At 39.2% G+C, this 560,541-nt stretch overlaps 5 protein-coding genes, 14 non-coding genes and 1 pseudogene across 24 annotated transcripts; 9 read left to right on the forward strand and 11 right to left on the reverse strand.

Moving 5' to 3' along the window:
• Positions 1 to 1,755: 1,755 nt before the first annotated feature.
• Positions 1,756 to 60,232, reverse strand: LOC109674142 (uncharacterized). 6 transcript variants are annotated; one of them, XM_074053699.1, is made up of 6 exons: positions 60,094 to 60,226; positions 37,080 to 37,131; positions 36,247 to 36,364; positions 25,390 to 25,516; positions 25,137 to 25,185; positions 18,851 to 24,530 (listed from the first exon to the last, which is right to left on the reverse strand). In XM_074053699.1, exons 3-6 carry the CDS (start codon positions 36,247 to 36,249, stop codon positions 23,441 to 23,443), a joined length of 1,269 nt encoding a protein of 422 aa, XP_073909800.1. In that variant the 5' UTR covers positions 36,250 to 36,364; positions 37,080 to 37,131; positions 60,094 to 60,226; the 3' UTR covers positions 18,851 to 23,440. The 6 variants fall into 6 exon arrangements, 4 of the variants coding, with proteins under 4 accessions (XP_073909800.1, XP_073909801.1, XP_073909799.1 ...); XR_012441254.1 differs by lacking the exons at positions 36,247 to 36,364; positions 37,080 to 37,131; positions 60,094 to 60,226 and adding exons at positions 1,756 to 5,875; positions 35,151 to 36,229 and having other exon boundaries at positions 23,342 to 24,530; XR_012441253.1 differs by lacking the exons at positions 36,247 to 36,364; positions 37,080 to 37,131; positions 60,094 to 60,226 and adding an exon at positions 35,151 to 36,229 and having other exon boundaries at positions 18,851 to 21,490; positions 23,342 to 24,530.
• Positions 2,125 to 2,226, reverse strand: LOC141417077 (U6 spliceosomal RNA). The gene has a single exon (XR_012441702.1). It is a non-coding gene; the product is annotated as a U6 spliceosomal RNA (small nuclear RNA).
• LOC141417080 (U6 spliceosomal RNA) lies at positions 33,495 to 33,598 on the forward strand. The gene has a single exon (XR_012441705.1). It is a non-coding gene; the product is annotated as a U6 spliceosomal RNA (small nuclear RNA).
• Positions 53,816 to 53,919, forward strand: LOC141417056 (U6 spliceosomal RNA). The gene has a single exon (XR_012441685.1). It is a non-coding gene; the product is annotated as a U6 spliceosomal RNA (small nuclear RNA).
• Positions 60,233 to 68,693: 8,461 nt separating the features above from the next.
• Positions 68,694 to 128,134, forward strand: LOC109702855 (uncharacterized). The gene is made up of 4 exons (XM_074053695.1): positions 68,694 to 68,826; positions 112,887 to 113,013; positions 113,218 to 113,266; positions 113,871 to 128,134. Exons 1-4 carry the CDS (start codon positions 68,824 to 68,826, stop codon positions 115,174 to 115,176), a joined length of 1,485 nt encoding a protein of 494 aa, XP_073909796.1. The 5' UTR covers positions 68,694 to 68,823; the 3' UTR covers positions 115,177 to 128,134.
• Positions 75,029 to 75,132, reverse strand: LOC141417057 (U6 spliceosomal RNA). Its single transcript, XR_012441686.1, has one exon. It is a non-coding gene; the product is annotated as a U6 spliceosomal RNA (small nuclear RNA).
• Positions 128,135 to 134,763: 6,629 nt separating the features above from the next.
• LOC141417078 (U6 spliceosomal RNA) lies at positions 134,764 to 134,865 on the forward strand. Its single transcript, XR_012441703.1, has one exon. It is a non-coding gene; the product is annotated as a U6 spliceosomal RNA (small nuclear RNA).
• A 34,439-nt stretch (positions 134,866 to 169,304) lies between these two features.
• LOC109702864 (uncharacterized) lies at positions 169,305 to 429,567 on the reverse strand. The gene is made up of 4 exons (XM_074053692.1): positions 429,454 to 429,567; positions 174,978 to 175,104; positions 174,724 to 174,775; positions 169,305 to 174,113 (listed from the first exon to the last, which is right to left on the reverse strand). Exons 1-4 carry the CDS (start codon positions 429,532 to 429,534, stop codon positions 172,148 to 172,150), a joined length of 2,226 nt encoding a protein of 741 aa, XP_073909793.1. The 5' UTR covers positions 429,535 to 429,567; the 3' UTR covers positions 169,305 to 172,147.
• On the forward strand, positions 176,161 to 176,266 carry LOC141417037 (U6 spliceosomal RNA). Its single transcript, XR_012441668.1, has one exon. It is a non-coding gene; the product is annotated as a U6 spliceosomal RNA (small nuclear RNA).
• Positions 211,981 to 212,086, forward strand: LOC141417053 (U6 spliceosomal RNA). Its single transcript, XR_012441682.1, has one exon. It is a non-coding gene; the product is annotated as a U6 spliceosomal RNA (small nuclear RNA).
• Positions 240,346 to 240,449, forward strand: LOC141417044 (U6 spliceosomal RNA). The gene has a single exon (XR_012441674.1). It is a non-coding gene; the product is annotated as a U6 spliceosomal RNA (small nuclear RNA).
• Positions 261,075 to 261,178, forward strand: LOC141417059 (U6 spliceosomal RNA). Its single transcript, XR_012441688.1, has one exon. It is a non-coding gene; the product is annotated as a U6 spliceosomal RNA (small nuclear RNA).
• On the reverse strand, positions 284,509 to 284,612 carry LOC141417025 (U6 spliceosomal RNA). The gene has a single exon (XR_012441659.1). It is a non-coding gene; the product is annotated as a U6 spliceosomal RNA (small nuclear RNA).
• LOC141417039 (U6 spliceosomal RNA) lies at positions 317,869 to 317,972 on the reverse strand. The gene has a single exon (XR_012441670.1). It is a non-coding gene; the product is annotated as a U6 spliceosomal RNA (small nuclear RNA).
• On the reverse strand, positions 333,728 to 333,831 carry LOC141417033 (U6 spliceosomal RNA). Its single transcript, XR_012441664.1, has one exon. It is a non-coding gene; the product is annotated as a U6 spliceosomal RNA (small nuclear RNA).
• LOC141416623 (E3 ubiquitin-protein ligase KCMF1 pseudogene) lies at positions 407,456 to 413,490 on the reverse strand (annotated as a pseudogene).
• Positions 429,568 to 430,009: 442 nt separating the features above from the next.
• LOC109701914 (uncharacterized) lies at positions 430,010 to 481,542 on the reverse strand. Its single transcript, XM_074053701.1, has 4 exons — positions 481,411 to 481,542; positions 431,885 to 432,011; positions 431,631 to 431,682; positions 430,010 to 430,991 (listed from the first exon to the last, which is right to left on the reverse strand). The coding sequence occupies exons 1-4, from the start codon at positions 481,411 to 481,413 to the stop codon at positions 430,013 to 430,015; spliced, it is 1,161 nt and encodes a 386-aa protein (XP_073909802.1). The 5' UTR covers positions 481,414 to 481,542; the 3' UTR covers positions 430,010 to 430,012.
• On the forward strand, positions 445,306 to 445,409 carry LOC141417047 (U6 spliceosomal RNA). Its single transcript, XR_012441677.1, has one exon. It is a non-coding gene; the product is annotated as a U6 spliceosomal RNA (small nuclear RNA).
• A 34,454-nt stretch (positions 481,543 to 515,996) lies between the features above and the next one.
• On the reverse strand, positions 515,997 to 516,102 carry LOC141417038 (U6 spliceosomal RNA). The gene has a single exon (XR_012441669.1). It is a non-coding gene; the product is annotated as a U6 spliceosomal RNA (small nuclear RNA).
• A 32,969-nt stretch (positions 516,103 to 549,071) lies between these two features.
• Positions 549,072 to 549,417, reverse strand: LOC109701916 (small ribosomal subunit protein eS21-like). Its single transcript, XM_074053703.1, has one exon. It carries the CDS (start codon positions 549,371 to 549,373, stop codon positions 549,161 to 549,163), a length of 213 nt encoding a protein of 70 aa, XP_073909804.1. The 5' UTR covers positions 549,374 to 549,417; the 3' UTR covers positions 549,072 to 549,160.
• Between the last annotated feature and the right edge of the window lie 11,124 nt (positions 549,418 to 560,541).

Consider the following 560,541-nt stretch of genomic DNA (forward strand, 5'->3'; position numbering starts at 1 on the left):
GGTTATTTTGTAGATGGAGTCTGGTAAACAATTGTTTTAACCTGACCTGGACTGTCACATTGAAGTCAACAGTACCTAGGTTTACAGGGTGGAGCTACCAGTGCTAGGGCATTTGGAATGTGTGTTTGGGAGTATGAGTTTATGAAGGGGGTAATGGGAAGAATGTTGGTTCTGTGCTCCTTTTCCAGGAGAGAAAATATTGGAAGTGTGGGTTAATTGCAGGTATTTTTGAGGGTTACAACTTTCAGGACAAATCATTCCACCACTTTCTCTTGCATTCAGGTGGTTGGTTAGACAGTGTAATTTGTCCAATGAAGACAAGTCTAGGAGGCCCTGGCTCAGAGAGAGAAACTTTTATATTTTTTCTGATGGGGCAAAAACTTGGTGTATTTGGAAGGCAAGGTGGGTGTGTAGTATGAATTAAAGTTTTTCCTCATTGTGTCAGTTTCTAGCCCAGGGATTCTGAAATCCTTGAAATTTCTGAGGCAATAGAAGTGTATTTGATGGTTTTCCTAAGCCCTGTTGAGGGAATGACTTTTCTCAGCATGGTACACCTCTATGACTTTAGGAAGGTGGCTGGTATTACCAGACATAGCAAACATGTGCTATGACTTGTCTGTTTCACACAGATGCCCAGACATTGGAGGGACTGTGCTAAGTCTGGAGGGTGATAGATTTTAATTGAAGGTATGTAAAAGTTGGTTGGCATTGATAACACCAAATATTTTTGATCAGAAGTGATGGCAAAGAAATACAGCACAGGTCATAACATTTGCTGTCTTTGGGGGAATGTTTAGTAGTGTTACCCAAGTTTGTCATTTCTTGGTAATTGGGCTTTCATCCTATGGGTTCCCTTGAAGAACATTGCAGAAACATACAAATAATCATAGTTATTGCTTGGAGTGATTTTACTTTACCAACCTATAAGCTCCCTGTCACCAACATGTAGAAATATGCAAATAATTGTAGTTAAAAATACAAGTAAATTCATTACTTACAGTAGGATGTTCTTTGTGTAAATTGCTGCAGAACCCTCTCCCCCTTTTACAGTTAAATTGTTCACACTCATGAGATAGAAGTTCCCATATACCAGTAGACATTTAAATTTTCTCCTAGATTTATAGTATGATTCAGTCTTAGGACAGCTCGTGTTGCTTTTATGGGAACAAGTAGTAGGAATTTGTAATGAGAAGTGATAGAAACCCAGTGTACAACATGCAATTGCTGGGACAAGCTACCAAACAGGTGTTTATGTTCTACTCTGAATTTTAAAAATTGTTCCAGTGATGTGACAGAAGTTCTATGCGATTTGTGAATATAGATGGAGAAGGAAAGTGTGATGACCCTGAACTGGAGTATTTGGTGGACCCACCATCATGTAACTTTCTTGCAAAGACAGTCTGTAATTCAACTGCTATGACTTTTACAATCCTTCTTGTAGATGGTGTGAAATGTGGTAGGAGCCACTGGCCTGTGAGCATGTGTTGACACTTCCACTTGTCCTGTTTCCTAAACAGATATGATAGATAATGTTATTGAGGGAAATTTTGATTGAAAGAGATTTTCAAAGGGGTTTATCTGTCCCACAAATGGAAATGCACAATGGATTGAAACCTGTCATTATACTTGTTGTGGTTTACACATACCTTCAGTGAAGGCAGGAAGATGACAGGTTTGAGGTTCATCAACCAATGCAGCATGTCCAGAGCAGCCTGGATTTAATAGGGAGACCCTGTTTCCATGATTAACACATAATTTTTTAAAATAAGTTAAAGTCCAGTGAAAGTTCTTCATATAGATGAATGCTGTACACGTAACATGAGAAAATTATAAATTTGTGAAGAATGTTCCATAAAACACAACCAAGATATAAATATATTTAATCAAACTTTAATACTATGTTCATCTCATTTTTGCTCCTGAATATCAGCTCTATATTTACCATTCTGTTTAATTCTTGTACACCAGCTGCAATGGAACCTGAGGCAGGAGAACTGCTTAAGCATGTAGTTGGACATTGGTAGCACCCTACTTCAAATAACAGCTTGATAAAAGAATATATGTGGACTAATGTGACATAATTCTGTAAGTTATGTTTGAGTTTCATGGATACTGTCTTTATTTTAAAATATGTAACACTTCAGGAATTTGCATGTCATCCTTCTGGAAAATCATGTTAGTCTTCTCTGTAGCATTCCATTTTCAGTATATGCGCTGCTTCAGTGAACATGCTACGGACTGATTTAATCAGATCACATCATTTGATAAGTTGTTTCTACTTTGACTTAAATGTGTGTTGGATTTACAAGTGAACTTAAATATGTTTTCAAAATGTTTCACTAGGCTTTAATTTTATGCAACATTTTATAATTTGTCCTTAATATGTTTCCCTACCAATGACCCAAATGGTAGGGTCATTGCTTATCTGACCTGTTTCCACCACATGGAGTTCTGCCCTGATCTCACTTGAGGCCTTTCCCCATAGCTAGACCAGCACTCACTGGTTCAGCAACTAACCCTTGCTGGGAGTTCCCAGAGATAGGACAATGCAGGGACCTCTCAATGCTAAATTTCCAGACTCAGGAGTTTGTCAAAATGACGTGCCACCGCTGCACCTTGACGGAATGCATACAAGAGAGAACTTTCCTACTGCCAGTATGTTATGAAGAGTCCATGTGTCCTTAGTCTCTATACTGAGATCACTGTTCATTTTGCTTTTTTTTCTTTCGTTTCAGCCCGTTCCTTGCTATACACTGAGGCTCTGTTTATCTCCCAGTGTGCACTATGTACATATTGTGAGGTTCACTTATTTGTCTCGTTTTCATGAACTGTACTGAATGTTTTGTGAGGCTCTTGCTTTCTTTTTCTCGAGTCTGCTCCATCCTATGCATTCCACAGGCTTATGCTTTTTCCCCTCCCACTCTCCTGATCTGCAAGTTTCTGTTTAGTATAGGGTGCTGTCTGCTACTGAACCTTCAGTGCCTTCCCATCATTGCCCAATTTGAAAGATAATGCTTCACCATCTTTCTGGCTCTATGCCTCAGAGGTACTAATAATTCACTGATACAGTAGTCCATTCCACCATCTTCACATTTATTAATGACTTGTGCAGATACCGATCCCTTCCTTCAAACATATACATGCTCTGTGTTTTATGTAAATTCATATATGGACTCATTTGTTTTGCTTTGTTGTTGTGTCTCTATAAGAAATATTTTCTTTGCTCATGGAATAGTTTAAGTGGTACAGCACCTGTCTAGCAAGCATACAGCCCTGATTTCAAATCCCAGTACTGCCAAAAAGAACAAAGAAATGTTTTCTTCACAGTTACCAAAAGGTTACATTAAATATATTATAGCTATCCAAAATTTAGTAAATAAAACATAGCTATAATTGAATATCAAGACAATTTACTTTTATTTCGCTCCCATTCCACATTCAGTATTATTCCTGTCACACTTTACATGTCTCTGTGCTATGTATCCATTAAGAAATAGTGCATGTCTATTTGCTTTCAAACTTTGTTTATAAATTATAGAGGTTAAAAGTACTTTTTTGTAGTCCTGGTGTTTGAACTCAGGGCCTTAACATTTGCGAGGTAGGCACACTACTACTTGAGACATCCTGCCAGTCCTGAAGTTAGTTTTTTCACACTCTACCATATGGCATTTGTGTATTCTAAATATGACTAAAATCTACCTTTACCCAGTGGGATTAATATCATTTTCATGTCTTTTTAAGGTCATTTTGTTTAATTCTAAGAACTGTTATCCTTTTAGTTAAAGCTGATCTCATAGTGATGACCATCTTCATCTTTTGTATGCAAGGCCTGCACCAGCAACTGAAGTAGGGCCTGATGTCATACTTTAGGGAGGTGGATTGAGAAAGCTGGCCTAGACTTTCTGAATCCTCATTACACAATCTACCAAGTTTCAGCTCAGTAATTTAAAATGTGCCAACACAGGGATGCAATTATTACATACATGTAGAAATAGGAGTTACATATCAGCAAAATGAAGATGGACTAAAGCCAAACTTTTATCTACCTCAGCAAAGCAGACTGCTTTATCCAAGGCCAAAATAAAATGCCCATTCTAAAGTTATACAAATTCCATAGATTTGCACAGCCTACATGGATACACCACATAGACCCTAAGTCTCTATATTCAGTTAAGAGCATGTAAGGATTTATTTAGCCTTGGGCACTTGACATACTTTTGTTCCTCTCCTTCAATGACTGAAATGATCATCCCTGTGTATTTACCAGCAGGGAACTTTTACCCTAGTCAGTTTAAGGTTCTGACCTAAACACACTGCCAAAATTATGAGACCTTTCTCCAGGACACTGTCTAAATTTGTCTTTGTCTTAAGCCTCTTCTTCAGAGATTTTCATTGTACAAATGTTACATTGTGATTCCACCAGCTCTACATGGAAAAACAAATACTGTCCAAACAATACCCCCAGAGCACTTTGAGTTTCAACCTCAGAGAAGAGGAAAAACCAACCATGGGTGTAGGTGTCTATCCTGCTTTCCAGTGAGTGCTCTGTAACTCCTGTCAACTCCTCCTAAGTTGTTTTCAGTAGCTGGAGCCCAGCTACAAAGGAGGAAAACTGGAGAAACCACCTAATATTTTTTACCTGCTTTCTGCAGGCTTAAGTGTGACCTAAGTGTAGAGTCATTTGTCTCATCCCTCCAGTCTCCCCTGTAGGTTACTCATGGAAATCAAACTAGCATTCATGATGCTATATGGACAAAAGTGACAATCACAATTTTGAATGAAGAACCAGCAGTCTCTGATGAATCTTTCATGAGCACATGCAGTAGAAAAGAAATTTAGCCAGATAATTCATATTGACTTAAGAAACTTGTAAATAATTGTCCTTTGAGATGACAACCTGTCACCTAATGTGACTTGCACATAGTGCCATGGTAGTGAGAACTTAAGTCACCATAGAAGCCTGAAATTCTGAGTATGTAACTTATCTCCTAGACTGTAAGAGGCTGTGGAGGTTAGGAGTGGCTTGAAAATGTTGGTACAAGTTAGTGATGCAGTTTGTCTACTGAGTTGCCAATAGTACAGCTATGCACTTGTTCTTCTCCACGCAGGGTTGGGTCTGGTCAGATGGGTGAACGCTGGCATCCTGTGCTGTATGTGCAGGACATGGACCAGGTCCAGACCCCTGTTAGGACTACTCAGAACCTGAGCTCCAGGTCTCCCCAGCCTTCAGTGGGTGGGAGGTGTTGCTTCATATACAGGCAGAGCTGTCATCCTTGTTGACCCCACATCATCCATTCTGCTTGGGGCATTTCTGATTGCCCTGAATAAGGTGTTTTGAGGCCTTTCTCAGTAGCCCAGTTCTTCATAGGGCTGTCATAAATTCCAAAACTGAAGCTGTCTTTGCATTGCCCAATTGAGTGGAAAGGCTGTGCCTGTGCATGTGGGGTTCATGGTGAAGGCGAAATGTTGGGAAGGTGTTGAAGGTTTGAGGTTTTTGTCCTGAGATAATTTGAGTTGTCTAGATAGAATGTTAAAAAGTTAATTTCAGATGGAAGTAGGACCTGACCTTATCAAAGTCACAGTAGCAGGACAGCAGCATCTTCTGTCATCTGCAGGTTCTCAAGGGAGAGGGTGACCAGGGCTGTGATTGTTATATGACATTGTTTAATCACCAATGTTTTCTATGATTACTTTGCTTTGACAAGATTTCAGCTGTTTGCCTTTTTTTTCTTTTCTTTCTTTGTGCTTTGAACTCAGAGTCTTACATTTACTAGGCAGGTCCTCTACCACTTGCGCCTCTGCACCAGCACATTGTCTGCACTTTCATTAAGGGAGTTGGTCTTGTCAGAATGTACCTTGTGACAATTGAGAAAGCCTGTGATGTAGAGTGGAAAAACAAGACAGATTTTTTTTTTCTGTGAGAACACAGGTTTTTATTAACTTAAGGATTTATTTGTGTGTGGAGTTGATATGATAGCTCTAGCTTCTCTTGTAATTAATAGTTGTGCTGCTTGTTTGTGGGTATTTTTTTTTTTCAGAACTGGGGCTTGAACTCAGGGTGTACTCCTTGAGTCACTCTACCAGCCCTTTTTTGTAAAGGGTTTTTTTCAAGATACCATATCACAAACCATTTGCCCAGGCTGGTCTAATCCACTGTCCTCCTGTTCCTTACCTCCTGAGTAGCTAAGATTACAGGTGTGAGCCACTGGTGCCCAGCTTGTTCTTACTTTCTTGGGTGATAATGGGTAGATTGATGGACAAGGTGGAGAAATCCTTGTCCATAATTCAAGTGCCCAACACCAACATAGAGTGACAACACCAGGGCTTTTTTCCCTGTTTTATTCAGGTCTCATTTGCCTTGTCCAAGAAATTCCTCCTTGTGAAATCAGGGGCTCTCTCCTTACATGCTGAATGTGTAATATTCAGAACAGACTCCTGGCTGCATTTCCATGTAAAAGAAACAGTGTTCATTTGGAATAGCCAGGTGCATGTTCTGCTTTAATACGATTCTTCCCCAGGTGGGGGAAAATAAGGTCCAGGGAGGAGGCCTTGTCTGCTGAGGGCTGTGCTTACAATCACTTATTGGTCTTGGTACTCTACCAGGTGGAGAATCACTTCTCCTGTCACACAGATCTAAGGTGATTGGGCCCAGGTTCAACAGCCAATGAAAAGTGCTGGAGGGAAGGCATTGTACAGACGGACTAATCAGAATGCTTCATAAAGGGATCCCCCTAGAGGATGGGGAAATCCAGGAACTCAGCAATAAGGTCTAGGGAGGTGCAATGATTAGGTAGGGACACCTCCGTAAAAAAATCATTGCAGGTTTAACTAATCATGATCTTTAAAATGTAAAGAGACATCTGTCCATAAGGGTATAGATCATTTGTTACTAATAAGGGGCACAGGGTATTTAGGAGGGGGCAGGAAACTTCCCCAATCCCCTGGCAAGTAGTTCTGTATAAAAGAACAGAAGGCTGCAACAACAGGCTGTTTAGATTTTCTTTTGCTTCAGTCACCAAGATAATTCTCTAACAAATTGAGTTCTAAAACAGCATTGGACACAACTTATGTGCTTCTGAAATTCCAGTTCATCTTATGACTAATTCATGAACTTGTTCACATATGTGTGTGTGTGTTTGTATGTATACTCATTTAAACGTCTTCAAAGTGGTCCTTAAACAGCTATTATAAGGATAAAGTTATTCAAGGTTAACAAATACAGGTATTCAAGAAGTAACCTTTAACTGTTCAGGATTAAATAATGATTAGTTTTAGAAGGAGCTATACACTACTACTTAAATACAAGTCATCTTAATGTGTTGCATTCTATTGGAATTAATTCAAATCCCATTAAATGTTTGTACATCTAGCAAATGTGTTTTTATAAATTGTCATTTTAAAAGTAAGTGTTTTTTAACAGATCTTTATTAAATTTTAAATTAGCAGGACTCATATTGGAAAAAACAATTTTATGTAAATTCTTTAGCATTTAATTAAAATTAAGATTTTGGCAAATCAAAAAATATGAAAACGTATTATGTTTTTTTTTTCTTGGTGGGGGATTAAAGGGAATAAAATCCTTTGGATGAGAAAGGATTTTGTGAAAAAAGGTTTGTCCTAAGGACAGATAAGTACGAACATCAAAAAGTTCAAAATGTCAAATAAGTCCTAAAAGCGTATAATAGATGGAGTTTATGTATGTAATTTGCTGACTATAATTTAAGAGTTATCTAAAGGATTTCCTAAAGTGAAAATATAATAAATTGTTATAACATTATCACCTATTTTTCTTAAATATTCTGCACTTAAAAACTGCTAAAAACTGGCTCATAGGAGAGATTTTTTATTTTATCAAGATAATTGCTTATGAAACTCGTCTGGCTTTTGACTCTTTAGGAAACTGAGTCCTAACTAATTCAGCTTATTTAAGTGCCTGCATTTTCAGTGATTTAAATGCAATTAACCTGATAAAATTGTGTAGGCTCTATGTCTAAATTTCATTTACGTACTTCACAAAAGTCTATAGGGTTAATGTAATATAAGTTTAATACAAAGTGACCAGTACTCAATAAAAAACACGTCCATTTGGGGGCACTGGCACTGTCTCTCTGTAAGAAAAATGATCTTTTCTGTCAAAGTATAGGTCACCTCCTTAGATTACTAAAAATTCGTCAGGTCACCATCTTAGGAGACTTGCATTGTTTAAAGGGTTCCTGTTTCATCTTCCCAAATTCTTGACCAGTCCCATTGCCCACAAAATTTGTCCACCAAATTATGTACCTTAACCCATTCCCTAAGCCTTTTAGCCAATTGAGAAAGATTGTGAACTTTGACCTGGACAAATCCCAGGTGAGGGGAAGGCACAACTACATCAGGGATATGAAGAGAAGCCACTGCCAGTCATTTTGTGCTTGTGTGTCTGCTCAGCTGGAGTGAATGCATGCTTGCATCCTTTTTGATCAAAAGAAATTTCCTTCTGAAGATTTTTTGTCTCACATGTGTCTGTTTTCAACACTGGAGGATCTTTAATACACAGCACACAAAATACTCATAACAGGATTGGACATTGGTAAAAAACCATAGTGGTGTAGTATATTTAAAAATTCATTTACTCTAAAGTCAAAATTAAAAGGGGGGCTTATTCTATCAGAAAGGTGTATATCATGTCATTTTTAACACTAAAATAGTTTTAAATATATACTTAAAGAGGAGAATTTAATGTTGCTAATTAAGTATCTATTTCTCAAACAGTTGTCTATTTAAGTATGTGCCACCATTGGTTTTGCTTTGTATTTTACTTGTAAAACTTTTAACTGTTCTCTGTTGACACTTGCAACATAATTAACATGTTTTAGAAAATTGCCCCATTGCATACAGAGTAAAAAAAAAAGTTGGCTATCTTAAAGTCCAGACTAAGGGCCACCTCTTCTAAAAATTGGCAACAAAAAAGTTTTATTGGCACTGACTCTCAACCTATCTGAACTTGCCCCCTGACATGAGATCACAGATCATATGATTATCCTTGTGATCCCAGCAGTGAGGGACAACCAAAGCCTGAGTCCATCCGTATCCCATGTCTTCCGAGGCATGGAGGGGGATTGCCCCTCACATTAACCATCTCCTGTAAGCTGGAATATTATGTCCCTGCCATTCTGCTTGGAACACTCCACTTCTCCCCATTAAGAAACCCAGGGGAAAAGACTATAGGCCAGTCCAAGATTTAAGGGAAGTAAACAAGAGAGTCCCCACTTTGGACTTGAAAGATGCTTTTTAGCATAACCCTGGCACCCAATAGTCAACACATTTTTGCCTTCGAATGGCATGATGAAAATACGGGAACCCCTGGACAGCTAACATGGACTAGACTTCCACAAGGTTTCAAAAACTCCCCTACTCTGTTCAATCAGGCTCTTAATCAGGATCTGGACTCATATCGCCGGAGCCACAGTTCCGTCACATTTTTGCAGTATGTAGATGACTTGCTTCTGGCAGCTGCATCTGAAGCTGAGTGCTGGCAAGCCACTGGAGACCTCCTCCAGGAGCTGGGGAAGTTGGGCTATCGGGCCAGTGTAAAGAAGGCTCAAATTTGTATACAAACAGTCACCTACCTGGGGTATGAACTAAAAGAGGGAACCAGATGGTTAACAAATGCTATGAAAGAAACTATTCTCAGACTCCCCATCCCCACCTCGGCTCGAGAAGTCCGCGAGTTCCTGGGGACGGTGGACTACTGCCGCTATGGATACTGGGGTATGCTGAACTGGCAAAACCCTTATATGAGACAACTAAGGACAAGGCCCCTTGGGCCTGGGGGCCAGATCAACAAAAGGCCTTTAAGGAGCTCAAGACTGCCCTCCTGAGAGCCCCAGCCCTGGCGCTGCCAGACCCTCTAAAGCCCTTCACCCTCTTTGTAGATGAAAGAAGGGGGATAGCGAAAGGGGTACTAATGCAGCACCTAGGGCCCTGGAAGCGTCCAGTTGCTTATCTATCCAAAAGGTTAGACCCAGTTGCAGTGGGCTGGCCCCCATGCCTGCGGATCTTAGCGGCAGTTGCCGCTAAGTGAAGGACGCAGATAAGCTCACTTTTGGGCAACATCTGAAGGTGGTAACCTCCCATGCAGTAGACGGGGTCCTTAAGCACCCTACAGGTAGATGGATGACCAATGCCCAACTGACTCATTACCAAGGGCTTTTGCTGGATGCTCCCCACATCCTCTTCTCCAAACCAGTCTCTCTGAACCCAGCCACCTTAATGCCAAATCCGGACCTGGAAGCCCCCCTACATAACTGTCAGGAGATCATAGCTGAAATCACCCAAGTGCACCCCAATCTCCAGGACCTAGCCCTACCCAACAGTGAGCTGGTATGGTATACAGATGGGAACAGCTTTGTCTCGGATGGGGTGCATAAAGCAACACAGCGGTGGTGGACCAAGGTGGGAGCATAATTTGGAGTGCCCCATTGCCCCTGGGGACCTCAGCCCAGAAGGCCGAACTGACCGCGTTGGCAGAGGCACTCGAGCAGGCGAGGAGAAACGAGTGACTGTTTATAACGACAGCCATTACGCTTTCGGTACCATCCATGTACATGGCGCCATCTACTAGCAAAGGGGTTTCATTACAGTGGAAGGAAAGGAGCTACATAACCTCCCAGAGATCCAGAGACTACTGACTGCAGTGCAGAAGCCCCAAGCTGTTGCAGTAGTACATGTTCCTGGTCACCAATCTGCCCAGACTCCAGAAGCTACGGGGAACTGGCATGCAGACGAAGTGGTCCGAAATGCTGCTTTAGCCTCCACGACCCTAGTGCTGACCTTACCTGTGCCTGAGCTTCCATGCTTGCCACCGTGACCCGAGTTCACCTTGGAAGACAAACAGTGGATCCAAGATCACCGAAGACCAGAACCCAATCAGCAAGGCTGGTATGATACCGAAGGGCAGCTGATCCTTCCTGAAAAGTTAGGACTGTTTCTCCCCTCCAATTTACATTGAGCCAACCATTTAGGCAAGAAGAAACTACTCGCCCTCCTTGAGTCAGCCCGCCTCTGGTTCCCTCACCAAACAGCCTAGATTCAAAAGATTGTGGACCAATGTGCCGGGTGCCAGGCTATGAAACCCAGCAAAAAGGGATTCCTACATACAGGTACACGGGTATGGGGGAGGGCGCCGGGACGGAGCTGGGAAGTGGATTTTACTGAGGTAAAGCTGGGAAGCTATGGGTATAAGTATTTGTTGGTTCTGATAGACACCTTCTCAGGCTGGGTGGAAGCCTTTCCTACAAAATGAGAGACTGCCCAGGTTGTAGATAAGGTTTTGTTGGACAAAATCATACGCAGATATGGTATCCCCAAAACTCTAGGCTCTGATAACGGTCCGGCTTTCATCAGTAATGTCCTACAAGGACTGGCCCAGGCAGTGGGGACTAATTGGAAACTACATTGTGAATATAACCCCCAGAGCTCAGGACAGGTAGAAAGAATGAATCAGACCCTGAAGGAGACCTTATCTAAATTAGCCATTGAGACTGGCAGAGACTGGGTGGCCCTCCTACCCTATGCCATCTTCCAGGTTCAAAATTCACCATATGTACATGGATTGACACCGTTTGAAATTCTATATGGGGTTCTACCCCCCATTGTTGTCCGAACCCTACCGGACCAAGACCCCAGTACAGCCCCAAATTACTTGGCCAGCTTAAAAGCCCTGCAGGAGGTCCAACGTGAAATCTGGCCCATAGTGTGGGCCTTCTATGAGACAAAGGACACATTGAATCCAGAACATGGCATCGTCCCAGGAGATTGGGTATGGGTAAAGAGGCACAGAGCCCACACTCTGGAAGAAAGATGGAAAGGTCCTTACCTGGTCATTCTGGTTACCCCCACTGCTCTTAAGGTTGATGGTGTTGGGCCTTGGGTCCATCACTCCCACGTGCATCAAGCCAGTCAGCAAGAGCAGACAAATGCCAGAGAGTGGACCGCATGGTGGCACCCAGATAACCCATTGAAGCTGAAACTCTTGTGGCCCCGGGAACATGCAGAGTTTTCAAGGACAGCCATGGATGGGTTGGCTGGTCACTCTGATCTTGCTCAATGCCCAGAGCAGGAGCCTCACAGAAACCAACCCTCACCAGCCCTATAAGCAAACCTGGATAATCACCGACGGGGAAACCCATACCGCCCTAACGAGACTACACATATTGCCCCTACAGGAACTTGGTGGCCAGAGCTTCAATTCTGCTTTAGAGACCTCAATTCTGCCTACAAGTCTGCTGCCCTTGAGCAAGCCAGACGTTATGGTTTCTATGCTTGCCCCGGCCACAAGATAAGTAGAGATTGTAGGGGGGGTGCAAGACTCCTTCTGTAAGTCATGGGCATGCGTTACATCTAATGATGGTAATTGGAAATGTGGCATAACAAAACCGGACCTGGTTAAATTTGCCTTTGTAAACAAGGAGGTACCGGGGTGCCATGACTTGTCTGATTCGGACATGGGTTGCAAGAGAATTAAAAAGCCATTTCCCACCCAAGAATGCTGACCCACCGATCTAGATAGAATCAAGGTCACTTTCACTGACAGTGGCAAAAGGGACACCCCTGGGTGGATACAAGGCAGAAGGAGGGGACTTGTGTATTATAAATATGGTGGACATTCTGGCCCAGCCGCAGTAATCAGATTAAAAATTGAGCCTATAGGGCCACCATCCAAGATGATAGGCCCCAACAAAGTACTCAAACCACCCTATGTAGAGCCAGCTTTCCAACCTCACACCACCCCGACCGCTCCCTGGCCTGGCACAAATGCTAACATTAAAACCCTAGGACCGTTAAGCACCAGCCCTCCCCTGGGAAGACCCAATCTCATGCCTGGGTCCACAGATCCTCTCTGGAATTTGGTAAATGCTGCATTCCTAACATTAAACCACACCAATCCTAATATGACTACCTCCTGCTGGCTGTGCTATGATGTAAGGCCCCAATTCTATGAGGCGATAGGGCTAAATGTCACCTACAATGCCTCAACTAGTGAAAATCCCACTCAATGTTCCTGGGGAGACCATAAGAGAGGTCTGACCATACAACAAGTGAGTGGCCAAGGAATCTGCTTAGGGGAGGTACCGGGGGAAAAACAGGACCTATGTGCTACTATAGATAACAACCCCACCTGGGGCGATGGTATTAAGTGGGTAATTCTGAAAAGCAATGGGTGGTGGGTATGCTCACAGTCCAGGCTTACCCCTTGCCTATCAACTAAGGTCTTTAATGACTCCAAAGAATTCTGTGTCCTAGTGACTGTGCTGCCCCGCATCATCTATCATTCTGAGAAGAGCCTATATTCATACTGGAGAATAAGGACAGGTGAGAGAAAAAAAAGAGAGCCTATTTATGCCATAACCATTGCTACCCTATTTAGCTTGGGAGTGGCCAGGGCAGGAACTGGCATAGCCTCCCTGGCCACTCAACATAAAGGGATGTCCTCGCTGCGTGCAGCCATAGATGAGGACATAGAGAGAATAGAAGCCTCCATTAGTCACCTGGAAAAGTCCCTTACCTCTCTGTCTGAGGTAGTGCTTCAGAAGCGACGGGGCCTAGACTATTTGTTCCTCCAGCAGGGGCGACTATGCGCAGCCCTAGGGGAGGAATGTTGTTTCTATGCTGACCATTCAGGAGTAGTTAGGGAGTCCATTTCTAAAGTGAGGGAAGGTCTGGCAAAAAGGAAGTGGGAAAGAGAAGCCCAAGAAAATTGATTTGAAGCTTGGTTCAATAGGTCCCCCTGGTTTACTACCTTGGTCTCCACCCTGGTGGGTCCTCTGGTTATACTGCTGCTTATCTTAACCTTCAGTACTTGCATTCTGAATAAGCTAGTAACCTTCGTGAAAGATTGGGTTAGTACAGTCCAACTCATGGTCCTGAGACAGCAATATGAAAGGCTACCTAGCCCTGAAAATGTTTACACTTGTCACCTAGATAAGCATGATTCCTCATTATGAACAACTAAAGGGAGGAATGTTAGGGTACCTTTGACTTGCAGCCCACTTAGCCTAAAACCAGCCATGATTAGCATGACCCTTGGGTAACCTCGAGCCCCACTTCCTGGAACAAAGAGAGGTGGAATGGTTTCTGTGAACAGGGAGTGTTTTTGATTGATCTTGATGAATGGTAAGTGAGACAATATGTCAAGACATCTGGTGTTTTTCAAGTTCCTGATAAGTAAACCTGAAAGTAAACATCTGGTTTTTTTTCCTTCCCAGTCCCTAATAAGTAATCTTACCCCACCACCAGGATGTGGGCAATGTCAGAAAAATGTGACCCCAAGGGCCATGAAGAATTCCCGTGTGACAATGATTGATGCTTAAGGGAGTATAAAACCTGCTTGAACTTTGCATTCGGGGTCCTTGTTGAAACCCACTGCGTTGGGCGGATACTCGGACCCCAGCTAGCTAGAAATAAACCTCGCCTTGTGGCTTACATTGTCGCGAGTGTCTTTTGTCCTCTAAGAAGGTTGCTGACCTCGTACCACAACAAGACATGCTAGTCATGGTGTTATATGCCTGTTGTCCCAGTGACTGGGAGGTTAAAACAGGAGGATCATAAGAAAAATAGAAAGTTCCAGGCCAACATAAACTATATGAGACCATGTATCTAACCCAACAGCAAAATAGAATCATTCCTGTGAGCCCTCGCAAAGACAAGAGATTAACAAAAAAAACAAAACAAAACAAAACAAAAATGGGTCCTTAGGTGCCTGTATTTTGGATAGGCGATTTAATTAAAGGTTTTATTTTTAGCAATTAAATCAATTTAATAATGATAAGCAGCTTCATTTCTTCCTTGTTCTACCCTAAATTCATCTGATTGCTTGATCCACTGAAACAGAACACTTACAAAGCAAACTGTCCTAGGTAAATTCACTCAATACTCCAGGTCTGAAGTCTCTGACCCACCATCAGGCTGAGCCAACACAACAAACCCTCCTTTAATGTGTCCTGAAATACTGTGACCTCAGGGGAAAGGAACTCTTGTTCAGGAGCTGAGTTGCCCCTCCTCTCCAATCTTCTTTCTGCTCCCCTTTTCTCCTCCCTAAAACAAATATCCTTTCTCTCCATCACCTTGAGTTTCATGAAGACCATGCTGTTGAGTTGTTCCACCCTGTGCCCCTATGTTCATGTTCTGTCTCAATTTGCTTTTCATTCTGTAAAATGCTCTCTAGACACAGGCCAAGATGAACGTCAATCAGGTCAAGGAGGGCAACAACCACAAAATTTTGTCACTTACCCTAGTGACTACTCCCACTTGAACCCCAAGTGCCTGTGCACCACCTTTGCCGTGAGTTCTGCAATGTGGGTTACCCGTAAATTTAAGGTTTTACTAGAACATTAAAAAGCAACTGCATTTTATGAAATCATGAAGAAGAATGAAATCATATCATTTGCAAGTAAATGGATGGCACTGGAGAACATCATTCTGAGCAAGGTTAGCCTGGCCCAAAAGACCAAAAATCATAAAACCACTTAGGATATGAAATTATTAAGTCCCCTGGAAACATTACAGATTCATAAAGCTGGCCACAAGGTTGATAGAGATGGAAAGGGTTCTAGACTAGAGAGTTCCTCTCAAATTATAGTCTTTGTTGGGTTTGTGCAATTTATTCAATGCTACTCTGTGTATAGTGTGAAATTTAAGACCTTTTGGGGAACATCTAGTTTTTTGAGATGTTTAAAAGTGCATGAATGTAAAAAGTGATAACTTAGTGCTATTCAAGTATTTTTTGTGACTTCATAGAAATGGTTGCATTGGGGAGTGAAATTGATAAACTTAATTTCTTGGAGACTAGGCTGACAGTTCCCTAGGTAGTAGCAGAGGTGGGATGGTAGAAAGGAAGTATTCAGAGACTATACTCTGCACCTGTTAGGTTGGTTCAGGTTGTCTTGCATTTTATCTATATGCACTTTGTAATATTACTTGATATTAAAGGATATGTCCTGATGCCCAAAGTATGTTACAAGTAGTTTATAATCCTTATAAATGTCATTTTGTTAGATTTAGGAATAGTGCCCTATATTAATCCACTCCTCAGAGCTACTCTCTCCTAAAGTTAGTCACTGGAGGAGTGAGGGAGAGCTTTTTGCTATTATCTCCACATTTAGAACATGGATCTTAATTACAGCCAAAAGTCCATATGTGCATTTGGTAAAGTACTTATGTTTATTGTGCACAAAGTTCAATTCTACAACAACATGTAAGCCTTCTAGATGCCCTGAGGTGAGCATGTATGGTCAAAAGTAGAGCTAGTGAATTAGCCAACTTTTAAAAAGGTTATAATTAACAAAAAATATGCACCTTGTCATGGAATTTTAACCAACTTTGGGCAATGTGTTTTAGCACGTCCTGCCAACATGGTTCAAGTGGTGGAGCATCTGAAGGGGGATCCACCTCCCTTGCTGGAGCAAGATTTTCTCTATCACACCTTGGTTATTTTGGGACCTAACTGGACTTAACTGGAGGTGACTGGAGATGTTAGAGAAGATATAGGCTAGACAGACAGAAAGAAATTTGGGGTCAGGTGTGTTGTACACTCAGCTGGAGTGTACAACTCTATTTTGACTCTTTAAGACCCTTCTCCTTGTAGTACTTTAAAACCTTGCTTAAACTATCTTTCCTTAGGCTTTCACTCTGCCATGTTTGCCCTCAGCTTATCTTTAGCTTAATTGCTCTTAAAGTCCTTGGTCTCCAGGCTTGCACTGCCTCATCACCCTATAGCTCTCTTAAAGCCTCAGTGCTACACACTTGCAAACAGCCATGCCTATGCATATGCATAACTCTTAAAGTCTTGGTTCTTAGACTTGCACTGTGCACTGTCCCTTGTTCTCTTTGGCTTTTCTTTGGCTTTAGCTTTCCTAAGGCCTATGTATGCAGTTTTTTCTCAGCTTTGCATTCTGAAGCCTATGATAAAGTAATCAGTGCAAACATTCTATCAATCCCTCTTGAGCACTTTCCCTTTGGCATTTTTGCCATTTTCTATTCAACAATTCTTTTCCCTTCAGCAAACATTCCCTTCAATAATTGTTTTCCCTTCCAAAATCTTCCCACACCAAAAAGCCCAAAGTTAAGTCCCAAAAAGCAAAAACAAAACCCGTCTTCCTCCTTCAGGGGTCTGTTATAGAGGCAAAAAGGTGGAGCCACGGGGAGGGGCGTGACATTGCAACAGGATAAACCTACTTTTCTGCTCTCTGAACACAACTGTGGAGATGCAGCTGTCTGCCTGTCCCTCTTTTGTGGCCAGGGACTGTGCCTATCTCGGCCTACAGGTAAAAGCAATTAACTGCACCGTGCCTTGCTTGTGTCCATTTCTCAAAGGCTTTAAACCCACCTCCTACAAGCACCTGTTTTGCAACTGCAAAGCTCTGAGTTAAAACCCTAGCCTCCAAAAATAAAACAAGCAAACAAGCAGGAACAAGGTGATTGCATGAGAACACTGATTATGCCGACATCCATGTTGATCTCCCCTAATTTCATTCTGCTCCTATTTCCTCCTTTCTTTGAAAGCAAATTCCCTTTCTGCCTTAAGGCCCCTGCATATCTTACCTTAGGGGTGTTCCCTATAGTGTAATACTCCTAAAGTCATGGCCTAAGCTAATCAGCATTTCCTTATAAACAATATCTAGAATCAACTGGTGGACAATTGACAGTTAACTCAGGAAGGGCAAAAAGTGTTCCCTCCTCTCAGAAGTCAACCACATCTGGATGTGAATCCACATTTCCGATGACCTGACAATGTGCTGGATTTTTGGAAATTCAGGGATTTATAGACAGTGCTGAGAAGCATTTCCTGAGGGGATTTTTTTACATTTCCCTTGAATATCAAGGATCCAAAGGGAAACCAGAAAGGAAGTATGTGGACAGCATGGCAATACCAGAACCCCACACAAACTGCACAGATAGGAGTTTCACATGGCCACCGCACTGTCAACTCAGCCTGGGAGACATGGGTTTGGGAGAAAAATCTCCCAGCTAGGGCTGCAGAGTCCAATGAATTCACCTCACAAGGCCAAGGATCAAAACTGGGTTCTCAGCTCATGGCCCAGCCCCACCCTGCAGGCAGCAGATGATCAAAGTCCCCAATAGTGAAATCATGACACATGTTTCATTTCCTAAGTTTAACAAGCTCAGACCCATTTTCTTCAGGCCTCCTGGCATTGCCATTCATTCTTTTCTGATCTTACAGGGATAATAAGTTCTGTTGATAATCAAAGATTGAAGAATTATTTCAGATAGATGAGGTGTATCTTCATTAAAATTCACCTCATTTTTATTCCCTGAATGTATTTCCCAGCCATATTAAGTAAACAGCAAACACTGGCAATATTTTCCTAGAACAAACATATGTATGTAAAGAGGAACTTTATTATAAGCGAATGTCTGTCATAGGTTAGACTAGCAGAAAGCAGGGCAGAGAAAGAGCTCAATTTTCAGTTTCAAGACTTTCTTTGGGGGAAAATTTTGAATTTGAACACAGGGACTCACTCCTTCTAGGCAGGTGCTCTACTATTTGAGGGGTCCTGACAATCCTTTTTTCTGTAGGATATTTTCGAGTTATGGTCCAAAAACTATTTGACTGAAATCCTCCTGATCTCTGCCTCATGAGTTGTTGGATTAGTTACATGTGTAAGCCATTGTAGACTAGCAAACCCTTTTAAATCCTTAGTAACCTGTGGGAAGGGAAAGCTTTAGGCAGTTTCTGATGGCCAATGGCAAATGAGGAGGGATTAGGGTTCCCCTCTACTCTAGTTAGGTTGCTGGATCAGTCCAAGGTGTGAACAATCAAAACATATTTGGAATTTAAAGGAGACTTCAAGGTTATTAAAATTTTATTGCAGCTAGGCATTGCTATCTCAAGAAGACAGAACATGACCTAATGCACATGCAGCGCATCTGATTTCAATGACTCGGCTACTTCACGCTGTCAACACTCCTCAGGGATTCCCTGATCCTAATTATCTAGAGATATTCATGCTATTGCACAGAAAACTGCATATCTTTGTGAATATTCTTCTTGATCACAAAAAACTGATACTCTTGAATTTTCATCTGATAAACTCTATAATAACTGAATCCTGTTGGTTGATGATGTTTATAAGTTAATGCTTCCCTTTACTGATTTCTGCTTTCTTCATAGGTCACTTACTGCTGTGTTGAAGTGCTTAAATCAATTTTTTATTTGATGGGACTTGGGTTTGACTTAGGGCTGCACAGTTGCAAAGCACTCACTCTTCTCCTTTGCTCTGGTTATTTTGGAGATGGACAACTATTTGCCCACAATCAACAAGAACTTCAATATTCCTAATCCCAGCCTACCAAGATGCTACAATTACAGGTGGCAGACAGAGGCACACAGCTCAAGTGAAAATGTTGATTAATGATTTTCCTGCACTCTGATAAGCTTTTGTGATCTTGTAATTTCTTACATGATGTTATCTATAGCTCTGTGGGAATTATTCTTCATATGGAAATGAAATTTCTAACCCTTTCACCAATAACTCCACACAAAGGTCTTTTTAAAATTTATTTTTGGTGGTAATGGGGTTTGAACTCAGGGCTTCATGCTTGCTATGCAGGTGTTCTACAGCTTGAACCCCTCTGCTAGAACTTTGTTGTGTTTGAGTATTTTTGATATCAACATCCTCCTGTCTCTGTGTCCTTAGGAGCTGGGATTAGAGGTGAGAGTCACCAGTGCCCAGTGACACTAAGGTCTTTATATTTATACTGGCTTTCTTAAACACAAGATAGGATCTTGGTGTTTAATCTAACATGTCTTTTACTTTATGTATTTAGATAATACAAAATTAAAGGAATAATATATATAGATGGAATTCTAGTAATATATTTGTAAATATTTCCATTGGTTGGTTGTACATGTTTTTGTGGTTTCAAGTTTTCCCTACATCCTCTATTTTTCTCTGATACAGGGTTTGAACTCAGGGCCTCAGACTCAAGGCACGCATGCTACCACTTAAGCCATTTCATTAGCCCTTTTCCATGTCAGGCATTTTTTTATGTAGCCCTGTTGCATGAGTCTGGTTTCAACCTGTGATTCTCCTGAGTATCTAGGATTATAGGAGTGGACCATAAGTCCCTGGTACCGCCTTCTCATTTTCATTGTGCTTTTTGTATATTCTATTGTACTTTGACTGTTAGGATATCAAATATATGCTTCCTGTTTTTCATTTTCCTACACTTTGCAATGTATATTTGTACTTTATGTCCATGCACTTCCCTATTTTGCTTTATGTGTGTTTTTGTTTGTACATGTGTATTATTATGAATTGAGCCCAATGACTCATAACAGCTAAATGAGTTTTATAATAGTGTGCTACATTGCTAGACTTTTTATTATGAGACAAGATCTCAATAAGTGGCCCTGGCTGGCATTCAACTGGTGATCTTTTGGACAGAGCCGCTACAGTAGTTGGGATCTTAGGTGTGCATCACCACAACTGAGCACTTCATCCACTTTTTTGAATTTGGGCCTTGCACTTGGCAGGGAGGCATTCTAACCCTTAAGGCATACTCCAGGCCTTTTGTCCACTGTGAAATAACATCCAGGTGTAGGAGCAAAGCAGGTATCTTGGAATGCCCCTGAGCCCTCCCTGCCACCTCTATGCAGTTATTTTCATTCATTATTTTCCTTATCAGCAGTTATTAATGGGCTGCTGGAGTGAATAAAGTGGTCAAGTGCCTTCATAGCAAGCATAGTGTTCTGAGTGCAAACCACAATAAAACAGAAAACAAAACACAAGCACCCAATACAATATTGAAAATTTCATTGGGGCATGTATGTATGATAACAAATGTGAACAAAGATGAGATTTTGGGGCCTGATTGTGTGGCTTCTTAGGCTACATGCTTATCAAGGTGAATTGCCAAGTCCAAACACCATTATGACTGATAGAGAAAAACGATTGAATCTTCAATTTTGTTAGCACTCTTTGAGTGTTTTTTATTTATAGCCACCTCTTTTCTCCCTAAAAACTTACAATAATTTTTTCCATGCTGATGTACATGTGATTTATACTCTGAAGATAATCCTCTTTTCATTCTGTCCTTCAGAGTGAATAAACTTTATTGTCTACTGATGAGGTCTGCAAATATGCAGAGTTGTCTAAGGAGAAGATTCTCAAAGCCCATGTCATCTTGTTATATGTTGGACTAGAATTGTGGCTCAAATACTAGCATACTTTCTTTGCAATTGAAAGTCCTCATTTGAAACCCCAGTCCCACCAAATAAAAATTTGAAATGCCTCTTTAAAGAAGACACTGAAGAACATCAATCACAAGATGATTTTGTAAAGGATGGCAAAAGTGAAGTGACTCAAATCATATTCATGGGTGCAAAACAAAGCAGCATTTTTTTTGGTAAAAACTATAGCATGTTCCAATGTGCCTGGGATTGCAGGTTCATGAAGGTATTGGTGGAGATGCACAGTTTGAGGCAAACCTGGGCAAAAATGGAAAACCATACTGAAAACTTACTAAAATATCATGAAAGGGCTAGGGGTCTGGCTCAAATCATTGCATCTGCTTAGGAAGAACAAAGGTCTGTGTTTAATAGGCATTGTTGTCAAAATAAATAAATAAAACTAATACTATATTGTGAATGGTAAGAACCATGATATCAGGAAGCCCTGTCAAAGCAACATGTGTTTAACTAGTTCTTCAGCCAAATTGGATGAAGTGTTTCTGGAATGTGCGAGCATGATCACTAGGGTGTTTTGTTTTGTTTTGTTTTTTGTGGGGTTTTGTTTGTTGTTTGTTTTTTGCATTGCTGGGGCTTCACCTTCATCTCAAGCCACTCCACCAGCAAATTTTGGTTTGTGATGGGATGTTTCAAGACATCCCATGGGGTTAGTTTCAAACAACAACCGTACTGATCTCAACCTCCTGAGTCATTGGCCCTTGGTTATGGAAGTGGTTTTGACAATACTGATTTGATTGGGCAAGAAGGAATTTTTAGTTGATGTTGGTTTTGCTGTAACCCATGCTGATGTTTGGTACAGTGGCAGTGGGGATGGCTACAATGAATTTGGTAATTAAGGAAGCAATTTTAGCAGTGGTAAGATGTTATGCCAAATTTGGTAGTTCTAACAATAACTTGTCAAATTTTGGACACATGCATGGGAGAAAATTGGAGACAGAAATTCTGGCACTTAAGATGCTTGAGCCCAATATTTTGCAAAATCATGAAACCAAGGTTGCTATGGTCAAACTAGAAATAGTAGGCTGTATTACAGGGGCTGAAGGCTCTACTTACTGCTATGAAACAAATTTTAGCAGGAGATAAGACCCAGAAAACCAATGCAGAAGCTACAGTTTACTATAAAATTGTGAACTCAGCCTCTAAAGTGGTAGCCGATCCCAATTGATAGAAGAACCACATGTAACAGTTTCCTATTTCGATTTCACCATTTGTGGATGAATTCGGGAACCTATGCATGCTTGGTAATTGCTTTAGCACTTGGACCACAAAGCCTGCCCAGAAAACATATTTGAGGCAATACTCATGTACATGGGTACAAATTTTGAGTACTGTATATGTGACTTACTCTGTAACAGGCTCTTTACTTCCTGCACAATAGAAATTGTACAGTGAAAACCAAAGAACTGTATTTATTTGGACTTTTCATGTGTGCCCATTCTATTGATGCTGAACTAAAACTAACCCTTTTCTGTGAGTCTCATGACAAGCTATGATTTCAGACATGTGTCCACATTACTGCCTCTCTATATTACATTTAAATGCACATGTATATTCATATACTTGCCCCGCTTATATTTACATGCATGTGTTCATATGCAAAAGGTGGCACTACAGTTTGATCTCAGAGCATCATGCTTGCTAGGCAGGCACTCTTACTGCTAGAGCCAGCCCAATGGCAATTTTTTTGTGATGGGTACTTTTAACATGGTGCTTCATGAACAATTTGGCTGGAGGTGGCTTTGAAATGCAGTCTTTTGCATCTCTACCTCTTATTTATCTATGAATACAAATATGAAGCACTGGCACTGGGATTCCTTTGTTGTTGTTGTTTCACGCCTGACCTGCAGCACCCTATTTTTTGTGTGTGTGATACTGGGATTTGAACTTACCAGTGTGATCTTTCATATATATTCTGACAATGGAATGAAGACATCTATACAAGATTTGACACTGAGAATTATCTCATTTGTGTAAAGGAGAATGGCACTTTTACTATGCTAAAAGCTATAGGTTTTCTCTGCAGTGTGGACTTTCATGGTTTCATGGTAGTGAGATAAGTGTATAATACCGACCTTGCTTTCCTATACTTACTTTCTAATGTAAGCTTGTTCATGTTTCTTAAGATCACTGGAAGTAAAAAAGTTTTTCCCACATTACTTATATACAAAGAAGTTCTCTCCTGGATGAGTCCTATAAAGGCAGCAGGGACATGAATGCTTTTTCACATTTCCTATATCCATAAGGTTTGTCTCCAGTGTGAGTTCTTTCATGAATACGAAGCTTACTGGAGTAAGTGTAGGCTTTTCCACATTGCTTACATGCATAGGGTTTCTCTCCAGTGTGAGTTCTTTCATGAATACGAAGGTTACTGGAACAAGTGTAGGCTTTCCCACACTGCTTACATATATAGGGTTTCTCTCCAGTGTGAGTTCTTTCATGAACACGAAGTGTACTGCTACAAGTGTAGGCTTTCCCACATTGCTTACATGCATATGGTTTCTCTCCAGTGTGAGTTCTTTCATGAATACGAAGGGTACTTTTCCAAGTGTAGGCTTTCCCACACTGCTTACATCCATAAGGTTTCTCTCCAGTGTGAGTTCTTTCATGTATTTGAAGATTACCAGAATGAGTAAAGGCTTTCCCACATTGCTTACATGCATAGGGTTTCTCTCCAGTGTGGGTTCTTCCATGTGTCATAAGGTGACCAGAACGAATAAAGGCTTTTCCACATTCCATACATGCATAGGGTTTCTTTCCAGAGTGAATTTTTGCATGTAGTTGAAGGTAACTGGAACAAGTAAAGGCTTTCCCACACTGCTTACATGCATAGGGTTTCTCTCCAGTGTGAGTTCTTTCATGAATACGAAGGTTACTGGAACAAGTGTAGGCTTTCCCACACTGCTTACATCCATAGGGTTTCTCTTGAGTGTGAGTTCTTTCATGACTACAAAGGGTACTGGAACGAGTAAAGGCTTTCCCACATTGCTTACATTCATAGGGTTTCTTTGCACTGTACATTCTTCTACGTTTCTGAAGGTGACTGGCTTGAGTAAAGGCTTTCCCACACTGCTTCCATCCATGAGATTTCACTGCATTCTTTATCATTTCATGGATTAGAAGAACCTTTTCATCAGTGCAGGTTTTCCCATAAGCATTATGTATATAGCTTTTACATGGTTTTAGTATAAGCAGAGTTTCCTTGCTTACAATGTTCTCTGGAGTCTGTTGAAAGTATTCAACATGTTGTTTATGTTCATGCAGTCCCCCTAACACTTCATGTCTATAAAAAAGTAAAGATTACCATCGTTATCCTACTTATGATTTATTAAGAGATGTGATGGTGTTCACTCCTGTAAGGATTTATGAACACAAATGTACCAAATATTCTGCAGCAGAGCCTGAGTACAGCTATTACCAAAACAGTATTTGACAAACTAAATGAGTTTTACACATAGAAATACACCAAGAGGGCTTATTAAGATACCTTGTATCAAAAGCATGTAGGATCATGAAAAACAAGAATGAACATAAGGAAATAGCTTGAAAAATGTGCCAGTTTATGCCATTGCACATAATACTGCAACTCTGATGGAATTTGATATGATATACTTAAACAAGTGTATGCATACAGTGGGGTTATTTTTATATATTGGGCAATTGGACAGTATCTCTTGTGACATCTTTGGATAAACATGTTATGAATACTGGCACATATCAGGTTTTGAATTTTCTGATTCTGCATGCTTAACTTATTTTCCCAATCATACAGAAACTTTTCACTGATTTTAGCAATTTACAAGTGTAAGTTGAACCTCATTTCCTTAATTTCAAACTTGTTTTCATAGGACATTTGATGTTCACTGTTTCAGTTATGAGTAGAAATTACCTCATATTTCTTCTGGGATTCCTGAAGTCCTCTTCAATATTTACATTTTCTTTTGTTTATGAGATATAGACAAAGAGAAATCATTAGTATTTAATCAATATGAAAGAACAATTTGAGACCTCAGCTATTTTCATAATATAATATAATCATGCATGTACAGGAACCATTTCTGTCCCTCTTTAAACAGCACACAAGGCAACAAGAGCCAGAACAGTAGTGCATAGTTTGAATAAGGTAATGATGCCATATTTACCTATGTAGGACAAGTTGCTGTAGGTTTCTAGCATCACTTCTCTATACAACTTCTTTTGGGAAGGATCCAAAAAGCCCCACTCTTCCAGGGTGAAGTTCACAGCAACATCCTCAAAGGTCAGGGGCTCCTAAAATGTCCCACACACATTTGTTAAAAGAATTGTGAGTGTCACAGCAGTGCAAACAGAACATCTCTGCATAATTAATTCATAACATGGTGTTGTCTTCACATATTCAGTGCATTTCATTTTTGTCATACTCTCATCCTCCATCTATACTCACAGGCATTTTATAGCAATTCTGATGTCTCCCCTAGACTTACTTGTTAAATAGGTCACAAAAATTACATGTTATACACTGTGATTGTAGCAATCTACTAACAAATTCTTTAAACATAGTTCCCACTAGTGAAATATCAGGAGAAAAGAGATTGCATGAATAATATTAGAAATGCAGAAATAAAAGTTTCATTTCCACTGTTATTGCAGAACTGCTAATGGGATGAAATTTCCCAACCTAATATAAACTGCAGAAAGAGGCGAGTGTCCGGAAGCAACTTATTCAACAATATCGTATTCTATATATACTTTTTATGACTATTTGCACATTTCAGCAATGTTCACCCCAGGGAGTCTGTCGTAACATAACCCACAGTGCACTTCTGAATAATAGAAAGCTGGTATGACAAATAATATTTAATATCTCTTATCAAACATTTCTTCTGGCATTAGGCTTCTCCTTGTTGACTGTATCAAGAGAGGACATTTGGAAGCTTCTACCTGGTTTCTTATACACCAATGCAAATTTCATTCTGAATAAGACTCATGAAGGATCAAATAAAATTAGTTTTTGCTTTAGCACTTTAAGGCACAACATAGGAAGGAAAAATGTATCATGTGTCTCTAGAAATAGCTGGATACCAACTCTTCATCATATCATACTATATGTATACAATTTTGTAATTTCAAACTACACCTTAAAACTCATGAACAAGACTATTTTGCTAAGTGTATTGGTGTATAAATAAATTCCAAACAACAATCACAAATAAGTGGATCCTTTGAACCACTCATATAGGCCTAATCTTGTAATTCCACCACAATGATCAAATGTTAAACATTAGAGTAATCTATATAAGAAGAAACACTCTCAAAAAAGAAACAATAATAATGAAGAACTGGACAGAGAGAACAAGCGAAAGTACACAAAGTGACCTACTGTCTAATATTAAAAAACAAAGTTCACACACATTTTCAAGGTCACTGTACTACATGAAAGAGATTGATTCATGACAAAAAACACATCATAAACTGGTGGCTAAAAGCACAAAACCTGGAAAATGCAAAGAAAGTGCAAATCCGTTTTGTCTTTGAAACATACATTGTATTCTCCAGTGTCATGGACAAGGATCCAATTGCATTGGGAGATAGGAAGAATAAAATTTGAATAATTTTGAAGTTATTGTGTTATGGCTTGTCATCCCAGCATTTGTAAACTGAGGAAGCACTAGAATATGTTCAATGTGATCATGGGATACCTCTCCATTTCAAGAGCTATATGTGAAGCCTCAGTCAAAAGAGATACAAAAAATCAAGAATTCTGAAAGTCACTATCCAAGAACATACAAAATGAATGTGGAATATTAATATGTTAGAGAGGCAAAAGAAGAACAAGGACAAATATCTTTAATATAAGCAAAAGAAAAGGATAGGTGTACAGCATACACTAATGAATGAGAAAGTGACTGAGAAATGCACGTTTATTCAACATAAAACAACACATACGAATCAAGATCTATTTCCCTGATTTATGGGTTAGCTAAGTAAAATAAGTGTTCAAATCCAAATATATAAGAGAGATAGATTCTCTACTCACATTTCTCTAATTCTAATTATGAAACAAAGTCCTAAATTGTATCCAATACCCACTGCATGTATTATGAATGTTAATGAGAACTATTTTTCACATCCTGGAGAAGACATCATGAAAAGACCCCAAAACCATGACCTGTGAAAATTAAGTTCAATATCACACATTATTGCTTAAGAAATATACTCAAACACAGCACCCACAAGGCCTTTATATGGAATATATCAAATGCCTTTTCAAATACCAAAGTGTCAAAAATAGTAGAAAACTTGTTAGTGGATAAGATGGAAAAAGTAAGGAAAGATAGAGGTGGTAGCCATCTACTGTAGTAATGTGAGTACAGGCCTTTTTATTCATATCTACCATGGCATCTATATACCTCCTCTGCATGGATGAGCAGATCTTTCTATGTATTTTAGAACTATCCTGAGATTATTTCACTGAATAATTTCCTGTGTTTTGTCAGTTGTTTTGTCCATCACCTTTAATGTCAAATATTTATGTGTTTCATCATTTAATCAATTTCCAAAGGTCTCAAAAGTTGTGGTCATCTGAATATCAGAAAGTGATACAATAACCAGATTGAAAAATTTTACTAAATGCACACCAACATTCTCAACTACGCAAAAGCATTCTGTTAGCAGCAGGAACCCAAAGTTGTCTTTCTGTTAGATTCTATGAATGAAAATGCAAACAACTGAAAACTTACACAACCAAAACAATCCTGATCACACCAGTGGTTAATACCACCATCCCACAATCCTTTATGTTCCCATCATACTTAGATACTCAACAAGGGAAGCACACATTTTGATTCTTCCATGTTCTACCTCAAATTCAGCATCTTACTTGATCTGTGGAAAAAGAACACTAACTATACAAAGTTTCCTAATGAAATTATCTCCTCTTTCCAGGCCTGAATTGTCTGGCCCACCCTCAGCCTGAGCCACTATATCAACCCCTCCTTTACTGTCGCCTGAAACACAGTCTCAAGGCTAAGGATCTCTCATCCAGGAGCTAATATGGCCTCCTTCATAACCGATCATTTCCCATGTTCTTTATAATACTCTTTGCCCCTCCCTTGAAAACACAGTCATTCTTTCCCTTGCACTGAAATACCTACACACTCTGGTGGTGGGGTTGTCCTGCCATGGAAACCCTAAGTACCTCAGTCTTACCTCATATGCATTTCACTTTTAGAAAATGTTGTCTAGACACAGGCCAAAATGGCTATCAATTATGTTCATTAACCTTCAACAAGTCACCAGTATCTCCCCTATATTCTCAACCCCAAGGGCAAATGAACCACCATTGCAGTGAGTTGTACAAAGTGAGTTCTCTGTAAATTTAGGGATTTACTACAATCCTAAGTAGCATCTGTTTGTGGATTCAAGACACTGATCCTAAATTTGTATATAATTCAGGGCCATCAGTTTTACCCTAAGGAGTTTGGTAGGAGAGGGGACAAATAGGACCACAGCTTTTCCTGGTAGGAACATGCCACTTCCCATCATCACCTCATCTAGGGAGAGTACCCATGGCTACATGATGGATCAGTTTATCCAGAACAGAATGACAGGGTCCTACTCACCTTCACAGTTCCATACCCTCCAGAGAAGATCCAGTGCACAATTCACTGCAGGCAACTAAGACCACAGACTGCAGTGCTGTGGCCCTGACACATTAGATCTGTGTGACAGGAGAACAGATACCCATCTGGTAGAGTGCCAGGACCAATAAGTGATTTCAAATACAGCCTTTAGCAGACCAGTCCTCCTCCCTAGACTTTATGTTCCCCCACCTGGGGATGCATTGTACTAAAACAGGACATGCACCCTGCTTTTCCAAATGCATGGTTTCTTTCATATGGACATGCAGCCAGGATTCTGCTCAGAAAACCACACATTCAGCATCTAAGGAGAGAGCCTCTGATTTCACAGAAGGAGCACTTTCTGGGAGAGGGCAAGTGAGACCCCAATTGAATAGGAAGAAAAGGCCTGGCATTGTCACACCATGTTGGTATCAGGCACTTCATTTTATGGACAAGGATTTCTCACACCTTGTCCAACAATCCACCCATTATCACCCAAGAAACTAAGAACAAGCTGGGCACCAATGGCTCACACCTGTAATCCTAACTTATCAAGAGGCAGAGACCAGGACGATTATGATTTCAAGCTATCCTGGGTAAAAGGTTTGTGAGACCCTATACTGAAAAAAAACCCTTCACAAAAAAGGACTGGTGGAGTGACTAAAGGAGTACAACCTGAGTTCAAGGCTCAGTTCTGCTGAAAAAAAAAAATCTGCAAGAACATACCAACAAGAAGCACAATTATTAATTACAAGAGAAGCTGTAGGCGTCATGCCAACTCCATGTTCAAGAAAACACCAAAGTTAATAAAACCTGTGTTCTAGCACACAGAACCAAATGTTTGTTTTTCCACTGTACTTCACAGGCTTTTCAGCTGTCACAAGGTACATTCTGGAAGACCAACTCTCTTAATGAAAATACAGACAACTTGCTGGTACAGAGGCCCAAGTGGTAGAGGGCCTACCTAGTGGAGTGTGAGAGTCTGAGTGCAAAGCACATACCACAAGAAAAGAAAAGGCAAGCAGATGAAATCTTACCAAAGCAAAGTAATCATAAAAAACACTGGTGATTAAAGAACACCATATTTCATGTTCCCAGTACACTTAGATGACTATCCTCAGTAAACCTGAAACAAGATAGGGCTCAAACTTTTGGTATTCCCACTTTCTGCCTCAAAAATATTACCTTATTGGTCAGCAGAAACAGAACACTTAATAAGCAAACATTCCTGAACATTGTCTCCATCTTACACACCTGAAGTCTATGACCTACTCTCAACCTGAGGTACCACAACAACTGCTTCTTTTTGGTCAGCTGTAAGACAGTCTCAGCTCAAGAGAAAAGATCTCTGGTCCAGGAGTTGATGGTGTGCCCTCCATTGTCCTTCCACTCCCACAGTGCTCAACTACAGTATGCTCCTCCAAAGTAAGCACAGCCCTGCTCTACCTCTCTTGGGAACCTGCAGACCTCAGAGTTGGTGCTGCCCTGATACTGTGACTTCAATAAGGTCAGTCCTGACTCTGTCTGAAATTAATTTTTAACATACTATCTAGACAACTCCCATTATGTCAGAGAGGGCAAAAACTTCAACTCTTCAACAACTTTCCAAGATCTCCCCTTCACCATGATCCCCACATGTACATTCACAGCCTCAAGAAGAACTGGGCTGTGGACTGAGACTGGCTTCTAAACACTAGACAGTTAGTCAGGGCAAACGGCAATTCCCCAAGCATAGGGGATGAAGCGGAGACAACAAGGGTGACAGCTTCACCTGTGTAGGAAGCAACAACCTCTCACCCACTGAAGGCTGGGGAGACCTGGAGCTCAGATGCTGAGGAGTCCTAACAGGGGCCTGGGCCTGGGCCATGTCACTGCACATAGAGGACAGGATGCCAGAGTTCACCCATCTGAACAGTCCCACCCCAGGGTGGAGAAGAACAAGGTCAAAGCTGCACTAGTGGCAACTGAGGAGACAAACTGCAGTGCTGCTCCAGGGAGGCCCAGGTCTTAACAAACCTTTTCAGAGCACGTCTAACCTCTTCAACCTCCTACAGTCTGGGAGGCCTGTTACAAACTCAGCATTTCAGGCTTCTGTGGTGACTTAGGTTCTGCTTGCTACAGTGACGCTACGTGCAAGTCACATTAGGTGACAGAATGTCATTCAAAGGATAATTATTTACAAGTTTCTTACGTCAATATGAATTATCTGGCTAAATTTCTTTTCTAGTGTATGTATACATGATGGATGTATCGGAGACTGCTGGTTCTTCATTCAAACATGTGATTGTCACTTTTGTCCATATTTAAGTACGAATGCTGGTTTGATGTCCATGTGTAATGAACAGTAGAGACTAGAGGGATGAGGTAACTCTACACTTAGTCATTCATACAGGACAAAGGAGATCACTAGGTGGTTTCTGCAATTTCTCTCCTTTCTAGTTGGGCTCCAACAACTGAAAACTACTTAGGAGGAGTTGACAGAGAAGAGTTACAGCACTCACTGGAAAGCAGAACAGACATGGACCTCCTTGGAGGGCTCTCTCTTCTCTGAGGTTGAGACTCACAGTGCTTTGGGGCTATTTTCTGGACACTATTTGGTTTTTCCATGCATAGAGCTGGTGGAATCACAATGTAACATTTCTATAATGAAATTCCCTGAAGAATAGGCTTAAGAAAAGACAGATGTAGGCAGTATCCTGGAAAAAGGTCTCATGATTTTGGCAGTTTGTTTAGGTCAGAACCTTAAACAGACTAGGGTAAAAGTTCCATCCTGGAAAATACACAGGGGTGATCATTTCAGTTATTGAAGGAGAGGAACCAAAGTATGTCTAATGCCCAAAGCTAAACAAATCCTTATCTTCTCTTAACTCAATACAGACTTATGGTCTGTGTGGTGTATCCATGTAGGCTGTGCAAAGCTATGGAATATGTATAACCTTAGAATGGGTATTTTATTGTGGTGTTGGATAAAGCAATCTGCTTTGCTGACATACATAAAGGTTTGGCTTTAGTCCACCTTCATTTTCCTGACATGTAACTCCTATTTCTACATGTATGGAATAATTGCATTCCCTGTGTTGGCATATTTTAACTTACTAAGCTGAAAATGGGTAGATTGTGTAATGAGGGCTCAGAAAGTCTAGGCCAACAACCTATTCCACCTCCCTGAAGTATAACCTCATGCTCTATTTCATTTGCTGGTACAGGTGTTGCATGTAATTTCTGAAGAAGTTCATCACTATGACATCAGCCTTAACTAACATTGTAACAGTTCATAGAATTAAAAAAAGTGACCTTAAAAAGGCACAAAAATGATATTAATCCCAGTGAGTAAAATTATATTTAGAATACTCAAAGGATGTAAGGCAGAGTGTAAAAGTTTTTTAACTTCATCGCTGGCAGAGTGGGTCAAGTGCTAGGGTGCCTGCCTAGCAAATGTAAGGGCCTGAGTTCAAACACCAGGATGCCAAAAACCTTTTTTTTTTTAACTTCAGTAACTGAGAAACAAAGATTAAAAACAAATAGACATGTACTACTTCTTAATGGATACAATGTATAGAGAGACATAAAGTGTGACAGGAATAATATTGAATGTGGAGTGGGAAGGAAATAAAAGTAAATTTGTCTTCTGTTCAACTATAGGTAAAGTTTGTTTGCTAAATTCTGAGTAGTCATAATACATTTTATCTAACACTTGTGGTAACTATGAAGAAAATATTTCTTTTTAATTTTTTGGCAATACTAGGATTTGAACTCAGGACTGCATGCTTGCTCAGCAGGTGCTATAATGCTTGAAGCATTCCACCAGCAAAGAAAACATTTCTAATAGAGACACATCAACAAATAAGAACAAGTAAAAGCACATTATATCAATAACACATAAAACACAGAGCATGCAAATATGATTGAAGGGAGGGATCAGAATCTACACAAGTCATTAATAAATGTGAAGATGATGGGCTGGGCTAGTGAATCAATGAATTATTAGTGCAGCTGAAGTATAGAGCCTGAGAGGTAGTGGAGCATTTTCTTTCAAATTGGGCAATGATGGAAAGGCACTGAAGGTTCAGTAGCGGACAGCACCCAATACAAAGTAGAAAATTGCTATTAGGAGAGTGGGAGGAAAAAAAGCATAAGCCTGTGGAACGGTGGCAGACCTGAGTAAAGAAAGCAAGAGCCTCATATACCATGGTGGCAATAAGATTCGTTTCTCTATTTCTATGCATTCAGTCAAGGTGCAGTGGTCGGAGGCCATTTTGACAAACTCCTGAGTCTAGAACTTTATCATTGAAAGGTCCCAGCATTGTCCTATCTCTGGGAACTCCCAGCAAGGGTCAGTTGCTGATCCAGTGATTGCTGACCTGGAGTGCTGGTCTAGCTATAGGGGAAAGGCCTCAACTGAGATCAGGGCAGAGCGCCATGTGGTGGGAAACTGGTTAGATATGCAGGTGACAGAGGGTAATTCTTTCCATTTGGGTCATTGGTAGCAAAAAATATTAAGGAGAAATTCTCAAATGTTGCATAAAATTAAAGCCTACTGGAAAATTTTTGAAAAACCTATTTTACTTCACTGATAAATCCAACACAGATATAAATCAAAGTAGAAACACCTTATCAACTGATGTGATTCAAACAGTCAGTATCATGTTCACTTAAGCAGCACCTATACTGAAAGTGGAATGGGCCAGAGAAGATTAACGTGGCCAAGCATAAGGATGACATGCAAACTCCTAAAGCATTACATATTTTCTAAAAAGCCACTCTCTACAAATCTATACTTTGCTCATGTTATGTATACAGCATTCAACTGTATGAAGAATTTTCACTGGACTTTCACTGTTTTGAAAAAAGTATTTTGTGTGTTAGTAATTAAAACAGCATCTTCCTGTTAAGTCCAGCCTGTCCTGGACTTGCTGTATTGCTTGATGGACCTCAAACCTGTCATCTATCTGCCTTTACTGAAGATGTTTGTAAAATCACACCAAGTATAATGACAGGTTTCAATACATTGTGCTTTTCCATTTGTGGGACAGATGAACCCTTCTGCACATCTCTTATAGTCAGATTTTTCTCTTGGAAAAATCATCTATCATATCTGTGATGGAAAAAAAGCCAAGTACAAGTGGCAAGACATGCTCATAGGTCAGGGACCCTACCACATCCCACATAATCTAAAAGAACAACTGGGAACATCACAGCAGTTGAGGTAGAGAATGTCTTTTCAAAAAAATCACATGAGAATGGGTTCTCCAAATATTTACTTCAGTTCAGGGTCATCACACTCTCATTCACATACACACATCATATAGTACTTCTCACACCTCACTCGATCTATTTTTTAAATTGGGAGTAGAAAATAAACACCTGTTTGATAGCTGGTCCCAACAATTTCATGTAGTACACTGGGATTCTAGCACATTCCATTATGAATCCCTACTATTTGTTCCCATAAAGGTAGTACCAGGTGTCCTAAGACTGAATAATGTTATGGATACATGAGAAAAGTTACACATCTACTGGTATCTTGGAGCTGCTAATAAGATGAATGTGAACAATTTAAGTACACTATCAAAATTTCCTAGTAAATTTACATTACCAATACTGTACAGTTAACCAATCCTGCAACCCCTGCCCTAAAAGAATATTCTGCTAATAGGGAAAAACAATAGGCAATGTTACATAACTAAAATGAGCAAAATGTTTTATGTCAACCTTACCACTGGGAATATGGTTTATGGGTTTGAGTCTTTGTTAAAGATCTATTGGTCCAGAAATTGCTGTAATACACCCATTTATGGTTAGTGGAATACTCAGAATCATCTTCTGACATCCTGTCACCTTAGTGAGCTATCTTGACCTTTGTCAATGCACGTTGACATGCTTTAATTATTATGCTTATTTTCAGAAACCTTGTGATCCCTCTTCCACAATTTCAGATTTGCTTAGTATATCCTCATGATTTATGCGTAATTGCTACTTATGAAGTCATTTCAATGTTTACTTTTTTCTTAATGAACTGTGGGTAGCCAACAGGTGTATTAAATGAGCTGCGTGTTTAAGTTTGGCACAGTCCCAAACCAGAGAAGGAGCAAGTATAGTTATGCCCAATAATTTGCACACTTGGATTGGCATAGCCTCAGCTGCACAAGTGGGCAAATAGTAGTACAGCAGTTTTTTCATTTAATGTTTACATTTGGAGAAGCTGTCACAGGTTCCTCATGTTTCCAAGGATCTCCGTGTCATGTCCCCATCCCGAAAATTCCCTCTCTGCCTTCTGTTGCAACTGTATATAATAAACTCACTGGAGGCAGAGGTAGGTGGTATGTCTCCATCAGAGCAGCATGTCTACGTGGCCCCAGCTTTATGCATGTTTTGCCTTCTGTCTGTTGTCTTTTCTGGCATCTTCCATCATTCTCAGTTAGGTTTCTAGGACAAGCTTGTGCTGCACAGGAGAATGAGCTATGCTTCACTTTTACCCAACTTCAGTGGCTTCCCTAAATTAATCTCACACAAGACAGAAGTATCAAGCAAGGACACTGTGGTAACATTACGAAACATTCCCCCAAAGACACCAAATATTATGACCTGAGCTGTATTTTTTTTTGCCATCACTTCTGATAACAAATATGTGTTGTTATCAACATCAACCAACTTTTAAATAGCAACTGAGTATCCTACACTTCAATTCTGAGACCATCTAGACTTGAGAGCAGTCCCTCCAAATTCTGGGCATCAGTGTGAAACAGACACATGGTTTCTCTTTCTGGTCACACCAGTCACCTTCCCAAAGTCAGAGAGGAAGAGTACCAGCCTGAGAAAAGTCATTAGAGTATATTCAAACATTCCCAGAATAGGGCTTCAGAAGAAGACCAAATACACTCCCACTGCCTCAGAAATATCAAAATCTCTGTGCTAGAAATTGAAGCAATGAAGAAAAAATTTAACTTACACTACAAACCCACACCACCTTCCAAATACACCACCTTTTTGAGGAAAAAAAAACATAAAGGTGTCTTTCTCTGACTCTGGGCCTCCTAGACGTGTCTTCATTGGCTCAAATTACACTGTCTAACCAACTACATGAATCCAAAGGAAAGTGGTGGAATGATATATTCTGAATGTTGTAACCATCATAAACAGCTGCAATTAACCCACACTTCCAATAATTTCTCTCCTGGAAAAAGAGCACAGAACCAACATTCTTCCCACTACCCCCTTTGTAAACTCAGATATTCACCAACGCACATTCCAAATGCCCTTTCCTTGTATCAAAAATGATCATATTCAGTAATCAGTGCAAAAATCTTCAAAAGGATTAGTAAAGAGTTGTAAGGTGCATTTTGACAAATCTGAGCCCGAGTCATCCAAAAAAAAAAAAAAATCACACTTTAGCCTCACCATTAGATCACATAGAACCCAGGCACCTGGACTTCATGGCTGTAATCCTAGCTGCTCAGGAGACAGAGATGAGGAGGGTCTTGATTCAAAGTCGTGCTAGCAAACAGTCCTTGAGACCCTATCTCAAAAAAAAATTAAGAAAGAAAACCATCAAAAGAAGGGCTAGCAGAGTCACTCAAGGAGTAACAGCACATGCCTAGCAAGTTTGAGGACCTGAGTTCAAATCCTATTGCAGTTTAAAAAAAACATACTAGCAAAAAAAAAAAACACAGGAAGTTCCTAGTAGCTCTTCCCTGTAAACCTAGGTACTGTTTAGACTGAGATCAGTAATCAAGGTCTAGCAAATTTCAAATTTAGAAACTAGTTTGCAAAATTTTAGGGGAAACAATTTTAAAATAAGATATATAAATATTAACTCCATGCAAATATCTTATATCTTGTTAGCAAGAGTTTATGACAAAAACATTATCTTTTTATATACCAACTTGCCGTGTATATGTAAAACTTAATACACATAGGAAAAACAGATTCATCCTTACACTCAACTTAACACAAGTGTATACCACTATTAACAGGTCTACAGCAAGTCTATAAGAATTGACAAGTTCAAACAGTGTCAAAAAGTGTTGAGAGACACTAAGGAAATAATATGCATTGTTATACCACATACAATAGTTCTTTCGAAGTATAAAATAAGGCAACCTGATAGTCCCAAAAAAGTATCAAGGTAGTAATCTAACCTGGTATTAGTCACAAATTTTACAGGTGAAATAAAATAAATCTGGCTTTTAGTGGAACTTGGGTCTTTCTGAGTAATTTGAAGTGTCATTTACCTCTGAAAATCATGTCCATTTTGAAGGTGCATCCTTTGCTCCTTTCCTTTTTCTACAGCAAATACAACACCACAGTTTTCATTTCCCAAGATTTACAAGCCTTCAACCCAATTTCTTAAGGCCATGTGAGTTTGACACTCATTCCATTTTTACCTTACATGTATATTTTATTCACTTGCTAATAAAAGATTCAAGAATTGTTTCAGATAGGTGAGGAGTTGGATCTTCACTGACATCCATATCTTTTTTCATTCCCTGAAGTTATTTTCCTGCCATATTAGGGTTGGGCCTTCTGCCAAGTCCCTGCCCATACCAGGGCAGAGAAAAGGAATGTAGAGTGGCACCAACATGTAGCCAAGGCACAGAGCTCAGAGCTTAGGAGTTGAGACCGAGATGTGTAGAATCCTCCTCATCCTCCCAGGACTGTGGACAGTAGTCACAATCTCACCATCAGAGGCTTCTGTGGTGGCTTGAGTACTACCCACTACCCTGGTACCATGCACAGGTCTCAATAGAGGAGACAAAGTAACAAAGAGTTGCTTTCAAAGTGATCCACAAAACAGCAGAGCCAAAAAGGCATTTCCTAAGTTAAGCAGCATGTCCGCTCTGTACCAGTCTCTGATGGGTTCTCTGATTTTCATTTCTTACAGTTTCTGCTCTCCAGCATTTCTTATTGGTTGCTAATCTGGGAGCCTTATCTGGGATCTGAATAACAGGAGAAGTGATCTGCTACAGGGCAGTGTCAGGCAAACATAAGATTTCACCCACAGCCCTCAGTTGATGAGGACTCCTCCCTTTTCCCTACACTTCCCAGCCTGGGCGTTCACTGTAGTTAAGCAAAACCCACTTTTGACAGCAGACCCTTTTTCCACCAGGAAATGAAGCAAGGAATATGCTGAGAGAATTTCATATTCATTTTTCCAAGGGCACAACCTATGATATCAGAGGAGTCGCTCCTAGGCCAGGTGCATTGAGAACTTACTGGACAAGGAGGAAAGACCTGGTGTTGTCATCCCATGAGTCACTGATCAAGAGACACCCAGATTCTTCCCCATGTTCTGTGGGGAAGAATCCAGACACATCCCATGGATGCTTCAAGAAAGTATACTATAAGTGAAGGAAGGTATGACAAGGGACCCTGTTATCTTTGCTACAAGGTAGAGAACAGGAAGCAGGGCAGAGAGAAGGCTGTGATTTGGTTTTAAGACATTTCTTCAGTGGGACAGTGTTGGGGTTCGAACTCATGGTACCATGCTTGTTAGACAGATGCTCTACCATTTGAGCTATTCTGCTAGCCCTTTTTCCTTTTGGAGTAAGGTCTACTGACTGCACTTCTCCTGATCTCTGTCTCCTGAGTACCTAGGGTTACATGTGCAAGCCACTGGGACCTAGCAAACACTTTTGAACTCTAAGTAACCTGTTAGAATGGAAAGATTAGAGCAGTATGTGATGGACAATGGCAAATGAGTGATTAGAATGTTCCCCTGCATTGGGGTGGTGGCTCATTCCAAAGTGTGAAGAATCTGAGATTATTTCCAAATGAAAGGGTCTCGGCAGGTATTAAAAGTTTTTGGCACCTGGGCATCAGTGACTCAAGTCTCAAGTTAGAATGATTGAGGTTTGAAGCTATCCCAGGGCAAATAGTTTGGGTGATGCTAGCTGAAAAAACCCTTTACAAAATGAGGGATTGCAGACTGGTTAAAGTGGAAGAGCATCTTCCTAGCAGGGGCAGGCCCTGAGTTCAAACTCCACTGCTGTGTTTAAAAAAAAAAAAAAAAAAAACTAAAACACGCACCCAAAAATATGCTATTTAAAGAATACTTATACAGTAGCAAAAAATATCCATGCAAAAATATATAATAGAGTTGTGCACCAGTGGCTCACACATATAATCCTAGTTACTCAGAAGGCAGAGATGTGAGGACTGCATTTGCAGACAGTCTTGGGAAATAGCTCAGAAGAACATACCTCAAAAAAAAAACAAAAAAACCCATCACAAGAAATGGCTCATACACTGCCTTAAGTTGCAGGCCCTGTGTCTAAACAGCAGTGCATGAAAACAAAAAGTACAATAGATGGTGAAATTAAAAATAATCAGAAAAATAAGAATAATGAAATAATAAATGAATGGAGATGTTATAGATGAAAATGAATAAAATTTAACACAGGAAAAAAAAGAATAATGTGGAAAAGATGAAAAAAACACAAGATTACAAATATGCAGTCAGGCTGAAAGTTGCTCAATATGTAGAACACCTACCTCCTAAGAAAGAAGCCCTGAGTTCAAATTGCAGAATCACAAAATAATGCAGCCAGAAAAATGAGTAAATGAAACTCGAAGACAAAAATAAAAGTAACAAAAGATGTAAAAGTTTTCTGCCAGATTTCTGCTGAGCTGAGGAAACATATTATTGAAAATATAGGAGATAAATTCTCTCCTCTCCCTGATATCCAAACTAAAGTCAGCATAGAGCTTCAAGGACATCAGGGGCATGGAATGGAAGAGGATGCTGATTTCAAGTGCAATGTGTTTCAATGTACAAGATGCCTCAATGTTTTGCCTATCTGGTCCTGATCAAAAGTTAAACATTCAGTGTGGGCTGGCAGGCCATTTATGGGATATCTCTAGTTCATATTTTCAGTACTTCTTCTCTACATACTCAGAAGACATCCATATATTTCCTCAAGCTTTTACCACTGGAAGAATTCCTACTCCACTATTGCTTGGGAAATGTTTCTCATCCTTTCAAGGCCCCAGGTGTAAATTCCTGTCTTCAATTAACCTTATCAATCTGCAAAACCCTCTCTTCATCCTCAAAGTATCTTACCTTCTTTCGTTCCCTCAGACACTCAAAAACTATGTGCTCCATATTTTTATTGTATGGAAATATTGTAAGTACAGAGAGTCAAGTCTGTCAGAGATCAAATGTCTTTTCTTTTCTCAGTTTCAAAGAGTTCAACTTGGGAAGATATTTTGTATACACATATGACAGAATGGTCTCAGACATAGCATCAAGAAATGATTAGGTCTAAAGTGACATCTAAAGTGCACATCACTGTGATTTAAGTGAGGCAGACAGATGGATGAAGGGATGCTAGAAGTGATAGAAAATGCAAAGTTTCAGGTTGACACAGATCTGCTACTCTTGGTGAAAGTTCAGTGAGCCCAGGCCGGCTGACAGAAAATGGTGACTGCCTTCTGGGATATGAAACCAGACAGTGGGAGGCAAGAATTTTCCATACCATGAAGTCACAAATGAAGAGTTTAAGGGCTGGTGGAGTGGCTCAAGTGGTAGAGCACCTGCCTAGAAAGTATGAGGCCCTGAGTTCAAACCCTAGTGCTGCCAAAAAAAATCCAACAAATGAAGAGTTTATTCTGAGGGTAATGGGAAACCCTAAATAATTTTGTACAAAGAAGATATATATTAGTCCACTATTGAACATATTAAGACATTAAATAAATTGACATTTATGGCGGCCTAATTTAGAATGTTTTCAAACATTTTACATCTCTGTATATGACTGTATGAACATCTATAGGATTATTTTTATTTTAGAGTTTATGAAAAGGAAATGCTACTTCTGTTCTCTTTTATCCCCCACCTCTTCTGATGCTACTTTAAAAAAAAAAAAAAAGAGAGAGAGAGAGATTTTCGAGGTTTATATGGATCAGGTCTACCTAAAATACAGGCATCATTTTATGGATAATAAACTTTATCTGTTTAATTTTCTTAGTGTCATTTATATTCAATTCTTTCTACTTGCAGAAAACTGAAACTGGATCCATGTTTATCATCCTGTACTAGTAGCAACTCAAAATGGATCAAGGACCTTAATATCAGACCTGAAACTCTGAAGTTAGTCTAGGAAGGAGAGGAAACACTGTGCAACTAATAGGTATAGGCAAGGACTTCCTCAATAGGACCCCAGCAGCCCAGAAACTAAGAGAAAGGATGGACAAATGGGACTCCATAAAACTAAAATGCTTCTGCATAACAAAAGAAATGGTCTCTAAACTGAAGAGACCATCCACAGAGTGGGAGAAAATATTTGCCAGCTATACATCAAAGGACTAATAACCAGAACATACAGGGAACTCAAAAATCTAAATTCTCCCAAAGTCAATGACCCAATAAAGAAATGGCAACTGAACTAAACAGAACTTTCTCAAAAGAACAAATTCAAATGGCAAAAAAACATGAAAAAATGCTCACCATCTCTAGCCATAAAGGAAATGCAAATGAAAACCACACTAAGATTCCACCTCACCCCTGTTAGTATAGTCATCATCATAAACACCACCACCAACATGTGTTGGCAAGGATGTGGGGAAAAAGGAACCCTCATACACTGCTGGTGGGAATGCAAGCTGGTGCAACCACTTGGGAAAAAAATTTGGAGGCTTCTTAAAAATCTAAACATAGATCTACCATCTGATCCATCAATCCCACTCCTGGGGATATACCCAAAGGAATGCAACACAGGCTACACCAGAGGCACCTGCACACCTATGTTTATTGCAGCACTATTCACAATAGCCAAGTTATGGAAACAACCAAGATGCCCCACTACTGATGAATGGTTCAAGAAAATGTGGTATTTATACACAATGGAATTTTACTCAGCCATGAAGAAAAATGAAATCTTATCATTTGCAAGTAAATGGATGGAACTACAGAACATCATTCTGAGAGAGTTTAGCCAGACTCAGAAGACCAAAAATCATATGTTCTCCCTCATATGTGGTCTTTAAATCTAGGGCAAATACAGAAATGTTATAGGACTTGGGTTACATGACAAGGGGTGAACATATTCAAGAGGTATGGGGTTAGACAGAAAACCCAAAACATGAAAGCATTTAATGTCCCTACTCCAGAGGAATTAATACAGAAACCATAAAGCGACAGAGGCCAACATAAGAAAGGGATCAGGAACCAGTGTAAAGATCAGCTACAGAGAATTCAACCTGGGTTTTAACACAGTCATACATGAAAGCAATGCTAGGAGTCTCTCTGTATAGCTGTCTTTATCTCAACTTGAAAAATGCTATGTCTTTCTTATTATTGCTTATTTCTACTCTTCAACGGAACTGGAAAAAAGAGCAGAACAGGTTCTCCCAGAAAGGGAGGTGGGAAGAAGGCAGGAGGGAGAAGTGACCCAAACAATGTAGGCACACCTGAATAAATGAATAATAAATAAATAAATAAATATAAAATTTGAATTAAAGGGGAAAAAAAGCAAGCAGACAGCTGAGGGGCAAGAACTTTTCATACCATGAAGTCACCAATAAAGAGTTTGTTCTGAGGGCAGTGGGAAACCGTAAATTGTTTTGTACAAAGAAGCTATGTATTATTCCACTGTTGAACATATTAAGATGTTAAAATAAATTGACATTTATGGCAGGCCTAACTTAGAATGTTTTCAACATTTTACATATGTGTATACGGGTATATGAACATCTCTAGGATTATTCTTATTTTAGAGTTGATGTAAAGGAACTGCTGCTTCTGTTCTCTTTTCTCCCCCACCTCTCCTGATGCTACTTAAAAAAAGACAAAGAGATTTGATGTGAATAAATAATTTTTAAAAAAGATTTTGAAGGTTTATATCAATCAGGACTATCTAAAATACAGGCATCATTTTATGAACAATCACCTTAATCTTTTATTTTTTTAAAGTGTCATTTACATTCAACTCTTTTAGAATTAGTTCTGTTACGAAATGTGTCATTATAAGTTACCTATTAAAGAGAAAAATGGTTTAAAGTTGCCTTTCTTCATGGGTCTATCTTTATATTAAAAATATAAAGCTAGTAAAATATTTTAAGGAAAAACAATTTTATTTAAATATAAAATTATTATAAAAGTTATTTTACAATACAAGTTATAAAGAAAAGTCAACAAATAAAAAGAATATAGAAAGGTATTGGGATTTTGGTGGGGAAAAATTAAAGGGAAAAAGAAAGTACTGTTAAATGAGAAAGGATTTTGTAAAGAAAGGTTTGTACTTAAGGAAGATGGACAAGGACAAACCATAAAAAAGTTTAGAACATCAGATAAAGGCCCTGAGTATGTCTTAAAAATGTGTAATAAACGAAATTTATAAAACCTTAAAAGTATGACATTAAGTTGACTGTAATCTAAGAGTTGCCTCAAAGACTTTCTAGGGTCATTTTAAACTAAATCTTGATTCTCTATGTCCATAAAATAACAAGGCAGCCTTAATAATGATCTGCCCTGAGTAAGAATGGTTGTAAAGAAAGATTTTATTGAACCAACTACTTGTCTTTTCTGTTGATCTTGCCAAACTTTAAATACTTAAAAATTTAATTAAATCAGAGTTCATTTAAGTATCTGTTCCTGTTAAAGTCTCTTAAATGACCACTTTATATCTGTGTGATGTAATAAGTATTATTTTAAGTAATTCAAACACAATTAGTGAGCTACAGATTTATGACTAAAAGTATGTAGACCTATGTGTCTAGATTTCATCTAAATACCGTACAAGCATTTGCAGAGTTAAAAGTGTTTCAATTTAACATATGCACAAATGACCAGCTAAATATCTCTTTTATCAAAAAGCATCAGATGTACTTGTACATTAGGATATAAGACTATTTGGGATTATGAGCACTGTTCCCTTAACTTGTAACAGATCTTAAGTTTTGACCTTTCTCAGTGCTTTTCTCAGCACTTATTAGCTAATCTAGTGAAAAATTCTAAATTATACTCCAAAAACAAAAAACAAAGCTAAATTAACATGTACATATCACATCCATGTAGCTGTGATGCTAATCATTTCCAGCTTTTTTATAATGTATTAATATTCCCCAAATACATAAGCCTTGTAAAATGCAAAGATTAAAAACAAAACAAAACTTTACCAAGCAGGTAAAGGTATTATGTAATTGTGTTCCTAATTATAACAAAGAGCACTTAATGTTGCTGCCATAATGCTCTCAGTCATAATTATTTTCCTAAAAATTCTGTCTTCAATGAAAATAACTATATATTTTGTTAACTCCCAAACTATTTTTAAGTATTTTAGTAATGACTATCCCAAGTTATGTCACTCACAGTCTGGGTTCTTCCCTGGAATATTTGCAATTAAATTCCCATCACTTTTGTCAACCTTATAAATATTTGCTTTAGTTGGTTTTTGTATTCTCCTTGTAAAACTTATAACTCCTGTCTGTTGACAATCTGCAACATTTTTGAGATGGCAGGAGATCATGTATAGGAAAAAAATGCTAAAAATATATGCCATGTTAGACCACAACTTCTAGACTTTTCAGTTCTTATACTTTGGCCAAGGCAGCCAGGAATACAGATTGTCAGAGGTTTAGCAGGGAAGCCATTGGGCAGTGGGTTATCTGTCTCTCTTTAGAGCTCTTAACCCTTTGGTAGACTTCTCTCAATATTGTGCATAAATGATAGGACTGAAAGTAATGCATGCTCATCATCATAAAAAATAGAATCACATACTTCTACTCCAGAATTCTGAATGGAAACACATACACTGAGACATACATATAAGAAAAAAAGACAAGAAGCTTAAAGCCAGTAGCTCTTTCAGACTCAGGGAATTAAGAGGAAAGACAATGCATTTTGTCTCAATGTAAGGCAAAAGAGGCAAAATAGAGAAGCATTAACTTCTTTCACCAGAAATCCACAAAGAAACAAAGGTCAGAAAACCTAAAGTGTCCCTGAAAAAGACTGAAGGTACAAAGGATTCACATGTGAAAGCCAAAATCTCCAGGGTGCTTGCTTTGCAGAAACTACAAATGTGTTCCTTTTATTTACATAAACCCCATCAGGATCTCTCAATGACATTCACAGAAGAATTCTGCTTCCTTTTTGTACTGGGGATATGATAATGTAATATCCATTTTCAAATGTCAAAGTATTATATAAGTTCTACCATAGGAAACAGTGTATTTCCCACAACCATACTGGAAATTTCTATAGCCCAGAGTTCATGAGGTGATAAACATACTATAATGTCACTACCTCAACAATGGATTAAATAATCACATGTTATGGTATCTGTCCGTCTAGTATTTACATGTCCATTCTACAGAAAAATGAAAAAGAAAAGATATATGAAGAGGCAGCAAAATGTGCATCATCAAAGAAAAAGAATTAGAATGCAAATTTCTGAAAAACCTAAGGCAGTGCACTCATTTCACAAAGACCTTCTGGAAACTGCCTAAAGTAGAATCAAAAGGTTGTGGGCAACCATGCAAAAGGAAAATCGAAGTACAATGTGTGAAGAAAATAGCGTCATGTGCACTCTCCACAAACAGTGAACAAATCACAAGAAATATGGTGAGACAGAGAAATGTGGATTGTCAATGGAAAATAATTGTAAGAGTTGGGTAAACTGCTTTTGTTGAAAAGCATGAACTTCTTATGTGGCACATGAGTTAACTAGAAGTAGCAAAAAACATGGTATCTCTCCATTTTGAATTGGTCTTTGCTCTGAGTCTTAACTCTGCAGTCATTTTGCAAAACCTTGGAATCTAGGGAGGATAGGATAGATAATATTTTCATGACAGAGAACCAATACAAACCCCAAGAGTGGGAGGAAAAGATTATAAATATGAAATGAGGCTGAAAGTTGCTCATGTGTTAGAACACCTACCTCCTAAGAATGAAGCACTGAGTTCAAATTGCAGAATCACAAAATAATGCAGCCAGAAAAATGGGTAAATGAAACTAGAAGACAAATAAAAACAAAAGTAACAAAAGCTGTAAACGGTTTCCTTCAGATTTCTGCTGAGCAGAGGAAACATATTATTGAAAATATAGGAGAGAGACTCCAAGAAGGCGGCTAGAGGGTGGAAGCAGAAGGTATGCCTCCTAAAGTAAAACCTTGGAGAGATGCTGGAGATACACCTTACAGGAAAAACCACTGAGAAGAGGCAAAACTTTGACTCCTCCACACCTCCAGCCTGTGCATAGCATCTCCACTTCACATTAAACAGAGAAACCAGGAGGGCTCCCATACTGCAGCCAAACGGCAGCATCCAGAAGGCTTGGGAAGACATGGACCACAAACTTACTGTTGATTAGTACACCATCTCTCCCTGTTTATATCTTTGAAACTTTTCTTTGATTGTTTGTTTTGTTTCTACTTGTTTATTTGTTTTTCTCTTTACCTTCTTTGCTTTCCATCTCCTCTCACTGTTCCATTCTAATTATCACCATTATTATTATTACAAGCTAGAAAACACTTAATTGCACACGCTACATGGACAATAACAACACCAAGGGCAATGACGGAAAGACAGATAAAACAGGGAAACCAGTTTCCCCACAGCAAAAAATTACTACAGGAACCAGAGGGAAATGAAGAAAACAGATACTCAGATCCAGACTCCAACAAAATGAAGATAAACTATGCCAAAGAACCCAGTGAAGCCCACAAGAACAATCTAAAAGAAGAAATACTACAGGTACTCAATGAGAATTTTATAGAGATGATACTGGATATGGTCAACCAAAATGTAAAGGAGACACTCACGAAATTTCAAGACAACAAAAATGGAGAATTTGAATAAGCACAAGAAGAAATAAAAGAAACCATAGAAGCACTGTATAAACACCAAAGTGAAACAAAGACCACGATTAATAAAGAGATAAATGAACTCAGGACAAAAATAGACAACATTAAAGAAGAAGGCACTCAGGATATGGAAAACTTCAGAAAAAAGAATGAAACAGAACTGCAAAACAAAATGGAAGGCCAATCCAGCAGAATAGAACAAACAGAAGACAGAATCTCAGAACTTGAAGATGAAATTGTAATTAAAGGAAAAACTGAAGAACTATTAGTTTAAATAACTCAAGGCCTATGGAAAGAAAATACAAGAACTCACCGACTACATCAAAAGACCAAACCCGAGAATCGTGGACATTGAGAAGGAGAAGAGGTGCAAGCAAAGGGAATGCATAATATACTCATCAAAATAATAACAGAAAATTTCCCAAATCTAGACAAATCTATTCCCATACAGACTCAAGAGGCCTCGAGAACACCAAACAGACCAGTCAAAATAGAACTACCCCATAGCATATCATTAAAACAACAATTACAGAGACCTGAGAAAGAATACTGAAGGCTGTAAGAGAGAAAAAAATAAATAACATACAAAGGTAAACCCATCAAAATCACAGCAGACTTCTTAACAGAAACATTAAAAGCAAGGAAAGCTTGGGGCGAGATCTTCTGGGCACTGAATGAAAATAAATTCAAGCCCAGCATACTCTACCCAGCAACACTATCATTCAAAATAGATGCAGCAATAAAAGTCTTCCATGATGAGCAGAAACTAAAACAATATGAGAACACAAAGCCACCACTACAAAAGATTCTTCAAGGGATTCTGCACACAGAAAGTGAAACCCAACAAAACCATGAAAGGGAAGGCAGCACCAAACTATAGGAAAGGAAAAAGAAAAAAAGTAGAGAATGACCTCAATTTAGATACACAGAATCAAACCTTCAAACAACTAAGACAACTAAATGACAGGAATCACCACATACCTATCATGCTAGTTAGTGGTGGCTCATGCCTGTTAACTAATCTACTCAGGAGACAAAGATTGGTAGGGTCATGGTTTGAGACCAACCTGGGCAAAAAGGTAATGCAACATCATCTCAGACAATAACTCTGCAGAGTGGTATTTACAAACATTCCACCTACATGGGAGGTATCTGTGGGAGGAGTATACTATGAGGCAACTGTGGTCAAAATGGGAGACCCTACTGAAAAATAACTAAAATTACACTAAAGGACTTGGGAGACTTGCTTGAACTCCAAATGCCCATATCCATGGTCAAAGATGTGTGCCAGAGCTTGTCAGGACAGAGCAAACCAGGGCAGGATGTTGTCCTTAGGACTTTGTCACAGGCTTCAGCTACTGGTGAGCTACTGAGGGGGTTCAGTGGAATCGACTTCTGAGGAGGACTAGAGTTTTGGTTGGAATAGCCTCAGGCATTTCTGTGCTGGACACAGTACTCCAGGGTAGTCAGTGAGTAAGGGGTGCAATAGAAAATTGTGACCAGTTTGCCATCCAAATCCCCATTCTCAGCTATCTTTCTGAGAAGTCAGTTAATACAATCCCTTCCTTGGCTAAGGAAAAAAAAATAAAAAAGAGATTTACAAACAAATCTCAGAAGAAAGGAAAACAGCCTTCACCAGGCAGACATCATACAATGCTGTTTAAAAACACAATCTCTTTAACACAGGAGGCAAGGACACCCCAATTACTACTTAAAAAGATGGATTCTACCCTTCTCTATGTCAGTGACAATGATCAAATTGCATAGGGAAATAGGAAAAGCAAAATCTGACCACCTAACTGTACAGTGTTATGTGCCTAGCATCCCAGCATCTGGTTTTGTTGTTTTGTGGGTAGAGGGCTTTTACTTGTGGTATTACACTTGCTAAGCATGTGCTCTATTGCATGAAAAACTTCACCAGGTCTCTTATGTGTTTGGTAAACTTGAGATAGGGCCTTAAGGATTATTTCCTGCAGTTGATCTCGAATCATGATCCTCCTGATTTCTGCTTATTGAGTAGCTAGGATTAGACATGTAAGCCACCACCATTCAACTCATCCCAACATTTGGAAGTCTGACATAGGACTACCATAAGTTAAGATCAGCCCAGGATACATACCCAGTTCAAGAACTATGTATGAATCCATGTGTCAAAGTAACCACAAAATAGAGCATTTTCAAAATTACAAGAATAAAAAAGAATGATGGGTGGGTGAATTCAACTGTGGTATATTGTAAGAACCTTTGTAAATGTCACAATAAACTCCAGGTACAACTATAATAAAAACCAAAAAGAACAGGATACAGGGCAGCCAGTGTGGTTCAAGTGGTAGAACATGATCCTATCAAATGTGAAGCCTTGAGTGAACACTGGTAATTTTTTTCACTCCTGGTGAACACTGGTAATTTTTTTTCCCATAAGCGTTCATTTTTGGGAGTGAGTCTGGGGCTTGCACTCAGGGCTTACACATTTGCAAAGCAGTCACTCTACCACTTGAGCCACACATCCAACCCTGAACATTGGCAATGAAATACCACCACCCCACATCCTTCCTATTCTCAGTATACTTAGATGTCCTTCTTTTTAAATCTACAGCGAGGTAAGTACAAACATTCAATTTCCACACTTTCTGCCTCAAAATCAGTAGATTAATTGATCACAAGAAACAGAACACTCATTCCTGGCCAGGCAGGTAAGGACTCCCTTGACCAGAAGGAAAGGATTGATGTTGTCATATTTCAAGAATTGGGATTATGCACTTCTCTTCATGCACAAGAATTTCTTATCTGAAATCTCAACCTAAACTGTATTACCCAAGAAAGTAAGAACATATGAAAAAGAGACCACAATCAATACGTACAAGGAGAAAGTGTAGATTTCTTAACAGAACTGCATACATGAGGCAATAGTGAATAAAACAAAAATTTAAAAAAACCATTGGGCGTAGTTCACACAAGGATTCTATTTGACCCCAAGTTATAATGAAGACCCACAATCAGAAAGTAAAGCACATTCCCAAGCTTAAAGACCAGACTGAAGACTGAATTGTTCAGTGCAACAAACCCACGTACAGCAGCAGGCACACCTAAGCATTTAAATTTGTGTCCTCAGCATGCCTGCTGTCCCCCCTTCCTCACATGGTACTAATGCCCCTCCTTCAATGTTGACCTTAAACAGAGGGAAAAATCACATGGAGATATTTTAATGTTCTGATAAAAAGAAACTGACACATTCATAAACTCATTCATACACCTGCTCCCATAAGTCCTTCTCTAAGCTTACTTTTACAGACTGTGAAATTACACTCTGATCCCACCACTTCTATGCATGCCTAGATAAAGTCCAGTCATGGAATGGATAGAATGTTAAACACATCTGCATGTACAGAAAGTATGACTCCTTATTGTTGCTGTAACTTACTATTTGTTGACAAATCACTCCCCATTCTCTCTGACCTGGTGTTGTTTGAACCAATGTCATACAAAGGCAAATGAGTGAGGGATTTTTTCCCCTGCTTGAGACTACTGGAAAGTTTTTGAACCTGTAAGAGTTGGGGCCAAACATGAGTCTTCAGATATTTGGAGACAAGTCATCAAGGAAGTTCACTGGACCCTACTCTACTTCTGCTCTTCTGCTCCCTGTCATGACATTTATTGTTTTGCTCCACCACATAATCATCATCCTATGTGCTGCCAGGCCCCATGTCCAAATCCCACAGAGCCATTTCATCATGGATGGGTCCTCCATACCTCAGAGCCAAAAAACAACTTGAGCCCTTATAGTTTCAACCTACAATTTGCTACAGAATGAATGCTCACTAATAAACTGTTTCCTACTTCCTCAGAACCTGGAATCTGCCATTTCAAACTTGATAAGATCAATTCTGAAGTAACTTTCAACACCTTTTCATTCCACCTGTTCTTCACAGCCTCTGGGACATCATCTTGCCTTTCCCTAAAGATCTCAAAATCATCTGCAACAGAATCTTCTCCTTTTGCTTTACTATTTTCAGAATAAGATCCTCCAGGTCCATCAGGTATACACACCATTCCTTCCACTTTCTAGGTCCTAGTACTATCTTCCTACATCCATTGCTTATGTTTCTTTTCCTATACATCCCTCTCTAGCTCTTTCCCTAACTATATACCCATTCCTCAGTTCATTAACAAGGCCATTTCTAGTAAATGTCATCTTTCAAATCCAGGAATACTCTATACATACAAAGGCATTTTTTCTTAATAGCATAAACCCTTTTTCTTAATAGGTTCTGGACAGGGCTGACTATAAAACCTGCTTGTATTACACCAGTTTCACTTGCTAATAGCAAAATATGCCACTCTGAGAAAGGTAGAAAGTAACATACATATTTTAGATTTTGGCTTGTTTTGGAGTGTGGGATTTTGGTTTGAACTCATGGCTTTGTGCTTTTAAACCAAGTGCCCTATTGCAGTGTATTTTGGTCTGCTTATTTCGAAGATGGGGGTCACTTCTTTACCCAAGCTACCCTTCAACGCAATCTTCCCAATGTCAGATTTTGAAGTAAATAGGATTATATGCATGATCCACTAGTGCCAAGCAAAATTAGTATTTTTGTATCAAATTCAAGAGTCAATGAGATGCACTAGGTGAAGGGCTTTCTGCTCACCATTTTTTCTTATGTAGCATGATACAAAGGTATTTATTTTGTGAATTTTTCAAATAAGAACATTTATTTAGCTTGTATACTTATATGCACAATTTGTTGTTACAAAAAAATTTCTAGTTTTGTGTCTCTTTCAAAAGTTTTTTACATGTATATTATGAGGTTTACATTAATGTCATTCAATGCATAAATTATCAGAATACTTTTATGTTTCAAGTATCTATTTATAAAAACATGTAAATAATTCCATGAAGGAAGAGTTTTTATGTGACATACAATAACTACTTTAAAAGATGTAAAATTCGCAGGGAATATTTGAGGAAAGGATGAGGACAACCAGGAGGGTAAGAGGAGTGTATAGAAGAGTGTTTGTGATCAAAGTACACGACATAGATGTATGTCATACTGAGCCAGGCACCAATGAACATTGCCTGTCAACTGATGTACTTGGGAGACTGAGATGAGGAGCATTGGGTCCAGGCCAGTCCAAGTCAAAAAAAAAAAAATGTGGTAAGCACCTGACCTTAAAAAACAGCCAAGGAAATAAGGGCTGGAGGTGTGACTCAAGTAGTACAGTACCTGCCAAGCAAATGCAAAGCCCAGAGATGGTTTAATTTACATAATCAATATATGCTAATAAAATCTCACAGATTTTTATTCCTTTTAACAGAATATGAAGAGTTCAATCATTGAATAGAATATAAATCGAATAAGCAAACACTTCTTCTATGAGGTGGTATTGCTAGGTAATAAAATCAAAAAATACTGTGCTTTGAACAATTATGCACAAACAGAAAGACTATGAAATTCGGACTTTAGATGAGGACAGCACTAAAACTCACTCATCTTTATTGAAGTATGGACTCCTTAGGCTTGTGCTGTAACCCCTGCATTTATCAAAGCTGATGATCTGGTTAGAATATTACATGTGTGTCCTCCTTAAGGAGGTAGTGATGCAGCTTACATATGACAAAAGCAAAAATTAAACAAAGCGACCTTAAAATGTCATTAATCCCACTGGATAAAAGTAAATTTTAGTCATATTTAGAATTCTCAAATGCTGTAAGGCTGAGTGTAATAAGTTTTTAACTTCAGGGCTGGTACAGTGGCTCAAGTGGTATGGTGACTGCCTAGCAAATGTTAGATCCTGTGTTCAATTCCCAGTACTACCAAAATATTTTTTTAACTTCAGTGAGAAATAAACATTAAAAACCAATAAACATACAATTTCTTAATGAATATAAAGTATAGAAAGACATAAATTGTGAAATTAATATCATTGAATGTGGACTGGGAAGGAAATAAAAGTAAATTGTCATTATATTCAACTAAAGCTAAGTTTTGTTGCTAAATTTTGAATAGCCAAAAAATATTTTATGTAACCCTGTTGGTAAATATGAAGAAATCACTTGTTTTTTCTTTGGCAGTATTTTGGTTTGAACTGTGGGTGGCGAGCTTGATAGGCAGATGTTCTACCACTTGAGCAATTCCACCAGTGAAGAAATGACTTCTAATAGACACAAAAACAAAGAAAAACAAATGAAACCAAATCATATCAATAATATATAAAACAAAGACCATGTAAACATGATTGAAGGGAGGGACCAGTATCTGCACACGTCACTAATAAATGTGAAGATGGTAGACTGGTCTACCGCACACATCAGTGAATTATTAGTACCTGTGAGTTACAGAGCCAGAAAGATGGTGAAGCATTATCTTCCAAATTAGGCAAGGATGGGAAGGCACTGACGGTTAACTAGTGGACAGCATCCTATACAAAGTAGACAGTTAAGGATCAGGAGAGAACAAGAGAAAAGAAGCATAATGCTGTGGCATCCACAGTACCAAGGAGCAGACTGAAGTCATAGAAAGCAAAAGTATCACAAAACATGCAGTGCAGTTTCATTGAAAATAGGCAGAAATATATGAACATCACAACATGTACATAGTGCACACTGGGAGATAAAAAGTCTCAATGTGTAGCAAAGAGTAGGTGCTGAAATGAAAGAAAAAAAGAGACTCAGGAAGCACAATGAACACTACTGTCAGTATAAAGTCTAAAGACGCATGGACTCTTTATAACATGCAGGCGCTAAGAAAGTGCTCGGTTCTAGGCATTCAGTCAAGGTGCAGTGGTGGGGGGCCATTTGGATAAGCTTCTGAGTCTGGAACTTTATCATTGAAAGGTCCCTGCATTGTCCTATCTCTGGGAACTTCCAGCAAGGGTCAGTTGCTAATCCAGTGAGTGCTGATCCTGGAGTACTGGTCTAGCTATAGGGAAAGGCCTCAAGTGAGATCAGGGCAGAGATCCCTGTGGTGGAAACTGGTCAGATATGCAGGTGACAGAGGAAATCTCTTTCCATTTGGGTCACTGATAGGGAAAAATGCTGAAGTATTCCATAAAATTAAAGACTAGTGGAAATTTTTTTAAATGTATTTGAATTCACTCATAAATCCAACACAGATTTAAATCAAAGTAGAAACACCTTATCAAAAGATCGGATCTGATTAAAACAGTATCATGTTGTCTTAACCAGTACACACACTGAAACTGGAATGGTACAGAGAAGATTAACGTGGCCATGCACAAGGACAACATGCAAATTCCTGAAGCGTTACATATTTTAAAAAAAAAGACAGTATCCATGAAACTCAAACATAACTAACAAAGTTATGTCACATTAATCCATGTACTTTCTTTTAGGCAGCTGTTATTATTTGAAGTAGGGTGCTGCCAGTGTCCAACTATGTGCTTTAGCAGTCCTCCTCCCTCAGGTTCCATTGCAGCTGGGTTTATAGGTAGGCACCAGAATGATAAATACAAAACTGATGCTCAAACAATGCATTCATAGCTTGGTTTTGTTGGCTGGAACATTCTACACCTTTTAAAATTTGCTCCTGTTATGTATACAGCATTCAACTACCTGAAGAATTTTCACAGGATTTTAACTTGTTTTTAAAAAGATTTGTGTGTTATCCACTGAAACAGGGTCTCCCTATTTATTCCAGGCTGCCCTGAACTTGCTGTATTGCTTGAATGACCTCAAACCCATCATCTATCTATCTTTACTGAAGATATCTGTAAAATCACACCGAGTGTAATGACAGGTTTCAATCCATTGTGTATTTCCATTTATGGGAAAGATGAACCCTTTTTCAAATCTCTATCAATCAAATTTTCAATTCATATCATCTATCATCTCTGTGAAGGAAACCAAGCCAAGTACAAGTGGCAACACATGTTCAAAGGTCAGTGGCTCCTACCACATTCCACACCATCTACAAGAACTGTGAAAGTCATACCAGTTGACATAGAAACTATCTTTGCAACAAAGTCACATGATGATGGGTCCACAAATTCTCACTTCAATTCAGGATTGTTACACTCTCATTCACCATTTACATTCAAAAATCACATAGTACATCTGACACCTCATTGGATCTATTTTTTAAATTGAGAGTAGAACATAAACACCTAGTTGGTAATTGGTCCCAACAATTGCATGTTATACACTGGGATTCTAGCACTTTCCATTACAAATTCCTACTATTTCTTCCCATAAAATTAACATTGAATGTTCTAAGACTGAATAATGTTATAAATGCATATGAAAATTAGCATGTTGACTGGTATCTGGCAACTGCTATTGCTATGAACTTGAACAATTTAACAATAAAAAGGGGAGAATTCTCTGAAGAAATTTACCCAACAACATCCTACTGTAGGTAATGAATTTGCTTCTATTATAAAAATAATTATTTGCATATTTCTACAATGCCCATGACAGGGAACCTATAAGGTAAACTAAAATATACTACCTGTGATAACTATGATCATTTGCATGTTTATGCTATGTTCTTTAGAGGGATCCTATAGGAGAGTCCAAAATACATGGCAATGCTCACATGGTAAAAACAGCCCACAATATGCAGAATTTTTACGATAAAAGTAAAAATACACAATGTATAGAGAGCTAGCATTTCTTTAACATAAGCTGGGCAGAGTCAAGGGAAAAATGAGACAAATAGAGTAAAATTCAAGATACACAGCACAAAATACTAAGATCTAGTTTTGATTACTGTTAATGTTTATAAGAATATTATTTGGATGATTTCATGCTATGTATTCTTAAACCTAATGTAAATATGATAGAAGTAAGCTGGAATAACTTTTGGATGCAGAACACTGTGAATCCTATGCATTCATGATTTTTCCTGTATGAAGTCTTCTGGGTGCCACAAGAAGTATATAGCATGGATATCAAATGCCCGTATACCCACTGAACCGTGGAAAGATAAAACTTGAACACTTTAGAAATCACAGGGCAGGTGGAGTGGCTCAAGTGAGAAAGTGCCTGCCTATCAAGCATGAAGTCCTGAGTTCAAACAAGAGTACCACCAAAACCAGTAAACCAGAAATCATGATGAAACACCTGTTGCATATGATAGTGCAAATTTTCCTCATTAGAAAGAGGGAAACATGGTGAAGAAACAGGAAAATAGAAAAACTATGCATGAAGACATCATCCCTACTCCCATGCACAGGTAAGAAATAGAGAAGAAACAGAGAAATGTCGATTGTCAGTCGAAAAGCATTGTCACAGTTCCTCAAACTGCTTTTGCTGAAAAACATGGACTCCATACTCAGCCCATGAATTAACTACAACCAGGAAAACATGGCATCTCTCCATTTTCAATCAGTCTTTTCACTGAGCCATTCACTCTGCAGTCACCATGCGACCCCCATGGAACCTAGAAAGGAGAAAATACATATTTTCTTCATGACATGAAACCAAAACTATCCCCAACAGTAGACCCTCCTTCAGATGGAGCATCCTCTGGATAACAACTCCACAACCTCTCCCAAAACTACACCTGACCTATAACTACACCAAACCTATGACTGGAACTGATTAACTGTGCATGTCTGTGTTCCCTGCCCCTAGTTCTTTGCCCATTTAAAGCTATAACTCTTCTCTGTACCCTGTAGATGGTGAATATGAGCTGAGTACTTACTCTGCCTCATCCCACAGCATATCATTAGCTGTGAAACAACTTTCCATTCCCTGCATTCACCATGCTGTTTTATTTGAAATTGAAGGGTAATTCGCTGGGCCTAGAATGTTCAATCAGAGGAGCTTGTGCCCTGGGTCCAAAATTGTATCTTTGGAATGGGAAATTGATGCTGAAAAATCTCAGGCAGTGGACTCATTTCACAAAGCCTTTGTTGGAACTGTCTAAAGGAGAATCCAAGGACTGTAGGGAAGCATGTTGAAGAAACAGCAAAGTGGAAAATACTATACCCATAGAAGATAATATGAGTACGGACTGAGAAATCAGAGGGTTATATAATAATCATAAAGATGGATATACAAGTTCAATGAAAACAGCACGATAGGTGCTCAAGAGGACAAGAACAAGAACAAGAATGAATGTGAAAATGTTGATATTATGTGGCCAGAAGAGAAAGAAAACACTTTAAAATTCACAGAATGTGTCACCAGTATCTGAATTTTGGAAAATATTGAAAGTTCTCCAGAGAGAAACAAAAATATACAAGCTACGAACTTAGATCACATAAAGAAAAAGTGTTACTTGAAATACATTTAACTTACTTAGAAAAGGATTTCACATGTTTGAAAAATTGCTAACAATACATTTTTAATTTACTTGGTATTATAAAAGGGGATAGAAAATGTGATAGTATAATTAATAAAGGACTGCACCTGTCAGACTGGTTCAAGTGGTATAGTGCATGCCTTAGCAATCACAAGACCCTAAATAATAAGTAAACAAATAGGTATATAAAGGATTTCAGTAAGATTGTACTATACCAGCTAAATGCAGAGCACATCATTTTGCTGAATTTATAATAACCATCTGAACTTAAAATTAGTAGAAGAACAACACTTACCTACAACAAAGGAAAAGCAAAAGAAGAATGACAGGCAGAGAGGAAGGGGTGAGATGGGGGTGAGATAATATGAAGGAATAGGAAAAATGCTCAACAGCACAGATCAACAGCATATTACAAGCAACAGCATATTACAAGCAACAGCATATAAAGAAGCCGTTTAATGCTAAATGAACAAGTGTAATAAATTAGAACATTCCATGTACTGACAAATCACAGAAGCAAACATCCATAAAAGTTCTGATAAATTCATACACTCTTCAAACTTCCTAGGAAATTTAAATTATCCCTATCTACAGAGCACCAATCCCACAATCCACACCCTACAAGAATATTCTGCTAACAGTGTAGAACACTAGGGAAACTTTACATAATTAAAATGAACAAAACCTTTTGGTCACCCTTACCACAGGGATATGATTTATGGACTTGAGTCTTTCTGAAAGATCTATTGCTCCAGAAACTGTTGTCATGCATGCACTTTAAGGTGAGTGAAATCCTCAGTCATCTTCTGACATCCTGTGACCTTAGTGAGCTATCTTAATCTTTGGCAATTTACACTGAGATATATTAATTGCAATGTTTATTTTCAGAAATCTTCGGATCACTTCCAACATTATAGGTTTGCTTAGTGTATCTACATGGCTATGCCTAACTGCTACCTATGAAGTCTATTCAGTGTGTACTCTTTCCTTAATGAGCCATGCTTCACTTTTGCTCAACTCCAAGGCCTTGCCTGAATTCATCTCTCACAAGGCATAAGTATCAAGAATAGATAATCTGGTAACATTACCAAACATTTCCCCAAAGTCCCAAATCTTTTATGATTTGTGCTGTGTTTTTTGCCATCACTACTGATAACAAATATGTGATATTTTCAACACCAACCAACTTTCAAACACCAATTAATTGTCCTTCAATTAAAATCTAACACCATCCAGACTTGGCATAGTCCCTTCAACTTCTGGGCAGTGTGAAAGAAACACAACAAGACATAGCACATGTTTGCTATGTCTGGTAACACCAGTCACTTTCCTAAAGTCATAGAGCAGTAACACCCTGAGACAAGCCATTAGAAAAGGTAAACATTGCCTCAGTGGGGCTTAGGAAAACAACCAAATACACTCCTATTGCCTCAGAAATTTCAAGAATCTCAGAATTTCTTTTGCCAGAAACTGACACAGGACCAAAACTTTTAATTTATACTGCACACCCACATCACCTTCAAAGTACACCAACTTTCTGCCACATAAGGAAAATATAAAGGTGTGTTCCTCTGAGTCTGGGCTTCACAGACTTCTCTTCACTGGCACAAATTACACTCTGTCTAAACAACTACCTCAACACAAAAGGAAAGTTGTGGAAGGATATATTCTGAATGTTGTAACAGTCATAAATAGCTGCAATTAATCCACATTTCCAATCATTTCTGCACTAGAAAAGGAGCACAGAACCAGCATTCTTCCCATTACCCCCTTTGTAAACTCAAGATATTCCCCTAAGCAGTTTCCAAACGCCCTTTTGTTGCATCAACAATGATTATATCCTCTAATCAGTGCGAATATCTTCAAAATGATTTGTAAATAGTTGTAAGGTGATTTGACAAACCTGAACCCGATTCATCCAACAAATCACACTTTAGTATCACTATAAGATCATGAAGAACACAGGTCCCTGTGGTTCATGCCTGTAATTCTACCTGCTCAGGAGACAGATATCAGTGTGTCTTGGACAAGGCCTATGCTACCAACAAGTTCTTGAGACCCCGTCTTGAAAAACCCCATCACAAAAAAGGGGTAGTGGAATCACTCAAGTGGTAAGAGCACATGCCTAGCAAGCGTGAGGACCTGAGTTCAAATACCAGTGCAGTCAAAAATACAAAAGACCACGAAGATCCTAGCACTGGTAGCTCCTCTCTGTAAACCTAGGTACTGGGGAGACTGACATCAGGATGACAATTAAAATCACTTTAGCAAAACTGTTTACAAGACCCCTTTTCCAAAATAACTAAAGCAAAATAGACTGGAGATACGGTTCAAGGGTTGAGTGCTGCTCTGTAAATCCAAAACTATGATTTCAAACCTCAGTCCCCCAAAATAAGACCAGTAACAAGGAAACAAGACCAAGATGATCACAGAAGTAAACTGATCTTGCCAATCTCCATGTCTGCCCACTTCCAATTTATTTCTTCTCCCGTTTTCTCCTCTCTTTGAGAGCAAATAGTCTTTCTGCCTTGAGATGACTACATACTTTACTTTTCGTGCTTTCCCCCTAGTGTAATTCTCTTAAAGTCATGGTCTAAGTTAATCAGCATTTCCTTATAAAAAAAAATTCTAGAAACAACCTGTGGAAAATGAACACTTAAGTCAGGAAGTGCAAAAAGTGTCCCCTCCACTCAGAAGGCAACCATGAGCACATGTGGATCCAAATTTCTAATGAATCTGGCAATGTGTGGGATTCACGGAAATTTAGGGACTTACTGGCAGCACTAAGAAGCACTGCAGTGAGGGGGCAGGGCATAGAGCTTAGCTCATGCTTCCCTTAAACCTGATGGACTCAAAGGGATCCCAGGTCCCATAAGGAGCGCCCTGTCCTGGCACAAACTCCTTAAGTACGCAAGAGGCTCCCCAGCCACGTCAGTCTGTGGGACAGGAATTTGCCCAGAGTCTCCCAGCAGGCCTGTGGGCTGGGATTAAGTCGCCTCACAGGCACACAGGATGGGGTTTCAAGGCTTTAGGCCCACCAGCTCCAAGCTGGAGCGGACCTAAGGCCCCAACCCTGCGATCAGGGCGCAGACTCCGGAACAGACAGAGCCCAGTCAAAACTACCGCTGCTTCTGGATCCAACAGTCCCTCCTCCCGGACTGCAGGTTCCCAGCCCCTCTCACCATTTCCCGCTTCTGACGTGACCAGGAGACCTCACTATGGTCCTGCAGTCAGAAGATTTCACACAGCTGCTGGAGCTGCGTAGCCTAAACAACCCGACCCACAAGCAGGCGCAAGGCAAATATGGCGTTAATGAGGAAGGCAACGTGGATTGAGTAACACTGTCGCTCCCCATTGGACGGGAGGCACAGGCGATTAAACAGCTGCTCTGATTGGCTAATGGATAAAGGGCCCAACCCCCAAGCCCTTGAGTGATGGGAATGTGGAATGGGGGTGGGATGCTAACGGGTGACTTGAAAGCACAGACTCCAGCAGTCCTTGCCAATCAGGCTTCCTTTGTTGGAGACGTGTTTTAGTTTGTTGGAAAGTTACATTCAGCATTCAGTTTGTCGTGGCCCTCTGGACCCAGCGCTTGCCTTTTATCATACTCACTGTGACCTTCTCGTATACTCCTCCTGAAAATAGGACTACAGCTTTATTCAGAGAATTCTAGACTAATATTCCATGGAGAAAATTCATCATCTCAGTTAAGGAGGGGTGATTCAGGTAGGCTAGGACACGGAATGTCAATTTAGGGTGGTATTCAAACTCTGGAAACTGGAGTGAAGTAGATGGCCAGGGATTTTTCACACCTCATGTTTCAGTCTAACCATTTGCACCCAAGAAAATAAAAACACATTGCCAAAAAAGTAATTTACTTATTTCATATATGGACCCCTCCTCCAAAAGAACCAGATAAAATAGACTGGAGATATGGTTCAAGCAGTTGAGCACATGCTCTGTAAATGCTAAGCTATGAATTCAAACTCCAGTCCCCAAAAATAAAAGAAGATGATCACAGGAGAAAACTGATTTTGCCAATCTCCGTGTCTGTATACACCCAAATTATTCCTTCTCCTGTTTTTTCCTCTATTTGAGAGCAAATCACCTTTCTGCTTTGAGATGTCTTCGTACCTTTTTTTGTGGCTTTCCCTCTATAGTAATAGAATATTCTAAAAGTCATGGTCTAAGTTAATCAGGATTTCATTATAAAAACAGTATTCTACAAACACCTGTGGACATTTAACAGTTAAGTCAACAAGGGCAAAAAGTATCCCCACCACTCAGAAGCCAACCACCTGCACATGTGGATCTGCATTCCAAAGAATCTGACAATGTCCAGGATTTGTGGAAATTTAGGGACTTATTGGGAGCACTAAGAAGCACTGGATTTAGAAGACAGAGCATAGAGTTTAGCCCATGCTTCCCTTGAAACTGAGGGACTCAAAAGAAAGCCAGGTCACAGGAAGGAGTTATGGGGACACTGCACAGTAGGGCCCTGGCCCAGAAAAAACTCCATAAGTACTCAGTGGTATCCCCATCCACCTCAGTGGGCTAGATAGGAATTTGCAGGCAGAAACTACCAGCAGGGCTGTGGGCTGGGATTGAGTCACCCCACAGGGACATAGGACTCAGTTCAAGGCCTTCAGTCCATTGGACCCACCAGGCAGAAGCAGACCTAAGACCCTAACCATGTGAACTAGATGGGAAATTCAGAACTGGCAGGGCTCAATGACCAGCTACCCTCTCACCAATTCCTGTTTCTGATGCTTCCTGGTGACTTCCCTATGGTCCTGAAGTCAGAAGATTTCACACAGCTGCTGACGTTGTGTAACCTGTCAACTCTCCCAGCAGCCATTCTGATTGGCTAATGCATACAGGACCCAACCCCAAACATGGAGGCACTGAGGGAGTTCTAAACCATAGAACCCAGTAGCCCTTGGGAGATCAGGATTCCTATGTTGGAGATCTGTTCAGTTTGTGCGATAATTACATCCAGCAGCATTTTTCCAGCTCTTTGGTCCCAGGACATGCCTCTTAACATACTCACTGAGACTTTCTTGCATATTTCTCCTGAAAATAGGACAAAAGGTTTGTCAGAAAATCCAAGAGTCCATATCACATGGAAAAAGCTCACCATGTCAGTTAAGGAAGGGAGACTCAGGAAGTCAATGTAGGGCTGATGGTCAAACTCTGGAAACTGGAATCAAGCAGATGACAAGGGCTTTCTCACACCTCATGTTTCAATTTAACTATTTTCACACACACACACACACACAAAACAAAAACAAAAAAAAAAATCACCAAAATAGTTGTATGGAGAAAATGGAGGTATTCCACAATTTTATCCTATGAAAGATTCAAGAAGTAGAGTGACTGTTTGGAAAGCATGAAAGAATAAAAAGTATATATACTGTTTACAACCTCTCACAGGGATGCTGTGTTGTCCAAGATCACAAGTAAAACCCACTTTCATGAGTTTAAACAGATTTCCCAGTATAAGCTTAGCCTGATTTTTGAAAATGAGCCCTAAATTTGATCAAACCTCAGAGAGTCAGAGAAACCTCAGGATTTAAATGTTGTATTCTATCAAGCTCATCTACCTCTCCTCCTAGGGAAAAATATCTCCCTTCTACACATAAATATTGATGAGAAGGAAGACCTCACTTCAGACTCTTGGATGTGGTAATGTAAAGAAACTGTAAATGTATCATTTGACTTAAATGTTGATTTCCAAAAGCCTGATGTTCATTAATTTTCTCCATATGTAAATAGCCGGTCTTTCTCCATGATAGCTGCTCATTTCAAATCAAAACACTGTGGAGAAAACAGTCCCAGGAAAACCAGAGTTATAGATTCAGGAAGGGTACAGCGCCGAACCTCATTCACACGTGGTTGATCTGTTTTCAATTATTCTGCAGATTCACACTGTCAACAGTCCTCAGGAAATTCCACATGTTGATTTCTGTAGACTTACATTATTAGTTTTCTGCTACAGGTCAGAACATGGCATATCCTTGTGAATATTCCATTGGATCATGAAGAAATTGTTACTCTGCAGGTTTTGCCTGATAAATTCAATGAAAATAATTGAGTCTGCTTGGTTGATAATGTTTTGAATTAGCCTTTTTGTTACTTATTTCTGCCTTCTCAATCTGTCTCTTATAGTTGTATTGAAATGTTCATATGATTTTTTTCCCTGGGACTGGAATTTTCACTTAGGATTTCACATGTGCAAAGCAAACACTGTGCTGCTTGAGCCATACCTCTAGTCCATTTTGCTCTGATTTTGGAGATGGGATCTTGTTAACTATTTGCCCAAGTGAACCTGGAGTGTCAAAGATCATCATTTCTTTATTGGCAACTGTATGTTCCCAGAATAATGTTGAAATTGTTCATTTTGAATGTTTATATGTGATAACAAGTGTGAATAATTGATTTGGGGGACTAGAGGCATAGCTGAAGTGTTAGATCATGTGCCTAACAAATGTGAATCCCTAACTTCAAACCCCAGAATACCCAAGGGAGGGAAAGGACTTAGTGTATCTTTATTTAATTCTTTTCACAATCTTTCTTTGTGCAATCTTTATTTTCAACCACTTTTTCCTTCTCTCTAACACTCATTGCAATTTTTGCAATGCTGACATACATGTGATATGTTCTGTAAATATTAATAAATTTTGATTGTCTCATTGAGAATGAATAATTTCAATTCCTTTATGAATTTTTGTAGAATCACTGAGTGCTGCCTAAAGAGCAGAGTCTCAAACCTCAAGTTAACACAAAATGTGAAGCCAGGCATGTTTGTGCACAGTTATAATCCGGCATTTGTAGGCTGAGGAAGGATGGTCAAAACCTGAGACCAGCCTGATATTCTGAGCCACAGCTCAGGCTTTGCTCAAAAGAAATGAAGAAAAACAAAATATGCTGGGCACTGGTGGCTAATGCCTGTAATCCTAGCTAATCAGAAGGCAGAGATTAAGAGAATCATGGTTCCAAATAGCTCATGAAACCCTATCTTGAAAAATCTTATCACTAACATACGGCTGGTAGAGTGGTTCAAAGTGAAGGCCCTGATTTCAAACCACAGCGGACTTAAAAAAAATTAAATCTCAAACACTTTGGTTCCAAGCTCATTGGATATACATATTCACATGAATGTAAATCTTACGGGGCAGATACCTGAATACAAAGTGCATTTAAATGTGATACAAAAAATGTGATACATTTAAATGTGATACAAATACAGTCCTCAAGTTCTTTTACCCATGTTCTGACTATCATCTTAAATATGTCCAGTGGTCTAGCTGTGTGGACCATGTGGTAACAAGCTTACCAAGCAAGGATACAGTCCATAATTCATCCTGAGATGGTGAAAAAGAAAGAGGAAACTTCAACATGTCTTCTTTCCACAACTGGACTCTGTAACCACTTTATGAGCAGAACTCAGAAATCTGTAGAAAACAACAGCTTCTCTGTTCATTCTCTGCCACCACTCTCCAGCTAAACTTTGTTTCCTGGAAGTAATCAGAGTGGAAAGCTTCTTCCATAATGCCTGATATTTCTAGACCACCATAGCAACCTTGGTTTCATGATTTCCAAAATATTGGCCACAAGCACCACAGGGGCCACCATTTGTTCCTCCAACTTTCTTACCCACTTGCTTCAAATGTGAAGATTTATTGTAACTGCCAGACTAATCTAGCTTCAACCACCACCAAAATTGTTTCCTTCTTTATCAAATCCATTGTAGCCATCCCTACTTCAACTTTATCAACCACCACCATGGGTGACACCAAAACTACCATGACCATTGAAATTTCCTCATTGATCAAAATAATCATTACCAACAAAACAACTCATGACCATTATCAAAGTTTCCAGAAACAGTTCAACGTATTTGGCTGAATGAAGAACTAACTAAACAAATGTTGCTTTGACAGGGCTTTACTTATATCACAAATATGATCATTTGCAGTATGGTATTTCTTTTATTAACTTTGGGCAGTAATGGGCTTTGAACACAGGTATTAGTAGTTTCTTAGCCAGCCCTCTAAAATTCAAGTCAGACCCCAAGCTTTTTAGATTTGTTTTAGGTAGGCTCTCCCATTTTGCCCATGGTGGCCTCAGACTGTAATCTTCCCACTGATCCCTCCAATTTAGGTAGAATTATTTGCAAATACTATGAAGTGTTATTGACTGACATTAGGTTGTAGTAACTTTTTACTCGGGTCTCAAACCATGATCCTCCCAATCTTTGTCTGTTTGATAGGTGAGATTCCAGGCATAAGCCACCACAAACCAGCACCTAATATTTTATTTCTGAAATTTTATCCCTGGTGTCACTATTATCAAAATTTACAAAAACAAACTTCCTCTTTTTGTATTGAAATGCGGTGTTTGATTTCACGCACTTCAGTTTTTGCCATCCTTTACAAAATCATCTTACAATTGATGCTCTTTATTATCTTCTTTAATGCTACCAACAAAGATGTATTTCACTTTTTTTGGCACATTTCACATTTGAACTCAGGGACTTGCACATGCAAAGCAGGCAATCTACTGTTTTAGCCACCCCTCCAGTCTATACCTCTGCCTCACATTTAAGAGATAACTGTGGTTTGAGACTCTGCTCTTTAGGCAGCACTCAGTGATTCTACAAAAATTCATAAAGGAATTGAAATTATTCATTCTCAATGAGACAATCAAAATTTATTAATATTTACAGAACATATCACATGTATGTCAGCATTGCAAAAATTGCAATGAGTGTTAGAGAGAAGGAAAAAGTGGTTGAAAATAAAGATTGCACAAAGAAAGATTGTGAAAAGAATTAAATAAAGATACACTAAGTCCTTTCCCTCCCTTGGGTATTCTGGGGTTTGAAGTTAGGGATTCACATTTGTTAGGCACATGATCTAACACTTCAGCTATGCCTCTAGTCCCCCAAATCAATTATTCACACTTGTTATCACATATAAACATTCAAAATGAACAATTTCAACATTATTCTGGGAACATACAGTTGCCAATAAAGAAATGATGATCTTTGACACTCCAGGTTCACTTGGGCAAATAGTTAACAAGATCCCATCTCCAAAATCAGAGCAAAATGGACTAGAGGTATGGCTCAAGCAGCACAGTGTTTGCTTTGCACATGTGAAATCCTAAGTGAAAATTCCAGTCCCAGGGAAAAAAATCATATGAACATTTCAATACAACTATAAGAGACAGATTGAGAAGGCAGAAATAAGTAACAAAAAGGCTAATTCAAAACATTATCAACCAAGCAGACTCAATTATTTTCATTGAATTTATCAGGCAAAACCTGCAGAGTAACAATTTCTTCATGATCCAATGGAATATTCACAAGGATATGCCATGTTCTGACCTGTAGCAGAAAACTAATAATGTAAGTCTACAGAAATCAACATGTGGAATTTCCTGAGGACTGTTGACAGTGTGAATCTGCAGAATAATTGAAAACAGATCAACCACGTGTGAATGAGGTTCGGCGCTGTACCCTTCCTGAATCTATAACTCTGGTTTTCCTGGGACTGTTTTCTCCACAGTGTTTTGATTTGAAATGAGCAGCTATCATGGAGAAAGACCGGCTATTTACATATGGAGAAAATTAATGAACATCAGGCTTTTGGAAATCAACATTTAAGTCAAATGATACATTTACAGTTTCTTTACATTACCACATCCAAGAGTCTGAAGTGAGGTCTTCCTTCTCATCAATATTTATGAGTAGAAGGGAGATATTTTTCCCTAGGAGGAGAGGTAGATGAGCTTGATAGAATACAACATTTAAATCCTGAGGTTTCTCTGACTCTCTGAGGTTTGATCAAATTTAGGGCTCATTTTCAGAAATCAGGCTAAGCTTATACTGGGAAATCTGTTTAAACTCATGAAAGTGGGTTTTACTTGTGATCTTGGACAACACAGCATCCCTGTGAGAGGTTGGAAATGGTATATATACTTTTTATTCTTTCATGCTTTCCAAACAGTCACTCTACTTCTTGAATCTTTCATAGGATAAAATTGTGGAATACCTCCATTTTCTCCATACAACTATTTTGGTGATTTTTTTTTTTGTTTTTGTTTTGTGTGTGTGTGTGTGTGTGAAAATAGTTAAATTGAAACATGAGGTGTGAGAAAGCCCTTGTCATCTGCTTGATTCCAGTTTCCAGAGTTTGACCATCAGCCCTACATTGACTTCCTGAGTCTCCCTTCCTTAACTGACATGGTGAGCTTTTTCCATGTGATATGGACTCTTGGATTTTCTGACAAACCTTTTGTCCTATTTTCAGGAGAAATATGCAAGAAAGTCTCAGTGAGTATGTTAAGAGGCATGTCCTGGGACCAAAGAGCTGGAAAAATGCTGCTGGATGTAATTATCACACAAACTGAAACAGATCTCCAACATAGGAACCCTGATCTCCCAAGGGCTACTGGGTTGTATGGTTTAGAACTTGCTCAGTGCCTCCATGTTTGGGGTTGCATCCTGTATGGATTAGCTAATCAGAGAGGCTGTTTAATCATCTGTGTCTCCCCTCCAATGAGGAGCAATAGTAATTGGAGGTCAATATTGCCTATGACATTATTGCCATATTTGCCAGCCATCTGCTGCTGGGAGAGTTGGCAAGTTACACAGCTTTAGCAACTGTGTGAAATCTTTTGACTTCAGGACCATAGGGAAGTCACCAGGAAGCATCAGAAACAGGAAATGGTGAGAGAGTGGCTGGTCAATGAGCCCTGATATTTCTGAATCTCCTTCTTGATCACAGGGTTGGGGTCTTAGGTCTTCTCCTTCCTGGTGGGTGGCAATGGACTGAAGGCCTTGAACTGAGTCTCATGTCCCTGTGGGGTGACTCAATCCCAGCCCACAGCCCTGCTGGTAGTTTCTGCCTGCAAATTCCTATCTAGCCCACTGAGGTGGGTGGGGATACCACTGAGTACTTATGGAGTTTTTTCTGGGCCATGGCCCTACTGTGCAGTGTCCCCATAACTCCTTCCTGTGACCTGGCTTTCTTTTAAGTCCCTCAGGTTCAAAGGAAGCATGGTCTAAACTCTATGCTCTGTCTTCTGAATCCAGTGCTTCTTAGTGCTGTCAATAAGTCCCTAAATTTCCACAAATGCTGCACATTGTCAGATTCCTTGGAATGCAGATCCACATGTGCAGGTGGTTGGCTTCTGAGTGGTGGGGATACTTTTTGCCCTTGTTGACTTAGCTGTTAAATGTCCACAGGTGTTTGTAGAATGTTGTTTTTATAATGAAATCCTGATTAACTTAGACCATGACTTTTAGAGTATTGTATTACTATACAGGGAAAGCCACAAAATAAGGTATAAAGACATCTCAAAGCAGAAAGATGATTTGCTCTCAAATAGAATAAAAAAACAGGAGAAGAAATAATTTGAATGTATACAGAATAAAGCTACAGTCCCATTTTCAGGAGGAGTATACGAGAAGGTCACAGTGAGTATGATAAAAGGCAGGCGCTGGGTCCAGAGGGCCACGACAAACTGAATGCTGAATGTAACTTTCCAACAAACTAAAACACGTCTCCAACAAAGGAAGCCTGATTGGCAAGGACTGCTGGAGTCTGTGCTTTCAAGTCACCCGTTAGCATCCCACCCCCATTCCACATTCCCATCACTCAAGGGCTTGGGGGTTGGGCCCTTTATCCATTAGCCAATCAGAGCAGCTGTTAAATCGCCTGTGCCTCCCGTCCAATGGGGAGCGACAGTGTTACTCAATCCACGTTGCCTTCCTCATTAACGCCATATTTGCCTTGCGCCTGCTTGTGGGTCGGGTTGTTTAGGCTACGCAGCTCCAGCAGCTGTGTGAAATCTTCTGACTGCAGGACCATAGTGAGGTCTCCTGGTCACGTCAGAAGCGGGAAATGGTGAGAGGGGGCTGGGCACCTGCAGTCCGGGAGGAGGGACTGTTGGATCCAGAAGCAGCGGTAGTTTTGACTGGGCTCTGTCTGTTCCGGAGTCTGCGCCCTGATCGCAGGGTTGGGGCCTTAGGTCCGCTCCAGCTTCGAGGGTGCTGGTGGGCCTAAAGCCTTGAAACCCCATCCTGTGTGCCTGTGAGGCGACTTAATCCCAGCCCACAGGCCTGCTGGGAGACTCTGGGCAAATTCCTGTCCCACAGACTGACGTGGCTGGGGAGCCTCTTGCGTACTTAAGGAGTTTGTGCCAGGACAGGGCGCTCCTTATGGGACTTGGGTTCCCTTTGAGTCCATCAGGTTCAAGGGAAGCATGGGCTAAGCTCTATGCCCTGCCCCCTCACTGCAGTGCTTCTTAGTGCTGCCAGTAAGTCCCTAAATTTCCGTGAATCCCACACATTGCCAGATTCATTAGAAATTTGGATCCACATGTGGTCATGGTTGCCTTCTGAGTGGAGGGGATACTTTTTGCACTTCCTGACTTGTGGAAGTGCAAAGTGTTCATTTTCCACAGGTTGTTTCTCGAATTTTCTTTTTTTTATAAGGAAATGCTGATTAACTTAGACCATGACTTTAAGAGAATTACACTAGGGGGAAAGCTCAAAAAGTAACGTATGTAGGCAACTCAAGGCAGAAAGGCTATTTGCTCTCAAAGAGAGAAGAAAACGGGAGAAGAAATAAATTGGGAGTGGGCAGACATGGAGATTGGCAAGATCAGTTTACTCCTGTGATCATCTTGGTCTTTTTTCCTTGTTACTGGCCTTATTTTGGGGGACTGAGGTTTGAAATCATAGTTTTGCATTTACAGAGCAGCACTCAACCCTTCAACCATATCTTCGGTCTAATTTGCTTTAGTTATTTTGGAACAGGGGTCTTGTAAACTATTTTGCTAAAGTGATTTTAACTCTCATCCTGATGTCAGTCTCCCCAGTACCTAGGTTTACAGAGAGGAGCTACCAGTACTAGGATCTTCGAGGTCTTTTGTATTTTTTGACTGCACTGGTATTTGAACTCAGGTCCTCACGCTTGCTAGGCATGTGCTCTTACCACTTGAGTGATTCCACTACCCCTTTTTTGTGATGGGGTTTTTCAAGACGGGGTCTCAAGAACTTGTTGGTAGCACAGAGTTTGTCCAAGACACACCTGATATCTGTCTCCTGAGCAGGTAGAATTACAGGCATGAACCACAGGGACCTGTGTTCTTCATGATCTTATGTTGACACTAAAGTGTGATTTGTTGGATGAATCAGGTTCAGGTTTGTCAAATCACCTTACAACTACTTACAAATCATTTTGAAAATATTTTCACTGATTACAGGATATAATCATTGTTGATGCAACAAAAGGGCATTTGGAAACTGCTTAGGGGAATATCTTGAGTTTACAAAGGGGGTAATGGGAAGAATGCTGGTTCTGTGCTCCTTTTCTAGTGCAGAAATGATTGGAAATGTGGATTAATTGCAGCTATTTATGACTGTTACAACATTCAGAATATATCCTTCCACAACTTTCCTTTTGTGTTGAGGTAGTTGTTTAGACAGAGTGTAATTTGTGCCAGTGAAGAGAAGTCTGTGAAGCCCAGACTCAGAGGAACACACCTTTATATTTTCCTTATGTGGCAGAAAGTTGGTGTACTTTGAAGGTGATGTGGGTGTGCAGTATAAATTAAAAGTTTTGGTCCTGTGTCAGTTTCTGGCAAAAGAAATTCTGAAATTCTTGAAATTTCTGAGGCAATAGGAGTGTATTTGGTTGTTTTCCTAAGCCCCACTGAGGCAATGTTTACCTTTTCTAATGACTTGTTCAGGGTGTTACTGCTCTATGACTTTAGGAAGGTGACTGGTGTTACCAGACATAGCAAACATGTGCTATGTCTTGTTGTGTTTCTTTCACACTGCCCAGAAGTTGAAGGGACTATGCCAAGTCTGGATGGTGTTAGATTTTAATTGAAGGACAATTAATTGGTGTTTGAAAGTTGGTTGGTGTTGAAAATATCACATATTTGTTTTCAGTAGTGATGGCAAAAAACACAGCACAAATCATAAAAGATTTGGGACTTTGGGGAAATGTTTGGTAATGTTACCAGATTATCTATTCTTGATACTTATGCCTTGTGAGAGATGAATTCAGGCAAGACCTTGGAGTTGAGCAAAAGTGAAGCATGGCTCATTAAGGAAAGAGTACACACTGAATAGACTTCATAGGTAGCAGTTAGGCATAGCCATGTAGATACACTAAGCAAACCTATAATGTTGGAAGTGATCCGAAGATTTCTGAAAATAAACATTGCAATTAATATATCTCAGTGTAAATTACCAAAGATTAAGATAGCTCACTAAGGTCACAGGATGTCAGAAGATGACTGAGGATTTCACTCACCTTAAAGTGCATGCATGACAACAGTTTCTGGAGCAATAGATCTTTCAGAAAGACTCAAGTCCATAAATCATATCCCTGTGGTAAGGGTGACCAAAAGGTTTTGTTCATTTTAATTATGTAAAGTTTCCCTAGTGTTCTACACTGTTAGCAGAATATTCTTGTAGGGTGTGGATTGTGGGATTGGTGCTCTGTAGATAGGGATAACTTAAATTTCCTAGGAAGTTTGAAGAGTGTATGAATTTATCAGAACTTTTATGGATGTTTGCTTCTGTGATTTGTCAGTACATGGAATGTTCTAATTTATTACACTTGTTCATTTAGCATTAAACGGCTTCTTTATATGCTGTTGCTTGTAATATGCTGTTGCTTGTAATATGCTGTTGATCTGTGCTGTTGAGCATTTTTCCTATTCCTTCATATTATCTCACCCCCATCTCACCCCTTCCTCTCTGCCTGTCATTCTTCTTTTGCTTTTCCTTTGTTGTAGGTAAGTGTTGTTCTTCTACTAATTTTAAGTTCAGATGGTTATTATAAATTCAGCAAAATGATGTGCTCTGCATTTAGCTGGTATAGTACAATCTTACTGAAATCCTTTATATACCTATTTGTTTACTTATTATTTAGGGTCTTGTGATTGCTAAGGCATGCACTATACCACTTGAACCAGTCTGACTGGTGCAGTCCTTTATTAATTATACTATCACATTTTCTATCCCCTTTTATAATACCAAGTAAATTAAAAATGTATTGCTAGCAATTTTTCAAACATGTGAAATCCTTTTCTAAGTAAGTTAAATGTATTTCAAGTAACACTTTTTCTTTATGTGATCTAAGTTCGCAGCTTGTATATTTTTGTTTCTCTCTGGAGAACTTTCAATATTTTCCAAAATTCAGATACTGGTGACACATTCTGTGAATTTTAAAGTGTTTTCTTTCTCTTCTGGCCGCATAATATCAACATTTTCACATTCATTCTTTGTTCTTGTTCTTCTCCTCTGTTGAGCACCTATCCTGCTGTTTTCATTGAACTTGTATATCCATCTTTATGATTATTATATAACCCTCTGATTTCTCAGTCCATACTCATATTATCTTCTATGGGTATAGTATTTTCCACTTTGCTGTTTCTTCAACATGCTTCCCTACAGTCCTTGGATTCTCCTTTAGACAGTTCCAACAAAGGCTTTGTGAAATGAGTCCACTGCCTGAGATTTTTCAGCATCAATTTCCCATTCCGAAGATTTACAATTTTGGACCCAAGGCACAAGCTCCCCTGATTGAACATTCTAGGCCCAGCGAATTACCCTTCAATTTCAAATAAAACAGCATGGTGAATGCAGGGAATGGAAAGTTGTTTCACAGCTAATGATATGCTGTGGGATGAGGCAGAGTAAGTACTCAGCTCATATTCACCATCTACAGGGTACAGAGAAGAGTTATAGCTTTAAATGGGCAAAGAACTAGGGGCAGGGAACACAGACATGCACAGTTAACCAGTTCCAGTCATAGGTTTGGTGTAGTTATAGGTCAGGTGTAGTTTTGGGAGAGGTTGTGGAGTTGTTATCCAGAGGATGCTCCATCTGAAGGAGGGTCTACTGTTGGGGATAGTTTTGGTTTCATGTCATGAAGAAAATATCTATTTTCTCCTTTTTAGGTTCCATGGGGGTCGCATGGTGACTGCAGAGTGAATGGCTCAGTGAAAAGACTGATTGAAAATGGAGAGATGCCATGTTTTCCTGGTTGTAGTTAATTCATGGGCTGAGTATGGAGTCCATGTTTTTCAGCAAAAGCAGTTTGAGGAACTGTGACAATGCTTTTCGACTGACAATCGACATTTCTCTGTTTCTTCTCTATTTCTTACCTGTGCATGGGAGTAGGGATGATGTCTTCATGCATAGTTTTTCTATTTTCCTGTTTCTTCACCATGTTTCCCTCTTTCTAATGAGGAAAATTTGCACTATCATATGCAACAGGTGTTTCATCATGATTTCTGGTTTACTGGTTTTGGTGGTACTCTTGTTTGAACTCAGGACCTCATGCTTGATAGGCAGGCACTTTCTCACTTGAGCCACTCCACCTGCCCTGTGATTTCTAAAGTGTTCAAGTTTTATCTTTCCACGGTTCAGTGTGTATACGGGCATTTGATATCCATGCTATATACTTCTTGTGGCACCCAGAAGACTTCATACAGGAAAAATCATGAATGCATAGGATTCACAGTGTTCTGCATCCAAAAGTTATTCCAGCTTACTTCTATCATATTTACATTAGGTTTAAGAATACATAGCATGAAATCATCCAAATAATATTCTTATAAACATTAACAGTGATCAAAACTAGATCTTAGTATTTTGTGCTGTGTATCTTGAGTTTTACTCTGTTTCATTTTTCCCTTGACTCTGCCCAGCTTATGTTAAAGAAAGGCTAGCTCTCTATAAATTGTGTATTTTTACTTTTATCGTAAAAATTCTGCATATTGTGGGCTGTTTTTACCATGTGAGCATTGCCATGTATTTTGGACTCTCCTATAGGATCCCTCTAAAGAACATAGCATAAACATGCAAATGATCATAGTTATCACAGGTAGTATATTTTAGTTTACCTTATAGGTTCCCTGTCATGGGCATTGTAGAAATATGCAAATAATTATTTTTATAATAGAAGCAAATTCATTACCTACAGTAGGATGTTATTGGGTAAATTTCTTCAGAGAATTCTCCCCTTTTTATAGTTAAATTGTTCAAGTTCATAGCAATAGCAGTTGCCAGATACCAGTCAACATGCTAATTTTCATATGCATTTATAACATTATTCAGTCTTAGAACATTCAATGTTACTTTTATGGGAAGAAATAGTAGGAATTTGTAATGGAAAGTGCTAGAATCCCAGTGTATAACATGCAATTGTTGGGACCAATTACCAACTAGGTGTTTATGTTCTACTCTCAATTTAAAAAATAGATCCAATGAGGTGTCAGATGTACTATGTGATTTTTGAATGTAAATGGTGAATGAGAGTGTAACAATCCTGAATTGAAGTGAGAATTTGTGGACCCATCATCATGTGACTTTGTTGCAAAGATAGTTTCTATGTCAACTGGTATGACTTTCACAGTTCTTCTTGTAGATGGTGTGGAATGTGGTAGGAGCCACTGACCTTTGAACATGTGTTGCCACTTGTACTTGGCTTGGTTTCCTTCACAGAGATGATAGATGATGTTATGAATTGAAAATTTGATTGATAGAGATTTGAAAAAGGGTTCATCTTTCCCATAAATGGAAATACACAATGGATTGAAACCTGTCATTACACTCGGTGTGATTTTACAGATATCTTCAGTAAAGTTAGATAGATGATGGGTTTGAGGTCATTCAAGCAATACAGCAAGTTCAGGGCAGCCTGGAATAAATAGGGAGACCCTGTTTCAGTGGATAACACACAAATCTTTTTAAAAGCAAGTTAAAATCCTGTGAAAATTCTTCAGGTAGTTGAATGCTGTATACATAACAGGAGCAAATTTTAAAAGGTGTAGAATGTTCCAGCCAACAAAACCAAGCTATGAATGCATTGTTTGAGCATCAGTTTTGTATTTATCATTCTGGTGCCTACCTATAAACCCAGCTGCAATGGAACCTGAGGGAGGAGGACTGCTAAAGCACATAGTTGGACACTGGCAGCACCCTACTTCAAATAATAACAGCTGCCTAAAAGAAAGTACATGGATTAATGTGACATAACTTTGTTAGTTATGTTTGAGTTTCATGGATACTGTCTTTTTTTTTAAAATATGTAACGCTTCAGGAATTTGCATGTTGTCCTTGTGCATGGCCACGTTAATCTTCTCTGTACCATTCCAGTTTCAGTGTGTGTACTGGTTAAGACAACATGATACTGTTTTAATCAGATCCGATCTTTTGATAAGGTGTTTCTACTTTGATTTAAATCTGTGTTGGATTTATGAGTGAATTCAAATACATTTAAAAAAATTTCCACTAGTCTTTAATTTTATGGAATACTTCAGCATTTTTCCCTATCAGTGACCCAAATGGAAAGAGATTTCCTCTGTCACCTGCATATCTGACCAGTTTCCACCACAGGGATCTCTGCCCTGATCTCACTTGAGGCCTTTCCCTATAGCTAGATCAGCACTCCACAATCAGCACTCACTGGATTAGCAACTGACCCTTGCTGGAAGTTCCCAGAGATAGGACAATGCAGGGACCTTTCAATGATAAAGTTCCAGACTCAGAAGCTTATCCAAATGGCCCCCCACCACTGCACCTTGACTGAATGCCTAGAACCGAGCACTTTCTTAGCGCCTGCATGTTATAAAGAGTCCATGCGTCTTTAGACTTTATACTGACAGTAGTGTTCATTGTGCTTCCTGAGTCTCTTTTTTTCTTTCATTTCAGCACCTACTCTTTGCTACACATTGAGACTTTTTATCTCCCAGTGTGCACTATGTACATGTTGTGATGTTCATATATTTCTGCCTATTTTCAATGAAACTGCACTGCATGTTTTGTGATACTTTTGCTTTCTATGACTTCAGTCTGCTCCTTGGTACTGTGGATGCCACAGCATTATGCTTCTTTTCTCTTGTTCTCTCCTGATCCTTAACTGTCTACTTTGTATAGGATGCTGTCCACTAGTTAACCGTCAGTGCCTTCCCATCCTTGCCTAATTTGGAAGATAATGCTTCACCATCTTTCTGGCTCTGTAACTCACAGGTACTAATAATTCACTGATGTGTGCGGTAGACCAGTCTACCATCTTCACATTTATTAGTGACGTGTGCAGATACTGGTCCCTCCCTTCAATCATGTTTACATGGTCTTTGTTTTATATATTATTGATATGATTTGGTTTCATTTGTTTTTCTTTGTTTTTGTGTCTATTAGAAGTCATTTCTTCACTGGTGGAATTGCTCAAGTGGTAGAACATCTGCCTATCAAGCTCGCCACCCACAGTTCAAACCAAAATACTGCCAAAGAAAAAACAAGTGATTTCTTCATATTTACCAACAGGGTTACATAAAATATTTTTTGGCTATTCAAAATTTAGCAACAAAACTTAGCTTTAGTTGAATATAATGACAATTTACTTTTATTTCCTTCCCAGTCCACATTCAATGATATTAATTTCACAATTTATGTCTTTCTATACTTTATATTCATTAAGAAATTGTATGTTTATTGGTTTTTAATGTTTATTTCTCACTGAAGTTAAAAAAATATTTTGGTAGTACTGGGAATTGAACACAGGATCTAACATTTGCTAGGCAGTCACCATACCACTTGAGCCACTGTACCAGCCCTGAAGTTAAAAACTTATTACACTCAGCCTTACAGCATTTGAGAATTCTAAATATGACTAAAATTTACTTTTATCCAGTGGGATTAATGACATTTTAAGGTCGCTTTGTTTAATTTTTGCTTTTGTCATATGTAAGCTGCATCACTACCTCCTTAAGGAGGACACACATGTAATATTCTAACCAGATCATCAGCTTTGATAAATGCAGGGGTTACAGCACAAGCCTAAGGAGTCCATACTTCAATAAAGATGAGTGAGTTTTAGTGCTGTCCTCATCTAAAGTCCGAATTTCATAGTCTTTCTGTTTGTGCATAATTGTTCAAAGCACAGTATTTTTTGATTTTATTACCTAGCAATACCACCTCATAGAAGAAGTGTTTGCTTATTCGATTTATATTCTATTCAATGATTGAACTCTTCATATTCTGTTAAAAGGAATAAAAATCTGTGAGATTTTATTAGCATATATTGATTATGTAAATTAAACCATCTCTGGGCTGTGCATTTGCTTGGCAGGTACTGTACTACTTGAGTCACACCTCCAGCCCTTATTTCCTTGGCTGTTTTTTAAGGTCAGGTGCTTACCACATTTTTTTTTTTTTTGACTTGGACTGGCCTGGACCCAATGCTCCTCATCTCAGTCTCCCAAGTACATCAGTTGACAGGCAATGGTCATTGGTGCCTGGCTCAGTATGACATACATCTATGTCGTGTACTTTGATCACAAACACTCTTCTATACACTCCTCTTACCCTCCTGGTTGTCATCATCCTTTCCTCAAATATTCCCTGCGAATTTTACATCTTTTAAAGTAGTTATTGTATGTCACATAAAAACTCTTCCTTCATGGAATTATTTACATGTTTTTATAAATAGATACTTGAAACATAAAAGTATTCTGATAATTTATGCATTGAATGACATTAATGTAAACCTCATAATATACATGTAAAAAACTTTGAAAGAGATACAAAACTAGAAATTTTTTTGGAACAACAAATTGTGTATATAAATATACAAGCTAAATAAATGTTCTTATTGGAAAAATTCACAAAATAAATACCTTTGTATCATGCTACATAAGAAAAAATGGTGAGCAGAAAGCCCTTCACCTAGTGCATCTCATTGACTCTTTAATTTGATACAAAAATACTAATTTTGCTTGGCACTAGTGGATCATGCATATAATCCTATTTACTTCAAAATCTGACATTGGGAAGATTGCGTTGAAGGGTAGCTTGGGTAAAGAAGTGACCCCCATCTTCGAAATAAGCAGACCAAAATACACTGCAATAGGGCACTTGGTTTAAAAGCACAAAGCCATGAGTTCAAACCAAAATCCCACACTCCAAAACAATCCAAAATCTAAAATATGTATGTTACTTTCTACCTTTCTCAGAGTGGCACATTTTGCTATTAGCAAGTGAAACTGGTGTAATACAAGCAGGTTTTATAGTCAGCCCTGTCCAGAACCTATTAAGAAAAAGGGTTTATGCTATTAAGAAAAAATGCCTTTGTATGTATAGAGTATTCCTGGATTTGAAAGATGACATTTACTAGAAATGGCCTTGTTAATGAACTGAGGAATGGGTATATAGTTAGGGAAAGAGCTAGAGAGGGATGTATAGGAAAAGAAACATAAGCAATGGATGTAGGAAGATAGTACTAGGACCTAGAAAGTGGAAGGAATGGTGTGTATACCTGATGGACCTGGAGGATCTTATTCTGAAAATAGTAAAGCAAAAGGAGAAGATTCTGTTGCAGATGATTTTGAGATCTTTAGGGAAAGGCAAGATGATGTCCCAGAGGCTGTGAAGAACAGGTGGAATGAAAAGGTGTTGAAAGTTACTTCAGAATTGATCTTATCAAGTTTGAAATGGCAGATTCCAGGTTCTGAGGAAGTAGGAAACAGTTTATTAGTGAGCTTCCATTCTGTAGCAAATTGTAGGTTGAAGCTATAAGGGCTCAAGTTGTTTTTTGGCTCTGAGGTATGGAGGACCCATCCATGATGAAATGGCTCTGTGGGATTTGGACATGGGGCCTGGCAGCACATAGGATGATGATTATGTGGTGGAGCAAAACAATAAATGTCATGACAGGGAGCAGAAGAGCAGAAGTAGAGTAGGGTCCAGTGAACTCCCTTGATGACTTGTCTCCAAATATCTGAAGACTCATGTTTGGCCCCAACTCTTACAGGTTCAAAAACTTTCCAGTAGTCTCAAGCAGGGGAAAAAATCCCTCACTCATTTGCCTTTGTATGACATTGGTTCAAACAACACCAGGTCAGAGAGAATGGGGAGTGATTTGTCAACAAATAGTAAGTTACAGCAACAATAAGGAGTCATACTTTCTGTACATGCAGATGTGTTTAACATTCTATCCATTCCATGACTGGACTTTATCTAGGCATGCATAGAAGTGGTGGGATCAGAGTGTAATTTCACAGTCTGTAAAAGTAAGCTTAGAGAAGGACTTATGGGAGCAGGTGTATGAATGAGTTTATGAATGTGTCAGTTTCTTTTTATCAGAACATTAAAATATCTCCATGTGATTTTCCCCTCTGTTTAAGGTCAACATTGAAGGAGGGGCATTAGTACCATGTGAGGAAGGGGGGACAGCAGGCATGCTGTACGTGGGTTTGTTGCACTGAACAATTCAGTCTTCAGTCTGGTCTTTAAGCTTGGGAATATGCTTTACTTTCTGATTGTGGGTCTTCATTATAACTTGAGGTCAAGTAGACTCCTTGTGTGAACTACACCCAATGGTTTTTTTAAATTTTTGTTTTATTCACTATTGCATCTTTTATGCAGTTCTGTTAAGAAATCTACACTTTCTCCTTGTACTTATTGACTGTGGTCTCTTTTTCATATGTTCTTACTTTCTTGGGTAATACAGTTTAGGTTGAGATTTCAGATAAGAAATTCTTGTGCATGAAGTGAAGTGCATGATCCCAATTCTCGAAATATGACAACATCAATCCTTTCCTTCTGGTCAAGGAATTCCTTACCTGCCTGGCCAGGAATGAGTGTTCTGTTTCTTGTGATCAGTTAATCTACTGATTTTGAGGCAGAAAGTGTGGAAATTGAATGTTTGTACTTACCTCGTTGTAGATTTAAAAAGAAGGACATCTAAGTATACTGAGAATAGGAAGGATGTGGGGTGGTGGTATTTCATTGCCAATGTTCAGGGTTGGATGTGTGGCTCAAGTGGTAGAGTGACTGCTTTGCAAATGTGTAAGCCCTGAGTGCAAGCCCCAGACTCACTCCCAAAAATGAACGTTTATGGGAAAAAAAATTACCAGTGTTCACCAGGAGTACTTGGGTAATCCTGGGTAAGTTTTCAGCTGTTGACATTTGCATTCAGGGCATTGGTCTAGTCACAATGTACTTTGTAACAATTGAGAATGACTGTCATGGAAAGTGGGAAAATGATACACCTTTGGGATGTGCCTGGTGGAAGAAATGGTTTATTAAATTCAGAGTTTATTTGTGTCCCTCTTGGTCCCAGTTTCTGTTCTGGAGTAAGTAAAACTCAGAATGTGCTTGGAAGCCCCAGAATGAAATTTCTTGGGTTTTTTTTGTTTCAGGTTTTCTCTTCCTTCCTGACAGTGATCCATGATGGGCTGTGTCTGCATGCAGACTGTGGTCTGTATGTTTAAAAATGTGTGCAACCTTCTCCTCATGTAGTGTAGATTCAGTAGGTTGCTTCTTTGAGTGGCTTTCCATTTGTTTCCTTTCTAGAATCTTTTTCTGTGAAATCGTGGTTTATATAAGCAGTTAGGAATTTTTTCTCCTGATTTGCCTGTAAGAATTTAATGATGAAATGATGTGTTAGAATGCAAGTTTTATAAAGTTTTGTAGAGAATTTGGAAAAATTCTTTTATGAATACTTCAATGAAGTAAAATTTAGTTAGGAAAATTTGATGGTATATGAATTTATCATTTGATCTTTCATGGATATGTGCTTATTTATTGTGAGGTTTGTCTAGTATTAAACAGGATTTATGTTTAATTATATCTTGTTTGTGTTTATAACCCATGATGTCGAACATTTTAAGGTATAGTCTTTTTGTTGTTCTTGTTGTTTTGTTGTGGTACTGTAGTTAGAACTCAAGGCTTCACATTTGATAGGATCATGTTCTACCACTTGAACCACACTGGCTGCCCTGTATCCTGTTCTTTTTGGTTTTTATTATAGTTGTACCGGGAGTATATTGTGACATTTACAAAGGTTCTTACAATATACCACAGTTGAATTTACCCCACCCATCATTCTTTTTTATTCTTGTAATTTTCAAAATGCTCTATTTTGTGATTACTTTGACACATGGATTCATACATAGTTCTTGAACTGGGTATGTATCCTGGGCGGATCTTAACTTATGGTAGTCCTATGTCAGACTTCCAAATGTTGGGATGAGTTGAATGGTGGTGGCTTACATGTCTAATCCTAGCTACTCAACAAGCAGAAATCAGGAGGATCATGATTCGAGATCAACTGCAGGAAATAATCCTTAAGGCCCTATCTCAAGTTTACCAAACACATAAGAGACCTGGTGAAGTTTTTCATGCAATAGAGCACATGCTTAGCAAGTGTAATACCACAAGTAAAAGCCCTCTACCCACAAAACAACAAAACCAGATGCTGGGATGCTAGGCACATAACACTGTACAGTTAGGTGGTCAGATTTTGCTTTTCCTATTTCCCTATGCAATTTGATCATTGTCACTGACATAGAGAAGGGCAGAATCCATCTTTTTAAGTAGTAATTGGGGTGTCCTTGCCTCCTGTGTTAAAGAGATTGTGTTTTTAAACAGCATTGTATGATGTCTGCCTGGTGAAGGCTGTTTTCCTTTCTTCTGAGATTTGTTTGTAAATCTCTTTTTTATTTTTTTTTCCTTAATCAAGGAAGGGATTGTATTAACTGACTTCTCAGAAAGATAGCTGAGAATGGGGATTTGGATGGCAAACTGGTCACAAGTTTCTATTGCACCCCTTACTCACTGACTACCCTGGAGCACTGTGTCCAGCACAGAAATGCCTGAGGCTCTTCCAACCAAAACTCTAGTCCTCCTCAGAAGTCGATTCCACTGAACCCCCTCAGTAGGTCACCAGTAGCTGAAGCCTGTGACAAAGTCCTAAGGACAACATCCTGCCCTGGTTTGCTCTGTCCTGACAAGCTCTGGCACACATCTTTGACCATGGATATGGGCATTTGGAGTTCAAGCAAGTCTCCCAAGTCCTTTAGTGTAATTTTAGTTATTTTTCAGTAGGGTCTCCCATTTTGACCACAGTTGCCTCATAGTATACTTCTCCCACAGATACCTCCCATGTAGGTGGAATGTTTGTAAATACCACTCTGCAGAGTTATTGTCTGAGATGATGTTGCATTACCTTTTTGCTCAGGTTGGTCTCAAACCATGACCCTACCAATCTTTGTCTCCTGAGTAGATTAGTTAACAGGCATGAGCCACCACTAACAAGCATGCACTATGATATTTCCAAATGACAGTTTTATACTTGGTGTCATGATAATCAAAATCGACAAAAACTCCTTTTTTTTTGCATTGCATCTGCATCTGTGATTTCAGGCACTTTATTTTTGCCATTCATTATAAAATCATCTAATTATTGATAATTTTCTGTATCTTCTTTAATCATACCAAAAAAGATGTATTACACACTTTTTGGTGGAATTGGGTTTTGAATTCAGGACTTTGTACTTGTAAAGAAGGAGCTGTACTGCTTAAGCTACACCTCCTCCTCACATTGAAGAGATGACTTGGATTTTGAAAATCTTCTCTTTAAGCAGCTCTCTGTGATTCCACACCTGTTCCTAAAGCAATTGAAATTATTCATTCTGAATAAGAGCATAAAAATTGAATAACGTTTACAGAATATATCACATGTACATCATGATTGCATAAATTCCAGTGAGTTTTAGGAGAGAAGGAAAAGGTGGTTACAAATGAAGATCCCACAAAGAAAAGAGTGCTGAAAAGATTTAAATAAAGATATACTAAATCCTTTCTCTCCCTTGCGCATGCTGGGGATTGAAGCTAGGGATTCAAATTTAGTAGGCATATGATCTAACACTTGAGCCTGGCATCCAGTCTGCAAAGTAATTCATTCACATCTGTTACCATATATAAATGTAAGTACTGGGTTCTTACAGTTGTTTAGAAGAAATGATGAATGAGAGCAACTGAATATGGTATGGAAGGGAAGACTGGGAGCATTCCATGATACCTGCATTGAACCTGAACCTGTGTAGTGTTATTTGAAAGTGGATATCTGGCCTTTGATGTGCCTGATGAGGAAGTGCTAGGCCTAAGTTCAAATGTCAGAATCACAAAAAGCTAGATGCAAGACTCAGTTGTGATGGCACACAATTGAAATCCCAGCTACTGGGGAGGATGTTGCACAAGGATTATCAGTTGGATGGCTGTCAGGGTTATTTAGTGAGAGTCTGTCTCAAAATAGAAGTTTTATTTTTATTTTGATCTCCAACAGAAAGCTTCATAGCAATTACAATGCTTTGGGCTAAACCCATTTTCATACACACACACACACACACACACACAGAAAAGAAACTGCAGTATCATTAACTGCACATATACCTTGCAAAGTGAAAGAAAACACAAATAAAAATAGTAAAAAATATATTTGATATCCTAACAGTGAAAACATAATGAAATAAATGGACAGCATAATTAAAATGAGAAGTTAAGCCATAAACTGTTGGCTTCTGCCTTTAATCTTAGCTAATTTGGAGGCCTATATTAGTAGGATACAGTTCAGTGTTTCCTAGGTAATTTGAGTTTGCCAGAACCTTTCTCAAAAATACCCAACATATGAAAGATCTGATGCAGTATCTGTATTGGTAGAGTGCCTGCATAGCAAGCATGAAGTCCTGAGTTCAAAAACCAGTACTATAAAAAAAAAAAAAAAACCTACTCAAAAAAGTAGGCTCACTTCTGCAATCCTATCAAACCAGGAGGCAGAGATCAGGAGGATTGGGGTTTGGAGCCAGATCAGGCAAATAGTTTCACGACACCCTATTTCAAAAAAAATTCAGTGTTAAAAAATGGCTGGTGGAGTGGCTCAAGGTACTGAGTTCAAACCCCAGCAACACAAAAACAAATAAGTTTGGGGCACACATTAATTAAGACAAGTAATTAAGACAATTAAGACAAGTTAGCATTTATAAGAGATATAATAGATATTGGGTATACATGATAAAACAATCACATGTATACGAAGACATAAAAGTCCTTAAGTATGTACATAAGCAGTGTCATGAATTAAATGAATGCAAGAGCTTATCAGACTGTAAGGAAAATCATCAATCAAGAATTTCATTTGAGTTTTGCACCTCGCTCTCCTACCTGTAATCCTACCTTCTTGGGAGGCCGAGATTAGGAGGTTTGACATTCTAGGCTTATCTGAGTAAATAGTTATCAAGATCCCATCTCTAAAATAGCTGGAGCAAAATAGTCTGGAGGTGTGGTTCAAGCAGCACAATGTCTACTATGCACTTGTGTAAACCTAAATTCAAATCCCAGTCCCAGTAAAAAAAAATTGTATGACTATTTCAACACACCAGTATGTGATAGATTAAAAAGGCAGAAATCAGTAATGAGAAGACTAACTCAAAAACCTCATGTACCAATCAGATTCATTATTTTCATTGAGTGTATGAGACAAAAACTGCAGAGTAACAGTTACTTCATGGTCCAATGGAATTTTCACAAGGATATGCCATGTTCTGACCTGAAGCAGAAAACATAAACATAAACCTATAGAGATCAATATCTGGGATTCCCTGAGAAGTGTTGACTGTGTGACTCTGCAGAGTAATTGAAACCATGAACCATGTGTGAATGAGGTTGAAAGTTCTGTCCTTCCTGAGGTTATAAGTCTGGTGGTCCTGGGACTGTTTTCTCCACAGTGTATTGATTGGAAATGAGTAGATATCAGGGAAAAAGAACAAATGTTTTCTATGTCAAGAAAAATCAATGAACGTCAGGCTTTTGGAAAGCAATATTGAAGGCAAATTATGCATTTACAGTATCTTTACAGTTACCAACTGTTAGAGTCTGAAGTGAAGTTTTCTCTCATCAACATTTTACTGAAGGAGAGATATTTTGCTGTAGGATAAGGAGTGGTGGAAAAACTTGATAGGCTACAATAGTTAAATCTTGAGGTTTCTCTAATCATTACTAGAGACTGATCCAATTTGTGCCTCCCTTTCAGGAATAACACTGGTCTTCATGATGGTAAATCTGTTTAAAATGAAAGTGGGTTTTATGTGTGATCTTGGGCCACACAGCATCCTTGTTAGAGATTGTACACAGTACTCTTTTCATTCTCTCATGCTTTCCAAGGAGGATCTCTACTTCATGAGCTCAACTTTCTTTTTATTCTTCTTGGAACTTTGGTGGGATACACTTGCCATATAACTCCATTTTCTGCATACATGAAATAAACATTTTTGGCAATGTGTTTTTATTTTCTTGTGTGAAAATGGTTAGATTGAAACATGAGGTGTGACAAAGCCTTGGCCATCTGCTTCATTCCATTTTCCAGAGCATGTGCTACATTGACTGTCTGAGATTCCCCTCCTTAACTTACATGATAAGCTTTTTCCATGGGATATTAAGTGTGGGGTTTTCTGCACAAACCTATTGTTCCATTTTCAGAGGAAATGTGGAAGAAGGTCTCAGTGAGTATGATAAGAGGCAGGTACTGGGTCCAGAGAGCCAGGACAAATTCTACTGCTTGTAATTATCCCACAAAGTAAAAACATACCTCCAACATAGGAATGCTCACTTGGCAAGGGCTGCTGGATTCTATGGTTTAACACTCAGCAGACATCTGCCCTATGTTTTGGGGTTGGGCCCTGTATCTGTTAACCAGTCAGTGTGTCTGTTTAATCATTTGCATCTTCACTCCAATGAGAGGTGACTGTGGTAGGAGATGGATATTGTGTATCACATTATTGCCATATTTGCTACGTGTCTGCAGCTAGGAAATTGTTCAGGCTACACAGTTCCTGCAGCTGTATGAAATCTTCTGACTGCAGGACCATAGGGAGGTTACCTGGAAGGATCAGAACAGGGAAATGGTAAGAGGGTGGCTGGGCATCTACAGGGCTGGGTGGAGGGACTGTTGGATCCAGAAGCAGTGGTTTTGACTGGGAGCTGCCCAGTTGGTTCTGGTGTTTGCTCCTTAATCAAGAGGTTGGGGCCTTAGGTGGATTGCCACCTGGAGAGTAGAAGTAGACTGGGGGTTTGAATCTCATCCTGTGTCCCTGTGAGGTGACTTCACCCCAGCCCACAGCTCTGCTGTGAGTTTCTGCTTACAAATCCTTAAGCAGCAGACTCAGGTGGCTGAGGATTCACATGAGTATTTATGGGATTTGTTTGCAGACAAGGCATTCCTTTGCCATGTCCCCATTATTCCTTACTGGCTACTGGCTTCCCTTTGAGTCCTTGAGGTTCAATGGAAGCATGGCCTAAACTCTATGCTCTGTTACCTAAATCCAGTTTTTTTTTTTTATTGTGGTACTGGGGTTTGAACTCAGAGCCTTCACCTTGAGCCACTACACCAGACCTTTTTTGTGATGAGTTTTTCAAGATAGGGTCTCACGACCTATTTGCCCATTCTGGCTTTGAACTGTGATCCTCCTGATCTCTGCCTCTTGAGTAGCTGGGATTACAGACATGAGCCACTGGTGCCCAGCAATTCAGTTCTTTGTGCTGCCAATATGTCCCTAGATTTCTATGAATCCTGCACATTGTCAGATATGTTGGAAATGTAGATCCTCATGTGCTCATGGTTGCCTCTGATGGGAGAGGACACTTTTTGCTCTTCCTAACTTAACTGTTAATTGTCCACAGGTTGGTTTTAGAATATTGTTTTATAATGACATGTTGATTAACTTAGGTCATGACTATAAGGGTATTACTCTAGGAGGATGTTATGAGCATTATGTTTGCTGTGCATTAAACATATTGAAAAAGTATATAAAAATATAATACATTGCAAAACCTATAGGAAAACAGTATTGTGTGCACTTGTAAGCCCTATGATGTAAACAAACACCATATGGTGCCTGATATGCAAATCAGCCAACCCCCAGCTGGTGCTGATATGCAAATCAGACAAACCTCAGCTTGTACTGATCAGCTAACCCTAAGCTTGTGCTGATAAGCTGGCCTGCTATGGACATTTAAACCCCATTTGCCATGAGATCAATGTCACTTCCTCCTGACTAGGAACACACATCACGCTGGTCAAGGGCAGCCCCCAGACAAAGTGGACCATATACTCCATAGGGCCTGTCAGATTCCCTGGGCATCCAGGAGGTATATCAAGACTGAGACTAGCCAGGACTGGTTCGGAGCCAGCTGCCAATGGACTAAGATTCACATGGCAAGGTGAGCACAGCTTTGGGAAGGGTGAGGCGCTATCAGGTGTTAGTATGTAACGCCCTGCAATAAAGTATGTGTATGAGCAACTTAATTCCTGCCTAAGTTAATTCATTTAGCACCTGACTGATGTCAACTCTGCACCGTTGCCTGCTCATGACAGTAGAAAGCCCCCAAAAGTAAGATATGTAGTCATCTCAAGACAGAAAGGTGAGTTGATCTCAGAGAGGAGAAAACAGGAGATGAATTTTGGGGCCAACAGGCATGTAGATTTTTTTGTGGAAATATCATCAGACAAGAAACCAAGTGACACTCAGAGAAGTGGAGAATTCAGAATTGATTTTATGCCAGTTGCCCCAGATGAGCTCACACTCAAAATTTGGGGTCCTATATAAAGAATTCAGGTGATACTTAAAGGGCAGTGCAGGGCATCAGATTACAAGAAATGTGTTAGGGTTAATAGGTAGTTCAGTGCTGGGTTAGAGACCTGGGGCTGTTTAGATAAGAGCAGGAAGGGTGATCTGCTTTGGAAAGCTAATTTACAAAGAAGGAGACAAAGGAAGGTGAGAATGGATAATTATCTCTACTTGGTGCCTGTATCATGACCTAAATAGCAATTTCTCATGTCTTGTGCCCTTTCCTGAGACAATGTGGTTGTTTAGATTGGGAGAACCAGTTTTCTACTGTGATCATCTTTGTCTTGTTTGTTTCCTTGTTTTTACTTTGGGGGATTGAGGTTTCCACTCAGAACTTTGCATGTATAGAGCAGGTGCTTAACCACTTGACCCATATCTCCAGTCTATTTTGCTCTAATTATTTTGGACATGGGTTCTTGTGAACTATTTTTCTGAGCTGACCTTGACTGTTATACCTAGGTTTACAGGAGGAAACTACCACTGCTAGAATAATCCTTGTCTGTTTTTGCTTTCATGGCTGTACTGGGATTTGAACTCAGGTCCCCATGTTTGCTTTTACCAGTTGAGTTTTGCTGTTAACCCGTTTATGTGATTTGGCTTTTCAAGATAGGGTCTCAAGAACCATTTGCTAGCATGGGCTTTGAGCCTCAATCTTCCTATTTTTCTATTTTTTTTTCCTTTTTTTCAGTGCTGGGGACCAAACTCAGGGCCTTACACTTGCCAGGCAAGCGCTCTTCCACTGAGCTAAATCACCAACCCCTCAATCTTCCTGAGCATCTCTACCTCCTGAGCAGCTAGGATTACAGGTGTGAACCATGGGAATCCTGGTTCTTCATGATATTATGGTGACACTAAAGTGTTGTTTGTGTGCTGGCTCAGGTTGAGATTTGTCAGAATTCACATTACAAATATTTACTTATCATTTAAAAGAAATTTGCACTGATTGCTTCACATAATCATTATTGATGCAAAAAATGGACATTTTCAAAATGTGTTGGGGAATGTTTAAGTTTACAAAAGGGATAATGGGAAGAGTTTTGGTTCAGGCCTGTAAAAAGGAATGAATTTCTGTATAAAACACTCAAGAGTAAGTGTTCTGTTTCACTAGATCAATAGGAGTTAGTTCAGTTATTTATCTGTCCATGGCTCCTTTCATGTTGTATCTGAATATAAGCTAGTGAGGTGATGCACAGTACCACCTCAGATATCTTCAAGATGGGGAATGGTGGCTACACAGAGCAAACATGCTTTGGACTGGCATCTGCAGTGGAGTCAGTGTGGTGGGACTCACTTGTGACTTCAGGTGTCTCCACTAAATCCATGCTTTATCAGCATTGAAAGCTGAGATACCCATTGGTATTGGAGAGGTTGGGTCTTTGAAGCAAATACCACATGTTTACTTCAGAGTGATTCCAAGAAAAAATTGTGGCACAGGTGAGAACTGTCAAATGATTCTGGATAAGAGCTTGGAAATGGTTGCGATTGAATTCATGGAGAAGGGATCTGTTCCCTGTTGGAAGGCGGGAGAATACTTTGTGTGAAGGCCCCAGCATGAAATTTCTTCATTGTTCAGGTTTCTCTCCTCTGTTCCTAGGAGGGAACTGCCATAGGCTGCATCTGAACAGAGACAAAGTCTCTAAGCATAGGAATTTGTTTAACCTTTGTTACTGAACTGTGGGTGAAATAGGCTGCTTTCATGAGTGGAGTTTTTCCCCCCTGTATAGAATCATTTTCTATAAAGTAGCAGTTTATGGAAGCAGTTAAAGTTTTTCTCTTGATTTGAGTGTAAAAATGTAATTTTCACTGTTGGAAGCAGAGTGGGTAGACTGATCAGATCTAAGTTTGCATGTGGAATTCTTCCTATTTTCTTTTTGGTGGGACTGGGGCTTGAACTCTAGGCTCTACCACTTGATCCACACCACCAGTTCATTTTACTCTGGTTATTTGGAAAAGATATCTCACAAATGGTTTGCCCTTCTGAACTCAAATCATAGTCCCCCAATCTCAGTCTCCAAGTAGTTATGATTATAGAAGTAAGTCTCCAGTGCCCAGCACAGGGGAATTCTTAAATATTTATAAATATTATCTGAATCTGTATGCAGCTGAATAGACAGTCCATTATTGCTTCTGGTATTTCCCTCTGATCTCTGCCAGCTCGGTACATTGATTTGACCAATAGGTTTTTTGTACATTCTTCACAATATTACCCTGTATTAATCTCAAGCAGAGTCTTACTTGTTTTTGTTTCCAAGAGTTTGAAAGTATTAATATCACCATTCATGCATTATTAATGGTGCATGGAAAAGGGGTTGTGGCGTCTTTACTAGTGGTTTGCACTGTTATGGCATGCATGGCTACATTTCAGCCTGTTTACTCACACTGCTTATGAAACATACATTAAAAGTTCACTCTTTGGTGTTGTTGATTGTTATTGATTTTTGTCCCTGAGTACCGTTTCGTGCCAGTATCAAAAGTCCTTTCCTTCACAGGCCAGAGAACTGGCTCCTGAGTCAGCTGAATGATTATCCAAAGCCAATATATAAAGTAGGATTTATTAGAGAGAAAGGAAAGGCTACAGCTAGAGAAGAGTCAGGGTGCCCAGAAGCCTGTAGCTCACTGCACAGGCAAAGGCTGGTGTTTTAATGGAGGTTCTAACTCTGGGTTAGGTGGGTTTTTCTCATTGGACATGGATTTTCAGGCTTTCTCATGTGAACTGGTTTGGTTTGCACCTTTATTGGAGAGGGGAAACAATCTTGAGAGCATTTTGCTCATCAGCCCTGTGGCAGATCTATCAGACTCTGTATCTCTCCTTTAGGATGCAGGAATGCAGGCTTCTAACTCCTCAGGATGCAGCAATGATATTGCTCTCCATGGGGGATAGGATACTCACTCATCTGCGTTAGGCCTCCAGACCCAACAGTACTAATGTGTCACTCATTTTCATGTAGAACTGTTGAAATATTCTTGTTGTGTAGAAGCATAGATATAGTCAAATATAGTAGGAAATTCTGTTAATATATGAATTTGTCTTCAGATCTTACATGGATATGTGCTTATGTATTTTGTTTGTTGAAACTTGGAATGGGCTAATTCATTTTGCTAAAAATTCACTCTTTAGCTGGGTGCAGGTGTCTCATACCTGTAAATCCTAGCTACTCAGGAGGCAGAAAACAGGAGGATAACAGTTCAAAGCCAACCTAGTCCATAGTGAAATTGCAATGACTTTTAGAGTACATTTTTTTTGTGAATACAAGTACAAGTAGAAACAAATGAAACATTTTTTATACATCCATTTATTAATTTCCTAATATGTTTTCTTTATGTGATCTAAGTTCTTACATTATTTTGCTTGTCTCTGGAGAACTCCTTTCAGCAATTTACAAAATTCAGATAATGGTAACACATTCTGTGAATTTTATAGTGTCTTCTTACTCTTCCAGATGCATGATTTCAATCATTTTCTTGTCCCATTAATTTGTTCTTCCTGTCCAAAACTGAGCACTTACAGTGATGGTTCCATTGAACTTGTTTTATATTCATCTTCATAATTTCAATATAATCCTTATAATGATTTCTTTTTCTCCATTGATATTTTCCTCTTCTTGCATAGTTTTTCCATTTTCCTGTTTCTTCACCATAGTTACTGAAAACCCTTTGATTGTACATTAGACAGTTTGTATATTGGTCTTTGTGAAATGTCTCCACTCACTGCCTGGGATTTTTTGGGAATCAGTACTCTCATGCTGAAAATGGAATTTTGGACCCCAGGCCAAAACTCCTGGGATTCCACATGCCAGGTCCAGCTACTCACACTAAATGCAAAATGAAGAGACATGGTGAAGACAAAGAACGGACAATTAGTACATGGCTAGGAAAATACCTTGGGAACAGGTAGAGTAGCACTCAGCTCATCTTCAGCTATCTGTGGAGGTAGGTTTAAATAGATAAAGAACTGGGGAAAGGGACCAAAGTTGTACATCATTAAACAATTCCATTCACAATTGTTTATTTTCTCACTTCTAGTTGGAGAGATTATGAAGTTGTTATGTGGAGTATGGTCCATCCGTAGAAGGGACCACTCTTGGGGTTTGTATTGGTTCTCTGTCATGAAAATATTATCTATCCTATCCTCCCTAGATTCCAAGGTTTTGCAAAATGACTGCAGAGTTAAGACTCAGAGCAAAGACCAATTCAAAATGGAGAGATACCATGTTTTTTGCTACTTCTAGTTAACTCATGTGCCACATAAGAAGTTCATGCTTTTCAACAAAAGCAGTTTGCCCAACTCTTACAATTATTTTCTATTGACAATCCACATTTCTCTGTCTCACCATATTTCTTGTGATTTGTTCACTGTTTGTGGAGAGTGCACATGATGCTATTTTCTTCACACATTGTACTTCCATTTTCCTTTTGCATGGTTGCCCACAACCTTTTGATTCTACTTTAGGCAGTTTCCAGAAGGTCTTTGTGAAATGAGTGCACTGCCTTAGATTTTTCAGAAATTTGCATTCTAATTCTTTTTCTTTGATGATGCACATTTTGCTGCCTCTTCATATATCTTTTCTTTTTCATTTTTCTGTAGAGTGGACATGTAAATACTAGATGGACAGATACCATAACATGTGATTATTTAATCCATTGTTGAGGTAGTGACATTATAGTATGTTTATCACCTCATGAACTCTGGGCTATAGAAATTTCCAGTATGGTTGTGGGAAATACACTGTTTCCTATGGTAGAACTTATACAATACTTTGACATTTGAAAATGGATATTACATTATCATATCCTCAGTACGAAAAGGAAGCAGAATTCTTCTGTGAATGTCATTGAGAGATCCTGATGGGGTATATGTAAATGAAAGGAACACATTTGTAGTTTCTGCAAAGCAAGCACCCTGGAGATTTTGGCTTTCACATGTGAATCCTTTGTACCTTCAGTCTTTTTCAGGGACACTTTAGGTTTTCTGACCTTTGTTTCTTTGTGGATTTCTGGTGAAAGAAGTTAATGCTTCTCTATTTTGCCTCTTTTGCCTTACATTGAGACAAAATGCATTGTCTTTCCTCTTAATTCCCTGAGTCTGAAAGAGCTACTGGCTTTAAGCTTCTTGTCTTTTTTTCTTATATGTATGTCTCAGAGTATGTGTTTCTATTCAGAATTCTGGAGTAGAAGTATGTGATTCTATTTTTTATGATGATAAGCATGCATTACTTTCAGTCCTATCCTTTATACACAATATTGAGAGAAGCCTACCAAAGGGTTAAGAGCACTAAAGAGAGACAGATGACCCACTGCCCAATGGCTTCCCTGTTAAACCTCTGACAATCTATATTCCTGGCTGCCTTGGCCAAATTATAAGTAACTGAAAAGTCTAGAAGTTGTGGTCTAACATGGCATATATTTTTAACATTTTTTTCCTATACATGATCTCCTGCCATCTCAAAAATGTTGCAGATTGTCAACAGACAGGAGTTATAAGTTTTACAAGGAGAATACAAAAACCAACTAAAGCAAATATTTATAAGGTTGACAAAAGTGATGGGAATTTAATTGCAAATATTCCAGGGAAGAACCCAGACTGTGAGTGACATAACTTGGGATAGCCATTACTAAAATACTTAAAAATAGTTTGGGAGTTATCAAAATATATAGTTATTTTCATTGAAGACAGAATTTTTAGGAAAATAATTATGACTGAGAGCATTATGGCAGAAACATTAAGTGCTCTTTGTTACAATTAGGAACACAATTACATAATACCTTTACCTGCTTGGTAAAGTTTTGTTTTGCTTTTAATCTTTGCATTTTACAAGGCTTATGTATTTGGGGAATATTAATACATTATAAAGGAGCTGGAAACAATTAGCATCACAGCTACATAAATGTTACATATGCATGTTCATTTAGCTTTTTTTTTTTCTTTTTGGAGTGAAATTTGGAAGTTTTCACTAGATTAGCTAATGAGTGCTGAGAAAAGCACTGAGAAAGGTCAAAACTTTAGATCTGTTATAAGTTAAGGGGACAGTGTTCATAATCCCAAATAGTCTTATATCCTAATGTACAAGTACATCTGATGTTTTTTGACAAAAGATATCTTTAGCTGGTCATTTGTGCATATGTTAAACTGAAACACTTTTAACTCTGCAAAAGTTTGTACAGAATTTAGATGAAATCTAGACACATAGGTCTACATACTTTTAGTCATAAATCTGTAGCTCACTAATTGTGTTTGAATTACTTAAAATAATACTTATTACATCACACAGATATAAAGTGGTCATTTAAGAGACTTTAACAGGAACAGATACTTAAATGAACTCTGATTTAATTAAATTTTTAAGTATTTAAAGTTTGGCAAGATCAACAGAAAAGACAAGTAGTTGGTTCAATAAAATCTTTCTTTACAACCATTCTTACTCAGAACAGATCAATATTAAGATTGCCTTGTTATTTTGTGGACATAGAGAATCAAGATTTAGTTTAAAATGACCCTAGAAAGTCTTTGAGGCAACTCTTAGATTACAGTCAACTTAATGTCATACTTTTAAGCTTTTATAAATTTCACTTATTACACATTTTTAAGACATACTCAGGGCCTTTATCTGATGTTCTGAACTTTTTTATGGTTTGTCCTTATCCCTCTTCCTTAAGGACAAACCTTTCTTTACAAAATCCTTTCTCATTTAACAGCACTTTCTTTTTCCCTTTAACTTTTCCCCACCAAAATCCCAATACCTTTCTATATTCTTTTCATTTGTTTACTTTTCTTTGTAACTTTTATTCTAAAATAACTTTTATAATAATTTTTTAATTAAATAAAATTGTTTTTCCATAAAATATTTTACTAGCTTTATATTTTTAATATATAGACCCATGAAGAAAGGCAACTTTAAACCATTTTTCTCTTTAATAAGTAACTTATAAAGACACATTTGGTAACAGATCTAATTCTAAAAGAGTTGAATGACACTTTAAAAAAATAAAAGATTAATGCGATTGTCCATAAAATGATGCCTATATTTTAGATAGTCCTGATTGATATAAACCTTCAAAATCTTTTTAAAAATTATTTATTCACATCAAATCTCTTTTTTTTTTTAAGTAGCTTCAGGAGAGGTGGGAGAGAAAAGAGCACAGAAGCTGTAATTCCTTTACATCAACTCTAAAATAAGAATAATCCTAGAGATGTTCATATACCCATATACACATATGTAAAATGTTGAAAACATTCTAAATTAGGCCTGCCATAAATGTCAATTTATTTAACATCTTAATATGTTCAACAGTGGAATAATACATAGCTTCTTTGTACAAAACAATTTAGGGTTTCCCACTGCCTCAGAACAAACTCTTTATTGGTGACTTCATGGTATGAAAAGTTCTTGCTTCTCAGCTTTGTGCTTGCTTTTTTTTTTCCCTTTAATTCAAATTTTATACTTATTTATTTATTTCATTATTCATTTACTCAGATGTGCATACATTGTTTGGGTCACTTCTCCCTCCTGCCCTCTTCCCCCCTCCCTTTCTGGCAGAACCTGTTCTGTGCTTTTCCAGTTCCATTGAAGAGTAGAAATAAGCAATAATAAGAAAGACATAGCATTTTTTCGAGTTGAGATAAAAACAGCTATACAGAGAGATTCCTAGAATTGCTTTCATGTATGAATGTGTTACAACCCAGGTTGATTTCTCTGTAGCTGATCTTTACACTGGTTCCTGATCCCTTTCTTATGTTGGCCTCTGTCACTTTATGGATTCTGTATTAATTCCTCTGGAGTAGGGACATTAAATGCTTTCATGTTTTGGGTTTTCTGTCTAACCCCGTACCTCTTGTATATGTTCACCCCTTGTCATGTAACCCAAGTCCTACAACATTTCTGTATTTGCCCTGGATCTAAAGACCACATATGAGGGAGAACATACGATTTTTGGTCTTCTGAGTCTGGCTAAACTCTCTCAGAATGATGTTCTCCAGTTACATCCATTTACTTGCAAATGATAAGATTTCATTTTTCTTCATGGCTGCATAAAATTCCATTGTGTATAGATACCACATTTTCTTAATCCATTCATCAGTGGTGGGACATCTTATCTGTTTCCATAATTGGCTATTGTGAATAGTGCTGCAATAAACATAGGTGTGCAGGTGCCTCTGGTGTATCCTGTGTTGCATTCCTTTGGGTATATCCCCAGGAGTGGGATTGATGGATCATATGGCAGATCTATGTTTGGATTTTTAAGAAGCGTCCAAATTTTTTTCCCGAGTGGTTGCACCAGCTTGCATTCCCACCAGCAGTGTATGAGGGTTCCTTTTTCCCCACATCCTTGCCAACACATGTTGTTGATGGTGTTTTTGATAATGGCTATTCTAACAGGGGTGAGGTGGAATCTTAGTGTGGTTTTCATTTGCATTTCCTTTATGGCTAGAGATGGTGAGCATCTTTTCACGTTGTTTTGCCATTTGAATTTGTTCTTTTGAGAAAGTTCTGTTTAGTTCAGTTGCCAATTTCTTTATTGGGTCATTGACTTTGGGAGAATTTAGATTTTTGAGTTCCCTGTATGTTGTGGTTATCAGTCCTTTGATGTATAGATGGCAAATATTTTCTCCCACTCTGTGGATGGTCTCTTCAGTTTAGAGACCATTTCTTATGCAGAAACATTTTAGTTTTATGAAGTCCCATTTGTCCATCCTTTCTCTTAGTTTCTGGGCTGCTGGGGTCCTATTGAGGAAGTCCTTGCCTATACCTATTAGTTGCACAGTGTTTCCTCTCCTTCCTAGACTAACTTCAGAGTTTCAGGTCTGATATTAAGGTCCTTGATCCATTTTGAGTTGCTACTAGTACAGGATGATAAACATGGATCCAGTTTCAGTCTTCTGCAAGTAGAAAGAATTGAATATAAATGACACTAAGAAAATTAAACAGATAAAGTTTATTATCCATAAAATGATGCCTGTATTTTAGGTAGACCTGATTCATATAAACCTCGAAAATCTCTCTCTCTCTCTCTTTTTTTTTTTTAAAAGTAGCATCAGAAGAGGTGGGGGATAAAAGAGAACAGAAGTAGCATTTCCTTTTCATAAACTCTAAAATAAGAATAATCCTATAGATGTTCATACAGTCATATACAGAGATGTAAAATGTTTGAAAACATTCTAAATTAGGCCGCCATAAATGTCAATTTATTTAATGTCTTAATATGTTCAATAGTGGACTAATATATATCTTCTTTGTACAAAATTATTTAGGGTTTCCCATTGCCCTCAGAACAAACTCTTCATTTGTGACTTCATGGTATGGAAAATTCTTGCCTCCCACTGTCTGGTTTCATATCCCAGAAGGCAGTCACCATTTTCTGTCAGCCGGCCTGCTCTCACTGAACTTTCACCAAGATTAGCAGATCTGTGTCAACCTGAAACTTTGCATTTTCTATCACTTCTAGCATCCCTTCATCCATCTGACTGCCTCACTTAAATCACAGTGATGTGCACTTTAGATGTCACTTTAGACCTAATCATTTCTTGATGCTATGTCTGAGACCATTCTGTCATATGTGTATACAAAATATCTTCCCAAGTTGAACTCTTTGAAACTGAGAAAAGACATTTGATCTCTGACAGACTTGACTCTCTGTACTTACAATATTTCCATACAATAAAAATATGGAGCACATAGTTTTTGAGTGTCTGAGGGAACGAAAGAAGGTAAGATACTTTGAGGATGAAGAGAGGGTTTTGCAGATTGATAAGGTTAATTGAAGACAGGAATTTACACCTGGGGCCTTGAAAAGATAAGAAACATTTCCCAAGCAGGGAGAGGAGAGAATTTATCTCCTATATTTTCAATAATATGTTTCCTCAGCTCAGCAGAAATCTGGAGGAAAGCTTTTACTTCTTTTGTTACTTTTATTTTTGTCTTCGAGTTTCATTTACTCATTTTTCTGGCGACATTATTGTGTGATTCTGCAATTTGAACTCAAGGTTTCTTAGGAGGTAGGTGTTCTACATATTGAGCAACTTTCAGCCTGACTGCATATTTGTAATCTTGTGGGTTTTTTTGTCTTTTTCACATTATCCTTTCTTTTTCCTGTGTTAAATCTTATTCTTTTTCATCTGTAACATCTCCATTCATTTATTATTTCATTGCTCTTATTTTTCTGATTATTTTTAATTTCACTGTCTATTTTACTTTTTGTTTTCATGTACTGCTGTTTTGACACAGGGCCTGCAACTTAAGGCACTGTATGAGCCATTTCTTGTGATGGTTTTTTTTTTCTTTTTGAGATATGTTCTTCTGAGCTTTTTCCCCAGGCTGTCTGCAAACTGCAATCCTCTGATCTCTGCCTCCTGATTAACTAGGATTATATGTGTGAGCCACTGGTACACAGCTGTATTGTACATTTTTGCATGGATATTTTTTGCTACTGTATAAGTATTCTTTAAATATCATATTTTTGGGTGTGTGTTTTAGTTTTTTTTTTTTTTAACACAGCAGTGGAGTTTGAACTCAGGGCCTGCCCCTGCTAGGAAGATGCTCTTCCACTTTAACTACTCTGCAATCCCTCATTTTGTAAAGGGTTTTTTCAGCTAGCTTCACCCAAACTATTTGCCCTGGGATAGCTTCAAACCTCAATCATTCTGACTCTGTCTCCTGAGTATCTAAGATGAGAGACTTGAGTCACTGATGCCCAGGTGCCAAAAACTTTTAATACCTGCCAAGACCCTTTCATTTGGAAATAATCTCAGATTCTTCACACTTTGGAATGAGCCACCACCCCAATGCAGGGGACCATTCTAATCACTCATTTGCCATTGTCCATCGCATACTGCCCTAATCTTTCCATTCTAACAGGTTACTTAGAGTTTAAAAGTGTTTGCTAGGTCCCAGTGGCTTGCACATGTAACCCTAGGTACTCAGGAGACAGAGATCAGGAGAAGTGCAGTCAGTAGACCTTACTCCAAAAGGAAAAAGGGCTAGCAGAATAGCTCAAATGGCAGAGCATCTGTCTAACAAGCATGGTACCATGAGTTCGAACCCCAACACTGTCCCACTGAAGAAATGTCTTAAAACCAAATCACAGCCTTCTCTCTGCCCTGCTTCCTGTTCTCTACCTTGTAGCAAAGATAACAGGGTCCCTTGTCATACCTTCCTTCATTTATAGTATACTTTCTTGAAGTATCCATGGGATGTGTCTGGATTCTTCCCCACAGAACATGGGGAAGAATCTGGGTGTCTCTTGATCAGTGACTCATGGGATGACAACACCAGGTCTTTCCTTCTTGTCCAGTAAGTTCTCAATGCACCTGGCCTAGGAACAACTCCTCTGATATTATAGGTTGTGCCCTTGGAAAAATGAATATGAAATTCTCTCAGCATATTCCTTGCCTCATTTCCTGGTGGAAAAAGGGTCTGCTGTCAAAAGTGGGTTTTGCTTAACTACAGTGAACGCCCAGGCTGGGAAGTGTAGGGAAAAGGGAGGAGGCCTCATCAACTGAGGGCTGTGGGTGAAATCTTATGTTTGCCTGACACTGCCCTGTAGCAGATCACTTCTGTTATTCAGATCCCAGATAAGGCTCCCAGATTAGCAACCAATAAGAAATGCTGGAGAGCAGAAACTGTAAGAAATGAAAATCAGAGAACCCATCAGAGACTGGTACAGAGCGGACATGCTGCTTAACTTAGGAAATGCCTTTTTGGCTCTGCTGTTTTGTGGATCACTTTGAAAGCAACTCTTTGTTACTTTGTCTCCTCTATTGACCTGTGCATGGTACCAGGGTAGTGGGTAGTACTCAAGCCACCACAGAAGCCTCTGATGGTGAGTTTGTGACTACTGTCCACAGTCCTGGGAGGATGAGGAGGATTCTACACATCTCGGTCTCAACTCCTAAGCTCTGAGCTCTGTGCCTTGGCTACATGTTGGTGCCACTCTACATTCCTTTTCTCTGCCCTGGTATGGGCAGGGACTTGGCAGAAGGCCCAACCCTAATATGGCAGGAAAATAACTTCAGGGAATGAAAAAAGATATGGATGTCAGTGAAGATCCAACTCCTCACCTATCTGAAACAATTCTTGAATCTTTTATTAGCAAGTGAATAAAATATACATGTAAGGTAAAAATGGAATGAGTGTCAAACTCACATGGCCTTAAGAAATTGGGTTGAAGGCTTGTAAATCTTGGGAAATGAAAACTGTGGTTTTGTATTTGCTGTAGAAAAAGGAAAGGAGCAAAGGATGCACCTTCAAAATGGACATGATTTTCAGAGGTAAATGACACTTCAAATTACTCAGAAAGACCCAAGTTCCACTAAAAGCCAGGTTTACTTTATTTCACCTGTAAAATTTGTGACTAATACCAGGTTAGATTACTACCTTGATACTTTTTTGGGACTATCAGGTTGCCTTATTTTATACTTCGAAAGAACTATTGTATGTGGTATAACAATGCATATTATTTCCTTAGTGTCTCTCAACACTTTTTGACACTGTTTGAACTTGTCAATTCTTATAGACTTGCTGTAGACCTGTTAATAGTGGTATACACTTGTGTTAAGTTGAGTGTAAGGATGAATCTGTTTTTCCTATGTGTATTAAGTTTTACATATACACGGCAAGTTGGTATATAAAAAGATAATGTTTTTGTCATAAACTCTTGCTAACAGGATATAAGATATTTGCATGGAGTTAATATTTATATATCTTATTTTAAAATCGTTTCCCCTAAAATTTTGCAAACTAGTTTCTAAATTTGAAATTTGCTGGATTTTTGACTTCTGGAGTTTTAGCAGAACTCTCTCTGCAAAGAATGCCAGTTCTTGCAGAGAGGTACTTGAGAAATTTAAGTTCTTTGATACCCAATGATAAAATCAGAGGAGCTTCCCAGGGCTACTGAGCTCTTAGGATTTGATCTTAAAAGTTTCATTCAGTGTGGCATCCTTTATCTACCTACAGCTTCTGACTATGATAGTGAAAACATGATGTTTTTGTTTTCATAAATGATTTTTAAGCTAATAAGAATAGGCAGATGGAAAGTCACAGGTCCTTGGGATAACCAAAGTCTTTGTAATGAAGACTCCTGGAAGAATGCATGATGCAGTTGTTTTGTCTAAGAAGAAGAAAGACACTTTGTGGAAACCTCCTTCTTTGAGACATTTAATTTGTACCATGGTTCATGCATGACATTGAATCACCTTTAGTGCAGCTACCTGAGTTCTCTGCTGTTTGGGTTCATTTATTTTACATGTTTGGTAGTGGAAGCAAATGAAAAGGAAGATGCTTCTAGGCAGACATGTGATATGAATTTGGTTTAATGAACTGTTCTCACTGTTTTGATGTTCTTTTGATTTCATAACAGAGACTCAGGTTTTCAGCTGTTTGTCACACACAGTATGTGTCAGTGCTGTCATCTGTGATATTCTACCAAAATATATTTGCCATTGAATTGAAAAAATTTCTTCACAGACTGATATAGAATCTTTGTTATCTATACTTCAATTTTGAGGATGTATGTTGTGTGCTGGTGGCTCACACTGGTAAACCTAGCTATTCAGTAGGTAGAGATTAAGAGGATTGCTGCTTGAATCCAGCCTGGGAAAATAATTTGTGGTACTCTATGTCAAAAAAAGCCATCACAGAAAAGGGCTCGTGGAAAGACTGAAGTGTAGATCCTGAGTTCAAACACATATGCATTGGAGCTGTGTAGCCTGAGAAATGTCCCAGGAGCAGGAGCATGGCAAATGTGGTGATAATGCAGTATGCCATGTGAATTCCCTCCACTGTTGCTCCCCATTGGATAGCTGGTGCAGACAAACAGCCACTCTGATTAGCTAATGGATACAGAGACTTCCCATGCCCCTAAGTGACGGGAAGGTTGTGGGTAGGGCCCTAAGCTAGTGAGATGAAAATCAAAGAATCCAGCAGCCCTTGCCAATCAGGCTTCTTTTGTTGGAGATATGTTTCAGTTTGTGGGATAATTACATTCAGCAGATCTTGTCCTGGCCCCCTGGACCTAGCCGTGCTTGAGCCATACCTCCATTCCATTTTGCTCTGGCTATTTCAGGGATAGAATCTTGTTAATTATTTGCCCAAGTGAGCCTGGAATGTCAAACCTCCTGATCTCAGCCTCCCAAGAAGGTGGGAATAGAGGTAGGAGACAGGTGTAAAGCTCAGAGGAAATTGTTGATTGATGATTTTCTTTGTAGTCTGATAACCTCTTGCTTTCTTTTAATTTGTGACACTGCTTATGAGCATACCTATTAAGGACTTTTATGTCTTCATGAACAACTGACTGCTTTATCATCATGTATTCCCAATGTCTCCTGTAATATCCCTTAGGATATTACAGGACCATAGGGAGGTCACCTGGACAGGTCAGAAGCAAGAAGTGCTGAGAGGGTGGCTGGGCATCTACAGTGCTGGACTGTTGGATCCAGAAGCAGGGGTGGTTTTGACTGTTTATTCCATTATGAAGTCTGCACACTGATCATACTGTTGGGCCCTTAGGTCCACTGACTCCTGGAAGGTGCCTATTGGTCTGAATCCTTGTCTCCTTCCTGTGTCCCTATGTTGCAACTTGTTCCCAGCCCACAGCCCTGCTGAGAGACTCTGCCTGCAAATCCCTGTCCCACAGACTGAGGTGGCTGGGGATTCTCCCTAGTACTTATGGAGTTTTTTATGGAACAGGGTGCTCCTATGCAGGTTGGCATAACTCCTTACTGAGCTGTGGCTTCCCTTTGAGTTATTCAGGTGCAAGGGAAGCATGAGCTAAACTCTATGCCCTATCCCCTCAATCCAGTGCTTCTCAGCACTGCCAATAAGTCCCTAAATTTCCCACACATTGCCAGGCACATTGGAAATGTGGCTGGCTTCTGACTCAAGAGGCCACTTTTTGTCCTTCCTGACTTAACTGTTAACTGTCTACAGGTGGTTTGTAGAATATAGTTTTACAATGAAATGTTGATCAGCTCATACTCTGACTCTAACAGAATTACTCGAGGTTATAATTCTGCATTTACAGAGCACGTGCAGGTGCTCGACTGCTTGAAGCATATTTCCAGCCTATTTCCTCTGGTTATTTTGTAGATGAGGTCTGGTAAACAATTTTCATAAGTTGACCTTGACTACTGATCTCAGTCTAAACAGTACCCAGGTTTACAGGGAAGAGCTACTAGGAACATCCTGGGTTTTTAATTTTTTTTGCTAGTTTTTTTTTTTAAACTGCAATAAGATTTGAACTCAGGTCCTCAAACTTGCTAGGCATGTGATGTTACTCCTTGAGTGACTCTGCTAGCCATTCTTTGATGGTTTTCTTTCTTAATTTTTTTTGACATAGTTTATCTTCATTTTGTTGGAGTCTGGATCTGAGTAGCTGTTTACTTCATTCCACTCTGGTTCCTGTACTAAATTTTTGCTGCGGGGAAACTGGTTTCCCTGTTTTTTCTGTCTTCCCATCATTGTCGTTGGTGTTGTTACTGTCCCTGTACTGTGTGCAATTAAGTATTTTCTAGCTTGTAATTATAACAATGGTAATATTTAGAATGGAAGGGTGAGCTGAGATGGAAAGCAAGAAAGAAATGGGAAAACCAAATACACAGACTGGAAGGAGAAAACAGAACAAGGTATCAGACAAGAAGGTTTCAAAGGTATAAACAGGGAGCTTTAGTGTACTAATCGACAGCAAGCTGAACAGACACTAGAGAGACAGAGGATTGAAAATCAAAAATAAAAAAGATAATAAAAATAAAAAATAAGTAAATGAAAGAAAAATCTATATATAAAAATGTATTAAAATAAAGTGAAAAAACAGAAAATTTAAAAAAAACCAAAAAACCTCCAAGTTCAAATGCAATGAAGTTTCAGTCTTAATAATTTAGGTGTCCATCTCAGTCTCCAATCCTAGAGATGGTGCCTCAGATGTTGTTCTGTAGTTGTCTCATCAAAGGAGACGCATAAAGTAGAACAAAACTACACACACACCCACAAAAAAACCCCCACCAAGTGTCCCAAGTTCAAATGCAATACAGTTTCCGTAAGTTTTTCAGCTTGCAGGTGTAATTCGGTTGTTCTCTCATCAAAGGTAGGGAGAAAAAGGGAGAAAAAAAAAGTTTGGAGACAGTTCTGAGAATGGTATCTGCGGCTGTGGCTTGCCTGCCCACTGCTGTCAGCCTGTTGTTGCTGGAGACGTTATTTATGCAGATCTCAGGGGTGAGCTTAGCACTCACCTGGCCCTGCAGGCTTTGTTTGCTCAGATTTCTCCTGTGTGTGAGCCTCTGCTACAAGCTTTCCCCTTTCCAAGCACACTGGGGAAAGTGACACTGCACCCGTGTTGTCAGGCCTGTGTGTTTATTTACAGTTCATGCGGGAGGTGGGTCTTCCCCCCTCTCCTGTGTAGTTTTCCTCCCACTGCCACTTTCACAAGCTTTCCTGCTCCTGCTTACTGGGCGGTGCTGCTGCTCCTGCCAGCTGCCATATTTGTTTACAGTTCATGTGGGAAGTGGGTCTTCCCTCCTCTCCTGTAGAGTTTTCCTCTCTCCGCCATTCTCACAAGCTTCCCTGCTCCTGGTTGCTGGGCGTGCGCCCCGCTCCCACCAGAGGCTCTCCGGCCCACCCAGCTTGTTTATTTACAGTCTCAGGAAGGGTTCCCTTCACCCAATCTTCAGCGCTCAGGGCGCCCCAACCTCTTTCCAGCATGTCTTTATTGCTCTTATTGCTTATTACTCAGTTTCTCTTTTTTTCCCTGGGTGGGGATCTGTCTGTCCAGGGGGCTATGCTGCTCTGGCCCAGGCTTGTCTGTGGGGGAACCGCGGTACCGCGAAGCTCACCTGGTTCGTGTCTTCACAAGCCTTCTGGGCGCCGGCGACTGGCGGCCCAGGGACCTTCCTTGTTTCTCCATTTAACGTGAAGTGGAGATTCTCTGCACTGGCTGGAGGTGTGGAGGGGTCAAAGTTATGCCTTTTCTCAGTGATTATGCCTGCAAAGTGTGTCTCCAGCATCTCTCCAAGATTTCACTATAGGAGGGTCGCTTTCTGCTTCCTCCCTCTAGCCGCCATCTTGGAATCTCCCTTAATTTTTTTTGAGATAGGGTCTCAAGGAATGTTTGCTATCATGGGTATGAATCAAGACCCTCCTCATCTCTGTCTCTTGAGCAGCTAGGATTACAGCCATGAAGCACAGGTGCCTGGGTTCTATGTGATCTAATGGTGAGGCTAAAGTGTGATTTTTATTTCTTTATTTATTTTTTGGATGACTCAGGCTCAGATTTGTCAAAATGCACCTTACAACTCTTTACTAATCCTTTTGAAGATTTTTGCACTGATTACTGCACATGATCATTTTTGATACAAGGAAAGGGCATTTGGAATGTGTGTTGGTGAATATCTGAGTTTACAAAGGGGGTAGTGGGAAGAATGTTGGTTCTGTGCTCTTTTTCCAGGAGAGAAATTATTGGAAGTGTGGGTTAATTGCAGCTGTTTATGATGGTTACAACATTCAGAATACATCATTCCACCACTTTCCTTTGGATTCAGGTAGTTGGTTAGACAGTGTAATTTGAGCCAATGAAGACACGTCTAGGAGGCCCAGAGTCAGAGAAAGACACCTTTATGGTTTTTTTTCCTCAAAAAGGTGGTGTATTTGGAAGGTGGTGTGGGTTTGTAGTGTAAGTTAAATTTTTTCTTCATTGTGTCAGTTTCTAGCACAGAGATTTTGATATTTCTGAGGCAGTGGGAGTGTATTTGGTCTTCTTCTGGAGCTCTATTCTGGGAATGTTTGAATATACTCTAATGACTTTTCTCAGGCTGGTACTCTTCCTCTCTGACTTTGGGAAGGTGACTGGTGTGACCAGAAAGAGAAACCATGTGTCTGTTTCACACTGATGCCCAGAATTTGGAGGGACTGCTCTCAAGTCTGGATGGTCTCAGAATTGAAGTGTAGGATACTCAGTTGCTATTTAAAAGTTGGTTGATGTTGATAACAACACATATTTGTTATCAGAAGTGATGGCAAAAAAAATACAGCACAGGTCATAATATTTGGTGTCTTTGGGGGAATGTTTCGTAATGTTACCACAGTGTCCTTGCTTGATACTTCTGTCTTGCGTGAGATTAATTTAGGGAAGCCACTGAAGTTGGGTAAAAGTGAAGCATAGTTCATTCTCCTGTGCAGCACAAGCTTGTCCTAGAAACCTAACTGAGAATGATGGAAGATGCCAGAAAAGACAACAGACAGAAGGCAAAACATGCATAAAGCTGGGGCCATGTAGACATGCTGCTCTGATGGAGACATACCACCTACCTCTGCCTCCAGTGAGTTTATTATATACAGTAGCAACAGAAGGCAGAGAGGCAATTTTTGGGATGGGGGCATGACACGGAGATCCTTGGAAACATGAGGAACCTGTGACAGCTTCTCCAAATGTAAACATTAAATGAAAAAACTGCTGTACTACTATTTGCCCACTTGTGCAGCTGAGGCTATGCCAATCCAAGTGTGCAAATTATTGGGCATAACTATACTTGCTCCTTCTCTGGTTTAGGACTGTGCCAAACTCAAACACGCAGCTCATTTAATACACCTGTTGGCTTCCCACAGTTCATTAAGAAAAGAGTAAACATTGAAACGACTTCATAAGTGGCAATTAGGCATAAATCATGAGGATATACTAAGCAAATCTAAAATTGTGGAAGAGGGATCACAAGGTTTCTGAAAATAAGCATAATAATTAAAGCATGTCAACGTGCATTGACAAAGGTCAAGATAGCTCACTAAGGTGACAGGATGTCAGAAGATGATTCTGAGTATTGCACTAACCTTAAATGAGTGTATGACAACAATTTATGGACCAGTAGATCTTTAACAAAGACTCAAACCCATAAACCATATTCCCAGTGGCGAGGTTGACATAAAACATTTTAGTTATGTAAAGTTGCCTAGTGTTTTTCCCTATTAGCAGAATATTCCTTTAGGGCAGGGGTTGCAGGATTGGTTATCTGTACATTATGGGTAATGTAAATTTACTAGGAAATTTTGATAGTGTACTTAAATTGTTCACATTCATCTTAATAGCAGTTCCCAGATACCAGTAGAAGTGTAACTTTTCTCATGTATCTATAACATTATTCAGTCTTAGGACACCTGGTACTACTTTTATGGGAACAAATAGTAGGGATTCATAATGGAATGTGCTAGAATCCCAGTGTACAACATGCAATAAAATACCCATTCTAAGGTTATACATATTCCATAGCTTTGCACAGCCTACATGGATACACCACACAGACCATAAGTCTGTATTGAGTTAAGAGCAGGTAAGGATTTGTTTAGCTTTGGGCATTAGACATACTTTGGTTCCTCTCCTTCAATAACTGAAATGATCACCCCTGTGTATTTTCCAGGATGGAACTTTTACCCTAGTCTGTTTAAGGTTCTGACCTAAACAAACTGCCAAAATCATGAGACCTTTTTCCAGGATACTGCCTACATCTGTCTTTTCTTAAGCCTATTCTTCAGGGAATTTCATTATAGAAATGTTACATTGTGATTCCACCAGCTCTATGCATGGAAAAACCAAATAGTGTCCAGAAAATAGCCCCAAAGCACTGTGAGTCTCAACCTCAGAGAAGAGAGAGCCCTCCAAGGAGGTCCATGTCTGTTCTGCTTTCCAGTGAGTGCTGTAACTCTTCTCTGTCAACTCCTCCTAAGTAGTTTTCAGTTGTTGGAGCCCAACTAGAAAGGAGAGAAATTGCAGAAACCACCTAGTGATCTCCTTTGTCCTGTATGAATGACTAAGTGTAGAGTTACCTCATCCCTCTAGTCTCTACTGTTCATTACACATGGACATCAAACCAGCATTCGTACTTAAATATGGACAAAAGTGACAATCACATGTTTGAATGAAGAACCAGCAGTCTCCGATACATCCATCATGTATACATACACTAGAAAAGAAATTTAGCCAGATAATTCATATTGACGTAAGAAACTTGTAAATAATTATCCTTTGAATGACATTCTGTCACCTAATGTGACTTGCACGTAGCGTCACTGTAGCAAGCAGAACCTAAGTCACCACAGAAGCCTGAAATGCTGAGTTTGTAACAGGCCTCCCAGACTGTAGGAGGTTGAAGAGGTTAGACGTGCTCTGAAAAGGTTTGTTAAGACCTGGGCCTCCCTGGAGCAGCACTGCAGTTTGTCTCCTCAGTTGCCACTAGTGCAGCTTTGACCTTGTTCTTCTCCACCCTGGGGTGGGACTGTTCAGATGGGTGAACTCTGGCATCCTGTCCTCTATGTGCAGTGACATGGCCCAGGCCCAGGCCCCTGTTAGGACTCCTCAGCATCTGAGCTCCAGGTCTCCCCAGCCTTCAGTGGGTGAGAGGTTGTTGCTTCCTACACAGGTGAAGCTGTCACCCTTGTTGTCTCCGCTTCATCCCCTATGCTTGGGGAATTGCCGTTTGCCCTGACTAACTGTCTAGTGTTTAGAAGCCAGTCTCAGTCCACAGCCCAGTTCTTCTTGAGGCTGTGAATGTACATGTGGGGATCATGGTGAAGGGGAGATCTTGGAAAGTTGTTGAAGAGTTGAAGTTTTTGCCCTCTCTGACATAATGGGAGTTGTCTAGATAGTATGTTAAAAATTAATTTCAGACAGAGTCAGGACTGACCTTATTGAAGTCACAGTATCAGGGCAGCACCAACTCTGAGGTCTGCAGGTTCCCAAGAGAGGTAGAGCAGGGCTGTGCTTACTTTGGAGGAGCATACTGTAGTTGAGCACTGTGGGAGTGGAAGGACAATGGAGGGCACACCATCAACTCCTGGACCAGAGATCTTTTCTCTTGAGCTGAGACTGTCTTACAGCTGACCAAAAAGAAGCAGTTGTTGTGGTACCTCAGGTTGAGAGTAGGTCATAGACTTCAGGTGTGTAAGATGGAGACAATGTTCAGGAATGTTTGCTTATTAAGTGTTCTGTTTCTGCTGACCAATAAGGTAATATTTTTGAGGCAGAAAGTGGGAATACCAAAAGTTTGAGCCCTATCTTGTTTCAGGTTTACTGAGGATAGTCATCTAAGTGTACTGGGAACATGAAATATGGTGTTCTTTAATCACCAGTGTTTTTTATGATTACTTTGCTTTGGTAAGATTTCATCTGCTTGCCTTTTCTTTTCTTGTGGTATGTGCTTTGCACTCAGACTCTCACACTCCACTAGGTAGGCCCTCTACCACTTGGGCCTCTGTACCAGCAAGTTGTTTGCATTTTCATTAAGAGAGTTGGTCTTCCAGAATGTACCTTGTGACAGCTGAAAAGCCTGTGAAGTACAGTGGAAAAACAAACATTTGGTTCTGTGTGCTAGAACACAGGTTTTATTAACTTTGGTGTTTTCTTGAACATGGAGTTGGCATGACGCCTACAGCTTCTCTTGTAATTAATAATTGTGCTTCTTATTGGTATGTTCTTGCAGATTTTTTTTTTCAGCAGAACTGAGCCTTGAACTCAGGTTGTACTCCCTTAGTCACTCCACCAGTCCTTTTTTGTGAAGGGTTTTTTTCAATATAGGGTCTCACAAACCTTTTACCCAGGATAGCTTGAAATCATAATTGTCCTGGTCTCTGCCTCCTGATAAGTTAGGATTACAGGTGTGAGCCATTGGTGCCCAGCTTGTTCTTAGTTTCTTGGGTGATAATGGGTGGATTGTTGGACAAGGTGTGAGAAATCCTTGTCCATAAAATGAAGTGCCTGATACCAACATGGTGTGACAATGCCAGGTCACACTTGCCCTCTCCCAGAAAGTGCTCCTTCTGTGAAATCAGAGGCTCTCTCTTTAGATGCTGAATGTGTGGTTTTCTGAGCAGAATCCTGGCTGCATGTCCATATGAAAGAAACCGTGCATTTGGAAAAGCAGGGTGCATATCCTGTTTTAGTACAATGCATCCCCAGGTGGGGGAACATAAGGTCTAGGGAGGAAGACTGGTCTGCTAAAGGCTGTATTTGAAATCACTTATTGGTCCTGGCACTCTACCAGATGGGTATCTGTTCTCCTGTCACACAGATCTAATGTGTCAGGGCCACAGCACTGCAGTCTGTGGTCTTAGTTGCCTGCAGTGAATTGTGCACTGGATCTTCTCTGGAGGGTATGGAACTGTGAAGGTGAGTAGGACCCTGTCATTCTGTTCTGGATAAACTGATCCATCATGTAGCCATGGGTACTCTCCCTAGATGAGGTGATGATGGGAAGTGGCATGTTCCTACCAGGAAAAGCTGTGGTCCTATTTGTCCCCTCTCCTACCAAACTCCTTAGGGTAAAACTGATGGCCCTGAATTATATACAAATTTAGGATCAGTGTCTTGAATCCACAAACAGATGCTACTTAGAATTGTAGTAAATCCCTAAATTTACAGAGAATTCACATTGTACAACTCACAGCAATGGCGGTTCATTTGCCCTTGGGGTTGAGACTATAGGGGAGATACTGGTGACTTGTTGAAGGTTAATGAACATAATTGATAGCCATTTTGGCCTGTGTCTAGACAACATTTTCTAAAAGTGAAATGCATATGAGGTAAGACTGAGGTACTTAGGGTTTCCATGGCAGGACAACCCCACCACCAGAGTGTGTAGGTATTTCAGTGCAAGAGAAAGAATGACTGTGTTTTCAAGGGAGGGGCAAAGAGTATTATAAAGAACATGGGAAATGATCGGTTATGAAGGAGGCCATATTAGCTCCTGGATGAGAGATCCTTAGCCTTGAGACTGTGTTTCAGGCGACAGTAAAGGAGGGGTTGATATAGTGGCTCAGGCTGAGGGTGGGCCAGACAATTCAGGCCTGGAAAGAGGAGATAATTTCATTAGGAAACTTTGTATAGTTAGTGTTCTTTTTCCACAGATCAAGTAAGATGCTGAATTTGAGGTAGAACATGGAAGAATCAAAATGTGTGCTTCCCTTGTTGAGTATCTAAGTATGATGGGAACATAAAGGATTGTGGGATGGTGGTATTAACCACTGGTGTGATCAGGATTGTTTTGGTTGTGTAAGTTTTCAGTCGTTTGCATTTTCATTCATAGAATCTAACAGAAAGACAACTTTGGGTTCCTGCTGCTACCAGAATGCTTTTGCATATTTGAGAATATTGGTGTGCATTTAGTAAAATTTTTCAATCTGGTTATTGTATCACTTTCTGATATTCAGATGACCACAACTTTTGAGACCTTTGGAAATTGATTAAATGATGAAACACATAAATATTTGACATTAAAGGTGATGGACAAAACGACTGACAAAACACGGGAAATTATTCAGTGAAATAATCTCAGGATAGTTCTAAAATACATAGAAAGATCTGCTCATCCATGCAGAGGAGGTATATAGATGCCATGGTAGATGTGAATAAAAAGGCCTGTACTCACATTACTACAGTAGATGGCTACCACTTCAATCTTTCCTTACTTTTTCCATCTTGTCCACTAGCAAGTTTTCTACTATTTTTGACACTTTGGTATTTGAAAAGGCATTTGATATATTCCATATAAAGGCCCTGTGGGTGCTGTGTTTGAGTATATTTCATAAGCAATGACACGTGATATTGAACTTAATTTTCACATTTGTTTCAGTGGTCATGGTTTTGGGGTCTGTTCATGATGTCTTCTCCAGGATGTGATAAATAGTTCTCATTAACATTCATAACACATCCAGCGGATATTGGATACAATTTAGGACTTTGTTTCGTAATTAGAATTAGAGAAATGTGAGTGGAGAATTTATCTGTCTTATATATTTGGATTTTGAATGCTTATTTTACTCAGCTAACTCATAAATCAGGGAAATAGATCTTGATTTGTATGTGTTGTTTTATGTTGAATACACATGTGAATTTCTCAGTCACATTCTCATTCATTAGTGTATGCTGTACACCTATCCTTTTCTTTTGCTTATATTGAAGATATTTGTCCTTGTTCTTCTTTTGCCTCTCTAATATATTAATATTCCACATTCATTTTGTATGTTCTTGGATAGTGACTTTCAGAATTCTTGATTTTTTTGTGTCTCTTTTGACTGAGGCTTCACATATTGCTCTTGAATTGCAGAGGTGTACCATGATCACATTGAACATATTCTAGTGCTTCCTCAGTTTATAAATGCTGGGATGACAAGCCCATGACACAATAACTTCAAAATTATTCAAATTTCATTCTTCCTATCTCCCAATGCAATTGGATCCTTCTCCATGACAATGGAGAATACAATGTATGTTTGAAAGACAAAATGGATTTGCACTTTCCTTGCATTTTCCAGGTTTTGTGCTTTTAGCCACCAGTTTATGATGTGTTTTTTTGTCACGAATCAATCTCTTTCATGTAGTACAGTGACCTTGAAAATGTGTGTGAACTTTGTTTTTTAATATTAGATAGTAGGTCACTTTGTGTACTTTCGCTTGTTCTCTCTGTCCAGTTCTTCATTATTATTGTTTCTTTTTTGAGAGTGTTTCTTCTTATATAGATTACTCTAATGTTTAACATTTGATCATTGTGGTGGAATTACAAGATTAGGCCTATATGAGTGGTTCAAAGCATCCACTTATTTGTGATTGTTGTTTGGAATTTATACACCAATACACTTAGCAAAATAGTCTTGTTCATGAGTTTTAAGGTGTAGTTTGAAATTACAAAATTGTATACATATAGTATGATATGAAGAGTTGGTATCCAGCTATTTCTAGGGACACATGATACATTTTTCCTTCCTATGTTGTGCCTTAAAGTGCTAAAGCAAAAACTAATTTTATTTGATCCTTCATGAGTCTTATTCAGAATGAAGTTTGCATTGGTGTATAAGAAACCAGGTAGAAGCTTCCAAATGTCCTCTCTTGATACAGTCAACAAGGAGAAGCCTAATGCAAGAAGAAATGTTTGATAAGAGATATTAAATATTATTTGTCATACCAGCTTTCTATTATTCAGAAGTGCACTGTGGGTTATGTTACGACAGACTCCCTGGGGTGAACATTGCTGAAATGTGCAAATAGTCATAAAAAGTATATATAGAATACGATATTGTTGGAATAAGTTGCTTCCGGACACTCGCCTCTTTCTGCAGTTTATATTAGGTTGGGAAATTTCATCCCATTAGCAGTTCTGCAATAACAGTGGAAATGAAACTTTTATTTCTGCATTTCTAATATTATTCATGCAATCTCTTTTCTCCTGATATTTCACTAGTGGGAACTATGTTTAAAGAATTTGTTAGTAGATTGCTACAATCACAGTGTATAACATGTAAGTTTTGTGACCTATTTAACAAGTAAGTCTAGGGGAGATGTCAGAATTGCGATAAAATGCCTGTGAGTATAGATGGAGGATGAGAGTATGACAAAAATGAAATGCACTGAATATGTAAAGACAGCACCATGTTATGAATTAATTATGCAGAGATTTTCTGTTTGCACTGCTGTGACACTCACAATTCTTTTAACAAATGTGTGTGGGACATTTTAGGAGCCCCTGACCTTTGAGGATGTTGCTGTGAACTTCACCCTGGAAGAGTGGGGCTTTTTGGATCCTTCCCAAAAGAAGCTGTATAGAGAAGTGATGCTAGAAACCTACAGCAACTTGTCCTACGTAGGTAAATATGGCATCATTACATTATTCAAACTATGTACTACTGTTCTGGCTCCTGTTGCCTTGTGTGGTGTTTAAAAAGGTACAGAAATGGTTCCTATACATGCTTGATCATATTATATTATGAAAATAGCTGAGGTCTCAAATTGTTCTCTCTTATTGATTAAATACTAATGATTTCTCTTTGTCTATATCTCATAAACAAAAGAAAATGTAAATATTGAAGAGGACTTCAGGAATCCCAGAAGAAATATGAGGTAATTTCTACTCATAACTGAAACAGTGAACATCAAATGTGCTATGACAACAAGTTTGAAACCAAGGAAATGTGGCTAAACATACACTTGTAAATTGCTGAAATCAGTGAAAAGTTTCTGTATGATTGGGAAAATAAGTTAAGCATCCAGAATCAGAAAATTCAAAACCTGATATGTGCCAGTATTCATAACATGTTTATCCAAAGATGTCACAAGGGATACTGTCCAATTGCCCAATATATAAAAATAACCCCACTGTATGCACACTTTTTTAAGTATATCATATCAAATTCCATCAGAGTTGCAGTATTATGTGCAATGGCATAAACTGGCACATTTTTCAAGCTATTTCCTTATGTTCATTCTTGTTTTTCATGATCCTACATGCTTTTGATACAAGGTATCTCAATAAGCCCTCTGGGTGTATTTCTATGTAGTAAAACTCATTTAGTTGTCAAATACTGTTTTGGTAATAGCTGTACTCAGGTTGTGCTGCAGAATATTTAGTACATTTGTGTTCATAAATCCTTACAGGAGTGAACACCATCACATCTCTTAATAAATCATAAGTAGGATAACAATGGTAATCTTTACTTTTTTATAGACATGAAGTGTTAGGGGGACTGCATGAACATAAACAACATGTTGAATACTTTCAACATACTCCAGAGAACAATGTAAGCAAGAAAACTCTGCTTATACTAAAACCATGTAAAAGCTATATACATAATGCTTATGGGAAAACCTGCACTGATGAAAAGGTTCTTCTAATCCATGAAATGATAAAGAATGCAGTGAAATCTCATGGATGGAAGCAGTGTGGGAAAGCCTTTACTCAAGCCAGTCACCTTCAGAAACGTAGAAGAATGTACAGTGGAAAGAAACCCTATGAATGTAAGCAATGTGGGAAAGCCTTTACTCGTTCCAGTACCCTTTGTAGTCATGAAAGAACTCACACTCAAGAGAAACCCTATGGATGTAAGCAGTGTGGGAAAGCCTACACTTGTTCCAGTAACCTTCGTATTCATGAAAGAACTCACACTGGAGAGAAACCCTATGCATGTAAGCAGTGTGGGAAAGCCTTCACTTGTTCCAGTTACCTTCAACTACATACAAAAATTCACTCTGGAAAGAAACCCTATGCATGTATGGAATGTGGAAAAGCCTTTATTCGTTCTGGTCACCTTATTATACATGGAAGAACCCACACTGGAGAGAAACCCTATGCATGTAAGCAATGTGGGAAAGCCTTTACTCATTCTGGTAATCTTCAAATACATGAAAGAACTCACACTGGAGAGAAACCTTATGGATGTAAGCAGTGTGGAAAAGTCTTCCCTCAAGCCTGTCACCTTCAGAGACATGAAAGGACCCACACTGGAGAGAAATCCTATGCTTGTATGAAATGTGGGAAAGCCTACACTTGGAAAAGTACCCTTCGTATTCATGAAAGAACTCACACTGGAGAGAAACCCTATGCATGTAAGCAATGTGGGAAAGCCTACACTTGTAACAGTACCCTTCGTATTCATGAAAGAACTCACACTGGAGAGAAACCCTATGCATGTAAGCAATGTGGGAAAGCCTACACTTGTTCCAGTAACCTTCGTATTCATGAAAGAACTCACACTGGAGAGAAACCCTATGCATGTAAACAATGTGGAAAAGCCTACACTTATTCCAGTAACCTTCGTATTCATGAAAGAACTCACACTGGGGAGAAGCCCTATGCATGTAAACAATGTGGGAAGGCCTTTACTTGTTCCAGTCACCTTCTAATGCATGGAAGGACTCACTCTGGAGAGAAATCCTATCAATGTAAGCAATGTGGGAAAAGCTACATTTCTTCCAGTACCCTTCATGTTCATGAAAGAACTCCTGCCAGAGAGAAACCCTGTGGATGTAAGTAATGTTGGAGAGACTTCACTCATTCCAGTCACCTTTGAAGCCTGAAAGAATTCACACTGGAGAGAAACTTTATGGATGCAAGCAATGTGGAGAAAGTGTTCACATCCCCTCCACCTTTAAAAGACTTAAAGGAACTTACAACAAAGGGAAAAGATATGGATGTGACCAATTTCCAGGGACATTAACAAATGTGAACTCAATCTGCAGAGAAACTCTGAATGTAAGGAATGATAGACAACCTACACTCTATCTGGTGTCCTTCATACTCATCAAAAAACTCACAGAGGACAAACCCAATTGAAGTTAACAATATGGATATGCTTCCTAATTTCTAGTACCCTTCATGCACCTAAAAGAACTTCTGATGTAAAAACCTCCAGGCACATGGCAAATGTGGTAAAGCATTCACATATCCCAGTCTTCTTGAAAAACACAAATGAAGTCAGAAACACTGTCAATGTGAGTAATTTGGGAATGCCTTCACCTTTTCCGGTAATCATCTTTGAAATGATACTGTCCCCAGTAGATTACAATGCAGTACATGTGCCTAACACGGATAAGCCTTCACACATTCCAGTGCTGCTCTAAAATATACAAAATTAACAATAGAGAGTTATTGTATTCGGAAAGCAATGTGGAAAGTCTTCACTCATTTCTATGACCTTAAACATGAAAGCCCTCACACTGGAGAGAAAATCTATAGTTGTAAACACGATGAAGCTGTCTGTACTCATTCCATTCACCATCAAACAAATGAAATAATACAATCTGTGACAAGCCTTATAGATGTAATATATGTGTGAATATCTTTATTCCCATTACCAAAAAATACATGCAAGTTGTCAAACTGGAGCATATCTCTGTGTATTGATGTATGAGGGAAAGGTTTCACTTACCCTGCTTCCATTTTGCAATATGAGGGAACTCCATTCTTGCACTCATGAGACTGCCCAGTTTATATAACTTTTGTTAGCAAAAGCATGCTGTGTCACCTGTTTTCCTCCAGAGATATTATGAAAGATGATATGAAGAGAAAACTTGCCTAATGACTTTGTGCTTTCAGGGAAGGAACTCCATCTTAATGCACACATTCCATCCAATCTGTTTTTTCTTAATTATTTTGGAGCAAGGACCTTTGCACTATTTGCCCTACATGACCTCAACCAAGATCCTCCTGGCTTGCCCTCTCAAGTACTAGGATTACAGACCTGAACAACTGGCAACTGGCTTGTTCATTCTTAGATGTCTGTGGCTATGTATTTCTAAATATTTCTCTTAAAGCAAACTTTATGCTTCTTATTCTAGTTGCCAGCCTATAAAAACAGCTGCATGGGATCCTGCATCAGTAGACATCCTAAGTGTTGGGAGTTGTTGCTTAAGTATGTCTTTTATGTGGGACTGGAATCTGCACTCTGGGCCTCATGCTTGGTACCCAGGTTTTCTACCACTTCAGCAACTTTGCCTTTGTTTGTCCTTTTAATTGTGACTTTCAACAGTTTCTAAATTTTATAGGTCCTTGCAACAGATACCTTTTTAATTGGATAGGTATCCTAGACTGACTTTGAACTTAGGTTGTTCCAACCTGTTTCCCAAATACTGGGATGAAAAACATGTGACATGAGAGTTGTGAAATTGTTCAGATTTTATCTTTCTTGTTTAATCCAACTTGTATATTGTCCAAAACATAGAGGAGAACATAAAGATTGTTCTCAAGTAGAACCTGGATTTGTCCTTACTCATCTTTTAAAGAGATTTGTTGTTTTGGCCACCATTATATAATGCTTTTGTGTTAAGAATCACATTTCTCTTTACGTTAAAATGCAGTGAAGACTTATTTGCTTTCCACTGAGATCTATTTGTTAATCTCTTTATTTAATATACCATGTTTAATAATATAGCTTCAAAATTGCTTATTAATATTAGACTACAGGTCACTTTTTATTATCTTCTTTCTCTGTCTATAACTTCCCTTCTTTTCATTCTTTCTTTTTTCAAGTTTATTGTCATTCAGACTGCTCCAAACTTTAATCCATAATCCTTATGGTTTAATTACAATTTGCCCCTCTTTGTTTCCCTGAAGGAACTACAAATTTGGGAAATCAGAGATCCATTTCTTTCTCATTTTTTTTTGCTTGCTATGGAACATGAACTAAGGGCTTTTTGCTTCCTATGCAGCTACTTTACCATACAAGCCAGCAGCCCTTTTGTGTGTGTTAAGTATACTTCAGATAAGGTCCCTCAAAGTATATGCCCAAGATGGCTTCAAAATGAAATTCTCCCAATCCTCATCTTCAGTAGCTAGGATTAAAGTGTGAACTCTTGGTGCTCTGGTCTAGGGATTGCTTTCTTAATCCAATGATTTCAAATGCTTTAAGACATTTATTCTACCTAGTATACTTTGCAACATGGATTTTGTTCCATAGTGTACAGTGTGTTGTTGGAATTAGAGATTTGTACACAATACCATTACATATCACAATTTTTTTCAAACAAACCTATTTGGAATTTGAACTCAGGTCCTCATGTTTACTGAGCAGGCACTCTACCACTTGACCTACGATGGCAGGCCTATTTTGCCCTGGTGAATTTTCATCTAGGGCTTCCTATAACTTTATATCAAGAACCTAATGATTTCTGCCTCTTGACAAGCTAGGATTATGGGCATGATGCAGTGGCACCCATTGAAAACAATCTGTTTCTAAGGACATATGCTACACTGTTTGGTTAATTATGCTGTTAGATAAACAAAAACTAACTTTACCTGGGTTGTCTTTCATTAGTCTTATTCAGTTTTAAAATTTTTAATGATCTCTAAATAACCATGTAGAAGCTTCCTAATGTCTCCAAGAGTCACAGAGGAGGTGCTTAGTTCCTTTTTACTCATGAAACAACTCACACTGGAGACAAACCTTATGGATATGGGAAATGTGAAAAAGCTTTCATGTCCCTGCTGCCTTTATAGGACTTATCCAGGAGAGAACTTCTTTGTATATAAGTAATGTGGGAAAAACTTTTTTACTTCCAGTGATCTTAAGAAACATGAACAAACTTACATTAGAGAGTAAGTATAGGAAAGCAAGGTGGGTATTATACACTTATCTCACTACCATGAAACCATGAAAGTCCACACTGCAGAGAAAACCTATAGCTTTTAGCATAGTAAAAGTGCCATTCTCCTTTACACAAATGAGATAATTCTCAGTGTCAAACCTTATGTAGACATCTTCATTCCATTGTCAGAATATATATGAAAGATATCACACTGGTAAGTTCAAACCCCAGTATCACACACACACAAAATAAAGTGCAGCAGGTCAGGCTTGAAACAACAACAAAAGAATCCCAGTGCCAGTGCTTCATATTTGTATTCATAGATAAATAAGAGGCAGAGATGCAGAAGATTGCATTTCAAAGCCACCTCCAGCCAAATTGTTCATGAAGCACCATGTTAAAAGTACCCATCACAAAAAAATTGCCATTGGGCTGGCTCTAGCAGTAAGAGTGCCTGCCTACCACGCATGATACTCTGAGATCAAACTGTAGTGCCACCTTTTGCATATGAACACATGCATGTAAATATAAGTGGGGCAAGTATATGAATATACATGTGCGTTTAAATGTAATATAGAGAGGCAGTAATGTGGACACATGTCTGAAATCATAGCTTGTCATGAGACTCACAGAAAAGGGTTAGTTTTAGTTCAGCATCAATAGAATGGGCACACATGAAAAGTCCAAATAAATACAGTTCTTTGGTTTTCACTGTACAATTTCTATTGTGCAGGAAGTAAAGAGCCTGTTACAGAGTAAGTCACATATACAGTACTCAAAATTTGTACCCATGTACATGAGTATTGCCTAAAATATGTTTTCTGGGCAGGCTTTGTGGTCCAAGTGCTAAAGCAATTACCAAGCATGCATAGGTTCCCGAATTCATCCACAAATGGTAAAATCGAAATAGGAAACTGTTACATGTGGTTCTTCTATCAGTTGGGATCAGCTACCACTTTCGAGGCTGAGTTCACAATTTTATAGTAAACTGTAGCTTCTGCATTGGTTTTCTGGGTCTTATCTCCCGCTAAAATTTGTTTCATAGCAATAAGTAGAGCCTTCAGCCCCTGTAATACAGCCTACTATTTCTAGTTTGACCATAGCAACCTTGGTTTCATGTTTTTGCAAAATATTGCGCTCAAGCATCTTAGGTGCCAGAATTTCTATCTCCAATTTTCTCCCATGCATGTGTCCAAAATTTGACAAGTTATTGTTAGAACTACCAAATTTGGCATAACATCTTACCACTGCTAAAATTGCTTCCTTAATTCCAAATTCATTGTAGCCATCCCTATTGCCACTGTACCAAACATCAGCATGGGTTACAGCAAAACCAACATTATCAACTAAAATTTCCTTTTTGCCCAATCAAATCAGTACCATCAAAAACACTTCCCTAACCAAGGGCAAATGAATCAGGAGGTTGAGATCAGTAGGGTTGTGGTTTGAAACTAACCCCATGGGATGTCTTGAAACATCCCATCACAAACCAAAATTTGCTGGTGGAGTGGCTTGAGATGAAGGTGAAGCCCCAGCAATGCAAAAAACAAACAACAAACAAAACCCCACACACAAAAAAAAACCAACCCTAGTGACCATGCTCACACATTCCAGAAACACTTCATCCAATTTGGCTGAAGAACTAGTTAAACACATGTTGCTTTGACAGGGCTTCCTGATATCATGGTTCTTACCATTCACAATATAGTATTAGTTTTATTTATTTATTTTGACAACAATGCCTATTAAACACAGACCTTTGTTCTTCCTAAGCAGATGCAATGATTTGAGCTAGACCCCTAGCCCTTTCATGATACTTTAGTAAGTTTTCAGGTATAGTTTTCCATTTTTGCCTATGTTTGTCTCAAACTATGCATCTCCACCAATACCTTCATGAACCTGCAATCCCAGGCACATTGGAACATGCTATAGTTTTTACCAAAAAAAATGCTGCTTTGTTTTGCACCCATGAATATGATTTGAGTTACTTCACTTTTGCCATCCTTTACAAAATCATCTTGTGATTGATGTTCTTCAATGTCTTCTTTAAAGAGGCATTTCAAATTTTTATTTGGTGGGACATTTCAAATGAGGACTTTCAATTGCAAAGCAAGTATGCTAGTATTTGAGCCACAATTCTAGTCCAACACATAACAAGATGACATGGGCTTTGAGAATCTTCTCCTTAGACAACTCTGCATATTTGCAGACCTCATCAGTAGACAATTAAGTTTATTCACTCTGAAGGACAGAATGAAAAGAGGATTATCTTCAGAGTATAAATCACATGTACACCAGCATGGAAAAAATTATTGTAAGTTTTTGGGGAGAAAAGAGGTGGCTATAAATAAAAAACACTCAAAGAGTGCTAACAAAATTGAAGATTCAATCGTTTTTCTCTATCAGTCATAATGGTGTTTGGACTTGGCAATTCACCTTGATAAGCATGTGGCCTAAGAAGCCACACAATCAGGCCCCAAAATCTCATCTTTGTTCACATTTGTTATCATACATACATGCCCCAATGAAATTTTCAATATTGTATTGGGTGCTTGTGTTTTGTTTTCTGTTTTATTGTGGTTTGCACTCAGGACATTACACTTGCTATGAAGGTACTTGACCACTTTATTCACTCCAGCAGCCCATTAATAACTGCTGATAAGGAAAATAATGAATGAGAATAACTGCATGGAGGTGGCAGGGAGGGCTCAGGGGCATTCCAAGATACCTGCTTTGCTCCTACACCTGGATGTTATTTCACAGTGGACAAAAGGCCTGGAGTATGCCTTAAGGGTTAGAGTGCCTCCCTGCCAAGTGCAAGGCCCAAATTCAAAAAAGTGGATGAAGTGCTCAGTTGTGGTGATGCACACCTAAGATCCCAACTACTGTGGAAGCTCTGTCCAAAAGATCACCAGTTGAATGCCAGCCAAGGCCACTTATTGAGATCTTGTCTCATAATAAAAAGTCTAGCAATGTAGCACACTATTATAAAACTCATTTAGCTGTTATGAGTCATTGGGCTCAATTCATAATAATACACATGTACAAACAAAAACACATAAAGCAAAATAGGGAAGTGCATGGACATGAAGTACAAATATACATTGCAAAGTGTAGGAAAATGAAAAACTGGAAGCATATATTTGATATCCTAACAGTCAAAGTACAATAGAATATACAAAAAGCACAATGAAAATGAGAAGGCGGTACCAGGGACTTGTGGTCCACTCCTATAATCCTTGATACTCAGGAGAATCACAGGTTGAAACCAGACTCATGCAACAGGGCTACATAAAAAAATGCCTGACATGGAAAAGGGCTAATGAAATGGCTTAAGTGGTAGCATGCGTGCCTTGAGTCTGAGGCCCTGAGTTCAAACCCCAGTATCAGAGAAAAATAGAGGATGTAGGGAAAACTTGAAACCACAAAAACATGTACAACCAACCAATGGAAATATTTACAAATATATTACTAGAATTCCATCTATATGTATTATTCCTTTAATTTTGTATTATCTAAATACATAAAGTGAAAGACATGTTAGATTAAACACCAAGATCCTATCTTGTGTTTAAGAAAGCCAGTATAAATATAAAGACCTTAGTGTCACTGGGCACTGGTGACTCTCACCTCTAATCCCAGCTCCTAAGGACACAGAGACAGAAGGATGTTGATATCAAAAATACTCAAACACAACAAAGTTCTAGCAGAGGGGTTCAAGCTGTAGAACACCTGCATAGCAAGCATGAAGCTCTGAGTTCAAACCCCATTACCACCAAAAATAAATTTTAAAAAGACCTTTGTATGGAGTTATTGGTGAAAGGGTTAGAAATTTCATTTCCATACGAAGAATAATTCCCACAGAGCTATAGATAATATGTAAGAAATTACAAGATCACAAAAACTTACCAGACTTCAGGAAAATCATTAATCAACATTTTCACTTGAGTTGTGTGCCTCTGTCTGCCACCTGTAATTGTAGCATCTTGGTAGGCTGGGATTAGGAAGATTGAAGTTCATGTTGATTGTGGGCAAATAGTTGTCCATCTCCAAAATAACCACAGCAAAGGAGAAGAGTGAGTGCTTTGCAACTGTGCAGCCCTAAGTCAAACCCAAGTCCCATCAAATAAAAAATTGATTTAAACACTTCAACACAGCAGTAAGTGACCCATGAAGAAGCAGAAATCATTAAAGGGGAGGGTTAACTTAAAAACGTCATCAACCAACAGGATTCAGTTATTATAGAGTTTATCAGATGAAAATTCAAGAGTATCAGTTTTTTGTGATCAAGAAGAATATTCACAAAGATATGCAGTTTTCTGTGCAATAGCATGAATATCTCTAGATAATTAGGATCAGGGAATCCCTGAGGAGTGTTGACAGCGTGAAGTAGCCGAGTCATTGAAATCAGATGAGCTGCATGTGCATTAGGTCATGTTCTGTCTTCTTGAGATAGCAATGCCTAGCTGCAATAAAATTTTAATAACCTTGAAGTCTCCTTTAAATTCCAAATATGTTTTGATTGTTCACACCTTGGACTGATCCAGCAACCTAACTAGAGGGGAACCCTAATCCCTCCTCATTTGCCATTGGCCATCAGAAACTGCCTAAAGCTTTCCCTTCCCACAGGTTACTAAGGATTTAAAAGGGTTTGCTAGTCTACAATGGCTTACACATGTAACTAATCCAACAACTCATGAGGCAGAGATCAGGAGGATTTCAGTCAAATAGTTTTTGGACCATAACTCAAAAATATCCTACAGAAAAAAGGATTGTCAGGACCCCTCAAACAGTAGAGCACCTTCCTAGAAGGAGTGAGTCCCTGAGTTCAAAATTGTCCCTCAAAGAAAGTCTTGAAACTGAAAGTTCAGCCCTCTTTCTGCCCTGCTTTCTGCTAGTCTACTCTGTGGCAGACTTTCACTTATAATAAAGTTCCTCTTTACATACCTATGTTTGTTCTAGGAAAATATTGCCAGTGTTTGCTGCTTACTTAATATGGCTGGGAAATACATTCAGGGAATAAAAATGAGGTGAATTTTAATGAAGATACACCTCATCTATCTGAAATAATTCTTCAATCTTTGATTATCAACAGAACTTATTATCCCTGTAAGATCAGAAAAGAATGAATGGCAATGCCAGGAGGCCTGAAGAAAATGGGTCTGAGCTTGTTAAACTTAGGAAATGAAACATGTGTCATGATTTCACTATTGGGGACTTTGATCATCTGCTGCCTGCAGGGTGGGGCTGGGCCATGAGCTGAGAACCCAGTTTTGATCCTTGGCCTTGTGAGGTGAATTCATTGGACCCTGCAGCCCTAGCTGGGAGATTTTTCTCCCAAACCCATGTCTCCCAGGCTGAGTTGACAGTGCGGTGGCCATGTGAAACTCCTATCTGTGCAGTTTGTGTGGGGTTCTGGTATTGCCATGCTGTCCACATACTTCCTTTCTGGTTTCCCTTTGGATCCTTGATATTCAAGGGAAATGTAAAAAAATCCCCTCAGGAAATGCTTCTCAGCACTGTCTATAAATCCCTGAATTTCCAAAAATCCAGCACATTGTCAGGTCATCGGAAATGTGGATTCACATCCAGATGTGGTTGACTTCTGAGAGGAGGGAACACTTTTTGCCCTTCCTGAGTTAACTGTCAATTGTCCACCAGTTGATTCTAGATATTGTTTATAAGGAAATGCTGATTAGCTTAGGCCATGACTTTAGGAGTATTACACTATAGGGAACACCCCTAAGGTAAGATATGCAGGGGCCTTAAGGCAGAAAGGGAATTTGCTTTCAAAGAAAGGAGGAAATAGGAGCAGAATGAAATTAGGGGAGATCAACATGGATGTCGGCATAATCAGTGTTCTCATGCAATCACCTTGTTCCTGCTTGTTTGCTTGTTTTATTTTTGGAGGCTAGGGTTTTAACTCAGAGCTTTGCAGTTGCAAAACAGGTGCTTGTAGGAGGTGGGTTTAAAGCCTTTGAGAAATGGACACAAGCAAGGCACGATGCAGTTACTTGCTTTTACCTGTAGGCTGAGATAGGCACAGTCCCTGGCCACAAAAGAGGGACAGGCAGACAGCTGCATCTCCAAAGTTGTGTTCAGAGAAGCAGAAAAGTAGGTTTATCCTGTTGCAATGTCACGCCCCTCCCCGTGGCTCCACCTGTTTGCCTCTATAACAGACCCCTGAAGGAGGAACAGGGGTTTTTGCTTTTGCCTTTTGGGATATACTTTGGGCTTTTTGGTGTGGGAGGATTTTGGAAGGGAAAACAATTACTGAAGGGAAAGTTTGCTGAAGGGAAAAGAATTGTTGAATAGAAAATGTCAAAAATGCCAAAGGGAAAGTGCTTAAGAGGGATTGATAGAATGTTTGCACTGATTACTTTATCATAGGCTTCAGAATGCAAAGCTGAGAAAAAACTGCATACATAGGCCTTAGGAAAGCTAAAGCCAAAGAAAAGCCAAAGAGAACTAGGGACAGTGCACAGTGCAAGTCAAAGAACAAAGTCTTTAAGACTTATGCATATTCAGGTTGTAGGCATGGCTGTTTGCAAGTGTGTAGCACTGAGGCTTTAAGAGAGCTACAGGGAGATGAGACAGTGCAAGCCTGGGGACCAAGGACTTTAAGAGCAGTTAAGCTAAAGATAAGCTGAGGGCAAACATGGCAGAGTGAAAGCCTAAGGAAAGATAGTTTAAGCAAGGTTTTAAAGTACTACAAGGAGAAGGGCCTTAAAGAGTCAAAATAGAGTTGTACACTCCAGCTGAGTGTACAACACACCTGACCCCAAATTTCTTTCTTTCTAGCCTATATCTTCTCTAACATCTCCAGTCACCTCCAGTTAAGTCCAGTTAGGTCCCAAAATAACCAAGGTGTGATAGAGAAAATCTTGCTCCAGCAAGGGAGGTGGATCCCCTTTCAGATGCTCCACCACTTGAACCATGTTGGCAGGACATGCTAAAACACATTGCCCAAAGTTGGTTAAAATTCCATGGCAAGGTGGATATTTTTTGTTAATTATAACCTTTTTAAAAGTTGGCTAATTCACTAGCTCTACTTTTGACCATACATGCTCACCTCAGGGCATCTAGAAGGCTTACATGTTGTTGTAGAATTGAACTTTGTGCACAATAAACATAAGTACTTTACCAAATGCACATATGGCCTTTCGGCTGTAATTAAGACCCATGTTCTAAATGTGGAGATAATAGCAGAAAGCTCTCCCTCACTCCTCCAGTGACTAACTTTAGGAGAGAGTAGCTCTGAGGAGTGGATTAATATAGGGCACTATTCCTAAATCTAACAAAATGACATTTATAAGGATTATAAACTACTTGTAACATACTTTGGGCATCAGGACATATCCTTTAATATCAAGTAATATTACAAAGTGCATATAGATAAAATGCTAGACAACCTGAACCAACCTAACAGGTGCAGAGTATAGTCTCTGAATACTTCCTTTCTACCATCCCACCTCTGCCACTACCTAGGGAACTGTCAGTCTAGTCTCCAAGAAATTAAGTTTATCAATTTCACTCCCCAATGCAACCATTTCTATGAAATCACAAAAAAATACTTGAAGAGCACTAAGTTATCACTCTTTTTACATTCATGCACTTTTAAACATCTCAAAAAACTAGATGTCCCCCAAAAGGTCTTAAATTTCACACTATACACAGAGTAGCATTGAATAAATTGCACAAACCCAACAAAGACTATAATTTGAGAGGAACTCTCTAGTCTAGAACCCTTTCCATCTCTATCAACCTTGTGGCCAGCTTTATGAATCTGTAATGTTTCCAGGGGACTTAATAATTTCATTTCCTAGGTGGTTTTATGATTTTTGGTCTTTTGGGCCAGGCTAACCTCGCTCAGAATGATGTTCTCCAGTGCCATCCATTTACTTGCAAATATGATTTTGTTCTTCATGATTGCATAAAATGCAGTTGCTTTTTAATGTTCTATTAAAACCTTAAATTTACAGGTAACCCACATTGCAGAACTCACCACAAAGGTGGTGCACAGGCACTTTTGGTTCAAGTGGGAGTGGTCACTAGGTAAGTGACAAAGATTTGTGGTTGGTGCTTTCCCTGACCTGATTGACGTTCACCTTGGCCTGTGTCTGGAGAGCTTTGTACAGAATGAAAAGCAAATTGACACAGAACATGAACATAGGGGCACAGGGTGGAACAACTCAACAGCATGGACTTCAGGAAACTCAAGGTGATGGAGAGAAAGGATATTTGTTTTAGGGAGGAGAAAAGGGGAGCAGAAAGAAGATTGGAGAGGAGGGGCAACTCAGCTCCTGAACAAGAGTTCCTTTCCCCTGAGGTCACACTATTTCATGAGACATTAAAGGAGGGTTTGTTGTGTTGGCTCAGCCTGATGGTGGGTCAGAGACTTCAGACCTGGAGTATTGAGTGAATTTCCCTAGGACAGTATGCTTTGTAAGTGTTCTGTTTCAGTGGATCAAGCAATCAGATAAATTTAGGGTAGTACAAGGAGAAATGAAACTGTGCTTATCATTATGAAAAAGATTTAATTGCTAGGAATAAAACCTTTAATTAAATTGCCCATCCAAAATACAGACACATAAGGACCCATTGTTTTTTTGTTTTGTTTTGTTTTTTTGTTAATCTCTTGTCTTTACTTTGAGAGGGCTCACAGGAATGATTCTATTTTGCTGTTGGGTTAGATACATGGTCTCATATAGTTTATGTTGGCCTCGAAATTTCTATGGCCTTAACTTATGATCCTCCTGTTTTAACCTACCAGTCACTGGGACAACAGGCATGTAACACCATGACTAGCATGTCTTTACTCTGACAACTTTACCCATGTTTCTTAAGAGTTTCCTCTTGCAGGTATCAATTAATTAATCAGTCTTGTTAGGCTTTCATTGACCCTCACTGCTGGGATCACAAGGATAATCATATGATCTGTGATCCCATGTCAGGGGGCAAGTTCAGATAGGTTGAGAGTCAGTGCCAATAAAACTCTTTTTGTTGCCAGTTTTTAGAAGAGGTGGCCCTTATTCTGGACTTTAAGTTAGCCAATTTTTTTTTTTTACTCTGTATGTAATGGGGCAGTTTTCTAAAACATGCTAATTATGTTGCAAGTGTCAACAGAGAACAGTTAAAAATTTTACAAGTAAAATACAAAGCAAAACCAATGGTGGCACATACTTAAATAGACAACTGTTTGAGAAATAGATACTTAATTAGCACCATTAAACTCTCCTTTTCTTTAAGTATATATTTAAAACTATTTTAGTGTTAAAAATGACATGATATACACCTTTCTGATAGAATAAGTACCCCTTTTAATTTTGTCTTTAGAGTAAATGAATATTTAAATAAACTACACCACTATGCTTTTTACCAATGTCCAATCCTGTTATGAGTATTATGTGTGCTGTGTATTAAACATATTGAAAAAGTATATAAAAATATAATGTATTGTAAAACCTATAGGACAACAACATTGTGTGCACTTGTAATCCCTTTGATGTAAACAACACCATATGGTGACCGATATGCAAATCAGCTAACCCTCAGCTCATGCTGATATGCAAATCAGCTAACCCTAAGCTGGTGCTGATAAGCTGGCCTGCTATGGACATTTAAATCCCACTTGCCATGAGATCAATGCCACTTCCTCCTGACCAGAAACACACATCATGCTGGTCAAGAGCAGCCCCCAGATGAAGTGGATCAGACACTCCACAAGGCTCATCGGATTCCCTGGGCATCCTGGAGGCCTATCGAGACTGAGAACTAGCCAGGACCAGTTCTGAGCCAGCTGCCTGCGGACTAAGATTCACATGGCAAGGTGAACACAGCTTGGGGAAAGGCTGAGGCACTATTGGGCATAGGTTGTAACCACCTGCAATAAAGTGTGTGTATTGGCAACTTAGTTCCTACCAAAGTTAATTCACTTAGCACCTGACTGACGGTCAACTCTGCACCATCACCTGCTTGCAACAAATCCTTAATTAAATGGCACTGTTTTTAATTTTAGGAAGCATATAGTTAGAGATCTTAATGTACTTTTAACATTAAAAGACAGTAATAATTAGCATTACACAGATATTATATATGGTAATGTAAATTTTTATATTTGGAGTAAGATTTAGCAAAGGTTTTAGAGTTCTTTCAAGCTTAGGGATGTTGGAATTAAAGATCCTCCAGTGTTGAAAACAGACACATGTGAGACAAAGAAAATCTTGAGAAGGAGATTTCTTTTGATCAAAAAGGATGCAAGTATGCATTCACTCCAGCTGAGCAGACACACAAGCACAAAATGACTGGCAATGGCTTCTCTTCATATCCCTGATGTAGTTGTGCCTTCCCCTCACCTGGGATTTGTCCAGGTCAAAGTTCACAATCTTTCTCAATTGGCTAAAAGGCTTGTGGAATGGGTTAAGGTACATAGTTTGGTGGACAAATTTTGTGGGCAATGGGACTGTACAAGAATTTGGGAAGATGAAACAGGAACCCTTTAAACAATGCAAGTCACCTAAGATGGTGACCTGAGGAATTTTTAGTAATCTAAGGAGGTGACCTATACTTTGACAGAAAAGATCATTTTTCTAACAGAGAGATAGTGCCAGTGCCCCCAAATGGACTTGTTTTTTATTGAGTATTGGTCACTTTGTATTAAACTTACATTACTTTAACCCTATAGAGTTTGTGAAGCATGTAAATGAAACTTAGACATAGAGCCTACACAATTTTTTCAGGTTAATTGCATTTAAATCACTGAAAATACAGACACTTAAATAAGCTGAATTAGTTAGGACTCAGTTTCCTAAAGAGTCAAAAGCCAGACGAGTTTCATAAGCAGTTATCTTGATAAAATAAAAAATCTCTCCTATGAGCCAGTTTTTAGCAGTTTTTAAGTGCAGAATATTTAAGGGAGAAAAATAGGTGACAATGTTATAACAATTTATTATATTTTCACTTTAGGAAATCCTTTAGATAACTCTTAAATTACAGTCAACAAATTACATACATAAACTCCATGTATTATACGCTTTTAGGACTTATTTAACATTTTGAACTTTTTGATGTTCGTACATATCTGTCCTTAGGACAAACCTTTTTTCACAAAATCCTTTCTCATCCAAAGGATTTTACTCCCTTTAATCCCCCCTCCAAGAAAAAAAAAAACATAATACGTTTTCATATTTTTTGATTTGCCAAAATCTTAATTTTAATTAAATGCTAAAGAATTGACATAAAATTGCTTTTTCCAATACGAGTCCTGCTAATTTTAAAATTTAATAAAGATCTGTTAAAAAACACTTTTTAAATAACAATTTATAAAAACACATTTGCTAGCTGCACAAATATTTAATGGGATTTGAATTAATTCCAATAGAATGCAACACATTAAGATGACTTGTCCGCATGTATTTAAGTAGTAGTGTATAGCTCCTTCTAAAACTAATCTTTATTTAATCCTGAACAGTTAAATGTTACTTTTTGAATACCTGTATTTGTTAACCTTGAATAACTTTATCCTTATAATAGCTGTTTAAGGACCACTTTGAAGACGTTTAAATGAGTATACATACAAACACACACACATATGTGAACAAGTTCATGAATTAGTCCAAAGATGAACTGGAATTTCAGAAGCACATAAGTTGTGTCCAATGCTGTTTTAGAACTCAGTTTGTTAGAGAATTATCTTGGTGACTGAAGCAAAAGAAAATCTAAACAGTCTGTTGTTGCAGCCTTCTGTTCTTTTATACAGAACTATTTGCCAGGGGATTGGGGAAGTTTCCTGCCCCCTCCTAAATAACCTGTGCCCCTTATTAGTAACAAATGATCTATACCCTTATGGACAGATGTCTCTTTACATTTTAAAGATCATGATTAGTTAAACCTGCAATGATTTTTTATGGAGGTGTCCCTACCTAATCATTGCACCTCCCTAGACCTTATTGCTGAGTTCCTGGATTTCCCCATCCTCTAGGGGGATCCCTTTATGAGGCATTCTGATTAGTCAGTCTGTACGATTCCTTCCCTCCAGCATTTTTCATTGGCTGTTGAACCTGGGCCCAATCACCTTAGATCTGTGTGACGGGAGAAGTGATTCTCCACCTGGTAGAGTACCAAGACCAATAAGTGATTGCAAGCACAGCCCTCAGCAGACAAGGCCTCCTCCCTGGACCTTATTTTCCCCCACCTGGGGAAGAATCGTATTAAAGCAGAACATGCACCTGGCTATTCCAAATGAACACTGTTTCTTTTACATGGAAATGCAGCCAGGAGTCTGTTCTGAATATTACACATTCAGCATGTAAGGAGAGAGCCCCTGATTTCACAAGGAGGAATTTCTTGGACAAGGCAAATGAGAGCTGAATAAAACAGGGAAAAAAGCCCTGGTGTTGTCACTCTATGTTGGTGTTGGGCACTTGAATTATGGACAAGGATTTCTCCACCTTGTCCATCAATCTACCCATTATCACCCAAGAAAGTAAGAACAAGCTGGTTGCCAGTGGCTCACACCTGTAATCTTAGTTACTCAGGAGGTAAAGAACAGGAGGACCGTGGATTAAACCAGCCTGGGCAAATGGTTTGTGATACGGTATCTTGGAAAAGACCCTTCACAAAAAGGGGCTGGTAGAGTGACTCAAGGAGTACACCCTGAGTTCAAGCCCCAGTTCTGAAAAAAAAAAAAAAACCCCACAAACAAGCAGAGTACAACTATTAATTACAAGAGAAGCTATAGCTATCATATCAACTCCACACACAAATAAATCCTTAAGTTAATAAAAACCTGTGTTCTCACAGACAAAAACAAATCTGTCTTGTTTTTCCACTTTACATCACAGGCTTTCTCAATTGTCACAAGGTACATTCTGACAAGACCAACTCCCTTAATGAAAGTGCAGACAATGTGCTGGTGCAGAGGCTCAAGTGGTAGAGGGCCTGCCTAGTAAATGTAAGACTCTGAGTTCAAAGCACAGTACCACAAAAAAAAAAAAAAGAAAGAAAGAAAGAAAGAAAGAAAAAAAGGCAAACAGCTGAAATCTTGTTAAAGCAAAGTAATCAGAAAACATTGGTGATTAAACAATACCATATAATAATCACAGCCCTGGTCACCCTCACCCTTGAGACCTTGCAGATAACAGAAGATGCTGCTGTCCTGCTACTGTGACTTTGATAAGGTCAGGTCCTACTTCCATCTGAAATTAACTTTTTAACATTCTATCTAGACAACTCAAATTATCTCAGGACAAAAACCTCAAACCTTCAACACCTTCCCAACATCTCCCCTTTGCCATGAACCCCACATGCACAGGCACAGCCTTTCCACTCAATTGGGCAATGCAAAGACAGCTTCAGTTTTGGAATTTATGACAGCCCTATGAAGAACTGGGCTACTGAGAAAGGCTTCAAAACACTTAGCTTATTCAGGGCAATCAGAAATGCCCCAAGCAGAATGGATGATGTGGGGTCAACAAGGATGACAGCTCTGCCTGTATATGAAGCAACACCTCCCACCCACTGAAGGCTGGGGAGACCTGGAGCTCAGGTTCTGAGTAGTCCTAACAGGGGTCTGGACCTGGTCCATGTCCTGCACATACAGCACAGGATGCCAGCGTTCACCCATCTGACCAGACCCAACCCTGCGTGGAGAAGAACAAGTGCATAGCTGTACTATTGGCAACTCAGTAGACAAACTGCATCACTAACTTGTACCAACATTTTCAAGCCACTCCTAACCTCCACAGCCTCTTACAGTCTAGGAGGTAAGATACATACTCAGAATTTCAGGCTTCTATGGTGACTTAAGTTCTCACTACCATGGCACTATGTGCAAGTCACATTAGGTGACAGGTTGTCATCTCAAAGGACAATTATTTACAAGTTTCTTAAGTCAATATGAATTATCTGGCTAAATTTCTTTTCTACTGCATGTACTCATGAAAGATTCATCAGAGACTGCTGGTTCTTCATTCAAAATTGTGATTGTCACTTTTGTCCATATAGCATCATGAATGCTAGTTTGATTTCCATGAGTAACCTAGAGTGCAGACTGGAGGGATGAGACAAATGACTCTACACTTAGATCAGACTTAAGCCTGCAGATAGCAGGCAAAAAGTGTTAGGTGGTTTCTGCAGTTTTCCTCCTTTCTAGCTGGGCTCCAGCTATTGAAAACAACTTAGGAGGAGTTGACAGAGAGGAGTTACAGAGCACTCACCGGAAAGCAGGATAGACACCTACACCCATGGTTGGTTTTTTCTTTTCTCTGAGGTTGAAACTCAAAGTGCTCTGGGGGTATTGTCTGGACAGTATTTGCTTTTTTCCATGCAGAGCTGGTGGAATCACAATGTAACATTTGTACAATGAAAATCTCTGAAGAAGAGGCTTAAGACAAAGACAGATCTAGACAGTGTTCTGGAGAAAGGTCTCATAATTTTGGCAGTGTGTTTAGGTCAGAACCTTAAATTGACTAGGGTAAAATTTCCCTGCTGGTAAATACACAGGGATGATCATTTCAGTCATTGAAGGAGAGGAACCAAAGAACGTCAAGTGCCCAAAGCTAAATAAATCCTAACATGCTCTTAACTGAATACAGAGACTTAGGGTCTATGTGGTGTATCCATGTAGGCTGTGCAAATCTATGGAATTTGTATAACTTTAGAATGGGCATTTTATTTTGGCCTTGGATAAAGCAGTCTGCTTTGCTGAGGTAGATAAAAGTTTGGCTTTAGTCCATCTTCATTTTGCTGACATGTAACTCCTATTTCTACATGTATGTAATAATTGCATCCCTGTGTTGGCACATTTTAAATTACTGAGCTGAAACTTGGTAGATTGTGTAATGAGGATTCAGAAAGTCTAGGCCAGCTTTCTCAATCCACCTCCCTAAAGTATGACATCAGGCTCTACTTCAGTTGCTGGTACAGGCCTTGCATACAAAAGATGAAGATGGTCATCACTATGAGATCAGCTTTAACTAAAAGGGTAACAGTTCTTAGAATTAAACAAAATGACCTTAAAAGGACATGAAAATGATATTAATCCCACTGGGTAAAGGTAGATTTTAGTCATATTTAGAATACACAAATGCCATATGGTAGAGTGTGAAAAAACTAACTTCAGGACTGGCAGGGTGGCTCAAGTAGTAGTGTGCCTACCTCGCAAAGGTTAAGGCCCTGAGTTGAAACACCAGGACTACAAAAAAGTACTTTTAACCTCTATAATTTATAAACAAAGTTTGAAAGCAAATAGACATGCACTATTTCTTAATGGATACATAGTACAGAGACATGTAAAGTGTGACAGGAATAATACTGAACGTGGAATGGGAGCGAAATAAAAGTAAATTGTCTTGATATTCAATTATACCTATGTTTTATTTACTAAATTTTGAATAGCCATAATATATTTAATGTAACCTTGTGGTAACTATGAAGAAAACATTTCTTTGTTCTTTTTGGCAGTACTGGGATTTGAAATCAGGGCTGTATGCTTGCTAGACAGGTGCTGTACCACTTAAACTATTCCATGAGCAAAGAAAATATTTCTTATAGAGACACAAAAACAAAGCAAAACAAATGAATCCATATATGAATTTACATAAAACACAGAGCATGTATATGTTTGAAGGAAGGGATCGGTATCTGCACAAGTCATTAATAAATGTGAAGATGGTGGAATGGACTACTGTATCAGTGAATTATTAGTACCTCTGAGGCATAGAGCCAGAAAGATGGTGAAGCATTATCTTTCAAATTGGGCAATGATGGGAAGGCACTGAAGGTTCAGTAGCAGACAGCACCCTATACTAAACAGAAACTTGCAGATCAGGAGAGTGGGAGGGGAAAAAGCATAAGCCTGTGAAATACATAGGATGGGGCAGACTCGAGAAAAAGCAAGAGCCTCAGAAAACATGCAGTACAGTTCATGAAAATGAGACAAATAAATGAACCTCACAATATGTACATAGTGCACACTGGGAGATAAACAGAGCCTCAGTGTGTAGCAAAGAACGGGCTGAAATGAAAGAAAAAAAGGAAGCAAAATGAACAGTGATCTCAGTACAGAGACTAAAGACCCATGGACTCTTCATAACATGCTGGCAGTAGGAAAGTTCTCTCTTCTATGCATTCCATCAAGGTGCCGCGGTGGCAGGTCATTTTGACAAACTCCTGAGTCTGGAACTTTGGCATTGAGAGGTCCCTGCATTGTCCTATCTCTGAGAACTCCCAGCAAGGGTCAGTTGCTGATCCAGTGAGTGCTGGCCTGGAGTGCTGGTCTTGCTATGGGGAAAGGCCTCAAATGAGATCAGGGCACAGCTCCATGTGGTGTAAACAGGTCAGATAAGCAATGACCCTACCATTTGGGTCATTGGTAGGGAAACATATTAAGGACAAATTACAAAATGTTGCATAAAATTAAAGCCTAGTGGAACATTTTGAAAACATTTAAATTCACTTGTAAATCCAACACACATTTAAGTCAAAGTAGAAACACCTTATCAAATGATGTGATCTGATTAAATCAGTCCGTAGCATGTTCACTGAAGCAGCGCATATACTGAAAATGGAATGCTACAGAGAAGACTCACATGATTTTCCACAAGGATGACATGCAAATTCCTGAAGTGTTACATATTTTAAAATAAAGACAGTATCCATGAATCTCACATAACTTGCAGAATTATGTCACATTAATCCACATATGTTCTTTTATCAAGCTGTTATTATTTGAAGTAGGGTGCTACCAATGTCCAACTACATGCTTAAGCAGTTCTCCTGCCTCAGGTTCCATTGCAGCTGGTGTACAAGAAGTAACCAGAATGGTAAATATAGAGCTGATGTTCAGGAGTAAAAATGAGATGAACATAGTATTAAAGTTTGATTAAATACATTTATATCTTGGTTGTGTTTTATGGAACATTCTTCACAAATTTATAATTTTCTCAAGTTACATGGACAGCATTCATCTATATGAAGAACTTTCACTGGACTTTTACTTATTTAAAAACAATTTGTGTGTTAATCATGGAAACAGGGTCTTCCTATTAAATCCAGTCTGCCCTGGACATGCTGCATTGGTTGGTGAACCTCAAACCTGTCATCTTCCTGCCCTCACTGAAGGTATGTGTAAACCACAAGAAGTATAATGACAGGTTTCAATCCATTGTGCATTTCCATTTGTGGGACAGATGAACCCCTTTGAAAATCACTTTCAATTAAAATTTCCCTCGACATTATCTATCATATCTGTTTAGGATACAGGACAAGTGGAAGTGTCAACACATGCTCACAGGTCAGTGTTTCCTACCACATCTCACACCATCTACAAGAAGGATTGTAAAAGTCATAGCAGTTGAATTACAGACTGTTTTGCAAGAAAGTTACATGATGGTGGGTCCACCAAATACTCCAGTTCAGGGTCATCACACCTTCCTTCTCCATCTATGTTCACAAATCACAAAGAACTTCTGTCACTTCATTGGAACAATTTTTAAAATTCAGAGTAGAACATAAACACCTGTTTGGTAGCTGTTCCCAGCAATTGCATGTTGTACACTGGGATTCTAGCACTTCTCATTACAAATTCCTACTACTTGTTCCCATAAAAGCAACACGAGCTGTCCTAAGACTGAATCATACTATAAATCCAGGAGAAAATTTACATGTCTACTGGTATATGGGAACTTCTATCTCATGAGTGTGAACAATTTAACTGTAAAAGGGGGAGAGGGTTCTGCAGCAATTTACACAAACATCCTACTGTAAGTAATGAATTTACTTGTATTTTAACTACAATTATTTGCATATTTCTACATGTTGGTGACAGGGAGCTTATAGGTTGGTAAAGTAAAATCACTCCAAGCAATAACTATGATTATTTGTATGTTTCTGCAATGTTCTTCAAGGAAGCCCATAGGATGAAAGCCCAATTACCAAGAAATGACAAACTTGGGTAACACTACTAAACATTCCCCCAAAGACAGCAAATGTTATGACCTATGCTGTATTTCTTTGCCATCACTTCTGATCAAAAATATTTGGTGTTATCAATGCCAACCAACTTTTACATACCTTCAATTAAAATCTATCACCCTCCAGACTTAGCACAGTCCCTCCAATGTCTGGGCATCTGTGTGAAACAGACAAGTCATAGCACATGTTTGCTATGTCTGGTAATACCAGCCACCTTCCTAAAGTCATAGAGGTGTACCATGCTGAGAAAAGTCATTCCCTCAACAGGGCTTAGGAAAACAATCAAATATATTCCTATTGCCTCAGAAATTTCAAGGATTTCAGAATCCCTGGGCTAGAAACTGACACAATGAGGAAAAACTTTAATTCATACTACACACCCACCTTGCCTTCCAAATACACCAAGTTTTTGCCCCATCAGAAAAAATATAAAAGTTTCTTTCTCTGAGCCAGGGCCTCCCAGACTTGTCTTCATTGGACAAATTACACTGTCTAACCAACCACCTGAATGCAAGAGAAAGTGGTGGAATGATTTGTCCTGAAAGTTGTAACCCTCAAAAATACCTGCAATTAACCCACACTTCCAATATTTTCTCTCCTGGAAAAGGAGTACAGAACCAACATTCTTCCCATTACCCCCTTCATAAACTCATACTCCCAAACACACATTCCAAATGCCCTAGCACTGGTAGCTCCACCCTGTAAACCTAGGTACTGTTGACTTCAATGTGACAGTCCAGGTCAGGTTAAAACAATTGTTTACCAGACTCCATCTACAAAATAACCAGAGCAAAAGAGACTGGAGATGTGTTTCAACCAGTTGAGCACCTGCTCTGTAAATGTAAAACTATGAGTCCAATCCTCAGTCCCCCAAAATAAAAGAAGCAAACAAGGAAACCAAAACCACCAAATGATCACAGGATAAAACTGATTTGGCCAATATCCATGTATACCTACTCCCAACTTACTTGTTCTGTTTTCTCCTCTCTGAGAGCAAATAGCCTTTCTTGTCTAAACTAATCAACTTTTCATTACAAAACAATAATCCAGAAATAACTTGTGAACAAATAACAGTGAAGTCACAAAGGGCAGAAAGTGCCCTTTCCACTTAGAAGCCAATCAAGTGCACATGTGGATGCACATTTACAATGACCGGGACGTGTACTGGATTCTTCAAAATTTAGGGACGTATTAGCAGCCAGAGATGCACTGGAATGATGTGACAGGACATTGAGTTTAGCCCATGCTTCTCTTGAACCTGAAGGACTCAATCAGAAGGCAGGTCCCAGTAAGGGGTATAGGGTCACTGCACAGGAGCCCCTTGGCCCAGCACAAACTCCAAAATTACTTGGTGGTGTCTCCAGCCACCTCAGTCTGCCAGATATAGATTTGCACGCAGAAACTCCCAGCAGGGATGTGGGCTGGGATGAAGTCACCTCACATGGACACACGACGAGAGTCTCATGTCCCAGGTGAGCTTGACCTAGGAACCTGACTGGAGGGTGATGGTACATGTAGGAAAGGACAACAGACAGAAGACAAAATATGCATAAACCTGGATGTGCTCAGATGGAGACACAACAGCACCCCCCCCCCTCCAGGGTGTTTATTATACACAGTAGAAACATGATGCAGAGAGGGATTTCTTGGTGTATGGGGCATGGCAATGTAATCCTTGGGAACAGGAGACACCTGTGACAGCTTCTCTCTGAACATAAAAATCTTAGGAAAAACAGCTGTGCTACATCTTGCCCACTTTTGCAGCTTAGGCTGTGCCAATTTAAGTTTGCAATTACTGGGAATAACAATTTTTGGTCCCTTCTGTGGTTTGGAACTGTGCCAAACTCAAACACGCAGCTTATTCTACACAGCTGTCAGCTCCCAACATCTCCCCCCATTTTAATTTCCCTTTTATTTTTGTGGCACTGAAGTTTGAACTCAGGGTGTCATGTTTGTTAACCACTGGGGCACCCTTAATTTCTTTTATTTCATTTTAATTTTATTCATATGTGCATACAATGTTTGGGTCATTTCTCCCCCCTTCCCTCTACCCCCTCCCTTACCCCTCTGTGCTCCCTACATTACCCTTCTTACTCCTCACTACCAGGCAGAGACTATTCTGCCCTTATCTCTAATTTTTTTGAAGACAAGAGTACAAGCAATAATAGGAAGGACCAAGGGTTTTTGCCAATAGACATAAGAATAGCTATACAGGGAGTTGACATGCATTGATTTCCTGTACATGTGTGTTACCTTCTAAGTTAATTGTTCTCAAACTAACCTTTTCTCTAGGTGCTCATCCCCTTCTTCTATTGGACTCAGTTGCTTTAAAGTATCTGCATTAGTTTCTCTGCATTGAGGGCAATAAATGCTATTAGTTTTTGGGTGTCTTACCTATCCTCACCCCTCCCTTGTGTGCTCTCACTTTATCATGTGATCAAAGTCCAATCCCCTTGTTGTGTTTGCCCTTGATCTAATGTCCACATATGAGGGAGAACATACGATTTTTCGTCTTTTGGGCCAGGCTAACCTCACTCAGAATGATGTTCTCCAATTCCATCCATTTACCAGAGAATGATAACATTTCGTTCTTCATGGCTGCATAAAATTGCATTGTGTATAGATACATTTTCTTAATCAATTCATCAGTGGTGGGGCATCTTGGCTGTTTCCATAACTTGGCTATTGTGAATAGTGCTACAATAAACATGGTGTGCAGGTGCCTCTGGAGTAACCTGTGTCACAGTCTTTTGGGTATATCCCCAAGAGTGGTATTGCTGGATCAAATGGTAGATCAATGTCTAGCTTTTTAAGTTGCCTCCAAATTTTTTTCCTGAGTGGTTGTACTAGTTTACATTTCCACCAACAGTGTAAGAGGGCTCCTTTTTCTCCAAATCCTCACCAACACCTGTTGTTGGTGGTGTTGCTAATGATGGCTATTCTAACAGGGGTGAGGTGGAATCTTAGTGTGGTTTTAATTTGCATTTCCTTTATTGCTAGAGATGGTGAGCACTTTTTCATGTGTTTTTTGGCCATTTGAATTTCTTTTTTTGAGAAAGTTCTGTTTAGTTCACTTGCCCATTTCTCTATTGGTTCATTAGTTTTGGGAGAATTTAGTTTTTAAGTTCCCTATATATTCTGGTTATCAGTACTTTGTCTGATGTATAGTTAGCAAATATTTTCTCCCACTCTGTGGGTGTTCTCTTCATTTTAGAGACCATTTCTTTTGATGAACAGAAGCTTTTTAGCTTTATGAGGTCCCATTTATCTATGCTATCTCTTAGTTGCTGTGCTGCTGGGATTTCATTGAGAAAATTTTTACCTATACCTATGAACTCTGGACTATTTCCTACTCTTTCCTGTATCAACTTTTTTTTATCAGTTTTTGTTCTCCCTCATATGTGGACATTAGATCAAGGGCAAACACAACAATGGGATTACACTATGAGCACATGATAAAAGAGAGAGCATACTAGGGAGGGGTGAGGATAGGTAAGACACCTAAAAAACTAGCTAGCATTTGTTGCCCTTAACGCAGAGAAACTAAAGCAGATACTTTAAAAGCAACTGAGGCCAATAGGAAAAGGGGACCAGGTACTAGAGAAAAGGTGAGATCAAAAAGAATTAACCTAGAAGGTAACACCCACGCACAGGAAATCAATGTGAGTCAATGCCCTGTATAGCTATCCTTATCTCAACCAGCAAAAACCCTTGTTCCTTCCTGTTATTGCTTATACTCTCTCTACAACAAAATTAGAAATAAGGGCAAAATAGTTTTTGCTGGGTATTGGGGGGAGGAGAGGGAGGGGGTGGAGTGTGTGGTAAGGGAGGGGGTGGGGGAAGGGGGGAGAAATGACCCAAGCATTGTATGAACGTATGAATAAAAAAGTAATAGTAATAAATAAATAAATAAATAAATATGTCATGCAACAAAATAACCTCTCAAGCTAATAAATCCTTTCTTTTAGCAGGAGATCGTAAAGGTCTCTGATTTTCCCATGGTCCATCACAGGCTTCCTCAGTTGTCACAATTACATTCTGACTAGACAAATTCTGTGAATGAAAATGTAAACAACTGAAAGCTTACACAAGCAAGTAATCTTGGTAACACTAGTGGTTAAGACCACCACCCCACCATCCTTCATGTTCTCATACTCAGATGCTCAAGAAGGAAAGCACACACTTTTGATTCTTCCATGTTCTACCTCAAATTCATCATATTACCTGATCAGCTGAAAAGGAACACTAATTATACAAAGTTTACTAATGAAATTCTCTTCTCTTTCCAGGCCTGAAGTGTCTGGCCACCCTCAGCCCAAGCCATTATATCAACCCCTTCTTTACTGTTACCTGAAACACAGTCTCAAGGCTAAGGATCTCTGGTCCTGGAGCTAATTTGGGCTCCTCCTTTACCCATCATTTCTCAGCTTCTTTTTACTACTCTTTGCTCCTCCCTTGAAAGAATAGCCCTTCTTTCCCTTGCTTCAAGGCACCTGCCCCCTCCGTTATTGGTGTTGTCCTGCCTCTGATACCCTAAGTTCCTGTTTTGTCTCAATCTCTATTTCATCTTTGGAAAATGCTGTCTAGACACAACGATAACTTCAATTGTGTTCATAAACCTTGGACAAGTCCCCAGTCTGTCCCCTTCCATTTGAAACCCAAGTGCAAGTGCACCTCCATTGCAGTGAGTTGTGCAATGTGGGTTCTCTGTAAATTTGGGGATTTACTAAAACCCTAAATAGCACATCTTTTGGATCTGATTGTTCATTCAAGACCTTGCTTCCGCATTTTCACATAATTCAGGACCATTAATTTTACCCTGCGAAGTTCAGAAGGAGCGGGGACACCAAGGATCACAGCTTCTCCTGATGGGAATCTACTACCTCCTGCAATAACCTCATCTGGGGAAAGAACCAAGGGCTCCAGGTTACCCAAAGGTAGAGGACAGTATGCCAGGGTCCTGCTCATCTTCACAGATCTGCACCCTGTAGAGAAGATGGAGGGCCACAAGGCATTACAGGCAACTAAGGCCCCAGACTCCAGCACTGTGCTTCGGAGGCCAAGGTCTCACCACTGCTTCAAGCAGATCCAACTTCCTCATCCTCCTGATTCTGGGGACACTGGTCACAAACACTACTTCTGCCTTCTGTGGTGACTGGGGTTCTGCCCTTCAACCTATATATGAGCACACATAACAGGGGAGTGGGACTAAATCCCACAGAGTCCATATCAAAAGAAATCTCAGTGATTCAGAAAATTATGGGAACCAGAAAGTCATTTTCCAAGGATGAGACAGTGGTTCCTGCTCCCACCAGATTCTGCTTGGTCAGTCTATATAGTTCTTTCCTTCCGGCACTTTTCATTGGCTATTGAACCTGGGCCTTGTCACCTTAGATCTGTGTGACAGGAGAAGTGATACAACACGTGGTAGAGTGCCAGGACCAATAAATGATTCCAGGCACAGGGCTTAGCAGACCAGGTCTCCTCCCTGGACCTGCCTTGTTCTGCCTCCATCTGAAATTAAATTTTGAACATACCATCTAGACAACTCCAATTGTGTTAGAGGTTGCAAAACCCTGAAGCTTTCAACACCTTCCCACCATCTCCCCTTCGTCATGATCCCCACATGCAAGTGCAGAGCCTTTGCAGTGAGCTGGGCAATGCAAAGACAGCTTCAGTTTAGGAATTTATGACAGCCCCATGATGAACTGGGCTGCAGACCTGGCCCTCATCTGAGATCACATTCTAAACACTTAGCAAATTCAGGGCAATCACCAATGCCCCAAGGATAATGCAGGAAGAAACCAATTTCCAGGGCTGTGGGCTGGGATGAAGTCACCTCACAGTGACAGAGGACAGGGTACAAGCCTTTAGGCCCACAGGCACCCTGGAGGTGTCAACGGCCCTAAGGCCCCACCCTAAGGCCCCAACCACGTGATCAGGGAACAGACACCTGAAGGGACAGGGCCCATTCCAAACCACCACTGCTTCTGGGTCCAGCAGTCCCTCCATCCAGCACTGCATTCCCAGCCGCCCTCTCACCATTTCCCACTCTGACGAGACCAGGTGACCTCACTATGGTCCTGCAGTCAGAAGACTTCACACAGCTGCCTGAGCTGTGTAGCCTGAGCCATGTCCCACCAGCAGGCACATGGCAAATATGGCGATAATGAGGTAGGCAACTTGAATGGCCTACATGTGTCTCTCCTCATTGGACAGGTGGTGCAGACGATTAAAGAGCCGTTCTGATTGGCTAATGGATACAAGGCCCAACCCCCAAGCCCTTGAGTGATGGGAATATGGAATAGAGCGGACTGCTAAACTGGTGAGTTGAAAATGACAGACTCCAGCAGTCCTTGCTAATCAGGCTTCCTTTGTTGGAGATATGTTTTAGTTTTTGGGATAATTACATTCAGCAAAACTTGTCCTCGCCCTCTGGACCCCAGTCCTGAAATGTATATTTGCTGTTTCTGTTAATGCAGATTGTTTCGTGTGTGTGTGTGTGTGTGTGTGTATGTGTGTGTGTGTGCGCGCTATTATGGGTTTAGCCCAAGACCTTGTAATTACAAGGAAAGCTGTGTAGAGGTGAGCTACATCACTATGATTTTTTATTTTGAGACAGAATCTCACTAAATAACTGGACTGGCATCCAGTTGATGATCTTTGTGCAACATCCTCCCTAGTGGCTGAGATTTTGTGTAGCAACACAAAAGGGTCTTTCATCCACATTTTTGTGATTCTAACATTTGAACTTTTGCCTAGCACTTCCTGAGCAGGCACATCAAAGGCTTGCAGTACACTTTTGAATAACATTACACAGGTTCAGGGTCAATGCAAGTATTATGGAATGCTCCAGGGTCTTTCCTTCCATACCATACTCAGATGCTCTCATTCATCATTTTTTCTCAGCAATCATAAGCACCCAGTACTTACATTTATATATGATAACAAATGTGAAGAAATGATTTTGCAAACTAGAGGCATGGATCAAGAGTTAGATCATTCACCTAGTAAATTTCAATCCCTAACTTCAAGGAAGAGAAAGGATTTAGTATCTACACTTAATTCCTTTCAACACTGTCTCTTTTGGGATCTTTATTTGTAACAACATTTTCCTTCTCTCCAAACACTCATTGGAATTTTTGCAATACTAGTGTACATGTAATATGTCCTGTAAATATTCAATTTTCATGCTCTTGTTCAGAATGAATAATTTCAATTGCTTTAGGAAGAGGTGTGGATCCACAGAGAGCTGCCTAAAGAGAAGAGTCTCAAAATCCAAGTCATCTCTTAAATGTGAGGAGGATATGTGGCTTAAGAAGTGGAGCAACTGCTTTACAAGTGCAAAGTCCTGAGTTCAAGACCCAATTTCACCAAAAAATGTGTAATACATATTTTTGGTAGCATTAAAGAGATGCTGAAAATTAGCAATTATAAGATGATTTTGTAAAGTATGGCAAAAATGAAGAGCCTGAACACAGTTCCTGATGCAATGCAAAAAATGGAGTTTCTTTTTTTAAATTTTGTTGATCATGACACCAGGATAAAACTGTCATTGGAAATAGCATAGTGTGTGCTGGTTTGTGGTGGCTCATGTCTGTCCTTGCCTACTCAGGGGACAAAGGTTGGTTTCATGGTTTAGTATCAACCTGGGCAAAAAGGTAATGCAACATCATCTCAGACAATGACTCTGCATGGTGGTAATTGCAAACCATTCCACCTACAAGGGAGTTATTTGTGCGAGGATTATAGTATGAGGCAGCCATGCTCAAGACAGGAGACCATACTTGAAAACTAACTAAAATTTCACTAAAGGACGTGGGAGCCTGGCTTGATCTCCAAATGCCCATGTTCATGGTCAAAGATGTTGAGCTCAAGAAGTAGAAATCCTGCTTGGAAAGCATGAAAGAATGAAAAGTGTACTATGTACAATCTCTAACAAGGATGCTGCATGGCCTAAGATCACACATAAAACCCACTTGCATTTTAAACAGATTTCCCATCATGAAGATCAGTGTTATTCCTGAAAGGGAACCATAAATTGGATCCCTACCTAGTAATAATCAGAGAATTCTCAAGTTGGTGTAGGGCTTTTACTTGTGGTATTACACTTGCTAAGCATGTGCTCTATTGCATGATGAACTTCACCAGTTCTCTTATGTGTTTGGTATATTCGAGATAGGGCCTTGAGGACTATTGGCCACAGTTAGCCTCGAACTTTGATCCTCCTGATCTCTGCTTCTTGAGCAGCTAGGATTAGACATGTGAGCCACCACCATTCAACTCACCCCAACATTTGGAAGATAGACATAGGACTATCATAAGTTCAAAGTCAGCCTGGAATACATATCCAGTTCAAGAGCTCCTTATGAATCCATGTGTCAAAATTACTACAAAATAGAACATTTGGAAAGTTAGAAGAATAAAGGAGAATTATGGATGGGGTGAATTCAACTATGGTATATTGTAAGATCATTTGGGAGCATCAAAATATACCTCTCATCCAATAATAATAAAAAAGAAAAAAAGGACAGGATAAATGGCTGCCAGAGTGGTTCAAGTGGTAGAGCGTGGGCCTACCAAGTATGAAGCTTTGAGTTCAAACTACAGTACCACAACAAAACAACAATAACAACAACAAAAAGACCAGACCTTAAAATATTCAATATCAGGGGTAATGAACACAAACAAAATATAATCAAACAAAAATCCTATTTCACACTAGACAAAAATTAAATGGTTTTTGTCATTCCAAATTAAACAAACCACACAATAAATAAGCACATATACAGGAAAAGTCAAGTGATAAATTTGCATGCCATTAAATTTTCCTAACTAAATTTTTTTTCCTCAAAGTATCCATAGAAGAATTTTTCCCAGTTTTGTACAAAGTTTGTGAAACTTGCATCCTAAGGCATCATTTCTTCATTAAAATCTAACAGGCAAAACAGGGCAAAAAATTCCTACTGGCTTAAATAAACTGCAATATCTCAGAAATAAAGATTATATAAAGGGAACAAAAGGGAAGCCACTGAAAGAAGCAGCCTGTGGAATCACACCACATGAGGAGAAGGTTGTACACATTTTTAAACTTAGGGACCATTGTCTATGTGAAAATGCGGCCTATGGTGGCTCACTTCTAGGAAGGTAGAGAGAAAACCTAAGACAAACAAACAAACAAACAAAAAACCCAGGAAATTTCACTCTACACACTATTTCCATCCATCCACTATGAAATGGCTGACTGCCACACAGGCTCATTGGGAAAGGTGTCAGTCAAACTCTCATCCACAGCCAGTTCAATATTCAGAGTTGTGCTGTCTTTTCCTGGCATTGCTAAATTCAGATAAATTTGCCAAAACCAATGGATATCACACATTTTAATTCTGAGGACAGTCTTCAATGCAGAGCTGCAGGCATTCCATAAGTTTAGCACTGAATCCCACCACACTGGCTCCACTGCAGATTCCAGTCCTGCGTGTCCTTGCTCTGTATTGCACCATTCCCCATTTTTTGTGGTACTGTGATTTGAATCCACATCCTCACACATGCTAGGTAGGTAATCTATCACTTGAGCTACCCAACCAGACCTTCTTTCTGTTCAGTATTTTTGAATAGGTTCTTGCAAACTATTTCCTCAGGGCTGGCTTATTTTCCTAGGGCTGGCCTCAAACTATGATCCTCCTCATCTCTAATTTCAAGAAGATAGGATTGCAGGTGTGAGTCACGAGTGCAGAGCACCATTTCCTATCTTGAAGTTATCTGCTGATGGAACTGTGCACCATCTTACTAGTCTTTTTCATGTAAAAAGACCAAGAATAAACAACCAAAGATGCTCCTATTGCTCAGGACACTCTGAGTTTTACTCCTTATCAGAACCTGGGACCAAGAGCCACACAAATAAACTCTGAATTTAATAAACCATGTTTTTCCAGCAGGCATACCCTAAAGTTACCTTGTTTTTCCACTGTCTGTGACAGGCATTCTCAATTGTCACAAACTACATTGTGTCTATACCAATGATCTGAATGCAAATGCAAGCAACTGAAAACTTACCCAGAACTAACCAAGTAATCCTGGAGAACCCTAGTGATTACATACAACCACCCACCATCCTTGCTATTCTCATTACACTTACATGTCCTTCCTTTTTAAATCTACAACAAGGTAAGCACAAACTTTCAATTTCTGCACTTTCTGCTCAAAATCAGCAATAGCCCTTAGCAAGCTAGGCCTCCTTTCTGGTCCCTACACAGCCAGGCCTGGGGATTCACTGTAGTTGAGCAGAACTTGCAATAGTTCTTGGAATGTGGGAAATACATGGAAATTCAGGGATTTTGTGGCAGCACCAAGAATCCTGGGCCTCAGAGGACAGGTTCTACACTGAAGTCCTCTTTACTCTGAACCTGAAAGTCTCACAGGAAATCCAGAAACTCCCCATAGAGAAAGGGGGAGAGAGTGTACACTGCATTCCCACACAAGCTTCATAAACAAGCCTAGAGTGTCCAATGAATAGTTTGCCATCTCCATACAGAGAGAGCCTCATGTTTGCTGTGGAGGTGTCCAGCAAGAGCTGTGGGCTAGGATGAATCACCTCACAGGGACAATACAGGAGAATTCAGGGTCCATGACTCCCTTCCCGGCCCCACCTGCAGGTTTCAGGGGCCCAAAGAGTGACTGACATCAAAAGTGGGATCAAATCATACATTGAGAAGGTGCCTGTGTCCCTCTTTGCCCAACTGCAGAGGTTGGACATGCTGTCACCATTTCTCACAGTTGTTGCAGTCAGGTGCCCTCTAAGGTTCTGCATTCAGTATAAATCACTCATCTGCCAAACTGATGTGTCTAAGAAGAGTTTCATCAGTGGACACTGGGCAACATGGCACATAGCCTGATGCCCCTTTGGGCATCATGGATCATTTACACTTGTGCTCAATATTAGTACACACAGGGTAGAAACAGCCTCTCTGATTGGCTAATGATTCAGGACAAGAACCTCAAAGCACTAATGACAAGTCAGTTTGGTTCTCCTAGCTGTGGGGATCTCTAGGTCAGTACCCACCAATAGCCAATGCTCACACTTCAAATTTTCTAAGAATTGTCCTGGCCCTCTAGTATAGGCACCTGCTTTGTATCATACATCTGTGCCCTTCATGCTTATGCCTCCTGAAAATGGGACAAGTGTCCTCAGGGAATTCGTGTATCGAGTCCCTCAGAGACATATTATGATGGCAGAGAAGAAGGGGTAAGAAAGTCAGACAAGGATACTGCACGTGGATTGAGGACTAGAGTCCAAAATCAGGAATTTGGAATGAGGCAGTGGGTCAATGCTTTCTCTCACTTTTTTTTGTCTATTCTCAGCCATGAAAGTTAAAATGCACCAGCAACAGAGTTATATTTTTAATGTATAGAGAAGATAGTTACATGGAAACAAATAATACAACGGAATAAAGAACAATGAAAAGGAACCTTTGAACTAGCTCAGAGAAAGAGGCTTCATTGCAAAAAGCCACAAGGGAAATCTATGTTCCATGTTTCAACACACCTCCAAGGCTGAAGAGCCTAGATAAGGAGCCCTGCAAGGCATAAGTTCCTATAGGTGATCAAAGAAATGTGAGGATATACCACAGGAGTCCATCTCCTAGTGACAAAACTCCAGGCTTGTACATCTTATACTACCCACAATTCAGTTACTTTAAGGTTCTTATCCCCAAAAATGGCCAAATGAAAAATCCTTTCTCTAGGAGACTACCAAAATGTGGCTTTCTGTAAGTTTGACTATAGATTTTCTTCATGTGTTTATAGAGAAGTGTGAATCTGGAATAAGTGTGCATGTTAAAATCAAAATGCTGTACAGAAAATGCTCCCAGATAGCCACAATTATACCTTTAGAAAGGAGAGAACACCCTCCAGCATTTACTTGAGGCTCAGCTGATTTCAAATACTATGCAGCCTCACAAGAGCAACTCTCCTGTTCAGGGAATACAAGACTTTGTTGAGTTCCATAGATTAACATTATATAAAGTGCATGTTATAGCATAGAATGTTGTGAATCTTAGGCAGTGTCAGGTATTGACTAATGACTTCTGTAAAAGTTTTATCCAGTTGGCTGACAGGCATGTTGAGTTATCTATCATTATTTTCATTGCTGAGGATCCTATTCTCTTAGTACTTATCAGACAATTTGTCTTGCAATCATGTAGCTTTAGAAAAATCCAAAAGAGATAATAAGCCCATGTTAACATTTTCAACAAGTGTCCTGCTATTTTATTTATTACTTCACATTATGATTGTCACAATTGAACATTTATGCAGAAAAGAAGTCCCTCAATGGCATACCTCTCTACAAAACCAACATGACTAAAATTAGTTACCAAATTCTTAAATACTGTTACAGTCCAATCATTTGTTTCAGAAATTGAACTCTGAATGTACCTACCACTAGCTTCACAAACAAGCATTCCTTTTCAGTTTTTTGGACAGAGTCTTCCTATGTATCCTAGGCTTTCTTGAAATTCACTCAATTGCCTGTGTCAACTTCAAACCCATGAGTCTTCTATCTCAACCACCCTTGTCCTGAAGTAGGAGGCAAGGGACACCAGGTCCAGATATTTTCTATCTCCTGGATTCATTTTAATGTTTTCCTGATCAACTGTCTTAATAATGCATGCTTCTTTCATTCTCACTTTTATGTACTCTTGTAAGAAAATTTATCCTTTTCATAGCTTTGTGATTGTGATAATACAGAATATTTTATCCAATAGCAGAGTATACATCCTTCCAGCTGACGTGCCATATTCCCCAACTCCGAAGCAAGATCATGTTCCTACCTAAAACAACTGAAGCTGTATCATATCAATAATATATAAAACACAGATCATGTCAGTGAGATTGAAGGAAGGGATCAGTATGTACACAAGTCATTAATAAATGTGAAGATGGTGGACTAGACTAGTGTCACCAGTGAGTTGCTAGTACCTCTGAGGCATAGAGCCAGAAATGTGTTGAGCTGTTTACTTTCAAAGTGGGCAATGATGAGAAGGTCCTGAAGGTTCAGTAGTGGACAGCACTCAATACAAAATAGAAAATTGCAGGTCAGGAGAGAGGGAGATAAAAATAAAATAAAAACAGTCCTTCTGGGAGTTTCTGCCTGCAAATCCCTAACTAGCTGACTGAGGTGACTGGGGATACCACTGGGTACTTCTGGAGTTTTTGCAGGGCAAGAACCCTCCTGTGCAGTGTGCCCCTAACTCCTTACTCGGACCTGGCTTCCCTTTGAGTCCTTCAGGTTCAAGAGAAGCATGGGCTAAACTCTATGTTCTGTCTCCTAAATCCAGTGCTTCCTAGTGCTGCCAATAAGTCACTGAATTTCCACAAATCTCACACATTTTCAGATTCTTTGGAAATGCTGATCCCACATGTGCCTGTGGTTGGCTTCTGAGTGGCAGGGACATTTTTGGCCATTCCTTACTTAATTGCTTATTGTCCATAAGTTGTTTCTAGAATATTGTTTCATAATGATATGCTGATTAACTTAGACTGTGACTTTAAGAGTATCACTCCAGATGGAAAGTCACAAAAGTAAGATATGCAGATAGCTCAAGGAAGTAAGGTGGTTTGCTCTCAAATATAGAAAAGAACAGTAGAAGAAAGAATTTGGGTGTAGACAGATACGGAGATTTGTAAAATTAGTTTTCTCCCGTGACCATCTTGTTTCTTTGTTTGCTTGTTTTATTTTTGGGGACTGAAGTTTGAACTCATAGCTTTGCATTTACAGAGCAGGTGCTCAATGGCTTGAATCATATCTGCAGTCTATTTTATCTGGCTCTTTTGGAGGTGGGGTCCATACATGAAATAAGTATATCAATTTTTGACAATGTGTTTATATTTTCTTGGGTGCAAATGCTAGATTCCAACATGAGGAATGAGAAATCCCTGGCCATCTACTTCATTCCAGTTTCCAGAGTTTGAGCATCAGCCCTGCATTGACTTCGTGTGTCCTAGCCTACCTGGGTCTCCCCTTCTTAACAGACATGATGAATTTCCTCCATGGAAAATTGAGTCTAGAATTCTCGAGTATACCTGCTGTCCCATTTTCAGGAGCAGTATGCAAGAAAGTCACAGTGAGTATAAGAGGCAGGTGCTAGGTTCAGAGGGCCAGGACAAGTTCTGTTGAATGTAGTTAACCCAGAAACTAAAACATATCTCCAACAAAAGAAGCCTGATGGGCAAGCACTACTGGAGTCTGCCATTTTCAATGCAGCAGAAGCAGTGTTTCTTCTCCTTTTAGTTAATTCGTAGGCTGAGTATGGAATCCGTGCCTTTCAGCAAAAGCAGTTGGAGGAACTCTTACAATACTTTTTGGCTGATGATCCACATTTCTCTTTCTCTTCGTATATGTTATTATTTGTTCCTTGTGTGTGTGTGTGGGGGGGTTATGCATAACATTGTCTTCATGCACAGTTTTTCCATTTTCCTGTTTCTTCACCATGTTTCCTTTTTTTCTCATGCAGAAAATTTGCACTATCATATGCAACAGGTATTTCATCATGATGATATCTGGTTTATTATTTTTGGTGGTACTGGGGATTGAACACAGGGCCCTGTGCTTGACAGGCAAGCACTTTTTCCCTTGAGCCACTTCCCCTGCCCTGTGATTCTAAAATATTCTAGTTTTATCTTTCTCAGTTCAATGCATATATAGGCCTTTGGTATCCATGGCTATATACTTTATGTGGCTCCCATAAGACTTCATTCAGGAAAAACCATGAATGCTCAGGAACCATAGTGTTCTGTATTCTAAAATTACTCCAGTCTACTTCTTCCATATGTACATTAGGTCCCAGCATCCAGAACATGAAATCACATGTAGTAGGTACATTACTGTCTCCAAAATAATGTTCTTGTAAACATTAGCAGTAATAAAAACTAGATCTTAATATTTCATGCTCTGTATCTTGAATTGGAGTTTACTTGTCTCATTTTCCCCATGACTGCCCAACTTATGTTAAGGAAATGCACACTCTCCAGGAATTGTATATTTTTACTTTATCACAAATATTCTGCAAACTGTGTGCTGTTTTTACCATGTGAGCATCGCCATGCATTTTGGGCTCTCATGCTATAGGATCCCTCTGAAGAACATAGCAGAAACATGCAAATAATCGTAGTTATCACAGGGAGTGTATTTTAGTTTACCATCCCATAGGCTACCTATAGGTAAATATAGGTCATGGGGATGGTAGAAATAAGCAAATAATTATTTTTATATTTGAAGCAAATTCATTACCTATACTAGGATATTGTAAGTTGATTCAGAGAATTCTCTCCTTTTTAGTTAAAGTTTTGAAGTTCATCCCAATAGCAGTTCCCAGATACCAGTAAACATGGAACTTTGCTCATGCATTTATGACATTACTCGGTTTTAGAGCACATGGTGTTACTTTTATGGGAACAAGTAGTAGGAATTTGTAATGAGAAGTGCTAGAATCCCAGTGTACAACATGCAATTGATGGGACCAGCTACCAACTAGGTGTTTATGTTCTACTCTCAATTTAAAAAATAGTTCCAATGAGGTGTCAGAAGTACTGTGTGATTTGTGAATGTAAATGGTGAACAAGAGTGTGATGACCCTGAACTGAACAATTTGGTTGACCCATCATCATGTGACCTTCTTGCAAGATAGTCTCTATCTCAACTACTATGACTCAAAATTCTTCTTATAGATGCTGTGGGATGTGGAAGGAGCAACTGACCTTTAAGTATGTGGTGCCACTTGTACCACATCTACCAGATATGATAGATGATGTTGTGAAGAGACAATTTAAAAGAGATGTGCAAAAAGGTTCATCTTTCCTGCAAATGGAAATGCACAATGGATTGAAACCTGTCATTATACTTGGTGTGATTTTGCAAACATCTTCAGTAAAGGCAGATAGATGACAGGTTTGAGGTCTATCAAGCAATACAGCAAGTTCAGGGCAGCCTGAACTAAATATGGAGACCCTGTTTCAATAAATAACACAGAAAATCTTTTTAAAACCAAGTTAAGGTCCAGTAAAAATTCTTCATGTATTTGAATGCTGTATATGTAATATGAGTACATTTTAAATTTTTGCATAGTGTTCCAGACACATGACAGAAGTATAGATGTGTTGTTTGAACATTAGCTTTATGTTTATCACTCTGGTTCCTACTTGTGAACCTGACTACAATGGAACCTGAGGCAGGAGGACTGCTAAAGCACAGAGTTGGATATTGGCAGCAACCTACTTCAAATATTAACAGCTCCATAAAGAAGGAACCCTCTTACACTGCTGGTGGGAATGTAAACCAGTACAACCACTCTGGAAAAAAATTTAGAGGCTACCTAAAAAGCTAAACATTGATCTACCATTTGGTTCAGCAATACCACTCTTGGGGATATACCCAAAGGACTGTAACACATGTTAGTCCAGAGGCACCTGCACACCCATGTTTATTGCAGCACTATTCACAATAGCCAAGTTATGGAAACAGCCAAGATGCCCCACTACTGATGATTGGATCAAGAAAATGTGGTATCTATACACAATGGAATTTTATACAGCCATGAAGAAGAACAAAATGTTATCATTTGCTGTCAAATGGATGGAATTGGAGAACATCATTCTGAGTGAGGTTAGCCTGGCCCGAAAGACCAAAAATCATATGTTCTCCCTCATATGTGGACATTAGATCAAGGGCAAACACAACAAGGGCAAACATTGAACTTTGATCACAAAATAAAAGTGAGTGCACACAAGGGAGATATGAGGATAGGTAAGACACCTAAAAAGTTAGCTAGCATTTGTTGCCCTCAATGCAGAAAAACTAAAGCAGATACCTTAAAAGCAACTGAGGCCAATAGAAGAAGGGGACCAGGAACTAGAGAAAAGATTAGATCAAAAAGAATTAATTTAGAAGGTAACACACATGCACAGGAAATTGATGTGAGTCAACTCCCTGTATAGCTATCCTTATCTCAACTAGAAAAACCCATTGTTCCTTCCTATTATTGCTTATACTCTTTCTTCAACAAAATTAGAGATAAGGGCAAAATAGTTTCTGCTGGGTATCAAGGAATTGGGTGGGAGAGGGAGGGGGCAGAGTGGGTGATAAGGGAGGGGGTGGGGCAGGGGGGAGAAATGACCCAAGCATTGTATGCACATGTGAATAATAAAAAAATTAAAATTAAAAAGAATAACAGCTCCATAAAAGAAAGTGCAGGGATTAATGTGATGTAACTTTGTTAGTTATGTTTGAGTTTCATCAATACTGTCATTTAAACAAAATATGTAACACACCAGGAATTTGCATCTCGTTCTTGTGCATGGCCATGTTAATCTCTGTACCATTCCAGTTTCAGTGTATGTGTGCTTAAGTGAACATGATACTGTTTTAATCAGATTAGATCATTTGATAAGGTGTTTCTTCTTTGATTTATATCTCTGGTGAATTTACAAGTGAATTCAAATACAGTTTTCAAATTTTTCCACTAGGCTTCAATTTTATGCAACATTTCAGTGTGTTTCCATATCAGTGACCCAAAGGGAAAGAGATTTCCACTGTGACCTCCATATCTGACCAGTTTCCACCACACTGAGCTCTGCCCTGATCTCACTTGAGGCCTTTCCCTATAGCTAGACCAGCACTCCAGGCCAGCACTCAGTGGATCAGCAACTGATCCTTGCTTGGAGTTTCCAGAGATAGGACTGTGCAGGAACCTTTCAGTGCTCAAGTTCCAGACTCAGGAGCTTGTCAATATAGTCTGCCACCACTGCACCTTGACTGAATGCCTAGAAGACACAACTTTCCTACTGCCAGCATGTGATGAAGAGTCCATGTGACTTTAGACTCTGTACTGACAGTAGTGTTTGTTGTGCTTTCTCAGTCTTTTTTTTCTTTCATTTCAGCCCCTGCTCTTTGCTACACATTGAGGCGCTCTTTATTTCCCAGTGTGCACTATGTACATATTGTGAGATTCATATATTTCTATTTTCCATGAAACTGCACTGCATGTTTTATGAGGCTCTTGATTTCTATTACTTGTCTTCTCCACGATCCTGTGGATGACACAGGCTTTTGCTTTTTTTCTCTCATTTTCTTCTGATCCTCAACTGTCTAGTTTGTACAGGGTGTTATCTACTACTGAACCTTCAGTGCCTTCCCATCATTGCCCAATTTGAAAGATCATGCTTCACCATCTTTCTGGCTCTATGCCTCCAAGGTATTAATAATTCACTGATGCACTAGTCCAGTCCACCATCCTCACATTTATTTATGACTTGTGCATATACTGAGCTGTCTCTTCAAATCAAATGTACATGATCTCTGGTTTATGCATTATTGGTATGATATGGTTTTATTTGTTTTTCTTTGTTCTTATGTCTCTAGTAGAAATCATTTCTTCACTGGTGGAATTACTGAAGTGGTAGAACACCTGCCTAGCAAGCATGCTGCCCAGAGTTCAAACCCCAATACTGCCAAAAAAAATGTTCATACTTACCACAAGGGTTACATAAAAAATATTATGGTTATTCAAAATTTACCAAACAAGACTTAGCTTTAGTTGAATATAAAGATAATTTACTTTTATTTCCTTCCCACCTCACATTCAGCATCATTCATATCATAACTTACATCTCTCTATACTTCATATTCATTAACTAATAGTATATGTTTACTTGTTTTTAATGTTTCCTTTTCACTGAAATTAAAAAACATTTTGGTAGTACTGAGGTTTGAACACAGGGCCTCACATTGGCTTGGCAGGCACCCTACCATTTGAGCCACTCTGCTAGGTCTCAAGTTAAAAAAATTTTACACTCTGCATTACAGCATTAGAGTTTTCTAAATATGCATAAAATACTTTTATCTGGTGGGATTAATGCCATTTTCCTGCCATTTTAAGGTAACTTTGTTTAATTTTTGCTTTTAGCATATGTAAGCTGTCTCAACACACATAGGAGGACACACACAGCATATTCTAAGCAGATCATCAACTTTTATAAATGCAGGGATTACAGCATAAGCCTGAGGAATCTATACTTCAGTACGGACAAGTGGGTTTTAGTGTTGTCCTCACTTAAGGTCAGAGTTTCATGGTCTTTCTGTTTGTGCATACTTGCTCAAAGCACAGTTCTGTTTGATTATATTACCTAACAATACCACCTCATAGAAGTGCTTACTTGTTAGATTTATTTTCTTATTCAGTGAATGAACTCTTCATATACTGTTTAAAAATGAATAAAAATCTGTGAAATTTTATTAGCATATATTAATTATGCAAATTCATGGATCTCAGGGCTTTGCACTTGCTTCGCAGGTGCTACACTACCTGAGTCACACCTCTAGCCCTTCTTTCTTTGGCTATTTTTTGAGGTCAGTTTTTCCCATTTTTTATTTTTGTTTTTATTTTGACCTGGACTGGCCTGGACCCAATCCTCCTAATCTCAGCTTCCCAAGTACCTCAGATGACAGGAAATGGTCATTGGTTCCTGGCTCAGTGTGACATTTTCATACATCTATGTCGTGTACTTTGATCACAAACACTTTTCTACACACTCCTCTCACCCTCCTGCTTGTCCTCTTCCTGTCCTCAAATTGTCCCTATACTTTTATGTCTTTTAAAATAGTTGTCACATGTCACATAAAAACTATGTAGAATTATTTACACATATCTTTATATATAGAAACTTGAAATTTAAACTATGCTGATAATAGTTACATTGAAAGATACTAATGTAAACTTTATATTATAGATACATGTAAAAAAACTTTTGAAAGATACATAAAAATATAGAAATTTTTTGTATAAACACAATTTCTCCATATAAATATAAAAGATAAATAAATGTTCTTATTTGAAAAATCACAAAATAAATACCTTGTACCATACTACCTAAGAACAATGGTGAGTAAAAAGCCCTTCACCTGGTGCATCTCATTTGGCCTTCAAACTTGAAACACAGGAAAATATTAATTTTGCTTGGCACCTGTGGACCATGCTTATAATCCTATTTACTTCAAAAGCTGACATTGAGAAGATTGTGTTGAAGGGGACCCTGGAAAAGAAATGTCCCCCATCTTTGAAATAATCCGACTGAAATAACTGCAATAAGGCACTTGGTTAGAAGCACAAAGTTGTGAGTTTAAATGTAAATCCTGCAACCTAAAACAAGCCAAAAACTAAAATATGTACTTTACTTTAATACCTTTCTCAGATTGGTGTATTTTACTATTAGCAAGAGAAACTGATCTAACACAAGGAGTTTCTGTATTCTGTACTCTGCAGAATGTATTGAGACAAATGGTTTGTGCTGGCAAAAAGGAAAATGCCTTGGTATTTATACAATCTTCCTGGATTTGAAGGATGACATTCTTTAGGAAGGGCCTTGCTAATGAACTCAGCAATGGGTATATAGTAGGGAAAGGGCTAGAGAGGGATATACTGGAAAAGGAAGATAATCATAACTCCATATAAACAATGGATTTTGGAAGGTTTACTAGAACCAAGAAAATGGAAGAAATGGTGCTACAACTTATTTTCCTGGAGGCTTTTCTTATTCAGAAAATTGAAAAGCAAAGGGAGAAGGTGCTACTGCTGATGATTTTGAGATCCTCAGGGAAAGAGGCAAGATGATGTCCCAGAGGCTGGTGAAGAACTCATGGAATGAAAAAGGTGTTGAAAATTACTTCTAAATTGAGCTCATCAAATTTGAAATGGTAGATTTCAGGTTCTGGGGGAGTAGGAAACAGTGTATTAGTCAGCTTTCACTCTGTAATAAATTCTATAGTGAAGCTACAAGGGTTCACGGTGTTTTTTGGTTCCTAGTTATGGAGGCCCCATCCATGACGGAATGGCTCTGTGGGATTTGGACATGGGGCCTGGCAGCACATAGGATGAGGAGCATGTGGTGGAGCAAAACAATAAACACCATGCAGGGAGCAGAAGAGCAGAAGTAGAATAGGGTCCATTGAACTACTTTGTTGGCTTGTCTCCAAATACCTGAAAACTCATACTTGGCCTCAACTATTACAGGTTCAAAAATCTTCCAATAATCCCAAGAAAGGAACAAATCCCATCACCATTTGCCTTTGGATGACATTGGTTCAAACAACAGGTAGTAAGGAATGGGGGTGGTTTGTCAATAAGTAGTAAGTTACAGCAACAATAAGGGGAACTACTTTCTGTACATGAAGATGTGTTTGACATCTATACATTCCAAGATTGGACTTTATCCAGGCATGCATAGAAGTGGTGGGGTCACACTGTCATTTCACAAAGTCTGTGAAAGTAAGCTTAGAGACAGACTTATGGAAGCAGGTGCATGAATGAGTTTATTAATATGTCTGTTTCTCTTTTATTAGAATGTTAAAGTATCTCCATGTGACTTTTCCCTCTGTTTAAGGTCAACATTGAAAGAGGGGTATTAGTACCATGCAAGGAAGAGGGGAAAGCAGGCATGCTGAGGCCCCAGGTTTAAACCCTTAGATGTGCCTGCTGCAGCACCTGGGACTGTTGCAAAAATTCATTGTTCAGTCTAGTTTTCATGCTTGGGAATGTGCTGTACCTTCTGAATGTGGGTCTTCATTGTAACTTGGAGTCAAACAATCTCCTTGTCCCCACTATTGCAAAGGGTTTTTATTCTTTTTAATGGGTATTTTGGTTTTTGGGTTTTTTTTAATCTTTTGTCTTGCATCCCTGGTACAGTTCTCATGAGAAACCTTCACTTTCTCCTTCTACTTATTAACTGTGGTTTCTTATTCATATGTTCTTCTTTCTTGGGTAATACAGTTTAGGTTGAAATTTTATGTGTAAGAAATTCTTGCCCATGAAGAGAAGTGCATGATCCCAATTCCTGAAATGTGACAACATCAGGCCTTTCCCCCTGGTCAAGTGAGTCCTTACATGACCTAGCTTGGAAACAACTTTTCTGAGATCACTGGCTGTCCCCATGGGAAAAAGAGTGTGAAATTCTGTCAGCATATTCCTGGCTCCATTTCCCAGTGGAAGAACAAGGGTCCATTCGGTAAAGCAGGTTCCACCTAACTACACTGAGCCCCCCGGCTGGACTGGGTAGGCACCAGGGAGGAGGCCTAAACTTCTGAGGGCTGTTGCTGCATTCAATTATTTGGTTTTTGCACTCTCCCTGGTAGGGGATCACTTGTGTTACTCAGATCTCAAGGGGTGGGTACTGGATCCCTAGCCAGTGAGAAGTGCTTGAGAACTGGTGAGTCACAGGCTGGTCTAAGGAGGACCCTCTGCTTAATACAGAAAATGCTTTCTAGTCTCTGCCATTTTCTAGATGACATTGTGCTGTTGAGAACAATTCAAAGTAATTCAGTCTCTCTCCTACTGTGACTTGGGCCTGGTGCCAGGGAAGTGAGCAGAACTTAAGTCACCAAAGAAGCCTGAAATGCTATTTTTAACTGGCATCCCAGACCCCAGGAGGATGAGGAGGCTAGTAATGGCCTGAAAAGGTTGCTACAGACCTGGACCTCCCAAGTACAGCACCACAGTCTGTGGCCTGAGTCTTTGCTTGTGCAGCTTTGCACTTTTTCTTCTCCACCCTGGGCTGGGACTGTTCAGATGGGTGAACTCTGGCATCCTGTATTTTATGTGCAGTGACCTGGCCCAGGCCCAGAGCCCTGTTAGGACTCCTCAGCACTGAGCTCCAGGTCTCCCCAGCCTTCAGTGGGTGGGAGGTTGTTCTTCCTACACAGGAGGAGCTGTCATCCTTGTGGATGGGCATTACTGATTGCCCTGAATAACATAAGTGTTTAGAAGCCAGTCTCAGTCCAGGGTCCCATCTGCAGTCCAGTTCTTCTTAGGGCTGTCATGAATTCCTAAACTGAAGCTTTCTTCACATTGCCCAGCTCATTGCAAAGCTGTGCACGTGCATGGGGGTTCATGGTGAAGGGGACATGTTGGAAAGGTGTTGAAGGTTTGAGGTTTTTGCAATCTCTGACATCATTGGAGTTGTCTAGATAGTATGTTCAAACTTTAACTTCAGATGGAGGCAGGACGTGGCCTATTAAAGTCACAGCAGGACAGCACCAACTTTGAGGCCTACAGGGTCTCAAGGGTGAGGTAGATTTGTGCTGTGTTTCTAGGGAGGAGCATACTGTGGTGGACAACTGTGGGAGAGGAAGGACAACAGAGGGGCCACCATCAGCTCCTGGACCAGAGATCCTTTCCCCTGAGCTGAGACTGTCTTTCAGCTGACCATAAACAGGGGTTGTTGTGTGCCTCTGGTTGAGGTTGCATCATAGACTTTAGAAGTGTAATAGGGAGACAAAGTTCAGAACCATTTGCTTAAGTGTTCTGTTTCTTCTGATGAGTTAAGGCAATGTTTTTGAGGCAGAAAGTGGGAATCCCAAAAGTGTGTTTCAGGTTTAGTGAGGAAAGTCATCTAAGTGTATTGGGAAAACAAAGGATGGTGTTGTTTAATCATGAGTATTTTCTAGGATTACTTTGCTTTGGTAAGATTTCAGCTACATGCATTTTCCTTTTTTGTGGTACTGTGCTTTGAACTCAGTGTCTCACACTGGCTAGGCAGGTGCTCTACCACTGGAGCCTCTGCACCAGCAAGTTGTTTGCATTTTCACTAAGGGAGTTGGTCTTGTCATAACGTACCAGGTGACAATTGGGAAAGGGTGTGAGTCACCATCGAAAAACAAGACACATTTGGTTCTGTCTGCTGGTAACAGGTTTTTTTTTTTTATTACTTTCATGGTTTATTTGAGTGTATGGAATTGGTGTAATATCTACAACTTCTTTTATACTTAATAATTTCGCTCACTTTTTGGTATGTTCTTTTTATTTGTGGATCTGGGGCTTGAACTCAGGTGTACTCCATGAGTCACTCTGCCAGCCCTGTTTTGTGAAAGGTCTCACAAACCATTTGCCTGGGCTGTCTTCAAACCATGATCCTCCTGATCTCTTCCTCCTGAGTAGTAGGGATTACAGGTGTGAGCCACTGGCACCAAGCTTCTTTTTATTTCTTGGGTGATGATGGATAGATTGAGGGACCAGGTGTGAGAAATCCTTTTCCATAAGACAAGTGCCTGATACCAACATACTGTGACCACACCAGGCCTTTTTTCCTATTCTATGGAAGTCTCATTTGCCCTGTCCTAGAAATTGTTCTTTCTGTGAAATCAGTGACTATATCCTTAGATGCTGCATGTGGAATATTCTCAGCAGACTCCTGGCCCCATTTCCACATGAAAGCAATAGAGTTCTTTTGGAAAAGCCAGGGGCAGGTTCTGCTTAAATACAATGCATCTCCATGCTGGGGAACATAAGGTCCAACGAGGAGGCCTGGTCTACTAAAGGTTGGGCCTGGAATCACTTATTGGTCCTGCCACTCTACCAGGTGGGGTATCACTTCTCCTGTCACAGAGATCTAAGGTGACAAGGCCCAGGTTCTACAGCCAATGAAAAGTGCTGGGGAGAAAGAACTGTATAGACTGACCAATCAGAATATGGTGGGAGTCATTTCTGTGGGAAATGACTTTCTGCTTCTCATCATTTTCTGTGTCACTAGATTTCTTCTTATGTGGACTCTGTCGGAATCAATATCACTCCACTGTTGTGTGTGTACTCAGATAGGTTGGAGGGCAGAACACTGATCACAATATAAGGCAGAAATAGTGTTTGTGGCCAGTGTTGCAATCTCAGGAGGATGAGGACATTGACCTGCTTGAAGCAGTGGTGAGGGGCCTTGCCCTCTTCAGCACAGTGCTGGAGTCTGGGGCCTTAGTTGCCTGCAGTGCCTTGTGGCCCCCATCTTCTCTGTAGGTTGTGGATCTGTGAAGATGAACCAGACCCTGTCTTCATCACCTCTACCTGTGGGTAACCTGATCCATCCTGGAGCCATTGGTTCTCTCCCCAGATGAGGTGATGTTGGGAGGTATTAGGTTCCAGCAGGTTAAGTTGTGGTCCTTGGTGTTCCCACTCCTTCCAAACTTCTCCAGGTAAAACAACTCATGGTCCTGAATTATGTAAAAATATGGAAGCAGGGTCTTGATTGAATAATCAGAACCCAGGCATGTCCTACTTAGGGTTCTAGTAAATCCCTAAATTTACAACTCACATTCCACAACTCACTGCAATGGAGGTGCACTTGCACTTCGGTTTCAAATGGAAGGGGAGAGATTGGAGACTGGTCAAAGGTTTATGAACACAATTGATGTTCTCTTTAGACTGTGTAGACAGCATTTTCAAAAAAGGAAATGCAGATTGAAGAAAACATGAAATTTGGGTCTCAGTGGCAGGACAACCCCAACAACAGAGTGTGCAGGTGTCTCAAGGCAAGGGAAAGAGGGGATGTTCTTTCAAGGGAGGAGCAAAGAGTAGTAAAAAGAACCTGAGAGGTGATGGGTAAAGGAGGGGCCCAAATTACCTCTGGGACCAGAGATCCTTACCCTTGAGACTGTTTCAGGTGACAATAAAGGAAGGTTTGATATAGTGGCTCAGGTTAAGGCCATCCTGGAAAGTGTGGGCCTTTTTAGGCCTGGAAAGAGGAGAGAATTTCATTAGTAAACTTTGTATAGTTAGTGTTCTTTTTTCACAGATCAAGTAAGATGATCAATTTCAGGTAGATCAAGGAAGAATCAAAAGTGTGTGATTCTCTTGTTGGGCATCTAAGTATAATGGGAACATGAATGATGGTGGGGTGGTGGTCTTAACCTCTAGTGTTACCAGGATTACTTTGCTTGGGTAAGTTTTCAGTTGTTTGCATTTTCATTCATAGAATTTGTCTAGTCAGAATATAATTGTGACTATTGAGGAAGCCTGTGATGGACCATAGGAAAGTCAGAGACCTGCAAAAAGAAAGGATTTATTAACTTGAGAGGTTATTTTGTTGGGTGATCTATTTTAAAAACTGTGTTTGCTCTTCATCACAGGTTCTAGCATAGAATTACTAAAACTCTTAGAATATCTTGACCAATAGGAGCAACTTTGGTTGTTATCCTTTGCCCCTTTAGGTGGCATCTAAATATATGCTAGTAGGTGATACATGGTACCATCCCAAATTAACAGGGTGACCTCCAACCATGATCCTCCTGACTTCAGCCTCCCAAGTAGTTAGGATGACACATGTGAGCCATCAGGCTCCAACAAGTTCTTCCTTCTGTATTGTCTATTGTAGTCATCTTTTACCTTGGAAATTGAAATAGCCATTGTTCTGAAGTTATTGACTAGTTGGTTTCAAGTAGGAAGATAGTACTAGATGAAACCAATAAAAATAATACAGGTAATCCTATTCTTATAGGGTTAATTAAAACTTGAATTTCTTTAGTTCATTTCTTTTTGTTTGTATCATTTTGCTGTGGATGGGACCTATGGCCTTGCAATAGACCTACACACCAAACTATTCATTTCTTTTCTCAAGTATTCAGTTATTTTCATGTTTCCATATTTTTGGTGAAGTGCAAATATTTCATGAGCTCCCATCTCCAAAAATAACCAAAGCAAAATGACTGGAAGTGTGGCTCAAGCAGTAGAGAATCTGCTTTGCAAACATGAAGCCCTCTTGTAGAGAATGGGTTTTTGCATTTGAAAGTTTTTATTGCATGGAAATTTTAAGTTACTTTGGCCTCCTGCTGCCTACAGGATGGGGCTGGGCTGTGAGCCAGAAACCCCGTTATGGTCCTCTGGCCTGTGAGGTGACTTCATTCTACCCTGTAGCCCTTGCTGGGAGGTTCTTCCCCCAAACCCATGTCTCCCATACTGAGTTGACAGTGGGGTGGTCATGGGAAATTCCTGAGTATTTGTGCAGTTTTAGAGGGTTGTGGTGCTGCCATGCTGTCCTCATGTCTCCTTCTTTACTTGGACCTTGTTTCCATTGGGATCCTTGAGGTGCAAGGGAAGCATGGGCTAAATTCTATGACCTGTCCCCTCAGGCAGTGCTTCTCTGCACTGTCTATAAATCCCTCCATTTCCATGAATCCAGCACATTGTGAGATCATTGCAAGTGTGGATTCACATCCACATTTGTTTGGCTTCTGAGTGGAGGGGACACTTTTTGCCCTTCTACCTAACTCTCAATTGTCCACAGGTTGTCTCTAGATGTTGTTTAGAATGAAATCCTGATTAGCTTAGTACATGACTTCAAGAGTATTACACTACAGGGAAAGTCCCAAAAGTAAGATATGCAGGTGACTTAAAGCAGAAATAGAAGAGAAAACAAGAGTAGAAAGAAATTAGGAGAGGACAGACATGGAGTTTGGCACAATCAGTGTTTTCCTATAATCACCTTGATCTAGCTTATTTCCTTTTCTGTGCTTGCTTTAGTTTTGAAGACGGGGGTCTTCAAAAGCTCTGAGTTTTGAACTCAGAGCTTTGCTTTTGCAAAGGATGTGCTCAACTGCTTGAACCATTACATCTTCAGTTCATTTCCCTCTGGTAATATTGGTGACAGGTGTCTCACACACTATTTTTCTGTACTGATCTTGACTGCCATCCTCCTGATCTCAGTCTACCAAGTACCAATGGTTACAGGTATGTGCCCCTGGAGCTAGGCTCATTGGGCTCTCTTTGGGGTTTTTTGTGTGCTTGTTTCTTTGCTTCTGGCAGTACTTGTGTTTAAACTCAGTGGGTCATACTAGATTGGCAGGTGATATACTAATTGAGCCACTCTGCCAACCTTGTTTGCATTTTGATTTTCAGATACGGTATTGTGAGCTATTTGCTCAGAATTGTTGCCTCCAAAGTTACTAGGAATACAGGCCTGTGCCACTGGCCCCCTGCATCATTACGATATATGGTGACACTAAAGAAGGGTTTTTCTGCTGGTCTGAGGTTTCCTTATATCCATGCCTCTGTTTACCTTCTCTCCAGTCTCTCCCTCTCTGTGTTCTCCTCACAAAAATCATCCCCTACCCCAGGATTTGTTGTCTTCCATTAAAAACTGGCTCTGCTGACTTCAATGCATGTCATCCTTTCCTCTTCTGTCATCTCACAAGATTTAAAAAGTGTCTAACTTTGAAACTCTTCTCTCTAAATCTTTATCAGTCATGATGGAGGTTACATTTACCCCTCCTACTCTGTAGCCTACTCCTGTCTCTCTCCCAGACTGGCCCTCTGAGTGAGGACAACAGAGACAGAAATGGACAAGGAGAAATGGGGAAAAAAGGCCTGCCCAAGTCACACTGTCACTTTTCTCAGCTCCTGAGTGACTCATATGATCCTGGAACTACAAACGTAAAATGAATTGCAAATCTAAATGACATGTGGCTGATGATTGCAGCTAATTTTCTGTCCTGACCTCCTTGTCTTCCACCTAAAACTAAGCCTTTAAATGTGTCTAAACACTCTTAACATTTTTTCTCCTTGAAGTCTTGCTTTTGAGACAGGTTGTTTTCCCATTGCAAATATGTCAAGCCCAGGAGGGGACAGGCTACAGCCAGGTTGTTGTAGGTGGTGACCCTGGGTTGGCCCATTCACTCACTTGGCCAAGGCTCCCTATGGTTGGGATTATGTACCCATGCCCTCAGCCTCATATGCAAACAGGATAGAGGGAACAAAGACAGAATTTCAATTCTATGTCTTTATCCCCACTTAAGTTTGCCCACCCTCCTTCTAGAGGGTGCACCTTTCATTTTTGTTTGCTTTTCATTTCAGAAATAAATCTGCCTGACTCTCATATCAGAGCAGCACCCAGAACTACCATATGTTCAGTTGCCCACTGTTTCCCAAATAAACCTCTTGCTTATCCTATTTTCTTTTCTTGGTGAATTCTTTTACCAAGATGTGGCACCAAAAATCCCCATCACTCTCCTTATATGCCCTTTATCTTGAGAAGTGTGACCACATGTGCTGTTTGCTGATGACATTCCTCCATATTTCTGTTAGTAGTTTTTCTTAGCATTTTGTTTGGGCCTTTTCTCTTAAGAAAATAATTTGGCTACCTTTTGTCTTAATTGTGGTGTTTGCCTATGAACCAAAGGTGTGGTTTGTGAGCATAACTGTCTTTACTCTGAGTTGTCCTGGTTCTCAAAACAAGTAAGGCATAACCAAAGCTGTCCATCTGCTTGTACTAGCTTCCAGCACCTAGAAATGTTTGGTCATGGGCCTGGGAAGCCTATGGAGTGATACAATGACAAACATGGCAAGCCATGGGATCCCTAACTCTCAAGTCATATGACATTCTACACTTCACTTCCACAAATAATCACTAGCAACTGTTCATTCCCCCATCCCACATCTCAGTTAACTTCCCCACTGATGGCCCAAGTGGGAAGAAATTTCCTTCATTCCTTGTGTGTCTGAACAGTTTCTCACCACATGGAAATCTGTATTCAATGTTACTGAAGTGCTTCACCCTACAGCTAGACCAGCCCACCAGGCCAGCACTCACTAAGCTAGCACCTGACATTGCTGGACAATGCAGCAAACTTTCACTTCTAACTTGTTTCCCACTACTGTACATTAAATGAATGCAAAGAAGAGCAAAATTTCTCCTAGCGAATTAGTTATGCAGACTGCAGTTGTCCTTAGACTACATTTTCTACATATTGAGACCAATGTTTGCTGTCATTCCTGAGGTTCTTGTTTCTTTCCTCTCAGGCCCTACCCTATGCTACACAATAAATCTCTCTTTGTCTTGCAGTGTGCATTATGTCATATTCTGGTTTTTATTTTGAATAGTTTTGTGTATTTTCTAAGAAAGTCTGTCTTCTGTCACTGTAAGTTACCCATGCATAACCTTTCTTTCTGTCCCTCTCCCCTGGTCACATTTTCTCATTTGTAGATGGTTCTGTTGGCTACTGAGTCTCCAATGCCTTCCCACCTCTCACCCATCACAAAAGATTGCTGCTCACCATATTCTGCCACTATGCCTCAGAGTGCTCATGCCATTAGTCTACCATCTTCACATTTATTAATGACTCTTATGTAGTTAAACCTTCCTTTCAATCTTGTCTTCTTCCTTATTTCCCATTGGTATGCTTTGATTTTTTTTATCATTTCTGCCTGCATGAAAAGGATTTTTTGCAGTTATGTTTTCATAAAATATAAAGTTATCTTCTTATAATTTATCAAGCAAAAACTTAGTCTCTAATCTTTTTTCCTTCTTACTCTACATTTACTACTATTCATATTATAATTAAGGTTCTGAACTGAAGAAACTGTAAGATTCTTAAATTTTTCTTACATGAAACTGCCTAAATGCCTCTTTCTGTACACCTGAACTTCACAGATTTGTAATCCTATTGAGATATGGTCTGCATCCTGGAATCTATGTGCATGGCAAAATGAACACATTCCAAATTCAGCCCCAAGGTATTGACAGTTAAAACCTTAGAAGTGAGAGGAACACTCCTGACTGTCAATGTGTGGGTCTTCTTTCCAGTGCTCACCAGTTTCCCACTGTCACCACTCCTTCTTGAGCTGTTCTTGTCCTCTGTTTGCAAGTCCAAGACTGACTTCAGATTACAGTCATTGGTCTCAGCCCTGTACTCTCTATTGCACCTTAGACACAAAAGCAAAATCAATACAAAAGCACTGGTAAATTCCCTGGTCATCACACCAACACTATTTTTTTTTTTTGGTGGTACTGGCGTGTGAACTCAGGTATTCATGCTTCCAAAGCAAGTGCTTTACTGCTTTAGCCACACTCCCAGTCCATTTTCCTCTGGGGTCTCAGTCACTTATTTGCATAGTTTGGAAACAAACTGCAATCCTCCTGATCTCAGCCTCCAAAGTAAAAAGGATTATCAATGTGAGCCATCAGCACCCAGACCAACATTGGTCATTTAATGCAGACAAAATTCATAGTAGTGGCAGTGGCCGAGTCTCAGGTGTTCTGTAGTATTTGCCTTCAACATTATCTCATGCACTCAAAAAATGATAGTCTTGGACAACAGGGTAAACAAAAGAGCAGAGATGCATAGTATAAGGCAGCCAATGGCAAAAATGGGAACCATACCTGAGAAATTATTAAAATATCATGAAAGGGCTAGGGACCTGGCTCAAATCATTGTGTCTGATTAGGAAGAACAAAAGTCTGTGCTTAATAGGCATTGTTGTTAAATAAATGAATAAAAGAAATACTATGTTGTGAATGGCCAGAACATAGACAGGAAGCCATGTCAAGGAAAATAAGTTTAACTAGTTCTTCAACCCAATTGCATGAAGTGTTTCTGGAAAGAGTGAGCAGGGTCACTAAGGGTTTTTTTGTTTTTGTTTTGTGGGTTCTTTTGTTTGTTATTTATTTTTTGCAATGCTAAGGCTTCACCCTCACATTGAGCCAACAAACCAGCAAATTTTTTGTTTATGATGGGATATTTCAAGATAGCCTCGCTCATTAACTTTGCCTGGGGTTAGTCTCAAGCCACAACCCTCCTGATCAATCTCCTGTGTAGCCAGGATAACAGGCATGAGAAAATGGCCCTTGGTTATGAAAATGGTTTTGACGGTAATGGTTTGATTGGGCAAGAAGGAAATTTTAGTGATAATGGTGGTTTTGCTGTAACCTATGCTGATGTTTGGTACAGTGGCTTTGGGGATGGCTACAATGAATTTGGTAATTAAGGAAGCAATTTTAGCAGTGGAAAACTTGTCAAATTTTGGAGCCATGCATGGGAGAAAATTGGAGGCAGAAACTCTGGCCCCTAGGGTGCTTGAGTCCAATGTTTTGCAAAATCATGAAACCAAGGTTGCTCTGGTGGAACTTGAAATAGCAGGCTCTATGGCAGGGGCTGAAGATTCTACCTCTTCCTAAGAAACAAATTTTAGCCTGAGATTAGGCCCTGGAAAAGCAATGCAGAAGCTACAGTTTACTATAAAATTGTGAGCTCAGCCTATAAAATGGCAGAAAATCCCACCTGCTAGATGAACCACATATAGCAGTTTCCAATTTCTATTCCACCATTTGGGGATGAATTCAAGAACTGATGCATGCTTGGTAAGCACTTTACCTCTTGGACAATGAAGTCTGTCCAGAAGACATATTTTATGTACATGGGTAAAAATATTGAGGACTATATATGTAACTTACTCTACAAAAGGCTCTTTACTTCCTGCACTGTACAAATTGTAAAGTGAACCAAACAACTGGCTCTATTTGGACTTTTGATATATATACATTCTTTTGATGCTGAACTGCAACTAACCCTTTTCTGTGAGGATCACGAGAAGCTATGATTTCAGACATGTGTCCGCATTACCGCCTTCCTATATCACATTTAAATGCACACATATATTCATATACTTGCCCCTCTCACATTTACATGCATGTATGCATGTGCAAAGGGATTAGAAGTAAACAGGGATTTCTATTGGGGGGGTATGGCACTAGGGTTTAATCTCTGAGCATCACATTTACTAGGCAGGTACTTTACTGCTAGAGCCAGCCGAACAGCAATTCTTTTGTGATGGGTACTTTTAACATGGTGTTTCATGAACAATTTGACTGATGGGGGCTTTGAAATGCAATTTTCCTCATCTCTGCCTCTTAATTATCTAGGAATACAGGTATGAAACCCTGGCACTGGAATTCTTTTGTTGCTGTTGTCTCAAGCCTGAGCTGCAGCACACTATTTTTTTGTGTGTGTGATACTGGGGTTTGAACTTACCAGTGTGATATCTTTCATGTATATTCTGATAATGGAATGAAGACATCTCAACATAGCTTACATATATAAGTTTGTGACTGTGAATTATCTCATTTGTGTAAAGGACAATGGCACTTTTACTATGCTAAAAGCAGTGTGGACTTTCATGGTTTCATGGTAGTGAGATAAGTGAATAGTACCCTACCTGGCTTTCCTATACTTACTCTCTAATGTAAGTTTGTTCATGTTTCTTAAGATCATTGGAAGTAAAAAATTTTTCCCACATTACTTATATCCAAAGGTCTCTCCTGTATGAGTCCTATAAAGGCAGCAGAGACATGTGAATGCTTTTTCACAATTCCCATATCCATAAGGTTTGTCTCCAGTGTGAGTTCTTTCATGAGTAAAAAGGAACTGAGCACTTCCTCTGTGACTCTACCAAGAAACATTAGGAAGCCTCTGTGTGGTAAATTACAGACCATCAAAAACTTAAAACTAATACGACTAATGAAAGACAACTCAGATAAAGGTAGTTTTTATTTATCAGACAGAGCATAATTAACCAAGAAGTGTAGCATATATCCTTAGAAACAGACCGATTTCAATGGATGCCCCAGCATCATGCCCATAATCCTAGTTTGTCAGGAGGCAGAAATCAGTAGATTTGTGGTTTAAAGTCATACAAAGTCCAATCTCAAAAATCACCAGCCTACCAGAGTAGGTCAAGTGGTAGAGTGCCTGCCCAGTAAACACGAGGACCTGAGTTTGAATACCAAATAGGTTGGTTTGAAAAAATCATGCCATCTAATGGTATTGTGTACAAATCTCTAATTCCAACAACACAGTGTACAACTATGGAACAAAATCCACATTGCAAAGTACAGTAGGTAGAATAAATGCCTTAAAGCATCTGAAATCATTGGAATAAGAAAGCAATCCCCAGACCTGGGCAACAATAGTTCACACAATAATCCCAGCTACTAAAGAGGAGGAATCAGAAGTTCATTTTGACATCAGCTTTGGCAAATATTTTGAGGGACCCTATCTGGACAATACTTAACACACATAAAAGGGCTGCTGTAGTGGCTTATATCATACAGTAGCTATATAACAAGCAAGAAGCCCTAAGTTCATGTCTGAGGGCCAGCCCACCCCCAGAAAAAAAAAAAAAAGAAAGAAACTGATCCCTGAGTCACATAAGGCCCAAATTTGTAGTCCTTTCAGGAAAACAAAGAGGCCCAAATTGTACTTCCACCAGAAGGATTATGGATAAATGTTTGGAGAAGTTTACATAGAAATAAAGTTGAAAAAAGAAAGAATGAAGAATGAAGGGAAGGGAAGTTACAGATAGAGAAAGAAGAGTTTTAAAATGATCTATAGTCAATATTAATAAACAATCTTGAAACTATATTAAACATGGCATATCAAAAGACACAGATTAACAAATAGATCTCAGTAGAAAGTAAAGAAGTCTTCACTGGGTTTCAATGTAAACAGAAAAGTGATTCTTGACAGAAAAGGCATCATACAATGGTGGTCAAAACCACAATCTCTTTAAAACAAGAGTAAGGACAAGTCCAGGTTCTACTTGAAAACAAGCTTTCTGTTTTCACCTATGTCCTGGACAGTACACAAACTGCATTGAGAAATAAGAAAGATAAAATCTGAACAATTTCACAAGTATCATGTCACATGTTTTTCATCCCAGTGTTTGGGAATGGGTTGGAACAACCTAAGTTCAAAGTCAGCCTAGGATACCTATGCAACTAAAAAGGACCCTGTGGCAAGGACATTGAAAGTAAAAAGACAAACAAAGGCAAAGTTGCTGAAGTGGTAGAAAACCTGGGTAGCAAGAATGAGGCCAAGTCCAGATTCCAGTCCCATATAAGAGACAAACTTAAGCAACCCCTCCTAGCACTTAGGAAGTCTATTGATGCAGGATCCCATGAGGTTGTTTTTATAGGCTGGCAACTAGAATAAGAAACATAAAGGTTGTTTTAAGAGAAATATTTAGAAATAGATAACCAGTTTCCAGCATCTCAGTTCTGTAATCCTAGTACTTGAGAGGGTGAGCCAGGAGGATCTTGGTTGGAAGTCAGATGGGCAAATAGTTCAAAGGCTCTTGCTCCAAAATAACTAGGAGAAAACAGACTGGATTGGATGTGTGGCATTGAGGTGGAGTCCCTTCCCTGAAAGGACAAAACCATGAGGCGAATTTTCTCTTCATGTCATGTTTCGTCATATCACTGGAGGAAAGCAGGTGACATGGCATGCTTTTGTTAACAAAAGTTAGATAACCTGGGCAGTCTCATGAATGAAAGAATGGAGTTCCCTCATGTTGCTAAAAGGAAGCAGGATAATTCAAAGCTTTCCCTCATTACTTCAATGCACAAAGTTATGTTCCAGTACAACACCTTGAGTATATTTTTGAATAATGAGAATGAAAGAAGACATTCCCACATATTTTACATCTATAAGGTTTGTAACAGATTGTAGTATTTCAATTCTTTGATGGTGGATGGAATGAATATAGACAGCTTCATTGTGCTTACACCTATAGATTTACTCTCCAGTGTGAGGACTCTCCAGTTTGAGGTCATGGAAATGAGCGAAGACTTTTCACATTGCTTTCCTAATGCAATTATTTTCTATTGTTAACTTTGTATATTTTGGAGCAGCACTGCAATGTGTGAAGACGTATCTATATTATGCATATGTACAGCACTGTAATCTAATGTGGATTGTGTCATTTCAAAGATTATTGGGAAAAGAATGCATTCCAAAATTATCCACTTTGATAAGGTTTCTGACTTCATTCATATCTTTCAAGAAGATTGGGATATATGAATGCTTTAACACATTTGCCATACCTGAGAGTTTTTACATCAGGAGGTATTTCAGGTGCATGAAGGGTACTAGAAGTAAGGAAGGCTTTCCATATTTTTAACTTTTGGGTTTGTCCTCTGTGAGTTTTTTCATGAGTATGAAGGATAGTGGATAGAGTGTACATTGTCTATCATTCCTTACATTCATAGAGCTTCTCTGTAGAGTGAGTTCCCATTTGTTAATGTCCCTGGAAATTGGTCACATCCATAGATTTTCTCTCTAATGTAAGTTCCTTTTCTCTCTAATGTAAGTTTTCTTTACTAATGTAAGTACTGGGGCATAAGAACAGTTTGTACACATTGCTTACATCCATAGGGTTTCTCTCCAATGTGAGTTCTTTCAGGGCTTCAAAGGTGACTGGAATGATTAAAGACTTTCCCACATTGCTTACATCCACAGGGTTTCACTGTGGCATGAGTTCTCTCATGAATATGAAGGGTACTGGAAGAAGTGTAGGCTTTCCCACGTTGCTTACATCAAAAGGGTTTCTCTCCAGGGTGAGTTCTTTCATGTACTTGAAGGTTACTTGAATTAGTAAAGGTTTTCCCACATTGCTTACATGTATATGGTTTCTCTCCAGTGTGAGTTCTTTCATGTATTAGAAGGTGACTGGAAGAAGTAAAGGCTTTCCCACATTGATTACACACATAGGGTTTCTTTCCAGTGTGAATCCTTGTATGTCTTTGAAGGTAACTGGAACAAGTAAAGGCTTTCCCACATTGCTTACATCCATAGGGTTTCTCTCCAGTGTGAGTTCGTTCATGAATACGAAGGGTACTGGAACAAGTGTAGGCTTTCCCGCATTGCTGACATGCATAGGGTTTCTCTCCAGTGTGAGTTCTTCTATGTTTCTGAAGGTGACTGGAACGAGTAAAGGCTTTCCCACATTGCTTACATCCATAGGGTTTCTCTCCAGTATGAGTTCTTTTATGAACACGTAGGGTACTGGAACAAGTGTAGGCTTTCCCACATTGCTTACACACATAGGACTTCTCTCCAGTGTGAGTTCTTTCATGTATCTGAAGGTGATTGGAAAGTGTAAAGGCTTTCCCACATTGCTTACATCCATAGGGTTTCTCTGCAGTGTGAGTTCTTCTATGTCTCTGCAGGTGACAGGCTTTAGGGAAGGCTTTCCCACACTGCTTACATACATAGGGTTTCTCTCCAATGTGAGTTCTTTCATGTCTTTGAAGGTTAGCAGAATAAGAAAAGGCTTTCCCACATTGCTTACACACATAGGGTTTCTCTCCAGTGTGAGTTCTTTCATGCATTTGAAGGTTACCAGAATGAGTAAAGGCTTTCCCACATTGCTTACACACATAGAGTTTCTCTCCAGTGTGAATTCTTTCATGTATTTGAAGGTGAATGGATCGAATAAAGGCTTTCCCACATTTCTTACATTCATAGGGTTTCTCTCCAGTGTGAATTCTTTCATGTATTTGAAGGTTACCAGAATGAGTAAAGGTCTTCCCACATTGCTTACATGCATAGGGTTTCTCTACAGTGTGAGTTCTTCTATGTCTCTGAAAGTTACTGGAACCAGAAAAGGCTTTCCCACATTGTATACATGCATAAGGTTTCTCTCCAGTGTGAGTTCTTTTATGAATATAAAGGGTACTGGAACAAGTATAGGCTTTCCCACATTGCTTACATGCATAGGGCTTCTCTCCAGTGTGAGTTCTTTCATGTATTTGAAGGTGACAGGCTTGAGGAAAGGCTTTCCCACATTGTTTACATCTATAGGGTTTGTCACCAGTGTGAGTTCGTTCATGAATACGAAGGGTACTGGAACAAGCGTAGGCTTTCCCACACTGCTTACATCCATAGGGTTTCTCTCCAGTGTGAGTTCTTTTGTGTTTCTGAAGGTGACTGGAACGAATAAAGGCTTTACCACATTGCTTACAAACATAGGATTTCTCTCCATTGTGAGTTCTTTTATGTTTCTGAAGCTGACTGGAACAAGTGAAGGCCTTCCCACATTGTTTACATCCATAGGGCTTCTCTCCAGTGTGAGTTCTTTCATGAATATGAAGTGTACTGGAACAAGAGTAGGCTTTCCCACATTGCTTACATGCATATGGTTTTTCTCCAGTGTGAGTTCTTTTATGTCTCTGAAGGTGACTGGAACGAGTAAAGGCTTTCCCACATTGCTTACATTCATAGGGTTTCCCTCCACTGTGAGTTCTTCTGTGTTTCTGAAGGTGACAGGCTTGAGTAAAGGCTTTCCCACACTGATTCCATCCTTGAGCCTTCACTACAGTCTGTATCCTTTCATGGATTAGAAGAACCTTGTGATCAGTGCAGGTTTTCCCATAAGCATTATATATATAGCTTTTACATGGTTTTAGTTTAAGCAGAGTTTCCTTGCTTACAATGTTCTCTGGAGTCTGTTGAAAGTATTGAACATGTTTCTGTCCATGCAGTCTCTCCAACACTTCAGGTCTATAAAAAAGAGAAAGATTACCATTGTTATCCTATTAATGATTTATTAAGAGAAGTGATGATGTTCATTCCTGTAAGGATTTATGAACATAAATATACTAAATGTTCTGCAGCAGGGCCTGAGGACAGCTATTACCAAAAAGTGTTTGACAAAACTGAAAGAGTTTTACTACATAGAAATACACTTAAAGTTCTTATTGAGGTGCCTTGGATCAAATGCATATAGGATCATGAAATAGAAGAATGAACATGAGGAGATAGCTTGAAAAATGTGCCAGTCTATGCCAGTGCACATGACAGTACAACTCTGATGGAATTTGACATGATATAGCTAAATAAACATGTGCATACACTGGGGTTGTTTTTATATATTGGGCAACTGGACAGTATCTCTTGTGACATCTTGGGACAAAACATGTTATGAATACTGGCACATATCAAGTTTTGAATTTTCTGATTCTGGAAGCTTAACTTATTTTCCCAATCTTAGAGAACTTTTCACTGATTTCAGCAATTTACAAGTGGAAGTTGGGGTCTCATTTCCTTGGTTTTCAAACTTCTTGTCATGCCACATTTGATGTTCACAGTTTCAGTTATAAGTAGAAATTACCTCATATTTCTACTGGGATTTCTGAAGTCCTCTTCAATATTTGCATTTTCTTCTTTTGTTTATGAGATAGAGATAGAAAAATAATTAATATTTAATCAATATGAAAGAACAATTTGACACCTCAGCTATTTTCATAGTATAAAATGATCATGCAGGTATATGAACCATTACTGTCCCTTTTTAAACACCCCACAAGGCAACAAGAGCCAGAACAGTAGTGCATAGTTTGAATAAGGTAATGATGCCATATTTACCAATGTAGGACAGATTACTGTAGGTTTCTAGCATCACTTCTCTGTAGAGCTTCTTTTGGGATGGATCCAAAAAGCCCCACTCTTCCAGGGTGAAGTTCACAGCAACATCCTCAAAGGTCAGGGGCTCCTAATGTGTCCCACACACATTTGTGAGAATAAATGAGATTGTCACAGAACTGCAAACAGACAATCTTTGCATAATTAATTCATAATGTGATGTTGTCTTCACATATTCAATGCATTTCATTTTTAACACACTCATCTTCCATCTATACCCACAGGCAATTCATACTAATTCTGACATCTCCCTAGACCTATTTGTTAAATTCAAAGCAGAACATGGTCACAAAAATTATGTGTTATACACTGCAATTGTAGCAATCCACTAATAAATTCCTTCAACTTACTTCCCATTATAGTAATATCAGGTGAAAAGGGACTGCATGAATAATGTTATAACTGCAAGAGTGAAACTTTCTTTTCTGCTGTTATTGCAGAACTGCTAATGGGATGAACCTTACCAAACTGTATATAAATTGTAAAAAGGAGAGAGTGTCCTGAAGCAATTTATTCCAACAATATCCTATTCTATATATACTATTCATAATTGTTTGCACATATCAGCAATGTTCACCCTAAGGAGTCTGTAGTAAGATAACCCACAATGCACTGTTGGTGAATAGTCGAAGGTTGGTATGACAATATTTAATATCTCTAATTAAACATTCTTTTCCTGAATTAGGTTTGTCCTTATTGACTATATCAAAAGAGGACAGTGCAGTGGAGGTAGGCCATTTTGACAAACTCCTGAGTCTGGAACTTTATCACTGAAAGGTCCCTGCATTGTCCTATGTCTGGGAACTACTAGCAAGGGTCAGTTGCTGATCCAGTGAGTGCTGGCCTGGAGAGCTGGTCTAGCTATAGGGGAAATGGCTCAAGTGAGGTCAGGGCAGAGGTCCATGTGGTGGGAAACTGGTCAGATATGCAGATGACAGAGGGTATTTCTTTCCACTTGGATTACTGGTAGCAAAAAATATTAAGGACAAATTGTCAAATGTTGCACAAAATTAAGGCCTACTGGAAAACTTTGAAAAACCTATATTACTTCACTGATAAATCCAACACAGACGTAAATCAAAGTAGAAACACCTTATCAACTGATAAAATGAATACAGTCAGTATCATGTTCAATTAAGCAGCACATACTCTGAAATTGAAATGGTACAGAGAAGGTTAACATGGCCAAGCACAAGGATGACATGCAAATTCCTGAAGCATTACATGTTTTTTAAAAAGACAGTACCCATGAAACTCAAACATAACATACAGAATTATGTCAAGTTAATCCACATACTTTCTTTTATTGAGCTGTTATTATTTCAAGTATGGTGCTGCCAATGTCCAACTATGTACTATAGCACTTCATCCTGCCTCAGGTTCCATTGCAGCTGGGTATACAAGTAGGAATCAGAATGATAAACAGAAAGCTTCAGTTCAGGAGTAAAAATTGGATACACATAGTATTTGAGAATGATTTAAAAAACACATTTGTAGTTTGGTTGTGTTCCATGGAACATTCTGCACAAATTTATAATTTGATCCTGTTATGTATACAGCATTCAAGTACATGAAGAACTTTAACTTTTTTTACAAAAGATTGTATGTGTTAGTCATTGAAACAGGGTCTCCCTATTTAGTCCTGGCAGCCCTAGACTTGCTGTATTGCTTGATGGACCTCAAACCTGTCATCTATCTGTCTTTACTGAAGATGTTTGTCAAAACGCACCAAGTGTAATGACAGGTTTCAATCTTTCTCACATTAACATTTGTGAGAAAGATGCACCCTTTTGCACATCTCTTATAGTCAAATGTTCTCTTGATAAAATCATCTACCATGTCTGTGAAGGAAACCAAGCCAAGTACAAGTGGCAACACATGCTCATGTCAGTGGCTCCTACCACATCCCACACCATCTACAAGAAGAACTGTGAAAGCCTCAGCAGTTGGGGCAGAGACTGTCTTTGCAAGAACTTACTTCAGTTCAGAGTCATCACACTCTCATTCACCATCTATATACACATATCACATAGTACTTCTGACATCTCATTGGAACTATTTTTTAAATTGAAAGTAGAACATAAACAGCTATTTGGTAGCTGGTCCCAAAAACTTCAATGTTGTACAATGGGATTCTAGCACTTCCCATTACAAATCCCTAGGACTTGTTCCCATAAAAGTACCACCAAGTGTCCTAAGACTGAATAATGTTATAGATGCATGAGAAAAGTTGCATGTCTACTGGTATCTGGGAACTGCTATTGGGATGAATGTGAGCAATTTAACTATAAAAAGGGGAGAGGGTTCTGAAGCAATTACACCAACAACATACTACTGTAAGTAATAAATTTAGCTGGGAGAGTGGCTCAATTGGTATAGTGCTTTCCTTAACAATCACAAGACCCTGTATGATAAGTTAGCAAATAAATAGGTAAAGGATTTCAGAAAGATTGTACTACACTAGTTAAATATACAACACATCATTTTGCTGAAGTTATGCTAACTATCTGAACTTCAAAATAACAGAAGAACACCATTCACACAGAACAAAGGAGCAGCCAAAGAAGAATGATAGGCAGAAAGGAAGAGGTGAGATGGGGCAAGAGAAACAGGAAGGAACACGTAGGAGAAATACTCAACACTCCAGGCTATCAGTGTAGTGCAAGCAGTAGCATACAAAGAAGTTGTTTAATTCTGAATAGAAAAGTGTAATAAACTAGAACATTCCATGTATTGGCAAATTGCAGGATAAGCAACCATCCATAAAACTTCACATAAATTCATACACTATCAAAATTTCCTAGTAAATTTAAATTATCCATAATCTACAGAGCACCAATCCCTCCACCCCTTTCCTAAAAGAATATTCTGCTAACAGGGAAAAACACTAGAGCAAGTTTACATAATTAAAATGAACAAAATATTTTTGGTCAACCTCACCACTAGGAATATGGTTTATGAGCTTCATTGTTAAACATTTATTGCTGCAGAAATTGTCATATACCCACTTTAAGGTTAGTGAAATACTGAGAATCATCTTCTGACTCCGTCACCTTAGTAAGCTATCTTGACCTCTGTCAATGCACGTTTGAGATGTTTTAATTACTGTTTATTTTCATAAATATTGTGATTGCTCTTCCACAATTTTAGATTTGCTTAGTATATCCTCATGATTTATGCCTAATTGCTACCTATGAAGTCTATTCAATATTTATCTTTTCTTAATGAATTATGCTTCACTTTTGCCCAACTTCAGTGTCTTGCCTGAATTTATCTCACACAACACATAAGTACCAAGAAAGGACACATCTGGTAACATTACCAAACATTCCCTAAAACACCCAAATATTATGACCTCTGCTGTATTTCTTTGCCATCACTTTTGATAACAAATATGTAGAGTTATCAACACTACCAACTTTCAAATATCAATTGAGTGTCCTACAATTCAACTCTGACTCCATGCAGAGTTGAGAACAGTCCCTCCAACTTCTGGGGATCAGTGAGAGACAGAAAACCAACCATAGCACATGTGTGCTATATCTGGTAACACTAGTCACTTCCAAAAGTCATAGAGAGGTATTGCCCTGACAAAACTCATTAGAATATATTCAAACATTGCCTGAATAGGGCTTCATAAAAAAATGAAATGCACTCCTATTGCCTTAGAAATTTCAAGTATTTCAGAATCTCTGTTCTAGAAACTGACACAATGAAGAAAAATTTAATTTATACTACAAACACACTCGGTGTTCAAAATACACCGACTTTTTGCCCCATGAGAAAAAATGAAAGGCGTCTTTCTCTGAGCCTGGACCTCCTACACTTGTCTTCCTTGTTACAAATTACATTGTCTAACCAAATACCTGAATCAAAAGGAAAGTGGTGGAATGATATATTCTGAATGTTGTAACCCTCATAAATAGATGCAATTACCCTACATTTCCAATAATTTCTCTCCTGGAAAAGAAGCACAGAATCAACATTCTTCCCACTACCACCTTTGTAAACTCAGATATTCACCAACACACATTCCAAATGCCCTTTCCTTGTATCAAAAATGATTATGTGCAGTAATCAGTGCAAAAATCTTCAAAAGGATTTGTAAAGAATTGTAAGGTGCATTTTGACAAATCTGAGCCTGAGTCATCCAACAAATCACAATTTAGTTTTACCATAAGATCACAAAGAACCAAGGCCACTGTAGTTCACACCTGTAATTCTAGTTGTTCAGAAAGACAATGATTAGGAGCATCTTGTTTCATACCCATGCTAGAATATAGTCCTTCAGACTATTATTTAAGGAAATAATAAGCATTGTTAAACCACATATAATAGTTCTAAGTATAAAATAAGGCAAGTTGATGGTCCCCAAAAAAATAACAAGGTAGCATTCCAACCTGGCATTAGTCACAAATTCTACAGGTGAAATAAAATAAACCTGGCTTTTAGTGGAACTTGGATCTTTCAAGGTAATTGAAAGTGTCATTTAGCTGTGAAAATCATGTCCATTCTGAAGGTGCATCCCTTGATCCTTTTCTTTTTCTACAGCAAATACAAAACCACAATTTTCATATCCCAAGATTGACAAGCCTTCAGACCCACTTTCTTATGGCCACCTCACTTTGACATTCATTCCTATAAAACAATGAGAAACAATCTGAGAACAGGAACAAGTATGTGACTGGGGGAATATGTCTCCATTCCAGTCCAAGAACAACCATGTATGCATGTGGATGTCTGTTTCCAATAGTTCTAGCAATGTGGGAGATACCTGGAAATTCAGGGATTTAGTGGCAGCACTAAGAAGAGGGGCCTCAGAGGACAGGATGTGGGTTTAATTCCTGATTACTCTCATCTCATAGGAAACCCAGAACTCACCTTAGAAAAAGGGGAGAGAGGGTGCACTGCACTGCAATTCTCTTTCCCTACACAAACTATAAATTAGCTTAGAGTATCCACTGAATACCCTGCATCACCACACACATGGGGAGTCACAGATTTTGGTGTGGATCTTTCCAGAGTGTACTGAGGGCCAGGATGAAGTTACCTCACAGGGACAAGACAGAACAGGACTGTGTTCCTGACACCCTGCCTGGCCTGCAGGATTGAGGGGACCAAAGAGGGAGTGGTATCAAAAGTGGGATCAATTCATGCATTGACAAGATGACTGTGGCCCTCTTTGCCCAACTGCAGAGCCTGGCCATGCTGTCACCATTTCCTACTGGTAATGCAGCCAGTTGTCCTCTAAGGTTCTACACTCCATGTAAATCACTCAGTCGCCAAACTGATGTGTCTGAGAAGACTCTCATCAGTGGAAAGTAGGCAACATGGCAGATAGCTTGTTGCCCCATTGTGGATCATGGAACATTTACACTGGTGCTCATTATTAGTACATACAGGCTAGAACCAGCCTCTCTGATGGGCTAATCATTCAGGGCAAGAACCTCAAGGCATTTGTGACAGGATCAGGATGCTTTTCCTGGCCATGAGGATCTATAGGACAGTACCCAGCAACAGCCAATGCTCAGGCTTCCTTGTTTCTCAAAACTAGTCCTGGCCCCCCAGAGAAGTGTGACTCTAGCATAACTATGCATGTCAAAATCACACCACTGCATAAAAATCACTCCTATAATAACCACAGTTAAACCATAGGATAGGAGAGAACACCCGCCAGCATTTACCTGTGGCTCACTTGATTTCAAATACCATGCACCTTCACACTAGCAACTCCTCTACTCAAGGAATATAAGACTTTGATGAGTACCATAGATTGACATTATTTAAAGTGCATGTTGCAGCTTTTAATGTGATAAATATTCCTTTGGGAATATGCATTGAATTCATAAAAATGTTTCTTTTCTAGGGTTGACTAATAAATTCTGTAATAATTGCATCCAGTTGGCTGATGAGCATGTAAAATTATCCATCATTATTTTTTGCATTTTTTTTCTTTTTAGTGGAACTAGGCTTTGAATTCAAGGCTTCCTGTTGCAAAGCAAGTCCTTTACTGCTTGAACCTAAATTAATCCCATTTTGCATGGGTTAATTTTGGAGATGGGGTCTCATGAACTATGTGCACTTCACTAAAAATATTGAAATATGGAAAGAGGTGAATCCTTGAGAAAAGAAATAAACAGTTCAGGGGTAGGTCAATTGCCTAGCATTAAGTTCCCTCACCAGCACTGGAAAAAAACTAAACAAAATGATACAAACTGAAAAGATATGAACTAAATGAATTCAACTTTTAATTGATCCTTTCAGAATATAAATACATTTACTATTTTTATTTGTTTCTCCCTTGTATTATCTTCCCTACTTTAAACTAGCAAATCAATAACTGCGATGTCTTTCCAACAATGGTGATTTCAACTTGCAATTTAAAAATGATTACAATATACAATACAGAAGGAAGATTTTATTGGGCACTGGTGGCTCATACCTCATACTAGCTACTTGTCAGGCTGAGGTCAGGAGGATCATGGTTTGAGCCCACCATGTGCAAGAGTTCTGGAGACTCTATCTGAAAATAATAAGAGAAAAATAGACTTGAGATGTGTCTCAAGTGGTAGAGCACCTTTTCTTTCCAAGGGAAGCCTGAGTTCAAAGACCAGTCTACTACTTCCCCCAACAAAAAGAACAAAGGTCTTTGTCTTTCATATGAATTTACCTTTTATTTCACTCACTAAGTCTATTAGTGCTACAATGTCACTAATGTATACCCTATTACACAACTATCCATCAACATAGGTACAGATAATTCATTTTGAGTGGGAGTTTTGATATTAAACTGGAAGCCCCTGTTGTACCCTAAGGTACCTGAACCTACTAGTTCCCATGGTAGTTATAGAAAGAAATACTGGTTTTTCTCACCAATGAAATTATCCATTTAATGAACAGGTATCAATATTGAGGCCAGTAGCTCATGGACTTGGTTGTAGGATCAACAATAAATTTCACAACAATCAATCCTACAACTGTGCTGATTGTTTGATTCTAATCTTACAGACTTCCTTGGAAATGCTGTTGCACTAAAACCTATAGGATTTAGTTTATACACTTAAAATTCTCTATTGATATGATGACACTTAGCAACCCATCAAACCCACATTTATGATATAGTAAACTCAAGCCTCTGACCATGAAAAGCTTTTTATGCTTTCCTACTGACAACTGATCTACTAATATTATTCCACTCTAACTCAATAACTCTCCTATTTTTACTTTAATAACCAATTTATTAAAAATATACCAGTGAATGCAAGATATAGTATAAGAATGAACACATCAAGACCACTATATACCCATGGTGAAAAGGATTATGATAGGGCATAGTTTTATTTATCATGTGATTTTTCTTATTCTGAGGGTTCTTTTAGTCTTCAACCAACAAATAGAATAGGAAAGTGTAGTCCCCACTTACACAAGGAGGATGTTGACAACCCATAGACATTCACCCTCTTAATGTACTACAGCTTCCATTACTTAACTCGTCAGTATAACATCTTTGGACTTTCAATTCCTTGAGTTCACTGAAGTTTAATTGAAGGAAATCACAAATGGATAAACCAAGCTCTTATTATAATCTCTCTAAGCCTCCTTGATACTTCTCTATAATTCAGAATATGTTGAAAAATCTTTCATTCTATGTGTACTCTTCACTTTGAATTTGAAGACACTACTTGACTGTGGCATTTTCTTCATGCAGTCTGCCTCTTCTTATACACATGTGTTGATTGCTGAGGATTCAAATTCTAGTCTGTTAGTATTCATCAGGACATTTGACTTGCAATCAAGGAACTTTACTAAAATCCAAAAGAGATAATGAGCCTAATGTTAACTTTCTCCACAAATATCCTGCTATTTATTACTTCATGTTTTGACTGTCATAATTGAACATGTAAAAAGAAAACTCAAGTCCACATCAATGGCATTTAATGCTACTAAAGCAAAATGACCAAAATTCTTTACTAAATCCTTATATGCTATTGCATTCCAACAATTTGTTCCAGAAATTGAACTCTGAATGTAGCTAAAATGAGTTTCACAAACAAGCACTTTTTTTTTCAGTTTTCAGGCAGGGTCTTGCTATATATCCTGGGCTGTTTTAAAATTCACTCTATTGCCTGCATCAACCTCAAACTCCAATATCAACCACCCTAGACCTGAATTAGGAGGCATGTGACAACAGGCCCAGGTATTTTCTTTCTCCTTGATTCATCTTAATGTTTTCCTGGTTAACTGACTTAATAATGCTTACATTTTTCCTAATTCTTCTTAATTCATGCATTCTTTTAGTAAAGTTCATTCTTTCCACATTTTTGTGGTTGTGGTGATGCAGGACATTTTACCCAACTACAAAGTACATATCCTTCAAGATGACATGGCATATTCCTGAAATCAGATCCTGGACTGTGTTCCCGGCCAAAATACACTAACCTAAAGGGATTGAAACAAATAAGGAATGATTTCAAACCATACTGTAATAGAACTGGAAATCAATAGCAGAAACACAGTTAGAAATCCTCAAAGGAGTTCACTAAATTATAAAATTTTAAATGAAAGATGTATCAAATGGAACTGAGAAGACTTTTAAGTTCTTCAACGTGCATGGAAAAGAATGAATATATTTTTGGTGATGTGGGTGGGGATTTTGTGTTTTGTATATTTATTTTTAAGTATTTCTATTAATACTATGTGAATGATAAGTTACAGTGGGTGTAGTATTTGTATGTTTTTGTTTTTGAAACAGAGCTCTGTAATATGATATAGAGTAAACACAAGCTTTCATTCCTCCTGCCTCAGCCTCCCTCTTACTATCAACATACATGTCAACATCATTTCTGAGATGTATACAAAGAAGGTCTTAAGGAGAAGTGTAAAGCAATGAATGCATACAATAGAAAGATAGAAGTCAACACAAAGTTCTAGCTTTTGACTTTAGAAAGCCACACAGACAAGAGCAAGATGATGTTCAGTGAAGCACAGGCTAACAACCATTATAAAAGACATCAATGTAATTACAAATGAGATCCAGAGATGAAACCAATAAAACAAGAAGCTATTTCTTTGATAAGATCATCAGTATTGCTAAATAAAATTCTGTAAATCAAGCTACCAGAAAAGACAACAATAAAAATTTTTGATATAACTAACAAGAGATGCCACTCCATTAATCACATGGACATTAAAAGCATAATACAGAAATACTACAAACAATTACACAGCTATAAATTTAATAACCTATCCTGAAAGAAACAAACTATTAAAACTTATACAAAGACATCAACAATACAAATAAACCCGCCTATATGTAAGAGAAATTGAAATTCTCCTCAATAACTACAAATGTAGGAAGACTAGACCCACATGGTGTCACTGGCTTATTCTCACTGACATTTAGTGCAAATATGATAGCTCTAATCTACAATTCTCTTCCAGTAATAAAAGTAGAGATAACACATGTAATGAGTCCCAAACTACCATGACACCATGCCAAACAGAGATATTACACAAAACAAAACCTTCAGGGAAACATATGAATAAAGATGAAATTTTTCTGAACACTGCTGAGGCTGGTGGACCTCAAATTCAAGACCATCATATATGGGTAGGCACATAGGGAGACCATTTCTCAAAACTCAAGGACATCAGTCAACAAAATGAAGAAAGAGAAATGAAAACATTCTCAACAGGGATGAGGTTGTAAGTCAAGTATCAGAGTGCTTAACCATCATGGATGTGTCACTGGATTCCATCCTCAGGACCGGAGAAAAACAACCCTGTACAACTGGTATCAAAGTACATATATCAATGTATGAATACATTTATTCATGACAGGCAAGTAGGAATTCCAGGTATAAAGAACTAATTAACTTATTAACTAATTAACATTGAAAAAATAAATTAATTTGATCCATCAGCTAAATAAGCTAATGAACAAAATTCCTAAGATCGCATCAACAAATGCAGAGAAAACAAATGAGAACAAGTGAAAGGAACTGATAAGGAGAAGCAAAAAAAACTATCTTTAGTCACTGGTGACATCACGGCCTACATAGAAAATCCCTCCAAAGCCATACATGACCCGGAGCTACCAATGAATGGGAGCAAGGTTGGAAAACACAAGCTTAAACTATTAACATCCATCACCTTCTTTCAAATAATAAACTAGAATCTAAGTAAAAACACACACTACTTCTACAGCAGAAAAAGTAAGGAAACAATTATTGAAGCATTTAATACATACAACAATAAGCCAACAAAACTAAGATATAATCCACCAAAATGAATGAGGTCATTGCAAGTTTTGAGACACAACACAATACATAAACCTATCTATGAAAAGATCTGATGATAAATAACACTATCAATATTTCCTACTAAATTTCAATTTATCTAAGCAACCACACAGCAACAAATTTTACTCAGTTTTGGTAAAAACAAACAAACAAAAAAAGCTATGACACATTACCAATTGGAGACAAATTCAACAATTAAAGACAATTCATAAGCAGAGGAGTGAGTGAGCCAACAGGATGAACTGGAACTTTCCATGCCATCATGTGTGTGACAGAATAAGAAAAGAAACCACAATTTTACTATATAATATTAATGATACATGGATGGCAAAATTAAAACTTTCAAAACTCCTTAAGATTGAAATCCAAGTAAAACTGCTTTGAAACTAATAGAGAATACTTATTGAGAATGTATAAAACTATATTGGTGAATTCCAACAGTTAAACTATTTTAACTAAGTTAAACTGAGAATGAAATACATAGTTAACAATTTCCCTGGTTTATAAATCTAATCCCAGGTACTTGGAGGCTGAGATAGTGAGGACTTCAGTTTAAGTTCAGCCATGGCATTCAGATTTTGAGACTCCTTTTACAATTAGTCAGAGTAAAACGGACTAGAGGTAACACACAAGCAGTAGAGCTTGGAGTTCAAACCTCAGTCCCACAAAAAGATGAAAAGAATGGTCCTTGCAAGCTAAGAAATCATCATTCTATCCAGTGAGGTTCCAACCAAGAAAATTACATGGCTCCACTGAAATCATAAGAAAAATTTTTAACAGCTTAAGTAAACTGCTGTTTTTTAGAAAATGATTCTACAATGGGAAAAAAAGAAAATCAGAGAGGGAATCCATCTGTTTCACCCACAGTTTAGGAGGACAAATGTAAACACATTCCTATTCTTAGAGAACTCTGTCTCTGCAGCTGCACTCCACAGCAGCTCACTCCCAGGAAGAGTGTGAGAAACCTGAAAATCAGGCAATTTCATTCTGGGAACTTCGTACTCATTTCTCTACTGATCTATCACTAAAACCAGTTGGCCTCTCTAACGAATCAGTCATAACCATTTTCAAACACTTATTCAGAGTCATTTGAAATTTGTAACATGTCTCAAGTTTTTCTGAAACCACTTTGATGTATATGTGTAAACACCAACAAGTTTTTCAAAACCAATGGTAATGTCACATTTCAATCAGACACAGCGTGGTTTAGTGGAGACACCACTAAATGGTATGGATTCCACAACTCTGGCTCCACTGTACATGCCAGAACAAAGCAGGCATTTTCTGTGTATGGCCATGATTCCTCACCATGAAGTTTTCTGGGCTGGTATTGTGCATCACACCACTAGCATATATTCAAAAACCACATAAAGAGAGCCAAGGAGAAATAACCACAGTGACTCCTATTGGTCAGCATATTCTAAGAATTTTAGTAACTCTGTGCCAGAACCTGGAAGGAAGAGGAAACACAATGTTTTTAAGTATACCACACACTAAAATAAACTCTTATATTTATAAGTCCTTTCTCTTACAGGCAGATCCTGAAGGTATCTTGTTGTTCTACTGTCCATCCCAGGCTTTCTGAGTTGGCACAAATTACATTCTGACTAGACAAACTCCATGAATGCAAATACAGGTGAAATCTTACCAAGCAAAGTAATCCTGGTAACACTGGTGATTCTTTAATCACCTCATCTCACATACATTCTGTTCTCTTTATATTTAGATATCCTTTTTAAAAAATGTACAACTAGGAAGCACTTTCTATTTTTCTATATTCAGCCTCAAATTCATTAGCTTACTCAAAGAGCTGAAACAAAACACCTATTAGGCAAAATTTACTAAAGAAATACACTCCTTTCTCTAGGTCTGAACTTATTACACCAACCATCCTTTATTGTCACCTGAAAGAGTCTCACCTTGGGAGAAAAATATCTCTGTCCAGGAGGTGGTGTTGGGGCCTACTTTACCACTGCCCTCCCATCTCATTTCTAACACTGTTTGCTCCACCCTAGAAAGCAGAGCCCTACTCTACTTCACACTTGAGATACTTGTAGACCTTCCAGTTGCTCCATAAGTAACTCTTTCAATAAGGTCAGGTCTTGCCTACATCTGTATTTAATTTTTGAACATGCTTCTAGACACAGACCAGGACTACTACTACTGATGTCAAGACAAGGCAAAAAACCTCAAACCCTCAACACCTTCCAAAATCTCCCTTTCCCCATCAACCCCAAACACACGTGCATGGCCTTTCCTATGAGTTGGACAGTGTGGACATAGCTGTAAATTCAGGGTTTGATTACAGGCTTAAGAAACACTGTACTTGGGCCCTGACCCTGGATTTGACACATTGCTTCCAATCATTTAGTATATTTGGGGCAATCAGCTCTTCCCTGCTGATACTGGAGAAAGGAGGAACCCACAAGGACCACAGCTCCTCCAGGGCAGGAACTCATGACCTCCTGCCCACTGCCTGCTGAGAAGTCACAGGGCTCAGATGCAGAATTGCTCTGACAGGGTTCTCATCTTGGGCCACTTCATGCCAATGTAGAGGACAGGACACCAGGGTTGAGCCTTCTGCCAAGTCCCTATCCACACCAGGGCAAAGAAAAAGAAATGTAAAGTGGCACCAACAGGTACTCAAGCCACCGATCCCAGAGCTGAGGATGGAGACCCAGGTGTGTAGGATCCTCCTCATCCTCCCAAGACTGGGGACACTGGTCACAAACTCACATTCAGAGGCTTCTGTGGTGACTTGAGTTCTACCCACTACCCTGGTGCCATGTGCAGGTCAGTACAGGAGACAAAGTAACAAAGAATTGTTCTCAAAGTGATCCACAAAACAGCAGAGCCAAAAAGGATTTGCTGTGTTAAGCATCTCGTCCTCCTGTACCTGACTTTGATAGATTCTCTGATTTTCATTTCTTACAGTTTATGCTCTCCAGCACTTCTCATTGGCTACTGATCTGGGAGACTTCACCTGGGATCTGAATAACAGAAGTGATCCCCTACATCACAGTGTCAGGCAAACATAACAGATTCCAGCCACAGCCCTCAGCTGATGAGACTTCCTCACTTTTCCCTACACTTCTCAGCCTAGGGGTTCACTTCAGTTAAGCAAAACCCACTTTTCACAGCAGACCCTGCTTTTTCCACCAAGAAATGTGGAAAAGAATATACTGAGAAAGTTCCATATTCATTTTCCCAAGGGCACAAACTATGATCTCAGAGTAGGAGTAGTTTCTAGGCCAGGTGCATTGAGAACTTTCTGGACAAGGAGGAAAGACCTGGTGTTGTCATCCCATGGGGTCACTGATCAAAAGACACCCGGATTCTTCAAGTTCTGTGGGGAAGAATCCAGGCACAACACATGGATGCGTCAAGAAACTGTATTATACGTGAAGGAAGGTATGAAAAGGGGCCCTGTTATCTTTGCTACAAAGTAGAGCAACAGGAAGCAGGGCAAAGAGAAGGCTGTGATTTAGGTTTTAAGACATTTTTTCAGTGGGGCAGTATTGATGCCATGATATCATGATACCATGAACTTGTGGTATCATGCTTGTTAGACAGATGTTCTACCATATGAGCCATTCTGCTAGCCCTTTTTCCTCTTGGAGTAGGGTCTACTGACAGCACTTCTCCTGATCTCTCCCTCCTGAGTTGCTAGGGTTACATGTGCAATCCACTGGGACCTAGCAAACACTTTGAACTCTAAGTAACCTGTTAGAATGGAAAGATTAGAGCAGTATGTGATGGACAATGGCAAATGAGTGATTAGAGTGGTCGCTTGCGTTAGGCTGGTGGATCATTCTAAAGTGTGAAGAATCTGAGCATATTTTCTATTGAAAGGGCCTTGAGAACTATTAAAAATTTTGGGCACCTGGGCATCAGTGTCTCAAGGTTCTCATCTTATATACTCAGGAAACAGAGTCAGAACAATTCAGATTTGAAGCTATCCCAGAGTAAATAGTTTGGGTGATGCTAGTTGAAAAAACCCTTTACAAAAAGAGGGATAGCAGAGTGGATAAAGTGGAAGAGCACCTGCCTTGCAGGGGCAGGTCCTGAGTTCAAATTCACTGCTGTCAAAAAAAAAAAAAGCTAAAACACACACCAAAAAACATGCCATTTAAAGCATACTTATTCAGTAGCAAAAAATATGCATGCAAAAATGCACAATAGAGCTGTGCACCAGTGGCTCACACATGTAATCCTAGGAACTCAGGAGGCAGAGATCAGAGGACTGCAGTTCACAGACAGCCTGGGGAGACAGCTCAGAAGAACATATCTCAAAAAAAAAAAAAAAAAAAAAAACCACACAAGAAATGGCTCATACACTGGCTTAAGGTGCAGGCCCTGTGTCTAAACAGCAGTACACGAAAACAAAAAGTACAATAGACAGTGAAATTAAAAATAATCAGAAAAACAAGAACAATAAAATAATAAATGAATGGGAATGTTGTAGATAAAAAAGAATAAAATTGAAGAGAGCAAAACAAGGATAATGTGAAAAAGACAAAAAAAAAAGCAAAAGATTATAAATATGCAATTAGGCTGAAAGTTGCTCATTTGTTAGAACACTACCTCCTAAGAATGAAGCACTGAGTTCAAATTGCAGAATCACAAAATAATGCAGCCAGAAAAATGGGTAAATGAAACTAGAAGACAAAAATAAAAGTAACAAAAGCTGTAAAAGGTTTCCTTCACATTTCTACTGAGCTGAGGAAACATATTATTGAAAATATAGGAGAGAGACTCCAAGATGGCAGCTAGAGGGTGGAAGCAGAAGGCGTGCCTCCTAAAGTAAAATCTTGGAGAGACGCTGGACATACACCATACAGGAAAAACCACCGAGAAGAGGCAAAACTTTGACTCCTCCACACCTCCAGCCTGTGCATAGCATCTCCACTTCACATTAAACAGAGAAACCAAGAGGGCTCCCATACTGCAGCCAAACGGCAGCATCCAGAAGGCTTGGGAAGACACGGACCACAAACTTAGTGTAGATTACTACACTATCTCTCTCTGTTTATATCTTTGAAACTTTCGTTTGTTTGTTTGTTTTGCTTGTTTCTACTTGTTTGTTTTTCCCTTTCTCTTTACCTTCTTTGCTTTCCATCTCCTCTCACCCTTCCATTCTAATTATCGCCATTGTTATTATTACAAGATAGAAAACACTTAATTGCACATGCTACATGGACAATAACAACACCAAGGGCAATAACGGGAAGACAGAAAAAACAGGGAAACCAGTTTCCCCACAGCAAAAAATTACTACAGGAACCAGAGGGAAATGAAGAAAACAGCTACTCATATCCAGACTCCAACAAAATGAAGATAAACTATGCCGAAGAACCCAATGAAGCCCACAAGAACAATCTAAAAGAAATACTACAGGTACTCAATGAGAATTTTATACAGATGATACTGGATAGGGTCAACCAAAATGTAAAGGAGACACTCAAGAAATTTCAAGACAACAAAAATGGAGAATTTGAATAAGCACAAGAAGAAATAAAAGAAACCATAGAAGCACTGTATAAACACCAAAGTGAAACAAAGACCGTGATTAATAGAGATAATTGAACTCAAGACAAAAATAAACAACATTAAAGAGGAAGGGACTCAGGATATGGAAAACTTCAGAAAAAACACTGATATAGAATTGCAAAACAAAATGGAAGGCCAATCCAGCAGAATAGAACAAACAGAAGACAGAATCTCAGAACTCGAAGATGAAATTGTAATTAAAGGAAAAACTGAAGAACTATTAGTTAAACAACTCAATACCTGTGAAAAGAAAATGCAAGAACTCACCGACTACATCAAAAGACCAAACCCAAGAATCATGGGCATTGAAGAAGGAGAAGAGGTGCAAGCAAAAGGAATGCATAATATATTTAACAAAATAATAACAGAATATTTCCCAAATCTAGACAAATCTGTTCCCATACAGATTCAGGAGGCCTCCAGAACACCAAACAGACCAGATCAAAATAGAACTACCCCACAGCATATCATCATTAAAACAACAATTACAGAGACCTGAGAAAGAATATTGAAAGCTGTAAGAGAGAAAAAAACAAATAACATACAAAGGTAAACCCATCAAAATCACAGCAGACTTCTCAACAGAAACATTAAAAGCAAGAAGAGCTTGGGGTGAGATCTTCTGGGCAGTGAATGAAAATAAATTCAAGACCAGGATACTCTACCCAGCAACACTGTCATTCAAAATAGATGAAGCAATAAAAGTCTTCCATGATAAGCAGAAACTAAAACAATATGAGACCACAAAGCCACCACTACAAAAGATTCTTCAAGGGATTCTGCACACAGAAAGTGAAACCCAACATAAACATGAAAGGGCAGGCAGCACCAAAGTACAAGAAAGGAAAAAGCAAGAAAGTAGAGAGTGACCTCAATTTAGGTACACACAATCAAACCTTCAAACAACTAAGACAACTAAATGACAGGAATCACCACATACCTATCAGTACTAACACTTAACGTTAATGGACTTAATTGCCCCATCCAAAGGCACCATTTGAGGAAATGGATAAAAAGGAAAATCCAACAATTTGTTGCTTACAGGAGACCCATCTCACCAATGGAAACAAGCACAGGCTTAGGATGAAAGGCTGGAAGAAGATTTACCAAGCCAATGGCCCCTGAAAACAGGCAGGAGTAGCAATACTTATCTATGACAAAGTAAACTTCAAACCTACATTGATCAAATGAGATAAAGAAGGACATTCCATACAAATAAAAGGGAAATAGACCAAAAGGAAATAACAATTATTAACTTATATGCACCCAATGTCAATGGATCTTATTTCATCAAACATACCCTGAGGGACTTAAAACCATATATTAACTCCAACACAGTGGTTGTGGGAGACTTTCCCACCCCATTATCATCAATAGATAGGTCATCCAAACAAAAAATCAATAAAGAAATCCTAGATCTAAAATCTACAACAGATCAAATGGACCTACTTCATGTCTACAGAACATATCATCCAACTTCTACACAATATATACTCATCTCAGCAGCCCATGGAACCTTCTCCAAGATAGATCATATCCTAGGGCACAAAGCAAGCCTCAGCAAATATAAGAAAATAGAAATTATACCATGCATTCTATCTGACCACAAGGCAATAAAACTAGAACTCAACAACAAAAGTAAAGACAAAAAAACATGCAAACAGCTGGAAACTGAATAACGCATTGCTTAATGAACAATGGGTCACTGATGAAATAAAAGAGGAAATTAAAAAGTTCTTGGAAGTCAACAAAAATGAAAACACAACCTACCGGAACCTATGGGACAAGGCAAAGGCAGTTCTGAGAGGTAAGTTTACAGCCATGAGTGCATATATTAAAAAGACACAAAGAATCTAAATCATGACCTAATGGTACATCTCAAACGCCTAGAAAAACAGGAACAAGCAAATCCCAAAGCAAATAGGAGAGAAATAATAAAAATAAGAGCTGAAATCAATAAAATAGAAACCAAAAAAAAAACCATACAAAGAAATAATGAAACAAAAAGTTGGTTCTTTGAAAAAATAAACAAAATCGACAGACCCCTGGCAAACTTGACTAAAATCAGGAGAGAAAAACCCCAAATTAATAGAATCAGGAATGCAAAAGGGGAGATAACAACAAACACCTTCAAAGTCTAGTAAATCATCAGAGACTACTACAAGAAGCTACATTCAAAAAAATTCGAAAATCTTAAAGAAATGGACAGATTTCTAGATACAGATGATCATCCAAAACTGAACCAAGAGGATATTAATAAACTGAATAGATCTATAATACAAAATAAAACTAGGCAGCAATCAACAGTCTGCCCCCCAAAAAAGTACAGGACCTGATGGATTCTCTGCTGAATTCTATCAGACATTTAAAGAAGAACTGACACCAGCCCTCCTTAAACTGTTCCATGAAATAGAAAGGGAAGGAAAACTGCCTAACACATTTGATGAAGCCAGTATTACACTTATCCCAAAACTAAGCAAAGACACCTCCAAAAAGGAGAACTATAGGCCAATCTCCTTAATGGACATTGATGCAAAAATCCTCAATAAAATAATGGCAAACCGAATTCAACAATACATCAAAAAGATCATTCATCACAACCAAGTAGGCTTCATCCCAAGAATGCAGGGGTGGTTCAACATACAAAAATCAATCAACGTAATAAACTACATTAACAGAAGCAAAGAAAAAAACCACTTGATCATCTCAATAGATGCAGACAAAGCCTTTGATAAGATCCAACAATATTTCATGATAAAAGCTCTAAGAAAACTAGGAAGAGAAGAAAAGTACCTCAACATTATAAAAGCTATATATGACAAACATACAGCCAGCATAATACTTAAAGGAGAAAAACTGAAACCATTCCCTCTAAAATCAGGAACCAGACAAGGATGCCCACTATCTGTACTGGAATTCCTAGCCAGAGCAATTAGGCAAGAAGAAGGAATAAAAGGAATACAAATAGGTAAAGAAACTGTCAAAATATCCTTATTGGCAGATGACATGATACTGTACCTTAAAGACCTAAAAAACTCTACTCAAAAGCTCCTAGACACCATAAATAGCTATAGAAAGGTAGCAGGTTATAAAATCAGCGTAGAAAAATCATTAACATTTCTATACACTAATAATGAACAAACCGAGAAAGAATATATGAAAACAATTCCATTGACAATAACCTCAAAAAAAAAATCAAATAACTAGGTGTAAAACTAACAAAGGATGTGAACGACCTCTACAAGGAAAACCATAAACTTCTGAAGAAAGAGACAGAGGAAGACTATAGAAAGTGGAGAGATCTCCCATGCTCATGGATTGGTAGAATCAACATAGCAAAAATGTCTATACTCTCAAAAGTAATCTACATGTTTAATGCAATTCCCATCAAAATTCCAATGACATTCATTAAAGAGATTGAAAAATCTACCATTAAATCTATTTAGAAACACAAGAGGCCACGAATAGCCAAGGCAATACTCAGTCAAAATAAAAATGCTGGAGGTATCACAATACCTGACTTCAAACTACATTACAAAGCAATAACAATAAAAACAGCATGGTACTGGAACAAAAACAGATATGAAAACCAGTGGAACAGAATAGAGGACCCAGATATGAAGCCACACGGCTATAACCAACTGGTCTTTGACAAAGGCGCTAAAAATATACGATGGAGAAAAAGCAGCCTCTTCAACAAAAACTGCTGGGAAAACTGGTTAGCAGACTGCAAAAAACTGAAACTAGATCTGTGTATATTACCCTATACCAATATTGACTCAAAATGGATCAAGGATCTTAATATCAGACCCCAAACTCTAAAGTTGATACAGGAAAGAGTAGGAGGTACTCTGGAATTAATAGGTATAGGTAAGAACTTTCTCAATGGAACCCCAGCAGCACAGCAACTAAGAGACAGCATACATAAATGGGACTTCATAAAACTAAAAAGCTTCAATGAAAGAAATGGTCGCTAAACTGAAGAGAACACCCACAGAGTGGGAGAAAATATTTGCCAGCTACACATCAGAGAAAGGACTGATAACCAGAATATATAGGGTACTTAAAAAACTAAATTCTCCCAAAACTAATGAACCAATAAAGAAATGGGCAAGTAAACTAAACAGAAGTTTCTCAAAAGAAGAAATTCAAATGGTGAAAAAACACATGAAAAAATGCTCACCATCTCTAGCAATAAAGGAAATGCAAATTAAAACTGCACTAGGATTCCAGTTCACCCCTGTTAGAATAGCCATCATTAGCAACACCACTAACAACAGGTGTTGGCGAGGATGTGCGGAAAAAGGAACCCTCTTGCACTACTGGTGGGAATGTAAACTAGTACACCCACTCTGGAAAAAAATTTGGAGGCTACTTAAAAAGCTAAACATTGATCTACCATATGATCCAGCAATACTACTCTTGGTGATATACCCAAAAGAATGTGACACAGGTTACTCCAGAGGCACCTGCACACCCATGTTTATTGTTGCACTATTCACAATAACCAAGTTATGGAGATAGCCAAGATGCCCTGCTACTGATGAATGGATTAAGAAAGTGTGCTATTCAGACGAATGGATTAAGAAAATGTGGTATCTATACACAATGGAATTCTATGCAGCCATGAAGAAGAACGAAATGTTATCATTCGCTGGTAAATGGATGGAACTGGAGAACATCATTCTGAGTGAGGTTAGCCTGGCCCAAAAGACCAAAAACCGTATGTTCTCCCTCATATGTGGACATTAGATCAAGGGCAAACACAACAAGGGGATTGGACTATGAACACATGATAAAAGCGAGAGCACACAAGTAAGGGGTGAGGATAGGTAAGACACCTAAAAAACTAGCTAGCATTTGTTGCCCTTAATGCAGAGAAACTAAAGCAGATACCTTAAAGCAACTGAGGCCAATAGGAAAAGGGGAACAGGTACTAGAGAAAAGGTTAGATCAAAAAGAATTAACCTAGAAGGTAACACCCATGCACAGGAAATCAATGTGAGTCAATGCTCTGTATAGCTATCCTTATCTCAACCAGCAAAACCCCTTGTTCCTTCCTATTATTGCTTATACTCTCTCTACAACAAAATTAGAGATAAGGGCAAAATAGTTTCTGCTGGGTATTGAGGGGGGGAGCGGGAGGGGGTGGAGTGGGTGGTGAGGGAGAGGGTGGGGGCAGTGGGGAAAAATGAACCAAGCCTTGTATGCACATATGAATAATAAAAGAAGAATGAAAAAAAAAATAGGATCTCATGTTTATGCCCCCCAAAAAAAAAAAAAGAAAGTGTGCTATTTATACACAATGGAATTTATGCAGCCATGAAGAAGAACGAAATGTTATCATTCGCTGGTAAATGGATAGAATTGGAGAACATCATTCTGAGTGAGGTTAGCCTGGCCTAAAAGAGCAAAAATCATATGTTCTCCCTCATATGCGGACATTAGATCAAGGGCAAACACAACAAGGGGATTGCACTTTGATCACATGATAAAGTGAGAGCACACAAGGGAGATATGAGGATAGGTAAGACACCTAAAAAACTAGACAGCATTTGTTGCCCTCAACACAGGGAAACTAAAGTAGATACCTTAAAGCAACTGAGGCCAACAGGAGAAGGGGACCAGGAACTAGAGAAAAGGTTAGTTCAAGAAGAATTAATTTAGAAGGTAACACACATGCACAGGAAATCAATGTGAGTCAACTCCCTGTATAGCTATCCTTATCTCAAGTAGCAAAAATCCTTGGTCCTTCCTATTACTGTTTATACTGTCTCTTCAACAAAATTAGAGATAAGGGCAAAATAGTTCCTGCTGGGTATGAGGAGGTAGAGGGGAGAGGGAGGGGACGTGGGGGTAAGGGAGGGGTTTGAGGAAGGGGGGAGAAATGACCCAAACATTGTGTGCACATATGAATTAAAAAAAAAAGAAAATATAGGAGATAAATTCTCTACTCTCCCGCCATATTCGTACCATGGCCAGTATACAGCCTCAAGGACATCAGGGCATGGAATGAAACAGGACACAGATTTCAAGTTCAATGCGTTTTCAATGTACAAGATGCCTCAATGTTTTCCCATCTGGTCCTGGTCAAAGGCTAAACATCATGTGTGGGTTGGTAGTCTCTTTAGGGAACATCTCTAGTTCATATTTTGAGGGTGTCTTCTCTCCAAATTCAGCAGACCTCCATATATTTGCTCAAACTCTTAGCTCTGGTAGAACTGCTATTTCATTATTGGTCGGGGAATGTTTCTTTTCCTTTCAAGCCCCAAGTTACCAGGTCCTGTCTTTAATTAACCGTGTCAATCAATCTCCAAACACTTCTTCATCCTCGGTGTATCTTGCCCTGTTTCATTTCCCCAGTCGGTCAAAAACTAAGTTCCTCATGGACTTTTTGATATGGAACTATTGTAATTGCCAACAGTCAAGTCTGTCACAGATCAAAGGTGTTTTCTCAGCTTCAAAGAGTTCAGTTTGGGAAGGTATCTTGTACACAGGTATGATAGAATGGTCAGACATAGCATCAAGAGATGATTTTGTCTAAAGTGACATCTAAAGAGCATGTCATTGTGACAGGTGGAGGAAGGGATGTTAGAAGTGACAGAAAATGTGAAGCTTCAGGTTGACATAGATATGCTATGTGCAGTGAATGTTCAGTGAGCCATGACAGGCTGAAGGAAACTAGTGAGGATTTCTGGGACATGAAAGCACATAGGTGGGAGGCAAGAACTTTCGATATCATGAAGTCCCCATTAAGAGTTTGTTCTGAGGGCACTGGGAAACCCTATATAGTTTTGCACAAAGAAGCTAAACATTATTACATTGTTGAGCCTATTAAGATATGAGGAAAGAAGTCACAAACCTTTTTTCCATATACCATTATTAACACATGGATGGCAATATTAACACTTTCAAATTCTTGGAAACAAAAACAAGTAAAACTCTGCTTTGAGATTAATACAGAGTAATACTGTGAAGCATGTACAAAAAAATCTATTGGTCAAATCAATGTACAGAACTGGCAGAGATCAGAAGGAAACCCCAGAAATAATAATGGACTGTCTATTCAGTTGCATAGGGATTCAAATAATATTTATAAATATTTACAAATTTCCCTTGTGCTGAGCACTGGAGACTCACTTCTACAATCATAGCTACATGGAGAGTGAGGTTGGGGGACTACGGTTTGAGTTCAGAAGGGAAAACCATTTGTGAGATCCCTTCTTCCATATAACCAGAGTAAAATGAACTGGAAGTGTGGATCAAGTGATAGAGTTCAAGCCCCAGTCCCACCAAAAAGAAAACAGGAAGAATTCTCCTCTGCTTCCAACTAGGAAAATTACATTCTTACACTCAAATCACAAGAAAAATTTTAACTGCTTCAGTAAACTGCTACTTTATAGAAAATGATTCTGTATGGGGCGGGGTTTTGGGGGGGTGGAAAGGCCACTCAAGAAAGCAGCCTGTTTCACCCACAGTTCAGGAAGAGAAGGTTAAACAAATTCCTATGCTGAGAGACTTTGTCTCTGTTCAGATGCAGTCCATGGCAGTTCCTTCCTAGGAACAGAGGAGAGAAACCTGATCAATGAAGAAATTTCACCCTAGGCCATCAGGCAGAGAATTCTCCCACCGTCCAACAGGAAACAGCTTCCTTCTCCATGAATTCAATCTCAGCCATTTCCAGGCTCTTATCCAGAATCATTTGACAGTTCTCACCTGTGCCACAATTTTTTCCTGACATCAATGAAGTAAATGTGTGGAAAGACCCAAACTCTCAAATGCCAATGGGTATCTCAGAGTTCAATTTCGATACAGCATGGCTTTAGTGGAGACACCTGAAGTCACAAGTGGATCCCACCACACTGACTCCACTGCAGATGCCAGTCCAAAGCATATGTTTTCTTTGAATGGCCACCATTCTTCATCGTGAAGTTATTTGAGGTGGTACTGCGCATCACCTCACTAGCTTATATTCAGATACAACATGAAAGGAGCCATGGATAAATAACTGAACTTACTCCTGTTGATCTAGTGAAACAGAACACTTACTCTTCAGTGTTTCATACAGAAATTCTTTCCTTTCTACAAGCCTGAACCAAAACTCTTCCCCTTATCCCCTTTCTAAACTCAGACATTTCCCAACACATTTTCCAAGAGCCCATTTTTTTGCACCAATAATGATTATGTGAAATAATCAGTGCAAATATCTTTTAAATTATAAGTAAACAGCTGTAATGTGAATTTTAACAAATCTCAGCCTGAGTCAGCACACAAACAACACTTTAGTGTCACCATAAGGTCATGAGAACCAGGATCCCCATGGTTCTCTCCTGTAATCCTAGCTTCTCAGGAGGTAGAGACACTCAGGAAGATTGAGGCTTAAAGCCTGTGCTAGGAAATCATTCTTCAGATCCTATCTTGAAAAAAATCATCACATAAAAGGGCTATCAGCTTCACTCGAGTGGTAAGAGCAAACTTGAGGACCTGAGTTTGAATCCCAGTATACGCATAAAAACAAAAACAGACCAGGATCATTCTAGCACTGGTAGCTCCTTCCTGTAAACCTAGGTAAAACAGTCAAGGTCACCTCAGAAAAACAGTTTACAAGACCCCATCTCCAAAATAACCAGAGCAAAATAGACTGAAGATATGGTTCAAGTGGTTGAGTACCTGATCTGTAAATGCCATGTTCTGAGTGGAAACCTCAATTCCACCCCACCCCCCCCAAAAAAAACCCAGGGTAACCAGAAAACAAGCAAGACAAAGATGATCACAGGTGAAAACTGATATTCCCAATCTCAACAAGAACATTCTCTCAGGAAAGGACACAGAACATTAGAAATTGCTAGTTAGGTCATGAAAAGGACAACAAGTAGAGATAATCGTTCAGTCCCACCTTCCTTTGTCTCCTTCTGTAAATAAACTTTCCAAAGCAGATCTCCCCTGCTGGTGTTATCTAAACAACACCAAGTCTCTAACCCAGCACAGGCTCACCTATTAACCCTAACACATTTCTTGTAACCTGAGGCCTGCACTGCCCTTTAAGTATCCCCTGAATTCTTTATAGAGGACCCAGAATTTTGAGTGTGAGCCCAAAATCAAATCTGGCATAAAATCAAATCTAAGTTCTCCACTTCTCTGAGTGTCACTTGGTTTCTCCTCTGACAATATTTGCACAACAAATCTACATGTCTGTTGGCCCCCAAATTCTTTCTTCTCCTTTTTTCTCCTGCTTTTGAGACCAACTCACCTTTCCATCTTCAGATGCCTATATATCTTACTTTTGGGGGCTTTCCCCCTAAAGTAATATTCTTCAAGTCACAATCTAAGTTAATCACTATGTCATTATAAAACAATATTCTAAAACCAACCTGTGGACAATTAAAAGTTAAGTTAGGAAGAGCAAGAAGTGTCCCCTCCCATCAGAAGCCAACCATGAGCACAAGAGGATCCCCATTTCCAACAAATCTGAATGTGCAGGATGCATAGAAATTTAGGGACATATGGGCAGCACTAAGAAAAACTGGATTTCCAGGTGCTGGTGCCTCATGTCTGTAATCCTAGCTACTTGGGAGGCAAAGATTAGGAGGATCACAGTTCAAAGCCAGCCTGGGCATATAGGTCACGAGACCCTATCTTGAAAAACCCATCAAAAAAAGGTCTGGTGTAGTGGCTCAAGGTGAAGGCTCTGAGTTCAAACCCAGTACCACAAAAAAAAAGAAAAGAAGAAGAAGAAGAATGAGAACTGGATTTAGGTAATAGAGCATAAGGTTTAGCCCATGCTTCCCTTGAACCTGAAGGACTCAAAGGAAAGCCAGGTACCAGTAAGGAGTGCCTTGTTCCCACACAAATTCCATAAAAACTCTTAAGAATTCCCAGCCACCTCAGTCTGCTGCATAGGGATTTGCAGGCAGAAACTCCCAGCAGAGCTGTGGGCTGGAATGAAATTTTCTCTCAGGGACACAGAATGGGATTCAAACCCCCAGTCTACTGCCACTCTCCAGGTGACAGTTGACCTAAGGCCCCAACCTCCTGATTAGGTAGCAGACCCCAGAACCAACTGGACAGGGACCACTCAAAACGACTGCTTCTGGATCCAACAGTTCCTCCACCCAACATTGTAGATGCGCAGCCACCCTCTCACCATTTCCCTATTCTGATGCTTCCAGGTGACCTCCCTATGGTCCTGCAGTCAGAAGACTTCACAGAGCTGCAGGAGTTGTGTAGCCTGAGCAATTTCCCAGTTGCACACATTGTAGCAAATATGACAATAATGTGATATGCAACATAGACCTCCTACCATTGCTGCTTCTCATTGGAGGGGAAGTGCAATTGATTAAACAGCCACTTGACAGGTTAATAGATACAGGGCCCAACCCCCAAACATAGGGCAGGTGTCTGAGTGTGTCTAAACCATAGAATCCAGCAGCCCTTGCCAAATCAGGATTCGATTCCTATGTTGGAGATTCGTTTTACTTTGTGTGATAATTACAACCAGCAAACCTTGTACTGGCTCTTTGGACCCACTACCTGACTATTATCATATTCACTGAGACATTCTTGTGCATTTCCCCTAAAAATGGGACAACAGGTTTGTGCAGAGAACCCCAGACTCAATATCTAATGGAAAAAGCTTATCATGTAAGTTAAGGAGGGGAAACTCAGGAAGTCAATATAACTCACTCTGGAAAATGGAAGGAAGCAGATGATCAACGCTTTGTCACACATCAAGTTTCAATCTAACCATTTTCACACAAGAAAATAAAAACACATTGCAAGAAATGTTATATTTCATGTATGGAGAAAATGGAGTTTTATGGCAAGTGTATCTCACCAAAGTTCCAATTAGAATAAAAAGGCAGTTGAGCTCAAGAAGTCCTGTGATTGTGAGGAAAGCAGAAAAGAATGAAAAGAGTACTGTGTACAATCTCTAACAAGGATGCGGCATGGCCCAAGATCACACATAAAACCCACTTTGATTTTAAACAGATCTCCCATCATCAAGACCAGCGTTATTCCTGAAAGGGAGCCAGAATTTGGCTCAGTCCCTAGTGATAATCGGAGAAACCTCAAGATTTAACTGTTGTAGTCTATCAAGCTTTTCTACCACTCCTCCTCCTACAGCAAATTATCTCTCCTTCTTCATTAAAATGTTGATGAGAGAGAAAACTTCACTTCAGACTTTTATAGCTGGTAACTGTAAAGAAACTGTAAATGCACAATTTGAGTTCAATATTGTTTTCCAAACTCCTGACATTCATTGATTTTTCTTGATATGGAAAACATTTGGTCTTCTTCCAGGATATCTATTCATTTCAAATCAATACACTGTGGAGAAAACAGTCCCAGGACCACCAGACAACAAGATGAATACCCACACATCCTCATTGTGGTATGGATTCAACTGGCTTGTGCTGTGAACCCCAGTATTTAACAATGTTCATTATCTCTTTAGTATGTCCTTTGTGTGCCCTCCATGAGATGTGTTGTGACAGCTTAGAGAGAAGAGAAGTTAGAAAAGAACCATGAGTCTCACTGAAAATGTTATCTGTGTCTTTGAAAAGAGTTGCAAATGAACAATTTATATTGAACACAAGAGATCCTCTGGTAATTAAGCCAGCATATAATTAAGAGTCATTTAAAGGGAAAGTGGAGTGGCTCAAGTGTTAGAGCATCTGCCTAGAATGCATGAGGTCCTGAGTTCAAATCCCAGTATCACCAAAACAAACAAACATGAGACTTTAAAAGATAAAGATATTACACATAGTTTGGGATTTATCTACAGAAATTAATGGATTTATCCCCAAGGGTAGGATTAGGATAAAAATAAAAAACAATTTCAAATGGATATACAAGCACTTCTAAAATCATCTGGTGACAAACATAATGCCGATCAGAGATCAAATGAACCAGTGGGGATGAGAAGAATTAACATTTCATTGTCTCACCTAAGAATTTGTTAAGGTGAAAATAATACTTGTACATAAGCCATTCTCTGTATGTCCAACCAGTACACCAGACCTCAGGGCCAAAGGGAAAGGAAAGAGGGCAAGCACATGGTCACCTCAGAACACATGTGTGATGATAGCATACATCCCCTAAATGGACCACTAGAATGAAGACACCTCCCAGTTCTCCTTCAAGTAGGAAATAAAAATCCTTATAAAAACCACAATTCAATGAGTCTCATTAGCTCTGATTTGAGACCCCTCCTATGTATACAGTAGCTTTTCTACTATTTTCTTCTCGCCTTAACTAAAACGCTTCTCTTTTATTACCCTGTTTTCTGTGACTATCATTCTTTAACTGCCTGAGACAATGTTTCAGGCAATTACTACAGCACATCTGAAACTGAACACTGCAACTATTGTGAATTCTGTCTACATTAAATGATCAATGTGGGCTGGATGCTGATGGCTCCTATCTGTAATCCTTGTTACTTTGGAGGCTGGATCAGGACTGCAGCTGGAAGCCAAACTACGCAAGGAAGTGACTGAGACCTCAGAGGAAAATGGACTGGGAGTGTGACTGAAGCATTAAAGCACCTGCTTTGGAAGCATGAATACCTGAGTTCACACCCCAGTACCACAAAAAAAAAAAAAAATCAGTATTTGTGTGATGACCATGTATAAGGTGCAATAGAGAATACAGGGCTGAGGCCAAAGACTGTAAGCTGAAGTCAGTCTTGGACTTGTGAACAGAGGGCAAGAACAGCTAAAGAAAGAGTGGTGACAGTGGGAAACTGGTAAGCACTGGAAGAAGAAGACCCACACATTGACAGACAGGAGTGTTCCTGTCATTTCTGAGGTCTTAACTATCAATACCTTTGGGCTGATTTTGGAAAGTGTTTGTTTTGGCATGCATAGATTCCAGGAATCAGACCATATCTCAATAGGATTACAAATCTCTGAAGGTCAGAGGAACTGAAAGAGACATTTAGGCAGTTTCATATAAAAAGAATTTATGAATCTGACAGCTTCTTCAGTTCAGAACCTTAAGTATAACATGAATAGTAGTAAATGTAAAGTGCACAGCAAAAAAGAAAGACTCTGTTTGCAATTATAGCTAAGTTTTGTTTGCTAAAATTCCAAGAAGATAAACATAAAATATTTTATGAAAACTTGTAACTGCAACAACAAAAGACACCTTTTAATACAGGCAATACAATTTTCTTTAAATGATAAAGAAAAAAAATCTAAGCATACCAGTAGGGGAAAAAAAAAAGGAACAAGACCACAAGACTGAAAGGATGGTGTAACTAAATAAAGAGTCATAAATAAATGTGAAGATGGTTGACTGTTAGCATGAGCCTTTCCCCAGTATCTCTGAGGCATAAAGGCAGAATGTGGTATGCAGCAACTTTTCATGCTGGGTGAGGGGTGGGAAGGCATTAGAGATTCATTAGTCAACAGAAAAATCTACAAATTAGAAAATTTGATCAGGAGACATGGAGAGAAAGAAAGCTTATATTCACCAGCAAGGAGATGCATTTTATTTAAGCATAACCTGCACCTGGCTTTTCCAAAAGAATTTTATTTCTTTCACATGGAAATACAGCCAAGAGTCTTCTGAGAATATTCCACATTCAGCACCTATGGATATAGCCCGTGATTTCACAGAAGGACCAATTTCTCAGACAGGGCAAATGAGACTAGAATAGAAGAAAAGACCTGGTCTTGTCACAGTTGTTGCTATCAGGCAATTGTCTTCATGGACAAGGATTTCTCAATCTAGCCATTATCACCTAGGAAATAAGAACAAGCTTGTGCCACTGGCTCACAGCTCTAATCCTAGCTACTCAGGAGGCAGAGATCAGGAGGATCATGGTTTGAAAACAGCCCAGACAAATAGTTTGTGACACACTTCACAAAACAGGACAGGTGGAGTGACTCAAGGAGTATGCCCTGAGTTCAAGACAAAGATCCACAAAAAAAGGAGAACATACTAACAAGTGAGCAAAATTATTAAATACAAAAGAAGGTGTAGCTATCATACCAATACCATACACCCAAATAAACTTGCATATAGTAAAAACCTGTATGCTAGCACACCGAACCAAATATGTCTTGTTTTTCACTATATAAGGCAGGATTTCTCAATTGTCACATGGTACATTCTGACAAGACCAACTCCCTTAATGAAACTGCAAACAACTTGCTGGTGCAGGGGCTCATGAGGTAGACAGCCTGCCTAGCAACTGTGCGAAACTGAGTTCAAAGCACAGTGCCACAAAAAAAGAAAATGCAAACAGCTGAAATCTTGCCAAAGCAAAGAAATCCTAGAAAACACTTGTGATTAAACAACACCATCTTTGTACTCACATTATACTTAGATGACTTTCCTCAGTATACCTGAAACAAAGTAAGTCTCACACTTTTGATATTCCCACTTTCTACCTCAAAAAACATCACCTTAATTGGTCAGAAGAAACAGTACACTTAATAAGCAAACATTCCTGAACTTTGTCTCTTTCTTATACTCCTGAAGTCTATGACCCACCCTCAACCTGAGGCACCACAACAACCCCTTCTTTGTGGTCTCCTGGAAGACAGTCTCAGGTCAGGGGAAAGGATCTCTGGTCCAGGAGCTGATGGTGGCCCCTCCATTGTCCTTCCTCTCCCACAGTTGTCCACCACAGTATGCTCCTCCCTAGAAAGCACAGCTCTCCTCTAACTCACCCTTAAGACCCTGCAGACCTCAGAGTTGGTGCTGTCCTGCTGTGATATAGTAGGCCAGGTCCTCCTTCCATGTGAAATTAAATTTTGAACATACAACCTAGACAACTCCAATGATGTCAGAGATTGTGAAAACCTCAAACCTTCAATATCTTCCCAACATCTCCCCTTCACCATGATCCCTAGATTCATGTGCACAGCCTTTCCAGTGGGTTGAGCAATGCAAAGGCAGCTTCAATTTAGGAATTTATGACAGCCCTAAGAAGAACTGAGTGCATATATGGCGCTGGCCTAAGACTGCATTCGAAACACTTGGCTAATTCTGGTTAATCACCAATGCCCTAATGATAATGGAGGAAGCAACAACCTCCCACACACTGAAGGCTGGGGAGACCTGGAGCTCAGGTGCTGAGGAGTCCTAACAGGGCTCTGGGCCTGGGCCAGGTCACTGCATATAAATTACAGGATCCCAGAGTTCACCCATCTGAACAGTCCCAGCCCAGGGTCAAGAAGAAAAAGTGCAAAGCTGCACAAGCGAAGACTCAGGCAACAATCTGCAATGCTGTACTTGGGAGGCCCAGGTCTGCATCAAACTTTTTAAGGCATTTCTAACCCCTCATCCTCCTGGGGTCTGGAATGCCAGTTCAAAATAGCATTCTAGGCTTCCTTGGTGAGTTAAGTGAACCCTAACACCAGATACAGATCACAGTAAGAGAGAGACTGAGAATTGCTCTCAGCAGCAAAATGTGATTCAGAAAATGGCAGAGACAGGAAGGCATTTCCTGTATTAAGCAGTGGGTCCTCCTTAGAACAGCCTGTGACTCACCATTTCTCAAGCACTTCTCACTGGCTAGGGATCCAGAACCCACCCCTTGAGATCTGAGTAACAGAAGTGATTCCCTACAAGGTAGAGTGCAAAAACCCAATAATTGAATCCAGCAACAGCCCTCAGCAGTTCATGCCTCCTCCCTGGTGCTTACCCAGTCCAGTCGGGGGACTATTGTAGTTAGGTGGAACCTGCTTTTCAGAATGGACCCTTCTTCAACTGGGAAATGGAGCCAGGAATATGCTGAGAGAATTTCACACTCATTTTCCCATGGGGACAGCCTGTGACCTCAGAAATTTTGTGGTTCTAGGCCAGGCAGGTAAGTATCTCCTTGACCAGGAGGAAAGGCCTGATGTTGCCACATTTCAGGAATTGGGATCACGTACGTCTCTTCATGGACAAGAATTTCTTACCTGAAATCTCAACCTAAACTGTATTACCCAAGAAAGTAAGAACACATGAAAAAGAGACCACAGTTAATAAGTACAAGGAGAAAGTGTAGATTTCTCAGCAGAAATGTACAAAGGATGCAAAAGTGAAGAATAAAAAAAAATTGAAAAGAAAACCCTTTGGAGTAATTCAGACAAGGAGTCTGTTTGACTCCAAGTTATAAATGAAGACCCACATTCAGAAGGTACATCATATTCCCAAGCTTGAACACTAGCGTGAACACTGATTTTGTACCTCACAGTGCAACAGTCCCATGTGCTGCAGCAGGCACACCTAAGGATTTAAGTCTGGATCCTCAGCGTGTCTGCTGCCCCCTCTTCCTCACACAGTAATAATTCCCCTCCTTCAATGTTGACCTTAAACAGAGAAAAAAATCACATGGAGATACTTTAATATTCTGATAAAAAGAAACTGACACATTCATAAACTCTTTCATGCACCTGCTTCTGTAAGTCCTTCTTTAACCTTACTTTTACAGACTTTGTGAAATGACAGTCTGACCCCACTTCTAGGCATGCCTAGATAAAGTCCAATCATGGAATGGATAGAATGTTAAACATATCTGCATGTACAGAAAGTGTGACTCCTTATTGTTGCTGTAACTTACTACTTATTGACAAACGACTCCCCATTCTCACCAATCTAGTGTTGTTTGAACCAGTGTCATCCAAAGGCAAATGAGTGAGGGATTTGTCCTCTGCTTGGGACTATTGGAAGGTTTTAGAACCTGTAAGAGTTGGGGCCAAATATGAGTCTTCAGATATTTGGAAACAAGCCATCAAGGGAGTTCACTGGACCCTACTCTACTTCTGCTCTTCTGCTCCCTGCCATGACATTTATTGTTTTGCTCTACCACATAATCCTCATCCTATGTGCTGCCAGGCCCCATGTCCAAATCCCACAGAGCCATTTCATCATGGATAGGACTTCCATGACTAGGAACCAAAAAACTTTAACCCTTACAGTTTCACTACCTGAAGAATTTTCTGCAGAATGAAAGCTCACTAATACACTGTTTCCTACTCTCTCAGAACCTGGAATCTTCCATTTCAAACTTGATAAGATCAATTCTGAAGGAATTTTCAACATCTTGTCATTCCACCTATCATTCACAGCCTCTGGGACATCATCTTGTCTCTTTCTCTGAAGATCTCAAAATTATCAGCAATAGCACCTTCTCTCTTTGCTTTACTATTTGCTGAATAAGATGATCCTCAAGGTCCATCAGGTATACTCATCATTCCTTCCATTTTCTAAGTCCTGGTAGTACTTTCCAAAATCCATAGGTTATCTTCCTTCCTTTTCCTTTATGTCCCTCTCTAGCTGTTTCCCTAACTATATACCTATTCCTCAGATCATTGGCAAGGGCATTCCTAGTAAATGTCATCTTTCAAATCCAGAAAAACTCTATACATACCAAGGCATTTTTGTTGTTGTTATTGTTAGAAAAACCCTTTCTCTTAATAGATTCTGCACAAGACTGAATATAAAACTTTTACTTGTGTTAGACCAGTTTCTCTTGCTAATAGCAAAATATGAAAGTCTGAGAAAGATATAAAGTAACTTATATATTTTAGTGTTTGGCTTGTTTTAGATTGTGGGATTTGGGTTTGAACTCACGGCTTTGTGCTTCTAAACCAAGTGCCCTATTGCAGTGCATTTTGGTCTGATTTTTTCAAAGACGGGGGTCACTTCTTTACCCAGGCTACCCTTCAACACAATCTTCCCAATGTCAGCTTTTGAAGTAAATAGGATTACAGGCATGATCCACAGGTGCCAAGCAAGATTAGTATTTTTGTGGGTATCAAATTTGAGGGTCAATGAGATGTACCAGCTGAAGGGCTTTCTGCTCACTATTTTTTGTACCATGGTACAAAGGTATTTATTTTGTGAATTTCTCAAATAAGAACATTTATTTATCTTGTATATTTATATGAGAATTTGTGTTTCTATAAAAAATTGTATATTTTTGTGCATCTTTCGTAAGTTTTTCACATGTATGTATATTATAAAGTTTACATTAATATCATTAAATGCATGTTATCAGAATAGTTTTATATTTCAAGTATCTATATATAAAGACGTATAAATAATTCTATGTAGGAAGAGTTTTTTATGTGACATATTATGACCATTTTAAAAGACATGGAAGTAGCAGGGACAATTTGAGGACAGGAAGAGGACAACCAGGAGGGTGAGAAGAGTGTGTAGAAGAGTGTTTGTGATCAAAGAACACTACATAGATGTATGAAAATGTCATACTGAGCCAGGAACCAATGACCATTACCTGTCATCTGAGGTACTTGGGAGGCTGAGAAGAGGAGGATTGGGTCCAGGTCAGTCCAGGTCATAAAAACAAAAACAAAAACAAAAAGTTGGAGGCACAGCACTGACGAATGGATTAAGAAAATGTGGTATCTATACACAATGGAATTTTATGCAGCCATGAAGAAGAACAAAATGTTATTATTCGCTGGTAAATGGATGGAATTGGAGAACATCATTCTGAGTGAGGTTAGCCTGGCTCAAAAAACCAAAAATTGTATGTTCTCCCTCATATGTGGACATTAGATCAAGGGCAAACACAACAAGGGGATTGGACTATGAGCACATGATAAAAGCGAGAGCACACAAGTAAGGGGTGAGGATAGGTAAGACACCTAAAAAACTAGCTAGCATTTGTTGCCCTTAACGCAGAGAAACTAAAGCAGATACCTTAAAGCAACTGAGGCCAATAGGAAAAGGGGAACAGGTACTAGAAAAAAGGTTAGATCAAAAAGAATTAACCTAGAAGGTAACACCCACACACAGGAAATCAATGTGAGTCAATGCCCTGTATAGCTATCCTTATCTCAACCAGCAAAAACCCTTGTTCCTTCCTATTATTGCTTATACTCTCTCTACAACAAAATTAGAAATAAGGGCAAAATAGTTTCTGCTGGGTATTGGGGGGGGAGATGGAGGGGGTGGAGTGGGTGGTAAGGGAGGGGGTGGGGGCAGGGGAGAGAAATGAACCAAGCCTTGTATGCACATATGAATAATAAAAGAAAAATGAAAAAAAAAAACAGCAAAAAAAAAAAAAAGTTGGAGGCACCTGATCTAAAAAAAATAGCCAAAGAGAGAAGGGCTAGAGGTATGACTCAAGTAGTGCAGTACCTGAAAAGCAAGTGCAAAGCCCTGAGATCCATTAATTTGCATAATTAATATATACTAATAAAATCTAACTGATTTTGTTAGCATATATTTATTCCCTTTAGCAGTATATGAAGAGTTCAATCATTGATTAAGAATGTAAATCGAATAAGTAAGCACTTCTATGAAGTGATATTGCTAGGTAATGAAATCAACCAAAACTATGCTTTAAACAATTATGCACAAACTGAAAGACCATGAAACTCTGTGACTTTAGATGAGGACAGGACTAAGACCCACTCATCCTTATTTGAAGTATGGATTCCTCAGGCTTGTGCTGTAACCCTGCATTTATCAAAACTGATGATATGGTTAGAATATTTTCTGTGTGTCCTCCTTAGGGAGGTGGTGAGACAGCTTACACATGACAAAAGCAAAAATTAAACAAAGTGACCTTAAAAATCCCATGAAAATGGTATTAATCCCACCAGATGAAAGTAAATTTTAGTCATATTTACAATACTCAAATGCTGTAAAGCAGAATGTAAAAACCTAACTTCAGAGCTGGTAGAGTGGCTCAAGTGGTAGGGTGTCTGCCTAGCATATTAGGCCCTGTGTTAAAAACCCAGTACTACCAAAATGTTTTTTAACTTCAGTGAGAAATAAACATTAAAAACAAATAAACATACACTATGTCTTAATGAATATAAAGTATAGAGAGATATACAGTGTGAAGGGAATATCATTGAATGTGGTGTGGGAATGAAAAAAAAGTAAATTGTCTTTATATGCAACTAAAGCTATGTTTTGTTTCCTAAATTTTGAATAGCCATAATATATTTTATGTAACCCTTGTGGAAACTATGAAGAAATCATTTCTTTTTTCTTTCTTTTTTTTTGGTAGTACAGGGGTTTGAATTCAAGGCTGCATGCTTGCTAGGCTGATGTTCTACTACTTGAGCAATTCCACCAGTGAAGAAATGATTTCTAATACAGACACAAAAACAAAGAAAAACAAATGAAACTATATCCTATCAATAATACATAAAATAAAGAGCATGAAACATGACTGAAGATACTCATCCTTATGAGTATCTGCACAAGTCATTAATAAATGTGAAGATGGTGGACTGGTCTAGCATACCAGTGAATTATTAGTACCTCTGAGGCACAGAGCCAGAAAGATGGTAAAGCATTATCTTTGAAGTTGGGCAATGATGGGAAGGCACTGAAGGTTCAATAGTGGACAGCACCCTATACAAAGTAGACAATTGAGGATCAGGAGAGAAAGAGACAAAAAAAGCATAAGCCTGTGGCATCCACAGGATTATGGAGAAGACTTAAGTAATAAAAACCAAGAGCCTCACAAAAATGCAGTGCATTTCATCAAAAATAGAAATATATGAACCTCACAATATGTACATAGTACACAAGGAAGATAAAGACAGCCTTAGTGTGTAGCAAACAGCAGGGTATGAAATGAAAGAAAAATGAGACTCAGGAAGCACAATGAACAAATAAAAGACACCGACTCTTTATAATAAAAAAAAAGACACATGGACTCTTTATAATATGGAGGCACAAGGAAAGTTCTCTCCTCTTCTAGGCATTCAGTCGAGGTGCAGTGCTGACAGGCCATATTGATAAGCTCCTGAGTCTGGAACTTTACATTGAAAGGTCCCTGCATTCTTCAATCTCTGGGAACTCCCAGCAACGGTCAGTTGCTGATCCAGTTAGTACTGACCTTGAGTGCTGGTCTAGCTATAGGGGAAAGGCCTCAACTGAGATCAGGGCAGAGCTCCATGTGGTGGAAACTGGTCAGATATGCAAGTGACAGAGGAAATGTCTTTCCATTTGGGTCACTCATAGGGAACATACTGAAATGTTTCATAAAATTAAAGCCTAGCAGAAAGTTTTGAAAAATGTATTGGAATTTACTCATAAATCCAACACAGATTTAAATCAAAGTAGAAACACCATATCAAATGATCTGATCTGATCAAAACAGTATCATATTCACTTATGCAGCACATACATTGGAAATGGAATGGTACAGAGAAGACTAACATGGCCATGTGCAAGGATGACATGCAAATTCCTGAAGGATTACATATTTTCAAGAAAAAAGGACAGTATCCATGAAACTCAAACATAAGTAACAAAGTTATGTCACATTAATCCATGTACTTTGTTTTATGAAGCTTAATAGCTTATTTGAAGTAGCTAATGTCCAACTATGTTCTTTAGCAGTTCTCCTGCCTCAGGTTCCATTGCACAGCCAGGTTTACAAGTAGGCACCAGAATGATAAACATAAAGCTGATGTTCAGCTTTGTGTTGTCTGAAACATTTTGCACAAATTTATAATTTGCCCCTGTTGTGCATACAGCATTTAACTACATGAAGAATTTTCACTGGACTTTAATTTGTTTTTAAAATGATTTGTGTGTTATCCATTGAAACAAGGTCTCCCTATTTAGTCCAGGCTGCCCAGAACTTGCTGTATTGCTTGAATGACCTCAAACCTGTCATCTATCTACCTTCACTGAAGATGTCTGTAAAATCATACTGAGTATAATGACAGGTTTCAATCCATTGTGCATTTCCATTTGTGGGAAAGATGAACCCTTTTTCAAATCTCTTTCAGTCACATTTTCTCTCCATAACATCATCTATCATATCTGTAAAGGAAACCAAGCCACATGCAAGTGGCAACACATGCTCAAAGGTCAGTGGCTCCGACCACAGCCCACACCATCTACAAGAACAACTGGGAAAGTCACAGCAGGTGAGATAGAGACTGTCTTTGCAAGAAAGTCACATGATAATGGATCCTCCAAGTGCTTACTTCACTTCAGGGTCATCACACTCTCATTCACCATCTACATTCACACATCACACAGTACTTCTGACACCTCATTGGAACTATTTTTTACATTGAGAGTAGAACATAAACACCTAGTTGGTAGCTCGTCCCAATAATTGCATGTTGTACACTGGGATACTTGCACTTCCCATTAGAGATGCCTACTACTAGTTCACATAAAGCTAACACCAAGTGGCCTAAGACTGAATAATGTTATAAATGCATGAGAAAATTTACATGTCCACTGGTATCTAGGAAATAATATTGTGGTGAACTTGAACAATTTAACTGTTAAAAGGGGAGCATTCTCTGAAGCAATTTAAGCCAACATCCTACTGTAGGTAATGAATTTGCTTCTATTATAAAAATAACTATTTGCATATTTCTACAATGTCCATAACTTCGAGCCTCTAGAATGGTAAACTCAAATACATACCCTGTGATAACTGTGATCATTTGCATGTATATGCTATGTTCTTTAGAGGGATCCTATAGGGGGAGAGGCCAAAATACATGGCAAAGCTCACATGGTAAAAACAGCCCACAATTTGCAGAATTTTTGTAATAAATTAAAAATATATAATTTATGGAGTACTAACATTTCTTTAACATAAGTTGGACAGAGTCATGGGAAAAATGAGACAAATATACAAATATTCAAGATATAGAGCACAAAATATTAAGATCTAGTTTTGATCACTGTTAATGTTTAGAAGAACATTATTTTGAAGACAGCAATGTAGCCTACTGCATGTGATTTCATGTTATGCATTCTTAGACCTAATGTATATATGGTAGAAACAAACTAGAATAACTTTAGGATGCAGAAAACAATGAATCCTAAGCGTTCATCGTTTTCCTGAATGAAGTCTTGTGGGAGCCACATAAAGTATATACAATAGATGTCAGGTGCCTATATATACAGTCATCCATGGAAAGATAAAACTTGAACACTTTAGAAACCACAGGGCAGGTGGAGTAGCTCAAGTGAGAAAGTGCCTGCCTATCAAGCATGGGGCCCTGAGTTCAAACCACAGTACCATCAAAAACAGTAAACCAGAAATCATGATGAAATATCTGTTGCACATGATAGTGCAAATTGGCCTCATTAGAAACAGGGAGACATGGTGAAGAAATAGGAACATATAAAAACTGCATGAAGATAATATCATGTTCACTCCCACACACAGGCACCAAATAGAGAAGAAATGAGAAATGTGGAATGTCAGTCAAAAAGAATTTTAACAGTTCCTCAAACTGCTTTTGGTGAAAATCATGGACTCCATACTCAGCCCATGAATTAAATACAACCAGGAAAACATGGCATCTCTCCAATTTCAATCAGTCTTTTAAGTAAGCCACTCACTCTGCTGTCACCTTGCAACCTGCTTGGAATCTAGGAAGGAGAAGATGAGATTTTCTTCATGACATGAAACCAAATCTACCCCCAACAGTAGACTCTCCTTTGAATGGACTATCATCCAGCTAAAAACTTCACTCCAGAACCTCTCCCAAAACTACAGCTGAGTTATAACAAGTACACTTGTGACTGGAACTGTTTAACTGCGCATATCTTTGTTCCCTGCCCCAGTTCTTTGCCTATATAAATCTATAACTCTTCTCTGTACCCTGCAGATGGTGAACATGAGCTGAGTACTTACTCTTCCTCATCCCACAGCATATCCCTAGCTGTGAAACAATTTTCCTTTCCCTGCATTTACCATGCATTTTTAGTTGAAATTGAAGGATAATTAACTGGACCTAGAATGTGGAACCAGAGGAGTTTGGGCACTGGGTCCAAAATTCCATTTTCAGAATGCGAAATTGATGGATGAAAAATCTCAGGCAGTAGACTCATTCCACAAAGCCTTTCTTGGAACTGTCTAAAGTAGAATCAAAGGATTGCAGGCAAGCATGTTGAAGAAACAGCAAAGTGGAAAATACTATGTACAAAGAAGATAATATCAGTACAGACTGAGAAATCACCAAAGGATTATATAGAAATTATGAAGATGGATCTACAAGTTCAATGAAACCATCACTATAGGTGCTCAATGGAGGAAAAGAACAAGAAGAACAAAGAATGAATGTGAAAATGATTGAAATTATGCAGAAAGGGAATGAAAACACTTTAAAATTCACAGAATGTGTCACCAGTATCTGAATTTTGTAAATTGTTGAAAGTTCTCTAGACAGAAACAAAAATATATAAGCTAAGAACACAGATCACATAAAGAAAAATAGTGTTATTTTAAATGCATTTAATTTACTTAGAAAAGGAATGTACATGTTTGAGAAATTACTAACAATACATTTGAAAATTACTTGGTATTATAAAGGGGAACAGAAACTGTGAAAATATAATTAATAAGGGACATACCTGTCAGACTGGCTCAAGTGGTGTAGTGCATGCCTAAGCAATCACAAGGCCCTGAGTAATAAATAGGTAAATACAGGATTTCAGCAAAATTGTATGACACCAGCATCATACAAAACACATCATTTTGCTGAATTTATAATAACCATCTGAACTTCAAATTTATAGAAGAACACCATTGACACAGAACAATGGAACAGCAAAGAAGAATGACAGGCAGAGAGGAAGGGGTGAGATGGGGGCAAGAGTAACATGACAGAACAAGTAGAAAAAATGTACAAAACCAAAGGCCATCTGTATAGTACAAGCAACAGCATACAAAGAAGCTGTGTAATGCTAAATGGACAAGTGTAACAAATTAGAACATTCCACGTATTGGCAAATCACAGAATATGCAAACAATCATAACAGATCAGATAAATTCATACACTATCAAAACTTTCTGGAAATTGAAATTATCCATATTCTACAGAGCACCAACCTCACAACCCCCACCCTGAAAGAATATTCTGCTAACAGTGTACAACATTAGGGCAACTTTACATAATTAAAATGACCAAAATCTTTTAGGTCAACCTCACCACAGGGGATATGGTTTGTGGGCTTGAATCTTTCTTAAAGATCTGTTGCACCAGAAACTCTTGCCATGCACTCACTTTAAGGTGAGTGAAATACTCAGAGTCATCTTCTGACATCCTGTGACCTTACTGAGCTATCTTAATCTATATCAATGTACACTTAGATGTATTAATTGCAATGCTTATTTTCAGAAACCTTCTGATCTCTTCCACCATTTTAGGTTTGCTTAGTGTACTACAAGGTTTATGCCTGGTACCAATGAAATCTATTCAGTGTGTACTTTTTACATCATGAACCATGCTTCATTTTTGATCAACTCTAGTGCCTTGCCTGAATTCCTCTCACACAAGACAGAAGTACCAAGAATGGACACTCTGATAACATTACCAAATATTCCCCCAAAGATCCCAAATGGTATGACTTGTGCTGCGTTTATTGCCATCACTTCTGATAACAAATATGTGGTGTTACTAACACCAGCCACCTTTCAAATAGCAACTAATTATCCTTCAATTCAAATCTGACACTGTCCAGACAGCACAGTCCCTCCAACTTCTGGGCATCAGTGTGTAACAGATAAGCCATAGTACATGTTTGCTATCTCTGGTCATGCCAGTCACCTTCCTAAAGTCATAGAGAGGTACAAACACAAGACAAATCATTAGAATAAATGAAAACATTGCCACAATTAGGCTTAGGAAAACAACCAAATACAGCCCTATGCCTCAGAAATTTCAAGGATTTCAGAATCTCTATGCTAAGAACTGACACAAGGACCAATACTTTTAATTTATACTACACATCCGCATCAAATACAAATACACCAACTTTTTGCCACATCAGGAAAAATATAAAGGTGTCTTTCTCTGAGACTGGGCATCCCAAACTTGTCTTCATTGACACAAATTACACTCTCAAACCAACTACCTCAATACAAATAGAAAGTGGTGGAATAACATATTGTGAATGTTGTAACCCTCATAAGTAGCTGCAATTAACCCACACTTCCAATCATTTCTGTGCTAGAAAAGGAGCACAGACCCAACATTCTTCCTGTAACCCTAGCTGCTCAGAAGACAAAGATCAGGATTGTCTTGGCTCAAAGCCTGTGGGAAGAAAAAGTTCTTGAAACCCTCTCTTGAAAAACCCATCACAAAAATGGGTCAGTGGAGTCACTCAAGTGGTAAGAGCACATGCCTAGCAAGTGTGAGGACCTGAGTTCAAATCCCAGTGCAGTTAAAAAAACAAAAGAAGACCATGAAGATCCAAGCACTGGTAGTGCCTCCCTGTAAACAGGAACTGGGGAGACTGACATCAGGAAGACAGTCAAAATCACCTTAGAAAAATTGTTTACCAGACCCCATTTCCAAAATGACCAGAGCAAAATAGAATGGAGACATGGTTCAAGAGGATAAGCACCTGCTCTGTGCAAAACTATGATCTCAAACCTCACTCACCAAAAATAAAAAGAAGTAACAAGGAAACAAGACCAAGATGATTGTAGGAGAAAACTGACTTGCCATTATGCATGTCTGTGCCCTCCCAATTTATTTCTTCTCCTGTTTTCTCCTCTCTTTGGGAGCAAATTGCCTTTCTGCCTTGAGATGCCTACCTACCTTACTTTTGGGGCTTTCCCCCTAGAGCAATTCTCTTAAAGCCATGGTCTAAGTAATCAGCATTTCATTTTAAGACAATATTCTAGAAAAAAAAAAACCTGTGGAAAATGAACACTTAAGTCAGGAAGGGCAAAAAGTGTCCCCTCCACTCAGAATCCAACCATGTGCACGTGTGGATCTGCATTTCCAATCAATCTGGCAATGTGCGGAATACATGGAAATTTAGGAACTTATTGGCAAAACTAAGAAGCACTGCACTGAGTGGACAGGGCATAGAGTTTAGGTCATGCTTCTCTTGAACCTGATGGACGCAAAGGGAAGCCAGGTCCCAGTAAGGAGTTAAGGGGACGCTGCCCAGGAGCGCCCCATCCTGGCACAAACTCCTTAAGTACTCGGGAGAATTCCCACCACCTCAGTCTGCGGGACAGGAATTTGCAAATAGTCTCCCAGCAGGACTGTGAGCTGGGAGCAAGTCACCTCACAGGGACACAGGGGTTCAAGGCTTTAGGCCCACCAGCATTCTCCAGGCGGAAGCGCACCTAAGGCCGCAAACCTGTGATCAAACAACAGAATCCGGAATGGACGGGGCACCGTAAAATCACCGCTGCTTCTGGATCCAACAGCTCCTCCACCCTGCACTGCAGATGCCCAGCCCCCTCTCACCATTTCCCGCTTCTGACGCATCCAGGTGACCTCACTGTGTTCCTGCAGTCAGAAGATTTCACACAGCTGCTGTAGTGGTACCCTGAGAAATGGCAGCCAAGGCGGCAAATATGGCGATCAGGAGGAAGGCAATGTGAATGGCCTACCACTGTCGCTCCTCATTGGACGGGAGGTGCAGGCGATTAAACAGCCGCTCTGATTGGCTAATGGATAAAGGGCCCACCCCCAAGCCCTTGAGTGATGGGAAGGTGGAGTGGGAGTGGGATGATGAACTGGTGACTTGAAATGACAGACTCCAGCAGTCCTTGCCAATCAGGCTTCCTCTGTAGGAGCTATGTCTTAGTTTGCCGGAAAATTACATTCAGCAGAACTTCTCCTGGCCCTCTGGACCCAGCGCCTGCCTCTTATCATCCTCACTGTGACCTTCTCGAATACTCCTCCTGAAAATGGGACAACAGATTTACTCAGAGAATTTTAGACTAATATTCCATGGAGAAAATTCATCCTGTCAGTTAAGGAGGGGAGACTCAGGTAGGGTAGGACACAGAAAGCCAATGTAGGGCTGATGGTCCAACTCTGGAAACTGGAGTGAAGTAGATGGCCAGGGCTTTCTCACACCTCATGTTTCAACCTAATCATTTGCACCCAAGAAAAGAAAAACACATTGCCAAAACAGTAATATACTTATTTCATGTATGGACGCCACCTCCAAAAGAACCAGATAAAATAGACTGGAGATATGGTTCAAGCTCTTGAACACCTGCTCTGTAAATGCTAAGCTACGAGTTCAAACTTCAGTTCCCAAAAATAAAACAAGGAAACAAACAAGACCAAGATGATCACAGGAGAAAACTGATTTTTCCAATCTCCATGTCTGTCCACACCCAAATTCTTTCTTCTCTTGTTTATTACTCTATTTGAAAGCAAATCACCTTTCTGCCTTGAGATGTCTTCATACCTTACTTTGTGGCTTTCCCTCTATAGTAATACTCAAAGTCATGGTCTAAGTTAATCACCATTGCAATATAAAACAATATTCTGGAAATAACATGTGGACATTTAACAGTTAAGTCAGGAAGAACAAAAAGTATCCCCACCACTCAGAAGTCAACCACCTGCACATGTGGATCTGCATTTTCAAATAATTTGACAATGTGCAGAATTTGTGGAAATTTAGGGACTTATTGGGAGCACTAAGAAGCACTGGGTTTAGAAGACAGAGCATAGAGTTTAGCCCATGCTTCCCTTGAACCTGAAGACTGAAAGGGAAGCCAGGTCACAGGAAGGAGTTATGGGGACACTGCAGAGGAGGGACCTGGCCCAGCAAAAGCTCCATAAGTACTCAGTGGTATCCCCACTCACCTCAGTGGGCTAGATAGGGATTTGAAGGCAGAAACTCCCAGCAGGGCTGTGGGCTGGGTTTGAGTCACCTCACAGGGACATAGGACTCGGTTCAAGGCCCTCAGTCCATTGCCACCCACCAGGCAGCAGCAGAACTAAGGTCTCAACCCTGTGGTAAAGGCACAGACTCAGAATGCACAGGGCCCAGTCATCCAGCTGCCTTCTCACCATTTTCCACTTCTGATGCTTCCTGGTGACCTCTTCTGCAGTCAGAAGATTTCACACAGTTGCTGAAGCTGTGTAACCTGCCAACTCTCCCAGCACCAGATGCCTGGCAAATATGGCAATAATGTCATAGGCAATATTGACCTCCAATTACTATTGCTCCTCATTGGAGTTGAGACATAGATGATTAACAGCCATTCTGATCGGCTAATGCTTACAGGACCCAACCCCAAACATGGAGGCACTGAGGGAGTTCTAAATCATAGAATCCAGCAGCCCTTGAAAAATCAGGATTCATATGTTGGAGATCTGTTTCAGTTTGTGCGATAATTACATCCAGCAGAATTTGTCTGGCTCTCTGTTCCCTGCCTCTTATTATACTCACTCAGACCTTCTTGCATATTTCTCCTGAAAATGTGACAACACGTTTGTGAAGAAAATCCAACACCTTGATATGACATGGAAAAAACTCATCATGCCAGTTAAGGAAAGTACACTCAGGAAGCCAATGTAGGGCTGATGCTGAAACTCTGAAAACTGGAATAAAGCAGATGACAAGGGCTTTCTCACACCTCATGTTTCAATTTAACTATTTTCACACAAGAAAATAAAAACTCATTACGAAAAAAGTTATATTTCATGTATGCAGAAAATGGGGATATTCGACAATTTTATCCCATGAAAGATTCAAGAGAAATAAAAAGAAGGTCGAGCTCAAGAAGTAGAGAGCCTGTTTGGAAAGCATGAAAGAATAAAAAGTATATATACTGCTTACAACCTCTCACAGGGATGCTGTGTTGTCCACGATCACAAGTAAAACCCACTTTTGTGAGTTTAAACAGATTTTCCAGTATGAAGTCTAGCGTGATTCCTGAAAGTGAGCCCTAAATTGGATCAATCCCTAGAGAGTCAGAGAAACCTCAGGATTTAATTGTTGTAGTCTATCAAGCTCATCTACCTCTCCTTCTATGGAAAAATACCTCCCTTGTACACATAAACATTGATGAGAGGGAAAACCTCACTTCAGGCTCTTGGAAGTGATAACTGTAAAGAAACTGTAAATGTATCATTTGACTTAAATGTTGATTTCCAAAAGCCTGATGTTCATTAATTTTCTCTATATGTAAATAGCTGGTCTTTCTCCATGATATCTGCTCATTTCAAATCAAAACACTGTGGAGAAAACAGTACCAGGAAAACCAGAGTTATATCTTCAAGAAGGGTACAACTCTTAATCTCACTCACATGTGGTTGATCTGTTTTTAATTATTATGCAGATTCACACTGTCAACAGACCTCAGGAATTTCCAGATGTTGATTTCTGTAGACTTACATTATTGGTTTTCTGCTATAGGTCAGAACATGGCATGTCCTTGGATTCCATTGGATCATGAAGAAATTTTTACTCTGCAAGTTTTGCCTGATGAGTGCAATGAAAATAACTGACTCTGCTTGGTTGATAAGGTTTTTGAGTTAGCCTTTTCACTACTGATTTCTGCCTTCTCAATCTGTCACTTATAGTTGTACTTAAATGTTCATATGATTTTTTTCCCCTGGAATGGGATTTCCAATTAAGATTTCATATGTGCAAAGCAGACACTGTGCTGCTTGAGCCACAGTCCATTTTCCTCTGGCTATTTTAGAGATAGCATCTTGTTAACTATTTGTCCAAGTGAGCCTGGTGTGTCAAACAACCTTACCTCAGTCTCTCAAGAAGGTAGTATTACAGTTAGGAGACAGAGGAGTAAAGCTCAAGGAAATTGTTGGTTGATGATTTTTCTTATAGTCTGATAAGCTCTTAATTTCTTTTAATGTATAACACTGCTTATCTTATTAACATACCTATTAAGGACTTTTATATCTTCATGTACAATTGACTTTTTTATCATCATGTATTCCCACTGTCTCTTGTAATATTCTTTAACCTAAATGCTGACTTGTCTTCAATTAACCTGTTGGAAGTAAACAAAAAAATAAACAAGACACAATATCCACTTTCAAATTATATTACAGAGGTTCAAGATCAGTGCAGTTATCTTGGAATTCTCCAGAGTCCTCCCTCCCATCTTGTATTCTGTTGGTCTCATTCATCATTTCTTTATCAGCAACTGCAAGTAGTCAGAATAATGTTGAAAGTTTTCATTTTGAACATTTATATGTGATAACAAGTGTGAATAATTGCTTTTGGGGACTGGAGGCATGGCTCAAGTATTAGATCATGTGCCTTACAAATGTCAATCCCCAACTTCCAATCTCAATATACCCAAGGGAGAGAAAGTATTCAGTGTATCTTTATTTAATTATTTTCAGCATTCTTTCTTCTTGTGATCTTTATTTTTAACCACTTTTTCCTTCTCTCTAAAACTCATTGCAATTTTTGCAATGCTGATATACATGTGATACATTCGTAAATATTATTAAATTTTGATTGTCCCATTCAGAATGAATAATTTCAGTTGCTTTATGAATTTTTGTAAAATAATAGAGAGCTGCCTAAAGAGAAGAGTCTCAAAGCACAAGTCATCTCTTAAACAAAAGGAAGAGGTGTGGACTGAAGGGGTGGCTAAAGCAGAAGATTGCCTGCTTTGAATGTGCAAGGCCCTGAGTTCAACTACCAAACATACAAAAAATTGTGCAATATATCTTTGTTGGTAGCATTAAAGAAGATAATAAAGAGCATCAATTGTAAGATGTTTTTATAAAGAATAGCAAAAATTGAAGTGCCTGAAATCACACACCATGATGCAATGATAAAAGAGGAAGTTTGTTTTTGTAAACTTTTATGATAGTGACACCAGGGATAAAATTTCAGAAATATCATATTATGTGCTGTTTTGTGGTGGCTCATGCCTGGAATCTCACCTACTAAACAGATAAAGATTGTAAGGATCATGGCTTGAAACCTGGATAAAAAGTTATTGCAACCTAATGTCAGTCAATAACATTTCATAGTAGTATTTGCAAATAATTCTACTTACATTGGGAGGATTACAGTCTGAGGCCACCATGGGCAAAATGAGAGAGCCTACCTGAAAAATATCTGAAGAGCTTGGGGTCTGAGTTGAATGTTACAGGGTGGGCTAAGAAATTACAAGTCCCTGTGTTCAAAGTCCATAACTGCAAAAACAATAATAAGTTAATAAAAGAAGTACCATATTGCAAATGGTCATATTTGCAATATAGGTAAAGCCCTGTCAAAGCAACATTTGTTTAGTTAGTTCCTCATTCAGCCAAATACGTTGAACTGTTTCTGGAAACTTTGATAATGGTCATGAGTTCTTTTGTTGGTAATGATTATTTTGATCAAGTAGGATATTTCAATAGTAATGGTGGTTTTGGCGTCACCCATGGTGGTGGTTTGTAAAGTTGCATTGGGGATGACTACAATGGATTTGATAAAAAAGGAAACAATTTTGGTGGTGGTTGAAGCTAGATTAGTCTGGCAGTTACAATAAATCTTCACATTTGGAGCAAGAGGGTAAGAAAGGAACAAATGTGGGCCCCTGTGGTGCTTGTGACCAATATTTTGGAAAATCATGAAACCAAGGTTGCTATGGTGGTCTAGAAAAAGTAGGCACTATGGCAGACGATGACCACACTAATTACTACCAGGAATGAAAGTTTAGCTGGCAAGTAGTGGCAGAAAAGGAACAGAGAAGCTGTGGTTTTCTACAGATTTCTGAGTTCTGCTTGTAAAGTGGTTACAGAGTCCAGTTGTGGAAAGAAGACATGTTAAAGTTTCCTCTTTCTTTTTCACCATCTCAGGATGAATTATGGATTATATCCTTGCTTGGTAAGCTTGTTACCACATGGTCCACACAGCTAGACCCCTGGACATATTTAAGACAATAGTCAGAACATGGGTAAAAGAACTTGAGGACAGTATTTGTGACTTACTGTGTAAGATGTTTTTACTTTATGTCTTATGGAAAATGTAAAGCATTCCAACAAGAGGTTTTATGTGTACTTTTGTTGTGCATCCATGCTATATTGATGGCTGTCCTTAACATCCCAACCTGTTACTGTCAGCCCCTTGGCTACCTGGGATTTCAGACATGTGTTGACACACATGCATCCTGTATCACATTTAAATGCACTTTTGTATTCAGATATCTGCCCCATAAGATTTACATGTATTTGAATATGTATATCCAATGAGTTGTAACCAAAGTGTTTGAGATTTAATTATTTTTTTAGTGTCACTGTGGTTTGAATTTAGGGCCTTCACCTTGAACCACTCCACCAGCCCTATGTTTGTGATAAGATTTTTCAAGATAGGGTCTCATGAACCATGAGTCTCCTAATCTCTGCCTCCTGATTAGCTAGGATTAAAGGAATTAGCCACCAGTGCCCAGCTTATTTTGTTTTTCTTCATTTCTTTTGAGAAAAGTCTGTTCTGGTGCTCAGTATATCAGGCTGGCCTCAAGTTTTGACCACCTTCCTCAGCTGACAAATGCCAGATTATGCCTAGACACAACCATGCCTGGCTTCATATTTAGTGTTTCTAATCAAAGAGACTTATTTGGTAAACTGATGAGGTAGATGGAATATTGGAGATACACATATTCGTTTTCAAAAACTGACATGACAATAATATCCAGAAATTAAGAAAACAGTTTCATAAAAAAATAGGAACCTCACTCCAAATACAGTATTTACATGATTTGGCAGATAATTTACAAAAAACTTGCCAAGCCAAATGACAAGATACCAAAGAGAAATGAATGAAAAAATAAGGAGTAGGAAGAAGGAAGGATGGAGGCAAATAAGCAAAATACATGAATGGCAAAAGGGAAATGACAGCAATTGAAAAAAGGGATGGTGATATAAGCCTTTGATTCCACACTTGGAAAGATTCTGTCATTAGGATCAAAAGATCCTGGTCAGCCAAAGATCTCATTATTTCCCTCATATGTGGAGTATAGGCTTAATACAAATAAAAGAAATGTTATGAAAACCAGATAAAACTAAGTGGAGTCACATATGAGACAAGGAGAGTAAAAGAAGGAAGTTAAGAAGGTGAATATAGTTGATGTAATTCCAATACAAGAAGGAATACAGAATTTTAAAAACTGTTGAAATCATCATTAGAGGACTAAGGAAGAAAGGAGAAAAACAGAGAAGATAAGCCCATTTAGGTTACAATAGATACACACATGGAAATGTCACAAGGAAATTCCCTGTACAGCTATCATGAACAAAAAGTCATCCTTTTGTCATTTGCAAAAATGGAGAACAGAAGGGCAGTTAAAGGTCCTGTCTGCTGGATTGTTACCAGTAGGTGGGAGGAAGATGTGTGGAGAAAATGTAGAATGTTGAATATGGTGCAAACATTGTGTACACATGTATGTAAATTGAAAATGAGACCCATTGAAAGTATTCCAGGAATGCAGGTAGTGATATAAAGGAGAATGATTGACAGGGTGAACTCAAAGATGACATATTGTAAGAACTTTTGTAAATGTCACAATGTACCCCCAGGAACACAATAATTAAAAAAAATAAAAAAGTCAAATCTTTCAATCCATGAGAAAATGAGAAAACAAAGAAAAAAAAATCAAGCTTTCCAAACCATGAAAAAAAATGTTACAGGTAACAGCTAGCACCAGTAGCTACTCACTCAGCATGTAGGGATCAGGAGGATTAAGAATCAAAGCTAACTTGGGTAGAGTTTGCAAGGCCCTATCTTGAAACTATTCAACACAAGAAAAGGGCTATTGGAGTGGCTCAAGTGGAAGGTTGCCTGCCTAGAAGCATGAATATCTGAGTTCAAAACCCAGTAAGACCAAAGAAAAAAAAAACAACATAAAAAGAAGAGTTCAAGGACAACCACTAGTACATAGTGAAACCATGACTTAAATATATATCCATGAAATTGAGAATATAGCTCAGTTGTACAGTGCTGGCTTAGCATGCAAGTGACCATGGTTTCTATTCTAATACCAAAATATTTACATGAAATGACACTGTGTGGTCTAGTAAGGATAAGCAGGGACAGAGTAGCATGGGCAAGGTGCACCTGCAACAAGGATTCTCAACCTCAGCACTAGCAACATTTGGGGCTGGATATTTCCTTGTTGTGGGGACGTCCTGTGCATGGCATGAAGCTTAGCAATATCCTTCGCATGCACCCACTGGATGCCATGAAATCTTGCTCCTGATTCATATCATGAAAACAGGAAGTGTCTCTACACACCGTGATGTTCCCTAGAGACAGGAATCAGCACTGAGAGAAAGTCTCTGAAAGAACACTTGCAATCAGACATAAGCCCAACAAAAAACAGAAGCACAATGAATGCACAAAGGGCCCGGGCAGCCTTCCAAGCTGGAGGACTCTCTTCTCATCAGTGTTCCATCACAACCCCACAATGGATGAAGTTACACAATTTACTCCCCTTCTGTCCTTGTAAGTTGTTCCACATGGTTGCTCTCCTCTTTGGCTGCCTCCCAGAAAGAGGCCAGGGGAAGCACAATCTCTGCTACTTGATAATGCATAGTGGGACCTGCACTAAGGTGGAGGGATCAGACAAAGGGTCTCCTTGAACTTAAGCTCTGTGATTTGTCACTATTGGGCTCTTCTCCACAGAGCATCCACATGGTACTCTTTGCAAGCAAGCCTGGAAAACAAATGTTTGTCCCCAGTGTCTGCAGTGGTCAGGAGAGACTTGGGGTGATTCTGAAATGTGTCCTTCACTCTCTCATCCTCTACATAGCATAGGCTCCCTGCCATTCTCTTTCCCCAGAGAAACTTTAACTATTGCTCAGGGTGAGGAACTCCAACTTTCAGACAGAGAGGGGAAGATAGAGATGTTTTTAGTCTTTGGAGTTCAAGGCAGGGGAAGAAGGCATGTAGACTCTGAGAGAGAAATCATAAGGGATCCAAGGATCAAGACAATTTGCTTTGGGTGTGCAAGATGGTTTCTCTTGGTCAAGGTATATTCTCAGTGTCTTTGGAAAAACTCCACAGCCCTACCTGTCTCCTTCCCCAAATTCCACCTTTTCACCCTGTCCTGATTACAAAGCCAGATAGACTGACTTGAGGGATGTAATTTTCTCTAATCAAATAAAAGTAAAGCCACTTACCTGTGTGTGGGTATTATGCTCCGAAGAGCCACAGTGGATTCCTCAAACAGTGGATCACATTGAACTCAATATATACTCTGCTTTTCCATATATACATATATAGGTATATGTAGGTATAGATATATTTTACAATTTATACACAAGTTTCTTGATGTATCATTTTATATTAGACTCACCATTCTTCATTTCTGATGATGTAACAACATTCAGCAGTTGATGATGAGATGAAGTGAGGTAAATGATGGGGTGGGATGCTACAGTTTGTGACATTACTCAGAGTGGAATATTCACCATTTAAAAGTTCTGAGTGTTATTTCAGGTATTTTTCCATTTAATACTTCCAGACCAATGTTAAACTGTTACAGAAGAATGCAAACTTTGATGATGGGTGTTATATGAATTTCCAGGAAAAGTTACAACCAATATATACCTCTGAATTGTGTGGTGCCAACAGTCTAAGGAAGGATTCCACTTTGTCCACACTGATGAATAATTGAGTTTATCAGGGGTTACACAGTCTGCTGAACAAATTAAGCCTTGTGACCACACCTCACAGGATTAATGTTATATGTCTCTAAGTTTACAGCATAATTCATGCAACCCTAACCTTACCCTGCCATATTATGGCAAAATAAGTAGTTACTGACTCAGATAAATCATGCACAGGCATGACTAGTTTTCAACAAATGTATATGCCTATATGCACTCAGTCTTTGTCATACTACTGGTTTCAGCAAACATTTTCACACTGCCAATTAATTTAATTGGCAGGAGTGTATTTTAACTCAGGGCTTCCATTGTTTTGCAGGCACTCTTGCTCTTGAACCCTATCCTCAGCCCAGATGTCTTCTACTTCCTTCAGTCCAGCACAAACCCTCAATACACAGGAGAGTCACATGTTGGCTTTCTGATAGATGGAATTACTCTTGGTAGGAATCCGAGGACTGGACTCCCTACTGCAATCATTGTTGATACAACGCTCTACTTCCTGGACATAGTGAGGCAAGGTTTGTCCCACAAATGCCTGTAGCCTTGCCTCAAAATAATTTCTTGCTGACTTTTGAGCTTCATATCTCATGCACTTAATTCATATGCTTGAGATGTCACATACTCATGCTAGATGCAAAGTTCTGGGTGTCTAAGCAGTGGTTGCAATTCTATGGACACCCCTAGCCATTGTCATGAAAAAGGCATTCTACAGCAATCCCAAACCAGCATATCCCCTGAGCTTTGACCTAGTGGTGTCTGTCTGTGATGGCTCAGCTTCTGTGGTAGGTTCCTGCTTGGGCCAAAGAATGCCATGTTATATTTTTTGTAGTAGATGTGGGAGATTGCCACAATTCACAGCTCTTCTACTTTGTGGACCTACAGAACTAATATGATGTGGACAAAAGTTTAGCCTTGGTAAGTTAGTCTCAACATACTATGAGTGTACTGCTCCCCCCAATTATATTCTTGTGACTACATGTTACTGGAACTTTGGTCTGTAATGGGATACTCAGTCATACTATCTTCATAGTCATTACTCCAGTATCTGAGGAGTAGAAATTCAGTTCCTTCTATCTTCTACCAAATTTTTTTGGGTACTACTATTTGGATGCAAGGCCTCCGGCTTGCTAACAAGGCACTTTACATCTTTAACTACTCTGTCAGATATGAACCCACATTTTAAGTGACCTCACTTGATACACACTTGGTATGATTCCCAAATCATAAACTTTGATACCTTCCAAGGAAAGAAGGAATGTTTTCCATATTTTAAAATTCTGCTTCCTTTTCATTATACCTATACTTCCTTATTTGATTGTATTTACTATCTAAACTGTTAGGAGAAGCCATGCATCCCTTTAGATATATTTTTCTGCCAAATATCATAGCTCACTACACTGCAGTTTTGTTTCATCCAGTTGTAAGAGACAGAAATAATTTCAGTCAAATTATTTGCCACACTTTTTCAAACACTCCAAAATTGTCTTTTAAATAAGAGTGTAAATATCCCCAAACAGACATGTATTTTCGTAGTCTTCTAATCACATTTAACTTGAAATATTAAGGTTTCACACAGAAGCCAAGAAAATTGGACACTGTTCCAAAGCACTCTTTGAACCTCCATGACTAGATAAGATCAAGAACTACCAGGATGAACAATGACACAGAACAAAATACAAAATATATTTAACTTACAATTTACAGCTGTATTACTATTGCACTCTGATCTCTAACAGCTTGCAATGCTTCCTGGAAAAATCCAGCAACTTTGTCTTCTGATTCATTTATTCATTCCTGATACAGACATATACACATATTGATGTGGGCAAAAACACATTCTTGATTTTCTTTTGTGGTTGTATTGGGCTTTAAAATCAGGGCTTCATGCTTGTTGGCAAGAACTCTAACATTGTCAATTATTATTTTTCTTGGTTCTGGGGTTTGAATTCAGGACCTTGAGTCTGAATTCTTGAGTCATTCAAACACCTCTTTTCTATGATGGGTTTTTTGAGATAGACTATCACAAACTATTTTCCCAGACTGGCTTCAAACAATTATCCTCCTGATCTCTGCCTCCTGAGTAGCTAGGATTACAGGCATGAGCCAGGAGCACATGACTTACATCCTCAAAATTTAAGTACAAAAAGAAATGATTCTGTATGAGCCTGTGGGGGAATTTTTTTAATTCAATGGTAAATGTTGTTGGTAGACTATCAAAATGGCAGCTCTGACTCATACTCTGTGGGACACAGTCCACAAATGAAATTGTGAGTCTCTGTATTATGAAATCATAAAGAATGTGACAACAGATCACTAAACCAAATTCATGTCTTTTTTCTGCCTAGAGGTGTCTTCCATTTTACTGGCTCCCACACCCAAGCATGTAAAACAAATGAACCCAAACAGTAGAGACAACTTCTGATAGATACATTAAAGTTGACTCAATATCAGGCATGAACCATGGTACTAATTAAATGTCTCAAAGGAGGAGGTTTCCACAAAGTGTCTTTCCTCTTCTTAAACAAAACAAAACAAAACTGCCTTATGCATTCTTCAAGGGGTCTTCATTCCAAAGACTTTGATTGTATCAGAAACACATGATTTTGCATCTGACTATTCTTAATAGCTTGAAATTCATTTATGAAAATGAAACCATTATGTTTTTCACTCCTATAGTGAGAAGCTGTAGGCAGATAAAGGATGCCACACTGAATGACACTTTTAAGATCAAATCCTAAGGGCTCAGTAGCCCTGAGCAGCTCCTCTGATTTTATCATTGGGTATCACGAAATTAAAATTCTCATGTCATTGTCTGCAAGAACTGGGATAAGACACGGGACCACTTTTCAGGGCATGAAGTGCTGCTAAAACTCTAAAAGTCATGAATCCAGCAAATTTCAAACTCAGAAACTAGTTTGTAACATTTTAGAACAATTTTAAAATAAGGTCACAAATATTTATACAATGCAGAAATCTCTTACATCTTCTGTTGGTAATACTTTATGATAGCAACATTATCGTTTTATATACCAACTTGCCATGTACATGTAAATCTTAATACACAAATGAAAAAACACAAAGTCAACCTTAAACTCAAGTGTATAGCACTATTAACATGTCTACAAGTATTGACAAGTTCAAGCTTTCATCAAAAAGGGATGAGAGACATTAAGGAAACAATACTCATTGTTAAAAATAATCTACCTATGATAGTTCTTGCTAAGTTTAAAATAAGGCAGTTTGATTTTTCCAACAAAAAATACCAAGGTAACAATCGAACCTAGTGTCAATCCCAAAATTCACAGATTAAATAAAATAAACGTGGCTTTTAGTGGAACTTGGGACTTTCAGGGTAATTTGAAGTGTCATTTAGCTCTGTAAATCATGTCCATTCTGAAGGTGTACCCCTTGCTCCTTTCCTTTTTCTACAGCAAATACAAAAGCACAGTTTTCATTTCCCAAGATTTACAAGCCTTCAACCCACTTTCTTAAGGCCATGTGACTTTGACACTCATTCCACATTTACCTTACAGTATATTTTATTCAGTTGCTAATAAAAGATTAAAAAATTACGTCAGATAGGTGAGGAGTTGTATCTTCACTGACATCCACATCTTTTTCATTCCCTGAAAGTATTGTCCTGCCATATTAGGTCTGACAGGAGACACTGGCACTACTTTCCTAAAAGAAATTCTTTCAGCTCCACTAGCAGAAGCTGTGGCAGTTGCTACCAAAATATTAGTTTTATAATTGGTCACAGAACCATCCCAGTTCCTTGCATCCAACAAACAAGAGTGAAGAGAATTACTAAAGCTCATTGGTGCTCAGAATCAAGGTGAATAGTTACAACAATCCACAAAATCATGGGTTTCAACTTCTGTTGTGGGATTTGTATTAACCTCACACATTTTATAGATTGAAATCAGATATCTGAAGGTTGTGTCTCCATATATGAATCACATACAAGTTATGTAGACTATGAGCACGCAGAATTAGAATTAGTAATTGTGACACACTGTGCACTGAATCTAGAGGTGTGGAAATGTTATCTTGTTCAAAGCAAGAACAAATATTTTGGGGAAAACTGAAGTGTTGAAAAATTGTTAAAATCCTGTATGTGAGTTAGAAATGCAGGCAGTAAAGGAAGTCCATGATTGCAGATGTCATTGCATAGAAGCTGGGATGAGTCCATCATATCAAAAGAAAGTCACTGCAAGTTTTGAATACGTTCTCATTGATCATTTCTGTGCCCATATTCTGTGCCTTTTCAGCCATGTGTCAGCAGCTGATCATGTGTAGGTGTGGACAGTGGAGTGCACTGCAGACTACCTTGCCTTTGGGCTTCTCCATCATGACTATAAAATATAGGCTAAATGCATCATTTTGGAGTGGTTGAGTTTTAAGACATGTCACATGTGATCTCAAGTCCAGACATGACACTCTATGACTTGAGATTTTTTCCTTACATTAGGCCACAATTTACAGTGGTGCATACCTTTAAAATTATTCAAATATATTTTTGTTGCTGTTGCTTTATGGGGGTTTCAACTCAGGGTCTCACACTTGCAAAACTGGGACAGTACCACATGAGTCATTCTGAAAACCCTTCATTTGTGTGTTGGGTATTTCAAGATACAGAATCATGAACAATTAGCCCGTGTGAATCTCAAATCCTGATCCTCCTGAACTATGCCTCCTGAGAAAACTATGACTACAGGAGTGAGTCATGGGTTCCCAGCTCTACTGAAGGATATAAGAACTGTGCCTTCATTTGTGGCCTTCATTCTGCTGCACATAGAGAAGCAGTATGTACTGGCTCCCAGTTTCAGCACTACATATACATAGTGCTGTGTTATGTGTTTCTCCTGTGGGTGGAGTGACAGCTTAGTAAGTTCATCGTAATTTCCCCCATGAAACAACAATTCTTGAAGATCACTTATCTGACATCAAGTTAAAGTGAGTATTAGACCAAGAATGTTTTTATTGAGGGACAGTGACATTTTCTAGAAAGGGGTTATCCTGTAATTGTCAATATGGGAAATTTTTTGGTGGCACTGGAGTTGAACTCAGGGCCTTCATGTTTGCTGGGAAGATGCTCAACCACTCAAACCACACCACCAGTGGTTTTTGATTTTTTGAGAAAGTTTCCAGAGAACAATTTTCCTGGGCTAACTTTGAACTGTGATCCCCCTGTTCTCTTACTCCAAAGTAGGTAGGATTACTGGCATGGGCCACCAATGCCTGGCTAACATGGGACATTTTAAGTTCTTTTCTTTTCTTTACAGGAACTGGGATTTGAACTCAGAGCCTCACTCATGTTAAGCTAGTGCTATACCTCTTTAGGCACACACACAGCCATATTTGATTGAGTACTTTTTTTGTTGTTGGGTCTTGCAGTTTTATGCCAACAGGACTTGGGCTACATTTCTCTTACATACATCTCCCAGGTATCTGGAATTACAGGTATAAGCAATCAAACCTGCCTCCTTTTTTCAGATAGGATATTACTATGTTTTTCCCATTCTGTCCAATTCCATAATATTTCTATGACTGTCTCACAAGCAGTTGGATTACAAACATATGTCACCATTCCTCTCCCTTCAAAGTCTTTCCAAAAGTGTAGCTTGCAATATTTTTCAATGTCCACAAAGCCCTAGTGTCTTGTTTGCTGTCCACAGTTTTTCAAGTTCATAGGTTTAAACTTTTTTTGTTGGCAATATGGGGCTGAACACTAATTTCAACTCCATACTACCCATTTCAGAAAGAATATCTCAAGTGTGCATAGATAGTGGAACACTGACAAAAGAAGTTTCTAGAGAGCAGAAAATGTAGAAATCAGGATGTAAAGCTTAACTATGTGGAGTGTACCATGGGAAAAGGGGCACATTGGGCAAAAGGAAGAAAAGAGCCTCAGAAAACATGCAAGATAGTTTTTTGTGAACAGACAGAAACAAACAACCATCACAAGATATAGACACTGCACACTGGGAGAGAAAGGCTGTCTCAGTGGGTGGCACAAAGAAAGTGCTGAGAACCAAGTAATAAGAGACTTGGGAAGCACAAGTAACAATGGAGATTTAGTCTAAGAACACCTGGAATGCCTGCATAACATGCTGGCACTAGGAATGTTCTCTCTTCTTTTTCTTGGCATTCTGTCAAGATGCTGTGGGGGAGGCCATTGGATAGACTCTTCAGAATTTAACTGAAAATATCCTTGCATTTTTCAATGTTAGAGAATTTGTAGCAGGTGTCTGGTGCTGATCTTATGATTGTTGTCCTTGAGTGCTGGTCTAGCAACAGGGGAAATTCCTTGAAGCAGTTCATGTTCAGAGCTCCATTCTATGTAACATGGGTCAGGGTCACAAGTGGGAGTGGAAAATTCTACCTGTTTTGGTCAAAAAATATGAATATTTAGCTGAGAGCTGGTGGGGGTATGGGCAATACAAATTTGCAAGTGATAATGTGCAGGGGTCAAGTTGTAGGAAGATAGAGGCGAGGAAGTTTGAGGCTACCTGGCTGTGATGTGCATATCACTTTATCATCCAACAGAGCTTCCCGACCTCTGATAAACATTTGTGGTACCTGACACTAGGAGGAATATGTGGAATGATCTAGTCATGCTTTCTCTAGTCATGAAAACAAGACTGACCTAGAATGAAAAAAACATGTTTGCCCACAAAGAACTCCTTGTTCCTAGGCAAATACTACAAATGACAAAATAAAACAGAAGGTAAATAATTTCCTTAAACAAATGATAGCACAAATACTCACAGGAATATGACAGACTGTACTCAGATGACAAGGAATCTGAGGTCACATCACTGGGCAATATGGTACATGGTTTGATGCCCCATTGTGCATCATGGACCATTTACACTGGTGCTTACTAATGATACACACAGGCTAGAAACATACTCTCTGGTTGGCTAATGATTTAGGGCAAGAACTTCAAGGCATGAGTGACAGGATCAGAATGGTTTTCCTGACTGTGGGGATCTATAGGGCAGTATCCAGCAGCAGCCAATGCTCAGGCTTTCTCATTTAAAAAAAACTTGTCCTAGCTACCCAGAATAGAGACCCTATTCATATCATACTTCTGTGCACTTTATACTTATTCCTCCTGAAAATGGTATGATTGTACTCAGGGAATTCCATTTAAAGAATCCCACAGTCATCAGAAGAGGGGTGAAAAAGTCAGGCAAGGGTACTGCAAGTGGAATGAGGGCTAATTTCCAAATTAGGAATATGGAACATGACTGAGTGCTGATGTTTCCTCAGACTTTTATTTTTGTCTGTTTTCAGCCATGCAAATAAAAATGCATCAGCAATAGATTTAAATTATTTAATGTATAGAGGAGGTAGAATTAAATGGAAACAAATTATACAAAGGAATCAAAAACAATGAAAAGCAACTTTGAACTAGCTCAGAGAAGGAGGCTTCTTTGCACAGGGCCACAAGGAAAACCCATATTGCCATGTTTCAATACAGCTCCACAAATGAATAGCACACTGAGCAATGAAAAGGAGCCCTGCAAGGCATAAGTTCCTATCGATCATTGGAGAAACCTGAGGATATAATTCTGAAAGTCCATTTTATCCTGCTACTCCCATTTGTGAGTGAGAAAAATCTAAATTTATACCCCTCATATTCCTCAGACTGACCATCTATATTCAGTCAGCAGAAGGTTCTAATCAAAAGAAACTGTCAAATGCAAAATCTCTTTCTCTAGGAGACTACTAAAATGCGGCTTTCTTTGAGTCTGACCTCCACAGATTTTCTTCATGTGTTTATAGAGAAGTGTGAATCTAGGAAAACTATACATGACAAAATCAAAACACTGTATAGAAAATGGTCCCATGATAACATTAGTTATATCTTCAGAAAGGAGAGAACACCCACCAGCATTTTCCTGTGGCTCCTCTGAATTTCAACTACTATGCAACTTCATGTGGGCAACTCTCCCATTCAACGAATACGAGACTTTGTTGAGTTCTACAGCTTTACATTAAGGTGCATGTTATAGTTTGGAATGTAGTAAATCTTGGGAACATTCATGATGTTCATAAAAATGTTTTTATCAGGCATTGACTAATGAATTCTGTAACAATTGTATCCAGTGGTCTGATGAGTTTGTTATCTACCATTATTTTCTGCTTTTTTGTGGGGAGGGAACAGGACTTTGAATTCAGGACTTCATGTTTGCCACACAAAATCTCTACTGCTTGAGCCACACCTCAGTCTTTTTGCTCTGGATGGTTTTGGAGATAGGGTCTCATGAAGAATTTTCTCTTCACCATGTACATTGAAAAATGAAAATAGGTGAATCCTTGAGAACAGAAATGACTACTTCGGTGGTAGGTCAATTGCCTAGCATAAGCAAGGCCATAGGTTCCACCCCCAGCAATGGGAAAAAAACTACAATAAACAAAATGACACAAACAAAAAAGAAATGAAGTAAATGAATTAAACTTTTAATTAATCTTACAAGAATAGGATTACCTTTATCATTTTATTGGTTTCTTCCTTGTGTTAACTTCCCTACTTCAAACCAGACAATCAATACTGAGGTTTCTTTCTAACAATGGTTATTTAAATGTCCAATTTAAAATATAATAGTACACAATATCGAAGGAAGAACCTGTTAGATCCTTGAAGCTCCCACCTGCTGTCCTAGCTACTGAGGAGCCTGAGGTCAGGAGGATCTTGGATTGAGGCCATACCATGCAAATAAATCTGGATATTCTATCTCCAAATAACTATAGAAAAATAAGCTTGAGATTTGTCTCAAGTTGTAGAGCACCTCTTGGCAAGGCAAGCTCTGAGTTCAAATCCCACTCCCACCCAAAAAAACAAAATAAAAACAGAAAAAAGATTTTGATATTTCATATGAATTTGCCAAATTATGTTATTTGGCTCACTAAGTCTATTACTGTCTATTAATCTATTATTTCACTCGTTTACACCCTATTACACAACTATCCATCAACATATATATCATCATCTCATTTTGAGTAGGAGCAGTGATGATTGAATTCTGATATTAAAATGAAGCCTCTGTTCTACCCTAAGGTACCAGAACCTACTAATTCATGTGGTAGTTATAGAAATTAATACTATATTTCTTCTTCTATGGCATCATTCATTCAATGAACAGCTATTATCATAGAGGCCAGTAGCTCATGGTTTTTGTTGTTGGATCAACATCAAATTCCACATCAATCAGTCCTACAACTTTGCTAATTGTTTATGATTCTAATGCTATAGACTTCCTTGAATATGCATAAGCTTTTGTTCACAGTCTTAATAATTCTTTATAAACAGAATGACACTTAGTGACCCACCAAACAGATGTATATCATATAGTATACTCAAGCATCTGACCCATGAGCAGAAGCCCTTTTTGCACCACTACTGATAACTTATCTAGTAAAATTTTTCCATTCTCACTCAATTATTCTCATCCCTTTAGATTTAATGACTAATTAATTAAAATACACCAGTGGATGCAAGAGACAGTATAAGAAAGAACATGTCAAGACTAGTACATATCCACAGTCAAAAAGGATTTTGATGTGACACAGTTTTATTTATCATCTGAAGATATTTATATTTTGATGGTTCTTTAACTATTCTACCCCACCCATAGATTTGGAATGGTGTAGTCCCCACCCATAGAATAGGAGGGTGTTGACCAGCCACAGACATTCATCCTCTTAATGCAGTTCAGCTTCCATTATTTAACACTTTAGTATAACTCATCTCTGAAGTTTCAATTACTTGAGTCCACTGAAGTTTAATAGAAGGAAACAATAAACATATAAACCAAGACTTTCTGATTACTATCTTTCCAGGGGCCTGCTTTATATTTGTCCATGATTCAGAATACCTTGAAATACCTTTCATCATTTTTGATATTTCTGGCTTACATGTTTTCAAGTAATGGGATTGCACTTATTGCTTGCCATTATTGATTCAACTTTCTGGACAGTTTTTCTATGCTATCTGAAATATCATTATATATCTAGTCATCACTTTGGACTTGAAGTCACAGCTTGACTTTGACTTTTTCTTGATGTAGTCTGCCTCTTCTTATATGTGTGCATTCATTGCTGAGGATCCTCTCTCTTAGTAATAATTAGACCATTTGATTTGCAATCACATAGCTTTAAAAAATCCAATAGATAATGAGCCCAAAGTTAACTTTCTTCACAAATATTCTGCTATTTATTACTTTTCATTTTGATCATCACATTTCTTTTTGAAACTATCACAGTATTTCCTGAAAAACAGTTTCAAATGAAGAATTTAAATCAGGAGGCATGAGAGAGCTTCTGGTAATTATATAAGGTGAAAATTAAGTGTCTTTTAAAAAGAAAACCATTACATGCTTTATGATTAGCTATAGAAATTATTGTATCATCCCTGAGAGTAGGATTGGGACTAAACTTAGAGTTTCAAATGAAAAAAAGACATATAAATACACAGGGACAGACCATCTGGTGACAGTAATGATCTGCAAAGATCAGGAAACCAAAGAAGCAGGGGTATATAAAATTCATTGTCTTACCTAAGAATGTGTTAAATTGAAAATAATACCATGCTGCCATATCTGTCTTCTCACAGGAATAATTATTTGCAAATTGCTTAAGTCAATATGAAGTATATAGGTAGTTTTATTGTCTACTGTCAATAGACATGAGGCATGAATAAGAGACTACTGGTTCTTCATTCAAAAATGTGATTGTGAGTTTTGTCTGTATTAAAATATGAATGCTTGTATCATGTCCATGTGTAAACTGCTGTAGAGTGTAGAGGGCTGAGACCAATGACTCTAAACTGAGCTCAAACTTAAGCATGCAGACCAAAGGCAAAAAAGATCCCCTTTGTGATTTCTACCCAGGACACACACATGGACACACTTGGGGAGTACTGTCCTTTCTGAGATTGAAACTCACAGAACCTCAGGGTTGTTTTCCAGACAGTATTTGTTTTATCATGCAAAGAGTTGGTGGAATAACAGTGTAAGATATCTGTGATTAAAATCTCTGAAGAACAGCCTTAAGGCAAAGACAGATTTAGGCAGTGTCTTGGAAAAAAGGTTTCATGATTTTGGCAGTTTGTTCAGGTCAGAATCTTAAACTAACTCCTGGTGACAGTTCTTTGCTGGCAAATACTAAGGTGCTGAATGAGAGATCATTTTAGTGTTGGAGGAGTGGCACCAGGGCATGGCAAAATCTTAGAGCTAAATCCTTACCTGCTCCTAACTCAACACAGAGCCTTATCCTCTACAGGTGCATCCAAGTAGCATGTGCAATGCTATGGAATATGTATAAACTTAGAATAGGCATTTTATTGTGGCCTTGCCTAATGCAGGCTGTTTTTCTGAGCAAGAAAAAGGTTTGGTTTTACTTCATCTTGATTCCTCTGTAGAATATAGCTGGCATTTAACTCCCATTTCTACATGTATGTAATAATCACATTCATGTGTTGGCACATTTTAACTTGCTTGGCTGAAAATCGGTAGATTGTATAATGATGAGTCAGAAACTCTAGGCCATGAAGCCAACATTCTCATTCCAACTACCTGAAGAATGACATCAGACCCTCACTCACATGCCAGTAGGCCTTGCATGCAAAAGATGAAGAAGTTCATCACTGTGAGATCAGCCTTCACTAAAGTGGTAAAAAAGTAACCTAAATGGCATGAAATTGTGAGAGTTTTAGTCCCATTGTGTAAAGATAAATTTTAGTCATATTTAGACTACTCAAATACTGCATGGCAGAGTGTAAAATGTTTTTAATTTCATGACTGCTGGAGTGGCTCAACGGGTAGAGTAAGCACTTAGCAAATGTGAGGCTTGGAGTTCAAACCTCAGTACCAACAAAAAATAAAAATTTAAATTCAGTAAGTGAGAAACGAATATTAAAAACAAATAAACACAATATTTCTTAATGGATGTAAAACACAGAGAGATCTTAAGTGTGACATGAACAATATTGAATGTGGAGTGGGAAGAAAATAAAAGCAAATTATCTTTATATTCAACTCTAGCTAAGTTTTTGATTGCTAAATTTTGAATAGCCAAAATACATTTTATGTAACCCTTGTGGTAACTATGAAGAAAACACTTCTAATAGATCCACAATGACAAGGAAAAACAAGTGAAACCACATCATATCAATAATACATAAACTACAGAGCATGTCAGTAAGATTGGAGGCAGGAATCAGTATCTACACAAGTCATTAATAAACAGGAAGATGGTGGACTGGACTGGAGGCACTAGTGAATTATTAGTACCTCTGAGGCATAGAGTCCAAAAGGTAGTGGGCAATGATGGAAGGCACTGAAAGTTCAGTAGTGGACAGCACACTATACAAAGTAGAAAATTGAAGATCAGGAGACAGGGAGAGAAAAAAAGCATAAGCCCATGGAAAGCCCAGGGTCAGAGGGAACACTTAAGAAAAAGGAAGAAAGAGCCTCACAAAATATGCAGTACAGTTTCATGGACAATATAAATATATGCACATAAGAATATGGACATAGTGCAAATTGGGAGAGAAAGAAAGCTTCATTGTGTAGCACAGGTCAGGGACTGAAATGAAATAAACAAGAGTTCAGGAACCACACACACAAAGAACACTGCTCTTAGTACAGAGACTAAAGACACATAAACTTTGCATAACATGATGGCACTAGGAAAGTTCTTTCTTCTTCTAGGCAGTCAGTCAAGGTGCATGGGTGGGAGGCCATTTTGATAAACTCCTGACCCTGGAACCTTAGCACTGAAAGGTCCCTGTATTTTGCTATCCCTGGAACTTTCAGCAAGGGTCAGTTGCTGATCCAGTGTGTGCTGGCCTGGAATGCTGGTCTAGCTATAAGGGAAGGCCTCAAGTAAGATCAGGGCAGTGCTCCATGTGGTAGGAATATGGTCAGATATGAAGGGGACAGATGAAATCTCTTTCTGTTTGGGCCATTGGTAGATAAGCATATTAAGGATAAATATTTAAATATTACAAGAAATTAAAGCCAAGTGGAAAATTAAAAGTGTATTTGGATTCTGTCATGAATCCAACACAGATTTAAATCAAAATTGAAACCCCTTATCAACAGATCTGATTAAAGCAGTCAGTATCATGTTCACTTAAGTAGCACCTATATTGAAAATAGAATGATACAGAGCAGATTAACATGGCCCTGCACAAGGATGGCATGCAAATTTCTGAAGCATTTCATATTAAAAATAAAAAGACAGTACCCACAAAATTCAAACATTACTTAGAGAATTATGTCACATTAATCCACATACTTTCTTTCATTGACTTGTTATCATTTGAAATAGAGAGCTGCTAGTGTCTAATTTATGGGCTTCAGCAGTCCTACTGCATCAGGTTCCATTGCAGCTGGATTTACTAATAGGCACCAGAATGAGAAACATAAAGCAGATGTTCAGGGGTAAAAATTAGATTTACATAGTTTTTATGAATGATAAACAATATATTTATAGCCAGATTGCATTTTCTAGAACATTCTGTACAAATTTACAGCTTGTTCTTATTACTTATGCAGCGTTCAACATAGATGAAGAATTTTCACCAGACTTTTACTTGTTTTTAAAAAGATTTGGAGTGTTATTCATTGACACAGGGTCTCCCTGTATAGCCCAGGCTGCCCTGAACTTGCTGTATTGCTTGATGGACCTCAAACTTGTCATCAGCCTGCCTTCGCTGAAGATGTGTGTAAAACTACACCAAGTATAATGACAGGTTTCAGTACATTGTGCATTTCCACTTGTGGGACAGATGAACCCTTTTGCACATTTTTTCAGTTAAATTTTTTCTCAATTACATCATCTATCATATCTGTTTATGAAACCAAGCCAAGCAGAAGTGGTAGCACATACTCAAAAATTAGTGTATCCTAACACATCCCACACACATCTACAAGAGGAATTGTGAAAGTCACAGCAGTTGAGATAGAGACTCTTTCCAAGAACGTCACATAATTATGGGTCCTCCAAATACTTACTCCAGTTCATGGTCATCACAATCTCATTCTCTATTGTGGAGGACTCCCAGGCAAGCAGCCACACTGGTCTGGCAGGGAAAGTGTTAAAGCAATTGTATCTTGCCCTGGCTGAAAACAAGTAGAGCAACCTGCTCACTTGTGATAAAGCCTTGTTTGCAATAGAGATGATTGTATAAACACTCTGACCATTAGAGCTGACTGGTGTCTGTGTTACCTCCTCAATTCTTGCTTGCACACCTAGTAAACTTCTGAACCTGGTAAACTTCCTCTAAACAGAATATTTAACTGCTGCTTATTACACATTAAAGTTGAACCTGATCTCTGAATCTGTTCCCTGAATAGTTTTCTCAGTCATCCTCCTCCCCACTGGGTTAACAGAAACCCACCATACTGCTGCAGACCACTGCAACACTCTATCTATATTCACAAATCACATAGTAATTCTGACACCTCATTGGAACTATTTTTAAATTTACAGTAGAATATAAATACCTATTGGGTAGCTGGCCAAAACAATAATATGTTGTACACTGGAATTCTTGCACTTCCTATTACAAATTCCTAATACTGGATAGTTCACTCTCTAGTTTGCCTCACAGGGGAAAATAATGTTCCACTACAGTAACTGCACGAAGAGAGGAGCAAGAATAAAATAAAAACTATTTAAGAAAAATTAATGCAATAGAAATAGCTATACAATAGAAATGAGAAAAATGTAGCATAAACAATGAAATGAAAGTAAAGAGAAAATAAACAACAACTAAGAAATAAAGTAAAAGGAAAAAGAAGAAGCAAGGTTAAAGACAACATAAAGGATAAAGGTGTGATAAAGACAAAACAGATTTCTGTTCAGTAGAGTGCCACAGTCCAGCTGCAGTGGGGGCTCCGACTCTGGTCTTGGGTGCTCAAGCAGCGAATAACAACATGAACTCAGGGTTGTGCCGGGCAGCAGTGGCGTAGTTTATTTTCTGAAGAGTGTATTGAAGCAGTGCAGAAAAGCAGGAAGGAGCACATGGCAGTCCCCAGGTTTCCTTTGATTTCTGTACTGGGATTGGCTGTCACGTAGCTATGGCTACGAGCCCAAGTGCAGAACATCATGCTCTCAGGACAGGGTTTTCCCAGTCCCACTCATAGAGAGAACAGGGAGTTCAGCAACTATACTTTTGGACTGTTGCAATCTCTCTTAGGGCTGTTGCACAAAAGCTGCAGTGACTCCGCTCCTTTCCAAGAGGTTTTGGGGGTTTTGAGGGTTTCCCTCATCTCCCCTTTTTTTATTTTTTATGAAAAGGGTGTTTAGGAATTTTTCTTTTTTGTGTCAGTTTCTTGAGTAATTAGTCATTTTAGCCATGAGTCCACCTATGTCTATTAGTCCTTTATGTCCAAAATTAAACCCATGACTAGGATTAAGTTTGTCTAGCCAAAGTCTCCTCATGGGTCTCATCAGCAGCTGTGATTGGTTTGATTCATTGGAGAGGCAGCCATCTTGGTCATTGTTCATGTTCCTGAAAGACAAAATCATATCCTCGACTTGTAGTTAGTAAAGGGTCAGTTCCTTGCCATGTGTTTGTCTCTAAATTCTTCCAAAGAACAGGCACAGGTGGGCAGGTGTTCCATGCACAGAAGTGCTTTTCCATAGGTGTAATGCCTTGATCTTCAAGTGAGAAAAAATTTAAAGTTAATGGGATGAGATGTAATTGGGTATGTGGAGACTTGGGCATGAACTCCCCCTTTTTTATTTTAAAAAGTTGGTTTTTGATCCTTTGATGTTGTTGCTCTACAATGGCTTGGCCTTGAGGATTGTAAGGAATCCCAGTATTGTGAGTGATGTCTGATAATGTACAGAATTCTTGAAATTTTTTACTTGTATAGGAAGGACCATTGTCCATCTTTATGGACTTTGGAATTCCAAAGTTTGCAAAAGCACCAAGCAGGTGACAAAGGGCATGTATGGTAGTTTCTCCTGTGTGGGGTGAGGCACAGAGGACACCAGAGTATGTGTCCACTGTCACATGAACATATTTTAAGGTGCCAAACTGGAGACTATGAGTGACCTCAGTTTTCCAGATATGGTTTTCTATAAGACCAGGAGGGTTGATGCCAGTATTAGGGCCCAAAGGTAGAAGAGCACTGCAGGTGGGGCAGGCCCTAATAATATGTTTACACTGGTCTCAAATCAAGGTTGGGAACTGTTTGTGTAACATGTTAGCACTCTGGTGCAGTAAAGAGTGGCTTTTGTAAGACCTGTTGAAAGATGGAAGAAGGATTTTGAGAGTTCTCAACAGCAGTGAAAGAGATGAGCTGATCTACTGCTTGATTTCCCTTGGTCATAGGGCCAGGCAGGCCTGTATGTGAACAGATATGGGTAATAAAAAATAGAAAAGTACAAGCCTGAATGATCAATTAAGCCTGTGTGAATAACTGAAAAATGGTACAATTGGGATCTCCTATTAGTCTAGTTGTTTCAATAGGTTAATGGCTTTAACTACATATTGGGAGTCTGAAACTATATTGACTAGACTATAGTCTGAAACTATATTGACTAGGGAGAGCTTGCAGGGCTGCAAGAACCGCTAAGATTTTGGCATGTTGTGCAGTTGCTCCTGGAGTTGTAATGTTTATTTGTTCTGTACATGTCCCCGAGGGGGAGTAAATGCTATAAACAGCTCTTCTTTACTGGAACCATCAGTACATACAATGATTGTATTGACTAGGGGTTTGGTGGCTGTGATGCAATGTAGAATCCAGGCCTGAGAAGTTAAAAATTTTATGGAGGTGTCTTTGGGATAGTGATTGTCAAATTATCCTGAGTAATTACTAATTGCAATTTATCATAAATAGTTTTGTTGATAAAGATAGTCTATCTGAATATTGGTGAAGGGAGTAACTATGAGTGACAGATCATTGCCAGACAATTGTTTGCATCTTTGTCTTCCCTTCATAATTAGACATATTACCTCTTGTAAATAGGGAGTAATAGTCCTATGGGGTGTGTTATGGGTAAAGAGAATCTTTATCATTTTATTTGGCTATTGTATAATAGCCCCTGTTGGAGTAATTGGAGTACCCAATATGAATAGCTGGAGGGGTTGACTGGGGTCTATCCTGTTGATGAAACTATGTTGAAGAGTGGTTTCAACAAGTTGTATAGATTGTTGTGTTTCTGGAGTTAATTTTCTTAATGAGTTTAATTGTGAGTCTCCTTTTAATAATTCAAATACAGGTTTTAAAGAGTCCAAGGGAATCTTAAGAAAAGGCTGAATCCAATTAATGTTTCCTAATAGTGTCTGTAATTTATTTAATATCATAACCTCTTTTATGTCTAATTTTAGTTTAGGAGGTTTGGCTCTATTATCAATTATAGTGTGTTCCAAATATTTGAATGTGGACAGAGCTATGTTTTGTCAGGAGCTATACTTAAACCTTCCTTGGTTAGGCATCTTTCTAAGTCTCTGAGAGCCTGATGTAATAGTGTAAATGAGGGATGAGCAATTAAAAGATCATCCATATAATGAAAACATTTCATTTGTGGCCATTTTTATAGAAGGGTGTAAGATCGGCATGGACATTGGCCTGACATATGGTGGGGCTGTTTTTCATACCTTGATGTAATGATTTCCATTGATATTGTTCAGCTGGTTTTTCATTATTAATGGATGGCAAAGTAAAGGCAAATTTTTCCTTATCATTGTCATGTAATGGGATGGTAAAAAAGCAATCTTTTAAACTTATAATTATAATTGCAAATCCTGCAGGAATCATGGCAGGAGAAGGAAGGCCAGGTTGTAAAGCTCCCATTGCTTGCATAGCTTTATTAATGCCTCAAAGGTCATGTATTAATCTTTATTTTCCTTTGGCCTGATTTTCTATTACAAAATTAGGACTATTCCATGGACTATTAGAAGGCTCCACATGTCCAGCTTTTTCTTGTTGTTCTACCAAAATATGAGCCTATTGTAATTTTTTCCCCAAAAGTGGCCACCGATCAATCCATATAAGCTCACTCATCAACCATTTAAGTGGTATAGCTGTGGTCCAGGACTTCATCTCAGTGGCCCCTAGGAGGGGGAGTGGTTACAAGAATAACCAAGGCCATTGCAACAGGAGAACATTGGGAAAGGGCCTCTCCCCAAGGTCTTATGATTGTCTTATCTTGTTGAACCTGGGAAAGAGCCTCCTCCCAAGGTTGAGCTTTGTGCGTGGTGAGAGTAATGCGCAATTGTTGCATTATGTCTCTCCCCCAATAAGCACAATTGTAGTCCTGTAATTATGAAAGGTTGAAAAATCCCTGAATTGCCTTCGTCATCCTCCCATCGGAGTACCTCTGCACTAACTTTAGCTAATTGTGGTCCCCCTACTGCTGGTACTGTGGTTCCTCTTTTTGTTTCCCAATGTTTAGGCCATAAAGATTGAGGGATAAAACTCTTATCTGCTCCTGTGTCTAGAAGACCTCAAAAAACTATTCCCCTTATATAGACAGTAGCTAAGGGCCTTTGATATAAAATGGGTTGAGTCCAATATATTTGAGGAGAGGTCTCAGATGGTAAAGGAAAAAATATTGCAATCTTGGCATCCTTCTCTAATCCCAACCATTGTCTAGAGCTAGAAACATAGACTATTGTTGGAGACTTGGATTGCAACATAGTATAATAAGGATGCACAGTTAGTCTTGAAGAAGATACTTTTCAGTCCCCATGATTATTCCTGTTAATTCTCTTACAGAATTATAGAAATGACATGTTACTGGGACTGATGTATTACCTGGAGAGATGGTTAATGCCTCTAAGGCCAGGAGATTAAATCCTGAACTCCAGGAGATTTCCACTGGATGCAGAAAATTGTTCCTTCTTGGGGTGGGGCTGAAGGCTGCCCCCAGACCTGTTTAAAGGTCTCCCATCAGCATGATATTTGGATTTACAGTCTTTAGCCCAATAATAACCTTTATTGCATCGTGGGCACATTTTAGAAGGTTTTCCTCCTGGTGGGACATGCTTTGGGCCCTGGTAACCTTTGCCCTCAGGGCAGTCTCTTTTCCAGTGGCCTTTTTGTCCACATCCAAAGCATGTAGTGTGGGAGAGAGTAGGGCTCCCTTTTGTTAGGGTGGCTGCAAGAGCGGTGGCCATATAGGTTTGGGTGCCAATATCCTGGCTAGCAGAAACCCAAGTAGAAAGATCTCCATTCTTTACTGGTCTAATAGCTTGTTTGCATTCTTTGGTAGCCTCCCTCATATGCAATCTGATGGAACAAGAACCTTTGTGCATCTACTTGTTGAATTCTGTGGCTGATAGCACATGTTACAGGAGCCAAGAATTCAGCCCACAGCTCATTGGCCTTTTGCTTAAGTTGCTAGAATCTTTCAGTTGATTCTCTACCTGAGTCATGGAGGCTGCTCCAAGCTCTCTTGGCACAAATTCTTACCTGATCAAAATATTGGGGCATACCTTGCATCTGTTGAAGGGCATTGGCAAATGGACCAACCCCCTGCAGTTAGTCCTCAGTTAAAGGAACACCTGTATGTCTATTTTTTTGTGCCTGTTCATCACATTCATCATATTTTGGTCTCCATATAAGGAAATCATCAGGGCTAAGGCAAGCTTGGGGTAACTGCTTGTAGTACCATGGTGTACAAATTTCTCAACTCAGATTTTCCAATACAGTACGAGTGTAGGAACCACTAGCCCCATACTCCCTGGCTGAATATCTAAATCTTCTAAGTACCTCAAGAGAAATGGGCTCATTCCTTCATTGTTCCTGAGGCCCCAGGATGACTGGAAGGGCCAGAGGATTCTCTGAAGATGAAAGAGCCAAAGGTGGAAGAGAAGGGTCATTATTCCCAACCTCCTTTAAGAGTTGCTTGAAAGTTTTTCTAGGGAAACTTCTTCATTTTCTTCTCTCTGTTTTGTTCTTACCTTAGGTATGGCACCAGTCTGAAGATCAACCTGAAATGGGGCCAATGATGGGTAAAGGCCAGCATAAGGTGGTACAGAATCCTCTATAGAGGAAAATTTAAATTTTACCTGTTTTTTGGGGGGAGGCTTTTTCTCCTCCTTATTGTCCTTCTTATTATCTTTCTTATTGTCTCCAGACAATTGCCCTTATTGTTCTCCAGAAGACTTGATTCATGAGCCTCTTTAGAAGGATCTGCTAGAGGTCCCATGCAATAATGAATAGAGGACCACATGCCAAAAAAATGAATAGGAATTATTTTCCCCTCTTTGGTGAGCTCTTTTTACATTTTCTCTTATCTGTTTCCAGCTATCAGGATCCAAAGGTCCATGCTCCGGAAACCAAGGATTAAATCGGATATCTGTCTCTATAGAATCTCAATTTGTCCCTGGGTATAAGATATACCCTTACTTTTTAGCAAACAGTGCAGTAGCTGTAAGAAATGCCTATGTTCTGAACTCAGTGAGCTCCCCACTCCATCCCCCAACTTATGGTTCAGGACACCTTGGGTTGGGGCTCCACAGTGAGCCTGTCCCTCCTTGAATTATATTGCCAAGACATTCAGAGTGGATCCAAGTCATGACACTACTTGCCACAGTCCAGCTGCAGCAGGGGCTCCGACTCTGGTCTTGGGTGCTCAAGCAGGAAATAATGATATGAACTCAGGGTTGTGCCAGGCAGCAGTGGCATAGTTTATTTCCTGAAGAGTGTATTTAAGCAGTGCAGAAAAGCAGGAAGGAGTACATGGCAGTTCCCAGGTTTCCTTTGACCTCAGTACTGGGATTGGCTGTCATGTTGCTATGGCTACGAGCCCAAGTGGGGAACATCATGTTCTTGGGACAGGATCTTCCCAGTCCTATGCAGAAAGATAACGGGGGAGTTCAGCAACTATCCTTTTGGACTGTTGCAATCTCTCTTAGGGCTGTTGCACAACAGCTGTAGTGACTCCAATCCTTTCCAAGAGGCTTTGGAGGTTCTGAGGGTTTCCCCACAGTAGAGGAAACATACTATTCAACATTTAGGTGGTAAATTTCATACAACCCCAAATCCATCCCAAGGCCAGTAAGCACTTCTTCTATGAGGTGGTATTGCCAATATAATAAAATTATCTGAAATTATGCTTTGAGCAATTGTGCACAAACACAAAGAACATGAAATCCTGACTTTAGGTGAGGATAGTACTAAAACTCTTATTAAAATGTGGATTCCCAAGGCTTGTGCTGTGAACCACAGAATTTACCAAAGTTGATGATCTATTTAGAATATTCTGTATGTGTCCTCCTTGCGAAGGTGGAGACACAGCTTACAGGTGACAGAAGCAAAAAAAGGATCAGCATTCTCTTCCAAAATATCACAATAGTTCCTGAAAGAGAGTTTCAAATGAAGAGTTTAAATATGGAGGCATGAGAGAGCCTCTGGTGATTACACCAGATGAAAATTGTATGTTAAACAGAAAACCATTATATGCAGTTTAGGATTAGCTACAGAAATGACTGAATTTATCCCTGGGAGTGGAATTGGGACTAAAATAAGAGTTTCAAAGGGAAGAAGACATATAAGCACCCAGGGAGAGAAATCTGCTGATAGTCATGAACTGTGAAGGTCAGAGAACCAATGAAGCAGGGGGATATCTCATTAATTGTCTTACCTTAAAATGTGCTAAGTTGAAAATAATACTATGCCACCATCTCTGTATTCTCAAAGGAATAATGATTTGCAAGTTTTATAAGTCAATATGAAGTATCTGGCTTGTTTTATTTTCTAGTGTATGTTTACATAAGAACACATCAGAGACTGCTTGTTCTTCACTCAAAAATGTGATTGTGACATTTATCTGTATTAAATTTTGAATGCTGGTGTGATGTCTGTGAGTAACTTGCTGTAGAGAGTAGAGGTCTGGAGCCAGTGACTCTAAAATAAGGTCAGATTTGAGCCTGAAGACCAAAGGCAAAGAAGTTCCCCTTGGTGGTTTCTACACAGTTTCTCTCCTTTCTAACTAGGCTCTAGATCTACTGAAAACAACTTTAGGAGTGGTGACAGGGAGGACATGCAAAGCACTCTCTGGAAAGCAGAGCACACACATGGACACACTTGGGGGTTGCTGTTCTTTCTGAGGTTGAAACTTGCAATGCCTTGTGGCTGTTACCTGTTCAGTATTTGTATTTTCATGCATAGTGCTGATTGAATCACAACATAAGATTTATGTGATTAAAATCTCTGAAGAACAGGCTTAAGACAAAGCCTGTTCAAAGCTTCCAGGAAAAACATCTCAGGTTCAGGTCAGAACCTTAAACTGACTCCAGGTGACAGCTCCCTGCTGGCAAATACTAAGGTGCTGAAGGAGAGATCATTTTCAGAGTTGAAGGAGGGGCACCAGGGCATGGCAAACTCCCAAGTTAAACCCTTACCTGCTCCTAACTCAACAGAGAGACTTCTCCTCTGTGTAGTGCATCCAAGCAATGTGCAATGCAATAGAATATGTACAATCTTAGAATGGGCATTCCATTGTGGCCTTGGATAAAGCAGTCTGCTTTTCTGAGCTAGAAAAAGGTTGGGATCTTCTTGATTCTTGATTCCTGTGTAGAATATTGCTCACATATAACTCCCATTTCTACATGTATGTAATAATCACATCGCCTGTGTTAGCACATTTTAATTTGCTTGGCTGAAAATGTGGATATTGTCTAAAAAGGTGTCTGAAAACCTAGGCCATGAAGTCAATTTTCTCATTCCAACTACCAGAAGCATGACATTAGGCCCTCTTTCATTTTCTGGTACAGTGGTACAGGCCTCACATACAAATGAGGAAGATGCTCAGAACTATGATATCAGCCTTAAATGGTAACAGTTTTTACAATTAAACAAAGTGACCTTAAAATGGTATAAAAATTTGAGAGCATTAATCCCAGTGAGTAAAGGTAAATTTTAGTTACATTCAGAATACTCAAATGCTGTAAGAGTAAAAATTTTTTAACTTCATGGCTAGTGGAGTGGCTCAAGTGGTAGAGTGCCTGTATAGCAAATGCGTGGCCTTGAGTTCAAATCCCAGCATAACCAAAATTTTTTAAACTTTAGTGAGAAACAAGCATTAAATACAAATAACACATAATATTTCTTAATGGATATAAAGAGAGATGTAAAGAGATATAAAGAGAGATGTAAAGTGTGACATGAATAATATCTAATGTGGAGTGGCAAGAAAATAAAAGTAAACTGCCTTGATATTCAACTATAGCTAAGATTTTGTTTGTTAAATATTGAATAGCCAGAATATATTTTTATGTAATCCTTGTAGTAAATATTTAAAAAATCACTAATAGAGACAGATGACAAGGAAAATGAAACCATATCATATGATTAATACATAAAACACGGAGCATGTCAGTAAGATTGAAGGGAGGGATCAGTATCTACACAAGTCACTAATAAATGTGAAGATGGGGGCTGGACTAATGCATCAGTGAATTATTAGTACATCTGAGACATAGAGCCAAAAAGGTTGTGAAGCATTATCTTTCAAATTGGGCAATGATGGGAAGGCACTGAAGGTTCAGTAGAGGGCAGCACCCTATACAAAGTAGACAATTGAGTATCAGGAGAGAGAGAGAAAAAAAAGCATAAGCCTGTGGAATGCACAGGGTCAGAGGGTACACCTATGTATACCAAACCAAGAAGCTTACAAAATATGCAGTGTGGTGTTTTCAAAAACAGACAGAAATATATGAACATCAAATATGTACATAGTGCACACTTGGAGAGAAAGTAAACCTGGATATGTAGCACAGGGATGGGTTGAAAGAAGCAAGAGACTTAGGAGCCACAACAAACACTGCTCTCAGCACAGAGTCTAAAGACAAATACACTCTGCATAACATGCTGGCACTAGGAAAGTTCTCTCTTCTGCTAGGTATTCCCAAGGTGCAGTGTTGGGAGGCCATTTTAATAAACTCCTGAGTGTGGCACTTTAGCAATGATAGATCCCTGCATTGTTCTATCTCTGGGAACTTCCAGCAAGGGTTGATTGCTGATCCAGTCAGTGCTGACTTTGAGTGCTGGTCTAGCTATAGGGAAAGCCTGAAGTGAGATCAAGGGCTGAGCTCCATGTGGTGGAAATGCGTCAGATATGAAGGTGACAGAGGAAATCTTTTCCCATTTGGGCCATTGGTAGGAAAGCATATGAAAGACAAATACATAAGTTCACATTAGACAATGTAAGTTTACATTGGACTTATGTATTTACAAATACATAAGTTTACATGAACCTCTGGTCATTAAGTCAACCTATAATTAAGAGACGTGTAAATGGTTAGTGAGTGGCTGAGGAGGTAGAGCACCTACCTAGCAAGCATGAGGTCCTGAGTTCAAGTCTTGGTATCGCCAAAAAAACCAAACAAACACGAGTCTGTTAAAGGTAAACACATTACACATAGTTTGGAATTTATCTACAGAAATGAATGGATTTATCACCAAGTGTAGGATTGAGATAAAAAACAATTTCCAATGGATACACAAACACTTTTAAATTCCCTGAGAAAAATCATCTGGTGACAAACATAATGAAGGTCAGGGTTCCAATGAAGCAGGGGGCATGAGAAGACTTTACATTTGATTGTCTAACAATACATTAAGGTGAAAATAATACTGTTATGTAAGCCATGCCCTCTAAGCCAGGGTGCCAGATCTCAGGGCTATGGGGATGGGAAAGAGGGGAAGCACAGTGTCTTTATGAAACACATTGATTGATGATGCCATACATCCTCTAAATGGACCAGTCATACAAAGACACAAGCAGTTTTCCTTCAACTAGGAAATAAAACTTCTTATAGAAACCACTACTCAATGAGTCTCATGAGTTCTGCCTTTCTGAGACCTCTCCCATGTGTATAGGAGATTTTCTACACTTTTCCTCTCTCATTAAATAAAACTCTGTTCTGATGCTTACCCTATTGTCTGTGATTATCATTTTTTGACTGCAGGAGACAGTGTTCCAGGCAATTACAACAGCACACCTGAAACCAAACACTGCAACCATTGTGACTTTTTCTGCATTAAATGATCAATGTTGGGCTGGTTGCTGATGCCTCACATCAATAATCCTTGTTACTTGGGAGACTGAGATCAGGATTGCAGCTCAAAGTCAAACTAGGCAAATAACTGATGAGACCCAGAGGAAAATGGACTGGAAATGTGGCTGAATCAGTAAAGCACCTGCTTTTGAAGTATGAATACCTGACATACCTGAGTTCACAGCCCAATACCACCAAAAAAAAAATCATTAGTGTTGGTGTGATGACCATGCATAAGGTGCAGTTGAGAGTACAGGGATGAAGCCAATTACTGTAAGGTGAAGTCAGTCTTGGACTTGTAAACAGAGGACAAGAACAGCTAAAGAAGGAGTGGTGCAAGTGGGAAATGGGTGAGCACTGCAAAGAAGATCCACATATTGATACACAGAGGTGTTCCTCCCATTTCTGAGGTTTTAACTCAGTACCATGGGGCTGCTTTTGGAAAGTGTTCATTGGGCATGCATAGATTCCAGGAATGAGACAATATTTCAATAGGATTATAAATCTCTGAGGACAGGAGAACAGAAAGAGACATTTAGGCAGTTTCATGTAAGAAGAGCTTATGAATCTGACAGTGCCTGGCTTATCATTTAGGGTTTCTGATCAAAACATGTTGTGGGTAAAGTTAAGACGTAGATGGAATATTGGGGAAACACATATGCACTGTCCAAAACTGATATGACAATAATATCTACAAACTAAGAAACCAGTTACATGTACAATAGGCATTTGTCTGCAAAAAGAAATATTTACATGATAGAGCAGATAATTTAGAAAAAGTTGCCAAGCCAAATGAGTGAAGAATGAAAAGAAAGGAGGAATGAAGAAAGAATAAGTAGGAAAAGGAAGAAAGAAAGGAAGCAAAGAAGAGATGAACGGCAGAAACAAATGACAGCAATTGAAGCAAGGCATGGAGGGACAAGACTTCATGTCAGCCCTTGTGAAGGATCAGCCATGATGATCAAATGTTCCAGGTCACAGCTAGTGGAAGGGGCTCATGCCTGTCATTGTAGCTACTCAGTAGGCAGAGATCAGAACGATTGAGGTTCAATACCAGCCCAGGCAAATAGTTTGCAAGACACTATGTTGAAACTGTCAAACACAATAATGGTCTGCTGGAGTGACTCAAGTGATAGAGCCTGAGCTAGCATGCATGAATCCTGAGTTCAAATCCCATTACCACCAAAAAAATGAAGTGTTCAAGAACAGTCTGGACTTCACAGGGAAACCATGTCTGAAATATATATGTACATAAAGTTGGTAATATAGCTCAGTCATATAGTGCTTGCTTAGCACATAAAATAATCTGGATTATAGCCCAGTACAAAGAAAGTGAAATGACAGCACACTGTATGGTCCAGTAATGATGAACAGTGTTACAGCAGCAATGGAATGATCCAATTACAACAAGGTTTCTCAAGTTCAGCACTAGCAACATTAGGAGATTAATATTTAATTGTGGACAATGTCCTGACCGTTGCACGATGTTTAAATGTCTTTAGTATTCATCCACTAGATGTCACTGAATCTCATGCCTACTTCATTTCATGACAACAGAAAATCTCTCCATCCACACACACACATGTTCCCTAGGGACATTAACTGGAAGAAAGAATTATATGGTAGAGTTCCTGTGACCAGTTTGCCAGTCCAAATCCCTGATCTCAGCTGTGTTTCTGACCAGTCTCTCAATAAATTCCCCTCATTATCAGAGCAGAAAAGTAAAAAGTAAATGAAAGACAAAGAAAAAAAAGGAAAAGAGATTCACAAACAGATCTCAGAGAATAGGAAATCAGCTTTCACAGGGCTTTAATATAAACAGAAAACTGATTCATAACAGAACAGGCATCATACTATGCTGGCTTAAATCAGAATCTCTTTAACCCACAAGGGAAAGACAAACCCAGGTTCTGCATGAAAACATGCATTCCATTCTCTAATGTCATTGACAATGACCAAATTGCATTTGAAAACAGGAAAAACAAAATCTGACCATTTTCACAGTTACAGTGTCCCGTGCCTATCATCCCAGCATTTGCTTTTGTTTTGTTGTTGTTGTTGTTGTTTTGTTGATAACATAAGGGAAGCAATGACAGACGTGACTCCACTTTGGATAAGAGAGGCACATTAGCTACAAACATGTAAAAGGAGCATGAGAAACATAGGTTTCTCACAAAAATACCAAGCCTCTAATCAAAATAAAAAAATGCAGCTGCAACATGGGGGCCCCAGGGCCAGGGCAAGCTGACCAGACTTTCTTGTAATGCTCCAAAGTTTGATGGGAATAGGGATAGACATGTGGCTGATTTCATTGAGAAGCTGACTCATTGCCAAATAAACACAAACTTCATTAAAAGGTCAACTATTTAGACATAAGGCAGTTAATGCTCTCTATATCATTACCTAGACTTCAGTCATTGTCTGACTTAGTATTTTCTCTAAGTCTCACCTTTCGGGGTGATTTTCTGTCTTTCAATAAACTTTGTGTTTGCTTTACTCTTAACTCCTGGTCTGTGGCATGAACTTGCTTTAACTCTTAACTGCTTGTCCAGCATCTTCAATAGTGATTGCACCAGGATACAAACATAGGGAACAACAAATCAAGTTTGCAGACTTGACTTCAAACCACAGTACTGCCAGGAAAAAGAAACAAGAGCAGAGACAAAACAAAGACCATGCCTTAAAATGTTCAACATCAGGGTTAATGAACACAAACAAGATATAATCAAACTTAAATCCTATTTAATACAAGATAAAATTAAATGAATAATGTAATTCCAATTTTTCACAAACCACACAATAAATAAGCACATATCCAGGAAAGATCAAAGGATAATTTCACTTACCAGCAAATTTTCCTAAATAAGTTTTATTTCCTCCACGGGCCCATGAAAGAATTTTTCCTACTTCTGTACAAAAGTTTACGAAACATGCATCCTAAGGCATCATTCCATCATTAAACTCTTACACACAAATAATGATTAAAAAAATCCTAACTGCTTAAGTAAACTGCAATTTCACAGAATAAATGGAACAAAAGGAAAGCCATTCAAGGAGCAGCCTGTTTAACCCACATTCCATTAGGAGAGGATTATACACATTTTGAAACTTAGAGACCACTGTCTCTGTGCAGATGTAGCCCATGGTGGCTCACTTCAGGAAGGGAGTGAGAGGAACCTACAAAACCAGGAAATTTCACTCTGGGACTCCACACACACTATGTTCCCCACTTCCATGATGAAATAGCTCACTACTACACAGGTTCATTTGGAAAGGTGTCAAACTCTCATCCAGAGCCAATTCCATATCCAGAGCTGTGCTGTATTTCCCTGCATTGTTAAATTCAAATGAATTCCCCAACACCAATGGGTATCCTATATTTTAATTCTGAGGACATTCTGGATTGTAGAGCTGTAGACATTCCATAACTTTAGCACTATATTCCACCACACTTGCTCCACTGCAGATTCCAGTACTGCATGTGTTTGCTCTGTATGGTCACAATTCCCAATCTTCTTTTTGTGGTACTGGGGGCCTTGAATTTGCTAGGTAGGTGTTCTATAACTTGAGTCACCCTATCAGCCCTTCTTTGTGTTCAGTATTTTTGAGATAGGTTCTTGCAAAGTATTTGCTTAAGGCAGGCTTATTTTCCCAGGGCTGGCTTCAAACCATGATCCTCTCGATCTCTGCTTTCAAGAAATAGATTGCTGGTGTGAGTCACTGGTGCAAAGTACCATTTCCTAATTTGAAGTTATCTGGTGATGGCACTGTGCACCATCTCACTAGCACCACACAGATGCCACCTAAAAAGAACCAAGGATAAACAACCAAAGATGCTGCTATTGCTCAGGACATTCTGAGTTTTACTTACTCTGCAGCAGAACCTGGGACCAAGAGCAAACATAAATAAAGTCTAAAATTAAGAATCCAATTCTAGGCAGGCACATACCAAAGGTGTGTTATTTTTCACTATCCATGGCAGGCTTTCTCAATTGTAACAAAGCACTTTGTGAGTAAACCAATGACCTGAATGCAAATACAAGCAGCTGAAATCTTACCCAGAATTACCCAAGTAATCATGGTGAACACTGGTGATTAAAGACCACCACCCCACCATACTTCTATTCTCATTACATTTACATGTCCTTCTTTTTTAAACCTGCAACAAGGTAAGCACAAACTTTCAATTTCCACACTTTCTGCCTCAAAATCAGTATCTTAATTGATCACAAGAAACAGAATTCTCATTAAACAAACTGCCCTAAAAGTTCTCTACTCCCTTCAGGTCTGTGATGTCTGCTCACATCCAATAAGAACCTTCAAATGACACCTCCTTTACTGACACTTGAAGGACATACTGGTCTCCAAGAGCATATGTTGTCCCTTCCATCTTCCCTACTCTCCCACCTTCTTTCTCCTCCTTTTGCTCCTCTCTATAAAACACAGCCCTGCTTTGTCTCATCCTTAAGATCCTGCAGCCCTTGCAGTTGGTGCTGTCCTGCCACTGTGGCCTCCTTTCACTATGTTCATGTCCTACCTCTGCATTTCATTTGTGAAAATACTGTCTGGATACATGCCAAGCTCAACATCAATTATGTCCAAGAGAGCAACAACCTCAAACCCTAAACACCTCCCCAAATCTATTCTTCAACTTGAACATCAAATGTATATGCTACCCCTCTGCAGTGATTGGGTAAAGCATGGATAGCTGTAAGTTTAAGGATTTACTACACCCAAAAAGAAGTAATGGGTTGTGTAAGTGTAGAAACTATAAAATTTTTAAAAAAAGAATTGAAAAAAAAGAAGTATGGGGTAGGGGGATGGAGCCTGTATTTGAGACCCAGGTTTCAAGCATTTATAATATTCATGTGAATCAGATGTACCTAGAAATGGGTGGGAGCAGGAAACCCAAGGACCTCAGATCACCCTGTATATAAATCCATTACCTTCTGCCATCTCCACAGTCTGGAGAGGCACGAGCTTTAATGCAGAGCTCCTGGCCAGTGTTGTGGGCCTGGGAAAATATCACTCAGTCAGCTGACAGAATGCAGGGCTCCACCCATCCGCTCAGCACCAAACCTGGAAAAGAGAATACCAAATGTAAGTGTCACCAGTAGTGAATTGGGCTTCAGACATCAGGGCTGTGATAGGGAGGTCCAGTTCCATCACAGCCACTAAGGCCAGTGTCAACACCCTGATTCTTACTGGTCTGGGGATGTAGGTCAGATATTCATTATTTGCTGCTTCTGTGATGACCTTGTTCTCCCACATCATCAGTAGGACAAACATGTCAGTTATAAACTAAGTCACAGAGATGGATCTCAGAAGCACAGTGCTATATAGAAAATGTGGCACTAGGAAATGCATTCTTTGTGTTAAGCAGTGGGGCCTCTTCCTGCTGACCTCTGATTGGTCTTTTCCTACAGTTCACTCCTTAAAGCTCTTCTCATTGGCTTGTGATCCAAGACTATTAAGGGAAGAAGGGTGCCAGAACCAAATACCTGATCCCAGCTACAGCCCTTAGCAGGCTTGGCCTCCTCTCTGGTCCCTACCCAGACAAGCCTGGAGATTCATTGCAATTAAGCCAAACTTGCTTCTGATTTTTCAGGGTGGAAACTGCTTCTTCCAATTGGAAATAAGGCCAGCAGTCTGTGCAAGGAATTCCACAGTCAGTGTCTAAAGAGACAGCACCTGATTTCACAGAAAGAGCACTAGCGATTCCAGAGCAAACACACTTCCTTTTACACTTCCATGATCCACCCACTCTTTACAACCTCTGACAAGATCCCACACCTTCCCAAATGCTCATGGTTCTACCTCAACAATGGTTATCCGAATTGATCTGTGCAAACAAACCACCTCTAAAGGAAGCATTTAGTTTTTCGAGTGGGGGATTGTACTGGGGCTTGAAATCAAGATTCACTTTTGCTAGGCAGGCACTCTACCACTTGAGCCATTCCACCAGCACTCCCAATTTCTTTGTACTCTTGTTTTCTCTTCCCTTTGAAATCAAAGCTCAATTGTCTAACCACTGGAATGCCTGCATACTGTACTTTTGAAAAACCTTCTACCATAATACATAAACCAAAGTCATGTGCTGTGTTAGTCATGATTCCACCATAAAACAATGAAAAACAGTCTGAGGGTACACCACACTGCAATGCTCCTCCCCACACAAACTTCATAAACAAGGCTTGGGTGTCCAATGAATATCTGCCATCACCACATAGACAGAAGCCTCAGGTTTTGGTGTGGAGAAGTTCACAAGGACTGTGGATTAGGATGAATCACCTCACAGCAAAAAGACAGGACAGTTCAGAGAGGTCCTGACTCCCTGACCAGCCCCACCATACAGGTTTCAGGGGTCCAAAGAGTGAGTGGCATCAACAATAGAACCAATTCACACATTGAGAAGGTGACTGTGGCCTTCTTTGCCCAATGGCAGAGCATGGACATGCTGTCAACATTTCCCACTGCTAACGCAGCCAGTTGTCCTCTAAGGTTCTGTGCCAGTATAAATCACTCAGCTGGCAAACTGATTACATGCCTGTAATCTGAGGTACTTGGGAGACTGAGATGAGGAAGATTGATTCCTAGTCAGAAAATGTCCAAAAATAAAAAAATAAGAAAGAGAACAACATGATCTCAAAAATAGTCAAAAAAAGAAGGAATAGAGGTGTGACTCAAGCAGTAGAGCATAGGCCCAGTAAGTGTAAAGCCCTAAGGCCCATTATTTTGCATAATTAATATAGGCTAATAAATTCTCACTGATTTTATTCCTTTTTTAACAGTGCATGAAGTCTTCTATCATTGAATAAGAAAATAATTGGAACAAGTATGCACTACTTCTATGAGGGGGTACTGCCTATGTAATAAAATCATCCAAAACTTTGTTTTGAGCAATTATGCACAAACAGAAATACCATGAAACTCCAACTTTAGGTGAGGACATCACGAAAACACACATGTCCTTATTGAGGTGTGGATTCTCCTGGTGTGTGCTGTGAATCCCTGCCTTTACCAAAGTCAATGATCTGTTTAGAGCATTCTGTGTGTTCACTTTGAGGAGGTGATGAGACAGTTTACAGAATACAGAAGCAAAAGCAATATCATGGTTCTCATGGAAAATATCACAGTATTTCCAAAAAGGGAGTTTCAAATGAAGAATTTAAATCAGGAGGCATGAGAGAGCTTCTGGTGATTATGCAAGGTGAAATTTAAGTGTTTTTATTTTTTATTTTTTTTTTCATTTTTCTTTTATTATTCATATGTGCATACAAGGCTTGGTTCATTTCTCCCCCCTGCCCCCACCCCCTCCCTTACCACCCACTCCACCCCCTCCCACTCCCCCCCTCAATACCCAGCAGAAACTATTTTGCCCTTATCTCTAATTTTGTTGTAGAGAGAGTATAAGCAATAATAGGAAGGAACAAGGGGTTTTGCTGGTTGAGATAAGGATAGCTATACAGGGCATTGACTCACATTGATTTCCTATGCGTGGGTGTTACCTTCTAGGTTAATTCTTTTTGATCTAACCTTTTCTCTAGTTCCTGGTCCCCTTTTCCTATTGGCCTCAGTTGCTTTAAGGTATCTGCTTTAGTTTCTCTGCATTAAGGGCAACAAATGCTAGCTAGTTTTTTAGGTGTCTTACCTATCCAAATTTAAGTGTTTTTAAAAGAAAAACCACTATATGCAGTTTAGGATTAGCTACAGAAATGACTGGATTCATCCCTGGAAGTAGGATTGTGACTAAAATAAGAGTTTCAAATGGAAAGAAGACATATAAATACCAAGGGACAGACCATCTGGTGACAGTCATGAACTGTGAAGGCCAGGAAACCAATGAAGCATGGGGATATCTGATTAATTGTCTTACCTAAGAATGTGCTAAGTTGAAAATAACACTATGCAGCCACCTCTAGCTTCTCAAAGGAATAATTATTTGTACATTTTTGTAAGTCAATATGAAGTAGCTGGCTACTTTTATTTTCTACTGGATTTTTATATGAAGGATGTATCAGACTGCTGGTTCTTCATTCAAAAATGTGATTGTGATATTTGCTCATGTTAAGTAATGAATGCTGATGTGATGTCCATGAGTAACTTGCTGTAGAGAGTAGAGGTCTGAGGCCAGTGACTCTAAAATGAGGTCAGATTTGAGCCTGCAACCAAGGTCAAAGATATTCCTCTTGTTGGGTTCTGCACAGGACACATACACTGACACACTTGGAGGGTACTTTTCTCTGTGAGGTTGAAACTGGTAATGCCTCAGGGATGTTTTCTGGATAGTATTTGTTTTTTCATGCACAGAGTTGATTGAATCACACTGAAACATTTCTATGATTAAAATCTCTGAAGAACAGGTTTAAGACAAAGACAGATTTAGGCAGTTTCCTGTAAAAGGCTCTCATGATTTTCACAGTTTGTTCAGGTCAGAACCTTAAACTGATTCCAGGTGAAAGCTCCCTACTGCCAAACACCTTAGCACTGAAAGGTCCCTGCAGTTTGCTATCCCTGGGAAATTCCAGCAAGGGTCAGTTGATGATCCAGTGAGTGCTGGCCTAGAGTGCTGGTCTAGCTATAGGGAAAAGCACTTAAATGAGATCAAGAGCAGAGCTCCATAGGGGTAGGAAACTGGTCAGCTATGAAAGGGACAGAGAAAATCTCTTCCTGTTTGAGCCATTGGTAGGGAAACAAATTAAAGACAAATACTTAAATGTTACATGAAATTAAAGCCAAGTGGAAAATTAAAAATGTATTTCAATGAATCTAACATTAAGAATCAAACACAGTTCTGAATCAAAGTAGAAACACCTTATCAACTGTTCTGATTAAAACTGTTCACTTAAGCACTGATATTGGAATGATGCAGAAAAGATTAACATGGCCCTGCACAAGGATGACATGCAAATTTCTGAACCATTTCATATTAAAAATAAAAAGACAGTACCCACAAAACTCAAACATAACTTACAAAATTATGTCATATTAATCCATATACTTTCTTTCATTTACCTGTTATCATTTGAAATAGAGAGCTGCTAGTGTCTAATTTATGGGCTTCAGCAGTCCTACTGCATCAGGTTCCATTGCAGCTGGGTTTACTAATAGGCACCAGAATGAGAAACATAAAGCAGATGTTCAGGGGTAAAAATTAGATAAACATAGTTTTTATGAATGATAAACAATATATTTATAGCCAGATTGCATTTTCTAGAACATTCTGTACAAATTTACAGCTTGTTCTTATTACTTACACAGAATTCAACATAGATGAAGACTTTTCACCAGACTTTTACTTGTTTTTAAAAAGATCTGGAGTGTTATTCATTGAAACAGGGTCTCCCTGTATAGCTCAGGCTGCCCTGAACTTGCTGTATTGCTTGATGGACCTCAAACTTGTCATCAGCTTGCCTTCACAGAAGATGTGTGTAAAACTACACCAAATATAATGACAGGTTTCAATCCATTGTGCATTTCCATTTGTGGGAACCCTTTTGCACATCTATTTCAGTCAAATTTTCTCTCAATAACATCATGTATCATATCTGTTTAGGAAACCAATCAAAGTACAAGTGGCAATACATGCTTAAAGGCCAGTGGATCCTCACACATCTACAAGAGGAATTGTTAAAGTCACAGCAATTAAGGTAGAGACTGTCTTTGCAAGAAAGTCACATGATGATGTGCTTCCAAATGCTCCAGTTCATGGTCATCACGATCTCATTCTCCATCTATAGTCACAAATCACATAGTAATTCTGACACCTCAGTGGAACTAATTTATAATTGAGAATAGAATATAAACACCTATTAGGTAGCCGTTCACAACAATAATCTGTTGTACAGGAGGATTGTAACACATCCCATTACAAATTCCTAATACTTGTTTCATAAGAGTAACACAAGATATGCTAATAGTGAATAATGTTATAAATGAATGAGGAAAACTACATGTCTACTGGTTATCTAGGAACTGCCATTTGCATGAAACTGAATAATTTTAACTGTTAAAAGGGGAGAATTCTCTGAAGCAATTTATTCCAATAACATCCTACTGTAAGCAAAGAATTTACTTCTGTTATAACTATAATTATTTGAACATTTCTAAAATGTTCATGACAGGGAGCCTATAGATGGTAAACCAAAATACATTCCCTGTGATAACTATGATTATTTTCATGTTTCTTCAGAGGGAGCCTATAGGATGAGGGCCCAAAATACATTGAAAGCCTCACATGGTAAAAATGGCATAGGATATGCTAAATATTTGTGATAAAGTAAAAATGTACAATTTGTGGGGAGGTGGTATTTCTTTGGCACAAGTTGGGCAGAGCTGTGGGAAGAATCAGACAAGTGTACACAAAATTCAACATACACAGCACAAAATAGAATGATCCGGTATGATTACTGTTAGTGTTTGCAAGAGCATTTAGATGACAATAATGTAGCCTACTCCAGGTGTTTTCACCTTATGAATGCTCAGGCCTAATGTGCATGTGGAGGAGGTATAGTGGAGTAACTTTACAATGCAGACCATTGTGAATCCTGAGAACTCATAATTTTTCCTGAATTAGGTTCTGTGAGAACCACAAAAATATATAGCCATGGACATCAAATGTCTACATATACATTGAAATGGGAAAGATAAATCCTGAACATTTTAGAAATCACAAGGCTGATGGAGTGGTTCAAGTTGGAGAGTTCCTGTCTAGATAGTGTGTGGCCCTGAGTTCAATTCCCAGTACCACCAAAAGTAACAAACCATAAATCATGATGAAATACACATTGCATATAACAGTACAAATTTTCCTCATGAGAAAAAGAAAGCCCCATAACACATATATAGAGCCATTTAAATTTATGAGCACTAAGACTCAGTTTGCAAGGTGGTCAGCCTGCAAGATGGTAGAATAGTGAATTATCATACAAATTGTATCCTAAAGAAAGCCTAATTAACTCAGGGTTTTATTTGCATCCTCTTTAAGTAGTTGATCCCTTTTAAAAGAAGTCTTTTGACTTCTTTGGACTTTCTAGACTTTGGAAGAGTTCTACTGCCTATGTTTAAAAATATTGTTATGATTCTACTTTATAATTTGTACATCTCTTGGAACATATACCTCTTCCCAATTATGTGAGTTCATTAGTGTGCAGTTTTCTATAAAGAGTTCACAATTACAGGGAACCAGTGGCTCTTACCTGTAATCATAGCTGCTCAAGAGGCAGAGATCAGGAGGATCACGGTTCGAAGCCAGGATGGGCAAATAGTTTGTGAGACATTATCTTAAACCAACCCAATACAAAACAGAGCTGGTGGAGAGGCTTAAGTTGTTGAGTGCTTGACCAGCAAGCATGAGGACATGAGTTCAAAGCCCTACCCAGAAAAAAAAAAGAGTTCACTATCTACTTTGTCTCAGGGGAAAATAATGCTCAGTTACAGTAACTGCATACAAAGAGGAGCATGAATACAATGAAATCTGTTTAAGAAAAACTAATGCATTAGAAATAGCTATACAATAAAAATGGGCAAAATGTAGAATAAACTATGAAATGAAAATAAACAGAATACAAACAATAATAAAATAATAAATAGAGAAGTTAAAAGAGAAAAAGAAGCAAAGTTAAAGACAACAGTAAGTGTAAAGGTGTGATAAAGACAAAACACATCTACTGTTGAGTACAGGAAACATACTATTCAACGTTCAGGTGGCAAATTTTATCCAACCCCAAATCCATTCCAAGGCCAGTATAGACCTTCATGGAAACTAGGATCATAGAGAGACATAGACCAATCATTCAAACTACAATGTGCTTTCAATTCTGACAGATGACTTTTCTTTACTTGGCCTGCTCATGGTAATCAATCTGTGTGGGTTATGAGGCCCTTTATGGTGAATCTTTAGTCCTAATTTTTTTTTGGTGCTACTGGTGTTTGACCTAAGGGCCTCAGACTTGCTAGGTAGGCACTCTATCACTAGATACACTCCACCAGCCCTCTTCTCTGCTGTTTTTTGTTTCTTTGTTTTTTGAGATAGGGTTTTGGGAACTATATGCCTGGGCTGGTTCCTGATCTCTGCCTCCAAGTATGTAGGATTACATTTATGAGCCACCAGCACCTGACTTCAGTTCATATTTTGCAAGTTTCTTCTCTCCATTCTCAGCTCACCTCCATATATTTGCTCAAGCTCTCACCTCTGGTAGAATTGCTGTTGCAACATTGTTTGGAAAATGCTTCTTATCCTTCCAAGTCCCCCAGATAAAAAGTTGTGTCTTCAATCAACCTTGTCAACCTGTCAGATTTTCTCTTACATCATCACACCATCTTGTTCTCTGTTATTTCCTCTGTCAATACTTATGTGCATGTGCTCATTTGGTATGGAAATACTGTAGGTGTTAACAGTTAGCAGTGTTGAAGTTCAAAGGGATTTTCTGCTCTCAGCTTCACATGGCTTAATTGGTGGAGATATTCTGTATACAGGTGTGACTGAGTGGTCAGAGAGACAGCATCAAGAGATGGTGATGTCTAAAGTGATATTTCAAGTGTATGTAATTGTGATTCCCATGTGGATGAAAGAATTCTAGGTAGAAGTGATGGAATTGGCAAGATTCAGGTTGAAAGAGATATGTTATGTCTAGTGAATGTCCAATGAGCCCTGGTCAGCTGAAAGAGGCTGAATAATACATAGCACAAAGAAGCTATGTATTATTCCATCCTAAGAGCATATTCAGATATAAGAATCATTAGGGCCACACTTCTCTACAAGGATAATCACTGCACTTGCAGCTTCATGTTCTCTTCTAACCAGGGAACAAGGCTTAGAACTGGAGACTAGTTCCCATGAAACTTTATCATCTTTTTGTTTTTCCATCCTTGCTGGATTCTTGTCACCTCTTTCTTTATTCTTTATGTTTTTCCTTTCTTTCTCTTCTTGGAAGGAAGGTTCTCACCTGTTACTCTGACTTTCTCTTCTCATAACTGTATCTTACCAAAAACATTCTATTCATTTTTTACAACATACTTCCTCCTGAGTAATTGGCACAAAAATAAACTTGTAAAGGAAATAGCAATTTCTCTGTTTTGCTCTCCCTTGTACGTTACAATGTTCCTCATATTCATAGACAGTGTAGAAATGAACAAATCAACACTGATCACACTACTAGATACCCTAACACCCAGTCACCAGAGGTCAAAGTGCATCCTGGTGAAAGGCAGGAAAGGACGTTTTAAAGTCTCTGTAAGAAAACACAGATATAGAAGGTGAATACTTGTATGTTGCTAACAATGCATATTGTTAAGGTCACCAGCAGAGGTTGTGATAGGATGTTTAAACTGATGGTGATCTGGCATAAAAAGCAAAAGGACATTCAAAGGCATATTCCTCACACAACTGAAGGGTCAGTAAAATCAGACCAGGCCACTCGTACAGGTAGCAAATATTTTAAGGAATTAAGGGACACAGATTACCTAGGGAGCTTAGCTGGGAAGCAATGGAGCAGAGGTGGGCTGTCAGAGTCTCTTGGGAGCTCTTAGCCTTTTGTAGTTTTCTCTCCATATTATGCAAGCAGGAAAGAAGCGTTGAAAGTAATACATGTTCATCATCAGAAAAAAATAGAATCACATACTTGAACTCCACATTTCTGAAGAACCTGCACTGAGACACCCCCATACACATAAGAAAAGAGACAAGAAATGTAAAGTCAACAATTCTCTCAGATTCAGAGAATTAAGATGAAAATACTGCATTGTGTCTAAATTGAAGGAAAAGTGGCACACCAGAGAAGCATTACCTTCCTTCAGCAGAAATCCAGAGGAAAGGTCACAAAAACCAAAGTGTCCCTGAATAAAGACTGAAGGCAGAGAGAAATCAACTTTGAAAGGCAAAATTTCCAGGGAACTGGCTTTAGCAGAATCTGTTACTTTCATCTATAAAACCCTACCAGGATCTCTCAGTGACATTCAGAGAAGAATCCCTGCCTGCTTTGATGGTAGGGATTTCATAGGAAAGTATCAATTTGGAAATGTAAAATTTTTTACATAAGTTCTGTCTTGGGGAAGAATCTATTTCCCAAAGTCACTGCATTGGAAATTTCCACTTTCAAAATTTCATGAGGAGGTGACAAACATACTCCAATATCACTATGTCAGATAAAAGAATCATATTTTGTCCTATCTATCTTTCTATTATTAACACATCCTCTCTCCACAATGGAAAAAATCACAAGAATGAGTGCTCCCTATGGTTCACACCTATAATCCTAGCTATTGAGGAGGCAGAGATCAGGAGGATGTAGGTTCAAAATCAGGCCTAGCAAACAGTTCTTGAGACTGTATCTCAAAAAAACCCATCACAAAAAAGGGCTAGTGGAGTCACTTATGTGGTAAGAGAACATGCTTAGCATGTATGAGGCTGTGAGTTCAAATCCCAGTACAGCAAAAAAAAAACAAAAAAAAAAGACTGCAAAGATTCTAGCACTGGTCTTTCTTCTCTGTAAACCTAGGTAAGGGGAGACTGAGATGACAAAGGTACAGTCAAGAACAGCTCAGGAAAAGTTTTCAAGACCTGATCTCCAAAATAATTAGAGCAAAATAGACAGGAGATATGGTTAAAATGGTTGAGTGCCTTCTCTGCAAATGCAAAGCTCTGAGTTCATACCTCAGTCCCCAAAAACAAAACCAGCAAACAAAGAAATAAACAAGAGCAAAATGATCACAGAAGAAACATGATTTAATCGCCACATCTCTCCACCTCCAAATTCCTTCTTCTGTTTTCCCCTCTCTTTGAGAGTCAATCTGATTTCTGCATTGAGATTACAAGGGGCGTTCCCCCCTAGAATAATAACTTTAAAGTGATGGTCTGAGTTAATCAGCATTTCATTATAAGACAATGTTCTAAAACAACCTGTGGACAATTCACTGTTACATCAGGAAGGGCAAAAAGTGTCCCCTCCACTCAGAAGCCAACCACGTGCACATGGGGATCTGCATTTTCAATGAGCCTGGCAATGTGCAGAATTCATGGAAATTTAGGGACTTACTGGCAGCTCTGAGCAGCACTGCATTGAGGGGACAGGGCCTAGAGTTTAGCCCATGCTTCCACTGAACCTGGAGGACTCAAAGGGAAGCCAGGTCCCAGTAATGATTTATGGAGATGCTGCAGTGGAGCGCCCTGTCCCTGCACAAATTCCATAAATACTCGGGAGTCTCCCCAGCCACCTAAGACTGAGGAACAGGGATTCGCACGCAGAGTCTCCTAGGAGGGCTGTGTACTGGGATAATGGCACCTCACAGGGACACAGGACAGGGTTCAAGGCTCCTGGCTCACTGTCACCTTCCAGATGGCAGCGGACTTAAGGCCCTGGGAGAATGATCAGAGCGCAGACCCAGAACAGAAAAGGCCCAGTCAAAACCACCGCTGATTCCGGATCCAACAGTCCCTCAACCCAGCACTGCAGATGCCCAGCCACCCTCTCACCATTTCCCGCTTCTGATGTGTCCAGGTGACCTCCCTATAGTCCTGCAGGCAGAATAATTCACACAGCTGCTGGAGCTGTATAGCCTATGAAGCTTCCACCAGCAGACCCAAGGCAAATATAGGATAATGTAGTAGTTAATATCTGGCACTCCTCATTGGCTGGGTGGTGCAGAAGATTAAACAGCTGCTTTGATTGGCTAATGGGTACAGGGCCCAACCCCCAAGCCCTTGAGTGACAGGGGGCTGGGAGGTTGTGGTGTGTTGAATGAGAGAGTTCAAAATAACAAAATACTGTAGCCCTTGCCAAATCAGGCTTCCTTTGTTGAAGATCTGTTTTAGTTTGTGGGATAATTACATTCAACAGAACTTGTCCTGGCCCTCTAGATCTGGCGTACTCCTCCAGAAAATGGGACAATAGGTTTTATCAAAAATCCCATACTCAATAACCCATGAAAAAAACTCATAAAGTCAGTTAAGGAGGGGAGACTTAAGAAGGCCAGGACAGAAGAAGTCAAAGCATGGAAAATGGCCAAACTCTGCAAACTGGAATGAATCAGATGGCCAGGAATTTCTCATACCTCATGTTTCAATCTAACATTTCTTATGAGAAAATGGAACCAAATTATCAAGAAGATATATTTCATGGATGGAGAAAAAGAAGTTATGTGCCAATTGTATTCCACCAAAGATTCAAGATGAATAAAAAGGAGGCTAGGGTCAAGAAGTAGAGTGCCTGATTGGGAAGCATGAATGAATGAAAATATATTGTGTACAACCTCTGACAAGGAAGCTGTGTTGCCCAAGATCATAAGTAAAACTCACTTTCAGAATTTTAAACACATTTCCCAGTATGAAGACTACTGTGATTCCTGAAAGGGAGCACAAATTGCATAAGTCCCTAGTGATGATCAGAGAAACCTCAGAATTTAACTGTTGTAGTCTATCAAGGTTTTCTACCCTCTTCCTGTAGAAAAAATACCTCCCTTCTACAGTTAAATATTGATGAGAGAGAAAAACTCACTTCAGACTCTTGAAGGTGCTAACTGTAAAGAGACTGTAAATGCATAATTCGACTTAAATGTTGCTTCCCAAAAAGCCTGACATTCACTGATTTTTCTCCATATGTAAATTGCTTGGTCTTACTCCAGGATTAGAAGTCGGAGACAGAGGTGGGTGCAAAATTAAAAGGATATTGTTGATTGATGATTTCCTTGCAATCTGATAAGCTTTTGCTTTCTTGTAATTTGTGACACTGCTTATGTTCATTCTTATTAAAGACTCTTATGTCTTCATGGGCAACTGACTGCTTTAACATCATGCATTCCTAATGTCTCTTGTAATATCCTTTAATCTAATGCTCACTTGTCTTTACTTAATCTGTGCCACAGTTTACATTTTGAGAAGATTTTTTTTTTGCAGTACTGGGTTTTGAACTAAGGGTTTCATGCTTGCTAGGCAGACACTACCAATTTACCCTCTGTACCAGCCCTTTTATGTGTTGGGTATTTTTGAGAAAGGTTCTGGCAAACCAAAATTACATAAGATAACTTTGAATTATATCCTCCTAATCCCTGCTTCCAAAGGAGCTAAGATTACAGGTGGGAGCACCAGTCCCTAGCTCTAACTTCTTGTTTTAATTGTGCTTTCCCTGTATTCCATTTTGTTTTCACTGTTAGGATATCAAATGTACTTTTTTCCTATTTGTTATTTTTTGCATTCCTAAATGTGTATTTGAAGGTTTTTTTATGCACTTTCCTTCACTTGTCTCCTCTCTTTCTCTCTCTCTCTTTCTCTCTCTCTGTGTGTGTGTGTGTGTGTGTGTGTGTGTGTGTGTGTGTGTGTGTGTATTACTATGGGTTTAGCCCAAGACCTGTAATTGCTAGGCAAGCTTCCTAGTGGTGAGCTACATCCATACAACTTTTTATTTTGTAATGCAATCTCACTAAATGGCCCTGGCTGTCATCCAATTGATAATCTCTGTGCAACATTGTCCCCAATAGCTGAACACCACTACTAAGTCTTTCATCCAGTTTTGGGTGATTCTGACATTTGAACTTGTGTCTCTAGCACTTCCTAGAGCCAGGCATACCAAAGGCCTGATATTCACTTTCAAATAATATTACACAGACTCACCGTCAATGCAGGTATCTTGGAATGTTCAAGTTCTCCCTCCCAACTCATATTTAGTTGCTCTCATTCATCATTTCCTTCTCAACAAATCTAAGGATACAATAATATTGAAATTTTTCATTTTGGACATTTATATGTGATAAAAAATGTGAATAATTGATTTTTGAGTCAGGAGGCATGGCTTAAGTGTTAGATCATGTGACCAGCAAATGTAAATCCCTAACTTCAAACACAAGTATGCCTAAGGGAGTGTGTCTTCATTTTATTCTTTTTAGCACTCTTTCTTTGTGTGGTCTGTATTTCTATTCACTTTTTCCCTCTCCAAATACTCATTGAATTGTTGCAATGCTGGTGTCCATGTGATATAGTCTGTAAATATTACTCAATTTCCATCCTCTTGTTCAGAATGAGTAATTTCCATTGCTTTACAAAGATGTATGAAAATACACAGAGCTGCCTAAAGGGAAGAGTCTCAAAGTCCAAATCATCTCTTAACTGTGAGAAGGAGGTGTGTACTGGAGGTATGGCTCAAACAATAGAGCACCAGTTTTACAAATGCAAGGACATGAGTTCAAACCCTAACCCCAACAAAAAGTGTGAAATATGTCTTTGTTATTAGTATTGAAGAAATATTGAAAAGAATCAATTATAAGATGATTTTGTAAAGCATGGCAAAAAATGAAATGCCTGAGATGATAATCCTTCGTGCAATACAAAGAAAATGAAGTTTGTGCAAATTTGATGATAGTGCACCCAGAATAAGATTATCATTCAGAAATATCATATTCTGTGCTGGTTATTGGTGGCTCATGCCTGTTATCTCTTCTACTCAGGAGACAAAGATTGGGATGATCACGGTTTGAGACCAACCTGGGCAAAAAGTTAATGACACCTCATGTCAGTCACTCACTCTGTATGGTGGTATGTGCTTATAATTCCAGCAACATGGGAGGCATCAGCAGAAGGATTATTGTCTGAGGCAGCCATGGGCAAAAAAGTAACTAAAATAGCACTGAAGATCATGGAGCCTGACTCAAATGTTAGAGCCTAGCTGAGGAAGTATAAGTTGCTGTGTTCAACCACATTACACACAAAAATAAATAAATAAAAGAAATTCCATATTGTAAATGGACAGGAAATCTATGTTTGAAAGCTCTAAGGGACAATCTTCACTCATCCCACTTCTTTTTTTACATGAAAGAGCTTCATTCTGACACCCATGTTAGTGCACATTGTATAGAACATTCATTAGAAAACTATGCAATGTTACCTGAACACAATATACCTACTAGCTGAGAATGGAGTGAATGTCAACATCAGGAGGCCAGAAGAAAGTGGGTTTGAGTTTGTTAATCTTGGGACATGAAAAATGTGGTTTTATATTTATTGTAGAACATGAAAGTACCAAGGAATCCACTTTCAGAATGGACATGATTTAGGGAACTATAAGACAATTCAAATTACCCTGAAAGATCCAAGTGCCACCAAAAACCAGGCTTATTTTATTTTAACTCTAAAATGTGTGACTAACAGCAAAGCAGATTGTTACTTTCAACTTTTTGTGAGGACCATCAACCTGCCTTGTTTTGTACTTAGGAAGATCTATTGCATATTGTTTATTTTTAACAATGCTTAGTTTTGTCTTAAGGTCTCTTAATACTTTTGACATTGATTGTACATGTCAATATTTACAGAACTGTCATAGACCTGTTAATATTGTAACACATTTAGGATAAGTTGAGTTTATGGATGATTTTGTTGTACTTTTGCTGTGTCTGGTTTTTTTTACATATATATGGTAAGTAGGTATATAAAAAGATAATGTTACAGACATAAATTATTATAGACAATGAAGAGATTACTGTATGGTATAAATCTTTGCATACCTTACTTTAAAATTATTTGTCCTGAAGTTTTACAAACTACTATGTAAATTTGAAAATTCCATGGTGTAGGCATACTAGGGTGATGACCCCTGAGACCTTAACAGCTGTATGGCCATGATGGACATGAGATGGCCTGCAGTTTATAAATTGAGTGCATGAGATCTGAAGCACAAACTTTACCCAGAAAATATGTTAATTTGAGACTACATGGACTTTGTTGGAAGAAGCTGTACACCAATGTTTTGAGGAGGTAGATTGTTGGATCAAGAAAGATTGCAGTAAGAAGACCAGTCCACTGGATCCTAGTCTGAGTAATTCCAACTCTCAGAAATGCAACACTTAGGTCTTCTTTGTAATGAGGCTGAAGCCAACAAAGCAAGTGGGGCTCAAGTGAGAGAATGCTTGCCTTGCTACTGAGAAGCCCTGAGATGAAACCCAGTACTAACCAGTAAATACATAAGTAAATAATTAAAGCCATACTTTCCTGAGACCAGGAGCATCCCCTATAAGTGCAAATGCTCCATATTCATATATGTCTGCCCCAAAATGGTTTCATCTGTGCCCGAATTCTCTGAGTCCGTAATCACTTATTTCACTGCAGTGTGTCATTGTAAGGTCAGAGTTGCATTAATTCTGCTGTAGACATAGAGCCATAAAACACTAATGCTATAGGGTGTCATTGGTATCTGTAAGTTTTTCACTACTCTCTATGTAACCCCTCATAAACTCAATTACTCATCAGACTGTAATTAGTGGAGTCCTTCCTTAGACTGTTGGTGGCATCACAATTCAGACACATACATTTCTTTCACCTGTTCCTGAAAATTTATATAACAGCTGTTTTTGAGAGGATTATATTCTGCTATTTTAGTTTACATTGACATGAATGTAAATGGAAAATTCCTGAAAATCAAACTTTGAATGTTCCATGCTGATAATGTCACAAAATGTGGCACCAACTCCACCATCTACCTCACTTCATTACATCATTTTAATGCTGCCTTTGGTACTGTCGTGGGATAGTGAGGAACAGGAAAATGGGACCAATGCTTTTTTAGGAAGCAATGTTTATTAACATGCCAGCAATGATTCAGTGGATTCCCACCCCTGAAAACAAAGGGCTCTTTCCTTATATACCATTCTGGACAGGTTAGAGAAGCAAGAAACAAAGTTTAATCCATATGTGGTTACATATTATCACCTAGGCTGGCATTTTCTTAGTGCTAAGTGACCTTCACATTCAGATTCTCTAAGTCTCCCTGCTAGACTGTCACCTCCTCCCTGCTACATTGTCACAACACAGACATGCCTGCTTCTTTTCTGGCCCTCCTCCCTGCTTCAATATATCATCAAAGATGAAGAAGAGTGAATACAGTAAAATGTGATATATTGAAAGAGACTGACAACATATACACAAAGTTTTATTAGTATAAGTTTTTATTATATATTAGTTGCATTTGATCTTTAGTTGATAGGCACTAGTGACCCAATGCCTGTACTCCTAGCTGCTCCAGTGGCAGAGATCAGGAAGATCACAGTTGGAATCCAGCCCAGGCAAGACCCTATCTTGAAAATCCCACCACTAAAAAATGTTGATGGAGTGATTAAGGTGAGGCCCTGAGATCAAACACCAGTAATGCACACACACATACACACACACACACACACACACACACACACACACACATACAAAGTAGAGGGTGAGTACAGTTTAATACATATTGAGAGACATGGAGTCCATTCACCAACTTTTAGTGTTTTAGTGTAATAGTTATGTTTCATCATTATGTGTTGGTTCTAAACTGGTAATGCACATAATTTTTAAAAATATTATCATAGATATCTACACTTGAAAGCAGAGTATTTAGAGGGTTAAATATGACCCACTCTTTCAGGAATTCACTAGCAAGACCTTGCAGTATATCACCCTTGATAAGAAGGTGTTGTAGTGTTTACTTGTTATTTGAATACACAAAGGCACATCACTCTCGTCAGACTATCTGCCTTACTGACCAGGATAGGGTGATAGGGTAGAATTTGATGGAAGAGACAGCCTGGACTGTGGAACTTGTGGTGAAGACATGGAAAATGTATATTTTGTCAGGGCCTCCATTGTTTGCTTTTACCACATCACACTTGCTTTCTCCCCAATCATTTTCTTGTAATCTCCTCCACTAGCATTGTTGAAATAATTGCCATGGGACTTATTCTTTTATATACTTACTCACCAATATGTATGCCATTGTATACAGTGTACAAATGTAAATTCTTATCACCTATCATTTAGTGTTCTACCATAACTTTGGAGGTTTACATAGACCTCTAGTATTACCAGTTCTGTGCATTTCTTAATGGAGCAAATGTCACTGATATGTTGTGCTATTCTAATGCTGGTACATACAATAGCTGATAAGGGAAGTGATGAAGGAACATGAACTCTAACTTCAAATCCCAATACCACCACTTTCTTTGAACACTAAGTAACAAATCAAGGTGGCAGACAGACACTGATGATAAAGTTTAACTCAAAAACCTTATCAACCAACTGGATACAAGTATTGTCATACAATTTAACAGCCCAAAACTGCTGAATAAGAATCTTTTCATCAGTGAATGGAATATTCACAAAGATACACCATGTTCAGAGCTATATATAGCATGCACCTTAACTAATGTAAATTTATAGAAATCAATGGCTGGGATGAACTGAGGAGTGTTGACACTGTGAAGCTGCAGAGTAATTGAGAACAGATGAACCACATGTGCATGAGGTTGAGAATTCTCTCCTTTCTGAGGTTGTAAGCATGGTTGTCAGGGAATTGTTTTCTCCACAGCGCTTTTGCTTGATGTGGGTAGATATTCCAGAGAAAGACCAAACTACCTACCAATGGAAAAAAAAATCAAAGAATGTTAGGGGTTTGCAAAACAACATTAAATGTACTTAGGCATTTAGAATTACTTAATGTAACTGTACCATAAACTGTTTTTAGACTTTAAACTGTCTAAAGTGAAATATTCTCTCTGACCACTTTTTTGAATAAAAGGAGAGCTTTTTTGTTTTTCAATAGAAGGCGTTAGAAGGGCTTGATGGATTCTATGAGAAAATTCCTTAGGTTGCTGTGATATCAGTAGGCACTGATCCTTTTTAGGGATCCCTTTCAGGAATCACTCTAGCCATCATTGCGGAAATCCATTTAAACTCATGAAAGTGTGTTTTACGTAGCATTATGTGTGACACAGAATCTTTCTTTTTGATGATATAGAGAATAGAATCCATATTTCTTTGTTTTTCTTTATCTTTTTCATTAGACAAGGAGGGATTTCCTTATATTAACAGACTGCTCAGAAACATAGTTGATGGCACCCCTTGATCACTGACCACCCTGGAGCACTGTGTCAAGCAGGAAAAACCCTGAGGCTCTTCCAGGCAAACCTCTACTGCTCCCCACATGTACATTCCACTACCACCACCCAACTGCCCACCAGTAGCTGAAGTCTGTGACAAGGTCCCAAGGACAATATCCTTTCCTGTTTTGTTCTGTCCTGACAGGCTCTGTCATGCACTGTTGACCATGGACATGGGCATTTGGAGGTCAAGCTAGGCTCCCAAGTTACTCAGGGTTATTTTAGTTATTTTTCATGTAGGGCCTCGCATTTTTTACTATGGCTGCCTCATTCTCTAATCCTTCCACAAAGAATTCCCATATTGGTGGAGTTATTCGCAAATACCACCATGCAGAGTTATTTTCTCTGATGATATTGGATTAAGTTTTTGCCCAGGTTGGTCTCAAACCATGATCCTACCAATCTTTGTCTCCTGAGTAGATGAGTTGACGGGCTTGAGCCACCACAATCCAGCACACACTATATTTGTGAAGTACAATTTTATCCTTGGAGTCACAATCATTAAATTTACAAAAAAATTCCCCTTTTTTTTGCATTGCATGTACAACTGTGGTTTCAGGCACTTCATTTTTGTGAACCTTTTCAAAATCATCTCATAATTGATAATTTTTAGTATCTTCTTTAATCATACCAAAAAAGATGCATTACACATTTTTTGGTGGAATTGGGTTTTGAACTCAGGGCTTCGCAGGTGCTCTACTGCTTAAGCCACACCTCCTCCTCACATTTAAGACATGACTTGGATTTTGAGAATCTTCTCCTTTGGCAGCTTCCTGTGGTTCCACACCTCTTCCTAAAGCAATTGAAATTATTCATTCTGAATGAGAGAATGAAAATTGAATATTATTTGCAGAGTATATCACATGTACATCAGAATTACAAAAATTCCAATGAGTTTTTGGAGAGAAGGAAAATGTGGTTAGATATAAAGACCCCAGGAGAAAGAGTACTGAAAAGAGTTAAGTAAAGATACACTGGATTCTCTCTCCCTTGGGCATACAGGGGTTTGAAGTTAGGGACTCAAATTTGCTAGTCACATGATCTAACACTTGAACCATGCTTCTAGTCTGCAAAATCATTTATTCACATTTTTTGTCATCTATAAATATAAGTACTGGATACTTATAGTTGCTGAGAAGAAATGATGAATGAGAGCAAATGAATATGGTGTGGAAGGGAAGACTCTGGAGCATTCCATGATACCTGTATTGATCCTAAACTTGTGTATTGTTACTTGAAAGTGTACTGCAGGCCTTTGATGTGTATGCTGAAGACGTGCTAGGCCCAAGTTCAAATGTCAGAATCACAAAAAATGTGGATAACAGAATCTTTTGTGTTGCTACACAATTAAAATCCCAGTCACTGGGGAGGATATTTCACAAAGATTATCAATTGGATGCCAGTCAGAGTTACTTAGTGAGACTCTGTCTCAAAATAAAAATAGGTAGGGATGAACCTCACCACTGGACAGCACTCCCAGCAATTACAAGTTCTTGGGCTAACTCCATGGTAATACAAACACACACACACACACACACACACACACACACACACACATGAAACAAAAGAAACAAACTGCATTAACATAACCTGTAAATATACATTGCAAAGTGAAAGAACATAACAAATAAAAAATAGTAAAAAATATATTTGATATCCTAATAGTGAAAACAAAATGGAATACAGGGAAAGCACAATTAAATGAGATCTTTAGCCAGGGAATGGTGGCTAATGCCTGTAATCTTTGCTATTCTTGAGACAATGCTAGGAGGTCTACATTGCCTACCACATTATCCCCATATTTGCCATGTGTCTGCTGCTGGGAGAATTGTAATGTTACATAGGTCCATCAGCTGCATGAAATCTTCTGACTGCATGACCACAGAGAGGTCACCTGGAAGCATCAGAAGAGGGAAATTGTGAGAGGGCGGTTGGGCATCTGCAGTGCTGGGTGGAGGGACTGTTGGAACCAGAAGCAGTGGTGGTTTTGATTAGGTCCTGTCCATTCAGGAGACTGCACTCTGATCACACTGATGGGGCCTTAGTCTGCTGCTGCCTGGTGGATGGCAGTGCACTGGGGCCTTGAACCCAGTCCTATGCCCCTGTGAGTTGACTTCATTCCAGTCCTCAGCCCTGCTGGGAGTTTCTGCCTGCAAATCCCTATCTGGCTGACTAAAGTGGCTGGGGATGCCAGCCGGTACTTATGGAGTTTGTGCTGGGCCAAGGCTCTCCTGTGCAGTGCCCCTAAATCCTTACTGTGACCTTGCTTCCCTTAAAGTCCTACAGGTTCAAGGGAAGCATCGGCTAAACTCTATGCTCTGTCTCCTAAATCCAGTGCTTCTTAGTGCTGCCAATAAGTCCTTAAATTTCCTTAATTCTGCATATTGTCAGATTCTTTGGAAAGGCAGATCCACATGTGCACGTGGTTGGCTTCTGAGTGGAGGGGACACATTTTATCCTTCCTGACTTTACTGTTAGATGTACACAGGTTGTTTCTGGAATATTGTTTTATAATGAAATGCTGATCAACTGAAATTGTGATTTAAGAATATTACTCTAAAGGGAAAGCCACAAAAGTAAGATATATAGACATCTAAAGGCAGAAAGGTGATTTGCTCTCAAATAGAGGAAAAAACAGTAAAGGAAAGAATTTGGGTTTAGATGGACATGGAGATTGGCAAAATCAGTTTTCTCCTGTCATCATCTTGTTTGCTTCCTTGTTTCCTTGTTTTATTTTTGGGGACTGAAGTTTGAACTCATAGCTTTGCATTTACAGAGCAGGTGCTCAACTGCTTGAACCATATCTCCAGTCTATTTTATCTAGTCCTTTTGGAGGTGGGGTCCATACATGAAATAAGTATATTACTTTTTTGGCAATGTGTTATTTTCTTGGGTACAAATGGTTAGACTGAAATACGAGGTGTGAGAAATCCTCGTATTGTTCCAAGTTCCAGCATGAGCCCTACATCGACATCCTGAGTCTCCCCTCCTTAACTGACATGACGAATTTTCTCCATGGAATATTGATTCTAGAATTCTCTGAGTAAACCTGTTGTCCCATTTTCAGGAGTAGACAAGAAGGTCATAGTGAGTATGATAAGCAGTTGCTCAATCCCAAGGGTAAGGACAAGTTCTGCTGAATGAAATTATTTGACAAGTAAAGAAGCCTGATTAGCAAGGGTTGCTGGATTCTTTTGTTTTCAACTCACAAGTTTAGCATCCCCTCCCCACTCCACGTTCCCATCACTCAAGGGCTTGGGGGTGGGCCCTGTATCCAGTAGCCAATCAGAGCGGCTGTTCAATCGTCTGCACCTCCCGTCCAATGAGGAGCGACAGTGTTAGGAGATTCACGTTGCCTTCCTCATTATGGCCATATTTGCCATGTGCCTGCTGGTGGGGCATTGCTCAGGCTGCACAGCCAGAGCATTTGTGTGAACTCTTCTGACTGCAGGACCATAGTGAGGTCACCTGGACGCATCAGAAGCGGGAAATGGTGAGAGGGGGCTGGGCACCTGCAGTCCGGGAGGAGGGACTTTTGGATCCAGAAACTGCGGTTGTTTTGACTGGGCCCTGTCCGTTCTGGGTCTGTGCCCGGATCACATGGCTGTGGCGTTAGGACCGCTGGTGACTGGAGGGTGGCAGTGGACCAGGAAACTGGAGCCCCATCCTGTGTCCTTCTGAGGCGACTTCATCCCAGCCCACAGCCCTGCTGGGAGGTTCTGCAAATTCCTGTTCGGCGGACTGAGGTGGCTTGGAGAATACTTAGTACTTATGGAGTTTGTTCTGGGACAGGGCGCTCCTGTGCAGTGTCCCTAAACTCCTTACTGGGACCTGGCTTCCCTTTGAGTCGATGAGGTTCAAGGGAAGCATGGGCTAAGCTCTATGTCCTGTCCCCTAAATGCAGTGCTTCTTAGTGCTGCTAATCAGTCCCTAAATTTCCATGACTCCTGCACATTGCCACATTCATTGGAAACGCGAATCCACATGTGCACATGGTTGGCTTCTGAGTGGAGGGGACACTTTTTGCCCTTCCTGACTTAACTGTTAATTTTCCACAGGTTGTTTCTAGAATATTGCTTTATAATGAAATGCTGGTTAACTTAGACCATGAGTTTAAGAGAATTACTCTAGGGGGAACGCCCCAAAAGTAATATATGTAGGCATCTCAAGGCAGAAAGGCAACTTGCTCTCAAAGAGGGGAGAAAACAGTAGAAGAAATAAATTGGGAGTGGACAGACATGGAGATTGAAAAGAACAGTTTTCTCCTGTGATCATCATGGTCTTGTGTCCTTGTTACTTGTTTTATTTTGGAGGACCTACGTTTAAAATCATAGTTTTGCATTTACAAAGCAGCGCTCAACCACTTCAACCATATCTGTAGTCTATTTTGCTCTGGATATTTTGAAGATGGGGTCTCCAAAAGTGTTTTTCTTAGCTGACCTTGTCTTTCATCCTGATCAGTCTGCCAAATACATAGTTTTACAGGGAAGGGCTACCAGTTCTAGGATCTTTGTGGTCTTTTTTTGTCTACTGGATTTGAACTCAGGGCCTCATGCTTGCTAGGCAAGTGCTCTTGCTACTTGAGTGACTGGGCTAGCCTTTTTTTGTGATGGGTTTTTTTCAAGATAGGGTCTCAAGAACTTTTTGCTAGCATGTGCTTTGAACCAAGACCCACCTGATCTCTGTCTCCTGTGTAGCTAGGATTACAGGCAGGAACCACAGGGACCTGGGTTCTTCATGGTCTTATGATGACATTAATGTGTGATTTGTTGGATGACTCAGGCTCAGATTTGTCAAATTCACCCTAAAACTATTTACAAATCATTTTGAACTATTTGCAGTAATTACATCAAAATCATTTTTGATGCAAAAAAAGGGCATTTGTCTGAATTTTCAAAGGGGGTAATGGGAAGAATGTTGGTTCTGTCCTTCTTCTGTAGTGCAGAAATGATTGGAAGTGAGAGTTAATTGCAGATATTTATATGAGTGTTTCAAGTTCAGAAACACTCATTACACCATTTTCTTTTTGTGTTGAGGTAGATGGTTAGACAGAGTGTAATGTGTGCCAATGAAGACAAGTCTGGGAGGCCCAGACTCAGAGAAAAACACCTTCATATTTTTATTGAGGGGGCAAAACTTGGTGCATTTGGAAGGTGACTTGGGTGTGTAGTGTAAGTTAAAAGTTTTGGTCCATGTGGGTTTCTAGCACAGATTTTGAAATCCTTGAATTTTCTGAGGCAGTGGGCATGTATTTTGTTCTTTCCCTAACCCCATTGAGGCAATGTTTGCATTTATTCTAATTACTTGGCTCAAGGTGGTACTGCTCTATGACTTAAGGAAGGTGACAGTGTGACCAGACATAGCAAATGTGCTATGGCTTGTCTGTTTCACACTATGCAGAAGTTGGAGGGACTGTGCTAAGTCTGGACAGTGTCAGATTTGAATTGAAAGATACTTGGTGACTGAAAGTTGGTTGCTGTTGGTAACACCACATATTCGTTAGCAGAAGTGATGACAAAAAATACAGCACAAATCATAACATTTGAGGTCTTTGGGGGAATGTTTGGTAATGTTACCAGAGTCTCCATTCTTGGTACTGTCTTGTGTGAGATGAATTTAGGCAAGGCACTGGAGTTGAGCAAAAGTGAAGCATGGTTCATTAAGGAAAGATATATATTGAATAGACTTCATAGATAGCAGTTAGGCATAAACCATGTGAATATACTAAGCAAACCTACAATGTTGGAATAGATCAAGTTTCTGAAAATAAAAACTGCAATCAACACATCTCAATGTACACTTAGAAAGATTAAGACAGTTCACTAAGGTCACAGGATGTTAGAAGATGACTCTGAGTATTTCCCTCACTTTAAAGTGAGTGCATGAAAACAGTTTCTGGATCAATGGATCTTTCACAAAGTCTCAAGCCCATAAACCATATCCCTTGTGGTGAGGTTCACCTGAAAATTTTGCTCATTTTCATTATGTGAAGTTTCCCTAGTGTTCTACACTGTTAGCAGAATATTCTTTTTGGGTGGGGGCTGTGGGACTGGTGTTCTGTAGAGTATGGATAATTTAAATTTCTTAGGGAGTTTTTTTATAGTGTATGCATTTATCTGAACTTTTATGGATGTTTGCTTATTCTGTGATATGCCAATACATGGAATGTTTTAACTTATTACACTTGTTCATTTAGCATTAAACAGCTTCTTTATATACTGATGCTTGTACTATACTGATGACCTGTGGTGTTGAGCATTTTTCCTATTTGTTCCTTCATGTTACTCTCACACCCATCTCACCTTTCCTCTCTGCATGTCATTCTTCTTTTGCTGTTCCTTTGTTCTGTGTAAATGGTGTTCTTCTATTAATTTGAAGTTCAGATGCTTATTATAAATTTAACAAAAGATGTGCTGTGAATTTAGCTGGTGTAATACAAACTTCCTGAAATTGTTTATGTACCTATTTATTTACTTATTTATTATTTAGGGTCTTGTGATTGTTAAGGCTTGCACTACACCACTTGAGCCAGTCTGACATTTTCAGTCCTTTATTAATTATATTATTACATTTTCGGTCCCCCTTTATGCTATCAAGTATGTGTAAAATGTATTGTTAGTAATTCCCAAACATGCAAAATCCTTTTATAAGTAAGCTACATGAATTTCAATGAAAGATATGCTGCTTCATGGACAGGCAGGCATATTGGAATGTTCCCCACTGTTGTTCTTCAACCCATATATGACTTTTCTTACTATTTTTCCATTGCAAGTTATCACCGGGTCCATAGTTCACTTTCAATGACATTAAGCAAAGGTTTTTCTTGAATACCAGTAGTGAGGAAGAAGTGAAAGAATTTTTATTCATTTCTTAATATTCTAACACTGTTTTTCTTTTTGTGATCTAAGCTCTTAGCTTATATGTTTTTGTTTCTCTTTAGAGAACTTACAACGATTTACAAAATTCAGATACTGGTGACACATTCTTTGAATTTAAAGTTTTTTTTTCTCTTTTGGCTATATAATTTCAATCACCTTCACATTGATTCTTTGTCATTCTTGTTCTTGTCCTCCATTGAGCACCTATAGTGATGATTTCATAGAATTTCTTGTCCATTTTTCTTCATAATTTCTATTGTCTTTTGATGATTTCTAAGTCTGTACTGGTACTCATTTCTTTTTACATAGTATTTCCACTTTGCTGTTTATTCAACATGCTTGCTTAAAATCCTTTGATTCTGCTTTAGACAGTCCCAAAAAAGGCTTTACAAAATGAGTCCACTGCCTGAGATTTTTCAGCAATCAATTTCTCTTTCTGAAAATAAAACTTTGGACCCAGGGCCCAAGCTCCTCATATTGTACATTCTAGGTCCAGCTAATTACCCTTCAGTTTCAAAAAAAGAAGCATGGTGAAGGCAGGGAAAGGAGAATTATTACACAGCTGGGGATATGATGTGGGATGAAGTAGCATAGGAACTGAGCTCATATTCACCATCTGCAGTTATAGACCAGAGATTTAAATAGGCAAAGAACTGGGGGCAGGGACCAAAGATGTGCATAGTTAAACAGCTTCAGTCACAGGTGTAGTCTAGTTGTTATAAGTTAGTTGTAGTTTTGGGAGAGGTTCTGGAGTTGTCTGGAGGACGGTCCATCCAAAGGAGGGCCTACTCTTGGGGGTAGATTTGGTTTCATGTCATGAAGAAAATATCTGTCTTCTCCTTCCTAGATTCCAAGGGAGTTTCAAGGTGAAACATGAATGGCTCAGAGAAAAGAGTAGTTGAAAATGGAGAGATGCCATGTTTTTTCCTGCTTTTTGTTAATTCACAGACTGAGTATGGAGTCCATGCTTTTCAGCAAAAGCAGTCTGAGGAACTCCTACAATGCTTTTCAACTGACAATCCACATTTCCCTGTCTCTTCATATTTGTTCTTATTTGTTCCTGTGTGTGAAGAGAGGATATGATATGATCTTCATGCACAGTTTTTCCATTTTCCTGTTTGGTCACCATGTTTCCCTTTTTCTCATGAGGAAAATTTGCACTATCATATGCAACAGGATTTCATCATGATTTCTGGTTTATTGTTTTTAGTGGTCATGTGGTTTAAATTCAAGGCCCTATGCTTGATAGACAGGCACTTTCTTACTTGAGCCCTCCACCAGCCCTGTGATTTCTAAAATGTTCAAGTTTTATCTTCCCATATACATCAAATACATAGGCATTTGATATCCATGGCTATATACTTTATGTGGCTCCCACAAGACCTCATTCAGGAAAAACCTTGAATGCTCAGGATTCATATTGTTCTATATTCTAAAGTTATTCCAGTTTCTTTTTACCATATGTACATTAGGTCTAAGCACCAGAATATGAAATTACATGCAGTAAGCTATATTACAGTCTCAAAATAAAGTTGTTGCAAACATTAACAGTAATCAGAAACTAGGTCTTAATATTTCATGCTCTGTATCTTGAATTTGAGTATATTTGTCTCATTTTCCCCATGACTCTGCCCAACTTATGTTAAGGAAATGCTAGCTCTTCACAAATTGTATATTTTTACTTTAGCACATAAATTCTGTAAATTGTATGCTGTTTTTTCCATGTGGACATTGCCATGTATTTTGGACTCTCATTCTGCAGGCTCCCTATAAAGAATGTAGCAGAAACATGCAAATAATCATAGTTATCACAGGGACTGTATTTTACTTTACATCCTATAGGCTCCCTATCATGAACATTGTTGAAATGTGCAAATAATTTTATTTATAATAGAAGCAAATTCATTACCTACAGTAGGATGTTGTTGGTGTAAATTTGTTCAGAACATTCTCCTTTTTACAGTTAAATTATTCAAGTTTATCCCAATAGTGGTTCCCAAATATTAGTAGACATGGACTTTGCTCATGCATTTATATCATCATTCTGTCTTAGGACTCTTCATGGTAATTTTATGGGAACAAGTAGTAGGAATTTGTAATGGGAAGTGCTAAAATCCCAGGGTACAACATGCAATTGTTGAAACCAGCTACCAACTAGGTGTTTATGTTCACTCACAATTTAAAAAATAGTTCCAATGAGGTGTCAGAAGTACGATGTGATTTGTGAATGTAAATGGTGAATGAGAGTGTGATGACCCTGAACTGAAGTAAGCATTTGTTGGATCCATCATCATGTGACTTTCTTGCAAAGACAATCCCTTTCTCAACTGGTATGACTTTCACAATTCTTTTTGTAGATGGTGTGGGATGGGGTAGCAACCACTGACATTTGAAAATGTGCTGCCAGTTCACATTGGCTTGTTTTCATTCACAGATATGATAGACATAACTCTGTTAGTTATGTTTTGAGTTTCATGGATACTGTCTTTTTAAAAAAATATGTAACACTTCAGGAATTTGCATGTCATCCTTGTGCATGGCCATGTTAATCTTCTCTGTATCATTCCAGTTTCACTCTATGGGCTGCTTAAGTGAACATGGTACTGACTGTTTTATTGAGATCAGATCATTTGATAAGGAGTTTCTTTGATTTGAATCTGTGTTGGATTTATGAGTGAATTCAATTATGTTTTTCAACATTTTCTACCAGGCTTTAATTTTTTGCAACATTTGAGAATTTTTCCTTAATATGTTTCCCTTCCAATGATCCAAATGGAAAGAGATTTCCTCTGTCTCCTGCATGTCTGACTAGTTTCCTGCCACATGGAGCACTGCCCTGATCTCACTTGAGGTCTTTACCCTATAGCTAGATCAGCACTCCTGGCCTGCACTCATGGATCAACAACTGACCCTTGATAGGCCAGATAGGAGAATACAGGGATCTTTGAATGCTAAAGTTCCAGGCTCAAGAGCTTATCAATATGGCCTCTCAGCACTGCACCTTGACTGAATGCCTAGAAGAAAAGAGAACTTTCCTAGTGCCAGCATGTTATGAAAAGTCCACATGTCTTTAGACTCAATACTAATTGTAGTGTTCATTGTACTTCCTGAGTCTCTTTTTTTTCTTTCATTTCAGCCCCTGCTTTTTGCTACACACCGAGACTGTCTTTATCTCGCAGTATGCACTATGTATATATTGTGATATTCATATATTTTTGTGTTTTCCATGGAACTGCCCTGCATGTTTTGTGAGGCTCTTGATTTCTATTATTTAAGTCTGTTCCCTGATCCTGTAGATGCCACAACTTATGCTTTTTTTTTTTTCCCTCTCCCTCTCTCCTGATCCTCAATTGTCTACTTTGTATAGGGTGCTGTCCAATACTTAACCTTCAGTGCCTTCCCATCATTGCCCAATTTGAAAGATAATGCTTCACCATCTTTCTGGCTCTATGCCTCATAGGTACTAATAATTCACTGATGCACTAGTCCAGTCCACCATTTTCACATTTGTTAATGACTTGTGCAGATACTGATCCCTCCCTTCAATCATATTTACATGCTCTGTGTTTTATGTGTTACTGATATGATATGATATGGTTTCATTTGTTTTTCTTTGTTGTTATGTCTCTATTAGAAATCATTTCTTCACTGGTAGAATTGATAACTCGTAGAGCATCTGCCTAGCAAGCATGCAGCCAGGAGTTCAGATCCCATTCTGCCAAGAAAAAAAAAAAAAAAAACCTAAAAAGACCCAAAATGTTTTCTGTATAGTTACAATAAGGGTTACATATAATATATTATGGCTGTTCAAAATTTAGCTTTATTTGAATATAAAGATAATTTATTTCCTTTCCACTCCACATTTGGAATTATTATGGTCTATTTACATCTGCCTGTTCTTTGTATTCAGTAAGAAATAGTATATGTTCATTTGTATTTAATGTTTGTTTTTCACTGAAGTAAAAAAAAATATTGGGGAGTACTCAGGGCCTCACATTTGCTAGGGAGGAACCCCACTCCTTGAGTCTCTGCCAGCCTTGAAGTTAAAAAATTTGTATACTCTGCCATACAGCATTAGAGTATTCTAAATATGGATAAGCTTCACTTTTATCAAGTTAATTAATACCATTTTTGTGCATTTTTAAGGTTACTATGTATAATTTTTGCTTTTGTCATATGTAAGGTGTCTCACCACCTCCTTAAGGAGGACACAGAATATTCTAAACAGATCATAGCTTTGGTAAATGCAGGGGTTACAGCACAAGACTGAGGACTCCATAATTCAATAAAGATGAGTGGATTTTAGTGCTGTCCTTACCTAAAGTCAGGTCTTTCTGTTTGAGCATAATTGCTCAAAGCATAGTTTTGTTTGATGTTATTACCTAGCCATACCACCTCATAGAAAAAGTGTTTACCTGTTCAATTTACTTTCTTATTCAAAGATTGAACTCTTCTTGTACTGTTAGAAAAGGAATGAAACTCAGTGAGATTTTATTAGCATATATAATTTATGCAAATTAATGGATCTCAGGAATTTGCACTTGCTTGTCGGTACTGTACTACTTCTAGCCCTTCTTTCTTTGGCTATTTTTTGAGATTAGATTATTCCCTCTTTTTTTTTTTTGACCTGGACTGGCCAGGATCCAATCCTTCTCACCTCAACCTCCCAGGTAGATAACAGGCAATGGCCATTGGTGCCTAGCTCAGCATGACCTTTTCATACATCTATGTGTTCTTTGATCACAAACACTCTTCTACACACTTCTTCCTTATCCTCTTCCTTTCCTCAAATAGTCCCTACTACTTTCATGTCTTTTCAAATATCTTGTGTCACATAAAATCTCTTCCTATATAGATTTATTTACACATGTCTTTATATACAGACACTTGAAATATAAAACTTTTCTGATAATATATATGTTGAAAGATATTAATGTAAACTTTATAATATAGATACATATAAAAAACTTTTGAAAGACATAAAAAATATAGAATTTTTTCATATAAACATGAATATTCTATAAATATAGAAGATAAATAAATGTTCTTATTTGAAAAATTCACAGAATAAATACCTTTGTACCATAATACATAAGAAAAAAATGGTGAGCAAAAGTCCTTAACCTGGTACATCTCAAAGGCCCCTGATCTTGATACTCTCAAGAATACTAATTTTGATTGGCACCTGTGGATCATAACTACAAGCCTAATTGCTTGGAAAGCTGAGATTGGGAAGATTGTTTTGAAGGGTAGTCTGGGTGAAGAAATGACCCCCATCTTCAAAATGAACAGAGCAAAATGGACTGCAGTAGAACACCTGGTTTAGAAGCACCAAGCCATGAGTTCAAACCCAAATCCCATAATCCCAAACAAGTCAAAAACTAAAATATGTACTTTACTTTATACCTTTCTCAGACTGGTGTATTTTACTATTAGCAAGAGAAATTTGTCGAACACAAGCAGGTTCTATATTCAGTCCTGTCCACCACCTATTAAGAACAGGGTTTATGGTAGCAAAAAAAAAAAAAAAAAAGAAAGAAAAAGAAAAAACCCCACGATGTCTTGGTATTTATACAGTCTTCCTGATTTGAAGGATGACATTTACTAGGAAGTGCCTTGCTAATGAACTGAGCAATGGGCACATAGCTAGGGAAAGTGATAGAGAGGGACATATAGGAAAAGGAAGATAAATATAACTCCACACACAGAATGGATTTTGGAAGGTGTTACTGGGACCCAGAAAATGGAAGGAATTGTGGCTACATCTGATGGGCTGGAGGCTCTTCATATTCACAAAATTAAAGAGCCAAGGGAGAAGGTGCTACTGCTGGTAATTTTCAGATCTTCAGGAAAAGATGGAAGATGATATCCCAGAGACTGGTGAAGAGCTCATGGAATAAAAAAGGTGTTGACAATTACTTCTAAATTGATCTTACAAAGTTTGAAATGGCAGATTCCCAGTGTTGGGAGAGTAGGAAACAGTGTATTAGTAGCTTTCACTCTGTAACAAATTCTTGAGGTAGTGAAACTATAAGGGTTAATGTTGTTTTTTGGTTCCTAGTTATGGAGATCCCATCCATGATGGAATGGCTCTGTTGGATTTGGACATGGGGCCTGGCAGCACATAGGATGAGGAGCATGTGGTAGAGCAAAACAATGAATGCCAAGGTAGGGAGCAGAAGAGCAGAAGTAGAGTAGGGTCCATTGAAATCCCTTGATGTCTTTTCTTGCCTCCAAAGATCTGAAGACTTATGCTTGGCCCCCACTCTTTGAAAACCTTTCAGTAATCCCAAACAAGGGACAAATTCATCACTCATTGGCCTGTGGATGACATTGGTTCAAACAATGGCAGGTAGGAGGAAATGGGGAGTGGTTTGTCAATGAGTAGTAAGTTACAGCAACAGTAAGGAATAATACTTTCTCTACATGCAGATGTGTTTAACAACCTATCCATTCCAAGATTGGACCTTTATCTAGGCATGCATAGAATTAGTGGGTTCAGACTTTAATTTCACAAAGTCTGTGAAAGTAAGCTTAGAGAAAGACTTATGAAGCAGTTGCATGAATGAATTTATGAATATGTCAGTTTCTTTTTAACAGAACTTTAAGGTATCTCCATGTGATTTTTCTCTCAGTTTAAGGTCATCATTGAAGAAGGGGGCATTATTACCAAGCAATGAAGAGGGGAGAGCAGTCATACTGAAGCCCCAGACTTAAATCCTTAGGTGTGCCTGCTGCAGCACCTGGGACTGCTACACTGTGAGGTGCCAATCCAGTGCTCAATCTGGTATTCAATTTTGGGAATATGCTGTACCTTTTGAATGTGGGTCTTCATTGTAACTTGGGGTCAAACAATCTCTTTGTCTGAACTGTTCCAAAGGGTTTTATCGTTTTTAATAGATAATTTTTTTTTAAATTTTTACTCTTCACTCTTGCATCCTTTGTACAGTTTTGGTTTGAAAGCTACACTTTCTCCTTGTACTTATTAACTGGTCCCTTGTTCTTATGTTCTTACTTTGTTTGGGTAATACAGTTTAGGATGAGATTTCAGATGTACAAATGCTTGTCCATGAACAGAAGTGCATGATCCCAATTCCTGAAATGTGACACATTCAGGCCTTTCTTCCTGGTCAAGCAAGTTCTGACCTGGCCTGGCCTAGAACCACAACTTTTCTGAGATCACAGGCTCTCCCCATGGGAAAAAGACTGTAAAATTCTCTCAGCATGTTCCTGTCTACATTTCCCAGTAGAAGAAGAAGGATTCTTCCTGCAAAGTATGTTCTGCTTAACTACAGTGTGTTCCCAGGCTGGACTGGGTAGGCACCAGGGAGGAGGCCTGACTGTTGAGGCCTGTTCCTTGATTCAATTATTTGGTTTTTGCACTCTCCCTGGTAGGGGATCACTTCTTCTGTTAGTCAGATTTCAAGGGATATGTTCTGGATCAGTTGCTGGTGAGAAGTGCTTGAGAACTGGTGAGTCACAGGCTGGTCTAAGGAGGACCCTCTTCTTAATCCAGTCTCTGCCCATTTTTGCATCACATTATGCTGGTGAGAGCAATTCTATGTAACTCAGTCTCTCGTACTGTGACCTGTGTGAAGTGCCAGGGTAGTGAGCAGAATTTATCTCAACAAAGAAGCCTGAAATGCCTTTTGTAACTGCTATCCCATACCCTAGGAGGATGAGCATATTAGAAAATGCCTGAAAACATTGGTACAGACTTGGGCCTCCCAAGTGTAGCACTGCAGTTTGTGGCCTGAGTCTGCTTGTGCAGCTTTACACTTTTTCTTCTCTGCTCTGGGGTGGTCTGCTCAGATGGGTGAACTCTGGCCTCCCATGCTTTATGTGCAGTGACATAGCCCAGTCCCAGGCCCTGTTAGCACTCCTCAGCACCTGAGCTGATGATGTCTCCAGCCTTCTGTGGGTGACAGATTGTTGCTTCCTCGGTTATTCTTGGGGCATTGATGATTGACCTGAATTAATTGTTTAGAAGCTGTTGTCAGACGAGGGCCAGGTTCACAGCACAGGTCTTCATAGGGCTGTCATAAATTCCTAAACTGAAGCTTTCTTCAAATTGCCCAGCTCATTGCAAAGCTGTGCACATGCATGCGGAATTCATGGTGAAGGGGAAATGTTGGGTTGTTTTGAAGGTTTAAGGTTTTTGCAGTCTCTGACATAACTGGAATTGTCTAGATAGTATGTTCAAAATTTAATTTCAGATGGAGGCAGGTCCTGACCTTATTGAAGTCACAGTATCAGAACAACACCAATTCTGAGGTCTGCAAGGTCTCAAGGGTGGACACTTGTAACTTTTCATTCTTTTTCTTTCTTTTTTTAATGGCAGTACTGTGGATGAAACTCAAGGCCACATGCTTGTTAGGTAGACATTCTACTACCTGAGTCACTCAAACAGCCCTCTTGGTTTTTTGCGGGGAGGATGAAGGAGTGAGGTATTAACTCTGTTTCCTTCTTGCAAAACAGACATGCTACTGCTGGAGTGAATCTTCCTTTTCATTCTCCTGAATCTTTACTGGAACAAAATTGCCATGTAAATCCATTTTACTCCTACAAGACATAACTCTATTATGTTTTTAGAATTGTATTTTTATTTCCATGATTTAAAATTGTTAGATTGAAACATGAGCTGTGACAAATACCTGACCATCTGCCTCATTCTAATATCAAGTGTATGAACATTGTCCCTACATTGACTTCCTCTGTCCTTGCCTTTCTGAGTTTCCCATCCTTAACTGACATGAGGAATTTTCTCCATGGGACACTGTGTCTGGCATTTCTTTGAGTATACTTGTTGAGCCATTTTCAGGAGGAATATGCAGGAAGATCCCAGGAGTATGATCAGATGCAAGTGGCAGGTCTGGAAGGCTAGGACAAGCTCAGCTGAATGCTTTTATCCCACAATTGACATAGGTCTCCAGGGAAGGAAGTCTGATCTGGCAAGGGCTGCCCCTGGATTCTGTCATTTTTATTTCACTTAATCAAATAGAGGATCCTCTTCCTGTCACTCAGGCCTTGGGGATCCAGCCTTGTATTCATTAGCCAACCAGAGTGACTGTTTTTTGCCTGTAGGAACCCTCCAGTGAGAGGGCTAGTGGTATGAGGTCTACTTCCTTTCATGGTTGCATCACAGTCTGGCCATATTTGCCTCTTGTCTGCTGCTGAGAGAGTTCTTAGATACTGAGCTCCAGTAGTTATGTGGTCTATTTTGGTCTAGAGTCTGTGACCTGAATTCACTATTGGGGTCTGTGCTCTCCTGTTGCCTGCATGAAGGAACTGGGACATGAGGTGGGAACCCTGTTATGGCTGTTGGTTTTCTGAGGTGGTTTCATTCTACCCAGCAGCCCTTCATGGGTGTTCTTTCCCCAAATCCATGTCTCCCAGACTGAGTTGACAATGGGATGGCCAAGGGAAACTCCTATTTGTGCAGTTTTAGAGTGTTGGGGTGCTGCCGATCTTCATGTCTCCTTTCTGTTTACTTGAGAATTTTTTCCTTTGGGATCCTTGAGGTTCAAGGGAAGCATGGGCTATACTCTATGACCTGTCCCCTCAGGTAGTGCTTATCTGCACTTTCTGTAAATCCTTGAATTTCCAGGAATCTGGTACATTTTGAGATCATTGCAAGTGTGGATTCACATCTACATGTGGTTGGCTTCTGAGTGGAGGGGACAATTCTTGCCCTTCCTGACTTAACTCTCAATTGCCCATAGGTTGTTTCCAGACATTTTTTAGAATGAAACATAGACTTTGAGGCTGAAAGCCTCAAAGATAGGATAGGCTGGTGTCTTAAGGCAGAAAGGGGATTTGCTTTCAATGAGAGGAGAAAAGAGGAATGGAAAGAAATTAGGAGAGGACAGACATGGAGTTTGACATAATCAGTGTTCTCCTGTAATCACCTTGATCTTGCTGGTTTCCTTCTTTACTTGTTAAATTTTGGAGACTGAGGTTTGAACTGAGACCTTTGCACTTGCAAAGCAGGTGCTCAACCACTTTAACCACATCTCCAGTCCATTTTCCTCTGGTAATTTTGGAAATGGGAGCCTCACAAACTGTTTTCTTGTGCTGACCCTTAACTACCATCTTCCGATACCAGTATACCAAGTACCTGGTGTGACAGGCATGAGCCACTGGAGCTAGGCTCATCATGATCTCTCTGGGATTTTCTGTTTATTTGTTTGTTTGTTTGCTTCTGGCAGTATTTGGGTTTGAACTCAGGACATCACACTAGCTTGGCAGGTGCTCTACCTATGGAGTCACTCTGCCAGTCTTGTTTTGTTTAGATGGAGTCTCATGAAATATCTGCTCCTGGGTAACTTTGAGTACACGTGTCTACGCCACTGACTCCTGGCTTCATCGTGGTATGTGGTGACACTAAGGAGAGGTTTTTCTACTTCCTCAGTTTGAGATTAGTCAAACTTCACTTCAAAGTTTTTTTCATGTCATTTTAAAGATACGTGCTTTTACTATTCCACATAATCAGTGTTGAAAACAGATATGAACATTTGGAATTTGTGTGAGGAATGTCTCATGTTTTTAAGGGGGTAATGGGAAGAGTGTTGTTTCTATGCTACTTTTCTAGCTCAGAAAAAAGTTTGAAGCCTGGGTTAATCACAGCTATTTATGAGTGTCACAACATTCAGGATAAATCATTCCACAAGTTTCATTTTTCATTCAGGTACTTGGGTAGACAGTATAATTTCTGCCATTGAAGATAAGTCTGAGAAACCCAGGTTGAGAGTAAGACAGTATTACATTTATGTTTTTTTCAGATTTTAAAATAACCTTTATTTGTTTTTTAGTTAACATGTGCTTTACAGGAAACAAACACATGAAGCAAAGAACAAAATCAGCCATAGCCACAAGCCATACAGTTGGAATATCCTAAATTCTACATGCACACACAATGAGCCATCTTAAGTAACTGAGATCATATGCTCTGACATGCTTGTTCACACCTTGTTGATGTTCAGCAACACAAAATCCCAAAGCTACATGAATATTTTGATAACCAAATATGTACTGTACCCACTCAATCTGTGAGAAAATCTTGTGTGAGATGAATATAGGCAGGACACAGAAGTACAGTGACAGTGAAGCAAGGTTCATTAAGGAAGGAATGTGCTTTGAAATAGACTTTTTAGGTAGGACTGAGGTAGTAACCTTTTGGATATACAAAGTAAACCTAAAAAACTTTCCAGGGATTCCTTCACCTGATGCATCTCCTTTGTCTTTGATATGAAAATTATGAGGAAAGAAAAGTTTCCTTAAAACTTTCCTAATCAGATATATTCTTATGTTAGCAAGAAAAAATGGTTCAACACAAACAGTATTATATCACTGTCATCTAGAAGCTACAAAGAAAAATACTTGCGCCAACAAAAAATGGTTTGGTATTCCTAAATTCTCCCTTTAAAGGATGATATGTCATAGGAAAAGACCTGTTTCTGAAATGAGAGAACTGTGTATAAAAGTAGGGTAAGTTGTAGGAAGAATATATAGGAAAGGAAGATCATGAATATTCTCATCAGTAAATTATAGGAAGGTTATACCAGGAACAAAATCGGAGAAGTGATGGCTACCCACAGTGGGTCTGGGGCCTCTGCTTAGCCAGAATTTGAAAACCCTCTAAGAGAAGATGACCCTACTGCTGACAATGTTGAGATATTCCAGAGAAGAAGGAAAATGATGGCTGAAAGACAGGAGATGAAGTCCACAGAATGAAAAGTGGTGTTGAAAATGACTTGAATGTGAGTTACCAGATGCTGGGAGATGAGGAAAGAATGTATTTACAACTATGCACACTATGACCCACTCATGAGGTAATGAAGCTACAAGATTAAAGTTGTTTTAGGCATTATGCAGTCCCATATTTGATCAAATGACTCTGTTACTTTTAGACATGGGGCCAGGCAGAACATAGTGTGGGAAGCATGCTATGGAGCAAAACAATTCACATCATGGCAGGGAGCAAAAGAGGAGAAGCAAAGAAGCCTAGGATCCAGTGAGATCCCTTGAAAGCCTATCTCCAAAGATCTGCAAACTCATACTGATTCCTATCTCTTACATGTTCCAAAACCTTCCAATAGTCCCAAGCAAGAGACAAAATCCCTCACATTTTGTGAATACTGGTCCCAACCATCCCACGTAGGAAGGAACAGAGAAAGGCTTGTCAATAGTAATTTACAGTGACAATAAGGAGTAGTAAGTTCTGTACATATAGATGTGGTTTCTGTTTTATCCATTCAAAGATTGTAACACTGGGCCTTTATCTAGTCTGTATTTGTTTGGCATGCATAGAGTTCCTAGGGTCAAACTGTAATTACTATATGAATAAAGTCTGTAAAGTCAGGTTTAGAAAGGCTCATAGAAGCAGGCTCATGAACAAATCAGTTTATGAATATGACATTCTTTGCTTTGGAACTTTAATGTGACTCCATGTAAGATTCCCTCTATTAACTATTAAGGTGTTGAAGGAGGGAGCATTACTACCAAGCTAGGAAGAGGGGACAGCAGGCATGTCAAGGCCTCAGAGTTAAATCCTTAAGTGTCCCTTCATCAACATCAGACTGTTGCTTATTGTGGCAACATTTCAGTGTTCATCTGGCTCTCAAGCTTGAGAATATTCCATACCTTCTGAATCTGTGTCATCATTATAACCTTGTAAAATTGAGTCAAACAGTCTAGTTCTCTGAACTGTTTCAAAGTATTTTTTCATGAGTGTGTGTGTGTGTGTGTGTGTGTGTGTATGTTTATTCTTCACTCTCGAATAAATATTGGTTTGAAGGTTAGTTTCTCCTTGCACTTAATAATTGTATATTAATTGTATATCCTTGCTGGTATGTTCTTACTTACTTTGGTAATTATTTGTAAATTGAGAAGTCAGGTGTGAGAAATCCTCATCCATCAAGCCAAGTGCCTGATCCCAATTTCCTGAAATACAATAATGAGGCAGGCTAAGATAGGGAGAGGCTGAGACTTTGATAATGTAAAATTAAATTTTTCACTCTCTCTGTGAAACTGTCAATTGCAAGAAAAAAATTAGTGGCACTTGGTTTTGAATTCAGGGTTTTATGCTTGCTAGGCAGATGCTCTTACCACATGAGCCACTCCACCAGCCCTTGTTTTTGTGGTGGGTTTTATCAAGAAGGGTCTCAAGAACAATTTCTCCAGAACTTGCTTTGAATCCAGATCTCTACCTCCTGGGTAGTTAGGTTTACAGGCATAAGCCACCAGCACCACTGCCTACAAAATAATTTTTAATAGCTTCCAAGCCTCCTTTGGATTGCAAGTATGCACAGATTGTTCATGCCTGAGCCTGAGCCACCATTCCAGACCTGGAGACCACATGAATCTCTCCTCATGAACCATTGGCCATCAGAAACTGGCCAAGTCTTTCCCCTTCCCCAGGTTACCAAGTGCTTAAAAGTCTTTGCCTCATGCCAGTGGCTCACACCTGTTATCCTTGCTCCTCAGAAGGCAGAGATCAGGAGGATATGGTTAATTCATGGGAGCAAATCTCAAAAAATATCCACCAGAGGAAAGGGCTGATGGAATGACTCCAGTGGTAGAGCACCTGTCTAGCAAGCATGAGGTTCTGAGTTCAAACTCTACTACTGCCCCCCCACCCCGTGCCAAAAGTCTTGAAACACAAAGCCTACACTGTTTGTCCCCTGCTCACTACTATTCTACTGCATGTGGCAGAGATCACAGCACACACTGGGGTTCCCTCACATATGATAAAATTCTTTAATACATCCATGTGTTCTGCCTGGAATCTTTTACATCACACATGAAGAATCTGGTTCTCTTATGACAAGGGAACATGCAAGATTGAAAAACCAGGACTTTCCCCCTAGTCCATTGAGTTCTTACCTGTGCTGGCCTATGATCCACTCCTCTGAGATCACAGTCTATCCCATTGAGAAAATGAGCATGAAATTATCTCAGGATATTCCTGGCCCCAGCTCCTGGTGGAAGAAGCAGTGTCCATTCTGAAGAGCAGGTTTTACTTAACTACAATGAATATCAAGACTGGGTTGGGTAAGGACCAGGGAGTAGGCCTGGACTACTGAGGGCTGTGGCTGGAATGTGATATTTTGTCCTGGCACTATGCCAAGTAGGGGAGCACTTGTAATATAACTCAGATTTAAGGGTAGGGGATCCAGGTCATTAACCAGTTAAAAGGACTGGAGGGAAGGAAGTGTAAGAACAAATGAATCAGAGTTTACAAGTTAATTAACACAGGGAATGCCTTCCTGGCTCTGCCATTTTGTGAATCATGCTGTGCTACTGAGAGCAATTCTGCATGACTCAGACTGTCCTATTGTGACCTGTAGGTGGCACCAGGAGAGTGGACAGAACTCAAATCACCATAGAAGCCTGAAATTGTGAGTTTGTGACTGGTGTCCGCAGCCCTGGGAGGATGAGAAGGTTACAGCCATCCAGAAATGGTTGCTATAAACCACAGGCCTCCTCTCTGCACCTCTGGAGTCTGTAAGCATTGCTGCAGCTTTGCACTCCTCTGCAGAGAGGGGGGATGGCAGATGGGTGAACTCTAGCAACCTGTCCTCTATGTGTAGACAACTTTCCCCAAGCCCAGAGCCCTCTAAGGGCACTTTGCACCTGACCCCATACTTCTTAACAGACAGTAGGCAAAGGTTGTGGGTTTCTGTGTGGGAGGAGCTGTGGTCCTTTGAGGTTCTCACTTCCTGTAATATCCACGGGGCAGTGCTGATTGCCCTGAATTGCCTCAATGTTTGAAAACAGGCTCTCAAATTGAAGGTCCCTACACCTTATCTTTTAGGGCTATCATTAATCCCTAAATTTACACTTATCTTTGCGTTGCCCGGCTCATGGGAAAGGTGATGCACATGCATTTGAAGTTCATGCAGAAGGTGAGATACAGTGAAGGTGTGGTGGGTTTGAGGCTTTTGCCCTTTCTGACATAAGTTTTGGTGTCCTGGCCTATATCTAGACCATATGTTCAAAAACTCATTGCAGATGTAGGCAGGACCTGACCTTATGGAAAGAGGGGTTGCAGTAGCAGTTCAGCACCAACTGCAAGGACTATAGGTGCCTCAAGGGTGAGGCACAACAGGGCTGTGCTTTCTAGGAAGGAGTAATGAGTTCAAAGAATCATGAGGTTAAGGTGACTGATATCAACTTACTGAAGTGTGACAACATTAGGCCTTTTTACCTGCTCCACTGAGGTCTCACAGGTCCTGCCCTAAACATTGCATCTTCTGTGATATCATTGGTAATCTCCTGGGACACTGAGTGTGGAATTCTCTCATTAGACCCCTGACCCCATTTCCAGGTGGAAGAAACTGTTCATTTGAAAAGACAGGAGCAGGATCTCCTTAAATACAATGAATCCTCAGGCTGTACTGGGTAGTGTCCAGCACAGGGAGAAGGCCAGTTCTCCTAAGGTCTGTGACTAGAATCACTTATCTGGTCCTGGCACTTTACCAGGTAAGTCATCTTTTATCCTGTCACTCAGATCTTAGAGGACAGGGTCCTGGTTTACTAGGCAATGTTCCCTCTGGAGTGAGGGAATTGTATAAATATACCAATCAGAACTCAGTTTAAGGAGGATCTACTGATTAATCCCATAAATCCCTTTCTTGCACCAGCCATATTCAGGATCACTGAGGTTTTTCTGAACATAACTCTGTGGGAGTCAGTCTCACTCCCTGGTGACCTGTGGGCAGAGCCATAGTCATGGTAGAGGACAGAAATGATAGCATTGTAACCTACATCCACAATCCCTGGAGTATGAGGTGATTGGAACAGGCCTGAGGAAGCTGTCATGAACCCTTGCCTATTCACAACAACTGTAGAGTCTTGGGCCCTAGTTGCCTCTCATGAGGACTTGGTCTTCTCTGTTTGGTTGTGGAGGAGAGTGGATGGGTAGTACCTTGCATTCCTGTCCTCTGTATTCAGGTAAACTGCAGAGGCCCAGACCCTCTCATTAAAGCATGACCCTTTCCCCAGATGAGATGATGATGGGAGGTCATTGATTTCTGATGGGAGCCTCTGTTGTTATTGTGCTCCCAGCTCCCTCCAGTCTCCTGAGGGCAGAAGTGACAGACCTGAGTGATTTTTGGAAGCAGGGTCTTGAATCCAGAAGAGGATCCCACACAGTTGCTTCTTAATGCCATAGTAAATCCTTACATTTACAGGTAATCCTCATTGCACAACTCACTACAGTGGTGGTGCACAGGCACTTGGGGTTCAAGGGGAGTATAAACTTTGGGGACGTGTCAAAGGTTTGTGGTTGTTGCCCTCCGTGACCTGATTGATGTTTACATTGGCCTGTGTCTAGACAGCATTTTCAAATATGAAATGCAAATTGAGATAGATCATGAACTTATGGTCAAGAAGGTGGGACAACCCCAACTGCATGGTCTTCAGGGACCTCCAGGTGATGTAGAGGAAGGCTGTTTGTTCTAGGGAGGAGAAAGAGGAACAGAAAGTACATGGGACAGGAGGGGCCAAAAGGGGGCCAACATCAGCTCCTGGACCAGAGTTCCATTCCACTGAAGTCAGACTCTTTCTGGTGATAATAAAGGAGGGTTTGTGATGGTGGCTGAGCCTGAGGGTGGGTCAGAGGCTTCTGACCTGGAGAATAGAGAGAATTTCCTCAGGAAAGATTGCTTAGTAAGTATTCTGTTTCAGTGCATTAAATAATCAAATGAATTTGAGGTAGAATGAGTAAGAAATTAAAGTGTATGCTTATCTTGTACATCGAGAAAGGAAGGATATCTAAGTATAATGCGAGCAGAAAGGATGATGAGGAGGGATTCTTTAATCACCTCTATTTACCAGGATTACTTTGCTTGTATGATTATCACCTCTTTATATTTGCTTTCAGGGAGTTGTTATAGTCAGAATGTAATTTTGAACAATTGAAAAAGTCTATGATAGATCATTGAAAAAACCTGTAACCCTTGGGATTTGAGATTTGGGATTTATTAATTTGAGAGTTTATTTTGGTATGTGCTATAATTTACATTCTGTTGCATACATGATGGCATGGAAGGCAACATTTCATTCTGTTTACTCAGTCACTACTCTCCTTATGAAATGTAAGTTAAAATTCCCTCTTTGTTCTTCACTGTTCATGTTGACGTTCTCCCCAGGTTCTAATGTTTTATAAATTTTTATACAGAATTGGACAAGAATTATTGCTATACAAATACACAGATAAATTCAAATTTACTAGGAAATTTTGCAATATGAATTCATCATGAGGTCTTTTCAGATATGTTTATATATTGTGTTGTTTGTCAAAACTTCAAATAACCTAATATATTTTGTTTGATTATGTGTTGATTGTGTTTGGTACAATACAGTGTTTGTATGTTTTGTATTTTTTAAACATCACATGAAATGGTTTCCTTTCTATTTGTGCTGTAGAAGTGGTGTTGTGTTTTTCAATTAGTTCTGGTTTTTATGAATTCTTTGTGAGAAAATGATGGATGTTAGCATTGAAAGCCAATGTTTTGAAATGTCTCAACAATTCATTGGTAATTCCAGGCTTTGTTGTTGCTTTAGAGGCATTTACTATGTAGGCAGCTATGTCATCAGTGGCCAAATATATTAAAAAATAAAAATATACAAAATCAAAAGCCCACCTGCAATATCAAAAAGATGTACACTTGTTTTCATGTACATTGATATACTTAAATGTCTTTTGAGATGCATCTGTTATTTTAAAATGTATATTTTTATCCCTATTGGAGATTAACCTCTCTTGGAGGTTTTCCAAGTATGCCTTTGCTGTTGATTTCCAGTTGGATTGAACATGATCTGCAATCCTGCCTTGGTCCTCTTTTCTGTGAAGGGTTCTCCATGGCACACCCTGTAAGGAATTCTGAGTATATGTGGTTGTGTTTGATAAATCCCATTCAGGCTCTGTTTAATTTAATCTAATGAGTTATTGCAGGGTGCTACCTCTGTATGACATTAGGAAGGTGGCTGGTGACCAAAGAGCAAACATATGGTATGGCCTAGTATCTTTTTGCACTAATTCCCAGACATTGTGCGGAGTCTACTAAGAATGACTGGTGTTAGAATTGAATTGTATGACACCCTGTTGGTGTTTGAAAGTTGGTTGTTATTAATAACACCATGTATTTGGTGTCAGAAGTGATAGCAAAGAAATACAACAAAGGTTATAATGTTCAGGCTCTTTGATGAATGTTTGGTAATGTTACCAGAGTGTCCATTCTTGGTGCCTAGGTCTTGTATGAGATGAGCTCAGGGAAGACACAGAAGTAGAGTGAGAGTGACACAAATTTCATCAAGGAAAGAATCTATTTTGGATAGATTCCATAGGTAACAGTTAGGCAGTAACCATGTGGATATACATGGCAAACCTAACATGGTGGAAGAGATCACAAGGTTTCTGCAAATATACATTATAATTAAAACTTTGCAACTTGCATCCAAGAAAAATGGAAATACCCTAACAAGGTCCCAATATGTCACCAGATGATTTTGAGTGTATGACAACAGTTCCTCAAGCAACAGATATTTACTTAAAAAATACAGGCTCATTCCTGTAATTGTGGCTATTCAAGAGGCAGAAGTCAGGAGGATTGTGCTTTGAAGCTAGCCCAGGCAAATAGTTCATGAGACCATTTCTCCAAAAATCCTTCAGAAAAATAGGGCTGATGGAGTGACTCAAGGTGATGACCCTGAGTTCAAGCCGCAGTACCTCCAAAAAGAAAGAAACAAACAAACCAAAACCACTCAAGACCGTAAACCATATCCATAATGATGGGAAGGCCAGAAAAATCTTTTCTACATTCTAATTCTATAAAGTTACACTATCCTTGTTCCACTCTCGGTAGAATTTTCTTTAAAAGGGGTAATGGAGGATTGCTGCTTTGTAAATTATGGATAGTTTAAATTTAGTGGGAGGTTTTCATGGTGTATGGGTTTGTCATCTGAACTTTTATAGATGTTTGTGTATTGTGTTTTTTGCCAGTACTTGGAATGTTCTTATTTATTACACTTGACCTTTTAACATTAAACAGCTTCTTTGTACATTTTCACATGCCCTGTACTGATGACTTTTGGTGTTGTTTTTCCTACTTGTTTCTTCATGTTATTTAAAATTAGACCTCCCTCTTTCTCTCACACTCCAGTCCACCTCTCCTGCCCTGCCTGTCATTCTTGTTTAGCTGTTTCATTGTTCTATATAACTGGTGTTCTAATTTTCATTTGAAGCCACATGCTCATAATAAATTTTACAAAATGATGTATTGTGTATTAAGCTGTGTTTCTGCAGTCATACTCAAATCATTTATTTATATATTCATTTATTTTTGTTGGTATAGTGGGGGTGGACACAGAACCTTGATCACCAGGCAAGCATCATACCATTTGAGACACTCTGCCACCTATAGTCCTTTAATAAAGTAATTAATTATATTGTCACATTTTCTCTCCAAATGTTTTTCAAATGTGTGATTACTTCCTGAACACATCAAAATCCTTTTAGAAATAAGGTAAATGCATTTCAAAGAACAATGTGCCACTTCATCGCAGTCTGGGTACATTATTACATTCACCTCTCTTTATCCATACCCCATCTGTAACTTTAAAATTTTTTCATATCATAAACTATGATCACCTAGTCCATAGCTGACATTACAATGACTTTGAGTGAAAGGAATAGGATGTCTCAGCGAACCCCACCCCCCTTGTTGGAGAAACCAGTACCAAATGCCCCGTGTAGATAAGATAAGCAGAACATCAGGGCTCGGCTCGGGCATATAGAATGTGAGGAATGTGAGCAGGTTACGAAAGATGACGGGATGTACGTGCAAGATGTGCTCTGCCTGCTTGATCAATGTTGATAACGTAAATACACGCGCAACTGCTGACCTTTTACTCTATAGGCTAGGAAGTACATGTACTCTTAATTGGATAGGCTGGAAATGTATGTGGTGTTACAAAATCATTGGCTATGTGCCGTGCGGGCTTTTGCTGTAATGGCAGGTAGTGGTCTATATAAGATCTCCCCTAAAGAGGCTCAGGGTCGTGTTTTCCTAACCGGTTCTGCGTGTCTGTGTGGGAGTTCGACCCTGGCGAGCCAGCCAAATAAACTCTGCTCTGTTGATTGCATTCACGTGTGGCTCTCTGTCTCTCGGGGGTCTTAACATTTGGAGGTTCCACCGAGATCCCATTTTCTCGAGAGACAAAACTTGCCCACGAGAAAGCAGGGGCGATCCCAAGTCCTAGGCGTTGGGAGGGGATCCAAGACCCTCATTTGGAGGAACTTGAGTGTTCCATTTGGGCCACGGCGGGGATTTGGCCAATCCCCAGGGAGTTCTATTCTGAAAATTTCATTAGGAGGACCGCAGGGTCCTGCCGGGAGAGGTTCTCCTCTCATTTGGGCTTGAGCATTTTAGGAACCTTGGCGCCAGGTGAAGAACTAATTGAGCTAGTCGACCAACCACCCGTCAAGTGGACGCCTTTCGGCCTGATATCCAAGTTGGATGGTGAGGAGGTTGAATGGGGTGCGCACCAGTGTGAGAGAAGGACCAGTCCAAACGAGTGCTGGAGAGTGTTTTGTGTGTGTGGAATTATTGTTGCCTTCATTCTTTTTGTTCTATCTCTCCTGGTGTTTGATTCTCCTTCCACAATGGGACAAGGACAAACAACCCCAAAGTCTCTGATTCTTTCTCACTTTTCAAAAGTTAAAAAAAGGGCCTTAAATGCGGGTCTGGTCATCAAGAAAGGTAAGTTCGACACCTTTTGTTCTGCAGAGTGGCCCACCTTCGGAGTCGGATGGCCCATTCAAGGTTCCCTCTTCCTAGACCTAATCACTAAGGTTAAAGCAGTCATTTTTCGGGCCAGGCAATCGAGGCCATCCAGACCAAGTTCCTTACCTTTTGGTTTGGGAGGATCTGGCGAGGAACCCCCCCCGTTGGTTAACAGCTTTTCTGACTCACTCCTCCAGTTCAGCTCCTGGGGCTAAAACCCCAGTCACGCCCGCCTTGGTCATAAAGGAGGAGGAAAAACTTCCTCTTCCCACCCTGACCGGTCCTCAGAATAAGGCACCTCCCTTACCATCTCTGGTCTTACCAGAGAGTTCCCCCCTTTACCCATCCCTTGCAGGGGCAGAGGAAGATCGGCCGCCTCCATACGTGACTCCTCCTGGCCAAGCCAGTGCCCTGGAGGAGGAAATTTCCTCATCCTCCTCAACAGGACTGGCAACAGGAGGAGGAACGGGTCGAGACTCCGCCCCTGAGGGGTCCGGGAAAGGGAGGGGGAAGATGGGCCTCCACATCAACACAGGGGGAAGAAACTGTCCCTACACTTCCAGTCCGGATGGTAGGCCAAGGGGGACTGGGAGGGGGGCAACAGTTTCAGTACTGGCCCTTCTCCTCCAGTGATCTATATAACTGGAGGACGCAGAACCCGCCCTTTTCGGAAGACCCCAAGTGTCTCATATATCTCCTGGAGTCCATCATGCATACACACCGTCCCACTTGGGATGACTGTCATCAGCTGCTCAATACTCTTTTTACGACGGAGGAATGAGAGCGCATCCTCAATAAAACAAGGAAGAACGTCTTGGGGGATAATGGGAGACCCACAACTCTCCAACCGGCCATAGACGAGGCCTTCCCCCTACGCCGCCCTGATTGGGATTTCGGGACCTCAGAAGGTAGGGAGCGTCTCCGAATCTACCGCCAGACTCTTATGGCCCGTCTCCGAGCGGCCGCTAAAAGGCCCACCAACTTTGCAAAAGTAAAAGCAGTTGTCCAAGGGGAAAACGAAAGCCTGGCTGGTTTCTTAGAGCGCCTCTACGAGGCATACCGTCAGTACACCCCTATTGACCCTGAGGTGGAGCTCCACCAGTCTGCTGTGGTACTCTCATTCATTAATCAGGCAGCTCCAGACATTAGGAAAAAACTCAATAAACAAAAAAACTTAGGGGAAATGACTATTAGGAAAATGCTACAAATGGCAGAAAAGGTCTTTACTGCTAGGGAAACTCCAAAAGAAAGGGAGAAAAGACAGAAAAAGGAAGACAGGGAGGTCCAGGAGAAACTAAAAAAGGAGGACAGGGAGTTCCAGGCTAAGAAAAACTGAAAGCAACAAAGAGAAATGGCCCGTATCTTCCTAGCAGGTGTCTGGGACCAACCCAGGGGAGGGGGCCACGCCAGGACCCCGGATAAGGAACACTGTTTTTACTGTAAGGAAACTGGACATTAAAAGAGAGAATGCCCTAAGTTAAAGAAAAAAAGAGGGTTTGGAAGGAGATCGGGGGATAACAGGGAAAGGGGACGAACAGTAGAGCAGGCCAGAGTCCTCCTAGCCAAAAAAGAGGACTGAAGGAGATGGGGCTCGGATCCCTTCCCCGAGTCCTGGGTAACTATATCCGTGGAGGGGAAGCTGATGGGGTTCATGGTGGATACCGGCACCCAGTATTCGGTCTTAAGCAAGACACATGAACCTTTGAACAAGGAATGAACAAGTGTCATTCAGGGGGCCACCGGTACACAGTTATGTACATGGACTACCAAAAAAAAGGTAAACTTAGAAAAACACCAGGTCATACACTCCTTCCTGGTCATTCCTGAGAGCCCCACTCCCCTGCTCGGATGGGACCTACTCACCAAAATAGGGGCCCGTATCCATTTTAAACCAGATAAAATAATTGTGACTGATCGAGAGGGGAGCCCGATACATGTCCTGTCCCTATCATTGGTTGACGAACATCGTCTGTTTAAGAGTCAACAGGAGCCAGGAGGGGACATGGCCCAATGGGTAAAAAGACTTCCCACGGCCTGGGCAGAGACTGCGGGAATCGGCCTCACCAAACATCTCCCTCCCGTAGTTATACAATTGAAGGCTTCCACTCTTCCCATTCGGGTAAAACAGTATCCTATGCCCGAGGAGGCTCGAAGAGGCATAGCCCCTCATATCCGCAGGCTAATAAAGGAAGGAATACTGCGGCCTTGTCGGTTCGCCTGGAATACACATCTGCTCCCCGTCCAAAAGCCTGGAAGCGGGGACTATAGGCCTGTGCAAGACCTGCGAAAGGTAAATGAGCAGTTGGAGGACATTCATCCCACCATGCCGAATCCCTATACCTTGCTCGGTCACCTACCACCCTCACAAGTATGGTATACAACCCTTGACTTAAAAGATGCCTTCTTCAGCATTCCATTGTCAGAAATCAGCCAGCCGCTATTTGCTTTCAAATGGCAAGAGGATGGGGGCCAATCCAGACAGCTCACTTGGACCAGACTGCCGCAAGGATTTAAAAACTCTCCCACCCTGTTTAACGAGGCCCTGAGCCAGGACCTGAAACCCTTTCACCGGAGCCATCCGTGAGTCACTCTATTACAGTATGTTGATGATTTACTGTTAGTGGCAGAAACCCGAGAGGAATGCAACGAGGCTACTAAACACCTGCTAATGGAATTAGGTGAGCTGGGATATCGGGCGAGTGCCAAGAAAACCCACATCTGTAAAAGGTCAGTGACATATCTGGGTTATCAGATCGCAGAGGGGGCAAGATGGCTGACTGATGCCATGAAACAGACTATTTTGGCTATCCCATCCCCCACATCCACTAGGGGAGTGAGAGAGTTCCTGGGCTCCGCAGGATTCTGTAGACTCTGGATTCCGGGATTTGCGGAGATAGCCAGACCCTTATATGAGGCCACCAAAGAGGCTCTGGATTGGAGATGGGGGGAGAGAGAACAACAGGCCTTTGACCAGCTAAAGGACGCTCTTTTACAGGCCCCTGCCTTAGCCTTGCCAGATCCTACAAGACCATTCACTCTGTTTGTAGATAAAAAAAAGGGGGTAGCCAAAGGAGTCTTGACCAACAACTAGGTCCTTGGAAGAGGCCGGTGGCATACCTTTCCAAGAAATTAGACACAGTAGCAGCGGGATGGCCCCCCTGCCTTCGCATCATAGTGGCCATTGCCGTGCTAGTGAGAGAAGCCGATAAATTAACCTTTGGGAAGGCCCTTTGGGTTACAGCCCCTCACCCAGTGAAGGGAATCCTTAAACAACCCCCTGGGAAATGGATGACGAATGCCAGGCTCACTCATTACCAGGGGCTCTTGTTGGATTCCCCTCGGATCACATTCACAGATCCCATAACCCTGAACCCTACCACCCTGTTGCCTACTCCGGAACTACAGACACCTGTCCATGACTGCAAGGAATTCCTTTCCGAAGTTACACAGGTACAGGCTGACCTCAAGGATACCCCCCTGTCTGGCTGCAAATTAAACTGGTACAATGATGAAAGCAGCTTTGTCCAACATGGAGTCCGAAGGGCTGGGGCGGCGGTAGTCGACCAAAAAGAAAATGCGGTATGGAGCAGCGCCCTCCCACCTGGAACCTCAACCCAAAAAGTGAAATTAATTGCCTTGGCAGAGGCCCTAGAGAGGGCAAAAGGAAAGCGAGTCAATATCTACACCGATAGCTGCTATGCTTTCAGTACCATCCATGTCCACGGGGCCATCTATCACGAAAGAGGATTCTGCACAGCAGAAGAGAAAAATCTAAAAAACCTGGCCGAGGTCCAGCGTCTATTAATGGCAGTGGAAAAACCGAAGGCAGTGGCAGTGATGTATGTCCCAGGCCACCAGTCTGTCAAGACGCCAGAAGCTGTCGGTAACAGCAGAGCAGATCAGGAAGCAAAGAGAGCAGCAATGGTGAGTCCTTCCATGGTCGCGGCTGTAGACGCGCCTGTCCCAGAGCTCCCTTCGCTACCCCCCCACCCCCCCCCACCAGAATACTCCACGGAGGATTTCACCTGGATGAGAGCCCACTCCCCCATTAGAAGAGGGGAAGACGAATGGAGAAGCGACTTGGAAGGCAAGTTAATTCTGCCCGAAAACCTCGGACAATTCCTGTTGGCTAACTTACATAAGTCCACCCATTTGGGGCGGAGAAAATTCTAGACCTGTTGACATCTGCGCAGCTCTGATTTCCGAACCAGACCATGGTAGTCCGTCAAATTGTGGAAGATTGTGCCAGCTGCACAGTCATGAAACCAGGACGAAGGGAGGGGCACCATACAGGTACTCGGGAACGGGGGGGGGAGGGCTCCGGGAAGAAGTTGGAAAGTGGATTTTACTGAGGTAAAACTGGGAAAGTTTGGGTACAAATATTTGCTGGTATTCATAGATACTTTTTCGGGCTGGGTGGAGGCTTTTCCTACAAAGAAGGAGACGAGTCAGGTAGTGGCTAAGGCCTTGTTAGAGGAAATTATACCCAGATATGGGGTGCCCAAGGCAATTGGGTCAGATAACAGTCCGGCTTTCGTTAGTAAGGTCCTGCAGGGACTAGCCAGGCTATGGGGGCCAATTGGAAGCTACATTGTGAATATAACCCCCAGAGCTCAGGGCAAGTAGAAAGGATGAATAGGACACTAAAGGAGACTTTAGCCAAATTGGCCCTGGAGACTGGCGGTGATTGGGATTCACTCCTTCCCTTAGCCATCTTCTGGGTCCGGAACTCCCCTTATATCCATGGGCTAACCCCCTTTGAAATCCTGTATGGGGCTCCACCCCCCATCATTCAAAGGACCTTAGGCCCGAGACTAGATGATCTGGCCCCAAATTATCTGATTATGCTACAGGCTCTAGCTAAAGTACAACAACAAATATGGCCCCTGATTCAAGCGTACCATACTGCAGAGAGGACCGCGAACACGGAACATGGCATAGTCCCGGGGGATATGGTATGGGTTAAAAGGCATCAGTCCAAAACCCTAGCGCCTAGATGGAAAGGACCTTATGCTGTACTGTTTACTACCCCTACCGCCCTCAAGGTTGACGGCATCGGACCTTGGATCCATTACTCCCACGTGCGTCAAGCCAATCATCAAAAACAAGAAGGGGCTAAAGAGTGGACTGTATGGCGGCACCCAGACAACCCATTAAAGCTAAAGCTCTTGCGGCCCCAAAAACATGCAGAGTCTTCAGGAGCTGTCACGAATGAATTGGATGATCTTCCTGATCCTGCTCATTGCCCAGAGCAGGAGCTTTGCCGAAACCAACCCTCACCAGCCTTATAAACAAACCTGGATACTCACCGATGGGGAGACGCATACCACCCTCAACGAGACTACTCACACTGCCCCATGGGGAACTTGGTGGCCGGAACTACAATTCTGCTTCAGAGACATCAATCCTGCCTACAGGTCCACCGCCCCGGACTCAGCTTGACGCTATGGTTTTTATGCTTGCCCGGGCCACAAAAAGAGCAAAGACTGTGGAGGGATACAATACTCTTTCTGTAAGTCATGGGCATGCGTCACGTCTAACGATGGTGAATGGAAATGGAAAGTATCAGGAACAGACCTGCTCACATTTGCCTTTGTAAATGGGGTACCATGGGGACGCAGATGGGGACGGGGGGAGGGGGTCCTAAGCCTTCCGTTTCTCACCCGCGATTGCCGGCCCACAGATCTAGATAGGACCAAGGTCACTTTCACTGAAGCTGGCAAAAAGGACACCTTAGGATGGATACAAGGGAGGGCATGGGGAATTGTATTTTATAAATATGGTGGACACTCTGGCTCGACCATAGTAGTCAGATTGAAAATTGAGCCCACGGGGCCACCGTCCACAGCAGTAGGCCCTAATAAGGTACTTAGGCCACCCTATGTAAAGCCACCTCCCCGACCTTCCACAACTCACCACATTCCCTCAACCATAGCCCGGGCTAATGTGACAACTCCAAGACCATCAGGAACCAGCCCTCCCCTGGTGAGGCCCAGTCTCATGACCGGATCTAAAGACCCCCTCTGGGACCTAGTGGATGCTGCATTCCTGACGCTAAACCACACCAACCCTAACATGACTAACTCCTGTTGGTTATGTTATGATGTGAGGCCCCCATTCTATGAGGCAATAGGGCTAAACACCACTCACGATACCTCATCTGAGGAAAACCCTACTCAATGTTCCTGGGGAGACCGAAAAAGAGGTCTGACCATACAGCAGGTAAGCGGCCAAGGAACCTGCTTAGGAAAAGTGCCAAAGAACAGACGGGCCTTATGTACTGTTATTAACGCCAGTTCTACCTGGGAAAATGCTATTAAATGGGTAATTCCAAAGGACAATGGGTGGTGGCTATGCTCGCGGTCCGGACTCACCCCGTGCCTATCAACTAAGGTGTTTAACAGCTCTAAAGAATTCTGTGTTATAGTGACTGTGCTGCCCCGCATCCTCTATCATTCGGAGGAGAGTCTATATTCATACTGGAATACAAAAATGGTTGAAAAAAGGAAAAAGAGAGAACCTATTTCCACAGTAACTATTGCTACCCTACTCAGCCTAGGGTTAGCGGGAGCAGGAACCGTCATAGCCTCTTTGGCCACCCAGCATACAGGGATGTCTTCGCTGCGCGCAGCCATAGACGAAGATATAGAGAGAATAGAAACCTCCATTAGCCACCTAGAAAAATCCCTTACTTCTCTGTCTGAGGTAGTACTTCAAAACCGACGAGGTCTGGACTTGTTCTTCCAAAAGGGGGGACTATGTGTTGCTCTAGGGGAAGAATGTTGTTTTTACGCTGACCATACCGGAGTTGTTCGTGACTCCATGTCTAAACTTCTAAAGAGCCTAAAACAAAGAAAACGAGAAAAAGAGGCCGGGGAAAGTTGGTTCGAGTCTTGGTTTAACCAGTCCCCATGGTTAGCTACCCTCCTATTTACACTGGCAGGGCCAATAATAATCCTCCTATTGCTTGTTACCATAGGACCCTGGATTCTAAACTGACTTATGACTTTTGTCAAAAGTCGAATTAATACTATCCAACTTTTGGTCCTCCGCCAACAATATCAGGCTCTTCATCCCCTTGAGAATGATTCCTCAATTTAGGCCATTAGAAAAGGGGGGAATGAAAGGAATAGGATGTCTCAGCGAACCCCACCCCCCTTGTTGGAGAAACCAGTACCAAATGCCCCGTGTAGATAAGATAAGCAGAGCAGCAGGGCTTGGCTCGGGCATATAGAATGTGAGGAATGTGAGCAGGTTACGAAAGATGACGGGATGTACGTGCAAGATGTGCTCTGCCTGCTTGCTCAATGTTGATAACAAAAATACGCGCAACTGCTGACCTTTTACTCTATAGGCTAGGAAGTACATATACTCTTAATTGGATAGGCTGGAAATGTATGTGGTGTTACAAAATCATTGGCTATGTGCCGTGCTGGCTTTTGCTGTAACGGCAGGTAGTGGTCTATATAAGATCTCCCCTAAAGAGGCTCAGGGTCGTGTTTTCCTAACCGGTCCTGCGTGTCCGTGTGGGAGCTCGACCCTGGCAAGCCAGCCCAATAAACTCTGCTTTGTTGATTGCATTCACGCGTGGCTCTCTGTCTCTCGGGGGTCTTAACATGAGTAAATGTTTTTTATGAATGCTAGTAGGGAAGAAGAAGCTAAAGATTTTTTTATACATCCTGTTAGGATGAACAAAAGGAAGTCATTTTGTAACTGGACCCTTTTCCTCTTGCAGGAGACTTATTAAAAAGTCTCCTCCTGGCCCTAAGGAAAAATAGATATCCACCTTAAGTCATCATCCACCTGTAAGCCATTATCTCAGGAAGGTCAGAGGGTCATTGAGGATTTTCCTATCCAGTGACCTTCTTGGGTTTTCTTTCCCCACCTCCTTTATCTACCCCCAGTCTGTAAGCTGCAGTGGGCTTCAGCTCTGTTGCTGGGGTCCTCTCCTCAGGGCCACTTCTCCACAAAAAATCCTGTGCTGGCATATGAGTCTTCTGCCTATCCATTCCACACTGGTATTTCATGTCTAATATATGGTGGTGACACCTGAGGCAATTGTGTAGGTTTGACTCCCAGCTCTGCACTCTCACAACTTGGAAAGCAGTGGACAGCAACACCTCTTCTCAGGTTCACTCTAGGACCTTCAGCAGAGGTTGAAGTCTGCCTCCTTCATCCCTGCTGTTTCTCCACCTTTTTTTCACTGCTCTCCCACCCTTTCTTTCATGGCTCCAGCAGATGCCATCTCCCTAATCGCTGAAACTCCGCCCAACACCTGCCTTCAATTTTTGTGAGTTGCCCCTGCATTCAGGTGTCTCTGGAGTCCTTCCCTGGACATCCTACTGTGGACCATGACAAAGCTCTGGCTGGAGGTGAGGAGAGGGGGCTGTGGATATACTCCATCCCCCACCTGGGTGGATTCACCTGCTATTTTCTTGGGACACCTAGAAAATATCCATGTGCATGCACAGGTAGTCTAGCACTTGGCAGTGGGGTTGCCTCTGACCTCTGATGCATCTATCCTACCAAGTAAGTTACTGAAAGCGTTACCCACCACCTCTCAATTTCAGTCTAAGTCCCACAGGAATTGTTGCCGTATTGGACCTTAAGACCCATGGGAATGGTCTCAGTTTTGGACCCTTAGACCCACTGGAGCTGTCTTGATTTCTGACCCTCTATTTCCAATCCCCAAAATGGTTCAAAATCATCCAAGGCCCTGAGGGGCTGTCCATTGGCATGACTCATTCAAAGCCTTCAGACTCTGGAGTTCACAAAGACCATTAAACCCAAATGGTTAATTTTATATTGTAAGATGATTTGGCCCCCATATAAATTAGACAATAGTAACCATTGTCCCAACAGGTCACTTTCTGTTTCCAAATTCATCACAGTCTCAAAATCGTAACATGCTATGGGACATGGTCTGAAGTTTCCCTATATCCAGGCCTCTGTTTATCTATGCTCCAGTCTCTCCCTCTCCCTGTTCTCCTCCTAAACAAAAATACTTCCCCTTCCAACATTTTTCTGTTTTCCATTGTACACCACCTTTCTGACATCAATGCATCCCTATGTCATCCTTTCCTCTTTTGGGAATTAATAACTCTCTGGTGCTGAAAAGAGACACACAAGAGACAGGAAATCTTGACAAGACAGTTTACTTTGATTAGAGTGTGCAAGCATATGCTCACTCCAGCTAAGCAACCATGCAAACACAAAATGGTTGACTGTGGCTCCTCCTTATATCTCTGACACAATTGTACCTGTTCCAACCCAGGATTTGTCCAGGTCAAGGGTTCAGTCTTTTCCAGTTGGCTGAAAGGCTTGGGAGATGGCTTGGCAGGCAAGAGTCTTACAGGAATCCAGAAGAAGAAGCAAAGACTATTTAAACATGCAAGTCACCTAAGACAGAGACCTGAGGAATTTTAAAGTAATCTAAGAAGGTACTTTGATAGAAAAGATTATTTTTCTTACACTCTTTCCTCACTTCACAGTTCATAAAAAATTTTTATCATTGAAAGTTTTCTCTCTAAATCTGTCTCAGCCATAATGGAGGTTACTTTTACCCCTCCTGTGCTATAGCTTGCTCCTGTCTCCTCTCCCAGACTGGCCATCTGTGTGAGGACAACAGCATAAGAAGTGGCCAAGGAGAAATGGAAAGAAAAGTCCTGTTCAAGTCACACTGTCATTTCTCTTAGCCTTATGAGTAACTGACATGGTCCCAGGACTGAAAATGTGAAATCAATTGCAAATCTAAATGGTATGTGGCTGATGATTGGAATTTTTCTTCTGTCCTGACCTCCTGGTCTTCCACTTAAAACTAAGCCTCTAAATGTCCCTCAACACTTTAACAGTTTTTCTCCTTTAAGTCTTACTTTGGAGAAGGACTGAGTTCCCATTGCAGACATATCAAGACCAGGAGAGGGATAAGGCCATATCTGGACTGTCCCTGTGAGGTGATTCATCCTAGGCCACAGTGCTTACTGGACAAATCCACACCATAAACGAGGCTCCAAGTTTGTGTGGTGTTGGCAGGGTATTCATTGGACATTCTGGGCTTGTTCATGAAGTTTGTGTGGAGAAGAAGCATTGCAATGCAGTGTGCACTCTCTGCTCTTTCTCTAAGGTGAGTTTCTGGGTTTCTTATGAGAGTTTCAGGTTCAGGGTACACATGAATTACTTCCAGAAACTGTCATCTGAGGCCCAGGATTCTTAGTGCTGCCACTAATCCCTGAATGTCTATGTATCCCCACATTGCTAAAACCACTGGAAATGAGCAACCACATGCATACATGGTTGCTCTTGCAGTGGAGGGGGACTTGGTCCCTTTCTCACATACCTGTTACTTTCCTCAGACTGTTTCTCATTTTATAATGACATCATGACTAATGCAGGACATGATGTTGATTTTGTATTAAACTAGAGGTTTTCCCCAAAAGTAAGGTGTGCAGGCACCCCAATTTTTACACAGAAGAGCTTTGCTTTTAAAGGGCAGAGAAAACAACAGTCCATAGAAATTCAGAGGGCTTGTGGAGGGACTTAAGTGGTACAGTGCCAGCTTAGCAAGTGTGAAACCTTGACTTCAAGCCCCAGTACCAACCCCTCCAAAAATATGGTTGCTTTGTTTGTTCTGATTAATTCATGTGACCATTATTGAAGCAAATCATGAGCCGTTGGGAAGACGTGGGAGCATATCAGAAGTCGTAAAGGGTAGATGGATCAAACAATTCTAATAGGAAGAGTGTTTGCTCTGGTGTACCTAGTGCTCTTTCTATGAGATCAGGTGGTAGATCCTTAGACACTGGTTGTGGAATTCCCCCTATCAACTGCTGGCCCAATTTCGAAGTGGAGAAGCAGTTTCCACCCTGAAAATTTAGGAGAAAGTTCTGCTTAAGTGCAATGAATCCCCAGGCTGACCTGGGTAGGGACCAGTAAGGAGGCCTAGCCTTCTAAGGGCTATAGCTGGGAACAGGTGTTTCATCCTGTTCATTCTCTCTGCCAATAAAAGGATCCCTTCTCCCCTTAGTGGTCCTGGATCAGAAGCCAAGGAGAAGTGCTGCAAGGAGCAAAGTGTATGAAAGACCAATCAGAGATGATCAGGAAGAGATCCCACTGCTTAACAGAAATTGCATTTCCTGATGCCTTATTTTCTGGATCACTCTGTGCTTTTCAGATCCATCTCTGTGATTCAGTTTCTCACTGTGCATTGCTTTTGCACTAGTGATGTGCAAGAACCAGTCAACATAGAAGCAGGAAATGGTGAGTTTCTGACCTGCATCCCAGACCAGGCAGGATCATGTGGTTGACACTGGCCTTAGTGACTGGTTTGGAACTGGGCCTCTCCATCACAACCCTGAAACCTATAGACCAAGGCACTGCTGGTGCCACTTGTCAATTTGTCTTCTCTTTTCTAGGTTTGGGACTGGATGGATAGGTTGACCCCAATCATTTTGTAAGTCACCTACCTGTGATGTGTCCGAGACCCAGACAGTGTCAGGGAGCTCTACATTAGAGCTCATGCCTCTCCAGACTGTGGAGATGGCAGAAGGTCATGGGTTCCTATGCAGCATGATCTGTGGTCCTTGGATTCCCTGGTCCTGCCAATCTCTAGATACATCTGATTGACCTGAATAATATAAATGTTTGAAAACTTAAGTAGTATAAATATTTGTAGTTTCAAATCCAGGGTCAGTCCCACAACCAAGTACTTTTTATGGCTGTAATAAATCTCTAAACTTACAGTTATCCCTGCCTTGCCCAATTCACTGAAAAGGGATTGCATATGCATTTGGTGTTCAATGTGAAAGATAGATTTGGGGAAGATTTTAGGGTTTGAGATTTTTTGCCCCCTCTGATATAATTGATGTTGATCTTGGCTTATGTATAGACAGTATTTTTAGAAATGAAATGCATATTGAGGTAGCACATGAACATAGTGAAAGGAGATCACAGTGTTCGGATAAAGCCAAGTGCAAGACTGTTGTAATTAACCTCCAGTCCCGAAAACAGACACAGAAATTTCTCTTGATCAAGAGGGTGCAACCATGTGCTCACTCTGGCTAAGGAAACATGCAAGCACAAAATGGCTGAACGTAGTTCCTCCTTGTATCTCTGAGGCAGTTGGGAATTCTCCCGAGTACTTATGGAGTTTGTGCTGGGACAGGGCTTTCCTGTGCAGTGTCCTCATAATTCCTTACTGGGACCTGGCTTCCCCTTGTGTCCATGAGGTTCAAGGGAAACACGAACTAAACTCTATGCCCTATTCCTTCAATCCAGTGCTTCTCAGTGCTGCCAATAAGTCCATAAATTTCCTTGAATCCCGCACATTGCCAGATTGCTTGGAAATTGGAAATCACAAGTGCATGTTGTTGGCTTCTTTGCACTTCCTGACTTAACTCTAAATTTTCCACAGATTGTTTCTTGAATATTGTTTTATAATGAAATGCTGATTAACTTAGATCATGACTTTAAGAGTATTACTGTAGGGGGAAAACCCCAAAAGTAAAGTATGTAGGCATCTCAAGGCAGAAAAGCTATTTGCTCTCAAAGAAAGGAGAAAAAAGGAGAAGAAATAAATTGGGAGTGGACAGACAGAGATTGGCAAGATCAGTTTTCTCCTGTGATATCTTGGTCTTGTGTTTGTTACTTGTTTTATTTTTGGTGACTTAGGTTTGTAATCATAGTTGTGCATTTACAGAGCAGCACTCAAACCAATTAAACCATATCCCCAGTCTGTGTTGCTGTGGTTAATTTGGAAATGGGGTCTGGTAAACAGTTTTTCTAAGCTGATTTTGAGTGTCATCCTGCTGTCAGTCTCCCCACTATCTAGGTTTACTGGGAGGAGCTATCAGTGCTAGGATCTTTGTGGTCTATTTGTGTTTTTTTCACTGTACTGGGACTTGAACTCAGGTCTTCATGCTTGCTAGGCATGTGGTCTTACCACTTGAGTGCTTCTACTAGCCCTTTTTTGTGATTGGCTTTTTCAAGATAGAGTCTCAAGAAATTTTTGCTAGCACCAGCTTTGAAGCAAGACACACCTGATCACTGTATCCTGAGCAACTAGGATTACAGACATGAACCACAGGGACCTTGGTTCTTCACGGTCTTATGCTGACTACATAGTGGGATTTTGACTCTGTGTCAGATTTGTCAAGTTATGATTCACTAATCATTTCAAAGATATTTGCACTGATTACTTCATAATCATTTTTGGTGCAATAAAGTATTTGGCAAGTGTTTGGGAAGTATTTGAGTTTGCAAAAGGAGTAATGGGAAGAATGTTGGTTCTGTGCTTTTTTTCTAGAGCAGAAATGATTGGAAGCTATTCATGAGGCTTAAGACATTCAGAATATAACATTCTACCACTTTCAGTATGTATTAATATTATCTTCTTGTACATAGTATTTCCACTTTGCTGTTTCTTCAACATGCTTGCCTACATACATTTTGATCCTACTTTAGACATTGCCAAGAAAGGCCTTGTGAAATAAGTCCACTGTCTGAGATATTACAGCAATTTCTCTTTCTGAAAATAGAATTTTGGATCCAGGGCACAAGCTCTTCTGATTCCACATTCTAAGTCCAGCTAATTATCCTTCAATTTCAAATAAAGAAGCATGGTGAAGGCAGGGAAAGGAGAATTACTGCACAGCTAGGGATATGCTGTGGGATGAGGCAGAGTAAGTACTCAGCTCATGTTCACCATCTGCAGGGTGTAGACAGAGATAGATTTAAATAGGCAAAGAACTGGGGGCAGGGACCAAAGATATGCATAGTTAAACAGTTCAAGTCACAGGTGTGTCTAGTTGTTATAACTCAGCCATAGTTTGGGAGAGGTTCTGCTGTTGTTATCTGGAGGATGGTCCATCCAAAGGAGGGTCTACTGTTGGAGGTAGATTTGGTTTCATGTCCTGAATAAAATATCTACCTTCTACTTCCTAGATTCGAAGTATGTTGCAAGGTGAATGCAGAGTGAATGAGTGAGTGAAAACACTGATTGAAAATGGAGAGATGCCACGTTTTTTTCCTGCTTTTAGTTAATTTATGGACTGAGTATGGAGTCCTTGCTTTTCAGGAAAAGCAGTTTGAGGAATTCTTACAATGCTTTTTGACTGACAATCCACATTTCTCTGTCTCTTCCTACTTGTTGTTATTTGTTCCCTTGTGTGGGAGTGGACCTGATATTATCTTCATGCATAGTTTATCCATTTTCATGTTTGTTCACCATGCTTCCCTTTTTCTCATGAGGAAAATTTGCACTATCATATGCAACAGGTATTTCATCATGCTTTCTGGCTCATTATTTAAGGTGGTACTGGGGTTTGTACTAAGGGACCCATGCTTGATAAGAAGCATTTATCACTTGAGCCACTCCAGCAGCCCTGTGATTTCTATAATGTTCAGGTTTTATCTTTCCCATTTCAGTGTATCCATATGTATTTGATATCCATGGCTATATACTTTATGTGTCTCCCACAACACCTCATTCAGGAAAAACTATGAATGCTCAGGATTTATAGTGTTCTGTAGTCTAAAGTTACTGCAGTTACTGAACGAGATGTGCTGAAGAGTTCATCTTTCCCACAAATGGAAATGCACAATGGAATGAAACCTGTCATTATACTTAGTGTGATTCTGCAAACATCTTCAGTTAAGTAAGGTAGATGTTAGGTTTGAGATCCATCAAGCAATATGAGAATTTCATGGCAGCCTGGACTAAATAGGGAGACCCTGTTTCAATGAATAACATGCAAAATCTTTTTAAAACCATGTTAAAGTCCTGTGAAAATTCTTCATGTTTTTGAATTCTGTATACGAAACATGCCCAAATTTTAAATTTTTGCAGAATGTTCCAGAGAACACGCTCAAGCTATAAGTGTATTATTTGACCATCAGCTTTAAGTTTATTAGTCTGTTGCCTACTTGTAAACCTGCAATGGGAACTGAGGTAGGAGGACTGCTAAAGCACATAGTTGGACATTGGCAGCACCCTACTTCAAATAATAACAGCTCCATAAAAGAAAGCACATGGATTAATGTTTGAGTTTCATGGATAGTGTGTTTTTTTTTAAATATGTAATGCTTCAGGAATTTGCATGTCATCCTTGTGCATGGCCATGTTCATCTTCTCTGTACCATTCTAATTTCCATATATGTGCTACTTAAGTGAACATGATACTGACTATTTTAGTCAAATCAGATCATTTGATAAGGTGTTTCTACTTTGATTTAAATTCCTGTTGAATTTACAAGTGAATTCAAATACCGTTTTAAAAATTTTCTACTAGGCTTTAATTTTATGCAACATTTCAGTATGTTTTCCTATCAGTGACCCAAATGGATAGAGATTTCCTCTGTCACCTGCATATCTGAACAGTTTCCTACCACATGGAGCTCTGCCCTGATCTCACATGAGGCCTTTCCCCTATAGTGAGATCAGCACCCCTGGCCAGCATTCACTGGATCAGCAACTGACACTTGCTTGGTGTTCTCAGAGATTGGACAATGCAGGAACCTTTCAGGGCTAAAGTTCCAGATTCAGGAGCTTATCAATATGGCATGTCACCACTGCACCTTGAATTAATGCTTAGAAGAAGAGAGACATTTCCTAGTGTCAGCATGTTATGAAAAGTCCAGGTGTCTTTAGGCTCTGTACTGAGAGTAGCATTCATTATTCTTCCTGAGTATCTTTTTTTCTTTCATTTCAGCATGTGCTCTGTGCTACACACTGTGGTTCTCTTTATCTCCCACTATGTACTATGTGCATATTGTGATGTTCATATATTTCTATCTTTTTTCCTTGAAACTGCACTGCGTGTTTTGTGAGGCTCTTCCTTTCTATTACTTAAGTCTGATCACTGATCCTGTGGATGCCACAGGCTTACGCTTTTTCTTCTCTCATTCTCTTTTGATCCTCAGTTGTCTATTTTGTATAGGGCATTGTCCATTACTGAACCTTCAGTGCCTTCCCATGTTTGCCCAATTTGAAAGATAATGCTTCACCACCTTTCTGGCTCTACACCTCAGAGGTACTAATAATTCACTGATGCACTAGTCTAGTCTACCATCTTCACATTTATTAATGACTTGTGCAGAAACTGATCCCTCCCTTCATTCAAATGTACATGATCTCTGTTTTATGTATTATTGATATGGTATGGTTTCATTTTTTTTCTATGTTGTTGTGTCTCCATTAGAAATCATTTCATTATTGGAGAAATTGCTGAAGTAGAATAAAACCTGCCTAGCAAGCAGGTTTAGAGTTCAAACCCTAATAATGCCAAAAAAAAAGAAGAAGAAATGTTTTCTTCATAGTTACCACAAGGGTTACATAAAATATAATATGGCTATTCAAAATTTAGCAAATAAGACTTAGCTTTAGTTGAATCTAAAGAAAATTTACTTTTATTTCCTTCCTACTCCACATTCAATATTATTCATATCATACTTTACAACTTTGTACACTTTATTAATTAACTAATAGTATTTGCTTATTTGTTTGTAATGTTTGTTTCTCACTGAAGTTAAAAAACATTTTAGTAGTATTGGGATTTCAGCACTGGGCCTCACATTTGCTAGGCAGGCACCCTACCACTTGAGCCACTTTGCCAGCCCTGAAGTTAAAATTTTTTACCATCTGCAATACAGCATTAGTGTATCCTAAATATGAATAAAATTTGTTCCAGTGGGATTAATGCCATTTTAAGGTTACTTTGTTTAATTCTTGCTTTTGTCATCTGTAAGCTGTCACATCACCTTTTTAAGGAGGAGACACACCAAATATTCTAAACAGATCATCAGCTTTCATAAATGCAGGGGTGACAGCACAAGCCTAAATAATCAATACTGCAATAAGAATATGTGGTTTGTAGTTCTGTCCTCAACTAAAGTCAGACTTTCATGGTCTTTCTGTTTGTGCATAATTGCTCAAAGAACAGTTTTGTATGATTTTATTACCTAGTGTTACAGAAACATTACAGACAGTATGACTGACAGCAAGAATAAGACTCAAACCCAGGTGGCTGGAGGAAAGGAAGGTTTATCACAGTAGAGAGCCAGCACCTGCATATCTCCAAAATGGTGCAGGCCCTGAGCTCAGGGTGGTTGAGGTTTTTCTATGAAGAAAAGCAGCAGCAAGCAAGCAGGGAGTGTGGAAGCAGACATGGAAGTTGTTCAAGGTTACAATATATCATGTCAGTGCACCAGCAGACGAAGGCCATCAGCAGTTTCTACTAAGTTAGCAAGGATGCAGGGGCTCCAGAAAGGGGTAAGGCTTTACTTGTCTTAGGTCCATTTCCCAGCTTTGATTTTTCTCTGGGTTTTCTTATCATTAGCAATATCACCTCACAGAAGAAGTGCTTATTCATTCAATTTATTTTCTTGTTCAATGAATGAAATCTTCTTATACTGTTAAAAAAGCATTAAAAATCTGTGAGATTTTATTAGTATATATTAACTATGCAAATGAATGGATCTCAAGCTGTGTGCTGGCTTGGCAGGTACTGTACTACTTGACTCACACCTCTAACTCTCTTTGGTTATTTTTTGAGATCAGTTGTTTCCCATTTTTATTTCTGTTTTTTTTTTTACCTGGACTGGAACCAATTCTCCTCATCTCAGCCTCCCAAGTACCTCAGATTACAGGCAATGGCCATTGGTGCCTGGCTCAGTATGATATTTTCATACATCTATGTGGTGTAGTTTGATCACAAACACTTCTGCACACTCTTCTCACCCTCCTGGTTGTCCTCTTCCTTTCCTCACATAGTCCCTGCTACTTTCATGTCTTTTAAAACAGTCATCTATGTCACTAAAAACTCTTCCTACATAGAATTATTTTTATAGTAGAAATATAAAACTATTCTGATAATTGAACAATATTAGTGTAAACTTTATAATATAGATACATGTAAAAAAACCTTTGGAAAGATACATAAAAAGATAGAAATTGCTTTGTGTAAAACACAAATTCTGCATGTACATATAGAAGATAAACAAATGTTCTTATTTGACAAAATTTTGTACCATACTACATAAGAAAAAATGGTGAAATGGCAGAAAGCCCTTCACCTACTGCATCTCGTTGGCCCTCGAACTTGATACAAAAATACTAATTTTGCTTGGCACCTGTAGATCATGCCTATTTACTTCAAAAGCTGACATTGGGAAGGTTGTGTTGAAGGGTAGCCTGGGTAAAGAAGTGACCCCCATCTTTGAAATAATCAGAGCTAAGTGCTTTGCAATGGGGCACTTGGTTTAGAAGCACAAAGCTGTGAGTTCAAACCAAAATCCCACACTACAAAGAAAGACAAAACTAAAATATGTAAGTTACTTTATACCTTTCTCAGACTGGCATATTTTGCTATTAGGAAGTGAAACTGGTCTAATACAAGCAGGTTTTATATTCAGTCCTGTCCAGAACCTATTAAGAAAAAGGGTTTATGCTAGCAAAAACAAAAACAAAAAGTTTTTCAGGATTTGAAGGATGACATTTACTAAGAATGCCCTTGCCAATGAACTGAGGAATTGGTATATAATTAGCAAAAGGGCTAGAGAGGGTCATAAAGGAAGATAAGCAGTGGATTTTGGAAGGTATTACCTGGATAGAAAATGGAAGGAATGGTGGATATACCTAATGGGCCTGGAGGATCTTCTTATTCAGAAAATAGTAAATTAAAAGAGAAGGTGCTACTGCTGATAATTTTGAGATCATCAGCAAAAGAGGGAAGATTATGTCCCAGAGGCTGGTGAAGAACTTGTGGAATGAAAAAGGTGTTGAAAGCCAGCCTGGGAAAATAAGCCAGCCCTGAGCAAATAGTTTGCAAGAACCTATTTCAAAAATACTGCATTCAAAGAAGGCCTCGTGGAGTGGCTCAAGTGGTAGATTACCTACCTAGCATGTATGAAGCTCTGGATTCAAACCCCAGTACCACAAAGGAAAGGATTGGGAATGGTGAAGATACAGAGCAAGCACATGTGGGACTAGAACCTGCAGTGGAGTCTTTGTCGTGGGAGTCAGTGATAAACTTATTGAATATCTATAGGTCAGCACTGCAGACTGTCCTCAGAATTAAAATACGTGATACACGTTGGTGTTTGGGGAATTCATTTGAATTTAGCAATGCCAGGAAAAGGCAGTACAGCTCTGAATATTGAACTGACTCTGGATGAGAATTTGACACCTTTTCCAATGAGCTTGTGTAGTGAGCACTTTCATAGTGGAAGGATAGCAAGTAGTGTGTGTGAAGTGAAATTTCCTGTTTTTTTCTATAGGTTTTCTCTCCCCCCTTCCTTGCAGTGAGCCACCATGGGTTGCACACAGACAGTGGTCTCTAAGTTTCAGAATGTGTACAAGCTTCTCATGTAGTATAGATTCAAAAGGCTGCTTCATTGAGTGGCTTTCCTTTTGTTCCCTTTATGGAATTGTTTTCTGTGAAATCATGGTTTATTTAAGCAGTTAGGGATTTTTTCTCCTGATTTGCCTGTAAGAATTTAATGATGAAATGATGCATTACGATGAAAGTTTTATACAGAATTGGGAAAATTCTTTTATGAATACTTTGATGAAATAAAATTTAGTTAGGAAAAGTTGGTGGTATATGAATTTATCACTTGATCTTTCTTGGGTATGTGCTTATTTATTTATTGTATGGTTTGTTAAAAGCTGGAATGACGATAATCATTTAATTTTGTTTAGTATTAAACAGGATTTGTGTTTGATTATATCCTGTGTGTGTTCATAACCCCTGATGTTGAACATTTTAAGGTATGGTCTTTTTGTTGTGGTTGTTTTGTTGTGTGACTCTGGTTGAACCCAAGGCTTCACAATTGATAGGCCCATGTTCTACCACTGAAGCACTCTACCAGCCCTTTATCCTGTTCTTTTTTCTTTTTTATTATGTTGTACCTGGGGTATATTGTCACATTTACAAAAGTTCTTACAATATACTATGGTTGAATTCACCTCTTCCATCATTCTTCATTCTTGTAATTTTCAAAATGCTCTGTTTTGTAGTTACTTTGACACATGGATTCATACATAGTTCTTGAACTGGATATGTATCCCAGGATGACCTTAACTTATGGTAGTCCTATGTCAGACCTCCAAATGTTGGCATCCCAACATTTGGAGTTGAATGTTGGTGGCTCACATGTCTAATCCTAGCCACTCAACAAGCAGAGATCAGGAGAATCATGGTTCAAGGTCAACTGCGGCAAATAATCCTCAAGCCCCTATCTCAAGTATACCAAACATGTAAGAGAACTGGTGAAGTTTATCATGCAATAGAGCACATGCTTAGCAAGTGTAATACCACAAGTAAAAGCCCTCTACCCACAAAACAACAAAACCAGATGCCAGGATGCTAGGCACAAAACACTGTTCTGTAAGGTGGTCAGATTTTGCTTTTCCTATTTCCCTATGCAATTTGATCATTGCACTGACATAGAGTAGGGTAGAATCCACGTTTTTTAAGTAGAAACTGGATTTGTTTTTGCCTCCTGTGTTAAGCGATTTTATTTTTATCCATCATTGTATGTTGCCTGTTCTATCATGAACCCATTTTCAGTTTATTAATGCCTGGTGAATGCTGTTTTCATTTCTTCTGAGATTTATTTTTAAATCTTTTTCCTTTTTTTCTTGTTTTTCTTCATTTTTCCTTAACCAAGGAAGGGACTTTATTAACAGACTGCTCAGAAAGATAGATGATAATAGGGATTTGGATGGCAAACTGGTCACAACTGTCTGTTGCATTCCTTGCTCATGACTACCCTGGAGCACTGTGTCCAGCATGGAAATGCCTGAGGCTCTTCCAGCAAAAACTCTTGTCCTCCCATGTCCATTCTACTGCACCCACCCAACTGCCCACCAGTAGCTGAAATCTGTGACATGGTCCCAAGGACAACATCCTGCCCTGGTTTGCTCTATCCTGACAGGCTCTGTCACACGTCTTCGACCATGTACATGGGCATTTAGTGCTCAAGCAAGGCTCCCAAATTCTTTAGTGCAATTGTAGCTATTTTTCATGTAAGGTCTCCCATTTTGACCATGGCTTCCTTATACTACAATCCTCCCACAGATACCTCTGATGTAGGTGGAATTGTTTGTAAATACCACCATGCAGAGTTAATGTCTGAGGTGATGTTGCATTACCTTATTGCCCAGGTTGGTCTCAAACCATGATCCTACCAATCTTTGTCTCCTGAGTAGATGAGTTGACAGGCATGAGCCACCACTAACCAGCATGCACTATGATATTTTCAAATGACACTTTTATCATTGGTGTCATGATCATCAAAGTTTACAAAAACTCCCTTTTTTTTGCATTGAATCTGGAACTGTGATTTCAGGCACTTCATTTTTGCCATCCATTACAAAATCATCTTATTGATAATTTTCAGTATCTTCTTTAATGCTACCAAAAAAGTATTATACATATTTTGGTGGAATTGATTTGAACTCAGGGCTTTGCACTTGTAAAGCAGGTGCTCTACTGCTTATGCCACACCTCCTCACATTTAAGAGATGACTTGGATTTTGGGGATCTTCTCTTTCGGCAGCTCTGTGTGGTTCCACACCTCTTCCTAAAGCAATTGAAATTATTCATTCTGAATAAGAGCATGAAAGTTGAGTAATATTTACAGAATATATCACATGTACATTAGGATTGCAAAAATTCCAATGAGGTTTAGGAGAGAAGGAAAAAGTAATTAGAAATAAAGATCCTACAAAGAAACAGTGCTGAAAAGAGTTAAGTGAAGATAGACTAAATCCTTTCTCTCCCTTAGGCAAACTGGGGATTGAAGTTAGGGATTCAAATTTTCTAGGCACCTGATCTAGCACTTGAGCCATTCCTTCACTCTGCAAAATCATTTTTTCACATTTGTTATCACATACTAATGTAACTGTGGGTACTTACAGTTGCTGAGAAGAAATGGTGAATGAGAGCAACTGAATATGGTATGGTAGGGAAGACTGGGAGCATTCCGTGATACCTGCATTGAACCTGAACCTGTGTAATGTTATTTGAAAGCGGATGTCAGGCCTTTGATGTACCTGATGAGGAAGTGCTAGGCCCGAGTTCAAATGTCAGAATCACAAAAAACTGGATGGAAGACTCAGTTGTGGTCATACACAATTGAAATCCCAGGCACTGGGGAGGATGTTGCACAAAGATTATCAATGGGATGGCAGTCAAGGTTATTTAGTTTGATTCAGTCTCAAAATTAAAGTCCTTATTTTTATTTTGCTCTCCAATAGAAAGCTTCCTACCAATTACCACGCTTTGGGCTAAACCCATTGTAATATACACACATACACACATACACACACATACAAAAGAAAATAAACTGTATTATCATAAACTGCAAATTTACCTTGCAAAGTAACATAAAAATAATAAAAATATATTTGATATCCTAACAATGAAAACAAAATGGAATACAGGGAAAGCATAATTAAAATGAGAAGTTAAGACATAAACTGTTGGCTCCCACCTTTAATCTTAGCTACTTTGGAGGCATAGATTAAGAGTATACAGTTCAACGTTATCCTAGGTAATTTCAGCTTGCTAGACCCTTTCTCAAAAATACCCAACCCATAAAAGATCTGGTGCAGTATCTAAATTCATAGAGTGCCTGCATAGCAAGTGTGAAGTCTTGAGTTCAAAAACCAGTACTGCAAAAAAAAAAAAAAAAAAGGTCATGAAAAACCTGCTCAAAAAAGTAAATCTGGCAGGAACAAGGCTCTGGGGATATGGGAGGGCCATTAGTATGGAATGTTTCAAGGTTGTTTGTGAAGGTTTGCAATTTATGGCCTGCACGAGAATTTGCAGTAGAAGGTCAGGGGATAAAGTTTTCTACATTTACAGACCCTAAAGGTATATAAAAGAAGGGCAAGGGAAGGGGGCGCTGTGTTCTCATCTACTTCAGGCCAGTTTGGGGTGGATTGGTGCCTTAAGGATGTATGGCATGTAATAACAGGAGGGTCTTGAATTGTTCCTTTGTTGTAGCATTGCAGGTGGCTGTTATTCTTTCTTGTAGGCACCTCAGGAACAGATTGATGAAACAAGGAAGGTTAGTCCTGTGATAATCAGGAGAAGGGGAGTAAGGAAAGGGGGCACCCATTGTAAGTAGGGAGACATGGGGTTGGCACTCTGTTTTTGGAGGCTGTTTGCTTATTCCCTGAGTCTTCATGCTCCATCTTGTACCAATCGCAATTTATAGGTGAAAAAGCATCAGTTTTCATCCTGCAGGGAACAGATGCCTCCTTCTGCAGCTGTGAGGAGGTCTAGACTGCATCGTTTTGTAGGACTACTGCAGCCAGGGAGTCTATTTGGTCTGTAGATAGTCTATCCATTGAGAGATGTCTTTGAGGCTGCTAGTTAGTTCTTTGGGAAGTTTGGAAAATTCAGAAATGGATATTCCCATGCCAGGCAGGCCAGGTCCAGCTCCAATAGGGACCCTCAGGGCTACCAGGAGGGGGACCAGTTGTACTCTTTTTGGCTCTTATGTGAGTATCAACCTGGGTGGGGACAGGGAAGGGGGGTCTGGAGGTGCAAACCCAAGTGTGGGGGACATAAAGGGTAGGGTGCAGGTTTCTGTCCAGTTGATTGGCATATAGATGTAGCTGTTTGTCCTGCACACCCAAAAGTATCCTGAAGTGAATTGAAGGCATCCTGATATGTGGAATTGGGTGAGCAGGAGGAGGTTGGGGAGAAGGATTGAGAGCAGGTGTTGATATAGGTGAATTTAGGATGTATATGGTGAGAATATGCTAGTGAAGCTGCTATTTGTGCAGGAATGGCATTGCCGCTGGAGCCCCTGCAGTTCCAGTCAGCAGCATTTTGGGTTTCCAGACTTAGAGTCCCACATTGCGAGTGGAGGAAGAGTCTGTTGTTTGCTGGAGTAGGGATTTGTTTGCAGGTGTCATTGGCAGGAAACAAGTATTTTGTATTTTGGAATACATTTACATCTTGTCCCACAAAATACTGTGAGGCGGTGCTGGCAGGTCATCTGAAAAGCTAGGGGGATCTGAGTGTCTGAAGTAGTCAGGACCAGAAATCTTTAGGTTTCTGTGAGCTGAAGGATTTTGGAGAAGGATGGTTATGTTGCAGTAGGAAAGTGGGAGTGTGCCCACCTGTGGATGTGATGCGTGGGATTTATGGGAAATGCAGAGTGGTGACTGATAGGCTAATTTAAGATCAGTTTGGACAGGACTGGTGATAGATCTTTGTGGGAGTTTTGGTGTTAGGGAAGGAGTTTCTAATTTCTCTGATGGCACCTTACCAGGAAAATTCTCGTTCCCTCTGTTAGAGTTATTGCCTGGATACCGGGAGCTTCCCATATACTCAGTCCAGCAGGTGAGATGACCTAATTGCGCAGTGAGAATGGAAGTGTGGATTTTGCCAGCTGTCCTAGGTGTAGGCAGAACCGACACTGGCAACTCAAGGTGGTGTTGTGGTAAAGAAGGAGTGTGGAGGTTAGGGTGACTGATTTAGGTTTGATGGTAGAATTACCTGAGAGAGGTCAGTGGAATGGAAGTTAAGTTATATGGTTACAATCCTCATAGTGTTACCATAAAGTAGATAGAATACAGAGGCAGAAAGAAAAAAATTCAATTTGGTTGGGAGAGAAGTCAGTGAAAGTCCCCAAAGCAATAGGTTGATAGTCTGTGATATTGATAGGTTGAGGTTTTAGCATAAAATTGGCAAAGGTCAGAGGCAAGTAGGGTCAGAAAAGTATGAAAGTGCTGGAAGGAGGTCATCTAGAAAGCTGTTACTTTTTCCTCTTCCCAGATAGGAGGAAGACAGGATATCTTTAGAGGGTGAGTCCTGTAGGGGTGGAAGGGTTAGGCATAAGAGATTGTAGTATTAATTTTGATATGTGTACTCATGGGTGGTGGCCCTTAAGCTTGACAGTGGTAGGAGTTGTTAGAATCACCTGATATGGATCTTCCCATTTAGGCTTTAAAGAGACAGATGAACGAGGCATTGACAGATATGCCCAATCCCCAACGTGTACTGATGTTGGTGAATTGGCTGAGAGATGATATTTGACGAGAAAATGATCAGCACACTTCCAGAGGGCAGAGTGTAGATGGGGCAAGAGAGTAAACAGAAGGGGAGCTGGAAGCTGAAGGGGCATGGTAGGCAAGCCAGGCAGCAGGAGTGATCGCCCCTACAAAAGATGAAAGGGACTGGTTAGACCGGGCTTGCAGGGAAGAGAACAAAGTTTAAGAGCCAAGGGGAGAAGCTTGACCCAGGCTAGGTGAAGTTCCTGGGACAGCTCTGTAAGAGTAGCTTTTAGGGTTCGATTGGTGTGCTCCGCTTTGTGGGAGGATTGGGGGTGGTAAGGGATATGAGATCTCCAGGGGATTTGGGGGTATAGTTTTATATCTTGGGTGACAGAGGAGGTGAATTCTGGGCCATTATCTGTTTGCAGGGAGGAGGGGATACTGAACTGGGGAATGATTTCCTTAATCAGGAAGGAGGCAATGGTGGAGGCTCTTTTGTTAGTGGTAGGGAAAGACTCCACCCATCCTGAAAAGGTGTCTACCAATATCATCAAATATTTAAACTTCTTTACTGGAGGCATGTGGGTGAAGTCCAGATGCCAATCGGCTGCAGTGAGGGAAACCCTGGCCAGATGTGTTGGTCAGGGTGGGGTTTCAAGTTAGAGTTGGGATGGGTTTTCTGGCAAATGGAACAAGATCTGGTAATCTCCTACAAATCATGGAGGTTTTGAGGTGTCATATGACTTGTGACTTTAGGTCAGTGGTGAGGGATTGTAGGCTAGGATGGAAAAGGTGATGGAGGCACTGAAGGATGAATGTAGAGTGTTGTTTGGGCAAAACTAGTCAATTTTGGAGGAACCATGATCCGTGTTCTTTTATGGTCTGTTGAGAGATCAGGTTTTGTTCCTCTTCTAGGGAGTAGTGAGGTTTGATTGAGGGTGAAGCTATGTTAAGGAAAAGGTGTTGGGGGATGGGAAGTCCTAAGGCTGCTCTTTTTGCTAGCTGATCTACCTGGTTACTGGCCTGGGATAGGTATTTTCCATCCTGTTGGTGTCCCCTACAATGCATGATGGTTGCCCTAGTGGGGAGAGCTGCTGCCTGAATAATTTATCAATTAAGTCCCCATTTATTATGGGGGTTCCTTCCTGGTTCAGGAATCCTCTCTCTCTCCAGATTAAAACATTGGAGTGGATTATGTTGTACGCATATTTGGAGTCAGTGTAAATATTAATTATTTTATCTTTAGCTAATTTTAGGACTCCAGTAAGGACTATTAATTCTGTCTGCTGAGATGAGGTCCTAGGGGGCAGTTCAGTGGCTTCTATCACCCATCGAGATGGGGAGTAGTCTTGATCATTATGAAATTCCTCAATTATTGCATACGCTGCCTGGTAGGGGTGTGCTTTATGGGAGCTCACATAAATGTACCACTTGGGGGCCCCAGGGACGTGAGAATCTATAATATGGGAGAAGAGGCTAAGAGCAAAATCAAGGGCTTTAAGGCATGAGTGGGCAGGGGGGGGGTTCCCTGAGGGAGGTGGAGATAGTGGGGAGAAAGGTGGCAGGATTTAGGACAGAGCACCTCGTAAAAGATGTTTGGGGATCCAAGAGTGTAGCATGGAGTATTTGGACGCTGGAGGGAGGGAGGGAAAGAAAAGCCCAGTGACTCAGGAGCTCCATCAGGGAGTGAGAGGACAGGACATGGAGGGGACTGTGAAAGGTTAATTTGTTTGCCTCTATAATAAGGATTGAGGCTGCTGCAGAACTCAGAGGCATTGGGGCCAACCCTGGAATACTGGGTCTAGTTGTTTGGACAGGTAGGTGATGGAGTGAGGCGTGTCACCAGCCTTTTGGCATAGGAGACCCAGGGCTTAGCCCTTGTCTGAACGAATATAGAGGAAGAAAGGTGTGGTAGGATCGGGGAGATAGAGGAAAGAGACATGGCCTAGGGCAGCAAAGACAGGGGAGAGGGATCAGGAGGCTAGGAGAGGCTCCCCTGGAGCCCCTTTGGTGGCATTGTAAAGGGGCTTAGGTATTAAAGAAAAGTTGGGTATTCATTTCCTAAAGTAGTTGAATAAGCCCAGTAGGGAGAGCAATTCCTGTTTATTGGAGGGTAGTGGGGTGTTAAGGAGCAAGCAAGGCAGTCTGGAGGGATGGAGTGGCGTCCAGGAGAAATGCAAAGGTAAGTGATAGAGGTGGTTACTAGTTGGGCCTTGGCTTTAGAGACACAATAGCCCCAGGCAGCCTGAGAGTTTAGGAGAGCAACAATGTGTTGTGTGCATATTTGTTGTGTGGGAGTGCAAAGGAGAAGGTCATCCACATGCTGGATGAGGCAGCTGGGGGTCAGTTGGAGGGACTGGAGGTCCTGTTGGAGAGCTAGTCCAAAGAAATAAGGACTATCCTGGAATTATGGCAGGATGGTCCGGGTTAGTTGCTGTGAGGTGAAGGTGTCTGGATCCGACCAGATAAAGGTGAATGGAGTTTGGGAAAGGGGTGGAGCAGTCTAGTTAAAAATAAAGCATCCTTCTATCTAATACAATAAAGAATTGTGTCTGGGGAGGGATGGTGGAGAGGAGACTGTAAGGGTTGGGAGCAACAGTGTGTGTAAGGAGAATGGCCTCATAGACTGCATAAATCCTGGACCAGATGGTATTGGCCATTGGGTTTGGGGATGCCCAGGATTGCCAGGATCACAGAAGTCTTTAACCCGAAAATGCTCAGGGCAGGAATGAACAAGACAGGACATATGAAAGGACTCACTCACTCAGGAAGGGAATGACAAAACACATATTGAGAGGGCCAGAAGACTGATGACCAACTGGAAAAATTTTATTTTTCACAGCCAGCTTTTTTTTTTTTCATTTTTCTTTTATTATTCATATGTGCATACAAGGCTTGGTTCATTTCTCCCCCCTGCCCCCACCCCCTCCCTTACCACCCACTCCACCCCCTCCCGCTCCCCCCCTCAATACCCAGCAGAAACTATTTTGCCCTTATCTCTAATTTTGTTGTAGAGAGAGTATAAGCAATAATAGGAAGGCTCGTCAGGATGGTGTAGTTTATGGGTGGATTTGTCAGCTGGGTCTAGGGGATCCTCAAAGTTATTGAGGTTTTTTGGGATGGCGAGTGAGGGTAGATTTTGTGAGTTTGCTAGGGGCAGGCATATCTGATAAAAGGAGTTGTTAAGGAGAGAATGCTGGGATTGAATGTGCCGTACTCAGGCCAGCAATGTTGGTTATGTAGCTGATACTGTGGCCAAATTTGAACAGAGGCAAATGAGTTTGTTTTATTTAAGTAGGGTATTAAACCCAGGGTTTTGAGATTTTTTTAGGAGACAGGCCAGAGGGCTGTCAGTCAGAACAGATTGCTGATACCTCAGGGTGTGGTGACTAGGGAGGAAGAAGGAGGCAGAGAATCACAGCCAGGCATTCCTTGGCTCTGAGTGAAGGCCGGAGGAAGGCTCAAGATCAGTTCCAGGTTATACCCTGATATGGATTCTAGCCAGTTAAAGTTATCTGAGGGGGCTGTCTGAAGGCGGATCCTGGATCCCAGAAATGGATAAAGTCTCACTCGTGTCACACTTCTGAGAGGGAGACTGGATTCTTACCTTAGCGCTTACCAGGAAATGAGCTGGTGGTGGGAGTCGTCAGTCAGTTGGCAAGTTACAATTCCAGAGGTCTATGGAGGTGGAATGGGAGAAAAGAGAGGAGGAGCAAGGTTGGAGATTGGTGTGTCAGGTATGTTTACTCATTGAACCAATATAGATCTAGGTCAAGATCAAGCCTCCCTATGTAACTCAGGCAAGGAGAAAAAAATCATCCAGCTGCTGTTGGGTCAAAGTAAGCTGGAGGAGTCAAGGAGCTCTCATTCTGTACCTTTGAGACAAAGGATAGAAACCAAGACTGAAAGGAGAAAGCTAGGGAGTAAGAAGGGAGGAGGCAGGACAGCAGCCTGGAGGTCAGCGTTAGTGAGGCCAGCCTGCAGTGGGGATGGGGAAGGGGGGATTGGGGAAAAGAGTGTATGGAAGGAGACCCCACTGGGGAATGAGATGCTTGTGGGAGACTCCTTTTGGGTTTTGGCACCAAAATGTTAGGAAAAGCCTAACAGCAATAAATCTTTAACAAAGACTCATGCCCATAAACCATATTCCTACTGGTGAGGTTGACCAAAAAGATTTTGCTCATTTTAATTATGTAAATTTCCCTAGTGTTTTTCCCTGTCATCAGAATATTGTTTTAGGGTAAGAGTTGAGGGGTTGGTGCTCTGTAGATTATAGATAAGTTCAATTTACTAGGGAATTTTCATAGTGTATGAATTTATCTGAACTTTTATGGATGTTTGCTTATTCTGTGATTTTCCAATACATGGAATGTTCTAGTTTATTACACTTTTCCATTCAGAATTAAACAATTTCATTGTATGCTGTTGCTTGCACTACACTGATAGCCTGGTGTGTTGAGTATTTCTCCTACTTGTTGCTTCATGTTGCTCTTGCCCCTATTTCATCCTTTCCCCTCTGCTTATCATTCTTCTTTTGCTGTTCCTTTGTTCTGTGTAAATGGTGTCCTATTAATTTGAAGTTCAGATGGTTATATAAATATATATATGTATATATGAATACATATGTATGTATATATGAATATACATATATGTATGTATATATGAATTTACATATATGTAAATATGAATTTATATATGAACATATATATAAATTCAGCAAAATGTTGTGTTGTATATTTAGCTGGTGTAGTACAATCTTGCTGAAATCCTTTATTTACCTATTTATTTGCTTATTTATCATTCAGGGTCTTGTGGTTTCTAAGGCAAGTGCTAAGCTAAATTCATTACTTACGGTAGGATGTTGTTGGTGTAATTGCTTCAGAACTCAAAACACTCTCCCCTTTTTATAGTTAAATTGTTCACATTCATCCCAATAGTGGTTCCCAGATGCCAGTAGACATGCAACTTTTCTCATGCATCTATAGCAATACTCAGTCTTAGGACACCTCATGCTACATTTATGGGAACAAGTAGTAGGAATTAGTAATGGGAAGTGCTAGAATCCCAGTGTACAACATGGAATTGTGGGGACCAGCTACCAAAGTCGATGCTTATTTTGTACTCTTAGTTTAAAAAATAATTCCAGTGAAGTGTCAGAAGTACTACATGATGTATGAAAGTAGATGGTGAATGAGAGCGTGATGACCCTGAACTGATGCAAGTACATGGAGGACTTTCTTGCAAAGGCAGTCTCTACCTCACCTGCTGTGACATTCACAGTTATTGTAGATGGTGTGGAATGTGGTAGGAGCCACTGACCTTTGAGCATGTGTTGCCACTTGTATTTGGCTTGGTTTCCATCACAGATAGATGATTTTCTCAAGAGAAAATTTAGCTAAAAGAGATGGGCAAAAGGGTTTATCTTTTCCACAAATGGAAATGCACAATGGAATGAAACCTGTCATTGTACTTGGTGTGGTTTGACAAACATCTTCAGTAAAGGCAGATGATCCTGTTTCAATGACAAACACACAAAATCTTTTAAAAACAAGTAAAAGTCCAACGAAAATTATGCATGTAGTTGAATGCTATATATGTAATGTGAGCAAATTATAAATTCTTGCAGAATGTTCCATAGAATACAACCAAGCTACAAGGGTATTTTTTATCATTCTTAAATAGTATGTGTATCCAATTTTTACTCCTGAACATCAGCTTTCTGTTTATCATTCTGATTCCTACTTGTGAACCCTGCTGCAATGGAACCTGGGGCAGAAGGACTCCTAAAATACATAGTTGGACATTGGTAGCATCCTATTTCAAATAGTAACAGCTCGATTAAAGAATGTTTATGGACTAATTTTACATAATTCTGTAAGTTATGTTTGACTTTCATGGATACTGTCTTTGTTTTGAAAATATGTAATGTGTCAGGAATTTGCATGTCATCCTTGTGCATGGCCATGTTAATTTTCTCTGTTCCATTCCAATTTCAGTATAGGTGCTGCTTAAGTGAACATCATGCTGACTGTTATAATCACATCAGTTGATAAGGTGTTTCTACTTTGATTTATATCTGTGTTGATTTATCAGTGAATTAAAATAGATTCTTCAAAAATTTCCAGTAGGCTTTAATTTTATGCAACATTTGAGAATTTGTCCTTAATATTTTTTGCTACAAATGACCCAAATGGAAAGAGATTTCCTCTGTCACTTGCATATCTGAGCAGTTTCCCACCACATGGCGCTCTGCCCTGATCTTACTTGAGGCCTTTCCCTTATAGCTAGACCAGCACTCGAGGCCAGCACTCACTGGATCATCAGTTGACCCTTGCTAGTAGTTCCCAGAGATAGGACAATGCAAGGTCCTTTCAATGCTAAATTTCCAGACTCAGGAACTTATCATTATGTCCTGCCACCACTGCACCTTAACTGAATGCCTAGAAGTAGAGAGAAGTTTCCTATTGCCAGCATGGTATGTGAGGTTCTTGCTTTCTTTACTCTGCAACTCCTCACTGTCAACTCCTCCTAAGTTGTTTGCAAAAGCTGGAGCCCAACTAGAAAGGAGAGAAACTGCAGAAACCACCTAGCATATCATCTTTGCCTTCTGAATGACTCTGTAGAATCATTGGCCTCATTTCTCAATTCTCTGCTGGACATCAGACCAGCATTCATAATTCAATATGTACAAAAGTGACAATCACAGTTTTGAATGAAGCAGTCTCTGATGCATCCTTGATGTATACATACAGTGGAAAGGAAATTTAGCCAGAGACTTCATATTGACTTAAGAACCTTGTAAATAATTATCCTTTGAAATGACACTCTGTCTCCTACTGTGGTTGCACTTGGTACCATGGTAGTGAGCAGAGCTTAAGTCACCAGAGAAGCCAGAAATGCTGAGTTTGTAACTGGCCTCTCAGACCCTAGGAGGTTGAGGAGGATAGAAATGACCTGAAAAGTTTGACCTGATAAATTTGAAGTAGAACATGTAAGAATCAAAAGTGTGTGCTTCCTTTGTTGGGCATCTAAGTATGATGGGAACATAAAGATGGTGGGGAGGTGGTCTTTACCACTGTTGTTATCAAGATTACTTTGCTTATGTAAGTTTTCAGTTGTTTGCATTTTCATTCATAGAATGTATCAGAAAGACAACTTTGGGTTCCTGCTGCTACTAGAATGCATTTATGCATTTGAGAGTATTATTGGAAATTTAGTAAATTTTTACAGTTTGGTTATTATGTTGCTTTCTGATATTCAGATGACCACACCTTTTGAGACCTTTGGAAATTGATTAAATGATGGAACACATAAATTTTTGACATTAAAACTGATGTACAACAACTGACAAAGGACATAGGAAACTGTTCAGTGAAATAATCTCAGAATAATTCTGAAGTACATGGAAAGATCTGCACGTGCATGCACAGGAGGTATCTAGATGCCCTGGTAGATGTGGATAAAAAGGGTCTGCACACACATTACTACAGTAGATTACTGCCACCTTAATCCTTTCCTGACTTTTTCCCTCTTATCCACTAAGCAGTTTTCTTCTATTTTTGACACTTTGGAATTTGGAAAAGTATATATATAGGAAAAGTATTTCATATATATATATATATTTATATATATAAATATATATATATATATATATATATATATATATATTCCATACAAAAGCCTCCTGGTTGCTGTGTTTAAGTATATTTCACAAGCAATCATGTGTGATATTGAACTAAAGCAGTTTCACATTTGTTTCAGTAGTCATGGTTTTGTGGTCTTTTCAAGATGTCTTCTCCAGGATGTAAAAAATAGTTCTCATTGACAATCATAATACATCCAGTGGGTATTAGAAACAATTTCATGACTTTTTTCATAATTGGAATTAGAGAAATGCCACTCCAGTCAAGCATTATTCTTTTCTTATGTATTTGGATTTTGAACACTAATTTTACTCAGCTAATTCCTCCATCAGGAACATAGATTTTGATTCATACGTGGTGTTTTATGTTGAATAGACATGTGCATTTCTCAAACACATTCTCATTCATTAGGGTATGCTGTACACTAATCCGTTTCTTTGGCTTATATTGTAGCTATTTATCATTGTTTTCTTTTTGCCTTTCTAATATATTAACATTCCACATTCATTTTGTATGTTCTTGTGTAGTGACTGTCAAAATTCTCTACTTTTCGTGTTACTTTCAGAGACTTCATGTATAGCTCTTGAACAGGAGATGTATCCCATGATCACATTGAACATATGCTAGTCCTTCCTTAGTTTACATTTGATGGAATGACAAGCCTGTGACACCATGACTTCAAAAGTATTCAGATTTTAACTTTCCTATCTCCCAATGCAATTGGATTTTTTTTCCATTACACCCAAGAATACAATGTGAGTTACAAAGAGAAACCAGGTTTGCACTTTCTTTGTGTTTTCCAGATTTAGCCACCATTTTATGATGTGTCTTTGTCATGGATCATTTTCTCTTACTTTAAAGCCAGGGGAAGAGTAATTCCCTTCCCTCTCAGGCCTCTTTATTAATCTCTTTCATGTAGTACAGTGTCCTTGAAAATGTAGTTTTAACATCGTTTTTCAGTGTTAGACAGTAGGTTACTTTTTGTTCTTTCCCTTGCTATGTAGATTACTCCAAGTTTTAACCTGTGATCGTTCTGGGGGAATTACAAGGTTAGGCCTCCATGAGTGGTTCAAGGGGTCACTTTCTTATTGTAATTATTTCACTTGGTGTTTGCAATTTATTACACACATAACACTTTGAAAATTCATTTTGTTAATGAGTTTTAAAGTTGTATTTTCAAAATTACAAATTTTATACATACAGTATGATGTGGTGACTTGTTGAAATCCATTTATTTCCATGGACACATGCCACATTTCTCCTTCCTACATTGTGCTTTTACATGCTAATGCAAAAACTAATATTATTTGAATGATCCTTCATGAGTCTTATTTAGCTTTAAATTTGGGTTTGTCTGTAAGAAAACGGGTAGAAGCTTCCAAATGTCCTCTCTTGATCAAGGAGTAGCTCAATTCCAGAAAAAAAAGTTTGATAGGAGATATTAAGTATTATTTGTCATACCAAATTTCTGTTATTCACCAGGAGTGCATTGTGGGTTATCTTACTACAGACTCTCTATAGTGAACATTGCAGAAATGTGCAAATAATCATAAATAGTGTATATTGAATAGAATATTGTTGTAATAAATTGCTTCAGGACACTCTCCCCTTGTTACAGTTTATATTTAGTTTGGTGAGGTTCATCCCATTAGCAGTTCTCCTGTATTTCTAATATTATTCATGCAGTCTGTTTTCAGCTGATATTACTCTAATGGGAACTAAGTTGAAGGAATTTCTTAGTAGATTGCTACAATACCAGTGTATTATATGTAATTTTTGTGATGATATTCTGCTTTGAATTTAATAAATAAGTCCAGTGAGATGTCAGAATTACTACGAAGTGCCTATGAGTGTAGATGGAGAATGAGAGTGTGTTAAAAATAAAATGCATTGAATATGTGGAGACTACATTACCATGTGAATTTATCATACAGAAATTGTCTGTTTGCACTGCTGTGACACTCACAATTCTTCTCACAAATGTGTGTGGGAAAATTAGGAGCCCCTGACCATTGAGGATGTTACTGTGAACTTCACCCTGGACGAGTGGGGTTTTTTGGATCCTTACCAAAAGAAGCTCTATGGAGAAGTGATGCTAGAAACCTATACCAACCTGTCCTACATAGGTAAATATGGCATCATTACAATATTGAAACTATGCACTGGTGTTTTGGCTCATTCTTGTTGCCTCATGGGATGTTTAAGAAGGGACAGTCATATACATGCATGATAATATTATACAGTGAAAATATCTGGGGTGTTAAATTTTTCTTTCATATTGATTAACTACTAATGATTTCTCTGTGTGTACATCTTATAAACAAAAGAAGAAAATGAAAATATTGAAGAGGACTTCAGGAATCCCAGAAGAAATATGAGGTAATTTCTACTTAACAGAAACAGTAAAGATCAAATGAGGCATGCCAGGACATTTGAAAACCAAGTAAATGAGATTCAAACTTCCACTTGTAAATTGCTGAAATGATTGAAAAGTTTCTCTAATATTGGAAAAATGAGTTTTGCCTCCAGATTCAGAAAATACAAAACCTGATATGTGCCATTATTCATAATATGTTTTGTCCAAAGAAGTCACAAGACACACTGTCCAATTTTTCAAAATATAGAACTACATTTTACTTATTTAATGCTATTATGTCAAATTCCATCTGAGTGGCAGTTTCATGTGCACTGGCATAGATTGGCACACTTTTCAGCCTGTCTCCTCATATTACTTCTTGTATTTCACAATTCAACATGCTTTTGAACAAATACATCTCAATAAGCACTTTAAGTTTATTTCAATGTAGTAAAACTCATTCAGTGTTGTTAAACACCTAACATGGAAATGGTATTAGGGAAACACATGTGAACAGCACTGTTTTGATAATAGCTGACCCCCAGGTCCTGCTACAGAACATGTAGTACATTTGTGTTCATAAATCCTTTCAGGAATGCACAATGTCACTTCTCTTAATGCATCATAAATAGGATAACAATGGTAATCATTTTCCTTTTTATAGACATGAAGTGTTAGAGAGACTGCATGAACATAAACAACATGTTCAAAGTGATGAATCATCTCAACAGATTCCAGAGAACCTTGTAAGCAAGGAAACTCTGCTTATGCTAACACCATGTAGATGTGATGTATGTAATGCTTATGGGAAAACCTTCACTGATCGCAACATTTTTCTAATCCATGAAAGGATACAGAATGTAGTGAAGTCTCATGGAAGAAAGCAGTGTGGGAAAGCCTTTACTGAAGCCTGTGACCTTCAGAAACATAGAAAACCTCACAGTGGAGAGAAACCCTATATATGTAAGCAATGTGGGAAAACCTTTAGTCGTTCCACATACCTTCATACACATATAAGAAGTCATACTGGAGAGAAACCTTATGAATGTAAGCAATGTGGGAAAGCCTTTACTTGTTCCATGTACCTTCAGAAACACAGAAGAACTCATACGGGAGAGAAACCCTATGGATGTAAGCAATGTGGGAAAGCCTTTACTTGTTCCATGTACCTTCAGAGACATAGAAGAACTCATACTGGAGAGAAACCCTATGGATGTAAGCAATGTGGGAAAGCCTTTACTCGTTCCAGTAACCTTCAGAGACATAGAAAAACTCACACTGGAGAGAAACCTTATGCATATAAGCAATGTGGGAAAGCCGTTATTTGTTCTATGTACCTCCAGAGACATTGAAAAACTCACTGGAGAGAAACTCTTATGGATATAAGCAATGTGGGAAAGCCTACACTTCTTCCAGTATCCTTCATATTCATAAGAAATCTCATGCTGAAGAGAAACCCTATTGATGATAGCAATGTAGGAAAGCCTTCCCTCATTCCAGTCACCTTTTAAGCTTTGAAAGAACTCACACTGGAGAGAAACCTTATGAATGTAAGCAGTGTGGAGAGAGTGTTCACATACCCCACTACCCTTAAAAGACATAAAGGAACTTAAACTAGAGAGAAAAGCTATGAATATGAACAATTTCCAGTGACATTAACAAATGTGAACTCACTCCTCAGAGAAGTTCTATGAATGTAAGGAATGAGAGACAGCCTACACTCTATCCAGTATCCTTCATAGTCATCAAAAAACTCACACAGGACAAACAAAATGGAAGTAAAAGATATGGAAAGCCTGCCTTAGTTCTAGTACCCTTCATGCACCTAAAAGAACTCATGATGTAAATAGGCAATAGGGACATGGAAAATGTGGTAAAACATTCACATATCTGAGTCTTCATGAAAGACATGAATGAAGTCAGAAACCTATCAGTACCCTTCTTTGCAATGTCACAATCCACATTAGATTACAATGCTATACACGTGCATCATGTGACTAAGCCTTCACACATTCCAGTGCTGCTCCAAAACGTACAAAATTAACAATAGAGAATAATTGTATTAGGAAATCATTGTGGAAAGTCTTCACTCATTTCCATGACCTCAAACATGAAAGTACTTACAGTGGAGAGAAAAACTACAGGTGTAAGCATAATGAAACTGTCTGTATTCATTACATTCACCATCAAACAAATGAAATAATACAATCTGTGACCAACCTTACAGATGTAGTATATATGGGAATGTCTTCTTTCATTCCTATTGCCAAAAAATACATGCAAGGTGTCATACTGGAGCATATCACTATGTATTGAAGTAATGAAGGAAAGCCTTCACTTATCCTGCTTCCTTTAGCAACATGAAGCAACTCCATTCTTGCACTCATGAGACTGCCCAGTTTATATATCTTTTATTAGCAAAAGCATGCCATGTCACCCACTTTCCTCCAGAGATACGATGAAAGATGATATGAAGAGAAACTTTCCCTCATAGCTTTGTGCTTTCAGTACAAGGGACTCCACCTCCAAGTCACACATCCCATGCAGTGTGTTTTCTCCTAATTATTTTGAAGCAAGGGACTTTGAACTATTTGTGAGCCTGACCTCCAATCAAGATCCTCCTGGCTCACCCTCTCAAGTACTAGGATTAGAGACCTGTGCCACGGGCAACTGGCTTGTTCATTCTTAGACATCCGTTGTTAGGTATTTCTAAATTTTTCTCTGAAAACAATCTTTATGCATCTCGCTCTGGTGCTAGCCTATATAGACAGCTGCATGGGATCCTGCATCAGTAGACTTACTTAAATGCTGGGAGGAGTTGCTTAAGTATGTCATTGATGTGGGACTGGAATCTGGACTCGACCTCATGCTTGCTACCCAGGTTTTCTCCACTGCAGTCACTTTGCCATCCCTTTGTGTGTATTTTTAGTTGTGACTTTCAACAGTCTACATTTTATATTTCCTTTGGAACTATGTAACTGGATATGTATCCTCGGCTGACTTTGAACTTAGGTTCCAACTTCTGTTTCCCAAACACTGGGATGAAAAACACATGACATGATACCTGTGAAAATGTTGAGATTTTACCTTTCTTGTTTCCCAATGCAATTTGTATATTGTCCAAAACATAGATGAGAATAGGAAGCTTGTTTTCAAGTAGAACGTGGACTTGTCCTTACTCATGTTTTATAGAAATTGTGGTTTTGGCCACCATTGTATGATGCCTTTTCTTCCAAGAATCTCTTTTCTCTTTACATTAAAACCCAGTGAAGACTTATTGCTTTCCACTGAGATCTATTTGTCAATGTCTTTATTTTACTATACCACATATAATAACAGACTTTCAAGATTGCTTATTAGTATTAGACTGTAGGTTACTTTTTATTCTCTTCTTTCACTCTCCCTATCTTCCTTTCTTTTCATTCTTTATTTTTTTAAGTGTATTGCTATGTAGACCCTCCTAACTTTAATCCATAATACTTCTGGTGGGATTATTATTTGAACTTTTTGTTTTCCTGAAGGAACTACAAATTTGGGCCTTATTGTGTGACTAAAGGTCTAGTTTTGTTTTTTGTTTTTCTTTTTTGGTGGACCTGGGAATTGATCTAAGTGCTTTTTGCTAGCCACACAGATAGTGCACCATATATGCCCTTTCTGCAGCCCTTTTGTGTGTTAAGTATATTCAAGATAGGGTCCCGGAAAATATTTGCTAAAGCCAGTATCAAAATAAAATCTTCCTTATTGCTCCTCTTCTGCAGCTAGGATAAAGTGTGAGCTATTGGTGCCCAGGTCTGAGGATGACTTCCTTATTCCAATGATTTTAAATGCTTTAAGGCATTTATTCTACCTAGTATACTTTGCAAAGTGGATTTTTTTCCATCTTTTGCACTGGTGATTTTTGAGATATTGCTTGATATGACTTTCAACCATGTTCCTACTGCATTCTGCTTCCTGACCAGCTAGGATTAAGGGCATGACACAGTGGAACCCAGTGAAGTCAAATTGTTTTAAGGAAATATGTACACTTCTTGGTTAATTGCACTCTACTTTTTCTGAGTTGTCTTTCATTAGTCTTACTCAGTTTTAAATTTTTGGTGGTATGTACATAACCACATAGAAGCTTCCTAATGTCTCTTGGTACAGTCACAGAAGAGCTGTTCAGTTCCTTTCTACTCATGAGGAACTCACACTGGAGACAAATTTGTGGATATGAGAGATGTGGAAAAGCATTCACATATCCCTGTGGCCTTTATAGGACTCACACAGGAGAGAACGTCTATGGATATAAGTAATGTGGGGAAAACATTTTTACTTCCAGTGATCTTAAGAAACATGAATAAACTGCATTAGAGTGTAAGTAGAGGAAAGCAAGGTGGGAAATTATTTACTTATTTTACTTCCATGAAAGTCCATACTGCAGAGAAAACCTACAGCATTTAGTATAGTGAAAGGGCCATTCACCTTTACAAAAATGAGATAATTCACAGTCACAAACCTTATATATACAAGCCATGTTGAGATGTCTTCATTTCATTATCAGAATACACATGAAAGACATCACATTGGTAAGTTCAAAGCCCAGTATCACACATACACAAAAATAGCGTGCTGGAGGTCAGGCTTGAAACAATACCAACAAAAGAATCCCAGTGCCAGTGCTTCATACCTGTATTCCTAGGTAATTAGGAGGAAGAGATGAGGAAGATTGCGGTTCAAAGTCACCTCCAGCCAAATTGCTACTGAAACACCCCATTACCCATCACAAAAAAATTGCAGGTTGGCTGGCTCAAGCAGCAAAAGTGCCTGCCTAGCTAGTGTGATACTCTGAGCTTAAACTCTAAGGCCATTCCCACCAAAATAGAAATCTCCAAGTTTTCTTCCAATCCCTTTCCTTATGCATACAAGCATGTAAATGTGAGAGGGCAAATATGTGATATACATGTACATTTAAATGTGATATAGAGAGGCAGTAATGTAAGCATATGTCTGAAATCATAGCTTGTCATGAGACTCACAGAAAAGTGTTAGTTGCAGTTCAGTAAAAATGGAAAGGGAACACAACAAAAGGCCACATAAAACCAGTTCTTTGGATCGCTTCACAATTTCCACAGGGCAGGAAGTAAAGAATCTATTATAGAGTAAGTCAAATATACAGTCCTCAAAATTTTATCCATGTACATGAGTATTGCATAAAATGTCTTCTGGACAGGCTTCATGGGCCAAGTGCTAAAGCACTTACCAAGCATGCATAGGATCCTGAATCCATCCCCAAATGGTGAACTAGAAATAGGGAACTGAAACATTTGGTTCTTCTAGAGGTTGGGATCTGCTACTACGTTATAGGCTGAGCTTGCTAATTTATAATGAACTGCAGCTTCTGCATTTCTTTTCTGGATCTCATCTCCTGCAAAAATTTGCTTCTTGGCAATAAGTAGAACCTTCAGCCCCTGCCATATTGCCTACTATTTCTACTTCTACAACAGCAACCTTAGTTTCATGATTTTCCAAAATATTGGGCTGAAGCACCATAGTGGCCAGAGCTTCTCCCTCCAATTTTCTCCAATGCATGGGTCCAAAATTTGACAATTTATTGTTACCACTTACCACTGCTAAAATTGCTTCCTTTATTACAAAATTCATTGTACCCATCCCTACTGCCACTATACCAATCATCAGTATGGGTTACAACAAAACCCCCAGGATCAGTGAAATTTCCTTTTTGCCCAAAAGAATCATTGCCATCAAAACCACTTCCATAACCAAGGGCCACTGGCTCATACTTGTTATTCTAGTTACTTAGGAAGCAGAAATCAAGATGGTTGTTGTTTGAAACTAACCCCAGGCAAAGAGTTTATGGGACCCTATCTTGAAACATCCAATCATGGAAAAAAAAAATTGCTGGTGGGTTGATGCCCAAGAACTTCAAAAAGCAAACAACAAACAAAACACACACACACATGCACACAAAAACCCCAAAACCTTTAGTTACCTCCATCACACATTCCAGAAACATTTCATCCAATTTGGCTGAAAAATTAATTAAACATGTTGCTTTGACAGGACTTCCTTATATTACAGTTCTGACCATTCACAATATAGTGTTACTTTTATTCATTTATTTTGACAGTAATGCCTATTGAACACAGAGTTTGTTCTCCCTAAGCAGACACAATGATTTGTGCCAGGCCCCAACCCTATCATGATTTTGCTAATTTTTCAGGTCTAGTTTCCCAATTTTGCCCATGGCTTCCTCAAACTATGTGCCTTCACCAATACCTTCAGATACCTGCAATTACAGGCACAATTCACCATGCTGTAATTTTCACCAAAAAAAATTGCTGTTTTTCTTTGCTTTGCACCCATGAATATGATTTCAGTCACTTCACTTTTGCCATCCTTTACAAAATCATCTTATGACTGATGTTCTTCAGTGTCTTCATTAAAGAGTATTTCAAATTTTTATTTGGAGGGACTGGGGTTTCAAGTTAGGACTTTCAGTTGCAAAGCAGGTATGGTACTGCTTGAACCACAATTCTAATCCAACACATAAAAATATGACGTAGGCATTGAGAATATTCTCCTTAGACAGCTCTGCCTATCTGAAGACCTCATCAGTGGATAATTAATTTTATTCATTCTGAAGAAGAGAATGAAAAGAGAATAACCTTCAGGGAATATATCACATATACACTTACATTGAAAAAAATTATTGTAAGGTTTTTGGGAGAAAAGAGCTGATATCAATAAAAAGCACTCAAAGAGTGCTAAAAGAATTAAATGAAGGTATACTAAATCTTTTTCTCCATTGGGCATAATGGTGTTATGACTCTGAACCTCACACTTGATAGTCATGTGGCCTAATGGTTAAGCCACACAACCAGGCCCCAAAATCTCATCTTTATTTACATTTTTTTATCACATACATGCCCAAAATGAAAAATATCAACATTGTACTGAGTTCTTGTGTTTTGTTTTCTGTTTTAGTGGGGTTTGCACTCAGGGCCTTATGCTTGCTGTGAAGGCACTTGACCACTATAGTCACTCCAGCAGCCCATCAATAATTGCTGACAATGAAAATAATTGCATAGGGGATGGTGGAGAGGACTCAGTAGTATTGCAAGATACCTGCGTTGCCTGTGCACCTGGATAATGTTACTTCACCATGGACAAAAGGCCTGGAATGTGCCTGAAGGGTACAGTGCCTGCCTACCAAGTGCAAGGCCTGGATTCAAGCAAAAAAGTGGATGAAGTGCTCAGTTGTGGGGGTACACACCTAATATCTCAGCTAATGTGGAGGCTCTGGCCAAAAGACCACCAGTGGCAAAAGACCCACTTGTTGAGATCTTGTCTGAGAATAAAAAGTCTAGAAATGCAATACAGCACTATAAAACTCACCTAGCAGTTTTGAGGCATTGGTATCACTTCATAATAATACACATATACAAACAAAAACATATGCATCAAAATAAGGAAAGTGCATTGACATAAAATGCAAATATGTATTGCAAAGTGTACGAAAATGAAAAATATAAAATGGGAATCATATTTGATATCATAACAGTGGAGACAAAATAGTATGTACAGAAAGCCCAATGAAAATGAGAAGGAAGTGCCAGGGACTTGTGGTTCACTCCTATAATCCTAAATACTCAGGAGAATCACAGGTTGAAACAAGCCTCATGCAACATGGCTACATCAAAAAATGCCCAACAGAAAAAGGGATAATGGAATGACTCTAGTAGAATGGCTGCATCAAGTCTGAGGCCCTGAGTTCAAATCCCATACCAGAGAAAAGTAGAGAAGATAAAGATATAGGGAAAATTTGAAACCACAAAAATATGTACAACTAGCCAATGGAAATATTTACAAATACAGTATTAGAATTCCATCTAATCCCTTTAATTTTGAATTACCTAAATACATGATGTGAAAGACATGGTAGATTAAAAACCAAGATGCTATGTTATATTTTGTTTAAAAAGCCACTTTAAATACACCTTAGTATGACCATGCACAGTTGGCTCCCAAACCTAATCCTAGTTACTAAAGATGCGGAGAGCAGGATGATCTTGATTAGAAGCCAGCCCAGGGTGAATAGTTCACAAGACTCTGTCTTAAAAATGCCAAACACAACAAAGGCCAAGCAGAGGGGTTCACGCTGTGCAGCACTTGCATAGCAAGCATGAGGTCCTAAGTTCAAACTCCAGTACCACCAAAAATAAATTTTAAGAAGACCTAGTGTTGAATATATGGAATTATTGGTGAAAGGATTAAAATTTTCATTTCCATAGGAAGAATAATTCCCAGACAACTACAGGATAACAACATGTAAGAAATTACAAGATGGCAAATGTTTATCGGACTGCAGAAAAATGATCAACAATTTCATTTGACCTGTGTTCATCTGTCTGCCACCTGTAATTCTAATATCTTGGGAGGCTGGGATTTGTAAGATTGAAATTTAAGTCCATTGTAGCCAACTAGGTATCCATCTCCAAAATAGCCAGAGCAAAATAGACTTCAGGTGTAGCTCAAGCAAAAGAGTGACTGCTTTGGAACTGTGAAGCCTCGAGTTCAACCGTCAGTCCCATCAAATAAAAAATTCATTTAAAAACTTCAACACAACAATAAGTGACCCATGAAGAAAGCAGAAAATCAGTAAAGTGAAAGGATAACTTAAAAACCTCATCATCCAACAGTATTCAATTATTGTCATAGAATTTATCAGATGAAAACTAAAGAGTATCAGTTTTTTGTGATTGAGAATACTAACTTCTGGCAGCGATCACAGGGCTCTTTGCTTATAATAAAGTTTCTTGATACATACATGTGTTCTAGGAGAATAGTGCCCGTGTCTGCTGCACACCTAATATGGCTGAGAAATACATTCAGGGAATTTTGAAAATGAGGTGAATTTTAGTGAAGATACACTGCCTCATCTATTTGAAATAATTCTTGAATCTTTTATTATCAACTGAACGCAATATACCTATAAGAGCAGGATCAAATAAATGTCGACATCAGGAGGCCTGAAGAAAATGGGTTTGAGCTGGTTAAACAGAAAATGAAACATGTGGCCTGATTTTACTATTGTGTATTTTTTCACCTTCTGCCTGCAAGATGGGGCTGGGCCATGAGCTGAGAAGCCAGTAATTGCCCTTGGTCCTGGGAAGTGATTTCATTCCACCCTGCAGCCCTTGTTGGGAGATTCTTCCCCAAAACCCATAGCTCCTAGGCTGAGTTGACAGCAGGGTGGCCATGTGTGAGTCCTATTTGTACAGTTTGTATGGGGTTGGGGTCCTGCCATGCTGTCCTCATATTTCCTTTCTCTCCACTAGGACCTGGTTTCCCTTGGGATCCTTGATATTCAAGGGAAACATAGGCTAAAGTCTATGACCTATCCCTTCAGGTAATTCTTCCCAGCACTGTCCATAAATGCCTGAATTTCTACAAATCCAGCATGTTGTCAGGTCATTGGAAATGCGGGTTCACATTCAAATGTGATTGGTTTCTGAGAGGAAGGAAAAGTTTTTGCCCGTCTTGACTGAACTGTCAATTGTCCACAGGTTGATTCTAGACACTATTTATAAGGAAATACTGATTAGCTTAGGCCATGACTTTAGGACTGTTAAACTATGTGGAAAGCCCCAAAGGAAAGATATACATATGCCTTAAGAGAGAAAGGGAGTTTGCATTAAAGGAAAGGAGGAAATAGGTGTAGAAAGAAATTAGGATGTAGGTATAATCAGTGTTCTCGTGATTTGCTTGTGTCCTTGTTTCATTTTGGGGGGCTAGATTTTTAACTCAGAGCTTTATACTTACAAAGCAGATGCTCAATCACTTGCACCATACCTCCAGTCCATTTTCCTCTGGTAATTTTTGAGATGGTGGTCTCACAGACTGTTTTCTAGTGCTGACGTTGACTGCTAGCCTCCTCATCTTAGTCTCCCAAATGTCAGTTTATAGTGATGAGTGACAGGAGGCTCACTGTGATCTCTTTGCATTTTGTTTGTTTATTTCTGGCAGAGCTGGTGTTTGAACTCAGTACTTCCATGTGGTTTGGCAGGTGCTATACCAACTGAGCCACTCTGCCAGTATTGTTTTCATGTTGGAATTTTTAGATAGGGTCTAGTGAACTATTGGCCCAGACTGGCTGTCTCCTGAGTAAATGTAAATGCAGGCATGAGTCACTAGTCCTCAACTTCATTGTGGTATATGATGACTCTAAAGTGTGAACTTTCTGCTGACTAGGTTTGAGATTAGTGAAACTTCACTACAAAACTTTTTACCTATCATTTTAAAAATATATGCAGACTATTCTGCATAATCAATTTTGAAGCAAGAAATGGACATTTGGAATGTGTGTGTGGAATATCTGAGATTGAAATGGGATAATGTGATGAGCATTGGTTCTATGTTCCTTTTTTAGTACAGAAAAGATGGGGAAGTCAGGGTTAATCACAGCTATTATGAGGATTTCAACATTCAGCATAAACCATTCCACCAATTTCCTTTTACCTTTAGGTAGTTGGGTAGACAGTATAATTTATGTCAATGATGGCAAGTCTGAGAAATCCAGGCTGAGAGAATGACACAATTATATTTATATTTTTAAGGTTTTTAAAATAAACTTTATTTTTTCAAGTTAATGTGTGCATTAATGAAAACAAACACACAAAGCAAAGAACAAAATCACCCATATCCACAAGCAGTACACTTGGAATGCCCCAAATCCTGCATGTACACAGAATGATCCATTTTAGGTAACCAAGATCATATGGTCTGTGTCATACTTTTCCACAAGTTGTGAATGACATCAACTCAAAAATCCCAAAGCAACATGAGTATTTTGACAACCAAGGATAGACTACACCAACTCAATATGTTAGAAAAATATTGTAATCCTTCCTTGGGGACAAAAATTTCACTGAAGACCGAAATGACAACAGGTCTCTTTCTAGGCAGATGTATTGTCAGAGTCACAATACTGCATTCCCTTAATGTTCCATAACAATGAGACATAAAGCAGCAGAGTACACTAAGCATGGCTTCTATAACAGTTCATTATGATATTTATACTTTTAAAATATTACCAAGAGGACATGTTCCCACTGAATTAATGTATCTCTATAGTCTAGACAGAAGGTACATGCACATCAATATCTCTCATCAAAGTAAACCTGAGCACACAAGGACATAATTCTCCCTGTAGGCTTCCTTCTGCCCCTCAGCTGCCATCCTAATGAGGAGGTGCTACACACATTGTCCAAAGGTGGTAACAATTCCGTGTCCAAGATGCATATTTTCTGTTGATGATAAGCTTTTCAAAAGTTGGCTAATTCACTAGCTCTACTTTTGACCATACATGGTCACCTCAGGGCATCTAGAAGGCTTAGATGTTGTAACAATGAACTTTGTGCACAAAAAACAAAGTACTTTACCAAATGCACATATAACTTTTGGCTATAATCAGTATCCATCTTCTAGATGTGGAGATACTAGGAAAAAGTTCTCCTTCACTCCTCCAGTGACCAACTTCAGGAAGACATTTGCTCCAAGGAGTGGATTAATATAGGGCACTATTCCTAAATCCTAACAAAAGGACATTTATAAGGATTATAAACTTCTTCTAACACACTTTGGGCATTGGGTCTTATCCTTTAATATCAAACAATATTACACAATGCATATAGACAAAATGCTGGGCAACTTGAACCAACCTAACAAGCATAGATCATAGTTTTTGAATACTTCCTTTCTACCACCCCACCCCTGGCACTGCCTAGGGAACTGTCAGCCTACTCTCCAAGATATTAAGTTTAACAATTTCATTCCCCAAATGCAAACATTTCTATGAAGTCACAAAAAATACTTCAAGACCCTTACGTTTGTTTACATTTATGCATTTTTAAGCATCTCAAAACTAGATTTTCCCCAAAAGGACTTAAATTTCACACTATACACAGAGTAGCATTGAATAAATTACACAAACCCAACAAAGACTATAATTTGGGAGAAACAATCTAGTCTAGAACCCTTCCCATCTCTATCAACCTTGTGGTCAACTTTATGAATCTGTAATGTTTCCAGGGGATTTAATAATTTCACTTCCTTAATGGTTTTAAGAATGTTTTTCTTATGAATTTTAACACGAAGTGTGCTAACTCTACTTTTGTCATCACTGACCACCACTTTAACATCTAGTGTTCAGAGTAGATGTTGTATATTAAGACTCACCTATATTTAACACACACTATATACATGGAAAAATAAAAAAATATACTTAGACATAAGGGACAATCAATGTTGCTTCACCAAACACACATTGATATAAAGCCCTTTGTAACTTTTCGCCCTCCCTCCCTGAGGCAGCACAAATATAATGTGTACTGGTCAGATAAGTGGTTTCAGTATTCCACTTCCAAAAAACAGTATTATGAATTTAAGCAAAATGATATGTACAAAATGTGTTATTTACTTGCTTTACTTTTAAGAAAGACAATTTTGTGTTCTTCACGGGGCGAAGTTTTGTATTCTTGACATTTGATGTGGGTAAGTAGAACAATTTAATGTTTTCAGTCTTTGTGGCAGTTTCTAGCATAGACATTCTGAAATCTTTGGATTTCAGGAGGATTGTAGTTAGTTCATGGGACTATATCTCATAAATACCCAAAAGAAGAGAGGACTGGTCAAAGACTCCAGTGGTAGAGCATTTGTCCTGAGTTCAGACACTAGAATTGCTATCCCATCACAAAAGTCTTGAACAGAAACCCTGCCCTATTTGTCCATTGCTCACGGTAACACTACTGCATGTGGCAGAGGTCACAGCACACACTGGGATTCCCTCCCTCACTTAATGCATCCATGGGTTCTGCCTGGATTCTTTCACATCAGACATGAAGAACCTGGTAGTCTTTTGATCAGGGAACATGCAAGATTGCAAAACCAAGACTTTCCTCCTTGTCCAGAGAGTCCTCATGTAGTCTGGCCTAGGAACAATTTATGGGTTCCTGCATGGGTGGATCTGTGGTCCTTTGGGTTCTGCACTTCCTCTAATATCCTTAGGGCAGAGCTGATTGCCTAGATCTGCTAAATGTTTGAAAACAGGCTCTAAAATTTAAGGTCCCCAACACCTTGTGTTTTAAGGTTATCATAAATCCCTAAATTTACAGCTACCTTAACATTGCCTTACTCATGGGAAAGGTGATGCAGGTGTATTTGAAGTTCATGCAGAAGGTAAGATATTGGGAAGGCATGGAGGGTTTGAGGTTTTGGCCCTCTGACATAATTTTTGGTGTCCTGGCCTGTGTCTAGACCATAGATTCAAAAATGAATTGCAGATGCAGCAGGATGTGATCCAATTAAAAGAGGGGTTGCAGTAGCAATTCAGCACCAAATATAACATTTTTAGTTATCTCAAGGTAGAGACAGAACAGGATTGTGCATTCTATGGAGCAACAAACAGCTCACAGAATTGATCACAATGAAATTTTTGAGTTTGCTTTATGTGCCACCATCCAGTTCAAAGAATTGGCCTAATCAGAATGAAATTTTTGACTATTTTTTGTGCCACCCTTTCAGTTTTCATATTTAGTCTGGTTCCCAAGCTTGGGAATATGTTGTACGTTCTGAATGTGGGTTTTCATTTTAACCTGGGATCAATCAGTGTGCTTGTCTGAACTGTTTCAAAATGCTTTTTCATTTTGGGGATGGAATAGTGCTTTGGTTTTTGTAAATTTTGTTTTAATCTTCAGTCTTGAAACTTTTATAAAGTATTGGTGCAAAATCTACAGTTTTTCCTTGTACTTAATAATTGTGTTCCCTGGTCGGTATGTTTTTCTTTGATTACAATGGGGAGATTCAAATTCTGAGATTAAGTGTTGAGAAATCCTTTTCCATAAAGTTAAATGATACTGAGACATCACCAGGCCTTTTTGCCTGTTCCATTGAGTCCTCAACTGGCCTGTACTAAACACTGCTCCTCTGTGAGTTCATGGGTCATCTCCTCAGACACTGAGTGTGGAATTCTGTCAACAGGCCCTTGGCCCATTTCCAGGTGGAGGAAACAGTGTTCATTTGGAAAAGCCAGGAGCAGGATCTCCTTAAATACAATAGCTCCCCAGGCTAGGTTGGGTAGCATTCAGGAAGATGGCCAGGTCTCCTAAACTCTATATCTGGAATCATTGATTAGGGCCTGGCCCTTTACCAACTTGAGCACCATTTCTCCTGTAAGTCAGGTTTCAGGGAACAGGGCCCTGGTTCACTAGGCAATGAGAAGTTCTGGAGGATGGGAACTGTATAAATTTACCAATCTGAATTTAGCGAAAGGAGAAACCACTGACTAATCCCAAAAAAATCCCTTTCTGGCACCAGCCATATTCAGGATCATTCAGGTTATTCTGAAATCAACTCTGCAGGAGTCAGTCTCACTCCCTTGTGGTCTGTGTGCTAGCCAGGGAAGTGGGTGGAACTACAGTCATGGCAGAAGACAGAAATGGTAGCATTGTGATCTTCATCCACACTCCCTGGAATATAAGGTCAATGGAACCAGCCTGAAGCAGCTGTCATGGATCAATGTCTTCTCACAGCAGCTGCAATGACTTAGGCCCCAGTTGCTACCCGTGTGGCACTTGGACTTGTCTGTTTAGGTGTGGAGCAGGGTGGTTGGGCAGGACCCTGGCATCCTGTCCTCTACTTGCAAGAAGCCTGGAACAGGCCTGGAACTCTCTCATTTTTTTAAATTTTTATTTTATTCTTATGTGCATACAATGCTTGGGTCATTTCTCCCCCCTACTCCTCTCCCCATCCCTCTCCCCCACCCCCTTGATACCCGGCAGAAACTATTTTGCCCTTATCTCTAATTTTGTTGAAGAGTGAGTATAAGCAATAATAGGAAGGACCAAGGGTTTTTCTAGTTGAGATAAGGATAGCTATACAGGGAGTGGACTCGCATTGATTTCTTGTGCATGTGTGTTACCTTCTAGGTTAATTCTTCTTGAACTAACCTTTTCTCTAGTTCCTGATCCCCTTCTCCTATTGGCCTCCGTCACTTTAAAGTATCTGCTTTAGTTTCTCTGCATTGAGGGCAACAAATGCTACCTAGTTTTTGAGCTGTCTTCCCTATCCTCATACCTCCCTTGTGTGCTGTTGCTTTATCACCTGATCAAAGTCCAATCCCCTTGTTGTGTTTGCCCTTGATCTAATGTCTGCATATGAGGGACAACATACGATTTTAGGTCTTTTGGGCCAGGCTAACCTCACTTTGAATGATGTTCTCCAGTTCCATCCATTTACCTGTGAATGATAACACTTCATTCTTCTTCATGGCTGCATAAAATTCCATTGTGTATAGATACCACATTTTCTTGATCCATTCGTCAGTAGCGGGGCATCTTGGCTGTTTCCATAACTTGGCTACTGTGAATAGTGCTGCAATAAACATGGGCATGCACGTGCCTCTGGAGTAACCTGTGTCACATTCTTTTGGGTATATCCCCAAGAGTGGTATTGCTGGATCATATGGTAGATCAACGTTTAGATTTTTAAGTAGCCTCCAAATTTGGAACCTTCTCATTTAAGCCTGGCAGGAGATCATTGTCTCCTGGTAGGAGCATCTGTGGTCCTTGGGCTCCCGGCTTCTTCCAATCTCCTGAGGGCAGAATGACAGCCCTGAATTATGTAAATGATTGGAAGCAGGATCTTTAATCCACAAGATTCCATGCAATTGCTTATCAATTTCAGTAAAACCTTAAATTTACAGGTAACCAGCATTGCAGAAATCCCTGTAAAGGTGCTACACAGGCAGTTGGGGTTCACATGGGAGGAGCTACTGGGGAAGTGACAAAGCTTTGTGGTTGGTGCCTTCCCTGACCTGATTGATGTTCACCTTGGCCTGTATCTCAGCAGCATTTTCCAAAAGGAAATGCAAATTGTATCAGAACATGAATATAGGGACACAGAGTTGGGATAACTCCATCAGCATGCTTTTCAGGGTTCTCAAGGTGATATAGAGAAAGGCTGTTTGTTCTAGGGAGGAGAAAATAGGAACAGAAAGAAGATGGGAGAGGAGGGGTAAGGGAGGGGCCAAAATCGGTTCCTTTCCCCCAAGGTCAGACATTTTCAGGTGACAAAACATAGGGTTTGTTGTGGTGCCTCAGGCTGAGATTGGGTCAGAGACTTCAGATCTGGAGAATTGAGTGGATTTCCCTAAGTAAGTTTGCTTAGTAATTGTTCTGTTTTATTAGATCAAGCAATCAAACAAATTTAGGGAGAAATAAAAGTGTGTGTTTATCTTGTGTGTTTAGAAAGGACAGACATCTAAGTGTAATGGGAACAGAAAGGATGGTGGGGAGGGGTTCTTTAATCACCACTATTTGTCAGGATTACTTTGCATGTATGTTTTCAGCTGTTTGCATTTGCATTCAGAGTTTTGGTCTAGTTAGAAAATAATTTGTGACAATTGAGAAAGTCTGTGATGGACCATAAAAAAGCATAAGCCAGTGGAATCTGCCTGTTCAAAGAAAAGGTTTATTAATTTGAGAGTTTATTTTGATGTGTGGTATAATTTACATTTTGTTGTGTACATTATAGCCAGGAAGGCTACAGTTTATCCTGTTTACTCACTCACTACTAAAATATTTTCTAGGGTCATGCTAAACTAAACGTGATTCTCTATATCTGTAAAATAACAAGGCTATCTTAATATTGTTCTTTCTCTGAATAAGATCTGTTAAAAAAAGGTGTAGGTAAAGTTTTCTTGAAGTAATTACTTGTGTTTTCTTTTGATCTTGTCAAACTTTTAAACACTACTAAATCTAAGTTCATTTAAGTAGTTTTTCATGTAAAGGTCTCTTAAATGACCATCTTTTAAATGTGTTCTGTGTCTGGAATTTACCTAAATATTTTGCAAACTTAAAAGTATTAGCTTATCTACAAGTACCTGCTAATTCTCCTTTTATCCAAAAGCATTACATGTAAATACATGGCATAAAAGTGGTTAATAAAAATTTAAAAGTTTGTAACCAGTAACATTAGAAAAATTCTGCTGTTTGGGCATTCCTGCTACTTGAAACTGGCCTATGCACTTGCACACCCATGCTAATTGCAGTGCTATTCACAATAGCCAAGCTGTGGAAACAACCAAGATGCCCCACTACTGATGAATGGATTAAGGAAATGTGGTATTTATACACAATGGAAGTTTACTCAGCCATGAAGAAGAATGAAATCTTATCATTCGCAATTAAATGGATGGAGCTAGAGAACATCATCCTGAGTGAGGTGATCCAGGCCCAGAAGACCAAAAATTGTATGTTCTTCCTCATATGCGGACTTTAGATCAAGGGCAAATACAGCAAGGGGACTGGACTTTGGTCACATGATAAGACGAGAGTACACAAGGGAGGTATGAGGATAGGTAAGAAACCCAAAAAAACATGATAACATTTGATGTTCTCAATGCAAAAGAACTAATGCAGAAACTTTAAAGTGACAGAGGCCAATAGAAAGGGACCAGGAATTGGAGAAAGGGTCAGTTCAAGAAGAATCAACTTATAATGTAATACATATGTACATGAAAGCAGTGCAAGGAATCCCTTGTATAGCTATCCTTATCTCAACTAGCAATAACCCTTGGTCCTTTTTATTATTGTTTATACCCTCTTCAACAAAATTAGAGGTAAGGGCAAAACAGTTTCTGCCTGGAGTTTTGGGGGTAGGGGGGATAGGAAGAGGGCAGGGGGAAAAGGAGGAGGCAGAGGGAAGGGGGGAGAAATGACCCAAACATTGTATGCACATATGAATAAAAGATATATTTTTAAAAATTGGCCTATGTTTGTCCTATTCAAATAAGTGTTACTATGTATATATAAAATAGGCATTGTCCCCCTAACTTATAATGATGCTAGACATTTGCAAGCTTGGATCCATGTGTTCCTACTTGTAACAAGGAACAATTAGTGCTGCTGTTTTAATGTCAGTCATGATTACTTTCCAAAAATTGCCGTCTACAATGGAAATAACTAAATATTCTCAGAATTTCCAAAGTACTTTTCAGTACTTTATGGCTATTCCAAGTCTTCTCATTTGCATTCTGGGTCCGTCTTTGGAGCATTTGCAATCAAACCCCAAAATGGACTCTACCTAGTACCTATTTTTCAATTGAGTTGGGCTTTTTGATATTTGCTTTTGTTGGCTCTTTGTAAAACATTTTGTAAAACTTATAACTGTTGTCTGTTGACATTCTGCAGCATTTTTAAGTAGTCACTACATCATCTACAGTCCACACATAACTAAAAATTGAAGGTCTTGTCATTGAGTCCCACCTGACATTCCTGATACTTCCCTTCCATCATATTAATTGATCCAGCCAATAAAGCCAAAGGATGTTGAACAAAAGCTTGTAAGACTAACATTAATACCCATTGGAGAAATAAATATACATTGTTCCCAAGAGGCTCCCTAAGGGGCTACCAGGGATGGCGTTTGTCATGACAGCAGGGAAAGTGAGGTCAATGTGTAGCATTACATGGCTCAGGGGCATTAAGCCAAAAAAATCCTAGTTTTTTTTTTATCAAGAAACTGAGTCCCTTTCCATAACAGAGCACTTTTCCACATAGGTGTGAGAGGAAGATAATGAGGCAAATTTCCCAAACATATGGGTAAAGCAACGGCTTGTCCTATAAAATTATACTTAGTGAAAGTAGGAACCAGGTGTCCATCGGAGTGACCTCCAACCAGCTCAGAGTCATTAGTAAAAACTGATATAGATGGACTTTTCCAAGTAACCCCACAATGCAGAGGTGGATGAGGCACAAAAGCCCAATGTACTTAGCTCTGAGAGTCTGCGGCATTTACCTGTTGGCTAATGATGCCAATCATAGCTAATAGAAGAACAGCAGGAGTTTCTTCCCATCCCCACCCCTTAGTGGCATTCTTTGCCATATCCACCAAGCATTTTATTTGACCCCAAGCTGGGTTGTAGATCCCCAGGTTGTTTTACTGCATTTGTCAAGGTCATCATGTTGCCTCTTGTAGGACTGGTAAGGGAGGTTCCTTATCACTTTCAGTGACAGGATGTCTGTAGGTTTGGTTTTAGGCAGGCTTGAGCTCCTCTCCTCCTCCATCGTGTGGAGCTTCTGCATCTGATAGCTGATGGGTTCCATGGGTCTTCACAAACCATGAGGGTACCCAAATTTGGGTTTCTGCCCCTTCAGAAAAAAAATAAGCATGGCTTCGGCATCATAGCAAGATTAGCCTAGGGCCTTGCCAGGCCTCAGTCATTACATGTTTCCACTATACCTGTGGCAAATGTTGTTTGTTATGCTGTTGCCAGTGTTTTTCAGCCAGAGTAAAGCCAGATTCAGAGCAAATTTAAAAACTTAAAGTAAAAAAAGCTTTGTTAAATTGTGTAGCCAGGGAGCTTTCTCCCCCTTCTTCTCCTTGTAATTGAAGTTTTAAAGTTTGGTGAGCTCGTTGCACTATAGCTTGGACTTGTGGATTATAGGGCATGCCTGTGGTATGAAGAATTTGGTAGGAGGAACAAAAACCCTTGAAGGAAGTAGATGTACAGCCTGGGCCATTATCAGTTTTAATATGGAGCAGCTTGCCCATCACAGCAAAGGCGGCTATGACATGTAGTGTTCTTCCCATGACTTGGAGAGGCAAAACAAAACCAGAGTAAATATCAATAATAACATAGACATAACACTGTCATCCAAAAGATGGAATGTGAATCACATCCATCTGCCATAGTGTTTGAGGGCTGAGACCACAAGGATTAACTCCCTCAGAGGGCAGAAGCAAGTGAGGAGCACAACTTGAACTCCATTTAACAATTTGACAAGCTTGTTCTTGGGTGATATGAAAATGTTTATGAAGAGTTCTGGAGTTTTGGTGGAAGCGAGAATGACTTTGTATGGCCTGGTTTACTGGTGAGGAGATATCCACCTGTAAAATTAATGAAACCAAGGCATCAGCCTGGCAGTTGACCTCTGCCAATGGCCCAGGAAGGGCAGAATGGGACCAGAGATGGCCCACAAAATAGGGATGTTGGTGTTGCTGTAATGAAGCCCTTAATTCATGGAAGAGATGAAACAGTTGTTCATCTTTGGTGTGTTCTATATAGGCAGTTTCAATAGTTTTGACCACACTGCATACATTGGGCACTGTCTGTGTTCAAATTGAAAGGAACATGAGCATCATAGCCTATATAGCTGCCTGAAGCTCACCATGATGAGCAGTGGAAAAACCTGCTTGTACCACCTTTTGTCCTTGACAGGAAAAGTAAGAAGCATTTCCAGAACCTGAAGCATCAGTAAAAATCACAAGAGCCTGAGGCATGGGATCCTCTCGGATATTGTGAGGAATTATAAAAGCATGCTGAGAAGCAAAATTAAGATGTTTAGAGGAAGGTAAATGTTCTCCAGGCTGTCCTGCAAAGTTAGCTAATGTATTTTGCCGCATGGTATCAGTATGCCATAACCAAGCCTGTTGTTCCTCGGTAAATGGGACAATAATAAGGGATGGATCTAGTCCTAGCAGTTGTACAGTGTAAAAATGTCCCATGGCTATTAATTTTGCTACCACATTATGGTAAGGAGTGATGATCCTAGCATGGAAGAGAGGTAAATGTAACCACTGTAGTACTCACTGAGACTGCCAAAGAACTCCTGTGGGTAGACTTGCAGTAGGTAAAAGAAGAAGTTGAATTGTTGAGAATAATCAACACAAGTTCTCTGAGAGTTATGAATAGCTTGTTCAACCTTAGCCAGGATCATACGACCCTCTGGTGTAACATATCTAAGAGTTGATAGTTGAGTGTCTTCCTGTAAAATTTTAAATAAGAGTCACTTCACAGGAACCTCTGCCAGAACAGGCGCTGAGATGATGGCCAACCAGACCACACCTGTGGTTGGAACATTTGCTACTCATACCTTCATCCCATGCCCCCAGTTCTTTTGTCTACTTTAACCTATAGCCAATGTCTGCACCAAATTCCCTTGCTTTTTATTTCTCATGCTGATTGCCATCGGCGCATGTGCATTTAACTGCATGTCTCATTTTATCTCCCAGAGCCTACGTTCCTTCACACAGGTTGCTACTCAAAGCCGTGCCTTAAGAATGATGTTTTTATGTGAAGAATGCTTTTATGTCAACCACTCCAGGATTGTTAATGATGCCACTAAGAAACATTTGGAACATGCTGCCAATCTCCAACAATGAAGAATGGACAGTTGGGGACAGTGGTCTTCCTGGGGTAAGTGGATGCCATGGGTCTTCTATCTGCTGAGACCCCTTAATTTTTCCAATTGTGACCTGGTCTTCTTCAAACACTTCCTCAATTTGTTTCCCAGAGGCTCCAAGCTTTTGTCCAGGACACTACTCGTAAACAGAACAACTAAGTTCTAGTCCTTCAAAAGGGCCACTACAGTCACATAAAGCAAGAGGACCCTGACCATACCCTCTCCCCTTAACAAACCTTGACACCCCCTTGACTTTAGGAGGGAGGAGATAGAGGAACATGGTGACCCATTCCCTTTTGTATATCAAAGGAAAGGAATGTTAGGGTGAACAAAAAGAAGTCATGGTGGAACTGCCCCCTCCCCATTGAAGGTGACTATCAAAACCTCTCCACTCAGCCCTAAAGAAAAAGAGACTTCCACCTCAGAGGGTCATGGAGGATTGTCCCATCCAGTGACCTTCCTGAGGCTTCTCCTTTATCTACACTCAGTCTGTAAGCAGAGGTGGGCCCCACCTCTCCTGCTGAGGTCTCCCTCTGCAGGGCCACTTCTCCACAGTAAACTTCTTCATGCACTCTTTACACATTTTCCTTTTCCTACAGCATTGTTGCCTACACCCTTTTGATTCTACCTTAGTCATTTTCCAGAAGTTCTTTGTAAAATGAGTGCACTGCCTGAGGTTTTTCACAAAAAGTCCAGGCCCTTGGAGATTTTGTCTTTCAAACTTGATTACTTTTTGCCTTCAGCCTTTCTTCACTGATACTTTAATTTTCTGACCATTGTTCTTATGGATTTCTGGTTAAGGAAGTTAGTGCTTTTCTGCAGTGCCTCTTTTGCCTTCAGTTTAGGCACAAGTCATGGTCTATTCATTCTAATTCTCAGATTCTGGAAGTGTTGTTGATTTTAAGTTTTTTACCTTTTTCTTCTGTATGTGGGGAAGACCCCCTTCTGTTATTCTACTCAGATATCTGAAGTAGAACTATGTGACTCGATTCTTTTCATGATGTTATGTAAATCCCTCAATGTCCCTTCCCATCATGCACAATGTGGACAGCAGCCTTCCCAAGGCAATGAGCAGCCCAAGAGAGTCAGCCTGACCCCACCTCTGTTCATGGGAGTAAATTTTCACGATAGCTTCCCCATTAACCTCAGTATATCTCCCTGGGCAGTCTATTTTCCTTTCTGCCTTAAAATAATTGCTGCCTGCACAAGTGGCCTAAACAGGGATCTGTGAGTGTCACTTCAGGATGGATGAGGGGGCTCCCACAGCTTCCCAGTTTGCATGCAAAATCTCAGGAGTCTCGCAAAGTGAAACTTTTAGCAAGGATTTATTTTAATATAATTGGGTAATACATAGACAATGGGGGTGGCAAGAAAAAGACAGAGAAACATTTCCTGTTCCCCTTAAAGGAAATGGGAGCCTAGGCTCAAAATGGTGGTCCCCAGCTCTTAGTTTTATGGTGGAGAGTTGGGGAAATACAAATGGTCAAGTGAAAGTCTAGAAGCCTTAGTCACTAGACTGGGTTTCTTTGTCACATTGATGCAAATTGTTTATTATGTAAATTATATCCAAAACACTGAAATGATATGTGAACTTCAGAACTTCTTTTTATTAGCCATGATTACTCTCCAATCCTTCCAGCTTCTTAACATTTCCAAGAGGAAACCAGAAGCAGGTCATTCCTCATTGTCTCCCAGTATTTGAAACTTAGCATCTACAAGGAGATAAGGGGGCAGTTGATCTGACTCTCCAGTCTTCACTTCCTTGTTTCAACATTAGAGTCTGACCCTTTAAATATTAATTAAAATAATATAATTTCCCTGTCTACTCATGTATCTATCCTGCTTCATTCCTCACCACTGCCCCCCACCAATGATTTTGGTCAACTTTGGCAGAAAATTTAGTTGAAGGGCTGTCAGGATCAGGACTGGAAGATATCAAGTTACTATTTTACTAAAAGAGAAGTTGTGAAAATCATCCTTTACAGGAAAATGAAATGCTTTTTTTGTTGATAAAGCTAATAGGATATTTAAGAAGATTTATAACAACATTAAGGAAATGTCTAAAGTGTATAACTTTAACATACTGAAAACACCTATCATCCATAACAGTATAGTAGATCAATGGCTTTTTAAAGATAACAACAAATATCCAACTACTGTCTATTTTTGATGGTAATGTGTAAGTCATAGATAAGTTTTTATGAAAAATCTTAATATGATTTTTGTTTGGGGGGAGTCCTGGATTTAGTAATTTACATTATCCCCTAAGCCATACTTAAAATACCTGTAGGGTCATTAGATGTTCCTGTGCGAGGGTAAATTTGTTTCTAGTGTCCAGTGCAGTTCCAGTGTGTTCATAAGCAAAGGTCATATTGAAAAAATTACAATACTAGCGTCACTATCAAATATAAAGAAATGTATATCTTTACTGTAAACAAATGATGCTCCTTGAACTATGACAATTTTACATACATTTTTTTAGAGACAGGATAGACTTACAGTCCTTTAGGGAGAAGAGGAATGTCTCCACATCCCTCAGTGCTTTTTATCCTACAATAAGTCACATTTGCTTACTGTAGTAAACTACAGTTTGAAAAGGACCTTAAAACTAGTTTAGTGTCTGGCATACTACATTTCAGGTATAGAGAACAAAGTTTTAGTCTCTTGCATTAGAGTATATGTTATCCATTGCAAATAATAAAACCAAGGTAATAACAATATTGTATAATGATGAAAAACATTTAATTGCTAAGAATAAATCCTTTAATTATTGGGAACCAAAAGCCACAGTCTAACAAGCTCACTGTGGCTTAGCAGCATCCCGACAAAGTCCCAATCTGCAGGTGCACCATGTCTCTATCATGGTGGGATGGAGCACTAAATGGTTTCCCTTGGCTAAAAAGAAGTTTATACTTAGTCAAGGACACTGGCAGTAAGAATACAGGGTGGAAAACACAGAAAGGTTGTGCCTAGGTTAGAGTGTTTTTAATGTTTAAGTCTCATCCTCTTTTGTATAAAGCTGACTTTGAAAAATAAAATTTTGGCAGTTGGTCATCAGACTGCTACCCCGTCAATATGTGTTTTGTCATTCCCTTCCTGAGTTAGTCCTTTCATGTGTCCTGTCTTGTTCATTCCTGCCCTGAGCACTTTCAGGTCAAGGACCTCTGTGATCCCAGCATTTTATTAAATTGCCTGTCTAAAATACACACACATAATGACCCAATTTTTTAACCTATTGGCTTTACTTTGGGAGGGCTGGCAGGAAAGATTCCATCTTGATGTTGGGTTAGATACATGGTCTCATATAGTTTAGGTTGGCCTGGAACTTGCTGTGGCCTTAATTTATGATCCTCCTGTTTTAACCTCCCAGTCACTAGGATAACACGCATGTACCACCAGGACCAGCATGTCTTTACTCTGACAACTTTACCCTTGTTTCTTTAGAGTTTCCTCTTGAAGATATCCATTAATCACTCTGGTCAGGCTTTACTTGTCCATCATTGCTGGGATCCTCAGGATAGTCCGATGTAATCTGTGATCCAATGTCAGGGGGACAAGTGTCAGATAGGTTGAGAGTCAGTGCCAATAAAATCCTTTTTGTGGCCAATTTTGGCAAACAGTTTTAGAAGAAGTGGCCCTTAGTGTGGGTTTTAAGTTAGCTAATTTTTTTTTTGCTCTGTAGGTAATAGGGCATTTTTCTAAAGGATGCTAATTATGTTGTACTTTTGCAAGTGTCAACAGAGAAGTTTTACAAGTAAAATACAAAGCAAAACCAGTGATAGCAAATACTTAAATAGACAACTGTTTGAGAAATAGATACTTGCCAGAGATGTTTTCTGGGAGTTTGTTTGTAAACACCTTAGAAGAGAATCCAAATTGTAGATGACAAAAACTTACAGAACAGTTATTATTAGAGTGTTTTAAAATGCTTAGCAATTGACAAGACAATTTTTACTGTATGTAATATTTTAGGATCATTGAGGTGAACAGCTTTAACTAGTACCATTAAGCTCTCCTTATCTTTAAGTATATATTCAAAACTCCTATTTTAGTTTTAAAAATGACATGAAGATGGATGATTAGCAAGGGGAAAGGAGACTCTGGTCTCCTCTCCTTTCCCCTTGCTACTCACCCATCTTTGCTTCTGATGTCCTGTGTTGGGTGGCCTCTCCAGGAGAAGAAATAAGGGTGGGCAATGGAATAGGAGAGGTGAAAGAAACCTCCACCATAGCTATGGTAAATTAGAGAGAAAAATTCCAATGCTTAACAATTTCCCAACTTGTGAGACTCAACTCCTTGCTCTGGCTCACCAATTTTCATCACCTGAGGATAGATGAGGGGGCCTCCACAGTTTCCATGAGAAATCTGAGGTCCTTGAGATCCACAAACATCAAAAAGCATTTCAAGGTGTCTCACAACAAGGAGTCTCACCAGATGAATGTTTTACTAAGGATTTATTCCAGTACAACAGGATAAAATATAGACAAGGTGGGGAGGAAAAGAGAAAGAAACTTTTACTCTTTCCCACATAGGAAATGGGAACAAAGGCTCAAAATGGTGGTCCCCAACTCTTAGTTTTACAGTGGAGAACTGGGGAAATATAAGTGGTCAGGTGAAAGTCTAGCAACCCCAATCACTACACAATGGTTCTCAGTCACCTTGGTGGGAGCTGTTTAGTACGGTAAAATATGGAGATGTTACCCAGAACACTGGGATGATAGGTGAACCTAAGAATTTCTTTTGCCACCCATGATTATTCTCCAATCCTTGAAGCTAATTAACATCTCAGAAAGGAAACCAGAAGCAGGTAGTTCCTCATTGTTTCCCAGTATTTGTAATTTAGTATCTAAAAGGAGCTAAGAGGGGACCAGTTGCTTTGGCTCTCCAGCCTTTTCTTCTTTATTTCAATGTCAGTTATATAAAGAATAAGCTTTTAAATATCCTTTTCATTTTTTATTGCTCTCTTGGTTTCAGGAAACATTAAGTGTGAACATGATATTCAAGAACAAATGAAACATAGCTTAATATTAGATGTTTTGTTTCAGTGTGCACAGTTATTTCACTCTTATGTTAATCATGTCAGAAGAGAAGGAAGAAGTAGTATGTGAGTTAAAGGAACTTAAGTTGAAAATATATTCTTCCTGAATAAAAGGAAACATGTAATTCTTCACTATGTCACCAAATTCATACCCAGCTCATATATGATGTCATAAAATTTTTAAAGAAGTTAATAATTTTAAGTAATAGCACAAGTTAACCTTTCTCCTCATTTCCTCAGTTCTCCATAAGTTCTGTGTCTTTTAAAATGTCTACACACTCTGTGTAATAGAATGGGCAAACCTTTTAATCTCACACTTAAAGTTTATTGGAGAACCCATGTAAAAAGCCAGCAACTCACTTACAGACAAAAAAATGAGAGTAGTCTCACCTTGTATTTCATCAGATGGCAAAGATGATGGAATCATGGCTGCTGTGGTGAGACTGACTAGGCTTACAAGCATGAAGTCTTGGATGAGGACCAATCAAGGAATTAGGAAACCTGATGGCTGAGAACCATGGCTTGTCTGTTGATAAGGAATCGCATGCTAGATTGTTGATATTAACAAAATGCCTGTGACATTCAGTAGGGTATTGCTGACCTGAAACCCCTCGAGACCATCAAATATTAACACCCAAGGCCAAAAACTCCTCCAACCCAAGTTGGAGGAGTAGGACAAGTTGATGACATGAGGAAAATTTATGGGAGGTTTTCTTTGGCATACTGGGATTTGAACTCAGGCCCTCATGCTTAGGCAGGTGCTCTGCTAGTTGAGTCAATCCACCAGCCCTGTTTTGTGAGGGTGTTTTCAAGATAAGGATAAAGGTGAAAGTTTGTTATTCTTTTGGGCCAAAAGGAGAGTTTTCAGTAAGCCACCTGTGATGAGGAAGGAGCCAGTCCAAATGTGGCTGCCCTATGTTCACTCTAACAACTAGGATTATAGGCTTCTGCCATCAGCGTGCTGTTCAGTTTGTAAGAGTTTAAAAAACATAAACCAGTTTTCCAGGAATGACCATCTCCATCTGTACTGACCACAAAAAGTGCTTGAGTTCTCAGAACCCCAGTGCAATATACTCACTCTGCTGCTAGAGTGTGCACCTTTGATTTTCTTTTGCTTTGCTTTGCATAAATAAACCTGCTCAACCATCCTATCAGACCAGCAGCAGCACTCCCCTGTGCTCAGTTGCCCAGTCTTTCTCTGCCCTAATAAACCTCTTGCTTATCTATTTTCTTTCTTGGTGAATTCTTTTACCATGAAGTACCACTAAACATCCCCAACTCTTCTTATAAGCCCTTTATCTTTGTAGAAATGCAACCACATATACTGTCTGCTGAGGTTATTTTTCCATTTCCTTTTTTAAAGAAAATAATTCATTTTCTTTCCTATTTGTTGTGCTTGTCTATCAACCAAAAGGCATGGTTTGTGTTATAACTGACTGTGTTTACTCTGAGTTGTCCTCTTATCAGAACAGTTAAGACATAATGAAAGCAATCAAAGAATGAGTAAGGAATCAGGGTAAGAAAAGAGCACCATTTTATTTAAGAAGAGAGGAAAGAGTAGAGTATATCTCCTGGATACTTTGGAGGGATTTGAGAAAGACAAAGCTCATGAGACTCATTAAGTAGTGGTTGTTATAAGGATTTTATTTCCTAGTTGAAGAAAAACTGCTTGTGTTTTTGTACTACTGATCCATTTGACATCATAAGCCAATGGGTTTCATTGTCACACTGTGCTTGTCGCTCTTTCCCTTTCCCATGGTCTGGCAAACTGGCTGGACTCCAGACATGGCATGGCTTACATACCAGTTTTATTTTTACCTTAACAAATTCTTAGATAAAACAATCATCAAATGCTAAATCCTCTCATCCCCAGTGGTTCATTGGATCCCTGACCTTCGTTATGTTTGTCACCAGACAAGTTTAGAATATTAGCTGCCAGATGCTGGGAGAGAAGGAATGAGTATGGTAACAACTATCCATGCTGTGATCAATCCATGAATGATGAAGTTACAAGGTTAAAATTGTTTTTTGGCTCATAGTGATGGAGTTCCCATATTTGACCTAATGGCTCTGTTAATTTTAGACAGAGGGTCATGCAGCCTTCAGGAAGGAGAATATGTGATAGAGCAAAACAATCCATATCATAGTAGAGACCAAAAGAGAGAAAATAGAGGAGGTAGGGTCCAATGAACTCCCTTTAGGGCATATTTCAAAGATGTAAAAACATCCCACTTGTCCCAACCTCTAAAAGTTTCCAACGCCTTCCAGTAATGGCAAGCAAGTAACCCAATTCCTTGAAAATTTCTTTTTTGGGTCATTTGTGCCAACCAAACAAGGGAAGAAGGAATGAAGAAGTAAGAAGGAACTCAGTTGCTACTAAGTTATTGTTACAATAAGGAGTATCAAGTTCTCCACAGGCAGATTGGAAATTCTGTTGTTGTTGATTGCTTCTGCATCTTAAATTTGGCAGTATTATTTTGGCATGCATAGAATTCCTAAAGTCAGACTATAATTTCTGTTTGTGAATTAAGTATGTGATAGTCAGTCTTAGAGACTCACCTAAGCAGTCTCCTGACACCAGTGATTATGAATTAATAGCTGTTTTTTTGTCACAAACTTAAAGTGACACCATTAGAGAGTCCCTCTCTTGACTATTAAAGTGTTGAGGGTGATAGCATTACCACTCTGTGAGGAGGAGACAGCAGGTATGCTGAGACCTCAGATTTAAATCCCTAGGTGTCCCTGCCTTAGCACCAGGGTGGATCTACCTGGGACTCCCATTTCTGCATTCAGCCTGACTCTCAATCTGGACTCTGTTTTTCCTTCTGAATGTGGACTTTCATTGTGACCTTGGTGAATTTCTGAGCTTGTTCAAAGGTGTTTATTTGTTGTTTTTGTTTTGGTAAATCTTCACTTTTGAGACCTTTGTAGAGTATTTGTTCAAAAGCACCAGCTTCTCCTTAAATTTAATAGTTTTGATGCTTTGTAGGCATGTTCTTTACTTTCTTGAGTGACAATGGGTAGGTGGAGAGGTAAGACATGAAAAATCCTTGTGTGTGAAGCCAAGTATGTGATACCTAGTTCCTGATGTGTGACAAAACCAGATCCTTCTTCCCTTTCCAGTGCTCTGGTGTAGGCAGTGCTCTTTCTGTGAGCTCAGGGTATGTCTCCTTGGACACTAAGAGTGGAATTGCCTCATCTGACTGTTCATCTACATTTGGCCCAATTTCCAAATGTAAGAAGCAGTGTCCACCCTGAAAAGGTAGGAGCAAGTTCTGCCTAACAACAATGAATCCACAGGTTTGGCTGGGTAGGAACCAGAGAGGAGGCCTAGCTGGCTAAGAGCTATACCTGGAATCGGGTATGTGTCCCTGGCCCTCTGCCAGGAAGAGGATTCCTTCTCTCCCTTTAGTGTTCCTGGATCACAAGCTGATGAAAAGTGCTACAAGGAGCAAACTGTAGGAAGAGAACAATCAGAGGTCATCAGGAAGAGGTCCCAGTGCTTAACACAGAGAATGTATTTCCTGGTGCCTCATTTTCTGTATCACCCTGTGCTTCTGAGATCCAACTCTGTGACTCAGTTTCTCCCTGTGCTATGCTTGTGCTGCTTGTGATGTGGGAGAACTGGGTCACCACAGAAGCAGGAAATGGTGAATTTTTGACCTGTATCCCCAGACTGGGGAGGACCAGGGGGTTGACACCGAACTTGGTGACTGTGATGGAAATGTGCCTCCCCTTCACATTCCTTAAGACTGCAGCACTAAATCATTGCTTTTGTTCCTTCTCACTTTTTCTTCTTTTTTCCGAGGTTGAGACTTATGTATGGGTGAAACCCTGGCATTGTTTCCTCTACCTGTGCGTGATGTGCCCCAGGCCCAGAACACTCTCAGGGAGCACTGCATTAAAGCTCATGCCTTTCCAGACTGTGGAGATGGCAAAAGGTCATGGGTTCCTGTGCAGTATGATCTGTGGTCCCTGGTTGCTGTTCCCACCAATCTCTAGATAAATCTGATTGACCTGAATAATATAAGTGTTTGAAAACTGGGCCTCAAATCCAGGGTCATCCCTGCAACCCAGTACTTCTTTATTGCTGTCATAAATCACTAAATTTACATATATCCCTGCCTTGCCCAACTTTCTGCAAAGGGAATGTGTATGCATTTGGTCATTAAGTTGAAGAATAGATTTGGGGAGGTGCTTAAGATTTGAGGTTATTACCCTCTCTGACATAACTCTTATTGTCCTTGGCCTGTATCTAGGTTGTATTTTAACAAATGAAATGCATATTGAGGTAGGACATGAATGTAGTGAAAGGAGGTCACAGTGGTGGTTGGAAGGTACAACATCTTCTCCTGGAACAGAGGACCTGTCCCTAAGACCAGCATGTCTTTACAGTGTCAGTAAAGGAGGTATCATTTGCTGTTTATTATTGGATAGGGCCAGAGATCACTAACCTTCAAGGAGCAGACAACAGTCAGGGCAGTTTGCTTAATGGTGTTTTGTTTCTCCAACATCTTTCACAGTCTGCATGTTTTACTAGGTTTTGGAGGATTCCCCCAAACAGATCACATCTTAAACCATAATTAGAGGCTTAACAAATTTAAAAAATAGAAAGAAAGTTATTATAGGTTATCATATGATAATGGAATAAAACTAGAAGTCAGTAGCCATAGAAAGTATAGATAAACGTTGCGATTGAGTAAGAGAATTGTTTTGTTGGAGTGGGGCTTGAACTCAGAGCTTCGCTCTTGAAAAGAAGGTATTCTGCCATCTGAAGCACACACCTCTGATCCATTTTGGAGATGGGGTCATGAAAACTATTTGCCTGGGCTGGCCTCCAACTAAGATTCTCCCAATCTTAGCCTGCCAAGCAGCTAGGATTACAAGGCTGAGCCACTGGCACCCACAACTAAGATATTTTTTCCCCTTTGTGGTGGTTCCTCAAACTTTGCTAGGCAGGCATTATAGCACTTGAGCAACTCCAACCACCCTCCTCTGTGTTGGGGATTTTCAAGATAGGGTCTCACAAACTATTTACCTAGGCTGCCTTTGAATGTCAGTCCTCCTGATTTCTATCTTCTCATTAGCTAGGATGACAGGTGTGAGCCACCAGTGCACAGCTATTTTCCCTTTTTGATATATATGTTCTTTCAACAAGATTTCTGTACATGCTTTCAGCATCATAACAGTTTTCTAGAACCATGTATAGTAAAAAATGTTCACTTTTTCATTTACTCAGAAGATAAATATAAAAAATTCACATCATAATCACAGATCAGATACAATTTGTATTTGGTGTTTTTCCTTTCATTTCAAGATTCACTATGAACATGTGCATGCAACTAAAGGTGTTTTTTGAAAAGTAAAACTTACTTTTCATGCTTATACTGTCTAACATTTATTGTGATTGTAATTTGTACTTTACGCATGATTCCAAATTATACATCATGAGGCTCTCTGACCAGAGTACAGCAAGGCATTATCTTTTGTCAAATACATTGTAATGGAATATAGTATTCATAAAAGACAAAATAAACAATTGTGTACAGAAAAATGTATTTACATTCAGCATATCTCTGAGTGGTCAGAGATAGTGAGCAAGGTCACTCATGCAGATAGCAAGTATCTTAAGGCATTCATCTCACACAAGACATAAGTACTAGAAAAAAGAAAGACACAGTACCAAGAATTTATACTGTGGTAACATTACAAAACATTCCTCCCAAAGACCCTGAAGGTTATGTGCTGTATTTCTGTTTCATAACCCTGACAACAAATATGTGGTGTTGTTAATACCACCCAACTCTCACTGCAACTGCATGTCCTCCAATTCAATTCTGCCACCACCCACACCTAGCACTCTCGCTACAATTTCTGTGCACCACTTTGAAACAGCCACCAGGCTATAGCATGTGTTTGTATGGTCACCAGTCATTCTACTGAATATTTAGAGAGGTGGCACCCTGACACAAATCATTAGAATTAGTTCAAACATTGTCTGAATGGGGCTTATGAAGTACAACCATATACAATCCTAAAGCCTCAGAAATTCCAAAGATTTCAGAATGTGCTACAAACTGACACAAAGAATGAAATCTTTAAATTAAACTATATAACCACATCATATCTCAAATACACAAATGCACATGTTAACTAAAAAACAAATAAAGGTTATTTGAAAATCTGAAAAAATTAAAAGTAATACTGTCTTTCTCTCAGCCTATGTTTCTCAGAAATGTCTTCATTGGTACAAATCATACTGTCTGCCCAACTACATGAAGGCAAAATGAAACTGGTTGAATGATGTATCCTGAATATTGTAACCCTCATAAATAACTGTGATTTTCCATTTTTTTCTGTGCTAGAAGAGGAACATAGAACCAATACTGTTCCCATTTCCCCCTAAGAATGCCAGAAGGAAACAAACAAAAAATCCCAAAGAGACCAGGATGAGCCTCTCTCCAGGCTCATGCCTTCAACAGTAGGTACTAGGCAGACTGAGCTCAGGAAGATGGCAGTCAAGGTCAGCACAGGAAAATAGTTTGTGAGGCCCCTATCTCCAAAACTGCAAAAGGAAAATCGATTGGAGATGTGGTTCAAGTTGTTGAGTGCATGCACTGCAAGTGCAAAGCTCCAAGTTCAAACCCCAGTCTCCAAAAATAAATCAAAGAAGTCAAGACCAAAGTGATTACAGGAGAACACTGACTATGCCAACATCCATGTCCGTCCTCTCCCAGTTTCTTTCTACTCCTGTTTTCTTCTCTCTAGGAAATCACATCCCCTTTCTGCCTTAAGACACCAGCGTCTCTTACTTTTGGGGCTTTCCACCTAGAGTAATACTCTTAAAGTCATGGCTTAAGTTAATCAGCATTCCATTCTAAATAATGTTTAGAAACAACCTGTGGATAATTAACACTTAAGTCAGGAAGGGCAAAAAGTGTCTCCTCCTGCAGGAGCTAACTACAAGTGGATGTGAATCCACACTTCCACTGATCTGACAATGTGCTGGATTCATGGAAATTCAAGGACTTACAGACAGTGCAAAGAAGCATTTCCTGAGGTGACAGGTCATAGACTTTAGCCTATGCTTCCCATCAATGTCAAGGATCCCTAGGGTAACCAGGTCCAAGGAGACAGGAGGACAGAATGGCAGCAATCCAAACCTGCACAAACTGCACAAATCATCAGGAGTTTCCCAAGACCACCTCACTCTCAACTCAGTCTGGAAGTCATGGGTTTGGGGGAAGAACCTGCCAGCAAGGGCTGCAGGGTGGAATGAAGTCACCTTACAGGGCCTAGGGCCATAATGGGGCTCCTGGCTCATGGCCCAGCCCCATCCTGCAGGCAACAGGAGAGCACAGACCCCAATAGTGAAATTAGGTTAAAGACTCTAGAGCAAATGGGGCCACACAGCTCCTATAGCTCAGTTGTCCTGGAACTCTTCCAGCAGCAAAAAAGAGGAAAATATGGCCAGACTGTGAGGCAGCCATGGTAGGAAGAGTGGACCTTCTACCACGGGTGCTATCATTGGATGGTTGCTACAGACAAATAACAGCTGTTCTGATTGACTAATGGATACAGGGGTAGATCTCTAAGGCCAGAGTGACAGAAAGAGGATCCTCTATTTAAGTGAATTCAACATGACAGAATCCAGGGGAAGCTCTTGCCAGATCAGATTTCCTTCCCTGGAGACCTATGTCATTTGTGGGATAACTACATTCAGCTGAGCTTGTCCTGCCTCTCCAGAACTGGCACCTACTTCTGATCATACTCTAGGACCTTGCTTCTTATTCCTCCTAAAAATGGTACAACAGGTATACTCAGAGAAATCCATACGCAATGTTGCATGGAGAAAATTCATGTCAGTTATGGAGGGAAGAGTCAGAAAAGCTACTCATAGGAAGTCAATGTAGGGCCAATAAAGCAGAAAGCCATGTTTTTCTCACAGCCAAGGAAATAAAAATAAAATACCAAAAACAGAGTTATGTCTTATAGGGTAAAAATGCATTTATATGGCAATTATGTTCCACAAAAGATTCAGGAGAATGAAAAGGAAGATTGACCCCAACAGTAGCATGCCTGTTTTGCAAGAAGAAAACAGAGTTAAAACTTCACTCCTACCCTGCCCCCCCAAAAAAAACCAAGAGGGCTGGTGGAGTGACTCAAGTAGTAGAATGTCTGCTAAACAAGCACGTGGCTTTGAGTTGAACCTAGAGTACAGGCAGTAAAAAAAAGAAAGAAAAAGAATGAACAGTAGCAAGCAGACAACCTCAGACAAAGATCTGTGCCACACAAGATGATAAGTAAAACCCACTTTTATGAGTTTAAACAGATTTCCAGAATGATGACTAGAGTGATTCTTGAAAGGGAAACCTAAAGAGGATCAGTGCCTAGTGATAATCATAGAAACCTAAGGATTTGTCTCAGAATTCATCAAGTCCTTCTCCTATAGGAAAAAAAACCCTCTCCTTTTATGCAAAAAAAATCTGACTAGAGAGAAAATCTCAGTTCAGACACTTTAAGGTGGTAACATTAAGTAACTGTAAATATGTATGTCCACATAAGGTTGTTTTGCAAACCCCTGACATTCTATGATTTTTTCCCCTATTCAGGTAGTTCTATTTTTCTCCAGGATATCTATCCATGTTAAACCAAAGTGCTATGGAGGAAACAGTCCCATGACAACCAGAGTTATAGCCTCAAAAAGGAGAGAACTCTCAACCTCATGCACATGTGGTCCATCTGTTTTCGATTACTTGGCAGCTTCACAGTGTCAACACTCCTCAATCCCAGCCATATCTTTCTATAAATTTACATTAGAAATGGTGTATCTTTGTGAATATTCCCTTTGCTCATGAAAAGATTCTTACTCTGCAGTTTTAGGCTAGTAAATTCTATGACAATATTTGAATCCAGTTGGTTAATGAGCTTTTTGAGTTAAACTTTATCATTACTGACCTTCTTCCTCCTTGATCTGTCACTTGTGTTAAAACAAAACATATGGTAGGATTGGGATTTGAAGTTAGAGTTCATTCTCCTTCATCATTTCCCTTATCAACTATTGTACATACTGGCATTAAAATAGTACAACATATCAGTGACATTTGCTCTAATAAGAAATGCAAAGAATTGGTAATAATATAGATCTAAGTAAGCCTCCAAAAGTGTGGGTGGAACACTGAATGGTAGTTGGTAAGAATTTATATTTACACACTGTATACATTGGTATACATGTTTGTAAGGAAGTATATAACAGAATGAGTCCCATGGCAATTATTTCAACAATGCCACTGGAGATTACTGGAATATGATTGGGGATAAGGCAAGTGTGATGTGGTAAAAGCAAACAATGGAGGCCTTGACAGGAATTGGATGTCCACAACAAAAATTTCATCAGTATTGAAAACAATTGTAGTAAATTAAACAAAAATCTGGCCAGGTGGGAATGGCTTCCCCTGTAATTCTATCTACTCAGAAGGCAGAGATCAGCATGATCAGCAGTTCAAAATCAATCAGAGGTGAATTATTCCTGAGATCTTATCTCAAAAATACTGAACACAAAAACAGGGCTGATAGAATGGCACCTGCAAACCAAGCATGAGGCTCTGAGTGCAAACACCAGTATCACAAAAAAAATTGAATGAACACTTATATAACTCCATTTGGTACATTGAAAATATATGTATATGAGGACAGGGTTAGGAGATCAGAGGAAGAGCACAAGCCTGGTATACACATACACTGAGTTTCATGCATGACATCAAAATTTTTCTTTTGCTTTGTATATGGATCCCAAGTAGTTCTTGAGAAACAGAGGCAGGAGGATCACGAGTTCAAGAACAACAGGATTACATACTGAATCCCTACCTTAAATATACACGTACACGAGGCTGAGAATATAACTCAGTGATACAGTGCTTGCTTACCCTGCCAAAGACCCTGAGTTCCATTTCAGGACCAAAAAATACATATGCATCCATACTGTATGGTCTAGTAAGAATGAACAGAGTCACAGCAGCACAGGCAAGATGGGCCTATGAGGGTTCTCTACCTCAGGACTAATAAAATTAGAGGCTGGATATTTCCTTGTTGTGGGGGATGTGCTGAGCACTGGATAATGCTTAGCAAAATCCTTGGCATCCACCCACTGACTGTTACTAAATCAAGTGCCTAGTTCATGCCATGACAACAGAAATTGTGTCTGAACACATCCTAATATTCCCAAAAGAGTAGGATCACTGTCGGGAGAAAAATCACTGGGAGAACAGCTGCAGTCAGCCATAGGCAGACCAAATTAGAAGGCACAGAGAATGGGCAAATGGCCCAAGGAGCCTCCCAAGCTGGAGGACTATCTTCTCATCAGCCCTCCACCCTTGCCCCAGGCTGTGTGATTCTACCATTCTGTCCTTGTACATTCTCTCTCATGGTCACTCTCCAGCTTGTCTGCCTTCCAAGAAGTAGCCAAAAAGAAAAAAAAAAAAAACACAGTCTCTGCTACTTGATACTGTCTGATGTTACCTGCAGAAAAGTGGAGGGATCAGACCAAGGCCAACCTTGAACTGAAACTCTGAAATTTGTCTTTGTTGTGCTCTTCCACACATGGAATCACCATATGTGATTCCATCTTCCACACCCTGGAAGAGAAATGGTTGTCTCCAGAGTCTGCAGAGGTCAGCAGGGACTTAGAGTCATTCAGGAGTAAAGCTGTCTGCTGTTCACTTTCCCCAGGGAGACTTTAGTCACTGGCCCTGCTGAGAAGCCCTCATTTCCGGGATGAGTGGGCTGAAAAGAGATGTGTTTAGTGCATGGACTTCGAGGTAGGGGACAGGGAGTACAGACCAAGGGGAAAAGTCAGAAAGGTTCCCTGAGGTAACACAACATACTTTGGGTGTGGAAGGTGATTTCTCTCGAACAGTGTACATTTTCCACGTCTTCACCACAAATTCCACAGCCCTGCTGTCTCCTCTAGTAAGTTCTCTCTTATTACCCTGTCCGGGTTGTTGGCAATAATGGTGCTGATAGGTTTCAGTTCTTACTGCACCCTTAAGCTTCTGTTTTCCAGGGTCACAGTCCTGCCTCCCAGGGTCACAGTCCAGCCTCAAGTCTAGCTTGAACCCTCCTTCTGCCCCAACCTCCAATCAGCATGACCCATAAGATCCTAACCAATCAGATCATGCTGAGTCCCACTGAGGGGTATTTAAGCCCCTGCCCCTCTCTCCCTCTCTCTCTTGGCTCTCTGCTCTCTCCCTCTCCCACCCGGCAATAAAGAATCTCTTGGCCAGATCACTCCTCTCCACATGCTCACTTTTGGGGCCTACATTTCCTTACACTGGTTAGTAAGGCAGATAAAAGAAAAGCTACAATACCCAATTATCCAAGGGTAATATATTCCAAGGACTCACTAGTGAATTTCAAAAAGAGTGGGTCATATTTATCCCAGTATATACTCTTCTTTCACGTATACATATGTATATTTTTTAATTATGTGCATTAAGAGATTAGAACAAACACATAATGATGAAATATAACTATTATAATAAAACACTTTAAAAGTTTGTGAATGGACTCTGTGTCTCTAAATATATATTAAACTGTACTCACTCTCCATCTTTTTTTTTTGTGGTACTGGTGTTTGATCTCATGGGCTTGCACCTTGAGTCACTCCATCAGTCTTTTTTTGTGGTGTTTTCTTCAAGATAGGGTCTTGCAAACTACTTGCTAACTACTTGGCTGGATTCCAACTGGGATCCTCCTGATCTCTGCTTCTGGAGTAGCTAGGATTACAGGCATTGAGTCACTAGTGCCCACCAACTAAAGATCAAATATAACTATTACATGATAAAACTTATACCAATTAAAGATTGTGCATATGTTCTCTGTCTCTCAATATATCACATTTTACTGTATTCACTCTTCTTCATGTTATGATATAAAGGAGCCGGGAGGAGGGCCAGGAAAAAAAGCAAGTCTGTGTTCTGATAATGTAAGAGGGGCATAGAAGGGAGTTAAAACTTAAAGAATCTGAAGGTCAAGGTCATTTAGCACTGAGAAAATGCTAGCCAATGAGAGTACATAACCATACATGGATTAAACTTTGTTACTTTGTTTCTTGCTTCTCTAACATGTCTTGAATGGTGTATAAGGAAAGGCCCCTTTGTTCTCAGGCTCAGCCTTTGGATGTGAATCAACTGAATCACTGCTGGCATGCTAATAAACATTGCTAACAAAAACCCTTCAGTGTCTGGTTTCCCTGTTCTTCAGTATCACACAACAGTACCCTCAGGAAGCATTTAAGTAATGCAATGAAGTGAGGTAAGTGATGGAGTTGGATGCCATGTTTTGTGACATTATCAGCATGGAATATTCAAGATTTGATATTCAGGAATTTTCCACTTACATTCTGACCAACATAAATTAAAACAGCAGAATGTCGATCTTTGCATAACACGTGTTATAATTTCCAGGGAGAGGTAAAAGAAATGCATGCCTCTGAATTGAGATAGCATCAACAGTCTAAGGAAGGACTCCACCAAGTACAATCTGATGAGTAATTGAGTTTATCAGGTGTTACAGAGAGTGGTGAACTACTTACAGATAGCAATGACACCCCACAGCTTAATGCTACATGGCTCTTTGTATACAGCAGAATGAATGCAACCCTGAACTTACACTGAAACATTGCAGTGAAATAAGTGATTATAGACTTAGAAACTCAGGCACAAATAAACTATTTTCTGGCAAATGTATATGCTTATATGCAATCTTTGCACTTATAGGGGATGCTAATGGTCTCAGCAAGTAATGTCACACTGTGGAAAAGGATGGCTCTGTTTATTTCTTTATTGGTTAGTACTGGGTTTGATCTCAGGGCTTCTTAAGAGCTGGGCAAGCATTTTCTCACTTGAACACCACGTAGCTTGTTTGCTCAGCCTCATTAAAAAAGAGCTAAATTTTGTTTTCTGAAAGATGGAATTATGCTGACTAGGATTCAGTGGACTAGTCTCCTTACTGTGAAATTTGTAGATACAACAATCTACCTCCTTGAAATACTGGTGCAAGGTTTGTCCCCACAAACTTCATGTAGCCTCAAATTGACATATTTTCTGGGTGAAGTTTGTGCTTCAGATCTCATACACTTAACTGATAATCTGCAGGCCATCTCATGTCCATTATGGTTATACAGTTATTAGGGCCTCAGTGATTGTCACCCTGTTATGGATACACCACAGGAATTTTCAAATTAAGAAAGCAGTTTGTAAAACTTCAGGGCAAATAATTTTAAAATATAGTACACAAAGTTTTAAACTATGAAGTAATCTCTTCATTGTCTATAATGCTTTATGACTGCAACATCTTTTTATATACATACTTGCCAGTATAATATGTACATGACAAAAGTACAACAGAATCATCTGTAAACTTGATTTATCCTAAATGTACTATTGTATCACAGTTCTATGATAGTTCTGTAAGTACTGACATGTACAATCAGTGTGAAAACCTAAGACACATTAAGACAATAAACCCATTGTTAAAAATAAACAATATACAATAGTTCTAAGTACAAAAAAAGGCAAGTTGATGGTCCTCAATCTAGTTTACTGTTAGTCACAGCAATAAACCTGGATTTTAGTGGCACTTGGATCTTCTAGGATAATTTGAATTCTTTGTTTCCCTAAATCATGTCCATTCTGGATTCCTTGGTACTTTCATTTTCTATAATATATATAAAACCACATTTTTCCTGTACCAAGATTAACAAACTCAAACCCACTTTCTTCTGGCCTCCTGATGTTGACATTCATTCTATTCTGATCTAGTAAGTATACTGTGTTCAGGTGACATTGCATAGTTTTCTAATGAATGTTCTGTACACTGTGCACTATCATGAGTGTCAGAATGAAACTCATGTAAAAAAAGTAAGTGGAATGAATGAAGACTATCCCTCACTGCTTTCAAACATAGATTTTGTGTCCATTTACAATGTGGCATTTATTTTATCTATTTTTGTCATTAATGTGGTTGAACACAGGGACTCATACTTCCTTCGGCCTGTAACATTTGTCAGGCTCCATGATCTTCAGTGTTATTTTAGTTATTTTCCACGTAGCATCTCCCATGTTGCCCGTGACTGCCTCAGACTATTATCATTCCACTGATGCCTCCCATGTTGCTGGAATTATAAGCACATACTGCCAAATGGAGTTATTGAGTGACATGAGATTTCACTAACTTTTTGCCCAAGTTAGTCTCAAACCATGATCCTCCCAATCTTTGTCTCCTGAGTAGATGTGATGACAGGCATGAGCCACCAGTAACCAACACACAATGTGTTTCTGAATGATAATCTTATCCTTGCTGTAATATCAAAATTTACACAAATAAACATCATTTTCTTTGCATTGGATCAGGGAGTGTGATTTCACACTTTTCATTTTTGCCTTCCTTTCCAAAATCATCTTCTAATTGATGATCTTCTGTATTTCTTTAATGCTACCAACAAAGACATATTTCACACCTGAACTCAGGGCTTTGGATTTGCAAATCTGGTGCTCTACTGCTTGAGCCATACCTCCAGTACCCACCTCCACCTCACATTTAAGAGATGACTTGGACTTAGAGAATCTTCACTTTAGGCAGCTCTCTGTGCTTCCACAACTCTTCCTAAAGCAATTGAAATTATTCATTCTGAACAAGAGAATGAAAATTAAATAATATTTATAGACATTGTCACATGTATACCATCATTGCAAAAATTGCAATGAATATTTGGAGAGAAGGAAAAGTTGGTTAGAAATAAAGACTACACAAAGAAAGAGTACAAGAAAGCATAAAATGAAGATACACTAAATCCTTTCCCTACCTTAGGTGTACTGGTATTTGGAGTGAGGGATTCACATTTCCTAGTCGCATGATCTAACACTTTAGCCATGCCTCCCAACTTGAAAATCAGTTACTCACGTTTGTTATCATAGATAAATGTACAAAATCAAAAATTTCAACATTATACTGGCTCCTTACAGTTGTTGAAAAGGACAAGATGAATGAGAGCGACTAAATATGAGTTGGGAGGGAGAACTCAAGCATTCCAAGATACTTGCATTGACCGTGAACCTGTGTAATATTATTTGAGAGTGGTTATCAGGCCTTTGATGTGCCTGCTTAGGACATGGTAGGCCCAAGTTCAAATGTCAGAATCACCAAAAAGTGGATGAAAGACTCAGTTGTAGTGCTTAGTTATTGGGGAGGATGTTGCACAGAGACGACAATTGGATGACAGCCGTGGCCATGTGGTGAGATTGTGTCTCAAAATAAAAAGTCTTATGGATGTAGGTCAACACTAGGAAGGTTGCCTAGCAATGACAAGGCCTTGGACTAAACCCATAGTAATACACACACACACAGAGAGAGAGAGAAAGAGAGGAGGAAAGGAAAGTGCCTCAACATAAACTGCAAATACACACTACACAGTGAAGGAAAGAAAAAATAAAAAAATAGGAAAAAATGTATTTGATATCCTAACAGCAAAAACAGAATGGAATACAGAGAAAGCACAATTAAAACAAGATGTTAGAGCAAGGGACTGCTTCCCCCACCTGTAATCTTAGCTACTTTGGAGGCAGAGATTAGGATAAAATTCAAAGTTATCTTATGTGATTTCAGTTTGCCACACACTTTCTGAAAAATACCCAATACATAAAAGGGCTGGTGTAGAGGCTGAATTGGTAGTGTCTGCCTAGCAAGAGTGAAACCATGAGTTCAAACCCCAGTACTGCAAAAAAAAAAATCTACTCAAAAATGTAAATTGGGGCACAAGTTAAGTAAAGACAAGTCAGCATTTAGGTTAAGGGATATTGCAAGAGACATTGGGAGGAATTCCAAGATGACGGCTAAAGGGAGGAAGCAGAAAGCATGCCTCCTATAGTGAAATCTTGGAGAGATGCTGGAGACACGCCTTGCAGGCAAAACCACCAAGAAGAGACAAAACTTGGACCCCTCCACATCTCTAGCCCATGCAGAGAATTTCCACCTCATGTTAAACAGAGAAACAAGGAGGGCCCCAGGGCCTCCAGTTGCCCACGCCCAGATGGCTTGGGAAGATGTGGACAAGGTGAGGGAAGTGGTACGTGGTACTCCCACAGACAACCCTGGGCCAGAGCAGCATAGCCCCCCTGGACAGACCAACCTCCACCTGGGGAAATAAGAAAAACTGAGTAATAAGCAATAAGAAAATAAAGACACATTGCAAAGAAGGTGGGGTGCACAGAGTGCTGAAGAGTGGGGGAAGGGAATCCCAGAACTGTAAATAAACAAGCCAGGCCTGGCAGGAGAGGCTCTGGTGGGAGCGGGGGCACACACAGCAACCAGGAGCAGGAAAGCTTGTGAGAGTGGTGGAGGGAGGAAAACTCCACAGGAGAGAGGGGAAGACCCACCTCCCACATGAGCTGTAAACAAACACGCAGGCCAGAGATAATGTGTGCAGTGTCACCTCCCCCAGTGTGCTTGGAAAGGGGAAAGCTTGTAGCAGTGGCATCGTGCACAGAACTCTGAGTAAACAAAGACTGCAGGGCCAGGTGAGTGTTAAGCTCACCCCAGAGATCTGCATAAATAACACCTCCAGCTACAGCAGGCTGACAGCAGCAGGCAGGCAAGCCACAGCTGCAGATAGCCATTCACAGAACTGTCTCCAGACTCTTTTTTCTCTCTCCCTACCTTTGATGAGAAAACAACCGAACTACACCTGCATGCTGAAAAACTTACTGAAACTGTTTTGCATTTGAACTTGGGACACTTTGTAGTTTTTTTGTGTGTGTGTGTGTGCAGTTTTGTTCTATTTATGCATCCCCTTAAGAGACAACTACAGAACATCTGAGGCACCATCTACAGGATTGGAGGTGGAGACAGACACCAAAATTATTAACACTGAAACTTCATTGCATGTGAACTTGGAGAGTTTTTTTTTCATTTTCTTTTATTTTATTTATATGTATATACATTTCATTCATTTACTTATTTTTCATTTTTATTCTTATCTTTATTCTTTTTATTTTTTTCTTTTCAATCCTCTCTCTGTCTCTCTAATGCCTGTTCAGCTTACTGTCGATTAGTACACTAATGCCCCCTGTTTCTATCCTTGAAACTTTTTTGTTTGATTCTTTCATTTTTTTCCTACTTGTCTATTTGTTATTCCCTTTTTCTTTAACTTCTTAGCTTTCCATCTCCTCTCACCCTTCCATTCTAAATATCACCATTGTTATTATTACAAGCTAGAAAACACTTAATTGCACACAGTACAGGGACAGTAACAACACCAAAGGCAATGACAGGAAGACAGAAAAAACAGGGAAACAAGTTTCCCAACAGCAAAAAATTAGTACAGGAACCAGAGGGAAATGAAGAAAACAGATACTCAGTTCCAGAATCCAACAAAATGAAGATAAACTATGCCAAAGAACCCAATGAAGCGCACAAGAATAATTTAAAAGAAGACATACTACAGGTACTCAATGAGAATTTTATAGAGATGATACTGGATAGGGTCAACCAAAATGTACAGGAGACACTCAAGAAATTCCAAGACAACAAAAATAGAGAATTTGAAAAAACAAAAGAAGAAAAAAAGGAAACCATGGAAGCACTGTATAAACACCAAAGTGAAACAGAGAACATGATTAATAAACAGATAAATGAACTCAGGACAAAAATAGACAATATTAAAGAGGAAACCACCAAGGATATGGAAAACCTCAGGAAAAAAAATGAAACAGAACTGAAAAACAAAACAGAAGGCCAATCCAGCAGAATAGAACAAACAGAAGACAGAATCTCAGAACTTGAAGATGAAATGGCAATTAAAGGAAAAACCAAAGAATTATTACTTAAACAACTCAAGACCTGTGAAAAGAAAATGCAAACCTCACCAACTGCATCAAAAGGCCAAATGAGAATCATGGGCATCGAAGAAGGAGAAGAGGTGCAAGAGAAGGGAATGCTCAATATATTCAACAAATAATAACAGAAAATTTCCCAAATCTAGAGAAGATATTCCCATACATATGCAAGAGGACTCCAGGACAACAAACAGATCAGATCAAAATAGAACTACCCCACCACATATCATCATTAAAACAACAAGTTCAGAAACTAGGGAAAGAATATTGAAGGCTGTAAGAGAGAAAAAACAAGCAACATACAAAGGTAAACCCATCAAAATCACAATAAGAAGAGCATGGGGAGAGATCTTCCAGTGACTGAATGAAAATAACTTCAACCCCAGGATACTCTACCCAGCAAAACTATCATTCAAAATAGATGGAGCAATGAAAGTCTTCCGTGATAAGCAGAAACTAAAACAATATGTGATCACAAAGCCGCCACTACAAAAGATTCTTCAAGGGATTCTGCATGCAGAAGGTGAAACCCAACTTAACCATGAAAAGACAGGCAGCACCAAGCCACAGGAAAAGAAAAAGCAAGAAAGTAGAGAGTAACCTCAACTTATGTATACACAATCAAACCTTCAAACAACTAAGACAACTAAATGACAGGAATCACCACATACCTATCAGTACTAACACTTAATGTTAACAGACTTAATCACCCAACAAAAGGCACTGCTTGATGAAAGGGATTAAAAAGGAAGATCCAACAATTTGTTGCTTACAGGAGACCCATCCCACCGACAGAAATAAGTATAGACTTAGGATGAAAGGCTGGAAGAAGATTTACCAAGCCAAAGGCCCCTGAAAAGAGGCAGGAGTAGCAATACTTATCTCTCACAAAGTAGACTTCAAACCTACATTGATCAAACGAGATAAAGAAGGTCATTCATACTAATAAAAGGGGAAATAGACCAAAAGGAAATAATAATCATCAACCTGTATGCACCCAATGCTAATGTACCCAATTTCATCAAACATACCCTGAAAGACCTAAAAGCATATATTAATGACAACAAAGTGGTTGTGGGAGACTTTAACACCCCATTATCATCAATAGATAGGTCATCCAAACAAAAAATCAATAAAGAAATCCTAGATCTAAAATATACAATAGATCAAATGGACCTACTTGATGTATACAGAACATTTCATCCAACTTCTACACAATATACATTCTTCTCAGCACACCATGGAACATTCCCCAAAATAGATGATATCCTAGGGCACAAAGCAAGACTCAACAAATATAAGAAAATAGAAATTATACCATGCATACTATCTGATCATAATGCAGTAAAAGTAAAGACAAAAAATATGCAAACAGCTGGAAACTAAATAACTCATTACTTAATGAACAATGGGTCATTGATGAAATAAAAGAGGAAATTAAAAAGTTCCTGGAAGCCAAAGAAAATGAAAACACAATATACCGGAACCTATGGGACACAGGAAAGGCAGTCCTGAGAGGAAAGTTTATAGCCATGACTGCATATATTAAAAAGACTGAAAGATCCCAAATCAAAGACCTAATGATACATCTCAAACTCCTAGAAAAACAAGAACAAGCAAATCCCAAAACAAATAGAAGGAGAGAAATAATAAAAGTAAGAGCTAAAATCAACGAAATAGAAACCAAAAAAAACATACAAAGAATTAATGAAACAAAAAGTTGGTTCTTTGAAAAAATAAACAAGATTGAAAGACCCCTGGCAAACCTGACTAAAATGGGAGAGAAAAAACCCAAATTAGTAGAATCAGGAATGCAAAAGGAGAGATAACAAACACCATGGAAGTCCAGGAAATGATAAGAGAGTACTTCAAGAACCTATATTAAAATAAATTTGAAAATCTTAAGGAAATGAACAGATTTTTAGGTACGTATGATTATTCAAAACTGAACCTAAGGAAATTAACCACCTGAATAGATCTATAACACAAAATGAAATTGAAGCAGCAATCAAGAGTCTCCCCAAAAAGAAAAGTCCAGGACATGATGTATTCTCTGCTGAATTCTATCAGACTTTTAAAGAAGAACTGGTACCAACTCCCCTTATACTGTTCCAAGAAATGGAAAGGGAAGGAAAACAGCCTAACAGATTTTATGAAGCCAGTATTACACTTATCCCAAAACCAGGCACAGACACCTCCAAAAATGAGAACTATAGGCCAATCTCCTTAATGAACATTGATACAAGAATCCTCAACAAAATAATGGCAAACCGAATTCAACAACACATCAAAAAGATTATTCACCACGACCAAGTAGGCTTCATCCCAGGAATGCAGGGGTGGTTCAACATATGAAAATCAATCAACATAATAAACCACATTAACAGAAACAAATAAAAAAACCACTTGATCATCTCAATAGATGCAGAAAAAGCCTTTGATAAGATCCAACACCATTTCATGATAAAAGCTCTAAGAAAACTAGGAATAGAAAGAAAGTACCTCAACATTATAAAAACTATATATGACAAACCTACAGCCAGCATAATACTTAGTGGAGAAAAACTAAAACCATTCCCTCTAAAATCAGGAACCAGACAAGGATGCCCAATATCACCACTTCTATTCAACATAGTACTGGAATTCCTAGCCAGAGTAATTAGGCAAGAAGAATGGATAAAAAGAATACAAATAGGAAAAGAAACTGTCAAAATATCCCTATTTGCAGACAACATGACCCAAAAATCTCTACTCAGAACCTTCTAGACATCAAGAGCTATAGCAAGGTAGCAGGATATAAAATCAACATAGAAAAATCATTAGCATTTCTATGCACTAACAACGAGCAAACTGAAAAAGAATGTATGAAAACAATTCCATTTACAATAGCCTCAAAAAAATCAAATACCTAGGTGTAAACCTAACAAAAGATGTGAAAGATCTCTACAAGGAAAACTATACACTTCTGAAGAAAGAGATTGAGGAAGACTATAGAAAGTGGAGAGATCTCCCATGCTCATGGATTGGTGGAATCAACATAGTAAAAATGTCGATACTCCCAAAAGTAATCTACATGTTTAATGCAATTCCCATCAAAATTTCAATGACATTCATTAAACAGATCAAAAAATCTACCATGAAATTTATGTGGAAACACAGGAAGCCTCGAATAGCCAAGGCAATACTCAGTCAAAAGAACAATGCAGGAGGTATCACAATACTTGACTTGAAATTATATTACAAAGAAATGACAATAAAAACAGCATGGTACTGGCACAAAAACAGACATGAAGACCAGTGGAACAGAATGGAGGACCCAGATATGAAGCCACACAACTATAAACAAGTTGTCTTTGACAAAGGCACTAAAATATATGATGCAGAAAAGACAGGCTCTTCAACAAAAACTGCTGGGAAAACTGGTTAGCATTCTGCAAAAAAATGAAACTAGATCCATGTATATCACCCTATAGCAATATTAACTCAAAATGGATCAAGGATCTTAATATCAGACCCCAAACTCTAAAGTTGGTACAGGAAAGAGTAGGAAATACCCTGTAATTAATAGGTATAGGAAAGAACTTTCTCAATGGAATCCCAGCAGCACAGCAACTAAGAGATAGCACAGATAAATGGGACTTCATAAAACTAAAAAGCTTCTGCTCAACAAAAGAAATGGTCTCTAAACTGAAGAGACCACCCACAGAGTGGGAGAAAATATTTGTCAGCTACACATCAGACAAAGGACTGATAACCAGAATATATAGGGAACTTAAAAAACTAAATTCTCCCAAAACTAATGAACCAATAAAGAAATGGGCAAGTGAACTAAACAGAACTTTCTCAAAAGAAGAAATTCAAATGGCCAAAAAACACATGAAAAAAATGCTCACCATCTCTAGCAATAAAGGAAATGCAAATTAAAACCATGCTAAGATTCTACCTCACCCCTGTTAGAATAGCCATCATCAGCAACACCACCAACAACAGGTGTTGGCAAGGATTTGGGGAAAAAGGAACCCTCTTACACTGTTGGTGGGAATGTAAACTAGTACAACCACTCTGGAAAAAAATTTGGAGGCTACTTAAAAAGCTAGACATTGATCTACCATTTGATCCAGCAATACCACTCTTGGGGATATACCCAAAAGGCTGTGACACAGGTTACTCCAGAGGCACCTGCACACCCATGTTTATTGCAGCACTATTCACAATAGCCAAGTTATGGAAACAGCCAAGATGCCCCACCACTGAGAATGGACTAAGAAATTTGGTATCTATACACAATAGAATCTTATGCAGCCATGAAGAAGCACGAAATGTTACCATTCGCTGGTAAATGGATGGAATTGGAGAACATCATTCTGAGTGAGGTTAGCCTGGCCCAAAAGACCAAAAATCATATGTTCTCCCTCATATGTGGACATTAGATCAAGGGAAAACACAACAATGGGATTGGACTTTGAGCACATGATAAAAGCGAGAGCACACAAGGGAGGGATGAGGATAGGCAAGACACCTAAAAAACTAGCTAGCATTTGTTGCCCTTAATGCAGAGAAACTAAAGCAGATACCTTAAAAGCAACTGAGGCCAATAGGAAAAGGGGACCAGGAACTAGAGAAAAGGTTAGATCAAAAAGAATTAACCTAGAAGGTAACACACACGCACAGGAAATCAATGTGAGTCAATGCCCTGTATAGCTATCCTTATCTCAACTAGCAAAAACCCTTGTTCCTTCCTATTATTGCTTATATTCTCTCTTCAACAAAATTAGAAATAAGGGCAAAATAGTTTCTGCTGGGTATTGAGGGGGTGGGAGGGAGAGGGAGGGGGGTGTGGTGGGTGGTAAGTGAGGGGGTGGGGGCAGGGGGAGAAATGACCCAAGCCTTGTATGCACATATGAGTAATAAAACAATAAAATAAAGAGACATTGGGAATACATGATATTAAAGCATTAGGGTGCCCATAAAGGCATAAAAGTCTTTTATAGGAATGAAAATAATCAGTGTCACAAATTACAAGAAAGCAAAAGCTTATCCTTACCTCAACTTGTAAAATCCCTTGGTCCTTCCTATTATTGCTTATACTCTCTCTTCAACAAAATTAGACATAAGGGCAAAATATTTTCTTCCTGGAAGTGAGGGGGTGGGATGGAGAGGGAGGGGTGGAGGGGTTAAGGGAGGGGGTGGGGGAAGGGAGGAGAAATGACCCAAACATTGTATGCACATATGCATAAAATAAAATTAAAAAATAAAAAAAAGCAAAAGCTTATCAGACTGCAAGGAAAATAAGCAAGCAACAATGTCCTTTGAGCTTTGTTTCCTACTTGTAATCCTAGCTTCTTGGGAAGCTGAGATCAAGAGGTTTGACATTTCAGGCCCACCTGGGCAACAGTCCTCAAGACCCCATCTCCAAAGTGACCAGAGCAAAATGGACTGGTGTGTGGCTCGAGTGGTACTTCCACTGCTTTGCAAGTGTGAAGTCCTGAGTTCAAACTCCAGTCCCACAAAAATTTATTTGACCAATTCAGCACACCAGTAAGTGACAGATTAAGAAGGCAGAAATCATAACTGAAAAGACTAACTCAAAAGCCTTATCAACCAACCACATTCAATTATTTTCATAGGATTTATCAGCCAAAAACTGCAGAATAACAATCTCTTCATGATCAAATGGAATATTCACAAAGATATGCCATGTTCTGACCTGTAGCTGAAAACTTCACTAATGTAAATTTGTAGAAATCAACATTTGGGATTCCCAGAGGAGTGCTGACAGTATGAAACTGCTGAATAAGTGAAAACAAAGGACCACATGTGAATGTAAGTCTGGTTTTCCTGGACTGTTTCTCCAAGGTGTTTTGGTTTGAAATGGATTGATATCCTTGAGAAATACCAAGCAATTTACATATGGAGAAAATCAGTGACTCTCAGACTTTTGGAAAGCAACATTTAAGTTGAATTATGCATTTACAGTTTCTTTACACTTACCACCTTCAAGTGTTTGAAGTGAGGTTTTCTCTCTCATGAGTATTTAACTGTAGAGGGAGATATTTTTCCAAAAAAGGGGAAGAGAGAGACTACAACAGTGAAATCCTGAGTTTTCTCTGATCATCACTAGGGACTTATACAATTTAGTGCTCCTTTTCAGGAACCACAGTAGTCTTCATGCTGGGAGACCTGCTTAAATTCATGAAAGTGGGTTTTCCTTGTGATCTTGGGCAACACATGCTCGCTGTTGGCTTCTGACTGGAGGGAACACTTTTGCCATTCCTAACTTAAATGTTAATTGTCCACTGGTTGTTTCTAGAATATTATTTTATAATTAAATGGACATTAATTTAGATGAGGACTTTAAGAATATTACTCTAGTGGGAAAGCCTCAAAAGTAAGAAATGAATCTCAAGACAGAAAGGTGATTTGGTCTCAAAGACAGGACAAGAAAGAATTTGGGGGCAATCAGACATGTACATTGGCAAAATCAATTTTCTCCTTTGATCATCTACTCTTGTTTGTTTCCTTGTTTGCATGTTTTGCTTTTGGGGAATGAAGTTTGAACTCAGAACTTTGCATTTCAGAGCAGGTGCTCAACCACTTGAACCATATCTCCAGTTTATTTTGCTCTGGTTATTTTGGAGATGGGATCTTGTAAACTATTTTTCTGAGGTGACCTTGGCTGTTATACCTAGGTTTACAGGAAGGAGCTCCCAGTGATAGAATAATCATTGTATTCTTTGTTTTTATGGCTGCACTGGGATTTGAACTCAAGTCCTCACATTTGCTCTTACCACTGGAGGGATGCTGCTAGCCCTTTTATGTGATGGGTGTTTTTGACATAGGGCCTCAAAAACTATTTGCTAGCATGGGCTTTGAACTTTGATCTTTCTGATCTCTACCTCCTCAGCAGCTAGGATTACAGGCATGAACCATGGGGATCCATGTTTTTCATGATCTTAGGGTGATACTAAAGTGTGGTTTGCTGATTCAGATTGTGATTTGTCAAAATTCACATTACAACTATTTACATATCATTTAAAAGATAATTTGCAGTGATTGCTCCCCATAATAATTTTTGACACACAAAAGGGGGGAAAGTGTTGGGGAATGTCTGAGTTTACAAAGAGGATAATGGGAAGAATGTTGGTCTGTGCTCCTTTTCTAGCACCAAAATAATTGGAAGTGAGGGTTAACCACAGCTATTTGAGTGTTGCAACATTCAGAACAAATCATCTCACCACTTTTCTTTTGCCTTCAAGTAGTTGGTTAGAGATGGTGTAATTTGTGCCAATGAAGACAAGACTGGGAGGCCCAGGCTAAGAGAAAGATACCTGTATATTCTTCCAACTGGGGCAAAAAGTTTGTGTATTTGGGAGGGGATGTGCATGTGTAGCATAAATTAACAATTTCCTTCATTGTGTCTGTTTCAAGCATAGAGATTCAGAAATCCTTGGAATTACTCAGTCAATAGGAGTGTTTTTGTTCTTTTCCTACACCCCATTCAGGCAGTGTTGGAATTTATTCCAATGACTTGTTTCTGGGTGGTACCTCTGTATAACCTTAGGAAGATTAAGGCATAGCAAATGTGCTATGGCTTGTTGTCTGTTTCACACTGATGCCCAGAAGTTGGAGGGACTGTATTAAATCTAGATGATGTCAGAGTTGAATTGTAGGACACTCAGTTGGTATTTTAAAGTTGGTTGATGTTGACAACACCACACATTTGTTATCAGAAGTGATAGCAAAGAAATACAGCATGGCTCATGACATTTATGGTCTTTGGGGGACTGTTTGATAATGTTACCAGAATTTCCATTCTTGGTACTTACGTCTTAAGTGAGTTGAATTCAGGCAAGACACTGAAGTTGGGCAAATGTGAAGCAAGTTTCATTAAGAAAAGAATAAACATTAAATAGACTTCATAGACAGCAGTTAGGCATAAGCCATGTGCATATTCGAAGCAAACCTAAAATGGTAGAAGAGATCAGAAGGTTTCTGAAAATAAGCATTGCAATTAAAACATCTCAACATACACTGACAAAGATGAAATGGCTCAATAATGTCACAGAATGTCACAAGATGATTCCAAGTATTCCACTCACCTCATGTTGGGTGTATGATGACAGTTTCTCAAGCAATACATCGTTAACAAAGGCTCAAGACCATAAACCATATTCCTAGCTGTGAGGTTAACCCAAAAGATTTTGCTATTTTAATTATGTAAAGTTACCCTAGTGTTTTCCACTGTCAGCAGAATATTCTTTTAAGGCAGACGTTGGGGAATGGTGCTCTGTAGATTATGGATAATTTAAATTTACTAGGAATTTCTATAGTGTACGAATTTATCTGAACTTTTATGGATGTTTGCTTATTGTGTGATTTGTGAAATACATGGAATGTCCTAATTTATTACACATTTCCATTTAGAATTAAACAACTTCTTTGTTTGCTGTTGCTTCCACTATACTGATGACCTGTGATGTTGAGCATTTTTCCTACTTATTCCTTCATGTTACTTTTGTCCCCATCTCACCTCCATCTCGGATTGTCATTCTTCTTTCACTGTTTCTTTATTCCATTTAAATGGTGTTCTCCTTTGAATTGGATGTTCAAATGCTTATAATAAATTCAGAAAAATGATGCATTGTGCATTTAACTGGTATATTACAATCTTGCTGAATTCCTTTATTCTATTTATTTGCTTACTTATTATTCAGGGTCTTGTGATTGCTTAGGCAAGCAATATAGCAGTTGAACCAGTCTGACAGGTGCAGTCCTTTATTAAGTAATTATATTATCATATTTTCTGTCCTCCTTTATGATACCAAACATTTGTAAAATGTATTGTTACTAATTTCCTATCCATGCAGAATCCTTTTCCAAATAGCTAAATGCATTTCAAATAATGATGTGCTGCTTCATGGAGAGGGCAGGTATAGTGGTATGTTCCCTACTGTTATCCTTCAACCATATATGACTGTTCTTACTAATTGTTCATATTATAAGGTATTATCACCTAGCCCATAGTTCACTGTCAATGACTTTTAAACAAATGTTTTCTTTGAATAACAGTAGTTATTCAAAGGAAGAAAGTAAAGAATTTTTGTTCATTTCTTAATTTCCTAACACTTTTTCTTTATGTGATCTAAGTTCTTAACTTATATATATATATATTTTTTCTCTCTAGAGATCTCCTTTCAACAATTTCCATAATTCAGATACTGGTGACACATTCTGTGAATTTTAAGGTATTTTTTCTCTTCTGTCTGTATAATGTCAATCATCTCCATGTTGATTATTTGTTCTTCTAGTCCACCGTTGAGTATCCAAAATGATGGTTTTGATTGAACTTGGCGTATATGCATCTTCATAATTTCTATATAATGCTTTTGATCATTTCTAAGGATGTATTATGTTCTTTGTACATGGTATTCCCACTTTGCTGTTTCTTCAACATCCTTGCATTCAATCCTTTGATTCTCCTTTACACAGTTCCATGAGAGACTTTGTGAAATGAGTGCATGCCTTAGATTTTTCAGAATCAATACTCTCATTCTGAAAATAGAATTTTAGACCCAAGGACCACACTCCTCAGATTCCACATTGCAGGTCCACCCAATCACCCTTTATTGTCAAATAAAGAAGCATAGTGAAGGCGGGGAAAGGAGAATTAGTTCACAGCTAGGGATATGCTGTGGGAAGAGCCAGAGTAAGTACTCAGCTCATCTTCAGCCATCTGCAGGCTACAGACAGGAGATATAGATTTGAATAGACAAAGAACTGGGGGCAGGAACAAAAGATATGCATAGCTAAATGGTTCCAGTCACAGGTGTGGTCTACTTAGTATTAACTCAGCTGTAGTTTGGGGAGGGGTTTCTGGCATTGTTATCTGGAGGATGGTCCATCCAAAGGTGGGTTTCTGTTGGGGGTAGATTTGGTTCAATGTCATGACGATATTATCTGTCTTGTCCTTCCTAGATTCCAAAGGGGATGCAAGATGATTGCAGTGTGAATGGCTCAGAGCAAAGACAGATTCAAATGGAGAGATGGCATATTTTTTCTGCATTTATTTAATTTGTGTGCTGGGTAAGGAGTCCATGCTTTTCAGCAAAAGCAGTTTGAGGAACTCTTCCAATTCTTTTCCACTGACAATCCATATGTCTGTCTCCTCATATTTGTTGTTATTTGTTCCTTGTATGTAGAGAATGGACATGATATTTATCTTCATCATCATACATAGTTTTTCCATTTTCCTGTTTCTTCACCATGTTTGCTTACAACCCTTTGATTCTTCTTTAGGCTGTTTCAGAAAGTCATTGTGAAATGTGTCCACTGCCTGAGACTTTTCATAAATCCACATTCTCATTCCTTTCTATGTACAATCCACATTTCTTTATCTCTTCAGATTTATTGTGATTTATATCCTTGTAGAGAGAGGACATGTTAACACTAGAAAGACAAATCTCTTCACATGGATTATGTTAATCTAGTGTGGAGATAGTGATATGAAAGTGTGCATGTCACCTTTTCATGAACTTTTGACTGTAGCAATTTCAAAGTTGATGACTTTGGGAAATATATTCTTCCCCAAGACAGAACTTCTACAAAATTTTATAATTTCCAAATAGATATATGACTGTGAAATCCCCAGTATCAAAACAGGCAGGGAATCTTCTCTGAATATCACTGAGAAATCCTGGTAGGTTTTTTTTTTAAACATTTCACTTTATGAATACCAAGTTACGATTGATTATACACAATAGCAGATGAGCAACACAACAAAGTTGGGCTATTATTGTATATCACTTTTTTTAATCTAAAATTTATCACATTTTTCCCTTTTTTTATTCATTTATTCACATGTGATACATTGTTTGGGTCATTTCTCCCACCACCCCCCACCCCCACCCTCATTCCCACAGCCCCATTGTGTCCAGGCAGAACCTTTTCTGCCCTTATCTCAATTTTGTTGAAGAGAAGACATAAGCATAATAAGAAAGACAAAGCATTTTTCCTAGTTGTGTTAAGGATAGCTATACAGAGATTCCTAGCTCTTCTTCTAGGTACAAATGTGCTATAACTCAAGTTGATTCATCTCTAACTAATCTTTACAATGGTTCCTGATCACCTTCTCGTGTTGACCTCTGTCACTTTAAGGTTTCTGTATTAGTTCCTCTGCAGTGGGGACATCAAACACTTTCATGCTTTGGTTCTCTACCTATCTCTATTCCTTCCGTATGTGCCCTCCCCTTGTCATGTGACCCAAGCTGAACAACATTGCTGTATTTGCCCTAGATCTAGAGTCCACATATCATGGAGAACATACAATTTTTTGGTCTTCTGAGCCTGGCTGACCTCGCTCAGAATGATGTTCTCCAGTTCCATCCATTCACTTGAGAATGATAACATTTTATTCTTCTTCATGGCTGAGTAAAATTCCATTGTGTACAAATACATTTTCTTGATCAATTTGTCAGTAGTGGGGCATCTTGGCTGATTCCATAACTTGGCTATTGTGAATACCGCTGCAATAAACGTGGGTGTGCAGGTGCCTCTGGAGTAACCTGTGTCTCATTGCTTTGGGTATATCCCCAGGAGTGAGATTGCTGGATCATATGGCAGATCTATGTTTAGATTTTTAAGAAGCTTCCAAATTTTTTTCCAGAATGGTTGCACTATCTTGCATTCCCACCAGCAGTGTAAGAGGGTTCCTTTTTCCCCACTTCATCCTCACCAACACCTGTTGTTGGAGTGTTATTGATGATGGCTATTGTAAGAGGGGTGAGGTGGAATCAGTGTAGTTTTGATTTGCATTTCCCTTATGACTAGACATGGTGAGTATGTTTTCATGGGTTTTTTTGGCCATTTGAATTTCTTCTTTTGAGAAAGTTCTGTTTACTTAAGTTGCCCATTTCTTTATTGGTTCATTGATTTGGGGAGAGTTTAGTTTATTAAGTTCCCTGTATATTCTGGTATTCAGTCCTTTGTCTGATGTATAGCTGGCAAATATATTCTTCCACTCTGTGGGTGTTCTCTTCAGTTTAGAGGCCATTTCTTTTGTTGTGCAGAAGCTTTTTAATTTTATGGAGTCCCATTTGTCCATTCTTTCTCATAGTTGCTGGGCTGCTGGGGTCCTATTGAGGAAGTCCTTGCCTATACCTATTACTTCCAGAATGTTTCCTGCTCCTTCCTGTACTAACTTCAGAGTTTTGGGTTTTATATTAAGGTCTTTGATCCATTTTGAGCTGACACTGTTATAGGGTGATAAACATGGATCCAGTTTCAGTTTCTTGCAGACAGATAACCACTTTTCCGAGCAACATTTGTTAAAGAGTCTGTCTTTTCTCCATTGTATATTTTTGGTGCCTTTGTCAAAAATAAGGTGGAGTTTTATTGCTATTGCTTTGTAATATAGTTTGAAGTTGGGTATTGTGATACCTCCAGCATAGCTCTTTTTGTGGATTATTGCCTAGGCTATTTGAGGTCTCTTGTGTTTCCAAATGAACTTTAGGGTAGATTTTTCGATCTCTGTGATGGATGTCATTGGGATTTTGATGGGAATTGCACTAAATATGTAGATTGCTTTTGGTAGTATAGCCATTTTACTATGTTGATTCTACCAATCCATGAGCATGGGAGAGCTTTCCATCTTCTGTAGTCTTCCTCGATCACTTTCTTTATGGGAATGCAGTTCTCCTTGTAGAGGTCATTCACATCCTTTGTTAAGTTTACTCATAGGTATTTGATTTTTCTTTTGAGGCTATTGTAAATTGAATTGGTTCCATATATTCCTTCTCAGTTTGTTTGTTGTTGGTGTATAGAAAAGCTAATGATTTTTGTAAGTTGATTTTGTATCTTACCTCCTGTCTAGGAGTTTTTGGGTAGAGTCCTTTGGATCTTTAAGGTATAGGATCATATCATCTGCAATTAGGAGTATTTTGACAGGTTTTTACCTATTTATATTCCTTTCATTTCTTCTTCTTTCCTAATTGCTTTGGCTAGGAATTTCACTACTATGTTTTATACGAATGGGGATAATGCGCACCCTTGTCTCATTCCTAATTTTAGGGGAAATGGTTTCAATTTATCACCATAAGTGTGGTGCTGGCTGTAGGTTTGTCATATATAGCCTTTACAATGTTGAGATGCTTTCCTTCTATTCCCAGTATTCTTTGGGCTTTTATCATGGAGTGGTGTCAGATATTGTTGAAAGATTTTTCTGCATCTATTGAGAGGATCAAATGGTTTTTGTCTTTGCTTCTATTAATGTGGTGTATTACATTTATAGATTTGTATGATCTATATTATGCAAATAATATATTATTTGCATATTTATTATTATTGCATAATTATTAGTTACTATGCATAGTTATTATTCAGAGTGTACTCTTTTAGTCACTGCACCAGCCCTTTTATGTGATGAGTTGTTTTCAAGATAGGGTCTCACAAACCATTTCCCCAGACTGGCTTCAAACCATTATGCTCCTGATCTCTGCCTCCTGAGTAGGTAGGATTACAGGTGTAAGCCACTGGTGCACAGCTTGTTCTTACTTTCTTGGGTGATAATGGGTAGATTGAGGGAACAGATGTGATAAATACTTGTCCATAAAGCCTAGTGCCTGATACCAACATAGTGTGATGACACAACACCATTCTTCCCATTTTATTGAGGTCTCATTTGCCCTGTCCTAGAAATTGCTCCTTCTGTGAAATCAGGGGCTATGTGCTTAGATGCTGATGTGGAATATTCTGAGCACACTCCTGGCCACATTTCCATGTGAAAGATACAGTGTTCATTTGGAAAAGCCAGGTGCATGTTCTTCTTTAATACAGTACATCCCCCCCATGAGGGGACATTATGTCCAGGAAGGGGGTCCTGGTCTGTTAATGTTTGTGCTTGGAATCACTTATTGGTTCTGGCACTGTACCAGGTGGAATATCACTTCTCCTGTCAAACAGACTTAAGGTGCTAGGGGCCAGGTTCAATAGCCAATGAAAAATGCTGGAGGGAAAGGGTTGTACAGACTAACCAAAATGCAGTCAGATTTGGAAGTACAGTCTAATCCTTGGGAAATGCCCTTCTGGTTCCTGTTATTTTCTGAATCACTGAGGTTTGTTCTGAGATGAAGTCTCTGGGATTCAGTCTCACTCCCCTGTTATCTGCTGGCTTAGCTAGGGTGGTGGTCAGAATCCCAGTCACCTTCAAAGGTCAAAGTCATGTTTGTGATAAGTGGCACCAGTCTCAAGAGGGGACTAGCCTGAAGCAGTGGTGAGGAACCTTGGCCTTCCCCACCATAGCACTGGAGTCTGTGGCCTTAGTTGCCTGCAGTGCCTGTGCACTGGATCTTCTCTGTAAGGTGTGGAACTTCAAAGATGAGAGAGCCTGTCATCCTGTCCTCTTCTTCTGGGTAACCTGATCCATCTTAGAGCCCTGGGTTCTCTCCCCAGATGAGGTGATGATGCGAGATGGCAGGTCCTTACCAGGAGAATCTGTGGTCCTTGGCATCCCTGCTTCTGCCAAACTCCTCAGGGTAAAATTGATGGCCCTGAATTATATAAAAATATAGAATTAGGTTCTTGAATCCACAAACAGATCCCAGGCATATGCTACTTGGGGTTCTAGTAAATCCCTAAATTTATAGAGACATTGTGCAACTCACCACAATGGTGGTTCATTTGCACATGGGATTTAAATGGTATGGAAGAGATTTGAGACTTGTTGAAATTATAAACATAATTGATGTTCTCTTTGGACTGTGTTTCAACAACATTTTCTAAAAATGAAATGCCGATTGAGGCAAAACATGAATTTAGGGTCTCAGTGGCAGGACCACCCCATCAACAGAGTGTGGAAGTATCTCAAGATAAGGCAGTGAAGAACTATTCCTTCAAGGAAGGAGCAAAGGGTAGTAAAAAGATTATGGGAGATGATGGGTAATTAAAGGGCCCAAATTAGCTCCTGCACCAAATATCCTCAGCCATGAGAATGTGTTTCATGAGACAGTAAAGGAGGGGTTGATATAGTGGCTTAGGCTGAGGGTGGATGTAGACTTCAGGCATGGAAAGAGGAGAGAATATCATGAGGAATGTTTGTATAGTGTTCTTTTTCTGCTGATCAAATCAGATGATGAATTTGAGGTGGAACACAGAAGAATCAAAAGTGTGTGCTTCCCTTGTTGGAAATCTAAGTGTGATGGGAACATAAAGGTGGTGGTCTTAGCCATTCATGTTACAAAGATTTCTTTCCTTGTGTAAGTTTTAAGTTGTTTGCATTTTCATTCATAGAATCAAACAGAAAGACAACTTTGGGATCCTGCTGCTACCAAAATACATTTATGCATTTGAGAGTGTTAGTGGATATTTAGTAAAATTTTTACAGTTTGGTTATTATGTCACATTCTGGTATTCAGATGACCACACCTTTTGAGACCATTGGAAATTGATTAAATGATGAAACACATAAAATTTTGAAATTAAAGGTGATGTATAACAACTGACAAAAGACATAGGAAACTATTCAGTGAAATAATCTCAGGATAATTCTAAATACATGAAAAGATCTGCACATACATGCACAGGAGGTATCTAGATGCCCTGGTAGATGTGAATAAAAAGGGTTTGTACACACATTACTACAGTAGATGACTGTCAACTTAATCCTTTCTTGACTTTTCCCATCTTATACACTAAGCAGTTTTCTTCTATTTTTGACACTTTGGAATTTGGAAAAGTATATATATATATATATATATATATATATATGTATATATATATACATATATATATATATATGTATATATATATATACATATATATATATATATATATATATGTATATATATATATACATATATATCATACAAAAGCCTCCTGGGTGCTGTGTTTGAGTATATTTCACAAGCAATCATGTGTTATATTGAACTAAACTATTTTCACATTTGTTTCAGTGGTCATAGTTTTGTGGTCTTTTCAAGATGTCTTCTCTAGGATGTGAAAAAATAGTTCTCATTAACATTCATAATACATCCAGTGGATATTAAAAACAATTTCAGGACTTTGTTTCATAATTAGAATTAGGGAAATATCAGTGGAGAATGTGTCAGTTGCCACTTCACTCAAGCCTTACTCTTTTCTTAAGTATTTGCATTTTAAACACTTATTTTATTCAGCTCATTTGGCATAGATCTTGATTTCCATGTTGTTTTATGTTGAATAGACATGTGCATTTCTCAATCACATTCCCATTCATTAGTGTATGCTGTAAACTAATCCTTTTGTTGGTTTATATTCCAGCTATTTATCATTGTTTTCCTTTTGCCTCTCTAATATATTAACATTCCACATTCATCTGGTATGTTACTTAGGTTGTGACTTTCAAAATTCTCTACTTTTTGTGTTACTTTCAGACTGAGACTTCATATATTGCTGTTGAACTGGAGATGTATCTCATGTTCACATTGAACATACGCTAGTCCTTCCTTAGTTTGCAAATGCTGGGATGACAGGCATGTGACACCATGACTTCAAAGTATTCAGATTTTAACTTTCCTTTTTCCCAATCCAATTGGATCATTATAAATGGCACTGGAGAATACAATGTGTCTTTCAAAGAGAAAAGAGTTTGTAATTTCCTTGCATTTTCCAGATCTTGTGTTTTTAGCCACCATTTTATGATATGTCTTCTGTCATGAATCAATTTTCTCTTACTTTAAAGCCAGGGGAGGAATGAATCCCTTTCATCTGAGGCCTATTTATCAATCTCTTTCTTGTAGTACAGTGTCCTTGATAATGTAGTTTTTGTACATTGTTTGTTAATATTAGAAAGTAGGTCACTTTGTCTTCTTCACATTGCTCTCTCTCTCCCATTCTTCATTATAATTCTTTCTTTTTTGACAGTGTTTCTTCCTATGTAGATTACTCTAGTGTTTAACCTGTGATCCTTCTGGTAGAATTACAAGATTAGGCCTCCACAAGTAATTCAAGGGATCACTTTCTTAATCCAATTATTTTTAATTGCTCTTTGGAATTTATTACACATATTACACTTTGAAAAGTAGTTTTGTTCATGAATTTTAAGGTGTATTTTTGAAATTACAAAATTGTATATATCTAGTTTGATGTGATGACTTGTTGAAATCCATTTATTTCTAGGGACACATGCCACATTTCTCCTTCTACATGTGCTTTTACATGCTAAAGCAAAACCTAATTTTATTTGAATGATCCTTCATTATTCTTACTTAGCTTTAAATTTGGGTTGGTCTATAAGAAGCCAGGTAGAAACTTCCAAATGTCTTCTCTTGATACAATCACCAAGGAGGAGATATATTCAAGAAAACACATTGGATAAGACATTATAAATAGTATTTGTCATACCAACATTCTATTATTCACCAGGAGTGCATTGTTATCTTACTAGAGAGTCCCTATGGTGAATATTGCCAAAATGTGCAGATAATCATAAATGTATGTATACAATAGGATATTATTGAAACAAATTCCTTCAGGATATTCTCCCCTCTTTACAGTTTATATTTAGTTTGGTGAGGTTCATCCCATTAGCAGTTCTCCAATAACAGTAGACAGGAAACTTATACTCATGCATTTCTAATATTATTCATGCAGTCTCTTTTCATCTGATATTAATCTAATGGGAACTAAATAGAAGGAATTTCTTAGTAATTGCTACAATCCTAGTCTAAAACATGTACTTTTGTGACCATGTTCTGCTTTGAATTTAACAAGTAGGTCCAGGCAGATGTCAGAATTACCATGAAGAGCCTGTGAATATAGATGGAGGATGAGAGTATGATAAAAATGAAATGCATTTCACATTATGAATTAATTATTCAGAGGTTTTCTGTCTCCACTACTGTGGCACTCACAATTCCTCTCACAAATGTGTTTGGGACTTATTAGAAGCCCCTGACTATGAGGTATGATCTTCACCCTGGAAGAAGGGGGCTGTTTGGATCCTTCCCAAAAGAAGCTCTACAGATAAATGTAACATCATTACCTTATCCAAACTGAGTACTACTGTTCTGACTCATTCTTGTTGTTGCCTCATGGGGTGTTTAAAAAGGTACAGAAATTATTCATATACACTCATGACCATATTTTATTGTGAAAAGAGCTGTGGTCTCAAATTGTTGTTTCATAATGATTAAATACTGATTTCTCTGTGTCTATACCTCATGAACAAAAGAAAAAAATGTAAATATTGAAGAGGACTTCATAAATCCCAGAAGAAATATGAGGGAATTTCTACTCATTATTGAAAAAGTGAACATCAAATGTGGCATGACAAGTAGTTTGAAAACCAAGGAAATGAGACCACAACTTCCACTTGTAAATTGCTGAAATCAGTGAAATGTTTCTCTAAGATTATCAGAAAATGTTATCATAACATGTTCATAACATGTTTTGTCCTTAGAAGTCACAAGAGACAGTATCCAATTGCTCAGCATATAAAAATAACTGCACTGTATGCACAAACTTAACAACTGTATTATATCAGATTTCATCACAGTGGGATTTTCATGTGCACCGGCATAGACTGGCACATTTTTCATCCTATGTCCTCGTGTTCATAATTGTACTTCACAATCCAACATGCTTTTGATTCAGGTATCTTAATAATAATTAATTAATCATTATTATAATATTAATTAATTAATAATAATTAATACACTTAATAAGCACTTTAAGTGTATTTCAATGTAGTAAAACTCATTCAGTGTTGTCAAACACCTAACATGGAAATGGTATTATGGAAACACATGTGAATACTACTCTTTTGATGATAGCTGTCCTCAGGCCCTGCTGCAGAACATTTAGTACTTTTGTGTTCATAAATCCTTACAGGAATTAAATCCATCACTTCTCTTAATAAATCATTAATAGGATAACAATGGTAATCTTTGTCTGTTTTTCAGACCTGAAGTGTTAGAGAGACTGCATGAACATATGCAATGTAGTCAATGTGGAGAACCCTTTCAACAGACTCCAGAGAACATCGTAAGCAAGGAAACTCTGCTTAGAATAACATGTGAAAGCCATATATAAAATGCTTAGGGAAAACCTTCTCTGATTGCAAGGTTCTTCTAATCCATGAAAGGATACAGAATATAGTGAAGTCTCATGGATGGAAGCAGTGTGGGAAAGCCTTTACTCAAGCCTGTCACCTTCAGAGACATAGAAGAACTCACACTGGAGAGAAACCCTATGGATGTATGCAATGTGGGAAAGCCTTTATTCATTCCCATAGCCTCAAATACATGAAAGAACTCACACTGGAAGGAAACCCTATGCATTTCCAGATTGCAGCAGTCAGGGACCATGGGCTAGCCCATTTGCTTTTCTGGCCAAATCACCATGCAGTCACTATGGGGGGACAGATTGGCCTATGTCCTCAGCCTCATGTTCACATGGGCAAGAGGGACCAGAGAGGGAACTTCAGTTCTCTCTCTAAGCATTTCTTCATTTCCTACAAATGCACACATGTGTAAAATTGTTGACATTAGCTAAAAGGCAACAATATAGCCCCCTTCTTGGGTTCTGCTATGGGTTCAATAGGCATTTGAGCTTTTTTGTGAAGGGGCTCCTTCCCTAAAATTAACTCCTGACAGGCTAATTCATTTTACCTCTTCCATGATCACTAAGATAGCCAAGTGTCATCAGTTACATTAGTGATGTCATCCCTTTTTACTGCCTGACATGCAGATTTTAATTTGAAAAACTAATTTTTGGTGCAAATTAAGAAGTTGGACTTATGCATCCTATATCCTTTTTCTGGAGGAGGATATAGGATGCCAACATTCTACAAAAAACTAGGCCCCCTAAATTTACTTTAAAAGACTTGACTAATAGTAATGTTGCTAAAGCCTGAGGTGAACTATTATTAGAGGTAATTTCAAAAGCACCCTGTAGAGGTAAATCTAAAGTCTTAAAAGAGGCCATTTTAAGTTAAGAACCCACTCTTTAATCCCAGTTGTGTGTCTCAATATGCCTTATAAAGGGACCCTGCTAGAGGATGGGGAAATCCAGGAATGCAGCAATAAGGACTAGAGAGTTGCAATGAGTAGGCACTGACACCATAAAAAAATCTTTGCAGGTTTACCTAATCCTGCTTGATAAGGTGTAAAGAGATATCTGTCCTTAAGGATTTAGATTAATTTTTCCTAATAAAGGGAACAGGGTATTTTGGAAGAGGAAGGAAATGCCCCAATCCCCTGGGATGTTCTGTATAAGAGAACAGAGAGAGCAATGCATAGCTCCATTTCTGTATTTTCTTCTTCAGACAGACATTGAGTGCACAGACACAAACACAGTCCTGGAAATTCTCCAACAGAATTATATGTATGAGCACTGCTTATTGTGCTAAATTTTTAAAAGAGGGATTTAAAAAGTAATACATGGTCACACCTAACATTAACATGCCTCAGGATTGGTCCTTAAAAGACTCCAGTTGCAACTTTGATATTTTGAACCATTTGTGTTACTTTTAAACTCATATTGAGTTTCTGCAGTTTATCTAATAGGTAAATTTAACATGGAAGGGATAGTATATATTAAAACAGGAAGTTTAAAGATAGCTGTTGTGATTTGTGTAAAAACTAAAGGCCCTGAGCTTATCTTGTTGCTGCCCTAAACTTATCCTGTTAAGACCATAAGAAAAATTCTAATTTATACATGGTTTATTTTTTATTTTTTATTTTTTTTCTAATGCTTTTCTTTTTTTTTTTTCATTTTTCTTTTATTATTCATATGTGCATACAAGGCTTGGTTCATTTCTCCCCCCTGCCCCCACCCCCTCCCTTACCACCCACTCCACCCCCTCCCTCTCCCCCCCCCAATACCCAGCAGAAACTATTTTGCCCTTATTTCTAATTTTGTTGTAGAGAGAGTATAAGCAATAATAGGAAGGAACAAGGGTTTTTGCTGGTTGAGATAAGGATAGCTATACAGGGAGTTGACTCACATTAATTTCCTGTGCGCGTGTGTTACCTTCTAGGTTAATTCTTTTTGATCTCACCTTTTCTCTAGTTCCTGGTCAATGCCCTGTATACATGGTTTAAAAGGCTTTCTGTGAGTGCACTCTCATTGTTTTTATGTGTATTTGCATGTGTTTGTCTTGTGTTTATGATTAACTTAATGGAGGCAAATATTCTAAAGGCTGCAACACAGGCTTGTTAGATTTTCTTTTGCTTCAGTCACCAAGATAAATCTCTAACAAATTGAGTTCTAAAACACCATCAGACACAACTTAATGTGATTCTGAAATTCCAGTTCATCTTATGTGCCTAATTCATAAGCTATATGTGTGTGAGTTTGTATGTATACTTATGTAAACATCTTCAAAGTGGTTCTAAATGACTGTTATAAGGATAAACTTATTCAAGATTAACAAATACAGGTATGCAAGAAGTAACTTTTAAGTATTTAGGATTAACGTAAAGATTAATTTTAAGAGGGAGCTATATAAAACTGTTTAAATGTAAGTGGACAACTCATCTTAAGGTGTTTCATTCTATTGAAATTAATCCAGATCTTACGAAGTATTTGTGTCAACTAGCAAATGTGTTTTTATAAATTGTCATTTTAAAAGTGTTTTTTAACAGATGTTCACTAAATTTTATTAACAGGACTTTATAGGAATGAAACAATTTTATTTAAATTCTTAAGCATTTAATAAAAACTAAGATTATGGCAAGTAAAAAATATAACACGGTATTGGGTATGTTTTTTTGAGGGGGGGAAGAATTAAAGGGAAAAATCCTTTGGATGAGAAAGAATTTTTCTCATTTTGTAAGAAAAGATTTGTCCTAAGGAGGGATAAGGGTTTAAATTCTTAAGCATTTAATAAAAACTAAGATTATGGCAAGTAAAAAATATAACACGGTATTGGGTATGTTTTTTTGAGGGGGGGAAGAATTAAAGGGAAAAATCCTTTGGATGAGAAAGAATTTTTCTCATTTTGTAAGAAAAGATTTGTCCTAAGGAGGGATAAGGGCAAACCTATAGCCAACATCATACTTAATGGAGAAAAACTGAAACCATTTCCCCTACAATCAGGAATGAGATAAGTGTGCCCACTATCCTCACTCCTATTCAACATAGTACTAGAATTCCTAGCCAAAGCAATTAGGCTCTGGAAATAAAAGGAATAAAAATAGGCAAAGAAACTGTCAAAATATCCCTATTTGCAGATGATATGATCCTATACCTTAAAGGCTGAAAAAACTCTACACCAAAACTCCTAGAACCATAAACAGCTACAACAAGGTGGCAGAATACAAAATAAATTTATAAAAATCATTAGCTTTTCTATACACCAATAACAAACTGAGAAAGAATATATGGAAACAATTCCAATTACAATAGCCTTTAGTTTACAATAGTAAACTTAACAAAGGATATGAATGACCTCTACAATGAGAACTTCAATCCCATGAAGAAAGAGATCAAGGAATACTACAGAAGATGGAAAGATCTCCTGTGCTCATGGATTGGTAGAACCAATATAGTAAAATTGGCTATACTACCAAAAGCAATCTACATGTTTAATGTAAATCCCATCAAAAACTCCAAAGACATTCATCACAGAGATTGAAAAATCTACCCTAAAGTTCATCTGGAAACACAAGAGACCTCTAATAGCCAAGGCAATACTCAGCAAAAAGAGCAATGCTGGAGGTATCACAATACCCGATTTTAAACTATATTACAAAGCAATAGCAATAAAAACAGCACAGTACTTTCACAAAAATAGACATGAAGGTCAGCGGAACAGAACAGAAGACCCAGATATGAATTCACACAAGTATACCCACCTTATTTTTGACAAAGGGGCCAAAAATATATGATGGAGAAAAGACAGCCTCTTCAACAAATGCTGCTGGGAAAAGTGGTTATCCATCTACAAGAAAGTAAAACTAGATCAATGTCTATCATCCTGTACTAGTATCAACTCAAAATGGATCAAGGACCTTAATATCAAACCCAAAACTCTGAAGTTAGTACAAGAAGGAGTAGGAAACATTCTGGAATTAATAGGTATAGGCAATGATTTCCTCAAAAGAACTCCAGCAGCTCAGCAACTAAGAGAAACAAAGGACAAATGGGACTTCATAAAATTAAAAAGTTTCTGCACAACAAAAGAAATGGTCTCTAAATTGAAGAGACCACCCACAGAGTGGGAGAAAAAATTTGCCAGCTGTACATCAGACAAAGGACTGATAACCAGAATATACAGGGCACTTAAGAAACTAAGCTCTCCCAAAATCAATGAACCAATAAAGAAATGAACAACTGAATTAAACAGAACTTTCTCAAAAGAAGAAATTCAAATGGCCAAAAAACACACAAAAAACAAAACAGTTTGTATCAAGGTGACAAAGAAAACTGTCTAGCAATTAAGGCTTCTAGACTTTCACTTGACCATTTGTATTTCCCCAACTCTCCACTACAAACTAAGAGCTGGGGACCACCATTTTGAGCCTAAGTTCCCATAAAAGGAAATGTTTCTCTCTCTCTTTTTATTGTCACCCCACTGTCTATGTATTATCCAATTATATTAAAATAAATTCTTGCTAAAACTTTCACCTTGTGAGACTCCTGAGATTTTGCATGCAAATTGGGAAGCTGTGGGAATCCCCTCATCCTTCCCAAAGTGACACTCACAGAGACCTATTTAGACCACTTGTGCAGGCAGCAATTATTTGAAGGCAGCAAGGAAAATAGACTGCCCAGGGAGCTATACTGAGGTTAATGGGGAAGCTATGGTGAAAATTTACTCCCATGGACAGAGGTGTGGTCAGGCTGACTCTCTGGGCGGCTCATTGCCTTTGGAAGGCTGCCTTCCACGTTGTGCATGATGAGAAGGGGTATTGGGGATTTTACATAACATCATGAAAAGAATTAAGTCACATACTTCTACTTCAGATTTCTGAGTAAAAGGACAGAAGGACTTCCCCACATACAGAAGAAAAAAGTAAAAAATTAAAACCAACAACACTTCCAGACTCTGAGAATTAGGATGAGTAGACCATAACTTGTGCATAGACCAAAGGCAAAAGAGGCACTGCAGAAAAGCACTAACTTCCTTAACCAGAAATCCATAAGAACAAAGGTCAGGAAATTAAATTGTCCCTGAAGAAAGGCTGAAGGCAAAAAGTAATCAAGTTTGAAAGCCAAAATCTCCAAGGGCCTGGATTTTTTTTTTTGTGAAAAACCTCAGGCAGTGTACTCATTTTACAAAGAACATCTGGAAAATGACTAAGGTAGAATCAAAAGGTTGTAGGCAACCATTCTATAGAAACAGGAAAATGTGAAAACAAGGTATGAAGAAGATAACATCTATAAACACTTAGCAACTAACAAAAGGATTATATAGAAATTAAGAAGAGGTATGTAAAACAAGTTCAATGAAACCATTACTGTAGGTGTTTGATTGTGAACTAGGAAAGAAGAGCAAGAATCAGCATGAGAAGAAAATGATAAAGATTTATGCAGCCTGAAGAGAAAGAAAAAAGTGTAAAGAAAAAAGAAAAGTGTAAAGAAAAAAGTGTCACCAATGTCTGAATTGTATAAATTGTTAACCAGAGTTCTCTAGTGAGGAGAAAAAAGAAGCTATGAACTTAGAAAACATAAATAAAACTATGTTAGAAAATTTAAAATGGGTGTAGTAGAAATAAAAGAATGGTGCAGAATGGATAGACAGGGAGGTGGCTCTTATTCCAGCACAAGGTTTACTGTGGAGAAGTGGCCCTGCAGAGGGAGACCTCAAAAGGAGAGCTGGGCTCCACCTCTGCTTACAAACTGAGGGTAGATAAAGGAGGTGGGTGCAGAAGCCTCAGGAAGGTCACTGGATGGGACAATCCTCCATGACCCTCTGAGGTGGATGTCTATCTTTCTTTAGGGCTGAGTGGAGAGGTTTTGATAGTCACCTTCAATGGGGAGGGGGGCAGTTCCACCATGACTTCTTTTTGTTCACCCTAACATTCCTTCCCTTTGATATACAAAAGGGAATGGGTCACCATGTTCCTCTATCTCCTCCCTCCTAAAGTCAAAAGGGTGTCAAGGTTTGTTAAGGGGAGAGGGTATGGTCAGGGTCCTCTTGCTTCATATGACTGTAGTGGCCCTTTTGGAGGACTAGAACTGAGCTGTTCTGTTTACAAGTAGTGTCCTGTACAAAAGCTTGGAGCCTCTGGGAAACAAATTGAGGAAGTGTTTGAAGAAGACCAGGTCACAATGGGAAAAATTAAGGGGTTTTAGCAGATAGAAGACCCATGGCATCCACTTACCCCAGGAAGACAACTGTTCCCAACTGTCCATTCTTCATTGTTAGAGATTGGCAGCATGTTCCCAATGCTTCTTAGTGGCATCATTAACAATCCTGGAGTGGTTGACATAAAAGCATTCTTCACATAAAAACAGCACTCTTAAGACAAGGTTTTGAGTAGCAACCTGTGTGAAGAAATGAAGGCTTTAGGAGATAAAATGAGACATGCAGTTAAATGCATATGGGCCAATGGCAATCAGCATGAGAAGGAAAAACCAAGGGAATTTAGTGCAGACATTGGCTTTAGGTTAAAGTAGACAAAAGAACTGGGGACATGGGACAAAGGCATGCATAGTATATGGTTCTGAACAAAGGTGTAGCCTGATTGGCCACCATCTCAGCCCCTGTTCTGGCAGATGTTCCAGAGTTGTTATCTGGATGGTGTTCCATCTCAGCAGTTTAAGTCTAAGTCATCATTACTTTTTCTTTAACTCTAACACTAGAAACATCTTAATCAAATAGAATACAGCATAGTTAAAAGTCAGAATACTCCCAGTTGAATACACTGTGTATGGGAAAGTAATTCCATGAGCATGTACTACTAAAAACCATTATCCATGCTGGTAAATGAAAATCCCTCACTGAGCTTTTCTAAGATGTCCCATGATGGAGGGGAAGTATCAGGAAAGTCAGGTGGGAATCAATGACAGTTAATACCTGCTTGGCCAAATTATAAGCAAGAAAGGATGTTTAGAAGAATTCAGCTTACCTGGCATCCATTTTTAGCTCTGTCTGGACTAAAGATGATAACCTGACAACTTAAAAATGCTGCAGAATTTCAATAGACAACAGTTAAAAGTTTTTAAAAGAGCCATCAAAAGCAAATATCTCAAAGGCTGTGTCAATTGAAAAATGCGTACTTGGTAGAATCCATTTTGGGATTACAAATGCTCCAAAGAAAGACCCAGACTGCAAATGACAAGACTTAGAACAGCCAAGGTTAAAGTACTGTAAAGTACTTTGGAGATTGTGAGAATACTTAGTTATTTCCATTACAGAGAGCATTTTTAGGAAAGTAGTTATTACTGACAGCATTATAACAGCAGCATTAAATATTCCTTATTACAATTAGGAACACATGAACACAAGCTTGCAAAAGTCTGGCATCATTAACTTTAGCTCTCTTACAATTAAGGGGGACAATGGCTATTTTATATACACACAATAACAATTATTTGGCTAAGACAACTATAGGCCAGTTTTAAGTAGCAGGATTGCCAAAATGGTAGAATTTTTCTGAACGTTACTGATTACACACTGTTAAAATTTCATTAACCATTTTATATGCCAAATATATAGATGTCATGCTTTTGGATAAAAGGGAAAATTAGCTGGTCCTTCTAGATATTCTTACATTTTATACTTTGCAAATGTTTGCAAAATATTTATGTAAATTCCAGACACAGAACACAGTTAAAAGGTGATCATTTAAGAGAAATTTACATGAAAAATACTTAAGTGAACTCTGGTTTAGTAGTGTTTCAAAGCTTTACAAAATCAAAAGAAAACAAAAGTAATTACTTCAATAAAATCTTCCCCACAATGTTTTTTTAGACATCTTACACAGAGAAGAAGAATATTAAGGTAGTCTTGTTATTTTATGAACATAGAGAATCAAGTTTAGTTTAACATGACCCTAGAATATATTTTAGTTGTGAGTGAGTAAACAGGATGAACTGTAGCCTTCTTGGCCATCATGTGTGCAACAGAATGTAAATTATACCACACACCAAAATAAACTTGCAATTTTATGAACCTTTTATTTAGAGCAGGCAGATCCCAAAGTTTGCTCTTTTTTTCTGGTCCATCAAAGATTTTCTTAATTGTCACAAATTGCACCCTGACAAGACCAAAACCCTGAATGCAAATGCAAACAGCTGAAAACATACATGCAAAGTAATCCTGCTAAATAGAGGTGATCAAAGAACTCCTCCTCACCATCCTTTCTGTTCCCATTACACTTAGATGTCTTTCCTTTCTAAACACACAAGATAAGCACACACTTTTGTTTCTTCCTTGTTCTACCTCAAATTCATTTGATTGCTTGATCCACTGAAACAGAACACTTACAAAGCAAACTTTCCTAGGGAAATTCACTCAACTCTCCAGGTCTGAAGTCAGACCTGGTGGCTCAGCAGGGGTGAAGCTCAATGGTAGAGAATTTGACTGTAGCAGAACTGGTGGCTCAGGCTGAGCCAGCACAAGAAACTCTTCTCCATTGTCACCTGAAATTGTCTGACCTCAGGTGAAAGGAACTCTGGTCCAGGAGCTGATTTTGGCCCCTCCTTTGTCCCTCCTCTCCCATCTTCTTTCTTCTCCTATTTTCTCCTCCCTAGAACAAACAGCCTTTCTCTACATTACCTTGAGATTCCTGAAAACCATGCTGATGGAATTGTCTCAACTCTGTGTCCCTATATTCATGTTCTGATACAATTTGCATTTCCTTTTGGAAAATGATGTCTAGACACAGGCCAAGGTGAACATCAATCAGGTCAGGGAAGGCACCAACCACAAAACTTTTTCACTTCCCCAGTGTCCCCTTCCACTTGAACCCCAAGTGTATCACCTATGCAGTGAGTTGTGCAGTGTGGATTACCTCTAAATTTAAGGTTTTACTAGAGCATTAAAAAGCAACTGCATGGGCTCTTGTGGATTCAAGATCCTCTCCCCAAACGTTTAGATAATTCAGGGCTGTCAATTCTGTCCTCAGGAGATTGGAAGGAGCTGGGAACCCAAGGACCACAGAGTCTCCTATCAGGAAAAAATGACTTTTCTGCCAGGAACCATGATGCCTGCCAGGCTTAAATGAGAGGGCTCCAGCCCTGTGCCAGTCTCCCTGCAGATAGAGGGCAGGATGACAGGGTCCTGCCCACCCACCCTGCACCACACCTAAACAGACAAGTCTAAGTGCCACACGGGTGACAACTGGGACCTAAGTCTCTTCAGCTGGTGTGGAGAGGCACTGGTCCATGATGGCTACTTCAGGCTGGTTCCAAACGCATCATGTTCCAGGGAGTGTGGATGAAGGTCACAATGCTACCATTTCTGTCTTCTGCCATGACTGTGGTTCCACCCTCTACCCTGGCCAGCACACAGATCACCAGGGAGTGCAGAGTTGATTTCAGAATAACCTGAGAGATCCTGAATATGGCTGGTGCCAGAAAGGCATTTCTCAGGATTATTCAATTCTTCCACTCACCAAATTCTGATTGGGAAGTTTATATAGTTCCCTCCCTCCAGAACTTTTCATTGCCTAGTGAACCAGGGACCTGGGTTACAGGAGAAATTGTGCCCTCATTAGTAAATTGCCAGGACCAGATACATGATTCCAGCCACAGAGTTTAGGAGATCTGACCTTCTCCCTGAATGCTATCCAGCCCAGCCTGGTGATTCATGGTATTTAAGGAGATCCTGCTCCTGCTTTTCCAAATGAACACTGTTTCTTCCACCTGGAAATGGACCAGGGGTCTGCTGAGAGAATTCCACACTCAGTGTTCAAGGAGCTGACCCATGATCTCACAGAATGAGCAGTGCTTAGGGCAGGCCAGTGTTTGACTCAATGAAACAGGAAAAAAGGCCTGGTGCTTTCTCACTTTAGTAAGTTGGTATCAGTCACTTAACTCTATGAAAAAGTGTTTCTCAACACTTAATCTCAGAATTTGAATCTCCCAATTGAAACCCAAGAATGTAAGCACAAACCAGGGAACACAATTTTTAAGGACAAGACTGTAGATTTCATACCAATACTTTACAAAGGATTCAAGACTGAAGATTAAAAATAATTGTAAACACCCACAGCACTATTCTACCCCCAAAATCAAAAAGAATTTTGAAACAGTTCAGACAAACACATTGATTGACCCCAGGTTAAAATGAAAACTCACATTCAGAAGGCACAGCATATTCTCAAGCTTGGGACTCAGACAGAATATGAAGACTGAAATGGTGGCACAAAAAGCAAAGTCAAAAATTTCATTCTGATTAGACAAATCCTTTGGACTGTTTGCTCCTCCAAAGAAAGCACAGTCCTGTTCTGCCTCATTCTTGAGATACCTAAGGATGTTACAGTTGGTGCTCGACTGCTAGTACAACCCCTCTTTCAATTAGACCACCTCCTGCTATATCTGCAATTCACTTTTGAACATATGGTCTAGACACAGGCCAGGACACCAAAAATTATGTCAGAGAGCAGAATCCTCAAATCCTCCACACCTTCCCAATATTTCACCTTCTGCATGAACTTCAAATGCACATGCATTACCTTTCCTGTGAGTTAGGCAATGTGAAGATAGCTATAATTTAGTGATATACGTTAACCCTAAAAGACAAGGTATAGAGACCCTAGACCTGACAGTCTGTTTTCAAACATTTAGCAGATTCAGGGCAATCAGCTTTGCCCCAAAAATATTAGAGGAAGTGGGGACACCAAAGGACCACACCTTCTCCCTTGCAGGAACCCAGAACTGGTTCCTTGTTGGGGACTAGGCATGGATCCTGGACTGGGAAATAATGGAGCTTGTGGAGACTCTCCATAGTAGGAGCTTGCAAAGTCTCTCCTAACATCTTTTTTCCCAGTACCTGGTGCTTTGTCCCATGTTTCCCACATCTGCTTTTTGTTTTGTTTTGTTTTTTAACCATCCAAGCAGTTTTTATTCATTAATATTCATAAATACACACAGCAGCTTCATTAGAGATTTCAATTTTCCTCTTCAGTTTGAATGTGGAGTATTAGGAGAGCCTTTTGCATGTCAAGGTACAGGAAGCAGAGATCACCCTGCACTGCTACCTACATTTACCTGGTAGAAGTAAAAATTAGTTAAGTGGAAATGATTATCATATATATTTTCTCTCTTCCTTTTGAATGTACACAATGTAACAAGAGTGACAGACCTGAAATTACAATCACCAAACAAACCCAGGATAATTGTTTTCCACTTTCATTGGCAAATACAGCACAGAGGACATTGTCTGGGAACTGGGAGGTCATCAAAGAGGAGGTGGTGGAGGTTCATTTCCTTTATTACTCTCTTTTAAATTTAGGTTTTCTAAAGCAACACCTAAAGGCATAATATCTACACAGCCCATAGCACCAAAATCTGCTATTTCCCCTGTTCATCCTCGTCTGAGGACGACCTTTCTTCACGCACTAAAGTGGACAGAAGGAGCTCTTGGACAAACAGGCTGAGGTCTGCACGCTCGCTTTCCATGGACTGGCGCTCTGTTTCAGACATTTTAGGATCATTCAACCTTGTTAAAAGAAACTGGGAATTCTGGAGCGTTTGCTGACTGCTTTCTGTATTTGCTGTGTTGGTTGTTGCTGTGGACTGTGTGATTGTAGTGGTGACGCTGCTTGTGTTAGTGCGCCGGGTTGCCTTGCATGCTGCCTGGGCATGCTGCCGTTCTAGTTGCAGCTGCATTTGCAGTTGTTGTAACTGAGAAGCAGAAGGGCCAGAAGAATTAAACTGTCCTCCAGCAGAACGTCTCACTCCTGATAACTGAGATAAAAGCTCAGATATAGGATCCATGGCTTCCCTATTGCTTGGAGAATATGAACTCAGAGAAGAAGAAAGTCCAGCAGTAGAACTGCTAGTAAAGTGCATGTTTGATCTGCGAGCATGGGGACCTCCTAATCCCCGGCCAGGGTGAAACATTCCACGTACATGTCGACCACCACTAGATTCATCTAAATCTCTAGGGGCTCTGTGTTCAAGTATAAGATGAGCTGTAAAGCCATATGTGACATGACTAGGATCGCCTCCAGCTAACGCTGCACATATTGGACAAATCACTTCTGTTGATGTTTCTGCATGTTCAAAAGTAACATGTTCTTGACAAGATGTCTCCATATAGCCCATTTTTCCACAATAGAGACAAGTAAAAGACTGTGGCTGCTCTGCAGAGAAAGCTTCCCCATCGTAGTACAAATCCAAATCTACCCTTGTTCATATGCACTGCATTGGGTGGTCAGTTGTATGCCTTGTTGCTGTCGCACCACTTTCATAACAAGATGCACAAAGATCGTAATCATAGCAAATTAAACACATATCTGCGACCTCGAAAATTTCCTTTTAAACATGCATCACAGCTGACACCTTCATGTCGGGACATCCTAGTTCAGAGGGTGGCGGCACGGCCCCGCGGGGCTCCCGGCAGCGGCACTACGCTCCACAAATCCCACTCCTCCCCACCCCCGGCCTGCCGCCCCCCCCCCCCGCCCTCTGCTACATCTGCTTGAACAAAATAGCTTGCTATCTATGCAAACCAGCTCCCTGATGCAAAACTAGATAAACTATCAGAACTGTTAGGAAACACCTTGATGCCAGATTGATGAATACTTATAGATAAGGTGTACTGCATGCCTTGATGATTTTCAAATCAGATGTGTTGTAATTAAGCTTCTATAGCCTTAGGAAAAGAGTCCACCAGACCCCATTCCTTTTTACCTTAGATCAAAGAATTGTTGAAGCTTGATTTTACCTGATTCATTTCCTTGTACTGATCTATAAAAGAAACACTCTGGCTCACGGAGATGTTCACATTTCCCACCAGGAACGTGTAGTCCTCCCAATCCAAGTTTTCTGTTTTATGTCACTGTGTCTATATGTCTGTGTTTCTTTATTTCTCATTCCCCATCGCTTCTAGTCTGGTTCAACAGCTCCAAACACTGGTCATGGCAAGTGGCCCCCAATCTTGGGGACTAACTATGGGAGGACTCATCTGAGAAGGCTAGGGAACACTCTCCAAAGGACATGTCCACAAGTAAGATAATGTAAGGGGAGAGCTTAATATTGAATATAGTCAGGAGAAATAAATATGGGACAAATTAGATCTAAGAAAAGAGATCCCTATGTACAGATGCTTAAAGCTATGCTTAAAACTAGAGGTATTAAAGTTAAGTCTCTTCAACTTGTACAGTTTTTTTACTTTGTTCATTACACTTGTCCCTGGTTTCCTAAAGAAGGGACAGTTAATTTAGAAACCTGGCAAAGTTAGGAGAAAGCTTAAGAAACCGCTAAATGGCGGAAGGAGCTAAGGACATGCCAATTTTTACCTTTGCTATGTGCACACAAATTGGAAACTGCTTAGACACAACTCCAATTCATAAAATAAAAATTAGGTCCTCTGAATCCAAAGCGGGAGGGTATAAAAGATCAGGAAATGGCAGTCACCACAGCTTTTCCCAATTTCAGCTGTCACTGCCTTCAGTCCCTATGGCTCCTCTAGTGGAAGCCTGCTGCCTTTTTTCAAACTTAATCCAGCCCCCACTGACATGGATTCTGAGAACGGATCTGAGTCAGAAGACAATAATGAGGAAGATTATCAGGATGTTCTGCCTCAACCTTTCAAAAAATCACTTCCAAGTATATCCTTTAAAAAGAGTCCATTACAACATGCATGGGATCCAGCACAATAGTCAGGGGACGACACTTCTGGTTTTAATATATACCCAGTTTTTGAACAAACTGATCCAGCTGCAGGGGAGCCTCAGAGGGATTATGAACCCACTCCATTTAAAACTTTAAAAGAACTCAAGGAAGATTGTACTATGTACAGGGCTACAGCTCCATTTACACAGCAACTGTTGAACAGCATTGCTGCTGGCTCTGCTTCCCTCCTGACGATTGGATGGCTGTTGCTAAAGCTTGTCTTAGACCTGGACATTATTTATTATGGAAAACTAGCTAAAATGAAATAGGTAAAGAACAAGCCACCTGCAGTGTTAATCATGGAATACCAATCACTGCAGATATGTTCCTAGGTCAAGGGGACCATACAGGCTTGCAAAGTCAATTAAATTATCCCCCACTAGCATATGACCAAAGGGGTATCACTGCCACCAGAGCGTGGAAAGAGCTTCCCACTAAAGGAGATAAGACCCAAGAAATTACTAAACTACATCAAGTTCCTGAGGAGACTTTTCAAGACTTTGTGGCTTGCCTATTACATCATATGTGTAGAACTGTTGGGGAACCTGAACTGGGTACTCTCCTTGTAAAACAAATAGCCTTTGAAAATGCTAACAAACATTGTAAGGAAGCTCTCAGACCTTATAGAAAAATGGCTTCCTTACAAGACATGATTCAGCTTTGTTCAGATATAGACGAAGGCTACACTCAGGGAATGGCATTAGCAGCCATTCTGAAGGAACCCTTACGCCCTTCAAAAGGAGGTGTCTGTTCTAATTGTAAAAAAAAGTCATTTTGCTAAAGAATGTCATAAAGGCAAATGCGCCACCTGCTGGATCCTTTGGACAAGGACAACCCCCCCCCCCCCAGGAATATGTCCTTGTTTCAAACATGGCCATCACTGGGCTAATGAGTGTCACTCACAACCTGATATAGAAGGGCGAATATTACAAAGGCAGCAGAGAAACTCATGGGGGCCCTGGTCCCCTTAAACAGGAAGGACACTCACCATCTTCCAGAAAAGACCAGTGGGGTCACCATTACAGACCTCATTTGTGCCGCCCCTGGAAGGGCAGGACTACATCTCAATCCCTCCCCTCCTGAGATGGGAACTCAGGCAATCCTTACAGGAGTCTATGGGCCATTACCAGAAGGGACAATAGGATTAATTTGGGGAAGAAATAATATGACATTAAAGGGTCTGCAAATACATCCTGGAGTTGTTGATCAAAATTTTACGGGAAAACTTACAATTCTTGTTCAAGCTCCTCAGACTTTTGTGGCTGATGCTCCCACAGACAAGATGGCACAGTTGGTAATCCTTCCCAATGTAAGGGTAGGAAAAGTGCTCACGGACACCCCACAGGGAGAAAAAGGGTTTGGTCATTCCGATCATGTTTAGTGGGTACGAGTCGCTTCTGACTGTCCCGAGAAGGCTCTATTTTTAAACGGCAACCGGTTTATGGGATTGTTAGATACCGGAGCGGATGTTTCCATAATTACAGAGTGACATTGCCATCCACACAGCCTTGTGTTCAGACTACAGCAGATTTAAAAGGGGTTGGCTCTGCTACAGCTCCTTTACGCGGTGCTTGCGCCATCTCTTGGCATGATGAGAAGGGACATTCTGGCATCTTTTTACCATGTGTGCTAAAAGATTTGCCAGTAAATTTATTGGGAAGAGATGTTTTACAGGAAATGAGAGCTGTTTTATATAGCCCACGTGCTCAGGTTTCATATATGATATTACAACAGGGTTTTGATCCTTGTAAGGGCCTAGGAAAGAGTCAACAGAGAATAAAGGAACCCATCTCTTCTATGCCCTGTCCTCCTCATATGGGATTGGGATATGAGACATCTCCTACACATTGTTTTAGAGGAGACCCTGATTAATAACTCCCCCCACCCCACTTCACACATATAGATGTCTCATAATACATGGAATACTCCTTTTTATGTCATTAAGAAAAAATCAGGCAAATGCTGTTTCCTACAGGATCTAAGAGCTATTAGTAAAATTATGCAACAAATGGGATCTTTACAACCTGGGCTTCCTTCACCCACCACCATTCCCCTACAAAATTATCTTTATATTATTAATTCAAAGGGTTAGTTGTTTTTTTTTTTACCATTCCATTACATAAGGAAGATAGAGACAAATTTGCTTTTTCTGTACCCAAGCCTAATCACCAGGCTCCTTGTAAATGTTACCATTGGAAAGCTTTGCCTCAGGGAATGACAAACAGCACTACTGTGTTGGAGCCTTTAAGACAAAAATTTAATCAAGCTTATATTTTTTCATTATATGGATGATATTTTACATAGCCATCCTGATTTAGATATCCTGCAAAATCTATTAGCTCATGTGCTTAAACAATTGCCAAAATGGGGCCTTACTGTAGCTCCAAAAAAGGTACAAAAAGAATCTCCCTTTTCATATTTGGGACAGCTTATTGAGGGATGTACTGTCCACCCCCCAAAAATAGAAATCTGTAAACATAATTTAAAAACTTTAAATGATTTTCAAAAATTATTAGGTGATATGAATTGGCTGTGTCCTGCCTTAAAACTTACTACCTATGAAGTGGTAAAATTTTACAGGGAGACACTCAACTACCAATTCCTAGATATGTTACACCACAGGGTCCTATGGCCCTGGTTAAGGCTGAACAAGCTATTCATAACTCTCAGAGAACTTGTGTTTATTATTATCAACCAGTTCAACTTCTTCTTTTAACTACTCAAGTCTACCCACAGGAGTTCTTTGGCAGTCTCAGTGAGTACTACAGTGGTTACATTTGCCTCTCTTCCATGCTAGGATCATCACTCCTTACCATAATGTGGTAGCAAAATTAATAGCCATGGGACATTTTTACACTGTACAACTGCTAGGACTAGACCCATCCCTTATTATTGTCCCATTTACCGAGGAACAACAGGCTTGGTTATGGTGTACTGATACCATGTGGCAAAATACATTAGCTAACTTTACAGGACAGCCTGGAGAACATTTACCTTCCTCTAAACATCTTAATTTTGCTTCTCAGCATGCTTTTATAATTCCTCACAATATCTGAGAGGATCCCATGCCTCAGGCTCTTGTGATTTTTACTGATGCTTCAGGTTCTGGAAATGCTTCTTACTTTTCCTGTCAAGGACAAAAGGAGGTACAAACAGGTTTTTCCACTGCTCATCATGGTGAGTTTCCAGCAGTTATATTGACTTGTCAGGACTTTGCTCATGTTCCTTTCAATTTGTACACAGACAATGCGTATGTATGCAGTGTGGTCAAAACTATTGAAACCGCCTATATAGAACACACCAAACATGAACAACTGTTTCATCTCTTCCATGAATTAAGGGCTTCCTTACAGAAACACCAACATCCCTATTTTGTGGGCCATTGGCAGAGGGCAATTGCCAGGCTGATGCCTTGGTTTCTCCACTAATTTTACAGGTGGATATCTCCTCACCAGTGAACCAGACCATACAAAGTCATTCACACTTCCACCAAAACTCCAGAGTTCTTCATAAACATTTTCATATCACCCAAGAACAAGCTCATTAAATTGTTAAATGGTGTTCAAGTTGTGCTCCTCATTTGCCTGTGCCCTCTGAGGGAGTTAATCCTCCTGGTCTCAGCCCTCTAACACTATGGCAGATGGATGTTACTCACATTCCATTTTTTGGACGACAGCATTGTCCATGTTTTATTGATACTTTCTCTGGTATTGTTTTTGCCTCTCAAAGATCAGGGAAAAGACACGCCATGTCATAGATCACTGTTTGGCCACCTATTTGGTGAAGGGCAAGCTGCTCCATATTAAAACTGAAAATGGCCCAGGCTATACATCTACAGCCTTCAAGGGTTTTTGTTCCTCCTACCAAATTCTTCATACCACAGGTATACCCTACAATCCACAAGGCCAAGCTATAGTGCAACGAGCTTACCAAACTTTAAAACTTCAATTACAAAGACAAGAAGAGGGAGAAATCTCCCTGGCTACACAAATTAACAAAGTTCCTTTTACTTTAAAGTTTTTAAATTGCTCTCAATCTGGCTTTACTCCAGCTTAAAAACATTGGGAACAGAGTAACAAACAATATTTGCCACAGGTATTGTGGAAAGATGTAAAGAGTGGGGCCTGGCAAGGCCCTAGGCTGATCTTGCTATGGGGCCAAGGCCATGCTTATGTCTTTCCTGAAGGTGCAGAGCCCCAATTTGGTATTCTTATGGTTTGTGAAGACCCATGGAACCCATCAGTCATCAGATGCATAAGTTCCACCTGACGGAGGAGGAGGGGCGCCTAAGCCTGCTTAAAACCAAACCTACAGAGATCCTGTCACTGAAAGTGATAAGGAACCTCCCTTACCAGTCCTACAAGAGACAACATCATTATATTGATAAACACAGTAAAACAACCCTGGGATCTACTCAACCCCAACTTAGGGTCAAATAAAATGCTTGGTGAATATGGCCAAGAATGTAATTAAGGGATGGGGACAGGAGAAAACTCCTGCTGTTCTCCTGCTAGCTATGATTGGCATCATTAGTCAATAGGTAAATGCTGCAGAAGCTGAGAACTAAGTACATTGGGCTTTTGTGCCTCATAAACCTATGCATCGTGGGGTTACTTGGAAATGTCCATCTATATCAGTTTTTACTAATGACTCTGAGCTGGTTTGAGGTCACTCCAATGGACACCTGGTTCCTACTTTCACTAAGTATAATTTTAAGGACAAGCCATTGCCTTACCTATATGTTTGGGAAATGTGCCTCATTATCTTCCTCTCACACCTATGTGGAAAAGTGCTCTGTTATGGAAAGGTACTCAGTTTCTTGATAAAAAAACTAGAATTTTTTTGGCTTTATTGTCACTGAGCCATGTAATGCTACACATTAACATTTTCCCTGCTGTCATGACAAACACAATCCCTGGCACCCCGTAAGGGAGCCTCATGGGAAAAATATATATTTGCTTCTCCAATGGGTATTAATGTTAGTCTTACAAGCTTGTGTTCAACATTCTTTTGCTTTATTGGCTGGATCAATTAACATTTCAAAAAATGGAATGATTTTTGATATCTCTTGTTCTAACTGCAATTTAACTTCCTGTGTAGACAATTAGATAAATGGCAGCCTACTTATAGTAAAACAAAGCCACTCTATCTTGGTACCTACAAACTTAACAGGACCATGATATCATGATAGAAGACTACAGGTTGTCAAAGAAATAAAATCAGAAAAAAGATTTGTAGGGCTCTTGATAGCAGGCATTGTAGCAGCTATCACTGCAAAGGCCAACTTGACTACTGCTACAGTAACCCTCTCCCAAAGTATTCAAAATGCTCATTACATTAATACCTTAACACAAAATGTCAGTTATGCCTTTCAACAAGTTGCTATAGATGAAAAAAAAATGATACCCATTTAAATTCTCTACAAGCTGCTTTGCAGTCCATGGGAGATGAAGTTCAAATGCTGAAATTCCATCAAGACTTATTTTGCCATGCAGGGTTACAACATACTTGTGTCATGGTATCTTGGGAAAATAATAATGGTTCCTTTAACTTGCAAGCCTTAAGACAGCAAATTTTTTCTACTCAGTGAGGACATGATCAGTTGGCTGCTCCTGTAGATATAGCAAAAGCTCTCTTAGATGAATTACAAGGATTTAACCCTTTAAATTCTCTGAAACATTCCTTCTGGTATTTCATTGGTATTAAATTACTAATGATCTGTTGTGTTTGTTTACTTTCACTTGCAGTTCAAAGAAGCAGAAAATGACTCCTTGGATTAGAGGTAAAAATACATTGTAAGAATTTAATAATTAATATAGGGGGAGATGTTGGGGACTAGTCATGGACCTTGGGCTGGGAAATAATGCAGCATGCAGAGACTCTCCAGAGTAGGAGCTTGCAAAGCCTCTCCTACCTTCTGTTTTCCCAGTACCTGGTGCTTTGACATGTTTCCCACATTTGCTTGATGAAAATAGCTTGCTGTCTCTGCATACTACCTCCCTGATGCAAAACTAGATAAAACACCAGTACTGTAAGGAAACTTCTTGATGCCAGATTGATCAATACTTATAAATAAGGTGTACTGCATGCCTTGATTTCCAAATCAGACGTGTTGTAATTAAGCTTCTATAGCCTTAGGAAAATTAGCCCAACACACCCCATTCCTTTTACCTTAGATCAAAGAATTGTTGAAGTTTCATTTTACCTGACTCATTTCCTTGTACTGACCTATAAAATAAACACTCTGGCTTGCATAGGTACTCTCTTTTCCCACCAGGAATGTGTAGTTCTCCTGATTCCAGCTTTCTGTTTTATGTCAGTGTGTCTATATGTCTGTGAGTCTTTGTCATTCCCCATTGCTCCTAGTCAGGTTCAGCAGCTCATCATGCAGGTCTCAGCAGTTACTAGGCGAGGCGAGGTGAGGACTGACTGGACCAGGAAGAAACTCCTGGTTTTGCAATCTTGCATGTTCCCTGATCAAAAACTATCAGATTCATCACCTTTGGGCAATGTGTGTAGCACCTCCTCATTAGATTGGCAGCTGAGGGGCAGAAGGAAGCCTACAGGGAGAATTATGTCCTGGTGTGATCAGGTTTAGCTTGATAAGAGATATTGATGTGTATGTACCTTCTGTCTAGACTATAGAGATACATTAATTCAGTGGGAACATGCCTGCTTGGTAATATTTTAATAGTAGAGATATCATAATGCACTGTCATAGAAACCATGCTTAGTGTACTCTGCTGCTTTATGTCTCATTGTTAATGGAACATTCAGGAAATTCAGTATTGTAACTCTGCCAATACTTCTGCCTAGAGAAAGGCCTGTTGCCACTTCTGTCTTCAGTGAATTTTTTGTCCCCAAGGAAGGCAGTATATAATATTTTTCTAACATATTGAGTTGGTGTAGTATATCCTTCGTTGTCCAAATATTCATGTTGCTTTGGTATTTTGAGTTGATGCCATTCATAATGTATGGAAAAGTTTGACACAGTTACCTAAATTGGATCATTCTATGTACATGCAGGATTTAGAGCATTCCAACTGTACTGCTTGTGGATATGGGTGATTTTGTTCTTTGCTTTGTGTGATTTTTTTTCACTAATGTACACATTAACTTAAAAAAATAAAGGTTATTTAAAAAACCTTAAAAATATAAATATAATTGTGTCATTCTCTCAGCCTGGGTTTCTCAGACTTGTCATCATTGACACAAATTATACTGTGTCCACAACAACCTGAAGGTAAAAGGAAATTAGTGGAATGATTTATCCTTAAAATTGAAATCCTCATAAATAGCTGTCATTACCCTGACTTCCCAATCTTTTCTGTGCTAGAAAAGGAGCATAGAACCAACACTCATCACATTATTCTGTTTACAATCTCAGATATTCCACACACATATTCCAAATGTCCATTTCTTGTTTCAAAACTGATTATGCAGAATAGTCTGCATATATCCTTAAAATGATAGGTAAATAGTCTTGAAGTGAAATTTCACGAATCTCAAAGTGAGTCAGCAGAAAATTCACACTTTAGAGTCACCATATACCACAATGAAGTTGTGGACTAGTGGTTCATGTCTGCATTTATAGTTACTCAGGAGGAACCTAGTCTGGGCAAATAGTTCACAAGACCTATCTAAAAAATCCAGCATGCAAACAATACTGGCAGAGTGGCTCAGTTGGTAGAGCACCTGCCAAAGCACATTGAAGTCCTGAGTTCAAACACCAGCACTACCAGAAGTAAACAAAATCCAAAAAGATCACAGTGAGCCTCCAGTCATTAATAACTCTAAACCTACATATTTGGGAGACTAAGATGAGGAGAATAGCAGTCAACATCAGCACTAGGAAATAGTTTGTGAGACCACTATCTCAAAAATTACCAGAGGAAAATGTACTGTGGATATGGGTCAAGTGGTTGAACACCTGCTTTGTAAGTACAAAGCTCTGAGTTCAAACCCTAGCTTAAAAAAATAAAACAAAGACACAAGCAAGATCAGAACACTGATTATGCTAATAATCATCCATGTTAATCTCCTAATTTCTTTCTACTCATATTTTCTCCTTTCCTTTAAAAAGCAACACTTTTTTGTCTTAAGGCAGATGCATATCTTACCTTTGGGGATTTCCCCATAGTGTAATCAGCATTTCCTTATAAACAATGTCTAGAATCAACCTGTGGACAATTGACAGTTAAGTCAGGAAGGGCAAAAACTGCTCCTTCCTCTCAGAAGTCAATCACATTCAGATGTGAATCTACATTTACAATGACCTGACAATGTATGGAATTTGTGGCAATTCAGGGATTTATGGACAGTGCTTAGAAGCATTACCTGAAGGGATAGGTCATAGACTTTAGCCTATGTTTCCCTTGAATATCAAGGATCCCAAGGGAAACCAGGTCCTATGGAGAGAAAGGAAATAAGAGGACAGCATGGCAGGATCCCAACCCCACACAAACTGTACAAATAGGAGTCACACATGGCCACCCTGCTGTCAACTCAGCCTGGGAAACATGGGTTTGGGGGAAGAATCTCCCAACAAGGGCTGCAGGGTGGAATGAAGTCACTTCATAAGACCTAGGGCAATTATTGGCTTCTCGGCTCATGGCCCAGCCCCATCTTGCAGGCAGAAGGTGACAAAAGTATCCAATAGTGAAATCAGAGCATGTTTCATTTTCTAAGTTTAACAAGCTGAGACCCATTTACTTCAGGTCTCCTGATGTCAACATTCATTTAATCCTGATCTTACAGGTATACTGTGTTCCGATGATAATAAAAGATTCAGGAATTATTTCAGATAGCTGATGAGATGTCTCTTCACTGAAATTCACCTCGTTTTCCTTCCCTTAATGTATTTCCCAGCCATATTAGGTGTGCAGCAGATACTGGCACTATTTTCCTAGAACACATGTATATATCAAGAAACTTTATTACAAGCAAAAAACCCTGTGATCTCTGCCAGAAGGTAGAGTAGCAAGCAGGGCAGAGAGAGGGTTGTACTTCCTTTGGGGGACAATTTTGGAGTTTGAACTCAGGGATTCACTCTTTCTAGGCAGATGCTCTACTATTTGAGCATATTTAAAGTGGCTTTTTAACAAGATATGAAATAGTATCTTGGTTTTTAATCTACCATGTCTTTTACATCATGTATTTAGGTAATTCAAAATTAAAGGGATAGTGGATATAGATGGAATTCTAGTACTGTACTTGTAAATATTTCCATTGGTTGGTTGTACATGTTTTTGTGGTTTCAAATTTCCTCTGTATCTTTATCTTCTCTATTTTTCTCTAATACTGGGATTTGAACTCATGGCCTCAGACTTAAAGCAGGCATTCTACCACTTGAGCCATTCCATTATCCCTTTTTCTGTTGGTCATTTTTGATGTAGCCATGTTGAATGAGGCTTATTTCAACCTATGATTCTCCTGAGTATTTAGGATTATAGGAGTGGACTACAAGTCCCTGGCACTGCCTTCTCATTTTCATTGGGCTTTCTCTATATTCTATTTTGTTTTCATTGTTATATCAAATATATGCTTCCTATTTTTTATTTTTCATTTTCCTACACTTTGCAATGTATATTTACAGCTTATGTCAATGCACTTTCCCTATTTTGATTCAGATGTGTTTTTGCTTGTATATGTGTATTATGAGTTGATCCCAATGCCTCATAACTGCTAGATGAGTCTTACAGTGGTGTGATAAATTGCATAGAATTTTTATTCTGAGACAAGATCTCAATAAGTGGGTCTTTTGCCACTGGTGATATTTTGGCCAGTGCCTCCACAATAGCTGGGATATTACATGTGTACCACTACAACTGAGCACTTTGTCCACCTTTTTTTATGCTGTCATTTGAGTCCAGGCAATGCATTTGGCAGGCAGGCACTCTACCCCTTGAGGCACACTCCAGGCCTTTTGTCCACAGTGAAATAACATTATTCAAGTGCAGGGGCAATGCAGGTATCTTGGAATGCTCCTGAGTCCTCCCTGCCACCTCTATGCAGTTACTCTCATTCATTATTTTCCTTATCAGTAACTACTAATGGGCTGCTGGAGTGACCAAAGTGGTTAAGTGCCTTCATAGGAAGCATAAGGCCTTGAGTGCAAACCCCAGTAAAACAGAAAACAAAACACACGAACTCAGTACAGTGTTGATATTTTTCATTTTGGGCATGTATGTGTGATAAAAAATGTGAATAAAGATGAGATTTTGGGGCCTGGTTGTGTGGCTTAACTGTTAGGCCACATGCCTATCAAGTGTGAGGTATGGGCATAACACCAGTATAATCAATGGAGAAAAAGATTTAGTATACCTTCATTTAATTTTTTTAGCACTCTTTGAGTGCTTTTTATTTATAATCACCTTTTTCGCCCCCAGAATCTTACAATAATTTTTCTCAATGCAGGTGATTATTCTCTCCTTCAGAATGAATAAAGTTGTCCACTGATGAGGTCTTCAGTTAGGCAGAGCTGTCTAAGGAAAATATTCTCAATACCTACATCCTCTTTTTATGTGTTGGATTAGAATTGTGGCTCAAGCACTAGCATACCTGCTTTGCAACTGAAAGTCCTAATTTGAAACCCCAGTCCCACCAAATAAAAATTTGAAATACCTCTTTAATGAAGACACTGAAGAACATCAGTCATAAGATGATTTTGTAAAGGATGGCAAAAGTGAAGTGACTGAAATCATATTCATGGGTGCAAAGCAAAGGAAAACATCAATTTTGGGGGGTGAAAATTACAGCATGGTGAAAGGTATTAGTCAAAGCACATAGTTTGAAGAAGCCATGGGCAAAAATGGGAAACCAGACCTGAAATATTACTAAGACCATGAAAGGGCTGGAGCCTGGCTCATATAATTTTGTCTGCTTAGGGAGAACAAACTGTGTTTAACAGGCATTACTGTCAAAATAAATGAATAAAAGTTACACTCTGTTGTGAATGGGCAGAACTGTGATGTGAGGATGCCCTGTCAAAGCAACATATGTTTAATTAGTCCTTCAGCCCAATTGGATGAAGTGTTTCTGGAATGTGTGATGGAGGTCACTAAGGGCTTTTTGTTTGTTTTGTGTGGGTATTTTTGTTTGTTCTTTGTTTTCTGAAGTAACTGGGAATCAATTTCACCTAGGCCCACTCCACCAGCAATTTTTTTCAGTGATGGGATGTTTCAAGACAGGGTCTCATAAACTATTTGCCTAGGGTTTGTTTCAAACCACAACCATCTTGAACTCTGCCTCCTGAGTAACTAAGATAACAGACATGAGCCACGAGCCCTTGCTTACAGAAGATTTGTATGGCAATGATTCTTTTGAGCAAAAAGGAAATTTCAGTGATCATGGTGGTTTTGGTGGAACCTATGCTAATGGTTGGTATATGGCAGTAGGGATGGCTACAGATAATTTGGTAATTAAGGAAGCAATTTTAGCAGTGGTAAGTTATAACAATAAATTGCCAAATTTTGGACCCATGCATTGGAGAAAATTGGAGGCAGAAGTTCTGGCCCTTATGGTGCTTGAGCCAATATTTTGGAAAATCATGAAACTAAAGTTGCTGTGGTGGATCTAGAAATAGAAGGCAATGTGGCAGGGGCTGAAGGTTCTACTTACTGCCAAGAAACAAATTTTAGCAGGGAATGAGCACCAGAAAAAGCAATGCAGAAGCTGCAGTTTATTATAAATTTGTGAGCTCACCCTATAAAGTGGTAGCAGATCCCAACTTGTAAATGTGATGTATTTCAGGTATATTCTGATAATGGAATGAATGAAGACACCTCAACATGGCTTCCATATATAAGGTTTGTGACAGTGAATTCTCTCCTTTTTGTAAAGGTGAATAGCACTTTCACAATGGTAAATGCTGTAGGTTTTCTCTGCAGTGTGGACTTTTGTGGTAGTGAAATAAGTGAATACTTTCCCACCTTGCTTTCCTATACTTATGCCCCAATGTAACTTTGTTCATGTTTCTTAAGATCACTGGAAGTAAAAAAGTTTTTCCCACATTGCTTATATCCATAGACATTCTCTCCTGTATGAGTCCTATAAAGCCAGCATGGATATGTGAATGCTTTTGCACATTTCCCATATCCATAAGGTTTCTCTCTAGTGTGAGTTCTTTCATGAGTAGAAAGGAACTGAAGAGCTCCTCTGTGACTGTACCAGGAGGTATTAGGAAGCTTCTACATGGTTATGTACAGACCACCAAACATTTAAAAGTGATTAAGACTAATCAAAGACAACTCAGATAAAATAAAGCATAATTAACCAAGAAGTGTAGCATATTTTCTTAAAACAATTTGACTTCAATGGGTTCCAGTGTGTCATGCCCTTAATCCTAGCTTGTCAAGCAGACAGCAGTAGGATCATGGTTTAAAGTCATATCAAGTACTATCTCAAAAATCACCAGAGGCCTAGCAGAGTAGTCAAGTAGTGAAGTGAATGCCCAATAAACATGAGGCCCTGAGTTTGAATGCCAAATAGGTTAAGTTGAAAAAATTGTGATATCTAATGGGATGTGTACAATTCTCTAATTCAAACAACACATTGTAAACTATGGAACAAAATCCACTTTGCAAGCTATACTAGGGAGAATAAATGCCTTAAAGCATTTGAAATCACTGGAATTAGGAAGCAATCCCCAGATCTGGGCACAAATAGCTCACACTTTATCCTAGCTGCAGAACAGGAACAATCAGGAAGATTATATTTTGAAGGTCATTTTGTCAAATATTTTGAGAGACCCTATCTTGAATATACTTAACATACAAAAGGGCTACTGGAGGGACACATGTGATGCACTATCTGTGTAGCTAGCAAAAAGCATTGAGATCAATTCCCAGGGCCAGCAAAAAGAAAAACAAAACTCATCCTTTAGTCACACAATAAGGCCCAAATTTGTAGTTCCTTCAGAAAAATAAAGAGGTCCATATTGTAATTCCACCAGAAGTATTATGGATTAAAGACTGAAAGGTCTACATAGCAATACACTTGAAAAAATAAGGAATGAAAAGAAAGGAAGTTAGGGAGAAAGAAAGAAGAGAATAAAAAGTGACCTATAGTCTAATATTAGTAAGCAATCTTGAAACAATATTATTAAATGTGATACATTAAAATAAAGAGATTAACAAATAGATCTCAGTGGAAAGCAAATAAGTCTTCACTGGGTTTTAATGTAAAAAGAAAAGTGATTCATGGCAGAAAAAGCATCGTACAATGGTGGCCAAAACCACAATTTCTTTAAAACATAAGTACAGACAAATCCAGGGTCTACTTGAAAACAACCTTTCTCATCTCATCTGTTTTGGACGATATACAAGTTGCATTGGGAAACAAAAAGATAAAATCTGAACATATTCACAAGCATCATGTCATGTGTTTTTCATCCCAGTGTTTGGGAAACAGAGGTTGGCACAACCTAAGTTCAAAGTCAGCTGAGGATACATATCCAGTTAAAAAGTTCCCTGTCTCAAGGACATATAAAACGTAGAGACTGTTGAAAGTCACAATTAAAAATACACACAAAGGGCTTGCAAAGTGGCTGTCCTGGTAGAAAACCTGGGTAGCAAGCATGAGGCTCTGAGTCCAGATTACAGTCCCATATAAAAGACAAACTTAAGCAACTCCTCCTAGTACTTAAGCCAGTCTACTGGTGCAGGTCCCTCATGTGGCTGTCTTTATAGGCTGGCACCAAAATGAGATGCATAAAGGTTGTTCTCAGAGAAAAATTTAGATATACATAACCACAGATGTCTAAGAATGAATAAGCCAGTTGCCAGTGGCTCAGGTTTGTAATCTTAGTACTTGAGAGGCTGAGCCAGGAGGATACTGGTTGGAGGTCAGGCTCACAAATAGTTCAAAGTCCCTTGCTTCAAATTAGGAGAAAACAGACTGGATGGGATGTGTGACTTGGAAGTGGAGTCCCTTGTCCTGAAAGCACAAAGCCATGAGGCAAGGTTTCTCTTCATGTCATCTTCCATCATATCTCTGGAGGAAAGCAGGTGACATGGCATGCTTTTGCTAACAAAAGATATATAAACTGGGCAGTCTCATAAGTGCAAGAATGGAGGTGCTACATGTTGCTAAAAGGAAGCAGGATAAGTGAAGTCTTTCCCTTATTACTTGAATACATAGAGATATACTCAAGTATGACACCTTGCATGTATTTTGTTGGCAATGGGAATGAAAGAGGACATTCCCATATATGTTACATCTATAAGAATTGTCAAAGATTGCATTATTTCATTTCTGTGATGGTGAATGGATTGAATACAGACAGTTTCATTATGCTTACACCTATAGTTTTTCTATCCACTGTGAGGACTTTCATATTTAAGGTCATGGAAATGACCACAGGAAAATGGACTGGAAATGTGGTTCAATTATACAATTATTCTCTATTATTCTCTCCCTCTCTCTCTCTCTCTCTCTCTCTCTCTCTCTCTCTCTCTATATATATATATATATATATATATATTATATATATAATTAATAATATAACATATATTATATATATATATAATTCTGTATTATATATATATTATATATTATAAATAATTATATATATATATAATTCCAGCACTGGAATGTGTGAAGGCTTAGTCACATGATGCATGTGTATAGCATTGTAATCTAATGTGGATTGTGACATTGCAAAGAAGGGTACTGGAAAAGGTGGAGGCATCCCCACATTACTTACTTTGATAGGGTTTCTGACTTCATTCATGTCTTTCAAGAAGACTGGGATATGTGAATGTTTTTCCATGTCCCTATAGGACATCTTCCATGTCCCAATTGCCTATTTACATCATGAGTTCTTTTAGGTGCATGAAGGGTACCAGAACTACAGCAGGCTTTCCATATCTTTTACTTCCATTTTGTTTGTCCTGTGTGAGTTTTCTGATGACTATGAAGGATACTGGATAGAGTATAGGTTGTCTCTCATTCCTTACATTCAGAGTTTCTCTGCAGAGTGAGTTCACATTTATTAACGTCACTGGAGATTGCTTATATATACATAGCTTTTCTCCCTAGTGTAAGTTCTTTTATGTCTTTTAAACGTAGTGGGGTATGTGAACACTCTTTCCACATTCCTTACATTCATAAGATTTCTCTCTAGTGTGATTTCTGTCAAGCCTTCAAAGGTGACTGGAATGAGGGATGGCTTTCCCACATTGTGAACATCAATAGGGTTTCTCTTCAAAATGAGTTCTCTTATAAATATGAAGGCTACTGGAAGAAGTGTAGGATTTCCCAAATTACTTACATGCATAGGGTTTCTCTCCAGTGTGAGTTCTTTCATGAATACGAAGGGTACTGGAATGAGTGTAGGCTTTCCCACATTGCTTACATGTATAGGGTTTTGCTCCATTGTGAGTTCTTCTATGTTTCTGAAGATGACTGGTACGACTAAAGGCTTTCCCACATTGCTTACATCCATAAGGTTTCTCTCCAGTGTGAGTTCTTCTATGTCTCTGAAGGTGACAAGAACGAGTAAAGGCTTTCCCACATTGCTTACATCCATAGGGTTTCTCTCCAGTATGAGTTCTTTCATGTATTTGAAGGTGACTAGAACGAGTGAAAGCTTTCCCACATTGCTTACATCCATAGGGTTTCTCTCCAGTGTGAGTTCTTTTATGTATCTGAAGGTAACTGGGACAATTAAAGGCTTTGCCACATTGCTTACATCCATACGGTTTCTCTCCAGTGTGAGTTCTTCTGTGTCTCTGAAGGTGACAGGCTTGAGTAAAGGCTTTCCCACATTGCTTACATCCATAGCGTTTCTCTCCAGTATGAGTTCTTTCATGAATACGAAGGCTACTGGAAGAACTGTAGGCTTTCTCACATTGCTTACATGCATAGGGTTTCTCTCCAGTGTGAGTTCTTTCATGAATACGAAGGGTACAGGAATGAGTGTATGCTTTCCTACATTGCTTACATGCATAGGGTTTCTCTCCAGTGTGAGCATTTGTATGTTTCTGAAGGTGACAGGCTTCAGTCAAGGCTCTCCCACACTGCTTCCATCCATGAGACTTCACTACATTCTGTATCCTTTCATGGATTAGAAAAACCTTCCTATCAGTGAAGGTTTTCCCATGAGCATTATATACATACCATTTACATGGTGTTAGCGTAAGCAGAATTTCCTTGCTTACAATGTTCTCTGGAATCTGTTGAAATGATTCATCACCTTGAACATGTTGTTTATGTTCATGCAGTCTCTCTAACACTTCATATCTATAAAAACAAAAATGATTACCATTGTTATTCTATTAATGACTTATTAAGAGAAGTGATGGAGTTCATTCCTGTAAGGATTTATGAACACAAATATACTACATGTTCTGCAGCAGGACCTAAGGACAGCTATTATCAAAACAGTGGTGTTCATAAGTGTTTCTCTAATACTATTTTCATGTTAGGGGTTTGACAACAGTGAATGAGTTTTACTACATTGAAATACACTTAATGTGCTTATTGAGATGGCTTCCATTAAAAACCATTTTAAATTGTGAAATACATGGAATATGAGAAGATAGGTTGAAAAGTGTGCCAATCTATGCCAGTGCACATGATACTGCCACTCAGATGGAATTTGACATAATATCATTAAATAAATAAAACGTATTTTTATATTTTGAACAATTAGACAGTATCTTTTGTGACAGCTTTGGACACAACATGTTATGAATAATGCCACATATCAGATTCTGTATTTTCTGATACTGAATGCTTAACTTATTTTTCCAATCTTAGAGAAAATTTCCACTCATTTCAGCAATTTACAAGGGGAAGTTGTGGCTCATTTCCTTGGTTTTCAAACTTCTTGTCATGCCACATTTGATGTTAACTGTTTCTGTTATGAGTAGAAATTACCTCGTATTTCTTCTGGGATTCTTGAAGTCCTCTTCAATATTTTCATTTTCTTCTTTAGTTTGTAAGATATAGACACAGAGAAATCATTAGTAGTTAATCAATATGAAAGAACAATTTAAGATCCCAGCTATTTTCATAGCATAATATTATCATGCATGTATATGAACCATTTCTGTCCCTTCTTAAACACACCATAAGGCAACACAAGAATGAGCCAGAACAGTAATACATAGTTTGAATAAGGTCATATTTACCTATGAAGGACAGGTTGCTGTAGATTTCTAGCATCACTTCCCTGTAGAGCTTCTTTTGGGAAGGATCCAAAAAGCCCCACTCTTCCAGGGTGAAGTTCACAGCAACATCCTCAAAGGTCAGGGGCTCCTAATATGTCCCACACACATTTGTAAGAATTGTGAGTGTCAAAGCAGTCAAAACAGAAAATCTCTGTATGATAAATTCACATCATGATGTGGTCTCCACATATTCAATGCATTTCATTTTTAACACGCTCTCATTCTCCACCTATACTCACAGGCACTTCATGATAATTCTGAAATCTCACTGGACCTATTTGTTAAATTCAAAGCAAAACACTGTCACAAAAATTACATGTAATATACTGATTTTTGTGAGTTTTCTGCTGTGACTGGGGTTTGAACTCAGGGCTTTCCCTTGCAAAGCAGGCACTCTACTGCTAAGCCACATGTCTAGTCCAATGTGTAATACACTGGAATTGTAGCAATCTACTAAGAAATTCCTTCAACTTAGTCCCCATTAGAGTAATATCAGCTGAAAAGAGACAGCATGAATAAGGTTATAAATACAGGAGTAACACTTTCATGTCAGTTATTGCAAAACTGTTAATGGGATAAACCTCAACAAACTGAATATAAACTGCAACAAGGGGAGAGTGTCCTGAAGTAATTTATTACAACAATATCCTATTCGATACATACTGTTAATGATTATTTACACATTTCTGCAATGTTCACTGTAGAGAGTCTGTAGTAAGATAACCCACAATGCACACCTGGTGAATAACAGAAAGTTGGTATGACTTAATATCTTATACTTAATATCTCTTATTAAACACTATTTTTCTGGAATTGAGTGGTTCCTTGATGACTGTATCAAGAGAGGACATTTGGAAGCTTCTACCTGGTTTCTTGTAGACCAACCCAAATATAAAGCTAAGTAAGACTCATGAAGGATCATTCAAGGACTGATTCCAAGATGGAAGCTAGAGGGAGGAAGCAGAAAGTGAGCCTCCTATAGTGAAATCTTGGAGAGATGCTGGAGACAAACTTTGCAGGCATAATCACTGAGAAGAGGCATAACTTTGACCCCTCCACACCTCCAGCCAGCACAGAGAATCTCCACTTCACATTAAACGGAGAAACCAGGAGGGTCCCCGGGCAGCCATACGCTGGCACCCAGATGGCCTGGGAAGATGCAGACCAGGTGAGCTTCACGGTATGTGGTACTCCCACAGACAAGCCTGGGCCAGAGCAGCATAGCCCCCTGGACAAACTGACCTCCACCCGGGGAAAAAAGAGAAGCTGAGTAATAAGCAATAAGAACCATAAAGACACGTGGGAAATAGGGTGGGGTGCACTGAGCGCCAAAGATTGGGGGAAGGGAACCCTTCCCGGGACTGTAAATAAGCAAGCCGGCCTGGCCGGAGAGCCTCTGGTGGGACCAGGGGCGTGCGCCCAGCAAACAGGAGCGGGAAAGCTTGTGAGAGTGGCAGAGGGAGGAAAACTCCACAGGAGAGGAGGGAAGACCCACTTCCCACGTGAACTGTAAACAAACATGGCGGCTGGCAGGAGCAGCAGCACCGCCCAGTAAGCAGGAGCAGGAAAGCTTGTGAAAGTAGCAGTGCGGGGAAAACTGCACAGAAGAGGGGGGAAGACCCACCTCCCACATGAACTGTAAATAAACACGCAGGCCTGACAACGCGGGTGCAGTGTCACTTTTCCCAGTGTGCTTGGAAAGGGGAAAGCTTGTAGCAGAGGCTCACACACAGGAAAAATCTGAGTAAACAAAGCCTGCAGAGCCAGGTGAGTGCTAAGCTCACCCCTGAGATCTGCATAAATAACGCCTCCAGCAACAGTAGGCTGACAGCAGCGGGCAGGCAAGCCACAGCTGCAAATACCATTCTGAGAACTGTCTCCACACTCTTTTATTTTCTTTGTCTCCCTACTTTTGATGAGAGAACAACCAAATTACACCCCCAAGCAGAAAAACTTATTGAAACTGTATTTCATTTGAACCTGGGACCCTTGGTGGGGTTTTTTTTGTGAGTGTGTGTGTAGTTTTGTTCTAATTTATGTGTCCCCTTTGATGAGACAACTACAGAACAACATCTGAGGCACCATCTCCAGGATTGGAGACTGAGACAGACACCCAAATTATTAAGACTGAAAATTCATTGCATTTGAACTTGGAGGTTTTTTGGGTTTTGAAAAATTGTGTATTTTTTCATTTTATTTTAATACATTTTTATATATAGATTTTTCTCTCATTTACTTATTTTTTATTTTTATTCTTATCTTTATTTTTTTTATTTTTGATTTTCAATCCTATCTCTGTGGCTTTAATGTCTGTTCAGCTCACTGTGGATTAATACACGAAAGCTCCCTGTTTATATCTTTGAAACTTTCTTGTCTGATACCTTGTTCTGTTTTCTCCTTCCAGTCTGTGTATTTGTTTTTCCCATTTCCTTAACTTGTTACTTTCCATCTCAGCTCACCCTTCCATTCTAAAGATTACCATTGTTGTTATTACAAGCTAGAAAATACTTAATTGCACACAGTACAGGGACAGTAACAACACCAAAGACAATGATGGGAAGACAGAAAAAACAGGGAAACCAGTTTCCCCACAGCAAAAAATTAGTACAGGAACCAGAGGGGAATAAAGAAAACAGGTACTCAGATCCAGACTCCAAAAAAATGAAGATAAACTATGCCAAAGGACCCAATGAAGCACACAAGAATAATTCAAAAGAAGACATACTACAGGTACTCAATGAGAATTTTATAAAGATGATACTGGATAGGGTCAACCAAAATGTACAGGAGACACTCAAGAAATTCCAAGACAACAAAAATAGAGAATTTGAAAAAGTAAAAGAAGAAATAAAGGAAACCATAGAAGCACTGTATAAACACCAAAGTGAAAGAGAGAACACGATGAATAAAGAGATAAATGAACTCAGGATAAAAATAGACAACATTAAAGAGGAAATCAGCCAGGATATGAAAACCTCAGAAAAAAGAACGAAACAGAACTGCAAAACAAAACGGAAGGCCAATCCAACAGAATAGAACAAATAGAAGACAGAATCTCAGAACTTGAAGATGAAATGGTAATCAAAGGAAAAACCGAAGAAATATTAATTAAACAACTCAAGAACTTGAGAATCATGGTCATTGAAGAAAGAGAAGAAGTGCAAGCGAAGGGAATGCATAATATATATAACAAAATAATAACAGAAAATTTACCAAATCTAGAGAAAGATATTCCCATAAAGATGCAAGAGTCCTCCAGGAAACCAAAGAGATCAGATCAAAATAGAACTTCCCCATGACATATCATCATTAAAACAACAACTTCAGAAACTAAGGAAAGAATATTGAAGGCTGTAAGAGAGAAAAAATAAGTAACACACAAATGTAAACCCATCAAAATCACAGCAGATTTCTCAACAGAAACATTAAAAGCAAGAAGAGCATGGGGTGAGATCTTCCGGGCACTGAATGAAAATAACTTCAACCCCAGGATACTCTACCCAAAAAAACTATCATTCAAAATAGATGGAGGAATAAGTCTTCCATGATAAGCAGAAACTAAAACAATATGTGACCACAAAGCCGCCACTACAAAAAATTCTGCAAGGGATTCTGCACACAGAAACTGAAACCCAACTTAACCATGAAAAGACAGGCAGCAGCAAACCACAGGAAAAGAAAAAGCAAGACAGTAGAGAGTAACCGCAACTTAGGTACACACAATAAAATCTTCAAACAACTAACACAACTAAATGACAGGAATCACCACATACTTATCAGTACTAATGCTTAATGTTAATGAACTTAATTCACCCATGAAAAGGAACCACTTGAAAAATGGATTAAAAAGGAAGATCCAACAATTTGTTGCTTACAGGAGACCCATCTCACTGACAGAAATAAGCATAGGATAAGGATGAATGGCAGGAATAATATTTACCTAGCCAATGGATCCTGAAAACAGGCAGGAGTAGCAATACTTATCTCTGACAAAGTAGACTTTAAACCTACATTGATCAAACGAGATAAAAAAGGACATTCCATACAAATAAAAGGGGAAATAGACCAAAAGGAAATAATAATTATCAACCTGTATGCACCCAATGTCAACGCACCAGTTTCATCAAACATACCCTGAAATACCTAAAAGCATATACAAATGCCAACACAGTGGTTGTGGGAGACTTTAACATCACATTATCCTCAATAGATAGGTCATACAAATAAAAATCAATAAACAAATCCAAGATGTAAAATATGCAATAGATCAAATGGACCTACTTGATGTCTACAGAACATTTCATCCAACTTCTACACAAAATACATTCTTCTCAGCAGCCCATGGAACCTTCTCCAAAATAGATCATATCCTAGGGCACAAAGGAAGTCTCAGCAAATATAAGAAAATAGAAATTATACCGTGCATACTATCTGACCACAATGCAGTAAAAGTAGAACTCAACAACAAAAGACAAAAAACATGCAAACAGCTGGAAACTAAATAACTCATTGCTTAATGAAGAATGGATCATCAATGAAATAAAAGAGGAAATTAAAAAGTTCCTGGAAGTCAATGAAAATGAAAACACAACCTACCAGAACCTATGGGACACAGCTAAGACAGTCCTGAGAGGAAATTTTATAGCCATGAGTGCATATATTAAAAAGACTGAAAGATCCCAAATCAATGACCTAATGATACATCTCAAACTCCTAGAAAAACAAGAACAAGCAAATCCCAAAACAAATAGGAGAGAAATAATAAAAATAAGAGCTGAAATAAACAAAATAGAAACCAAAAAAACGATACAAAGAATTACTGAAACAAAAAGTTTGTTCCTTGAAAAAATAAACAAGGTTGATAGACCCCTGGCAAACCTGACTAAAATGAGGAGAGAAAAAACCCAAATTAGTAGAATCAGGAATGCAAAATGGGAGATAACAACAAACACCTTCAAAGTCCAGTAAATCATCAGTGAGTACTACAAGAACCTACATTCAAAAAAATTTGAAAATCTTAAAGAAATGAACAGATTTCTAGATACATATGATTATTCAAAACTGAACCTAAGGAAATTAATCACCTGAATAGATCTATAACACAAAATGAAATTGAAGCAGCAATCAAGAGTCTCCCCAAAAAGAAAAGTCCAGGACCTGATGAATTCTCTGCTGAATTCTATCAGACCTTTAAAGAAGAACTGATACCAACCCTCCTTAAACTGTTCCACGAAATAGAAAGCGAAGGAAAACTGCCAAACACATTTTATGAAGCCCGTATTACACTTATCCCAAAACCAGGCAAAGACACCTCCAAAAAGGAGAACTATAGGCCAATCTCCTTAATGAATATTGACACAAAAATCCTCAATAAAATAATGGCAAACTGAATTCAACAACACATCAAAAAGATTATTCACCACGACCAAGTAGGCTTCATCTCAGGGATGCAGGGGTGGTTCAACATATGAAAATCAATAAACGTAATAAACCACATTAATAGAAGCAAAGACAAAAACCACTTGATCATCCCAATAGATGCAGAAAAAGCCTTTGATAAGATCCAACAATATTTCATGATAAAAGCTTTAAGAAAACTAGGAATAGAAGGAAAGTACCTCAACATTATAAAAGCAATATATGACAAACCTACAGCCAGCATTATACTTAATGGAGAAAAACTGAAACCCTTCCCTCTAAAATCAGGAACCAGACAAGGATGCCCACTATCTCCACTCCTATTCAACATAGTACTGGAATTCCTAGCCAGAGCAATTAGGCAAAAAGAAGGAATAAAAGGAATACAAATAGGTAAAGAAACTGCCAAAATATCTCTATTTGCAGACAAATGATCCTATACCTTAAAGACCCAAAAAACTCTACTTAGAAGCTTCTGGACATCATCAAGAGCTATAGCAAGGTAGCAGGATATAAAATCAACATAGAAAAATCATTAGCATTTCTATACACTAAAAATGAGCAAACTGAAAAAGAATGTATGAAAACAATTCCATTTACAATAGCCTCAAAAAAAAATCAAATACCTAGGTGTAAACCTAACAAAAGCTGTGAAAGACCTCTACAAGGAAAACTACACACTTCTGAAGAAAGAGATTGAGGAAGACTATAGAAAGTGGAGAGATCTCCCATGCTCATGGATTGGTAGAATCAACATAGTAAAAATGTCGATACTCCCCAAAGTAATCTACATGTTTAATGCAATTCCCATCAATATTCCAATGACATTCATTAAACAGATCGAAAAATCTACCGTGAAATTTATATGGAAACACAGGAAGCCACGAATACCCAAGGCAATACTCAGTCAAAAGAACAATGCAGGAGGTATCACGATACCTGGCTTCAAACTACATTACAAAGCAATAACAATAAAAACAGCATGGTACTGGCACAAAAACAGACATGAAGACCAGTGGAACAGAATGGAGGATCCAGATATGAAGCCACAGAAGTATAACCAACTTGTCTTTGACAAAGGAGCTAAAAATATACAATGGAGAAATGGCAGCTTCAACAAAAACTGCTGGGAAACCTGGTTAACAGTCTGAAAAACCTGAAATTAGATCCATGTATATCACCCTATACCAATATTAACTCAAAATGGATCAAGAATCTTAATAGGATCTAAAGTTGATACAGGAAAGAATAGGAAATACTCTGGAGTTAGTAGGTATAGGTAAGAACTTTCTCAACGAAACCCCAGCAGTACAGCAACTAAGATATAGCATAGATAAATGGGACCTTATAAAACTAAAAAGCTTCTGTTCATCAAAAGAAATGGTCTCTAAACTGAAGAGAACACCCACAGAGTGGGAGAAAATATTTGCCAGCTATACATCAGACAAAGGACTGATAACCAGAATATATAGGGAACTTAAAAAACTAAATTCTCCCAAAACTAATGAACCAATAAAGAAATGGGCAAGTGAACTAAACAGAACTTTCTCAAAAGAAGAAATTCAAATGGCCAGAAAACACATGAAAAAATGCTCACCATCTCTAGCAATAAAGGAAATGCAAATTAAAACCACACTAAGATTCCACCTCACCCCTGTTAGAATAGCCATCATTAGCAACGCCACCACCAACAGGTGTTGGTGAGGATTCAGGGAAAAAGGAACCCTCTTACACTGTTGGTGGGAATGTAAACTAGTACAACCACTCTGGAAAAAATTTGGAGGCTACTTAAAAAGCTAGACATTGATTTACCATTTGATCCAGTAATACCATTCTTGGGGATATACCCAAAAGACTGTGACACAGGTTACTCCAGAGGCACCTGCACACCCATGTTTATTGCGGCACTGTTCACAATAGCCAAGTTATGGAAACAGCCAAGATGCCCCACCACTGACGAATGGATTAAGAAAATGTGGTATCTATACACAATGGAATTTTATGCAGCCATGAAGAAGAATGAAATGTTATCATTCGCTGGTAAATGGATGGAATTGGAGAACATCATTCTGAGTGAGGTTAGCCTGGCCCAAAAGACCAAAAATCGTATGTTCTCCCTCATATGTGGACATTAGATCAAGGGCAAACACAACAAGGGGATTGGACTTTCAGCACATGATAAAAGCGAGAGCACACAAGGGAGGGGTGAGGATAGGTAAGACACCTAAAAAATTAGCTAGCATTTGTTGCCCTTAATGCAGAAAAACTAAAGCAGATACCTTAAAAGCAACTGAGGCCAATAGAAAAAGGGGACCAGGAACTAGAGAAAAGGTGAGATCAAAAAGAATTAACCTAGAAGGTAACACCCACACACAGGAAATTAATGTGAGTCAACTCCCTGCATAGCTATCCTTATCTCAACCAGCAAAAACCCTTGTTCCTTCCTATTATGGCTTATACTCTCTCTACAACAAAATTAGAAATAAGGGCAAAACAGTTTCTGCTGGGTATTGAGGGGGTGGGGGGGAGAGGGAGGGGCAGAGTGGGTTGTAAGGGAGGGGGTGGGGGCAGGGGGGAGAAATGACCCAAGCCTTGTATGCACGTATGAATAATAAAAAAGAAAAAGAAAAAAAAATAAAGATATCATATTTAAAATGAAAAAAAAGGATCATTCAAATAAAATTAGTTTTTGCTTTAGCATGTAAAAGCACAATGTAGAAAGGAGAAATGTGGCATATGTCCCTAGAAATAGATGGATTTCAACAAGTCATCACATCATACTATATGCATAAAATTTTGTAATTTTGAAAATACACCTTAATACTCAGGAACAAAACTATTTTTCAAAGTGTAATATGTGTAATAAATTCCATACACCAAGTAAAATAATTGGAATAAAAAAGTGATCCCTTGAATCACTCATGGAGGCCTAATCTTGTAATTCCTCCAGAAAGGTTCACAGGTTAAAACTTGGAGTAATCTACATAGCAAGAACCACTGTCAAAATAATGAAGAATGGGAGAGAGAGAGCAAGGGAAAGAACAAAAATTAACCTACTGCCTAACACTGAAAAATGATGTTAAAACTACATTTTCGAAGACAATGTACTACATGAAAGAGATTAATAAATAGGCCTGAGAGGAAAGGGAATTAGTGTTCCCTTGGCTTTAAAGTAAGAGAAATTGATCCATGACAAAGACACATCATAAAATGGTGGCTAAAGTACAAAATCTGGAAAACACAAAGAAAGTGCAAACCTGGTTTCTCTTTGTAACTCACATTGTATTCTCGGGTGTAATGGGAAATAATCCAATTGCATTGGGAGATAGGAAAGTTAAAATCTGAATACTTTTGAAGTCATGGTGTCACAGGCTTTTGTCATCCCATCAAATGTAAACTAAGGAAGGACTAGCATATGTTCAATGTGATCATGGGATACATCTCCAGTTCAAGAGCTATATATGAAGTCTCTGAAAGTAACATGAAAAGTAGAGAATTTTGAAAGTCACTACACAAGAACATACAAAATGAATGTGGAATGTTAATATATTAGAGAGACAAAAAGAAAACAATGATAAATAGCTACAATATAAGCCAAAGAAAAGGATTAGTGTATAGCATATCCTAATGAGCGAGAATGTGATGGAGATGCACATGCATGTCTGTTCAACATAAAACACCATGTATGAATCAAAATCTATGTCCCTGATTTAGGAATTAGCTGAATAAATTAAATATTCAAAATCCAAATACACAAGAAAAGAATAATGCTTGACTAGAGTGGAATTTCTCTAATTCCAATTATGAAACAAAGTCATGAAAGTGTTTCTAATACCCACTGGATGTATCATGATTGTCAATGAGAACTATTTTTCACATCCTGGAGAAGACATCTTGAAAATACAAAACCATGACCACTGAAACAAATGTGAAAATAGTTCAATATCACACATGATTGCTTGTGAAATATACTCAAACACAGCACCCAGGAGGCTTTTGTATGGAACATATCTAATACTTTTTCAAATTGCAATGTGTCAAAAATAGTAGAAAACTGTCTCGCCAATAAGATTAAAAGTAGGGAAAGGATTGCGGTAGTAGCCATCTACTGTAGTAATGTGTGTACAGACCCTATTTATTCATATCTACCACAGCATCTAGCTACCTCCTGTGTATGGATGTGGAGATCTTTCCATGTATTTCAGAATTATCCTCAGATTATTTCACTGTATAGTTTCCTGTCTTTGGTAGTTGATGTACATCACCTTTAATGTCAAAAATTTATGTGTTCCATCATTTAATCAATTTCCAAAGGTCTCAAAAGGTGTGGTCACCTGAATACCAGAAAGGGACACAATAATCCAACTGCAAAAATTTTACTAAATACCCACTAATACTCTCAAATGCATAAATTTATTATGGTAGCAGCAGGAACCCAAAGTTGTCTTTCTGATAGATTCTATGAATGAAAATGCAAACAACTGAAAACTTACACAAGCAAAGTAATCTTGATAACATCTTCATGTTCCCATCATACTGAGATGCACAACAAGGGAAGCACACACTTTTGATTCTTCCATGTTCTACCTCACATTTATCATCTTACTTGATCAGCTGAAAAGGAACTATACAAAGTTTCCTAATGAAATTCTCTCCTCTTTCCAGAATGAAGTCTCTGGCCATTCTCAGCCTGTGCCACTATAGGAACCCCTCCTTGATTGTCACCTGAAATACAGTCTCAAGGATAAGGATCGCTGGTCCAGGAGCTAATTTGTGCCCCTTCTTTACCCATCACCACCCATATTCTTTTTACTACTCTTTGGTCCTCCCTTGAAATAACAGCCCTTCTTTGCCCAATCCCTTCTTTGTGATCAGCTGAAAGTCTCAGCTCAAGAGAAAGGCTCTCTGGTCCAGGAGTTGATGGTGCCCCCTTCATTGTCCATCCTCTCCCATAGTCATCCACTACAGTGTTCTCCTCCCTAGAAAGCAAAGACTAGATCTACCTCACCCTTGAGACCCTGCAGACCTCAGAGTAGGTGCTGTCCTGCTGTTGCAACTTCAGTAAGGTCAGGTCCTGCTTCCATCTGAAATTAAATTTTTAACACACTATCTAAACAACTCCAGTTATGTCAGAGAGGGCAAAAAACTCACCTCAAATCTTCAACACCTTTCCAACATCTCCCCTTCACCATGAGCCCCACAGGCACGTGCACTGCCTTTCCAGTGAACTGGACAATGCAAAGACAGCTTCAGTTTAGGAATTTATGACAGCCCTAAGAGGAACTGGGCTTCAGATTTGGATCTGGATTGAGAATGGCTTCTAACCACTTAGCTTATTGCTCCAAGCAGAATGGATGAAGCAGGGTCTACAAGGATGATAGCTCCTCCTGTAAAAGAAGCAACAACCGCTAACCCACTGAAGCCTGGGGAGACCAGGAGATCAGGTTCTGAGTAGTCCTAATAGGGGTCTGGTCCTGGGCCATGTCACTGCACATAGAGCACAGGGTGCCAGAGTTCACCTGTCTGACCAGACCCACACAAGGGTGAAGAACAAGTGCAAAGCTGCACTAGCAGCAACTCAGGAGACAAACTGCAGTGCTGCACCAGAGACCCAGGTCTGCACCAACATTTTCAGGGCATTTCTAACCTCCTCTTCCTCCCTAGTGTCTGGGATGCCAGTTAAAAACTCAGCATTTCTGGCTTCTCTGGTGACTTAAGTTCCGCTCACTACCATGACACCAAGTGCAAGTCACAGTAGAAGACAGACTGTCATTTCAAAGGATAATTATTTACATGATTCTTAAGTCAATATGAAGTCTCCGGCTAAATTTCTTTTCCACTGTATGTATACATCAAGGATGCATCAGAAACTGCTTCATTCAAAAATGTGATTGTCACTTTTGTACATATTGAATTATGAATGCTGGTTTGATATCCAGCAGAGACTTGAGGAATGAGGTTAATGACATTACACTGAGTCATTTCTCTCCTTTCTAGTTGGGCTCCAGCTACTGAACACAACTTAGCAGAAGTTGACAGTAAGGAATTACAGAGCACTCACTGGAAACCAGGACAGACATGAACATCCTTGGGAGTTCTCTTGTGTCAGAGGTTGAAATTCACAGTGCTTTGGGTCTATTTTCTGCACAGTGTTTGCTTTTTCCATGCATAGAGCTGGTGGAATCACAATGTAACATTTCTATTATGAAAATCTCTGAAGAAGAGGCTTAAAACAAAGACAGATTTAGGCAGTGTCCTGGAAAAAGGTCTCATGATTTTGGTAGTTTGTTTAGGTAAGAACCTTAAACTTACTCGGGGTAAGAGTTCCCTGCTGGCAAATACAAAGGGGATGAAGGAGAGATCATTTCAGTCATTGAAGGAGAAGCACCAGAGTATGTCAAACTCTCAAAGCTAAATCCTTACCTGCTCTTAATTCAACACAGAGACTTATGGTCTGTGTGGTGTATCCATGTAGGGTGTGCAAAGCTATGGAATATGTATAACCTTAAAATGGGCATTTTATTGTGGCCTTGGATAAAGCAGTCTGCTTTGCTGAGGTAGATAAAGGTTTAGCTTTAGTCCATCTTGATTCTTGTGTACAATATTGCTGGTATGTAACTCCTATTTCTGCATGTAATAATTGCATCCCCTGTGTTGGCACATTTTAACTTATTTGGCTGAAAATGGGTAGATTGTGTAAAGAGGACTCAGAAAGTCTAGGCCAACTTCCTATTCCACCTCCCTGAAGTATAACATCTGCCCTATTTCATTTGCTGGTATAGGCGTTGCATACAAAAGATAAAGAAGTTCATCACTATGAGATCCGCCTTAACTAAAATAGTAACAGTTCTTAGAATTAAACAAAGTGACCTTAAAAAGGCATGCAAATGGCATTAATCCCACTAGATAAAGGTATATTTAGAATACTCAAATGCTGTAAGGCAAAGTGTAAAAATTTTTTTAATTTCATAGCTGGCAGAGTGCATCAAGTTATATTTTATGTAACGCTTTTGGTGACTGCAAGGAAAACATTTCCTTTTAATTTTATGGCAGTACTCATATTTGAACTCAGGACTGCAAGATTGCTAGGCAGGTGCTATACCACTTGAACCATTCCACCAGGAAAGAATATGTTTCTAATAGACACACAACAACAAAGAAAAACAAATGAAAACACATCATATCAGTAATACATAAAACACAAAGCATGAAAATAAGACTGAAGGAAGGGATCAGTATCTGCACAAGTCATTAATAAATGTAAGATAGTACACTGGACTAGTGCATCAGTGAATTATTAGTACCTCTAAGACATACAGCCAGACAAATGGTGACGCATTACCTTTCAAATTGGGCAATGAAGGAAGGACACTGAAGGTTCAGTAGTGTACAGCACACTATACAAAGTACAAAATTGCAGATCAGGAGAGAAGGAGGGGAAAAAAGCATAAGGCTGTGGAATACACAAGATCAACAACAGACTTGAGGAAAGAAAGCAAGAGCCTCACATACCATGCTGGCAATATGCAACTTCTCTCTATTTCTAGGTGTTCAGTGAAGGTACAGTGGTGGCAGACCATATTGATAATCTGCTGAGTCTGGAACTTCATTATTGAGAGGTCTCTGCATTGTCCTATCTCTGGGAACTCCCAGCAAGGGTCAGTTGCTGATCCAGTGAGTGCTGGCCTGGAAGGCTGGTCTAGCTATAGGGGAAATGCCACAAGGGAGACCAGAACAGAGCTCCATGTAGTGGGAAACTGATTAGATATGCAGGTGATGGAGGGCATTTCTTTCTATTTGGATCATTGATAGCAAAAGAGGAGAAATTCTCAAATGTTGCATAAAATTAAAGATTACTGGAAAATTTTGAAAAACCTATTTTACTTCACTGATAAATCCAACACAGATATAAATCAAAGTAGAGACACCTTATCAACTGATATGATTAAAACAGTCAGTGTCATGTTCACTTAAGCAGCACATATACTGAAAATGGAATGGTGCAGAGAAGATTAACATGGCCAAGCACGAGGATGACATGCAAACTCCTGAAGCATTACATATTTTTTTTAAAAGTCGGTATCCATGAAGCTCAAACATAACTTACAGATTATGTCAAATTAATCCACATACTGTCTTTTATTGAGCTGTTATTATTTGAAGTAGGGTGCTGGCAATATCCAACTATGTATTTTAGGAGTCCTCCTGTCTCAGGTACCATTGCAGCTGGGTTCACAAGTAGGAACCAGAATGATAAACAGAAACCTGATGTTCAGGAGTAAAAATTGCATACACATACTATTTAAGAATGATAAAAAATACATTTATAGTTTGTGTTCTATGGAACATTCTGCATGAATTTATATTTTGCTCATATTACATATACAGCATTCAAATACATGCATAATTTTCAATGGACTTTTAATTGTTGTTAAAAGATTTTGTGTGTTAGTCATTGAAAGTGAGCCTTCCTATTTATTCCATGCTGCCCTGGACTTGCTGTATTGCTTGATGGACCCTGAAACCTGTCATTTATCTGTGTTTACTGAAGATGTTTGTCAAACCACAACAAGTACAATGACAGGTTTCATTCCATTGTGAATTTCCATTTGTGAGAAAGATGAACGCTTTTGTACATCTCTTTCAGTAAAATTTTCTCTTGAGAAAATCATCTATCCTATCTGTGAAGGAAACCAAGCCAAGAACAAGTGGCAACACATGCTCAAAGTCAGTGGCTCCTACAACATCTGACACCATCTACAAGAAGAACTGTGAAAGTCACAGCAAGTGAGGTAGAGACTGTCCTTGCAAGAAAGTCACATGACGATGGGTCCTCCAAGTACTTGCATCGGTTCAGGGTCATCACACTCTCGTCCACCATCTACATTCATACATCACATAGTAATTCTGAAATCTCACTGGAACTATTTTTTAACTTGAGAATAGAGCATAAACATCTATTTTGGTAGCTGGTCCCTACAATTCCATGTTGTACACTGGGATTCTAGCACTTCCCATTACTAATTCCTACTACTTGTTCCCATAAATGTAGTATGAGGTGTCCTAAGACTGAATATTGCTATAGATGCATGAGAAAAGTTGCATGTCTACTGGCATCTGGGAACCACTATTGGGATGAATGTGAACAATTTAACTGTAAAAAGGGGAGAGTGTTCTGAGTTCTGAAGCAATTACACCAACAACATCCTACTGTAATGAATTTAGCTTAGCACTTGCCTTAGAAACCACAAGACCCTGAATGATAAATAAGCAAATAAATAGGTAAATAAAGGATTTCAGCAAGATTGTACTACACCAGCTAAATATATAACACAACATTTTGCTGAATTTATACTAACCATCGGAACTTCAAATTAATAGGACACCATTTACACAGAACAAAGGAACAGCAAAAGAAGAATAACAGGCAGAAGGGAAAGGGTAAGATAGGGGCAAGAGTAACATGAAGGAACAAGTAGGAGAAATACTCAACACCCCAGGCTCTAAGTGTAGTGCTAGCAACAGCATACAACGAAGTTGTTTAATTATGAATGGAAAAGTGTAAGAAATTAGAACATTCCATGTATTGGAAAATCATGGAATAAGCAATCATCCATAAAACTTCAGATAAATTCATACACTATCAAAATTCCCTAGTAAGTTTAACTTATCCATAATCTACAGAACACCAATCCCCAACTCCTACCCTAAAAGAAGATTCTGCTGTTAATTCTACCGTTAAATTTATATGGAAACACAAGAGGCCACAAATAGCCAACGCAATACAATACTCAGTAAAAACAACAATGCTGGAGGTATCAGAATACCCAAATTCAAACTATATTAAAGAGCAATAGCAATAAAAACAGCATGGTACTGGCACAAAAACAGACATGAATATCAGTGGAACAGAACAGAGGTCCCAGATGTGAAACCCCACAACTATAACCAACTTATCTTTGACAAAGGGGTGAAAAATATATGATGGAGAAAAGACAGCCTCTTCAAAAAAACCTGCTGGGAAAACTGGTTAGCAGTCTGCAAAAAAATGAAACTAGATCCATGGTTATCTCCCTATACCAATATTATCTCAAAATGGATCAAGGATCTTAATATCAGACCCCAAACTCTAAAGTTGGTACAGGAAAGAATAAGAAATACTTTGGAACTAATAGGTATAGGCAAGAACTTTCTCAATGGAACCCCAGCAGCTCAGCAACAAAGACATAGCATAGATAAATGGATTTCATAAAACTAAAAAGCTTCTGCTCAACAAAAGAAATGGTCTCTAAACTGAAGAGAACACCCACAGAGTGGGAGAAAATATTTGTCAGCTACACATCAGACAAAGGACTGATAACCAGAATATATAGGGAACTCAAAAAACTAAATTCTCCCAAAATTAATGAACCAATAAAGAAATCAGCAAGTGAACTAAACAGAACTTTCTCAAAAGAAGAAATTCAAATGGCCAGAAAACACATGAAAAAATGCTCACCATCTCTAGCAATAAAGGAAATGCAAATTAAAACCACACTAAGATTCCACCTCACCCCTGTTAGAATAGCCATCATCAGCAACACCACCAACAACAGGTGTTGGCGAGGATGCGGGGAAAAAGGAACCCTCTTACACTGTTGGTGGGAATGTAAACTAGTACAACCACTCTGGAAAAAAATTTGGAGGCTACTTAAAAACTAAACATTGATCTACCATATGATCCAGCAATACCACTCTTGGGGATATACTCAAAAGAATGTGACACAGGTTTCTCCAGAGGCACCTGCACACCCATGTTTACTGCGGCACTATTCACAATAGCCAAGTTATGAAAAACAGCCAAGATGCCCCACCACTGATGAATGGATTAAGAAAATGTGGTATCTATACACAATGGAATTTGATGCAGCCATGAAGAAGAACGAAATGTTATCATTCGCTGGTAAATGGATGGAACTGGAGAACATTATTTTGAGTGAGGTTAGCCTGGCCCAAAAGACCAAAAATCATATGTTCTCCCTCATATGTGGACATTAGATCAAGGGCAAACACAACAAGGGGATTGGACTTTGATCACATTACAAAGCGAGAGCACACAAGGGAGATATGAGGATAGGTAAGACACCTAAAAAACTAGATAGAATTTGTTGCCCTCAACACAGAGAAATTAAAGTAGATACTTTAAAGCAACTGAAGCCAATAGGAGAACGGGACTAGGAACTAGAGAAAAGGTTAGATCAAGAAGAATTAACCTAGAAGGTAATACATATGCACAGGAAATCAATGCGAGTCAACTCCCTGTATAGCTATCCTTATCTCAACTAGCAAAAACCTTTGGTCCTTCCCATTATCTCTTATAGTCTCCACAAAATTTGACATAAGGGCAAAACAGTTTCTGCTGGGTATCAAGGGGGTGGGGTGAGAGGGAGGGGGCGGAGTGGGTGGTAAGGGAGGGGGTGGGGGCAAGGGGGAGAAATGACCCAAGCCTTGTACACACATATGAATAAAACAATAAAAATAATAATAATAATCTATTCTCTGTATGATGTCTAGTCAGTATGTCAGACCTCAGGGCCATGGGAAGGGAAAGTAGGGCAAGCACAGTCCCACCATAAAACACATGGTGTGATGATGGCATACATCCCCTAAATGGACCAGTAGTACAAAGACACAAGCAGTTTTCCTTCGAGTAGTAAGTTGTAATCCTTATAAAAACCACTATTCAATGAGTCTCATGAGCTCTGCCTTTCTGAGACCCCTCCCATGTATATAGGAGCTTTTCTACTCTTTTCCTCTCCCCTTATATAAAACTCTGCTCTTCTGTTTACCCTTGTTGTCTAAGACAATGTTCCAGGCAACTACTACAGCACACCTGAAACCAAATACTGCAACTATTGTGACTTTTTTCTGCATTAAATGATCAATGTTGAGCTGGGTTCTGATGCCTCACATCAATAATCCTTGTTACTTGGGAAGTTGAGATCAGGATTGCAGCTTGAAACCAAAATAGGCAAAGAAGTGATGGGGACCCCAGAGGAAAATGGACTGGAAGTGTGCCTGAAACAGTAAAGCACCTGCTTTGGAAGCACAAATACATGAAATACCTGAGTCCACACCTCAGTACCACAAAAAAAAATCATGGTCATGCATGGTGTGATGACCATGCATAAGGTGCAATAGAGAGTACAGGGCTGAGGCCAATGACTGTAAGCTGAAGTCAGTCTTGGACTTGTGAACAGAGGACAAGAACAGCTCAAGAAGGAGTGGTGACAATGGGAAACCGGTGAGCACTGGAAAGAAGACCCACACATTGACAGGCAGGAGTGTTCCTATCATTTCTGAGAGTTCAACTCTCAGTACCTTGGGGCTGATTTTGGAAAGTGTTCATTTTTCCATGCACATAGATTCCAGGAATCAGACCATATCTCAATAGAATTACAAATCTGTGAAGGTCAGGGGAAAATAGAGACATTTAGGCAGTTTAATGTAAGAAGAATTTATGAATCTGACCATTTCTTCAGTTCAGAACCTTAAGTATAACATGAATAGTAGTAAATGTAGAGTGCGAAGCATAAAAGAATATTCTGTTTGCAATTATACCTAAGTTTTATTGCTAAAATTATAAGAAGATAAGTATAAGACATTATATGAAAACTTGTAATTGCAAAAAAAAAAACCATATTTTAATACAAGCACAAATCTTAATGAAAAAAAAAATCAAAGCATACCAGTAAGAAAAAAAAAAAAAAGGGGAACAAGACCACAAGATTGAACGGAAGGTGTAACTAAATAAGAGTAATTAATGAATGTGGCATGCAGCAACTTTTCATGCTGGGTGAGGGGTGGGAAGGCATTGGAGATTCATTAGTCAACAGAACCATCTACACATTAGAAAATGTGATCAGGAGAGAGGGAGAGAAAGAAAACTTATGTTCACCAATGTGGCGATGCATTGTATTTAAGCAGAACCACCACCTGGCTTTTCCAAAAGAACTCTATTTCTTTCACATGGAAATGGGGCCAGGAGTCTGCTGAGAATATTCCACACTCAGCATTTAAGAATATAGTCCCTAATTTCACAGAATGACCAATTTCTAGGGCAGGGCAAGTGAGACTTGAATAGAATAGGACAAAAGGCCTGGTGTGGTCACACTATGTTGGTATCAGACACTTGTCTTTATTTACAAGGATTTCTGAATCTACCCATTCTCTCCAAAGAAAGAACAAGGTTGGTGCCACTGGCCCACACCTATAGTCACAGCTACTCAGGAGGCAGAGATCAGGAGGATCATGGTTTGAAGCCAGTCCAGGCAAATTGTTTGTGAGATCCTTCAGAAAACAGGGCTGGTGGAGTGACTCAAGGAGTATGCCCTGAATTTAAGCCCCAGTTACACACACACACACACACACACACACAAAGTAAGAACATACCAACAAGTGAGCAAAATTATTAAGTACAAAATAAGGTGTAGCTATCACACCAATTTCATACATCCAAATAAACCCTCAAAGTAATAAAGAAAACCTGTTTTCTAGCACAGAAATCAAATGTGTCTTATTTTTCCACTGTATTTCACAGGCTTTCTCAATTGTCACAAAGTACATTCTGACAAGACCAACTCCCTTAATGAAAATGCAAACAACTTTCTGGTGCAGAGGCTTAAGTGGTAGAAGCCTTGCCTAGCAACTGTGTGACATTGAGTTCAAAGCACTGTACAACAAAAAAGGAAATACAAACAGCTGAAATCTTACCAAAGCAAAGTAATCCTAAAAAACAATTGTGATTAAAACAATACCATCCTTTGTGTTCCCATTACTCTTAGATGTCTTTCCTCAGTAAACCTAAAACAAGGTAAGGCTCACACTTTTGATATTCCCACTTTGTGCTTCAAAAACATTGCCTTAATTGTTCAGAAGAAACAGAACACTTAATAAGCAAACATTCCTGAACTTTGTCTCTCTTACACTCCTGAAGTCTATGACCCACCCTCAACCTGAGGCACAACAACAACCACTGAAAGACAGTCTCAGCTCAGCAGAAAGGATCTCTGGTCCAGAAGCTGATGGTGCCCCCTCCATTGTCCTTCCTCTACCACAGCTGTCCACCATAGTATGCTCCTCCCTAGAAAGCACAGCTCTGCTCTAAATCACCTTGAGACTCAGAATTGGTGCTGTCCTGCTGTGACTTTAGTAGGCCAGGCCCTGCCTCCATCTGAAATTAAATTTTGAACATAGTATCTAGACAACTCCAATGATGTCAGAGATTTCAAAAACCTCAAGGCTAAATGAATTTAAAAAACAAAAACAAAAACAAAAAAAACCTCAAACCTTCAATACCTTCCCAACATCTCCCCTTCACCATGAACCACAGATTCATGTGCACAGCCTTTCAAGTGGATTGAGCACTGCAAAGACAGCTTCAGTTTAGGAATTTATGACAGCCTTAAAAAGAACTGGTCTGCAAACCTTGCCATGGTCTAAGACTGACTTCTAAACACTTAGCTAATTCAGGGCCATCACCAATGTCCCAAGGATAACGGAGGAAGCAACAGCCTCTCACCCACCGAAGGCTGGGGAGACCTACAGCTCCAGTGCTGAGGAGTCCTAACAGGGCTCTGGGCCTGGGCCAGGTCACTGCATATAAAGTACAGGATGCCAGAGTTCACCCACCTGAACAGTCCCACCCCAGGGTGGAGAAGAAAAAGTGCAAAGCTGCACAAGTGAAGACTCAGCCCACAAACTGCAAGTGCTATACTTGGGAGGCCCTGTTCTGCACCAACCTTTTGAGGCCATTTCTAACCTCCTCTTTCTCCTAGGGTCTGAGATGCCAGTTAAGAGCAGCATTTCAGGCTTCTTTGGTGAGGAAAGTGAACCCTGGCACCAGGTGCAGGTCACAGTAGGAGAGAGACTGAATTACATAGAATTGTTGTCAGCAGCAAACTGTGATTCAGAAAATGGCAGAGACTGGAAGGCATTTCCTGTATTATGCAGAGGGTCCTCCTTAGACCAGCCTGTGACTCACCATTTCTCAAGCACTTCTCACTGGCTATGGATCCAGAACCCACCCCTTGAGATCTGAGTAACAGAAGAAGTGATCCCCTACCAGGGAGAGTGCAAAAACCAAATAATTGAATCCAGGAACAGCCCTCAGCAATTCAGTTCTCTTCCCTGGTGCCTACCCAGTCCAGCCTGGGGACTCATTGTAGTTAAGTGGAACCTGCTTTTCAGAATAGACACTTCTTCTTGAACTGGGAAATTAAGTCAGGAATATGCTAAGAGAATTCCACACTCATTTTCCCATGGAGACAGCCTGTGACCTCAGAAAAGTGTGGTTCTAGGCCAGGCCAGGTGATGACTCTCTTGACCAAGAGGAAAGGACTGATGTCACATTTCAGGAATTGGTATCATACACTTCTCTTCATGGACAAGAATTTCTTACCTAAAATCTCAACCTCAACTGTATGAGGAGAAAATGTAGCTTTCTTATCTGAACTGTACAAATGATAGAAGAGTGAAGATAAAAAATAATAATAAAAATATAAAAACCCTTTGCAGTAGTTAAGACAAGGAGTCTGTTTGACCCCCAGTTACAGTGAAGACCCACATTCAGAAGGTACAGCATATTCCCAAGCTTGAATACCAGACTGAACACTGGATTGGTGCCTCACAGTGCAACAGTCCAGGTGCTGCAGCAGGCACACCTAAGGATTTAAGTCTGGGGCCTCAGCATGCCTGCTGCCCCCTCTTCCTCAGATGGTACTAATGCCCCTCCTTCAATGTTGACCTTAAACAGAGGGAAAAATCACATGGAGATAACAAGAAACTGACACATTCATAAACTCATTCATGCACATGCTCCCGTAAGTATTTCTCTAAGGTTACTTTTACAGACTTTGTGAAATTACAGTCTGACCTCACCACTTCTTCTATGCATGCCTAGATAAAGTCCAGTTATGGAATGGATAGAATGTTAAACACATCTGCATGTACAGAACATATGACTCCTTATTGTTTCTGTAACTTAATACTTATTGACAAAGCACTCTCCATTTCCTCCTACTTGGAGTTGTTTGAACCAAGGTCATCCAAAGGCAAATAAGTGAGGGATCTGTCCCCTGCTTGGGACTATTGGAAGCTTTTCAAACCTGTAAGAGTTAAGGCCAAGTATGAGTCTTCAGATATTTGGAGACAAGCCATCAAGGGAGTTCAATGGACCCTACTCTACTTCTGCTCTTCTGCTCCCTACCATGAAGTTTATTGTTTTGCTTCACCACATGCTCCTCATCCTATGTGCTGCCAGGCTCCATGTCCAAATCCCACAGAGCCATTTCATCATGGATGGGACCTCCATAACTAGGAACCAAAAAACAACTCGTACAACTTCACAAGCTCAAGAATTTGCTACAGAGTGAAAACTGACTAATACACTGTTTCCTATGCTCCCTGCACCTGGAATCTGTCATCTCAAACTTGATAAGATCAATTTAGAAGTAATTTTCAACACCTTTTTCATTCCATGTATTCTTCAGTAGCTCCTGGAACATCATCTTACCTCTTTCCCTGAAGATCTCAAAATTATCAGCAGTAGCACCTTCTCCCTTTGCTTTTCTATTTTCTGAATAAAAAGATCCTCCTGGCCCATCCTTCCATTTTCTATTCTGGTAAAACCTTCCAAACTCCATTGCTTATCTTTCTTTTCCTGTATGTTCCTCTCTACCCCTTTCGCTAACTATATACCCATTCCTTAGTTCACTGGCAAGGCCATTGCTATTAAATGTCATCCTTCAAATCCAGAAAGACTCTATACATACCAAGGCTTTTTTTTTTTTGCTAGAATAAATCTTTTTTCTATAAAACCTGCTTGTGTTAGACCAGTTTCTCTTGCTAATAACAAAATATGCCAGTTTGAGAAAGTATAAAGTAACTTACATATTTTAGTTTTTGTCTTGTTTTGAGTGTGGGATTTTGGTTTGAACTCACAGCTTTGTGCTTCTAAACCAAGTGCCCTATTGCAGTGTATTTTGGTCTGATTATTTCAAAGATGGGGGTCACTTCTTTGCCCAGGCTATCCTTAACACAACCTTCCCAATGTCAACTTTTGAAGTAAATAGGCATGATCCACAGGTGCCAAACAAAATTAGTATTTTTGTATCAAGTTCAAGGGCCAATGAGATACAGCAGGTGAAGGGCTGTCTGCTCACCATTTTTTCTTATGTATTATGGTACAAAGGTATTTTGTGAGTTTTTCAAATAAGAACATTTATTTTATCTTCTATATTTATATGGAGAATGTGTTTATACAAAACAATTTCTATCTTTTAATGTATCTTTCCAAAGTTTTTACATGTATCTATATTATAAAGTTTACATTAATATCATTCAATTATCAGAATAGTTTTATATTTCTACTATAAAAATATAAAGACGTGTAAATAATTCTATGTAGGAAGAGTTTTTATGTGACATATGATGACTGTTTTACATGAAAGTAGCAGGGACTATGTGAGGAAAGGAAGAGGACAACCAGGAGGGTGAGAAGAGTATGCAGAAGAGTGTTTGTGATCAAAGTACACAACATAGATGTATGAAAATGTCATACTGAGCAAGGAAACAATGGCTGTTGCCTGTAATCTGAGGTACTTGGGAGGCTGAGATGAGGAAAATTGGTTCCAGGCCAGTGCAAGTAAAAAAAAAAAAAAAAGAAAAACCAAAACTAAAAATGGGAAACAACTGATCTCAAAAAATAGCCAAAGAAAGAAGGGCTAGAGGTGTGAGTCAAGTAGTACAGTACCTGCCAAACAAGTGCAAAGCTGTGAGATCCATTAATTTGCCTAAGTAATATTTGCTATTAAAATCTCACAGATTTTTAATGCTTTTTGAAGAGTATATGAAGATTTCATTCATTGAATGAGAAAATAAATCGGAGTCAGCACTTCTATGAGGTGATATTGCTAATGATAAGGAAACCAGGAGAAAGATAAAAGCTGGGAAAGGATAAAAGACAAGTAAAGCCTTTCCCCTTTCCAGGGTTCCTACATCCTGCTATCTCCTTAGAAACTGCAGATGGCCTTTGTCCACAGGTGCATTGACATGATATACTGTAATTTTGAACAGCTAATTGCCAAGTCTTCTTCTGCACTCTCTGCTTGCCTGCTGCTGCTTTTCTTAGTATAAAAACCTCAACCATCCTGAGCTCAAGGTGGGCCCCAATTTGGAGATATCCAAGTGCTGGCCCACTAGTGTAATAAACCTTCCTTTCCTCCAACCACCTGGGTTTGTGTCTTATTCTTGCTGCTCAGTCATACTTTCTGTAACGTTTCTGCAACACTAGGTAATAAAATCAAACAAAATTGTGCTTTGAGCAATTATGCACAAATAGAAAGATCATGAAAGTCTGACTGTAGTTGAGGACAGCACTAAAAGCCACTTTTCCTTATTGAAGTACAGATTCCTCAGGCTTTTGCTGCCACCCAGGCATTTATCAATATTGACAATCTGTTTAGAATATCCTGTGTCTCCTCCTTAAGGAGGTGATGAGACAGCTTACATATTACAAAAGCAAAAATTAAACTAAGTAACCTTAAAATGGCATAAAAATGGCATTAATCCCACTGGCATAAAGTAAAGTTTATTCATATTTAGAATATGCTAATGCTGCATTGGAGAGTGTAAAAAATTTTTAACTTCAGGGCTGGCAGAGTGGCTCAAGTGGTAGGGTGCCTGGCTAGCAAATGTGAGGCCCTGGGTTCAAACCCCAGTACTACCAAAATGTTTTTTAACTTCAGTGAGAAAAAAAAATTAAAAACAAACAATACTATTAACTAATTAATATAAAGTATAGAGAGTTGTAAAGTATGACATGAATAATATTTAATGTGGAGTAGGAAGGAAATAAAAGTAAATTTTCTTTATATTCAACTAAAGCTAAGTCTTCGTTCCTAAATTGTGGATAGCCATATTATATTTTATGTAACCCTTGTGGTAAGTATGAAGAAAACATTTCTTTTCTTTTTTTTTTTTTGTCAGTATTGGAGTTTGAACTCTGGGTGGCATGCTTGCTAGACCAGATTTCTACTACTTCAGCAGTTCCTCCAGTGAAGAAATGATTTCTAATACAGACAACCACAAAGAAAAACAAATGAAACCATATCAATGATACATAAAAGAGAGAGCATGTACATTTGATTGAAGGGAGGGATCAGTATCTGCACAAGTCATTAATAAATGTGAAGATGGTGGACTAGACTAATGCATCAGTGAATTATTAATTATTATTAATACCTCTGAGGCATAGAACCAGAAAGATGGTGAAGCATTATCTTTCAAACTGTGTTTAAGCTCTGGGGCCTCTTCCTGATGGCCTGATTGGTCTTTCCCTATATTTTGCTCCCTGCAGCACTTCTCCTTCACTTCTGATCCAGGACCACTAAGGGGAGAAGGGATCCTTTTACTGGCAGAGTGCCAGGAACAAACACCTGTTTCCAACCCTTGGCAGGCTAGACCTCCTTTCTGGTTCCTACCCAGGTCAGCTTCAGTATTCATTGCACTTAAGCAGAACATTCTCCTGAACTTTCAGGATGGAAACTGCTTCTTCCACTTCAAAACTGGGCCAGCAGTCTGTAAAGGGAATTCAACCATCAGTGTCTAAGGATCTACCACCTGAACTCATAGAAAAAGCATTATGTGCACCAGAGAAAACACTTCCTATTAGAATTGTATGTTCCACCCACCCTTTACAACTTCTGACATGCTCCCATATCTTCCCAAAGGCTCATGATTTTGCTTCAATAATGGTTACCTGAATTAATCAGAACAAACAAAACAACACTAAAGCAAGCAGATTTTTTTTGAAGGGGTTGATACTGGAGCTTAAAGTCAAGGTCTTACACTTGTTAAGCTGGCACTCTACCACTTAAGCCCCTCCACAAGCCCTCTGAATTTCTTTGGACTGTCGCTTTCTCCACCCTTTAAAAGCAAAGCAAAGTTCTTCTGTGTAAAAACTGGGGTGCCTGCACACCTTACATTTGGGGAAAACCTCTACTGTAATACAAAAACCAAAATCATATCCTGCATTAATCATGATGTCATTATAAAATGAGAAATAGTCTGAGGACAGTAACAGGTATGTGAGAAAGGGACCGAGTCCCCCCTCCACTGCAAGGGCAACAATGTATGCATGGGTTGCTCATTTCCAGTGGTTCTACCAATGTGGGGAATAAACACATTCAGGGATTAGTGGCAGCACTAGGAATACTGAGCCTCAGAGGACAGTTACTGGATTTAAGTCCTGTTTACCCTGGACCTGGAACTCTCGTAAGAAACCCATTCCTCTTTAGCCATTTACTAGAAATTTCCCACCCAGCCTCATAGAAAAACCTCATTATATTGGGACTGTCAGAGGGCTGATGGAGGATATTCCTGTCCAGTGACTTTCCTGGGAGTTCTCCCTGGGACTCCCTTCTTCCTTGGACTGTACCACTAACTTTCTATAACTATCCCTAGTCAGCAAGCAGCTGTGGCACTGCTTTCAAACAATTCTTCTCCCAATAAAGGTTGTGCTAAGGTATTAAGCCATCCCCATACTGCTTTCAGTCTAACATCTCTGTCTCCTCTTGGATCTCTGCATGCATTTCAGTCCAAAATGCCTTTTTTTCCAATTAAATATAGGTACTCAGGAGGCAGAGATCAGCATGATTGTAGTTTGAAGCCAGCCTGGACAATTAGTTCATGAGACCCCCATCATGAAAACACCAAATGCAAAACAGGGCTGGTGGATTGGCTCAACCTGAAGAGCACATTCCTAAGCATGGAGCCCAGAGTTCAAATCCCATTATGCCAAAAAACCTCTCATAAAATTGCCTCATAACATCAACTTGTCCTAGATCCTGGGTTAGGGGAGATTTTGGCCTTGGATTGTCAGACTAAGGCTGTTGTTTTTGGTGGGCTCCTGGGGTTTCAGGTCAGCAAAACTCTGCTCTAGGTCACAGGCATTTGTTAGTATTACCTGTCTAGTCTAGGATGTGGTTCCTTCTCCACAGATAAGCCATGGTTCTCAGCCATCAGGTTTCCTAAATCCTTGATTGGTCCTCATCAAAGACTTCCTGCTTCTTAGCCAACATGGTCTCACCACAGCAGCCATGATTCCATCCTCTTTGCTATCCAATGAAATACAAGGTGAGAACACTCTCATTTTCAGTCTGTAACTGAGTTGTTGCATTTTTACATGGGTTCACCAATAAATCTTTATTGTGAGATTAAAAGGCTTTGCACATATTATTTTGGTAATGCTTTGCCCATTCTCTTACACAGAGTGTATAAAGATTTTAATACTCAGGGAGACCTGAGGAAATGAGGAGAGGCTAACTTGTGCTATAAGTTGAAATTATTAGCTTCTAAAAAGTGTTAATGATATCATAATGGAGTTGGGTATAAGTTCAGTGACATTGGAATGAATTACATGTTTTCATTTGTTCAGGAGGAACAGAAGGAATATGTTTTCAACTTAAGTTTATTTAACTCACATACTTCTCCTTCCTTCTCTTCAGACTTGATTAACGTAAAAGAGAAATAGCTGGGCACACTGAAACATCTAACATTGACATAGATTGCATTTGTTCTCTGAATATCCTATTCACACACAAGGTATCCTGATACCAATAGAGCAATCAAAAATGAAAAGGACACTTAAAGGCATATTCTTTATATAACTGAATGTTCACAGACACCTGTTTAGGCCACTCATGAAGTTAGCAATTATCTTAAGAAAGCAAGGAAAATAGACTGCCCAGGGAGATATACATAGGTTAATGGGGGAGCTATGGTGAAAATTTACTCCCAGAGGCAGATGTGTGGTCAGGATGACTCTTTGGGATGCGCATAGCCTTTGATAGGCTGCTCTCCACATTGTCCATGAAAGGAAGGGGCAGTGAGGGGAATACATGTTCATCATTATGAGTAAAATTGAGTCATATACTTCTTCAGATTTCTACATAGAAGGACATATAGGGAGCCATCCCCAAACACAGAATAAAAAAGATAAGAAACTTAAAATCAACACTTCCAGACTCCAAGAATTAAGATGAATGGACAATGCATTGTGTCTGAACTGAAGGCAAAAGAGGCACTCCAGAGAAGCATTAACTTCCTTCACTAGAAATCCCTAAGAACAAAGGTCAGAAAACTAAAGTGTCAGTGAAGAAAGGCTGAAGGCAGAGAGTACTCAAGTTTGAAGGCCAAAATCTCCATGGCACTAGCTTTAGCAGAATTCACAAATTTATTAGTTTCACCTACAAAAACCCTACCAGGATGTCCCAATGACATTCAGAAGAATCCTTCCAACTTTTGATACTGGCTGTTTGGTGGGAGGGATTATCAATTTTGAAATTTTAAATTTTTCCCCAAGTACTGTCTTATAGAAAAATCTACTTCCCCAAGTCATCACTGTGGAAATTTTTCCACCAAAATTTCAAGGGGAAGTGACACATGTACTCCACAACCCTAGATACAAAAAACTACAAGTTGTGATGTTCCTGTAATGACAGGAGTTAAACTGGGATAAGCAGGGTGGGGACTGAAGTATCAACAGATCAAAGGCTAGTCAGAAAAGGACATCACAACACAAACATCTTTTAGAGACAGTAGTGAATAGAGAAGGGAGTCACCTTGAAATAACACCCAAGGGTGTGTAAATGTTAACCAGAGTCCTCTAGTCAGGAGAAAAAAGAAACAGCTTTGAACTTAGAATATATAAAGAAAACAATGGTAGAAAACTGGAAAATGGATATGGTAGAAATGAAAGAATGACATAGAATGGATAGGTGGGGAGTCACCTCTAATGCCAGCACAAGGCTTATTGTGGAAAAAAGCCTGGAGCCTCTGGGAAACAAAGTGAGAAAGTGTTTGAAGAAAGCAAGGTCACAATGGGAATAAATAAGGAGACCCAGCAGAGGGAGGACTCATGGTATCCATTTCACCCAGGAAGACCACTGTTCCCAGCTGTCCATTGTTGGTTGTTGGAGATTGGCAACATGTTCTGGAGGTCTCTTAGTGGCATCATGAACAATCATGGCCTGGTTTAAGTAAAGCAGCATTGACATAAAAACAGCATTCTTTGTACAATATTTTGTGTGGCAAGCTGTATGAAGGAATGTAAGTTTGGGGACATAAAGTGGGACATACAGTTAAATGCACATGGGCCAATCAGCATGAGAAAGAAAATCCAAGGGAATTTGATACAGACACTGGCTATAGGCTTATGTAGACAAAAGAACTGGGAGCAGGGGGCAAAGGCATGTGTGCAAAGAGTTCCAACCATGGCATGACATCTCAGTCCCTGTTCTGGGAGAAGTTCCAGAGTTGTTATCTGGAGGGTGTTCTGACAAAGGAGTCAACTAATTCCACTGAAAAAGAAGTACTTGATAGAATCCTTTTTGGTGTTAGATTGCAAAGCTCCAGAGAAGGACCCGGACTGCAAATGAGAAGACTTAGAATAACTATGGATAAAGTACTGAAAAGTCATTTGGGAATTGTGAGAACATTTTAGTTATTTACACTGCAGACAGCATTTTTAGGAAAATAATTATGACTGACAGCATTAAAACAGCAGCACTAAATGTTCCTTGTTACAATTAGGAACACATAGACACAAGCTTGCAAAAGTCTACCATCATTAACTTTGGATCCGCTACAAGTTAGGGGGACAATGCCTGTGATGCCAAATAGCCTTATTTGCTAATACACAAGTACATTTTATATATATAAAGTAACACTTTATTAGCTAAAACAAATATAGGCCAGTTTTTAAAGAGCAGGATTACCCAAATATCAGAATTTTTCTGAATGTTACTGATTACAAACAGCACAACTATCAAAAATTTCATTAACTGTTTTATATGCCAAAATGTAGGTGTAATATTTTTGGATAAAAGAGAGCTTTAGCTGGTCCTTTTAGATAAAGTGACACTTTTAACTTTGCAAATGTTTGTACAATATTTAGATAAAATCTAGGCACAGAACAGAGATATGGGTGGTCATTAAAGAGAACTTCACATGAGCAAATACTAAAATGAACTCTGATTTATTAGTGCTTACAAGCTTCACTAGATCAACAGAAAACACAAGTATTTACATTGATAACACCTTTTCATACAACCGTTTCTACAGATCTTCCTCAGGGAAAAATAATATTAAGATAGTCTTGTTAGTTTATGGAAATAGAGAATCGAGTTCAGTTTCACATGACCCTGGAAAACATTTTAGGAAACTCTAAGATTACAGTCAATTTTCCTTCTTTTTCCCTTCAACTTTTCCCCCAAAATTCATGCTGAACACCTTTCTATATCCTTTCTACTTGTTGATTTATTGACTTTATAACTTTTATTTTTAAAATGATTTTATAAGAATTTTAAATTTAAATAAAATTATTTTTCCAATTACCCTTATATTTTTACTATGTAGACCCATGAAGAAAGACAATTTTAAACTGTTTATAAGTAACTTAAAGACACTTTTGTTAATAGATCTAACTATGAAAGAACTGAATGTAAATTACACTCATAAAAAAATGAAAGAGATTGAGATTATTGTCCTCACGATATTGCCTGTATTTTAGTTATACCTGATTAACATAAAACTTTGAAAAACTGGTTTTTCTTATAAGTAGCAGCAGAAGGGGTGGGAGAGAGGAGAAGAGAAGACTTTCATTTCCTGGCATTAACCTTATAATAAAAATCATTCTAAAGATGTACAAACACATGCATGTGCAGGAAAGTTTTAAGTTGTGCATGCCATAAATGTCAATTTAAGCATGCATAGAGCTCAAGAACATGTAAAAATGAACTAAGTGGCCACAAATACAATGATCAGTTCTTTTTAAATTTTTAGGAGGAAATTGAGATGTGTACCATTCTGTTCTTTCAGGACTCATTTTGGCCAGCTTCATAGCTAAAGAAAGAGTCAACAGTCTTAATCTCCAATAATACTGTTGCCATAGCTACAAGATTTTTGTATCTAATAGGTTAATCATACAACAGACATACACAAAATTCACCCAATGACACACAAAACAACTACATTAATTCTGAGTGCATGCAAAGATATTGAAGGCTTTATATATACTACTCAAGGTTTTTTAAAAAAATAATCTCTAATAGTTTTTCTTGGGCTGCAGTAGCTTTGTTAGTAGCTAAACCTTTAATTTAAATTTAGGGAGACTAGTCTAGGGTGTAGTGTTGGCACCTCCTATACTTGTGTGGACAAAGGATATAGGATGCACAAATCCACCTTCATATTTCATAGTAAAATTTTTTAAATTAGAATTTGTGTGACAGGCTGAAAGAAGGGCAGACTATTGTGGTAAAAAGGATTACATCTCCATTGAAACTGGTGATAGAAAACATAGACAAGGTAGAATGAATTAACTTCTGAAGAGTTAATCTTCGGTAAGGGGCTTGGTGAAAAAAATCCCAATGCCTTATTGAATCCATTGCAGAACTCAGGAAGGTTGTCCTTTTGCCTTTAGCAAATGCCATAACCTTTTAAACTAAGATTTTAAATTTAAACACATGGGACATTTTTAGACATAGATTTGAAATTCTGTCTTTGGTACTTCCAGCCTGTGTGCAAGTTAGACTGAGGTCATGGGTCCATAATACTGACCTTATGGTGCCTTGGCCAGGAGAATGAATGGAGCAGCCAAGGGTCACCACCTGCAGCAACCTGGATATGGCCTGTTCCCTCTCCTGGCCTACACATATCTGCAATGGGAAATCAGCCCTTCTCCAAAGCAAGACTGAAAGGAGAAAAACTATTAAAGTGTGTAGGCACATTTAGAGGCTTAGTTTTTTAGGTGGAAGACCAGGAGGTCAGGATAGAAAAGTAGCTCCAGTCATCAGCCACATGTCATTTGGATTTGCAATTGATTTCATGTTTCCAGTCCTGGGACCATGTGAGTCACTCATGAGGCTGAGAGAGATGACAGTGTGACTTGACCAGGACTTTTCTTTCCATTTGTCCTTGGCCATTTCTTATTCTGTTGTACTCACATAGATGGCCAGTCTGGGAGAGGAGACGAGCAGGCTATAGCATAGACGGGCAGGCTCTATCATGGCTGAGACAGATTTAGAGAGAACAGTTTCCAAGATAAACACTTTTTATAACTAGTGAGATGAGGAAAGAGTAAAAGAAAGAGAAGCTTTTCTATCAAAGTATTTGTTACCCTCTCAGATTACTTAAAAATTCCTAAATTGCCATCTTAGGTGACTTGCATGTTTAAATGGTCCTTGCTTCTTCTTCTGGATCCCTTTTGATTCCATTGCCTGACAAACCCATCCCCCAAGCCTTTTAGCCAATTGGGAAAGATTTTGAACCTTTGACCTTGACAAATACTGGGTTAGGGGCAGGTATAACTGTGTCAGATATATAAGGAGGAGCCACAGTTGGCCATTTTGTGCTTGCGTTGTGCTTAGCTGGAGTGAGCACATGCTTGCACTCTTTGATCAAAGTGAACTGCCTTGTCAAGATTTTCTTTCTCTTTTGTGTCTCTTTTCAGCACCAGAAAGTTAATTCCAAAAAGAGAAAAGGATGACATAGAGATGTGTTGACATCAGAGAGGTGGTTTTCAATGGAAAACAAAAACGTTGGGAGGGGGAATATTTTTGTTTAGGAGGAGAGCAGGGAGATGGAGAGACTGGAGCATAGATAAACAGAGACCTGGATATAGAGAAACTTTGGACCATGTCCCATAGCATTTGAAGATTTTGACATTGTGATGAATATTGAAATATAAAGTAGCCCATTTGGGTCAATGGTTATTATTGTCTAATTTATATAGTGGCCAAATCATCTTACAATATAAAATTAGCTATTTGGGTTTAATGTCTTTGTGAACTCCAGAGTCTGAAGGTTTTGAATGAGACATGCCAATGGACTGCCCCTTAGGGACTTGGATGATTTTGAACCATTTTGTGGATTGGAAATAGAGGGTCAGAAATCAAGACAGTTCCAGTGGGTTCAAGGATCAAAATTTGAGACAATTTCCATGGGTCTTAAGGTCCAATACGGGGACAATTCCTGTGGGACTTAGACTGAAATTGAGAGGTGGTGGGTAGTCCTTGCAGTTACCTTACTTTGGTAGGATAGATGCATCAGAGATCAGAGGCAACCCCACTGCCAACCGCTAGACTATCTGTGCACGCACGTGGATATTTTCTAGGTGTCCCAAGAAAATAGCAGGTGAATCCACCCAGGTGGGGGATGGAGTATATCCACAACCCCCCACCTCCTCACCTCCAGCCAGAGCTTTGTTGCGGTCCACAGTAGGATGTCCAGGGAAGGACTCCAAAGACACCTGAATGCAGGGGCAACTCACAAAAACTGAAGGCAGGTGTTGGGTGGAGTTTCAGTGACTGGGGAGATGGCATCTGCTGGAGCCATGAAAGAAAGAAAGGGTGGGAGATCAGTGAAAAAAAGGTGGAGAAACAGCAGGGATGAAGGAGGCAGACTTCAGCCTCTGCTGAAGGTCCTAGAGTGAACCTGAGAAGAGGTGTTGCTGTCCACTGTTTTCCAAGTTGTGAGAGTGCAGAGCTGGGAGTCAAACCTACACAATTGCCTCAGGTGTCACCACCATATATTAGACATGAAAAATCAGTGTGGAATGGATAGGCAGAAGACTCATATGCCAGCACAGGGTTTATTGTGGAGAAGTGGCTCTGAGGAGGGGACCCCAGCAAGAGAGCTGAAGCCCACTGCAGCTTACAGACTGGGGATAGATAAAGGAGGTGGGGAGAGAAGACCCAAGAAGGTCACTGGATGGGAAAATCCTCAATGACCCTCTGACCTTCCTGAGATAATGGCTTACAGGTGGATAATGGCTTAAGGTGGATGTCTATTTTTCATTAGGGTCAGGTGGAGAGTTTTTAATGAGTCTCCTGCAAGAGGAAAAGGGTCCAGTTACAACATGACTTCCTTTTGTTCATCCTAACAGGATGTATAAAAAAACCTTTAGTTTCTTCTTCCCTACTAGCTTTCACAAAAAACATTTACTCAAAGTCATTGTAATGTCAGCTATGGACTAGGTGATCATAGTTTATGATATGAAAACATTTTAAAGTTACAGATGGGATATGGATAAAGAGAGGTAATAATGTACCCACACTGCGATGAAGTGGCACATTGTTCTTTGAAATGCATTTACCTTACTTCTAAAAGGATTTTGATATGTTCAGGAAATAACCACACATTTGAAAAACACTTGGAGAGAATATGTGACAATATAATTAATTACTTTATTAAAGGACTATAGGTGGCAGAGTGTCTCAAATGGTATGATGCTTGCCTAGTGATCAAGGTTCTGTGTCCACCCCCACTATACCAACAAAAATAAATGAATATATAAATAAATGATTTTAATATGACAGCAGAAATACAGCTTAATACACAATACATCATTTTGTAAAATTTATTATGAGTTTGTGGCTTCAAATGAAAATTAGAACACCACTTATATAGAACAATGAAACAGCTAAACAAGAATGTCAAGCAGGGCAGGAAAGGTAAGCTGGAGTGTGAGAGAAAGAGGGAGGTCTAATTTTAAATAACATGAAGAAACAAGTAGGAAAAACAACACCAAAAGTCATCAGTACAGGGCATGTGACAATGTACAAAGAAGCTGTTTAATGTTAAAAGGTCAAGTGTAATAAATAAGAACATTCCAAGTATTGGCAAAAAAACACAATACACAAACATCTATAAAAGTTCAGATGACAAATCCATACACCATCAAAACTTCCTACTAAATTTAAACTATCCATAATTTACAGAGCAACAATCCTCCATTACCACCTTTAAAGAAAATCCTGCTGAGAGTGGAACAAGGATAGTGTAAATTTATAGAATTAAAATGTAGAAAAGATTTTTCTGGCATTCCCATCATTATGGATATGGTTAATGGGCTTGAGTGGTTTTTGTTTGTTTCTTTCTTTCCTTTTGGAGGTACTGGGGCTTGAACTCAGGGTCATCACCATGAGTCACTCCATCAGCCTATTTTTCTGAAGGACTTTTGAAGAAATGGTCTCATGAACTATTTGCCTGGGCTGGCTTCAAAGCATGATCCTCCTGACTTCTGCCTCTTGAATAGCCATGATTATAGGAATGAGCCTGTATTTTTAAAGTAAATATCTGTTGCTCAAGGAACTGTTGTCATACACCCACCTTAAGGTGAGGAAGATACTCGAAATCATCTGGTGACATATTGGAACCTTGTTAGGGTATTTCCATTTTTCTTGGATGCGAGTTGTGAAGTTTTAATTATAATGTGTTTTTGCAGAAAACTTGTGATCTCTTTTACCATGTTAGGTTTGCCCTGTATATCCATATGGTTATTGCCTGTTACCTATGGAATCTATCCAAAATAGATTCTTTCTTTGATGAAATTTGCTCTCACTCTATTTCTGTGTCTTCCCTCAGCTCACACAAGACATAGGCACCAAGAATGGATGCTCTGGTAACGCTACCAAACATTCAACAAAGAACGTGAATGTTCTAACCAGTGTTGTATTTCTTTGCTACCACTTCTGATAACAATTACATGGTGTTGTTAATAACACATTTCTCTCATTTCAGAAACAGGTCTTTTCCTATGACATATCATCCTTTAAAGGCAGAATTCATGAATATTAAACCATTTTTTGCTGGCACAAGTATTTTTCTTTGTAGTTTCTAGATGGCAGTGATATAATACTCTGTTGGGCCTTTTTTTTTTTTTTTTTTTTTTTTTTTTTGCTAACATAAGAATGTATCTGATGGGGAATGGGGAAAGTTTTTAAAGAAACTTTTCTTTCCTCATAATTTTCAAGGCCAAAGCAAAGGAGATGAATCAGTTGAAGGAATTCCCTGGACAGTTTTTTAGGTTTGCTTTGTATATTCAAAAGGTCACTACCTGACTGCTACCTAAGAAGTCTATTTCAAAGCACACTCCTTCCTCAATGAACCTTGCTTCACTGTCACTGTACTTCTGTGTCCTTCCTGCATTCATCACACACAAGATATAAATACCAAAAAGAAAGAAAGACTAAGTACCAAGAATTGGTACTGTGGTTACCTTACAATAACATCTTCCCAAATACCCGGAAGGTTATGGCCTGTGCAATTTTACTTTGTCATAACTCTGACAGCAAATAACATTCACATTGCAACTGCATATCCTACAACTCAATTCTGCCACCACCTTCATTTAGCACTCTCACTACAATTTCTGTGCATCAGTTTGAAACAGACAGAAGGCAATACCAGGCGTTTGCTCCATCTGGTCACCATGCTACTGAATATTTAGAGAGGTGGCAACCTGAGACAAATAAAGTTAACTCAAACATTGTCTGAATGGGAATTATGAAGTACAACCATATACAATCCTAAAGCCTCAGAAAGTCCAAAGATTTCAGAATGTCTGTGCTAGAAACTAACACAAGACTGAAATCCTTAAATTGAACTACATACTCACATATCTCAAATATGCAAATGCTATGCACCATGAGAAATATGAAAGTGTCTTTCTGAAAAGTAGAGGTAGCAAATAACATGTTTTGTAGAGGTTAGGGAGGGCTCTTTGCTAGTATGTCCAGATCCAGATGAATCTGAATTATAACGAAAGTCCACATGTGCATTTGATTAAAGAATTTATGTTTATTGTGCACACAGTATGATAAAAAGTAGAGCTACTGAAATTAGTCAACTTGTAAGTAGGTTGTAATAAACAGAAGAGATGCATCTTGGATATGGAATTGTCACTACTTCTGGGCAACATGAGTAGTACTTATTCATTAGGGTGGCAACAGTAGGACAAATAGAAGGCTACAGAGACACTTATGTGCCAGTGAGCTCTGATTTACAGTTTGATGAGAGCAAACTGACATGCACATAGCTTCCGGCTGTACTACAGAGATACACTAATTCATTGGAACATGCCTTCTTGCTAACATTTTAATAGTATAGATGTCACAATGAATGGTCTTAGAAACTATGCATAGTGTACTCTGTGGCTTTTTATCTCACAGTAAATGGAGTATTTTGGAAATGGAATATTGTAACTCTGCCAATACTTTACCTAGAGAAAGCCCTGTTGCCATTTCAGACTTTAGTGAAATTTTTGACCCCAAGGAAGGCAGGATTATCATTATTTCCTAAGAGATTGAGTGGGTACAGTACATATTTGGTTACCCAAATATTCATGAAGCTTTGGGATTTTGTGTTACTGAGAATCCACAATGTGTGGACAAGCATGTCAGACCATACGATCTCAGTTACCTAAGATGGATCATTGTGTGTGCATGTAGAATTTTGGACATTCCAACTGTATGGCTTTTGGCTATAGCTGATTTTGTTCTTTGCTCCATGTTTTTTTTTTTTTTTTCCTGTACCGCACATATTAACTAAAAAACAAAGGTTATTTTAAAATTTGAAAAAAACCTGCAATACTAGTGTCTTAATCTCAAGCTGGGTTTCTCAGATTTGTCTTCAATGGCAGAAATCATACTGTCTACCCAACTACCTGATGGCAAAAGAAAACTGGTGGAATGATTTATCCTGAATATTGTAACCCTCATAAATATCTGTGATTAACCCTGGCTTCAAAATTTTTTCTGAGCTAGAAAAAGAACATAGAACCAACACACTTCCTATTGACCCCCTTAAAAACATCAGACATCCCACACACACATTCCGAAAGTCCATTTCTTCTTTCAAACTGATTGTGTGGAATAGTAGGTGCATATATCTTTAAAATGATATGAAGATAGCTCTGAAGTGGTATTTGACTAATCTCAAACTTAAGGAAGCAGAAAAACCCCTCTTTAGTGTCACTATATACCATGATAATGTTGGGGGCCAGTGGCACAGACTCTGTACTCCTAGAAACTTAGGAGGAGATACTTCATAGACTCTATCAAAAAAACAAAAACAAAAACAAGACTGGCAGTACAGCAAAATAGGTAGAGCACTTGCCAAGCTAGAGTGAAGTTCTGAGTTCAAACCCCAGTACTGCCAGAAGCAAACAAAGAAACAAACAAAAAATTCCAAAGAGATCATGATGAGCCTAGCTCCAGTGGCTCATGCCAGTAACACCAGGTACCTGGTAGACTGAGATCAGGAGGATGGCAGTCAAGATCAGCACAGGAAAATACTTTGTGAAATCCCCATCTCCAAAATTACAAGAGGAAAAAGGACTGGAGATGTGCTTCAAGTGGTTGAGCACCTGCTTTGCAAGTGCAAAGGTCTCAGTTCAAACCTCAGTCTCCAAAATTAAACAAGTAAAGAAGGAAACCAGCAAGATCAAGGTGATTACAGGAGAACACTGATTATGTCAAACTCCATGTCTGTCATCTCCTAATTTCTTTCTGTTCCTATTTTCTCCTCTCATTGAAAGCAAATCCCCTTTCTGTCTTAAGACACCAGCCTATCCTATCTTTGAGGCTTTCAGCCTAAGGTAATGCTCTGGAACTCGTGGGCTAAGTTAATCAGCATTCATTCTAAACTATGTCTAGAAGCAACCTGTGGACAATTGAGAGTTAAGTCAGGAAGGGCAAAAATTTTCCCCTCCACTCAGAAGCCAACCACATGCAGATGTGAATCCACACACCCAATGTTCTGACAATGTGCTGGATTCATGGGAATTCAAGGATTTACAGAAAGTGCAGAGAAGCATTGCCTGAGGTGACAGGTCATAGAATTTAACCCATGCTTTCCCTTGAACCTCAAGGGTCCCAAGGGGAAAAGGTCCAAGTAAAGAGAAAGGAGACATGGAGACAGAAGCACCCCAACAGTCGAAAACTGAACAAGTAGTAAGGAGTAAGACATGGTGGAAGACCCTCCCATCAAGGGCTGCCAGGGAAAATGAAATCAAATGAAATCAAAATGACAGAATCCAGGAGCAGCCCTTGCCAGATCAGACTTCATTCCCTGGAGACCTGTCAGTTTGTGGGATAAATGCATCCAGCTGAGCTTGTCCTGCCCCTCCAGACCTTCCACCTGCATCAGATCATAATCCTGGGATCTTCCTGCATAATCCTCCTGAAAATGATACAACAGATATACTTAAAGAATGCCAGACACAATGTCCAATGGAGGAAATTCCTCATGTCAGTTAAGGAGGGGAAACTCAGAAAGTCTAGGACAGAGGAAGTCAATGTAGGATTAATGTTGATATTGGAATGAGGCAGATGGTCAGGTATTTATCACAGCTCATGTTTCAATCTAACTATTTTAAAACATGGAAATAAGAATATAATACCAAAAATATAATAGAGTAATGTCTTGTAGGGGTAAAATGGATTTATATGGCAATTTTGTTCCAGAAAAGATTCAGGAGAATGAAAAGGAAGATTGACTCCATCAGGAGCATGTCTGTTTTGCAAGAAGGAAACAGAGTTAAAATCTCACTACTAACCCTCCCCCCCCCAAAAAAAAAACAAAAAACAAGAGGGCTGCTGGAATGACTCAAGTAATAGAAAGTCTGCCTAACAAGCATGTATCCTTGAGTTGAACCCACAGTACTGCCAGTAAAAAAAGAAAGAAAAAGAGTGAAAAGATAAAACTGTCCACCCTTGAGACCTTGCAGACCTCAGATAAAGCATGGGATGCCAGAGTTCACCCATCTGAGCAGACCACCCCAGAGCAGAGAAGAAAACGTCCAAAGCTGCACAAGCAGACTCAGGCCACAAACTGCAGTGCTGCACTTGGGAGGCCCAGGTTTGTACCAACCTTTTCAGGCCCTTTCTAACATCCTTATCCTCCTAGGGTATGGGATGGCAATTACAAAAGGCATTTAGGCTTCTTTGTCCTGATACTGTGACTTCAATAAGGTCAGGACCTGCGTCCATCTGAAATGAAATTTTTAACATGTTATCTAGAAATTTCCAATTAGGTCAGAGATTGCAAAAACCTCAAAATCTTCAACACCTTTCCAACATTTCCTTTTCACCATGAACCTCACATACACATGCACAGCCTATGCAGTGAACTTGGCAATGTGAAGAAAGCTTCCGTTTAGGAATTTATGACAGCCCTATGAAGAACTGGGCTGCAGATCTGGCCCTCATCTGACACCAGCTTCTAAACAATTAATTCAGGGCAATCATCAATACCCCAAGAATAAAAACCTCCCACCCACAGAAGGCTGGGGACACCTACAGCTCAGGTGCTGAAGAGTGCTAACAGGGCCTGGGCCTGGGCTAAGTCACTGCACATAAAGCATGGGAGGCCAGAGTTCATCACCTGAGCAGATCACCCCAGAGCAGAGAAGAAAAAGTGCAGAGCTGCACAAGCAGACTCAGGCCACAAACTGCATTGCTGCACTTCGGAGGTCCAGGTCTGTACCAACTTTTTCAGACCCTTTCTAACATCCTCATCCTCCTAGGGTGTGGGACGGCAGTTACAGAAGGCATTTCAGGCTTCTTTGTTGAGTTAAATTCTGCTCACTACCCTGGCACTTCACACAGGTCACAGTACAAGAGACTGAGTTACATAGAATTGCTCTCACCAGCACAGTGTGATACAAAAACAAACAGAGACTGGATTAAGGAGAGGGTCCTCCTTAGACCAGCCTGTGACTCACCAGTTCTTAAGCACTTCTCACTGGCAAGTGATCCAGAACCCATTCCTTGAAATCTGACTAACAGAAGAAGTGATCCCCCTACCAGGGAGAGTGCAAAAACCAAGTAATTGAATGAAGGAGCAGGCCTCAGCAGTCAGGCCTCCTCCCTGGTGCCTACTCAGTCCAGCCTGGGGACTCATTGTAGTTAAGCAGAACATTCTTTGCAGGAAGGACCCTTCTTCTTCCACTGGGAAATGGAGCCAGGAATATGCTGAGAGATTTTCACACTCATTTTCCAATGGGGACAGCCTATGATCTAAGAAACTTGTGGTTTCAGGCCAGGCCAGCTAAGGACTTGCTTGACCAGGAAGAAAGGCCTGAATGTGTCACATTTCAGGAATTGGGATCATGCACTTCTCTTCATGGACAAGCATTTGTACATCTGAAATCTCATCCTGAACTGTATTATCCAAACAAAGTAAGAACGTAAGAACAAGGGACCACAGTTAATAAGTACAAGGAGAAAGTGTAGTTTTCAAACCAAAACTGTACAAAGGATGTAAGAGTGAAGAGTTTAAAAAACAAATTCATTAAAAACCCTTTGGAACAGTTCAGATAAGGAGATTGTTTCATCTCAAGTTACAGGGAAGACCCACATTCAGAATTTACAACATATTCCCAAGATTTAACACCAGATTGAGCACTGGATTGGCACCTCCCAGTGCAACAGTCCCAGATGCTGCAGCAGGCACACCTAAGGATTTCAATCTGGAGCCTCAGCATGTCTGCTGCCCCCTCTTCCTCACACAGTAATAATTCCTCCTCCTTCAATGTTGACCTTAAACAGAGGTCACATGGAGATACTTCAATGTTCTGATAAAAAGAAACTGACAAATTCATAAATTCATTCATGCACCTGCTCCCATAAGTCCTTCTCTAAGCTTACTTTCACAAATTTTGTGAAATTATAGAGTCTGACCCCACCACTTCTATGCATGCCTAGACAAAGGTCCAATCTTGGAATGGATAGATTGTCAAACACATCTGCATGTACAGAAAGTATTATTCCTTACTGTTGCTGTAACTTACTACTTATTGACACACCACTCCCCATTGCCTCCTACCTGGAGTTGTTTGAACAAATGTCATCCACAGGCAAATGAGTGAGGGATTTGTCCCTTGCTTGGGACTATTGGAAGGTTTTCAAACCTGTAAGAGTTGGGGCCAAGTACAAGTCTTCGGATCTTTGGAGACAAGAAGAAAAGACATCAAGGGAGTTCAATGGACCCTACTCTACTTCTCCTCTTCTGCTCCCTACCTTGGCATTTGTTGTTTTGCCCCACCACATGCTCCTCACCCTATGAGGTGCCAGGCCCCATGTCCAAATCCCACAGAGTCATTTCATCATGGATGGAACCTCCATAACTAGGAACCAAAAAAACATTAACCCTTACAGCTTCACTACCTCAAGAATTTGTTACAGAGTGAAAGCTACTAATATGCTGTTTCTTACTCTCCCAGCAACTGGAATCTGCCATTTCAAACTTGATAAGATCAATTTAGAAGTAATTTTCAACACTTTTTTCATTCCATGAGCTCTTCACCAGTCTCTGGGATGTCATCTTACCTCTTTCCCTGAAGTTCTCAAAATTACCAGCAGTAGCACCTTCTCCCTTGGCTCTTTAATTTTCTGAATATGAAAAGCCTCCAGTCCATCAGATGTAGCCACCATTCCTTCTATTTTCTGGATCCTGGTAACACCTTCAAAAATCCATTGCTTATGTGGAGTTATACTTATCTTCCTTTTCCTCTATGTCCCTCTCTAGCACTTTCCCTAGCTATGCACTCATTGCTCAGTTCATTAGCAAGGCAATTCCTAGTAAATGTCATCCTTCAAATACAGGAAGACTGTATAAATACCAAGGCAATGAGGGGTTTTTTTGCTACCGTAAACCCTTTTTCTTAATATGTTGTGGACAGGACTGAATTTAGAACCTGCTTGTGTTAGACCAGTATCTCTTGCTAATAGTAAAATACACCAATCTGAGAAAGGTATAAAGTAAAATACATATTTTAGTTTTTAACTTGTTTTGGATTATGGGATTTGGGTTTGAAGTCATGGCTTGGTGCTTCTAAACCAAGTGTTACATTAGTCCATTTTGCTCTGCTTATTTTGAAGATGAGGGTCACTTCTTTACCCAGGCTACCCTCCAACACAATCTTTCCAATCTCAGCTTCCCAAGTAATTAGGCTTGTAGTTATGATCCACAGGTGCCAAGCAAAATTAGTATTTTTGAGAGTATCAAGATCAAGGGCTATCAAGATGTACCAGGTTTTTGCTCACCATTGTTTCTTATGTATTATGTTACAAAGGTACTTATTCTGTGAATTTTTCAAATAAGAACATGTATTTATCTTCTATATTGATAGAGTATTCAAGTTTATACAAAAAAATTCTATATTTTTCTGTATCTTTCAAAAGTTTTTACATGTATCTATATTATAAAGTTTACATTAATATCATTCAATGTATATATTACCAGAATAGTTTTATATTTCAAATATCTGTATATAAAGACGTGTAAATAAATCTAAGTAGGAAGAGATTTTATGTGACAAAAGATATTTTGAAAGACATGAAAGTAGTAGGGACTATTTGAGGAAAGGAAGAGGATAAGGAGGAAGTGTGTAGAAGAGTGTTTGTGATCAAAGAACACTACATAGATATATGAAAAGGTCATACTGAGCCAGCCACCAATGGCCATTGCCTGTCATCTGAAGTACCTGGGAGGTTGAGGTGAGGAGGATTGGATCCAGACCAGTCCAGGTCAAAAAAAACAAAAACAAAAAATGGGAATAACCTGATCTCAAAAAACAGCCAAAGAAAGAAGGACTAGACGTGTGAGTCAAGTAGCATAATACCTGACAAGCGAGTGCAAATTCCTGAGATCCATTAATTTGCATAAATAATATATGCTTATAAAATCTCACTGATTTTCATTCCTTTTCTAACAGTACATGAAGAATTCAATCATTAAATAAGAAAATAAATTGGACAGGTAAACACTTCTTCTACAAGGTGGTATTGCTAGGTAGTAAAATCAAACAAAACTATGCTTTCAGCAATTATGCAGAAACAGAAAGATCTGACTTTAGGTGAGGACAGCACAAAAACCCACTCATCTTTATTTAATTATGGAGTCCTCAGTATTGTGCTGTAACCCCTGCATTTACCAAAACTATGATCTGTTTAGAATAGTCTCTGTGTGTCCTCCTTAAGGAGGTGGTGAGACAGCTTATATATGACAAAAGCAAAAATAATACATAGTGACCTTAAAAAGGCACAAAAATGGTATTAATCAACTGGATAAAAGTAAAGCTTAGCCATATTTACAATACTCTAATGGTGTAAGGCAGAGTGTAAAAATTTTCACTTCAGGGCTGGCAGAGACTCAACTGGTGGGGCGCCTGCCTAGCAAATGTGAAGTCCTGAGTACTCCCCAATTTTTTTCTTTACTTCAGTGAAAAATAAACATTAAAAACAAATGAGCATATATTATTTCTTAATGAATACAAAGAATAGAGAGAGGTAAAGTGTGACCATAATAATTTCAAATGTACAGTGTGAAGGAAATAAATTATCCTTATATTCAACTAAATCTAACTGCTGAATAGCCATAATATATTTTATGTAACTCCTATGGTAACTATACAGAAAACATTTTTGGGGTTTTTTATTTTTATATTTTGGCAGTATGGGATTTGAACTCCTGGCTGTGTGCTTGCTAGGCAGATGCTCTATGACTTCAGCAATTCCACCAGTGAAGACATGATTTCTAATAGAGACACAACAACAAAGAAAACTATCCCACACCATCTGCAAGAAGAATTGTGAAAGTCCTATCAGTTGATTAAGGGACTGGCTTTGCAAGATAGTCACATGATGATGGATCCATCAAATACTTCAGTTCAGGGTCATCACACTCTCCTTCTCCATTTACATTCACAAATCACATTGTAATTCTGACACCTCATTGGAACTATTTTTTAAAGTGAGAGTAGAACATAAACACCTATTTGGTAGCTGGTTTCAACAAGTGCATGTTGTACACTGGGATTCCAGCACTTCCCATTACAAATTCCTACTACTTGTTCCCATAAAACTAACACCAAGTGTCTTAAGACAGAATGATCTTATAAATGCATGAGAAAAGGTCCATGTCTACTAATATCTGGGAACCATTATTATAAAAAGGAGAGTGTTCTGAACAAATTTACACCAACAACATCCTACTGTAGGTAATGAATTTGCTTCTATTATAAATAAAATTATTTGCACATTTCAACAATGTTCATGATAGAGAGCCTATAGGATGTAAAGTAAAATACATTCCCTGTGATAACTATGATTATTTGCATGTTTCTGCTACATTTTTTATAGGGATCCTACAGAATGAGAGTCCAAAATACATAGCAATGTTCACATGGAAAAAACAGCATACAATTTACAGAATTTTTGAGATAAAGTAAAAATATAAAATTTGTGGATAGCTAGCATTTCTTTAGCATAAGTTGGGCAGACTCATGGAAAAAATGAGACAAGTATACTCAAATTCAAGACACAAAGTACAAAATATTAAGATCTAGTTTTTGATTACTGTTAATGTTTACAAGAACATTATTTTGAGACTAATACAGCCTACTGCATGTGATTTGATGTTCTGGATGCTTAAACCTAATGTACATATGGTGGAAGTAAACTGGAGTAACTTTAGAATACAGAACACTATGTATTCAGGTTTTTCCTGAATGAGGTCTTGGGGGAGCAATATAAAGTATATAGCCATGGATATCAAATGCCTATGTATATATTGATAAAACTTGAACATTTTAGAAATCACAGGGCTGGTGGAGGGCTCAAGTGAGAAAAGAGCCTGCGTATCAAGTATGGGGCCTTGAGTTCAAACCACATGATCACTAAAAACAATAAGCCAGGAATCATGATGGAATACCTGTTGCATATGATAGCACAAATTTTCCTCATGAGAAAAAGGGAAGCATGGTGACCAAACAGGAAAATGGAAAAAGTGTGTATGAAGATCATATCATATCCTCTCTTCACACACAGGAACAACAACTATGAAGAGACAGGGAAATGTGGATTGTCAGTTGAAAAGCATGGTAGGAGTTCCTCAAAGAGCTTTTGCTGAAAAGCATGGACTCCATACTTAGTCCATGAATTAACTAAAAGCAGGAAAAAACATGGCATCTCTCCATTTTCAATTAGTCTTTTCTCTGAGCAACTCTCTGTAGTCACCATGTAACCCCCTTAGAGTGCAGGAAGGAGAAAATAGATATTTTCTTCAAGACATGAAACCAGATCTACCCCAACAGTAGACCCTCCTTTGGATGGACCATCCTCCAGATAACAACTCCAGAACCTCTCCCAAAACTACAACTGACTTATAACAACTAAATCACACCTGTGACTGGAACTGTTTAACTATGCACATCTTTGGTTCCTGCCCCTAGTTCTTTGCCTATTTAAATCTCATGTCTGTAACTGCAGATGGTGAACATAAGCTCAGTGCTTACGCTGCTTCATCCCACATCATATCCCTAGCTGTGTAATAATTCTCCTTTCCCTGCCTTCACCATGCTTCTTTATTTGAAATTGAAGGGTAATTAGCTGGAACTAGAATGTGGCATCTAAGGAGCTTAGGCCCTGGGTCCATAGTTCTATTTTCAGAATGTTCTATATTCAGAATGAGAATATTGATTGCTGAAAATCTCAGGCAGTGGACTCATATCACAAAGCCTTTTTGGGGACTGTCTAAAGTAGAATCAAAGGATTTTAGGCAAGCATGTTGAAGAAACAGCAAAGTGGAAATAATATGCACAAAGAAGTTATTACCAGTATAGACTTAGAAATCATCAAAAGACAGTATAGAAATTATGAAGGATATATAAGAAGTTTAATGAAACCATCACTATAAGTGCTCAATGGAGGACAAGAACAAGAAGGACAAAGAACCAATGTGAAAATGATTGAAATTATGCAGCGAAAAGAGAAAGAAAACATTTTAAATTCAAAGAATGTGTCACCAGTATCTGAATTTTGTAAATCATTGTAAGTTCTCTGAAGAGAAAAATATATATATAAGCTAAGAACTTAGCTCACCAAAAGAAAAACAGTGTTAGACTATTAAGAAATGAACAAAAATTCTTTAATTTCTTCCTCACTACTGGTATTAACATTCTAATATGCCTGCCCTGTCCATGAAGCAGCATATCTTTAGTTGAAATTCATGTAGCTTACTTATAAAAGGATTTTGCATGTTCAGGAATTACTAACAAAACATTTTATACATACTTGGTATCATAAGTGGGGAAAGAAAATGTGATAATATAATTAATAAAGGAGTGCACCTGTCAAACTGGCTCAAGTGGTGTAGTGCATCCCTTAGCAATCACAAGACCCTAAATAATAAATAAGTAAATAAATAGGTACATAAACAATTTCAGGAAGATTGTACTACACCAGCTAAATCCACAGCACATCATTTTGTTGAGTTTATAATGAGCATCTGAACTTCAAATTAATAGAAGAAAACCATTTACACAGAACAAAGGAATAGCAAAAGAAGAATGACAGGCAGAGAGGAAGGGGTGTGATGGGGGGTGAGAATAACATGAAGGAACAAATAGGAAAAATGCTCAACACCACAGATCATCAGTATAGTACAAGCATCAGCAAATAAAGAAGCTGTTTAATGCTAAATGGACAAGTGTAATAAATTAGAACATTCCACATATTGGCAAATCACAGAAAAAGCAAACATCCATGAAAATTCAGATAAATGCATACAATATTAAAACTCCCTAAGAAATTTAAATTATCCATGCTCTACAGAGCACCAGACCCACAACCTGCTCCCTAAAAGAATATTCTTCTAACAGTGTAGAACACTAGGGCAACTTGACATAATGAAATGAGCAAAAGCCTTTGGGTAAACCTCACCACAAGGGATATGGTTTCTGGGCTTGAGTCTTTGTGAAAGATCTATTGTTCCAGAAACTGTTGTCATGCACCCACTTTAAGGTGAGGGAAATACTCAGAGTCATCTTCTAACTTCCTGTGACCTTAGTGAACTGTCTTAATCTTTCTCAATGTACATTGAGATGTGTTAATTGCAGTTTATTTTCAGAAACCTGATTTCTTCCAACATTTTAGTTTGCTTAGTATAACCACATGGTTTATGCCTAATTGCTATCTATGAAGTCTATTCAATATATACTCCTTCCTTAATGAACCATGCTTCACTTTTGCTCAACTCCAGTGCCTTGCCTAACTTCATCTCACACAAGACATAAGTACCAAGAATGGGCACTCTGGTAACAATATCAAACATTCCCCCGAAGACCTCAAATGTTATGATTTCAGCTGTATTTCTTTATCTTCACTTTTGATAACATATATGTGGTACTACCAACAGCAACCAACTTTCAGTCACCAACCATCTTTCAATTCAAATCTGACACCGTCCAGACAGCGCAGTCCCTCCAACTTCTGCATAGTGTGAAAGAGACAACAAGCTATATCTGGTCACACTGGTCACCTTCCTTAAGTCATAGAGCAGTACCACCCTGAGACAAGTCATTAGAATAAATGCAAACAAACATTGCCTCAATGGGGCTTAGGAAAACAACCAAATACACTTCTATTGCCACAGAAATTTCAAGGATTTCAGAATCTCTGTGCTAGAAATCCACATGGACCAAAACTTTTAACTCATACTACACATCCACATCACCTTTCAAATGCACCAACTTTTTGCCCCTTCAGTAAAAATATAAGGGTGTTTTTCTCTGAGCCTGGGCCTCCCAGACTTGTCTTCATTGGCACTAATTTTACTCTGTCTAACCATCTACCTCAACACAAATGGAAAATGGTGGAATGATAAATTCTGATGTTGTAACACTTATAAATATTTGCAATTAGCTCACACTTCCAATCATTTTGGCATTACAAAAGAAACACAGAACCAACATTCTTCCCATTACCAACTTTGCAAATTCAGACATTCCCCGACACACTTTCCAAATGCCCTTTTTTTGCATCAAAAGTGATTACAATGTAATCATTGCAAATATCTTCTAAATGATTTGTAAATAGTTTTAAGGTGAATTTGACAAATCTGAGCTGGAGTCATCCAACAAATCACACATTAGTGTCACCATAAGATCATGAAGAACCCAGGTCTCTGTGATTTCTGCCTGCAATCCTAGCTGCTCAGGAGACAGATCACGAGGGTCTTGATTCAAAGCCCATGCTAGCAAAAAGTTCTTGAGAAATTATCTTGGAAAAAACCCATCACAAAACAAGGCCAGCACAGTCACTCAAGTGGTAGAGCACTTGCTTAGCAAGCATCAGCCCCTGAATACAAATCAAGTACAGTAAAAAAAAGCCACAAAGACCCTAGAACTGGTACCCCTTCCCTGTAAAACTATGTATTTGGGAGACTGATCAGGATGACAGACAAGGTCAGATAAGAAAAACACTTTAGGAGACCCCATCTCCAAAATATCCAGAGCAAGACAGAGATAACATTCAAGAAGTTCAGCATTGCTTTGTAAATGCAAAACTATGACTTTAAACCTTAGTCCCCCAAAACAAAACAAGTAACAAGAAAACAAGACCAAGATGATCACAGGAGAAACCTGTTCTTGCCAATCACCATGTCTGTCCACTCCCAATTTATTTCTTCTCCTGTTTTCACCACACTTTGAGAGCAAATAGCCTTTCTGCCTTGAGATGTCCACATACCTTACTTTTGGGGCATTCCCTCTAGAGTAATTCTCTTAAACTCATGGTGTAAGTTAATCAGCATTTCATTATAAAACAATATTCTAGAAACAACCTGTGGAAAATTAACAGTTAAGTCAGGAAGTGCAAAAGTGTCCCTTCCACTCAGAAGCCAACCACGTGCACATGTGGATTCGCATTTCCAATGAATCTGGAAATATGCGGGAGTCATGGAAATTTAGGGACATATTGCCAGCACTAAGAAGCACTGCACTGAGGAGACAGGGCATAGAGTTTAGCTCATACTTCCCTTGAAACTGAAGGACTCAAAGGGCAGCCAAGTCCCAGTAAGGAGTTTAGACACAATACACAGGAACGCCCTGTCCCAGAACAAATTCCATAAGTACTAAGGATTCTCCAAGCCACCTCAGTCTGCGGGACAGGAATTTGCAGAGTCTCCCAGCAGGGCGGTGGGCTGGGATGAAGTCACCTCACAAGGACACAGGACAGGGCTCAAGGCTCCGGGTCCACTGCCACCCTCCAGTCACCAGCGGACCTAAGGCCACAGCCATGTGATCAGGTCACAGACCCAGAATTGAATGAGCCCAGTCAAAACAACCGCTGATTCCGGATCCAAGAGTCCCTCCTCCCCACACTGCAGAGGCCCAGCCGCCCTCTCACCATTTCCCACTTCTGACGCGTCCACGTGACCACACTATGGTCCTGCAGTCAAAAGATTTCACACAGCTTCTGAGCTGTGTAGCCTGAGCAACGTCCCACCATCAGGAACAAGGTAATATGGCGATACTGAGGAAGGCAAAGTGAATCGCCTAACACTGTCGCTCCTCATTGGACGGGAGGTGCAGGCGATTAAACAGCTGCTCTGATTGGCTAATGGTTACAGGGCCCAACCCCCAAGCCCTTGAGTGATGGGAAGGTGGAGTGGGGAGGAGGTGCTAAACTGCAGAGTTGAAAACCAAATAATCTAGCAGCCCTAGCCAATCAGGCTTCCTTTGTTGGAGTTATATTTTATTTTGCCGGAAAATTACATTCAGCAGAACGTGTCCAAGCACTCTGGACCCAGCGCCTGCCCCTTATCATACTCACTGTGACCTTCTTGTATATTCCTCCTGAAAATGGGACAACAGGTTTACTTAGAGAATTCTAGACTAATATTCCATGGAGAAAATTCGTCTTGTCAGTTAAGGAGGGGAGACTCAGGTAGACTAGGACACAGGAAGTCGATGTAGGGCTGATGCTCAAACTCTAGAAACTGGAATGAATCACATTGCCAGAATTTCTCACACCTCATGTTTCAATCTAATCATTTGCACCCAACAAAATAAAAACACATTGCCAAAAATGTAATATGCTTATTTCATGTATGGACCCCACCTCCAAAAGAACCAGATAAAATAGACTGGAGATATGGTTCAAGCAGTTGAGCATCTGCTCTGTAAATGCTAAGCTATGAGTTCAAACTTCAGCTCCCAAAAATAAAACAAACAAACAAGGAAAGAAACAAGATGATCACAGGAGAAAACTGATTTTGCCAATCTCCAGGTCTGTCTAAACCCAAATTCTTTCTTCTACTATTTTTTCCTCTATTTGAGAGCCAATCACCTTTCTGCCTTGAGATGTCTACATATCTTACTTTTGTGGCTTTCCCTCTAGAGTAATACTCTTAAATCATGATCTTAGTTAATCAGCATTTCATTATAAAACAATATTCCAGAAACAACCTGTGGACATTTAACAGTAAAGTCAGGAAGGGTAAAAAGTGTCCCCTCCACTCAGAAGCCAACCACGTGCACATGTGGATCTGCATTTCCAAAGAATCTGACAATGTGCAGAATTATGGAAATTTAGGGACTTATTACCAGCATTAAGAAGCACTGGATTTAGGAGACAGAGCATAGACTTTAGCTCATGCTTCCATTGAACCTGAAGAACTCAAAGGGAAGCAAGGTCACAGTAAGGATTTAGGGGCACTGCACAGGAGAGCCTTGGCCCAGCACAAACTCCATAAGTACTGGGTGGCATCCCCAGGCACCACAGTCAGCCAGATAGGGATTTGCAGGCAGAAACTCCCAGCAGGGCTGTGGGCTGGGATGATATGTCCTCACAAGAATATAGGACTGGGTTCAAGGCCCCAGTGCACTGCCATCCACCAGGCAGCAGCAGACTAAGGCCCCATCAGTGTGATCAGAGTGCAGTCTCCTGAATGGACAGGACCTAATCAAAACCACCACTGCTTCTGGTTCCAACCAGCACTGCAGATGCCCAACCGCCCTCTCACAATTTCCCTCTTCTGATGCTTCCAGGTGACCTCTCTGTGGTCATGCAGTCAGAAGATTTCACACAGCTTTTGGATCTGTGTAATATGACAATTCTCCCAGAAGCAGACAAATGGCAAATATGGGGATAATATGGTAGGTAATGTAGACCTCATAGCACTGTCTCCAGAATAGCAAAGATTACAGGCATTAGCCACACCAGTCCCTAGATAAAGATCTCATTTAATTGTGCTTTCCCTGTATTCCATTTTGTTTTCAATATTAGGATATCAAATACATTTTTTTACTATTTTTATTTGTTATGTTCTTTCACTTTGCAATGTATATTTCCAGTTTATGTTACTGTAGTTTCTTTCTTTTGTGTGTGTGTGTGTGTGTGTGTGTGTGTGTGTGTGTGTGTGTGTGTTTGTATTACTATGTATTTAGCCCAAGACCTTGTAATTGCTTGGAGTGCTGGGAGTGCTGTCCAGTGGTCAGGTACATACTTACTTATTTTTATTTTGAGACAGAGTCTCACTAAATAACTCTGACTGGCATCCAATTGATAATCTTTGTGCAACATTCTCCCCAGTGGCTGGGATTTTAACCATGTAGCAACATAAAAGAGTCTTTCATCCTCATTTTTGTGCTTCTCACATTTGAACTTAGGACTAGCACTTCTTCAGCTGACACATCAAAGGCCTGCAGTACACTTTCAAATAACATTACACAAGTTCAGCATCAATGCAGGCATCATGTAATGCTCCAGAGAATTCCCTTACATTCACTATTTCTTCTCAGCAGCTGTAAATACCCAGTACTTATATTTATAGATATAAGAAATGTGAATGAATAAATGATTTTGCAGACTGGAGGCATAGCTCAAGTGTTAGATCATGTACCTAGCAAATTTGAATCTCTAACTTTAAACCCCAATATGCCCAAGGGAGAGAAAGGATTTAGTGTATCTTCACTTAATTCTTTTCAGTACTCTTTCTCCTGAGGTCTTTATTTCTAACCACCTTTTCCTTCTCTCCAAAAACTCATTGGGATTATTGCAATCCTGATGTACATGTGATATACTCTGCAAATAATATTCAATTTTTATTCTCTCATTCAGAATGAATAATTTCAATTGCTTTAGGAAGAGGTGTGGAACCACAGAGAACTGCCAAAAGAGAAGATTCTCAAAATCCAAGTCATGTCTTAAATGTGAGGAGGAGGTGTGGTTTAAGCAGTAGAGCACCTGCAAAGACCTGAGTTCAAAATCCGATTCCACCAAAAAATGTGTAATGCAACGTTTTTGGTAGTATTAAAGAAGATACTGAAAATTATCAATTATGAGATGATTTTTGAACAGGTAGGCAAAAATGAAGTGCCTGAAATCACAGTTCTAGATGCAATGCCAAAAAAGGGGATTTTTGTTTTGTAAATTTGATGATTGTGACTCCAAGGATAAAATTGTAATTCAGAAATATCATAGTGTGTGCTGGTATGTGGTGGCTCAAGCTTTTCAACTCATCTATTCAGGAGACAAAGATTGGTAGGATGATGGTTTGAGACCAACCAAGGCAAAAAGTTAATCCAACATCATCTCAGACAACAACTCTGTATGGTAGAATTTGCAAATAATTCCACCTACATGGGAGCTATCTGTGGAAAGATTATAGTATGAAGCAGCTATTGTCAAAATGGGAGAGCCTACATGAAAAATAACTAAAATAGCACTGAATAACTTGGGAGCATGGCTTGAGCTCCAAAATCCCATGTCCATGGTCAAAAATGTGTGACAGAGCCTGTCAGGACAGAGCAAAACAGGGAAGGATGTTGTCTTTGGGACTATGTCACAGACTTCAGCTACTGGTGGGTAGTTGGGTGGGTGCAGTGGAATGTACATGTGTGGAGCAGTAGACATTGGCCTGAAAGAGCCTCAGGGTTTTCCCTGCTTGATGCAGTGCTCCAGGGTAGTCAGTGAACAAGGGGTGCCATCATCTATGTTTCTGAGCGGTCTGTTAATAAAAATCCCTTCTTATCTAATGAAAAAAATAAAGAAAAACAAAGAAACATGGACTATATTCTCTATACCATCAACAACAAAGATTCTGTGTCACACAAGATGGTAAGTAAAACACACTTTCATGGGTTTAAATGGATTTCCACAATGATGACTAGAGTGATTCCTGAAACGGATCTCTAAAGAGGATCAGTGCCTACTGATATCACAGCAACCTAAGGAATTTTCTCATAGAATCCATCAAGCCCTTCTCACCACTTCTCCTATTGAAAAATGAAACAAAAAAAAAACCTCTCTTCTTTTATTCAAAAAATTGATCAGAGAGAATATTTCACTTTAGACACTTTAAGGTGGTAACATTAAGTAACTGTAAATGCCTAAGTCCATTTAATGATGTTTTGCAAACCCCTGTCATACTTTGAGGTTTTTTTCCATGTGTAGGTAGTTTGGTCTTCCTCCAGAATATCTATCCACATCAAACAAAAGCACCGTGGAGAAAACAGTTCCCTGACAACCAGACTTACAACCTCAGAAAGCAGAGAACTCTCAACCTCATGCACATGTGGTTCATCTGTTCTCAATTACTCTGCAGCTTCACAGTGTCAACACTCCTCAGTTCATCCCAGCCATAGCTTTCTATAAATTTACATTAGTTAAGGTACATGCTATATGTAGCTCTGAACATGGTGTATCTTTGTGAACATTCCATTCTCTGATGAAAAGAATCTTACTCTGCAGTTTGGGGCTGTTAAATTCTATGACAATAATTGTATCCAGTTGGTTGATAAGGTTTTTGAGTTAAACCTTATCATTACTGTCTGTCTGCCACCTTGATTTTTTACTTAGTGTTCAAAGAAAACTTTTGGTGGGATTGGGATTTAAAGTTAGAATTCATGCTTCTTCATCATTTCCCTTATCAGCTATTGTACATACCAGCATTAGAATAGCACAACATAATCAGTGACATTTGCTCCATTAAGAAATGCACAGAATTGGTAATACTAGAGGTCTAAGTAAACCTCCAATTATGGTAGAACACTAAATGGTAGGTGATAAAAATTTACATTTGCACACTGTATTCAATGGCATATATATTGGTGAGGAAGTATATAAAAGAATAAGTCAAATGGGAATTATATCAACAATGCCAGTAGAGGAGATTACGGATCATGATTGGGAAGAAGGCAAGTGTGATGTGATAAAAGCAAACAATGGAGGCTCTGACAGGAGTTAGATGTCCACAACCAAAATTAAATCAATACTGAAAACAATTTTAGTAAGGAAAACAAAAAGTTGGCCAAGTTGGAATGGCTTCTTATGTAATACTATTTACTCAGGGGACAGAGATCATCAGGATCAGCAGTTCAAAGTCAGTCCCCAGCAAGATAAGATCATGAGATCTTATCTCAAAAATACCCAGCATAAAAACAGGGCTGACAGAGGGGCTCAAGTTGTAGAGCAACTGTATACCAAGCATGAGGTCCTGAGTTCAAACCCAACTATCACAAAAAAATTGAATGAACACTCATATAATTCTATTTGGGTACATTGAAAATATATGTAGATGAGGACAGGGTTAGGAGATCAGTGGAAGAGCACAAGCCTTGTATACACATACCCTGTGTTTCATGCATGACATCAAAATTTTTCTTTTGCTTTGCATACTGACCCCTGGAAGTACTTGAGAAACAGAGGCAGGAGGATTGTGAGTTCAAGGACAACAGGACTACCTCATGAATCCCTACCTTAAATATACACGTACACGAGGCTGAGAATATAACTCAGTGATACAGTGCTTGCTTTCCTTGCCAAACACCCTGAGTTCTATCTCAGTACCAAAAAATACGCATTCATCCAAACTGTAAGGTCTAGTAAAGATGAGCAGAGTCACAGCAGCACAGGAAGATGGGCCTTGGAGGGTTTTCAACTTCAACACTAGTAACATTTGAGGGCTCATATTTCCTTCTTGTGGGGGACATCCTGAGCACTGCATGATGCTTGGCAATTTCCTTGGCATCCACCCACTGAATTTTATTAATCCACTGCCTACTTCATGTCATGACATCAGAAAATCTCTTCAAACACATCCTAATATTCCCTACAGACTGGGATCACTGCCAGGAGAAAAATCACTGAGACAGCAGCTGCAGGTAGACATAGACAGACCAAATTAGAAAGCAAAGAGAATGGGCAAAGGGGACAAGGAGCCTCCCAACCTGGAGGACTGCCTTCTCATCTGCTCCCATCCTCATCCCAGGCTGTGTGACTCTACACATTATGTCCTTGCACCTTCTCTCTCATGGTCACTCTCCAGTTTGTCTGCCTTCCAAGATGTGGCCAAAAATGGCAGAGTCTCTGCTACTTGATACTGTCTGATGTTACCTGAAGAAAAGTGGAGGGATCAGACCAAGGGTCACCTTGAACTGTAGCTCTGTAACTTGTCTTTTTTGTGCTCTTCTGCACAGAGAATCACCATGAACACTACACCAGCACATCCTGGAAGAGAAATGATTGTCTCCAGAGTCTGCAGAGGTCAGCAGAGACTTTGAGTCATTTAGGAATGTGGACTCAAAAGCTGTTTGCCATTCATTTTCCCCAGGGAGACTTTAGCCACTGGCCCTGCTGAGAAGCCCTCATTTCCAGGAAGACTGGGTTGAAAAGGGATGCCTTTAGTGCATGGACTTCAAGGTAGGGGACAGGGAGTATAGACCTAGGGGAAAAGTCATGAAAGTTCCTTGAATCAACACAATATACTTTTGGAGTGGAAGATGGTTTCTCTTGTACAATATACATTTTCCATGTCTTCACCACAAACTCCACAGCCCTGGCTGTCTTTTCCATCAAATTCCACCCTATCACCCTGTCCTGGTCAGTAAGGCAGATAGTCTGACAAGAGAGATGTGTCTTTATGTATTCAAATAACAAGTAAATGCTACAAAACCTTCTTATCAAGGGTGATATATTCCAAGGTTTTGCTAGCAAATTCCTGAATGAGTGGGTCATATTTAACCCTACATATACATATCTATGATAATATTTTTTAAAATTGTGTGCATTAACAGTTTAGAACCAACATAACTATTATACCAAAACACTTAAAAGTTAGTGAATGGACTCCATGTCTCTCAATATATATTAAACTGTACTCACCCTCTATTTTGTGTGTGTGTGTGTGTGTGTGTGTGTGTGTGTATGTGTGTGTGTTACTAGTGTTTGATCTCAGGGCCTTCACCTTAAGTCACTCCATCAACATTTTTTAATGCTGGGTTTTTTCAAGATAGGGTCTTGTGAACTATTTGTTTGGGCTGGATTCCAACTGTGATCCTCCTGATCTATGCCTCTGGAGTAGCTAGGAGTACAGCATTGGGTTACCAGTGCCCATCAACTAAAGATCAAATGCAACTAATATACAATAAAAACTTATACTAATAAAACTTTGTGCATATGTTGTCAGTGTCTTTCAATATATCACATTTTACTATATTCACTCTTCTTCATCTTTGATGATATGTTGACACAGGGAGGAGGGCCAGAAAAGAAGCAGGCAAGTCTGTGTTGTGACAATGTAGCAGAGAGGAGGGGAAGGCAGGGAGATGAAACTTAGAGAATCTGAACATGAAGGTCACTTAGCACTGAGGAAATGCCAGCCTATGAGATAGTATGTAACCATATACGGATTAAACTTTGTTTCTTGCTTCTCTAACCTGTCCAGAATGGTATGTAAGGAAAGGCCCCTTGTTCTCATGGGTGTGAATCCACTGAGTCACTGCTGTCATGCTGATAAACATTGCTTCCTGAAAAAACATTGGTGTCCCCTTTCCCTGTTCTTCACTATCCCACACAGTACCACAGGGCAGCATTAAAGTGATGTAATGAAGTGAGGTAGATGGTGGAGTTGATGCCACATTTTGTGACATTACCAGCATGGAACATTCAAAATTTGATATTCAGGAATTTTCAATTTATATTCATGCCAATGTAAACTAAAATAGCAGAATGTAATCCTTTGAAAAACAGGTGTTACATAAATTTCCAGGGAGAGGTAAAAGAAATGTATGCCTCTGAATTGTGATTGCACCAACAGTCTAAGGAAGGACTCCACCAAGTACAGTCTGAGGAGTCATTGAGATTATTATGGTTGCAGAGAGAGTGGTGAACAACTTACAGATACCAATGACACCCTATAGCATTAGTGTTTTATGGCTCTATGTCTACAGCAGAATTAATGCAACCCTGACCTTACAATGACACACTGCAGCGAAATAAGTGATTACAGACTCAGAGAACTCAGGCACAGATAAAACTATTTGGGGGCAAACATATATGCATTTATGGAGTATTTGCACTTATAGGGGATGCTCCTGGTCTCAGGAAAGTATGGCTTCATTTCTTTACTTATTTATTTATTGGTTAGTACTGGGTTTGATCTCAGGGCTTCTCAGTAACAAGGCAAGCATTCTCTCACTTGAGCCCCAATTACCTTGTTGGCTTCAGCCTCATTACAAAGAAGACCAAAGTGTTGCATTTCTGAAAGTTGGAATTGCTCTGACTAGGATCCAGTGGACTGGTCTTCTTACTGCAATCTTTCTTGATGCAACAATCTACCTCCTCAAAACATTTGTGCATGGTTTCTTCCAACAAAGTCCAGGTAGCATCAAATTAACATTTTTCTTGGTAAATTTGTGCTTCAGATCTCATGCACTTAATTCATAAGCTACAGGCCATCTCATACCTATCATGGCCATACAGCTGTTAGGATCTCAGGGGTTGTCACCCTATTATGGACACACCATAGGACATTTCAAATTTACATAGTAGTTTGTAAAACTTCAGGGCAAATAATTTTAAAATAAAGCACACAAAGATGTATAACATGCAATAATCTCTTCATTTTGTGTAGTACTTTATGTCTGTAACATTATCTTTTATATACCTACTTGCCATATATGTGTAAAAAACAATACATACACAACAAAAGTACAACAGAAACATTCTTACATTCAACTTATCCTAAATGTGTTACTTTATCAGTAGGTCTATGACAGGTCTGTAAGTCTTGACAGGTACAAACAGTGTCAAAGTATTAAGAGACATTAAGACAAAAATAACCATTATTAAAAATAAACAATACACAATAGTACTTCCTAAGTACGAAATAAGCTCCTCACGAAAAATTTAAAGTAACAATCTACTTTGCTGTTAGTCACCCATTTTAGAGTTAAAATAAACTAAAAATGGTTTTTAGTGACACTTGGATCTTTCAGGATAATTTGAACTGTCTTGTAGTTCCCTAAATCCTGTCCATTCTGAACATGGATTCCTTGGTACTTTCATTTTCTACAATAAATATAAAACCACATTTTTCATTTCCCAAGATTAACAAACTCAAACCCTCTTTTTTCACGCCTTCTAATGTTGATATTCATTCCATTCTGATCTAGTAGGAATATTGTGTTCAGGTGACATTGCATGGTTTTCTAATGAATGTTCTATACACTGTGCACTATCATGAGTGTCAGAATGAAGCCCTTTCATGTGAAAAAAAAAGTGGGATGAGTGAAGATTTTTCCTCACAGCTTTCAAATACAGATTTTTTTGTCCATTCACAATATGGAATTTCTTTATTTATTTATTTATTTTTGGGAGTAATGTGGTTGAACACAGGAACTTGTACTTCCACAACCAGGCCTCTAACATTTGAGTCAGTCTCCATGATCTTCAGTGCTATTTTAGTTACTTTTCAGGTAGGGTCTCCCATTTTGCCCATGGCAGCCTCAGACTATAATCCTTCTGCTGATGCCTCCCATGTTGCTGGAATTATAAGCAGATATCACCATATAGAGTGAGTGACTGACATGAGGTTTTGTAAACTTTTTGCCCAGGGTGGTCTCAAACCATGATCATCCCAACCTTTGTCTCCTGAGTAGATGAGATGACAGTCATGAGCCACCAATAACCAGCACAGAATGTGATATTTCTGAATGATAATCTTATCCTTGGTGCACTATCATCAAAGTTTACACAAATAAACACCCTTTTCTTTGCATTGCACAAAGGATTATGACTTCAGACACTTCATTTTTTGCCATCCTTTACAAAATCATGTTATAGTTGATTCTCTTCAGTGTTTCCTTAATACAACTAACATAGACATATTTCACAATTTTTGTTGGGGTTGGGGTTTCAACTTGGGGCTTTGCATTTGTAAAACTGGTGCTCTATTGCTTGAGCCATACCTCCAGTACACATCTCCTCCTCACAGTTAAAAGATGACTTGGACTTTGAGACTCTTCTCTTTAGGCAGCTCTGTGTTTCCACACCTCTTCCTAAAGCAATTGAAATTATTCATTCTGAACAAGAGAATGAAAATTGAGTAACATTTACATATTATATCACATGGACACCAACATTGCAAAAATTGCAATGAGTGTTTCAAGAGAAGAAAAAGTGGCTAGAAATAAAGACCACACAAAAGAAGAGTGCTAAAAAGAATAAATGAAGACACACTCCCTTAGGCATACTTGTGTTTGAAGTTAGGGATTCAAATTTGCTGGTCACATGATCTAACACTTAAGCCATGCCTCCTGACTCAAACATCAATTATTCACATTTGTTATCACATATAAATGTCCAAAATGAAAAATTTCAACACTATACTGGGTCCTTACAGTTGCTGAGAAGGAAATGATGAATGAGAGCAACTAAATATGAGATGGGAGGGAGGACTCGAGCATTCCAAGATACCTGTATTGACCCTGATCCCATGTAATGTTATTTGAAAGCAGATATCAGGCCTTTGTTGTACCTGCCTAGGAATTCTAGGCTTGAGATCAAATGTCAGACTCACCAAAAAGGAGATAACTCCATTGTGGTGCTCAGATATTGGGGAGGATGTTGCTCAGAGATTATCAATTGGATGACAACCAGGGCCATTCAGTGAGATTGTGATTCAAAATAAAAAGTCTCATGGATGTAGCTCACCACTAGGAAGCTTTCTTAGCAATTACAGGCCTTGGGATAAACCCATAGTAATACACACACACACACACACACACACACACACACACACACACATGAGACAAGTGAAGGAAAGTACATCAACATAAACTGCAAATATCCATTACAAAGTGATGGAAAGAAAAAATAAAAAAATCAGAAAAAAGTGTATTTGACATCCTAACAGTGAAAACAAAATGGAATACAGGGAAAGCACAATTAAATCATGAAGTTAGTAGAGCCAGGAACTGGTGCTCCCACTTATAATCTTAGCTACTTTGGAGGTAGAGATTAGGAGGATACAATTCAAAGTTATCCTAGGTAATTTAAGTTTGCCAGACCCTTTCTCAAAAATACCCAACACATAAAAGGGCTGTGCGGAGGCTAAATTGGTGATGTCTGCCTAGCAAGCATGAAACCCTTAATTCAAACCCCAGTACTGCAAAACAAACAAACAAACAAAAAAAAAAACTACTCAAAGTGTAAACTGGGGCACAGGTTAACTAAAGACAAGTCAGCATTAGATTAAGGGATATTACAAGAGACATTAGGAATGCATGATGTTAAAGCAGTCAGTTGCTCATGAAGACATAAAAAACTTTGATAGGAATGAACATAAGCAGTGTCACAAATTACAAGAAAGCAAAAGCTTATCAGACTGCAAGGAAATCATAAATCAACAATGTTCTTTCAGCTTTGTACCTCACCTCTGTCTCTGACTTGTAATCCTTGAGTAAGATCAAGCAAATTACATATGGAGAAAAATCAGTGAATGTCAGGCTTTTTAGAAAGCAACATTTAAGTCAAATTAAGCATTTACAGTTTCTTTACAGTTAACACCTTCAAGAGTCTGAAGTGAGTTTTTCTCTCTCATCAATATTTAACTGTAGAAGGGAGATATTTTTTCCACAGGAAGAGGGTGGAAAAGCTTGATAGACTACAACAGTTAAATTCTGAGTTTTCTCTGCTCATCACTAGGGACTTATGTAATTTGTGCTCCCTTTCAGGAACCACAGTAGTCTTCACGCAGGGAAATGTGTTTAAAATTCTGAAAGTGAGTTTTACTTGTGATCTTGGGCAACACAGCATCCTTGTCAGAGGTTGTACACAGTATATTTTCATTCATTCATATTTCCCAATCAGGCACTCCACTTCTTTAGCCTAGCCTCCTTTTTATTCATCTTGAATCTTTGGTAGAACACTTTCCAGAAATCAGCCCCAATGTACTGAGAGTTAAAACCTCAGAAATGACAGGAACTCCCCCACCCTGTGTCAGTGTATGTGTCTCCTTCTTTCCAGTGCTCAACAGTGCTTCTTTCCAGCACTGCTTCTGTAGCTGATCTCAGCAGCTGCAGTAGGGCAAGTGGGCAGAAACTGCCACAGGGGACTTCTTGTCCTCTGTTCACAGGCTCAAGACTATTTCAGCTTACAGTCATTGGCCTCAGTCCTATACTCTCTGTTGCACATTATGCATGGTCATCACACCAATGCTGATTTTTTTTTGGTGGTACTGGGGTGTGAACTCAGGTGTTCATGCTTCCAAAGCAAGTGCTTTACTGCTTCAGCCACAGTCTGGGGTCTCCATCACTTATTTGCCTAGTTTGACTTCAAGCTACAATCCTCCTGATCTTAGCATCCCAAGGTATAAGAATTATTGGTATGAGAAACCAGCAACCAGCCCAACATTGATCACTTAATACAGACAAAGCACAATTGTTGAGTGGTTTGGTCTCAGGTGCTAGAGTAATTATCTGGAACATTGTTTCATGCAGTCAAAGAATGATAGTCATAGATAACAGGGTAAGCAAAAGAGCAGAGTTTAACTTAAGGAAAGATGAAAACAGTAGAAAAGCTCCTGTGTACAAGGGAGGGGTCTCAGAAAGGCAGAGCTCATGAGACTCATTCAGTAGTGGTTTTTATAAGAATTTTTATTTCCTAATTGAAGGAAAACTGCTTGTGTCTTTGTACTACTGGTCAGTTTAGGGGATGTATGCCGTGATTAGCCAATGTGTTTCATGGTGACACTGTACTTGCTCCTCTTCCCTTTCCTCTTCCCCATGGCCTTGAGTTCTTGCATTTGGACATAGATGGCATGGCTTACATATCAGTATTATTTTCACTTTAATCTAGTCTTAGGTTAGACAATCAAATGTTAAGTCATCTCATCCACCCTGGTTCATTGGAATTCTAACCTTCATTATAGTTGTCACCAGATGATTCATCCCAGGGAACTTACAAATGTTTTGTATCCATTTGAAATTGTTTTTTATTTTTATCCCAATCATACACTTTGGGATAAATGCATTCATTTGTGTATATTTGTTTGTTTCGGTGACACTGGGGTTTGAACTCAGGACCTAGTGCTTGGTAGGCAGGTGCGCTAACACTTGAGCCACTCACTAGCCCTTTAAATGACGCTTATTTATAGGTTGGTTTAATGAACAGAGGTTCTCTTATGTCCACCAATATAAATTTTAGTATTTTTTTTCTATTGCTTCCCTACCAATGAACCAAATGGGTAGAGATTTCTTCTGTCCCCTTCATATCTGACCAGTTTCCACCACATGGAGCTCTGCCCTTGATCTCACTTCAGGCTTTTCCCCTATAGCTAGACCAGCACTCCAGGCCAGCACTCACTGGATCAGCAAGTGATCCTTGCTGGAAGTTCTCAGAGATTGGACACTGAAGAGATCCTTCAGTGCTAAAGTGCCAGACTCAGGAGCTTATCAAAATGACCTACCACTGCTGCACCTTGAGAAAGCCTAGCAGAAGAGAGAACTTTCCTAGTGCCAGCATGCTATGCAGAGTGTGTCTTTAGACTCTGTGCTGTGCTGAGAGCAGTGTTCATTGTGGTTCTTGAGTCTCTTGCTTCTTTCATTTCAACCCATTCCTGTGCTACATGCTCAGGCTTTCTTTCTCTCCAAGTGCACACTATGTATATATTGTGATGTTCATATATTTTGTCTATTTTCCAAGAAACCACATGCATATACTTTAAGGTTCTTGGTTTCATATACTCTTGTGTGTCCTCTGACCCTGTGCATTCCACAGGCTTACAATTTCTTCCTCCTTCTTTCCTGATACGCAATTTTCTACTTTGTATAGGGTGCTGCCACAACTGAACTTTCAGTGCCTTCCATCATTGCCCACTTGGAAAGATAATGCCTCACCACCTTTCTGGCTCCATGCCTCAGAGGTACTAATAATTCACTGATGCACTAGTCCCATCTACCATCTTCACATTTATTAATGACTTGTATATATACTGATCCCTTCCTTCAGTCTTACTGACATGATCTGTGTTTTATGTATTATTGATATGATATGGCTTCATTCATTTTTTGTTATTCTGTCTCTACTAATAATATTTTCTTCATAGTTACTACAAGGATTACATATGTATTATGGTTATTCAAAGTTTAGCAACCAAAAACTTAGCTATAGTTGAATATAAAGACATTTTATTTTTATTTTCTTCCCACTCCACATACAATACTATTGATGTCACACATTACATCTTTCTGTACTTTATATCCTTTAAGAAATATTATATGTCATTTGTTTTTAATGCTTGTTTCTCACTGAAGTTAAAAAAGTTGGTAGTACTGGGGCTTGAACTCAGGGCCTCACATTTGCTAGGTAGGCACCCTACCACTTGAGCCTCCACCAGCCCTGAAGTTAAAAAAATTTGTACACTTTGCCTTACAACATTTGAGTATTCTGAATATGACTAAAATTTACCTTTACCCAGTGTAATTAATACTTTCACATTTTCATGTCATTTTTAAGGTCAATTTGTTTAATTGTAAGAACTGTTACATATTTAACGTTGATATCTTACTGATGAGCATCTTCATCATTTGTATGTGATGTCTATACCAGCAAATGAAAGAGGGACTAAAGTCATACTTCTGGTAGCTGGAATGAGAAAATAGGCTTCATGGTCTAGACATTCAGACACCATATTAGACAATCTACCCAGGCAAATTAAAATGTGCCAAGATAGGGGATGTTATTATTACATACAAGGAAAAATGGGAGTTTCAGGCAAGCAATATTCTACACAGGAATCAAGATGGACTAAATCCAAACTTTTTTCTAGCTCAGAATTATCCAAGGCCACAATAAAATGCCCATTCTAGGATTATACATAATCCATAGCATTGCACATTCACTTGGATGCACCTCACAGAGGAGAAATCTCCCTGTTGAGTTAGGAGCAGGTAAGGATTTAGCTTGGGAGGTTGCCATGCCCTGGTGCTCTTCCTTCAACACTGAAATGATCTCTCTTTCAAGCACCTTAGTAGTTGCCAGCACAGAGCTCTCAGCTGTAGTTAGTTTAATGTTTTGACCTGAACAAAGTGCCAAAATCATGAGACCCTTTGCCAGGGAACTGTCTAAATCTCCCTTTGTCTTTAGGCTGTCCTTCAGATATTTTAATCATAAAAATGTTATGGTGTAATTTCACCAGCACTATGCATGAAAATACAAATACTGTGCAGGTAACAGCTGCAAGACACTGCAAGTTTCAACCTCAGAAGGAACACTACCCCCCAAGTGTGTCCATGTGTGTGTGCCCTGCTTTCCAGAGAGTGTTTTGCAGCTTCTCAGTGTTGCCACTCCTAAGTTGTTTTCAGTAGCTCTAAATCCCAGCTAGAAAGAAGAGCAACTGTGTAGAAACCACCAAGGGGAATTCTTTGCCCTTGGTCTCATTTTTTAGTGTCACTGGCCTCAGACCTCTACTCTCTACAGCAAGTTACTCATGGATATCACACCAGCATTCATAATTTAACACAAACAAATGTCACAATCACATTGTTGAGTGAAGAACCAGCAGTCTCTGATGCACCCTTCATGTAAACATACATTAGAAAACAAAACTAGCCAGATATTTATATTGACTTTAAAAAACTGGAAATAATTATTCCTTTGAGAAGACAGAGATGGTGGCATAGTATTATTTTCAATTTAACACATTTTTAGATAAGGCAATGAATCAGATATCCCCCTGCTTCTGGTGGTTCCCTGACCTTCACAGTTCATGACTGTCAGAAGATGGTATGTCCCTGGGTATTTATATGTCTTCTTTCCATTTGAAACTCTTATTTTAGTCCCAGTCCTACTCCATTGATTAATCCAGTCATTTCTGTAGCTAATCATAAACTCATTTAATTATTTTCCTTTTAAAAGACAATTTTCATCTGGTGTAAAGAGGCTCTCTCATGGCTCTAGAATTAAGTTCTTCATTTGAAACTCTCTTTCAGGAAGTATTGTGATATTTTGGAAGAAAACAGTGATCCTATTTTTTGCTTCTGTTGTCCATAATCTTTGTCACCACCTCCTCAAGGAGAACACACACAGAATATTCTAAACAGATCATCAACTTTGGTAAATTCTGGGGTGCACAGGCCAAGCCTTGGGAATCCAAACCTTAATAAGGACCTTAGTAAGAATTTTAGTGCTGTTCTCACCTGAAGTCAGAGTTTTATGTTCTTTCTGTTTTTGCATAGTTGTCCAAAGCATAGTTTTGGATGATTTTATTACACAGACAGTACCATCTCATACAAGAAATGCTTGTTTGTTCAATTTATTTTCTTATTCAATGATCCAACTCTTCATATACTGTTAAGAAAGGAAAGAATCAGATTTTATAAGCATATATTATGCAAAATCATGGGTCTCAAAGTTTTGCACTTGGTGGTGAAGTGCTGTATCACTTGAGTCACACATCTATCCTTATTTCTGTAGCTATTTTTGAGATAAGGTCTTTCAATTTCTTTTTCTGGGGGGAGGATCTGGGCTGACCTGTAACACATTCTTATTGTTCCAAAGTTCCTCAGATTATAGGCATGAGTCATTGATGTCTGGCTCAGTATAACATTTTCATGCATCTACATTCTGTACTTTGATCATATGCACTCTCCTTTACACTCTCTTCTTGTCCTTCTCATGCTTGTCCTTTCCTTTGCCCAATATTAATCAATATTCATCCAACATTAATAAAAATACTAAAAAGGTATAAACTCAAAAGCTTTCATTGTCTTGTACTTTGAAATACTTAAAGGATTTCACACTTTCCTGTCATACATCTGTCATTTAAAATTTTTAAATTTAATCAACTCATTTGGAATTTTGCAACTCTGTTTCTTCTATTGCCTTCCAGTTCTATTGTAATATGACTTGAAATCATGATTTATGTAATTTCAATTTCTTTAAGTTAGTGTATTTTTGTTAGGAACATGGTCTTGGTTCTGAGTTTGGGAAAATGGCATATCATCTTGCAAGATGTATACTCTACAGTTGGATAAAATATTCTGCATTATCACAATCACAAAAGCCATGAACAGAATAAATTTTACAACAAGAATATGTAAAAATGACAATTAGGAAAGAAGCATGAATTATTGAGATAGTTAACAAGGAAATCATTAAGATGAATCAAGGAGAAAGAAAATATCTGGACCTGGTGCCCTTTGCCTCCTACTTCAGGACTAGGGTGGTTGAGATAGGAGACTCATGAGTTTGAGGCTAGCAGAGGCAATAGAGTGAATTTGAAGGAAGCCTAGGATACATAGCAAGACTGTGCCCAAAACCTGAAAAAGGAATATATGTTTGTGAAGCTCATGGTAGATATATTTAGAGTTCATTTTCTAGAACAAATGGTTGGGATGTAATAGCACTTAAGAATTTTGTAAGGAATTTTGGTCATATTGGTTTCACAGAGTCATATGTCTTTGAAGGACTTGAGTTTCTGTATAAATGTTCGATTGTGAAAATCAAAATGTGAAGTAATAAATAAAATAGCAGTATACTTGCTGAGAAAGTTAACATTGGACTCATTATCTCTTTCAGATTTTTCTAAGGCTACATGATTGCAAGTCAAGTGATCTGATAAATACTAAGTGAATAGAGTTCTCAGCAATGAATACACAAGTATAAGAAGAGGCAGAAAGCCATGCACCAAGGGCTCATTCCTGTAATCCTAGCTATTCAGGAGGCAGAGATCATTAAAGTTGAGATTCAAAGCCAGCAAAGGTAAATAGTTCATGAGACCCTATCTCGAAAAAAAATCACAGAAAAGTGCTGGTGGACTGGTTCAAAATGTAGGCCCTGAGTTTAAGTCAAAGTACCACAAAAATAAATAAATAAATAAGAAGAGGGAGACTACAAAGAAAATGTCAATGTCAAACAGTGACTTCAAATCCAAAGTGATGACTAGATACATAATGATATTTCAGATGGTTAGAACAACTATCAAGAAAGTTGAATCAATAATTACAAGAAGTCAATGCAACCCTGTTGCTGGAAACATGGTAAGCCAGAAATATTGTCAAAACTGGTGAAAGATCTTTCAAGGTATTCTGAGTCATGGAAAAATACAAAGCAGGCACCCAGAAATGCTGTAATAAGAAAGGTTTGCTTTATATGTTTATGATTTCATTCTATTAAACCTCAATTGACTCAATTAACTGAAACTCCAGAGATCAGTTAAACTGAAGGGTTAAGTAATGGAATCTGTATTGCATTAAGAGGATGAATGTCTGTGAGTGGACAACTCTCTCCTTGTCCATTAGTGGAGACTACACCATCCTAGTCTATGTGTGGGTAGAAGACTCATGGACCCTCAAAATTTAAAAAATTTGTATGATAAATAAAACTATGCCATATAATAATCCTTTTTGATCATGGATATTTACTGGTTTTGACCTGTTCATTCTTACACAGCATCTTGCATCCACTCATACATTTTACTTCATTGTGTATTAAATCTAAATACAGGAGACTTATTGAGTGATAATGGAATAATATTACTAGAACAGTTATCAGTAGTGAGGCAAAAAGGGCTTCTGCTAATGGTCAAGGGTTGGACATACTATATGATATACTTGGATTTGGTGGGGCACTAGGTGTCATCATGTTAATAGAGAATCATTAAGAGTATGAACTAGAACCTATGGATTGGTTTTAGTGCAACAGTATATTCAAGGAAGTCTATAGAATTACAATCATAAACAATCAGCACAGATGTAGAAATGATTGATGTCCAATTAAATGTTGATCCAACAATCGAGATCATGAGCCACTGGCCTCTATGATGATAGCAGCTTATTGAATGCATGATGCCATAGATGAAGCAAAACAGTTTTGGTTTCTATAACTACCACAGGAATTAGTAGGTTGGGTAGAATGGGGCTTCAGTTTAATCTCAAAATTTGTTAATTCCTGATCCTACTCAAAATGAAATGACCATGTCTATACTGATGAATCAATATGCAATCCCATGTAAATGAGTGATATAATAGCCCTAATAGACTTAGTGAGCCAAATAAAATAATTTGGTAAATTCATATGAAAGGTAATGATCTTTTTTTGTTGGGACTCAATTTGAACACAGGGCTTCTTTTTCAAAGAGTGTGCTCTACCTCTTGAGACATATCTCAAGCTTATTTTTCTCTATTTACTTAGAGATAGAGTTTCCAGAACTATTTGCACAAGGTGGCCTCAAACCATGGTCCTCCTGACTTCATCCTACTAAATAGCTAGGATGACAGGTGTAAGCCACCATGATCCAACATGTTCTTCCTTCTGTACTGTGTATTATAATGATCTTTTAACTGGACATTGAAATAATAATTGTTGGAAAGAGATCTCAGTAACTGATTATCTGGCTTGCAGTAGGGAAGATAACCCTAAGAAGAAAGCAATACAAATAATAAAGGTATCCTCTTCTTCTTGTAGGTTTAATTAAAAGATGAAATGATTTAGTTCATTTCTTTTTTGTTTGTTTCATTTTGTTTAGTTTAGTTTTTTCTAGTGCTGGGGATGGAACCTATGGCCTTGCTCATGCTAGACAATTGACCTACCACCAAGCTATTCATTTCTTTCTCAAGGATTTATCTATTTTCATGTTTCAATGTTTTCAGCAAAGGGAAATACTTCATGAGAACCCATCTCCCAAAATAACCAGAGCAAAAAACTGGAGGTGTGGCTTAAGTGGTAGAGAATTTGCTTTGCAAATATAAAACCCTGAATTTAAAACCCTATCCCACCAAAAAACATAAGAAAAATGCTGAAAATAATGATGCATAATTCAACATGCTTATCAGCCAACTGAGTGAAATTGTTACAGAATTCATTAGTCAATACCTGTAAAACATATTTATGAACATAATTAATGTGGCACAAGATTCACAACATTCTATGCTGTAACATACACTTTAAATAATGTAAATCTAATTATATTCCCTGAATAGGAGGCTTGCTCATGTATTTGAGCTGCATAGTACTTGAAATCAGGTGAGCCACAAGTAAATGCTGGGGTGTGTTGTTCCCTTTCTGAAGGTATAATTGAGCTTATCAGGGACTGTTTTTCATCCAGCATTGATTTTGACATGCATAGTTATTCTAGATTCACATTTCTCTATGAATACATGAAGGAAATCTGTGAAGTCTAGCACAAAGAAAGCCACAATTTGGAAGTCTCCTAGAGAAAGGGTTTTTGCATTTGTCAGTTTCTTTTGATAGGAAGCTTAAAGTGACTGTGTTGAGATGGTCTGTAGTTGGAATATGAGGTGTAAAGCCTAGGGTTTTGTCACTAGGCTATGGACTCCCAGTGTTATATCCTCAGGTTTCCTTGATCATCAATAGTAACTCATGCCTTACAGGGCTCCTTTTCATTGCTCAGTGTGCTTTTCACCTTGGAGCTGTGTTGAAACATGGGAATATGGTTTTCCCTTGTGGCCTTGTGCAATGAAGCATCATTCTCTGAGCTAGTTCAAAGTTTGCTTTTCATTGTCTTGATACTTTTGTATAATTTGTTTCCATGTAACTCTGCCTTCTCTATACATTGAATAATGTAAATCTGTTGCTGGTGCATTTTCATTTCCATGGCTTAAAACAGTCAAAAAATATCTGAGAAAGCACTGGCCCTCTGCCTCCTTCAAAATTCCAAATTTTGACATTAGCCTTCAATCCACTTGCAGTATCCTTGCCTGACATTTTCAAACCTCATTCCCTGAAGTCATGATATCTCCTTGGGATTCTGAGCCTGGAGTTCCTTAAGTACACTGGTCCCATTTTAGGGAGAAATAAGCATGAAGGACACAGATGTATAATACAAAGAAGGTGCCTATTCTGGGGGGCCATGACAACTTTTTAGAAATGTGGAAGCCTGAGCATTGGCTGTTGGAGGGTACTACCCTATAGATCAGCACAGTCAGGAATAACACACTGATCCTGTCACTAGTGCCTTGAGTTTCTTGCCCTAACTCATTAGCCAATCAGAGAGACGGTTTCTACACTGTGTGTACCAATAGTGAGCACCAGTGTAAATGTTCCATGATGCACAATGGAACATCAAGCTGTGTGCCATACTGTCCAGTGTCCACAGATGAGAGTGTTCTCAGAACCATCACTTTGGCAGCTGAGTGATTTACACTGCAAAACCTTAGAGGACACCTGACTGCAACAGCATCAGCAAATGGTGACAGTATGACCAGGCTCTGCATTTGGGCAAAGAGGGCCACGGTCATGTTCTCAGTGTTTGGATTGATCCCACTTTTGATGTCACTCACTCTTTGGACACTAAAAGCCTGCAGGGTGGGGTCAGGCAGGGAGTCATGAGCTTTCTGGACTGTCCCTGTGAGGTGATTCATCATAGCCCACAGTCCTCACTGGACTCCTCCACTCCAAACATGAGGCTCCCAGTCTGTGTGGTGTTGGCAGGGTATGCATTGGACACTCTGGGCTTGTTGATGACATTTGTGTTGGGAAGGAGCTCTGCAATGCATTGTATACTCTCTGCTCTTTCTCTAAGGTGAGTTTCTGTGTTTCCAATGAGACTTTCACATTCAGAGTAAAGGGACTTCAATCCAAAACCTGTTCTCTAAGGCCCAGGATTCTTAGCACTGCCATGAACTCCCTGAATTTCTATGTACCCCCACATGGCCAGAACCATTGGAATTAGGCAACCACATGCATACATGGTTGCTCTTGCAGTGGAGAGGGGATGTGTTCCCTTCTTTCATATACTTATTACTGTCATCCGACTGCTTCTCATTTTGTAATGATATCATGATTAATCCAGGGTATGATTTTGGTTTATCTATTAAATTAGAAGTTTTCCCCAAGAGTGAGGTATGCAGGAACCCCAACTGTTATACATAAGAGCTTTGCTTTCAATGGGAGGGGAAAACAAGATTATAAAGAAATAAGTAGGGCTGGTGGAGTGGCGTAAGTGGTAGAGTGTCAGCCTAGCAAGTGTGCAGCCTTGACCAAGCTGGGTTGGATAGAGCCAGAAAAGAGGCTTAGCCTGCTAAACTCCTTAGCTGGAATCACGCTGTAGCTGGAATCAGATATTTGGTCCTGGCACTCTGCCAGGAAAACGATCCCTTCTCCCTTTAGTGGTCCTGGATCAGAAGCCAAGGAGAAGGGCTGCAAGGAGCAAAGTGTGTGAAAGACCAATCAGAGGCAATCAGGAAGAAGCCCCACTGCTTAACACATAAAATGCATTTCCTGGTGCCACATTTTCTGATCACTCAGTACTTCTGGGATCCATCTCTGTGACTCAGTTTCTTACTGTGCCATGCTTGTGCCTCTGGTAATGTGCAAGAACTGGTTGCTACAGAAGCAGGAAATGGTGATTTTCTGACCTGCATCCCCAGTTTGGGCAGGATCAAGGGGTTGACACTGGTCTTAGTGGTTGTTATGTAACTGGGCCTCTCCATCACAGCCCTAAATCCTGTAGACCAAGTCACTGCTTTGCCGCTTGTTACTTGGTCTTCTCTTTTCTAGGGCTGGGGCTGGGTGGATGGGTCAAACCTTATCCTTTTAACAGTTATGTACCTGTGATGTATCCCAGACCCAGAACCCTGTCAGAGAGCTTTGCATTACAGCTCATGCCTCTTCAGACTGTGGAGATGGCAGAAGGTCATGGGTTCCTGTTCAGCAAGATCTGTGGTCCTTGCTTCCCTGTTCCCACCAATCTCTAGATAAATCTGATTGACCTGAGTAATATAAATGTTTGAAAATTGAGTAATACAAATGTTTGAAGTCTCAAATTCAGGGTCAGTCCCCCAACCCAGTACATTTTATGGCTGTAATAAATCCCTAAATTTACAGGTATCCCTGTCTTTCCCAACTCACTGAAAAAGGATTGCATATGCATTTTGTGTTCAAGGTGAAGAATGAGTTTGGGTAGGTGTTTAGGGTTTGAGATTGTTGCACTCTCTGACATAATTACTGTTGACCTTGGCCTATGTGTAGATAGTATTTTAACAAATGAAATGCAGATCGTGGTAGACATGAACATAGTGAAAGGAGGTCACATTGATGAGAAACCACCAACTGCAAGACCTGAAGGGTCTTAAGGAAGAAAATGAGCAGGTCTGTGTTTTATAGGGAGAAGCAAACAGGAGGAGAAAGAAGGTCAGAACTAAGGATGATGGAAGGACAACATCTGCTCCTATAGCAGATCTTTCCCTGAGACCAGCTTATCCTTGGAGTGTCATTAATGGAGGTATTATTTGCTGGGTCTTGTTGGACATGGTCAGAGATCACAGACCCTAGAGGAAGCAGAGAACATTCAGGACAGTTTGATTAACAAATGTTCTGTTTCTCTTGATCAATTAAGCTACTGATTTTGAGGCAACAAGTGTGGAAACTGAAAGTTTGTGCCTACCTTGTTGTAGATTTTTAAAGGAAGGACATTTAAAACCTGTAATTTGTTCACCAGTCTGTGTAACCCCTGATAAACTCAATTACTCATCAGTGTGGACTTGATGGAGTCTTTCCTTAGATGGTTGGCATGACACAATTCAGAGGCATACATTTCTTGTAACTTTTCCTGGAAATTCATATAACACCCATTATCAAAATTTTACATTGTTCTGTTACAGTTTAGCATTGGTCTGGAAGTATTAAATGGAAAAATTTCCAAAATAAATATTCAGAACTTTCAAATGATGAATGTCCCATTCTGAGTAATGTCACAAAATGTAGCACCCTACACCATTATTTACCTCACTTCATGTCATCACCTAACTGTTGAATGATGTTACATCATAAAAATGAAGAAGGGTGAGTCCAATATAAGATGATACATCAAGAGAGTTTTACATTAGTTGTTGGCTCTAATTTCTTAATGTGCATAAATTATAAAATATTATATACCTATACATACATATACATGGATATATATGTACATACATATATGAATATATTCATCTCCAATATTCCATCTACCTCATATATTTTCTTAAATATACTTCTTTTATTAGAAACACTAATATGAATGCAGGCATGGTGGTACATAGGTATAATCTGGCATTTGTAGACTGAGGAAGGATGGTGAAAACCTGAGGCCAATGTGAGATACTGAGCTCCAGCTCAGGCTTTGTTCAAAACAAATGTAGAAAAACAAAATAAGCCAGGTGCTGGTGGATCATGCCTGTAATCCTAGGTAATCAGGAGGCAGAGATTAAGACAACTATGGTTCAAAATAGTTCATGAGACCCTATCTCAAAAAATCCCATCACAAACATAGGGATGGCTGTGTGGTTTAAGGTGAAAGCCCTGAGTTCAAATCCTAGTGCCACTAAAAAGAATAATTAAACCTCAAACACTTTGGTTCCAAGCACATTGGATATACATTTACAATATTACATGCATATAATTGTTATCAGACAGATGTCTGAATGCAAATGTGCATTTAAATGTGATACATAAGTATTGACACATGTCTGAAATCCCAGCTAGCCAAGAGACTGACAGTAGTGGGTTGGGATGTTGAGGCCAGCCATCAATGCAGCATGGGTGCCCAACCAAAGTACACATAAAACCCCTCGGTGGAATGCTTTACACTTTCCACAAGGCAGAAACTGAAGAACATCTTACACAGTAAGTCACAAATACAGTCCTTAAGTCCTTTTACCCACTCACTGACTAATGTCTAAAATATGTCTTGTGATCTAGCTGTGTGGGCCATGTGGTAATGGGCTTATCAAGCAAGGATACAGTCCAGAATTTATCCTGAGATGGTGAAAAGGAGGAAATTTAAACATGTTTTCTTTCTACAATTGGGCTCTGCTACGACTTTATAACCTGATCTCACAATTCTGTAGAAAACCATAGTTTCTTTGTTCCTTCTCTGCCACTACTCTCCAGCTAAACTTTGTTTCCTGGCGGTAATTAGAGTGGTCAGCTTCTATCATAGTGCCTGCTATTTCTAGACCACCATTGCAAACTTGGTTTCATGGTTTTCCAAAATACTGGCCACAACACCACAGTGGCCAGCATTTGTTCCTCCAAATTTCTTCTCCACTTACTCCAAATTTGAAGTTGAATTGTAACTACCAGACTTAGCTAACTTCAACCACGACCAAAATTGTTTCCTTCATTAACAAATCCATTGTAGCCATCCCCACTGCCAATATACTAACCACCACCATGGCTCCCACGAATAACACCATGACCATTGCAATTTCTTCCTTGACAAAAATTACCATTTCCAATGATATGATTCATAATTATTATTAAATTTTCCAAAAACAGTTCAATGTATTTGGCTGAATGAAGAAATAACTAAAAGAATGTTGCTTTGACAGAGTTTTACCTATATCACAAATATGACCATTCACAATATGGTATTTTTTTATTTACTTTTTTTGGTAGTCATGTGCTTTGAACACAGGGATTTGTACTTTCTTAGCAAGCCCTCTAACATTCAAGTCAGACTCCAAGCTCTTTAGTGCTATTTTTTGTGGAGGGTCTCCCATTTTGCCTGTGGCTGCCTCAGATTGTAATCCTCCCACTGATGCCTCCAATGCAGGTATAATTATTTGCAAATACTACTATGAAGAGTTATTGACCAACATGAGGTTGCAATAAGTTTTTCCAGGTCTCTAACCATAATCCTCCCTATCTTTGTCTGTTTAGTAGGTGAGATTACAGGCATAAGCCACCACAAACCAGCACACAATATGATATTTCAGAAATTTTATACCTTGTGTCACCATCATCAAAGTTTACAAAAACAAACTTCCTCTTTTTGCATGACATCAAAATGTATGATTTCAGGCACTTCATTTTTCTTGCCATCCTTTACAAAATCATCTTTAATTGATTCTCCTTAGTATCTTCTTTAATGCTACTGACAAAGATGTATTTCACATTTTTTGTGGAATTAGCAATTGTTCTCAGAGCCTTACACTTGCAAAGCAGACATCTACTGCTTTAGCCAATCCTCCAGTCCACACCTCTTCCTCACATTTAAGAGATGACTTGGACATTGAGACTCTTCTCTTTAGGCAGCTCTCTGTGATTCCCCACTAATCCATAGAGCAATTGAAATTATTCATTCTGAATGAGATAATGAAAATTGAGTAATATTTATAGAATGTATCACACGTACAACAGCATTGCAAAAATTGCAACGAGTGTTTGGAAAGCAGGAAAAAGTGGTTGAAAATAAAGACCACACAAAGAAAGAGATCTGAAAAGAATTTAACAAACATACACTAAATCCTTCCTCTCCCTTGGACATACTGAGGTTTGATGTTAGGGATTCACATATATTAGACACATGATCTAAACTTGAGCCATGCCTCCAGTTCCCCAAATCAATTATTCACATTTGTTATCAAATATAAATCTTCAAAATGAAAATTTTCAGCATTATTCTGGGTACTTACTGTTGCACATAATGAAATGATGAGTGTGAGACCAACCGAATACAAAATGGGAGGAAGGACTCTGGAGCATTCCAAAATAACTGCACTGATCCTGAACTTGTGTAATGTTTCTTGAAAGTGGATATCAGTTCTTATTTATTTCTTGTTTTCTGGGCACAGGTTAATTAAAAGCAAGTCAGTGTTCAGGTTAAGGAATATTAAAAGAGACATTGGGAATACATGATGATATAGCAGTCAGTTGTCCGTGAAGACATAAAAGTCCTTAATAGGTATGTTCATAAGCAGTGTCACAAATTAAAAGAGCTTATCAGACTACAAGGAAAATTATCAACCAAATCAACCAAAGGAAATTTCCTTTGAGCTTTGCACATCTGTCTCCTACCTGTAATCCTACCTTGGGAGGCTGAGATCAGGAGGTGTGAGATTCCAGGCTTACCTGGGCAAATAGTTCAAAAACCTCATTTCCAAAATAGACAGAGAAAAATGGACTGGAGGTGTGGCTCAAACAGAGCAATATCTGCTTTGCATGTGTGAAATCCTAAGTGGAAATACCAGTACCAGTAAAAAAAATCCTATGAACATTTCCATACACCTGTAAGTGACAGATTAAGAAGGCAGAAATCAGTTATAAACAGACTAATTCAAAAACATTATCAACTAAGAAGATTCAATTATTTTCATTGAATTTATCAGGCAAAATCTGTGGAGAAACAATTTCTTCATGATCCAATGGAATATTCACAAGGATATGTCATGTTCTGACCTGTAGTAGAAAACTTCACTAATGTAAATTTATAGAAATCACCATCTGGAATTTCCTGAGGAGTGTTGACAGTGTGAATCTGCAGAATAATTGAAAACAGATGAACCATGTGTGAATGAGGTTGAGAGTTGTATCCTTCCTGAGGTTGTAACTGTGGTTGTCCTGGGACTGTTTCCTCCACAGTGTTTTGATTTGAAATGAGTAAATATCATGGAGAAAGATGAACTTTTTACATATGGAGAAAATCAATGAATGTCAGGCTTTTGAAAAGGAACAATTAAGTCAAATTATGCATTTTCAGTTTCTTTACAGTTTCCACCTCCAAGCATCTGAAGTGAGGTTTTCCCTCTCATCAATATTTAACTGTAGAAGGGAGATATTTTTCCATAAGAGGAGAGGTAGACCAGCTTTATAGAAATCAACTGTTAAATCCCAAGGTTTCTCTATCACTAGGGACTTACCCAATTTAGGGGTCACTTTCAAGAATCATGTTAGTCTTCATGTTGGAAAATCTGCTTAAACTCATGAAAGTGTTTTTACTTGTAATCTTGGACAACACAGAATCCTGTCAGATGTTGTACACAGTACATATACATTTCATTCTTTCATACTATGGCAGGCAGAGTGGCTCAAGTGGTAGAGCACCTGCTTAGCAAGTGTGAGGCTCTGAGTTCAAATCCCAGTACCACACACGCAAAAGAGACATCATTCATTCTTTTATGCTTTCCAAGCACTACTTCTTCAGCTCAGCCTTCTTTTTATTCCTCTTGAAACTCTGGTGGGATTTATTTGCCATATAACTCCATTTACTCCATACATAAAATAAAACTTTTTTTTGGTAGTGTTTTTCTTGTGTGAAAATGATTAGATTGAAACATGAGGTGTGAGAAACTCCTGGTCATCTGCTTCATTCCAGTTTCCCGAATTTGAGCAATAGCCCTATATTGACTACCCGAGTCTCCCCTCCTTAACTGACATGATGAGCTTTTTCCATGGAATATTGAGTCTTGTATTTTCTGCACAAATCTTTTGTCCCATTTTCAGCAGAAATATGCAAGTAGGTCTCAGTGAGTATGATAAGAGGCAGGTTCTGGGTCCAGAGAGCTAGACAAAAGCTACTGGATCTAATTATTGCACAAACTGAAACAGATCCCCAACATAGGAATCCAGATTTGGAAAGGGCTGCTTCGTTTTATGGTTTAGAACTTGCTCAGCCCCACACCCAGGGTTTGGGGGTTGGCCCTGTATCCATTAGCCAATCAGAGCGGCTATTTAATCATCTACAGCACCCCTCCAATGAGGAGCAACAATGGTAGGAGGTCTGTGTTGCCTACCACGTTTTTGGCATATTTGCCAGGCATGTGTTGCTGGGAGAGTTGTCACGTTACAGAGTCCAGCAGCTGTGTGTAATATTCTGACTGCAGGACTATAGGGAGGTCACCTGGAAGCATCAGAAGTGGTAAATGATGAGAGGGTGGACAGGCATCTGCAGTGCTGGGTGGAGGGACTGTTGGAATCAGATGCAGAAGTGGTTGTGACTGGCCCTGTCTGGTAGGTTCAGGAGTCTGAGCTCTGATCACATGGTTGGGGAATTAGGTCCACTGCCACCTGATGGGTGGCGGTTTAATGGGGGCCTCGAACCCCATCGCGTGTCCCTATGAGGCTACTTCATCCCAGCTCAGAGCTCTACTGGAGGTTTCTGCCTGCAAATCCCTACCCAGCAGACTGAGGTGGCTAGGGAAACCTCCAAGTATATTTGGAGTTTGTGTTGGACCAAGGTGTTCCTGTGCAGTGAACCCATAATCCCTTACTGTGACCTGCCTTCTCTTTGAGTCCTTCAGGTTCAAGGGAAGAAAGGACTAATGCTTCTTAGGCCTGGTAAAAGTCCCTAAATTTCCATGAATCCCACACATTGCCAGGGTTATTTAAAATGAGGAGCCTCATGTAAGCCTGTTTGGCTTCTGAGTGGAGGGGACACTTTCAGTCTTCCTAACTTAATTGTTAATTGTCCACAGGTTGTTTCTAGAATATTGTTTTATAATGAAATGCTGATAAACTTAGACCTTGATTTTAAGAGTGTTACTCTAGAGGGGAAAGCCCCCAAAATAAGATATATAGGCATCTCAAGGCAGAAAGGTGTTTTGCTCTCAAAGAGAGGAAAAAACAGAAGAAAGAACTTGGGTGTAGAGCGACATGGAGATTGTCAAAATCAGGTTTCTCCTGTGATCATCTTGGTCTTGTTTGTTTTGGTGTTTGCTTGTTTTATTTTTGGGGACTGAGGTTTGAACTCAGAATTGTGCATTTACAGAGCAGGTGTTCAATGCTTGAACCATATCTCCAGTTTATTTTGCTCTGATTATTTTGGAGATGGGCTCCATACATGAAATAATTATATTACTTTTTTAGCAATGTGTTTTTATTTTCTTCCCTGCAAATGGTTAGATTGAAACATGAGGTGTGAGAAAGTCCTGGGCATCTGCTTCATTCCAGTTTCCAGAGTTTGACCATCAGCCCTACATGGACTTCTGTGTCCTAGCCTACCTGTGTCTCCCCTCCTTAACTGACATGATGAACTTTATCCACGGGATATTGAGTCTAAAATTTTCTGAGAAAACCTGTTGTCCCATTTGCAGGAGGAGTATGCAAGAAGATCACAGTGAGTATGATAAAGGGCAGACGCTGGGTCCAGAGGGCCAGGACAAGTTCTGTTGAATGTAATTATCCCACCAATTAAACATGTCTCCAACAAAGGAAGACTGATTTGCAACTACTGCTGGATTCTTTCATTTTCAACTCAGTAGTTTTGATCCCTGTGCCCCTTTCCCCCCCCAATTTCCCATCACTCAGGGGTTTTGGGGGGGTGGTTTGGGCCCTGTTTCCATTAGCCAATCAGAAGCGCTGTTTAATCGCCTGCACCTTCCTGTCCAATGAGGAGGACAGTGGTAGGCGATTCACATTGCCTTCCTCATTATCGCCATATTTGCCATGAGCTTGATGGTGGGAAGTTGCTCAGGCTGCACAGCTCCAGCAGCCGTGTGAAATCTTCTGACCACAGGACCACAGGGAGGTCACCTGGACGCGTCAGAAGAGGGAAATGGTGAGAGGGCGGCTGGGCATCTGCAGTGCGGGTGGAAGGACTGTTGGATCCAGAAGCAGCGGTGGTTTTGACTGTACATTCCTTTATCGGGTCTGCACCATGATCGTACTGTTGGGGCTTTAGGGCCACTGCTGCTTGCAGGGTGCTTGTGGGCCTGAAGTCTTGAACCCCATCCTGTGTCCCTGTGTGGCGACTTCATCCCAGCCCACAGCCCTGCTGGGAGACTCTCTGCAAATTCCTGTCTCGCAGACTGAGGTGGCTGGGGATTCTCCCGGGTACTTACGGAGTTTGTACTGTGACAGGGCGCTCCTGTGCCCTGAGTGGACACTTCCGCACGACTCTCTGCTGTGACCTGGTTTCCTTTTGAGTACTTCAGGTTGAAGGTAAGTATGGACTAAACTCTATGCTCTGTCTCCTAAATCCAGTGCTTCTTAGCGCTGCCAATAAGTCCCTGCATTTCCAGGAATCCTGCATATTCTCAGATTCATTGGAGATGCGAATCTACACGTGCAAGTTGTTGTTGGCTTCTAAGTGGAGGGGACACTTTTTGCCATTTCTGTCTTACCTGTTAATTGTCCATAGGTTGTACCAAGCATATTGTTTTATGATGAAATGCTGATTAACTTAGACCACGACTTTAAGAGAATTACAGTAAGGGAACAGCCCCAAAAGTAAGATATGTAGACATCTAAAGGCAGAAAGACTATTTGCTCTCAAAGAGAGGAGAAAACAGCAGAAGAAATAAATTGGGAGTGGACAGACATGGAGATTGACAAGATCAGTGTTCTCCTGTGATCATATTGGTCTTGTTTCCTTGTTACTTGTTTTATTTTTGGGAACCGAGGTTTGAAATCATAGTTTTGCATTTACAGAGCAGTGCTCACCCACTTGAACCTTATCTCCAATCTGTTTTACTCCAGTTATTTTGGAAATGGGGTCTGGCAAACAATTTTTCTAAGTTGAATTTGGCTGTCATCCTGATGTGTCTCCCCAGTACCTAGGTTTACAGGGAGGAGCCACTAGTGCTAGGATCTTCAAGGTCTTTTTGTTTGTTTGGCTGCACTGGGATTTGAACTCAGGTTCTCACACTTGCTAGACATGTGCTCTTACTCTAGTTGAGTGACTCAACTAGCTCTTTTTTTGTGATGGATTTTTTTTAGATAAGATTTCAAGGATTTTTGCTAGCTCAGGCATTGAACAGGACGCTCCTGATCTCTGTCTCCTGAGCAGCTAGAATTACAGGGGTGAACTACAGGGACCTGGGTTCTTTATGATCTTATGGTGACTATAAAGTTTGATTTGTTTGATGACTCAGGATTAGATTTGTCAAATTCACCTTACAGTTATTAGCAAATCATTTCAAAGATATTTGCGCTGATTACTTCATAGTCATTTTAATGCAAAAAAAGGCACTTGGAAAGTGTTTGGTGGAGTATCTGAGTTTACAAAGGGGGTAACAGAAAGAATGTTGGTTCTGTGCTCCTTTTCTAGTGCAGAAATGATTGGAAGTGTGGGTTAATTGCAGCTACTTATGAGAGTTACAATTTTAGAATATATCATTCCACCACTTTCCTTTCATGTGGAGGTAGTTGATTAGAGACAGTGTAATTTGGGCCAATGAAAACAAATCTGAGAGGCCCAGGCTTCTCAGATACATTTATATTTTTCCTGAGGAGGCAAAAAGTTGGTGTATTTAGAAGGTGATGTGGGTGTGTAGTAGAAATTAAAAGTTTTGGTACTTGTGTAAGTTTCCAGCACAGAGATTCTGAAATCCTTGAAATTTCTGAGGCAATAGGAGTGTATTTCGTTGTTTTCCTAAGCCCCATTGAGGCAATGTTTGCATTTATTCTAATGATTTGGCTTAGGGTGGTACCTCTCTATGACTTTAGGAAGGTGACTGGTGTGACCAGATATAGCAAACATGTGCTATGGCTTGTTGCCTGTTTCACACTGCCCAGAAGTTGGCAGGACTGTGATAAGTCTGGATGGTGTCAGATTTGAATTGAAGGACAATTAGCTGTTATTTGAAAGTTGGTTGGTGTTGGTATTACCACATTTTTTTTTTTTTATCAGAAGTGATGGCAAAGAAATATAGCATAAGTCATAAAACATTTGGGATCTTTGGGGGAATGTTTGGTAATGTTATCAGAGTGTCCATTCTTGGTACTTCTGTCTTGTGTGAGATGAATTCAGGCAAGGCACTGGAGTTGAGCAAAAGTGAAGCATGGTTTGTGAAGGATAGAAAACCCATTGAGCAGATTTCACAGGTAGCAGTTAGGCACAAAACTTGTGGACATACTAAGCAAACCTACAATGGTGGAAGAGATCAGAATGTTTCTGAAAATAAATATTGCAGTTAATACATCTCAATGTACATTGACAAAGATTAAGATAGCTCACTAAAGTCACAGGATGTCAGAAGACAACTCTGAGAATTTTGCTCACCTTAAAGTGGGTGAATGAAAACAGTTTCTGGAGCAATAGATCTTTCAGAAAGACTCAAGCCCATAAACCATATCCCTTGTGATGAGGTTGACCCAAAAGATTTTGGTCATTTTAATTATGTAAAGTTGCCCTAGTGTTCTATACTGTTAGCAGAATATTCTTTTAGTATGGGGGTTGTGGGATTGTTGCTCTGTAGAGTATGGATAATTTGAATTTCTTAAGAAGTTTTGATAGTGTCTGAATTTATCTGAAGTTTTATGGATATTTGCTTCTTTTGTGATTTGCCAATATGTGGAGTGTTCTAATTTATTACACTTGTCCACTTAGCATTAAACTGCTTCTTTGTTTGCTGTTGCTTGTCATATACTGATGACTTGTGTTGTTGAGCATTTTTCCTACTTGTTCCTTCATGTTACTTTTGCCCCCATCTCACCCCTTCCTCTCTGTCATTCTTCTTTTGCTGTTCCTTTGTCTGTGTAAATGGTATTTTTCTATTAATTTGAAGGTCAGATGGTTATTATAAATTCAGCAAAATGATGTACTCTGCATTTAGCTGGTGTAGTACAGCCTTGCTGAAATCCTTTACCTATTTTTTTTTTAACCTATTAAACAAGGTCTTGTGATTGCTAAGGCATGTACTACACCACTTTAGCCAGTCTGAGAGGTGTGGTCTTCTATTAAATATATTATCACATTTCTGTCCTACTTTATAATAACAAGTACTTTTAAAATGTATCACTGCTAATTTTCTGAACATGTAAAATCCTTTTCTAAGTAAGTTAAGTGCATTTCGAATAAAGATATGCTGCTTCATGGACAGGGCAGGCATGTTCCCCATTGTTGTTCTCCAACCCGTATATAACTCTTCTTACTAATTGCTCATATTATAAGGTATGAACACCTAGTCCACAGTTCACTTTCAATGACTTTAACCAAAGGTTTTCCTTGAATATGAGTTGTGTGGAAGAAAATAAAGAATTTTTGTTCATTTCTTAATTTTCTAACACTGCTTTTCTTTATGTGGTCTAAGTTATTAGCTTATATGTTTTTGTTTCACTCTAGAGAACTTTCAACAAATTACAAAATTCTGATACTGGTGACACATTCTGTGAACTTTAAAGTATTTTCTTTTTCTTCTGGCTGCATAATTTCAATCACTTTCATGTTGGTTCTTTGTTCTTTTTATTCTAGTCCACCATTGAGCACCAATAATGATGGATTCATTGAACTTGTTGTAGGTCCATCTTCATAATTTCTATATAATCCTTTGATGATTTCTAAGTCTTTACTGATATTATCTTTACTCATAGTATTTTCCACTTTACTGGTTCTTCAACATGCTTGCCTACAATTCTTTGAGTCTACTTTAGACAGTTCCAAGAAAGTCTTTGTGGAATGTGTCCACTGCCTGAGATTTTTCAGCAGTTTCTCATTCTGAAAATAGAATTTTGGACCCAGGGCAAAAGCTCCTCTGATTGCACATTCTAGGTCCAGCTAATTACCCTTCAATTTCAAATAAAGAAGAATGGTGAAGGCAGGGAAAGGAAAATTTTTTTCACAGACAGGGATATGCTGTGGGATGAGGCAGAGTAAGTACTCAGCTCATGTTCACCATCTGCAGGGTACAGACATGAGATATAGATTTAAATAGGCAAAGAACTGGGGGCAGGGACCAAAGATATGCACAGTTGAACAGTTCCAGTCACAGGTGTGTCTAGTTGTTATAACTCAGCTGTAGTTTTGGGAGAGGTTCTGGAGTTGTTTTCTGGAGGATGGTCCATCCAAAGGAGATCTACTCTTTGGAGTAGATTTGGTTTCATATCATGCAGAAAAATTTATCTTCTAATTCCTAGATTCCAAGGGAGTTGCAAGAAGAGTGCAGAGAATAACTCAGAGAACAGACTGAATGAAAATGGAGAGAGAAAGTAGATGGATTAATGTGACATAACTTTGTTATGTTTGAGTTTCAAGAATATTGTCTTTTTTAAAAAATATGTAACACTTCAGGAATTTACATGTCATCCTTGTGCATGGCCACGTTAATCCTCTCTGTACCATGCTATTTTCAGCATATGTGCTACTTAAGTGAACACGATACTGACTGTTTTAATAACATCAGATCACTTGATGTTTCTATTATGATTTAAATCTGTGTTGCATTTATGAGTGAATTCAAATATATTTTTCAAATTGTTCCCCTTGGCTTTAATTTATTCAATATCTGAGTATTTTTTTAATAGATTTCCCTATCAGTGACCCAAATGGAAAGAGATTTCCCCTGTCGCCTGCGTATCTCACCAGTTTCTACCACATGGAGCTCTGCCCTGATCTAACTTGAGGCCTTTCACCTATAGCTAGACCAGCACTCCAGGCCAGCACTCATTGGATCAGCAACTGACCCTTGCTGGAAGTTCCCAGAGATAGGACAATGCAGGGACCTTTCATTGATAAAGTTCCAGACTCAGGAGCTTATCAATATGGTTTGTCACCACTGCACCTTGACTGAATGCCTAGAAGAAAAGAGAACTTTCCTAGTGTCAGCATGTTATGAAAAGTCCATGTGTCTTTAGATTCTATACTAACAGTAGTGTTCATTGTGGTTCCTGGGTCTCTTTTTTCTTTCATTTCAGCCCTTGTTGTTTGCTACACACCGAGGCTCTCGTTATCTTCCTTGTGTACTATGTATATATTGTGAGGTTCATATGTTTCTCTCTATTTTCCATGAACCTGCACTGTATGTTTTGTGAGGCTCTTGCTTTCTATTACTTAAGTCTGCCCCTGATCCTGTGGATGCCTCAGGCTTATTGTTTTTTTCTCTCCCTCTCCTGATCTTCAGTTGTCTACTTTGTATAGGATGCTGTCCACTACTGAACCTTCAGTGCCTTCCCATCATTGCCCAATTTGAAAGATTATGCTTCACCATCTTTCTGGCTCTGTGCCTCAGAGGAGCTAATAATTCACTGATGCACTAGTCCAGTCCACCATCTTCACATTTGTTAATGACATGTGCAGATACTGATCCCTCCCTTCAATCATATATACATGCTGTGTGTATTATGTATTATTGATGTGATATGGTTTTGTTTGTTTTTCTTTGTTGTTGTGTCTCTATTAGAAATCTTTTCTTCAGTGGTGGAATTCCTGTAGTGTTAGAACACCTGTCTAGGAAGCATGAAAACCTTAGTCCAAATCCCAGTACTTCTAACAAAGAAAAAAATGTTTTCTTCATAGTTACCATAAGGGCTACATAAAATATATATGGCCATTCAAAATTTAGCAAACAAAGCAGGTATTTTTGAATATCAAGACAATTTACATTTATTTCATTCCCAGTCCACATTCAATGTTATTCCTTTCACACTTTACATCTCCATATACTTTGTATTCATTAAGTAATTGTATATGATTTTTTTGTTTTTAATGTTTATTTCTCACTGAAGTAAAAAAAAGTTTTGGTATTAGTGAGTTTTTTAACACACGGGCTCACATTTGCTAGGCAGGCACCCTACCACCTGAACCACTCTGTCAGTTCTGAAGTTAAACATTTTTATACTCTGGGTTACAGCATTACAGTATTCTAAATATGACTAAAATTTACTTTTATCCAGTGGGATTAATAACATTTTCATGCCATTTTAAGGTCACTTGTTAAACTTTTGCTTTTGTCATCTGTAAGCTGTCTCACCACCTCCTTAAGGAGGACACACAGAGAATATTCTAAACTGATCATCAGCTTTGATAAATGCAGGGATTACAGGACAATTCTGAGGAATCCATTCTTTAATAAAGATGAGTGGGTTTTAGTACTGTCTTCACCTGAAGTCAGAGTTTTGCGGTCTTTCTGTTTGTGCATGATTGCTCAATGCACAGTTTTGCTACTTTTATTACCTAGCAATACCACCTCACAGAAGAAGTGCTTACTTATTGTATTTATATTCTCAAGTAATGATTGAACTCTTCATATACAATTAAAAACTATACAAATCTGTGAGATTTTATTAGCATATATTAATTATGCAAATTAATGGATCTCAGGGCTTTGCACTTGCTTGCAGGTACTGTACTACTTACTACTTGAGTCACACCTCTAGCCCTTCTTTCTCTGGCTATTTTTTTGAGATCAGGTATTTCCACCCCACCCCCCCCTTTTTTTTTTTGACCCCTTGGTAGGCCTGGATGATGTCAGCCTACCAAGAACCTCAGATGACAGGCAATGGCCATTGGTGCCTGGCTCAGTATGGCATTTTCATACATTTATGTAGTGTTCTTTGATCACAAACACTCTTCTGCACACTCTTCTCACCTTCCTGGTTGTCCTCTTCCTTTCCTCACATAGTCTGTATTACTTTCATGTCTTTTAAAATATTCATCGTATGTCACATAAAACCTCTTCATACACAGCATTATTTACACAGGTGTTTATATATAGATACTTGAAATATAAAGCTATTCTGATAATTTATATAGAGAAAGATATTAATGTAAACTTTATACTATAGATACATGTAAAAAAACTTTTGAAAGATACATAAAAATATAGAAATTTTTTGTATAAACACAAATTCTCCATATACATATAGAAGATAAATAAAAGTTCTTATTTGAAAAATTCACAAAATAAATACCTTGTACCATACCACATAAGAAGAATGGTGAGCAGAAAGCCTTTTACCTGGTGCATCTGTTGACTCTCAATCTTGTTATTCATGAAAATACTAATTTTGGCAACTGTAGATCATGCCTATAATCCTAATTACTTGGTAAACTGAGGTTACTATGATTGTGTTGAAGGGTAGCTTGGATGAAGAAGTGACCCCCATCTTCAAAATACTCAGAGTAAAATGGAGTTGCAATAGAGCACCTGTTTTAGAGCACAAAGCCATGAGTTCAAACCCAAATCCCACAATTCAAAACAAGCCAAAAACTAAGATATGTACTTTACTTTATACCTGTCTCAGACTGGTGTATTTTACTATTAACAAGAGAAACTGGTCTAACAGAAGCAGGTTCTATATTCAGTACTGTGCAGAACCTATTAAGAAAAAGGGTTTGTGGTAGCAAAAATAAAAGTGTCTTGGTATTTATACAGTCTTCTTGAATTTCAAGGATGACATTTACTAGGGAGGGCCTTTCTAGTGAACTGAGCAATGGGTATATACCTAGGGAAAGTGGACTTATAGGAAATGGAAGATAATGATAACCCTACACAAGCAATGGATTTTGGAATGTATTTCCAGGACCCAGAAAATAGAATGGTGCTACACCTGATGGGCCAGGAGGCTCTTCTTATTCAGATAATAGAAAAGTAAAGGGAGAAGTTGCTTCTGCTGATAATTTTGAGATCTTCAGGGAAAGAGACAAGATGACATCCCAGAGGCTGGTGAGGAACTCATGGACTGAAAAAAGTGCTGAAAATTACTTCTAAATTGATCTTATCAAGTTTAAAATGGCAGATTCCAGATGCTGGGAGCATAGGAAGCAGTATATTAGTTTTCACTCTATAACAATTTCTTGAGGTAGTGAAACTATAAGGGTTAAAGTTGTTTTTTAGTAATTTTTAGTAGTTTTCTAGTAATGGAGGTCCCCATCCATGATGAAAATGGAAGGAATCGGGGCTACATCTGATGGGCTGGAGGCTCTTCATATTCAGAAAATTAAAGAGCCAAGGGAGAAGGTGCTACTGCTGGTAATTTTGAGAACTTCAGGACAAGAGGTAAGATGACATCCCAGAGACTGTGAAGTGCTCATGGAATGAAAAAAGTGTTGAAAATTACTTCTAAATTGATCTTATCAAGTTTGAAATAGCAGATTCCAATGCTGGGAGAGTAGGAAACAGTAGATTTCACTCTGCAACAAATTCTTGAGGTAGTGAAGCTATAAGGGTTAATGTTGTTTTTTGGTTCCTAGTTCCATCCATGATGAAATGGCTCTGTGGGATTTGGACATGGGGACTGGCAGCACATAGGATGAGGATCATGAGGTGGAGCAAAACAATGAATGCCATGGCAGGGAACAGAAGAGCAGAAGGAGAGTAGGGTCCAGTGAACTCTCTTTATGGCTTGTCTCCAAAGATCTGAAGACTCATTCTTGGCCCTAACTCTTACAGGTTTGAAAAGCTTCCAAAGTCCTACACAGGGGACAAATCCATCAGTCTTTTGCCTTTGGATGACATTAGTTCAAGCAACACCAGGAGGGAATGGGGTGTGTTTTGTCCATAAGTAGTAAGTTACAGCAACAATAAGGAGTAATAGTTTATGTACATGCAGATATGTTTAACAGTCTGTCCATTCCAAGATTGGACCTTTATCTAGGCATGCATAGAAGTGGTGGGATCAGACTGTAATTTCACAAAGTCTGTGAAAGTATGCTTAGAGAAAGACTTATGGAAGCAGGGACATGAATGAGTTTATGAATATGTCAATGTCTTTTTATCAGAGCATAAAAGTATCTCCATGTGATTTTTCCCTCTGTTTAAGGTCAATATTGAAGGAGGGGCATTATTACCATGTGAGGAAGAGGGGACAGCAGACATGCTGAGGACCCAAATTTAAATCCTTAGGTGTGCCTGCTGCAGCACCTGGAACTGTTGCTCTGTGGAGAACCAATTCAGTGTTCAATCTGGTCTTCAAGCTTGAGAATATGCTGTATCTTCTGAAAGTGGTTCTTCATTGTAACTTGGGGTGAGTCTGCTTGTCTGAACTTTTACAAAGGGTTTTTATTCATTTTAATGGGTATTTTGGGTTTTAATCTTCATTTTTGCATCCTTTGTACAGTTCTGGTGGCAAAGCTACACTTTCCCCTTGTACTTACTAAGTGTAGACCCTCTTTTATATATTTTTCCTTCCTTGCATAAGAAACTTTAGGTTAAGATATCAGGTATAAGAAATTCTTGTCCATGAAGAGAAGTGCATGATCCCAATTCCTGAAATGTGACAACATCAGGCCTCTCCTCCTGGTCCAGTGGGTCCTCAACTGGCCTGGCCTACAACCACAAATTTCTGAGATCACAGGCTGTCCCCACGGGAAAATGAGTGTGAAATTCTCTCAGCATATTCCTGGCTTCATTTTGCAGTTGAAGAACAAGGATCCATTTTGAAAAGCAGGTTCCACCTAACTACAGTGAGTCCCCAGGCTGGAATGGGTAGGCACCAGTGAGGAGGCCTAAACTGCTGAGGGCTGTTGCTGAATGCAGTTATTTGATTTTTGCACTCTCCCTGGTAGGGGATCACTTCTTCTGTTACTCAGATCTCAAGGGGTGGGTTCTGGATCACTAGCCAGTCAGAAGTGTTGGGAATGAGCAAATCACAGGCTGGTCTAAGGAGGACCCTGTGCTTAATACAGGAAATGCTTTCCAGTCTATTCCATTTTCTGGCTCACATTGTGTTGCTGACAGCAATTCTGTGTAATTCAGTCTCTTTCCTACTATGACCTGTGCCTGGTGTCAGGTGAGTGAGCAGACCTTTTCTCACCAAAGAAGACTCTAAATGCTGCTTGTAACTGTCATTCCAGACTGTGGGAGGAAGAGGAGGTTATGAATGACTTAAATAGGTTGGTTCAGACCCAGTCCTCTGAAGTACATCACTGTAGTTTGTGTCCTGAATCTCTGCTTGTGTAGCTTTGTACTTTTTCTTCTCCACGCTGGGGTGAGATTGTTCAAATGGGCAAACTCTGGCATCCTGTCCTCTATGTGCAGACACATGGCCCAGGACAGGGCTCTGTTAGGACTCCTCATCCCTGAGCTCTAGGTCTCCCCAGCCTTCAGTGGATGAGAGGTTATGGCTTCCTCTATTATCCTTGGGACATGGGTGATTGTATAGAAGTAGCTAAGTGTTTAGAAGCTTGTCTCAGACTAGGGTCAGGTCCACAGCCCAGTTCTTCATAGAGCTGTATATGTGCATGTGGGGTTCATGATGAAAGGGAGATGTTCAGAAGGTATTGAAGGTTTGAGGTTTTTGCAATCTCTGATATAACTGGAGTTGTCTAGATAGTATGTTCAAAATTTTATTCCAAATGGAGACATGATCTGACCATATTGAAGTTTTAGTACCAGAACAGCACCAACTTGGAGGTCTGCAGGGTCTCAAGGGTGAGGTAGATGTGGGCTTTGCTTTCTACTGTAGTAGACAAGCATGGGAGAGGAAGGATAACAGAGCGGGCACCATCAGCTACTGTACCAGATATCCTTACCCCTGAGCTGAGATTGTCTTCAGGTGACCATAAAAAGGGGTTGTTGTGGTGCCTCATGTTGAGGATGGGTCATAGAATACAGGAGTGTAAAAAGGAGACAAAGTTCAGGAAAATTTGCTTATTAAGTGTTCTGTTTCTTCTGACCAATTAAGGTAAAGTTTTTGAGGCAGAAAGTGGGAATATCAAAAGTGTGAGCCTTACCTTGTTTTAGGTTTACTGAGGAAAGACATCTAAGTGTAATGGGAACACAAAGGATGGTGTTGTTTAATCACAAATGTTTTCTAGGATTTCTTTGCTTTGGCAGGATTTCTGCTGTTTGTATTTTCTTTTTTTTGTGGTACTGTCATTTGAACTCAGTGTTTCACACTTGCTAGGCAGGCACTATACTACTTGAGCCTCTGCACCAGCAAGTTGTTTGCATTTTCATTAAGGGAGTTTGTCTTGTCAGAATGTACCTTGTGACAATTGAGAAAGCCTGTGAAGTACAGTGGAAAAACAAGATACATTTGGTTCTTCTGCTAGAATATAGGTTTTTGTTACCTTGAGGGTTTATTTGGATTTATGGAATTGGTGTGATAGCTACAGCTTCTCTTGTACTAAATAATTGGGCTCACTTGTTGGTATGTTCTTTCTTTCTTTTTTTTTTTTTTGGCAGAATTGGGGCTTGAAGTCAGGAAATACTCCTTAAGTCACTGCCAGCCCTTTTGTGTGACAGGTTTTTCTTAAGATACGGTCTCACAAACCATTTGCTTCATAAATGATCCTCCTGATCTCTGCCTCCTGAATAACTGTGATCTCAGGTGTGAGCCATTGGTGCCCAGCTTGTTCTTACTTTCTTGGGTAATAATGGGTAGATTAAGGGAACAGGTGTGAGAAATCCTTGTCCATAAAGACAAGTGACTGATACCAACATAGTGTGACAACACCAGGCCTTTTGTCCTATTCTATTCAAGTCTCACTTGCCCTGCCCTAGAAATTGGTCGTTCTGTGAAATTAGGGACTATATTCTTAAATGCTGAGTGTGGAATATTCTCAGCAGTCTCCTGGCCCCATTTTCATGTGAAAGCAATAGAGTTCTTTTGGAAAAGCCAGGTACAGGTTCTGCTTAAATACAATGCACCTACACTGGGGAACATAAGGTCCAGGGAGGAGGCCTGGTCTCCTAAGTGCTGTGCTGGTATCACTTATTGGCCCTGGCACTCTTCTAGGTGGTGTATCACTTCTGTCACACAGTTCTTACGTGACAGGGCCCAGGTTCAATAGCCAGTGAAAAGTGCTGGAGGGAAATAACTGCATAGACTGAACAACCAGAATCTGGTGGGAGGAGGGACCCCTATCTAATCCTTTAAAAATGACTTCTGGTTCCCATCACTTTCTGAATCACTGAGATTTCTTCTGATATGGACTCTGTGGGACTCAATCTCACTCCCCTATTATGTGTGCTCAGCTAGGTTGGAGGACAGAACTCCCATCACCATAGCAGGCTGACATAGTGTTTGTGACCAGTGTCCCCAGTCTCAGGAGGATGAGGAAGGTGGACCTGCTTGAAGCAGTGGTGAGGGACCTTGGCCTCCCCAGCACAGTGCTGGAGTCTGGGCCTTAGTTTCCTGCAGTGCCCTGTGGCCCTCCATCTTCTCTGTAGGGTGTGGATCTACAAAGATGAGCAGGACCCTGTCATCCTGTGCTCTACCTTTGGGTAACCTGATCCATCCTGGAGCCCTCAGTTCTCACCAGATGTGTTGATGATGGGAGGTAATAAGTTCCTAGCAGGAGAAGCTGTGATTCTTGGTGTCCCCGCTCCTTCCAAACTCCTCAAGGTAAAACTGATGGTCCTGAATTATGTAAAAATGTGGAATCAGGATCTTAAATGCACAACCAGATCCCAAATATGTGCTAATTAGGGTTCTAATAAATCCCCCAATTTATAGAGAACTCACATTCCACAACCCACTGCAATGGCATTACATTTGCAGTTGGGATTCAAATGGAAGGGAAGAGATTGGGGACTTGTCGACGGTTTATGAGCATAATTGATGTTCTCTTTGGCCTGTGTCTAGACAATGTTTTCCAAAAATGAAATGGGAAAGCATGAATTTTGGGTCTCAGTGGGAGGACAACCCCAACAACAGAGTGTACAGGTGTCTCAAGGCAAGACAAAGAAGGGCTGTTTTTTCATGAGGAGCAAAGAGTAGTAAAAAGAAGCTGAAAAATGATGGGTAAAAGAGGGGCCCAAATTAGTGTTGGGACCAGAGATCCTTAGCCTAGAGACTGTGTTTCAGGTGACAGTAAAGGAGGGGTTGATATAGTGGCTCAGGCTGAGAGTGAGCCAGAGACTTCTGGCCTGGAAAGAGAAGAAAATTTCATTAGGAAACTTTGTATAGTTAGTGTTCTTTTTCAGCTGATCAAGTAAGATGATGAATTTGAGGTAGAACATGGAATAATCAAAAGTGTGTGCTTCTGTTGTTGGGCATCTATTTATAATGGGAACATGAACAATGGTGGGTGGTGGTCTTAACAACTAGTGTTGCCAAGATTACTTTGCTTGGGTAAGTTTTCAGTTTGCAATTTCATTCATAGAATTTGTCTAGTCAGAATATAATTTGTGACAATTAAGGAAGCCCGTGATGGACCATGGGGAAATGAGAGAACTTTAGGATCTCCTGCTAAAAGAAAGGGTTTATTAAATTGGGTGATATATTATAAAAATGTGTTTGCTCTTCATCACAGGTTCTGGCACAGAATTACTAAAGCTCTTAGAATATCTTGTTATCCTTTGCCCCTTTAAATGATATCTGAATATATGCTAGTGAGGTGATCCATGCTACCATCCCAGATGAACTGGATGACCTTGAACCATGATCCTCCTGATTTCAACCTCCCAAGTAGTTAAGATGACAAGTGTGAGCCACCAGTGTCCAACAAGTTGTTCATTCTGTATTGTGTATTATAATCATCTTTTATCTTGGAAACTGAAATAGCCATTGTTGGAAATTTATTGATTAGTTGGTTTGCAATAGGAAGAAAACACTAGGAAAAATCTATAAAAATAATACAAGTAATCCTAGTTTTATAGGGTTAATTAAAACTTGAATTTCTTTACTTCATTTCTTTTTTATTTGTGTCATTTAGTTTTGCTTACTTTTTTCCAGTGCTTGGATAGAACCTATGCCCTTGCTCTTGCTCAGCAATTAACCTACCACCAAGCTATTCATTTCTTTTCTCAAGGATTCATTTATTTTCACATTTCAATGATTTTGGTGGAGTGTAAGTATTTCATGAGCTCCCATCTCCAAAAATAACCAGAGCAAAAAGACTGGAGTGTAGCTCAAGCAATAGAGAATCTGCTTTGCAAACATAAAACCCTGAATTCAAAGCCTTGTCAAACCTAAAAATAAAAAAGATGGATAACTGAACATGCTCATCAGCCATCTGGATGCAGCTGTTACAGAATTCATTAATAAACACCTAACAAAAATATTTTCTATGAACACAGTGAATTTTTCCCAAAGAATCACCACATTCTAATCTATCATATGCAGTTTAAATAATGTAAATCTATAGAATTCAACAAAGTCTGGTGTTCCCTAAGAAGGTGTGTTGCCAGTGTGAACGTGCATAGTACTTGAAATCATGTAAGCCACAGTAAATGCTGGTGGGTGTTCTTTCCTTTCTAAAGGTATAAGTGTGCCTATCATGGGACCATTTTCTCTTCAGTGTTTTGACTTTGACATGCATAGTTATTCTAGATTTACACTTGTCTATGAACACATGAGGAAAATATCTGAGGGTCAGACTCAAAGACAGCCACATTTTGGTAGTGTCATAGATACTGAGATTTTGTATTTGACAGTTTTTTTGAGTAGAAACTTAAAGTGACTGAATTGAGATGTTCTCTCTGAGAAACATAAGAGTAGAATCCTAGAGTGTTCTCACAAGGAGATGAGAGTAAAAAGGACATGATGGGCTCCCAAAGTTAAATCCTCAGGTTTCTGTGATGACCAATAGAAACATTCCTTGCAGGGCTCCTTTTCAGCACTTTGTGTGCTCTTGACCCTTGAAGGTTTTATGGAATTATTACACTATGTGGGTAGTCCTAAAATTAAGGAATACAGATTTCCCAATTGCTAGGAAGAAAAGATCTTTGATTTCCAAGAAAGGGGAAGAACTTGGGGGAACAGGTGGCTAAATCAACTTTCACTTCTGGGAAATTATTCCCTGTGATAATTCTGTTCTGAGGGTGACAGTAAAGATGTCTTTTCTGCTGACTCAGGCTCATGGTGGGTAACAGTGAGCATTACTGTAGAAATAACAGAAAACTTTAAAATATTTTCTTCATAAGAATTTTTTTTGCACTATTTTGTATAAACAGAAAATTTGAGAGGCAGAATCTAACAGAAAGACAACTTTGGGTTCTTCCTTCTACTGGAATGCTTTTGTGCATTTGAGAATAGATGTGGTATTTAGTAAAATTTTTACAATTTGTTTATTGTATGAGTTTCTGGCATTCAGATGACCACAAGTTTTAAGACCTTTGGAACTTGATTAAATGATCAAGCACATAAATTTTTGACATTAAAGGTGACGTACAACAACAGACAAAAGACATAGGAATCTACTCAGTGAAATAATCTCAGGGTAATTCTGAAACTCTGGAAAGATATGCACATGCATGCACAGGAGGTAGCTAGATGCCCTGATAGATGTGAAAAAAAGAGTCTGTACACACATTACAATAGTAGATGGCAACCACCTCAATCCTTTCCCTACTTTTTGCATCTTATCCACTAAGCAGTTTTCTTCTATTTTTGACCCTTTGGAATTAGAAAAAGTATTAGAGCTCTTCCATATAAAAGCCCTCTGGGTGCTGTGCTGTGTGTTTTTCACAATCTTGTGATATTGAACTAAACTATTTTCACATTTGCTTCAGTGGTCATGGTTTGGGGATCTTTTCCAGATGTCTTCTCCAAGATGTGAAAAATAGTTCTGATTAACATTCATAATACATCCAGTGGGTAGCAGAAGCAATTTCAATACTCTATTTCAAATTATAATTAAAGAAATGTCAATGGAGATTGTACTAATTGCCACTTTTCTTATGTATTTGGACTTTGAACACTTATTTTACTTAACTAATTCCTAAATCAGGGACAGAGATCTTGATTCTGTACACGGTGTTTTATGTTGACTAGACATGTGCATTTCTCAATCACATTCTCATTTATTAGTGTGTGCAATACACTAATCCTTTGGTCTGGCTTGTATTGCAGATATTCATCCTCATTGCTTGACTTTTGCCACTCTAATATATTAACATTCCACATTCATTTTGTATGTTCCTTGGGTAGTGACTTCAAAATGCTCTTCTTACTTTCAGTCAGAGGCTTCATACATAGCTCTTGAACTGGAGATGTATCCTGGGATCACATTGAACATACGCAAGTCCTACTTTAGTTTTGCAAATGCTGGGATGACAGGCATATGACACCATGACTTCAAAAGTATTCATAATTTGTCTTTTGTATTTCCCATGCAATTTGATCACTGTCTGTGACATTGGAGAATACGATGTGTGTTTTCAAAGAGAAATAGGGTTCCAGATTTTGTGTTTTAGCCACCAATGTATGATGTTTCTTGTGTCATGTGTCAATTTTCTCTTACTGTTACCAGTCAAGGGAAGACTGGTTCCCTTTCCTCTGAGGCCTATTTGTTCATCTTGTTCTTGTAGTACAGTTTCCTTGATAATGTAGCTTGAACATTGTTTATTAATATTAGACAATAGGACACTTTGTGTTCTTTCCCTTGCTCTCTTTTTCCCATTTTTCTTTGTTATTATTCTTCCTTTTTTGACAGTGGTTCTTGGTATGCAGATTACTCCAGTGTTTAACCAGTGATCCTTCTGGTGGAATTAGAAGATTAGGCTCCACAAGCAGTTCAAGGGATCACTTTCTTATTCCAATTATTTTTAATTGCTGTTTGCAATTTATGACACTTTGAAAAGTAGTTTTGTTCATGAGTTATAAGGTGTATTTTAGAAATTGCAAAATTGTATACATCTACTTTGATGTCATCACATTGTTGAAATCCACCTATTTCTAGGCACACATGCTACATCCTCCTTTCTAAATTATGCTTTTGCATGCTAAAGCAAAAACTGTAACTTTATCTAAATAATCCTTTATGAGTCTTATTTAGCTTTAAATTTGGGTTGGTCTGTAAGAAACCAGGTAGAAGCCTCTAAATGTTCTCTCTTGATATAGTCACCCAAGAGGTGCTCGATTCCAAAAAAAATATATTGAAAAGAGATATTAAATATATTTGTCATACCAACTTTCTATTCATAACTGTGAGTGCATTGGGGATTCTCATACTACAGACTCCCTCTGATGAACATTGCAGAAATGTGCAAATAATCATAAATACACATATATAATAGGATATTGTTGGAATAAATTGCTTCATGGCACTTTCCCTGTTTTACACTTTATATTTGGTTTGGTGAGGATCATCCCATCAGCAGTTCTGCAATGCCAGTAACATAAAACTTCTACCCATGTATTTATAACATTATTCCTGCAGTATCTTTTCACCCTATATTACTCTAATGAGAACTAAGGAGAAGGAATTTGTTAATAGATTGCCACAATCTCAGTGTATAACATGTAATTTTTGTGACCATGTTCTGCTTTGAATTTAAGAAATAGGTCCAGTGAGATGTCAGAATTACCATGAAGTGCCTGTGAGTATAGATGGAGAATGAGAATGTGATAAAAATACAATGCATTGAATATGCAGAGACCACATCAGCATGTGAACTTACTACACAGAGATTGCCTTTTTCCAGTCACAATTTTCTCACAATGTATGTGGGACATATTAGGAACCCCTGACCCTTGAGGATCTTGCTGTGACTTTCACCCTGGAATAACAGGGCTATTTGGATCCATCCCAAAAGAAGCTCTACAGAGAAGTGATGCTAGAAACCTGTAACAACTTGTCCTACATAGGTAAATATGGCATCATTACCTTATTGAAACTATGCACTACTGCTCTTGCTCAATGGTGTTGTTGCCTCATGGGATGTTTAAAAAGGGACAGTAATGGTTCATATACACGCATGATCATATTATAGTATGAAAATACCTGAGGTCTCAAATTGTTTTTTCATATTGATTAAATACTAATGGTATCTCTGTGTCTATATCTTACAAACAAAAGAAGAAAATGAAAATATTGAAGAGGACTTCAGCAATCCCAGAAGAAATATGTGGTAATTTCTGCGCGTAACCAAAACAGTGGACATCAGATGTGGCATGTCAAGAAGTTTGAAAAACAAGGAAATGAGACACAACTTCCATTTGTAAATTGCTGAAATCAGTGAAAAATTTCTCAAAGATTAGAAAAATAAGTTAAGCATCCAGAATAAAAAAATTCAAAATCTGATGTATGCCATTATTCATAATATGTTTTGCCCAAGAAGTCACAAGAAATACGGTCCTGTTGCTCAATATGCAAAAATAATCCCACTCTGTGCACAAATTAATTTTACTATATTATATCAAGTGCCCTCATAGTGGGAGTATCAGGTGAACTGGTATAGACTGACACATTTTCAACCTATCTCCTCATTTCATTCTTTTTACTTATTTATTTATTATATGTGCATACATTGTTTGGGCCATTTCTTCCCCCTGCATCCACCCCCTCTTTCTCCCCCTCATCCCCCTCACTTCCAGGCAGAATGTGTTCTGCCCTCTTCTCCAATTTTGTTGAAGAGAAGACATAACCAATAATTAGAAAGACATAGCATTTTTGTTTATTTGAGATAAGGATAGCTATACAGAGATTCCTAGCATTGCTTCTATTCTCATGTGTATTGCAACCCAAATTGATTCATCTCTACCAGACCTCTTCACTTGTTCCCAATAACCTTCCCATATTGACTTCTGTTATTTTAAGGTTACTGTATTAGGTCCTTTACAGTGGGCACATCAAACACTTTCAAGTTTTGGGTTTCCTACCTTTCCCTATTCTTCCTGTATGTGTTCTCCCCTTAATATGTAACCCATGTCCAATAATATTACTGCATTTCTTTTAGGTCTAAAGTCCACATATGAGGGAGAATATATGATTTTTGACTTTCTGAGCCTGGCTACCTTCACTTAAGATGGTGTTCTCCAGTTCCATCCATTTATTTGTGAATGATAAGATTTCATTTTTCTTTTTGGCTGAGTAAAATTCCATTGTGTATAAATACCACATTTTCTTAATCCATTCATCAGTAGTGGGACATCATGTCTGTTTCCATAACTTGGCTATTGTGAATAGTGCTGCAATGAACATGGGTGTGCAGGTGCCTCTGGAGTAACCTGAGTCACATTCCTTTGGGTATATCCCTAGGAGTGGGATTGCTGAATCATATGGCAGATCTATGTTTGGTTCTTAAAGAAGTCTCCATATTGTTTTCTAGAGTGGTTGTAGTAGCTTGCATTCCCACAAAGAGTGTATGTTCATTTTTTCACACTCCTCACCAACATTTGTTGGTGATGTTTTTGATGATAGCTATTCTAACAGAGGTGAGGTGAAATCTTCGTGTGATTTTGATTTATATTTCCTTTATGGCCAGAGATGGTGAACATATTTTCATGTGGTTTTTGGCCACTTGGATTTCTCATTTTGGAAAAATTCTATTTAGGTAAGTTGCCCATTTCTTTATTGATCATTGATTTTGAGGAGTTTAGTTTTTGGAGCTCCCTATATATTCTTGTTATCAGGCCTTTATCTGTTGTATAGCTAGCAAATATTTTCTCCCACCCTGTGGGTGGTCTCTTCAGCTTAGAGAACATTTCTTTTGTTGTGCAAAAGCTTTGTAATTTCATGTAGTCCCATTTGTCAATCCATTCTCTTAGTTGCTGAGGTGGTGGGTTCTATTGCAGAAGTCCTTGCCTATACCTATTGCTTCCAGAGTATTCCCTGTTCTTTCCTGTACTAACTTAAGAGTTTCATGCCTGATATTAAGGTCTTTGATCCATTTTGAGTTGATACTAGTCAGGGTGATAAACATAAATCTAGTTTCAGTTTTCTGCAGGCAGGTATCCTCTTTTCCCAGCAACAGTTCCTGAAGAGGCTGTCTATTTTCCATCATATGTTTTTGGGGCTTTGTCAAAAAGAAGTTGGTTATAGTTGTGTGGATTCATATCCGGGTAATCTGTTCTGTTCTACTGGTCTTCATATCTGTTTTTGTGCCAGAACCATGGTGTTTTTATTGCTATTGCTTTGTAATATAATTTGAAGTTGGGTATTGTGATACCTCCAGCATTGCTCTTTTTGCTGAGCATTACTTTGGCTATTCTCAGTCTCTCATGTTTCTATATGAACTTTAGGGTAGATTTTCAATCTCTGTGATGAATGTCATTGGGATTTTGATGGAAATTGCTTTGAACATGTAGATTGCTTTTAATGGTATAGCCATTTTTACTCTGTTGATTCTACCAAACTGTGAACATTAAAGATCTTTCCACTTTCTGTAGTCTTCCTTAATCTCTTTCTTCAGAGGTTTGTAGTTCTCCTTGTAGATGTCATTCACATTCTTTGTTAAGTTTACTCCCAGATATTTGACTTCTTTTAAGGCTATTGTACATGGAATTGTTTTCATATATTCTTTCTCAATTTATTCATTGTTGCTGTATAGAAAATCTAATGATTTTTTTTGTAAGTTGATTTTGTATCCTGCCACCTTGCTGAAGCTGTTTATGGTACCTAGGAGTTTTTGACTAAAGTGTTTTGGGTCTTTGAGGTATAGCATCATGTCATCTGCAAATAGGGATATTTTGACAGTTTGTATTCCTTTTATTTCTTCTTCTTGCCTTATTTCTCTGGCTAGGAATTCCAGGACTACATTGAATAGGAATGGGGATAGTGGACAGCCTTGTCTCATTTCTGATTTTAGTCACACTTGTCAGATTCCACATTGCAGGTCCACCCAATCACCCTTAAATGTCAAATAAAGAAGCATGGTGAAGGCAGGGAAAGGAGAATTAGTTCACAGCTAGGAATATGCTGTGGGAAGAGTCAGAGTAAGTACTCAGCTCATCTTCAGCCATCTACAGGGTATAGAAATAAGGTATAGATTTAAATAGGCAAAGCAGTGGAGGCAGGGATGAAAGGCATGCATAGTTAAACAGTTCCAGTCACAGGTGTGATCTAGTTGGTATTCACTCAGCTGTTGTTTTGGGAGGGATTCTGGCATTGTTATCTGGAGGATGGTCCATCCAAAGGTGGGTCTTCTATTGGGGTAGTTTTGGTTCCATTTTATAAAGTCCTTCCTAGATGTGAAGGACATCTAGGAAGAGAGATAGAAGATGACTGCAGAGTGAATGGCTCAGAGCAAAGACAGATCCAAAATGGAGACATGCCATGTTTTTCCTGCATTTAGTTAATTTGTGTGCTGGGTAAGGAGTCCATGCTTTTCAGCAAAAGCAGCTTGAGGAACTCCTCCATTGACAATCTACATTTCTCTGTCTCTTCATATTTGTTGTTATTTGTTCCTTGTGTGTAGAGAATGGATATCATCTTCATACAAAGTTTTTCCATGTTCCTGTTTCTTCACTATATTTGCTTATAACTGTTTGGTTCTTCTTTAGGCTGATTCAGAAATCTGTTGTGAAATGTGTCTACTGCCTGAGACTTCAGAAAACCACATTCTCATTCTTTCCATTGACAAGCCACGTTTCTTTATATCTTCCAATTTATTGTGATTTATTTCCTTGTAGAGAGAGGACCTGTTAGTACTAGAAGTCAGATATCACCATGTGTGATTCTTTTTATCTGTTGTTGAGATAGTGATATTAAAGTGTGTATGTCACCTCCTCGTGAACTTTGGACTGTAGCAATTTCCAAAGTGATGACTTTGGGAAGTATATTCTTCCCTAGGACAGAACTTTTACAAGATTTTATAATTTGCAAATGTATATATGACTGTGAAATCACCAGTATCAAAACAGGCAGGAATGCTTCTCTGAATGTCACTGGTTGTTTTTCTAAGCCCCATTCAGGCAGTGTTTGAAATTAATCTAATGACTTGTTTCAGTGTGGTACCTCTCTATAACCTGTATGGAAGGCACAGCAAATGTGCTATGGCTTGCTGTCTGTTTTATACTGATGCCCAGAAGTTGGAGGGACTGTGGCAAGTTTGGATGGTGTCAGAGTTGAATTGTAGGAGACTCAGTTGGTATTTGAAAGTTGGTTGATGTTGCCGGTACCACATACTTGTTATCAGAAGTGAAGGCAAATAAATACAGCACAGGTGATAACATTTGGGGTCATTGGGGGAATGTTTGGTAATGTTACCAGAATGTACATTCTTAGTATTTATGTCTTATGTAAGGTGCATTCAGGCAGGACACTGAAGTTGGGCAAAAGTGAAGTATGGTTCCTTAAGAAAAGAGTAAACATTGACTACACAGGAATACATCTCTGAACATCCCTGAGAAACCCTGGTAGGGTTTTTGTAGATGAAACTAACTGATTCTGCTAAAGCCAGTTCCCTGGATATTTTGTCTTTGAAACTTGATTTCTCTCTGCCCTCAGCTTTTCTTCAGGGACACTTTGATTTCTGTCACCTTTCTCCTGGATTCCTGGTGAAGCAAGTTAATGCTTCTCTGGACTGCCTCTATTCCCTTCAGTTTAAACACAATGCATTGCCTTTACATCTTAATTCTCTGAGTGTGAAACAGTTGTTAACCTTAATCTTCTTGCCATTTTGTTTGTATGGGGGTTTCTCAGTGTATATCTTGCATTCAGAAATCTGAAGTACATGTATATGCTTCTATTTTTTTATGATGATGAGCATGCATTACATGTTCTTCTCCTTTTTGGCTTGCACAATATGGAGAGAAGCCTACAAAAGGCTAAGAGCTCCCAAGAGATTCTGATAACCTACCTCTGCTCCATTGCTTCCCTGCTAATCTCCTTAAGCAGGCTGTTTTCCTTTCTGCCTTAAGATACTTGCTACCTGCATGAGTAGGATGCTTCCTAATCCTATAGTTGTTTGAGGAATATGCCTTTGAATGTCCTTTTGCTTTTTATACCATATCACCATCAGTTTAAACCTCACATCCCAATCTCTGCAGGTGACCATAACAATGTGCTCTGTTAGCAATATACTAGTATTCACCTTCTGTATCTGTGTTTTCTTACAAAGACTTAAAAATATTGTCTCCTGCCTGATTGCCAAGATACACTTTGACTTCTGTTGAGTGGGTGTTGGGTTATCTAGTACTGTGATCAGTGTTGCTTTCTTTTTTTACTACCTGATCTGTGACTATGAGTCACATTGCTACATACAAGTGAGAGCAAAGAGAAAAATTGCTATTTCCTTCACAAGCTTATTTTTTGTGCACATTGTACACAAGGAAGTATGTTATAAAGGAATACATAGAATGTTTTTGGTAAGATTCAGTTATGAGAAGAGAAAGTCAAAAGTAACAGGCAAGAAGCTACAATCCGCTTATGGAGTGGCTCAAGTGTTAAAGAAGCTACAATCCTAGGAGAGAAAGAGAAGGAAGACATAGGGAGTGAAGACAGAGGGTGACAGGAAAATAGAAACACAAAAGGATGACAAAGTTTCTGTGGAAGTAGTCTCCAGCTGGAACTCCTGTTCCTTGGTGAGAAGAAAACCTGAAACTGCAAGTACAATGGTTATCCTGGTAGAGAATTGTGACCCCAATGCCTGTAATATCTCTATGTGCTCATACAATGGAATATTACACAGCTTCTTTGTGCAAAACAATTCAGGGATTCCCCCTGCCCTCAGAACACAATCTTCAAGTTGACTTCATGGTATGGAAAGTTCTTGCATCCTACTTGTCTGCTTTTAGGTCCCAAAACTACTTCATTAGCTTCTATCAGCTGACCAAGGCTCATTGGACAGTCACAAAACATAGCATATCTCTGTCAGCCAGAGTCTTTGCAATTTGTATATGTTCTACCTACAATTCTTTCATCCACACCCTGCCTCACCTGAAACAGAATTATATACACTCTAAATATTACTTCAGACATCACCCTCCCTTGATGCTGTCTCTCCAACAACCCAGTCATAACTGTATATAGAATATTCCCAAAATGAACCATGTGAAGCTGAGAGCAGAAAATCCATTGGAACTTCAACACTGCTGACTGTTAACACCTATAGCAATTCCATATCAAATAACCATATATTCATAATTTTTTACTGTCTTAAGAAATAAGAGGACAAAATAATGTGAGGTTGCAGGAGAGAGTGTTTGACAGATAGGCAAGGTTCACTGAAGCTTTTTATCTGGGGAACTTGGAAAAACAAGAAGTATTTCTCCAACCATGTTTCAACAATAATTCTACCACTCAAGAGCTTGAGCAAATCTATGCAGGTGTTCTGAGGATGGAAAGGAGAAACTCTCAATATGTGAACTGAAGTCAGGAGCTGGTGGCTCACACCTGCAATCCTAGCTACTTGGAAGCAGAGATCATGAGTGTTACAGCTCAAAGTCAGCCCAGGCAAATAGTTCCCAAGATCATATCAGCACAAAATAGGGTGACAGCAGTGGTTCAAGTGATAGAGTGCCTACATAGCAAGTATGAGTTCCTGAGGTCAAATCCCAGTACCACCAAAAACTATTAGGATGAAAGATACACCATAAAGGGCTTGACAACCCACATAGATGGATTAGTCATATACCAGGAACAGGCCAGGTAAAAGTCTGGGTGTGTGGCACATAGGAACTACCTTGTATGAGTGGCCTGTGTCATTCTATGATCCTAATTTCCATGAAGGTGTATATTGGCCTTGGTATTGATTTGTGGGGATTGGATAAAATTTACCTCCTGAATGTTCAATTGTATATTTCCATTTCTCTGGTAAAAACCTGAGATAGGGCAGACTGTCTGTCAGTGAAAGAATAATGGGTTCCATTGACTTACCTTTATTGATGCTTCTGGTACTTGGAGGCCTGAGACTGGAAGGACTGAGGACTCTACTGGGAAATGGTCTCATAGACCACATTCAGCAGCTCTGCTTTCATTCTTGGAAGTACTTCTTTTTGGGTCCACTGTACAGGAAGTAGTTCTGGTATCTTGGTTGGGCATCCAGAGACCATCTTCAGTATCGTGGCTGCTACTTGTTCCCCTGTGTCTTCCCATTTCTAAGAAGAGATAAAGACAACATTAGGATGAAGGAATATCTCTTTCTTGCCATTCCGATCTAAACTTTTCTCACCAAAGCCAGCTTCTATTGTCTCAACACATGATTCAAAACAGAATCCTATCATCATGTCATATCTCAGAGTAGTGAGATCTTCCAGAAAAAGAAAGTGAGGCTCAGAGAAAAGAAATAATCTGACAGAGTTTCTATAGATCTTCACTGTTCTGTTAATGACCTTGGCATCACATGAGATTTTCTAAAACATGGTTTCCTCTTTTTCTGTCTATGTCATACAGTCTCCTTTTCTGTCTTCAATACTGCAAGTGTGGAGACAGCTTCATGAAGCCAGACAACTAATAGTTTTATTGTTCCTCAGTTTCTGCCTTGGAAAACAATCAGTATTCAATGACATCATTTCCAGTGCATGTAGAACCCTTGTCACATGTGGTGGTCTTTGTCAGTCAACTGACTCCTTTCCACTCCCGTGTACTTTCTGTTCATCTTCTCTTTCCAGCGTTCATCTGCTCATTTATTCCTCCTTTCATTCATTCACTGATTTATTCCAAATACTATCTCTTTATAAGGATATCAGAACAGAGGAAACAAAATGGGCTAATTCCTTTTCTTATCCACAAAAATACACAAATACATAAAAAAAATTTCTAAGGGGCTGTGCATATAAAGCCACATGTAGGTAATCTGGATAAAGGACTTACACATTTGATACTGTCCTTTTGTCACTGGCTTAAAGTGACTAATGGGAGATGGTTCCTCTGTTGAATATTAAGCTCTGATTTGAGAAAGGATTCTCAAATGGAGAGGAGCTAGAAGAGATTAATGGGATCCCTGAGTTAAATCTTTCAGCTTCCTTGATCATACAGTAAATGATTGTGTTCCATTGTTGGTATGTTTCGCTTCCTTGTCTGAAAGAGGATAGATTGAAATATAATGTGTGATGAAACCCTAATAATCTCCATTATTGCAACTTCTGAGTGAGGATATCAGCCCTCCATCTACATCCACTGTCCTTTCCTTCCCTGGCCTCCACTCTTTGCTTGAGTTTTCACCATCCAATATTGAATCTGGAAGTTTCTGGGCACATTTGTCTCATTTCCAGGAGGATTAAATAAGGTCCTACTGAGGATGATATGAAGCAGGTTAACAAAAGTACTGAAGTACTGAAATTTTCTACCAGCATGGACCATGTCAGTCATACCGGAGGAAGCCTGTGCTAGGAAGGCTGTTGCTGAATTCTGTTATTTGTGCTCCACACAGTCACATAAAGGATCCTCTTCAGTCATCCAAATCTTGGAGGCCAGGCCTTGTATCATAAGTCAATCCAAGAGTCTGTTTCATGTCAACACAAACTGTCTAATGAGGAAGACCACAGGTAGAAGTTCCAGGCCACTCACTGTGATTTTTGGGGCTTTTCACAATATTTCTCTAGTGTCTACTGATGAGAGATGTCTCAGTTGTCTCAGCTATGACACCTCTGTGATTTCAACTGATTGCTTAACAACAGGGTGGATGCGTGGATTCACAGGAGGAAGAACTGATAAAAGGGAAACTGCAGTCATGGGAGGAAGGTGTTTGAAACAGAAAGCTTTAGTAGCATTACCTGGGCCCCCAATTCCACCCTTGGTCTGTTGTGGCCTGAAATCATAGAAGTAACCTAATTTATCATAAGCATTAAGTTTAGTGTGAAACTTTGGTTTGAAAGTATACCCTCTGACAGGGCAGGTTAGTCTGAGAGAAGAATTTTCCCCCTGTCTTGAATGTTATGATATGTAGCCATCCTGGGATTTATTTTGTGTGTGTGTGAGTCTGAGCTACTTTTTTAATCCTAAAACATAGACCCACCACAATTCAGACTGCATGAGGATACACAACCATTATCTGGGATCATGACAATAACAAGAGACAAGAATAGAAAAGAGAAATGTTTGACAGAGATCTAAGAGATGTATAATTATCTGGGAGCTTGCACTATTGGGGGCAAGTGGTCAGTTATTTGACCCTCACTGTAAAGAAGTAAGACCTATCCTTTGAGAATTATTGTGGGGGCTCCAACTGAGTGCCTAAGGCAGGCAGAATCCTTGGTTTATGAGTCTTCCTCTCTCCATTGTATGGTGTCCTGTTAGCTGAGGCCTCTGAGTTCAGGTCTGATGGAACACTATTCTATAGCTTCCTTGTGCCATGGTTTATTGTGAAGGTGTCTGTAAATATTCTGAATCAGCGGCAGGTAGATTGTTTTATTCCTGTAGTTCTCACTTATAATGAAGACCTCAGTGGTGTATTTATTCCCCCATATTTTGAATGTATTCTTGGATACCTCATTGATTGGAAATTTCTTTTGGTGGTACCTGGGTTTGAACTCTATGACACACATTTGCTAGGTAGGCACCCTACCATTTGAGCCACACTTCCAGTCCTGAAGTTAAAAACTTTTTACACTCTGTCTTACAGTGTGTAAGTATTCTGAATGTGACTAAAATTTTCCTTTACTCAACTAGGATTAATGCTGTACATTTTCATGCCATGTTAAGGTTATTTTAATTCTAAGAATGGTTACCATTTTATTTGAGGCTGTTCTCATAGTGATGAATATCATCTTTTGTATGCAAGCCCTGGACCAGGAACTCAAAGAATGCCTGATGTCATAGTTCAGAAAGTTGGAAAGAGAAAGTTGGCTTCATGGTCTAGACTTCTTGACTCTTCACTACAGAGTCTACTCTTTTTCAGCCAAGCAAGTAAAAATATGCCAACACAGGAGATGCATTTAATACATATAGCAGAAATAGGAGTTACATGGCAGCAATATTCTATGCAGGAATAAAGATGGACTAAAATCTTACCATTATCTAGCTCAGAAAAATAAACCACTTTATAAAGTGCACAATAAAATGCCAGTTTGAAGGTGAAACATAGTCCATAGTTTTGCACAGCCTACTTGGATGTGCCAAAGACAGGATGCACTCAACTGTCTACAGTGAGTTAGGAGCAGGTAAGGATTTAGCTTGGGAGTTTGTCTTGCCCTGGTGCTCCTCCTTCAAGGACTGAAACAATCTCTCCTTCAACACCCTAGTATTTTCCATCAGGGAACTCTCACATGGAGCCACTTTAAGCTTCTGATCTGAACAAAATGCCAAAATCCTGAGCACTTTGTCCAGGAAACTGTCTAAATCTGTCTTTGTCTAAGCCTATTCTTAAGAAATTTTTAATCATAGGAATGTTTCAATCTTAGACCAGAACCCCAAAGTGTGTCCCTGAGTGTGTCTTCTGTTTTCCAGTAAATGCTCTGCAGCTTCTTGCTGTCACCACTCCTCCTAAGCTGTTTTCATTATGGGAGCCCAGCTAGGAAAGAGAGCAATTGTGCAGAAACCAAAGGGGACCTTTTTGGCCCTCTGTCTGCAGGCTCAAGTTTGACCTCAGTGTAGAGTCATTGTCCTCATCCTTTTACTCTCTACTGCAAGTTACCCATGGACATCACATCAGTATTGATAATTTAGTCACACTTATGAATGATGGACCAGCAGTCTCTGATGCATCCTTCATGTATACATACCGTACAAAAGAAAACTACCCATATTCTTCATATTGTGGCTTATGCCTATAATTCTAATTACATGGAAAGCTGAGTTTGGGTAGATATCATTGAAGGGTAGTTTGGGCAAATAGTTCCTGTCACTCCATCTCTAAAATAACCAGAGCAAAATGGATGGCAGTAGAGCACCTGGTTTGAAGGACAAAGCCATGAGTTCCGACCCAATCCCACAATCCCAAAAAAGCCAAATCTGAGATCTGTACTTTATAACTTTCTTACACTGGTGTATTTTATTATTATCAAGAGAAACTGGTGTAACACAAGCAGGTTGTATGTTTAGTCCTTTCTTGAACCTATTAAGGAAAAGGGTTTGTGCTAGCAAAACAAAAACAAAAACAAAAAAAAGGTCTTGGTATTTATACACTCTTCCTGGATTTTAAGGATGACTTTTACTAGGAAAGGCTTTGCTAATGAACTGATCAATGGGTATATAGCTAGGGAAAGGGATAGTCAGGGATATGTAAGAAAAGGAAAATAATGGTAACTCTATATAAGCAATGGATTTTGGAAGGTATTACCAGGACCCAGAAAATGGAAAGAATGGTACCTACATTTGATGGGACTGGAGGCTCTTCTTATTCAGAATACAGATAAACAATGAGAGAAGCTGCTACTGCTTATAATTTTGAGATCTCAGAAAAAGAGAGAAGATGATGGTTCAGAGACTGGTGAAGAACTCCTGGAATGAAAAACATGTTGAAAATTACTTCTAAATTGATCTTATGAAGTTTGAAATGGTGGATTCCAGGTGCTGGGAGGGCAGGAAACAGTACATTTGTTAGCTTTCAGTTTGTAACAAATTCATGAGGTAGTGAAGGTATAAGGGTTAAAATTGTTTTTTGGCTCCCAGTTATCTAGGTCCCCACTCATGATCAAGTGGCTATGTTGGGTTTAGACATGGGGCCCAACAGCACATAGAATGATTCACATCATGGTAGGGAACAGAAGAACAGAAGTAGAGAAGGGTCCAGTGAACTCCCTTGATGGCTTGTCCCAAAGATCTGAAGACTCATACTTGCTACAACTCTCGAATGCTTGAAAATCATCCAATAGTCCCAAGCAAGGGACAAATCCCTCACACCTTGGCTTTGGGTGACATTGCTTCAAATAGCACTAGACAGGAGGGAATGGGTAGTGGTTTGTCAACAAGTAGTAAGTTACAGCAACAATCAGGAGTAGTACTTTCTGCACATGCAGATGTGTTTGCATTCTAAGGTTGTAACACTGTAGCTTTATCTAGGCAATATTATTTGTGCATGCCTAGGGTGGGTAGGATCAGTGTGTAATTTCTATATGTACCCAAAGTATTAAAGTCAAGCTTAGAGAAAGACTCATGGAAGTAGCCTCATGAAGAATGAGTTTATGAATATGACAGTTTCTCTTTTTCAGCACTTTAATGTAATTCCATGTGACTTTTCCCTCTGTTGACTATTAAAGTCAACATTGAATGAGGGAGCATTATTACTATGTGAGGAAAAGGGCAAAGCAGGCATGCTGAATCCCCAGAGTTAAATCCTTAGGTGTCCCTGCTGCAGCACTGAGAATATTGCTCTGTGGAGCACCATTTCAGTTTTCAGTGTGGTCTCCAAGCTTGGGAATATGCTGTAACTTCTAAATGTGAGTTTTCATAGAGTTTATTTCTTTCATTCTTTTTTATTTGTATTATTTTGTTTAGTTAATTTTTTTTTTTTTTTGCAGTGCTGGAGAAGGGACCTATGGCCTTGCTCATGCTAGGAAATTGAACAACCACTGAGCTCTTCATTTCTTTTCTCCAAGATTCACCTATTTCATATTTCAGTGTTTTTGTGAAGGGCAAATAATTCATGAGCCCTCACCTCCAAAAATAAGCAGAGTAAAATGGACTGTAGGTGTGACTCAAGAGATAGGGAACTTATTTAGCAAGTATGACATCCTGAATTCAAAGCCCAGTCCCATCAAAAACAAAAGAAAAATGCATTAACTAATGATTCATAACTCAATATACTTATCAGCCAACAGGATGCAATTGTTAACCAAATTCATTACTCAAAACCTGTCAAAAAATGTATTTGGTTAAGATAATGAATAATGCTGAAAATTCACCACATCCTAAGGTAGAAAATTCACTTTCAATAATAAAAGTATATAGAACGTAAATTCTCATATTCCTTGAGCAGCAGTGTTGCCAGTGTGAAGCTGCATATTACTTGAAAGCAGTGGAGTCACAAGTAAATACTAGGGGAGGTTCTCTCCTTTCTAAAGGTATAACTCTGGTAGTCACATGACCATTTTCTGTGCAGTGGTTTGATTTTGACATGCATAGTTATCCTAGGTTCACACTTAACTATGTACACATGAAGAAAATCTGAATGTCAAACTCTGGGAAAGCCACATTTTGGTAGTTTTCTTGAAAATGTGTTTGGCAATTGACAGTTTCTTTTGATTAGAACCTTAAAGTGATGGAAGGAGATGGTCTTTCTGAGGAATATAAGGTGTATAAGTCTAGGAAATGAAATAGCAGGATACAATGGGCTCCCAGAGTTGTATCCTCAAGTTTCTTTGATGGTCACTGGGAATTTATGCCTTGCAGGTCTCCTGTTCAGTGCCCAGAGTGTTCTTCACCTTTGGAGTTGTGTTGAAACATGGGAATATGGGTTTCCCTTGTGGTCTTGTGGAAAGAAGCCTCCTACTCTGTGCTTGTTCAAAGGTTGCTTTTCATCCCTCTTGATTGCTTTGTATAATTTGTTTCCATTTAATGCTACCTTCTCTTTATATTAAATAATTTAATGGTACATTTTCATGTTCATGGCTGAAAATGGACAAATAAATAAGTCTGAAAAAGCATTGGCCCTCTGCCTCATTCCAAATTTCTGATTTTGCACATCTGTCCTCAATCCACTTGCAGTATTCTTGCCTGACTTTCTTTTCTTTTTTTTAATTAATTTATTTTTTTATTAGTCATATGTGCATACAATGCTTGGGTCATTTCTCCCACATGCCCCCACCCTCCCTTACCACCCACCCCGACCCCGCTACTCTCCCCCCCCACCCCCTCAATACCCTCTCCGGCCCGCCCGGCTCGTTTATTTACAGTCCCTGGAAGGGTTCCCTTCCCCCAATCTTCAGCGCTCAGGGCGCCCCACCCTCTTTCCAGCGTGTCTTAACTGTTCTTATTGCTTAGTACTCAGTTTCTCTTTTTTCCCCGGGTGGACGTCAGTCTGTCCAGGGGGCTATGCTGCTCTGGCCCAGGCTTGTCTGTGGGGCTACCGCGGTACCGCGAAGCTCACCTGGTCCGCATCTTCCCAAGCCGTATGGGCGCTGGCCACTGGCGGCCCCAGGGGCCCTCCTTGGTTCTCTGTTTAACGTGAAGTGGAGACTCTCTGCGCCGGCTGGAGATGTGGAGGGGTCAAAGTTATGCCTTTTCTCGGTGATTATGCCTGTAAAGTGTGTCTCCAGCATCTCTCCAAGATTTCACTATAGGAGGGTCGCTTTCTGCTTCCTCTCTCAAGCTGCCATCTTGGAATTCCCTTGTCTTTTTTCTTAAATGTATACAGATGTCTTAGTGTATGTATTTTCATTCATAATTCCAAAGAAGTATGTGATTCTATTTTATGATGATGAGCATGCATTGTTACTTTCAGTGCTCCTGTCCTTCATACACAATATGGACAGAAGACTACCAGAGGCTAAGAGCTCTGAAGAGAGGCAGATGACTCACTGCCCATTGGCCTCCCTGCTAATCTTCCTGGTTGCCTTGCCAAATTATAAGCAATTGAGAGGTCTAGAAGAAGTGGGCTCATGTGGCATACATTTTAAACATTTTTTTCCTATAGATGATGTCCTGACATCATAAAAATGCTACAGATTGTCAAGAAACAAGAGTTAAATGCTTTACAAGGCAAATACAAAAAGCCAACTAAAACAAATATAAAGCAAAGTATAAGGCTGAATAAAGTCATTTTGGTGATTTGATTGCAAATATTCCAGAGAAGGTCCCAGAATGTGAGTGACAAGACTTGGAACAGCCGTGGTTAAAATAATTAAAAATAGTTTAGAAGTTATTGAAATATATAGTTATTTTCATTGCAGACAGCATTTTAGGAAAATAATTATGACAGAGCATTATGACTGCAACATTACATTCTCCTTGTTACAATTAAGAACATATGAACATAATACATCTGCTCGGTAAAGATTTTTTAAAGCTTTTCAGTTTAGAAGGCTTATATATTTGGGGAGTATAAATACATTACCCAGGATCTACAAACAATTAACCACACAGCTACATAGATGGTAGATATGCATGTTAATTTTGCCATTTTTTACTTTTGGTGTAAAATTTAGTACTTTTCTCTAGGTAAGATAATAAGTGTACAGCACTGACAAAAGTCAAAACTTTAGATCTCTTACAAGTTAGGAGGACAGTGCCTGTAATCCCAAATAGTCTTATTTCCTAATGTACCAGACTGTTTAATGTGTTTTGATAAATGACAGCTTTAACTGGTCATTTTTGTATGCATTAAACTGACACACTTTTAATTCTGCAAATGTTTGTACACTATTTAGATAAAATCTAGACATATAGCTCTACATACCTTTAGTAATAAATCTGTGGCTTACTAATTGTGTTAGAATTACTTAAAACCAGAGTTCTTTCATCACACAGATATAGGGTGGTCATTTAAGAAACGTACAGAGAAGATACTTAACTAAACTCTGATTTAGTTAAGGTTTAGTTTTTTTAAGTATTTAAAGTTGGAATAGATCAACAGTAAAGACAAATAATTATTTTGATAAAATATTTCTTTATGACTTTTTTTTAACAGATCTTACTCAGAACATAACAATATTAATATAGCTTGTTATGTTATGGACATAGAGAGTCAGGTTTTAGTTTAACTTGACCCTAGAAAATCTTTCAGTCAACTCTTAGATTACAGTCAACTTAATGACATATGTCAGCTTTTATAATTGTCATTTTTCCCATATTTTTAAGACCTGCTTAGTAGCTTCATCTGACATTCTGAACTTTCTGATGATTTGTCCATATCTCTCTTCCTTCAGGAAAAACCTTTCTTTACAAAATCCTTTCTCATTTAATAGCACTTTCTTTTTCCCTTTGACTTTTCCCCAAAATCATACCCAGTACCTTTCTATATTCTTTCTACTTGTTGACTTTTTCTTTGTAACTTGTATTCTGAAATAACTCTTATAAGAATTTTGCACTTAAATAAAATTGCTTTTCTAATAAAATATTTTATTAGCTTTATATTCTTAATATATAGACCCATGAAGAAAGACAATCTTAAACTGTTTTTCTATTTAATAAGTAATTTATACAGACACATTTGGTAATAGATCTAACTAGAAAAGAATTGAATGTGAATGACACTTATGACAAAATGAAACAGATTAATGTTATTGTTCATAAAATTATGCCTGTATTTTAATTAGACCTGATTATCATAAACCTTGAAAATCTGTTCTTTTTTTTTTAAGTAGCATCAGAAGAGGTTGGGAAGAGAGGAGAATAGAGGTGTCATTTGCTTTACATCAACTCTAAAATAAGAATAATCCTAGAGATGTTCATATACAGATATTCACACATGTAAAAACTTTGAAAACATTCTAAATTATTTTGGCATGCCATAAGTGTCAATTTATTCAATATCTTAATATGCTCAACAGTGGAATAATATATAGCTTCTTTGTGCAAAACTATTTAGGGTTTCCCACTGCCATCGGAAACTCTTCATGATATGGAAAGTTCTTGCCTCCCACCTATCTGCTTTCATGTCCCAGAAATCCTTACTTATTTCTTTCAGCTGGCCACACTCACTGAACATTCACTCAGCATAGCATCTCTTGAGTCCCTTCATCCACCTGTCTGCCTCATTTAAATCACAATGACATGAACTTTAGATGTCACTTTAGACATAATCATCTCTTGATGCTATGTCTGTGACCATTCTGTCATAACTGTATACAAAACATCTTACCAAATTGAACTCTTTGAAGCTGATAAAAGAAAAGACCTTTGATCTTTGCAGACTTGACTCTCAGTACTTACAAGGAGCACTGCCCTGATCTCACTTGAGGCCTTTCCCCTATACCTAGACCTGCACTCCAGGCCAACACTCACTGGATCAGCAACTGACCCCTACTGGAAGTTCCCAGGGATAGCAAAATGCAGGGACCTTTCAGTGCTAATGTTCCAGGATCAGGAGTTTATCCAAATGGCCTCCCACCCCTACACCTTGATTGATTGCCTAGAAGATGAAAGAACTTTCCTAGTGCCATCATGTTATGCAGAGTTTATGTGTCTTTAGTCTCTGTACTAAGAACAGTGTTCTTTGTGTGTGTGGTTCCTGAGCTCTTTTTTATTTCATTTCAGTCCCTGACCTGTGCTACACAATGAGGTTTTCTTTGTCTCCCAATGTGCACTATGTCCATATTCTTATGTGCATATATTTATATTTTCCATGAAACTGTACTGCATATTTTTTGAGGCTCTTGCTTCCTTTTTCTTAAGTGTTCCTTCTGACCCTGGGCTTTCTATAGGCTTATGCTTCTTTTCTCTCCTTGTTTCCTGATCTTCAATTTTCTATTTTGTATAGATGCTGTCCACTACTGAACTTTCAGTGCCTTCCCATCATTGCCCACTTTGAGAGATAAACATATCAGTACCTTTTGGACTCTATGCCTCAGAGGTACTAATAATTCCCTAGTGTCTCTAGTCCAGACCGCTATCTTCACATTTATTAATGACTTGTGTAGATAATGATCCCTTCCTTCAATCTTACTGACATGCTCTGTAGTTTATGTGTTATTGATATGATGTGGTTTCACTTGTTTTTCCTTGTCATTATGGCTCTATTAGAAATGTTTTCTTCGTACTTACCACAAGGGTTTTCATTGTTTTTGATTCCTTTGTATAATTTGTTTCTATTTAACTCTACCATCTCTATACATTAAATAATATAAACCTGTTGCTGGTGCATTTTCATTTTCATGGCTGAAAACAGATAAAAATAAAAATCTGAGGAAGCTATGGCCCTCAGTCATATTCCATATTCCTAATTTTGGACATCAGCCCTCATTCCACCTGCAGTATCCTTGCCTGATTTTCTCACCCCTCCTCTGATGTCTGTTGGATTCTTTACATGGAATTCCCCAAGTACACTCATCCCATTTTCAGGAGGAATAAATATGAAGTGCACAAATGTATGATGTGAATCAGGTGCCTGTTCTGGGTACTTAAGACAAGTATTTTTAAATTACAAAACATGAGCATTGGCTGCTGCTGTATACTGTCCTCTCGATCCCCATAATCAGGAAAAGCATTCTGATCCTGTCACTCATGCCTTGATGTTCTTGCCCTAAATCACTAGTCAATCAGAGAGTATGTTTCTAGCCTGTGTGTATCATTAGTGAACACCAGTGTAAATGGTCCATGATGCACAATGGGGCATCAAACTATGTGCCATATTGCCCTGTATCTACTTGTGAGAATCTTCTCAGACACATCAGTTTACCAACTAAGTGATTTTTACTGAGCACAGAACCTTAGAGGACACCTGGCTGCAGTAGCAGTGGGAAATGTTGACTGCATGTCCAGGCTTTGCAATTGGGCAAAGAGGGCTTGCTTTAGAGGTGGCTTGTTTGCACTGATTAATACATGTAACCATTCTTGAGGCAAAACCATGACCATTTGGGAAGGTGTGGGAGCTTGTAAGAGGTTGTAAAGAGTAGGTGGGGCATGTAAATGTTATAGGAAGTGTGTTTGCTCTGGAGTAGCTCGTGCTCTTTCTGCTAGACCAGGTGCTGTCTTCTTGGATACTGAGTGTGGAATTCCCTCAGCAGACTGCTGGCCCAATGTCCAAGAAGAAGGAGTTTCAACCCTGAAAAGTCAGGATCAAGTTCTGCTTAACTACAGTGAATCCCCAAGCATGACTGGGTAAGCACCAGAGAGGAGTCCAAGCCTGCTAAGTGCTGTAGCTGGAATCAGGTATTTGGTCCTGGCACCCTTCTCCCCTTGGTGGTCTTGGATCACAAGCCATGAGAAGTGCTACAGGGAGAGAACCGTAGGAAAAGACCAATCAGAGGCCAACGGGATGAAGCCCCACTGCATAACACAGAAAATGCATTTCCTGATGCCACATTTTCTGTTTATCACTGTGCTTCTGACACCCATCTCTGTGACTCAGTTTCTCCCTGTGACATGCTTGTCTTGCTGATAAGGTAGGAGAACTGGATCACCACAGAAGCAGCAAATGATGAGTTTCAGACCTACATCCCCACACCAGTGAGGATCAGGGATCTATACTGGCCTTACAGTTGTGATGGAACTGGACCTCCCCATGACAGCCCTGAAGATGGCAGCCCATGTTACTGCTGGTGCCACTTGTCACTTGATCTTCTCTTTTCCAGGGTTGGTGATGGGTTGATGGGTGGAAACCTGCATAATGTCAACTGCTTGACTGTGATGTGTCCCAGACCCACAACACCATCCAGGAGCTCTGCATTAGAGCTTGTGCCTCTCCAGACTGTAGAGATTGCTGAAGATCATGGGTTCCTGTGCAGCATGATCTATGGTCCTCAGGTTCCCTGCTCCTGGCAACCTTTAGGTACATCTGATTGACATGAATATTATAAATGCTTGAAAGCTAGTTCTCCAATGCAGGGTCGGTCCCCCAATCCATACTTCTTTTTAAAAAATTTTATCATTTTTACATTTACTCACATATCCCAGTACTACTTTCTGGGTATTATAAATCCCCATATTTACAGGTGTCCATGCCTTGCCCAACTCACTGAAAAGGGATTGCATATGCATTTGGTGTTCAAGTTGAAGGATAGATTTGAGGAGGTGTTTAGGGTTTGAGGTTGTTGCCCTCTTTGACATAATTGATGTTTACATTGGCCTATGTCTAGAACTTTTGTTCCCTTTATAGCATCTTTTTTCTGTGAAATTGCAGTTTACTTAAGGAATTAGGATTTTTTTGTCATTATTTACATGTAAGAGTTTAATGATGGAATGATCACGTAGGATGAAAGTTTCATAAACTTTTTTACAGAATTGGGAAAAATTCTTTTATTTATTTTTTTTGTGTGGCTTCTCCCTCTTTACTTATGACAAATATTCCAAACCTACAATTTCCTCCAGTCAGAAGTTCTTTGAGACAATGCCATCAGACTTGGCCAATCAGAGAATGGAGTCATCTGATTCACCCATCCTGCGAATGGCCCCACAGATAGCGTATGTCTTAAACTGGCCGTTAAAGCTGCCTGTGAACTTATCGACCTCAGCCACATTCATCTGGATAGACCCGTGGTCCTTGGCACCAATGATGCGATTGCTGGCGGAGCACTTCCGCGGCACGTAGAGGTCCACGAACTCGCCTGCGTCGTTCTGCATGTTGGAGCCGCGCCTGGTGCCTCCAAGACGAGCACAAGGATGGAAAGCTATTTATTCTTGAATGAAATAAAATTTATTTAGGAAAATTTGATGGTATATGAACTTATCATTTGATCTTTCCTGGATATGTGCTTATTGATTGTGTGGTTTGTAAAAAATTGGAATTACATAATTCATTTAATTTTGTCTAGTATTAAATAGGATTTAAATTTTGTTACATCTTATTTGTGTTCATTACTCTTGATGGTGAACATTTTAAGGTATGGTTTTTTTGTTTTTGTTCTTTGGTTTTCTTTCCTTACAGTACTGTGGTTTGAATTCAAGTCTGCAAACACAATTTGTTTTTCCCCAAGTTTGTATCCTGGCACAGTCATTATTGAAGACACTACACAAGAAGTTAAGAGTTAAAGCAAGTTCACACCATAGACCAGGAGTTAAGAGAAAGCAAGCACAAAGAAATCACAAATTTCTAGATACTTATGACCATCCAAAACTGAACCTTGAGGGTATTAATGACCTAAACAGATCTACAACACTTAATGAAATTGAAGCAGCAATAAAGAGTCTCCAAAAATAGAAAAGTTGAGGACCTGACAGATTCTCATTTGATTTCTACCAGACCTTTAAAGAACTAATACCAACACCCCTTAAACTTTTCCATGAAATAGAAAGGATAGGAACACTGCCTAACACATTCCATGAAGCCAGAATTATACTCATCCTTAAACCAGACAAGGACACATCCAAAAAGGAGAACTACAGGCCAATCTCATTAATGAACCTTGATGCAAAAATCCTCAGTAAAATAATGGCAAACTGAATCGAACAACATATCAGAAAGATCATTTACCATGACCAACTCAGCTTCATCCCAGGGATGCAGGTATGGTTGAACATACACAAATCAATAAATGTAATAGAGCACATTAATAGAAGCAAAGACAAAAAAAAAACACTTGATCATCTCAATAGATGCAGATAAAGCCTTTGATAAGATTAAGCATCACTTCATAATAAAAGCTCTAAGAAATCTAGTAATAGAAGGAATGTACGTTGACATAAAGGCTATATATGACAAACCTACAGCCAACATCATACTTAATGGGGAAAAACTGAAACCATTTCCCCTATGTCAGGAATGAGACAAGGATGCCCACTCTCTCCCATCTCCTATTCAACATTGTTCTGGAAATCCTAGCCAGTGCAATGAGGCAAGAAGAAGTAAAAGGAATAAAAGTAGGTAAAGAAATAGTGCAAGTATCCCTCTTTACAGATGACATAATCCTATACATGAAAGACCCAATAACCTCCACCCAAAAACTCCTAGATGCCAGAAAAAGCTTCAGCAATGCAGCATGATAAATAACCAACTTACAAAATTCAGTAGCATTTCTATACAGCAACAATCAATAAATTGAGAAAGAATATAGGAAAACAATTCCATTTACACTAGTCTCAAAAAGTCAAATACCTAGGAATAACTTAACAAAGGATCTAAATGATCTCAACAAGGAGAACTATAAACCATTGGAGAAAAGACTGAAGAAGACTACAGAAGATGTAAAGATCCCCATGCTCATGGATTGGCAGAATCAACCTTGTAAAAATGGCTATACTACTAAAATCAATCTACATGTTCAATGCAATTCCTATCAAAATCCCAATGACATTCATCACAGAGATGAAAAACTCTACCCTAAAGTTCACTTGGAAGCTCAAAAGGCTGTGAATAGCCAAGGCAATACTGAGCAAAAAGAGCAATGCTGGAGGTATCACAATACCTTACTTTAAACTGTACTACAGAGCCATCGAAATAAAAAGAACATGATACTTGCACAAAAACAGATGTGAAGACCAGTGGAACAGATTAGAGGACCTGAATATAAATCTACACACATATGCCCACCTTATTTTTGACAAAGGTGCCAAAAACTTATGATGGAGTAAAGATAACCACTTCAACAAATGTTGCTTGGAAAAGTGGTTATCTGCCTGCAGAAAACTGAAACTAGATTTATAGATTGGCAAATGCACGAAAGATATCACTTTAGGCAGAAACTCTGTTTGTAAGCAGTGAGAGAAAGACTTCATTCATCCCATTTGCTTTAATCAACCTGAAAGAACTCCATTCCGTCATGCATAAGAGGACCCAGTGTATAGACATTTTATTAGTGAAAGAATGCAATGTCACCTGTGTATAGCTTGGGTTCCTCAACATACATGTATGAGTCAAAAAATTGACTCAGGTCTTCTCATTTGCAAGGCAGGCATTCTACCAATGAAACCACACCTCCTCTCCAATTTTCTCATGTTATTTTGGAGATGAGGCCAGCAGAGAAGGCAGAAATGGTGATTTTGTGACTGCTGTCCCTAGTCCCTTGAGGATGAGGAGGTTGGAAGTAGACTGAAGCAGCTATAACAAACCTGAGACTCCCCACCACAGTTCTGTACTCTGGGGCCCAAGACTCCACTGGGACTCTTGTTGCGCAGCCTTCATGAGCTACTGGAACCCGAGAGCAATGCAATTTTTTTATTCTTTTATGGTGGTGCCAGGATTTGAGAATATATATATATTTTTCTCAGTAAGACTTCTGTAAATGTTCTCCACAGTATTAAGTTTTCAAACAATTTTCACAGTAAAAAACTTTGACCTTTTTCATTTGCTCGGTAAATAAATGTAACAATCACATTATAATTACAGATTAGATCTAATTTAGTTTTGCTGCTTTTCCTTTCAAGATTTACTGTGAACATGTATCCAACCAAAGGTGTTTTTTTCTCATGCAAAATTTACTTTTCATGCTTATATTGTATAACATTTATTGTGATTGTAAGTTGTGGTTTATCCTTTATGCTAGTTATGAAAGAAGAAATGAATAATTGTATATAAATAAATGAACTTACATTAACAATGATTTATTCATAAACATGTCATTCACTCTTTCATCATCAAATTAATACCCAGTATTTATGATGGTACAGATATTTCTAAAAAATCAAATTTCAAATGGTATCAAAAGTTAACCTATCACTTTTCCTCATTTCTTGAGGCCTCCCTGAATTGCAATGGACTTTTAAAACATTTACACACCACATGTAAAGAATGGGCAAAGAGTTACCAACAGCATATGTGCAAATGTCTCTTTAATCCCAGACTAAGAGGGTGACACATCAGTTATACACATAAAATGAGGACAGTTACATCTCATTTATACAGGCTAGCCAAAAGGTGAATGATGAGCTCTCCTGGCTGAGACACAAGTTGTCTTCTTATCTGCACTTAATCTTGTATTAAGCGCAGATAATCCAGGCTGGGAAAATAGTTTGTGACATTCTATCTAAAAAGAAAAAGAAAAGCAATCACAGAAAAGGCTGGTTGACAATTTTAGAGTTCTTGCCAACAAGGGTGAAGCCCTGACTTTAAAGCCCACTACAACCACAAAGGAAAATCAAGAATATGCTTTTGCTCACACCAATATATGTATATGTCTTTATCAGAAAATGAATAAATGAATCAGAGGACAAAATCTGGATTCTTCCTCGCAGTATTGCAAGCTGTTAGAGATCAGAGTGCAATAATAATGCAGTTGTAAATCATAAGGAAAATATATTTTGTATTTTGTTCTGTCTCATTGTTCATCGTGGTAGGTCTTGATCACATCTAGTCATGGAGGTTCCAAAAGTGCTTTGAAACAGTGTCAAATTCTCTTACCTTCTGTGTGAATCCTTAATATTTCAATTCAAATGTGATTAGAAGTCTATCAAAATACATGTCTGTTAGGGACAATTTTGGAGTGTTTGAATTAGTGTGGCAAATAATTTGAAATTATTTCTGTCTTTTACAACTTGATGAAACAAAATTGCAGTGTAGTGAATTATGATATTTGGCATAAAATTATATCTATAGCAAAGAATTTGAGGGATATATGGCTTATCCTAACAGCTTACATAGTAAATACAATCAAATAGGGAGCTATAGGTATAATGAAAAGGAAGGAGAATTTAAATGTATGGAAAACATTCCTTCTTTCCTTGGAAGGGATTAAAGTTGATTTGGGAATCATACGAAGTGTGTACCAAGTGAGATGACTTAAAATGTGGGTTCATGTCTGACAGAGCAGTTAAAGTTGTAAAGTGCTTGGCTAGCAAGTCTGAGGCCCGGCATTCAAATACTAATACCCCAAAAAAATTTTCATATAAGATAGAAGGAACTGAATTTCTACTCCTCAGTGACAGGAGTAATGACTACGAAGACAGTGCGACTGAGTATCCCATTGCAGACCAAAGTTCCAGTAACATGTGGTCACAAGAATATAATTGGGGGGAGCAGCATACCCATAGTATGTTGAAGCTAACTTACCAAAGCTAAACTTTGGTCCACATATTATTTCTGTGGCTCCCCAAAGTAGAATGGCTGGGAACTGTAGCAATCTCCCACATCTACTGCAAAAAATATAGCATGGTATCCATTGGCCCAGGCAGGAACCTACCACAGAAGCTGAGCCATCACAGACAGACCCCACTAGGGCAAATCTCAGGAGATATTCTGGATTGGGATTGCTGTAGAACGTCTTTTTCATGACAATGGCTGGGGGAGGGGGGTGTCCATAGAATTGCAACCACTGCTTAGACACGCAGAACTGTGCATCTAGCATGAGTGTGTGACATCTCAAACATGAATTAAGTGCATGAGTTATGAAGCTCAAAAGTCAACAGGAAAATCTTTTGAGGCAAGGCTACATGGATTTGAGAGCATAAACTGTGCCTCACTATGTCCAAGAGGTAGTGGGTTCTATCAACAATGATTGCAGTAGGGAGTCCAGTCCACTGAATCCTACCAAGAGTAATTCCATCTATCAGAAAGCCAACATGAGGCTCTCCTGTGTATTGAGGCTATGTGCCAGACTGAAGAAAATAGATGATATCTGGGCTGAGGATGGGGCTCAAGAGGAAGAGTGCTTGCTAAACCAGTGGAAGTCTTGAGTTAAAATACAGTCCTGCCAAATAATTAAAGTTAGTCTTTCCACAGTGTGAAAATGTTTGCTGAGACCAGTAGCGTAACAAAGACTGAGTGCATATAGGCAGATACATTTGGTGGAAACTTGTTTTGCCTGTGCATGATTTATCTGAGTGAGTAACCACTTATTTTGCCATAATATGGCAGGGTAAGGCCAGGGTTGCATGAGTTATGCTGTAAACTTAGAGACATATAACATTAATGCTGTGAGGTGTAGTCACAAGGTTTAATTAGTTCACAGTCTGTGTAATTCCTGATAAACTCAATTACTCATCAGTGTGGACATGGTGGAATCCTTCGTTAGACTGTTGGCACCATTACAATTCCAAGGTATAGATTGCTTGTAATTTTTCCTGGAAATTCATATAACACCCATAATGAAATTTTGCATTAGTCTGTAACAGTTCAACATTGGTCTGGAAGATTTAAATGGAAAAATTCCTGAAATAAACATTCAGAACTTTTAAATGGTGAATGTCCATTCTGAGTAATGTCACAAACTGTAGCATCCCACTCCATTGTTTACCTCACTTCATCTCATCACCAACTTCATCAAAAATGAAGAAGGGTGAATCTTTAGCCATAAAGGAAGTGCAAATCAGAACCACACTAAGATTCCACCTCACCTCTGTTAGAATAGCCATCATTAAAAACACTACTAACAATAAGTGTTGGTGAGGATGTGGGGAAAAAGGAACCCTTATACACTGCTGATGGAAATGCAAACTAGTGCAACGACTCGGGAAAATATTTGGAGGCTTCTTAAAAATCTAAACATAGATCTGCCATATGATCCAGCAGTCCCACTCCTGGGGATATACCCAAAAGACTGTGACACAGGTTACTCCAGAGGCACCTGCACACCCATGTTTATTGCAGCACTATTCACAATAGCCAAGTTATAGAAACAACCAAGATACCCCACTACTGATGAATGGATTAAGAAAATGTGGTATTTATACACAATGGAATTATACTCAGCCATGAAGAAGAATGAAATCTTATCATTTGCAAGTAAATGGATGCAACTGGAGAACATTATTCTGAGCGAGGTTAGCCAGGCTCTGAAGACCAAAAATCCTATGTTCTCCCTCATATATGGACTTTAGATCTAAGGCAAATACAGCAATGTGATTGGCCTTGGGTCTCACGATAAGGTGAGAGCACACGCAGGAAGTATGGGGATAAGTAAGAAACCCAAAAAACATGATAGTATTTGAGGTTCTCACTGCAGAGGAACTAATACAGAACTTTTAAAGTGACAGAAGGGGATCAGGAACTAGAGAAAAAGTCAGTTAGAGATGAATCAATTTAGGATGTAACACATTTATACATGGAAGAAATGCTAGGAGTTTCCCTGTATAACTATCCTTATCTCAACTAGCAAAAATATTTTGTCTTTCTTATTATTGTTTATAATCTCTTTTCAACAAAATTATAGATAAGGACAGAACAGATTCTGTCTGAAAGCAAGGGGAGCTGGGGGGTAGGGAAGAGAAATGTCCCAAACAAAGTATCCACATACGAATTAACAAGAAAAAAAAAAAGATCATAGGAAAAAGTCATAACAAAAAAAATGAAATGTGAGTCCAATATAAGATGATACATTAAGAAACTTGTGCATAAATTGGAAAACATATATCTTTACCTACATATATCTATACATAGGGTATACATTTCCATATCTATATTTTCCATATATATGGAAAAGCAGAGTATATACAGAATCCAATGTGATCCACTGTTTGGGGAATCCACTGGGGCTCTTTGGAGCATAATACCCACAGACAGATAAGTGGTTTATTTTTATTTGATTATAAAAAGGTACAACTCTCAAGTCAGACTATCTGGCTTTGTAATCAGGACAGGGAGACAGGCAGGGCTGTGGGGTTTTTCCACTAGACACTGAGAATATACCTTGCCCAAAACAAACCATCTTGCACACCCAAAGCAAATTGTCCTGAATCAAGGATCCCTTCTGATTTCTTTTTCAGAGTCTATATGCCTTCTTCCCCTACCTTGAACTCCAAAGACTAAAGGCATCTCTATCTTCCCCTGTCTGTCTGAAAGTTGGAGTTCCTCACCCTGAGCAATAGTTAAAGTTTCTCTGGGGAAAGAGAATGGCAGGGAGCCTATGCTATGTAGAGGATGAGAGAGTGAAGGACACATTTCAGAATCACCCCAAGTCTCTCCTGACCACTGCAGACACTGGGGACAAACATTTGTTTTCCAGGCTTGCTTGCAAAGAGTACCATGTGGATGCTCTGTGGAGAAGAGCCCAATAGTGACAAATCACAGAGCTTAAGTTCAAGGAGACCCTTTTTCTGATCCCTCCACCTTAGTGCAGGTCCCACTATGCATTATCAAGTAGCAGAGATTGTGCTTCCCCTGGCCTCTTTCTGGAAGGCAGCCAAAGAGGAGAACAACCATGTGGAACAACTTACAAGGACAGAAGGGGAGTAAATTGTGTAACTTCATCCATTGTGGGGTTGTGATGGAACACTGATGAGAAGAGAGTCCTCCAGCTTGGAAGGCTGCCCGGGCCCTTTGTGCATTCATTGTGCTTCTGTTTTTTGTTGGGCTTATGTCTGATTGCAAGTGTTCTTTCAGAGACTTTCTCTCAGTGCTGATTCCTGTCTCTAGGGAACATCACGGTGTGTAGAGACACTTCCTGTTTTCATGATATGAATCAGGAGCAAGATTTCATGGCATCCAGTGGGTGCATGCGAAGGATATTGCTAAGCTTCATGCCATGCACAGGACGTCCCCACAACAAGGAAATATCCAGCCCCAAATGTTGCTAGTGCTGAGGTTGAGAATCCTTGTTGCAGGTGCACCTTGCCCATGCTACTCTGTCCCTGCTTATCCTTACTAGACCACACAGTGTCATTTCATGTAAATATTTTGGTATTAGAATAGAAACCATGGTCACTTGCATGCTAAGCCAGCACTGTACAACTGAGCTATATTCTCAATTTCATGGATATATATTTAAGTCATGGTTTCACTATGTACTAGTGGTTGTCCTTGAACTCTTCTTTTTATGTTGTTTTTTTTTTTTTTTGGTCTTGCTTGGTTTTGAACTCAGATATTCATGCTTCTAGGCAGGCAACCTTCTACTTGAGCCACTCCAATAGCCCTTTTCTTGTGTTGAATAGTTTCAAGATAGGGCCTTGCAAACTCTGCCCAAGTTAGCTTTGGAAGGGAGGACTCTGGAGAATTCCAAGAAAACTGCCCTGATCTTGAACCTGTGTAATGTAACTTGAGAGTGGATATTATGACTTGATAATTTTTTTGTTTACTTCCTACAGGTTAATTGAAGACAAGTTAGCATTTAGGTTAAGGAATATTACAAGAGACAGTGGGAATACATGATGATAAAGAAGCCAGTTGTACATGAAGACATAAAAATCCTTAATAGGTATGCTAATAAGATAAGCAGTGTTATACATTAAAAGAAATTAAGAGCCTATCAGACTATAAGAAAAATCATCAACCAACAATTTCCTTTGAGCTTTACTACTCTGTCTCCTGACTGTAATCCTACCTTCTTGAGAGACTGAAGTAAGGTGGTTTGACACGCCAGGCTCACTTGGACAAATAGTTAACAAGATGCTATCTCTAAAATAGCCAGAGGAAAATGGACTGTGGCTCAAGCAGCACAGTGTCTGCTTTGCACATATGAAATCTTAAGTGGAAATCCCAGTCCCAGGGGAAAAAAGCATATGAACATTTAAGTACAACTATAAGTGATAGATTGAGAAGGCAGAAATCAGTAGTGAAAAGGCTAACTCAAAAACCTTATCAACCAAGCAGAGTCAGTTATTTTCATTGCACTCATCAGGCAAAACTTGCAGAGTAAAAATTTCTTCATGATCCAATGGAATATTCACAAGGATATGCCATATTCTGACCTATATCAGAAAACCAATAATGTAAGTCTACAGAAATCAATGTGTGGAATTTCCTGAGATCTGTTGACAGTATGAATCTGCATAATAATCGAAAACAGATCAACCACATGTGAATTAGATTAAGAGTTGTACCCTTCTTGAAGATATAACTCTGGTTTTCCTGGGACTGTTTTCTCCAGTGTTTTGATTTGAAATAAGCAGATATCATGGAGAAAGACCAGCTATTTACATATGGAGAAAATTAATGAACATCGGGCTTTTGGAAATCAACATTTAAGTCAAATGATACATTTACAGTTTCTTTATAGTTATCACCTCCAAGAGTCTGAAGTGAGGTTTTCCCTCTCATCAATGTTTATGTGTACAAGGGAGATATTTTTCCATAGAAGGAGAGGTAGATGAGCTTGATAGACTACAACAATTAAATCCTGAGGTTTCTCTGACTCTCTAGGGATTGATCCAATTTAGGGCTCACTTTCAGGAATCACGCTAGACTTCATACTGGAAAATCTGTTTAAACTCATGAAAGTGGGTTTTACTTGTGATCGTGGACAATACAGCATCCCTGTGAGAGGTTGTAAACAGTATATATACTTTTTATTCTTTCATGCTTTCCAAACAGGCTCTCTACTTCTTGAGCTCAACCTTCTTTTTATTCCTCTTGAATCTTTCATGGGATAAAATTGTTGAATATCCCCATTTTCTGCATACATGAAATATAACTTTTTTCATAATGAGTTTTTATGTTTTGTGTGAAAATAGTTAAATTGAAACATGAGGTGTGAGAAAGCCCTTGTCATCTGCTTGATTCCAGTTTTCAGAGTTTCAGCATCAGCCCTACATTGGCTTCCTGAGTGTACTTTCCTTAACTGGCATGATGAGTTTTTTCCATGTCATATCGAGGTCTTGTATTTTCTGCACAAACCTGTTGTCACATTTTCAGGAGAAATATGCAAGAAGGTCTGAGTGAGTATAATAAGAGGCAGGTACTGGGACCAGAGAGCCAGACAAATGCTGCTGGATGTAATTATCGCACAAACTGAAACAGATCTTCAACATAGGAATCCTGATCTCCCAAGGGCTACTGGGTTCTATGGTTTAGAACTCGCTCAGTGCCCCGATGTTTGGGGTTGGGTCCTGTATGGATTGGCCAATCACAGAGTCTGTTTAATCATCTGTGTCTCCCCTCCAATGAGGAGCAATAGTAATTGGAGGTCAATATTACCTATGACATTATTGCCATATTTGCCAGGCATCTGCTGCTGGGAGAGTTGGCAGGTTACACAGCTTCAGCAACTGTGTGAAATCTTCTGACTGCAGGACCATAGGGAGGTCACCAGGAAGCATCAGAAGTGGAAAATGGTGAGAAGGCGGCTGGATGACTGGGCCCTTTGCATTGTGAGTCTGTGCCTTTATCACAGGGTTGAGACCTTAGTTCTGCTGCTGCCTGTTGAGTGGCAATGGAATGAGGGCCTTGAACCCAGTCCTGTGTCCCTGCGAGGTGACTCAAACCCAGCCCACAGCCATGCTTGGAGTTTCTGCCTGCAAATCCCTATCTAGCCACTGAGGTGGGTGGGGATACCACTGAGTACTTATGGAGTTTTTGTTGGGCCAGGTCCCTCCTCTGCAGTGTCCCCATAACTCCTTCCTGTGACCTGGCTTCCCTTTGAGTCTTCAGGTTCAAGGGAAGCATGGGCTAAACTCTATGCTCTGTCTTCTAAACCCAGTGCTTCTTAGTGCTCCCAATAAGTCCCTAAATTTCCACAAATTCTGCACATTGTCAAATTATTTGAAAATGCAGATCCACATGTGTAGGTGGTTGACTTCTGAGTGGTGGGGATACTTTTTGTTCTTCCTGACTTAACTGTTAAATGTCCACAGGTTATTTCCAGAATATTGTTTTATATTGCAATGGTGTTTAACTTAGACTGTGACTTTGAGTATTACTATAGAGGGAAAGCCACAAATTAAGGTATGAAGACATCACAAGGCAGAAAGGTGATTTGCTCTCAAGTAGAGGAATAAACAAGAGAAGAAAGAATTTGGGTGTGGATAGACATGGAGATTGGAAAAATCTGTTTTCTCCTGTGATCATCTTGGTCCTGTTTGTTTCCTTGTTTTATTTTTGGGAACTGAAGTTTGAACTCCTAGCTTAGCATTTACAGAGCAGGTGTTCAAGAGCTTGAACCATGTCTCCAGTCTATTTTATCTGGTTCTTTTGGAGGTGGGGTCCATAC

This window comes from Castor canadensis, chromosome 14 (genome assembly GCF_047511655.1).
Source record: "Castor canadensis chromosome 14, mCasCan1.hap1v2, whole genome shotgun sequence".
Classification (NCBI taxonomy): domain Eukaryota; kingdom Metazoa; phylum Chordata; class Mammalia; order Rodentia; family Castoridae; genus Castor; species Castor canadensis.

What these genes read in the sequence shown, in the direction of transcription:
- LOC109674142 (XM_074053697.1), bottom strand. Translation starts at nt 35,180, where the DNA reads ATGGAGACATACCACCTACCTCTGCCTCCA. An exon ending in ACCACCTACCTCTGCCTCCA is followed by an intron (nt 25,517 to 35,150) that starts GTGAGTTTATTA and finishes GGGACATTTTAG; the next exon opens with GAGCCCCTGACCTTTGAGGA. An exon ending in AATCCCAGAAGAAATATGAG is followed by an intron (nt 24,531 to 25,136) that starts GTAATTTCTACT and finishes ACTTTTTTATAG; the next exon opens with ACATGAAGTGTTAGGGGGAC.
- LOC109701916 (XM_074053703.1), bottom strand. Translation starts at nt 549,373, where the DNA reads ATGCAGAACGACGCAGGCGAGTTCGTGGACCTCTACGTGCCGCGGAAG.
- LOC109701914 (XM_074053701.1), bottom strand. An exon ending in CAGCAACCTGTCCTTCATAG is followed by an intron (nt 431,683 to 431,884) that starts GTAAATATGACC and finishes TACAAACTAAAG; the next exon opens with AAGAAAATGAAAATATTGAA. An exon ending in AATCCCAGAAGAAATACGAG is followed by an intron (nt 430,992 to 431,630) that starts GTAATTTCTACT and finishes TTGTTTTTATAG; the next exon opens with ATATGAAGTGTTAGAGAGAC.
- LOC109702855 (XM_074053695.1), top strand. An exon ending in CAGCAACTTGTCCTACGTAG is followed by an intron (nt 113,014 to 113,217) that starts GTAAATATGGCA and finishes CATAAACAAAAG; the next exon opens with AAAATGTAAATATTGAAGAG. An exon ending in AATCCCAGAAGAAATATGAG is followed by an intron (nt 113,267 to 113,870) that starts GTAATTTCTACT and finishes ACTTTTTTATAG; the next exon opens with ACATGAAGTGTTAGGGGGAC.
- LOC109702864 (XM_074053692.1), bottom strand. Translation starts at nt 429,534, where the DNA reads ATGTCCTATAGGGACATGGAAAAACATTCACATATCCCAGTCTTCTTG. An exon ending in AAGTCAGAAACCCTATCAAA is followed by an intron (nt 175,105 to 429,453) that starts GTAAGTAATGTG and finishes GGGACACATTAG; the next exon opens with GAGCCCCTGACCTTTGAGGA. An exon ending in CAGTAATCTGTCCTACATTG is followed by an intron (nt 174,776 to 174,977) that starts GTAAATATGGCA and finishes CATAAACAAAAG; the next exon opens with AAGAAAATGCAAATATTGAA.